General features: G+C 40.8%; 3 protein-coding genes across 6 annotated transcripts in view; all 3 read right to left on the bottom strand.

Moving 5' to 3' along the window:
* Positions 1-164,791, bottom strand: part of nfatc1 (nuclear factor of activated T cells 1) — a 226,922-nt gene extending 62,131 nt beyond the window's left edge. The window contains exons 1-9 of one of the 3 annotated variants that reach the window (XM_067981949.1): positions 164,331-164,791; positions 143,175-144,309; positions 140,231-140,390; positions 93,783-93,985; positions 89,600-89,772; positions 82,679-82,819; positions 63,282-63,337; positions 60,596-60,728; positions 30,730-30,878 (exon numbers count right to left, since the gene is read on the bottom strand). In XM_067981949.1, coding sequence (XP_067838050.1) covers positions 30,730-30,878; positions 60,596-60,728; positions 63,282-63,337; positions 82,679-82,819; positions 89,600-89,772; positions 93,783-93,985; positions 140,231-140,390; positions 143,175-144,309; positions 164,331-164,349 — 2,169 coding nt within the window. In that variant the 5' untranslated portion in view covers positions 164,350-164,791. Of the gene's footprint in view, positions 1-30,185; positions 30,879-60,595; positions 60,729-63,281; positions 63,338-82,678; positions 82,820-89,599; positions 89,773-93,782; positions 93,986-140,230; positions 140,391-143,174; positions 144,310-152,360; positions 152,741-164,330 lie in introns of those variants that run through there. The other 2 variants (XM_067981948.1, XM_067981950.1) reach the window with 2 other exon arrangements.
* A 34,381-nt stretch (positions 164,792-199,172) lies between these two features.
* atp9b (ATPase phospholipid transporting 9B) lies at positions 199,173-483,199 on the bottom strand. Its single transcript, XM_067981947.1, has 29 exons — positions 483,107-483,199; positions 440,088-440,261; positions 407,104-407,254; positions 402,841-402,954; positions 398,591-398,699; positions 396,029-396,087; positions 390,376-390,427; positions 358,888-358,982; positions 325,930-326,010; positions 311,629-311,704; positions 304,596-304,672; positions 284,191-284,351; positions 282,660-282,802; positions 267,371-267,483; positions 258,234-258,470; positions 246,957-247,118; positions 245,355-245,447; positions 239,547-239,630; positions 225,095-225,265; positions 222,679-222,777; positions 220,483-220,572; positions 217,747-217,891; positions 216,673-216,737; positions 215,263-215,418; positions 210,074-210,138; positions 209,842-209,950; positions 207,171-207,228; positions 205,536-205,739; positions 199,173-201,342 (listed from the first exon to the last, which is right to left on the bottom strand). Exons 1-29 carry the CDS (start codon positions 483,181-483,183, stop codon positions 201,206-201,208), a joined length of 3,357 nt encoding a protein of 1,118 aa, XP_067838048.1. The 5' UTR covers positions 483,184-483,199; the 3' UTR covers positions 199,173-201,205.
* A 42,366-nt stretch (positions 483,200-525,565) lies between these two features.
* On the bottom strand, positions 525,566-576,376 carry LOC137320212 (sal-like protein 3). 2 transcript variants are annotated; one of them, XM_067981946.1, is made up of 4 exons: positions 576,269-576,376; positions 539,956-542,883; positions 539,399-539,739; positions 525,566-530,366 (listed from the first exon to the last, which is right to left on the bottom strand). In XM_067981946.1, the coding sequence occupies exons 1-4, from the start codon at positions 576,342-576,344 to the stop codon at positions 529,935-529,937; spliced, it is 3,777 nt and encodes a 1,258-aa protein (XP_067838047.1). In that variant the 5' UTR covers positions 576,345-576,376; the 3' UTR covers positions 525,566-529,934. The 2 variants fall into 2 exon arrangements, with proteins under 2 accessions (XP_067838047.1, XP_067838045.1); XM_067981944.1 differs by having other exon boundaries at positions 539,399-542,883.
* Positions 576,377-576,716: the final 340 nt, after the last annotated feature.

Raw genomic sequence — 576,716 nt, 5'->3', positions numbered from 1 at the left:
CGCAGATTAATGAGCATCTGCGACCAGTTCGAACTGGCCTCAGGGGCCAGGATAAACCGTACCAAGAGTGAGGCCATGTTCTTTGGGAACTGGACCGACCGATCCTTTGTCCCCTTCACCGTCAGGTCGGATTACCTGAAGGTGCTGGAGATCTGGTTCGGGGGGGCCCGGGCGTGCACCAAAAACTGGAAGGAGCGTATTTCCAAGGTGAAGCAGAAACTGGGACTGTGGGATCGACAATCCCTCTCAATCGTGGGCAAGAACCTGGTCATCAGGTGCGAGGTGCTCTCGGTGTCGCTGTACTTGGCACAGGCCTGGCCCATACCTCGCTCCTGCGCCGCGACAGTCACCCGAGCCTTCTTCCGCTTTATCTGGAGATCAAAAATGGACCGTGTCCGCAGGGACACGATGTACAAATCTCTGGAGAAAGGGGAAAAGGCGTGCCCAGCGTGGCCCTCATCCTGACGGCCACTTTCGTGTGCGGCTGCATCAAGCTTTGCGTGGACCCTTGGTACGAAAACACAAAATGTCACTATGTGCTGAGTCTCTACCTGTCCCCGGTGTTGAGAAGGACGGGCCTGGCCACGCTGCCACGGAACGCTCCGTCCAGTTGGACCGTTCCGCCCCACCTGTCCTTCGTCGAAAAGTTTATGCAAAAAAACACTTTCGGCCACAAGGCGATCAGCAAGTGGTCCGCACGTAACGTCCTCGAGACCCTGCGGGAAAAGGAGATGGTGGATCCTGTCGGTTGGTTCCCCGAGCAGACTGTCAATGTCATTTGTCAGAACGCCTCATCCCCAGAACTTTCAAACAAACACCAAGACCTAGCTTGGCTGGTGGCGAGAAGGGCCCTTCCTGTCAGATCCTTCATGCACTCCCGGAGTCTCAGCGCCACCGCACACTGTCCCAGAGGAGGCTGCGGTGCAGACGAAACCGTCACCCATATCCTTCTGGAATGCGCCTTTGCAAGGAAGGTCTGGAGAGAGATGCAGTGGTATCTGTCCAGGTTCGTCCCGAGCAGTTCCGTAACAAAGGATTCTGTGCTCTACGGGCTGTTCCCGGGTACGCACACCGAGACAGACATCAACTGCTGCTGGAAGACCATTAACTCAGTGAAAGACGCCCTTTGGTCTGCCTGAAACCTGCTGGTCTTCCTGTGCACGGAGCTGTCCTCGACCGAGTGTTGCAGACTGGCACATTCCAAGGTCCAGGACTACGTGCTCAGGGATGCACTGAAGCGAGGTGCGGCCGCCGCAAAGGCTCTGTGGGGAAAGGCAACCATTTATAGCCTTCCCGCCATTGTATACCGAGGGGCTGCAATCAGGGAACCCCCCCCGGGCAGAATGTAAAATTCAAATTGCTGTAATGTGCCTGTAATGAATCTGTAATGTACCTGTAATGAATCTGTAATCAATAATCTGTATTGCGTATAATGCAATGAGACACCGCAGTGTGTCAGGAACTGTAATTATGTACAATGTGTTCATTGAACTGTACTTGATGAAACCTGCAAATTGTATAATCTGTATTGTGTACGTTTGGAATGTGATATGACAACTGTATTGCATGTTTTGCTGCAAATTTTATGAATGAAGTATATTTTTAGAAAAAAAAATCTATAGCTGTCACATGCCAACCAAGTGTGCCTAACAGCTCTACTCCATGTTGGCTGTATGCAAAGTTACAAACAAAGTAAATAGTCAATTAACACCTTTTCCTAAACTTCCACTTTGCAATGCTGCTCTGCACACCAGAAGTTCAGATTGCAAGCTGTGTTAGGGAACCACTAAGGAGCTCGAGGCTCCTCAGTACCAGATGACAAGTCTGCAGATAGATGGCTGATCTCAGATTGAAGTTGCATTGCACCCTAAAAGTACCATGATGGGAGCAGTTGCTTCATGGCCTCACCTAAATCTGTTATTATGTAATGGACTCAACGAAATATTTTCTGTTCTAAAATCCAGTCTGTGGTTTCACTGCTTCGGAGATCAGCTTAAATAAAAACATATCCACATTTAGATTACTTACATCTAAAGATAAAAAAGCTGCAAACCACCTTTTAAAAAAAAAATTAAATCCCAATTAATTGGCAGCTCAACATTTTCTTCTGACACTCACTGGCTAATTAGACTTCCAATTAGTCATCACTCATAATTTACAATCAAAATGTTAACAACTCAGCAGGTCTTATCCCAGCATGTAAAGTTTCTTTCAGTGTTTCAAAAGCAAAAGGCTTGAATCTGGGCAGAGTGCCAGATTAGTAAAAGTTTCCATGAGGAAAGCCTTTTGTTTTCCTAAGGGGAAGGAAACTTTATAACTGGCTAGACTGGTGGGGAGACTGATCTCTGCACTCAGTGGCATACCTGCACAGTACCTATTATATCTCTCACATCTGGACTGCTGAGTAAAGTTTACTATATCAAAAATATAGTCAGGATTTCTGAAGACAAAACTGTGGTGTCAGCAGAAAAATTACAGTCGTTTTCAAACATATCATTTGCTGCATTTTAATAACTTAAAACTTTTTAAAATAGGAAATGGAATTGATTTCATATAAATTGAGGCAATAGGGATATAATAATCCCAGTACAAATAAATTATTTTGGTCTAGAGATGTCAACTGCAGCAAACATGTCTGACTATTTACTCCGGTATTCAAAATCCATTTAACTGTTTGAAATCCCAAAGCAAATATCCCTGAAATATTCTTCATTTTTATTTTTAGGTAATGCAAGGGGAACAGGAAGATAAAGTCTGTATTTCAAGTTGTCAATACATAGCCTGCGAAAAAGCAGGATGCTGCTGCCAACGTTAAAACCTACGATATTCCATTGAATTTGAGAGTACATTAAGCGCAATAATTCAAGCTGTAGAATTGCCTAACTCCCAACTGGAAGGTCACAGGTTTGAGTCCCAGGCCTATGTCTTGACCTTGCTTGATTTGGTTGGGAGAATTTGAATTTCTGGCCAAGTCAATGCTGTACCGTACTGTACAGAGAGAAGGCATTCTATTTTGGGGAAGGAGCTGGGAAACTGATACAGTCTATCACACTCACTTTAAATAGATCACTGATTTGTTCACGATAGGGCAGCATTTATGAGGTTTGTAAAGTTCAACGACTGTCTCAAGCACTTTTCTTTTGATTATTGCATTATTAGGAACTCTTAATCTAAAACATTACAAATTGCTAAATCTGTTCGGCAAAGAACCATGTTAAAGTTTGATTATATACTGTTGGGATTAGATAAAACTATTATATAGCATACACACACATCTATCTATATTAAAATACTTGCACGTAATCTGCACTTTCTGCAAGTGTAAATTATTTCCTGTAATACTTTCCATTTTCATCATGTTTTTACTGTCACACTTTCTCCATCATATCTCTCTGACATGCTTAAAAACTTATCTATTTACTAGTTGGCCTCCTGTTGCATTGTATACAGGGAGTCAAGACCAGTGTAATCTTCAGACGAAGTGGGGTTATAGGGCTAGGGACAATTGCACCAGGGTGCCCAGATATAATTCAGCCCCATATTAAAGTCATGCATTCTATCATGATGTTTATATTTGCATTATAAATTCCTATGTCCGCATTTAGAACGGGAGCTGCCTATGTAATCTTGTCATGCTGTAATTATTCCCTCCCTACCCCCCCGTAACAGTGGTGGCACTTCAGTGCCTCCACTGGTTGGAATATGTAATTGCAATGCAATAAGTGCTGTTATCTGCAGCGCCACTTGCTGAAGATAGTGAGGACTCAATTTTAAACTTAAATTGCGGGTGCGTTGGGGGCTGCGAAAATTGCAAAAATGCTGAGCGGGTTCGGAAGCCGGCTCCGACCCGCCGATTTCCGAGTTCCCCACCGACGCGCCTGTGCGCGTGCGCGCTTCCCGAATCCAAAAGTTATGGTTAAAGAACCAAATGTACCTCAGGTACTTTACTTGTGACATATTAGGTAGTTAGAACGATTTTTTAAACTTATCTTGGTGGCTTTCCCACGGCTTCCGATTCACACCTGGTGAAACCAGGAATGAAGGGCCGGATCATGCAAAAATAAACAAAATAAATTAAATAAAAAACTACTGAATGAAGTTAACACTCAAAATCAACCTACCTTTCCACCCTGCTCTGATGTCTCCCTTTCCGATCTCTCCTTTTCCCCTTATGTCCCTCTCAGCCACAGATGTCCCTCTCCGATCTTCCCCTCTCTTCCCCCCCCCCCACCGATCTTCTGTTCCAGCACCAGATGATGTCTCGCTCCCTCTCTCTCTTCCCCCCCCCGCCCCACCCCACCCCCCCTGACGTTGCTGCTCTTGTCGGCAGACAGCCTGTCAATCAGGCTGGCTGCCGGCCCTGAAACCCGGAAAGAACTTTAATCACCAGCAATTACATCGTGATCGCATCGGAAAAGGTAGGTTTTTTTAAATTCGGGTTTGCCACGCGCACCTTCACCCCCCCCCCCCACCTGCCACCATTTCAAAATTGAGCCCTAAACCTGTAGGCACTTTAAACAATTTAAGCCAGCTCTTCGCTTGTGCTTGGGAACATGACCGTAGGCCCTTTATTGCAGGTGCGGGGCAAGATTCCTCACAGAATCTTTCCAGCGTTAAGCTGGAAAGCCTTTCTTAGTTAAAGTGCACAGAGCACATATACTGCAATTGCTGATATATAGTCAGCACCTACAGTATAATTGCACTAAGCCCAACATAGTGCTGGGAAATTACTGCTGCAAAACTTGAGAGGTGGAATTCACGATGGCTTACAGCCTTCACTCTTCTTCACCTGCCTCCCTTTAAAAATACAAGCTGACTGCGCCCCCCCACCTCCATCCGCCCCGTCCTGAACAATATCACATTCCCCCATCCCCCAAGTTGTTTGACATCTTGAGGGTACCTTTCAACTACCAGCTCGTCTGAAAAACGGGAGCCTGGCAGTTGAAGATATCGTGGGCACCCAGCTGCTCCATTGATGCTTACATCTGAAAATTGGGCTCCTGTGGTCGGTTGCAGGGCAGCAATTGCAATCACCCAGTAAAAAAACGGGCAGAGCAGGTGCCACGCACGCTGTGCCCATCTGTACCATGGTGTGGAGTGGCATAACATGCCCTCCCTGGAGGGCACTCAAAAAAACAGCCACGGAATTTTTAATTTTTATTTCTGTGGGGCCTTAGGAGGAGCAGGAGTGCTTCTCCTGGTCCCACAAAAAAAACTGTGGCCCACCGCCGACCCGTACGAAACCCTCCCCCCCCTACCCCGGATCTTCCCAGCATTCTCCTCCCACATCACTCACGGTGCTCCGAAATGCCAAGAATTGCCTCCCACTATTCCCAAACACAAGGCTTCCCCTCCTCAATACTCCCACACCTCAACACTTTGCCATTCCATTCACTTAGTTGGTCACCACAAAGCAGTAGCCCCGATAATATATTGCACACCACATAACATGACATGGATCCCACTGGTTGCTGGGAGCACAGGAAGTGTTTGGGAAATTGAATTGGGTTACTAAAGCCCAACAGATTTCCCATAGCCTAAAACATGCCTCAGCAGCTCCGGCTCAAGAGGTTAACTCTGCATTTAAACTTTTTGTACATAAAGGTGATGATAATACCTGAGAGAGCATTCGCAGGTAGGAGAGACTGAGCCCGAGGTTTCGCAACTAGCTTTTGGTGAAGGCGTTTTGAATTTACTGTACACAGAATGTTGCTGTGCAGCTGCAGCAGGTCTTATGTTTCTCTTGCTGGTATAAACACAGGTGTCTGGTTTAAGCCTCACTGTGCTGCTCCAATCGTAACTCATAACGGATTGAAAGCATGCCACATCTGTTCATTGCTGGAGAAGGTCGACTCTGAAACACATAGGAGCTTTTGGGGTCAGTGGGGATGAAATTGCTGTCCTCAATCGGAGATGACTGCCTTTGGCTCGTTAGGCTGAAAGTTTCCATCCAGCAGCTCGCATGTCCGTGTTTGCAGTAAATCAAAGGATTCAAATTTCTCGCACTTCGGGAAGCCACGATATCAGTCCCCAAACCACAGGTAATTGGAATCCATTGATAACTCCCTCACTGCGCTTCAATCTGTCTCCTCCAAGTCGATACCTTTGCTATGGCAAGGAGCAGGCCATCCGTATCAAAAACACTGGACTGCATGACTGGACTGCAGAGAGTCCTGCAGCAAGAGATGATTTTTGTTAGCAGCTTATAAAATAAGCTACAATATTCCACCACTGTATAGACACAGGTTTTAAAAGAAAGACTTGCATTGATCCAGCACCTTTCACGACCTCAGGACGTCCCAAAGCACTTTACAGCCAACGAAGTACTTCTGAAGTGTAGTCACTGCTGTAATGTGGGAAACGCGGCAGCCAACTTGCAAGGTCTCACTAACAGCAATGAGATAATGATCAGATAATCTGTTTTTTTTTTAGTCACGTTGATTGAGGGATAAAAACGGGCTAGGAAACCGGGGAGAACTCTCCTGCTCTTCTTCGAAATAGTGCCATGGGAACTTTTACGTCCACCCAAGAGGGCAGACGGAGCCTCGGTTTAACGTCTCACCCAAAAGACGGCACTTCTGACAGGCACCTTCTGCATTGAAGTTTCAGCCTAGATTTTTGTGCTCAAGTCTCTGGAGTGGGACTTGAACACACAGCCTTCTGACTCAGAGGCGAGTGTGCTACTAACTAAGCCACGACTGACCCCTTTATGTGACAAGTTGTTCTGAACTTTCTTGGTATTCCTACACCTTCTATACGCTTTTCCAGCCACTTTTACTACCTGTTTGCCCCAGCGTAGATGAGATGTGAGCATCAAGGCAACAATGTAAATGTCTGCAACTGAAGCAGTTTACAAACTTTATAGTGCAGTGATGGTGGCAATATCACAGTCCTTCTATCTCAATAGCTTTATCTTCTTTGAGAATAACTTGGCTTCTAAGTGGCGAATTTGACTGGCCAGCCCTTTCCATTTAGTCTTAAACACAAATACATAGATTTACATGGCACCAAGCAACACATGTTGAGACTCAAATGAAGCTGAAACTACCAAGTAGGACCAATGTTGTACTGTGTGTTTGTGTTCAATGATCTGAACAACTCAATTTACCTCCTGGTATCTAATAGTTTAAAAATATAAAGGTTAGAAGTTACTGTTTGTGATATTAACCACAAACGCTTAGTGCAATTGTACAACATTCCTCAGTCTGCTATTTTAACACAGGAGTTAGCCTGTCAACCAATATTGCAAGCAATTTGCAGCTCTGAATGTTTTTTTAAAAACTTGCTCTTTGCTTTTGATGGTCTGTTTACACTAAACAAATCAGGTTTCTGATAAACTTCCCATCTAAATGGTGTTACTCAGATCTTGCCAAGTTTGCACAGAACTTATGCTGATAGGGTGAGATAAAGTAGGGTGGGAGGAGGCTCGTGTGGAGCATAAACACTGGCATAGACAACTTGGGTCGAATGGCCTGTTTCTGTGCTGTAAATTCTATGCAATTCCACAGAAGAACTTTGTTCCACCTTCCCCTCCCAAAATGTATTAAAAATAAATGGCATTATTATTTCAAAGGATCCTCGTTTCTGTTTGTATACCAGTGAATTGATTTAATCCAGGTAATGCCAAGTATTGAACTGCTGCAAATGGTGCGGCTACAGGGTCTGTTACCGGGTGTAGGCACATTGAATGGGTAAGGCTGCCACCATTATGTGTTATCATTAATTGTACCCGTCATAAAATGATAAACCAGCACAAAATGAAGAATGTGGGAAGTGATGGAAAGTAACTTTATCAGTTAGCTCATGACATAACTTGGAACACACTCAAAATATTAATACCAACCTTTATAAATCCCCTGCTGTAAAATTACTATAAAACCTTTCGATAATGGCCATACTCAGTTGTGTAATACTTGAATCCTCCTGGGTCGTAGAATATGCTTTATTTCTATATTGGAAGCATTTTTCACATTAATGTACAATATTTGAAAACTACTGGAGATATACCAGGTACTGAACCTTTCTACAAAAAATGTCTACTTATAGAGATTAACTTTTTGGAGACTTTTACCTTTAACTACATTAATCAGTTTTAATTACATGACAAAGGATATTCACTGTCTACTCAAAGAACACCAAAATAATCAGTGACCCATTTTTATAACTCACAAATGATGAAATGCAGTGAAGTGACAACATCTGAAAGACTCTAGACATTATATTAATACCATGTGTTTTTAATTTTGAGGATCAGTTTTATTAGATTTTAACAGTAGGTTCAAGTTTCAAAAATGCCTCTGCAGTTTGAGCTTGCACTGCATCTTTTCCTTGCATTCATACAAGTTGACTGTATTCACCATCGTCAAACTGATTTATACAAACATGCCACATTGATATGGGAATGAAGTGATTATTATGCAAATGTTGAGAGACATATTATTTACTTAATTGCTACCACTGCATGGGGAAGCTTAAAGCAATGCACCACTTGAGGAGAATGCATCAAAATATAACATTGGCAACAACTATTTTAGAAATCTTCCCCTTCTTGTTTGGTGATTGTGCTGAAAGTGAGGTGTATCAGCACTGGAAAGGAACACTTTTCCATTCAAGTTCCTGCTGCCAGCATAAAGATGGGTAAGATGAAAGGTAAAGATCCCTGAATTGTGCCCAACCAATCTCAACATTAGCAGAGCACCACCTACTGCGCCTTATGCTTCTTTGATTGAATTGCCAGTTTGTGAGCTGACTGGTGATATATGCTCATCAGGACATTTTTACATAGAATTCACAGCACAGGAACAGGCCATTCGGCCCAACAGGTCTGTGCTGGTGTTTATGCTCCACATGAGCCTCCTCCCATCTTAGTTCATCTCACCCTATCAACATATCCTTCTATTCCTTTCTCCCTCATGTACTTATCCAGCTTCCCTTTAAATGCATCCATACTATTCGCCTCAACCACTCCATGTGGTAGCGTGTTCCATTTCTCACCACTCTGAGTAAAGAAGTTTCTCCTGAATTCCATATTGGATTTATTAGTGACCATTTTATATTTATAGCCCCTAGTTTTGGATTCTCCCACAAGTGGAAACATCTTCTCTACGCCTACCCTATCGAATCCTTCATAATCTTAAAACCCTCTATCAAGACAGACTGATGAAATTCCTTTCACACGGGAATTTTTAAAGCTCACAGAACGACGAGACTTTGCACTCACCAATCTGAGCTAAATTAGTCCCTTTTACCACAGTGTGACCGAGACCAATGGGAACATACTTTAGTAAGGGTCTTTTTTTCCCATGTAATAATAGGCTTAGTTTTTTTTATTCATAATGGTTTTTCCTTCTTGTGCCCTTTTTCTTACAGGTTTAAAATGAAAGAAATGGAAGTGGGAAGGCTCCGGTTTGTATGGCTTTCAAAGTATTGACATCAGTTGTTTGTTTTGAGTTGGGCTTGAAAATCACGTGGGTTAACAAAAACACATAGCATGGCCAAGTGTGTTTTGAATAATGTAAAAAAATGTGCATACTAATGCAAATTTACAGAAAATCTTATTTTCCTTAATAGAATTTTTTGTAGACCGGGACATACTATATTGCGTTCCATTTAATAGATTTTGGTGACACGGTCACGTTTGGAGCCTTTTTCCGAAGTCCTACCAATTTTGCTTCGGTCAGATTGGAGTGATTGAGACCTTTTCTGTGTTGGGATGACTGGGAAAATCTGGGAATGATTTTCGTCTCTCTACCGCCCCGATTCTCCACATGAATGTGGTGGTAGCAAGAGGAAAATGTTACAGCTGAAATCTCGCTAGAGGCCTGCCTGATGCAATGTTCAAGCTGGCCTCGAAACTGGCGGGAGCCTAACATCAAAATGCAAATTGGGGTCCTGTGCTAGTTTAAGCCATTGGTTGCCATCAGCATTCAATCGACAGTTCTACAACCCACCCACAAGCAATGAGTGGTGCATTCTGATGAAAGCCCCTACTGCCTACTTTATGTGCTCTAATAGTTATCCTATTGCTTCCCCCAATGGCTGCAGGATAGGAGGTGGCTGCGGTGAGGGTGCCAGAGTTGCTTGTGCTTGGCAACCTCTGGAAGCTCAAGCCCGAGACTGCCCAGCTGCAGGATCTCGGAGACTGTCGGAACCCCGTCTGGCCCTGCTGACTTGCTGGCACAAGGCATGCCTTGGTTGAGGAGATGGTAGGGAAGCAGGTGGATTGTCCTCGTGAGAGAGAGAAACCAGTGCTCCTCCCACTGGGCTACTGCCACTCCCATGGGTGCAGTAGCAGCGCACTCCCACTGATCCAGAGAGGTCCCTGTGGCAATTAAAGGTTGTCCAAGGCGGAGGAGATGGTGGGGCCTGGAGCCTGCATGATGCATGAACGTCCCTGAGAAACGGTATTACTGGTGCCATGGACTCCTGCAAGGGGAATGCCCTCGATGGATGACTGTAGAGTTAATTGAGGAGATGTGATCAACCTTCGTATGACTAACCCCCACTTTGAATGAGAGTTCAGGATACACTTTTCATCTCTATTCCCCTCCGCATAAGCTGCACAACTTTAACATGTTTGGCCTTTAACAAGGGCCTTACAGTCCTTTACAAACCCATTGTAGGCAGTGAGGAAAATTCAGAGCAATTGTATTAATAGATAAAAGTCCATCATCACTTTCACCAATTTTCCTGTTTACTGGTATCTATTTTTTCAGGAAATTGAGCATTTAGAAGAATATGCACCCCTTAATTTGGGGGGGGGGGAGGGAGATAGAGGACTGTTTTAGGACTGATCCCTCCCCTTATTGTTTATGCATCTCTCTCTTTCGGACCAAGCAGAGGGCTACTGTTGATGTCTTTGACAGGGTCAGCATGCCAGACTGACATGCCGTCTGGATTGAGGACAGTCGAGAGCAGGGGGGTGGGGAAGAGGAGGTGATTCTGATGACCAAATGAAAAAGCTTCCTGAATTAATGTATGCACTATTTCTGTGTGAAAATTAGCTGCTGCGTTTCCTACATTACAACAGTAATTCAAAAGTACTTCATTGGCTCTACAGCACTTTGGGACGTCCTGAGGACGTGAAAGGGGCTATATAAATGCAAGTCTTTCTTTTTACTCATATTCCAATCTGTCAATCTGGTAGTCACTGAAGTGGATTGTGGGTCTGAACATCTTAGTTAGATGTATGCATGATTAAATTATGATAGGATATCTCCAGCTTAGAAGCAAACCATCAAAGTGCAATGAAAATTATCTTGTTTAAACCGGTTTTGACATGTGGGAGAATATTTAAATGTCAATTGCAGTCAATAACATTTTAAAAAATCATGGCAATTTTAGCAATATAAAGCATCTGAAGTATATAAGCACTTTTAATGATACGTGGCAAGTTTTTTTTCCCTTGACACCTTGGGTGACATTTTAGTTTTCTTTCTTGTTTTTTTAAAAAAATAGTTCTTAGACATTATGGTCTGCTGCACAGCAGGATGGGATTTGATGTGTGGTCTCGGAAGCTGTGGGTGCACAGATGACAGCTTTTACTGAATATCCTAAACTGCACTCATGGGAGTCTTGGGCTTTGACTGTTTAAAACAGCCCCAGCTAAGGTGGTATTCAATGGATGGTATTCAAGGACTCCACAGACCACACACATGGTACAGATTCAGAAGCTGTAAACAGTTATTCTGAAAGTAATTTTTAAGGATTGGTTATGTTTTTATAAATACTTCAGTTGAGGCTCTTTACAGTATTAAATTGTCACCAATTTGTACATGAGAATGTGAAGTGGGTCGAAGCCAAAACAGCTTGTCGGAACAGTCAGTTCAATGGACGATATATACAAAAATAGTGAATAGCCACTTGAATTGTCGAAAAAATTGTATTATCGCAGTTTTGTAACAGCCTGATTAGCTAAACAAATGAGCTCTTCTCTAGGTGGTTGGGGCTTCCTGTCTTTTAACTGTACCTGGCACAATTGTATTTCTTCTTAAGATGTTTTGTGCTCATCAAGGTGTGTGCTGCAGAAGGGAATAATTTCCATTTCAGGAAGCCTGTGTCCATTTCAAGCACTCTCAAGTAAGACGCAGCCCAGTTAGATGCAGAGGAAAGCTTTGCTTCGTCCCAATAATGTGCATCAACCTTAACCTCATACGAACACCCCTACTACACCAATATGACATTTTCCATTTCCCACACCAATCATCCCAGGTTTCTCTGAATGAGGTTATCACTTATTTTGCACTGTATCTGGGAATTGATCAGTGTTGATTTGAACCCGGGGCCCTGAAGTGACAGCACTCACTACACCAACCAAACGCTGAGATCAGTTTTAGTGATCCTTGCCAGATTGCTAGACAACAACTTGCATTTGTAAAGATCCTTTAACGTAAAAACCATCCCAAGGTGCTTCACTGAAATCTTGGCCAGGGACATGGATTTTGAAAAGGTTTATAAAGGAGGAAAGAGAGGTGGAGAGGTTTGGGGAGGCCATTTCCAGAAAGTAAGATTCAGGTGGCTGATGGCTCTGCCACCAATAATACGGCAAAGGGAGGGGGGAATGCACAAAGCATGGAGTCAGGGGAATGGAGAGTGTTTGAGTATGGATATAGGGTTGGGAGAAATTGCAGAGTTAGGAGTGATTCAAACATGGACGAGGATTTTAAATTTAATACCCTGGGAGACAGGGTGTGAAGTAGGTCAGCGAGGACAGGGGTGATGGATGAATGAGATCTAGTGTGGGACTGAATATGTGTGGCAGAGTATTGGTTAAGCTGGAGTTTATGGATGGTAAGGATTGGAGGCTGATAGGGAGAGCACTGAAGTAATCAAGTTTGGAGGTCACAAAGGCATGATAAAGGGCTTCAATGGCAAAGTGAGGTTCCAGATTTGGTTCTCATTCAAAAAAATAATTTTTAAAAATTAAATAAGGTCGCACCTATAATTAACAAAAATAAATTACCAACTGAATAGTGTAATTTTGAATTTTATTTCAGTTATGAGAAGACCTGGTAAACTGGGACCATTTAATATGCTTTGTTGAGGAAATCCAGTGCAATTAATAATGATGGCAGTTAAACCAATGAAAAAAAAATTTTGTAAGTTAAGACTAGGAAAATAACCGCTCCCCCAAATCATGTCACATAATTCTGACACATATATACACGCGCGCACACACACACACGTGTATACGCACACACACATGTATACGCACACACATACACATGTATACATACTATTCGGGTACGGTAGCGTAGTGGTTATGGTAATCCAGAGGCCTGGACTAATAATCCGGAGCCATGAGTTCAAATCCCGCCACGGCAGCTGGGGAATTTAAATTCAATTCATCAAATAAAATCTGGAATAAAAAAACTAGTATCAGTAAAGTGGCCATGAAACTACCAGATTGTCGTAAAAACCCATCTGGTTCACTAATGCCCTTCAGGGAAGGAAACCTGCTGTCCTTACCCGGTCTGGCCTCTATGTGACTGCAGACCCACAGCAATGTGGTTGATTCTTAATCAACCTCTGAAATGGCCTGGCAAACACTTAGTTGTACAGTTTCGCGACAAAAAGTCATAAGAATAAAACCGGACCGACCACGAGGCACCGGACATGGCAAAGGCAAACCAAGCCCAGTCGACCCTCACTAACATCTGGAGACTTGTGCCAAAATTGGGAGAGCTGTCAAGCAACAGCCTGACAAAGCTATATTCACAGAATCATACCTTTCAGCCAACGTCCCAGACGCTTCCATCACCATCCCTGGGTTTGTCCAGTCCCACTGGCAGGACAGACCCACCAGAGGTGGCGGTACAGTAATATACAGTCATGAGGGAATGGCCCTGGGAGTCCTCAACATTGACTCCAGACCCCATGAAATCTCATGGCATCAGGTCAAACATGGACAAGGAAATCTCCTGCTGATTACCATCTACTGTCCTCCCTCAGCAGATGAATCAGTCCTCCTCCATGTTGAGCACCACTTGGAGGAAGCACTGAGGGTAGCAAGGGCACAGAATGTACTCTGGGTGGGGGACTTCAATGTCCATCACCAAGAGTAGCTCGGTACCACCACTACTGACGGAGTTGGACGAGTCCTGAAGGACATAGCTGCTCGACTGGGCCTGCGGCAGGTGGTGAGCGAACCAACACGAGGGAAAAACCTACTTGACCTCGTCCTCACCAATCTACCTGTCGCAGATGCATCTATCCATGACAGTATTGGTAGGAGTGACCACCGCACAGTCCTCGTGGAGACGAAGTGCCGTCCTCACACTGAGGACACCATCCAACATGTTGTGTGTCACTCCCATCGTGCTAAATGGGATAGATTCAGAACAGATCTAGCAGCTCAAAACTGGGCATTCACGAGGAAGAGTGGGCCAACAGCATCAGCAAAATTGTATTCCAGCATAATCTGTAACCTCATGACCTGGCATATTCCTCACTCTACCATTACCAACAAGCCAGGGGATCAACCCTGGTTCAATGAGGAGTGCAGAAAAGCATTTCAGCAGCAGCACCAGGCTTACCTAAAAATGAGGTGCCAACCTGGTGAAGCTACAACACAGGACTATATGCATGCTGAACAGCGGAAGTAACATGCTATAGACAGAGCTAAGTGATTCCACAACCAATGAATCAGATCAAAGCTCTGCAGTCCTGTCACATACAGTCGTGAATGGTGGTGGACAATTAAACAACTAATGGGAGGAGACGGCTCCATGATCATCCCCATCCTCAATGATGGCAGAGCCCAGCACGTGAGTGCAAAAGGCAAGGCTGAAGCGTTTGCAACCATCTTCAGCCAGAAGTGCCGAGTGGATGATCCATCCCTCCTCCCAATATCCCCACCATCACAAAAGCCAGTCTTCATTCAATTCGATTCACTCCACATGATATCAAGAAACGGCTGAGTGCTCTGGATACAGCAAAGGCTATGGGCCCTGACAACATCCCGGCTATAGTGCTGAAAACCTGTGCTCCAGAACTAGCCGCGCCTCTAGCCAAGCTGTTCCAGTACAGCTACAAAACTGGCATCGACCCGACAATGTGGAAAATTGCCCAGGGTATGTCCTGTCCACAAAATGCAGGACAAATCCAATCTGGCCAATTACCGTCCCATCAGTCTACGCTCAATCATCAGCAAAGTGATGGAAGGTGTTGTCAGCTGTGCTATCAAGCGGCACTTAATCACCAATAACCTGCTCATCGATGCTCAGTTTGGGTTCCGCCAGGACCACTCGGCTCCAGACCTCATTACAGCCAAACATGGACAAAAGAGCCGAATTCCAGAGGTGAGGTGAGAGTGACTGCCCTTGACATCAAGGCAGCATTTGACCGAGTGTGGCACCAAGCAGTGGCTGGAGTCATACCTAGCACAAAGGAAGATAGTAGTGGTTGTTGGTGGCCAATCATCTCAGTCGCAGGACATCGCTGAAGGGTAGTGTCCTCGGCCTAACCATCTTCAACTGCTTCATCAATGACCTTCCCTCCATTATAAGGTCGAAAATGGGGATGTTCACTGATGATTGCACAGTGTTCAGTTCCTTTTGCAACTCCTCATGAAGCAGTCCGAGCCCGCATGCAGCAAGACCTGGACAACATCCTGGTTTGGGCTGATAAGTGGCAAGTAACATCCGCACCAGACAAATGCCAGGCAATGACCATCTCCAACAAGAGAGAGTCTAACCAACTCCCCTTGACATTCAATGGCATTATCATGGGGGTCACCATTGACCAGAAACTTAACTGGACCAGTCACATAAATACTGTGGCTACAAGAGCAGGTCAAAGGCTGGGTATTCTGCGGCGAGTGACTCACCTCCTGACTCCCCAAAGCCTTTCCACCATCTACAAGGCACAAGTCAGGAGTGTGATGGAATGCTCTCCACTTGCCTGGATGAGTGCAGCTCCAACAACACTCAAGAAGCTCGACACCATCCAGGACAAAGCAGCCCGCTTGATTGGCACCCTATCCACCACCCTAAACATTCACTCCCTTCACCAACGGCGCACCATGGCTGCAGTGTGTACCATCTACAGGATGCACTGCAGCAACTCGCCACAGCTTCTTCGACAGCACTTCCCAAACCCATGACCTCTACCACCTGGAAGAACAAGGGCAGCAGGCACATGGGAACAACACCACCTGCACGTTCCCCTCCAAGTCACACACCATCCTGACTTGGAAATATATCGCCGTTCCTTCATCGTCACTGGGTCAAAATCCTGGAACTCCCTACCGAACAGCACTGCGGGAGAACCTTCACCACACGGACTGCAGCGGTTCAAGAAGGCAGTTCACCATCACCTTCTCAAGGGCAATTAGGGATGGGCAATAAATGCTGGCCTTGCCAGAGACGCCCACATCCCATGAATGAATAAAAAAAACTACGTACGTACACACACGCACATACGCTATGTGCACACGTACGCATACACACGTATGCTACGCACACATATGCTACACACACATGCAGGCAATCATATGCAGGCACACATACGCTACGTGCAGGCACACACACACACACAAACATACACACGTACACATATGCAAGCACACATAGGCACGCACACACACGCTCACACATGCTCGCACACATACGCTATGTGCACACACATACACTACATGCACGCACACACGTTATATGCACACACACATACGCTATGTACACGCAAGCGCGCCGCATACGTTACGTGCACTCACACATACGCTACTTGCATACACACATGCACACACACGCTACATTCACACATGCACCACACGTACACTGCATGCACATGCACACATTATGTGCACACATGCTACGTGCACACGCACACGATATGTACACACATGCACACGCTAGCTATATGGAGGGTGGAAGATGGGAGGCTGGCCAGAAGAGCATTGGAATAGTCCAGTCTGGAGGTAACAAAGACATGGATGAGGGCTTCAGCAGCACATGAGCTGAGGCAGGGGCGGAGACGAGTGATGTTACAGAGGTGGAAATAGGCGGTCTTGGTGAAGAAGCGGGTATATGGTCCGAAGCTTATCTCAGGGTCAAATAGGATGGCAAGGTTGCAAACTGTCTGTTTCAGCCTTAGACAGTGGCCAGGGAGAGAGATGGAGTTGGTGGCTCGGGAATGGAGTTTGCGACAGGACCGAAGAGAATGGCCTGTCTTCCCCATATACACCCAATAATATATATACACGTGTACACACACGCACACATACACGTATACACATGCATATACACACACACATATACATTTATACATGCATATATTTATACATACACACACACATTTTTATTTTTTATGTTCGCCATTGTAATACTGGATCTCTTCAGTACCACTCAGCGATACAAAGGCATGTTCAGCCATTATTTGAAATGGTTTAGTAATTCAGGATGGAGACATTTAAAAGTCATTTCAGATTCATAAAATCTATAATAAGTTTCATTACCATACTCTAAGGGAGTTCATGTATCACATTATGGGTAAGATTGACTGCACTACTGGGACACATAACATTGTGTGTTAAATTATGGACGAATGAGATCATATAATCACATTCTTTTTCTCTTAGAATGTATAATGCAACTATTTTGAAGTACTTAAACCTGAAAGCTTTATGATAGTGTAGATTTTTTAATCACAAAAATACAAAGGTAGTACTCTACATTTACAATTCTGCCTAAAAAAATGACTGAAAGAAATCTTGCATTATCATTTTAAATTTCAACATTAATTTAAATTGCAATACCTCGCTCAGGTGCACAATCTCTTGCAAGGTATTATGACTTGTATTGCTTTGAGGAGATATCCAGTTTATAACTTTTAAAACAAATCATCAGGGGATTCATTCCTCTGGAGCAGGAGGTAAGAGAGGAGGGGGAGTTGCGTTCTTGATTAGGGAGAACATCACGGCAGTAGTGAGAGGGGATATATCCGTGGGTTCGCCCACTGAGTCTATATGGGTAGAACTGAAAAAGAAGGGAGAGATCACTTTGATAGGATTGTACTACAGACCCCCAAATAGTCAACGGGAAATTGAGGAGCAAATATGTAAGGAGATTACAGACAGCTGCAAGAAAAATAGGGTGGTAATAGTAGGGGACTTTAACTTTCCCAACATTGACTGGGACAGCCATAGCATTAGGGGCTTGGATGGAGAGAAATTTGTTGAGTGTATTCAGGAGGAATTTCTCATTCAGTATGTGGATGGCCCGACTAGAGAGGGGGCAAAACTTGACCTCCTCTTGGGAAATAAGGAAGGGCAGGTGACAGAAGTGTTAGTGAGGGATCACTTTGGGACAAGTGATCATAATTCCATTAGTTTTAAGATAGCTATGGAGAAGGATAGGTCTGGCCCAAAAGTTAAAATTCTAAATTGGGGAAAGGCCAATTTTGATGGTATTAGACAGGAACTTTCAGAAGTTGATTGGGAGAGTCTGTTGGCAGGCAAAGGGACGTCTGGTAAGTGGGAGGCTTTCAAAAGTGTGTTAACCAGGGTTCAGGGTAAGCACATTCCTTATAAAGTGAAGGGCAAGGCTGGTAGAAGTAGGGAACCTTGGATGACTCGGGAGATTGAGGCACTAGTCAAAAAGAAGAAGGAGGCATATGACATGCATAGGCAGCTGGGATCAAGTGGATCCCTTGAAGAGTATAGAGATTGCCGGAGTAGAGTTAAGAGAGAAATCAGGAGGGCAAAAAGGGGATATGAGATTGCTTTGGCAGATCAGGCAAAGGTGAATCCAAAGAGCTTCTACAAATACATAAAGGGCAAAAGGGTAACTAGGGAGAGAGTAGGGCCTCTTAAGGATCAACAAGGTCATCTATGTGCGGAACCACAAGAAATGGGTGAGATCCTTAATGAATATTTCACATCGGTATTTACGGTTGAGAAAGGCATGGATGTTAGGGAACTTGGGGAAATAAATAGTGATGTCTTGAGGAGTGTACATATTACAGAGAGGGAGGTGCTGGAAGTCTTAACGCGCATCAAGGTAGATAAATCTCCGGGACCTGATGAAATGTATCCCAGGACGTTATGGGAGGTTAGGGAGGAAATTGCGGGTCCCCTAGCAGAGATATTTGAATCATCCACCGCTACAGGTGAGGTGCCTGAAGATTGGAGGGTAGCAAATGTTGTGCCTTTGTTTAAGAAGGGCGGCAGGGAAAAGCCTGGGAACTACAGACCAGTGAGCCTGACATCTGTAGTGGGTAAGTTGTTAGAGGGTATTCTGAGGGACAGGATCTACAGGCATTTGGAGAGGCAGGGACTAATTAGGAACAGTCAGCATGGTTTTGTGAGAGGAAAATCATGTCTCACGAATTTGATTGAGTTTTTTGAAGGGGTAACCAAGAAGATAGATGAGGGCTGTGCAGTAGACGTGGTCTACATGGACTTCAGCAAAGCATTTGACAAGGTACCGCATGGTAGGTTGTTACATAAGGTTAAATCTCACGGGATCCAAGGTGAGGTAGCCAATTGGATACAAAATTGGCTTGACGACAGAAGACAGAGGGTGGTTGTAGAGGGTTGTTTTTCAAACTGGATGCCTGTGTCCAGCGGTGTGCCTCAGGGATCGGTGCTGGGTCCGCTGTTATTTGTTATTTATATTAATGATTTAGATGAGAATTTAGGAGGCATGGTTAGTAAGTTTGCAGATGACACCAAGATTGGTGGCATTGTGGACAGTGAAGAAGGTTATCTAGGATTGCAACGGGATCTTGATCAATTGGGCCAGTGGGCCGATGAATGGCAGATGGAGTTTAATTTAGATAAATGTGAGGTGATGCATTTTGGTAGATCGAATCGGGCCAGGACCTACTCCGTTAATGGTAGGGCGTTGGGGAGAGTTATAGAACAAAGAGATCTAGGAGTACAGATTCATAGCTCCTTGAAAGTGGAGTCACAGGTGGATAGGGTGGTGAAGAAGGCATTCGGCATGCTTGGTTTCATTGGTCAGAACATTGAATGCAGGAGTTGGGATGTCTTGTTGAAGTTGTGCAGGGCATTGGTGAGGCTACACTTGGAGTACTGTGTACAGTTCTGGTCACCCTATTATAGAAAGGATATTATTAAACTAGAAAGAGTGCAGAAAAGATTTACGAGGATGCTACCGGGACTTGATGGTTTGACTTACAGGGAGAGGTTAGACAGACTGGGACTTTTTTCCCTGGAGAGCAGGAGGTTAAGGGGTGATCTTATTGAAGTCTATAAAATAATGAGGGGCATAGATAAGGTCGATAGTCAAAATCTTTTCCCAAAGGTAGGGGAGTCTATAACGAGGGGGCATAGATTTAAGGTGAGAGGGGAGAGATACAAAAGGGTCCAGAGGGGCAATTTTTTCACTCAAAGGGTGGTGAGTGTCTGGAACGAGCTGCCAGAGGCAGTAGTAGAGGCGGGTACAATTTTGTCTTTTAAAAAGCATTTGGACAGTTACATGGGTAAGATGGGTATAGAGGGATATGGGCCAAGTGCAGGCAATTGGGACTAGCTTAGTGGTATAAACTGGGCGACATGGACATGTTGGGCCGAAGGGCCTGTTTCCATGTTGTAACTTCTATGATTCTATGATTCTATGGTATGCATTGCATAGCTTTTTAAAAAAAAATGTATTGCTTTAAAAAAAAGTTCTCCACCTTCTCTCTAGAAGGCAGTAACTCAACATGCTCAGGCTGAGGTACAATTCCACAGACACTGGCAGCATTCTGGTATCTTGCATGAGTGGCCATTCTTCACGGGTGAGCCTCGACTGTAGGCTTTTTACCATCGGAGACATCAATGCTAAGCCCGATCCTGACCTCACCAATCATCCACTAGTACTGATATCCTCTCAATCTGAAGTGCAACAGGGATGCAATGCACTCTGGGAATGATAATATCACTGTAGCCAGTTTGTGCTGAATGATAATATCACTGTAGCCAGTTTGTGCTGAATGATAATATCACTGTAGCCAGTTTGTGCTCCATAGTCATGCACTAAAATATCACAAAGGATTAATAAGCCATTTCAAATAACGTCCAATCATGTCTGTGTATCACAACACAACCCTGCAAGTTAGAAGAAATCCATCGGTGATTACAAAAATTACATATTAATATATGTACAGTTATGCATAAATGTAGCTTGAATTACAATAACTCCGATGTAATATAATTAGTTAATGCTTAATGCATTTATTTATATGCGTTTACTGAATAGATTCAACCATCCTGTTTTAAACCAAAAGAATTGCAGCTCATCACCAAATGAATAAATATCCATTTTGTCAACTAAAATTAATTCTTCATATATAAAGAGCATAACTGGTTATAAGATGTTACCATTTCTAGAATGCACGGCACAAATACAATACAGTTCCTCTGTTGGTTAAGCACGGTAATGTGTACAATCTGAAGTTCTCAATCAATCGGCAGTACATAAGTCAGGGCACACGGCAAAGGATTACGCACCTGAGTAAACTTTTTTTAAATTACGAAAAGTGAACCGATATGCCTGCAGCAATCAGAAAGAAATAAGGAAGTAAGGGTGGGATGTCATAGCTGTAGCGCTTACTTAGGAAAACAACTGGGGATACTATTTAGGTCAGGAACTTACAGAGGGGAATTAGGAAGGATGGAGAAATATTTTTTGAAGACGCCACGGGAGGTAAGACCTAGGCAGGAACTCTGCCACGGCGTAGAAATAAACCATTCCCAGAAAACAATGTTGGGAGGTAGTGGCTGTAGAAGCTCTGGAGGAGAAAGTTTGATTAGAGAAGCTTGAGAAGGCAGATATCTGGTCTTCGCATCTGCAGCTTGGACTAAAAATAGTTTAATGATAGAGAGGCGACCAGCATTAGGAACTGTAGTGTAGATTATTGCACATATATCAGTATGCGGTATATTACTGTGGAGATTTAGGGGTGCAGATTAGCCGATGTTTTCACACGTGCTCTGGGAAAGTACGGAGGGAGCCGGGAATGACTTCTGCTGTCACTCCACGAAGTTTCCACCCAAAAATTGTCTGGGCGGGCACATTCAAATGAAATGTTAACGAAGGGAATATGACAGCCATCATATTTACCATCAATAACACCTAAGTGACGCTGGGTGTCAGGAATGCCATTGCATTCCTTGCAGCCAGCGTTCCTAAGGAGGCGCAGGGGGATTTTAAAATTTAAAAAAGCCCACATTGAAGTAATAGGTTGCAGTGAGACACACTTTGTATTCACATTTTTTTTAAAAATGTGTTTTTAAAAACGGCTCTGGGGGCTGCTGGCTCAGGGAGCTATCGCAGCGAATTCCTCCCCCGCATTCCCACTCGAGTAAGGTAATACGGCTGGGGGTCTGTCGAAGTTATAATTTGGATGACCCCAGAGAATCGGACGGGTCGGGACGAAAGGAGACGGACAGGCTGCACTGCCGCTGATCTGAGCATCCGGACCGGGATTTTTTAAAAAAATGGTTAGCGTCATTTTTTGGGGGTAGAAGGGGTTAATATTAACTTCATGTTTGATGTGCTTGAGCAAATTAAGCCAACTGAGCCAAGCCACTGAACCATAGACTTACCGCTACACATGAACTTGTTGAATTACTGTAGCACAGTCAGGCTTACACCAATGAGTTTTCCCAATCAGGAGTCAGCTAAGAACTCTAGCAAAACCACAAAATCCCACTCAAAACTGCGCACTCAACTCTGGTGAAGATTTGAACAGACGACATCTTACTGTAAAAGAGTTGATTTATTGCCGTATTTTACTTGGCTTCTAAATTTAAAATAATTATATTACTGAAAGTGTGCTTTACACTGTTGTTCACTCTTATTAATGAAAACTAAAGAAAAATGTTTAACAATTTTGCAAATGAAACTGAAGTATTACTGTACAAGAAATTGTACGGTAGAACTTCTGATTGGCGACGTTTACATATGAATGATTAAAGCGTGCGTACGACATTCCTTTAAAGTAAACAAGTTAACACCTGTGTAAAATTGGCCCACACAGGAATGTAGCTTGAGTGCATGTGAACTTTGCCAATTGGGAAGTTTACCCTTGTGCCTGATCAAGAACTATGATGGCACAGTATTCGAATCCACATTTACAAAACTAAGCAGAAAGATATGTGCTGAAGCATTAACGGACACAATGGCCTTTTACCTGTGGGACGGACGATTTGAATACAAGCTGGATTGATTGAGCTGGCAGAGAGGGAGATATTTGGTCCAAGGATCCTACCTCAACTGGTTATTCTAAACCCAATTGTTAATGGCTGCAAGTCCAGAGGACGAAACCATCTAAAATGCTGCACCAATTGCACTACATTGATTAATCTCATTCAAAGGGCAGGTGTGGAATGTGGAATTGTCACACTGCTACAAGTAGGTTTAAAGCACTGTGGAGCAGAGTACAGGGAGCTTTATTCTGTGTCTACACACTTTCTTTTAAATCAGGGGTCAATTTTAAATGGATGGAACATTGTGGACAGCATATGTCCTGATGTGTGAAACTCCAGAGATATAAATTTACTCTGTCTCCTTTTCCTCTGCAACTTTCTCCCAAAAGTGGAAAGATGTCCATTTGCCAAACAGCGACATCTGAACAGTGCACCATATGCAAGCTTATTTAACAAAATTTGACTGGCAGCAATGTGAAAACTACAAAGAAAAGGTTTACAGCTGGGAAATAACTGAACATTAGCAACAGCAGCCATCAAACAGTGAAGCCAAATGAGACCACATTGCTTTTTTTTGGTAAATTTGAAATAATTTTTAATTATATATACATGTTTTCTTCTTCCAAGGTACATTTAAAAATGAGTAGCAGTCAGAATGGTCAACCCATCAGCTTGCCTGTGCAGGAAAATAAAAAATCCTCACCGTTCAATAACACCCTGCTACCTCAAAGTTTAGGATTTCCTTTTGTTCAGATGCTTGATTGAACTGTAGGTTACTGCTATACTTTTGTGTTGAACGTTGTTCCCAAATAATTTAGAATGTTGTAATGAGTTATAACATTTTTTTAATGTGTATTTCACATCATGGGATAAATGCAATAATCTCATGCTCCCAGTTGGGAAACCATCTTTGAAGGAAGCAAGGCTCGGTGAATTGGTGCTTTGGTGTTGTAGTCCTATCTTTGACCTTCAAGTGTGGCTTTCTGCTGCTAATGCAGGATCGGTGAATTTACCCTTATCTAGACATAATAGAGCCAATAACCTGGTCCAGGCACAGTAGCGGCAGGACTGTTGCTTTTCCGGTGTTGCACGTGCCTGCCTTGAACTGAGGTGGCCTTGCGCTATAATGCAAGATCAGATGCAAGATATTAGTGTGGCAATCCCTGCACATGACGCATTGGGAGCACACAAGGGCCGGGGCAGTAAACTTGGAGAAGCCAAAGGGCTGCCATTCTCCCCAAAGCTTTGCTGCCAATGAAAAGATGGGGAAATGGCAGCAACACATCCCATACAGACCTGCACCAGACATTGTTAGCGGAGATTAAAATTGGGACCGTTGATACTTCACTGGTAAGGGTGGCTAAGGTAGGTGATGAGAAATACTGTTGTATTCACGGGTCTTGATGTACGGCTGTGGGTAATGGAGGAAATGCTTTATTTGGCTCGGGTATTGGCACAAGTGCAGCTTTGGCTGTCTCATAGATTTAAGTGAAAGTGTTGACTATTAGAGCCCGTCTTACTGGTTGAACTCTTGCTGGTTGCCTCGTAAAACACAAGGGTTGGCAAACCCAACTTGGAGGCACTAAACAGAATCTATGGCCAAGTGCAGCACTACAATGGGACTGCATAATTGGCCACAATGTTCCTCATAATGCTAATACTGATAAGCCATAACCGTTAAGAACAGTAGCACAAACTGCACTCAAAGTACCTATAACACCAAGACTGCAACATTCTGTCTGGCACAAATTAGATAGTAAAATTTACCAACACTCCAAAATTTGCCACTATATTTTATAGTAACTAGTCACAGAGCAGGTTTAAATTTTTGGTTTATGATTGAATGAGAATCATGTGTAAATTTAAATGCTAGCTTTGCAACTTTACCAGTGTGAATAACCTGCTTCAGTTCACAGCCATCTCCAATTTACCAAATGCAACATTGTCCTGAAACAGTTATTAACAGTAACAATGCAAAGTTATAATTCATTTACTTTCTCAAATAAGTACAAACGAATGCGTTTGGTTCTGCATGTATTTGTCGTCAACCAGCTTAATACCGCCCCCCCCCCCCCCACCTCCTCCGCAAAGAGAGGTAGCAATCCTGCATGCTATAGGTCAGTAGTTGCATTAGCAGGCTAACCAGTGATTGGTTAGCTCCCCATTACGGTGAAATCTATCCTGCTACAGAATCCAACACAAGCCTCGCACAGACATACATCTTTTCCTGTGGCAAAATTGATGCTATGTTTCACAATAGAGTAGCTGATGAAAATCACTTGGAAGCCATCAGCTTGAAAGATTTTATCTCGACAAAGTAAATCTCTAAAATCACATAATGGAATGTGTGTACTCTTTATGAACCATCAAAATTAATCAGCCGGTGAAAGAAATGAAAAACTGTAGAATTAGCATACTTGGCATATGCAAACCACAATGGGCTAGAACAGATAAGATTAAAATTGAGGAATCAATATTATTCTATTGGCAGAAATATTCACAGACAAGGTGTTGCCCTTCCTTTGTCCAACTGAAGAAACAACAGTGACAGATGGAACCCATTGAGAGAGAGATCCTTCACCCAGAGATTTCAGACTCTCCTTGCAGCAGTGCCTACAGAAGGCAGTAAACAATAATAATGAATATTAAATGATACCTCAATTTCTAAAGTGTATCATAAATAATATTCTAGAATATGTAATATTGGTCACAGATGAATGACAACTAGATAGGCAGATTGATTAAAAATGGGGAGCGTTTAGCACAGTTCTGGGCAATTAGCAACCTACTGGTAGGATGTACACTTTATGCACGTGATGATTTCCTTAAACTGGCACAGAAATCCCAGATGGGCACGATTAATTAATAAAGTTAGATCGCACAGAGATACAGGTACAGGAGGTGACCATTATCTAGTACAATCTCTGTCTCAGTTTCAAATTGCTTGATTTGAATTATCTGTTAATTTGAATCTATGTGAGCCTCCTGTGCTGTTTTAGTTAGATTGCTTTATTTGAATTACTGAATAATTCAATATTTTTCCTTGAAAATATTTTTCTATTTCTCTTAGAAAAAAAAATCACTGAAATAATAGTAGACTGTAATCTGCAAACCTAAAATAAAACTCAGTGCATGCAAATGGAAAGAACGGAACAACTGACAATTGGCTAGTCACCCAGAACTGAGCGGTAGTTTTGCTGTGGAAATACAGAATTGCCTTCAAGTACTGGTTGAACTCAGTAATGTCAAGATGCTTGGGAAAACTTGTCACACAGACAAGTAACACAGCAGAGGAAACTGTTGGTTACAAAACAGGGTCAAAAGAAAAATGGAGCACTTAGAAGCTGGTAGAAGAAAGCAACAAACTAAACATGGAAGCTAAAGAGGCCAGGATCCAGAGAAGAATGGAAATAAAATAAAGCACGTAGAAATAAGGACGTCAAAGAAAGTACAAGAATTTACAAAATAAAACTGGATAGCTGAAAAAAAGTGAAGCAAGTAGCACAAAGAGGGGACTCCAAGATTGCATACAAGATAACAATACTTCTATCAAGTGGAGAAGGACAAAGATCATTCCTTGTAAAAAGGCAAGAATGGGTTGTCTTTGAGTACAAAAGGTGGCAAGATGAAACAATGAACCGAATATGTTCAACAATTTCTGAACAAATCTGAATGGCAAGAAAAACTGAGAACAGTGACAAAACCTGAAGAAATCACCTGGTCTAGAAGAAAGCTCTCAACATGAAGCTACATTTATACAATGCCTTTAATATATCAAAATGTCCCAAGTTTGCTTCACAGTTGGGGGTCATATCTGAACCAGAGTATGAGGGAAATTATGGCAGGAGGCTGAAAACACAGTTGAAGAGGTAAGTATTACAGATGTTTTTGAAGGTGGGAGTAATGTTACAAAGTGGAGAGGTTTGTGCCAGTGTGGGAGCAAGATGACTGAAGGCTATGCCATTGATGGTCGAGAAGGTGGAAGGGGGGGCGCACACATTGTCAGAGTGCAGCTGAAAGAGCACAGGGAACAAGTTGGAATATAGGGCTGGAGAAGGTTACAGAAGTACACAGCAGCAAGGATGTGGTGGGATATGTAAACGAGGATGAGGATTTTGAATCTGATACACAGAGGACTGAGAGCCAGTGGAGGTTGGCAAGGACAGTGGTGATAGGTGAATGGGACCTTGTGAGGGATAGGATGTGGGTAACAGAGTTAATTGGGTGGTAGTTGGAGAGGGCAGATGGATCGAATGTTTGCTTCTTAATGAGTGAGGGGATTATACAAGTTCTGAAATGAATTGAACAATACCAGAGGAGAGGGAGCAGTTGATAATATCAGCAAGCACCGGCTCAACAAGTGGTCAAGAGAACACTTGGTGGGGCTCATGAAGAGGATGTGTTTGTTGAGGGCAGGTATGGAATTGGGGGAGAAGCTGTAGAGAGTTGTGAGATTAGATGGCTAATAAAACTATGCCAAAAAAAGGGAGACCCATCAGATCGTTACAACAGGCATAGGGTGAATTTATCAGCCCCAGGAAAAGTATTTAGTATCCTGCTGCTGTTTCGTAAAGCTGCAGATAAAATAATGAGTAAACAACAGGCTGAGTTTAAAAGAGGGGTGAAATTAGTCTTGGACGAAATGGGCGATACCAAATTGACAGCCCGCTTCACACTCCACTCAATTTTCAATGGAAACGAAATTCGGGCAGGGTGTTAAATGGGCCGTCGATTTGTTATCGCTCACTTTGCGTTACCGTCCAAGACCAATTTCATCCCCAAAATATCCTGTAATGATCAAATCTTTGTACTCAGTAATATCATAGAGAAAACTATGAATAAACAAGAGGGGGATTTTCTGACTTTGCGCTTCCCAGAAGGGAATCTTGCCCGCCTGGAGCACGTATGGAGAATTCAGGCATGTGCACCCATTAAAGTGAGTGGACAAAAAAAAAATCATGGGCTGCGTGTCTGTGATTTCCCACAAGCACAGCTCCCCTATTGGGAGCACAGGATCACAGAATTAGTCCTGTGATGTTCATGAATAAAAAAAGAGAACAGTAAACTCAAATAAAGGAGAAGACAGCAAACACTTGAAGATCTAGATTTTGTCACTGACTTTGCAGGAACAGGAAATGCAAATAACGTACATCGTTAACAAAACTGCATGTCAGATGAAGGATCTCTCAGAAGAAAGCAAAAACAAAATGACACCTGGGATGGGTGACAAGAATGTCAACATCAAATTTAAAGGAGATACACTATAAAATGTATGCCACATCACCCATCATTGGAGTACAAGATAATCAGCAGTGACAAGATTGGAAGAGAGCCATCAATTGACAAAGCAGCTGGCGTTTTTAAGCAATACTAAACTATCGCTCAAAATTAAGAGTAGGCTATATATAGACAATAGTAATGTCTCAATATGGCACTGACACTTGGTTACATAGGTTACAAAGAAGGAACATGTCATTTTCAACACTAAGCGTCTTTGTTAGATACTTAGGATAAGTTGAACAGATAAAGCGAGAAACAGGATTATCAGGGAAAGAACAAATCGGCTGCCAATAAGTACATTTGTGAAGTAAATGTTCCACAGTCGGAATGCGAGACTCCAGAATACCACACCAAGCCCTGGAATGGGAGCCGAATGGAAAAATGGGAAGCACGGGAGGCCAACAAATATCTCACAATGCACTGTAGAGGAGGACCTTCTGGAAATTAACATCAACTGAGAAGAAGTGCAACTTCTAGTTGAAAACAGGACAGAATGGACGTGGCTGACACTGGTCCTATGTACCTGTGGCTCTACGGGACCCAAAGATCATACTACACATTCAATCAGCTATGAAGCTAGAAATTTAAACAATAACTTGCATTTATATAGCACCGTTAATGTAGCAAAATGTCTCAAGGCGCTTCACAGGAAAGTTATCAAACAAAACTTGACACAGAGCCACATAAGGGGATATTAGGACAAGTAACCAAAGACAAATTGATGCATACAGTGGGGCTGATTTTCACTGCCTCCACTGGGCAGGAATGGGGTGGTTGTGCTCCGAAAATCACGACTTTGAACTTACTGCCCCATTCCCGATCTGCCCGATTCTATGACATGCATAGGAACCCAATGCAATTTTCAGGTACTAACTGTCCTTCAAGGCACTGCTTTAGGTTGCTTCAGAAACAGCACAGGTAATTTTTCAGAACGATTTTTGGGAGGCCAGAAGGAGCACAAAAACCTTCTGGCCAGCTGCTGGTCCTTTCGTGCCATCCCCTCTCCCTCCCCCCTCCCCCACCAGATTCACTCCCCATCCCTTTAAGTCTTGGCTAGTGACTCGGATCACCGCCCACCCCATTGGTGAACTTCCTGTGAGAGTCGGTTCAGCAATCAGAATCAAATGAGTCCTGATCTTCAAAATGGCCCAGACCACTCAGAGGGCCCACCGATCAGCCCCAGTATATACTAGGACAGTTAAGTCCCTGCATCATTAGATTTTCAGTACAAGGTCAAACAGCTATGGATAGAGAAGATCGACGCGAAACGCATATCAAATATGATATGGTATCCTACTTATCTCTCTCTGATTGAAGCTGGAAGGTAAATGCATCCAAATGTCTGTAACTAATGCTCAGTATGTGATTTGGTAGTCACACAGTAACCAAGGACCACCGAAGAGGAACACACAACCAATTGGTTTCAACAAATAACTATACAGTTGCTTAAAGAATTATATTTAATATAGCAATGTGAAGAAATGAAGGGTTTAGCATGGCCACAGATATTATTGTTACTAATTGCCTTTCTTACTATCAAGACTACTGTTGATACACTTGATTTTAATTTTAATCACTTGCTATGCAAAAGCGAAAGAAAGATTTTGACAAAATAACCCACTGATGTAAATGCAAGGAGCAACCGTTACCAAGGTCATTTATTAGCTCATGTAATAAATATAATGAGTTATGGCAATTTTCAAATTTGAGCCTCATTTCTAATTTTAAAAAATTGTGATAATAATGCACCTACCATCATCGAGATACAATTGGTCCAGTTCTTGGGGCTCTTGCTTCACTGTAACTTGCAAGGGAGTCAAATCCTGACTGTCGTCTTGGTGCATTGGTGGCATCATTGGTTGACTAGACTGAGATCCATTCCTTGGAGGTGTCTGAGCTTGCTGCTGTTGACCCATGGCTGCTGAGTTAATTGGGCTGAAGGGCTGCACGTAAGTGGCCTCTGGGGAGGCGGAAGGGCCTTGAGGAGAAAGAGTGTTGGGATACAGAGTTTGCTGGAAACCATGGGAACAGCTACTGTTCAGCTGCTGACTCATCTGGGGCTGCATCATAACGTGTATTGAATGAGTGGGTGAACTTGGATGCACAACAACAGATCTATGTACTTCTTGAATAGTGGGCACTGTTACTCCAGACTGCTGGTGACCGAGCTGAGCACTGGCTGTGTTGTTGACGCATTTGGTGTAAGTGACAGGTGTAATTTCATGCTGCTTGTGACCTGAAGTAGGGGAAGACGATAACCCAGTGTTCCTCTGCTGACAAGAGGAAAAGCTACTTACAAGGCAGGAACCAGGATCCGGTGTCATCTCGGGTGTCATGACCTGTTGAGAGTAGTAAGACTGGGATACGGGGCTCAACCCTTGATTAAGTGATCCATAGACTAAGGCAGGCTCGTAGTCGTCGGTAGGTTCTGTTTTTATAACAGGAACTGGAAAAAAAAACATACGATAGATATTCAAGTGTGTGTGGGTCTGTGGCTAGGATACTTTGCAAAATAAACATGATTCTCAATAAGTCTCTGTATGTCAGTGGCCTCAGTCTCCCACCCAATAAAAAATGGATGAGTCATGTGCACAAGAAAGTCGCAGCTGTTTCTAATATTGAAAATACTATTTTTTTTGGAATCACCCTCACCACAAATGTACTATATAAACAAAATTTTTAAAGGCCCACATTATAGCAGAGGCCTGAGGTCCAAAGGCTCCACAAGTTAACATTTATTATTTGTATTGAGAATTTTTAAATTCTAACATTAAAAACAGAAATGTTAAAACAAATCCAATAAGACAATTGGCAAAGGTCACTGAACAATCATCTAAAATTATTGCAGGACTACTAATCACATTATTACTGCTACCATGGTGGTAGGAGTCAATGACAAGACACTAACTATTATAATCTGAATCTAGAACGTAATCATTCAGACCTATCTTTAACCTATAATGTCCCTCTGACCTGCCCCCATTTTTTCTTCACAGCTGTTCTGATGCCCTGTGCTCCTCTGTGACTGCTAGTTGTCAGCTGTGTTCAGTTACGAGATCAAAATGATTGAGTAGTGATTGGTTACAAATCACTTTAAAAACCCTTGATAAGTTCAATTAGGCTCAGTTTCAGAACTTCCTGTCACAGCAGCTGCCGCGAGATCAGGAGGATTACAGATATCAAAGATAAATAAGCAATTCTTAATCAAAATGTAAACATTAACTACACAAACATCTAATTTAATGATAACAATGAACTCAAAAGGTGTGTGGTAATTTAGATTTCAGTATTATCAAATCTAATCAACTCCTTTTATGCCTAAAAGCAACCCTGGTGCGTTAAAACCCATAACAGTGCTTTGATATCTACAGATTGTCCTGAATTTACAGTGAAAATAAACCTCAATAAATTACTGGATGGAAAACAGGAATGAAGAATGAACTCATGCGATTTTGGGTTCTTGTTGTTTACTGCTACAAAGTGGTATCAAGAATTTCATGGATTTATTAAATAATGCCACAGGCTTATTGATACATTTTCCCTTCTGCCCTCCACATTGATATGCTGTTGTCGTGTTATCACTGAAACAAAAAAATGTTTCTCTCAGTCTCTGTTCTGACAGATTTATTCTCAGCTACTCTATTGATAATGAAGCAGCCCATGCTGGGCTATAGCAGAATATGGACATCATTCAAGGCTTGGGCTAACAAGTGATGTCTAATGTTTGTTTCACGTAACTGCCAGGTAATTACCTTCTACAACAACAAAAAGCCCAAGTACCTCACCCCTGACCTGCAAGTCATCACCATTGCTGAATCCTTGACCATCAATGTATTGGATGTCACCACTGATCAGGACCTTGACTGCACCAGCCAAAACAACACCATGGTTACAAGGACAGGGCAGAGGCTGGGAATCTGAGAGAGTGGCTCACCTCCTGACTCCTTACACCCTTTCTGTCATCTACAAGGCTCATGTCAAGACTGTGATGGAATACTTTCCACTCACCTGAATGGATGCAGCCCCAACAATCAAGAAGCTCAACACCATCCAGGACAAAGCAGTCTGCTCGATCGGTGCTCCTAATGGACTCAATATGCACCCTGTTTTACCACTGACTCACTGTGGCTACAGTATGTACTATCTGTAGAATACACTGCAGCATTTCACCAAGCTTCCTTTGGCCATACCTCTCAGTCTGTGACCTCTATTACTGCTGGGAACATCAACACCTCCACATCACACACTATCCTGATTTGGACATATATTGAAACATTTTGAAATCTTGAAACATTTGCCTGAGGAAGGAGAAAATCTCCGAAAGCTTGTGAATTTAAAATAAAATTGCTGGACTATAACTTGGTGTTGTAAAATTGTTTACAATGGACATATATTGCCATTCCTTCATAGTCACTGCGTGAAAATCCTAGCATTCCCTGCCTAACTATATCACCACAAGGACGGCAGTGGTTCAAGAAGGTGGCCCATGATTGCCATCTTCTCAAGGCAACTAGGGATGAGCAATAAATGCAGCCTAGCTAGCATCACCTACACAAAAAAAGAATTCTGAGTGTGCGAATGGAGAACCTGCTTTGCAATTTTTCATCACAAATCTTTTCCAAAGTCTGATATCTGGATTCTAAAATAAATGTTGGGACCATCTTTTGGAAACTCCTTTTCTTTTAGAATTTTACTAACGTACTTCTAGTTGCACACTGTTGACTACAGAGCAGAATCTTTCTACTTACAATGGATAAATGTTCGTTTTAACGGGTCCTTGCGGAGAGCTTTGTTAATTATAGTCTTGTGATTTGTACCAATTGAAGTTAATTGTGTTCAGGTGCATTTAGCAATTGGGAACTCTCAGGGTCATTTATAAGAGAGCAAGCTTGGGAAGGGGGGAACTTTAGTTAAGGGGTGCACCTCAGTAAATAAAAGCTTGTGAACAGAAGACTTGGTTCCAGTATTCAATCCTTCACCGCCAGGCTATTCAAATATAACACGCTTCACACACCTGAAGCACAAATTGGGAATCCGGCGTGCGTCCAATTCGTGGATCCACGAATTTCCATCCGTCTTTCAATGGACGGAGCATCAGTACCCCGCAAATTGGATACACGAGCGAATTCACGTTATGCGTCTCCAGTGCATAAAGCTGTGCACGCCAGGACTGCTAACGACAAATATTTACCGCGTAATTATAAATCTTACGTCGAGCGCACATCCACAGTGTCGTGACTTTTAAAAATATCACGCCACAAAGTGTGGCATCTCAAAGTTGTCACACTACTGAAGCATCACACCTCAGAAACATCACAAGTTTGGAAAGCTCAAATAACCATTATCTTAAGTTACCAATCAAATAGTTGATTGCCCAGTTGTGAATGAATCAAAAGCAGTTGCATTCAGTCAACGCGTAACACAAAGTGCAAATGAGGAAAGAGTAACCAGCATGAAGCGGAGCAGTCAAACTGCTGAGATTTTTCTTCCAAACCTATTATTCACAAGCCAGCAAGTCACACTAAAAAAAACTTCTTTCATGTTGCCATTTGAGCAACTGATGATATATCTGTAAATCTAAATTTGCAACATGCTAAACACATTTAAAAATAAATTACTAAACTGGGGCCTGGAGCTGATATTCTGCTAGGTTCCCAATGCTTGAAGTGGGCTTAACTACCAATATGTCGCATACCCCCACCTGTATGCAGCCAGGAACGGTTAGGAGACTTCCATTTTATGCCAGGCAAACTCCCTCTATTGCTGCAAAAAAATTTTTTAAAAAGAAAGCTAAGAGTTCATGCAACCTGTCTTGCTGCACTGTGGTAATTGTATTACCAGGCAGTGTTTAGTCTACTGGCAGGCAGTGTTTAGCCTACTAATATGGATTTTGCTTGGGGGCATCTTTTGGGACACTGGGTAGAACTGTAATGGAGATGGTTTGGAACGGAATGTGTGACTGCACTGAATAAAGCACTTTTTTGTACCGCTCTGGAGAGTTATCACAGTTTGTTTCAAAGTTAACAATTACCAGAAGGAAACCTTTCACATGCTCAAGCTCTTTGTATTTACTTATTTCAGCAAGGACCGTACTACAATCGAGCCCCCTTACCACACAGACCTATCCCAGGTTACAGACTTTGCCCATAATGCAGGTAATCTACAGCAATAATAAATACCGGTAAATCTGTACCCCATCGACAATATCTATGTCATATATTAAAAGTCTTGGATCTGCACAAACTTCCTGTTACGCGGGCACATGCTTCGTGTAATGTCACACTTTTGGAGTCATACTTTGTTAGATTGGTTTAAAGTCAGACAAATTAGAACTCAGAACCGAAGAGGTAGGGAACATACGAACCAAAAGACAGGAAAGTGACATGAAAACTACCAGTGAGAAACTACCACGGACTTATGAAAACAACCAATCCTAAATGCCCAGTTAAGAGAATTTATTAATAAAAGAAAGAAGTTGAACCAATCAAATCACTCAAAACACTTTTCAAAAGAGGGGAGGCGAGCAAGAGGCTGGGGGAGGCGAGCGAGAGGCACTCTTGCTCCTCTCGGCTCCACATTCAAACAAGTATTTTCTTTTTAAAATGTACCTTTTTGGTGGCGGGCTCCAGCAGTCCCTTTAAGGACCATTGGTTAGGCTGTATGTAGACCTGGTTATCCTTAACGTACCAGACCTGGCGCCAGCTGCATTCAGAGCAGCCCAATTTCAGGAAGGAGTCCAGAAACAGGCGTCAAGGCAACCCCCGCCCCACCCCATTTCCATTTACTAAGAACCTGACGCCCGGGGCGCCTATATTTCAGCCTCTACTAAAATGGTTCGCAGCGCACTCCCAACGTGGAATGTGCGTGCACAGACCGCCCAGCATACTGGATGCTTAGGCGCCTGTCTTACAACTGTAAAACAAGTGTGGCGTAAACGTATTTCTAGGCCCATATTTCTGTCCAGAGGTGTGACTCTGTTAGCTGATTGATATCCTTCAAAATATATGGAGGAAAACAGTGAGGCCCTAGACCTAATTCCCAATGGCACCTGACCAGGAATTAAAAATAAATAAAAGTCTGTGCACGAGCTGCTGCAAATTACAATTAAACTCCGCCACTATTACTGCAAATATGTTGAGTCAATCCCTTCGTCTTCATTTTATGATCATCATTAAATAATTTTGGCCTAGCAGTGTCAGGCTGCTGCAGTAGGGCAGCCAACTTGTTCAACATCCGTTTAAATAACAGAAATAAACAAAAGTTTGCGGCACAGATCCTTCAAATCATTATTAAACATCCCCCCACACACTTTTACTTCAAATTCATTGAGTTAACTCTTTTTGCTGAGCACCGATCTTGATTTTATAAAAACAGCTGAATAATTTTGGCCCAGCCTCATGAGGCTGTTGCACGATGGATTCCAATCCCTTATGCTCCCCCCCAATAATAATAGAATTAAATAAAAACTTGTGTCAGAGCTGCTGCAAATAATGATTAACCCCACCCCAAATCACTTTAAATCTAGAGTTAATTCTTTTGGCGAGATGTCTCTTGATAAATATAATTTATTATTTCTGTCCTGACTGAATTCTCTGCTGATTTAAGGAATGATGTCATCACATCGTGGAGGTGTATTAAGGGGAGATGATTTTAACCTCTTGATTCCCGTGTGCAGCATCACAGGAGACTCACTAATACTATATAATAAATACTTCCAAAAAAAGCCCAATAATAATATTAGATAAATACAAATAGCACATAATATCATTAGTGTTGATTAATAACATAGCCATAGCTACATTCTCAGCTCTACTCCTGTTCCCTCTTTATCCCAGTGCTAGGTTTTAGCTTCCTGCTTTTTCTCCACCCAAGTCCTGGCCCTCAGCATCTCCAGGTAACTCCAACAAGATGACACACACCAAGCCGTCCACTCCTATACAGAGACATGATCATTTTTATAACTATTACAGGTTAGGAGTCTAAACTCTGGCTCCTGGTTTCTCTGATGGTTGAGATGAAAAAGAGAGCATGAAACATGGAGGGGAGAGAGAGAGAGAGAGAGAGAGAGGGAGAGAGGTGGAGAATGCAGACGAGAGATGTACAGAGTACCAAACATACAGAAAGAAAAAAACACACAGAATGAGAGAGTTAAAGAGGGACAGAAACCAGGTGTAATGCTTACAAGAGATGGAACAGAGGCTTACACAAAGGGAGAACGAGAACGAGAGAGTCAGAGGCAAACCCAGACAACAATGAAAGAACGTCTAAGAGGGAGGGGAAGAGAAGACAAAAATAAAGGGAGCTGCAAAAAGAATTGGATAGTGGGAGATCCGGTAGCGACAGGACAGGAAGAGAGAGTTAATATTTTCTCAAATTTTTGTTAATGAGCAAAGCCACAGATCAACTGTATTACATACCAATACACTGTGTTTATTGGTGTAACACTACCGTTATCATAAAACGATGTATACTCTGACATATCATAAACAATGTCAGGGGAGAGTTGTTAGTACTTTAATCATTTCATTGTTCACAAACTTGATTTATTTCCGCAAATGCAGTGCAGAAAATGACCAAAGCTGTGTGAAAAACAGTGGAAAACTAGGTAATGTGCAGAATCATGGGCTACACGCATTGTGACACTACTTATTTTTTAGATATGTCTCTTAGTAGCTGTTTAATGTGACTTATTTGAACTTTTCATAGCATCTTAATAGTCTGCAAGTGAAACTATATAGAATGAAAAATAGCTTGACTTTATACCAAGTAGTCCAAAATATTCAACTGAAGTTAACAAGACAGGCATTGACAGTTGAACAGAACTACGCCTTAGACAAAATAAACACTAATGGTCTAGGAGCAATACTATAACTTCACATAATTATGAACTAAATTGCTTTCGAACTTTAAAGTTTAGTTATAGTGACAGATTCTAAATACAGATCAAACTTTGCTGTGTGCTTAGAAATCTGAAGCTGCTGAAGCTGTTTATATTCTCCATAGATGAAATGCCTGCCAACCAGTCATGAGATCAGTACGAATGAAAGCTTTCGGAAGGTCAAAGTTGTACAGTAATTTTACTTGATCTTTGTCGCTGTGCAGCACAAGGTGGGTTTTGAAATAAAGACTTGTATTTACATAGTGCCTTTAATGACCTCAGTATGTCCCAAAGTGCTTTGTAGCCAATGAAGTACTTTTGAAGTGTGGTCACCCATGTAATGCAGGAAACACTGCAGCAAAATTGCACATAGCAAGCTCCCACAAACAGCAGTGAAATAAATGACCAGATCATCTGTTTTAGGTGTTGGTTGAGGGTTAAATGTTGGCCAGGACACCAGGAGAACTCCCCTGCTCCACTTCAAATAGTGCTGTGGGATCTATTACATCCACCCAAGAGAGCAGACGGGGCCTCAGTTTAACATCTCATCCAAAAGACGGCACCTCAGACAGTGCAATACTCCCTCAGTACTGCACGGAAGTGCCAGCCTAGATTATTTGGTCAAGTCTCTGGAGTGGGGTTTGAACCCATGACCTTCTGAAAAAAAGGCAAGAGTGTTACGACTAAGCCATGGCTGAAATCTTTTGCAAATATTTTTTTCAACTAGCACTCATTATTTCATCCAATATTTTTCTTCATTAATTACCAAACAACACATCTTTTAAAGGCAAAAATTATGTTCCCAATAAATTGAAAATCAAAAATCAGCAGATAAAATTAAACCTGCACTGAATTACAGAAATATTTGCAGTACCATTGGATCTCCCATGCCATTGCTTCCGGATGGTCTGGAATTCAGTTGCGACATTTAGCTGCTAAATAGAGCTTTGTTTAATCGGACCTGTTCCTTTAAGCCCATTGCTCAAGCATTCCCTGTAGGGATGTGATCTACATAGGCAAGTGTAAGAAATTGTAGTTGCTTGTTAACTGCTGAGGTCAGTTAGAAGAGAGTTGTAGGTGCTTGTAAATTTCTGCTCCAGGTCAAAAAGACCTAACAATAAATGGCCCGCTTTCTTTTTAAAAACAAAGTGTGACACTTTGAAGAGCTTTTTATTGACACAAAATATGGCATCTGGTGTGTTCAACATGTGCTAGTATTGGTGCTCCAAGTTAAAATACATTAGGAAACTTATTCAATTATTTTATTAAAAAATTTGTTATGCTGTCCGAAGCAACAGTCTGTCTCTTATTACCTTCACCTTCCAATAAGCTTACTGAAAAGGATGCACAGCCACTTTAATTTTTAAAAATGTTGTAAGAACATAAGAAATTGGAGCAGGAGTAGGCCATATGGCCCCTCGAGCCTGCTCTGCCATTCAATCAGATCATGGCTGATCTTCGACCTCAACTCTACTTTCCCGCCCGACCCCCATATCCTTTGATTCTCAGAATCCAAAAATCTATCTATCTCAGCCTTGAACATACTCAACGACTGAGCATCCACAGCCCTCTGGGGCAGAGGATTCCAAAGATTTATAACCCTCTGAGTGAAGAAATTACTCCTCATCTCAGTCCTAAATGGCCAACCCCTTTTCTTCAGACTATGCCCTCTAGTTCTAGACTCTCCAGCCAGGGGGAACAACCTCTCAGCATCTACCCTGTCAAGCCCCCTCAGGATCTTATATGTTTCAATGAGATCACCTCTCATTCTTCTAAACTCTAGAAAATATAGGCCCATTCTACTCAATTTCTCCTCATAGGACAACCCTCTCATCCCAGGAATCAATCTAGTGAACCTTCGATACACTGCCTCTAAGGCAAGTATATCCTTCCTTAGGCAAGAAGACTAAAACTGTACACAGTACTCCAGGTGTGGTCTCACCAAAGCCCTGTACAATTGCAGCAAGACTTCCTTACTCTTGTACTCCAACCCCCTTGCATTAAAGCCAACATACCATTTGCCTTCTTAATTGATTGCTCTATCTGCATGTTAACTTTGTGCTTCTTGAACCAGGACACCCAAATCCCTCTGAACACCAACATTTAATCGTTTCTCACCATTTAAAAAAGATTCCTTTTTTCTATTCTTCCCTCCAAAATGAATAACCTCACATTTCCCCACATTATATTCCATCTGCCACCTTCTTGCCCACTCACTTAACCTGTCTAAATCCCTTTGCAGACTCTTCGTGTCCTCCTCACAGTTTACTTTCTCACCTAGCTTTGTATCGTCAGCAAACTTGGATACATTACACTCGGTCCCTTCATCCAAGTCATTAATGTAGACTGTAAATAGCTGAGGCCCAAACACTGATCCTTGCAGCACTCCACTAGTTACAGCCTGCCAACCTGGGAATGACCCGTTTATTCCTACTCTCTGTTTTCTGTCCGTTAACTAATCCTCTATCAATGCTAATATATTACCCCCAACCCCACGAGCCCTAATCTTGTGTAACAACCTTTTGTGTGGCACCTTATTGAATGTCTTTTGAAAATCCAAATATACTGCATCCTTTATCTACCTTATTAGTTACTTCCTCAAAAAACTCCAGTAGATTTGTCAAACACGATTTCCCTTTCATAAAACCGTGCTGACTCTGCCTACTCATATTATGATTTCCTAAGTGCCCATTACCATGTCCTTAATAATAGATTCCAGCATTTTCCTGACTACTGATGTCAGGCTAACTGGCCTGTAGTTCCCTGTTTTCTCTCCCCCTCCTTTCTTGAACAGCGGGGTTATATTTGCTACCTTCCAATCCACTAGGACATTCCAGAATCTAGGGAATTTTGGAAGATCACAACCAATGCATCCACTATCTCTGCAGCCACTTCTTTTAGAACCCTAGGATGTAGGCCATCTGGTGCAGGGGAATTGTCAGCTTTGAGTCCCATTAATTTCTCCAGTACTTTTTCTTTACTAATATTAACTACTTTAAGTTTCTCACTCTCATTAGACCCTTGGTTCCCCATTATTTACTGTTTTTGTTTATTGAATTGACGCCATAGCAGTGGCATGTGATAATAAATGTTATTAGTTTTGTTCTTGAAGAAGCAGATGCTTAGACCTAATGTCTATAATAATATGATTCACAATGTGAACAGTCAGGGCTGCATACAGAGAATGTGACTGAACAATCAGGTCCCAACATTTTGTTTTGAGTAATGCAAGTAATATATATCCTAATGCAATCCAGAAGTACATTAAAATGCCATCAGTCCTGATTATTAATATCACTATAGCTTCTCTTTGGTTTGCAGCTGAAATAGCTCAGGTTTTCAAGTGTGCAGACAATTTATGACCATTTAAATGGATCCTGACACCATGAATTTCAGTCTTAGTGGCTGCTGATCAATTTAAAGCGGCTTTATTTCATAATATGCACCCATAAAATACTGAAGAAAACTTACTGTCATCTTTTTGACTTGTATTTTATTTAGAAAAGACTGTTGTGCTTATATGTCTATTAGTGACTCTTCTGAGGTCAATCTTTTGCATTATTTACAAAAACAATAACGTCCTAGTATGTACTACTCCCATCTCATCAAGCAAGATCAAAGGCTCCCTCTGGTGTCAGAGCCAACTTGCGTTTATACTGCACTGATACTAATTATTGAAATCCATAAGCCATATGCCTGAAGTATTTTTGTGGGCGGGGTGAATGAGATTATACCCCCAAGATGACACTGGAATGGACACTGCTACCAACTTGTCAATGCAAACAGAGTCCATGACTTTTTAAACCCAGATGTGTATTGAAGTAAACCAACCTCTCTTCATAAACCACTCTAAAATACCACAGTCTCTGATGTTGCATGGATCACTTATGGCTTCTTCACCAATAGTCAGCCCATATAAAAATCATCTTTATAACATATATTCCTTTTTGTTTCATGTTCTCCGTACACTACAGGAATCTTGTCACTTGTCCTACTGGCCCTGGGGAGTCACCTACTCAACTTGCAGCATGTGATATCATAAACCTTATGATTGCTAAGCATCGAGGCTGTTCATGACCTCTTATAAAAGTCGGCCAGTATATTTTTCTCAATATTGTGTCCTTCACTACCTGATATCATTTAACTTGCCTTACATTCTACACCTGCCTATAAGTAGAGGAGTTTCCCCCCACGTATGTTTTTTATCAGACCACCTTTTTTTGGACCAGAAAGAAGAATGTAATAACTGAGCATGAAGCTACAATCAGTACAAATGTCACAATGGCTTTGTCAAGTATTTGTAGTGCTGAATAGTAGTGACAGTTTATCTGGATCAGATTTTTGTATAGAAACTGAACCAGAAGAAACAACTGTGCTGCTTAGTAAAACTAAAAGGTTTAAGCATTGTAAGGAATGCCAAAGCCCATTTCCAATGATCAATTAACAAAAGCCTGCCTCTGGATCACAATGTTAACGATTTTCATGCCATACTCATAAGGACGCGGCTCTCCAACTTCAACCTTCAAAGAAACCACAACGAGACTAAACACAATGAAAAAGCTCTCAGTCGGATAAAATGAAGTGAATAAATTAACTCCATCAGCCTCTGAATTTAATTCAGTGGCTGTCTCCTCATCAAAATTATTAATACTAAGCAGCACAGTTGTTTCTTCCGGTTCAGTTTCTATACAAAAATCTGATCCAGATAAACTGTCACTACTATTCAGTACTACATATACTTCAGCTCATATCAACACCTTGCTACCACATGGAATGGTTGAGGTGAACAGCTTAGACGCATTCAGGGAGAAATTAGATAAGTACATGAGGGAGACAGGAATAGAAGGATATGTTGATAGGGTGAGATGAAGTAAGGTGGGAGGAGGCTTGTGTGGAGAATAAACAACGGCATCGATCTGTTGGGCCAAATGGCCTGGTTTCTGTCCTGTAAAGTTCTTGTATGTAATTCTATGAATACTGCAATAATTTTAAATCCCAGCCCAAGTTTATCTCAGTACCAGTTCCCTTTGTATCTCCTCTATGTTTAACTCCAATGAAGCCGAAAGTTTCAAGTTTCCATTTGTAGAATGAAGACGACACTGCCATGTTGAGCTTTGCGGCTACTATACTCTCCAAATTGAACGTGACTTTTTGTGTGGCTCGAAGCTATGTCCTCATGCCAACACCAACAGCCACTTCCATCAACTCGAAGTTCTCTTAACACAGGACCTCCCTAACCCCCCCTCCTAACTTTTCTTGCGTCATCTGGGGAATTCCTCATTTTCAAGCTGCTGCACTCTTTTACGGATGGAAAATTGTGCAGGATCTGCTGACCTTTGTGCCAAAATTCCTGATATGTACTCCTAGCACATGAGGCTCCACACTGGGAGCTTGTTAGATCTACCTTGGGATGTTAACTGTATGTTACTTAGAATATTTGTTTGAGGTTGGTGTGAAGCCCAATTCTATCAGAGTTCATGATGTTGCCTGTTCAGCTTTTTCTGAGCCATTATTTTCTAGTTCATTAAGGGATCATTCATTGGTATTTAATTCCATAAAAGCTATCTGAAAATTATGCCCAGGCCGACATCCATTAGTTTTGACTTGGAAGCTGAACTTAATTTTATAAAAATTAATATGCACCTATTTGTACCTATGAGTTCCTACGATTTAAGATTAATTTCTTGGAAAACTGTGTTACTTGTGGCCTTCATTTCAGCATGCAGTCATTAGGGATCTACCTTATTTTGTCTGCTTCCTGATCAGGTAATTCTAAGACTCAGCCCAATTTCCCACTGAATTCCATTTAGGGCATGAGATGTTATCCTTCTGCAGTGTGATGAGAATGCAAATGAGGGTGATGGATTCACTACATGGTATGGCCTTCTTTGAATGGAAGCATTCTTCATACATCATGTACCCTCCCATTCCCACAGGTTCTGATAAAGGCTTCTGGTTACAATTAATCTGCATCATGTAACCAAATTCCGTGGCAACGTTGAAAATGAACTGATGCTTTGATATGTTGCATTTTATAAAGGATAGAAGTGGCCAATAAGCCAGGAAATTATAAGAACCTAAGAAATAGGAGCAAGAGTAGGCCACACAGCCCCTCAAGCCTGCTCTGCCATTCAATAAGATCATGGCTGATCTTCGACCTCAACTCCACTTTCCCGCCCGATCCCCATGATCCCTTGATTCATTTAGAGTCCAAAAATTTATCGATCTCAGCCTTGAATATACTCAATGACTCATCATCCACAGCCCTCTGGGGTAGAGAATTCCAAATATTCACAACCCTCTGAGTGAAGAAATTACTCCTCATCTCAGTCCCAAATGTCCAACCCCTTATCCTGAGACTATCAGCCCTAGTTCTAGACTCTCCAGCCAGGGGAAACAACCTCTCAGCCTCTAACTTGTCAAGCCCCCTCAGAACCTTATATGTTTCAATGAGAGCACCTCTCATTCTTCTAAACTCCAGAGAGTATAGGCCCATTCTACTCAATCTCTCCTCATAGAACAACCGTCTCATCCCAGGATATGAATCACATATACTGCATCTTCCTTATCTATTCCTTCAAAGAATTCTATAAATTATAGGTCAGTCCAGAGGGTGGCAAAGGTGACACATCCCTCTTCAAAAAAAGGAGCCAGAAATAAGCCTGGTAATTATCGGCCAGTTAGTCTTACTTTAGTTCTTAGTAAACAATGAAAATCTATTAATATGAGATGAAATTGCTAATGACTTAGAAAAACAAAAAGTAGTCAAAGCCTATCAGCGCAGCCTTCTAAACTACAGTTCATGCTTAACCAACTTCATAGATTTCTTTGAAGGAATAGATAAGGGAGATGAATCATGTGTGGTTCATATCGATTTTCAAAATGCATTTGATAAGGTACCAAGAAAGATAGTTATGGCAAAGATGATGGCACAAGAATTTAGGAGACAACATGGATGGAGGGAAGAAAGCAATGGAGAGAGGTAAAAGCAAGTTTATCAGAATGGAAAGATATGGTCAGTGATATTTCATTGGAAGTCAATGGAAAAGACAATTGGCCGGGGTGTAAAACGGGCTGCCGATTCGCTATCGCCTGTTTTGCATTACCACTCAAGACCAATTGCACTCCCAGTGAGAGGAAGAGATACCCAACTTTTTTTTTGGATAAAAACAGAAAATGCTGGAATTACTCAGCAAGTCAGCCAGCATCTGTGGAGAAAGAAACAAAGTTAACATCTCAGGTTGATAACCTTTCATCAGAACTGGAAGAAGTTGAAGATTAAATGGTTTTTAAGCAAGTACAGAGCCAGGGAAATGGGGGCGGGGGGAGGGGAGGGGAGGGGAGGAAAGAACAAAACGAAAGGGAAGGTCTGTGAAAGGGTGGAGGGCAGGAGTGATTAAATAACAAAAGGGATGATGGTGCAAGGCAAGGAAGGTGGTAATGAGACAAGTAAAGAAACAAAAGATGGGTCTAGAGAAGCTGTAAAAGGCAACATTAGAACCATTACCAGCATCTGCTGTCCGAAAAAATGGGAGCAGTGGTTATGATTTGAAGTTATTAAAATCAGTGTTGAGTCCAGAAGGTTGTAAAGTGCCTAATCGAAAGATAAGGCACTGTTCCTCGAGCTTCATTGGAACAGTGTAGGAGGCCGAGGACAGAGTGAACCAGTAACCTACTCACCGCTGTCGGGACCTTAATTAGTTCAGGCGGATGGGTATTTATAGCATCAATTAACGTCCTTGTGAGACGTTAAGTAGGTCTTTTTAAATTGAATTTGACTTAACTTTAAATTTAACACCTCCAGCGCGGGTTTCCCGGGACTCGTGAACCTCGCCAGTGAAAAGGTGGCGAGAAGTGTCAGATCATGAGGTAAGTGCCTTTATTGCACTACTTGTGGGCCAGGAGGAGCAGGAGTGTTTCCTCTAGGCCCAACAAGCTTACCTGCCTTGATCGGACTCCCGCGATCGTCCAAGACCCCCCCGCCACAACCAAACCGATGTCCTAGAACCCCCCTCCGATGGCCGATTTGTCACCTCCCCTGATGGCCGACTTCTCATCCCCCTCCATCCAATCCACAAAGATCCCAACCTCTCCCCGGCCTCCGCCATATAAGACTCTGATTTCTCCCTGGCTGATTTCCCACCCGACCAGCCTGTCAATCTGGCTGCCAGGCGCAAAACGCGGAATTAAAATTTTTATCCTTCAATTGAGTTGCGATCGCAGATTCCAACCCGCCAACTTCACCTCTGCATTTCGCGTCCGATAAACTTGATCTCCGCACTCTTCTCGGCTCCAAGTTAAAATTTAGGCCTCTGACTAGCTAATCTCAGTTATTTTCAGCATTATTGTAGTCCTTATTTCAAATCCAAACAGTTTATGAACTCTAATTTTCAACAGCCTACCAGAAACTGCAAATTCTTTGCAATCATTAGGAAATTCTGGTTTCCTGTGATTCATGCCGTTATTTTACTATTTTTAAAATTTGGAATCAATTACAAAGAACCATTTGTTCTAATTCAACAGACTCTATTCAAAACAGCCTTTTCTTTTATAATATCTTATTCTGTGGGAACAGGAATATTTATCCATTTTCTGAACAAAAATAGGTTCAAATTATCGACTGTCACAAAATAAGAAAAACACTTTTGTGTGGCAGCTTAAATCCAGCATTGGCACCTAAAACAAATTTAAGAGGAATGAATCAATAGAGCAGATTACATGAGGAATTCTCTTAGTGCTTTTTTGGATTTCAAGTGATTCAACCAAGGGAAAACATCACCTATATATTTTACAAGGAATTAAAATGCAGCAACCTGGTTGACGATGAGTCTGGTATCTACCAGCACTGCAGAAATTGAGCACAAGAACCTTATCTAAAAGCACAAATCATACTGCTCCTAAAAGGACCTATACAAAGTACCACAAGGTCTCCTACTTTTGAATTAGCCAAACTATTGCTGTCCATCTGTAGTTCAATAGTGTTTCAGTGGCAAATATTGAATACGCCCCTGTTTGAAACTTGGGCCAAATCAAAGAGGCGAATTTTCAAACATTGCATCTCTCCAAGTGCACTTGTGGATTCTCTTTTCTGTAAATGTGTCCAGCACAGAATTCTTGTAAAATATGTATTTTCAGTCAGTGAGTTGTGGAAATTTCCAGACAAAATAATGCACTATTTAAAAGATGTGGAGATGCCGGTGATGGACTGGGGTTGACAATTGTAAACAATTTTACAACACCAAGTTATAGTCCAGCAATTTTATTTTAAATTCACAAGCTTTCGGAGGCTACCTCCTACCTCTTTCCACATCGTTCACCTGAGGAAGGAGGTAGCCTCCGAAAGCTTGTGAATTTAAAATAAAATTGCTGGACTATAACTTGGTGTTGTAAAATTGTTTACTATTTAAAAGAAAACATCTTGGAATAATAACTACTGATCTGGTGCCCAATCCCACTCCCACTGGGTGCAGTATGGTTAGATAAATAAGACAAGAGTCCTGAAAAAAAAATCTAGCAGAACTCGACCCTCCCCAAAATGTGGCAAAAAGAGAGCGGGTGGCAATCATTTGTACTTATTGATGAAAATGAAAGTGGGATCTGACAGCCATATCGTAATTTGATTAGAATATAGTGCTGCTTACCAATATGGTGCAACACGATACAATATAGCAAATAGTGCATTTGCAATATAGCAAGTAGTGCATTCGCACTAAATGCAATTTATAAATAAAATCCAATATTTTATGGCTGGCCTCTTACCACAGAAAAGTACACCACATGGTAAGTTCCAAATCCTAGCCAGTGTGTCTAGGAATGTTCTAAATGAAGAGAAAGGATGGGTGGTAAAGATCAGAGGTGCAGTCAAATTGCATTTGTCATATACACCTCTCAGTGGCCAATATAAGACTGGTGTGAGCGATATCCTACGACCTAGTCACCTGCACCCACCCCCCCAACCCCCATTTCCAGTCACGAAATATTAGGATTGACTTTCCTGACTCTTGCCCCAGGGGGATACCCAGAGACCCAGGCACAAATGTGAGCAAAAAAGAGACAGAGGCTATGACTGCTAGGTCTCCATCTCTTTTACATTGTTCCCGTACTCCCGGGCCTTTCACGGGAAGTGGAGTTTGCCCTGCACCTGCTGTACGGACAGACCAACTAGAAATGCAAATCAGGCAGGAGAAGGCATTTCTAGCCTCCTGCCTAATATTCAGGAACCAACGTTAGTTGGGTGCCCAATAAACACAGAACTGTGGCCTGCCCCTGACCCTCACCAAGCGGAGGATCTGCAGGGTCTTAAGAGCAAGCCAAGGATTTAAGGTCGATCTTGGGGGTTCTGATGATGTCGTAAGTTGTGTGCGCAAGGTCCAATTAATTGCCATGTGAATCCCAAGACTAAATTACGGGAGATCTACTAATACATCTATTTAAAATCTGAAGCAAAATACTGCGGATGCATCAGTTCTGATGATAGGTCAGCGACCTGAAACGTTAACTCTTGATTCTCTCTCCACAGATGCTGCCTGACCTGCTGAGTGTTTTCCAGCATTTTCTGTTTTTATTTAAAATTTTATGTCTGCATGCACTTCCTGTAGTCATGTTTTTGACACAATTATGATGTCAACTATTTGCTCATTGTGAATTCCTATGTTTACATTTATAAAGGGTTTTGCTCATGTAAATTCATCACTATGTTTGCAAAATTTGGCCACAGGTTCCCACAATTCCTTCAAAATGTTTCTGACAATTTTTTCATTGTCGCCGTTTTCTCAGGAATTGAAATATCTAATGTCCAAAATAAGGGTTAAAATGAAACAAAAAATAATTTTAAGAAACTATATATTTCACAATAACTGATTAAACTTATCAATTGAATTGGCTTTGTGTCTGTAAATGCTTTCATTAAAGTTTTTACTTAAAGGCTTCAGCCTCTCCTAAAAGTCAGGGCTTGGACTTGATATTTTTTTTAATCACAGCTGTGACTCAGAGCAGAATTTGGATTGTGCAGTCTGAGTGTACTGAATTTCCTAGGATTCCATTCATTCAAATGCTCTGATGGAATATTATTCTTCATGTTCTAATAGTTTCTGCTTAGAAGTTTTTCTAATTATTTGAAAGAAGCTGGAGGACAAATTTAACTTGAGCTTGTTTTAAAAAAGTGTGTGAGAGAGAGTGTGAGTGAGAGAGAGAGAGAGAGAGAGACTGCTAATTAAAGACCGCTTTTGTTTTTGTTCTTTAAATTTCAGAAGTACCTTTAGGTCAGAGACTGTCTTTCCTAATTGTATTTGTTTTATTTTTCAAAAAAATTAGTTGAACTTTGAAGCAAACAGCCTCTAATTATCTCACCTGATTATCACCTACTATGTTGACAGTTAGAAAATGCATACATTCTAATTGCTAACAGCTGTCAGACAGGGAGAGAGAGAAAAAAAAAATGCCTGAAATTTCTGTGGGGGGTGTGCAACTGGAGTTTGGTGGAAACCCCAGAAAAATGTGTAAACTTTAAAGGCATTACATAAATGCAAGTTATTGTTGTTCCTGCCCGTAATGTTACCAGGAGCCTCTGCACGGACAGCCCAGATGCCTGCCTATTTCAGGTAGCAGCCTAATTCTAATATGGTAATCGGGGCCCTATGACAAAGTTAGGCAATTTTGAAGTACCAATGGGCAGAGTATGCGCGTGCTTGCTTGGCTCATTGGTACCCATCGCTGAGCGGCCTAACCAGCGGTCCTTAAACGTAGGTTTCCGGTTTTTAAAAAAAAGGTTTTTTTTTTATTCGTTCACGGGATGTGGGTGTCGCTGGCAAGGCCGGCATTTATTGCCCATCCCTAATTGCCCTCGAGAAGGTGGTGGTGAGCCGCCTTCTTGAACCGCTGCAGTCCGTGTGGTGACGGTTCTCCCACAGTGCTGTTAGGAAGGGAGTTCCAGGATTTTGACCCAGCGACAATGAAGGAACGGCGATATATTTCCAAGTCGGGATGGTGTGTGACTTGGAGGGGAACGTGCAGGTGGTGTTGTTCCCATGCGCCTGCTGCCCTTGTCCTTCTAGGTGGTAGAGGTCGCGGGTTTGGGAGGTGCTGTCGAAGAAGCCTTGGCGAGTTGCTGCAGTGCATCCTGTGGATGGTGCACACTGCAGCCACAGTGCACCGGTGGTGAAGGGAGTGAATGTTTAGGGTGGTGGATGGGGTGCCAATCAAGCGGGCTGCTTTATCTTGGATGGTGTCGAGCTTCTTGAGTGTTGTTGGAGCTGCACTCATCCAGGCAAGTGGAGAGTATTCCATCACACTCCTGACTTGTGCCTTGTAGATGGTGGAAAGGCTTTGGGGAGTCAGGAGGTGAGTCACTCGCCGCAGAATACCCAGCCTCTGACCTGCTCTCGTAGCCACAGTATTTATATGGCTGGTCCAGTTAAGTTTCTGGTCAATGGTGACCCCCAGGATGTTGATGGTGGGGGATTCGGCGATGGTAATGCCGTTGAATGTCAAGGGCAGGTGGTTAGACTCTCTCTTGTTGGAGATGGTCATTGCCTGGCACTTATCTGGCGCGAATGTTACTTGCCACTTATCAGCCCAAGCCTGGATGTTGTCCAGGTCTTGCTGCATGCAGGCTCGGACTGCTTCATTATCTGAGGGGTTGCGAATGGAACTGAACACTGTGCAGTCATCAGCGAACATCCCCATTTCTGACCTTATGATGGAGGGAAGGTCATTGATGAAGCAGCTGAAGATGGTTGGGCCTAGGAGACTGCCCTGAGGAACTCCTGCAGCAATGCACTGGGGCTGAGATGATTGGCCTCCAACAACCACTACCATCTTCCTTTGTGCTAGGTATGACTCCAGCCACTGGAGAGTTTTCCCCCTGATTACCATTGACTTCAATTTTACTTGGGCTCCTTGGTGCCACACTCGGTCAAATGCTGCCTTGATGTCAAGGGCAGTCACTCTCACCTCACCTCTGGAATTCAGCTCTTTTGTCCATGTTTGGACCAACGCTGTAATGAGGTCTGGAGCCGAGTGGTCCTGGCGGAACCCAAACTGAGCATCGGTGAGCAGGTTATTGGTGAGTAAGTGCCGCTTGATAGCACTGTCGACGACACCTTCCATCACTTTGCTGATGATTGAGAGTAGACTGATGGGGCGGTAATTGGCCGGATTGGATTTGTCCTGCTTTTTGTGGACAGGACATACCTGGGCAATTTTCCACATTGTCGGGTGGATGCCAGTGTTGTAGCTGTACTGGAACAGCTTGGCTAGAGGTGCAGCTAGTTCTGGAGCACAAGTCTTCAGCACTACAGCTGGGATGTTGTCAGGGCCCATAGCCTTTGCTGTATCCAGTGCACTCAGCCATTTCTTGATATCACGTGGAGTGAATCGAATTGGCCGAAGACTGGCTTCCGTGATGGTGGGGATATCGGGAGGAGGCTGAGATGGATTATCCACTCGGCACTTCTGGCTGAAGATGGTTGCAAACGCTTCAGCCTTGTCTTTTGCACTCACGTGCTGGACTCCGTGGGACCAGGAGCAGCACAATTGCCCGCATACAAAATTTCTGGCTCAGCTCCGTGGAGGAGTCATCCGATTTGCCGCCCTTCCCAATCGGCGGGCTGCCCATGAGCGCTGGTCGAGTGCTCACAGCATGCCAATCAAATGTAGATAAATGAAAACCGGCCCTCAGAATAGCGCGGGCCGAACCAGAGGACGTGGGGTGGGTGGCACGATGACTTCACCTGCCACCATCCCAATTTCTTCCCGGGGCTAAATTCGATATTAACATTATTCGCATTAAGTTAGATAATACGCCGTTTTATAAAGATGTGAGCATCATGCCATAATAATGCAAACTATTATTATGCTACTAAGGTAAACCTGTGTCCCTTCAATGGTACAATAGTATAATGAAGTTAGTAAATACTGTTTAAATTAATTTAAAGGTTAATTGCTATTCAATGGAATTGAGGACCCTGGCTTTGTTTGTGCAGCAGTCAGTTAAGAGAGTGCAGACAATGAGGCCTGAATTTTATGAGATTTTTACACCCTAATTCAGCCAGTTTTAGGGTAGGCTGAAGCACAAAATGGAGCACGGTGACATTGTGCCAATTCTCCGTTCCCAAAATTGCATTTGAAAGTTTGTTGGCAGGAGGAAGCAAATTTGGGCAGGCAAATTAAAATTACATGTAATAATGTCTTGATGTCAGACATCCAATTTTGTGAATTGGACACTTGTTTCCTGGCCAATTCCGAATTCTCCTGTATAAAAGCAGGTGTCCAGCATTGTTAAGTCTCCACAGCAAGGTGGAAGATGTTTAATGGCCCAATGTAGGCACAGGCAAAAGCATTACAAATGATGATGAAAATGAGAATGTGGTGTAGTAGATAAGGATATGGAACAATTGTTAGAGAGAACCGTAGAAAATGAATTAGTTCTAAAAAAAATAGCCGAATTCAAGGTAGGCAAGTCCTGTTGTCATGCACCCTAGATTATTGAAAGAAGCAAGATGGTAGAGGCTCTGGCCACAATTTTTCAATTGCCCTTAAATATGCAAATTATGCCATGGACTGGAGAGTAACTGATGTGACAGCTTTGTTCAAGAGGGGAAGGAAGGATAAACTAATTATAGACCAGTTAGTCTAATGTTGGTGGTGGGCAAACTCTTAGGATCCATAATTCAAGTTAAAATTGAGCAGTTACAATAGTTTTTTTTAAAAGGCAAACAGCGTTTGACAAATTTAATTGAGTTATTTGAAGAGGTGATCGATTTGGATAGATGAAGGAAATGTAGTGGACTTGGGTATATGGGTCTTCAGAGGGCATTGAATAAGGCACAAGAGGCTTGTTAGGAAAATTCAGGCATATGGTATAAGAATAAAGCAGCATGGATAGATGGACAGGAAACAAAGAGTTAGGGTAAATGGGTGCTGCTCAGATAGGAAAAGGGCTTGAAGATGTGTACCCCAGGAATCAGTGCTAGTTTCACTTTTGCTCTCTATAAATATAGATGGTTTGGACTAGGGCGTAGGGGGCAGAATTTTGAAATTTGCTAACAACAGAAAAGTAGGGGGTTTGGCTAAGAGTGAGGAGGACGACAATAGACTTCAGGATGACACAGATAGATTAGCGAATGGGCAAATAGATGGCAGATGCAACTCAAAGCGGGTAAGTATTAGGTAATAGATTTTGGGAGGAAAAACAAGGAATGGGAATATCAATGGAAAGATGTTGTAGGTGTGGAGGAACAGAGTCCACGGAGTTCAAATACAGAATTCTCTGGAAGTGCAAATGCAATAGATAAAGCCATTAAAAAAAAGACCAACAGTATTTTGGGTTTCATAAGTAGGGGCATAGAAAACAAGAGTAAAGAAATAATGAAAAATTTGTACAAAACATTGGTTAGGCCACAGTTAGAGTCCTGTGCGCAGTTCCCCCCCGCCCCCCTTATAGAAAGAACACTGTCACAGACATCATGCAGTGTAGATTTACCAGGCTAGTGCCAGGAATAGGGAACTATAGTTATGACGAGTGATTTGAGATCATGGGATCATGCAGCACAGAAGGAGGCCTTTCAGCCCATCATGTTTGTGCCGGTTCTTTGAAAGAGCTATTTAATTAGTAACACTCACCTGCTCTTTCCCCATATCCTTTCAGATATTTCCTTTTCAAGTATACATCTAATTCCCTTTTGAAAGTTACTATTGAATCTGATTCCACCACCCTTTCTGGCACTGCATTCCAGATCATAACAGCTCACTGCATAAAATAAATTCTCCTCATCTCCTCACTGGTTCTTTTGCTAATTATGTTAAATCTGTGTCCTCTCATTGCCGACCCTTCTGCCAGTGGAAACAGTATCTCCTTATTTACTCTATCAAAACCCCTCATAATTTTGAATGCCTGTGTTAAATCTCCCCTTAACCTTCTCTGCCCTAAGGAGAACAATCCCAGCTTCTCTAGTCTCTCCACATCCCTGGTATCATTCTGGTAAATCTCTTCTGTACTCTCTGCAAGACCTTGACATGCTTTCTAAAGTGAGACACCCAGAATTGGACACAATACTCCAGCTGAGGCCTAACCAGTGATTTATAAAGGTTTAGCATAACTTAACTAGATATTTGGTCTTCTTCACTGGAGCAGAGAAGGTTAAGAGATTCATTGAGGTTTTTAAAATTATGAATAGTTTTGATTGAGTGAATAGGGAAAGACTATGACTAAGTCAGTGACAATTTAAAATGGTCACTAAGGCAGTGAAGAGAGACGGTCGGAGATTTTTTTAATTTTTATGCAGGGAGTTGTTGGACCATGGAATGCGTTACCACAGGGAGTGGTTGAGGCAGAGACCATTGCATCTTTTAAGAAAAAATTGGATAAATATTTGTAGCAGAGGAAGATGCAGGGCTATGGGGAGAGCTTGGGGAAGTGGGATTCATTTTGGATGGCTCTTGCCGGGTCGGCAAAGATGCAGGCTGAATGGCCTCCTTCTTTAGTGTAAACTTCTACGGTTCAATGATGTATTTCATTTAGAATTCATATCCTCCTTTTAAAGTTCAAATAACATTTTTTTGGCGAGGGAAAAGTTAATTGAGAAGTTCACAATTTTTTTCTCTCCAAAAACAGAGGTCTCACTGGCCAAGCGGTGAGTAACTTTTAAAACATTTTTCCAATGCTGACCCAATGGAAACTCAAACGTATATTTTGTTCACTCTGAAGCTGTGCCCATTCCAAGGTGTCTGGGTGGACGTTTTTCATTTTTGGAAATAGCAACAGTGGTATTGAACAAGTAACAGCTACTTATTCGCGGTGCGTCAGTAACTGGCTCCTGTCAAAATACATTTTTACAAGACACAAGTGTAAGAATAGGAGGGAAAAGAACAGTACAATGCTTCTCTCAGTACCGCTGTCTCTTAAAGCCATAGGTCAACAGCTATGTTTCCCCTTCTCCCCCCCTCTCCCCCCCCTCTCCCCTCCACCCCACCCCCCCGCCGAACGGCAGCAGGTGGCAAAAAACAGAATTGGGGTAGATTTTCCATTTACCTGGGCAGTAATCTGATGCATTTTATAGAACCCTCCATTCCATTGGAATCAATAGAATAAAAATCATACGAGTTCTATGTGACCCGCCCCACCAGATTACTACCCAGGTGATGGAGATGAAAGTCTACCCTATTTTGTTCTTTTGATACTGACAGAATATGGGTGTCGTAAAAATGCAAATGTTGTTACCTAAATTCTGTCAATAGAGATCCATATTTCAGAATTATTCTTCTGCACAAGATGAAGACAATCGCTGCTATTTCTGCGGTGGTTCTCCTAATCACCCTGGCGGAACCCCCGGAGAAACAGCACGAACAGCCATTTACACCGTCATCGGGACCCGGCATGCACATGCAGAAAAGGACCCCGCCTGCTCAGTTGAGCAGGTTAAAATCCGAAGCAGTGGCTTCATGGCCAGTTAGTAACCTGGACGATTTTAACTACCTGCTATAATCGCCCCAAGTGTCTCTGCGAATGGTCAGGGATTTGGATGGAGTGTGAGCAAGGTCCAGAAGAGGTAAAATGCTTTTGGGAACTGGGCTCGTGGGGTGAGCGTGGAGGGTGTTTGGAAGTGGGAAAGTGACGTTAGAGACAACTTTTGTGAAGTGATGGCCTCGTTGGCCTGTCGAACATCTAAATTTCACTCTGGTTTTCCTTTTTTTAAGATTAAAAATCTATCAATCGTTAAGAACATAAGAAATAGGGGCAGGAGTAGGCCATACGTCTCCTCGAGCCTGCTCCGCCATTCAATCTGTTCATGGCTGATCTTCAACCTCAACTCCACTTTACCGCCTGATTCCCCTAGAGTCCAAAAATCTATCCATCTCAGCCTTGAATATATTCAATGACTCAGCATCCACAGCCCTCTGGGGTTGAGAATTCCAAAGATTCACAACCCTCTGAGTGAAGAAATTCCTCCTCATCTCAGTCTTAAATGGCCGACCCCTTATCCTGTGACTATGCCCTCTAGTTCTAGACTCTCCAGTCAGGGGCAACAACCTCTCAGCATCTACCCTGTCAAGCCCCCTCAGAATCTTTTACGTTTCAATGAGATCATCTCTCATTCTTCTAAACTCCAGAGAGTCCTCTGGAGTCATTAACCTCTCCTCATAGGATAACCCTCTCATCCCAGGAATCAATCTAGTAAATCTTCATTGCACCGCCTCTAAGGCAAGTATATCCTTCCTTAGATAAGGAGACCAAAACTGTACACAGCACTCCAGGTGAGGTCTCACCAAAGCCATGTACAATTGTAGTAAGACTTCCTTACTCTTGTACTCTAACCCCCTGGCAATAAAGGCCAACATGCCATTTGCTTTCCTAATTGCCTGCTGTACCTGCATGCTAACTTTTTGTGTTTCTTGTACGAGGACACCCAAGTCTCTCTGGACACCAACATTTAATAGTTTCTCACCATTTAAAAGATATTCTGTTTTTTTTATTCTTCCGTACAAAGTGAATAACCTCGCATTTCCCCACATTATAATCCATCTGCCACCTTCTTGCCCATTCACTTAAACTGTCCATATCCCTTTGCAGACTCTTTGGGCTCAATTTTCAAAGTGAAAAATGGGTGGGTTGGAGGGAGGGTGGGGGGGGGGGGGGGGCGGCGTTGAAAATTGCCACCATTTCAGACCCGCCTCCAACCCACCCATTTCCAGTTTACACCGGGGCAGGAAAAGAGGCGGGCGACCAACCTGCTCCCAGGAGGCGGGTCGGGCCTTAAAAGCTTTCAAGGAGACTTCGGGCCTCCATTTTTCTGGACTTCCCGATTTCAACCCCGGGGGGCCAGGATTCCCGGACCTTCTGTTTTACGCCTCATGAAAGGAGGCGAGAAGGCCCAAGACTAACAGGTTGGTGTCTAGAAAGGCACAGCTTGTGGGCTCGGAGGAGCAGGAATGTTTCCCCCAGGCCCAACAATCCTACCTGCTTGACCCCCCCACGATCGCAGACCCCCGACTGTGGATCCCCGACCCCCGATCCTCCCCCCCTCTCCGATCCCCAAACCCCCCCCCACCCTGATCCTCCTTCCCCCCAACCCTCACTCCGATCCTCCTCTCACCTGACCCCGATCCTCCCCCCTCAATGATCGCGGACCCCTGCGATAACCCCCGATCCCATCCCCCATGAACCCCATGCCAACCTATGCCCACCTATGCCCCTCCCCCCATCCATACAAACAAAGCCTTACCTGCAGACTTACCTGAACACGTCCTCTCCCTGGTTGCTCTCCCATCTGTCTGAGGCCAGCCGGTCAGTCGGACAGGAAACCGACAAAAAAAAGATAAAAGACGTCCTTACGTCAAAATCGTAAGGACGTCCGGGGAACCTGTAGTAATGGGTTTCCCGACCTCAATTTGACCCCCTCGCCCCCTTCCCAGCTGTGTTTTAAAATTGAGCCCTTTGTGTCCTCCTCACAGTTTACTTTCCCACCTAGCTTTGTATCATCAGCAAACTTGGATACATTACACCCGGTCCCTTCATCCAAGTCATTAATATAGATTGTAAATAGCTGAAGCCCAAGCACCGATCTTTGCGGTACCCCACTAGTTACAGCCCGCCAACTCACTTCACTATAAAATTGCTTAATATTTCCCAGACAGCATGCCCTCGGATTCCCCCCCCCTCCCCCCCACCACCTTAGAAATGTAGCACCAATCAGTGCTTTCAACCTTTGGTTTCCCCTTCAGGCTTGTGTCTTTTTTCCTTCAATACAAGTGGAAAAAGTGCTGCGTATGCTCCCATGTTCCTATCAATTGAAAATTTCAAAACTGAGATTGATAGATTTTTGTTCGGCAAGGATATTAAGAGTTACAGAACCAAGACGGGTAGATGGAGTTAAGATACAAATCAGCCATTATGTAATGTAATGGCGGAACAGGCTCGAGGGGCTGAATGGCCTACTCCTCTTTCTACTTACAGCTGGAGGGGGCGAGGACTGGAAATATCCATTTTTAGGGCAGTATGATTTCTTGCCAGAAGTTACAGGTGACATACAATATGTCTATCCATATGTGGGTGGGATTATTGTAATTACCCCTTTGCTCGCTGACCTACATTAGTTACCAGTCCGGCAATGCCTCAATTTTAAAATTCTCATCCTTGTTTTCTAATCCCTCCATGGCCTCGCCCCCTCCCTATCTCTGTAACCTCCTCCGGCCCTACAACCCGCCGAGATCTCTGCGCTCCTCCAATTCTTGCCTCTTGCGCATCCCCGATTTTAATTATTCCATCACTGACAGCCGTGCCTTCAGCTGCCTAGGACCTAAGCTCTGAAATTCCCTCCCTAAACCTCTCTGCCTCTCCACCTCTCCTCCTTTAAGACGCTCCTTAAATCCTACCTCTTTGACCAAGCATTTGGTTACCTGTCCTAATATCTCCTTATGTAGATTGGTGTCAAATTTTGATTGAAAATCACCCCGGTGAAGCACCGTGGGACATTTTACTACGTTAAAGGTGCTATTTAAACTAAAGTTGTTGTTGTTGTTAATATGCAAATTAAAAAATTTCATCCAATGCATTTTCAGTCATTTGTATCAAAGCAACCTGCTCGTGCCTGGGGCTCAACATTGCTGTTCACAATGGGGAGGGATATTTACATTTTAATTGGTACAAAAAGACCATGCAATCAATCATTTTTTTTCAAACTTTTAAAGACAGCACATGGAGGCCGCCTGCCACAGCCAACACCATCAAGAAAGACTGAATAGGCTGGGGCTCTTTTCTCTAGAAAAGAGAAGACTGAGAAGTGACCTAATAGAGGTCTTTAAAATTATGACGGGGTTTGATTGGAGAGAAAACGTTTCCACTTGTGGGGGAATCCAAAATTAGGGGTCATAAATCATAGAATCATAGAAGTTACAACATGGAAACAGGCCCTTCGGCCCAACATGTCCACGTCGCCCAGTTTATACCACTAAGCTAGTCCCAATTTCCTGCACTTGGCCCATATCCATCTATACCCATCTTACCCATGTAACTGTCCAAATGCTTTTTAAAAGACAAAATTGTACCTGCCTCTACTACTGCCTCTGGCAGCTCGTTCCAGACACTCACCACCCTTTGAGTGAAAAAATTGCCCCTCTGGACCCTTTTGTATCTCTCCCCTCTCACCTTAAATCTATGCCCCCTCGTTATAGACTCCCCTACCTTTGGGAAAAGATTTTGACTATCTACCTTATCTATGCCCCTCATTATTTTATAGACTTCTATAAGATCACCCCTTAACCTCCTACTCTCCAGGGAAAAAAGTCCCAGTCTGTCTAACCTCTCCCTATAAGTCAAACCATCAAGTCCCGGTAGCATCCTAGTAAATCTTTTCTGCACTCTTTCTAGTTTAATAATATCCTTTCTATAATAGGGTGACCAGAACTGTACACAAATATAAGATAGTTACTAATAAATCAAATAAGTAATTCAAGAGAAACTCCTTTACCTAGAGAGTGGTTAAAATGTGGAACTCGTTACCACAAGGAGTTGTTGAAGTGAATAGCACAGATGCCTTTAAGGGGAAGCTGGATAAGTACATGAGGGAGACAGGAATAGAAGGATGTGCTGATAGGGTGAGATGAAGTAGGGAGGGAGGAGGCTCATGTGGAGCATCAGCACTGACATAGACCAGTTGAGCTGAATGGCCCGTTTCTGTGCTGTACATTCTATGTAATAAGTCATGTGAAGTACCCTGGAGGAGACAGTCTCACCTCACTTAGATTTGATATTAGCGGAGTGCAATTCCAGTGGAGCGTCAAAGCAGGTTTAAAAAGTGCTCATGGGCACCTTGCATCTCCTGAACATTTTTTTAAAAACTTCCATGCAGTCAATTTAAGTGTTTAGAGAGAGTGCTGATGCTTCCACCTACGCTCTCCAAATATTTACATTTCAATCAATGGATGAGGAGCTCTGCGCATGTGTGTAACAACACGTGAGGAACTCTCTCCTGAATCAGTCCGAACTGGTAGCTGTTAAATTTTAAATATTTATATTCTGTAGAGTGAGCTTGATAGGTCACATGTCATTTTTCCTCATTTAATGTTTTCTTGTATGCTTATACAAGGTTACTGAGAGAATATTTGATTGACACTCTGGGATCCTACTGGTGACTAGATTCCTAACGGTAACGGATGAGGTGGACAGAAATTGGAAGAACTTATAAAGGTTTTGAATAGAAATCAGAACCAATATTGCATCAACTGAATAACAATAATTCCCAAATTAGTTGAGAGTCAGTGACCACCCTTGCTGTAATAGGTCAGCTCAGACATTATTTATAGAGCTCACAGTCCCATGACCAGTGCTGCTTTACGGGAAGCAGCTCAATAAACCACAAGTAATGTAGGACTATGCCAAGTACACAGGGGCAACCACAAATCCTCTGTCACATGATTATATACATCACTCCTATTGCAAAATCGCCTTCCGCAGTATGTCATTTTCTTTAATTAATCAAGCATCAGATATAGATTATTTTAAAATTGCTTCACACCGTAGAAAGTTACTTATGTATAAATATTAAGGTTTTAATTTGAGAAATGCACCAGGATATGCTACTTAAACTCTACTTAAAATTTAATACACATTAACAAAGATGCAGTTCTTTTCCTGTGTATCAATACAGTGGTCACCGCTATCAGCTGTGTTATGTAATCACTCACTAGAAAGTACGTATGAAGAGTTCGAGATCAATTTTTTCCCCCCAGTTGTCTTTTCCCTTGTGGAAAAATGCTAACACCAATTCTACCTCACCATGACAGCATAGCTGAGAATGCACTCAGCATCAATGTAGGGAACTGCAAGTTCAAACTCAATGTCCTACCACCTCTCTTCCATACTGCATTGCTGCATGACCACATTACCCAGCAAAAATCATGTAACTGTCAGAGCACAGCAATTCCAAAAAATAATTTTTGCCCATCAGAATTTTACTTAATAAAACCTAACATTGATATACAAGTTCTGAGTATTCTGTTTTAAAAAAAGTAGCAAAATTTCTTTTCTGATGACTTGAACTGTTCAATACATTCTAATATTTTTCTTATTATGTAATTAATCATAGATTTAAATTTGGTTTTGCCATTCAATAATTTCTACAAATGATCTTCAGTTTCATAGCCTGCATTGATGCTCAGCATCAGCAGTTTCTAGTTGGATCATTTACTACTGTTCTGCCAAATGATGAAATGCCCAGTTTGGGCACATACATGTTGGCTTTGAACAGTGCACCTTTTGGCTATGTAATCATTTTAATATGAGTAGTTACCATTAGCAGGTAGATAGGAGAAGCGCTGACTTTGACTCCTCTTTCGTTTCCCATTGCAGACATAGAAATAAACTTGAACGGGGCTAGTAATGCGTTGGTTGCGATAGGGTGGAATTTCAACTATGAGCGTACCCTGCAACAGAGAAAAAAATTATATTGTCTCACAGGTAGGATACACATGGTAAAATATCAAATACAAGAAAGTGCTTTTGCAGATTTTTAAAAAATTAATAAAAAATTGATTTTACAATGAAAACCTCAGCATTTTGATTAGTGACCCGTGTAATAACCTAACATGTTGAAATCACAATGGAAACTTTTATTAGCCTATAATTGCATAATGATGCAGACACACTAATGAGAGATGTTTGCTATTTAATGCTCATCCATAAGATTATGGACTTCACTCTTCTTCCCTTGAATTTTCTAAAGGCACTGATTCCTGCTGGGGTACTGCTCCACAGTGCTGCCTGTCCTCCAACCTCACCAAATGACCATTCTTCATGTGTGAGCCTAGACAGTGAGTACTGCAGGCTCATCCTCTGCTTATCTGGCTTCCATGTATGCATATTTACCAAAAGCCACTGGATAATGAACAGGAATAGGAATCCACTTCCTAGTCCAGAAATGAGGTGGCCAATTATAGTTTTCTAAAAAAATATTATTCTTTCGCAGGACATGGACGTTACTGGTAACGCCAGCATTTAATACCCACCTTTAATTGCCCTGAAAAGTTTGATACAACTAAATGGCTTGATATGGCCACTCCAGAGTGCAGTTAAGAGTCAACCACGTTGATGTTGGACTGCAGTCACACATAGCCAAAACGGCATGTTTCCTTCTCTGTGATATAACCACTATACTACCATACCCAGTGCACATACCATTGCCCTGGGAGGAAATCAGCAGACACCAGGGATTGAACCAGGTACCTTCCTGGCTTGTGTAGCTCATAAACTGCTCTCTTAATAGTTAAGTAGAATTATGCCTGGTGCAAGCACAATAAATAATCATTTGTATTAAACTTAATGCAAATTGAGCAACGGGTGAATCAGAAACAAGGGCGTGACAGATGATAAAGACAATCATTATACTATCTGACATGAAGTTAGGCATTAGCCTCACTTCAAATAATGTACACTCATCAGTTGTCAACATTAACTGGTAATATGTGACGACAGAAAAAGGTCAAGAACATCAACACTCTTACTGATAATTTTTAACATGAAAACAATACTGATGATAATGGAGTCATTTTTTTTTGCAAATAATACAGAACATTAACTCTTCAGTGCTAAAGGATCTCTGGAGCTTCCAAAAACAACTTGTCAGTTTTTAAATCACAATAAGATCCAAGAGGTAGTTTTACAAAATTGCTTTCATTGTATAATCATTAACATGAGACAAATTATTTTGTTAAGGTTTATCACAATCATCCAATTTATTATGATATTCATTTGCCGCACGCTTTTAAAGTTCCCCATTTTTAAAAATTAAATACACTTGAGGTTTAATTGGATTTCTAGTCTGCCCATAATTTTATTTTGATTTTCATCCACTCTAATCCCACCCCTTCCCCATTGATTGATTTCTACCCCACCTTCCTCTCTTCCACCACCTGTAGCACTGTGATGTCACAGGTGATTTCTGGATTGTTTAACCAGGATCTACTCCAACAATTCTTCCTTCAAGTGGTTTTATACTGAAGATGGATCCAAGACTAGCATTCTAACATTCTTAAGAACCTGACGCTGTAATCAGATCATTCTCATTTAGACAACGTGCTTTTAGAAATAGCAACGCACATTACGTGTGGGCTACCAACACATCAGACACAAATGATGTTGACACTTTGCACGTTGCTGTCGAGTGGGGTATTAGTCTAGATTAAAATTCTGAATGCATTTGGGATTGTGTTTACGTTACTGTGATGCTACGGTATGTTAAAATTTTCTCCCTGGCGTGACATCTACATCCAGATGTATTTTCACATCAGTATAATTTGCAGGGCTGCCACTTAATCAGGGTAATTGATCTGGCGTAAACTTGACAGCATTAAGTGGGCATCAGCTAGTGTACACACTTCAGTATTTAATCCATTTGATTAGCCAATGTAGTTAGTGCCAGCTATTTAAAGTCAAGGTAGCTCTTAGCGAGATTTAGATATGGTGTTCACTTACTGTTGGAAGCTATTTATTCACAGCTGCTTGACAATTAAAAGTAGTTCACTTGGACAGTTCAGAATCATTCCCTAGCACCCTAATTGTTTAGCAAGCTTCTATCTGTAAAAGCAAGAAAAAAGGGATGTCTTTACATGATCTTCCTTGGCGACGTAGTTAGTGATTATAGAATTTTGGTAGCGCCTGGCATTTTTAGAATGTAGGTTTGCAATTTTCTGGGCTAACAAAACAAGCTACTTTTCAAGTTTCCCAATTTAACTGCTTATTCTGTTAATTTATAATGTCCCAGTCCATAGTTTGACTGTTTAGACCAGTTTAATTTTTAGTTCATTAGTTTATAATTAGCCGTGTGCAATTCTTCTGTTTTGCAGTGATGGCCATCTGCTTAATTTTACTTTTAAAATGAGGAAAACAAAACTTCTTGAATAACTATATTATAATAATTATTCATATTTAACAATTCTACACAAGCAATAAAATATATATAACCGATTAGATAAACTTACAGGTTTGAAGAACTCCTTGTCAGTCTTTGCTTCAGTTTCCCACACATGATGTCCATCTGAAAAGAAATTATAATTTTTTCAACTGGATTTTGTGAATTTGTCTCCCTTTAATTTTATTCTCCAAGAAACCTTCTGGGTAGAAGAGGAGTGATTTTATTTTTGCAATTTACAACACACAATATTATGATCAAGATTATAGATTTATTTTGTGGTATGGTTGTCAGAGTAAATTCTTCACCTTACACAATTAAAAATGTCATTTGCCTGTGTGTTTTTTTCCCCTTAACATAATTGGCTTTATTCCAAATACGTCATGTAATAAAAATATCTTCACCTTCTCTTAAAGTTTACCAAAACTAATCTTAAAGGATGTTATCTGTTCATTTCCAACATAACATGGTAACTTGATACCTCCTATCCTCAAATAATCTTGATTTGTACCAGCAGTATTTAAAAAAACAAACGTGCAGTACTGTTCCTGTAACACAAGAGTGGGCGAGTGCAGGTGACCACTTCCTTTGATGCAGTAATCAGAATATCAGGAGTCATGTGTTCTTCAGAAGTAAAAGTGGCTTGTTCTGCAGTGCTAGAATTGTTCTTGATTAAATTCCCAGGGCTAAGACTGCTATTACTGCCTTATTATACACAACATTGTAACAAGATATGCACTACAAGTATTGTTTATTTCGCCTTTTGTAAAAAAAATTAATTGATTAATTATTTTCTTCCGTTAGAGAATTTTCTAGTCAATTGCAGCTCTGAGTTCCGCTATTGCAACTAGACAATTAAGCTCTTCCTGAGTGTAATTGTTTGCAGATGAGGGTTTTCAAATGGGGCCCATTAAGTGAATAATCCGATACAAGGGTATTCTAATTGTGTGTAATTAATTGTTTACGTGATGCTTATGCGAATGAAGACTAAAGTCCCCACATTGAAGTCTAGAAATATAAACAAATCATCAATGCTAATGTTTAAGATGTAAACCCCCATCAGGAGAAAGGCAACTGAGTTGACACTTCCCATCCAATTTTCCCTCCTCTGGTGGGAAGGCACCTGGGGGCCCAATTTTCATGGCCTCTGCCCAGTGGGAACAAGCAGTAACAGGCCAAAAATGGCAGTGCGCCACTTACTGCCCTGTTGCTGCTCATGGTCTCGTCGCTGCCATTTTCGTTGGGGTCTTGACGCGGGCAGCCTAGGTACCTGCCTATTTTCAGGCAGGAGCCGACTTGTAATATGTTAATCAGGTCCTATTACGTACATGGCACCCCGACACAATTTTGAGGTGTCAATAAGTGGAGTATGCACCGCCCACACTCTGCCCACTGACACCATGTGTTGAGCAGCCTAGCCAGTGGTCCTTTTACAGGGACCGCTGCAGGCCGCTCAGAAAACAGCCCATCAATGCTTCTCCTGGCTCCAGAAAAAAAAATCTTCCAGCCCGATTCCGCCCCCTTAACTTCCAGCTCGGTTGAACAGAGGAGCCACCGGAATTCCTGCCACCGTTCCTCCCCCTCATCCCACCACCTGACTGGCAAGCTGCATGTGAACACTGGTGGAGTGCTTGCAGCCCACTGTCAGGAACCAAATTAGGCCTGGCCCTCATAAGGGCTCAGGCCTCACGGAAAGGGTTTCGGGCGGGTGTGCGGCACCAGGGCTCTTCCCGCCGGTCGCCCGAAGTCCGCCTGAAAGTGAAAATCTACCCCCTGGTCTCTGCTCGCCATTGCCCCATGCAGCCTGTTTATCAGCAACTCATGTATCAATAGGACAAGAATGGTCTTCTATTTTTGGCAACCTGAAACTGCACTATAAGCTTCCAACTAAGGTTCCAACTGGATTTTCTGGGGGTGATTTTCGACTTGGGCGTACACAAGGTGGGCAGTGGGTGGGCCAACTGCTCCACCCGATGCAGTCAATAGGAGACCACATGTGGTCGGGCCTCATTTGAATTGAGTTGGCACGGTGCCAGTGCTAATCTGGTTCCTTCTAGGCAGCTCGCCAATTGTGAGGGTGGGAAATCTGGCAGGGTGACCGCAACTTAAAGGCAGCCTGAATCCCCTTAAAGGGGAGGTGCACTTTGTAAGGGTGGTTAGTGGAAAGTGGGTTTCCAAAGCAGCAGGCAGCATGACCTTGTCTGGGGGGTCCCTGATTCTCCAATGCAGCCATGAAGATGCTTGCAGAGCAAGTAAGCAATAAGAAGGAGATGATCTTCCGCTCTGATTGGCAATGGGTGCCCCGTCAAGTTAGTCAACAGCAATAGAGAGTGGTGACAGATCAAGTCAATGCCAGCAACGTTGTTCCTAGGACTTGGCTGCAGTGCAGTTAAACAAATTAGTGATTTGACTAGGACTGGCAAGATAAGACTCCTCTTAACATCTCTCTTATTCTCTGTACAGCTCTGTACCACCCTACTTTACCTCCAGCACTGTTAATCCTTCCCTTCCCATGCCTCTCCTCCACTCACAATAAGACACTTTACTGCACCTCCTTCTTTTTGCACTCACACCTGCTACTGCCCTTAAAACTGCTTCCCTTCTTGGCCACACTTCCTGCTTTCTCGTTTCATACACACTATGCAAAGCTGCCTCATTCAGCTTCAAAACCATTAAACAGGGCACACACTAACCCACTGCCACTCATCTTGCAGGAGAAGCTGGCAGATCATAGAATGATACAGCACAGAAGGAAGCCATCCGGCCCATCGCGCCTCTTTGGAAGAGGTCTCCAATTAGCCCCACATCCCTGCTCTTTCCCCATAGCCCTTCAAATTTTTCCCCTTCAAGTATTTATCCAATTCCCTTTCGAAAGTTACTATTGAATCTGCTTCCACCACCCTTTCAGGCAGTGCATTCCAGATCATAACAACTCACTACATCAAATTTTTTTTCCTCATGTCGCCTCTGGTTCTTTTGCCAATTACCTTAAATCTGTGTCCTCTGGTTACCAACCCTACTGCTACTGGAAACAGTTTCTCCTTATTCACTCTATCAAAACCCTCCATGATCCTCCTAATCTTCTCTGTTCTAAGGAGCACAACCCCAGCTTCTCCAATCACTCCACATATCTGAAGTCCCTCATTCCTGATAGTAAATCTCTTCCGTACCTTTTCTAAAGTCTTGACATCCTTCCTAAAGTGTGGTGCCTAGAATTGGATACAATACTCCAGCTGGAGCCTAACCAGCGTTTTATAAAGGTTTAGCATAACTTCTTTGCTTTTGTACTCTATGCCTCTATTTGTAAAGCGAAGGATCCCATATGCCTTTTTTAAAAAATAAAACAGCCTTCTCAACTTGTCCTGTCACATTCAAAGATTTGTGTACATACACCCCCAGGTCTCTCTGTTCCTGCACCCCCTTTAAAATTGCACCATTTAGCTTATATTGTCTTTCCTCATTCTTCCTACCAAAATGTATTAATTCACACTTCTGCGTTAAATTTCATCTGCCATGTGTCTGCCTATTTCATCATTCTATCTATGTCCTCCTGAAGTCTGTTACTATCCTCCACATTGTTTACCACATTTTTGAGTTTCGTGTCATCTGCAAACTTTGAAATTATGCCCTGTATACCCAAGTCCAGGTCAAAAAGAGCAGTGATTCTAATACCGACCCCGGGGGAGCATCACTGTATACCTCCCTCTAGTCTGAGAAACATCTGTTCACCACTACTCTCTGCTTTCTGTCCCTGAGCCAATTTCATATCCACACTGCCACCGTCCCTTTAATCCCATGGGCTTCAATTTTGCTAACAAGTGTATTATGTGATACTTTATGAAACGTTTTTTGAAAGTGCGTTTTCACAACATCAACCCGCTCCCTTATTTCATCAAGGAACTCACCAAACACGATTTGCCTTCACATATCCAAACTGACTTTTCCAAGTGCCAATTAATTTTGTCCCAGATTATTGTCTCTAAAAGTTTCCCCACCACCGACGTTAGACTGACTGGCCTGTAGTTGCCAGGCTTATCCCTCTCCCCCTTTTTGAACAAGGGTATAATATTTGCAATCCTCCATGCATGCACGACTCCCATAATCTAGTGAGGGTAGAAATAACAGAAGGGAGCTTGTAAGAGCAGGAGGAGGTGGAGAGACAGTGCATCTTCAGGAGGGTTCTCCGCCTCAGACTGTGCATCTGCAGGGCTTGAGTCATCTGAGTGAGGAAAAGGGTGTAGGGACAAGGGTTACCACATAATGGCAAGGCTAAGTAGTGGCAGATGAGTGGAGAGCGCAATGTAGCACCAGGCTTGTTTGTTTTGCGTGTGCGCGCGCATGCGTGCATGCATGCATGCGCCAGGCACCAGCACAGAAATCTGCACCCTGCGTGTGGTCGGGCCTCATTTAATTTGAATTGGCCTGGTGCCAGTGCTAATCTTGCTCCTTGTAGGCAGCTCGCCAATTGCAAGGGTGGGAAATTTGGCAGAGTGACCACTATCAATGCAGCCTGAAGGCTCTTAAAGGGGAGAAGCACTCAGCAATGGTGGTTAGTAGTTAAATAGTGATAGTGAGTTAGAGGGGTTGGCACTGGGTAACTCACTAAGCAAAAGTGAGAAGCAGCAAGTGCAAGTGGAAAGCATGGCCCAGGAAACTGTTCACTGGGAAGGCAAGTTCACATCCTAGCTCTGCTGAAGAGGACAGAGATGCAGAATTTAGGGACCTGAGCCTTTAAAATAAAAGTGCTTTCCGTGCACCAGCAATTGATCAATACTTTGGACTGTCTGCCAGGGAGCTTCTGCAACACGTCAGTGTGTGGAGGAATCCATTACCAACTTGAGTGGGAATCTGATGAATAGGGCATGATTTTGACCCTGAGCCGGGAAGGTGCCTGGGGGGTCAAATTGTGGACGGGAAACCCAGAAGTACGGGTTTTGACGTAAGGACATCTTTTATTTTTTTTTTATGTTGATTTGCTGTACGACTGGCCGGCCTGATTGACAGGCTGGCTTCAGTTGGACGGGAGAGCAGCCAGGGAGAGGACATGAAAAGGTAAGTCTTCAGGTAAGTCTTTGATTGTATGGATTGGGGGGAGGGGCGGGCATTGGTGGGCACGGGGCACCGATGGGCATGGGCGTCACCGGGGGGGTGGGGTGGGGAGGGGGGGGGGGGAGAAAAGAGAGTCAGTTAGTCAGTTATGGAGGGAGGGATCAGGGGTCAGGATGGGGGGGGGGGCTCATCGTGGGGGTCCGTGATCGTTGGTGGTTCGATGCAGATAGGCTTGTTCGGCTTGGGGGAAGCACTCCTGCTCCTCTGGGCCCACAAGCTGTGTCAGAAAGGCACTTATAAGAACATAAGAAATAGGAGCAGCAGTAGGCCATCCGGCCCCTTGAGCCTGCTCCGCCATTCAACAGGGTCATGGCTGACCTTCTACCTCAACGCCATTTTCCTGCAACATTCCCATATCCCTTGATGCCTTTAATATCTAGAAATCTATCGATCTCAGTTTTGAATGTACTCAATGACTGAGCCTCCACAGCCCTCTAGGGTAGAGAATTCCAAAGATTCACCACCCTCTGAGTGAAGAAATTTCTCCTTGTCTCAGCCCTAAATGGCCTACCTCTTATTCTGAGACTGTGACCCCTGGTTCTGGACTCCCCAGCCAGGGGAAACATCCTCCATGCATCTACCCTGTCGAACCCTGCAAGAATTTTGTATGCTTCAATGAGATCACCTCTCATTCTTCTAAACTCTAGAGAATACAGGCCTAGTCTACTCAATCTCTCCTCATAAGACAATCCCGCCATCCCAGGAATCAGTCTGGTGAACCTTCGTTGCACTCCCTCTATGGCAAGTATATCCTTTCTTAGGTAAGGAGACAAAAATTGTACAAAATACTCCAGGTGCAGTCTCACCAAGGTCCTATATAATTGCAGTAAGACATCTTTACTCCTGTACTTAAATCCTCTTGTAATAAAGGCCAACATACCATTTGCCTTCCTAATTGCTTGCTGCACCTATATGTTAGCTTTCAGTGACTCACGTACAAGGACACCCAGGTCCCTTTGAACATCAACATTTCCCAATCGCTCACCATTTAAAAAATACACTGCATTTCTGTTTTTCCTACCAAAGTGGATAACTTCACATTTTTCCACATTATATACAATCTGTTATATTCTTGCCCACTCACTTAGCCTGTCTATATCCCCTTGAGGCCTCTTTGCATCCTCCTCACAACTCACATTCCCACCTAGTTCTGTATCATCAGCAAACTTGGAAATATTACATTTGGTCCCCTCATCCAAATCATGATATAGACTGTGAATAGTTGGGGTCCAGTCACAGTCTGCCAACCTTACCTGTTTCGGCCCTTCTCGCCTCCTTTCTCGTGGCGTGAAGGAGAAAGGCCCGGGAATCCCGGCCCCCAGGGGTTGAAATTGCAATATCTGTAAAAATGGAGGCCCACAGCCTCCTTGAAAGGTTTCAGTCACCAACCCCCCTCCTGGAAGCGGGTTGGTTGCCTGCCCCTCGTCCCGCCCCGGTAAAAACAAGAAATGGGAGGGGGCTGGAGGCAGTCTGAAATGGTTGCGATTTTCAATGCCCCCAACCCACCCATTTTACAATGTTAAAATCGTGCTCATAGTATCAACACTCTGCAATCAACCATGGAGCGTGTGGTCACCTCAGTGGACACTGCATCTGTATCCTCCTTGCAGGAGTCTGTGGCACCAGTAGTTGCATTTCTCAGGGATGCTCGGACCATCACCTCCGCCTTGGACAGGCAGGGAGACTGAATAGATCGGTGCTTTAATTGGATCATGGATGTCCTGCAGTCTGCTCTCCCACAGAGCAGTGAGAGTGGTGAGCCACAGCCCAGTAGCAGAGGCAGTCACGCGACGGGAGTGGAACAGGTTGCCATCTCTCAGGATCACAGCAGACCTGGACCCTCGCCACCCTTTAAATCAACAGCCGCCCTGGCGCCAGACCGGCCCCATGTTGCTGCACACTGCAGCCGGGATCTCTTGGGCCTGAGCTCCTTGAGGTCACTGGCCAAGAGCACCTCAATAGTCCTTGACTGAGCCACAGCAGCCTTCCACCTCCCATGCTGCATCAACTGGAGGAACACCTCATAGGAGTACTAAAGTAGGTAAGAGAGCACTTAAGACAGGCACTATGGGCTCACTCCAGAGTGATAATTAGTGTTAGGCATGTGCAAGCCAGTAAAATGGTAAAATGTTTTGAAATCGGTGTGCAGAGAATGTTCCTATGTCAGCTGGAGACTCTTCATTGTTAGTCAACCTGAACATCAATGGGCAGATGCAGTGCATTTGAGGGTGGGATAACTAGGACAGAATTTGAACATGACAATTGATCAGGAGCACAAGGAATGTTCAGTTGAAGTACTCTTCAATGAGCTGCGGCCAAAGAGATCTGGCTGCAGGCAACTGTTGGACCCTCCTCCTTCTTCCCCACCATCCTCTATGTCATCTCCCTCATCACGTTGGAGGTCCTGATCCAACGGTAGCTCCATGTGTTCTCTCCATTTCAGAGTAAAATTATGCAGAATACAGCAAACCACTATCAGATGGGATACTCTTCATGGGTTATATTGTAGGAAGTCATCAGAACTGTCCAAGCATCAGAATCGTTGCTCGAGGAATTCAATGGTCTGCTCAATGAGTACTCTAGGTGAGCCATGGCTCTGATTGTAGCTCAGTTCGGTTGCTGTACATGGGGGTCCTGAGAGAAGTCATAAGCCAAGCATGCAGAGGAAAGCCCTTGCCCCAAGCTGCCAGCTTCTCACTTGCTGCGCAGGGGTGAAAGGTGGTGGGTGTCAGAGGGCGGTGAATGGAGAATCGCCACAAGATAAAAGCTTCCTTGCAGCTGCATGACTTGCACGATGTGCTACTGGTGATCGCACACCAGTTGCATGTTAATGGAACGGAAGCCCTTGCGATTCACAGAGGCAGTGGGGTCATGTGAAGGTGCCCGCAGGGTGACATGAGTGCAGTCAATGACGTGCACGACTTTGGAGGAAGCCTGCAATCTGTACAAGCACCAGAGCCCTATCCTGCAGTTTCAGGTTGTCCATGGGAGAAGTAATGGAATCAGTCACCTGCTAATCCAAGCACAAACTTTAGAATGACTCATGTTACTGATATCCACGTTGGAAGCCTTAAAGGAGATGGAAGCAAAGAAACTGAGGGCTGTAATGACCTTGATTGCAACAGGCAATTCTGTGCCAGCTGTGGCAATGGGTTGCAGCTCTTGATACAAACGAAACCTCCTCAAGCACTACTCCTCAGAGAACTGCAGGTATGTTGTCTTGAGCCTATAAACTCTGGTGGGAGGGCAAGGATTCCTACAAGCATGCCTCCTTCTAGTTCATCTCCCTGTAGCTACAGCTCTGTTTATTCTTCCTCTTCTCTTCTCTTCTTCTAGCCATAATGGAATTGTCAGAAGGAGCCTCCATGATGAAAAAAGTGTTGCTAGAAGCCCTTCAACAGTTCAAAACATTATATAGCCACTACAAGCACTTTAAAATAGTCTATGTATGGAAAAAAAACTACAGTGCCATGGAAGCAAAATGTCTCCCAAACCTTTCCAGCATTTTATCGGAGAGCAGATGAGGATCCCATTGGAAATGGCCACCAACCAAGTTGCACCATCCATGGTTTGTAGGCAGGTTGAGGAACTGGCAGTGGCTGCGCAAGTAAAGATGAAAATGAGCCTTGTGGTCTTAACTGCCAACGTTTGACTCCAATTTGCCTCTATAAATGAGGCCCCTATCTGTTTCCAGTGGGAGCTCTGGCTGCTCGTATTGAAGTCTGCCTCAAAATCAGAACAGCTGGACAGCCAGCTGTAAGTTGGCGGTCAATCCTGTAAGTGATTTTGATGCTGCTGCTTCCCCCCTTTTTAGGATTGCCCCCCCACCCCCACCCCGATTCATAAATCATGGTGAAGTACCTGATGAGGGGAATTTCAGAACAGCATGTTAGGCATTCGTATGTTAGTATTGCATCGCCTAAATTTAGGGCCTGGATATTTAAGTCCTGGTGGCAATTTGGTGCGCAGGGAGGGCAACATTTCCCATCACATGGAGAAACTTCAGAGGCGTGCACTGGACAGAGTCATGTCCCCAATCCCTCTGAATACCTATGGGGGAATTAGCAGAAGCGAGAAAGAAAAAAATGCAACATGACTTTGTATGTCCATGCTATTGGATGAAATCTAAATTTGTTGCACAGTATTTTAGTTAGTTGTGTGCTATTTTGTGCAGTGAGGCATTGCTTGCTTTCACCATCAGGGAGGGAACTGAAAGTGTTGATAAAACCTCTCGGGCTTTAAGCGAATAGTATATTAAGGTTTTCTGTGAAAATAGACCCACAGTAACCCTCATGTGACACTGCAACGGAGAATTAATGCACAGGCATTTCAGCATTACAACACTTATCTAATGTTGAGTTTAAAAATTATTTTACATGTCTGCTTGAGAAAGCAAACCATTTAATATTAATATAATGCTCAATTTGCAGCAATAAATTATGGAAAATAAATACTTTGTTGTGGTCCACACAAAGCACTTGGATTTATGGTGCTTTATGCAGCCACTTGTCACCCAATAGTTCATTTTTTTCAAATCTTTTGCTCACCGTTGTATATCCTCTATTTTCCCACTACACCATTATAAGCGTTGTGTTGTCTTGTCAGCGTACTTGTATCCCTATCAGGATACTGGAGCAACTCAGTCCTTTTTCAATAGGAATAAAATTTATTTTTAAACTTATCATAGAATAAGGCTAAGTACAATGTAGTTTTATCATGAAGTCGGTTAGTTTACCAACACAAGTTCCTCAGGGCAATGTCCTAGGCCCAACCATCTTCAGCTGCTTCATCAATGACCTTCCCTCCATCATACGGTCAGAAATGGGGATGTCCGCTGATGATTGCACAGTATTCAGTTCCATTCGCACCCCTCACAGAATGAAGCAGTCTGAGCCCACATGCAGCAAGACCTGGACAACATCCAGGCTTGGGCTCATAAGTGGCAAGTAACATTCACGCCAGACAAGTGCCAGGCAATGACCATCTCCAACAAGAGAGAGTCTAACCACCTCCCCTTGACATTCAACGACCTTACCATCGCCGAATCCCCCACCATCAACATCCTGGGGGTCACCATTGACCAGAAACTTAACTGGACCAGCCATATAAATACTATGGCTACAAGAGCAGGTCAGAGGCTGGGTATTCTGCGGCAAGTGACTCACCTCCTGACTCTCCAAAGCCTTTCCACCATCTACAAGGCACAAGTCAGGAGAGTGATGGAATACTCTCCACTTGCCTGGATGAGTGCAGCTCCAACAACACTCAAGAAGCTCGACACCATCCAGGACAAAGCAGCCTGCTTGATTGACACCCCATCCATCACCCTAAACATTCACTCCCTTCACCACCGGCGCACAGTGGCTGCAGTGTGTACCATCTACAGGATGCACTGCAGCAACTCGCCAAGGCTTCTTCGACAGCACCTCCCAAACCCGCGACCTCTACCACCTAGAAGGACAAGAGCAGCAGGCACATGGGAACAACACCACCTGCACGTTCCCCTCCAAGTCACACACCATCCCGACTTGGAAATATATCGCCATTCCTTCATCGTCGCTGGGTCAAAATCCTGGAACTCCTTTCCTAACAGCACTGTGGGAGAATCTTCACCGCACGGACTGCAGCGGTTCAAGAAGATGGCTCACCACCACCTTCTCAAGGGGAATTCGGGATGGGCAATAAATGCTGGCCTCGCCAGCGACGCCCACATCCCATGAACGAATTTTAAAAAATGTATTTTGTCGCTGGATGCAGCTAAAAGAACATAAGTTGAACAGTAATCATTTTGAAATTGTAATGTACTGAGATGAGAATTCTGGTATGTAATCACAGTACATTCCTGGTTATATTTATATCTAATCATGCAATAAAGTGCACAGTAATCTCTCTCCTGTGTACACTGCACAATATGATATTACTGCGACAGATTTATAAAGACAGCCCAGTAAAAACTCCATATTGCACTCCATCATTATGGCTAGTTTTAGATTATTATAATTCATGCTGTATTTAACCATATCCCCAAATACTCACGTGTTTTACATGAATGTGTTTAGGCTCACTGATGAACAAAACTATCTCATTAGGTTTTATTTGTTTCTCACAACTTCTTCTCTCCACAGATTTCTTTTTTCACATGGCATTCATGCCAAGAGGACAGGTAGCCTCCCTATTCTGTCTATTTCATGCTGCAGCTGCATAACAGGGGCTATATGAGAGCAATCCAAATTGATCCTCCCTCAGATTTTCCATTCCTCCACAGCACTGTGGAAGCAGTTCCACTTCAAGGACTGTAGTGGTTCAAGAAGGTGGCTGACCACCACGTTCTCAGGGCACCTAGAGATGGGCAATAAATGCTGGCCTTGCGACTGCGCCCACATCTCAAGAATTAATTTTTAAAAATTGTGCCACATCCCTGTGTCCATATTTTAGGGGAGATGCTAACCACTTTAAAATAAAGAGGTTAACAGAAGAGTTAAAATAGTGGACAGTGCAATGTCATGTGAACACATGTGCCTATCGCTAATATCACCAACAGTAATTTTCAGGCTAATATTCTCTTGAAGGGATAAGCAAACCAAAGATTTCTTCTGTTGGCTTTCCTGGCTTCAGATCATAACCTTTGGTATGTGGGGTAGAATGAATAAGACAGATTGTCCCATTCTGTTCTTCTCACTATAAATTCATTGGTCAAATAAAGCAGACATTAGTATCTAGAGCGTCCATATTCTCCCACTGTAAGTCAGACTCAGAAAATGTGGAATCTTTGGATCCCACCGATTACTAAAAAATGATTGTGCACTTTGTCCTTATTTAAAAAAAAATTTTCTTATGTTTGATCCTTTGCAGGGAGTAGAAGGCAGTATCAGTATTGGCAACCTGATTCACAATTGTTTGCATTTGTAGATCCAATAAAAAAGCACAGAGAACTCTACAAAAGATTTTCAGAATGACAAAGTTGTTTTTGCCCATTTCACGGTCTCGTTACTACTGCTCTATTCAAAGCAAAACTTTTGGACTGCTGGTAAAGTGTGTCAGCACTTCAAACATTGGCAGTGGTTCATAACAAAAGAACTGTCAGTTTTTGGTTTTAAGTCAAAGTTCTTCATTATTGATGCTATTTGGTCATGAAAAGCATTTCAATCAACAAATATGAAAAAGTTCATTAGTAAATTCAGTGGAAAATTAGAGATATTTTCCTATGTGCTTTGTTGGCAAGTTGGAAGCAGAGTGGAAAATATCTAGACTTTTCTGTCTGTGAAATATGAAGAACATTTTTCTTTTCTGTACCACTGAATTAAGCATATTACTCAACAAAATAAAATGGTACTGGTTCCTGTTCCATGGCGCATATTTCATGGGTGAATTCATCTAAAAAATATGATGTAGTCTGCTTAAAAAGAACGAGCTGTATAGATGGTTAAAAGCTTTATTTTTTTTAAAAATTGAGCAGTAAAGGAAATTCATGTATAGCAAGTAAACTCTTGCACAGAAATACTCATGTGAACCTTTCCTACGTTAAACCCCATCCAAGTTCACAATCAGTTCTAAACGCTGCTGAGTGAAACAGCGAGGTGGGCCCAGAAAGAAAATATGAGGTTGTCTATGGAAGACCATCCTCTATAAAAACAGGAATTACAACATTTCCTTCAAGTTCAAAGCAACGTTGCTGGCAGAACTGCACTGAAAAATACACAGAACAATAGAAAAGACGATGACTAGAAAACTGTTTACAGGTGCCAGCAGCTACATCCAGCCACTTTCTCCAATGTGACCTGACCAGAGAGGTTAAGTCCACAACCTGTCCAGGAAGTGCACAGGGTAGATGTTTGGTTTCTCTGCATATTTCCTACAATGGAACGGTGGATACAGCTGCTACAATGGAAACAGTTATCCCAACTGTCAAGCGATTCCCCGATTCCTGGTGAACAGTGATTTTTTTCAGTTAAAGTACACACTTAAAACTTAAGTTTAGTGATTTATTGTAAAACACACTAGGACGCCACCCCTCCCCCACTTTCGAGCCTTGAGGTGATTGTCAAATTAGTGTCGCTAATGGGATGTCCTGGCTGAAAAGAGGGCAGAATTATAATGTGGTAGGCCTAGGGGGCTTGCCACAGCTTTAGGATGCAAGAAGCCTCTATGTTGCCTGTAAAACAGCACTTCTTTTCTTACTAATATCTGCTTGGGCCTGCAAATGGCAATGTTCCCTGAGCATTTACACAGGCCCTAGCTGCAAATGGAATAAACCCTCCCCCCACCCCCCTCGCCCCTGTTGACAATTGAACACTGGCAGCGGAGGCTGTGTTTTCCTCAACATACTGTAATTTGCATACAGTCCACCCATATACAAGTTGGCGCATTTTATGCTGCCAGACCCGCCCCTGCATAAGGCAGACACTGCAGAGCACAACCTCAAGCACATTCCTACCTCCATTTTCCCAGATTCACCAGGAAACAGGCAGGATGGTGGTCTGAAAGCCTAGGTTTGCAGGCAGGGTTCCCTAATTAACCAATGAACGTGGGGCTTGAAGATGGCAAGGATTTTGAATGGTTAATGAAAAGTCAATCTGGACGCATTCAGGGGTCCAATTTTCTCTCCCAAAGCACAAAATACTTTGCAGGACTACCTCAAATAGAAACTCAAATACAAGTTTAATGCCTTTAAAAATCTGTGTAAATGGATAATTGTTAACTTGAGTTTGAAGCCTGCTAAAATGTCTAAGCGATGTAATGATGCAATGGCTATAAGCACTAATCATGCCAGGTAAACTCCTTTGTTAAAATAGAGGGGGGAATTCTATACAGATATGTTAACTTCTTCATTTCTGCACAGCACGATATCAGATAACTTGCCTTTATATAGTGCTTTTAACGTAGAATAACGTGCTTCAGGGGAGAAAAGAAACAGGAAAGCTTGGTTGAAGACATATGTCTGGAGAACAATTTTAAATGGTGGAGCAGTTTGAGGAATGAGTTCTAAAGTGTAGAACAAAGGCAGCTGAAGGTTCTTCCACTCAAAGTGTAGCAGAGAGAGGTGGGATGCATGGGAGAATGAGTCAAGGGACTGGGGGACATTGGAGGGGATGCATGACTAGAGAAGGTTTCAGAGATGACGTAGGGCCAGGCCACAGAGGGATTTGTACATAAGAAGGAGAAATTTAAATACAATCCACTGAGGGACGGGAAACCGATGTAGTTCAGTGAGGAACGGGGTGATGGGCAAGTAGGGCTTAGTACAGGATAAGATATGGGTGGTGGAGTTTTGAACAATTTGAAATTCATGGAGGGTGGAGGTTGGGAGGATAGAAATAAGGGTGTGGGGTAATGGGAGAGGAGGCAATGAGCAATGGAGAAGGGAGGATGTATGGAGAGGTGGGAAGGGGAATGGATGGGGAAGTGATGAGAATGAGGGATTGGTAGGAAGTGGAATGGGTAGAGAAGACGACGCAGGGTGGGGCTGAGGGAACAGACACGGGGCAAGGGGATTAGAGCTCCACCCTTTCATGTTGCTTTCCAGCTCCACCCTCCGCCCTGGCCAGATTCCTCCCCCACACACTCGCGACTAGAAAAACTGCCTGCAATGCTGGGCAGATCCCTCCCCCTGCTCACAGCCCAAAAAGCTGGGCTCTGGCCCTGAACAGATCCCTTTTACACACGTGGCCTGAAAGTCATCTTGCAGCCCTGCAACCTGACGAGGAAAGAGACAGAGAAAGATGCAGCAACAGCAAGATCAGAGAGAGACCACGTGCTCCGCCTTTCTGTGAGCGAAGCCACAGGAGGCTCGCTAGTAGATTATAATGGTAACTTTATACTTCAGAAAAAATTCTGAATCTGTTTGGCAGTGCAATCTGAGCAAATCTAAATTCCACCAGTGGCAGATAGTTGAAGTAATGGTGGGCAATCATGCTGATTCAACATTTGATTGTATCTGCTTCCTAATAATTGTTCAAATTTGCAGATTTAAACACTCAAAAAAAATCCACTCAAAAAGGACTTGAACTGGCCAAAATTTGGTCCCAACCTCAAAATTTCTGCCCAAATCCAATTTCCCGCCTGATGGAAAACAATGGAGAATTTATTGTCAACCGGAAAATAATAGCCTAAACCTATGAAAGAACAGAATAAAAGGAGTTAGAGGAAAATATAGAAAATAGAGGATATTTCATTCCACTTCTCCAACAGGCAAATTCATTGACAAGTCATCCAGGAATTCCAGAAATTGCACAAATAACTCCCTCTGACCATCTACCAGTGAAGAGAATAATTAGTGATGGACATTTGCATGACATTAATACTGAGAGGGAACCAACTGGATTCAATAGTATCTTGTGAGCCAGATCTTTACAGACAGGTGAGCAAATGCAGAGCAAAATTCCTTTATCGTCATAAACTGAAGGAGAATGTGAAAAATATGCACTGTCAGAGTATTAAGTTATAACCATTAATTACAGAATAAAGCTACACATGGCTTTCAATGAAATGATAGCAATTTAGTAACTATGAAGAATAGTTATGCATTAGTTAAAGCTCCTAAGAAAGAATTGGCTTATGTGTAAGAGTGGAAAAGACAAATCATTAAAAGCCAGTAGCACTTCATTTTCAGAAACACAGAAGCAGAAGTTGTTATGCATCAGACAGAAGAGCAGACAATTCCTCATGTTACGTCTGGAGAGCCATGAGGGAAATCTCAACTCCCACGCACTGGGATATCCTCCAAGAGGGAAACCTTAGACAATTGCAATAGCCTCTTTGGGTAAACATGTTTTGCAGGTTTACATTGTTAAATAAAAAAAAAGAGCAATGGAAAAAGTGGTGGGAAGGGGGGGAGGGGGTGTGGAAAACTATCTCACAGGAAAAACATAACTTTTTCTCACTATCTGAATGCTTAGGGGTCCTGCTAACAGGCAAGGTACCTTTTTGTATTAAAATATGCCTTAGGGTTGGTAACAAAAAAAATTCCTTTGGACATCTGCAATATGCTCGAGGTAGCTCTCTAGTCATTTAAGAATCAATGAAACAGTACAACACAGAAAAGCAGAGATCCTATAAAAACTGAAAATTGTGCATTTCAATATTCAGGTGTTTTTTTTTCTGGTCTCATTATAGTTAAAATGTTGAAGGGGAATTATAGAATTTATTTCAAACCAAAAATAACTGACAATTATCTAAAGTTATCGATTTGGTAGCAAATATTAGAAGTTTTTCCAAGTTATAAAGAAATCGTGGAGGTATTCCAAACTTGTAAATATAGAATGATCTTGAAAGAAAATGGCAACATTCTGCAACAGGCAGCACTGAACACCACCCGTGACTTGGATATCAAGTGCGAATCTTTAACTGCTAAGGATTTTACTGAAATTGAATTTTTACTGAACATTTGGAACACACTTAGGGTTACCAACTCTGGTTGGATGTATTCTGGAGATTTCATCACATAACCTCCTGCTTTCAACTGCCCCGCCCCCACATTCTCACAATTGGTCACCTGACATGTCAATCCTCAAAGGCACCGCCTTCCCACGCTAACTGGAAAGCAGACAGACTCTCCGTTACCCGATTGACTGACAGTCAAAAAATCATCCAAACAACCTTTTTTTCCCCATCTTCAATATTTTTAGAGCTAATAAATGAAAGTTTTCAAAGAAAATGGAAAAAACACCATTTTTTTTAATGCCCTGATGGTGTTTCTCCCGGGTTGCTCGCAGCAGTGTCCTGGAGATTAATTTTCAATTCCTGGAGACTTCAGGACAATCCTGAAGGGTTGGAACCCTAAATACACTTGTACTTACAATAATTCTATTGTTATTGCAAGTTATTAAATTGGAAGTTAGCATCCATTGTTGAGACACATAGTGCTGCCAGGCACTGACAGTCATCATCTTGTATGGGAAACATCTGTTGCAAAGCTGCTAATTTTCAGCGGACTAAATATACAAACTTAATGGAGAGGAATGGTAGTGAATGATTTCATACATACTGCTACCTAATATTCTGACCTTACTGAAGCATTTACCAGGAGCACTAACTACTGCTGCCTCAAAATTTGCAGGCGCCTGTCCAATCAATCCAGACTGAAAAATTACCACCCATAGGGGAATTTCCCTTACTCGGGAGTCATTTCTAACATAGAAAAGAAAACAATCTCCTGTCTCCCACATGCACATTAACTGACGTTAACTAGATTTTGTCCAAAAAAACTCGATGTGAAGATGACTAGACGCGAGTGTTTGTCAGACATAACGTCAAGCTCTACTAAACGGTTCTGAAGTGGATGTGTGCTATGATGTTCAATTGATGGCTCATAGTTCAGAAGGTTTCCACAGGCAGCTGTGGAATTTATATCTTGTGCCAGCATCAGGGAAACCCTCCAAAACAATAACCCTTAAAAGAGGTTCCTCCCATTCAGGTCATGCTCATGACTCATAAATTCTAACATTGTCACTGTTAAGGAATTGGTATTTGAAAGATATCCATAAAATATGCACTGAAACTTCAATGTAACAAAAGAAAAATGTTTATGTTATGACAAACTTTTTTCCTGGTTCTAACTCAATCTCCATTGTAATCAAAACTGAGGCGCTTAAGCCAGGATAAGATTAACCCCTGACAGAATTAATTTGATGATTGCCAGGAGTGTGTAACAACTGTAATGCATCAGATATCATTTACTATAGTTTTGCTATCAACTCATGCTGGTTACTTTGTAAAACGTTTATTAAAATAATAGAAAACACTACAGGCAATTCTTTATGGGACTTACCTTGATGTATACACATTAGCATTTTAACTTATGTGACGTGTTAATTAGTAAACCATATTTTGACGAGTCCCTCTGTAGATGTCTAGAAAAAGTTACAAGAACTCAAAAGGATGCTCTGTGATGCTGTCAGCCAGATGGATCTCCACAGACCACGATCGCAACCAAGCACTGAAGTAAGTGCATTTGTTTGTTTCCAGACTGATAAGAAACTGTCCTTGTGAGGGAAAAAACAAACAAAATGCTCTTACTTTGATGTTTGGTAGCAGGTACATTCTGCAGGAATACCTCTGGCCGACATAACCAGAAAACTTCCTTTTGAGATTTTGCACAGAAAGAACATTTTTTTGGTGTGAGCTTTGGTTCATTGGTAGCACTCTTGCCTCTGAGTCAGGTCACAGGTTCAAGCCTCACTCCAGGCACTTGATTATATAATCTAAGCCGACACTTCAGCGCAGTACTGAAGGAGCGCTGCACAGTTGGAGGTGCGGCCTTTTGGATGTGACGTTAAACCGAGGCCACGTCCGCCTTGTCAGCTGGATTTAAAAGATCCCATGGCACTATTGGAAGAGGAGCAGGAGGTTGTTCTCCCGTTGTCCAGGCCAGCATTTAGCCCTCAACTTACATCACGAAAACAGATGATCTAGTCATTTATTTTATTGCTGTTTATGGGAGCTTGCTGTGTGCAAATTGGCTGCCACATTTCCCTGCATAACAGTGACTACACTTCAAAAGTATTTCTTTGGCTGTGAAGCGATTTGTGATGTTTTGAGGTAATGAAAGGAGTTATATAAATACAAGTTCTTTCTGCTATCTATGCGCCCTACAGAATCATGCAAAATACAGTTTCCAAAGCAAGCACATTATATAAATGGAAAATTACAAATTGGGACTAAAAACTCATATTCAAAGTGCTTATTTTTTAAGATAAAAACATTAGCAAATAGAGGGCAAGGATCAACTCTTAAACAGATGTGTAAATACAATATACTTAAAATTGCCTAATGTTCTATTTGCAAATTCATGCTACAGGAGCCTACAAATCCAAAACAGATACTTACTTTAGCCAATTGCCAATCTAAAACGATTCAGAAAACAGCTGTGTAAATAGAATTTCCTAGTCTTTTCTTTTAATGTATATTTGGTCCTTAATCAGTTACATAATACTCTGTGGTCTGCAGTGGAGTATTTATACTTAGCGCATAGAACTTGGGGGCGGGGGGACAGGTACACTTTTTCGACGATATCTTAATTAAACATTTTAAAATCTTAAGTTTCTCATTCAAACCACGTATTTTATTGTCCAAAAACCTTGCAGTGACCAGTTTTGCAAAAAGAAATAAAGAGCTATGGGGAAAAAAAATTGTTCAGCCAAAATATTCAGAAAATGTAAAACATAAACAATAAGAGGAATGTACTTGTCTGCTAATAATGTGGTTATAAAAGAAAGTGTGAAAGAAACAACTCGGTAAAGTTAACCCCTTTCTCCGCAGAGAGACTTTACTTTTCAACCAAAAGCTAATTTACATTTCAATGCACATTTCTTCCTGTTAAGAACAGGAGTCCAATAAAATGCCCACCACTTTTCAACATACCTGCTGCCTTTTCCACAAAGATGACCTTTGACTCTGCGAGAAAGTTGTGACCGTTCAAAATCATCATCTTTCCACCAATCACAGGATACCTGTCAATGCTTTGCTTTTCTATCAGTGGCAATTCCTGCGCAGACCTCTGGGCTGCGAGCAAAGAAATAAATGATCAACAATATACACTGGACATAGAATTTCCTAACAATCAACTGCAAATGCAGTATTTCTGATGTTGCAATTGTTAATTCAGCTACTCTAAAACTGAGGAGAAAAATTACAATTAAAATTCAAACAGTATGGATCACACAAGATGCCGCACTTAGAGTTTGTAATCTAATCGCTGGGGCAGAAAATGGATATAAAGTGCTTGTGTTGCACTCTCTGTTTATGATGTCATCCGAGCCCTTAATTTAGATAACTGCTCTTAGATATCTATTGCTTTATTTTTAAAACCACTGTGCAGGTAATTGTGAATGGAAAGAGCTTGTATACCAAAGGCACTTTTGATGGGCATTTATAAATCTCTCAATCCATATCACTCTTCACACCAACGATTTGAATCAAATGGTTGAACATCTTCATTCCGCAACTTAAATGATTCCTGGCAAAATGCATACCAACAACTTTCTGTTGCTATAGTAAGAAACTGTCTAAAATCAAAAATAGAAGCGTAGCATGTTCAACGTTTTATTAATTGACATTTCATCTGCTCCAAGTTTTGGTTCATGAAATCGATACTGGGGCTGAAATTCCGCAGGGGTTTCACTGGTTCCCCCTGTCATAATTCCAAAACCCTCATGGAATTTCAGCTCAGCTGTAGTAATTCTAAAATATTAAATTAATTTAGATCAATTTTACCAACAATGGATTTGATTTGTTGTGTAAATGGAGTTATCACACAATATGCTACTTTACAAAATAGAGTCCTGCAGGATTGATGGGCAGACCTTGGGTTGGTTAAGTAATTGGTTACATTCGCATAGGCAGAAAGTTGTTATTGATGGAAGTGGTTTCTGCTTGGAGACTGGTTACTGGTGGAATCCCACAGGGATTGGTGTTAGGACCGGTGCTCTTCACTATCTTTATTAATGATCTGGCAAAAGGTGTTGGGGAACTCTTTGCAAGTTCCTGGATGATACAAAGATATGTGCAAATGTTATGACTTTGAATGAGAAAAAATGGCTACAATCAGATCGAGATGCAATGGGGAAAATGGGACTGTCTGGCAGATGGTTTTTGATATACATAAATGTAGTATTATGCACATGTGTAGGGCTAATGCCAAGCAGGTGCATAGAGACTGTTGAGTAGGAAAAGGACCGAGGTATTGTATTCCATGAGTCTCAAAGTTCACAGCCAGTGCCCTGAGGCTATAGCAAAAGGAAATAGACTAACAGGATGCATTGTTAGGACTATCATTTTAAACACCACAATTAAATCACCCCTCAACCCTCCAAACTCAAGGGAATACAAACCAAGTTTATGCAACATGTGCTCATTAGGGACTCTATGAGCCCTAGTATCATTCTGTGAATCTGCACTGTACCCCCTCCAAGGTCAATGTATCTGTCCTGAGGTCCGGTGCCCAAAACTGAATGCAGTACTGCAGATAGGGTCTGACCAAAGCTCTGTAAAAATGAAGCATCACTTCCTCACTTTTGCATTCCAGCCCCCTTGAGATATAGGCCAAGATTCCATAAGCCTTCTGGATTACTTTTTGTACCAGTGCACTAGCTTTTAGTGATTTGTATAGATGTTTAAATCCCTACCTCTAACATCCTCCAGACCAACTACAACCCCCCCCCCGCAACCCCCAGAACTCTCGCTCCTCCGTCTCTGGCCTCTTGTGCATCCCCCTCTTCCTTCATCCCTGTTAATTGTATCCATGTGAATTATATCAATTAATGTTAATTGTATTCAGGTGGTGTGTATCAATTGGGGACTCTCTTGTATCCATTTGTAGGAGGGAGTTTATCTAGGGGGTGCACAATGTGTAAGGGGGATCACTTAGAATAAAGGCTTGGAAGCAACTGAAGACTAGGCTCTAGTAGTCCATCCTTCACCACTTGGCTATCCGACTTTTTACACTGTCACCGATCTAGGCCCCATGCTCTGGATTTCTACCCTAAATGCCAACTCTCCACTTCCCTCTCCTCCTTTAAGGTCCCCCTCAAAACCTCTCTCTTTGACTAAGATTTTGGTCAACCCTCCTAATATCTTCTTCTTGGCTCGGTGTCCATTTATTGTCTGATTATGTCTCCATGAAGCACCTTGGAACATTTTTCTACATTGAGACACTATATAAATGCAAGTTGTTGTTATTGTTGAAAGCCCTTGGTTACCACAATAGGCTTAAGAGCTGGATCTTTTTACTTTAGAAAAGGCTAGACTTCGGGAGATTTGACTGACATCTTAAAAAAAAAGGGACTAAACTGTGTCCATGTGGATAGGGTATTTGAATTAGATAGGTTAGAGAGAACATGCATATAAGTTACATTAACATAGAACGAAGTTAGATGTCAGGCTTTTATTTTCGCAGAGGGTTATTGACCTTTGGAACAAGTTGCCAGCTCATGCAGTGAATCTAGATTCACTGCAAACATTCAAAAAGGGAGCTGGACAAGTTCCTGAAATCACAGCATACAAAAAGAAGATAGGGTATTGGTCACTGAGGTCTCTTGGAACTCGTTTCGATCACCTTTAGGGGTCAGACAGGAACTTCCCAGTTTTGTTTTCTGTGGATTGGCCTAGGGTTTTTTAATCTGATGTTTTGTCATTCCCAGGAGATTACTTGGCTGCTGGTGGGTGGGGATATTTGGGATCATGATGCTCCATTGCACTGTGATGGGACAGCCTGATGGACCAGCTGGTCTTTTGCTGGCCATCGTTTTCGTATGTTCATAAGTAGCCAGAGGAGAATTTCATCTCATCAGTCAGCTTTGGATTTGAATCCAGGTCCCAGAGGGGGAATGTCTGAGTCTAAGCCACTGTGCCACCTAGTACCCTTCATTCAAATTTGAATATTATCAAGAGATTCAAAATTGCTGCGCATTGTGTAAAATCGTTGACGGGGGGGGGGGGGGGGGGGGATGGTGTGTGTGCGTGTGCGTGTACACATTAAAAAAAAGGCAGCGAGGCACTGATTGGAGGTGTACATGACTAAAGGTTTCATGTGTATTCTATGGGGGCCTGGTATATGCAACAATGAACTGATGGTGTAGAATATTGCAGTGTCAATTGTACCATCTGCTGAGTATTATGCTAAGACAGATCACTCCAAAACTATCCTGGTTAAAATTAGATTCAATGGATGGTATTACTGCGTACCAGAGACCGCACACAAAGCATAACTAAAAGTGTCTGCATCCAGTAAATCTCAATATACACTTCCATACTCTGTCGTCTTGCTAAATGTATGGCAAATTAACGTGTAATTCAGTTAAAAGGGCAATGAACTCTACCCAGCTCATAATTAGGTGAAATGCTTATTCGTTGTAGCATTACTTTTATGTTCAGCTGAAGAAAGCTGTTGGCATGAGAAATTTTATGGAGCTTAGTTTCTTTGATGGTTCGTTGTCTGGTATGGCAGTGAGCCACAAAGATCAGTTATGTTCCAGATTCTATCGCCAGTCTGTACTGAATTACGTGATCTCATCCACTCCAACTATGGTGGTATAATTGACTTTAGTAGCTCCAGGGCTAGGAAAGGAAAGCTCAGCCATGGTTTCTACTCCCAAATGCCATCTAGTAACCCTGCTGGAAAGTGTGTATGTGTGGACAGGATCAAGCTCTGTCGCGATGACCACCACAGGGGAGTAACCCAGCACCACTCACTGTCTAGGCTCATATAAGCAGAATATCCAACTTGGGGGAAGTTCCAGAGGGCAACTATGGAACTATATCCCAGCAACAGTCACTATCTTCAGGAGAGGATGAACATTGAAGGGGAAAGACATTAAAAAAACACAAAAGAAACTACATGGTGTTTGAGTAAATAATTGGAGACGGACTGTTATAAATTGGATAGCCTGGTGGTGAAGGATAGAATACTAGAGCCTGATCTTCAGTTGCTTCCAAGCCTTTATTCACAGATCCATATCACCCACCCCACACCCTAGATAAGCTCTCATATAAATGGATACAAGAGAGTTCCCAATTGATACACACCACCTGAATGCAATTAACACTAATTGATATAAATCATACAATTAATACAGACAACAATGATTTTGGTGCTTGTGTCACAGTCCTATTCGGAAGTTTTATTTGTAGTCGTAACTTTTACAGACAAAAAAATATAGACAACCAATTTCCTTCATCAATGTAATACCAGCTGAGATGCAGCAATATAATGCACCATAGTGGTATTGTACGTACATAGCTTTCTACAGGCTGATTTTCACCAGCCAATCTGGAGGAATTGGTGCGGTTACAATTCTCACTGTGGGCAATACTATTGGAAGCCTATATAAAAACTTATTTTTTTTTTGCAAGTATTCTAACTCCTTCTAAAGCATTAATGTGCAAAATCCAAACATGGGCATCCAACAAAGTATAGAACTGAACTTGGTTTTACCTATAGCTGGAATCCATTATTAAGGAAGTGGTAACAGGGCACATAGAAAATCATAATATGATTAGGCAGAGTCAACATGAAAGGGAAATCGTGTTTGACAAATTTATTAGAGTTTCTGAGGATGTAACTAGCAGGGTAGATAAAGGGGAACCAGTGGATGTAGTATATTTGGATTTTCAAAAGGCATTCGATAAGGTGCCACATAAAAGGTTGTTACGCAAGATAAGGGCTTATGGAGTTGGGAGTAATATATTAGCATGGATAGAGGATTGGTTAAAGGACATAAAAGAGTAGGGATAAACGGGTCATTCTCAGGTTGGCAGGCTATAACTAGTGGGGTGCCGCAAGGATCGGTGCTTGGGCTGTAGCTATTTACAATCTATATCAATGACTTAGTTGAAGGTTCCGAGTGTAATGTATCCAAGTTTGCTGATGATACAAAGCTAGGTGGGAAAGTAAACTGTGAGGAGGACACAAAGAGTCTGCAAAGGGATATAGACAGGTTAAGTGAGTGGGCAAGAAGGTGGCAGATGGAGTATAATGTGGGGAAATGTGAGGTTATTCACTTTGGTAGGAAGAATAGAAAAACAGAATATTTTTAAATGGTGAGGAACTATTAATGTTGGTGTTCAGAGAGACTTGGGTGTCCTCATACAAGAAATACAAAAAGTTAGTATGCAGGTACAGCAGGCAATTAGGAAAGCAAATTGCATATTGGCCTTTATTGCAAGGGGGTTAAAGTACAAGAGTAAGGAAGTCTTACGACAGTTGTACAGGGCATTGGTGAGACCTCGCCTGGAGTACTGCGTACAGTTTTGGTCTCCTTATCTAAAGAAGGATATACCTGCTTTAAAGGTGGTGCAACGAAAGTTCACTAGATTGATTCCTGGGATGAGAGGGTTCTCCTATGAAGGGAGGTTGAGTAGAATGGGCCTATACTCTCTGGAGTTTGGAAGAATGAGGGGTGATCTCATTGAAACATATGAGATTATGAGGAGGCTTGACAAGGTAGATGCTGAGAGGTTGTTTTCCCTGGCTAGACAGTCTAGAACTAGGGGGCAAGTCGCAGGATAAGGGGTCGGCCATTTAAGACTGAGATGAGGAGGAATTTCTTCACTCAGAGGGTTGTGAATCTTTGGAGTTCTCAACCCCAGAGGGCTGTGGATGCTGAGACATTGAATATATTTAAGGCTGAGATGGATAGATTTTTGGACTCTAGGGGAATCAAAGGATATGGGGATCAGGCAGGAAAGTGGAGTTGAGGTTGAAGATTAACCATGATCTGATTGAATGGCGAAGCAGGCTCGAGGGGCCATATGGTCTACTCGTGCTCCTATTTCTTATGTTCTTATGTAGCACTAGCTTATAAATGTTACATTGGCCCTTCAATGCATGGTGCTAAGCAGTAATAGGACGTGGGTTCATTCATGCCAGTTATTCCCCTACAGCCTTGAATTCACCCATGTCATTTAAAGGAAATGGAAGTAGAAGTAGGACACTCTCCAAAAGGATGAAGTGAAAATCCAATGCCTTCCAATGGCACTCTTGCACATTCTTAGAAATTTTTCAAGGGGTCAGATTGCCTGCCTCCTACTGAACCAGAAAGAGGTCCTGGCTGATTCCAAAAAAGTCATGAAATTAAAAGACTAGATTAATAATGGCTGGCATGATGAAATGTGAACATGCCTATTCCCTACTTCGTACTCTGCAGAATTCTAAATCACAGTTGCCCTATTTTGGGAAGCAACTGAACGAGTGCCAAGCCCCCTACTGACAGAGGAGCGAGGCAAGTCAAAGAGGTAAATACAGTGCTCCCAAGCTCCGAGTGGAAATCCACACTCAAAGGGGGGGGTCAAGTCGGAAAGTCAATGCTACAGTGTGGCAGCTCTGTCTCTGACCTGCATTCATTTGAACATGGTCCTTCACTGGGAGCACTGAATTTACCCTAAAGTCTCATCCTCCTTCTAGTGCCCAGGTCAATGCAGAATTGGTGCAATTGTGGCAATAAGTCAACTGAATGACCTTTTGGTATAGTTGGTGGATGCCTTGAGGAGACCAATGGAAACGAGACAAAAAAAAAGAGGGATTTCACACACACAAAATAAATAATAAATTAAAACTTTTTTAAAAATGTCTGGAATTTCTGCAGGGTTCTCCCAATCAATTGCCGTAATTGCAGCGGAAGATTGATTGAAACCCTGGAGAAATTGCATGAGTGACCATTGACATCGTTTCCCTGGGATTTCTGCCAACCTGCCACCTAAGTTACGGTGAGCGATCAGGAGAACCTCCATGGAGTTTCTAGATGCTAATGTTTAATTTGTCTAAGCCGCTAAATGAATTATACTTACAGCACTCAATAGGATTCGATGAAACCTGCAGAGAGACAGTTCTACCATTGGGTTGTGGAATATGTACACGAAAGACCAGCCTCACTCTTGTATTCTTCCTTCCAATGTCAGTCTCACCTTTCCTTAGCTCAATATCAGAATTCCTAAGTTTCAGTATCCCAGCACAATCAATACTGTTGGTGACACAAAAAAAAAATCATTTGCCGTTATGTTAGGACAGATTTTTATTTCTAAACAACTTTTACCATCTACAATAAATGTGACAGAATCTGAAATATTTGTCTCCTGATTGTAACATTCAAATAGTGCCTGTGATTCCAAGTAGCATATGGCTTCATTGATTTAATAAGTAGAGATTCCTGTAATAGAAAAAAATGGTTTGTTCAACAGTGAGGACACTGAACCAATTAAATGACAAACCAGATTGCCTTGTACGTGCAAATTGCTTTGGTCTCCCTTTAAACAGATATCTATGTTCCCTATTGTATTTGGAGAAAGCTATCTATTATTTTTGATGGGAAGTTATATATCTGGGCACAATTTCTAATTGGATTTACGCACAAAATATTGCCGATTTGTTCAGGAAGCATTCTACAAACTAACTGTTTAGGTTTTCCAGAAGTGTTGGTTTTGACACCTTCAGAGTTAAAAACAGGTCTTGTGGAAAAGCTGTTTGTATGAAGAGATCATGAATTTCTCCAATGCAGAAGATTGTGCTTGAGGCCAAATGGAGAATTATTAAGGGTTTTTAACCAATTATGGACATTTTTTTGTATTTGTACGATACTGACACTACTTTAAATATTTACAGTTTGTAATACCTCACACAGATTTGCTTGTCCCTAGCATCCAGATGTTGTTCCAGTTGGTGAATGGTTGTTTTTCGGACTGGAGGGAGGTATTCAGTGGTGTTCCCCAGGGGTCGGTGCTGGGACCACTGCTTTTCTTGATATATATTAATGACTTGGACTTGCGTGTACAGGGCACAATTTCAAAATTTGCAGATGGACACAAAACTTGAAAGGGTAGTGAACAGTGAGGAGGATAGTGATAGACTTCAAGAGGACATGGACAGGTTGGTGGCATGGGTGGACATGTGGCAGATGAAATTTAACTCAGAAAAAAATCGAAGTGATACATTTCGGTAGGAAGAACGAGGAGAGGCAATATAAACTAACGGGCACAACTCTAAAAGGGTTACAGGAACAGAGATCTGGGGGTATATGTGCACAAATCGTTGAAGGTGGCGGGGCCAGGTTGAGAAAGCGGTTTAAAAAAGCTTAAGGGATCCTGGGCTTTATAAATAGAGGCATAGAGTACAAAAGTATGGAAGTCAAGATGAACCTTTATAAAACACTGGTTCGGCCACAACTGGAGTATTGTGTCCAATTCTGGGCACCTCACTTTTCGAAAGATGTGAAGGTCTTAGACAGGGTGCAGAAGAGATTTACTAGAATGATTCCGGGGATGAGGGACTTTAGTTACGTGGATAGACTGGAGAAGCTGGGGTTGTTCTCCTTGGAACTGAGACAGTTGCGAGGAGATTTGATAGAGGTATTCAAAATCATGAAGGGTCTAGACAGAGTGGATAGAGAGAAACTGTTCCCATTGGCGGAAGGGTCAAGAACCAGAGGACATAGATTTAAGGTGATTTGGCAAAAGAGCCAAAGGTGACATGAGGAAAAACTTTTTTACACAGCGAGTGGTTAGGATCTGGAATGCACTGCCCGAGGGGGTGGTGGAGGCAGATTCAATCATGGCCTTCAAAAGGGAACTGGATAAGTACTTGAAAGGAAAAAATTTGCAGGGCTACGGGGATAGGGCGGGGGAGTGGGACCAGCTGGGTTGCTCTTGTATAGAGCTGGCGTGGATTCGATGGGCCGAATGGCCTCCTTCCGTGCTTCAACCTTTCTATGATTCGTAAATCTTTGCTCTGTGGATAACATTCACCGCTTCAAACAGAATTTGATAACTACATTAAATCTAGCCAATCACTGCAAGTGGGATCATTCTAAGCCTTTGGAGCACAACTTTGCAAGTGCAAATTATAGACAGGGCACAGCTTACCGATAATAGGGGCAGAGATCATCTTATGAGAACCACTGTTAAGCCGGTTGAGAGAGATGGCAAAACTAAAAATACAAAAACTGGCGGCAACGTGGTGGGATATATTACTTATAGACCAGACAGGTTTTTAAACAGTTGAGTTAGGCCCACTGAAGCATTAGGAAGTACTAGAGGCACATTCTTAGAAAAACAGCTAGAACTAAGCTTCATTCAGAAAATGCCCAACTGAGAAGCTGTGCATTCCAACTGTAACAAAACAAGCAAATGTTGCATGGAGAGAGATTTCAAGGTGTATTGGGGAAGGCTGAGTGCTACTATGAGACCCCAGCATATTGAAAATTGTGCTGCTCAAGTTCCAGAAAAATACAGCTTGATATTTGCATCTGACTTTGGTGATTGTAACATTTTGTAGACCTGCAGCAGTCCCTTCATTTTACTATTCATTGTGTAAAACAATTATGAAGCTCCCACCCCCTTCAACTAACGGAAAACAAAAGTATAAAGGGAAAATATTTCACTGTCTTTCCAACAATTGTTCCATTTACCACTTTTATCCAGTCTGAGTTGTAGCTTGATATCAGCTCGTTGATTCAGTTAAGTATTAGCAACAATAGACTAAAGGCTCTTCCCATCTTTTGTGAGTGTCTCTTTTACCGCAGTTTTGTGTGACTCGTACAACCACTGCAAGAAAATCAGTTGCAGGTGGACCAAAAAGAAGCACCTGAAATTATTTCTATGGCAATGTTAAAGGAATTACAAGAGTTCAGATACCTATTAATTTAACACGTAGAACATCCTAATTATTTTAACAGTAAACCTGGAGAGAACTAATTTAATACTTGATAATTTTTAACAATGTTTGATTTTTGGCACCATCCTCTGACATAAGAAAATAAAAATTGTAAACTAAAACATTTTTTTAAAAAAACAGTAAGCCCTTAATTATAGTGGGGGATACTAATGCAAGAACATTTAATGTGTTCATTGGTCACTCCTTTCTCTGTTTTAGCAGCGGTGTTAAGCCATTTATTTTAAACATATATCGCTCCAGCTAAAGTAGCATAGAAAGCAACTTTAGTTGAACACATTAAGCATTTGCACCCTACCAGCGTGCAACATAATTTTCAGGCCCAAGTGTTTAAATATCTGGGTAAAGAAAGAACGAACTTGTATTTCGATACCAGTTTTCACGACAACAGGATGTCCCAAAGCGCTTTACAGCCAATGAAGTATTTTTGAAGTGTAGTCACTGTTGTAATGTAGGAAATGCGGCAGCCAATTTGCACACAGTAAGGTCGCACAAACAGCAACATGATAATGAACAGATAATCTGTTTTAGTGATGTTGGCTGAGGGATAAATATTGGCCAGGACACCGGTAGAACTCCCCTGCTCTTCTTCGAAATAGTGCCATGGGATCTTTTATGTCTACTTGAGAGGGCAGACGGGGCCTCGGTTTAACGTCTCATTCGAAAGACGGCACCTCCGACAGTGCAACACTCCCTCAATACTGCAGTGGAGTGTCAGCCTAGATTTTGTGCTCAAGTCTCTGGAGCGGGGCTTGAACCCACAACCTACTGACTCAGAGGCAAGAATGATACTGCAAGAGCCATGGTAGGCACCTAAATTGTAGTCAGAGTGGGAAGATTTTATTTGCTATCTGTAGCAAGATTATAAATATGGTATAAAGAACATGTTGACTGATTTCACTACAAATAACAGAGAAAATCATCCCTCATATTGCCTTCTGGTAGCTGTAGAATTTATTGCTATCGCAGATAATGGCTCCTTCATTCACAGATATGTACTGCATGCCCTTTTGTACTGCTCCTAGACAGTGTTATATTGAACAGCATCTATGTTGTGACCTTAGGTGATCTTTGTAATAGATTCTCAGTTAAATTTCAGTGTCCAGTTATTGCTGGGACCAGAACCTGCAAATAATGCAATGTGGGAGAGGGGAGAAGCATTTTAACTTCAAACTATTTAAAATTTCCATTAGCATTTTACTTCACAACAGCAATGATTCCAGGAATAACTGCACTATTTCAATTTCACCAAACTGGTGGAAACTGCAAACAAAAGATTTTTTTTGAAGAGTCTGAAAGGAGGCTTACTTTGCTCTCATATTGTTTTCCGGTAACAGTGGAATCTCCAGCACCTTGGTGTTGCTGATGATGTTTTCATGGCTGGTTGTGGAAACTGTCTTTCCAGTGATTCGATGGACCTGGTAGAAGGCATGTGGTCGCAACAGGCGATCGTCTGCTGTCCCGATGAACAGCTGCAGAGTGAGAGGTTCACTTTCCATGTAACCATGGAGCTGGCAATAAAACAGAAAAAGTCTCACTAGACATTATGCAACATAAAGCGCTAAGGACCAATTTATTTCTTTAAAGGCTGGAGCCAAGACCAGGCAAGAAAATTATTGACAGGTGCTAAGTATATAACACTTTTCAGTAACCACAACATAAAAGTATATTTAGTCCACTTCTCATTAAAGTAAATTCTGCCAAGCACTGTTATTCTTAGTTCCAGTCACTTCTTTGAGGCAGCTATGGCGTCGTTAGTGTATTTATCGAAGGTTCAAAACAGAAGCATGATGACTGGTTTCACAAATCTTTTCAAAAGGTACTCCTGTTACAATCTCGTGCTTATCTATTAATTACAACATGTAATGCATATAAAAAATGTTGTACACTAGATTCAGACGCTGAAGGTTCTATTGCCCATAAATGTTCCAAGTTTTTTAATGTATAATTAAATAATTGTGTTTGCATTGCTATAATAAATAAGTCACTATTCACAAAGCTGAAATGTTTACAATTGCCCAGGCTTCAAATCGTTTTTTAAAAATTAATTCTCGGGATGTGGGGTCACTGGCAAGGCCAGCATTTATTGCCCATCCCTAGTTGCCCTTGAAGAGGTGGTGCTGAGCTGCCTTCTTCAACTGCTGCAGTCTGTGTGGTGAAGGTTCTCCCACAGTGCTGTTAGGTAGGGAGTTCCAGGATTTTGACCCAGGGACAGTGAAGAAACTGCGATATATTTCCAAGTCAGGATGGTGTGTGACTTGGAGGGGAACTTTGAGGTGATAGTGTTCCCATGCACCTGCCTGCCCCTGTTCTTCTAAGTGGAGGAGGTCACAGGTACGGGAGGTGCCGTCGAAGAAGCCTTGGCAACTTGCTGCAGATGATGGGAAGAAAAATCCAAAGTTATCTAAAAATGGAGAATTCAAAAAGTAATAGCCAATTGCAATTCTCTACCATAATAATTAGTTGGTGTTTATCGGGCAGCTAACATTGTTAATTCATCTATGAGGCATGGAATTGCATCAGAGAATGTCTTACGTTAGCGATCAGATTCTGAAAGTCCTTGTGGAATCTGTTATGGAGCATTGTGAGGATATGTTTGATGTGGAAAGATAGCCCAAAGATGTGGGGAGGAAGCAAGTGTGGGAGTATGTCACAGAAATGATTAACTCAGTGCTAATGACTAAATGTACATGGACGGAAGCAAGATAAAGTTACATGACTTAAAATACAGCACAAAGGAAAAGTACGAATATTACTGTAAAAGTAGTACAGGACATACATGAACCTGATGAAAAGTTGAGTTGTGAAACATATATGCAAAAAAATACACTGTTACAAGGAACTGTTACTAAGACTGTAGCAAGAAAATAGTAGAAGTGAAATTAGCAGTTATGCAAATTACACTATACATGCCACAATGGGAGACAGAATCTACTACTGGATGCAATTTCCATGGGTCAAACAATCGAGTCTCAATCTATTCTGTTTAAAGGCAACCTAGCATATAATCGGAGGGTGGAATGCAGGATAGAAGAAGCGGTGGACTCGGAGGTCATACGAGCAAGCCATTCTTGAGCTATTTGGGAGGGAAGCTTGGAAAGCATAATATCTGTGGACGTTGGAGGACAGCACAGAACCTGTGATATATACAAAGCAATTCAATTTTTTTGATTTGCATGATATATTGCATCAATGTGTCAACACAGTGATCGTGCCTAAATGCATCACAAAGCACAATAAACACCTGCTCTCTTCACAAATCAAGGAAAATCAGATTGACTCCTGCCGAAACTGACATGTAACTCATCGGAACACCACCCACCCTTGAGTGAATCGCCTCCACAAATGTACATACACTGGAAGTGGACAATGAGGTTGAGAAGGAATCACATGGGGCGTGGCACCATATATTGGTGATGAAGGGCAAGCAGTGGCGGGTAATGATACAGGGCAGTGGTCCAACATGCTGAACGTTCCTACTTTCTGTAAAGGGACACAGACTTTAGCTCGCCTGCTTTGAAACGGCGTGGTGGTGCAGCAGGACCTTACCGAGCAGTCACTTGGCCTACTTGAACACAGCGGTGGAAGGTGACCCAAGTCGCAACATCTAGATGTACACTACCCTCTCCCACAAGTGGTGCCACGAAAGAACATTTGTCTGATTTAAATTTTTCAAATCGGTTTCCCAGCGGCAGCCAGCCAGATTGAGAGGCTGGCTGGCTGTCGGGCGAGTACGCGGCCAAGGAGCGGAGCGGAGTGGTGAGTCAGACATGGGGACGGGGGACAGGGAGTTGTACGTCAGACATCGGGGGGGGGGGGGGGGGGGGGGCACGTCGGACACTGTTCAGGGGGGAGGGCGTGAGGGGTCCAATCGCGGGGGTGGGGGAAGGAGGGGGAAGAAAGACGGTGTCTGGTCATGTTGGAGTGGGGGTGGTAACAGAGAGGGTAGATGAGGGCAATGCAGTTGATGTGGCGTATATGGACTTTCAAAGGGCATTTGATAAAATGTATAGGCTTATCATCAAGATTGCGGGCCATGCAACAAATGGAACAGTAGCAACATAGATACAGAATTAAATGTGAAACAGAAGTTAAATTTGAGGCATGTGTCCTCATTAAAATATTTTAAGGACGGTCCCGCCTCCAGAGAGCAGGTTAGTCACCTGCTCCCACCAAGCCACCTCCATTACAACCGTTAAAACCGGAAGTGGGTTGGGGTCGGATTTGCCATTTAAAATCTTTAACCGCCCCCCAACTTTCCGGCCCATCCTGGGGTGTTAAAATTACCCCCTTTAAGTCTTTAAGTTACAAATTCCAAGATGGGATCATGATAGACTTCAACTCACTAGGACAGCGGTTACATGCAAATACGAGGGAGACACTGTCCACTTCAATGCTCAGATCAGCAAACATCATAAGGAAATGCTGAATGTGCTGTTATTGTTTGTGAGAAAAAGACAAAGACTTTTTCTCTAATGAAGACCAGAAACTCTGACACACAAGGGCAGACAGTCCTCTCCAGTGTGCCAGAGGAATGCTCAATAACACTGGGCCCCCAATCCCCTTTATGTTGCCCCAGGATTTCCAGGGTTTTGAGAGAGAGGGAGGACGCAGTGCTGGTATCTACAGCAGGTGCAAACAAGGGGCAGGCATAACAATGAGGTAGGAGGAGGCATTTCCCATGATTTTCTTCTCCCAATGCCAGGAAGACATCCTTTCTGAGAGAGGCTAAAAGAGGTTGGGGGAGGATCTAAGAGGGTCAAGCAGAAAGGCATGGGATGAAGGACTTAGTCTGCTGTTCTTGGACTACAGACAGAAGCCAGTGGCCATTCCTGCTACTGAAGGCTTTTCAGTTTCGGGGCACAAGACTCTGCATAGAGTGGGTTTGCACCAGGGGCACGACAGTGACATGGATCTGGAAATACAGATGAGTTTAGGTCATGGCAGGCAGAGCACATATTGCAAGGGATGGGAAAAATCAGCCCCATATAGTGTAATGTAAGTGCGTGGGTGGAGCAATTTAGGCATTGGAAAGAAACGAGTTGCAAAAGCACTTGATAATGGTGTGACCTTTAAATGCACAACCAGAGCATGATTTTCGGCTGTGTTGGTCTCAACAACATTGTTCAGCTTATCAAGGCAGTTTGGTGCTACTTAATATTATTATGTTTGCCATTTAGTCATCAGCTAAGTGTCCATCTTGTCCAGGAACAAGAATTATAGGTAAGTTATCCTCTCTCTTGTGGGACTTTCTAGGTCACCTGCTAGTCCATTGTTTCCTCTGTGTCAAGTATGCTAGGGCTCTGTTGCCAGTACTAAATGGTTTTCAAAACAACAGCAGACAATTTATTGAAACTGAGGTTTCCTACTATTCAGTTTCCTATAAAGTGGCAATTTCTACATTGGCAAAAGTCAGCAAAAAAAACACAAGAAAAGCAACTAGCCAAGAATGACTCCAAGTCAATGTTTTATGAATAAATCTTCATTAAAAGAAAAATTTTAAAAAACAGTAAGTTTCCAGCAAATGAGCACTTACTAAACACCACACATTTTTGCAGTACTTTCACAACCAGAAAAAAAACCTGCTAACATTTCTCAACCACATGAACTCATTTTACAAGCAGTAAGCGCTTTTGTGAAGAGATCTATATTTTATTTTGTAAACATAAAAATTCAAATGAATCTTACTTCAAATTGTATAAATTCGACTCATCAGGAACACAACGGCCCTGAAATTCCGTGGGGGTTCTACTGGCCTCCTGCCATAACGTCGGAGGGTGAATGGTGAAACCTCAGCAGAATTTCAAGGCCAACGCATCTATTGCATTGCTAAGTAAGAATACACACAAATCAACAATAAAAAGAGAGGATTGGTTCATTTGATCATTTTCTCCCATGTCAACAATTTGATTATTGACATTTATGCTGAATATTGATGATTCATTTCGCAGTCGATTCATTTTTAAACTCGTAGGGGGAAGAAATTCAACATTGTTTCGCCCGTCTTTTTGGGCAAAAAATGAAGGATAGCGGGATGAATTTGCGGTTGCGATCTCTCACGCTTGATCTGCCCCAGATGTGCGGCGGCTGCCAAATTGGACTCTGGCAACTTATAGGTATGCAGGGCACTGAAACAGTCGATGAACGCCCTGCATATGCATATCAGGGTCCTGAAGCTGGTTTTAATACGCTGATTAAAATTCATCTACAAATGGATAGAATTTGCACCGCGCATGCTCTGCCCAGTTGTTCTGGGTCTTGAGCGGCCGAAACAGCATTCCTTGAAGGCACCGCTGGAGGCCCCTCAAATAATAGCCAGGAAAGCTTGTAATGGTCACATTTCTGTGGAGCCAAGAGTGTTCCCATTCTGCTTCAACTACCTGCAGGCCTGCTCGCCGCAGACCAGCAAGCTGCTTTCCGGTGGTCTGATTGGCAACCGCAGCTCACCCGTTTAATGCAAATAGCTACAGCCCAATTTCAATTAGGCCTCAGGCCGCTGGAGACCAGTGCACAAAACAACCGCTTCGCTGAATTTCCCGCCCGTATCGGGCGCAAGTCTAACCTCTTGGCTGTAGTTTTTGATTCTGAAAAACTGCACGACATGCCAAACGATGCATGCGAGTGGCAGGGAACTCACTTCCCACGTGCGGGCATTGGAAACTGGGAGGTGGTGGGCCCGTAATTTTATGATGCACATTTAAGGCATGTTAGGTACCTCACAGCGTGCGGGAATTCGGAAAATTTACCCTATGATGTGTACCCAATGAGGGCAGCCTTTAAAATTGTTTTCCCTTAGCGTCATCTTTTCTACTAATCACAACTAGTTAATCTTTGCTGAGACATTCATTTCTTGATCCTTTCTTAGAATAAAAACATTCTGATTGCTGTTTCATTTTGTTCCACAATACACAGACCAGCCAGTCCACCTCCATACTGAACGCAGCAACCACCAAACAATTTCATCACAGTACAGCAATTGTGTCTGAGGGCGCACGGCAATCTTCTGCAACGGGGAGTGTGGGGGGGGGGGAGCCCAGAAAATATTGTCTCAATCTTTCAAGAAAATATTTTTAAATAAACTTATAAAGGTACATAAGGAGTGGTATAAACAAGATGCATGATGGGACTCAATGGTTTATTAAAAAACAAATCATCAGTGAATCTGGCTTATATATCCCTTTAGGGCTCATCAGTTATGATCCCAACATCACTCAGTAGCTTATTTTCAGTAAATTACTGGCTCCCGTGGTGTGTCTCCTAAATAAATCATCTTTGATGAATTTTATACTACAGTAGAATCATAGAATCATAGAAGTTTACAACATGGAAACAGGCCCTTCGGCCCAACATGTCCATGTCGCCCAGTTTATACCACTAAGCTAGTCCCAATTGCCTGCACTTGGCCCATATCCCTCTATACCCATCTTACCCATGTAACTGTTCAAATGCTTTTCAAAAGACAAAATTGTACCCGCCTCTACTACTGCCTCTGGCAGCTCGTTCCAGACACTCACCACCCTTTGAGTGAAAAAATGGCCCCTCTGGACCCTTTTGTATCTCTCCCCTCTCACCTTAAATCTATGCCCCCTCGTTATAGACTCCCCTACCTTTGGGAAAAGATTTTGACTATCTACCTTATCTATGCCCCTCATTATTTTATAGACTTCTATAAGATCACCCCTAAACCTACAGTATTGGAAAACTGTAAAAAGAAACATTTTTCTATTTCTGTTGTCTATTGTACTGCCCTTGATACACAGTTCTAAGATTTTCTAACCTTTTTCACACTTAACAACAACACGTCTTCGCACTGAGGACACCATCCAACGTGTTTTGTGGCACTATCACCATGCTAAATGGAATAGATTCAGAACAGATCTAGCAGCTCAAAACTGGGCATCCATGAGGTGCTGTGGGCCATCAGCAGCAGCATAATTGTATTCCAGCACAATCTGTAACCTCATGGCCCGGCATATTCCTCACTCTACCATCACCAACAAGCTAGGGGATCAACCCTGGTTCAATGAGGAGTGTAGAAGAGCAGCACCAGGCGTACCTAAAAATGAGGTGCTAACCTGGTGAAGCTACAACTCAGGACTACATGCATGCTGAACAGCAGAAGCAACATGCTACAGACAGAGCTAAACGATTCCACAACCAACGGATCAGATCAAAGCTCTGCAGTCCTGCCACATCCAGTCGTGAATGGTGGTGGACAATTAAACAACTAACGGGAGGAGGAGGCTCTGTAAACATCCCCATCCTCAAAGATGGCAGAGTCCAGCACGTGAGTGCAAAAGACAAGGCTGAAGCGTTTGCAACCATCTTCAGCCAGAAGTGCCAAGTGGATGATCCATCTCGGCCTCCTCCCAATATCACCACCATCACACAAGCCAGTCTTCGGCCAATTCGATTCACTACACGTGATATCAAGAAACGGCTGAATGTACTGGATACAGCAACGGCGATGGGCCCCGACACCATCCCGGCTGTAGTGTTGAAGACTTGTGCTCCAGAACTAGCTGCGCCTCTAGCCAAACTGTTCCAGTACAGCTACAACACTGGCATCTACCCAACAATGTGGAAAATTGCCCAGGTATGTCCTGTCCACAAAAAGCAGGACAAATCCAATCCGGCCAATTACCGCCCCATCAGTCTACTCTCAATCATCAGCAAAGTGATGGAAGGTGTCGTTGACAGTGCTATCAAGCGGCACTTACTCACTAATAACCTGCTCACCGATGCTCAGTTTGGGTTCCGCCAGGACCACTCGGCTCCGGATCTCATTACAGCCTTGGTCCAAACATGGACAAAAGAGCTGAATTCCAGAGGTGAGGTGAGAGTGACTGCCCTTGACATCAAGGCAGCATTTGACCGAGTGTGGCACCAAGGAGTCCTAGTTAAACCGAAGTCAATGGGAATCAGGGGGAAAACTCTCCTGCGGCTGGAGTCATATCTAGCACAAAGGAAGATGGTAGTGGTTGTTGGAGGCCAATCATCTCAGCCCCAGGACATTGCTGCAGGAGTTCCACATGGCAGTGCCTTAGGCCCAACCATCTTCAGCTGCTTCACCAATGACCTTCCCTCCATCATAAGGTCAGAAATGGGGATGTCCGCTGATGATTGCACATTGTTTAGTTCCATTCGCAACCCCTCAAATAATGAAGCAGTCCGAGCCCAGATGCAGCAAGACCTGGACAACATCCAGGCTTGGGCTGATAAGTGGCAAGTAGCATTCACTCCAGACAAGTGCCAGGCAATGACCATCTCCAACAAGAGAGAGTCTAATCACCTCTCCTTGACATTCAACGGCATTACCATCGCCGAATCCCCCACCATCAACATCCTGGGGGTCACCATTGACTAGAAACTTAACTGGACCAGCCATATAAATACTGTGGCTACAGGAGCAGGTCAGAGGCTGGGTATTCTGCGGCGAGTGACTCACCTCCTGACTCCCCAAAGCCTTTCCACCATCTACAAGGCACAAGTCAGGAGCGAGATGGAATACTCTCCACTTGCCTGGATGAGTGCAGCTCCAACAACACTCAAGAAGCTCAACACCATCCAGGACAAAGCAGCCTGCTTGATTGGCACCCCATCCACCACCCTAAACATTCATTCCCTTCACCACCGGCGCACAGTGGCTGCAGTGTGTACCATCCACAGGATGCACTGCAGCAACTCGCCAAGGCTTCTTCAACAGCACCTCCCAAACCCACGACCCCTACCACCTAGAAGGATAAGAGCAGCAGGCACATTGGAACAACACCTGCACGTTCCCCTCCAAGTCACACACCATCCCGACTTGGAAATATATCGCTGTTCCTTCATCGTCGCTGGGTCAAAATCCTGGAACTCCCTTCCTAACAGCACTGAGGGAGAACAGTCACCACACAGACTGCAGCGGTTCAAGAAGGCGGCTCACCACCACCTTCTCAAGGGCAATTAGGGATGGGCAATAAATGCTGGCCTCGCCAGCGATGCCCACATCCCATGAACGAATAAAAAAAAAACAACTTGCATTTATATCGCAACTTTAACATAGTAAAACGCTTCACAGGAGCGATTATCAAACAAAATTTGACATCGAGCCACATAAGGAGATATTAGGACAGGGGGTCAAAGTGGTAGGTTTTAAGGAGCATCATAAAGGAGGAGAGAGAGGTAGAGAGGCAGAGCGGTTTAGGGAAGGAATTGCAGAGCCTCGGGCCTAGGCAGCTGAAGGCACGGCCTTCAATGGTGGAAAGATTAAAATCGGGGATGCGCAAGAGGCTAGAACTAGAGTAGCGCAGAGATCTCGGAGGATTGTAGGGTTGGAGGGGGTTACAGAGATAGGGAAGGGCATGGCCATGGAGAGATTTGAAACCAAGGATGAGAATTTTAAAATCAAAGTGCTGCCGGACCGGGAGCCAATGTAGGTCCGCGAGCACAGGGGTGATGGGTGAATGGGTCTTGGTGTGAGTTCAGATATGGGCAGCAGAGTTTTGGATGAGCTCCAGTTCATGGAGGGTGGAAGATGGGAGGCCGGTCAGAAGAGCATTGGAATAGTCAAGTCTAGAGGTAACAAAGACATGGATAAGGGTTTCATCAGCAGATGAGCTGAGGCAGGGGTGGGGATGTGCGATTTTAGAGGTGGAAGTAGGCGGTCTTGATGATGGAGCAGATATGTGGTCAGAAGCAAACAACCAAGAATATTATTAATACATATGCCAACTAACTGCAAATGTCCTGGCCTCCACTATGACATTAGCAAGGGCAGACAGAACACCTCTGCATGAACCTATAGGCTTTAAATACTGGTACAGTTAATCCTTTGAGAACTGCAGTAGCTTTTCTCCATCATATCTAGAAATCTCAGGTTTAGAGTTTTTCTCTAATCTGCATTATAAATGAAACTTTTTTTAAATTCATTCATGGGATGTGGGCATCGCTGGGGAGGCCAGCATTTATTGCCCATCCCTAATTGCCCTTGAGAAGGTGGTGGTGAGCTGCCTTCTTGAACCGCTGCAGTTCGTGTGGTGAAGGTTCTCCCACAGTGCTGTTCGGAAGGGAGTTCCAGGATTTTGACCCAGCGACGATGAAGGAACGGCAATATATTTCCAAGTCGGGATGGTGTGTGACTTGGAGGGGAACGTGCAGGTGGTGGTGTTCCCATGTGCCTGCTGCTCTTGTCCTTCTAGGTGGTAGAGGTCGCGGGTTTGGGAGGTGCTGTCGAAGAAGCCTTGGCGAGTTGCTGCAGTGCATCCTGTGGATGGTACACACTGCAGCCACTGTGCGCCGGTGGTGAAGGGAGTGAATGTTTCAGGTGGTGGATGGGGTGCCAATCAAACAGGCTGCTTTGTCCTGGATGGTGTTGAGCTTCTTGAGTGTTGTTGGAGCTGCACTCATCCAAGCAAGTGGAGAGTATTCCATCACAATCCTGACTTGTGCCTTGTAGATGGTGGAAAGGCTTTGGAGAGTCAGGAGGTGAGTCACTCGCCACAGAATACCCAGCCTCTGAGTTGCTCTTGTAGCCGCAGTATTTATATGACTGTGCCCCAAGAACACCTGACTTTGTTCTAATTTAGTTCTGTAATGCCTAGCACTACACTCAAATTCAGGGCACTTTATACACTAAACACAAGATGTATAACTCTGCAGTTCATGTAAGCCTGCAGAAATGTGCTGTACCTTTTGACATTTGCCATTTTTACAGACGAAAACTGATTCTAAGAATGTATTTCATAATTTTGTTTGAAAAAGAAATATATTTAAAATACCTTTTTCTGGTTTTGCAGAATTGATGAGTGCCGATTTTGCTGTAGCCCCTGTCCCCGGGCACTTGTGAGCTCCACCTAATCAAACCTGAACCCACCTGGATTTGCGACTTCAGAAGAATGGAAAGAAAGGGGGAAAAAAGCAAAAGAAAGAAAATAGAGAAATAACGAACAAACGAACTTGCATTTATAAAACGCCTTTCACAACCTCAATGAAGTATTTTTGAAGTGTAGTCACTGTTGTAATGTGGGAATTGCGGCAGCCAATACGCGCACAGCAAGGTCCCACATACAGCAATGTGATAACGACCAGATAATCAGTTTTCGATGTTGGTTGAGGGATAAATATTGACCAGGACACTGGGGAGAACTCCCCTGCTCTTCTTCAAATGGTGCCAGGGGATCTTTTACCTCCACCTGAGAGGGCAGACAGGGCCTCAGTTTAATGTCTCATCCGAAAGGCAGCGCCTCCGACACTGCAACGCTCCCTCAATATTGCCCTGGGAGTGTCAGCCTAGATTTCGTGCTCAAGTTTCAGGATTGGGACTTGAACCCACAACCTTCTGACTCAGGGGCGAGAGTGCTACCCACTGAGCCACGGAACATGCTCCCTCCCGGCAGCGACCATCACCTGGAAGTTGTGCGGTAATCGCTGCTGTGGATGGGGCCTTCGGGCCCAATATCCCCATAAAAAAAAACACAGACTTACCTTTGCGTCCCGCATGTTTGCTGCCTGCCCCTCTCCAATCAGAGAGAGGCTGGGCGCAGGGCTCCCAAGGCCCCCTTTTCCTGGGCGCCACAATAACAAGAGAAAAATGAGACCAAAGGAGCTGTATTGCTTCCTATCATCTTATTTAAATGGCGGCTCTTAGACTGTGCCTGTTGCAGGCCCAGGCATTTTGCACGCTTTCTGGAAATTCCAGGGCGACGTAAAAGGGAACGCTTTTTTTCCCCCTGTGATGTGTACCCAGGGAAAAAGCATCCGCAGGAAAATTAGCCCTGCAAAGTTCTGTACTCCTAAAAGGATTTTAAGTAAAGCCATGGGTGTCATTTCTGGATTACAAGCTGGAGTTTCTTCTTACATCAGTAAGATTTGACACTTAAAATCTCTTACCATGTTAAAATGACAAAACAAACCTGATTAAACAATTAATGCCAGTTTTGCGACATAGTTTTTTTTGAGAACGAGGCAGTTTTGACTTTGCCTTGTTGCAAAATGTGTTATTAGGGTGTGACATCTCCTGAATTGAACTTAGACAAGGGGTGCAAAGCCAGCTCTGGGAGGTAGTGTCCTACCACCATGGTGTTGCACTCTTTACGAATTAACAGCAACTGGTGCAAGGCAAAGTTTTAAAAAGTCCCCGGGTAATCCCTTAGACTGCACAAAAACTTTCTAAACTTGTTTGTTAACTCGGTAATGATACCGAACAGCCTAGCGGTCCATCAACATTAAGAATTAACCAGCAGTCGAGTGCCAATGATCAGAATTACGTGCATGTATACATAGAAATCCCTGGCCATAGAGAGCCAGTTATACCTGCAGTATAACTCAACCTGCCAGGCAACATTTTTCTAATCAGGCATTAGTCTCAAACTGGTATCTGTAGCATTAACAATATTTATAAAAAGGGTAATGTCACATTCTCCCAATAGGGAGGTGCATGCCTTGAGTCAGAGATAGGCTAAGACACTGTAGCAACAATTCTCCGATCCTTTTGTGCATGAATCGTTGAATTTACCTTTAAATACCTAACTGGGGGTTAATACAACAAAACTGCAATCAGTTTCTGCTTTTTTTAATAAAAATAAATCCAAACCACAGTGTTCGTGATAAAGAGCAGAAAGTTCAGAAAAATGAATTCTGTATTCTAAAATGTCTGTTAGAAAATAACTGGACAATTTCTTGATCATCAAACCCCCTGCCTGTGCATCAGCTCCCTCTACATCCTCCTATTCCGCATCCTCTTCCTGTGGGCCTGCAGCCCCAGGTACCTTAATACCAACTTTCTGTATCCCCACACTGCAAAACTGTACAGCTTGCAGATGTTGATGAGTTTAGAGACCTTGTCTGGATTTTACAGCAGTAACCCACTTTAGCAATTCAAACAATGGAATCATTGTTTTAGCGTTGCTATGGTATGTACGCTGGTGACATGGGCCTCATTGTATTTATGCTCTGCTGCTGCATGCGGGTTTCTAATTGAGTTCATGAGCCTTGGATGCAAAGGGTAATCCTGGCCTCCCCATCAGCCAACTATTCATTCTCTCGGGTTCTTCAACTAATTAGGACACCATGAGTGCTCCCTTAATAATGGGCATTAATGTGGTCAGAAACCACCTGGACATTTATGGACTGGTAACCCTTCCTATTCACGTATGCTTTAGGCCCATTTAAAAGGCAAATCGGGGTCCCATGGCGTATATAAGACCCCCGTTTGCCATTTTAGGACGATAATGCAGAGCGCATGCTCTGCCCAGTATCAGCTGGTAGTCCAACCAAAGGGGAGCCGATGGGTAAGTTTATATTCATTTCTGTGGGGCCAGGAAGAGCAGGAGTGCGAGCTTGTCTGCTGAAAGTCATAAAAATTAGGTCTTGCTCTGAATTTCAAGAACTATTCCATTTAAATTAGAGCTCTGCTTACCTGCATACCAGCCTCCTTTGACCCACCAAAAAAAAGCATACATACACACACATCACGCAAAAGTCAACATGCCATGAATTGGGTGCCTGGCATCAGGCTCCCAATTCTGTGAACCACACCTGTCATCGGTGGGGCTCTGTGCTACTGGCAGTGTCTTGTGAAATCAGGACTTATAACTAATATTGGTGTAAAGAAAACCCACTTTGCACTGACACAACTGTTGCTTAAATGCACCCCAAAAGAGGTTTGGTAAGATTACAGATGACACAAAAAAAACTACATTCTCTGAAAGTTTGAACACGTTCCAGTATTTTTGAGTAATTCGAGGCAGATGTTTCACTTGACTCAACTAATACGCAAATTTTGAAAAAGTGCGAAACTACTTTTACCAACCATTGCAACCGCAATGTAAAATGTTAAACATGTTAAAACACTGCACAAATGGACTTATGAGAACGTAGCCCAGTGCACAATACATTAAGAACCATCAACTGACAGTGACATGTTCGCAAACTGCGAGATAGCACAGCTAATTACTGGAAGTTAAATCAGTCTCTGAAAAGGTTTAGCTCCTGTTCTTATTTCATAAAAGCAGCAAGCACCATAGCTAAGAGCAATGAAATGAGACATTGCCTGTGTCGCAATGCACTTTATGCTGCAATTTGAGACCTTTTCTGCTTTGTTAGTCAAGTACCTTAAATGCTGCTAGATGCAAAACCCGACCCCTGACCCCACTCGTTGGATGCAAGCGACGATTCCCATTTTCATACTGCAGTGGCATTATGATTTTCACAGAACTGTCAGAACCTCAATACAGGGCCCCTTGCCAGCAATGATGTTGTTTTAACATAGAGGCTGCCCGGCTTGGTTATTCACTTTAGCTAAGATAGTGGTTCGATTAATGGTTGTAAATACTACCACCTGCCAGAGAAAAAAAAGGAGTTTCAGAATAATGGAGGTGGGGGGGGGGGGGAAGGAAAGAAGGGCGGAAGTCTCAATCAAGATCCCTTTTAAATATTAAACAGTTACAAATCATTTATAACTTAGCATTTCTTTTTTCCATTTATTTCTATTGATTATTATTCTCTTTAAGAACACACTGAAGTAATAACAAGAAAAAGCCATCAACTCATCTACTTAGAGCGTAAACTCATCCATACTTCAATGGGCAAGTATTTACTGAGCCTGGCAGTTTAAGGGCACTGAGTTAATATAAATGAAGCATAGTCATTAACCCAGGTGCATCAGCAAACTGGTCATTTTTAAGATGCTTCCATTGACAGAGGATGAATCCTGCCCAAATCAGTTCCACCGCAGTGTTAATGTCTATCCTCTATCAGGTTCCCTCCTAGTTGCTTGTGATCAGTGTTGTGCCTCTGGACCACCTCCATCGTTTGACTGACAGTGAGACAGAAGGGAGAGAATAACTAGATGCAGTACTCAAGGTGTAGTCTGACCACAGCACTGAATAGTTTAAGTTTCAAATTAAAAATGGCCAACCTTGGAAACTGTTAGCAGACTAAGAAATAAAGTTTGAAAAAAACAAAAATTACAAAATTAGAAAACATATACTTGAGCATTTGCATATTGCAAACAGATTCAATACTTGATGTGGACAAGTATGCGCACACGCAATTTGTTAAAAATTTTGGCTTTAAAATTACAGCACTTAATCTTTTTGCCTGAAATTATCCTTTCTGCTACTTTAGAGGAATATTAACCCTTTTAAAATAAATGGATTAATGCAGCCACTAGTGGAGCGAGGAAATTCAGTCAAATATGCTAAGTGTTCATATGCAAATATCCAATAATGTCATTTCAAGGCCTATGAGCATGTAGCAGAGCTGCAAAAAAGTATAAATGGGCAGCACTACTGAATTGGCACAAGTACATTCAAATAATGAGTCCAGATTACTGCACTGCATTTCAGTAGAAACATGATACTAGAAAATGTAGCCTAAATTTTCTTCAGTTGCACCACCATCAGGCATTATCATGGTCAGCCAGATGCAAAAAAATGTGCAGAAATTCCACCCTGTCAGAAATACTCCAGATTCGGGTCCCAGTGCTCTTTCTGATGGGCAAGACCAGTGGCAGTAAATGTGTCTGCCTCCAACAAGCAGACACCACTTTATTTATCATGCTTTCCCACTGTTCTGGCTTGCATCACATGTAACATAAACTTTGCCCATGCGAAATGGCTTTCCAGGGTGTTAGGTGACAGTAAATATCTTGAACGCCATTGAGAGAACACCCTTATAAGGGTCAAATATACTTTAGCCAATGAATTTTTTTTTGTCTTTTCCTGTTGCCACTTCTGCCTTTGTGCCAATTGGTCTAAGTTATTTACTTTTTCCCAATCACCACTACTGGCACCAATGGGTCTCCCATTTGGAATTTCCCTATCTGACAGAAGAGAAGGGCCTATGGGGTGGGGGGGAGGGGTGGAGCGATGGCAGGAAGGTCAGACTACCAGAGATTCTCTGTACCCACACATCCACACCCACACAGCCATCGGTGAAAATATTTTACATAAAAACAGAAAATGCTGGAAAAGCTCAGCAAGTGAGGCAGCATCTGTGGAGAAAGAAACAGAGTTAACATTTCAGATCAATGACCTTTCGTCAAAATATTTTGCTTTGTAGATGGTTAACACTTGTGGAGGCTCCTCTTCCCAAAGGAAACGGCAACAACCAACACCCCCAATACCATCACTAAGGTTGCTTCCTTGGAAACACCCCAATCACTATGTCCTGCTTTCAATGGTACTGCATAAAAGAAAGCATGCAACATTGATCAATGGCCATTGTTGCCTGACTGGTTGCACCCACCAAAATACCACCAACGACCCTGGTACATCTATCTGGCCATGACTGTGCAAAACTGTCTTCTCAGGATCTAGATCAACAGAGAGGCGATGTATTGCTGTGCCATCTGCTGCAAGGACACCCGTAGCTATGACGTAGCCTAGGCCTAGCATATACACAAAGTAATAGTGAGCTCTGATCTGAAACTTGGCTCCACTTGCTTCAGTCATGCTGCAATGTCAATCAATGGACGTGGTACTGTGGAATAGCACAGGGGGCACCTTCCACGCAATCAAATCATGCAGCAAAATCTCCATTTCAGCAGCCAGTAAACAAGAGGTCAAGTGCACGGCTGCTCCATCTACTGCCTGTAGCCTCATGCTTGCACCTTGGGTTTCTGTATCTTCTCTCTGTCTCTTGTCCAATCCTTTATCACTGGCAAAGACTGTCAATGGGTTGAGATGCTTTCCAAGATTCTCCAAAGATTCTCAGAATTTTGGCCCTTATGCCCCACTCCCATTTAATCGTCCCTATTCTTTAAATTCTACTTATCTGTTCCCACCATGAGTCTGCTCTTTGAAAGAAAAGAAAAAAGGAAAAGAAAGGAAAGAAACAAAAAGTAAAAGGAAAGGAAAGAGAAAAACTTGCATTTATATAGCGCCTGTCACGACCTCAGGACGTCCCAAAGCGCTTTATAGCCAATGAAGTACTTTTGAAGTATAGACACTGTTGTAATGTAGGAAACCCATCCCAAACCTACACTTGAAGTAATGTTAATAAACTGACCTAGGAAAATTAGTTACAAAAAGAACACTTCCATTGGGGAGCCATTTAAACCATAACTACATCGAAAGAGGAAAATCTTTGCATGAATGTTAATTTATACTGTCAAATTCCAACACTCTCCCAAAGCCAAATGTCCCTTTCTATCTATGAGGTCTTCAGTTTAAATAAAACCATTTATATAAAAAAACTCAAATGTGTTAAAAAAGGATATTAATGTTAATTAATATTTAAATTTTACTTAAAGAAAAACTAAAAGGCATTAACAGTGAGCCTTAAACTGTAAGGACTGAATGCTTATTCAGGATTTTAAATGGGATTGCATTTGGGAATGGGTATCCCTTTGGGATTTCCTACTTTGATAATGATGAGAAAATCATTCTAGGCTTTCCTTGAGTGATATAGCAAACTAATAGCACTGTTGCCTGAAGAAGGACATCTGTACAATCTATTTATGTCATCAGCTAATTTACTTGCAAACACAAACATTAAAGTGCAAATTTCTATTTGCAATAAAGTTTTTTTTAAAAAAGAAAAACAAGTAGCAGAACATAATTCATAGCTGTGAAGGTACTGAAATGGTTCAAAATATATAGACCCCGAAATTCCACGGTGGTTCTACTGGTCTCGGCAGGAGACCAGTGGAATTCCCAAGGTAACAGATCAGGCCCATTTATGTCAGGTACCTGCTCTTTCTGCCACTTTCTACATTACCTTGTAAGGGTAAAACTTCTAACAAGGTAAATGATGGGTCGAGGGTGGTATTCCCTAAGCCAGGCATCTTTGGTAGTGGCTGGTGCACTGAGAATGGCATACAAAAGTGGGTTCCACTGGTGGGGTCCAGGCCTGGCAAGGGGCCTCAACTCCTGAAGAGTACACGTTTCCTTTTTAAATTACTTCCTGGATTGGCCCTCTTGCTTGGAGACAGATCAAAGCCAGGGCCGGGCTGGGCAACACTCCATATTGAGCAGACAGCCGCCCCAATTTTCTGGTGTATGAGGCAGGTGGGCACCAAAAAGTGCCACAAAAGGCATTACCACTTGCCGGTCTCACACAAACGAGATACCGTCTCACTGACTCTGCAAGCTCCTGCAGGGGTAAATGCAGGAGGGGACAGCACAATCCCAGTGCAACCACCAAGATCGGCCCCCATGGAATTTCAGGGCCGTACAGTTTATAACTACTATGCTAAATTTCAGTCAGTGAATTCATTCGTATGAGCTATGTTGCACTGGTATCTTTCACCTTGCAAACATTTTTGTTTTCAAATCGCCAACACCCAAGGAAATCAGAACCATAATTTGTACTCCCTCCACTTTTCTGCCCTCCCTTTCCGAAGGTATGCTCGGTATGCTCCATAGGCAGGAACTGCCTCCAGTACCGCAACAAAGCGACTATTCTTCCATGTGTGAACATAGTGCCATCAATCGGAATAAGAGGATGGACTGAGCCCAATCCTGCAATTAACTGCAATTTACATATGCATCTTCCAACAGGGATCACTGGATTGTGATCAGCTTGTGGCTGTTGGGTGAGTGGGACCTGGTGCAGGATAAGATAGGATGCTACTTTGAATTAAACTGTGGGTTTCAGACAAGGGGGCACAGGTTCAAACTGGTACACGGCAACTTTAGGACTGATAGGAGGAGGTTCTGCTTTCATGCAGAGTGATCAACACTTGGAATGGTCTGGTGTGATCTTGTAAATACAGATCAGACCGAACAGAGTTTAATTATTGTATGGTTAGGGAACTTTGCAGATTAAAATGTGCAGGTCAGTGTCAGGCAGTTACATAGAATTACATAGAATGTACAGCATAGAAACAGGCCTTTCTGCCCAACAGGTCCGTGTTGGTGTTTATGCTCTACTTGAGCCCCCACCCACCCTTCTTCATCTAACCCTATCAACATATCCTTCTATTCCTTTCTCCCTCATGTGTTTATCCAGCTTCCCCTTAAATGCATCTTTGCTATTCGGCTCAACTACTCCTTGTGGTAATGAGTTCCACATTCTAACCACTTTCTGGATAAAGAAGTTTCTCCTGAATTCTCCTAAGAAGCACCCCGCACTTTAGGATTCTTTTGCATCTGTAACCAGGTATGTGAGGTCTGCGTGTGCTAGGTAGACCATTTTTAATATATTAAAATTAAAATATAGTTGAAAAATGTGCATTCAGAAAAAAAAATGAAAAACCACAAAGATGTTTCTCTTCCAGTACTGTAGCAGAGTTTGAAATGCTTAATTCATTTGCATATAGACCAGATTGTGCTTTTAATCAGCACACCAATTTGGTTTGTTTTCTTGGTTTAATTAGTGCCATTGTTCCTTTGACAGAAAATAACTGGTATGATCCATTGTGAATTGCTTAGACATACAAATTGTTCAGATCATCCTGAATATTCACCATTGTATTTGTCACATCTGTTCTTATGATTAATTGGATGTACATATAAAGTATTGTTGAGTTTGTCTCTACAACAAAGTTTATAGAGGCTTTGATTTGCATATCAAAGGGGTTAGAAGCAGGGGGGTTAAAATGATACAATCGTTGTTGAAAAAACTTGTGTTTGAATGAAAAGAAAGTTCTCAGAGAGAAACAAGTCCTGCCTTAAGGTAAATACATTTCAAACAGGAGATTATGAAGAGATTGAAATTACCATGCCATCACCAGACCACTGTTTGTATTTTAACAGATTCTGGAAAGGGATTTTGGAATTCAATCAGAACTCAGTCTCATGCAAGGATAATTGACCAACTATGAACGTTCTCATTACATGCGTGTTTTTATTATTTGCTGATTATTTATGATTAAATGGTAATATGAACCCAATAAACATATTAGGGATAATTTTAACAAATGCATACTCCTTACACAGAGCTTAACCTGCCAGGAATGTGTAACAGGAATTCGGGTATAGTGATCAGTGGGTCTTACAGGATTTCCTATTTATTCATTTGCCAGGATTGCAAATTTGGACAATTACTGCTATTATTTGGTGTCAATTTGCAACTTTCATAGAATCATACAGCACAGAAGGAGGCCATTCGGCCAATCATGCCTGTGCCAGCTCTTTGAAAGAGCTATCCAATTAGTCCCATTCCCCTGCTCTTCCCCAATAGCCCTGCAATTTTTTCCCCTTCAAGTGTTTATCTAATTCCTTTTTGAAAATTACTACTGAATATGCTTCCACCACCCTTTCAGGCAGTGCATTCCAGATCATAATAGCTCCCTATTTAAAAAAAATGTCTCATCTCCCCTCTGGTTCTTAAATTTGTGTCCTCTGGTTACCAACCCTCCTGCCAGTGGAAAGAGTTTCTCCCGATTTACTCTTATCAAATCCTCTCATAATTTTGAACACCTCTATTGAATCTCCCTTTTACCTATTCTGCTCTAAGGAGAACAATCCCAGCTTTTCTAGTCTTTCCACATAACTGAATAATTTTGTTGCATATTTTGTGCCGAGTTGAAGGCATGCATGTGGTAGATGGAGAATTTTGTAACATAAATTGAGTCTACAGTAACTCCAGTAAAGAGATTACTGAAGTTAAGGTAACTGTTAAACTCTGGTATGCACCTCTCTGAGGACAGAGTACATGGAAGATACAGCTGCTGAATCATGAGGGATCATGTACGCTTATGGGAATAGACATTAGATTGTTGAGAAAGAAGACAGTATTAAAAACTCTGAACTGTAACAATGGAAATGAAAATACATACCACACATAATTCTGGAAGGTTTTCAATTTTTAAACATCTTTTACAAATATCAGAACAGATTCTCTTGGGCCAAAAAATGTTTGCTATATAACCAAGTGTGTCAAACTTATTAATATTGTCTAGATAACACATTAAAAAAAGTATACAAAATACTGTACCGTTATCCTACAGCCTAACCAATACACAAGAAGTGAGTCAATCCGTTACTCTTTGTTAATTGTGCAGGCTTTTAATACAATTATGAAATAGCATGTTTTCAATGAGGAATCATAGATTCGAGGTGGTGGAGGGTAGTAAGTACTATTATCTAAAGTATTATCCTTGTGTTAAGCGTTGCAAAAAAAAATATTTAAATTCTTTTACATGGGAGGATGCATCCTAAATTTTCAGAATGTAAAGTAGGCTGCTGTCAACCCATCATGCCGCATCCCCTGGGCAGAAAGACCTACTAATCCTCTGGTAATATACACGGCAGGTTCATCATCAGATGGCTCTCATTATGTTTAGCATGGATCAGGATCCTGGATTCTGATCCCAGTGCTTCAGTGTAATTAAAAAAAATATTTGGACCAGCTTACAGCCAGAATGCTGCCAAAGTTATGATCAAATCAATATTGACTTTTTTTTGGTATATCAAGGAAACCACTGTGCAGTCAATATTTGTAGAAACGCTATATTGTAAATAATGATTCAATATATCACTAAACAATAAACTCATATAGAACCCAAGATGGGAAACAGCAGGCTTCAAAACCACTGGAGATTTAGTCATGTTAGATTCATTTCTATCTTTTGAAAGATTTAAACATATAAACACAGGCTTTTTAAAATTTGTACAAATCCATACCATATTGAACCTAGATTTAGCGATCGCCTCACATAAAGACCCTTTTGGGCAGTAAAGCATCAAGAGCACACACATGTTTAATGCATCACAGTTGTAACATTACAAACTTAACTAAACAATGCAAACAGGAAAATGGAGCGTTAGATGACTTCACAGGGAAGATGGTATGGATTTAAGCAGGTCTGTTGCGTGCAAGCCACAAATATCGGTCCAATTATTTCTGAGCATCAAAGTGGGCAGGAGAAATAAATGTCAACCACAGTTTTAAAACAGTTATTTTAATGGCATTCCAAATGTTATCTACTTGTCAGTAACTCTAATTCCACATGATGATCTCATCCCCATTTTGTTTGTAGTTTTGCAGATAAGCTCTCAATGGAGAACGGGGGACACCATGAAGATAAAACATTCCTCACTAATTCAGTTCCCATTTGAGATTAAAACTCACATCTAAATTTGATCCTTCTTAATTACTTACTGAACACAGGAGTAATTTCGTGATTGCTAGCGGCAAGCATCATAATGGAGATGAAGCTATGACACTGTAGTCCTGATTTTCCAACCCACACTTGCTACTAATGAGGCTCTGCAGCGGGAGCAGAGCCTCGCAAAATTACCCCTATGATATAAATAGAGTTAACAGAAAATGAGTCATGGTGTACCATCCACGTTGATGTATCTATGGGATACTATCGTTGGGATACCATTTATGTATATGTATCTATGGAATACTATCTCTGTAACCTCCTCCAGCCCTACAACTTCCGAGAGCTCTGCATTCCTTCAACTTTGGCCTGTTGTGCCTCATCATTGGCGGCCATGCCTTCAAATGTCTAGGCTCTAAGCTATGGAATTTCCTCCCTAAACCTCTCTGCCTCTCTCTCTTTTAAGACGCTCCTTAAAACCTACCCCTTTCACCAAGCTTTTGGTCACCTGCCCCAATATCTCCTTTAGTGGCTCAGTGTCAGTTGCATTTCCACTGCTTGAATTGAGTCAATAGTTTTGTTATGGTGTCAGTTTTTATTTTCTGTCCTTTTTCCCTCCACCCACTCTGTAGGATGACACAGTGCCTATACGTTACTCTTCATTGTAGCTGGATGTTTATCAGTACAAGTGTAAACTCCCACAATATGTTACAAAGTTCTGCCAGTTCTCAGCTGAGTCACTAGGATGCTATGTGAGCTCTGTGTCAGTTAAGCTTCTTAGGTTTAGGGCTAGCTATTCAAAATGGCGCTTATCACATGCAGTGCAGTGCGTCAGTAAGATGTAGCTTCACTAATGTAAATGGGGGTATAGCACTTGGCAAAAGAAAATATCATCTCGCATGCAAGGTGTATAGGCTACGCCTGTTTAAGAGAAGCAACATGATATATGCATTTTATCACTTAGAGAAACATCAATGGCTTTGCTTCCCTTTCAAACACCACCCCCACAGCTCAGCCTAATTAAGGCCTTTATCTTCACACTTAAGTGCAAATAGCGTGGTATATTATGAGCTACTTATTACAATGGAGGAAGTAACTTAAGGGAAAAAAGCTCTGTTATGCATCCAAAAAGTGAATATAAAAGGAAGCTATTGCACTGTTGTTCTGAAAATGACAGCTGTAACAAAAATCCTCAGCTACTTTCACTTTGCCACCTGCCAATGCGCCAGCCATTTAACTCTTTAATTTCTGATTATATTTTTAAAAGTAAAGATTTATTAAAAATGCAACATGTTAATAAGAATTATTAACACAATTCTGGCCTCCACATTAGAAAAAGGATATAGAGACACTGGAGATGGTGCAAAAAAGATTTACAAGGATCATACCAGAACTGAGAGGTTATAACTATCAGGAAAGGCTGGGGCTGTTTACTCCAGAAAAGACAAGGCTGAGGGGTGACCTAACAGGTCTTTAAAATTATTAAGGGATTTGATAGGGAAGATGTTTCACTTGTGGGAGTCCAAAACTAGAGGACATAAATATAAGATAGTCATTAATAAATCCAATGAGGAAATCAGTAGGAACTTCTTTACCCAGAGAATAGTTAGAATGTGGAACTTCCCACCACATGGAGTAGTTGAAGCGAACAGCATCAATGCATTTATGGGAAGCTAGATAAGTACACGAGGGAGAAAGGAATAGAAGGCTATGCTGATAGGGTTAGATGAAGAGGAGTGGGAGGAGGCGCATGTGGAGCATAAACCGGCATAAACCAGTTGGGCCGAATGGCCTGTTTCTGTGCTGTAAATTCTATGTAATAATTACATGTTGTGGATGACTATTTTCTATCTTTCTCAAACTGTATTTAGATTTTCTGCTCAGTTTAGATTTCTTCACTCCACATAGCATCCTCTGAGCGAACAAGCTTGCCAACAAGGCCTCTGTTTAAAACTTGCATTAACTCTGAACTCAGAACACAGCTCTGTCAGTTCTACAATATGTGCAAAGATGGATTGCGATGACGTGGCCACAAATGTTATCTCAGTCACTGTGGAGAAGTTCCCAGCCTTGTTCAGTGTTGATTGTGCAGAGGTTCCCAACCTTGCTCAGTGGCTACCCCTGATGGCACGATCACGTTTGGGAACTATGTGGGGAAATTGTGAATAGAGCACCAAATTAAAAGAAAAGTGTAAACAAATTAAATTGTGGGTCTAAAATATTTTGTATCCAAAATCAATGACTGAAGACAGAAATATTTAAAAATTTTAGTCACCTTGTTTGCAATTATCAAAACATATTAAGCACTCAGGAAAGTTCATTAAGATATTACTTGCAAAATGAAAACTGAAAAAGGCCAAATTGGGAGTATATAAAGCAATCTTAATTTAAGTTCCTGTCATTTTCTAAACGGCACTTTTTAAAAACATTTTTGATGAAGAATCTAAACTCTTCCTTTGTTACATGTAGGAGGCACAGGTAGAGCTCATGCAAGCAGTGCGCTTTTAAAACCTGCATTAATGCCGAACTCAGAATACAGCTATGTTTACTTTGTTCTGGTGGTATTGATGCTAAAGAAGGCTTTGCTCCAGGCTTGAAGGCAAGGGTATTGCCTCCCTCACACCCCACTACCGGCTGATATAACAAAGAAGGGACAGCATTGCAGTTTGGTGGCTCCAATATTTATATCTCTAGCTTCCCCCTTCTTTCCAATTCCCATCCCGTTCTCCCTCTCCTAAAGCAGTAACGCATGCTGGAAATCAATGCCATGAACAGCCTCTGGTACCTTACCCCAAAGCAGTGATTCTTGGGGTAAATGTTTCCACACTACATTCCCAGCTTGCAGACTCACAAAACTCATCCTCAATCCAGTCATAGGAACTTAGGAACAGGAGTAGGCCATTCAGCCCCTCGTCCCTGCTCCGCCATTTGATAAGATCATGGCTGATCTGTGATCTAGCTCCATAGACCTGCCTTTGGCCCATATCCCTTAATACCTTTGGTTGCCAAAAAGCTATCTATCTCAGATTTAAATTTAGCAATTGAGCGAGCATCAATTGCTGTTTGCAGAAGAGAGTTCCAAACTTCTACCGCCCTTTGTGTGTAGAAATGTTTTCTAATCTCACTCCTGAAAGTCTGGCTCTAATTTTTAGACTGTGCCCCCTACTCCTAAAATCCCCAACCAGCAGAAATAGTTTCTCTCTATCCACCTTATCTGTTCCCCTTAATATCTTATAAACTCCAATCAGATCACCCCTTAACCTTCTAAGCTCCAGAGAATACAACCCCAATTTGTGTAATCTCTCCTCGTAACTTAACCCTTGAAGTCCGGGTATCATTCTAGTAAACCTACGCTGCACTCCCTCCAAGGCCAATATGTCCTTCCGAAGGTGCGGTGCCCACAACTGCTCACAGTACTCCAGGTGCGGTCTAACCAGGGTTTTGTATAGCTGCAGCATAACTTCTGCCCCCTTGTACTCTAGTCCTCTCGATATAAAGGCCAGCATTCCATTAGCCTTCTTGATTATTTTCTGCACCTGTTCATGACACTTCAATGATCTATGTACCTGTACCCCTAAGTCCCTTTGGACATCCACTGTTTTTAACTTTTTACCATTTAGAAAGTACCCTGTTCTACCCTTTTTTGATCCAAAGTGGATGACCTCACATTTGTCTACATTGAATTCCATTTGCCACAATTTTGCCCATTCACCTAATCTATCAATATCGCTTTGTAATTTTATGTTTTCATCTACACTGCTTACAATGCCACCAATCTTTGTGTCATTGGCAAACTTAGATATGAGACTTTCTACGCCTTCATCTAAGTCGTTAATAAATATTGTGAATAATTGAGGCCCCAAGACAGATCCCTGCGGGACTCCACTAGTCACATCCTGCCAATGTGAGTACCTACCCATTATCCCTACTCTCTGTCGCCTTTTGCTCAGCCAACTTCCTAACCAAGTCCGTACTTTTCCCTCGATTCCATGGGCTTCTATCTTAGCTAACAGTCTCTTATGTGAGACCTTATCAAATGCTTTCTGGAAGTCCATATAAATAACATCCATTGACATTCCCCTGTCCACTACTTTAGTCAAAAAATTCAATCAGGTTTGTCAGGCACGACCTTACTTTCACAAATCCATGCTGGCTCTCTCTGATTAGGACTCTGACAGTCCTTACGTCATGCGAACTTGCATGCTTCCAGCAAGGACCACTGAATGGCAATCAGCAACAAACACCCTGGCTGGCTGATTTTCCCCTCTTCAACACTGGTTAACTTAAAGCGCAAACCAGAAATCAAACCTGGGGCTTTTCAGTCTACGTGGTGCTGATGGTGCATTTATCTATTGGGCCATTAGTGGTTATCTCAATGCCTGCCAAGATTTCCCTTTACCAAAAAACCAGCAGCACTGAGTTGCAAAACTATTATATATATAGAATTTTAAAACGCAAGCAGCTAGAAGAGTCCTATCTATAATGAGGATACATCCCTGTCTTCAATGCAATAAGAGTGCATTCGACCAGTTAAGTTATTTTCTTTCGGGCCAATTTTAAAAAAACGTAAGTATGAATGTTGCTTTCTTTAGTACTAAACATTGGGTCAAACATAAGTACAGTAAGCAGGAGCAGCTTGGGGTGGAAGATGAGGAGGAAGAAATTATTGCCTGGACGGTCGGGATATATCACCCATTGGCTCAAGTGCCTGGGGACCCATATCGAAAGTTCTGCTTTTAAAAGAAAGATGCTTGCAGAGCCTCAAACATATGTACAAGCATAGGGGGCAGTGTCTGACAACGGGTCACTTGGTGAATTTGACTACCCATATCTGCGGCACTCTGATTGATCGCTTTGTAATACTGCAGCCAACCAAACAGGCTGGGATACAGAGAAGTCATCATGGTTCGCGTTGGGACTATTAGGGTCTGTTTTCCTGCAGGTGAGCAGCCGTGCAGAGCCAGCGCTCACTGCTCGTGGCAAGGCAATAATGCACTCAGATGACGGTGCGGTCTCTCAGGACAATAGCACTCCCTACCCCTTCATCGGCCTACTCGGTCGCCTACACATGGCAGAAAGGCGGCAGGACCAGGTTGCACAGGCAGCAGCACAAGTGATGCAGCCTGCAGGAGATCCACCTCAGAGCTTAGCTACCATGGGACAAGGACCAGTCTGAGCATGCTCATATTGAGGAGAGGCAATATAAACTAAATCATAGAATCATACAGCACAGGAGGAGGCCATTCGGCCCATCATGTCTGTGCCAGCTCTTTGAAACAGCTATCCAATTAGTCCCACTCCCCTGCTCTTTCCCCATTGCCCTGCAAATTTCTCCTTTTTAAGTATGTATCCAATTCTCTTTTGAAAGTTACTATTGAGTCTGCTTCTTCCGCCCTTTCAGGCAGTGCATTCCAGATCACCACAACTCACTGAGTAAAAAAAAAAATCATTTTTTGCCAATTATCTTAAATCTGTCTCCTCTGGTTACTGACCCTCCTGCCAATGGAAACAATTTCTCCCAATCTACTCTATCGAAAACTCTCCTATAAATGGTACAATTTTAAAGAGGAACTAGAAACAGGGTGACCTGGGGGTTCACATATAAAAATCTTTAAAGGTGTCAGGACAAGTTGATAAAGCTGTTAAAAAAGCACACGAGATTCTGGGCTTTATAGAGGCACAGACTACAAAAGCAAGGAAGTCATGCTAACCCTTTATAAATCACTGTTTAGGCCTCAACTAGAGTATTGTGTCCAATTCTGGGCTCTGCTCTTTAGGAAAAAATGTCAAGGCCTTGGAGAGAATGCAGAGGAGATTAGCCAGGATGATACCAGGGATGAGAGGCTTCAGTTATGTGGAGAGACTAGAGAAGCTGGGATTGTTCTCCTTAGAACAGAGAAGGTTAAGGGGAGATTTAATAGAGGTGTTCAAAATTATGAGGGGTTTTGATAGAGTAAATAAGTAGAAACTGCTTCCACTGGCAGGAGGGTCAGTAACCACAGGACACAGATTTAAGGTAATTGGCAGAAGGACCAGAGGGGAGTTGAGGAGATTTTTTTTTAAATCGCAGCGAGTTGTGATGATCTGGAATGCACTGCTTGAAAGGGTGGTGGAAGCAGATTCAATATTAACTTTCATTAGGGGATTGGATATATACTTGAAAAGGAAAAAAATTCAGGGCTATGGGAAAAGAAAGGGGAGTGGGACTAATTGGATAGCTCTTGCAAAGAGCCGGCACAGGCATGATGGGCCCAATGGCCTCCTTCTGTGCTGTATGACTCAAGGGCATGCAGCAGCCAGCCACATCAGACACCCCTGCCACTCAGGTAGCACTAGATTAGAGTTGAGAGTTCACATATTGGCACCAAGGGTAAGTGCAGTGGTAAACAGCAGTAGGCACATATATACACTGTGGGGTTTTGATTAAAATTATGTCATCTATTGCTTGGTTTACACAGAGGCTTGATGACATTGCCCATCCTGAACATGGCATGTGAATACAGAGTATTCTGACCACAAAGAAAATAAGATATTAACTACAGAAACAAATTTTAATACATTATAAAAAGTAAAAATTTCAACGAGTTAGTTTTCCCCTTTTAAAGAAACCACAAAAAAGAAATCACAGTTGCTACATTTCAAGCACAAACTGCTACGACTACACGTCTGAACCAAAAGGATCAGGCGGTATGGCCCACAAAAATCAAGCACAGCGCATGGTATTTTACTTCTTTTATTATCTGTAATATTTCATCTAATCATTTTTTTTCCCTTTAAAAGTTATTCAGTTTTCTTACTGACTTTCACCTGCACTTAGATACTTGACTAGCCCTGCCTCCAAACTAGCAGACTTGTAGCATTGTACCTTTATTTGAAAATCAGCCTTAAAATCCCTTTAGCAATATTTTCACTCCAATAATATTTTTTGAACAATTATGGTCTGTGAACACAATGGTTCAATGATCCACCAATACAAAAAAAAGTACCGAACTACATACAAGGGCCGATTACATGCTCCTACCATCCAAACACGGAGACACACTTGCAGAGAATATAATCACAGCCCATAATTTTCAGCCCATTAAAATTAAAGGTTGAAATATCACGGGTAGCGTGTCCGCAATCTCCTGCGATTCGCTCCCTGGAAGCATGGAATTGGCCCTATAATTTGAGGATACAGCTTTAATCTTCTATGTGGCTGATTTCTTTATCTCAGCTACGCAGCTATGGGGATGCAGCAAGCAGAGAGCGAGCACTTCCCCGCGGGAGGAAGAAGGGGGACAAAAATGAAAGGAATGTTATCCTATGCCATGTTGCATGTCAGTTCAAGGTGGCACTGACAGAAACCTAGGTGAAGGCTGGCAGCCTGAAACAAGATGTGCATGTCCCATGGAGATCACATAGTCTGGGAAGAATAACAACTTGGATAAGGAAAGTACTTTGGAAGAAAATGTGGACTAATTAGCATTGAACTCCATAAATTGTTTAACCCGATGCTGTATTTATCTTACAGGTAATGCCCCAACTGTGGCAGTAACATGGCAAAGTAAAAGAAGCAATGTTGGTGCCTCCAGGGAGGGTCCCAGACCAACCAAAATAAGTGGGTGCCTCCAGATGCAGCGCTACCCCTAAATGCAATATCATTGCTGTGGAAGCTGCCATGCTTTTTTGGCTGCGTGGAAGCTGTGCAGCTCTACCCACCCGCACCTGCCGCTCACTGGTCGGTCCACCCGCACCTGCCGCTCACTGGTCGGTCCACCCGCACCTGCCGCTCACTGGTCGGTCCACCCACACCTGCCGCTCACTGGTCGGTCCACCCACACCTGCCGCTCACTGGTCGGTCCACCCACACCTGCCGCTCACTGGTCGGTCCACCCACACCTGCCGCTCACTGGTCGGTCCACCCACACCTGCCGCTCACTGGTCGGTCCACCCGCACCTGCCGCTCACTGGTCGGTCCACCCGCACCTGCCGCTCACTGGTCGGTCCACCCGCACCTGCCGCTCACTGGTCGGTCCACCCGCACCTGCCGCTCACTGGTCGGTCCACCCGCACCTGCCGCCCACTGGTCGGTCCACCCGCACCTGCCGCTCACTGGTCGGTCCACCCGCACCTGCCGCTCACTGGTCGGTCCACCCGCACCTGCCGCTCACTGGTCGGTCCACCCACACCTGCCGCTCACTGGTCGGTCCACCCACACCTGCCGCCCACTGGTCGGTCCACCCACACCTGCCGCCCACTGGTCGGTCCACCCACACCTGCCGCCCACTGGTCGGTCCACACACACCTGCCGCCCACTGGTCGGTCCACACACACCTGCCGCTCACTGGTCGGTCCACCCACACCTGCCGCTCACTGGTCGGTCCACCCGCACCTGCCGCTCACTGGTCGGTCCACACACACCTGCCGCTCACTGGTCGGTCCACCCACACCTGCCGCCCACTGGTCGGTCCACACACACCTGCCGCTCACTGGTCGGTCCACCCACACCTGCCGCTCACTGGTCGGTCCACCCACACCTGCCGCTCACTGGTCGGTCCACCCACACCTGCCGCTCACTGGTCGGTCCACCCACACCTGCCGCTCACTGGTCGGTCCACCCACACCTGCCGCTCACTGGTCGGTCCACCCACACCTGCCGCTCACTGGTCGGTCCACCCACACCTGCCGCTCACTGGTCGGTCCACCCACACCTGCCGCTCACTGGTCGGTCCACACATAGTTCCCAGCCATTATAGAAAGTACGGCGGGCAAAAACAAAGAATTAAATAAGTGAAGAAAATTCCGCACAATATAAACAGGGAGAACTCTACAGTATTGGGACCCAGAGGCAATAAAACAGTAATACCAGAAGGCATTTACATTCCTAAAACCAGATCAGCTGTAGAAGAGCTCAGAATTGCAAAAAGAATAAGCATAAGAGACGAAAATAAGAACGCACTGTCCCCCAGGCCAAAGAAAAAACTATCAAAGCCATGAGAATGCCATACACATAAATGTGGCTACAGGCTAACACTTTAAACAGTATTTTAAGGAAGTATCTGTTAAGAGCTTCTCTTGATTAAAGCAACATGTGAAAACATAAAAGAAAATAAAGACTTGTATTTATATAGCGCCTTTAACAACCTCAGGATGTCCCAAAGCACTTTATAGCCAATGAAGTACTTCTGAAGTGTAATCACTGTTATAATGTAGGAAATGTGGCAGCCAATTTGCACATAGCAAGGCCCCACAAACAGCAATGAAAGAAATGAGCAGATCATCTATTTTAGGTGTTGGTTGAGGGATAAATGTTGGCCAGGACAATGGGGGAAACTCCCCTGCTCTTCTTCGAATAGTGCCATGGGATCTTTTACGTCCACCTGAGACGTCTCATCCAAAAGACAGCACCTCTGACAGTGCAGCACTCCCTCAGTACTGCATAGAAGCGCCAGCCTGGATTATGTACTCAAGTCTCTGGAATGGGACTGGAACACACACCAAGGAGCTCTTGAAACATTTGCCTGAGGAAGGAGAAAATCTCCAAAAGCTTGTGAATTTAAAATAAAATTGCTGGACTATAACTTGGTGTTGTAAAATTGTTTACAATTGTCAACCCCAGTCCATCACCGGCATCTCCACATCATATCTTGATTAGATTCAATTGATTTTTTTTGTTGTTTATTTGTGATTTTAAAAAAAATATTATAAATCCCAATCTTTAACAAGAAGCACTGGTGATGTGGGATTGATATGCTAGTGTTTCGGGGGTGGAGGTGCATGGGCAGGTTAGGGATCAGGTTGGTCCTTGGAGTGGGAATCCTCCGTTGGGATACTGTGCTGGCGGGATGTTCTGGACTCAAGGTGTTTACCTACTTTAATTCCTCTCTCAGGATCCTGGGTCACTGGAACATGCTCTGCTTTGCCAGTTTTTTATGCTTCTATTTCTACCTGCCTCATCCCCACCTCCTCTCCTATTTACTGCAACAAAAGTTTTTGTATTTTACTTATTGGAAGCTTCATAAATTTGGGGATCCAATGTTGTATTTTTCACAGATACAGTCCAACCTTGCTACATTGCTCACTATACCTTCGTAGTGTTGCCATTAGCTTGGTAATAACATTGTTGCTGACCTTGCTTTGATAACACATCCATTATCAAGAGCAGAGGGAATTCAGGCTGTTAATGTTTATTATGGACACACTGGAAACATGTGCATTTTTTGCTGGGAATCAAATGTTCAAACACAACAAAAATCCCAATGTGTTCAATCTTTTCCTATCCGCTCTGCATAGGTATTGACTACTGCTGTTATAACAGCACATTATACTGCAGACTAATCAAACAAATCCAGTCAATCAGATTTTATAATTCTATACCTTATAAATACCTCACAAAAATTAATTTCAAAATATTTATTGTAAGATCATAGCAGGCTTAAAAGGTGCCACTATTTCAGCAATTAGGACCTGGCGCCACAGTGTTTTCAAACTGAGTAACATCAGATTGAAGTCATTTACATGGGATCTTTACAGCACTATCTTCAATACACAGTGCTATTTGAGGTTTTCCTGCATCCCAGGAACTGGCCAGAACAACCAAGGCTTTTTCATACAAGAGTAATATTACATAGAATTTACAGCACAGAAACAGTCCATTCAGCCCAATAGGTTAATGCCGTTGTTTACGTTCCACTCGAGCCTCCTCCCACCTTACTTCATCTCACCCTATCAACATACCCTTGTATTCCTTTCTCCCTCATGCACTTTTCTAGCTTCCCCTTAAACACGTCCATGCTATTCGCCTCATCCACTCCATATGGTAGCAGGTTCCACATTCTAACCACTCTCTGAGTAAAGAAGTTTCTCCTGAATTTCTTATTGGATTTATTGGTGACTATCTTATATTTATGGCCCCTTTTTTGGACTCCCCCACAAGTGGAAACATCTTCTCTACGTCTACCCTATTGAACCCCTTCATAATTTTAAAGATCTCGATCAGGTCATCCCTAAGCCTTCTCAATCTTAGCCTGTTCAGTCTTTCCTGATAGTTATAACCTCTCAGTTCTGATATCTACCATGTAAATATTTTTTGCACCTTCTCCAGTGCCGCTATGTCCTTTTTGTAATACGAGACCAGAACTGAGCACAGTACTCTTTTTTAAAAAATATATCTTTACATCTTCTTTATTTTACATGCAGAGCAAGCAAACATGATACATGATGTAACAATGCTGGTGCTTAGCAAAGACACTAATTGTGACAATGGACTGTTTACCAAGGCAAATTTCTATTTTTCACACATTAGTTTAAATTAATTAATTCAAAGTAACAGTCCTAATTGGAACTAAATCAGCAAAGAAGCTGTAAATGAAGCTACACAGTACAAAAGAAAACAATCAAAACCAGAAGAGTGAAGAGAAAGCAATAGCCTATTAACACTATATAGATAAACTACTTCCAGCAGAATAAAAAGTGGCAATGTTTTCAATGGTGAAAAGCAACAATGACATGTTAACAGAAACAAGTGCAGCAGCAAAATATGTTAGAGTAGTCTGGCTTGTACATGCACGTTTGTTTTCTCAGTACATTTGTGGTTTACGAGCCTTGTGATTAAAATAAACCAGATGCTTAAACAATCCTTTAAATTATTAATTGTTTTGAAAGACAACTAATGGGAGTAAAAGCTATTTATTTTATAAATATCAAACAAATCGCAGTAGAAAAGAGGTTATAAAATGGAACAAACAAAAAATATTATGCGCATTGCTGCAGGATAAATTACTTAATTACGAAGACCAAGTTAAAAGTTAAATCAAGTATAGCAAGTTTTATGCCTATTAGTCACATTCATTAGTGAGGCCTAAAAGCATCCACTATTAAATAGTTCCCATCAGTTACTGGGAATGAGAGGTTAGTTATGAAGAAAGGCTTGAAAAATTGGGAGAGGGGGTTAAGGGCGGAACCTAATAAAAATGTTCAAAATTCTGAAAGGTTCTGAAGAGTACATAATGGAACAAAGGAATATAAGGAACAGGAGTGGGCCTTTCAACCCCTTGAACCCACTCTGCCATTCAATCCACAAAAATCTATCAATCTCAGTCTGGCAATCCAGTTGTCATAGCATCCACAGTCTTTAGTGTGGGTGGGTGGGTGGGTGGGTGCTGGAAAGAGCTCCAGATTTCTACTACCTTTTATATGAAAAAGTGCTTCCTGATTTCGCCGTTGAATGGCCTAGCTCTAATTTTAAGATTATAACCCCTGTTCTTTATTGCCCCACCCAGAGGAAATAGTTTCTCCGTATCTATCTTATCAAATCATTTTAACATTTTTAACACCTCAACCTTTTATACTCAAGGAAATACAAGCCAACTTTATGCAACCTGCCCTCATAATTTAATCCTCTAAGGCCTAGTGTCATTCTAGTGAATCTGCGCTGCACCTCCCCTAAGGCCAATTTATCCTTGTTGAAATGCGGTGCCCAAAATTGAATGCAGTACTCCAAATGAGGTCTGACCAAGGCTCTACACAACTGAAGCATAACTTCCTCCCCTTTGTGTGTGAACCCCCTCAAGATAAATGTCAACATTCCATTACCCTTTTTATTGCTTTTTCACCTGTCTACTAGCTTTTAATGATTTCTGTACTTGGACACCCAAATCCCTTTGCTCCTCTACAGTTCCTAGTTTCTTGCCATTTGGAAAATACCTAGATTTATTTTTCTTGGGTCCAAACTGGATGACCTCATATTTGCCCACATTGAATTTTATTTGTCATAGTTTTGCCCACTATCTTAATCTGTCCCTTTGCGACTTCCTGCTCCCTCCTGCACTACTTCTGTTCTGCCTAACTTAAGTGTCATCTACAGACTTGGATATACAACTCTCTATTCCTTCATCCAAGTCATTAATATGATGAAAAGTTGAGGCCCCAGAACAGATCCCCGGGGAACACCACTTGTCACATCCCACCAATCAGAGAACAAGCCCTTTATCCCCACTCCCTGTCTCCTACTTCCCAACCAATTTCCAACCCAAGTCAAAGTGCTACCCTTAATTCCACACACTCTAATTTTTGCTAATAATCTTGTGTAACCTTATCAAATGCTTTCTGGAAGTCCATATAGATAACATCCATAGACACTCCCTTACCTACCCTACTGGTAATGTCCTCAAAAAATTCAACTAGATTACTCAGACATGACTTGCCCTTAAATATGAGCTCTCTGATCAGCTCATATTTGTTCAAGAGTTTAGTCACTCTATCCCTAATGACAGGTTCTAGTAGCTTCCCCACAACTGATGTTAAACTGACAAGACTGTAGTTACCCATGTTTCTCTCTCCCACCCTCCTTAAATAACGGACTGACATTAGCAAATTTCAGGTCCACCTGCACAATCCACGAATCAAGAGAGCTTTGAAAGATTATAACTGAATTTCCTCACCTACTTCTTTTAATACCCTGGGGTGGAAACCATCAGGCTCTGGAGATTTATCTATCTTAAGTCCCATTATTTTCTCCATTACCATTTTTTAAAAATTACATTGAATCCAATAAGTTTCTTCCCATTGATTTATTTTTAGTTTCCTTTCTATATTTTATCCTCTTCCTTTACTGTGGAAACAGATACAAAGTACTCATTTAATAAATCTGCCATTACCTTGTTTCTATTACAGAATCACTTGCATATGTCTTACATGGGCCCACATCTCCCTTAGCCACTCTCTTACTCTTAATATACTCTTAAAAACTTTTACTATTAGCCTTTTTATAATAGCCAAGTTTTGTTTTGTATTCCCTTTTTGCAGCTCTTATTATTTTCTTTGTGACCCTTTGTTCCTTTCTATATTTCTTCCTGTCTGCTAGATTACCACTTTTCTTAGCATTTGTGTAAGTCACTTCCTTTAGCTTTACACTGCATCTTACTTCTTAAGTTGACCATGGTTGCTTGACTGTACAAGTGGAACTTTTGCTCTTTAGGGGTATGTATTAGCCTTGTATTGTACCAAATTCTTTTTAACACCTCCCACTGTTTTTCTGTAAATTTACCCGTTAACAGCTCAGCCCAATTTAACATGTTCAGTTTTCGTCTCATTCCTTCGAAGTCAGCCTTACTTATGTTTAAACTTTGGTGTGTGTGTGATCTTTCTCCTTCTCAAACTTAATGTCAAATTCTATTAGGCATGGTCACTGTTTGCAAGATACTCCCTTACTGTCAGATCAATTAATTCTGGCTCGTTACTCATTATTATATCTAGTATGGAAGATTGCTTTAAAAATCAGAAACAAGGGGGCATGGATTAAGGATTATTACTGAAAGATCGAAGGGAAAAGTTAGAGGCATTTTTGCACCAGGAACATGGAGTGCTTTACCACAAGTGGCCAATGAGACAAAGAGTATGATATAATTTAAAATGGAATGCATACCACCACCATAAGCACGATGGGCTGAATGGCCTCTTTCTGTGCTGTACTTCCTACGGTTTGTATATAATTTTGTCTCTAATATTGTTGGATTATAATTTTAAGATTGCACAGTAATATTTCACTCAATTTATTAAGCTTAAGGCACAACTAAAGAACAACAAGAATTTCTGGACAAACATCAAATAATAAGTGTGTGTGGCAGGGAAGGTAGAAAGGAATGAGAGGTAGAGAAAATGTGTGTGTGTGTGTGTGTGTGTGTGTGAGTGTGAGAGAGAGAGAGAGAGAGAGAGAAAGTCAAACAGTTAAAAAGAAAAAAAAATAACAGATGCACAATGATGGAGAAAGATAGCAAGGGTGAGAGAGAAATGGACAGCAAAGCAGAGTGATAGGGGACAAGATGCAGACAGATAGGGAAAGGGAAAAAAGATGAGCAAACACGCAGAGAAAGACAGACATGTAGATAAAGAGAAAGCCACAATGAGACACACATCACTGTGGGCTGTGTCTGGTTCAAATTGATTTGAACGTCCAGAAACTTTCTTCTGAACAAAAGATCATAATTAGTAATAAGGATGACTATCAGTTCAAATAACAATAAAATATTGCTATGGTAAAACACAGAAATGTACAGTTCCATTTAGCTGCAGACAAAATTGCTACTGCAATCTCCACCAATGACTTCTATCCAGTTCTAATAAAAATGTATGGTCAAGAATCAAAACCTGAAATTACATCCATTTTTTTAACCAATTGACAAGTTCTGTAATAATCTCTGAAATGGACTTGCTCTGTTCAATTCACCCCACCTTTAAACAAACTGATCCGATCATTCTCCAGAGTTTTTCCAATAATTTTATTGGCAGCCTGAAGTTATATTGCTACTTGTAGGAAAAAAAAACTTATATAAGTTATGATTCTTATTACTTCAATCTTTAAAAGAGAGGATTTTTAACTCTTACCATTTCATGTGAAAAATGTACTCTTTTTGAACCTAATTTGATATTTTTTGTATGGGACTGTGTTCATCGCTTGTGTGTAAACATTCATGTTAACATAGCTAGTGCAGTTTTTGTATCAAGCCATAAACTGCATAATTTGTTTGCAGAGTGCTTTTTAAAAAAAAAATTAACCGCTCCACAATTTCTGAAAAATTGCATGAGCATCTAGGAAGTTAAACCTCAAGTAACAGCCGACAGGATGTCAAGCTTAGGAGAGGTGCATCTTATCTCAAAACATTTGCTTACAGCAATAAACTGCAAAATGCTGACAAGAAATATATCACCATTACCAATAATTCAAGCGCTGAAAGTGACTTGGATCATCTGCCTCCCTAACACGACGGTGTTTCCTGCTGTTGAACAGGCTACGGCTTCCACTTTTAGTGCCATGTGCAGTGATGTGGTTCCCAGCAGCTGCACACTGACACTTTTTATTTTGGTAAACCACATTTTTAAAGCTCACAAGAAAATGTTTGTTCTGTCTGTCAAAGAGGCAGAATAGCTTTTTTTCTTCTGGCACTCTGCAGACCACAGTTTAACAACTGTCAAAAACCAAGTAAACTCCTGACAGTTAAAAAGGTGAACTCCTCTATAAATAAGACTTACGCAGATGATTGTAAAAGCTTTAATTCATCACAACTTTTAAACTCAAGTTTTTCCATATGTAGCAACAAAGAAAAAAAAGTTTTTATGTCCCAAACCATTTTCTCTGCAGATAGTCAGTACAAATGTAAAGGAAAAAGAATGCCCATGAATCTGCATGGCTCTTGCATGACTGTAGGTCTGTTTGGCAACATTAAATACTGCACTGCACAATGAATAGGTGCACTGTGCTGAGTCTAAATCATTGACAGGGACAAATTGTGAGCTATTAGTCAGAAAAGAAATTCATATTACATGACTTTTTTTTTTAAAAAGACCTTATCCAAACTTGGGACTCAATTTTCCCGGGAAATTGCGGGTGCGTTGCGGACGGGGGGGCTCCGAAAATCGGGGAAATCCCGTTCGGTTTTGGAACTAGGCTCCAACCCGCAGACTTCCGGGTTCCCCACGGATATGTCTGGGTGCGTGTGTGCCTCCCGAATGTGAAAGTCCCAATTAAAGCCAGCGGGATGATACTTGACACAGTTGTTTAGATAGTTTAGTTGAACTACTTAATTTTCTCCACATTGAGGCAGGGGTGCGATTTTGAAGCATCCTCAGCATGTTTCCCGTGCTGTGGGAAACACTCCATGTTCAACAGAAATGTTTCAGCCTGCAGCCAGTGGGAGAATCAAGTGGCTTATTTGGCAGATGGGGAGGAAAGGTCACTTATTGTAGCAGGGCACTCAGTTCTTTCAGACAAAGTTTTGGCTGCGAGATCTTTGTGCTTTCACTGAAAATTCTTACTTTCCACTCAAAATTCTTCTGTTCACATATATTTAATTACTTTGTGGACCCCCTCAAATTAACACAGTCAGGATGGGGGGTGCCCTGGCTGCATTCACCACTACATCTGATAAAGAGCAACATCACCAGCCTTGTCAGGCACGGCATCCACCTCTGCCACTTGGAGCTCCACAACACAGTGCTGTGCCACAGCCACCTGCACGAGAGCACAGTGGGCAACAACAGAGAGGGGTGACGATTGCGAAGGCCCCATCCACATCTGCCACCCACATGGAGGAGGAGGAGGAGGAGGAGCCCATGGGCAGAGTAGTGTCTCATCTGGCTGCTCGTGAGGCCAGGGAGTCACTGATATGTGAACGGTTCTCCTAACATCAGAAAGTGTGGACAGTCCAGTCCTCACACCACCTGGAAAGAGCAGCACCCGCACCAGGCCGCCCACCACTCCCTGCACAAAACAGTCCTGCAACTACACATACACCCACTGTAAAGTCACCCAATGAGTGGCATCAAGTGTCGCCGTTCATGATGAACTTCATGAAAGGACCTTATCACAAAAGCCAGTCAAGAATGGGCAAGACGTGGCAGCAGTGGTGACAATCATAAAATTTAATGTCACTTTAACAAAAACTAAAGAAAAATGAAAAACACGACAGTCTGTCACACACCCTTGTGCATATCCTTTGTGCTCACAAAACCTTCGCCTTTCTCTTACGACTACTTCTACGTGGTGCATCCCCTGTGGCTGCAGCAGAGGTAGTGGCAGGTTTCTCGTATTCATGCCCGGACTGCTTAGATGCTTTGGGCCTACACGCTCTGGGTTCTGGACCCCGTGAGGGCCCCTCCAAAGACTGCTCCACCTGCACCTGTATCTATGCCACCATTCCACTCATGCCGGAGTTGGACTCCTCCATCCTCTGTGCTATTGTGGATAGTGCACGTGGCACCTGTTAAAACATAGAAACATAGAAAATAGGAGCAACAGTAGGCCATTCGGCCCTTCGGGCCTGCTCCGCCATTCAAAATGATCATGGCTGATTGTCTAACTCAGTACCCTGTTCCCGCTTTTGCCCTATCCCTTGATCCCTTTAGCATTAAGAAATATATCTATCTCCTTCTTGAATACATCTAATGACTTGGCCTCCACTGCCTTCTGTGGTAGAGAATTCCACAGGTTCACCTCTGAGTGAAGAAATTTCTCCTTATCTAGGTTCTAAATGGCATACCCCGTATCCTGAGACTGTGACCCCTGGTTCTGGACTCCCCAGCCATCAGGAACATCCTCCATGCATCTGGTCTGTCTAGTCCTGTTAGAATTTTATATGTTTCGATGAGATCACCTCTCATTCTTCTAAACTCGAGTGAATATAGGCCTAGTCGACCCAATCTCTCCTCATACGTCAGTCCTGCCATCCCAGGAATCAGTCTGGTAAACCTTTGTTGCACTCCCTCCGTGGCAAGGACATCCTTCCTCAGATAAGGAAACCAAAACTGCACACAATACTCCAGATGTGGTCTCACCAAGGCCCTATATAACTGCAGTAAGACATCCCTGCTCCTGTACTCAAATCCTCTAGCAATGAAGGTCAACGTACCATTCGCCTTCCTAACTGCTTGCTGCACCTGAATGCTCGCTTTCAGCGACTGGTGTACAAGGACACCCAGGTCTCGTTGCAACTCCCCTTTTCCCAACCTATCACCATTCAGATAATAATCTGCCTTTCTGTTTTTACAACCAAAGTGGATAACCTCACATTTATACCAGTAGCTCGCAAATGTGCTGCTGTCCCTCAATCATTCTCTTTTTAAAAGGATGGCCCCCAGGGTTCCGCATCTGCGTCCAGCTGAGCAGAGCTTGGAGTTGAGTGTTCCCACCGACGCAGACTCTCCGCAGCTGTCCCTGCCACCAGTGTCTGCTCGTGACCACGTGTGTTTTCTCACCAGGTGCCAATCCAACTAACTGAGGACTAGGACCCACCGAGGTGTGAGTCTCTGCGCTGGTGGATGGCTCGCTAAGATGTGATGGTGCAACCTCAGAGGCCGGCAGGTCCTCTGAGGAATCGCCCTCTGCCATCACTGCGGTCGCTGAAGGCCCTGTAAGAGAACAGAAGGCAATAGTAAGCATCATCACAGATGTGTCATGTTGCGATGAGTACACTGAGGTGCTGAAGATGGCAAGGCATGTTAACATCAATTCATATTGTGTGTGATGAATGTTAAAGTTATGTCACCCAACATTTGTGCGTTGCCAGTTTCGGCGTCCCTAATGGACAGGCACTCGAGGGTTCGGCTGAGCTCCAGCGCTTCCTGCCCCGTGTCTGTAAGGATGACGATTTGTTGCGGCCCCTCTCCGGTCCTCGCCCTCTCCCGTGCATTTTGTGCTCTCTTCTCCTAGAAGGGGAGAAAGTACAGATACGTGAGTGAGTGATGGTGAAGTGGCCAACCGATGAATGCATTGGTTTGTGTGAGGCTGACCATGAAAGAGATGCATCAGTGGGTGAATATGAGACAGAGCTATGACATTGGATGAGGACTGGGTTGAGTGGTAGTGGTGGGGTAACTAATGGGGAGGTGAGGAAGTGCTGAGGAAGTGCAGTTAAGATTAGGATGAGCCTTAAGTTGGTGTGAGGAGTGATGTAATAGAGTAGTGTTGGCAGTGCAGAATGAGTTGGGGGGAGGGGGCGGTGATGTGGAACACGGAATGTAGGAAAATCAGTAAGTGTACTCACTTTGGCTGACTTAGTTAGGTCAATGAAGCGCTTCCTGCACTGGATCTAGGTACGGGAGATGTTGCTGCTGCTGGTGACCTCCTCTGCCACCTCGAGCCATGCCTTCTTGGTGGCAAAGACAGGCCACTTCCTCCCGTCCGCCGGGTAAAACAGATCCCTCCTCCTCCTCACCCCATCCAGTAGCACCTGGAGTGAGGCATAGTTGAATCTTGGAGCAGCCTTGCCCCTGTTCTGCTCCATTGTGTTGTGTGGGTGTTTGCTCCAGGAGCAGCCATTGGAGGACTGCCCTCTTTAAATAGAGTTCTTCCATCTGACAGCCTGTGATGCAGGTGCGAAGTCCACCTGCTGCGCAGCTTTCGGACAGCAAACCCAGAAGCCAGGTTAAGTGGCACCAATTGAATCGCGATCGTATGGGGAACGGACATTTTTTATTGAGCGGGTTACCCACGCGCCCATTCACCCCCCGCCACTGCCATCCTGCCTCCTCTCTGATATTGGGGCCTTGATGTTAAGTAAGCCTGCTAAAAGGTGTGCTGAGTTAGCTGATCTGAGCTAAAGGTGGGTAAATCACAACTGATCTCAGTGTCATTAAGCTGGGACATTTGGGGAAAAGATTCGGCCAGGTTTCCTGCTCCCGATCACGACACGGTGACTCTGTTGGAAATTGTCTTTGTGTGGATATTGGGCATGGGAACACAACTGCACTCAGCAGTGATGTCCTAATGGTAGGATAATCTTCTAGCACTCACTGCTCAGGCTTACATATATAAAATGGTCACTTGCACGTTCCCCTCCAAGTCACACGCCTTCCCGACTTGGAAATATATCGCCGTTCCTTCATCGTCGCTGGGTCAAAATCCTGGATCTCCCTTCCTAACAGCACTGTGGGAGAACCTTCACCACACGGACTGCAGCGGTTCAAGAAGGCGGCTCACCACCACCTTCTCAAGGGCAATTAGGGATGGGCAATAAATGCTGGCCTCGCCAGCGACGCCCACATCCCATGAACGAATAAAAAAAAACTTGGGTGGGGTACTGGAGAACTGCTGGTGCTTGTGGAGCTTTATTCCATTATGAATTACGTCCTTCAAATAGAGAAGGGAAAGAAACTAATATTTTAATACCGGTCTTGGACTACCAGATTAATTTATTTAGTAGCACTGCTGAAATTACAATGAAACAGCTATAAACTCACAATTTCACTGGAAATAGAAGCAAGGGAAATAAATAAAAATGAGTATAACAGAAGGTAAGGGCCTTCAAATTATGCTGTGAGAGAATAGGTATGAACACACAGGGGTTTTAACTATCGGGTGGCTGACCGGCCGATCGCCCGATAGTGCTGGCGGGATGCCTGGTCCATTTCGAGGACCAGGCCTCATTAACATAAATGTAATGGGCTGCCTTTTGATTTGAATGGAAAAGAAAATAAGACGGAGTCTATAACAGGAGGTCAATCCGCAACCCCAGTTTTACGCCCAAGCGGCAAGTTGAAAATCTACCCCAAATCTCAGCCTTGGACTGCCTCATTACTGGTGTTTGTAGTCTAAAAATCCATTGTTAATAGTCTTTTAACTGAAATTTGAGACAGTAATGAAATTCAGCATAAATCTGGAGGTACATTTCCCCCTGTGGGCAAAATTAAAGAAAAATGATTTCACCAAGATATTATAAAGCAATTACAATTTAGTGTGGAAATATTTCTTTAGCTTCACATGCAAAGGAAAATGCACCCTCTTATTTCCTCTAACTCAGCATTCTGGTTCAACAACTATTCTTATTTTTTTTAAAAATTAGCCAATAATAAACATGCTTTATGAACTTGTGGCTACAACATTTTGGCTGCAACAGATTCCACCCCTTGACTGCCTTTAACTGTATGTTTATAGTAACTGTACCTACCAACTTCCCTCTATACTCTATGAAGGATCATAAAGGTATGAAGCAATTGTATCCAGAAAAACTTCATTGGACAATTGTTGTACAATAGATGGTCCAATCTAATATGTTCTTAGCAAGTCAGCATCAGAGAAATAATGAAGATTGGCATTTATAAATACTAAACATTGATTTAAGACTAATTAAACAGACCCTATATTAAAATATATCTTTCATTTGCATATACTTCGTACATTAGTATACGCATCACAATGAACATTTTACTTCCTTTCATCACCAAGCATCTTCTTCATGTAGTAAATTAAACAGCACATTTGTCAAAAAATTCAAAGTCATTTTTGATCCAAAATACAAATCAATATTGTGGAATTATAGAATCATAGAATGGTTACGGCACAGAAGGAGTCCATTCGGCCCATCGAGCCCGTGCTGGCTCTTGTAAGAGCAATCTATTAATACCATTCCCCCGTTCTTTCCCCATAGCCCTGAAAAAATTTTTCCTGCAAATAATTATCCAATTCCTTTTTGAAAGCTACGACTGAATCTACTTCCACCACCCTTTCAGGCAGCGCATTCCAGATCATAATCACTCACTGCGTAAAAAAGTTTTTCCTCATGTCGCCTTTGGTTCTTTTGCCAATCAATTTAATTCTGTGTCCTCTGGTTCTTGACCCTTCTGCCAACGGGATCAGTTTCCTCTTTATTTACTTTATCTAAACCCTTCATGATTTTGAACACTTTTATCAAATCTCCTCTTAACTGTTAATTGTATCCATATGATTTATATCAATTAGTGTTAATTGTATTCAGGTGGTGTGTATCAATTGGGGACTCTCTTGTATCCATTTATAAGAGAGCTGATCTGGTGAGTGGTGTTGGGTGTAATGTGGAGCTCTGTGAATAAAGGCTTGGAAGCAACTGAAGACTAGGCTCTGGTATTCTATCCTTCACCACCAGGCTATCCAATTTGTAACATTAACCTTTTCTGCTCTAAGGAGAATACCCCAGCTTCTCCAGTCTATCCACGTAACTGAAGTCCCTCATCTCTGGAACCGTTCTAGTAAATCTTTTCTGCGCCCTCTCTAAGGCCTTCACATCCTTTCTAAAGTGCGGTACCCAGAATTGGACACAATACTCCAGTTGTGGCCGAAGCAGTGTTTTATAAAGGTTCAGCATAACTTCCTTGCTTTTATACTCTATGCCTCTATTTATAAAGGATCCCGTATGCTTTTTTAACCGCTTTCTCAACCTGTCCTACCACCTTCGAAGATTTGTGCACATATACCCCCAGGTCTCCCTGTTCCTGCATCCCATTTAGAATTGTACCATTTAATTTATATTGCCTCGCCTCATTCATCCTGCCAAAATGTATCACTTCGCACTTCTCTGCATTAAATTTCATCAGCCACGTGTCTACCTATTCCACCAGCCAGTCTATGTCCTCTTGAAGTCTATCACTATCCTCCTCACTGTTTACTACCCTTCCAAGTTTTGTGTCATCTACAAATTTTGAAATTGTGCCCTGTACACCCAAGTCCAAGTCATTAATATATATCAAGAAAAGCAGTGGTCCTAGTACCGACCCCTGGTGAACACCACTGAATACCTTCCTCCAGTCCGAAAAACAACCGTTCACCACTACTCTGTTTCCTGTCATTTAGCCAATTTTGTATCCATGGTGCCACTGCCCCTTTTATTCCATGGGCTTCAATTTTGAAGACAAGTCTATTGCGTGGCACTTTATCGAACGCACTGCCTTCATCAACCCTCTCTGTTACCTCATCAAAAAACTCAATCAAGTTAGTTAAACATGATTTGCCTTTAACACATCCTTGCTGGCTTTCCTTTATTAATCCACACTTGTCCAAGCGACTATTAATTTTGTCCCGGACTGGTTGAATGTTTCTTATTAAATATAACTTTCATTAGCCTTAATAACTGCAGCACAGGATACTACAGCTATTAAATGCATTTTTAAAAAAAAACAAGTATTTCCCTTTAGATGCTAGTGCAAAACCACAACAGCAGGAAAAATTCTCTGTAATACATTGTAATTTGTTTATTTATATATGTAGCACTTTGGCTGAAATGTTTCTAATTTAACAAGACAAATTACATATCACCTGACCATATTGAATGTGCACTTATGAGTAGATGAAAATATATAATTAACTAATTCAGAGACCAAAGTGAAAAGTTGCAAAATGAGCTGAAAGCTTCAGGACTGTGGGTGGAACAAACCACAGCAAGAGATACACCAACACATTTCTACCAACATGTTAAGTCACTAACAAACACATGCTACTTTTTATATTACAAACTGCAATATGAAATGGACGAATAAACGTTGCTGCAATGCCTGCCAGTCATGACACCATCTGGAAGAGTTGTCTTATGTTAGTAATGATTTACAGTGGCTGCATTATAAAATGCCCCCTTGTTCTAGATTCCCTCACCAGAGGAAATAGCTTCTCTGTATGTACCCTATCGAATGCTTTTATCATTTTAAACACCTCAATTAAATCACGTCTCAACCTTCTAAACTCAAGGGAATGCAAGCCAAATTTATGCAACTTGTCCTCATAACTTAAACCTATAAGCCCCTGTATCATTCTGGTGAAACTGTGCTGTACCACCTCCAAGGCCAATATATCCTTCCTGAGGTGCAGTGCCCAAAACTGAACACAGCACTTCAGATGGGGTCTGACCAAGGCACCATGTAGTTAAGTGTGAAAGGAAGAGTAAATAATTGAACATTTAGCTTTTAATCCTTGGTTAATTTACTTAGCACCTTCTTTCCCCTCTGGACTTAATTCCCACTCTCACCAAATTCCCGTTTTTCAAGTCCGCACTCCGGTCCCAGTGCACTCTGCTGTGCTCTGTGCTCGAGGTCTGTGCTCTCACAGGAATTTACCCTGGAAATGTGCCGTCCTTACCCGGTCTGGCCTATACATGACTCCAATCCCACACCAATGCGGTTGACTGTTCACTGCTCTCCAAAGTGGCCTAGCAAGCCACTCAGTTGCATCAAAGCATGAACAGCGATTCAAGAAGATGGCCCACCACCACCTTCCTCAGGGCAACTAGGGATAGGCAATCAATGATAGCCTTGCAAGCAACACCCACATCCCGAGAAAGAATTGAAAACAAAATGTAGGTTGCAATTGCACCGCTGCTAAAAATGGAATTGATGCTGCACCCCGTCTTGCAAAACAGAATCTGTGAGCTCTAACACCATTGCATCTGTACTACATATTCTCTTTACTTAAAACTAAGAAAAATTACTTTGCAACATAATAGAGTGGAAATTATTCAAAATGTGAAAGAAGAAAGTTGTACTTGTATAGCATTCAAACCTGCACAATAGGGTGTCCCCCACCAGATGCCTTTACAGCTCCACGACTGCCCTCTGTCTCATAATGTGCTCGGTGATGTGATTTAGGTTGCACCTCAATCTCGAGCTCATATGGTCCTGAATGGGATGGCAGTTGCCAGTCAAGGGCAGGCAAAGAAGGGCTAAGGGGAAGGAAATATATTAAATTTAGTGATATTACAAATCTGCTTTAAACACGCCAAAATAACTTAATCTATAAAGCTTGCACATGTCAAAATACCCTTAAATAGTTCACATACAAATGACAATAAATATATCATGAATATAAGTTGACCAACACTTGTGCAATATATGGCCAGAGGTTCTTCGAACTTCATTGGAAATAATCATTTGTTTTACTCACTTGAGAAACAAGGTACTAGACACACATCAAACTACACCAAATTTGGTCAGCATCTGATTTCTTTAAAACTTTCAGCAATTAGTACCATATTAAAAGAAATACAATAATATTTATTAAATATAACAGTTATAGCCATTATTAAAAAAATCTTCCCATTAAAATGGAGCATTTAAAGGGTTATCTTTCAATCATGTTGGTATGTTTACTATAGTACTACTTTGTGTTACTAGGTAAAGGTGAGGCCCCATCTCTACTATGTACTTCATTTCCTGTAGCCTAGATTATAATTGCTCTACATATTGATATTGTGCTTGCTCTTAATGATCCCCTGGCTCTGTATCTGAATGTACATAAAGCGACCTAATTCTTCAAAACACTGCAATGCCAAAACTACTTGAAGACATGCAACATGTGAATCAGTTACCGGACGACTGAGCAACTTCTACATTATATATAGAATATTAATAAAATAGGCAGTGATATAAACAAACATAATGCAAATATGAGAAGCTCCATCATTCACATTTCCTCTCTTGATTCATTACATGACTCACACAGGTTCATTTTCTGCATTTTATTGGTTGGAAAGAGAAAGAAATTAGATATTTACTATTTTTTTTAAATATCAGCCACCTTTAAAGTAGGTTGTAGTTCTCATTAAATGAATGCTTTGTTTTGTGTGATTTGTAATCAAGACAAGTTTCTTTCTCATGTTAAATTAAGACGAATAAAATTCTTTCAAATCCAACACAATCTACTGGTTAAAAAATCCAGTTCAAAACTTTGATATAAAAACATGACTAAGATATTTTGGTTTCAGATTTTTATCATTTTTAAGCCAATAAGTTCTTAGATTTTAAAATTATTCCTGATAAGTTTTTAATGATTTTCCTTCTAAAACTGACAGATTTGTCAACCCACATAATTTTTGTCAGTCTTGCAAAATGTGGTTCTGTAAACCTCTTTCAACTACATTTGGAGATTTTGTTTCCTTTTCAATATGTCATCAACATGTATTAAAATATTTTTGTAGCCTAAGTAAACTAAATGAGAAAAATGTGTTCAAAAATAAACCTCTATAATCAATGAGAAAATATGTATACAAAAGTATTTGTCATCTTGAACTTTCACCCAGAAAGGGCATAATTAATTTTTCCTCATTTATCTGGATTTCATTTTTTAAAAAATGAAAATTGAAAATTTCCCAGGATATTTAATTTCATAGAACACTAAGAATCTTAAAAATAATAAATATTTGTACCATAAAATGCAAGATAGGCCCATCAATGTAGCTTTGAAAAGTTCTGGTAGGAATCAAGGTAACTTGAGAACTGGCAATTTTACTATTTACTACACATAGTTGGGAGGTAGAAATATTTATCCTTTAATTTTTAGTGATCTTTTAGTCAAATTTCCTTCATTTTTAATGAACTTTTGTATTCTCAAACAAATGTGTGCGCTGATTTGGAGGGTGAAGAGGAATCTTTTAACATAAATAGATATCAGGATTGAGGGGATGAATTTCCACGGTGAATCTCCTGATTGTCTGGTGTAACTTCGTCAGAAGAACCTTCAGAAACCCTGGAAAAATGTCGTAAACGGTCTTTCCACCATTTTTCCCAGGGTTTCCCCTCTTCCCTTGAAGTTATGGCAGACAAGCAGAAATACATCCCCTAAATATCTATGAGAGAACCAGCACCAAATAGATACACTCTAGAATCTTCAAGGAAACAGGAGGGGAAATAGTTTATGATAGTTATGCTAATTGTGTCAGTAAATGAGTTATCATCTCTGATTGCCTGATTATTTTCTTGGATTATTTTCTGACAAGGAAGCCTGTAATTTTTCTTTAAATTGAGTAGGTCAATTGAAAATGTCAAAACTGAGATTATTGTTAGGCAAGGGTATTAAGGGTTATGGAACCAAGATGGGTAGAGGAGTTAAGATACAGATCAGCCATGATCTAACTGAATGGCGGAACAGGCTCGAGGGGCTGAATGACCTACTCCTGCTCCTACATCTTTCTGGCTCCCTAGCATCATCCTGCTCATTACTGGTTCAGTGATATCATTCATCTTATGAATTGTTCCGAAATTAAGAATATATCGAACAAGAAAAGGCCATCCAGCCTATCAAGCCCACTCCTTAACATGAATGATATCAATGAACCGGTACTGAGCATGATGGTGCTGAGAAGTGAGAAGACAAATGCAGGATTAATTCCCTCACAAAGAAAAGTTGCTCAATATTTTTCTTTGTAATTAAGAGGAACTATAGGCTTGCTTCTCAGAAAATAACCAGGAAATCAGAGACCTCTAGCTCATTTACTGCCAAAATTATTTACAAAACAAGTAGTTCAATATTTCAAAGGAATCCCCAACGAAAGGTTAAAGACAGGACGTAGTGAAGTTATTATGTTCTACACTAATGACGGACAGAATCATTTTTAGCCAGGTATCATCACTCTATGAAAGTCTACCACATTTCAACGCCATGGCTGTAAAGCTATTTACATGTTTAACACTGGTAGGCAGTGAAAATCATAAATTTCTATCTTTCATACCTGGCAAAGGATGATGACGATGACGCAGATTTTGGTTTAGCCCATGGGTATGGATGCTGAGGTACTGATAAATACTGTTCACAGAAGGTTTCTTTTTTGACATGAAGGCGAGACCCAGAAAATTCTTCTTGCAATGGATCTCCAGATGGTGAATAGGCTCTTTGATCATCATTACCTGGCTCAGGCTTGAGAGACATGGAAGGGGTTTGGTCTTGTATAGTTCTTCTTGGGGATTTGACAGGAATACTGTCATTGATATCCATACAAGTGTCAGTGGTGAGTGCTGTAATGGCAGCAAGAATAGCAGAATTGTACTGGTTTCCACTCCCCAACCATGTTTCCTCTGTCACGCTTATTCGAGGAGAGGCCTGCGGTGATGGGGTTCGAGAATGATGCGGTGAATAGGATGGTTGTCGGTAGTACCCACCATTGAATGAATGCCTTCTTTTGCCACATGGAGACTGTGGCCTCGATGAAGGTCTTGAGGTTGGTCGTGGGCTCAGCCAGTTCTCCTCGGTGATGCTTGTTCGAGGTGAAGTCCCTGGGGAATGCCTCGGAGAATTCCATAGGGTGCACGCAGCTTGCCCACGAGGGAATCCTTCCTCATGGGCAGTGCCTTTGGGGGAGACACATGGTGACTGCCAAGGAGAGGTCAGTGGAGAGGTATCATAAGGATATGAATAACTTGATTCCGATGCTTCTGAATGGCAACTTCGAGAAGAAAGACTACTTGCTGGGCTTAAGCATGAGGGATCTCTGTAGGCATCTGCATTTGGTAGAGACAGGGTAACTACTGAATTTGAGCGCTTACAACTAGAACCATTTTCAACTCCATCTATCTCAGTTTCACCAGCAAACTGATTATGGCCAATGTGTATTCCAGGATAAGAGGTAATTTCTATCCTTGGACTTTCAAGGGTGGGAGCACCATTTGGTCTTACATTAGGAGTCAAGTAGTAGCTTGAAGCTCCAGTGTCAATGTTCACCCCATATCCCATCATTTGATTTGTTGATGATAGGACAGAAGCCACTGGACTTGAAGACTGCAGGCCATGGCAGGATATTGGTATGGAAGGATTTACCACACCTGTTGATGGAGTGACTGTAACATGTGGTGAAACAAAATTGTAGGCTTCTGTGGGAAAAAAAAAGATAAAAATTGCATCAAGTATTTTCATTTGAAAGAAACTTTCATGAATATAAGATATTTATATTTATATATGTATAACATGGTCACTAATAAATCCAATAAGGAATTCTGGAGAAACTTCTTTACCCAGAGAGTGGTTAGAATGTGGAACTCGCTACCACATGGAGTAGTTGAGGCGAATAGCATAGATGAATTTAAGGGGAAGCTAGATAAGTACATGAGGGAGAAAGGAATAGAAGAATATGCTGATAGGGTTAGATGAAGTAGGGTGGGAGGAGGCTCGTGTGGAGCATAAATACTGGCATAGACCAGTTGGGCCGAATGGCCTGTAGCTGTGCTGTAAATTCTACGTAAAACTGGGATTCAGATTTACTTTGACTGTGTATCGCACCAAAATCAAAACTCAGCTGCTTTTCACACAACCAACTTAAATTTCACTAGTTAGTGAATATTTTCTTTAATCGAGGTAGGAACCATGCTTGTCCGCTACTAATACAATCAAACAGGTCATCTATTGAAATACCAATTAAACATTAAGAAAGAAACAGGAGCAGGAGTAGGCCATACGGCCCCTTGAGCCTGCTCCACCATTCAATAAGATCACGGTTGATCTTCGACCTCAACTCCACTTTCCCGCCCGATCCCCATATCCTTTGATTCCCCGAAAGTCCAAAAATCTATTGATCTCAGCCTTGAATGTACTCAACGACTGAGCATCCACAGCCCCCTGGGATAGAGAATTCCAAAGATTCACAACCCTCTGAGTGAAGAAATTCCTCCTCATCTCAGTCCTAAATGGCCGACCCCATATCCTGAGACTATACCCCCTAGTTCTAGACTCTCCAGCCAGGGGAAACAGCTTCTTAGCATCCACCCTGTCAAGCCCTCTCAGAATCTTATATGTTTCAATGATCACTTCTCATTCTTCTAAACTCCAGAAAGTATAGGCCCATTCTACTCAACCTCGCCTCATAGGACAACCCTCTCATCCCAGGAATCAATCTAGTGAATCTTTGTTGCATCCCCACTAAGGCAAGTATATCCTTCCTTAAATAAGGAGACCAAAACTGTACACAGTACTCCAGGTGTGGTCTCACCAAAGCCAAATTACAATTGCAGCAAGACTTCCTTACTCTTGTACTCCAACCCCTTTGCAATAAAGGCCAACATACCATTTGCCTTCCTAATTGCTTGCTGTAACTGCATGTTAACTTTCCATGTTTCATGTACAAGGACACCCAAATCCCTCTGAACACCAACATTTAATAGTTTCTCACCATTTAAAAAATATTCTGTTGTTGTATTCTTCCTACCAAAGTGAATAACCTCACATTTCCCCACATTATACTCCATCTGCCACCTTCTTGACCACTCAACTAGACCTGTCTATATCCCTCTGCAGATTCTTTGTGTCCCCCTCACAGCTTACTTTCCCACCTAGCTTTGTATTGTCAGCATACTTGCACGTTACACTCGGTCCCCTCATCTAAGTTATTAATATAGATTGTAAATAGCTAAGGCCCCAATACTGAACCTTGCGAAACCCCACTATTAACAGCCTGCCAACCTGAAAATGACCCGATTATTCCTACTCTCTCTTTTCTGTCCGTTAACCAATCCTCTATCCATGCTATTATATTACCCCCATGAGCCCTTATCTTGTTTAACAAATCATTGATACATAAACTACCAATTGATCAGAAATTGTTATTTACAGATTGGTTAAAGGAAATTAAAGTTGTAAATTAAAATGTGGACCCCACTTGTATGTATATTATGCTGTCAGACATTAGATATAGATTTTATGATACAATTGTATAAAACCCACAATAATACTTTTTTCTTAATCAATAATCATAAACTATAATTGGGGTATGCACAGGAAACATACAGAAAAGTGGCAATGACAATTGTACCAATGTATTTTTTTAAACCAGAACAAAAAATAACTTGATATAAATGTTGAATGCTCCTATTATACAAGAAGATCAATATTTATTTCTGCCATTTAGCAATCTTCTTCCCATCTTTGCACCATAAGCCATTCCCAGCTAAGGGACAGGAGAGTTAAATCACTGATGCCACATTCTCAGTAGGAAGCTGCACTCAAAGGGTGTGGGTTGAAGAATCAGGGAAACAACACTGTAGCCATATCTCTGACCTACGCTTCGAATGTGCTCCCTACCAGGAGCACAGGATCCGTGAATTTACTCCAAGGTTCCTGCCAATACTGCTCCTACTATGGATAGGACAAGATGATACAGCAAATATTTTCCTCCCCCTTCCTTGGTAGAAGTGTTCAACCTGAGCTGGGTCTACCACTTTATTTTTTGTGGGGAACTGAAGATGAGGATCCACATTGCCTTGCACCAAAATGGTGCATCACTGGGGTCGTGCCACTCCAATTTTTCTTTTTAAACGTATCAAAATATTAAGACTTCTCTTTAAAACAAAATTGCATCATGGCATCCCTGTAGTCGCTGAAAGGGTTTCTCTTTTTAAAAAGTTATAAAATCAAAAGATTTCTCCCCATCATTTTGAATGAGTTTAAAGTTTGTGCCTCCACTACCCTACTTGGGAGACCATTCCAGCCCATTAATCACTTTGTGTGAAGAAGTGCTTCCTGACATCAATCCTGAACTTACATTTTACCAGTTTGTATCTTATCAACTGCAGGACCTTGGTTTAATGTCCCATCCTATATACCTCTATAAAAGGTTCCCCCTAAGTCATTTCCTTTTAAGACTGAAAAATCCAAGTTTTTTCGATCCTTTCCTCATAACTCAGTCCCCTGGTGCTCAATGTCAGCGTCGTGGTCCTCCTCTGCATCATTTCCTATGCCTTGGATGTTACTGTTGTGCCTCGGTGATCGAAGCTGAATGCAGTATTCAAGGTGAGGCTTGACCAGAGCACGATACGACGTCAGCATGGTGGCCTCAGTTTTATTATACTGATATAGCTCAGCCTTCTGCTTGCTTTGTAACTTGCTGCTCTTTACTGGACAAGAGTCAGAGTTCAGTCGACTATCATTCTGATCTTCTCAGGCCATGGACCAACTGCAGTGGAGAAATCATAAGGAAAACCCACTTGCAAGCCTCCATCAGTGCCACTCTTTACTGGCTACTGGCAGCCAATTTTTCCTCCATACAGAAATGCAGTTGAAGATTGGAAATTCAGCAGAGTGAAGGGATCAAACCCATCTCCCATCAATCCACAATAATCGACATCAGTAATCTAACATGTTGTGCCAACTCAGGCACTGAAGGGTTTTGTATTTTGGCATCACGCTGATTAGAGTTAATATTTTTTGTAGTGCTAGGACAGTACCAGAATTATTTTCATAAGGTAAGGACAGTCACAGGTAATCTGCTCGATAATTAAATATTATGGGGATTTTAACCTTTCCTTGAATGCAAGTTCTCTACAAAAGATTCAAAAATGGGTTAACACAAGGCCCAGCTGAAAAATACCTATTTGTGTTCACTTCTGATGCTGTATCAGTATTGTGAATCCTGTATCTGGACAATTACTACAGCAAAAAACTAAGCTGTCTTTCCTCCCAACTTGGTCTAATTCATTCATTTCCACAAGTAGACTTGTACACACATTTTGTTCACAAAGCATTTGGAAACAATTTGTATTGCCTCTACAAACTAGCAACACCATTCACTCGCCTCCACTCCCTTTGCTTTCCTAAAGGGAGTAGCACAGTGGTTTAGCCACTTCACCTCTAGAACCTGGATTTCAACCCAACCCAGACTGAGGGGGCGAAATTTTCCTTGCTGCTTCTTGTGTAAGCCAGTTTTACAAGTCTCCAGCCACTTGTGTACTGGTGCTGTTTTTATTCGGATTCAAAGAGACCTGCATCTGTCAACCAGCTTCGGGTATTTTCACTGCTAAATCTGACTCCCTTGCTCTGGTGGCAGACTCACAGATCCATTAGAACCTGGGTCTACAGGCCTGCCACCAGGATAAGGCAGCCAGATTTAACAGTTTAAATGCCAGATGCTGGTTCACAGATCGCCGTCTCCCAGATTCCAAATAGAAACCAGTTCCTAATGACAGCACAACTCAACAGTACAAATTGCCCATAATTTGACATTAATTATAATTCTCGCTCAGAGAACTGTTGGCATGGGAAACAGAAATGTCACACTGGTACACAGTACGGGTGCTCTTCTAAGCTTAGGTTTCAGACACAATGTTGAGGCTGACTAGAGAGAGCTTTACTCTGAATCTAGCCTGCGCTAAGCCTGATTTGGCAGTGCGTGATGTTGATAGTTGATGTAAAAAAAATAGAAAAACATTCTGTTCTCAGCACTGGTATTCCTCACCTTTGCAAGCACGGAAATTCACCAACTATTTTGACAAAAATTATTACATTTCTGGCAGTGGTGAAGTTGTGTTTAAAACTGGAGAACCTGTGGATTGCCTGGAAGGAGAGCACTGGTGACCAAGACTCCTTATTTGTAAAATTTAACTAGCGATACCAAAGACCTAAGTAGTTAAGTCACTGAATGCAGAATTACCCACATTCATTTCAGAAAAGTACATTTTAGGCAACAATGTTGGCTTGCCAAAGGTTTCAGTAGACCCGTGAAAATATTTGATAGGAATCCCAAAAACCCAAGCAACTGTTTCAGTTTCTTCGGCACATTTGGCCTCCAGAACCTTAAGTTTTCTTTTGTTAACTGGTTGGATACTGACTATTTTAGTTAAGTCATTTGTTTTGCATGAACTTTTTTTTGATAAAACTTTCATCTGTGATGAACGCTATTAATAACACCAAAGCAGAAAAATAGTGCAAATCCACATATAGATTCATACTTTCCTGGAAAAACCACTTGCGTGCCAGTAATATTGAGCATGGAAAATAACTAACCTATCACATGTTGACAGTTGGGAATGAATTTGATTTGGATGTTATTTTCTCTCAAAATTTGCTAAAAATAATTTCCTAATCCATTGGTTAAAAGGTGGCTATGACCAAAATATAATAGCAAAAAATTCCATGGTAGTTTCATGGTTATTATTAGTCAATTTAATGGAGGAGCTAACAACAGTCTAACACAACACAATATATATTGGCTGTAAAAAATCTTCGTAATTAATTGCAGGAGAAAGAGAGAGCGAAAGAGAAGAGAAAAATAACTTGCATTTATATAGCGCCTATCATGAGCTCAGGACGTCCCAAAGTGCTTCACAGCCAATGAAGTACTTCTGAAGTACAGTCATTGTTGTACTATAGGGAAATAATGTAATAACATCTCAGCCCTTAATGCTTCAGTACAGGTATCATCACACACCTACAATATGTGGGATACTGGCTGTACACATTTACACTGGCAGCTGCTATTAATACAAATGTGGACCCAAAACTGCATCATATATTTCAGTGTCAAAATTAATCCATAATATTGCTTAAAATTAAGGTGGGGGAGTGGGGACAGAGAACACACATTTAAGAATGAATGCATTCATATAGTGCCTTTCATTACTCCACATCCCAAAGCACTTCATAACCAATGAAGTACCTTTGAAATGTAGTCACTGTTGTAATGTGGGAAACGTGGCAGCCAATTTGCGCACAGCAAGGTCCCACAAACAGCAATGAGATAATGACCAGATAATCTGTTTTGTTAATATTGGCTGAAGGATAAATTTGGCCAGGACACTGGAGAGAATTCTCCTGCTCTTCCTCAAGTAGTACCATAGGATCTTTTACGTCTACTTATGAGGGCAGATGCAGTATTGATTTAATATCTCATCTGAAAGACGGCACATCCGACTGTGCAACACTTCCTCAGTACAGCACTGAAGTGTTAGCTAGAGTGTCTAAGTCTTGGATTACTATTATTAATTAGTGAAAATAAAATTTAAAACAGATATTGGAGACACCTTCTTTACTGACACGTGTTTCATGTTTGGAATAACCTGCCAAGCAGGGCATTAAAGACAAAAACATTATGGATGTTCAAAATATAGCTGGGTATTATAATAGAAAAGTTACAGTACATGGGGAATTAGCTTCTATAGGGTGAATGCCTTTTTTTGCCATTATCTTATATTTGCTTACAATAGTAAACCTCCCATGACATTGCCAACAGGTAATCTGAAACTGCCAGTGCAATTTTTTATATTTACTATGGTTCTTTTCAAGTCATAGATGGACATTTCATCCTCAGCTATTAGTACTTGCTGACTGTCTACCATTAACACTCCAATTGTAGGACTGACACATACCCTCCCATTGCCCCTCCAGTCTCCTACACTCTATAACTGGTCCCACGTCTGGAATGGTCATGGCTGCTTGATGAAGATTTATAGAAATACAGGTATTCTGGACTCATTTCAAGGCTGCGGTCTAGGATTCAAGTGGCAGTTATCAACTTTGAATTCTGCATTCACAGTCTGCGGTACAACTTGATTTATACAATACTCTTAACATAATAAAACATCCCAAAGTGCTTCACAGAGGCAAAAACAGACAACAGAAAGTGAGGGGAGAAGTTAGAGGAAGCCAGTGAAGATATAGTCAAAGGGATACATTTTCAGGGGGATTATGAAGGAGGGAAGAAAGGTACCTGGAAAGAGAATTCCACAGTGTGGTATCAAGATAGCAGAGGGAGGAGTAGAAAGTAAGTGAGTGGCATAAGAGCAGAGGATGCGTGCTGGTATGTATAACTGAAGGAGATTGTAGTGATGGGGGAAAAAGCCATGGAGGGATTTGCAGATGAGGACAAGAATTTTCAATTTGATGTGTGTAATGGGGAGCCAAATGGAGGTTGGTGAGTGCAGGATAGGATACATAGAAGATTCTTGGATGAGTTCCAGTTTATACAATGTGGAACTCAGGGGGCCAGCAAGGAGGGCATCGTAATCAAGCCTGGCGGTGGGATGAAGTAGGTGTGGAGCTGACCTTAGTTCTGGTTAGGACGTACGATCTGAAGCTTGGCAGAGGGTCAAATAGGACACTGAGGTTATGCACCATTAGGTTCAGTTCTGAATGTACAGTGGTGGAGGAGGATAGAATCAGGGGGTAGGATGTGGAGATTTTAGCAGACGCTGAACAGGATGGCTTCCATCTTGCCATTGTTAACCTGAAGTTCTCACTCATCTACAGTTTGATGTCCGATAAGCAGTTGGACAGTATAGTGGTGGCTGTGGGATTATCAGACTGTTTTGATCACTCCGTAATATCCATTATTCTCAGTTTTTCAGCAGAGATACATAGTAACCTCTTGACCAGTGTTACCTCCAGTGTTCTCTGATATTACAATTGCTAATTGACTCCAGCTGGCAACACCTGATACAGCACCACCAAAGTCAACACTGAACCCCCCTCACCTTAATACTGAAAAGGATAGCTGCCTGAAGTGCAAAATATCCATCCTTACAATTTACTCGGGATTACTCTCTCACGCGATGCTTCAACAGTTAATGAAGTGGCAAATCATTTGTGAGCACTTTCGTCCTGAACAGTCAACACGTGTTTTTTCCCCCAAAATTATTTTAATAGCAGTTTCTAAACAATCACTGTGTTAAATATAAAAAAGGAAAAAAAAACAACTTGCACCAAATCAGCAAATGACGTCGAGAAATATAAATACGACCACAGTTTCAGCATGACCAAAGAAAAACAGGAAATTAAGGGTGTATATTGGTTTGAGCGCTGTCATAAAAATACATATGCATGCACGTGGATGTGCTCGACTCGTTCTTTTAAGTTTCTCCGTCGGGATGATGGTTTTGCCTCTTTACATCACATTTCTGGCCTTTAATACAAGCTACCTTGCAACAGGTGCGTTCGTGTCACCTAACCTTACTCAACATGTTCATTTTCTCTGTCACTCCCGACCTTCTCTCCATAGCAAGAACTAAATCGTACAGGAACACACAAAAAACTGTGATCATTAGAGAGGCTTATTGCAGAACAAGCCGATTGGATTTTGGGGAGGGAGGACAAGTCAAGATGCAACCACAACAGCATCATTATCAGTCTCCCAAAAACTCCCCTGGAAGCGATCTGTACAAACCTCCTCCTCCTCCTCCGGCGGTGCTGGAGGCTGCACTCCGCTGGTTGAACTCGAAGAGAAAGCCGAAGTCAAACTCTTCCTCGTCTTCGCAGAGGGAAGTCATGAGCGCGGGGTTTTCGGAGGCGGCCGTCCGCGAACGATCGCCCGCCCAATACACCGCTGCGGCGGACTGGGCAGCGCTCAGCTCGGCTCCCCCCTCGGTACGCTGCATCCAGGAAACTGGGGCAACAACCACTGGGGGCAAAAAAAAATATACCACCAAACTTCCCACTTTATTCACTCTTCAGTGGGTGAGGATCGCGTCTACTCCTGCAGCGACCGACCTCTTCTGGATAGACATCCAATTGCTGCTTTTTTTCTCTCTCTCTCTGTTGCTACAGTTAACTTTTTTTTTTGTCCTTGTGTGTTTCGGCGGGTTAATTGCCTCTGTGATCGCACTCACTCGACTCCGGTTTCCGGGTTTGAAGAGAGAGCTGTCACAGAGTGTGTTACTGTCCCCCAATTTAAATGTCTACTACGTTAGATATTGTGGGAGTAACCCTTAATCAGTATATTCCCCCCCCCACCTACAAAAAGTAAATCTCTATAGAATATGTGAAATGGATCTTTGGGGTTGTAGTTTTAGTAAACTGAAACAAATTTTAATTCCATTACACAGAAACACGATCTGAAAGGTTCCAATGTGAAAATTAATATATGTCTGAATAATGCTTATTTTACATAATCTGCAGGTCGGGGGGTATCCATCATACACAAAGTTCCCGTTTATTTTGGCGTTTTATGCCATATATCCAACATTAATAATTTCAATAAATGTTTACACTTTAACTTCAGACAGCTTGTATAGATCCCAAATTTACACCTAAAAGTAAAATCCTTGCGATAAAAAAAAGTTTCGCGTTTTACGCTGGCTGCATGGCTAATACAGAATGCAACATACTCCATTACTATTTCAGTTTTCGAATATTCTCTGCCACTGAACTGCATTTGGCGTAACATTGCAATGTATTGGGCAGGAGGAGACCATTTGTCCAACTAGATTACCCTCCAAACCTCCGATCAGGTTCCATACTAGAACTAATAGCCCTGTATCCAATTTACCAACAGGAATCCATCCAGTCACATTTTTTTTTAAAACTACCAATTTTTTTTATTTGTTCTCTGGATGTGGGCAACACTGACAAGACCACATTTATTGCCCATCCCTAGTTGTTCTGGGAAAACGGTGACGGCCTTCTCCTTGAACCGCTGCAGTTCTTGCGGTGACGGTGCTCTGACCAAAGTGTTAGGTTGGGAATTCCAGGATATTCATTCAGCGAGGGTTTCGTGATCCATGTGCAAGTCAGATTAGCGTGTGACTAGGAGGGAAAGTTAGAGGTGAAGTACTCCCACGACATTATTGCGTGTCCTTCTTGGTGGTAGAGACTGCAGGGTAGGGAGGTACTGTTGCAGTAACCTTGAGGAGTTGCTACAGTGCATCATGTAAATTATACTTACTGCAGCCACAGTGCGCTGGTGGTGGAGGGGGAGGATACTGAGTCCAATGGCAGGGGCACCGATCAAGCAAACTGCTCTAACTTGGATGGTATCAAGCTTCTTGAGTATTGTTACAGCTGCATCCATCCAGGTAAGTGGTGAGTATTCCATCACATGCCTGAGTTATATAGATGGAGGAGAGGCTGTGAGGGGTCAGGTGGTGAGCCATTCGTCGCATGCTGCCTAGCCTCAGTCATGCTCTTGTGGCCACAGTGTTGGTAATGGCTGGTTCAGTTAAGCTTTTGGTTAAGGGTGACCTCCAAGCTGTTGATGGTGAGAGAACTTGGTTTCACAAGCTGGTGCCATTAAAGCTTGGGCGAGATGGCTGAGTTTTCCCTGGTTAGAGATGGTTATTATCTGGCATTGTCACAAATATTGCCTGCCACTTGTCAGCCCAAGCCTGATACTACCCAGATTCCACTGTAGGTTGGCATGAGCGACTTCATTATTGGAGTAGTTATGAATGGAGCTGAACACTGTGGAATTGTCAGTGAACAGCCCCAGTCCTGACCTTATGATAGAGGAATGGTTATTGATGCAGTTAAGATGGTTGGGCCAAGGACACTTCCCTGAGGAACTCCTGCAGTGATGTTCTAGTCCTGCGATAACTGGCCTCCAACAACCACAACCATCTTCCTTTGTGTCAGGTAGGACTCCAGCTATTGGAGGTGTTTTCCCTTCAACTCCCATTGACTTCAGTTTTGCTACAGCTTCTTGGTACCATGTTCAGTAGAATGCTGCCTTGACATTGAGGGCAGCTATTCTCACCTCTCCTCTGGCATTCAGCTCTTGCCTCCATGTATGGATCAAGGTTGTGACCAGGTTGTTAGCCGAGTGGTTCTGGAGCAACCTGAACTGAACATGTTCTGTTCTACAATTCTATCACATTTACTGAAAAAAGGTTTGCCTAAATTTCCTATTTTCATTTGACACCCTTAACTTTAAACTATAATGCATAGTTCTCAAATCCTGTGTCCAAGAATTTTCCTGGGACTAATTTCTCCCTACCCGTGAAAAACTTAAAGACCTCCAACAAATCTCCCTCATCTTCTTCCTCTTCTCAGGAGAATAAAGTCCTGTATTGGACAATCCTTCCTCAAACCCAGCCCATTAAGTTCAGGAATCAGCCTTCGCCCTCATAATCCAACATCCTTTCTGCAATACATAAACCAAAGCTGTATTCAAAATGTGGTCTCACCAAAGCCAGATCAACATTTTCAACATCACTTCCTTTGACTTGCAAGACACACCCCTTGCTATACATCCTAATATTCTATTTGCTTTCTTGCCTGCCTAAGAACACTGAGTTGAACTAGCCACCAAAACCCCCAAATCTCTTCCTGTTCTGTTAACTCAAGTACAGTATTATGTGAAGTGTGTTCTACATTCTCACTTCTGTCAACTCCCATCACTTTACAATCTGCTATGTTGAATTCCATCTGCCACACATCTGCCCGTTGCACTTGCCTAACCAGGTGCCCCTGAGTTATCTGAGTTATCGCTCATTGATTAGCATCATACAGCCAATCTGGTGTCATCTACAAATTTATGATGCATTTATATTACAAGTTTAGTGGCAGTGTAAAGCTTTGCACCAATGCTAAACTTATGGTGTAAATCAGGTGTTAAAGTCCAAAGTAAAGAGAATGCAGTTCTCTCCTCCAGGAATTCTCGCTGTGCTTCATATCAAGCTGTACCCTGACTCCAGATTGAGGATGCCTTTACACTAATAACTGCAGTGTTGGTGTGAATCAAAACCACTATCAATACTGCGGTTGCAATGTAAATGCACCCTTAAGACGCAGAAGAAAAATTCTGTTCTCTAAGTCACATATATTAAAAAATTATGAACAGCAATCCCAACACTGACCCCCGTGGAACTCCACTGGCAATTAGTTTCCACTTCATACCTCACTCAAATGGCCATTCTTCACGTGTGAGTCTAGACAATGAGTGTTGATATCATAGTCAATGATTGAGGCGTAACAGCCAAGCGCAATCCTGTCCTCATGCAATGTCCACACACATACGCTTCCAGCAGGGGTCACTGGATTTTGATCAGAAGTGCAAACCTGCCTGATTTTCCTCTCGACTCGAGGTGCTGAGGTCAGCTGCAGCTCCCCATAATTCCCCAAGCACAAGCCATGAATCAAACCTGGGACTGTATGACTCAGATACTTACAGTCCTACATTTTTTGGGAATGAGCGGGGATAAAGGAGAACCACTATAAATGAAAAAAATTGGTGTACCTCTTTTGAGCAATGTGATTGGCCAGTAATAATCATGTGCCTGTTCTGTTCATGTTACTTTCTAGTAATCTATTTGGCAGCTGATGAGCACAACTATCCTGATTGTTCTGCGTTTCATGGACATGGCTCTCGGTCAATGCTAGTAAATGGAGGCCAGTTGGGAGATAGAGATTCAATGGGTTTCAATATTGTTGTTTGGTTGTGAGTAAGTGACGAGAGCTGTGGTTGGGGAACCCAGTGCCAGGAGACATCTGAAGTGGGAGGTGCAGGGCATGATATTGGCAGTGTAAAGACTGTGAGTCTGTGTATATTTTCCTTTTAAATCCAAATTGACATGATCCCAAAATCTCAGATACAAAAACTCACTAAAGCCCCTCGACTGATGTTCCCCGATTCCTGAGAAAGAACAAAGTTTCCTCCTTGTTCCACTAGCAATGACTCCCCTTTTCCTCCTGTGTCATCACTTAAGTGTGACTGGTTAGTATAATTGCCACTGTTTTATGTTTAACGTTTGTTTTATTGGAATTGATGAAAACTCCAGCACAACGCACAACAATTCATGACACTACAGTCAAAATTTTATTCATCGTTGGCAAGAAGTTGTTTCTCTCAGTACATATTGCATAATGTTTTGGTGAAGTCTTTTTTTAAAAGCAGCTGTATTAATTGACATAATATGTAACAAACTGCTGAATAAATACAACTCATACAGAAAGATAACATTTAAATTAGTTTACAGGATAGAAATCCAAAATCTTGCAATCCTCTATAGATATGGGGGTGGTACCAGAGGACTGGAGAATTGCAAATGTTACACCCTTGTTCAAAAAAGGGTTAGAGTTAGGGATAAACCCAGCAACTACAGGCCAGTCAGTTTAACCTCGGTGGTGGGGAAGCATGTGAAATGATAATCCGGGACAGAATTAGCAGACACTTGGACAAGTGTGGATTAATAAAGGAAAGCCAGCATGGATCTGTTAAAGGCAAATCATGTTTAACTAACTTGATTGAGTTTTTTGATGAGGTAACAGAGAGGGTTCATGAGGGCAATGTAGTTGATGTTGTGTATATGGACTTTCAAAAGGCGTTTGATAAAGTGCCACTCAATAGGCTGGTCAGCAAAATTGAAGCCCATGGAATAAAAGGGGCAGTGGCAGCATTGATACAAAATTGGCTAAATGACAGGAAACAGGGAGTAGTGGTGTACAGTTGTTTTTCGGACTGGAGGAAGGTATACAGTGATGTTTCCCAGAGGTCGGTACTAGGACCACTGCTTTTCTTGATATATATTAATGACTTGGACTTGGGTGTAGAGGGCACAGTTTCAAAATTTGCAGATGATACAAAACTTGGTAGGAGGATAGTAATAGACTTCAAGAGGACACAGACAGGCTGGTGGAATAGGCAGAAACATGACGGATGAAATTTAGCGCAGAGAAGGGCGAAGTGACATATTTTGGCAGGAAGAATAAGGAGAGGCAATATAAACTAAATGGTACAATTCTATAGGGGGTGCAGGAACAGAGAGACCTGGGGGTATATGACCTGGGGCACAAATCTTTGAAGATTTTTTTATTCGTTCATGGGGTGTGGGCGGCGCTGGCAAGGCCAGTATTTATTGCCCATCAGAAGGTGGTGGTGAGTCATCTTCTTGAATCGCTGTAGTCTGTGTGGTGAAGGTTCTCCCACAATGCTGTTAGGTAGGGAGTTCCAGGATTTTGACCCAGCGACGATATATTTCCAAGTCGGGATGGTGTGTGACTTGGAGGAGAATGTGCAGGTGGTGTTGTTCCCATGTGCCTGCTGCCCTTGTCCTTCTAGGTGGTAGAGGTCACAGGTTTGGGAGGTGCTGTCGAAGAAGCCTCGACGAGTTGCTGCAGTGCATCCTGTGGATGGTGCAGACTGCAGCCACAGTGCGCCGGTGGTGAAGGGAGTGAATGTTTAGGGTGGTGGATGGGGTGCCAATCAAGCGGGCTGCTTTGTCCTGGATGGTGTCGAGCTTCTTGAGTGTTGTTGGAGCTGCACTCATCCAGGCAAGTGGAGAGTATTCCATCACACTCCTGACTTGTGCCTTGTAGATGGTGGAAAGGCTTTGGGGTGTCAGGAGGTGAGTCACTCGCCACAGAATACCCAGCCTCTGACCTGCTCTTGTAGCCATTGTATTTATGTGGCTGGTCCAGTTAAGTTTCTGGTCAATGGTGACGGATTCAGCGATGGTAATGCCGTTGAATGTCAAGGAGAGGTGGTTAGAATCTTCTTTTTGGAGATGGTCATTGCCTGGCACTTGTTTGGCGTGAATGTTACTTGCCACTTATCAGCCTAAAACCTGGATGTTGTCCAGGTCTTGCTGCATGCGGGCACAGACTGCTTCATTATCTGAGGGGTTACGAATGGAACTGAATACTGTGCAATCATCAGCGAACATCCCCATTTCTGACCTTATGATGGAGGGAAGGTCATTGATGAAGCAGCCTGAAGATGGTTGGGGCAAAGACACTGTCCTGAGGAACTCCTGCAGCAATGTCCTGGGGCTGAGATGATTGGCCTCCAACAACCACTACCATCTTCCTCTGTGCTAGTTATGACTCCAACCACTGGAGAGTTTTCCCCCTGATTCCTATTGACTTCAATTTTACTAGGGCTCCTTGGTGCCACACTCAGTCAAATGCTGCCTTGATGTCAAGGGAAGTCACTCTCACCTCACCTCTGGAATTCAGCTCTTTTGTCCTTGATTGGACCAAGGCTGTAATGAGGTCTGGAGCCGAGTGATCTCGGCGGAACCCAAACTGAGCATCGGTGAGCAAGTTATTGGTGAGTAAGTGCCGCTTGACAGTACTGTCGACGACACCTTCCATCACTTTGCTGATGATTGAGAGTGGACTGATGGGGCAGAAATTGACTGGAATGGATTTGTCCTGCTTTTTGTGGTCAGGACATACCTGGGCAATTTCCCACATTGTCGGGTAGATGCCAGTGTTGTAGCTGTAAAGATCAGTTTGGCTAGAGGCGCGGCTAGTTCTGGAGCACAAGTCTTCAGCACTACAGCTGGGATGTTGTTGGGGCCCATAGTCTTCGTTGTATCCAGAGCACTCAGCCGTTTCTTGATATCACGTGGAGTGAATCGAATTGGCTGAAGACTGGCTTCTGTGATGGTGGGGATATCAGGAGGAGGCCGAGATGGATCATCCACTTGGCACTTCTGGCTGAAGATGGTTGCAAATGCTTCAGCCTTGTCTTTTGCACTCACGTGCTGGACTCTGCCATCGTTGAGGATGGGGATGTTCACAGAGCCTCCTTCTCCCGTTCATTGTTTAATTGTCCACCACCATTCATGACTAGATGTGGCAGGATTGCAGAGCTTTGATCTGATCCATTGGTTGTAGAATCGCTTAGCTCTGTCTATAGCATGTTGCTTCCGCTGTTTAGCATGCATGTAGTCCTATGTTGTAGCTTCACCAGGTTGGCACCTCCTTTTTAGGTACGCCTGATGCTGCTCCTGGTATGCTCTTCTACACTCCTCATTGAACCTGGCTTGTTGGTAATTGTAGAATGAGGAATATGCTGGGCCATGAGGTTACAGAGGTTGAGAAAGTGGTTAAAAAAGCATACCGGATCCTGGGCTTTATAAATAGAAGCAAAGTGTACAAAAACAAGGAAGTTATGTTGAACCTTTATAAAACACTGGTTCAGCCACAACTGGAGTATTGTGTCCAATTCTGGGCACCGCACTTTAGGAAGGATGTGAAGGTCTTAGAGAGGGTGCAGAAAAGATTTACTAGAATGGTTCAAGGGATGAGGGACTTCAGTTGCCATTGGCGGTAGGGTCGAGAACCAGAGGGCACAAATTTAAGGTGATTGGCAAAAGAACCAAAGGCGACATGAGGAAAAACTTTTTTACGCAGCAACTGGTTAGGATCTGGAATATGTTGCCTGAAAGGGTGGTGGAAGCAGATTCAATCGTGGCTTTCAAAAGGAATTGGATAAATACATGAAGGGAAAAAATTTGCTGGGCTATGGGAAAACAGAAAGGGAACGGGGCTAACTGGATTGCTCTTACAAAGAGCCAGCACGGGCTCAATGGGGCCGAATGGCCTCCTTCGGTGCTGTAACCATTCTATGATTCTACGATTCTACGATCAAAACACTCAATGACATTTCTGAGAACAGCTTATCTATTTATACATGTAATCTCTCAAACTGGTCTTTACTTATACATTATTATTTTTAAACGAGGACACAAACCATCTGTTGACATTAGTTTTGAACATGCCTCAAATAGTTACTAAGCATAAAAATTAGAGCTCCTATCTCTCTTCCTGTATTGCTCTCCCACCTCATACTCCATTCTCCACCCAAATGCTCCACTCCCAGGTCATGCCAAGGGTGATCTACTAGTAATGTATTTTGCAGGATTCCTCCATCTATCCATTTTAGCTTGATTGACATAGGCAGAGGATCCTGTTGGTGCACATCTGCTTATCACTGTTGTCAGCGTGATCAGCCTTTAGTTGCAGGGAGTCTGTTATCTGGTTGGTGCCATCTGTTAGCAAAGACTGACAAAGTTGATAAGAAGTGGACATGCTCCAAGGGGATCCCCTTGATCTAGAATGGTTCTTACCATTAAATTCATCACTTAGCCGTTAAAACTGCTGAATATAGAACTCCACAGAGCAGATTTAAAAATGGGATCATTTTAAAGAAAGAACTGGTTCATTGGAACATTTTTAAACACCTGAAACTCATCTAAGGCAACAATTATCCTGTAACTAATGTTTCTGTTTTACTACTGAAATATCAATCTTTTTCTGTACTTCATCACTTGCTAGCAAACCAATGTAATGCTGAGCTCACCATCACATTATAACAATCCATATATAACGGTAAAAAGTGAAGGCTATTTTAAAACGGAGAACATAACTGTGAAGTATCTACCGCATAATATACACATTCTTTTATGTGTTCCATGTGTTTATTTTTATGTGCTTTCTTTTCTAATGTTGTCCAGGTCTTGCTGCATGCGGGCACAGACTGCTTCATTATCTGAGGGGTTACGAATGGAGCCTAAAAAAGTCATTTCAATTTTAAAAAAGAGTTGACATAATGCATTAACTTGCATCAGATCCTTGGGGACGATCTTTTTAATTTTTGAATGTCATTTCAACTGAGTTTTCGGTCTGTTTTGCAAAAATGTCATCTTTGCAGACAAAACAGTTTTACAGTGCAAAAATGTAATTTTCAATATGTAACAATGATTTGTTTGGTTATGGATTTCTCTTAAATCTTGTGACGTCTTCATGTATATGAAGTGTAATATTAATTTTAATTTTGAGCCCCTAATCTGCTGACCACAAGAATTAACCATGCAATGTAAAAATGGGAGGGTCAAGAGAAAGGCAAAAGTTTCACTTGCTCTCTGATTTTCCCTCCCTCATCCTTGAGAAGGGTCTCACTTTACCCTGACCTCTTCCCAATAACCGAGTTAATATCAGCAATTTATGGTAAAAGTGTAGCCATATTGACTTTTTAAAAATTTTAGGTGCTGAAATGATACGGGGGGGGGGGGGGGGAGGCACAACTAAAGTTGACTATAACAAGGGCAGATGTTTTACAACATTTGCTCCAAATTTTCCTGGAAAACATAAAGATGAGGGGTTTTGATTGAGTAGATAGGGAGAAAACGCAGAAGGGTCAGTAACCAGAGGACACAGATTTACGATAATTGGCAAAAAATACAGAGGGGAAAGGAGGAGAATTTTTTTTATGCACCGAGTTGTTAAGTTCTGGAAGGGATGCTGATTTAATAGTTACTTTCAAAAGGGAATTGGATATGTACTTGAAAAAGGAGAAATTTGCAGGGCTATGGGGAAAGAGATGGGGAGTGGGGTTAATTGGGTAGCTCTTTCAAAGTGCCGGCACAAACACAATCAGCCGAATAGCCTCCTTCTGTGCTGTATGATTCTATGAAGAAAATGTACTAGGACACTACTGGGCAATGAATAGTCTAGCAATTCTGGTTTAGCAAATGCTAATTAACCCTGCATTCAAACTTCTATATACAAACTTCACTCTTCCAGAGAATGACATGGCTAGTGAGAGAGTATCATAGACAGTAACAGCAATATGAAAAACTTCGCTACTAGTATTTTGTGCAAGCTTTTGGGGTTGATGTAGAATGTGGAATTGGAACCAGCAGCAGTGCTGATGTCGCTGGCAGAAATACGGAGGCCTGGCTTAAATACAAGCAAGTGTCATGGTGTCTCTCCAGTCATAACCTTGTTGAAGGCTGACAGCCCCACCACATGTTTTTGATGTCGGACAGAGTGAACCGTGGCATGGAGTTTGCAATCAACAGGTCTCCTACAGCTTTTACTATGATGACGAGACACAAGGAAAACAACTGAAAAATGTTGACATATCATCGGATGGTCACATTTGAGCATGCTCACTTGGGCAAGATACACCTAATGGGCAATACTCTATCAACCAGTCTATCAGTGGTAGACTCTTAAAAACTATTTTATAAGGGATCTTTCATACGTTTGTGTTGTGGGAGGGGACAAAGGGCAGGCCTTTGGGAAGCTTTGCTTAGTCTGTTTGACTAAAGTCAAATCTTTTTTTAAAATGTAGGCAAGCTAAAAAAAATATTTTCACTTAAAAATAGCAATAGAAAAGATGTTAAAATGAATGCTATTTTTTGCAGATTTTAAAGAGTGCTGCTCATAAGATTCCCCCCTCTTAAATATTTCACACTTCACTGCTGACGTCAAGGAAAACAAAGTCTGAGGCACGATTAAGCCCTTCGCCTGTGTAGTTTCAATATAGTGACGTGTCAAAATTATATATCTGCTGTCATTTTAAGAAACCAGTCTTATGTTGGAGCGCTGTGAGGATATACAAAAAAGGCTACGAAGTTGGGTTAACATGTATAGAATTCTCTTTTGAACATATCTATATAATCGTGCATTTTTTTTAAAACCTGTTTGATACTAGATTCTTCCATGAACCCACAGATCAGATTGCTCTGGCCTAACTGACTAGATCGAAAAGATCCAGTGACTTGACTGTTCGCCTTTGCTCGGGAGACCACTAGTGGTTGACACTGAGATCTGCTTCTTTCATGTCCACGTGGTTCAGATCCCGCCCCTCAACCCTTTCTGTTTACTGAATCTTGGAATGATGACTGTCACTTCTGCAGGCATTCCTCATTCAAACGTCTCCACACACAAAAACAAACAAAAAAAAAACCCTTCCCTCCCTCCAACCCCACCCCCCAGCCCGCATCTCGAATTGCATTTCAGTCCACATCTGTGTTATGCCGTAATCAGCTAGTTAGATCAGCAAAAATAACGTTTCTTAGTTAATAATGACGATTAAACGTGAACAACGTTGAATTGAAAGTTCGGGGGGTCTATAGCAGATCTACATCTGGTATTGGGACATTTCAGTTTGTTATGAAAATCCAGTCATTTGATATCCAGTTGACACCCCATTAATCACATGAGACGCGTGTAACATCTTGAATAAACGCCAAGTGGTTTGAATTAGAATGTGTACTTTGGCAATGGATTATTACCAGTGCTCAGACTATTGAATTAGAACCATTCAGATAGTTCCTCCCCCCCTCCCTGACCATTTCTGCCATGCGAGAAAAATAGTTCCTTCGTCTGGTCAAAATACTGGTATTAGTTGTATTTCGTAGCAGGGCAATAGGTGCAAATGATGAATATTAATATAAAACAATATTCAACCGGATTTTAAGCTTGTTTTTAAAAAAAAATATATACACGTCAATGCACATCGGTATTACTGACAGTGGATTGACGCACAGACTAACCTGCCTGTGTGCAGACAGGACACCTCGGCAAACAACCAGACTTTACATACGTCTGCACTGTACCACTGGGAAACACCAGGGAAACACCGCCTCGGACTCTCGAAAACCACAGCAAATTCACACCGAACCTCCAGTTTTACATCAAGAATTGTATTTTCCTTTTCGTTTCTCTCCATCCCCACCCCACCCCCCAAACCAAAAAAAAAATCCTATATTATCCACCCTTGTGGGATTATAATCACCCTTGTGAATCCCCGAGTTTACTTTACGTCACCAAAATCAAAGGCAAAGTCGCGTCACAGTATTAAAGAAACTATGTATCAGCTAACAAGTTCAATAAAATGAGTTACCTTCCTCTGCAGATTTCATGCTGCTTCGAGATGAGACGATGAGGACCAAAAAAAAATACTTTTTTTTGTTTTGCTTTGATTAGCCCCTGGAATTCCGCACCTAGAAACCGGTCTGTGAGAGATTGACAAAGTATCCAGTCAGTAGCATTCTTGTGTACTTCAAGATTCCCCCCCCACCCCACCCCTCCCTCCTGCAACCTTTCTTTCAGTGATGATTATTGCCACTGTTGTTGTAAGAGCCGTGATTTCCACAGCTGTAATGTTAGCTGTGGGTGTGGAGCCGGCGGTGGTGCTATCCCTGCTGCTTGCTTGCTTGCTGCTGCTGGAGTTGCTGTTTGACGGACAGGAGTTTCCCCGGGGCACGAGCTGGGCTCCACTCAAGTGCAATGAGAGTCTGTGTGTGATGGAGACCCGCCAGCAGCTGAGACTCTGTCTGTCAGACACTTCACTCTCACTCTCTCTCACACACACACACACACAAACTGACGCACTCGAAGAGTCTTTTTTTAAAAAAAAAATTAAAAGCAAAGCTTGCAAAAAAAAAACACAACCCCCCTCGGCGGGGGCGGGGGCGCGCGAGCGAGCGAGTGCGCGCACGGGGAGAGGTAGTGTGTGTGTGTGTGTGTGGGGGGGCGGGGGGGTTGACGCGCACAATTTCCAATCCTCGGCCCGTGCATCGTCCCCACCCTAAGCTGCGGCGCGTGCACAATGTCCAAACCCCCCCCCACCCCCTTCGGCGCGTGCACAATGCCCCACCGCCCCCGCCTGCGGCGCGTGCACCCTTCCCACCCTGTGCGCGCCACCGCCACCATCCTCTGTGCGCGTGCATCTTTCCCACCCGTGCGCGCGCGCTCCCGGGGAAAAGCAAAACAAAAATAAAAGTACGAAGCGAGGATGGAAGAGTGAGGCGATGCATCCCCCTCCCTATGTTTATACTCACTGGGCTGGGCTGGGGTGGTCGCTGAGACCGTATCGAATGCTTCACGCTCTTGCTCACGATGCCCTGACTCTTGGGCATGCATTCGTTAGTAACGCCCAGTAAGCGGCTGTCGGTCGCTCGTTGCTGTTGTAAACTGAAATAACAACAATCACCACCACCACCACCGCTTGCCACCTTACCTGTTACCTGGCATACCATCCAATCAGTAAAGGACAACTCTTTACTACTTAATTTTAGTAACGCATGAACTGGTTATATCCATGTTGTCCGTGCAACGAGCCAAGGCAGATCAAAACGTATAACTAAGATGCACGATATTTTTATAAGGTCATCATTTGAACATGAATACATTTTATAGAACAGTTTTTTTTAAAATTCTATTAAATATGTAATAGATAAGGGTGACATAAAAATCTTACATATTACAAGCTTTGGGACACATTCCTCCATCACTGCTGCTATAAATCTGTAAAGAGTATTTTTGTCATATTTATAAACAAAAGGTATTTTGTATTATCCTTGCTAAACTATCTCAAAAGGGTTTTAATAACCTGGATCTGAAATAGTGGGCTTCAAAACTTTTAACTCTGGGGAAGAAATCAAATATATACTTTTTATTTTTTAAGAGCTATTTTTTCTTCTCTTTTTTCTCCCTCTAGTATCCCTGGTCATTACCAGGTGCTTCATGTACTTTGTTGTGTTATTGCCACCGTTCCCCATTGTAGCCCGGCCAATATTTCTTCCTCGACATCACTAAAACAAATTATCTGGTTAGCATCTCATTGCTGTTTGTGGGACCTTGTGCGCAAATTGGTTGCCACGTTTCCCTACATTACTACAGTGATTCCACTTCAGAAGTACTTCATTGATTGTAAAGCGCTTTGGGACATCCTGAGGTCATGAAAGGCTCCATAGAAATGCAAGTTCTTTACATCATTGTATAATGCCCTTGTTAAACCTACAAGTATGCAACCTAAATAAGTGCTGATTCTTGGCACCGAACCCATATGAACAGGTTAATTGAAGAGAGACAAGATATAATGGCCACACATGTGGAAGGACATGGAGGTTTACTGCACAGCACCACATGTGCAGTACTTCACATTCTCCAAGAGCTGAGGGCAGGTACTATGTGGTTCCTGCATTTTCAGTCAGTCCATAAGAGGCCATATAGGTGGGTGTTGCCAGTTAAAGGCCAGAAAAAAGATTGAAAAGGAAGTCTGAGATTTAGGATGCTAATTTGATGCTGAGGTGTTGGCCAATAGTCAGCTGAAGAGGAAATTACAATTAAACTAATATTTGGAGGTGGGCTTTTTTGTGGTACCAAAAGAGTTCTGGACATAATTGGGGCGGTTGAGCTTTCGCTTTCGCAATGGAGTTCTGCCTCTGGCACTAAGAGTTAAATATAATGAAGTCAGCTATGGCTCAGTTGATAAGCACTCTCACCTCTGAGTCATAAGGCTGTCCGTTCAAGTCCCAATCCAGGAAATTGAGCACATAATCTAGTCTAACACGCCAGTGCAGTACTGAGAGGTTGCTGCACTGTCAGAGGTGCCATCTTTCAGATAAGATGTTAAACCAAGGCCCCGTCTGCCTTCTCAAGTGGACATAAAAGATCTATTGGTGCTATTTCAAAGAAGAGCAGGAGAGTTCTCCCTGTGTCCTGGCCAATATTTATCCCTCAACCAACATCACTAAAAATAGATTATCTGGTCATTATTACATTGCTATTTGTGGGAGCTTGCTGTGTGCAATTTGGCTTCTGTGCTTCCTACATTACAATAGTGACTACACTTTATTGGCTGTAAAGCGCTTTGGGAGGTCCAGAGGTCATGACAGGCGCTATATAAAGATAAGTCTTTATAAGCAAATTGGTTACTGATGGTATGATTACTGGGAAATAATCTAATTAAGAGAGCCAAATGATATTGCACCTTTGGCATTAGATTGTTGGGAAATAACACTTGTCTCTAAACTACAAGTTTATGATAGATGGCATCATGTCACCGAGAACATTACAATACAGTGGCTTCCAGTCTTCTCTGAAGCAAACAGACGCAGTCTGATTCTAGTTTGTGACCAATCAGTTCCTGATTGCCATTTTGCTCTTCAACCAGATCCCTTTCCAATAGGTACATCATTTGCTTTGTTTTGCTTCTTTTCAAACACTTCCTTGAAGTTTATAGCATCATGCAAACCTCTCAATGCATTACAATTTGTTTTCATAAAACTCATGAAATAAGAATCACACTTTCAAAGTTACAACACATCACAGTAACAAAGCAACATCACAAAACAGCTTCAACTGACTTTGTTTGACACACAACAATTACAGAAGTAATCATTTTAATCAATTTGTGAGCTGAAAAGTGTTTTAAATGTAAATTCTCAGGACTATACAGTAATTTTATTTACATGTTGTGATTATAACTATGGTTGTCCAATAAGTCTCATTTGGCTGGCTATGACATATATTCTCTATATTATGTAGTGAGTACACTTCTTCTAAACATGCAGTGAAATGAAATTAAATATTGAAATTCAAACTAGCTGGTATAATATCATAGGATTTAATAACAGAAACCTGACTCCCATTAAAATCCATCAGAACTTTGCCAGCTTCAAAACAACTTACCAAAAATTAGTAAAATTGCCCCCATGATTACTACTTGGATACATTATAAAGAGTAACACAGTTGGAATGGTTTGAAAGGCATAATGCATTTGAAGGGGGGGGGGGAATTAATACAATGTTATTAAATCATTCAGACTTCACTCACAAAGTTTACTGTGTCTCCCAATAGATATTGCTTTGTAACACCTCAGCCTGTGTGTTTTTCGATATGGAACGCGCTCCTAAGTATCTTATTTTCTATATAAATATAATATATAAATATTTAGAAGGAGGTTCATTTTTTGCTTTTTACCATTAGAAATAAGTTGGCAATACTGCATGTCTCGTGATAAATTTAGTGTGCCCTCAGGTCCCTTCAAATAAATCCAATATTTTTTCAGGTCCTATGGCATTAAATTGATACAGACTGGATACTCGGAGTGATTGCAAAGCAGTAGTCTCATTGGATTCAAATGATGTCATAACCCTTCATGATTTATAAGCGTCACCTGAATACTGAGATGAGATTACAATCTAAAATCACTCCAGGGTGTCAAAAAATAACACATACTATAAAGTTCATGGAGGTTGTTCAACTCAATCATAGTTCTTTTTTGTTAGCAGAAACTGTAATAGAAGACATGTGCAGTTGATTCATGACAGTTATGACATAACTACTGCAATTGAATAAAGCAATAATCCATAGTGGAGAACTGGGACATAACATGGTCAGAATATAAAGGATAAACAACAGCTGAAAGTTTGTTAGAAGGCAATTTGAGGGGTTCAGATAATGCATAAACTACAAAAGTGGAGCTTAAGTGGAGTACAGTCATTAAATGCCCTGTCAGTGTGTTGTAGCATGAACAAATGCCAAATTATAATATTTATATTTTTATTATACATACAATTTTGCACTATTTACCATTCTGGAGCTGTTCCAGTGTGTCTGTGTGTTCCATAACTACTACCAATACGCCACTAAGTCTTTCTGTGTTGCTTGTATCATGACTGGAAAAATTAGCATTGTAAGCATCATAGAATCATAGAAAATTTATGGCACAGAAGAAGGCCATTCAGCCCATCATGTCTGCGCCAGCCGAAAATGAGCCACCCAGCCTAATCCCACTTTCCAGCACTTGGTCCGTAGCCCTGGAGGTTATGGCACTTCAGGTGCACATTCAGGTACATTTTAAATGAGTTGAGGGTTTCTGCCTCTACTAACCTTTCAGGCAGTGAGTTCCAGACCCCCACCACCCTCTGGGTGAAAAAACTTTTCCTCAGCTCCCCTCTAAATCCTTCTACCAATCACTTTAAATCTATGCCCCCTGATTATTGGCCTCTCTGCTAAGGGAAATAGATCCTGCCTATCCACTCTATATAGGCCTCTCATAATTTTGTACACCTCAATTAAATCACCCCTCAGCCTCCTCTGTTCCAAAGAGAACAACCCCAGCCTATCCAATCTTCCCTCATAGCTAACCCAATCCTGGCAACATTCTAGTAAATCTCCTCTGTACCCTCTCTAGTGTAATTACATCCTTCCTGTAATGTGGTGACCAGAACTGTACACAGTACTCAAGCTGTGGCCTAACCAGTGTTTTATACAGTTCCAGCATAACCTCCATGCTCTTATATTCTATGCCTCGGCTAATAAAGGAAAGTATTCCATATGTCTTCTTAACCACCTTATCTAGCTGTTCTGCTACCTTCAGGGATCTGTGGACATGCACTCCAAGGTCTCTCATTTCCTCTACACCTCTCAGTATCCTCCCATTTATTGTGTACTCCCTCGCCTAGTTTTCTCTCCCCAAGTGCATTACCTTACACTTCTCTGGATTAAATTCCATTTGCCACTTTTCTGTCCACCTGACCAGTCCATAGATATCTTCCTGCAGTCTACAGCTTTCCTCCTCACTATCAACCACACAGCAAATTTTTGTATCATCTGCAAACTTCTTAATCATGTTCCCTACATTTAAGTCCAAATCATTAATATATACCACAAATAGCAAGGGACCTAGTACTGAGTTCTGCGGAACCCCACTGGAAACAGCCTTCCAGTCACAAAAATAACCTTCGACCATTACCCTTTACTTCCTGCCACTGAGCCAATTTTGGATCCAACTTGCCACTCTCCCTTGGATCCCATGGGCTTGTACTTTTTTGACCAGTCTGCCATGTGGGACCCTGTCAAAAGCCTTGCTAAAATCCATGTAGACTATATCAAATGCACTACCCTCATCGACTCTCCTTGTTAGCTCCTCAAAAAATTCAATCAAGTTAGTCAGACACAACCTTACCTTAACAAATCCATGCTGACTGTCCTTGATTGCTCTGTGCCTTTCTAAGTGACGGTTTATCCTGTCCCTCAGAATTGATTCCAATAATTTGCCCATCACCGAGGTTAGATTGACTGGCCTGTAATTATTTGGCTCCCTTTTTAAACAATGGTACAATGTTAGCAGTCCTCCAATCCTCCGGCACCATGCCTGTATCCAGTGAGGATTGGAAAATGATGGTCAGAGCCTCCGCTATTTCTTCCCTTGCTTCTTTTAACAGCCTGGGATACATTTCATCTGGCCCTGTTGATTTATCTGCTTTCAAAGATGCTAATCCCCTTAATACTTCCTCTCTGACTAAGTTTATCCAATCCACCATTTCACACTCCTCCTCCTTAACTACAATGTCTGCATCGTCCCTCTCTTTTGTGAAGACAGACGCAAAGTATTCATTAAGAACTATACCCACATCTTCCGCCTCCACACATAGTTTACCTTTTTGGTCTCTAAATAGGCCCTGCTCTTTCCTTAGTTATCCTTTTGCTCTTAATGTATCTATAAAACATCTTTGGGTTTTCCTTGATTTTACTTGCCAATATTTTTTCCTGCACTCTCTTTGCTTTCCTAATTTCCTTCTTAATTTCATCCCTGCCCTTTCTACACTCCTCTAGGCTTTCTGTAGTATTAAGTTCTTGGTATCTGACATAAGCTTCCCTTTTCTGCCTTATCTTACCCTGTATGCTCCTTGACATCCAGGGTGCTCTAGATTTGGCAGCCCCACCCTTTTTCTTTGTGGGAGCATGTTTACTCTGTATCCCTTGAATCTCCCCCTTGAATGCCTCCACTGCTCTGACATTGATTTACCTTCAAGTAGCTGTTTCCAGTCCACTTTTGCTAAATCACTTCTTAGCTTAGTAAAATTGGCCTTTCCCCAGTTGAGAACTTTAACTCCTGTTCGATCTTTGTCCTTTTCTATAACTATGCTAAAACTAACTGAATTATGATCACTACCACCAAAATGCTCTCCCACTGATACTCCTTCCACCTGCCCAGCCTCATTTCCTAAAACTAAATCCAAAACTGCCCCCTCTCTTGTTGGGCTTGCTACGTACTGGCTAAAAAAGTTCTCCTGAATGCAATTTAAGAATTTTGCACCCTCTATACCCTTCACACTGTTAGTGTTGCAGTTAATATTTGGGTAGTTGAAATCCCCTACTATTACTGCCCTACTGTCTTTGCACTTCTACTTCTATTATGATACTAGACTGAGCAATAATGGGGTCAGGTGATTAAGAAGAAAGGGTTTTATGGAGAAATAATAAACTCTGTTGTACACAAGCATAACACTCCTGTATTTTGTGTAACTATTTAACATGTAGTGGTCATTGTTTTCTGGAAATTAGAAGCAGATTCTTACTTGACAAACTAGCTGTGAATAGATCACAATCATTAATCCTTCAGTGATTATGTATCAATTACAGTAACCTGCCAATGTCTGTTGTGACTTGCAAAAACTAGAACAACTTACATTTATATAGCACTTCAAATGTACAAAAATGTCAGAAGGTGCTTCACAGAGGTGCAATCAGACAAAAAAAATATGCTGAGCCAAAGAAGGAGATTTTAGGAGGGGGGACCAAAAGCTTTGTCAAAAAAGTATCATCTCCCAAACCCGTGACTTCCGCCCCCCCAGAAGGACAATGGCAGCAGGTGCATAGGAACAGCATCACCTCCAAGCTTCCCTCCAAGTCACACATCATCTCAACTGAGACATATATCGCCGTTCCCTCATCGTCACTGGGCCCAAATCCTGGGACTCCCGACCTAACAGCATTGTGAGAGCACATTCACCACATGGGCTGCAGCGGTTCAAGAAGACCCACCACCACCTTCTCAAGGGTAACTAGGGATGGGCAATATCTGCTGGCCTTAGCAGCGACGCCCATATCCCGAGAATGAATGGAAAAATGTGGGTTCTAAGGAGGGTCTTAAAGGAGGAGAGGGAGATGGAGAGGTTTTGGGAGAGAGTACCGGAGTGTGGGGCCTAAAACGGATGAAGCCATGGCCGGCAACGGTGGGACAAAAGGGAGGGGGTTTCACAAAAGGCCAGAGTCAGAGGAACGGAGAGTTCTGGGGGGGGCTGGAGGAGGGTATGGAGATGGGGAGGGGAGAGGCCGTGAAAACAGAATAAGAGAAAAACTAAAACTACTTCCCCAATGCCATTTTATATACAATTCACATTTCAGCCACCACACTTCATCAAACATGCATTACACTGAAAGAAGATTCTTTAAAAGAGAGAAAAAGAAATCCATTCCTGCTTGGTTTCTCAGATCTTGGGGAGGACCCTGGGATTTAAAACCACCTGCCAGTATACAGAGAACTTCGCCAGCAACAGAAGATAAGATTTAACTAGCCTGATGATGTGCTTATTCAAAGCAACTGGGCCTTGTGTCTTTAAAAGGACATCCTAGTTACACACAGCAGCACCTTAATAGCAGAATAATATATTCTGTGTTACATGGTTTGATGCCCCAGCCCGTATAAAACAGTGCATTCTCTGAGTTACTGTGAGCAATGCCACAGGAGATCCACTGTATATCTACTTTATATTAAAAAATGGCGCGCGGTCTCAAATTATAATAGCAGTGCACCTGTAGCTTGTGAGCGTAATGTTATGTGACTTATTAAGTACGCAGGGTGGGGGGGGAGGAGGTGGTCTCGACTAACATTACAAGACTGCTGCACTGTACTCACCCAATGGAATGTTATGACTTGATTGAATTCCCACTTAATTTCGCTCCTCAATGTTGCCCGGTTACGTTCACACTTATGCTTTCAGTCCATTCGAATAATTGTACTTGTTGATCGCACGTTGATATTTTCACCATTGCACCTATCAATCTGGTCATTAATTACTTTGGAGCTTAACTAATGTTAAGTAACAGCCACACCGTACTGAGCCAATGGAATGTTGCACCCTGATTAAATGCCTGAAATAATGTCACTATTTCTTGTAACTTAAGGCAATACGTCGGTTCAATAAAGACCAAAACATCACTTGCAACATTTTGTTTATATACACCTTTATTATTGTTACGATATTGTGAATGTTTAAATTAAAACCACAGGAAATCCCCATTAACATATTACAACTATTCCCATATTATTAATACTTGAAATAATATGCTTCATCATTGACCATTATCAACTGCTGAGATCATATTTATTATTTATACCCCCTCACCACTGCCAGTGTACTACTTAATAAGTAGAGGAAGTCAATCGGACAGAATTAAACAATCTCCATTTAGAGCACCCCCGTGTTGGCACAGTGATCTTCCAAGTCAGCTGTAGTACAGTCAGATGCAGAGCACAGCTCCCTCTACTTTGCATCAACAGTATGCCTTGTAACCCGCAACCTCTAAAGTGCAGCCTTTATAACATCAATATGAATGTTTCCATTGATAATATCAGCCACTCTTTGTCAATTTGTGTTGTGGACCTTAGCCTCAAGGAATTGAATTGAGATTGGCCAAATCTATTTTACTTAGGATACTAACACTCAGGAGTATACAGAGAAGACCACCATTGAAACCCCATTGAAACTGAAGTCCTGGAAGTGAAAGGACAATATTTAAACTGACCTAACCCTAACCCTAACTCACCATCCAGTCCCCTGGAATACAATTTATATTCCATGATTAGCCTATCTGATAGCTCACAAGCAATGAAACCCCAATGAACTTTTAATAGTGTCGCTCAAGTGGGATGATGGAGTATAGTTTACTCTGGGTGGTACTGTTAATTTAAATAGTTATGACTAAAATGGTGAGCAAAAACTGTAACAATTTTTTTTTGCATTATTATTGCTACTCTCATTTTTGCTCACAGTAAAATAATTGGCAAAAGAACCAAAGGGGAGATGAGGAGAAATTTTTGTACGCAGCAAGTTGTTATGATCTGGAATGCACTGCCTGAAAGGGCGGAGGAAGAGATTCAACAGTAACTTTCAAAGGGGAGTTGGATATATACTTGAAAAGGAAAAAAATGCAGGCTATGGGGAAAGAGCAGGGGAGTGGCACGAATTGGATAGCTCTTACAATGGCACGATGGGCTGAATGGCCTCCTTCTGTGCTGTATGATTCTATGATTATATAATGTGGGTGTAGAAAAACAAAAATGGTTTCCTGATAGTTCTGCAAGTTTACCCAGTGAGCAGCTGAGCCGTACAGACCATGAAGATTCTCAGTTTGATCCCCAGCCTTTGTCGAGTTAACTGATCTCAGGCTGCAATTGGCCTTAACACCATACCTTAGGGAGGAGAGAATCGGCCAAGGTTTTCACTCCTTACTGCTGTACAATGACTCCTGCATGTGTTCATTTTTGGGTGAGGACAGGGTTGGCCAATTGTGATGCCCAATTCCTTGCAGTTACCCAGCCTGCCAAGGTGCACACAAAGAAACTTGAGAAAAGTACCAGAGGGCACCCATGGACATGCACTCCACAAACAGGAGGGGAGGGGAGAAAATTGGGAAAGGAAAAAAAAAGAAACTGTTGCGGGCTTGTTAACGATTGTGATAGCCTTGCTAAAGGGTAACGTTGAAAAACGTTCAAGGGAGGGAAGTGGAGGAAATGAAAGGATATCGCATCCTGAACTCCCATTCAGAACAGGAGTTAATCATATAAAGAGAAGGAAAATATGGATGTATCAGCACACCAATGCTGCAAGTGAATTGGCGGTGATGGACTGGGGTTGACAATTGTAAACAATTTTACAATACCAATTATAGTCCAACGATTTTATTTGAAATTTACAAGCTTTCGGAGGCTTCCTCCTTCCTCAGGTAAATGTCAGGAACGCCTCGAATTTATAAATCACAGAACAATACATGGTGATTACAGAAAGTCTTTGCAACTGCCCGTTGCCAAGGCAATCACCGTGTTCAGACAGAGAGGTGTTACCTACAGAGCCCCCAAATATACAGTCAAAAAAAAAGAAAAAAAAAACAAACAGAAAAAAAAGAGAGGCAGAAACATCCGGAAGGCAGAGAAAGCCAGCAAATGACCCAAAACAGATAGCTTTTGTTCGCTGGTGGGCTTACGTGTAGCATGACATGAACCCAAGATCCCGGTTGAGGCCGTCCTCATGGGTGCGGAACAGGTACATTAGATGAAGTTGCAGAGCTATCTCTCTCTGCAACTTCATCTAATGTACCTGTATCAGTGACCGTAGGGCCCCTGTGCAGGGACAACTCAGAGGCTCAGTACTTTATTAAACTGTGCCCACCATCGCTTGTGCAGGGCTATATCATGACACATGAGAGCTTGTAAAAGGGCACTGGCATAAGAGCCAACTGGTTGCTGCTGGGCTTTTTGTGTGCATGTTAGCATTTTGTGTGCTGAAGAGCTCATGGGGGGGGGGTGGGGGGCGGTCCTCTGATTTCTGAGTGTAGAACAGCGGGATTTGTGAGTCATTTGAATCCCTCTAATCATGGTTGCTTCTATGTGTTGTCCAATTGAGCTGAATCTGTCCCCAACTGCTTGAGGCTAACTATCCAGATCATGTTCCACTGCTGTGGTTATCAATTGTATGGAGTCAAGTGACTGCTCTACACTGTATTCCCAATGCAGGCTCCATAAGGTCTATGGCCTGTTGGTCCACCACCCTGCACTTGCTTCCCCCTCATCATCACCCACCTCTTCTGCTCCTTCACTACTATTAGGACTTCAGCTTTAAGAAAACAGTTCCCATTCCATTACAAATTTCGTGTGGCTTGATTACTCAGTAATGGGACAATACTGCCTCATTTTGACTGTTATTAATAACCCAGGTAATACTTCACCACTTAGGCAACTCAATTATTAATTACACTATCCATATTGTTGTCAAAGCCTTAACATATTGCGTGCATTATTCATGTCATTCCTATTGCTTTTAAATAATATTGTATTCCCGAGTCTTTCTGGCAAGGGGGGGGGGTGCGGAGGAGGAGTCTAGGAGACAGAAGGCGCTTGTCCCTTCCTTTCTTTTTCTCTCCTTTCCTTCCTGTCAGTAAAATGACGGAATCCCCAGTCTGTTTCCTCCTGTTTAATCCTGTTGCCTTGGACACCGTGGCATTTTTCCCAACTCCAAGGGAGTTTTCTGCACCAGCAATTCCCAAACGTCTGAGAGCACAGGGCTGTTTGTGATTGTTCTAGCAAGGCTCCAGATGTTACTGCTACATATACAAACTGGACTGCAGAAATCCAGAGATAATGCCACCGGGGGTTCTGGTGAATTTGCTTTTGGTAGCTACCAAAATGTTGGCTGCTTCTGAGCGATTTTATTCTTCCATCTTGTACGTCAGTGCTGATTTCTTCAACAGGAATGCGCAGAATAGTTATTTTTGGCATTGAACCCCCCCCCTCCCCAATAAAACAACACAAAAAACACACTTTTATTGGCATCTTTATAAATAAAATCGTAACCAGTCATTAATGCTATTTTTAAACAGTTTATGTCTGAAAAATCGCATAATAAACTTTACTTTGGAAACTCTCCAGCACCTTTGCAAATGGATGAGTATGTGGCACAAGTAGAAAAATGTACCGCCTATAATAAATATTGTTTGTTAATTGTTGTATATTGTTGCGTTCACCGTATTTATGCTGTGCATATTTTTCTGAAACTGACATTGTGATGAAATTGAACAGAAATATAAATGCACAATGAAATTAATACTATACAAACACAGTCTGCTGTTGAACATAACCTTAACGTGCAATACTACTTTCAGAGACAGCAGCCGTTAGCAATATAATGTTATAAGTGTAATTCTTCAAGATGTAGCTTGAGTGAAAGTCCCTGGGGCAATCAGCTAGTAAACATTCATGCAGTATTTCCTCTATTGTGTACAGTGAGCACCATTAGACATAGTTTTAACTGTTAAGATGGGTGTGTGTGTATGTATGCGTGTGTTGGCATTTGTATGTGTATTTACGTGGTTATGTGCGTATGTCTGTGTGTATGTGTGCGTGTATATGCCTGTGTGTATGTGAATGTGTGTGTGTATGTATGTGTGTGTGCATGCACATGTATGTGAATATGTATGTACGTACATCTATGTGAGAGTGTGTAAAAGATAGGCAGAGCAACTAAAGGCTCATTTATATATTGTAGCTACCATTTATATATCGTAGCTACCAGTCTGAGACCAGTAGCTGCAATATAGGTCACAGCTAGACAGTACCCTGTTGATACTGCCTATCTCCAATTGGAATTCTAGTGGCCAGGAGAGAGTTCTGCTTATCCGCATTCACAAAGCTCGGCTCCCAGGCATTAACATTTACATGTATGGAGAGCGCAGGCAGACAGAGGAAAATTCACAACAGATACTTCAGCCGTGGACTGGAGTTAAACTCCACCTGATCCCAAGCCCAAGAAGGGGGTCTCAACTGCTTCCCTTTAGTGCATTTGGCATCAGGTCCGAATCTAACTCCAGGGTTATAGTTGCACTTTCGTGTTTTCACAACCAAAACCGCTTGGCATTGACGCAAAACTGGTAACTATAGGCGCAGCCTTACCTTTCAGCTTTTCCATGTAACACTCACTATTCCTCAATGCTTTTGTGCCCCTTTGTGTCCTATTTGCTGAGTTTTGACTTTATATTCCCAGCATTGTATTTTTCAGTTTTTAAATTCTTTTTGAACCTTTCAGTCACTTCTCTTTGTGTACATTTTAACTCTTAATAACTGTTTCTCTTCTCTATCCTTTTGCTCTTTGTTTCTCCTGCCAGTTCTGTGCTATTTTGTGTGCCTCGACTTGAAAATCGAAAAATTGTCATGACATGCAAAGGCTTTCTCACATTTTCTTGTGATGAGAATTTTTTGAGGTAGTGAATGAACCTTGTGGGTTTGTGAGTGCCAATCTTTTCATTGATTTTTTTTTCATTAGTGAATGTGAAATTTGAGCCATACTTAATGGACGCACTGAACACTTTCCAATGACCCTACAGTCAAGTTGGATATTTGTCAGGCCTACAACTTTCAACAGCATTTATTTTATACTTTGCAGTTTTTGCAACGTTCTTAAAATGCACCCAAATTTGTTACCCAAAGACTGTAGCTTCAAGCACAAATACTGAAGTCAACGTGACTGGTTTGCAAAATTCAGTAACCAACTGACTTTCATCTTCTTCATTGCTACCAAGTGGCATCCACTTAAGTCTCGAGTCTTGTCTTGGGGTTGCCGACTCTGGTTGGATGTACTCCTTGGGGTTTCATCACGTGACCCTGTGTCTCCAACCGCCCCGCCCCCACATTTCCACCATCGATCGCCTAAAATGTCGAACCTCATGGTTTAATGCCTTCCCCCCCCCCCCCACCAATTGGAAGGCAAACAGACTCTTCGTTATCCGATTGGATAATTCTTGAATGTATCAAACCGCCTTTTTTCCTATCTCCAATATTTTTATAATTAGTAAATGAAAGTTTTCAAAGAAAATTAAAGTAAAACACTTTTTTAAAAAAAATGTCCCTATGATTTCTCTCCTGGGCTTTGCTTGCAGCGGTGTCCTGGAGAATAATCTTTAATTCCTGGAGAGTCCAGGACAATCCAGGAGGGCTGGCAACCCTAGAAGTATGCCCTTTCCTAAGTGCCTGTGTGAAGGGTAATGAAATGACCCTTACTGGTGGGCTCAGGGGCTAAACTGCTGCTTACTAAGTATCGCGACATTGCACATTTAAGCCCTGATTTAGTGATGTCAACAAGGGCGGGGCTACACCCACCTATGGCAAGTGGTGCGCCTTCCCCTCATTTTTAACAGGTTCCCTGTGCGTGAGAAACAGGGCTTGGGAACCTGGCCAGTAGCAGAGTGTCACCATGGCTGAGTGGTCCATGGGGCTGCGTTCTCCCCTGGAGTTGTGGGATCAGACCCTACTCCTGACAGCTTAATTTGCAGGGCAAACGCTGACACAGGCTGGTTGGGCCGAATGGCCTGTTTCCATGTTGTAACTGCTACATGTGGATTTCTATGATGGGAGCTTGTGGACAGAATTGGGAGAAAGAGAGCTTTGGTCGTGCTGCCACTGGCTAGGAAATATCTTCCTTTATTGTCATTCTTACTCACTCTCTCTGTCAGTAGCGCAGAGCCATGCAATGTACAACAGTAAGATGGCTTACGGTATATTGACATCTTGCCTCTCTTTGAAGGCATTCCTTCCTGAAACCCTTGGAACTCATCTCCCTTTTCTCTTCCTACAGGACTCTTCCCATGATGAAGCAGTAGCAGCTGGTGCCACCCAGGTTACATCACCTGGAACGAGCACCATCACAGATCTTAGCATCCCAGGGTATTTCGTTAGCGAGTTTGAGGAGGGACTACCAGGTGAAGCAACCCACACAAGTTTGGAGGTGGCAGTTAAGTAACAGCAATGCTGCTGTCTAGGAGCAAAGGCCCCTATGCTCCAGGGGCATGGCATTGGTAACCTATTAGGGCCACCTTCAGACAGGAGATGATCAGTGAGCAGAAGGCCTTCATGATATCTTCTCAGGCTGGGCTGACTACCCTGCAAGGGTTGTTGGTGAATGTGGAGGAGTGCACCTCCAACCACGTAGCGATGCATGGAAGATTTTCACAGCTGCAGTGCTGCCTGAAGCGCGTGGCAACATTGCAGCAACGGGCCTGAGAGCCCCAGAGGACAGAGGGGCTAAGCCCGGGAAATTGCGGGTGCGTTGGGGGCGGGGGGGCTCCCAAAATCGGGGAAATCCCGTTCGGGTTCGGAACCCGGCTCCAACCCGCAGACTTCCGGGTTTCCCACGGACGCGTCTGGGTGCGCGTGCGCCTCCCGAATGCGGAAGTCCCACTGGCAATTAAAGCCACCGGGATGATACTTGACACAGTTGTTTAGATAGTTTAAGTAGTTGAATTACTTCATTTTCTCCACATTTTGGCAGGGATGTGATTTTGAAGCATCCTCAGTGTGTTTCCTGTGCTGTGGGAAACACTCCATGTTCAACAGACATGTTTCAGCCTGCAGCCAGTGGGACATTCAAATGCTTCTTTAACAGATGGGGAGTAAAGGTCACTTATTGCAGCAGGGCACTCAGTTCTTTCAGACAAAATTTTGGCTGCGAGATCTTTGTGGTTTCACTGAAAATTCTTACTTTCCACTCAAAATTCTTCCATTTAAACATATTTAACTACTTTGTGGACCCCCTCAAACTCACACCATCAGGATGGGGTGTGCCGTGGCTGCAGTCACCACTACATCCGAGGATGAGCAACTTCACCAGCCTGGCCAGGCATGGCGTCCACCTCCACCACTTGGAGCTCCACAACACAGTGCTGTGCCAAGGCAACTGCACAAGAGCACAGAGGGCAACAACAGAGAGAGTGAAATCGCAGGAGGCACTACCCTCGCCACAGGGTCTACAGACTGAGGATCAGCTTCTTGGACCTCTCTGAGGAGCAGTGCATATGGACACTCAGAGTCAGTCACCAGGTAGCTGCAGACATCTGCAGTCTCCTTCATGCCGAGCTGCTCCCAGCTGGGCCAAGCAGCATCTTCTTACCTGTCGCTATCAAAGTCACCACTGCCCTCAACTTAATTTCGCCTCCGGATCATTCCAGGGTGCCACCAGGAACATTGCCGGGTTCTCTCAGTCATCTGCATACAAGTGAATAAGACTTGTTTCGCAGGGCCTCGCACTACGTCAACTTCCCCATGGATGACCTCAGCCAGACGGAGAGGGCAGTGGGATTCCACGTTGTGGCTGGCTTCCCACGGGTGCAGGGTGTAATCGATTGCACCCATATAGCAATACGAGCACCTCCAAACGAGCCAGGACTGTTCATCAACAGGAAGGGCTATCACTCCATCAACACTCAGCTCGTTTGTGACCACCGCAAGAGATTCCTTTGTGTGTGCGCCAGATTCCCTGGCAGCTGTCACGATTCCTTCATCCTCCGGGAATCCAACATCCCGCCCCTCTTCCATGCACCGAACACACGCAAGGGCTGACTCCTCGGGGACACGGGATACCCCCTGCACACGTGGCTCATGACACCCCTGAGGAACCCCATCACTGATCAACAGCGTCGATATAACGACAGCCACATTGCTACCAGGTCTACAATTGAGCATGCTATAGGGCTGCTCAGGATGTGATTTAGGTGCCTTGATCGTTCTGGGGGAGCGCTTCAATATGCACCTGACAGAGTGGGATGCATTATAGTAGTGCATGGCACAACAGAGAGGAGTGCCGCTTGAAGAGGCCCCATCCACATCTGCCATCCAAATTGAGGAGGAGGAGGCGGAGGCAAAGGAGGAGGAGGAACCCATGGGCAGAGCAGCGGCTCACCTGGCTGCTCGTGAGGCCAGGGAGTTACTGAAATGTGAACGGTTCTCCTAACATCAGAAAGTGTGAAGAGTCCAGTCCTCACACCACCTGGAAAGAGCAGCGCCCACACCAGGCCGCCCACCTCTCCCTGGACAAAACAGTCCTGCAACTACACATACACCCACTGTAAAGTGACCCAATGGGTGGCATCAAGTGTCGCCATTCATGATGAAGCACATGAAAGGACCTTATCACAAAAGCCAGTCAAGAATGGACATGATGTGGCAGCAGTGTGACCATCATAAAATTTAATGTCACTTTAACAAAAAACAAATACAGTGTGTGTCCAGCTGTATCCAGCTGAGCAGAGCCTGGAGTTGAGTGCTCCCACCGACGCGGACTCTCCACAGCTGCCCGTGTCACCAGTGTCTGCTCGTGCTCACATGTGTTTGGTAACTCACCAGGTGCCAACCCAACTAACTGAGGACTAGGACCCACCGAGGTGTGAGTATCTGCGACGGTGGATGGCTCGGTAAGATGTGACGGTGCGCCCTCAGAGGCCAGCAGGTCTTTTGAGGAATCGCCCTCTGCTGTCACAGCAATCGTTGAAGGCCCTGTAAGAGAACAGAAGGCAATATTAAGCATCATCACAGATGTGCCATGTTGCAATGAGCATACTGAGGTGCTGAAGATGGCAAGACATGTTAACATCAATTCATATTATGTGTGATGAATGTTAAAGTTCTGTCACCAAACGTTTGTTGGGTGCCAGTCTCGGCGTCCCTAATGGACAGGCACTCGAGGGTGCGGCTCAGCTCCAGCGCCTCCTGCTCCGCCTCTGTAAGGATGACAATCTGTTGCGGCCCCCCTCCGGTCCTCACCCTCTCCCGTGCATTCTGAGCTCTCTTCTCCTAGTACAGATGCGTGAGTGAGTGATGGTGACATGGCCAACCGATTAATGCATTGGTTTGTGTGAGGCTGACCATGAAAGAGATGCATCAGTGGGTGAATATGAGACAGAGCTATGACATTGGATGAGGATTGGGTTGAGTGGTAGTGGTGGGGTGACTAATGGGGAGGTGAAGAAGTGTGGAGGAAGTGCAGGTAAGTTGAGGATGAGTCTTAAGTGGGTGTGAGGAGTGATGTGATGGAGTAGTGTTGGCAGTGCAGAATGAGTTGGGGGGAGGGGGCGGTGATGTGGAAGATGGAATGTAGGAGAATCAGTAAGTTTACTCACTTTGACTGACCTAGTTAGGTCATTGAAGTGCTTCCTGCGCTGGATCCAGGTGCGGGAGATGTTGCTGCTGCTGGTGACCTCCTCTGCCACCTCGAGCCAGGCCTTCTTAGTGGCAGAGGCAGGCCACTTCCTCCCATCTGCCAGGTAAAACACGTCCCTCCTCCTCCTCACCCCATCCAGTAGTATCTGGAGTGAGGCATTGTTGAATCTTGGAGCAGCCTTGCCCTTGGGCAGCTCCATTGTGGTGTGTGGGTGTTTGCTCCAGGAACAGCCCTTGGAGGACTGCCCCTTTAAATAGAGCTCCTCCAGCTGACAGCCTTTGATGCGGGTGCGCAGTCCGCCCGCTGCGCAGCTTTCGGACGGCAAACCCGGAAGCCAGGTTAAGTGGCGCTAATTGAATCGCGATTGCGAGGGAAACGGACATTTTTTATTGAGCAGGTTACCCACACGCCCATTCACCATCCACCCCCCCCCCCCACCCTGCTGCCATCCCACCTCCACTCTAATATCAGGGCGAGTGTTTCTTATAAAGGCTGTGACTGGAGCTATGGAGACCGTTGGGTCCAACTTACAGGAGTCTGTCCGTACCAAACTGGTTTATGCTGGTATTTATGCTCCATGAGCCTCCTCCCTCCCTACTTCATATCACCCGACCATCATATCCTTCTATTCCTTTCTCCCTCGTACTTATCTAGCTTCCCTTAAATGCGTATATTCTATTCGCCTCAACAACTCCTTGTGGTAGCGAGTTCCACATTCTAACCACTCTCTGGGTAAAGAAGTTTCTCCTGAATTCTGTATTGGATTCATTAGTGACTATCCTATATTTATGGACAATAGTTTTGGATCACCCACAAGTGGAAACATCTTCTCTACGTCTACCCTATTGAACCCCTTCATAATTTTAAAGACTTCTATCAGGTCACCTCTCAGCCTTCTCTTTTCTAGAGCATATAGCCCCAGCCTGTTCAGTCTTTCCAGATGGTTATTACCTCTCAGTTTCTGGTATCATCCTTATAAATCTTTTTTGCACTTTCTCCAGATTTAAAAGGCTGAGGGATCTACTCGACGGTGGGCTTCAGTGATACCCTAGGGTCCGCTCTCGTGCAGATCGCTAGTCATCCTACTGGGATGCCCAGCACTCTGGGCATGGCAGGAGAAAGGGCAGATAAGGCAACTTCCTTTCAGGGTAACTCCATGCCTGGCCAACCCATCTTGCCCCTTCAAAGGTCTGAATAACTGCCAGTGAATGTGGGCAGGCGCTGATAGCTCCTGCATTATCAAATGTGGATCCAGCTACGGCAGGGCTATCTCATGACTCAGCAACAAGAAGTACACTATCACCTCGATTTCTGCCACCAGAGTTGCTCGTCCCACTCAGGGAGCAGTCAGTCAAAGCTCTAGGTCAGGTAGAGTTTCCTAGGTAAAAGTTGGATGTGGATAAGGAATTGACTGAAATAGAGGAAGTAGCAGGTATTAGTTAGGGAAGTAATGTTGGACTGGGGAAATGTACAGACTGGATTTCCCCAGTGGCCGGATCCAAAGCCCATTACTGTTTCTGACCTACATAAATGACCTGGATTCAGAAAGGCAAAGTAAATTGATCAGATTTATACAGGTGATGCTAAATTGAGGAGGGGGGAATTAAAGTCTGATGAGGCAGCTAAGGAGTTACAAGATGGAGTGACACAATATTTTCAAGTGGACGGAGCTATAGGGTGCTGACAGGTGTGGACCTAACACTTTAGCAGTGAGACACTATTAACTTGTCTTCCTCATCAGAATGGTGGCCAGTCTAGGGGAATCCCCAAAAGAATTGCCATCCTGGACACTGCTGCAAAGTCAACTGTATCACCAAGCGACAATTTTGAGGCAAGACCTTGCAAACAAAAAAACAGGCCTTAATCAGAAACGGCACCGCCCACAGCAACTAATTCAGGGACCGAAATGGAACTAAACACACACATTACTCTAACTTGAAGTTTTGTTTAAGAAACTTTAAGAATCTAATTTCAGCAAACCAGGCTAATGTTTTAGCCACGTGCTTATTTATATGACAGGTTTGAGCACTCACCCCAAAATTAAGAATGTGAAATTCGGCAGGGACTTACAATGGGCTCAACATTTACTGCATAATTGGGCCCAATCTTGCTGGAGTGGGGCATCTCACGGCTTGTGCGTTAGTTAGACTTTTTCCTGCACCCTTCACGGCATATGTCTTAATCCCCTGAACTTGCTGGCCGATATGTGGAATAATAACACCGTTATTTTTCCAGCAAGGTTTAGCCCAATATGCCATTGTTTGTTACTTTTCTTTGCCACAAATTTCAGTGCTCTGTTAAATTGGGCACGCAGATTTCATGGCCCACTGGGTGACAGACACATGTCTTCTAAAGCAAACCTAACTGCTAATGGTGTTTGCAGTGATGCAAAATGTGCAATATAACTGCGGCCTAAACAGTATGAGTTATGGATTTGGCTTAAGGTGCCAGAGCAGCCTTACAACCACCAAAACAGTCTCTTTCCTAACTTTAAAAATATTTGCATTTGCACGTTGTTTAGCAGAGCTCTGAACCCCAGTTGAAAGATACACTCAGAGAACCCTGCTCTTTCCTGACTGTAGAACAGTGTGGAGCTACTAGTATAGATACACTTGGAGCATAATTGCAGCAAAAGGCATGTGCATTAGATCCTGAATGACATAAACTCAGAACTGCTGTTTATTATTCTGGGCGGGAAGGAGTGCTTAAACAGAAGCAGTTTAGTTTAAAACTCGTCTTTTGCACGTTTATTTTAAAGTCGCTCGTTGGCAATGTGGCATTCATATATTTTCTTTATAATTGAAATCAACTTTTTAAAAAAAAACTTTACCCCTTTTCTTGTTCTAACTTATAGCGTCAAATGGGTTTCGTGCAAGAAATCGTGCACATCATTAAATTCTCATAAGACGTCCACTGTATCCATTTCCCAGCGACAAACCAGCGCTTCTCTGAAGAATGGCAGTCAACATCGCCGCCTACTGTCAAAATACCACATGTACTTTCCCATTAAAGTTAACTGACAGGCATTTCTTTTCGTTACCACAAGGATTCGGTCTTTTCTGTGTAAACCATCCTCAGCATCAAAAAAACACGAGCTCCTGAGCCTTAAAAGTGTTACACCCAGAAGAAAAATTACCCCATTTTTCAGTACTTTTTGGTATTTTAAGTAACATTTTCTGTTAGATTTTTAAAAAAATCTCAGTGATGTTAGGTGTAATATAAAATGTACTAATATTGCACGCTGTAAAGTTGTAGTAGGAAGGGAAGAGTGTTTTCTGTGTATGTTTGAGGGTGAGAGGCTACAAAGGAGCAAAATGAAAGTGTGCTACACAAACTTTATAAGGTAAGTAAATTGCCCTTTAAGCCTTAAATTCCCCAAAAGTACTATCTCATTTTTATAATTTAAAAAAAAAAGTATTTGCAAGAATCTTGTTTGGTTGTTTTCTCCTCTTGGTTGGAGATTATCAATCGCAACCATGATTTCCTAAGATTAGCACCTCCGGATCAGCAATCAGACTTGCTCAAAGTTGCCTAGGATGCACAGTGAAACGTCCCGTTAGTAACTGGAAACAAGTCAAAGTGGTACTGACGTCGGGAAGATCATTCTTGTGTGAAGAATTGCAACAGTTGGAATGGTCTTTCAGATGGGGCAAAAAATCTGGAATTATTCAAGAGGTGGTTAGATGTGATGGAGGGACCATAGGCTTGGGCATAGGATGATGATCCAAATGGATCTCCTCATACGTACAGAAAAGCCGAGTATTTCTGAGATTGTGATTTTGTTAGCAGTTGTTAATTACAAGAAAACCGGCATCTTTTTTTGTTAAACGAGGACTGTCACTTCCCCCTCCCCCGACTTCTCAGAGATTTTGTTTTATTGTAGCAGGGTATCTCAGGGACTAATAAAACATGCCACAGATTGATTTTGGGATTTCCCACATGGCAAATTCTTAATCTCAGTCATGCCATCGAGGAGAGCCCAGGAGTAGAGCTAGTTATTGAAAGGCGGAAATATAGATTGGTGAGTCGCCACATCAGATTCTCAGACACCTTCCTACAATCTTTAGGGTTTTAAAACCAAGCTTGGCCTCGTAATGTAGTAATTTACTCAGTCTTCTCCGCAAACGTTTTCAACCTTAGTGATAGCCATGGTTTTCCAATTAAAAATCAACAGCTGTTATTAGGAGCAGCCTGGGGCAAGTTGCCCGTTCACTGCTCTGATAAATTATGCGTGACATGGATAGCTGTAAAGTGATGTAAACAAAATCTGTTTTGCTGTAGGGAGGTGAGATTAAGACTAGTTTATTGGCATTTGCTGAAAGAGAGCAATAATGTGACATTGAAGTGAAAATAACAACCTCAGGTAGCCTAGGCATCTGAAATTTCAACCATCCACAAAACCACAAGTCATTCAGAATGCTGCAGCCCATATCCTCACCCACATCAAGGCCTACAACCCATGGTCCACTAGCTTCCCAGTGTCTCAGAGAATCAATTCTAAGATTCTCATTCGTCCCTTTCAAATTCCTCCACGGCCTCATCTCTTCCAGCCCTGCATGCACCCTTTGGGTCCTCCAACACCAGCGTAGTTCCCAATCCATGCTCCTTCTGCTCCACCATCAATGACCACTCTTTCAAGCTGTTACTGGGGTAGAGTTTCATTGACACTACCTGTCCTTTGGTAGCTCACTCAAGTGGCTGTCCTTCATATGTGAGACTCGACATTGAACGCTGGTCGTATATGTTCAAGTGGACTGCAGTGAAGGTCAAAAACCAAGTCCTCTTCTTTCCTCTCCTAACTTCTACATGCATGTTCTTATCAATAAGGGTAGCAATCATGATTGGAACATTAGGTAATGTTTTCCATTCCTTAAACCAGGGGCACAGGATCCATTAGTAGTAGCCCAATTTAGTTAAAACAGACTGAGAATTGCACTCAAAACCTTCTTGCTTGTATGGCTTTATTCACTGAGAGCTCAGGGAACTTTCTCCTAAGGTATTGAAGTCTGTTTACTTTTGTTACCGTATTGATCATTTTTTTTTTATTCGTTCATGGGATGTGGGTGTGGCTGGCCAGGCCAGCATTTATTGCCCATCCCTAATTGCCCTTGAGAAGGTGGTGGTGAGCTGCCTTCTTGAACCGCTGCAGTCCATGTGGTGAAGGTTCTCCCACAGTGCTGTTAGGAAGGGAGTTTCAGGATTTTAACCCAGCGACGACGAAGGAACGGCGATATATTTCCAAGTCGGGATGGTGCGTGAGTTGGAGGGGAACGTGCAGGTGGTGTTGTTCCCATGTTCCTGCTGCCCTTATCCTTCTAGGTGGTAGAGGTCACGGGTTTGGGAGGTGCTGTTGAAGAAGCCTTGGCGCTTATGCTAAGTACTTTAAAAAAAGATTAAAATACAACCTTTAAAGTTAGCATATAATAAAGTTTAAAAAAAAACTTATTTCATTTAAGTTGAGCATCTAATTAGAATTAATACAAATGACTAAATATTATTCTTGTTCTCACTTTAAAGGATTCAGTTCGGTGCAAGTGGACTCAAAAGAAAAAGCAGTGACAGAATATGTTAGTATTGGTTTAGTGTCCTTTCTATGTAAAACAGTTCTTTACAACAAATTTCTTTCAATGATTTAAAAATTCTTGTTTATTTCCTCTCAGCAATTTGCTTTATTAAAATTAATGACAACAGGTTTAGCTTTATTTGCCCTTCTTGAGGAGGAAAGAGATTCTTTAACTTGGTATGTGACAGATGTCAGCTTTTAAGGCTCTTGGTATTTGCTCACGAGGATGGGCTTCCACCATTTAAAACATTCACAATGGATCCAATTGACGAGATTGGAACATTTGCCAAAGCTGTAACTTATAGAGAAGAAACAAAAACAGGAATCGTTGGTGTCCGAGCCCAGGAAAGGCCTGTAGCACTTTTAAGGCTCTAGGTACAGTGCGGTCAATTAATATTTTGGGAAGAGATTTGAGAAAAGCAGGGCTCAAGGGGGTTAAGTCTTGACTTTTTGGTGATTAAAAAAATAAATTGCCACGCCAACTGAAACAGCTCAACTTCAACACTCCTTCCATTTACCAGTAAAAGGATAACACCTAATCGTAGGAGTCACATTTCAAACCATCTTCATCTCAGTGTTAGTGGATTGATATTACTGACGGATATCCAAACAAACAGTATATTACACTTCAATTCATTACATAGCAACACAGATTTTTCTGATTGATTACAGTTTGTAGACTGTCCCAAGATAGGATGAGATAATAGCAGAGTAGAAATAACAAGAAACACCATCAATTTATTTATTTGAAACCCAATAATTAGTTTCAGACAGCAGGGTTAAGAGAAGTTAGAAAAATTTCCCCAAGTAACAAAGAAAGAAAAGACTTACATTTATATAATGTTTTTCACGACCTCAGGACATCCCCAAGTGCTTTACGGCCAATAAAGCACTCTTTGAAGTGTAGCCACTGTTGTAACGTAGGAAAACCAAATATTTCTTTATATCTCTTTCACACCTAGCTGATGTATGTCAATATTCCAGATTGACATCACTGTTTGCCAAAACAGATGTCATTCTGTTTCAGTAGCAAGGATAATCCAGTACTTTAAGGATGGTGGGTAGTCAGTTCTATGTAAGTACCTAATCAGTGAATAATTTTAATGGAACCGAAATTAATTTTCTATTTTCGCCTTTTGTATCAACTCAATAATTTTAGCAGTAAAAGAATCTCTTTCGTTACTGAATGGTGGGAGGTAGGATCCAATCTTTACTCCTTCATCTCAAGCTGCACAGCTGTGGGGAGACACCAGACATGATCTGTGATCCAAGCACCTCCCGATAGAGGGGCCATCCTCAGGCCACTCTTACATGAACCCTCAGAGCAGGACTGTCAGAGGCCTGGGAGCAGGTCAGTTACTCACCAGTCCTGCTGCAGACCACACACTTTCAGGAGATTGGATGGAAGAAAAAAAATACAAAATGAGCAGGCCATCAAGGCCTCAAAACAAAAAAGAACTTTTTTTTTTATTTGTCCAGGTTCAGTTTCACTAGGTTTACCACTCAAACTACATAGCCATTGCTTGTATAATGTGCAATTTTTAAAATACATTTACAACAATCACGACTAGCATTCTGTGCAAGGTTTGAATATTGACTTGAATTTAACAGGCATTCAAGGCTAAAAGCTCGTAGGTTACATTAGCAAGAACCAATACTCTCAAAATCTGTGCGTCTTCAACATTTTAGAAACTGGTTTCAATAACTTTAAATATTGTCACGATTCCCAACAAGAACTCAATCGGATTCTTGGAGGTGTCACAGGAGAAATCACAGTCAAAAACAAATATTTATTGCAAAGGATTGAAATCTAGCAGGCTCGGATAGGAATGAAAGAATTGCATTTATATAGCACCTTTTACATCCTCAAGATGCCCAAGGCACTTTAGAACCAATGGATTACTTTTGAAACACATCCAATTTACTCACAAGGTCCCTAAAACAGCAAATGAGTGAATGTTTTCAGTGGTGTTGGTTGAGGGATGAATATTATCCAGGCCACTGGGAGAACTCCTTGCTCTTCTTTGAAAAGTGTCATAGTGACATCTTTTATGTCCACCTGAATAGGCAGGCAGGCAAGACTTCAGTTTAATGTCTCGTTCAAAAGATGGCACCTCTGACAACGCAGCTCTTGCTCACTACCAGACTGATGCATCAGCCTGGATCACGTGTTCAAGTTCACAGTGGGGCTTAAACCCACAACCCTCTGTCGCAAAAGCAAGGCTACCAGCAATGGAGTCATGCTGACACTTTCAAGTAAACTTTGTTCCCTTTCATAGTGGCTTGTTTATTTGTTTTCTTTCTTGAGGGTGCTTTTCCCCCTCCTGATTTTTCTCTCCCCATCCCTCCTCTGCTAAAGGCAACGGGGTAGAGTTTCCACTTTGGGTGCAACCAGGAAATTATGCTCGAAATTGCACTGGTTAGGTTACAGTTCAAAGTTCCACTAAAAATAGTTTGCATAATCACAAACGTAAAATCTTCCAGCATAATAGAACATAATCGTTTCTTCTTTTTTCCCCTTTGAAAAGTATTCCTTGATGTATTTAAGAGTGGTAACCCAGTGCAGTTTTATTAATACAGCTGAAAATGGGTTTATCACCAAAAATAAGCATTTTTAATAAGAGTGTCCAGTCCTCCAGCTGTGAGTAACTGGATTTAAAATCACTGAAAATGTCTTTTTTAAAAAAAACTTTACTGAACCATTTAATAGTTTCATTAGTTCACACTAGTCGGTTTATTAGTAAATTATTTTTTGATATGAAAAAACGTTTACAACGTGCCTACCAGTGCCTGAGAAAATGAGTGCAATTTGAAGAGCCTTCCCGAGCCAGCACAATCGGCAGAATCTCACAATTTTGACCTGGGGTAGGGGAGGGGGGTGTGTGGACAGTTTGTATGCGGGGCCTGATCTTGAATCTTGAACCAGTGTACAAGATCACAGAAAACACGAACGTAAGTGTTTTTGGGCGTTACTCACTTACGTTTAAAATTCCCCCGATCTTTTGCGCTGGTTCGGCTGTTCGCTCTGGAATCTGGGCGCAAAACCCGTGACCTCTACCACCTAGAAGGACAAGAGCAGCAGGCACATGGGAACACCACCACCTGCACGTTCCCCTCCAAGTCACACACCATCCCGACTTGGAAATATATCGCCGTTCCTTCATCGTCGCTGGGTCAAAATCCTGGAACTCCCTTCCTAACAGCACTGTGGGAGAACCTTCACCACACGGACTGCAGCGGTTCAAGAAGGCAGCTCATCACCACCTTCTCAAGGGCAATTAGGGATGGGCAATAAATGCCGGCCTCGCCAGCGACGCCCACATCCCATGAACGAATAAAAACTCTACCCCAATGTGTTATATGTTGGAATATATTTCCACACACAGTGATTGCCCTCCTGTGTCTTTCCCAAGTGGTCATACTTCATAAGGTAGATTTTCCGAGTCCTGGTCAGTGACGAGATACCTGGCCCACTGTGAGTGCTGATCAGAAACTCACAGGCAGGGTTTAGGATGCTCAGGAGAACAGCAAGAGAAAAAAAATTGTCACTCTTTATCACAGCCCTTTTAAATACACCTCTTGCCAGTTACCACAGTGGCACTGATGTCAGTCTTGTAAATGTCCAAAAGACTTATCATCCTCCCTCAAAAGTGTGGGAGTCTCCAGCTTTAAATAACAGGCTCCCACGTTCCAGTTTAAAGAAAACATTTCTGAGGATTCCTGTAGCTCAGAGATGGTCTGAAGATCTTGAGAGAACTTGTGGCTTGAAATGGTAGTGGTGGTCACTGGAGAGGTGCTTCAACTCGAGAGAGCGAGAGATTAGAGTAAAACCAAAGAGGAAGAGTCATCCAGTCGGAATGAAGCAAGGAACAGTACGCAAGTGAAGACACCTTTGGAAGAAATGGCATTTCTAGTCACAAACTTGCCTCATGCCTATTTTCTCTGTAAATTCCTGTATGACCAGAATTCTTTTTGATCCTAAATCTTAATCCATCAGAGCCTAAGGTTTTTAGATGTCCATCTTGAAAGCAGTGACTACACAGGCAGGGTTTGCCTGCCCCTTTAGGTCAGGCAGCATAGAAACGATACAGGATGGAGTTAATAGTTGGACCTAGCTGCATTTCAGACTATGAGAAGCGGGTCTATTACTTTCCATAATTAAACGACGTGCTCACTCTTGGGTAGAGAGCATTAAGCCACTATTAAACCCATAACTGACAGTAGTTCACCCAAAAGAATCTGCAGACCAAAGATATTGTTCTGCAGGTTAGACCATGCCAAGAAATCTTGATCCGAGAAGACCTATCATCCTTCAGGCTGTAATGATGGATTTGAGTAAGCGGTGGAAATGACCATGGCACAATGTGAACATTCAACATTCCTGTCTTATTATTTCTAGATAATTTTCAGTTGATAAAGTGGTATACTGAGATAAACCCATTGCATTCTTTAATTTTATTTTGTGTTCAAGGCAAGGGATGCTTAAACTTGTGAATGGAACACTTTCCATTTTGGGCACCCAGTGCCAGTATTAAGTATTCTGAAGTCAGGTTAAGCATAGTTAGCGACAAATTAAAGTTCCTTCTACTCTAACCCCAACCATTTCCCACACAAGTCATTATATGAGATTTTCAATTGAGTGCCAAATTAAGGGAAATTCCTGCCGTAATTTCCATGGGTATCCTCCTGGTCTCCCACCATAACTTTGGCGGAAATCCAGGAGAAATGGCATGTGGCTATTTACGCCGTTTCTCCATTGTTTTCACCGATTTTCTGCCAAAGTTACATTGGGAGATTGGGGAACCCCCGCAGAAATTCTACCTCCCCGTGCTAATGGATCCACGCCTGTTAGAACTGGGTTCAAGTGACCAAAATTCATTTCGCATCAGATCCTTGCAGTGAAAGGAGAATTTCATCCCATCAGCTTGGGTTGAAATTGAACCAAAGTCCTAGGAGTGAAAGGTCAGTGTCTAGTCCACTGTACCACCTAGTTCCTCCCAGCTGTTTTTAAAAATCATTATTAATGAACTAAGGGAACATATAAACCAGGGTTAACGTGAACTGTTTATTCCTATGGTTTTAGATATGAGGTTACTGCAGTAATCGTTTGTTTTTTGAGATTGAATTAATATTTTGTAATTCCTTTTCACCTATTAGCTTTATAGATATTTCTAGAGCCTGTCAGTGATTAACTGGAGTGAAAACTGACTGAATCCTTTAAAGAGGGGGGCAAAATCCAAAGGAGTGGGAGAAAAACTCTGCTTTCTAAGCTCTGCTTCAACCTACAAAACAAATGGATTAACCAGCCTTTTGAGACTAATTCTAGCCACAATTGATTAAGTCTCCAATAATGCCAACACAGTGAAGGCTTTAGTGAGTACTTTATTCAGGAACATTTGTATTTCTAAACTATATATTGTAATTTCGTCAATATTCTCTATTAGCAAGCACTGTGACTTTTATGATGTTATAAGTCACTACTAGAGCACATCTATTTTTTGTGAAGAGTTTTAGTGCTACAGTTTACTACTTTTGTTTTATAAGGTTAACCATCTGCATAACAGACCTTAAATTTCAATTTCATTTCAACTTTTAACTTAAATATATTTAAAATATCATTTTCAAAACAAAATAAAACCAAACCCTTTACTCATCATTGTCAGTACGGGGGCTGTTTTAGTGCTGACCCATCACCAGAATCTATGGTGATACATTTTACATCGATTTGGAACCCAGACTTTACAGACCTTTGGGGAATGAATTACAGTCTACATCAGTCCACATCTGATCAGCAATTTTCCCTACAGGCCTTTTGAAAATGTACCCACAATTTGATGCTTTGTCTGCAAAACCTTACAAGTTAAATGGATTTAAACTACATCATAAATTCCAGGGCTCAACTGTTAATCAAAGCAGAAAAAAAATACATCACAGGGTAAATGTAGTATGCTAAAAAGAAACTTAAGTAAAAAAAACCATGTAATGGTGGTCCTGGTAGTTTACCAATTGTTGTTTGCATATCTTCACACTCTTTTCTTGGAGAGGACAGTGTTAAGTAGTGGATTCACAGGCTGAATAACAGTGACAGATCAACAACGAACACTCCTCCCATGGCCGTAACCACCTTCATACCAGCCGACTGGATGGTTAATCCTATACAGCGGGAGAGTTTTATGAGCTCCCACAACCCATACGATGGGGGGGGCACACACACCCATCCACCCATCCTCATTGGATATCAATCCAGAATTCAGAGTCAGAGCTCCAGTCTCCACTTACCGAGACTGTCTGGAGCGGGGTTTGAGCCCTGCACTCTCTGACTCGGAGGCAGGAATGTTATCACCAAGCCAAAGGATCACTCCCGTTTCCAGTTAAGACTAGTACTTTATAAACCTGCGGTCATGGTTTTGAGTCTCAGCACTACTTGTATCACCAGACACACATGAACTTGAATTTCAACTCTTTATGATTGAGTCATTGGGCCAAATCTTGTTGGAAAAATAACGGCGTGTGAACGAAGCACACTGTTATTAATGTGCAAATCAACCAGCAAGTTCAGGGGATTAAGGGATACGCCATGAGTTGTGAATCTCCAGAACCTGCTGGTCGATTTATGCCACTCCGCCGTTTGCTTCACACAAACGGCATCTCACCCTTAGCCTCCCCATTACTTTTAAGAACTTGCTGGGTTTGCACATTAAACACACCGCAGAAAGTTAAGACTGATAATTAAGAGCGTAAGTACCCTTTTAATGATGTGCTAATTGTTAATGCAGAGCCAATCAATCTCTCTGGTCTAGAAAGGGAAAGATTTAAACTGTTCCGACTCATTCCTGCACGTATTAAATTATCCTTAGAGATTTAAAAATGTTAAATTTAAAAATCCTTTTTCTTACTTTTCCTTTCTGTCTCTTCTTTCTCTCTCTCAATCCAAATTTTCGTTCCCTTTCTATTTCTCTTTCTAAACCTGATTTGACTCTAATTCACCCTCCCTCTCTGTTGTTCCTGTTTCTTTCTCAATCGTTAAGGAGATACACCGTTGGTCCCGCCTTTCACTGAGGTCCCAGATTCCTCATTCCCCCCCGTTATCAGCTCGCACTTCCAGCAAGTTACAGCGCAAATATTTTTCGAGCTGAAGGGTGCAGGAAAAACTCTAACGGCATACGCCGCAAGAAGCCCCACTCCAGCAAGATCTGGCCCAACATAATGAGGGGCCTTGCAGTAGGAAATGTGCAATACTTCTCCTAACTGCAGAGTGACAACTCTTTCTCCCCCCCCCCCCCCCACCAATACAGAATTATTTCTCTGACGTCCCGTCTGGTGCTGTCACAGTGTCAACTTCTGCCACAATTTTGTCAGCACTTTCCTCCTTGACCATAGTAAACCCAGCTTCCTCTTTCTGTCTGTGTTGGAGTTTTGATTCCGTTCAGTGAGCAGCTGCTCACGCTGTCTCTAAGTTGGAGACAGGGGGTTGAGGTGCGCCGGCTCATCTTTGGTGGTTCATAAGAACATAAGGAATAGGAGCAGGAGTAGGCCAATCAGCCCTTCGAGCCTGCTCCGCCATTCAATAAGATCATGGCTGATCCGATCCCAACCTCAAATCTAAATTCATGTCCAATTAAATGCCCGCTCCCCGCATTCAATCAATCTTGTTTAGGTCAATTCTCCTGCAGAGGTCTGTCGCTTTTCTCTTTCCAGCCACTTTTACTGCTGTAGTCCCTGCTGTTAGTGTTGACTGTAACCAGACACTAATCCCAGAGATTAAGTAGTCATGGTAATCGCAACATGACGAGTTGCAAACATCTTATTGGACAGCTGAGTCTTCCCAAAAATAGCTGGAACATTTAATAGGGCATAAACGGTGCCTTTGTCATTGACATCTCGTGGGTGGGATAAATTGTGGCAACTGTATTTGTTCTCAGGATGTGGGTGAGGGTGGCAAGTCCCCATCTTTTTGCCTATCCCTAGTTGTCCTGATAAAAGAGTTGTGGTCTTTCTTCGTCAGCTGCTGCAGTTCTCATGGTGATGGTGCTCCCATGATGGTGTCAGGTAGGGAATTTCATGATTTTGATCCAGCAATGTTCCCGAGGTTGGTGGTAGAGGTTATAGGGCTGCCAAAGTAAACGTGGTGATTTATGGTCCCACATCTGTAGATAGCATATAATGTAACCATAGCACAGTGGTCATGGAGGGAGTGGATATTGAGTTCAGTGACAGGGGCACCAATCAAGCAGTCTGCTTTTTGCTGACTAATGGTGTGTTTCTTGAGCCTTGTTGGGGCTGCATCCTTCTAGGTGAATAGTAAGCTTCTGGTTACTGGTGGCCCCTATGCTCTTGATAATGGGGGACCAGATGGTGGTGCTGTTGAAGGTCAGGGAGAGATGGTTGGGTCTTTTCTTGTTGGATATGGTCACTGCCTGGCAGTTATGCAGTGCAAATATTAACTCTCACTTGTCATCCCGAGCCTGGATGTTGTCTAGATCCTTTTGTAGGATGTTTCATCATTGGAGAAATTGTGAATGGAGCTGAACACTGTAGAATTGCCAAACAGGTCCACTCCTGATCTTATGATGGAGGGAAGGTCAAAATTTACTATCCAGCAGGATTGCCAAGTATCTATGCAAAAAACCTCCCTCCCCATAATTAGTCTATCGATATGCTCACAGGAATAATAGCCACTTTAGCAAGGTGCTTGAGAGCACCAGGGACTGGGAAAGGGGTCAACATCTTCAGGAGAAAGGTGGATGGGAGAAAAATGGGAAGAACAAATGCTGGAGATGCAATACAGACAATTTGGCAATAGACTATTGGACTGTTTCCTAGTGGAAAGTGGCAGTATACATCATTTCATAGGCCATCAAATGAATAGAGATGGACGGACAAACATACGTCTTAGGATGTGTCTGAAATAGTGTATATTCACAATGATTTTATCTCTGACGTTAGTGGCAAGTGGACTTCTTACAGCAATGTGGACGGTCTATTGTGGGAGAATGCAATGAGAAAATACTAACACTGGACAAAAAACTTTTTTTTTAAAAGGAGAAAGAAGAAATAGAAGTTATTAAATTTAAGGAAGTGTTATGATAACCACCAACAACTTGCAATGATATAGTGTCTTTGGCGTAGAAAAATATCCCAAGGCACGTCACAGGAGAGTTATCAAACAATATCTGATACCGAGTCACATAAGGAGATATTAGAACAGGTAGGTCACAGAGGTTGGTTTTAAGGAACATCTTAAAGGAAGAGAGGTAGAGGGGCGGAGGGGTTTAGGGAGGGAATTTCAGAGCTTAGGGCCTAGGCAGCTGAAGGCACGGCCGCCAATGGTGCAGCAATTAAAATGGGGGATGCGTGAGAGGCCAGAATTGGAGGAGCGCAAAGGTCTCAAAGGGTTGTAGGAGGTTACAGAGATAAGGTGGGGCGAGGCCATGAAGGGATTTGAAAACAAGGATGAGAATTTTAAAATCGAGGCGTTGCCGAAGGAGATACCCGAAGAGGTGGCCAAAAGCTTGAAAAGGGGGGTTTTAAGGAGGGTCTTAAACGAGGGAGGTGGAGAGAATTCCAGAGTGATGTGCTTGGGCAGCTGAAGGCATGGCCACCAATGATGGGGCAAAGGAAGAGGCGGGAGTCACAGGAAGACAGAGCTCGGAGGAAGAATTGTAAGGCTGGAGGTTTCACGGATAGGGAGGGGCAAGGCCATGAAGGAATTTAAACACAAGGATAAGAATTTTAAATGGGAGGCGTTGGGAGATTGGGAGCCAATGTAGGTCAGCGAGGACAGGGGTGATGGGTGATGGAGCAGAATAAGATATGGGCAGCAAAGTTTTGAATGAGCTGAAGTTTATGGAGGGTGGAGGATGGGAGGCTGGTCAGGAGAGTAATGGAATATTCATGGCTAGAGGTGATAAAGGCATGGATGAGGGTTTCAGCAGCAGATGGGCTGAGGCAGGGGCAAAGGCGGGCGATGTTACAGAAGTAAGTAGTCCTTGTGGTCGAAGACTCAGCTCAGGGTAAAATGGGACACCAAGGATGTGAACAGATTGTACACTGGTTGTAGTATGGTGTACACTAATGTGCTGTACACTAACGATCACCAAGGTTGAAGATTTATCAAGACTTGTGCTGGAGAGTTGATAAAAATATTTAAATTTCACCTATTGTATCAATTAATATACTTCATGTTCAGCTTCATTTTGTATCTGTGTTGTGATGCCACTTCTTACCTCAAGTATACAAGTTCTGACATTCATTCCACCAAGTGCCAGGTAAGCAACTAGTCTATTTGGAAAAAAATCATTGCTACTGCAATAGATTTGGGCTGGATAATAATTTACAAAAACAAAAAGCATAAGTTCTTATTTTTTTCCAGTGATATTACTTACTTTTAATACATTTAATATACTTGAACTTTTATCAATTTTTTTAAGCAACAAGTCCTAGTGCATTATTAGAAAGATTAAAAATTAAACTTAAATTAACACTCAACATTTAAGTTAAAAACAATAAAAACTTCAGCAAAGACTACATTAGACATTTTATGCAAAACAGATCAGAAGAAATGTTTTACTGTTTTTGTCCATTTTGGCTTTTAATCGAATGAACAAAAATGAACAAAGGAGAAGATAAAGCAGAACAACAGGAAATTAACTATTAATTTTAGAGCAACCAGAAACACTCGGTTTCCTAAGTACAGACATATGCAATACTATGCTCAAAATAATATATACACACTCACACATACACTGAATAGATAGGCAACAACATTCTATGGATCAATGGTGATATGTGAGCCCATCACATCTCCGAAGATTGGAAAAAGGAGAAAGACAAGTCACTATGAAAATGTAAATTCACTTTATTGTGCACTGAGGGAGCTCCAGTTTGATTTAACAATACAGTAAAATCTGAAAAAAGTGGTCACCTTCACCATTAAACTCAAGTTGTTCCTTAAAACTTTTGAATCCAGATGATATACAGTGACACTTAATGGCTTAACCACAACAGTATGTTAATTTGAAAACAATTACCGTGGCTGTATTTGAGGGTGAAAGCTAGACCCTGATGCAGGCTCCATTTACTTATATTGCTAACATGTTCATTTCTATTAATAGGTGTGGTGTGGCAATAGATGGATACTTAATCCAGATGTTTGCTTAAATCAAGGTGATCATTAGAGCACATTTCACCATTATTCATTTCATTACAACTACTTCACAGCTGCAGCATAGAATAACAATCTGAATCTGATGTCAGGCATCCATCATTCGAAGGCTATTTACAAAAATGGTTTACAACTTCCTTTCACTATCAGAGCAATGCTTCTGAAGTACAGCCATGGGAAGCTATTTTAAATGGACACATGTTAGCATAATCATGTGAAACTAGAGTTCAAATGTTTTAATTAAAACTAACTGTCAGGAACAGCATTGGAACCTATCAATGATCTCTCCTGTATGACCCCCCCCCTTAGGCATATTACTGGATACACACATTGATAAATCAGAACGCTGGTTAATTAAGAATATGAATGCAAAAAAGATTTTTTTTTATAATAGATGAATACAAAAATGTATTTCCACAAGTCAGAGACCATTATATGAAGTACCTTGCTTCTTTACTAAACAACATAATACATTTGATTCTCATATATTTTCTAAATGGAATTTCAAGTGAGTGCAGTAAATTCTAAATCAGTGCTGGATCCAGGAAATTGCTGCCGGGAAACATTGTTGATCCTCTTTGTAAAAATACCACATCTTCTACTGTACTCCACTTTATTATATAAACTCTAAATAAATCAATCCAGGAATACAATGCCCCAGAATAATTGGAATTATGTTCTTGCTATGATTTGAAGAAAGTTGGTTTCCTTACAGTTGCTTTCTAGACTATATTTATTGTACAACACTCCAGGAAAACCCTCAGGGAAAAAAAGTCTAAATTCTCCCAGACTAGAGTCCACAATGGAATAAAGGCTTGAGTCTGGCAAAGAAAAGTAGGAATGAAAATGTAAAGCTGTACAAATAATGCATCTTCTTAGGCTTTTTGCAAAATAATAATTTTCAAAACTTTTTATGTAGAATGCCTCACATAAAATTCAGTTTGTAAAATTGATAAGGTAAATCTCCAAAAATAAATATGAGTAAATAATACTGGGGAGAAAACAAAGGGGAGGTAGACAGCAATATGCTAATGACAGTGTGGTATGTTGAAAGCCTGCTGTGCATATCCCTGTTAGTGCATATTTGCTTCACAACGCAGCTGCAATTTAGAGACAGGGAAATATAGACAAGTTAATAGCAAATGCTGAAGTGGAGAGCACTTATAAAGGTAGCTGAAAAATTCCAATAAATATATAATGCTACTTTGTTGCTTTATGCGCAATGGCATCAATAAGTGAGCTTTTATACGACACAATTTGGACTATTGCGCTAACTAGTACTTTATGGACAATTCTGCAACTAGTTACAGAATTGTTATGCAGGAACAATAAAAAGTACGTCAACAAATTTTTAAACAAAAGTACATTTGAATTTTTACATAAATTAGCAAGAAAAAAAGGGAAAAAAGTAAAAAAGATATACAAAGACAAGTTATTTCCATTTTCTCCCTGACTCCATCAGTACTGTGAAAAGTTTGAAGGCATTCCTTCATTTCAGAGGTCCTTTGCAGTACCTGTTATTCAGAAGTGCTGTCATTTTCTTTCAATGCTCCACATGCAGTGTGTGCAGCATTTCATTGCTTTTTTTTTGGCTGTTTGGTCAACAGACCATTTTCACAAGACTTCAGTTTCCCTGTGAAGTGTTTTTAGGGATGATTAGACCCCTCCGCAGCGACGGCAAAAGTGTCACTTATTGAATGAAACATCTGCACTACGAGGTAAGTTTGGAGTAACTGGGTGGAGAGAATTTGCGCTTCAAGTACTTGAGAATATAAAGAGGAAGACAACTGACGAGGGTTATCGCTGACACTTTCCACAGGAAGGTCACAGTGGTGATAAAGGCGACATCTGTAAAAGCAGGAAGTTAATTCCATTACATTATTAGACATATGGCTTAATGAGTTTCATCTATTGATTAACCAGTACACTTTACTACCGTGAATGCAATTTTAAAATGGTGCAAAAAGGCTGACTTTTTTGCAAGCATCGTTTCTTTTATATTAAGTAAAACACTGAATAAATAAGCACAAAAAAGATAATACAGTCCGTAATGCAATCATGATTCTATATAGCCTGTAAATTAGATTTCTTTACAAATGAAACTGAAATCCAGGTTTTAACTATTTTACAGATTTATTCCCCTTCGCCTCTTCACGTTAGGAGTGATGGGCTATGATGCAGACACTTTGGTCATAATGAATGTTATTATACCACAAGATGGTGAGGCAGGGTGCTTTCCCCAGTAAGGTCTCCTCTCTCTTTCTCCTTTCCCACTGGGGCTGCTAACTCTCGTTGGACTTATTTCTGGAGGTTTGATCACATGACTATCTGATATCAACAGTGAGGCTGCAATGGTGGCGGCAGATTCCCACAATGCCCTACACCGCTGAAACCACTCTATAGGGTGAGCGGAGCGGCCACATGTGCACTCGGGGCTGGCTGTCAGAATAGCTGCATCAAGTCAGGAATGAGCTGGGAAAGAACAAACTGTGCCGTTCCAGATACAGCCGTTGAGCTTGCAAATTTTTCTCCGAGGTTGCTCACAGGAGTGCTTGGGAGATCAATCCTCAATTCCAGGAGACTCCTGGGCAATTGGGAGAGTTGGCAACCCTACACCCCACCCTTGCCCCTCCCAGAGATGGAGTGTTCCATCTCTGGTGACCAATTTCTTCAATAAAACAAACGTGTCTTCAATTTTCTGTTTGTTTTCCATAATACAAAAATGTTTAAAATGTGCAAATGTCAGACATCAGTATCTACCTCGTGGAAAAACTGAGTCAGTTCTTCGGGTCACACGCTATAGTGATCCTTAACATCTATTGAGATAGTAGGCATTCAACATGCACATCGATTTGGACAGCAACTAACCATATTTGTTAGACATGTATACTCATTAACATGGAGATTTCACTGTAGTATTATACTTACTTACAAAATATGAAAAATAAAATTTACTGGATAGAAGAGAAAATAAGGTGCTCTAACAAGGTAATCAAACTGCAAAGAAACAGGAAGAGAAAGGCAGCTCCTAAAATGTGTGCCATCATAGACTTTCCCCAATTTATTTGATCTTGAGGGCAGAATTGCCACAGGTAAAACTTTCAAGGTAAAACTATGAAATTTCCCCTTGATCCCTGAAATGAATCAAGTGAAACTTAATTAACATAGTAATGCATTTCAGCCACAAGACGACAATTGTCACTGACCATCCAATTATCCCTTTTCTTTCCTTCAAGATATTTTTACAACAGTTATTTGAATTATTAACCAGGAAGTTAACTTTACAATCTACATTACTTACTAATGACTGGTTGCATTCCTTAGATGATATTCCTAAATTCTCAGGACCAGAATCATAGCTTTCCAAATAATGTTTTATTAACAATGCCTATATTCATTATAACATTCAACGGTATTCTTAACCCAGATATGTATCCAGCATTTTTTAAAAACGTTACATGCTTATGAAATAGTAGTAGATGTGAGTTTGGGGGGGGCGGGGGTGGGAAGAGAGAGAGATGGAGAGGAACAGAGTCCTTCTGACCTTGAGATTTTTATGTGTCCTCTAGTTCTATTTTAAGTTAAATGATCTTATTATCTATACTCCTCAGCATTTTACATGCAATTAAGGGGGAATTTAAAGATCTAATAATAAAATGAACTGGGTGTCACACTTCCAACATACTTAATGACACTGGGAATTGACAGGATAACAACTTGCTTTTACACAGCACTTTTAATGAAGATAATGACTCTTCCATCTAGCAGGGAAATCCTAAACAAGAGGACATCATCTTAAAATTCAAACTAAGATGGATAAAAGCAAATTCAGAGAAAAAAGTGTTCACACAAATGGATCTGAGAATGTGGAATGTGATATCGCAGAAAGCCCTTAGATCCAGAATCAATTGGGGTGTTTAAAAGGGAGATAGATATTTACTTGTAAAGGCTTCCTCACACTTAGCTCGATGAAAACACTCCCTCCTGCTTCCAATACAAAGCCCTAGTTGAATGCTCCAAAATGGAAAGGATTAGCTCTCAAAATCCGATCAGCAGATACACCAGAAAACAGCTAATGCAGCAACCATAAGGGACACCTACATTGGGTACACATGGCATCCTGAAGCCATGTCCTTCCATAAACTGGAACACACCTGCATTACCAGTAAAACTCAGCTTGATCTCAGTAGTATTTTACATTCCCCTTCATCTACCACCCCCCCACGCCCCCCCCAAACCCAGAACAACCACTACCTTCACAGCTCACATAAAACTCCTGGAACCCTCCACCCTCCCAGACCACCAAATGAGATACCCTGGGATTGTTCAACATACAGCAAAATCTCAAGCAAGTGCCTGACAACACATACCAGAAAGAAAAAGGACCCACTGCCCCAGGTGAAACAAGTTGCTGTTGTGTTTGTATAAAAACATAGCAAATTAAAGTTTGGTGATTTTTACGGTGATTTTCATTACTTTTGACATTTTATTATATCCAATCCATTATTTCCCCTCCACAAATTTACCATGGCATAGTTACAGCCCCATTAATACACTTCTAGATGCATATTAGTGATGTACAAAAAAAGCCTGCAGCAAACATATACCTTTGCAGCTCTTTTACTACTATGACCTGTCTCTAACATTCATTAGCCTTTTACTGTTCATTTTGTTAATCCAACATTCAGTATTATTGTCAGTTATTACCTCCATACATTAGTACTCAAACCAAACTGGCATCCTCTTAAATGGGTAGATTCTAAGGTTTTTAAACAAGGTATGACTCCTGCATTAACAAGATCAATTTTATAACCAAACAGTACGCCATATTGTTGGGCAATTGCATACACTAACTTGATTACCCTCCCTAAATCTCTACCCTTCTCTCTCTCTCCACCTTTAAAAACCGTATCAATTTCTTGACCAAGCTTTCAGTCATCCCTTGTAATCTCTCCTTTCCTGGCTCAGTGTCAATTTACCTATGCCTGCCTGTGAAGTGTCTTGGGACATTCCTTATGCTAAAGGTGCTATATAAATGCAAATCTCTAATTTATTGTTACCATTGTTCTGGATATTGGTGAAGTAAAGTCAAACTTTATTGGTATAGAACTTATTGTTTTAGGAATGGATCTAATCACTTTAAACTGGGCTTCCATGACAAAACGAATGGGAGACATGATGGATGAAAGAGAGACCTTGTAACAAATGCTTTTACACAATGTAAAAAATCAATACAATCTTTAAATCAATTATCAGACAATCTGTTCCAGGTTATTTTTTAAAACCATACTGTATAAAATGTCAGCTTCACTTTTTGTTTACTGCAGCAGGACAAAAAGGACACACTTGCAAATGCAACATTGGTTAATTAGAAAATAAGACCATTTACAATCGAAAAGACTATAAATTCTAACTTCACAAAATTTTCCAGAGTGTAATTGTGCTTTTACAGGCAACATAATGGCACTATTTAAAGTTCAGCTTTAGAAATTCCTACAAGTTTATTTCCACTGAAGGTTCGTGACAGAAAAATTACTAAAAGTTGCAAACGGCTCAAAGGGTTAATGTGGGAACAGCGCAGGATTTTATTTCACAGTGTAACCATGTTGCAACAGAAATGTTTTAGTCTGGAAATATTTTGAATGCAGATGTAAAAAAAACATTAAAAAAACGAAATAGAGAAATAAAAAAATTTAAAAAGAGAAAAAAAACCATGAGACCAGCTTAAGAGAAAATCGTACCTCAAGCATACGTACAACTTGTATAGAAATAAAAAAGTATTAAAATTTAGACATGATTACCACAGTGTCTGAAAGACGTTTTTTGTTCTTAACTTCAGAACCCTTCTCAGATACACTTAAGTTAAAAAGGAATGTAACCATTGATGTATAGTTAACATATGCCAACGAATAACATTTTCTATGTGGTTCCCTACTGATTACCAGAACAAAAGAAACACTATATCTCATACATGTAAAATAGAAGCTACAGTCTTTGGTTTCTTTTTCTTTTTAAAAAGACAAAATCCTGTTGCAACTTACCAAAGTACTCATTGAGAAAAGCAAGGGAGGCCACATAGCAGCCAAGACTGAGGAACTCCCCCACAACCATAAGCCAATGCCAGGTTCGGATAGTAAGTGCAACCATCAGCAACTCAGTCAAGATCAAGGCGGTGAAGGAAATTGCTACGACATGTACAAACTCAGACTCAAACAGCACCAATGCCCCATATATTAAAATGCCACCTGAAATAAATCAAATGCATCAGACACATTGCTTTTTATCTGATCAAAACTATTCAGTGACAGGACATGAGCAAGATCTGGTTGTTACATACTATAATTTTTATCCAATTATGAATGTAAATAGTGTCTGAAAGTCACAGTATATCAAGGATATAAGTGGCTGATTACAGAGCAGTTTTGCCAAGGATTGGATGCATATCACTCAGATGGGGACTGATACTGAGGTCAGTTAGAACCTAAAAGGAGAGTGGAACAAATAAAACAGAAAAATAATTCAAAATGTATCTGTTGAATCAACAGGTTCTAATTATGGATAAATGGTTTATTACTTGTTAAAGGAAATGCAGCATTATATTTTCAAATTAAGCTTATTTGCAATCACACTTTCTCAGAATCTGCTCAACAGATCTTTACTACAGTTACTATATCACAGTTTCATATGCTATATCCCAGGGAATTGATTTTTAATATATATGTATAAAGTAATTAAGATTACTGAGGCGACCTACTGCTATTATATTAGGACTCAATATCTGGTCTTTTGTTGTCTGAATATGGGCATTTGCAATTATCCATTTTTAAGTGAAGTCAACTTACAATAGAGGGCTCCAAGTGAAGTTTTTTTTTTCTTTGTTTTACTTCAATGTGTGCAGTTATAAGTTTTATTTTATCTTCCTTCTTTGTGCAGGGCCTTTATATAGATCATTTCCATATCATCCCTAACTGTCTGACTACTGGATTATTATACTACTGTTTACAATGTCACTGAACAATTAGCCAATGGCAGGCATTGCTGGGCAAATTGACAGCCATGTTAATGTTGTTCATTTAGTAAAACTGAACCAGTTTCTCACAGCAAAGACAGATTCAAAGCAGATACTACCATTGGGCGCATAATCATCTACTTGAGTAGTAGGCATACTAGTAGAATTCCTTCATTTTAAATGGGAGCGGTTTTAAAGATGCACCTTTCTTAATTTATTCTAGGGGCTGAATATAGTCTGTTCAATCCAAGTATAAGCTATGCGGAAAACAATTTAAATTCAGGCTTCTTAAAGGCCACATTAATGTTATTGGAAGTGTTTGGTATCAAGGGTAGGACCTGTGTTTTCTAGGGATATTCTGCACACTAAGTGTTTTTGGTAATGTTTATTTTATGGGTAAACTTTGTTTTTATTAATATTAGAACATTTTGGAAATAAATCAATTTTGGAATGGCAATTTCAGGTAAAAAAAACACTAGCCCTAACTACAAATCACAGCACCAGTCACCAAACTGGACTGAAATCTGAATTAGCCCAATTAAGGATCATCAAAACACAGCTGTTCAAATTTGGATTTATAAACTAATTCAGACCTCAACAGTTTGTTCCATTATTAACCGAAGGTTCCTGAAATTCTTACCTGCAGAATGTAAAATTTGTGACATACCTTGGTATATGCTTATTAGAACCCAAATAAGGAATGTCTTGAAGGACAACGAACGCCCCTGATGAAAAGAATAAAATTAATTTTAAAAGCACGTGTGTATTATTCAATCTCTACTGTGCATATTTTTGCATAAATATTATGACTGCAATGACCTAATATGTAGCTGCTTTAAGATGTGTGTGTGCGCTGCCTGTTAGTTCAGAGGTACACGCAAGGTACCAGGTTCAATCCATGGCCTGTATTAATTAGCTGATCTCAGCTCAGGCAGCGGTTGGAGCGCCTCCAGATTAGGGAGAAGGAATATTAGCGCGATTTTCACTCGATCACTCCATGGTGACCCCCTGCTGGAAAGTGAAAATTTGCAATGCCCAATAAAGATCAGGCTCAGTTATATTGCACTCCCAGTTAAATATCCTGCTGACATTCGCCGCCAAGGCTCACTTTAAAAATGGCCTGTCGGATGAAGAACCGCAGGGCTGTCAGCACCAATGGAACCGTACCCCGACATGACATTGTCTTCTGGAGAGGACAGGAGAAAGGGGGACAAAAATTAGGAAAATTTTAAACTTCAAAATCTTGTGTAAGCTCAATAGCAGCTATCACATATCTCAAAATATAAAAATGCATCATGCCATATTTTCATTACAGGGTTTATTAATACTGGCTCTATTATAAAACAACTGGCAGTGGACTTTATAAAGCATGAAAGAGAAAGTGGGCAGTGCGCATAAAGATTTAAAATTGGTATTTGGAGAAGAAGTAGTTGGCAGGGAATTGATGGATTACACAAATGTAGTCTCTCAACCATTTTCAAGTTGCATGTTGGTGCCTGAGAGTGGGGGGGGAGGGAGGGAAGAGAGATGAGATTAAGAATTTTTTATATTCATCCCTGAGTAGTGAATATCCTTTCTAAGTTTCACAAAAGTTCGCTAACATCTACAAATTAATTCTGTCTACATTTCACACAGCAAATGTTAAGTAGAATTAGCTAAATGTAGAGTACAACTTATTTAACTAAATTACCAAAAAACTGAATACATTTTGCTGATAAAGTCCTGCTTTAGTATTACAAATATAAAATGTTAGATCTGTAAAAGTTTCTTGCATCTACTTCTAGTGGAGTATTTCATCTACAATGTATTATTTTTCTTTTCTTTACAGTATTTGGGGTTGAAACATTTGCTCCAATATAATTCAGCCTTGGGATTGTACATTTAGTTAAGCTCCTACAGCCAAACTAGCTATGATGAAAGGGCTCTTAAGTGTGCCAATGGATTAACTGTAACCTTACTTACCTGCTTGCTTTGTTCTGAAAGTAGACAAATAAGTTTAACTGTTCAAGAGACTCTCAACCCACTCGAGCATTACAACAATTCAACTTGATCCCTGTTAAGGAGTTGCGCTATTCAGTCTGAGTCGACTGACACACCAGATAGTATAGGCTCCGGGCCGCAGGCACTCAATTTCAACTTGTGGATGTTTGATAGAGTTAGGCGATTTTGTTTTCTTTGTTCCTGCTTGAACTTCAAAGGGGATAGAAAGTATATTTCAGACAGCCTTATTGCAGTTCATTGGTTCTTCATGTACCACTGCACTGCAGCCTGTGTGGAGGTGATGTGGTCATAGAGACTCTATGGTGGTTAGATGAAGTTGCGCACAGCGGTTTTGTGTTATGGATGTTGGTTCAGGTTTAGTATTACTAAGAGAGTCAGCAGAGTGTGTTTTTGCTATTTTTCTACATCTTAGGAGGTAAAAGTTAGAAATTCTGGAACCAAATGAATTCTGCTGAATGACTTTATGCTCTTGCTTGATCTTTACTTCTAAGAAATCTGAATCGTAGTTTGTAGCCTAAGTCACGTAATCTGCTGGAGTGTTTACTCTTTTTGGGCAAGACTACATTCCCTTATGTGTGTATGAAGTCATACTCCAGTTTGTAGGAAGTAAGGGCTCACTAATGGGAGAAAGGCTTTGGCACAGACCAGTAAAGTCTAAAAATGGAGCACATGGCTTTGTGATTTGGAATTTAGAAAATCACCTTATTTTTGGGTTAACCATTTCCAGCATTACCATTTTATCCATCAAACAATTTTAAGGGGCATGTCAAAATCTACATATATGAAGACGACAAGACTTGAAACGCATAATATCATAAATACAATCAATTACACCAAGGGCAATCACAAAATATTTATAACTGCAAGAAAACACGTTTCTGCAAATTCAGAGTAAGCAGAATGCACCCATATGTAACTGCTGTAATTAAAAATATATTCTCATCCACTAACTGTTGGGGGAAAAGGTGCATACTAAGTACTCTAGCAACATCAGGTTGAATAGGATCCTTGTGTGGCTTGGATGCTAATTTGCACATTATAACCATAAATTAGATCTTACAGTAAGAGGACGACAGTGCAAGCACAGCAGTCATTTGCCATTATGTCAATCAACAAACTCAATAAGTTCCTTCTATGCATTGTGTCCAATGAACATTCAATTGGAAGGCACATTTAAAATAATTCTCATCTAGATTAAAAAAATTAGCATGGTGCCTTAAAACTCTCATTTGGTACATTGCCTACACAGATTTGAAATGGAAATGATCCCAACATGATGTTTGTTGAGTAGTCACGTGTTCACATAACGTGTACGAATCTTCAAACATATGACATACCTTTGTGAGGTCTTTGTAAAGCTCTGGATACAGTATTGCTGTTTCTGGCTTTACGTCCTGGTCTAACACCAGAGAAAAAACAGGAAACATTGTATAGATGGTAGCATACCTAACAGAAAAGAAAGCAGAAAGTCACCAAGTACTTCTTGGTACTCAAGAAAAGACAAGATGAAGCTTTATATATCTGCAATACTAGAAAATTATCTTTTTGGAATTATACAATGCCACTTACCCTACCATGAGGAAACCCTGATACAAGGGAACTGACGCAAAATAGAACACTGATGAAAACACAGCCTAAGGAAGAGAGCAAGACCACTATTAAAAGATCAAGAAAACACTCGTAGTGAATTACAGAACTCAAACACTTCAAATGCACATTAAAAGATGTTGAAAATTGCTTCAAATTACATACAGAAATTGTACAAAATGTTCAATTTCTTTACAACATTGAAATATTCAGGCTTATACTCTCATTTGATGTCTCTTTTGCAAGCATTTTAAAACTTATAGGATGTCATTCAAAAAAAAGAAAAAAATAATTTACATTTATGTAGTGTCATATCATGTCCTCAGTTTTGAAGGACTGGTGCATCAAAACATTACCTCTAAATTTATAAATGATTAAAGGGGCGGGCGTGGGGTGGGGGTGTGGTGGCGTTTTACTGGAAATGGTAGATATCTGGTTTAAAGATATGACTAATATTGGCAAGTGCAATGCATGCAGTGCCACATCAAGTTGCAGTGCAAAAGTACTGAGCAGAGAGCAGGTATCTATCCACAGGAGTGAGGGGAAATTGTATGGAATCTCAACCCTTGGGTGCTGTTGCTCACATTTTGGCACGTGGCTCAGAACGACAATAGATGTTTTTATACTTATTTGTTCCCGTGTGGGGTGAGCTCGGTGTGTCACTCTTCCCAATTTATATTGCCATTTTGTTCTTTGTAAACCATTCAGAGAAAAGTTCAGGAGGTGGGCCTGGGAACATAATATCATGGTGAAATTGCACACAGCAGGCTGCTAGGCAGTTTGATATTGAGCTGGCTGTGTGTCAGCATATGTCATATCATGACATCTGGTTCAGTGCGTGTAGCAGGCCCATAAAGGAGATTGTTGATCAAAATATGCCACAGATAATAAAAATCAAAATCTGTAATCTTGTTTTATTTTGGTTCAGAAATGTTACCGCAGTCCTCAAATGGCTGCTGAAATAACGGGACAAATCACTGGTCTGTATGGTTCAGTACTGGCAATGTGTGATATTTGTATCCAGTGAACCATCCGGAAAGAAATATGAAAAGCCAATTAATTGGTTTTGAAGTGTAACCACGTTGTAATACAACCAAACACGGCAGCCAATTTGTGCGCAGTAAGGACCCACAAACAGCAATGAGATAAATGGCAAGATAACCAAAGCAGTTATAATTTAGTCTAAAATAATCTGTTTAAGTATAATGTGTGTACTTCCAGTACATTTAAAAGCCATTTTAAAAAAAACACCTGTATTCGCCTATATATTCTGAATAGACAGAATTCCTATACGGCTAGTAACATTTCAGAGGTTAATTGTATCAGCCAATCGTACTTGAGGAACTAACTCCCCATATGCAAAAAATATAAAAACAGATAGCAAGAGTTTCTATAGTTATATAAAAAGAAAAAGGGTGGCTAAGGCAAACATAGGTCCCTTAGAGGATGAGACCGGGAAATTAATGGTGGGAAACATGGAGATGGCAAAAATGCTGAACAAATATTTTGTTTCAGTCTTTACGGTAGAGGACACTGGACAAACAGGGGGCTCGAGGGGGGGAGGAGCTAAATATGATTAAAATCACTAAGGAATTGGTACTCAGTAAATTAATGGTACTCAAGGCGGATAAATCCCCTGGACCTGATGGCTTACATCCTAGGGTCTTGAGGGAAGTGGCAGTAGGGATTGTGGATGCTTTGGTGATAGTTTTCCAAAATTCCCTGGACTCAGGAGAGGCCCCGGCAGATTGGAAAACTGCTAATGTAACACCGTTATTTAAAAAGGGTAGTAGGCAGAAGGCTGGAAATTATAGGCCAGTTAGCCTAACATCTGTGGTGGGTAAAATTTTGGAGTCTATTATGAAGGAGACAGTAATGGAACATTTAGATAAGCATAATTTAATAGGACAAAGTCAGCATGGCTTTAGGAAGGGGAAGTCATGTCTGACAAATTTGCTTGAGTTCTTTGAGGATATAACGTACAGGGTGGATAAAGGGGAACCAGTGGACATAGTGTATTTAGACTTCCAGAAGGCATTCGACAAGGTGCCACATAAAAGATTATTGCTTAAGATAAAAAATCACAGGATTGGGGGTAATATTCTGGCATGGGTGGAGGATTGGTTATCTAACAGGAAGCAGAGAGTTGGGATAAATGGTTCATTCTCGGACTGGCAACCAGTAACCAGTGGTGTTCCACAGGGGTCGGTGCTGGGTCCCCAACTCTTTACAATCTATATTAACGATTTGGAGGAGGGGACCGAGTGCAACATATCAAAATTTGCAGATGATACAAAGATGGGAGGGAAAGTAGAGAGTGAGGAGGACATAAAAAACCTGCAGGGGGATATAGACAGGCTGGGTGAGTGGGCGGAGATTTGGCAGATGCAATATAATATTGGAAAATGTGAGGTTATGCACTTTGGCAGGAAAAATCAGAGAGCAAGTTATTTTCTTAATGGCGAGAGACTGGAAAGTACTGCAGTACAAAGGGATCTGGGGGTCCTAGTGCAAGAAAATCAAAAAGTTGGTATGCAGGTGCAGCAGGTGATCAAGAAAGCCAACGGAATGTTTGCTTTTATTGCTCGGGGGATAGAATATAAAAACAGGGAGGTATTGCTGCAGTTATATAAGGTATTGGTGAGACCGCACCTGGAATACTGCATACAGTTTTGGTGTCCACACTTAAGAAAAGACATACTTGCTCTCGAGGCAGTACAAAGAAGGTTCACTCGGTTAATCCCGGGGATGAGGGGGTGGACATATGAGGAGAGGTTGAGTAAATTGGGACTCTACTCATTGGAGTTCAGAAGAATGAGAGGCGATCTTATTGAAACATATAAGATTGTGAAGGGGCTTGATCGGGTGGATGCAGTAAGGATGTTCCCAAGGATGGGTGAAACTAGAACGAGGGGGCATAATCTTAGAATAAGGGGCTGCTCTTTCAAAACTGAGATGAGGAGAAACTTCTTCACTCAGAGGGTGGTAGGTCTGTGGAATTTGCTGCCCCAGGAAGCTGTGGAAGCTACATCATTAAATAAATTTAAAACAGAAATAGACAGTTTCCTAGAAGTAAAGGGAATTAGGGGTTATGGGGAGCGGGCAGGAAATTAGACATGAAGCTGAGTTCGGATCGGTCAATGCCCTGTGGGTGGCGGAGAGGGCCCAGGGGCTGAGTGGCCGGGTCCTGCTCCTATTTCTTGTGTTCTTTAGATTTGTGGTTGGGATCAGATCAGCCATGATCTTATTGAATGGTGGAGCAGGCTCGAGGGGCCGATTGGCCTACTCCTGCTCCTATTTCTTATGTTCTTATATGCAACATTCTCACTTGTAAATTAGACACAAACTAAGTGACCCAGCTTCCAAAATGAATATGGATTGCAGCCCCCACCAAGTTACTCAGCAGGACACAAAGTAAATCTAGATAGGTTTACATGCAGAGTAAAGGATGGTGAAGGGTGTATTACAGGTGCAGTCGATGCAGCCTTTTTATTTTGGCTAGCGACATATAGTAATGTTAATCTAACAAAATGCAAATATTCAGGAAGTCAGCTATTTTGGGTTGTGCCTAATTCACAATTAAAATGAAGCCGTTCAATTTTTTAAAAAGGTATAAAGTCCCTGGTGCATCAAACCAGTTTCACAATTTTGCCATAGTTTTTCTACCATCATGAGAAATGTCTTCCAACCAGCTGAAGACACAGCAAAAAGGTTACTACTAGATAGCCTAGTGGGGACCATGCAATGCTTGGCAACGTAGAGGTCAGTATGGATCCACTTTTCCAATTACATATTTGGGAGGGTTTGCTCTCAGTTAACTGGTAGTCCAGTTTCACCTATCAACTTCCTCTTTTCGGCTTCCCTTTTACACTTTCTGCTCCAGCTTCGAAAACTAAATGATATTCATCCAGACATCTCTGCTGCTCCCTTGCATTACCTGATTTTGATCTCCTGTAGCTAAAACTCTCTCCCTCACCTCACTTAAATCAGCTGCTGCCTTCATTGCCGTTCAAACCTTGATGATGTATTTCAATATTTTGTCTCTCAAAAAATAATTCTCTCTCAAATATTTACCATCTTCCTTTAAAAGCCATATGGATTTTGCTTCCACCATTGTGTTTGGTAGGAAATTCCATGTCCTAACAACCTGGCAGAACCAGCACAGAGGAAGATGGAACTGAACTATAATTTTGAACTGAGTTATGTTATGTTAAAACGAACACCATTTATTAAAATTATGAAACCAAGTTATTGTTCTGTTGTGGCGATTAACTCAACTGTAATCCTTGATATACAGCAGCAGTCTAATAAAATACTTTGGCAAGGCAGTTTGATGTACAACTATTCATGTCTTTAGGGTGAGCCAACAGTTGAATGCGTCTTTCTAACTCAGTCTGTTTCTGTAGGAAGATTCGAGAGCCAAATTAGGTATCTTGCATAGAAATAAACTTAAACCAAAACCCTTTATTCCTACAACCTTAGATTAAGACAGGCTAAGGGTGGAGCCATAAGTCTGATTCTTAGCCTCACTATCCCCTCCGATCTCAAGTAAAACTCCCATATCTCCTTCATTACTAAAGCTGCCCCCAAGATGTTCAGTTTCCTCTTTCATGAAAAACACATTCTTTACCATATCAGGACTCTCCACTCTCTACAAAGTGCAAGTCTGTCCCAGACCAGAATCTGGCACCTGTATCTGGGAAGGCTCTTCTGATACCTCTTTCACATTCCCGGGCAAGATACAAGAATAGAGTTGTCATCTGATAAGTGATCCCTTTCTCACCTCTAGCCTTCAACCTCTCTCAATCATATTATTTTTTTAACTCTTTAATCGATTACAATAGTGCTTAGTGTTCCTCTGAACTTTCCTCTTGTTCTGTTGAGTTATAAACATGTCATACGTACTCTTCCTTGTACTTACATTTATATGATGCTGAAGACTCATTGGACAATCTCCAGCTCGGACTCACTCTTTCCCAGGAGCTCATGTGTGGAACTCCCTACCTCCTACAATCTATCTTTCTTTAATCTTCAAGCTTTTAAAACCCAAGCTTTGCACCATCGATTCACAACCTCCTACTTTACGTCCTCTTCTATTTTACTTGTTTCAATCTTTATGTTATCATCCACCGTAGGCCTCGGCCCTTCAGAGAAAACAAGCATGCAATTACCTGCATAGTGGAGATGATAAGGCCCCGGTGGATGACAAACTGGCCAAGTGCCGCCGATCGCTTGTAACTGTTGCGACCGTGCACCATCAGTAGCCTGCCGATGTGCTTAAACTGAGTGATGGAAAAATCTGCTGCCAAAGATGCCTGTTTACCTTCCTAGATTAAAAAAAAATAAAAATAAAGCTATAAAGTAAGAAAACATGTTAATTAAAAAGCTGCCCTATCACTGTAGCAAGTAAACATCTGCAATAATGAAATCATGCTACTCTATTAGAAAAAAATCTTAACGACTTCTTCAAAGTTTACTTGAAGAATGGGCGTGTAATTGGTAAATTAATTTCAATATAGATAAGGGTGAGGCTTTACATTTTGGTAGGAAGAATAAGGAGGCCACATGCTGCTTGGAAAATAAGTCTAAATGGGGTAGAGGAGCAGAGGGATCTGGGGGTACAGACACACAAATCACAATGTAGCGACACAGGTTAATAAGCCAACCAAGCACTGGGGTTCATTTCTGGAGGCATAGAATTAAAAAGCAGAGAAGTTATTTTAAACTTGTATTGAACCTTTGTTAGACCACATTTGGAGTACTGCGAACAGTTCTGGTCTCCATATTATAAAAAGGATATAGAGGCATTGGAGAAGGTGCAAAAACGATTCACAAGGATGAAAACAGAACCGAGAGGTTATAACTATCAGGAAAGGCTGAACAGGCTGGGGTTCTTTTCTCTAGAAAAGAGAAGGCTGAGGGGTGACCTGATAGAGATCTTTAAGATTATGAAAGGGTTTAATATGGTAGACGTAGAAAAAATGTTTCCACTTGTGGAGAAGACCAAAACTAGAGGCAAGATAGTCACCAATAAATCCAATGGGAAATTCAGGAGAAACTTCTTTACCCAAAGAGTGGTCAGAATGTGGAATTCTCTACCAAATGGAGTAGTCAAGGCGAATAGCATAGATGCATTTAAGGGGAAGATAGATAAGTACATGAGGGAGAAAGGAATAGAAGGATATCTGATAGGATTAGGTGAAAAGGGGTGAGAGATTTGTGTAGAGCATAAATGCCAACATAGACTAGTTGGGCCGAGTGGCCTGTTTTTGTACTGTAAATTCCATGTAATTATTCTCAGTATAATTTACAGTGTGATAAGGTATCAAGATAGATGTCTGAGAAGGTTGGACTCTAGCATTCTGTTTGACGTAGCCATCGTTATATCATGCTCATTCAAATTACATTCGCCACTTTTAACCATGTCATTTAGTTCTGTGATAAACTGAATGCAAAATAGATGCTGGTTATTTCTTTTTTAAATTCATCACACTTTTTTTTAAAAACTGTGACTTATGATTTAATCAGCTCTGTTGTACATGAAACAATGTGTCGCAATTATAAACACAAAAGATAATTACTTTTCCTACAATTCCAATCCCACAGTCTGCTGCTTGAATCATGCTGACGTCATTACCTCCATCACCTGTAAAATAATTCATCATCAATAAAGCAAATCTTTCACTTAGCTGCTTAATAATAAAAAAAATTGAACAAACATCAAACTATCCTGAAGGAAAGCGCTAAACTGTTTCAAAAGTGAAACAAAAATATTTAGTTCACATGGAGGCTTAATCTTGAATAATGAAGGTTTAATTATATATGCCGTACCATCTTCTAAAAACAGAAACTGTCAAGTTGCTGGCCAATCTGTTAAATGAAAGGTGAGCATAGAACTCCCAGATATCATTAATCGTTCACCAGTTTTCAAATTAAATAGGTGCCAATTTTTTAAACTTCAAAATCTTATCAGCAACTTTATAAAACAAATTCCCAAACACACTGTATACTGCTGCTTTATTGGATGATAATTAAATTGCTGATGTGCTCTTGATCACTTGCCCTGTACTACAGCATCATCATCGCCACCCAGTGGCCACCCACATCGCCACACATTACATCTGCACAAACAGCAAAAAGAAAAAATAGAATGCACCAACAGAAATTCAAATATTATTTGAAAATAAGGATAATTTCATGATAAACCTCTATTACCATGTTATTTCTAACCCCATTACTGATGTAATTGAGGTGTTAGTGGCAGAAACTGCTAATAGCTACTCTTTGCTAAGCGATACAAACTATAAATAACTGATTATATTGGTTTTTATTTTTAAAAAGTGATATAAGGGAAGGAATGATCTCTTTCTCTGATAAGTCTACCACTGTTGGTAAGCAGAACTTTTCCACATTCATGGTTCGAGTTCTCCAAAGGTTTGAATATTGAGTTTGATATTTTATCTGACTAGATGACAAGATTGGTGCAGATTACCAGAGCTGTAGCACTATTCTAAAAAAGTCATCCTTAACCGGAAAGTAAGTAAGCAGAGTTTTGACTAATGTATTGATTTTTTTTTTGTCTCCGGCAAAAAGACATCAAGTTATGAATTTGCATTTCTGCTTCACAATTTAAAGGCAAAGTGATTTCTGCTTACCTATTCCACACGTGCGCTTGCCTGTATGCTGCTGCAACAACTTCACAATTTGAGCCTTTTGTGTGGGAGAACATCGGCAGCAGACAACAGCTGGGCACTGGCATGCAAGTTCCACAAATTCATGCTCATAATATTTCAGGCAAACCTAAAGGTATACATGAAATTAACTCAAGAACAATATACACGCCTTTTATGCAATGTCAAATATATGTCAGCAATGTTTCCAACAACTTTATTGGAGATACTGACCTGCAGCACTTCTGGCACATATCAGAAAAATTAAAATTAAACATCGTAAAACACAGGCTTGGGTGTGGAATTTCCCAGTAAGTACCATGAGTGCTGAAGCAGAAAATGTGGGCTGCTGATACCGAATTATGTGTGATGGGACATGAGAGAGGAAGAGAGTGATTCCTGACTGACAAGCCTGTGAATGACCACATCATACTATTGGAGCAGTTGCCTGCAGTGCTGAGTGTCTTGTTAACATTTTAATACCTGTGGATTGGTTTGAGATTTCAAAAAGTACATACAAGTGATATGGACGGGTGCAAAAATACAAAAGGATTCATGTCTGCTCTATAATGACAATGCGTTAACCATTATTAGTATAAAGGAGCCCCTTTATAGCTATTTTCACTTTGCCAGTTCTAAAAAGTGACAATTAAATGGAATTTACAGCACAGAAACAGGCCATTCGGCCCAACTGGTCCATGCTGGTGTTTATGCTCCATACAAGCCTCCTCCCACCCTACTTCATCTAACCCTTTCAGCATAACCTTCTATTCCTTTCTCCCTCACGTGTATCTAGCTTCTCCTTAAATGCATCTATGTTATATTCTATGGTATAAGTTGGAAAGTAACTAGATTTCATTCCAATAGTTGGTAGTTATTCTTAGAGGGACATTTCAAAGATGAATTACTGTTCAAGAAAAAAAGTACAATTTTTTTAAAGCAATTAAAATGTTGCAGTTATATGCTTATTTTGATTACACTGCTTATCCATATTTTTATTCTAGAAAAGGCATGCAGATTTGCACAAAGGTATGTTAAAAGAGGGAGGAGAAAATGGCAGAGATATTCCCTCCCATGTTGCATGAGCATGTCTCCTGGCACAAAATCTATGAATTGAAAAGAAAATATCAACATTTCACTTTCAGTACAGTAGAGTCATTTTAAAGATGCACTTTGTATGTGACTGCTCCTTATTTATAAGCCGATTATATCAGCCCTGCAGGTCCCAAAACAGTCCATACAATCTAATAATCAGGAATGTCTTGTAACAATTGTCATCAAGCATCTATTTAAGTTCACTGATGCATAGTTACACTCAAGTGCAACAAGTGCCTATTTGGTGTATTTTCAAGAATAAAGACATTGTAAGAACATGGCCTCGCCCCTCCCTATCTCTGTAACCTCCTCCAGCCTGACAACCCTCTGAGATCTCTGCGCTCCTCCAATTCTGGCCTCTTATGCATCTCCGATTTCTTTCATCCCACCATTGGCAGCCTTGCCTTCAGCTGCCTGGGCCCTAAGCTCCGGAATTCCCTCCCTAAACCTTTCTACCTCTCGCTCCTCCTTTAAGATGCTCCTTAAAACTTACCTCTCTGACCAAGCTTTTGGTCACCTGTCCTCATATCTCCTTACGTGGCTCGGTGTCACATTTTGTTTGATAACGCTTGCGTGTAGCGCTTTGGGATGTTTTACTACATTAAAGGCGCTATATAAATGCAAGTTGTTGTTATATTGCAGGATTCCTTTAGTGAATTATTGAAATTTAATGCGGATATGGTCATTTTGTTTGTGAGAAAGCGTCCTTATCATCACGTGACAGGTCTTAGCAAAGCAAGCGTCACAGGAGTTGACTCTTTCCAACTAAAGAATATTTTCAGAATTATAGTTCAGTTGGTCATACTCAAAAGGCATCTATAAGGTCTGTCTATTTACTTAATTGTTTCAATGAATCTCAACCATATAGTTCCATGTAACCCTGACATCACATTCAACCATCTCTAAAGAGTTCAGGGGATAGTGTAATTCAAAGAATGTTACAGCACAGCCCATTATGATTTGAAAGATCTATCCAATTAGTTCCACTCCCCCGCCCTTTCCCCATAGCCCTGCAAATTTTTCTTTTTCAAGTATATATATATATCAATTAATTTAGCTTTTCACAATAATATTTGCAATACTTCATGAAAAAAATACAAGAGAAACATTGATTAATTTTACGAGTTGGCTTGCCTAAACTCGGCAGTTTAAACTCTTATTAAGAATTCAACAATTTTCAAAGTGAACTGGTCTTTTGTTGAGGAAAAAAAGCTAAATAACACTTTATATAATGGTTTAAAATCAGCTGCTTAAAATCAGACCAAACGAATTGGGCAGAGTGTAACTCACTCAGAACTAGAACTCAAAACACTGAAAATACAGTAACAAAATCAAGCAATATAAATATCTGATGAAACTGTCTTAGTGGATGTAAGAGTTATGATGTCACTTAATGAAATCTGATTATTCCTAATACTACAGGTCTGTGTTTGGAGATCTTTCTGTAAAAAAGATAATTTAAACTACGAAGATAACTATAAACTACAAAGAAGTTATGCAGTTATTATTCGTGAGGGGAAATTTTAAAAAAAGTGCTACCAACTCAAGAGTTCATCACTGCACTAATATACCAAGGTTTCAATATAGTCTTGGGACAACATTTTTTGGGAAGCTGTAAGCTCTTACCTCTAAAGAATCTCCTGATATAACCAGTGTGCAGTCATGTTTCCTCCTGAAAGCATTCAGCTCCAAATGAGCTTCGACACGATTCATTACCTGCAAGAACAACCCTCTCATTGACAATTTCAATAAAGATAATCTGAATATCAGCACATAACAAAACAACAATGCACATTGTATTCTGGGCAGACAGATGCAAACCTAGTAATAAAGAATGAATTTAGATCAAATCATTGAGAAATATAAATGTAGAAACTATTACACTACAAAGAGGGTGTGTAGATCATCACCATTGAATGCAATGGGTATTTCACAATCTTGACTAAATGCTCATGTTGATTCTATGAACTTTTATAACCACACTGCGTTTCATTTAGTGCAAGAAGATGATGTGTGTAACAGAAAAATGTTATTCCCCTAAATGAAATGTTATTTTCAGTTGTCACTCATGTAAAATAAGCTTGTTCACGGTATTAAATAACCTCTTATGTCCTCAGACTCAACCACCATCCACAGCACAACATAGTATTTATGTTTTCTCAAGTTTTGCAGGAGCTGACTCAATGCTACCCTCTAGTGGATTAAAGATTTCATCGTGCTCTGTGTTACAGATTTTTACCCACTCTCCTCCCCACTCCTCTTGACAGCATCAATTCCTTGCCGAGGTACGAGTCCTGATCTGTGTGGCTCAGCTTCTCCCTGGATAACATTGCTCAGCCATTGCTGCAGTGCATTGCCATTTAAAAAAAATCAAATCAACTTATTTGATTGTCATTTTTATCGTCCATATTATTTTTCACATTACCTCACCTAGAAAACAATACCTAAACAACATATAAGCAACGTTCTAGTATTTAAGGTTCTACGAGGAAATGTGTACCAATGGAAAAACAAAATTTACAGGAAAAATGCACTGGTAATTGTGGAGATGCTTTTTGTATAACTATACTCGTTAACTCATAAGATATGTACACTTGTGGAAATCTTCTTTTAAAATAACATTCAAAACAGTAAAAATCATAATCCTGCTTCGGTAACATTAAACTAATTAAACCAGGTGTACAAAAAAATTTGCATCAAAAATTGAGTTTTTTTTATATACTTAGGCCTTTTTACTGTTTGCAGGGTAGTTTTCAGTTAAAGTTTTACACTAAATATTTGTCTATTCTTGAAATTTTGTAAATAATAGATATGGGGGTCAAGTTAGCAATACTACTTGCAGAAATGGTTTGATCATGAGCTTGATTATATTGTAGGGCATTTTCTAATATTATTCAGATTTCCAGTTAAATGTGAATGAACATTAAGTTCCAGTTTTCAATTTGCCCAATACTGAAAGGAAATTTTTCTATGGGTTACAATATGATTGGATGTATATTGGCCAAACCAACAGTATTACATATGCACAAGTGACAAAGTATGCTAGCTTGGTTAAGTTTAGCTCTGATGCTGAAGACTGATCCACTAGTTGGAGATGATAAAAGAAATGGGGAAATCACAGGTGAAGGATTAGATGTTTGAAATTGGTGGTAGATGCAGATTCAAACATCGTTTTCAAAAAGGAATTGGACAAATATTTGAAGCAAAAAACTTTGCAGGGCTAAGGGGAAAGAGCGGGGGAAATAAGACTAAATGGATTGCTCTTATAAAGAGCCGTCCTGGGCTCGATGGACCGAATGGCCTCCTTCTGTGCTGTAACGATTCTATGATTCTAAATACAACACAATCTGTGCTTTCAAGGTGGAGCTTGAAAACTCCATTCAGCTGCAGAAGGCAACAGGTCATCTAATTCATTTAAACAGGTAATCAAATTCACTAAACCTTCTGGAAAACATGGAGAGTCATGAGGACAACATTTGTGCAGAAATTTCATTAATTTAAATGGGCTATTAGCTTAACTGGACTATTCACTTAAGTAGTTTCACCGTATTAAAAAGAGAGATTAAGTACCATATTCAAGAAAATTTAGAGAGGGCCAGCCATATCTCATCTACAAAATCTTTTCCACTTTATAATGTGTGCTGTTGAAAAAAATCCCAACTGCACACTTTGAACTAAATGTTTTGTCACACTTTCTTTGAGTACTTTAGGCCAGCTTAGGTGTTTATTATTACACATGTGGAAGAATATACGTTTATAAAACTTTAAAAAGCTTTCTCCAGAACATCTGAAAAACTCTCAAATTTTTTAAGTTGTACTTACAGGCCTGAAGATGTGGACATCCTGATTCCTGGACACCAGATGTGAGCTTTTTGCGATGCAAGTAGCTGTTTCCAGTTTATCTCCAGTCAACATCCATATCTGGAAGAAAATTCCAAGCAAAACTCCCATTAAACTGCATGTGTGGTGGTTACAACTGAAAAAAGTTACGTGTTCTGATCGAGGGCCAAGACTGAAACAGGCTTAAAAATATTTGTATTCAACAGTATCATTTAAACGTTGCATTGAAGTCGGATGCTAGGGAATTGCATGTTACATCTGTGGGTGGGTGAGGGGCACAAAGTCAAACAATCCAACGCTGACAAATTCAACCCCATTCCATACTTAACATTTTACTGCTGGTTCCAGCATGTGATATAAAAATTCTGATTGAGGGGAGGTGGCGAGAAAGAAAGTTTAAGAATCAAAGTGTTGAGAAACATATCATTTGTTAATTCTTCCAGGTCGTAAGTTCTTTGAACATTCGAGAAGTTGGTCAGATGCAACTTAATTTGATGAACCAGTGGACATAAAATGGACAGCTCTTAGCAGACTGTGCTTCAAGGGTACAGAGAACATCCAAAGGCATTTCCACAGGAGATGTATCGGAGTGCCACTTCCCAGCTATTCTGCATAAGATTATAAATCTTGAATCCTCTCAAGCCCATGGTGTCTCCTACCAAATCGTCCTGGGATCACTAATATTCAAATAAAGACACATCTATACAGAAGAATTGCTCAAGCATAATATGCCACAATTAATTTCAGAATGAACAGGACAAAAATGATCAAAGATATACTTTGCAAATACTGTTCTAGTGATTAACGTCACATTCAATGTTATTTTTGTAAACATAGTATAAAACAAAACACAGAATTACTGTTTTGCCTACCCTACAAAGTAAAAAATTAAGCAGTGCTTAAATTAGACACACTCCCTCATACAGAAAACTTCTAAGGTCTATAAGGAGAAATGATTATGGCATTTGTATGGACCCAATTATGTATGCATTTCAATTCAACTTTGAATAGGTACTATTGAATACACATCTTTCTCATTAAGTGTGCTTCAGTCTTGGCCCTCCATCAATCAGAACACATTCAACATTTTTCATTTAATTGACAATTAATTAAAATCTACTTCAATTAGCATAATAAATGGGGAAAACCAGAGTACTTAATTTATCCTAATGAACTTTATTTATATTGTGCTTATAACGTACAACAGTAAACTTCACTTCGCTGTTCTGTTATACTACATCTACAACAGCAATAACTTGCCTTTAACATAAAAAAAAAGTCCTACTATGCTACACAACTGGAAATGGATGGGGAAACAAGGTTAGGAGGGGTGACCGAAAGATAACGGGCCAAATTTTCCTGGAGCGGGGCATTCCGCGGCGTTCCGTTAGTTAGACTTGTTTGTGGGGGAAAAACCTAAATATGCAAAGTTGCAGGAAGTCCGAGCTGATAATGGTTAGACGAGGGAAACGGGGCATCTGGGATCTTGGTGAACAAGGGGACAAACAGTGTATCTCCTTAACCAATGTGATTCAAGGATTGAGAAATAACCAGAGGAAGGACTGAGAAGGAGGGTGAATTAGAGTGGGTGACTTCAATGTCAAATCGGGCACAGAAAGGGAAATAAAGAGGGAAAGACTGAGGAAAAAAGAGGCAGAAAGGAAAAGTAAGAAAAAAAATTAAAATTTGCCAATTTCACAACCTGAAGGAATGAGGCTCCACACTTATTGGGCACGAAAGGTTGATTGGCAGTTATCACGTCGTTACTAGACTTACCTTCCTCTGGGGGACCTCTTCCTCGCTACAAATTGCTGACCGATTTGCGCATTAATAACAGTGTGTGTCATTCTCACGCTGTTATTTTTTCAGCAAAATCTGGCCCATTGTTCAAAAAGATGGATTTTGACAAGTCTTTTAAAGGAGGAGTGAGAAGTGAAGAGGTAGAGCGGTTTAGGTTGGGAGTTCCAGAGAATGGAGCCAAGATGGCTGAAGGCTCTGTCACCAATGGTGGGGAAAAGGGAGGAGGGATGCACAAAAATTCAGAGCACCCAAAGAGCATGCAGGCATATGAAGCAGGAGGAGATGAAAGAGAGAGTGGGGCAAGGCCATGGGGGGATTTGAAGATGAGGACAAGGTGTTTAAAAATGTAATATGCAGGGGAATAGAGCCGGTGTGCGTCAGTGCGGAAGGGGGATGATAAACAATTAAGACATAGTGTGGGACAGGACATGGGTGGGCAATGTTGTATGGTGGGGAACTGTGACAAGCACATTATGTGTTAAAACACAGTTTTACCACTTTATTGATATCCTTTGATGTTTTTCAGTAAAATATTCTTAAATTAGTAATAAATCATCATGATCTATGAAAATTGTACTCTAGTCTACTGAATTCTGACCTTTATTCCAGCATTTCTCAACATCTCTAGAGTTGGTCTCACGTCTGCTTGTAGCTGATCCTCCACTCCAGTGAGACAGAGAAGTTCCATTTCTCGTTCAAGACTCTCCACAACAGCTGCCACCTTTAGTGAGCGATCGTGAACACTTAGCTTTGCTTGATTATATCGGTTCTGTAAGAAGTATAAGGAAGTATCTTTAAACTGGTTGTACAATAAAAATTGCAGCTGAAAATATTGCTGAAGTTGGGCAGAGAAATTCTTACAAAGTGTGACACCAATGAACACCTGCACAGTGCCCTGTACATACTGATTGAGTCTAACATAGCAATGACATGGACAAGTTTATAATAGATAAAGATACTTCTGGATCAGTGTGTACACAATACAACTGTCCAATACTCAAATGGCGGCTAGCAGACATAACAATCCTATCTTAATTCCACTCAACATATTTACTTTGTTGGCATGTTGGTTGGCCTGGCTGCAGAAAAGGAATCTTCTTGATAAGTGAAAAGCTTTAAAAACATCAGAATACATAATAGGATATTATATACTTAAAGTACCTACTCCCTATAGAGTAATCTTAAGTAAGCTGGTGGATCTCCCATTACACTGCTCATGGTAAGTCAGAGGAAACACATCTAATGATATGAATCTCAGCGTGCAACATACGATGTATTATATAATGTAACTGATGCTAGAACAGCAGTATTATACCATGTAATAGGCATAATATTCTGCTGATAAAGTGTAGGGTATGTTTCCCTTTAAGGCTACATGCTTTAATTGATGAGGATTTTTGAAATGCAACTTCCATCTGTTACAGATAAGGCTGCAAATCAGAATCCTAATTTTGTACAAATCCCTCCATGGCCTCGCCCCTCCCTATCTCTGTAACCTCCTTCAGTTGTACAACACTCAGGGAACTCTGCATTCTTCCAACTCTGGCCTCTTGTGCACGCCCCGCTTCCTTCACCCTACCATTAGCGGCCATGCCTTCAGCCTTCTAGGCCCTAACCTCTGGAATTCACTCCCAAAACCACCTTTCCACCTCTCCTTCTTGAAGACACTGCTTAAAACCTACTTCTTTGACCAAGCATTTGGTCACCTATCCTAACGCTGGTTGGGAAGTCTAGGACTAGGGGACATAGCCTAAAAATTAGAGCCAGGACTTTCAGGCGTGAAGTTAGGAAACATTTCTACAGGCAAAGGGTGGTAGAAGTTTGGAACGTTCTTCCACAAAAGGCAGTTGATGCTAGCTCAATTATTAATTTTAAATCTGAGATTGATAGATTTTTGTTAACCAAAGGTATTAAGGGATATGGGGCAAAGGCAGGTATATGGAATGAGGTCACAGATCAACCATGATCTTACTGAATTGCAGAACAGGCTCAAGGGGCTAAATGGTTTACTCCTGTTCCTTTGTTCCTATGAGTGATGTGGGAAACACAACAGTCGAGCTAAGAGAGTGGTAGCATTGAGGAAAGCGTGGGTCATGGGAAGACTTAGTGCAGAAGAAATTTGCATATGAGCCATTCAGCTACAAGCAATTTTCCTAGAATAAATTCATTTGCATAAAATGAAGTGTGACAGAGGTAATGAGACGCTGGACGTGTGATACAATGATGTCTCATTTTTGTTACATTACTAGCAGATCACCCATGGTATTGTGCAAAAGATGCTTTTTTGTAAGAACAGCAGTCTTATACCATGTAATGGACATAATATTCTGCTGATAAAGTGTAGGGTATGTTTTCCTTTAAGGCTATATGCTTTAATTTGTCAGGATTTTTGAAACGGGACTTCCATCTGTTCCATCAGGCAGCAAATCAGAATCCTAGTTTTGTTCATAGAAAGGTCAAGTGAGAAGCTGCAGATGGGGATACTGGGTGGCACAGTGGGCCTTTCACCTCTGGACCCCGGATCAAATACATCTCAGATTGTCAGGCACCATGTGAAATGGGTTTGGGTAACCTCAACTAGTTCTTAGCAAGCATGTGCACACAGAGCAAAACTGCCTTCAATTTCGCACGAATGGGCAAAGTCACTCAGATTGGTTTAAGAACGAGTGATAAGAATAACTGAAAAAAATGCCACAATGATTCAGTAGGCTCGGTGGTTAGGAGTGAGCAACATTCCTGCGGCAGAGCAGAAGAAGCTTTACTCTGCATCTAGCTGTGCTATACCGGACCTGGGAGTGCCTCTGTGCCAGAAATGGAAAGTTTTCATTACCCAACGCCAACATCCCACACCTTGATGAAAAAAAAATTCTCCCTCTCGAATTAAATGTGACAGGACTTTGAATTAGGCATCTGGACTACTGGTGTACTATTTTCAATAAACTGTAGATAAACTTTCATGATAATAAAATCCCTAGATAGAGCAGAAATCTTACCTATAAAATCTAAATTTTTCACTTCAGATAAGGTACAATAAATAAGTGCATAAGGCACTTATTTTTAAGCATAACCTTTAAACTATGTTATTCTAAAATTAGTGGTCTACAAAATCAGGGTTACAGGGTTTAAAGAAGAAACAAATATCGACTTAAAATCAAGATTTAAATGGATTTAGTTTTGATCAAAAGCAGAAAACTCAGGGAAATTCCTCATAGCTTTTCTAGTGTTCAGTTCCCAAGACATGCTGTGACTTGCTCTGTCCTCGCTGTGAACATGTTCATTAGTTTTGAGCACACTAAATGGGTCAAAGTTAATGAAGAGGTAAGACTAATACCCTGTTTTAATAGCCAGTTCCGATTCAATTAAAAGCCACTGATGTGATCTGAATCACAGTGTTGTGAATACAACGGACTTCTACATAGAAAAGCAGAAAACTAATTTGTGGCAGAAAACATTACTGCTGCGGTGGGAAGACAGATTGCATATACATTCCACTAGAAATAAAGTAAATTGAAATCCATCTCCGAGGGCATCTACATATGAAATACCAACAGTCCCAGCACTATATAAGTGATTCAGCTTGAGCCCATGTTTGGTGTTTATAGAGATCAAGTGAAATCAGACTTTGTGGTAGTCATTGTAGTCCAGTTTACTACAAATTGCAATAAGCAGACTTTGTCAATGCTTCTAAGGACCACCATATGATAAGCAAACCTTACTGAACAAGAGATGAGGATTGACAGTTTCAAGCAGTCACATATGTGACATGATGAAAAGTTTAGTCTTTGCTGTGCCTCTAAATTGTCCCAAATTTTCTAGAAAAAAATGTGTTTTAAAACAAATGTTTTTAAAAATGCATTCTTTTGCATTAAACATCGTGGCCTGCTGCAACACATTAGAGGTCAGCGATTCCTTGTGACTCATGTGGCAATAAATCATTTTATTTTGAATTAAATCTGGGTGATTTTTTATTTACACAATTATTGCAGTCAAATTCACTGAACTTACATTGATGCATCTAATTCAGAACAGTTGTTAATTTCCTACGTAAGTAAAAGATAGATTTTCTTCATTCTTTGATGGTTATCATTCATATATCACAGGATTAGTTCAACAGTCTAAGTCATTTTTTATTGTGTAAAATAAAAAGGAAATTGGATTATATGATGTGTACACAATTTGTTATGCTGTCACTCGGCAAATTGCATATTTCTCTAATAGCTTGCAAAATATTAGTTTACAGGTAAATGTCTTTGTTGCAGTTGTGTCTCTTGGAATTTTGAGTAGTGGCTCATCCTTCCCATACAGCATACAAGTTCACATTGGGTTACTCCCGAGTTCTTGGAGGCATGGTCAGTATCTGGGAATACTTTAAGTAACCTTAGAGAGTACCTGCAAAGACTGTACATATTTTCGACATGGAAATATACTAAATTGAAATCTGTCTTGAGACCATCCCTATAAGGGAATGGTAACCTTGTGGTTAATGCAATGGACTAGTAACCCAGAGGTTATGAATTCAAATACCACCATGAAAAGTTGTGAAACAGAATTCAACAAATCTGGTAATTTGTGGAACGGTACCAGACAAAACGATCTGCAAAATGAAAGCTGCCGAATTGTCGCAAAAACTCAACTAGTTCACTAATTCAAGGAGGGGACCTACCACCTCACCTCGTCTGGCCTACGTACTCCATGTCCCACACTATGTCGAATTACATGGTTGACAATTGATGCCTCCATAACCCACTGTCACCTTTATCCCAAGAACAAATTAAAAAAAGACCATCAACAGTCCTCAAGTTAGATAAATGATTCAAACCTGAACTTGTGCGACAAATCAGTCCTTCAAGCAGCCCGCCTTAGAAAAGCATAACTTTTCTAAGCACCATTGCTTAGCTGTCTCTATCAGCACAAGATTCTTTTTGACAAAAATGGTGTTAGATACAAGTCTAATAAAGTCGACAGCCCTCCTTTCCCGTGTTACAATTTGGTCAGAACCTGTAGCATGAAGATCAGAGCAGTAAGATTTTATTCACAGCACCGTTTAAATCCAGGTGGTGGGCAGCTTAAAAAAGTGACGGTTAGGGTCCACAAATGGAAATAATTAGTCTTCTAAAACAGACTGAATTCTGATATCACCATGGGAATGAACGGATGTGCAGCTCCACGTACAGTTCCATCCCCAAGTGGGGTTCAGAAATCACAGTCCAAAATAATGCATTAAGTTCACTCTCTTTTGCGACGGTGAGGCAAATAATCCAGCGCAAAATCCGATGGGTTTGAAAGGATTCAGAAGTGTATGAAGGACTGCATTTACAGTCATTAATTGGAACATTTAATCGAGATAAGAGGTGCTTTACCAACTGGATGGCTTTCAAGATTAGTGGGTATAGCTGAACTGGTCTGGCCTTCCACAAGGATGCGAAACACTGGGAGAGCTGCTGTATGCACTCCAATAGAACTGTGATTAGATCCTAGATTAGCAATCACCAAGTATGTTCCAAGAAAGTATCTTCCATCACCATCCCTGGGTATGTCCTGTCCTACCGGCAGGACAGACCCACCAGAGGTGGCGGTACAGTGATATACAGCCAGGAGGGAGTGGCCCTGGGAATCCTCAACATTGACTCCGGACCCCATGAAATCTCATGGCATCAGGTCAAACATGGGCAAGGAAACCTCCTGCTGATTAACACCTATCGTCCTCCCTCAGCTGATAGATCACTCTTCCTCCATGTTGAGCACCACTTGGAAGAAGCACTGAGGGTAGCAAGGGCACAGAATGTACTCTGGATGGGGGGCTTCAATGTCCATCACCAAGAGTGGCTCGGTACCACCACTACTGACCGAGATGGCTGAGTCCTGAAGAACATAGCTGCCAGAATTGGCCTGCGGCAGGTGGTGAGCGAACCAACACAAGGGAAAAAACGACTTGACCTCATCCTCACCAATCCACCTCTCGCAGATGCATCTGTCCATAACAGCATTGGTAAGAGTGACCACCGCACAGTCATTGTGCAGATGAAGTCCTGTCTTCGCACTGAGGACACCATCCAACGTGTTGTGCGGCACTATCACCGTGTTAAATGGGATAGATTCAGAACAGATCTAGCAGCTCAAAACTGGGCATCCATGAGGCACTGTGGGCCATCAGCAGCAGCAGAATTGTATTCCAGCACAATCTGTAACCTCATGGCCTGGCATATTCCTCACTCTACCATTACCAACAAGCCAGGGGATCAACCCTGGTTCAATAAGGAGTGTAGAAGAGCGTGCCAGGAGCAGCACCAGATGTAGCTAAAAATGAGGTGCCAACCTGGTGAAGCTACAACTCAGGACTATATGCATGTTAAACAGCAGAAGCAACATGCTATAGACAGAGCTAAGCAATTCAACAACCAACGGATCAGATCAAAGCTCTGCAGTCCTGCCACATCCAGTCGTGAATGGTGGTGGACAATTAAACAACTAACGGGATGAAGAGGCTCTGTAAACATCCCCATCCTCAATAATGGCGGAGTCCAGCACGTGAGTGCAGAAGACAAGGCTGAAGCGTTTGCAAACATCTTCAGCCAGAAGTGCCGAGTGGATGATCCATCTCGGCCTCCTCCTGATATCCCCACCATCACAGAAGCCAGTCTTCAGCCAATTCGATTCACTCCACGTGATATCAAGAAACAGCAGAGTGCACTGGATACAGCAGAGGCTATGGGCCCCGACAGCATCCCGGCTGTAGTGCTGAAGACTTATGCTCCAGAACTAGCCGCGCCTCTAGCCAAACTGTTCCAGTACAGCTACAACACTGGCATCTACCCGACAATGTGGAAAATTGCCCAGGTGTGTCCTGTCCACAAAAAGCAGGACAAATCCAATCCGGCCAATTACCGTCCCATCAGCCTACTCTCAATCATCAGCAAAGTGATGGAAGGTGTCATCGACAGTGCTATCAAGCGGCACTTACTCACCAATGACCTGCTCGCCAATGCTCAGTTTGGGTTCCGCCAGGACCACTCGGCTCCAGACCTCATTACAGCCTTGGTCCAAACATGGACAAAAGAGCTGAATTCCAGAGGTGAGGTGAGAGTGACTGCCCTTGATATCAAGGCAGCATTTGACCAAGTGTGGCACCAAGGAGCCCTAGTAAAATTGAAGTCAATGGGAATCAGAGGGAAAACTCTCCTATGGCTGGAGTCATACCTAGCACAGAGGAAGATGGTAGTTAGTGGTTGTTGGAGGCCAATCATCTCAGCCCCAGGACATTGCTGCAGGAGTTCCTCAGGGCACTGTCAGAGGCCCAACCATCTTCAGCTGCTTCATCAATGACCTTCCCTCCATCATAAGGTCAGAAATGGGGATGTTCGCTGATGATTGCACAGTGTTCAGTTCCATTCGCAACCCCTCAAATAATGATGCAGTCCAAGCCCGCATGCAGCAAGACCTGGACAACATCCAGGCTTGGGCTCATAAGTGGCAAGTAACATTTGCGCCAGACAAGTGCCAGGCAACGACCATCTCCAACGAGAGAGAGTCTAACCACCTCCCCTTGACATTCAACGGCATTACCATCACCGAATCCTCCACCATCAACATCCTGGGGGTCACCATTGACCAGAAACTTAACTGGACCAGCCACAAATACTGTGGCTACAAGAGCAGGTCAGAGGCTAGGTATTCTGCGGTGAGTGACTCACCTCCTGACTCCCCAAAGTCTTTCCACCATCTACAAGGCACAAGTCAGGAATGTGATGGAATACTCTACACTTGCCTGGATGAGTGCAGCTCCAACAACACTCAAGAAGCTCGTCACCATCCAGGACAAAGCAGCCCGCTTGATTGGCACCCCATCAACCGCCCTAAACATTCACTCCCTTCACCACCGGCGCACTGTGGCTGCAGTGCGTACCATCCACAGGATGCACTGCAGCAACTCGCCAAGGCTTCTTCGACAGCACCTCCCAAACCCGCGACCTCTACCACCTAAAAGGACAAGGGCAGCAGGCACATGGGAACACCACCACCTGCACGTTCCCCTGCAAGTCACACACCATCCCAACTTGGAAATATATCGCCATTCCTTCATCGTCGCTGGGTCAAAATTCTGGAACTCCCTTCCTAACAGCACTATGGGAGAACCTTCACCACACGGACTGCAGCGGTTCAAGAAGACGGCTCACCACCACCTTCTCAAGGGCAATTAGGGATGGGCAATAAATGCTGGCCTTGCCAGCGACGCTCACATCCCATGAACGAAAAAAAAAGTAGAATTTTCCCCCATACCTGTTGTCCCTACCCTCATCAGCATAAAAAAGTACACATTATTTGTCTTTTTTGTGATGTTCCTCAGAGGTGATGGTCTCGAATATAGAAAATATCACTTGGAATTGAGTAGGTCCAATAGTCGATCATATAAAAGCTGGTTGTGTTGTATCAGCATTTGTACCATGCCTTTAAGGGGAAGCTAGATAAACATATGAAGGAGAAAGGATTAGAAGAGTTAGGTGAAGTGGGGTGGGAGGAGGCTTGTGTGCAGCATAAACATGGACCAGTTGGGCCGAATGGCCTGTTTCTATGCTGTGCATTCTATGTAATATTTGATGTTCCAGCTTTGAAAACGTTTGTGATAGATAGCTTAACTCAATTTGAGCAGCTCAGACAAGGATCTTTGACGGCAATAATAAATTACTAAGATCACATACGTTTACTGCTACGTGAATTTTCAGGAGAATCCTGAAGAACAGACAAAAAGGTGGGGAGGCAAATAGAAATCCCACCCAGTAGAGTTAACTTTCAGGACATTTGCTCTGTTTCTATTCCCATCAGCATAAATTCAGCAACTCAAGAGGGCAAACTAAATTTAAAAACTGCAAATGCTGTAAATCTGAAATAAAGCTAGCAAATTCTGTAAGTACATAGTAGGTACACCAGCATCTAAAGAGAGAAGACAGTTTGAAATTTAGGGCATGTACCCTTCTACACATCTGGATTTTTAACCTGTCTTTTCTCTTCACAGATGCTAATGAACCTGCTGTGTATTTCCAGCATTTTTTTAAAACTTGTAGATGATGACTGACAGGTCTGTCTCTGGGTGACCTAATTTCTACAACAGGAATTTGGTTACTCCCAAATGGAGAAGACATGGTACCTGTCGAGTATGTATGTCGCTTTACTTAACACCGCTGAAAAGTACTGAGCTGTAACTCTTGATACAAGTTGGCAATCTGGAATGTATCCACACTTAAAGACTGAAATCTTGATCTCTTCCCATTTGTTGGCATTGCATTGCTGTGGTGAAATCTGTCCAGAGGTGTGCTGAGAATATTGCAGACTGAGGGAAAACTATAAAAGCTAGCCATTTTCCTTGTAAGTATGCATTCTGATCTATTACTGTGACTGGTGGAACATTTTGCTCCTCAGACAACCTTTATAAGGTTGCCTCTGAATGTGATGAAGATGGAACAAACTCACTCTGGGGACTCACTATGTCCAGAGATCTAGCCATAATGGCCTCAATGTAGTCTTGCATTCAGAATCACATATATGTCAGCCATCACCAGATCCAGAATTTTGCAGTTGAATTATGTTGAGATTCTGAATCTGTGCTTGAAAGAAGATTGTATCCCACAGTGCCCTAAAATGTTCCAGAAGACATGTAGATGTTGTAAAATTAGGTAAGCTTTTTTTTTGAAGAGACATTAGGTCAAAAGCAACAGCTTAAATTCTGGCCCATTGCGCAAACCCGATTTTAATCACTCCACCATTGGCGGACATGTCTTCACCTGCATAGGCCCTAAGCTCTGGAATTCCCTCTCTACCCTCCTTTAAGACACTTTAAAACCTACCTCTTTTGGTCACTTGTCCTAATACTTCCTTATGTAGTTTGGTGTCAAATTTTGTTTGATAACGCTCCTGTGAAGCGACTTGGGATGTTTTACTATGCTAAAGGTGCTATATAAATGAAAGTTGTTGTAAATTGGTAGCACTTTAATGTTGAAGCTCAAGTACCTTCTATGTTGAGGCGTGATGTTATATAAATGTATACATCCTTGAGCTTATTAAATTTTTAAAATTATTATCCTGACCTTTGGGAATCCTGATTCAACTGGGTAAAGAGCACCCCATCCAGATAGAACATCTTTTTCCTGATTCCAGTGACTGCACCCCAAACAATAAACAAAGAACACTTCCATTATTTCTTTCTCAAAATCTGCAGCCGTGACTATATTGACCAAGACTGTCTCCTGAAGGGAAGAGGCAGAAAAGGCTGCGCAACAGCCCACACAAATTTAAAATTCATGTCAACGCCTGGGTCTGAAAAATTGTGACTGAATTTGCATTTGAATGACTATTTGTTAGGACATCTGGTACAACCTAAAATTATATGGTCAACAGATATGAAATTTTATAAACACTTACGGGAACAATTTTAAGGGACGAATTTGTGTTACCCTAAATACATTAAAAAATTACACTGCGGATTCAGATTTTGTATCTGTAAACTTTAGAAAGTTAGGATACAAAACAAAAGCTACAACAGATGCTTAATTAGACGACTTTTTTTTTCCCATTCACACACACGCAGCATCTATTTAAATAAATATCTAAATTTTACCTCAATAAATCTTTTGAATTTTTGTCCTCTTGTTTCGGTTGTGGGGTCAGTCGGGGAGCATCAAGAAGGGCTGGGGTATCAGAACACTCTGAGGCTGGGCTCTGGGGTATTCGGGGGCTATAGTAGGAGTGCTTGTGGGGCGGGGGATCTACAATACTCATGGAGAACTGACGTATGGAGGCACTTGGGACTGGTTTGGGTACAACTGGGTGTGGAGTCTGGAAGGTACTCAATATTGGGGTCTGGGCTCTGGCGGCAGTTAGGGAGAAGACTGGGATTACTTAGGGGGCTGTGGTTTTGTTCTGGGAGCACCTGAGGTTGCCGGGGAGGACCAATATGCTCCGAAAGAGGTTAGCTGGATACTGATATGAATGTTACAGTGGATGCTTGTTGCTGCTCTGTAAGTGGCACATTCATCAAAACAGTAGAGACAGCAGGCTGCACAAGTCTCCAAAGAGAAGAGCACATGGGCACTCGGTTGTCAGGTAAAGCACAGGTCACTGAGTCACACGTGCACAGAGCCTTGAAAAGTCATGCATGCATGACGACCCAAAATATATTGAGGGAAGGCCCAGCTGAACAAAGTAAACTCCAGGAACTGAGCAAAACCCAAGCCCCCAGGGGCCTCAGAGAGGGTAGGTCGCTGGAGGCAAAATTATTGGATGGATTTCATTTTTTTGTGACTTGTTTGCACTAGGAATGGAAGGTGGCCATTAAACCTCGAGCTTGTTCCACCATTCGTTAGATCATTGCTAATCTGTACCTCAATTCCATTTACCTGCCTTTGCTCCATATCCCTTGATACCCATGTCTAATAAAAATCTATCCATCTCAGTCTCAGAAAAATCAATTGACCCAGCATCCAGGAGTTCCAGATTTCCACTACCCTTTGTGATTTCACTCCTAAATGGTTTAGCTCTAATTTTAAAACTATGCCACTGTGTCCTGGATTCCACCCACAGAGGAAATAGTTTCTCTCCACCCACCCTATCAAATCTCTATCATTTTAAACACCGTTAGATCACCCCTCAATCTTCTAAACTCAATGGAGCACAAGCCAAGTTTATGCAACCCGTCTTCATAATTTAACTAAGTCCTGTTACAATTCTGGTGAATTTGTGCTGTTCTCCCTCCAAGGCCAATATCCTGAGATTCGGTGCCTAAAACTAAATGCAGTACTCTAAAATGGGGTCTGACCAAGACTCTGCACAACTGATGCATCAGTTCCTCAGTTTTGAATTCCAGCCCCCTTGAGATGAAGGCCAATATCCCATTCGCCCTTTTGATTACATTTTGTACCTGTAAGTTTTACTTTTAGGTGCAAACACAAGTCAGTGACTGAGGAAGTAACAGAGCTGCTCCAAGAAATCAGAATAAAGTTTGACTGATATGATGATTTCATTTTGATAGTTGCTGGTTCGAGCTTTGAAAAAAATGCGAATGGTTTGACTAATTAGTTTTGTGTGAATTGCTGGTTCCTGATTTACATGATCAAGTCTTCTGTCTCCTGCAAGAGATATGACTAAGCTGATTACTACCCATTCATGATGTAATTCTTGGAAAAAATAAGAAATAATTGAACGCTCCTTTGTTTTACAGAATGGTCTGTAATTGACCCAGTTTGCGTCATTTCATATTCAAAGTTCGACTTGGCTTTCATCTTCATACAATATGCTCGTTATCAGAAATCCAAATGTTGGTTCATTAATATTTTAAAATTGATATAATGATTTTCTGCACAGAAGTAATTTAATGGATTATTCATACATAATTTATTCAGACTAGAAACATATCCTCCACCTCACATGAGGCAGAGGTATGCATGAAGTTTCGCACCTGGCTGCAACAGCACAAAAGGGTGCAAAAGATATCGAAAGATGAACCAGTCAGACTTCTAATTAACACCTAATAAACAAACTGGATATGAACACAACCATTAGTAGTTTAGTCATCTGGCCATTTCACTTTGCACAGAAGTAGTTGTATTTAGATTTGGTTTTTATAATAAAGCCAAAATCCTGAGTTACAGGACCAGCTGTAAGAAGTGGAAATGCATCAAGATTATTTAGAATCTAGAGGCACGTGAGGGCCAAGGTTGACCTGAGGGACATTTAACAAGTTCCTCTGACCTAAAGTTTTGTTTCTAAAGAAAATGAATAGTAGCCTTCATTGACAAAGTTTCTTCATTCTTTCTACATGAAAATACAGTGCTCTGTGTGCATTCATTAAGTCGTATTTCTTTTTAAATGAGACGTAACAGGTAACTTCAATACCATAAATTGAGACAAGTGAACCTCAATATTAGGCAGGAAGAATAGAGCTCGAGTAGTGCCTTATTCACGTCAAACAAGGTGGGTATACCAACAGTTCCTACAGTTTGCTAACCTTCTGTGTCAAGATGAGGTCATATAAAGTAACTACCTGAAGAGAAACAAGTTTACCAAAGTCCACAGGTTCAAAGGTCTGACAGTAGCTTGCTCAGAACCAAATTCAACTCCCATGTTGTGAAAGATTGTCTTTTCATAATTGAGATAATCATAGTATTAGCTAATAGGTAGAAGTGACAGTAAGCTCATAATCCCAGATCCAGCAGTATCTGGTGGTTATGATAAGATCAGCAGTACATTACACCAATGGATTGAAGTGGCTGGTGGGACATCAGCGGACAAATTGCTCCCATTTAGTAGCTGATGGTGAGATCTTACTGGAAGTTAGTAATTCATCACAATTGCTTTAGGAAATTTGAGTCTTCTCAAGAGTCATGTCTTTAGTCAAAAGTTCTGGGGCCACTGTGCCAATATCGTACTATTCATCTAAATCAGAAAGTCCTGCTGACTGGACGATACGAATGGTCCAGGTCCAGCAAGCTATCCTTCAGGTCACAAAAATGATCACTGCATTCATTCTCCACTCAAAGCTTGACCCACGCTGTTTTCCAGGAACCTGAAAAAAAAATTTAGTAGCCTTCTCTTCTGGATCATGGATTTGGGTCACTTTTCCAAAAGCTCCACTTGTTCAGGACAGGATGAGGGTTCATTCCTTCAGTAGGACATAGCTCCTGCTGAGATTCTCCACAGCTTTGTTCTGTGAGCCTGCCTGATGCTGGGCAGACGCAATTTGTATAGCCCCAATACAAAATCCAGCCAACATCGGTAAAGACAGCTGTGAAATCGACTCTGCCTGTTCCTTTATCGATATGGCCATTATTTAGGTATGAGGGTAGAGAGGGAGGGTCAGCAAGCTATCTGATCATCACTACATCCTGGGATAGTAGTAGACCATACAGACCAGGAAGATCTATGGTTTTCAGCTAAGTCTGTTTTCAGTTAGCTGATCTAAGCCAGGGCTGCAGAAGTGCTACAATTGGTCTCAGCATCCCAGGGCTATGGAGGAGAAATATCAGCCAGGGTTTCCACTTCTGTTTGTTATCCACTGACCTTCTGCAGGAAAGTACGAAACTGTGGTGCACATCTTTTTAAATAACCTGCTGACACTTACATATGAATGATGGCCACTAGGGTGAACTACTCTTGAGTTTCCAACACTTATTAAAAGGTACCCCTGTATGAACCAGTGCCTTCTGGAAAAGAGGGGGGTGGGAGAACAGAAATATTAAAAATAGATTTTTAAAAATGTAATCATTTAAATATACTGTAACTTTAAAGTCTGAGGAAAAAAAAATACATAGAATTACATAGAATATACAGCACAGAAACAGGCCATCTGGCTCAACGGGTCCATGTCGGTGTTTATGCTCCACACGAGCCTCCTCCTACCCTTCTTCATCTAACCCTTTCAAGCATATCCCTTTATTCCTTTCTCCCTCAGGTGTTTATCTAACTTCCCCTTAAATGCATCTATGCTAGTTGCCTCAACTACAATCTGGGTAGCGAGTTGCACATTCTAACCACTCTCTGAGTAAAGAAGTTTCTCCTGAATTCCCTATTGGATTTATTAGTGACTAGCTTATATTTATGACCCCAAGTTCTGGTCTCCCTCAAGGGGAATCATCTCTACATCTACCCTGTCAAACCCTTTCATAATCTTAAAGACCTCTTTCAGGTCACCCCTCCGCCTTCCCTTTTCGAGAGAAAAGAGCCCCAGCCTGTTCAGTCTTTCCTGATAGGTATAACCTCTCAGTTCTGGTATCATCCGATTAAATCTTTTTTGCACCTTCTCCAGTATATCCACTATATCATTTTTATAAAATAGAGACCAGAACTGTTCACTGTACTCCAAGGTAAGACTTTAGGCTGATAAAACAGAATTTCTTCTCTATGCATTAAGTAAACCTCATTTTGAAAGTGAACTCACTGTCAACTAAACTTTGAAAAGAAAATCTCCTCTGTGTGAGTGAAACTTCACCGGTTATTATATTTTAAGAGACTGATGAGCGAGATCCATTTAAAAATGTTTGCTGCAGCAGTGAAAACCATTATACCTCAAAGTCCTGGTATTGTTCTTCTGTTAAGGATTTTTTGGCCACCACAAGTGTCCGTAGTCCTTCTCTGGCCATGTTTCCACACTGTGAAGTTAAGGATAAAAAGAGTTGTTTAATCATAAATACTGGAGATTTTTCTTGAGCCTTTTAGTGTCAAACATCCATATATGTTGTGTAAATACTTATCTTTGCTTAAAGAACATCAGCATTGACTACATTATTGCATATATGTATTTATGCTGCAAAACTGAATATTTGCATTTAAATCTATTAGTTCCATTTCCAACAAAGGGAGGGGTCAACAATGTATGAATGGGGCCAAAAATGGAAGTTGGGTGGTTATCAGCAAGACAAAGGGGATTGAAGGAGATGATGGGCCTCATGGGGGAAATGACTCTCGTTAGGGCGGGGATGGGCGATAATGCTGAGGGCAGGGAGATTTGGAGGCTGGAGCGGGAAGAAGGGGTTTCGAGAGGAGGACTGGAGGAAGAAGATGGGAGGAAGAAGTAGAAGCAGCCAAACCAATGGCTTCAATTTTGGAAACAAAGAAGTTCATGAGCTACTGACATCTTGAATCAGAGGTGAAGATTGTGGGTGGGAGGGGAAATATTGAAGGAGGAGTCTGTGGTGGCAAGAGGAGTTTAACTTGTTCTTCCCTGCCAGGATGACCCTGGAGTAATGGGAGGATTTGGCCATGGAGAGTGAAAGGTTGTAGTTAAGCCCGATCTGGTAGTGCACAGCTAGGCCAGTCATAAGCCAGTTGTACTCTTGTCTCCAGCTCACAGATTTAATTCAGAGGAGCTTTTGCAGTGGGAAACTATCCAGGACATAATGGGGACAAGGATATCAAAGGGGTAGCAATATCAGAGTGCATGGTGGGCCAGAGGAGTGGGATCAAAGAGATGAAGAATTTGGCCTCTATTAGTTCAGTAAAATTCATGTTTTTTTCTGATCTTGAACAGATCAAATTAAACTATTATGGTTTAAAAGACCTGCAATAACCTGTTCTTTCAGATTATTTTGCTGTAAACCTCAATTGTTAACAAATTAATCTAGGGGATATTACAATTAATTGTAAAAAATTAACATTTATGGTTAGGGCATTTTAATAGATCTCTACAGCATGCCACTGACTGAAACAAACTGCCCGAAAGCAGCTACAGACTGAAGGGTATTGCCAATAGCAAAGTATTATGAGTATAATCGCTGCGACTACCATATTGAGCCATTATAAAGTAAATTGCTCATGGTCTGTGCAAGGAACAAACATGATGGTCTGATTATCTTTTTCTAATTCTATGCTTTCTTTTTGATATATATTAATGACTTTGGTATAGAGGGTATCATTTCAAAGTTTACAGATGACATGAAATTCGGAAATGTAGTAAACAATGTGGAGGATAGTAACAGACTTTAGCATAGACAGACTGGTGAAACGGGCAGACACATGGCAGATGAAATTTAACATAGCAGTGTGAAGTGATACATTTTGGAAGGAAGAATGAGGAGAGGCATTATAAACTAAATGGTACAATTTTAAATGGAATCCACAGACACACCTGGGGGTGTACGTACACAAATCTTTGAAGGTGGCACGACAAATTGAGAAGGCTGTTAAAAAAGCATATGGGACCCTGGGCTTTATTAATAGAGGTATAGAGTACAAAATCAAGGCAGTTATGCAAAACCTTTATAAAACACTGGTAAGGCCTCAACTGGAGTATTGTGTTCAATTCTGGGCACCACACTTTAGGAGGGATATCAAGGCCTCAGAGAGGGTGCAGGGAGATTTACTAGAATTGTACTGGGGTGAGGGACTTCAGTTATGTGGAGAGACTGGGGAAGCTGGGATTATTCTCCTTAGAACAGAGGTGGTTAAGGAAATGTTTGATAGAGGTGTTCAAAATCATGAACGTTTTTGACAGAGTAAAAGAGGAGAAATTATTTCCAGTGGCAGAAAGGTCGGTAACCAGAGGACACAAATTTATGGTGAGTGGTGAGAGCGCCAGAGGAGACATGAGGAAACATATTTTTTCGCAGCGAGTTATGATGATCTTGAATGCACTGCCTGAAAAGGTTTTTTTTATTCGTTCATGGGATCTGGGCATCACTGGTGAGGCCGGCATTTATTGCCCATCCCTAATTGCCCTTGAGAAGGTGGTGGTGAGCCGCCTTCTTGAACCGCTGCAGTCCGTGTGGTGAAGGTTCTCCCACAGTGCTGTTAGGTAGGGAGTTCCAGGATTTTGACCCAGCGACGATGAAGGAACGGCGATATATTTCCAAGTCGGGATGGTGTGTGAGGGGAACATGCAGGTGGTGTTGTTCCCATGTGCCTGCTGCCCTTGTCCTTGTCCTTCTAGGTGGTAGAGGTCACAGGTTTGGGAGGTGCTGTCGAAGAAGCCTTGGCGAGTTGCTGCAGTGCATCCTGTGGATGGTACACACTGCAACCACGGCACGCCGGTGAAGGGAGTGAATGTTTAGGGTGGTGGATGGGATACCAATCAAGCGGGCTGCTTTGTCCTGGATGGTGTTGAGCTTCTTGAGTGTTGTTGGAGCTGCACTCATCCAGGCAAGTGGAGAGTATTCCATCACACTCCTGACTTGTGCCTTGTAGATGGTGGAAAGGCTTTGGGGAGTCAGGAGGTGAGTCACTCGTTGCAGAATACCTAGCCTCTGACCTGCTCTTGTAGCCAGTGTGGCTGGTCCAGTTAAGTTTCTGGTCAGTGGTGACCCCCAGGGTGTTGATGGTGGGGGATTCGGCAATGGTAATGCCGTTGAAAGTCAAGGGGAGGTGGTTAGACTCCCTCTTGTTGGAGATGGTCATTGCCTGGCACAAATGTTACTTGCCTCTTATCAGCCCAAGCCTGGATGTTGTCCAGGTCTTTCTGCATGCGGGAACGGACTGCTTCATTATCTGAGGGGTTGCAAATGGAAATGAACACTGTGCAATTGTCAGCGAACATCCCCATTTCTGACCTTGTGATAGAGGCAAGGTCATTGATGAAGCAGCTAAAGATGGTTGGGCCTAGGACACTGCCCTAAGGAACTCCTACAGCAATGTCCTGGGGCTAAGATGATTGGCCTCCAACAACCACTACCATCTTCCTTTGTGCTAGGAACGACTCCAGCCACTGGAGAGTTTTCCCCGATTCCCACTGACTTCAATTTTACTCGGACTCCTTGGTGCCGCACTTGGTCAAATGCTGCCTTGATGTCAAGGGCAGTCACTCTCCTCACCTCTGGAATTTAGCTCTTTTGTTCATGTTTGGACCAAGGCTGTAATGAGGTCTGGAGCCGAGTGGTCCTGGTGGAACCCAAACTGAGCATCAGTGAGCAGGTTATTGGTGAGTAAGTACCGCATGATAGCACTGTCGATGACACCTTCCATCACTTTGCTGACAATTGAGAGTAGACTGATGGGGGTGGGTAATTGGCAGGACTGGATTTGTCCTGCTTTTTGTGGACAGGATATAACCTGGGCAATTTTCCACAATGTCGGGTAGATGCTAGTGTTGTAGCTGTACTGGAACAGTTTGGCTAGAGGCGCGGCTAGTTCTGGAGCACAAGTCTTCAGCACTCCAGCCGGGATGTTGTTGGGACCCATAGCCTTTGTTGTATCCAGGGCACTCAGCCATTTCTCGATATCACGTGGAGTCAATCGAATTGGCTGAAAATTGGCTTCTGTGATGGTGGGGATATCGGGAGGAGGCCAAAATGGATCGCCACTCGACACTTCTGGCTGAAGATGGTTGCAAACGCTTCAGCCTTGTCTTTTGCACTTACGTGCTGGATTCTGCCATCATTGAGAATGGGGGTGTTTACAGAGCTTCCTCCTCCCGTTAAGTTGTTTAATTGTCCACCACCATTCATGACTGGATGTGGCAGGACTGCAGAGCTTTGATCTGATCCGTTGGTTGTGGAATCGCTTAGCTCTGTCTATAGCATGTTGCTTCCGCTGTTTAGCATGCATGCAGTCCTGTGTTGTAGCTTCACCAAGTTAGCACCTCATTTTTAGGTCCGTCTGGTGCTGCTCCTGGCATGCTCTTCTACACTCCTCATTGAACCAGGGTTGATCCCCTGGCTTGTTGGTAATGATAGAGTGAGGGATATGCAGGGCCATGAGGTTACAGATTGTGCTGGAATATAATTCTGCTGCTGCTGATGGCCCACTGCACCACATGAAGGCCCAGTTTTGAGCTGCTAGATTTGTTCTGAATCTATCCCATTTAGCACGGTGGTAATGCCACACAACACACTGGATGGTGTCCTCAGTGTGAAGACGGCACTTTGTCTCCACAAGGACTGTGCGGTGGTCACTCCTATCAATGCTGTCAGGAACAGATGCATCTGCGACAGGTAGGTTGGTGAGGACGGGGTCAAGTAGGTTTTTCCCTCGTGTTGGTTCGCTCACCAACTGCCACAGGCCCAGTCTGGTAGCTACGCCCTTCAGGTCTCAGCCAGCTCGGTCAGCAGTGGTGCTACTGAGCAACTCTTGGTGATGGACATTGAAGTCCCCCACCCAGAGGACATTCTGTGCCCTTGCTACCCTCAGTGCTTCCTCCAAGTGGTGCTCAACATGGAGGAGGATTGATTCATCAGCTGAGGGAGGATGGTAGGTGGTAATCATGGGGTCCGGAGTCAATGTTGAGGACTTCCAGGGCCATTTCCTTCTGACTGTATATCACTGTACTGCCACCTTTGATGGGTCTGTCCTGCCTGTGGGGCAGGTCATACCCAGGGATGGTGATGGAAGAGTCTGGGACGTTGGCTGAAAGGTATGACTCTGTGTTGCTTGACTAATCTATGGGACAGCTCTCCCAATTTTGGCACAAATCCCCAGATGTTAGTGAGGAGGACTTTGCAGGGTTGACTGGGCTTGGTTTGCCTTTGTCGTGTCCGGTGCCTAGTGGTCCGATGCCGGGTGGTCCGTCCGGTTTTATTCTTATCGTGACTTTTCGTAGCGAGATTGTACAATTGAGTGGCTTGCTAGGCCATTTCAGAGGGCGATCAAGAATCAATCACATTGCTGTGGGTCTGGAGTCTGAAGTCACATATAGGCCAGATTGGGTACGGACGGCAGGTTGGTGAAAGCAGATTTGATAGTAACTTTCAAAAGGGAATTAGTTAAATACTTGAATGGAAAAAATTTACAGCGCTATGGGGAAAGAGCAGGGGAGTGGGACTAATTGGATAGCCGGCACAGGCATGATGGGCCGAACGGTCTCCTCCGGTGCCGTACCTACTATGATACAATGATATTATATACATGTTTCTTGTCAGTTATGAAACTGAGCAAAGGATTCAATGGCCTTGAAATCTGATGACACTACACCAGTTTTTCAGATGCTAAACGGGTGCCTAAGCCTCCAATATGGCGGGCAGGAACTGCACGTTCATTACGAGCCGGAACTGCACGTTCATTACGAGCTGGAACTGCGGGCCGCTGCCGAACACGGCTCCCCCCCACCCCCCTCTTTCCTCTCTCCCACCTCCCAATTGCATCCCCTTCCCAGGTCACCCCCACCTCCTCGTTGCATCCCCTTCCCCTTTAACAACCTACCCGAGGGTCGCTGCTAGCGACAGTGGCCTGAAATTCAATGCTTCTTTGCCAGCGAGGTGCCTGAAGATGCCCAGCAGGCGTCCACAGGTCGCCGGTCTCATTTAAATTAGCCCGAAGCCCAATATCAGGTGTGCCTCAGGCCTACCTGTTCAGGCACAGGAATCGTTCCCTGCACTCAGTTTGTACCGGTCGGCCAGCGCAAACGAATTTCTACACCAATACCTCTATTTTTAAAAATTAGTTCTTACCTCTTCTTCCAGCCAATCATTGTACTGTACAATGCTTGACATTGCGACATCAGCTCCTTTCATGTAGAATGTGATTTCCCCTGAAGAATCATCCTAAATGACAAAGTAAAACATAAAAGTTGGAAATGCAGAATCTCACTTAAAAAAATACCCGTGTACCATAACCTTTATTTCCCTCCTCTTCCTAGGCCATTTACTGACCATGGTGGATCCTCTCCCAGCCCTCCACTAATGCCTCTCTGATCTGGCCAGTGATGACCTCCTGTCATCCCCTGTAAAACAGAACCTTGCCTTTGCTCAGTGCATCCTCACCTATTGCTCCATAAAAAGTAACTTTGCTCAACATTATTTCCAGTCCTGAATTCTAAACCAGAAAGCCTTAGCACTCACTGGCTACTACTGTGCAGTCAACTGATACTGATGTTTTCCAGGTGGGTTACTTCTCAATCAGCATCTAGTACTAATAAGGATGTTGATCCCCTGTTATTTCCTATGTTGCCAGTTACACGTTTGGGTTCTTTGCAGGGTGTTGTGTTCAGGTTGATTGTCACCCAACTCCCATAAGCAGGCTTTGCTTATGAGTGTGTCTTTACTTGCCTAATATCCAGGTAAAAAATAGTAAGAATCAGGAATCAAATCAAGAACCCTTATCACTGTATACCAGCGTTCCTGTTCACTACCCAATAACTGCTGCTGATAAGTAAATGTGATGTGGAGATGCCGGTGATGGACTGTAAATGTGTGTGAACATCAGGGAATGGTGGGATTGGGTTTGGATTTGATATCCCCAGTCAAATAGCTTGCTGATATTCACTATCTAGGTTCACATTTGAAGAATGGTAATTTGGTTAATGTATCTGCACCAACATAAAATAGCACATTCAGCAGAAAGGGAGAAAAGTGGTGGGGTGAGGTGGGGGGGAAGAAGAGAGCGATTGCTGGTCTAATAATACATGGTTAAAAGTTCTCTGACGTTATCGATGTTTACTTCAGTCATGTTCAAATATTTAGACATCAACTTTACTGTTAAAAAAAGATTTGTAATTCTGCGTGAGGACAACATTTCAAAGGATTTTGACAATGTACAAGCTATAAAAGCAAAGCATCAGAAGTTTACCACTAACACAGGTTATTTTATAAACCATGATAGATATTTGAGAATCTATTACTTTTGTTGTGCAACGCTTCTGTTTCTAACTATTGAGTAGTTTTCTCATTCATATTTGCATTTTACATCATTTCTGGCACTTTCGTTACCAGCACAAGTAAAGCCACACAAGTTTGCCAAGTAGTTTGCTTTATGGGACAGAGAGAAATGTGCTTTACTACTACATTTACTATTGTATGGACACTACATTTTGTTTTTTGTCAGTTTATGCCAGGAGCAGCTGTAGACGCTCACCATGTCTTTGGCATGTGATAGCATTCAGAAAAGGGTACCAATTATTTGCTATGTTGACCAAAAGTTGTAAATGAGCTTTACCGCAAAGTAGTTTTACGGGAATCAGTAAATACTCAATAGATATTCCAAATTTTCAAAGTAGGAGATGAAACATTTTTTCAAATGCTGGATTTATTTGTGTCCACATCTATGAAACTCACCCTGACAATGATGCCCATTCTTTTGCTTTCAGATGTGAAAGGGAAAACCTGCAGAATGATGAATGGAAGGATTTGTCCACCAGGGGTTTTTAGTTGCATAGATGAGAGGTCTCTGCTCACCAATGTCAGACCCACACTCTCTGTCCACTGTACAAGAGCCACCTAAACAAAGATCAAAGGTCAATTACAGTTCTCTGTCTACTGCACTGAAGACACCTACACAAAAGGTGATCTACTTTCTAGATACCTAAACTCGAGGTCAAATGTCAGAAAGCATATCATCTAAGTGAAGAGAACTATGTGCCATGAGATAATAAAAAAATAGTAAATTCACTACTTTGAAGAATTTTGTTTAAAGAGTAAGACAAAACATTAATATTTGACTTTTTTAAAAAAAAGTAACCAAACTATAAGAAACCCTTTGTGAATACAAAAGGAATCAGTTATTGTTTGATATCAAAAGTGTGACAAACTGAAATGTACTCAAGAACTATTAAAAAGGTTTTTCCCTTTTCAGACTCATTATGCTGAAACATTGGGATCTTTTGTTGTAAGCTGCCTGAACTAGCATTTTTACCTACAACAGAACATTCAACAGATTTGTCAGTTCAGATCAGAAAAGGAAATGATCTCATAGATCACGTGTTAAACTTAGCATGGTGTTGGTCACAGTGGTGTGAATTCACAGAACATGTCTACCTAAAAACATAAGCAGATTATTGAGTAAGATCGATTAATAGCCTATCAAAATACCAGGACAGGGCTCAGATTTCCAATACAACAAAACGTATTTACCATAATTAAAACTGAAAAGCATGCATTAAAACCGCTTGCTACTTAACATGTCTGAGCTAATGCGATTAACTTTATGAATGCTCCACTTTATGTGTCCTTCATCCTAAAGTAGCAGCTTGCAAACAGCAGCTAAATATGACAAGGTTAGAATTTTAAGCTTTTCTTCCTAATAATTTAATCATTCTCCAAGATCTAAAGTAGCCACATTTTTGTGCCACATCAATCAAGATGAAGATCCTTGGATCTGAAGTTTTTTTTAAAACTTCGCTCACTGGGTAGGCTTAAATAATTTTTGTACACTCATTCTCGTGTTTAAAAGTTAGTCATTAAAATCACTGTAATTACAATGCTATCATTTTTTGTGGTAGAATAACTTTTGCGCAGGATGTTGTCAGCTGCAAATGATTCAATACTCAAAGATTCATTTCCAATTTGCTCAGTGAAAGGTTACTATTACTACTTGACCTGTAAATTGTATCTCTGCTAATACACTATCATTTAATTTTATGCCCCATTGTACTAAAGAGTAAAGCATGCTATATTTGGTGACTCACATCTGTTTATTATTGAAGCTCTGCTTGGTTTAACAGCCTGTCTGAATTAGCAGCTTTCACAGCAGTTATCTTGCCCTGTTTTACCTGTCCTAAGATCCTGCATCATCCCGCCTTAATCCATAATTGTCCTGTTAACATACACAGGACATAGAACATTTAACCCTACATTTACCAAACCTACCATATTTACAGGGGTATAGGAAACAATGAGATTTTACTTGTGAGCAATCATTTTAAACAAATCGTAGTAAATCCACTTTTTGCATTATACCAAGAAACATATAACGCATATATGGTTGATCTCCAGTGGCAATAATAACACTCTCTTCCTATAACAGTTTCTCTGCAGTTTTGGCACTCACTAATTTGTTTGCATGTTCTCACTTTTGTTTGCCGTCCACTCTCTTCCTTTTGTATAGCTGTCACAGACTTATCTTATTGTGGTGTCTGTACTTTTGCTTGCATATGACTTCTTCTAATTATCACATTTTATGCTCTACTTTCTGTATAGTTCTCAAACATATATTTCTTCATTGATGTCGTGAATTTGTAAGTCTGATCTTTGTTAAAGCCAAGCATGTGCAGGAAGATGCCAGCCAACATCAATTGATGGAGGTGAGTACCAGGATCAGACTGTCCGGGAGATGGGACAACACAAAGAGAGAATTTGAAGGGAGAAGAATGGGATTGAGACTCGGGGTGAGACAGGGTAAGGGGGACTAGGGCTGGCATCTGGGAGGGTCATGGCAGGGAGGGCACATGGCTCGGAGGAGACAGGTGGCCTGGAAAGAAGGAAGAAAGGGATGGAGAAAATGTTTGTGGTGCCAAAGGGAAGGCTTATTTTGCAGTGTGCTCAGGACTATTTTCTTAATAAATACATTGCTCCTCCAAAAAGACCCACTACTTGAGCTGGTTCTGGGTATGTCACAGAGCAATTTGGTGACCTAAAAGTAGGGGATTATTTGGGAAATTGACCTTAATATAATCACATGTAGTGCTTGAACAGAAAAAGGAAGAAGAAAAATCAAGGACAAGGATAATTTAATGGGGAAAAGCAATTTATATGACGACAAAGAGGAGCATTGCCTTGATTAAAATGGAAGGAGAAATTGGCAAACAGAACCACAGATCAGTAATGGAAAGTATTTAAACAGAAAATGAAAAGGATACAAATCAAATACATATGGTTTTTAAGGAAGGTCCTAACGGGGGAAAAGGGGATGGGGAGAGAATTTCCAGAGTGTGGGGCCTAGTTGACTGAAGGCATGGCTGCCAATGGTGGGGTGAAGGGATGGGGGGATTCACGAAAGGCCAGAGGAACACACAGTATTTTTTTTTTGGGGGGGGGGGGCGGGGGGAGGGGGGAGGGTTGTAGAGCTGAAGAAGGTTACAGTGAAGGTTATAGGGAGGGCGAGGCCATGAAGAGATTTGAACAGAAGGATGAGGATTTTAAATTTGAGACTTTGGGGGACCAGAAGCTAATTTAGGTCAGCAAGGACAGGGGTGATGGCCTAGCAGGACTTGGTGCAGGATAGAATATGGACAGCAGAATTTTGGCTGAGCTGAAGTTTATGGATTGTGGAGGATGGGAACATTAGAATAGTTGAGTCTGGAGGTGACAAAGACATGGATGAGGGAATCATACAATTGAGATAAGCAAGTGCCAATTAGTCTTATTTCACTTGTTGGTAAATTAAGAGTCTATAGAATGAGATAAAATGAATAAGGACTTGGAGGAACATGAATTAAGCAGGGTCAGTCAGCATGCATCTTCAAAAGGTAACTTGTGCTGGATCAATCTTTTCCGATTCTTTGAAGAAGCAGAGGATAGATAAAGGAACGGCAGTGGATGTAGTTTATATAGATTTTCGAAAAACATTTGATAAGGTACCATATAAGAGGCCTATGCCAAAGATAGTAATACGTGGGAATTAAGAAGAATGTGATCACAAGGATATTAAATTGATTGAAGGGCAAAAAGTAATAGTAGAGGCTAAAGGAAGTTTCTTGGAATAGAAAGATGTGTTGAGTGGTGTTTTGCAGGGGTGAGCATTGGGGCTGCTCTTATTTATTATTTATATAAGAATGATCTGGACTTCGGAGTTGACAAATTAGGGATTTGGCAAACTGTGATACGAATTGTGAAAGAGAGTCAGGAAAATAGGATGAACAGGTCAGTGGCAGATGTATTTCAATGTAGAGAAATATGAAGTAATACATTTTGGAAGTAATAGAAAAAAGGAAATATACCTTAAACAGTAAGATTTTAAAGGGAGTAGTGGAGCAGAGGGACCTTGCATGCAGATACACAGGTCTTTCAAAATAGCAACACAAGTTGACAATATCCCTAAAAAGGGCTTTGTATCTAGAGGCAGAGAATACAAAAGCAAGGGGGTAATATTAAACTTGTCCAAGATCTACATTTGGCTTCAGCTGGAGTATTGTGTATATGGTTCTAGGCATCCCATTATAGGAAGGATATAAAACAATGGAAAAGGTGGAGTGTAGATTCACCATGACGTTACTAGGGTAGTAAGAATACAGTCATGAAGAGAGTTGAGAAGCTGAGACTTTTTTCCACTGGAGATGAGAAGGTTACGGGTGACCTGATAGAGGTGTTCAAGATTAAAAAGGGTAATAAGATAAATACTGATAGGTTGTTTTCACTGATTGGTGAGATGGTAACAAGAAGACACAAATTTAAGATAATCACAAAGAAAATTAAAAGGGAGGTTAGAAAAAGATTTCTTTATAAAGAGTGGCTAAAATTGTGGCATTCATTGCCATTAGCTGTTATTAAAGTAGAATTCATAAAATATTTAAAAAGGAATTAGATTTTTGCTTGAAAAACAGGAATATTAAAGGGTATGAGGACCAGCATGAGAGTGATAATAGACTAGATAAGGAGAAAAACACAGATTTGATGTGCCAAATGGTCGGTTTCTGTACTATAATATTTTATGATTCCAATAATATTTGGGAGCCAATCAAAATGTGTGTTAACGGAGTAAAAGGAATTATATACTGCATATTTTAGTTGAACAATTTTTTATTCTTGGCACAGTCAACCCTCCATATACTATTTTCAAGATGAGCACTTCGAAAAGAGTAAATTACTAGGGGTGAAATTCCTTTGAAGTTTTTTTTTTAGCCACAGCCTAGTAACCATGCATGAAGAATGGAGTTTAACTTTGTTGAGAAGATTCTTCCCTGCCAAATGGTAATAGTATAGGATATAGTCTAATAACAAAGGAACCATCCTTTGTTTAATGACTCATTTATTCTGGTGCATTATGTTTCAATAGGATAAAAACAATCGAGAGCATTTTGTAACATTCTTCTGTACATACACAGAACTACTAACACCTAAAGAGCTGTACCACAGCATGGGTCACTGTCCTCAGGAGAGAAGGTATAAGGGAAGGGGAGTGGAAATAGCTTTAGACATCATGTCTCAGCTTCTCAGTGTATGTAGAACAGAAACGGGGCAACAAAACGGAGGTTGGAACTAGGCCATCTATACTTTTAATAAGAAATACTCGAGGATAAGATGATTACACAGCCTTAGTGTGAAACATTCCTTTGAATTGAGATCATTATTTGCCATTACCCAAAATCTTGTTTGCTTTTACCTTCAAAGACACATTTTTAAAACAAACAGGTACATACATGGCAAAGGATTAAAGGCATACTGATGTGTAAACATGAGGCGAGATCAGTGGTAAACATGACTTTTGAAGATTTGTGAACTGTTATTTAGTAACAAAACATTTATTTTTTAAAAACACAAGTTCCATTTCACTTTGTTTCCAATTTTTGTAAATGTGTTTACCTCAATATATTCAAGCATAATAGTAATTTTTTTTTTAACTCGGTCATGGGATGTGGGAGTCGCTGGCAAGGCCAGCATTTATTGCTCATCCCTAATTGCCCTTGAGAAGGTGGTGGTGAGCCTTTTAACAATTATACACAGAAACCTTGTTGTATGTTTTATCTTTATCTGGTGACCTCTGGTAAACCAGTGAAGTAGATCATTCATTACCTTTTATTTAGATATCACATTTAAGCTTTGCTAATTTCATGATGTTTATTTTCATTTCTCATGACTGTGGCTTTTATAATTCTTGTAGCTAAAATTTGTTGTAGCTAAGTAACATGTTCATATATTTACACACAAGTATAAGGTTAAAGAAAATTACTTTTGACTTTTATTTCACTTTAATCCCTCATCCCCTCACTGCCTTCCTCCTCTCTGTAACTAGTGTCCTAGCTGTGGGTTTCCTTCACGACATCAATGGCAAAGGTGCTCTGTGCTGAATTGACAGGAGATGTGCTTGAAGCGGAGCTCAGATGACTCATGTGAGTTTGTTCTGGTTATGAGGCACTCCATCTACTGGCTTGACTTAGAACAATGAAATGTCACAAGTGTCAGTGGTGGCCTCAAATTTCAGTCAGCTCTGGGAAACTGGGACTTGACGTTAAATAGCATTACAAAGTGAGCTTTAAACACTATACAGTGGAGTTAACAAGGCAATTTTATTTTTATACTCACATAGGAAGCCCCTTTCATGAGACGCTTACATTAGAACAGTTAATTTTTCCCCAAAATAATCTTTCACTTTCAGATGCTGATTGACCAGTTGAGCATTGTGAATATTTGTTTTTTTATTTCCAGAGTTCTGGTTCAATGGGGCATTATTTTCATGAAAAAGCTTTTAGTAAACTGTGAATGCAAACTGCATTAAAACACATCAATATGTCACTTGCACATAACATTGTTAGGACATAAATGGTGCACTGTTCTTCCCCCAAATAGAGAATTGTTGTAAACCTTTTACAAAGAGAGTGCCCCTTTAAAATGGAGCCAGATATTTATTAGGAATAAATCCCTAGTGAGCCTAATTTAAACCCATTATTTTATGTTTAATACTTTCCATACTTATCAGCAGAAACAGTCATCAATTCTGGTTCAATTGTTGCAGAAAATTTTAAAGTAAAAAATTTAAGCTGATTAACCATATTAATAAAATGAAGACAAGAACATCAGTAAATTATTTTTTTTTCCATCTAGCCAATTTTGGCCCTCCCAACCTGAAGGCATTAACTGCTTTCTGGAGCTGCTTATCCTATGGTATCTTGTTCAACTAACCATTAAACATGTGTGAACCTCGACATTAAGTGTTGGCAGGCTAATTGGCCATGCACAGTCATCGCAGCCGAACCTGATCACTTCTTCCCCCAATCACCACAGGAGCACTTCCGACAGGTTTCACTGGATAACAATCAAGAGTGGGAACCCTGGCCAATTCTCAAACCCCTAATGCACAGGTACTGAGACCAACTGTAGCACTCCTTGCCCCTGCTCAGGTTGAGATCAGCTGATCACAGATTGGGGAATCAAAACCTAAGACTTTCGTCGGTCGTGTGGTTCAGCTATTCACTGGATAAGCTCACTGAGCCATTGTGGATCCCGTAAATTAATTTTACAGTGATGAGTCCAGCATCTTCACCACCCACTTTCCAAGTACTGCGCAGCATTCCTTAAAACATTGCTTCATAAATTATATGTGAAGTGCGGGTACTTCTCATTGTAATGCTACACAATTCTTCTCACTGCTACATTTAAAATCAATAACAGAGTAAGATGAGCTGTTACTCTGATATCAAAGTGAAAGATAATACTAAAAATTTCCAGCCAACCATCAGATACAGTCTTGAATATAAACAACACTGTAAATCTTATAAAATATAGTGAAAAATATCAATTCCAAATGTATTTGGAAGGTGAATTTCAAATAAGTGAAATTACTCAAATTGTTTAAGTGGCTCGAAACATTTGCATGAAACTCTTCAAATTAACCCAAAAATATATATTTTCTGTTAACCATCTAGAGAATATTTTGCTTGTTACATACAACATGGAAATCCTAATTTAAGGTTAACAGTTGCTCACTCATGCAACGTTTAAAACAAAATATACACAGCCCGACATTTTCAAATACCAGTTGGCATTTAAACTTTCAGGTTCTTGACATCTGCAACATGAGCTTCAACATCAAAAAGGTGAACTTTTTAAAAAAACTCATTAATTACTAAACATTTCACAGCAATTCCTGTTCCTTACAAGACACTAGATGGCGACTTTATTGCAGTTCTGCAAAATGAGTTTAGGTTGTTGCAAAGGACAGAAAAGTGGTAGTGTGTGCTAAATGATGTAAAATAAAATTCAAAATCCATTACAATATGGAATGTAACTAAAATTCATATTCCCAGCATCAATAACTCACATTGCTAGGATAACAAATTGAAGTCAAAGTAAAATGCACATTAAAAGGCAAATGTAAAGCGATTATGCATCTACTTTGACACACAGTTGTAAAAACATATACAACATTTAAATCCTTAATATTTGCAACTAATATTGAGGCCATTAACAATTCAAACCATTGCATAGTGCCTCTGTCCCTTTTCAATTTTGTGCCAACTAACCTTGTGTGCACACAGGAACAAAAGATATTTTTCAATAATTCATTCATTTTATGCAGGGTAAAACAAAGGTGTTATGAGAAAACAGCTGTGCTTGATTTAAAATTTATACCAGTAATCATTACTGAAAGATGAATTTCTTCAATGTTATTTCATTACAAGTACTAATAGTAGTATATCCAATACCTATTTCAAGATATTTTGAGACAAATAAAAATACACAAAAATTAATAAAACACTTGCACTGCCACCTCCTCAGTTGAAAAATGAGACTTACAAGGAACCTCAATACTTTGATGATTTACAGTTAAATACTGCTTTTACAGCAAAGGAGCAGCAGTATATTAGTTTTAATGCGAATCCTGTGCCATCTATTGTTTGAGTAGCTAAAATCAATCACTGATGGATAAGTAAATTTTTCAGCTATATAATGTGTACAGAAATTTTTTTAAGGCTATTATTCTTTCAGTCAAAAATATTGCACTTTTGACAGCATTTCAAAAAATACAGGGATCCAAATATCTTTATTAGAAAGTCTGTTAAATATTTATTTTCCTGGGATATTAGATGCAGTTATGGTGATTTTAAGCAATTGTCAGATTTCTGTGCTACAAATGCATCAACAAAAAAGTGACTAGCCTTGCTTCCACAAGCATGTTATCATCATATGTATCAAATAAAGCATACCACATACTAAAGGTTTTTGTGGTGTTTAAAGAGTACCATTATACTGTTTTAAAAACTGAATCTATGTTCTTAGTCATAGAACCCTGTAAACAATGGCCATTGCTAAAATTTCTAGATCACAATTATGTGGAACTTTCAATTATGTAAACACTATTTGCATTTTTTTTTTAAATCACGTTTTTTAAAAAATCTAACAGCACATTTACGTTATTGGCAACATGGAAAGCCTTATATCACTCCTCACAAAATAAAGAGCTAGTTTATGAGAATAACCAGTCATTAAAGACCATGACCAATCGTTCCCTTTTGACCAAAAAGGATCAAAGGTCTTCGGAGGCACTGTTCAAAGCATGCCCTTGTATTACTAGGCTTGTGACCTTTCCACTTCATCAGCCTATCCACTTAGTTTATCTCCTTTTATGCTTGTCCTTTACATTAGGTCAGTGTACCTTTCTGTATCTGAAGAAAATGATGGATTTTACTCAATGGGTATATACTTATGACCACCAAGCTTGACTACAATATTGTTTTGTCAATGTCTATGCTAGATTATTTGGAGACATTATGTGCTCAATTCTAAACACCATAGCACTGCAGTTCCTGCGCTCTCACAACAAAATGAAATATTGATCACTTATCAGAAATACAAAGCACAGTTTGATTTTACATTAGCAATAAGACAAACATAAGCTCAGCCAGAGATGACACTCCAAATTCACAAATTACATACTTAGTGCATTATACTCATTTCTATAGTTCATGCTCAAAACAATTTTTGTGTTAAAACAATAAGGACATGAAGCTTCAAATGATAAAAATGTTGTATTCATGTACACTCACTCTCAATTTTTACTAAACGGTTTTGTGTTTGAAATGCTTTCATAATCTGAACTAACAGAATAAGGTTTATATTCATGGACAAACATTTGCAGCTCTGGCCTTTTATGAATGTTAAAGTTATAACATAAAATGTAAATGACAAAAAAAAACTGTTCAATAAAATCTTTGTAAATTTTCCACAGGCTGGAATAAAAATGAGTGCTCTACGTTAATATCACATCAGATAGAACTATTTCCACTTGTTTACTGAGATCAGAGTTTTTATGCTTACTCTCATAGCAACGCAGTTAGGTTGTTAGTGTTAAAATGACACATTTTCGTACTCTTGGGTTTCCAGGCGATAACTGAGGTTTCAAAACTAAAGGTCAAAGAATTCTGGAACAAGTTAAAATTGATGTCAACTTGTCAGACAGTGAAATCTAGAGCTGCAAACAAAAATCCCAGCTTCCTGCTACCCCACAGCTAATAAATCATAGCAGTATTACACACGTAGGGGCCATCACATATATTACTTGTAATAATGTCAATATGGCTTGCACTTTTGCTCCTGCTACATTAAGTTTGATCTTTTCTCTATGTCCCCTGTCACCAATAGGCTTCAAGCTTAACCCCATTCCCGACTTGACTCTTCATGCTCCCTGCAGTGGCAAGAAATTCTCTCAATTGAAATTTTCAGTAAGTAGTTATCACTGCTGGACAAGTCTCATTAAGGAACTGCTTACTGACAGAAATCTCATCCTGTCCTTCAGTGTGATCTTGCAACAGAGTAAGACGGAACAATAAGTTAAAAAAACAGATGATACAAAATAAAGCATAAAAGAATATTGAAACTGAAATTTCATACAGCTGGAAAAACAAAAGATGAAATAAAAGCTAAGAGAAAAGGAAAACAGAATTAAAATGACCAGGAAAAAGGAATGGAAAAGAAATGAGAAAAGTACAAATGAAAAAACGTGAAGGAAACGCTAAAAAAAATGAAAAACAGCCAATCATTATGTAGCTTTTACAGTCTGTGATTCAGGGAGCAAAAAAGATATGTACAATTTATTGAGGGCATGCCATCTTCCTTCAAGGGGCAGACATGCCATTTCAAATTATTTCTACCAATTTTAGTTGTTTTGCAAAAATACCAAACTGAAAATGCATTTAACATATACTTCAAACTTACACTGCAACAAAGAATCAAAGCTATGCCTGACTTAAAAAGTCACAGACAAATCAAAATGTAAATTTATGCCAACTAGAAGGCATTGTGCATAAACCTACGGCTAGGTTTACAATGCTGAAAGGATTTAGTTGCACCTAAGGCTCATGCAGATTGTTAGTTGTTCTTCAGTCAACACTGAAAATAAAAAGGGTGCCAGTGGTTTCTCTGTTAAGAGATAATATTGCTTACTTAGAAAAACCTAATTCGGCCAACACTGAACGATTTAAAAAGGGAGACATCAATTGAACAATTTTGCTCCAGGGCACAATAGTGAAAGCAGTTTTTTCAATAAAAATATACTTTTAGAATGGTGGTTCGTTCAGTGATTGCGAAACACTGGCATCATCTATCATTCGAAGTACAAAAATATTTAATAAGTTAAACAATGATCCACTTAGATTTTTCCCCCCCTTGGATTTCAATGCGTGTAATCTCAGTGTACACTGCATCAATATGGGTCCTTAAAATTATGAAAAGGTCTTTTTTGTTTCTCCTTTGAACCCACTGAGAAAACACATTGCAAATGCCTGCAGTATGTAATCCAGTCACAATTTAATTCAATTTGTTTACCATTTAAAAAAACAGCCAATGCCTGCAGTAGTGAACAGTACAGTTTCATTCAAATATTTTAAATTGCAGAAATTTGCAATACTACACAATTTTCCCCAATTCATAAATTTAAATGATCTAAGTAATGTAGAAACTGACCTCATCAGGACTGGAAGCTTGGTATGTGCGGTTTTCATCACTGAAATCCTGGTCAGCCTCAGCATATTCTATTTCTCCATTCACCCCTGCACGTGATTCATAGACAGGTGTAACATTGTGACACAGAGCAATGGCTTTTACAGCTTCATGTATGCGACTGTGGACAGACTTGCGAACTTTTGGAGCAGATGAAGTGGTTTTGCTCGATGGGGTAGAACTGGCACTACTTCCTGTCCCCTTAGAGGAAAAAAAAATGTACAGTCAAATATCCCATCTTTTTCCAGACAATACAATCCCATTGCAGTGTTGCCACAAGGCTTATTTAGCATACTGGTAGCAGCAGTAAGGTATGGGAGAGGGGAAATGTGTGTCAATATTATCTGTAACTCTTAATTTATGTCATATTGCTCCCACCATAAACACCATTACCAACAGACCTGTAACATTAGCACTTCACCCTGTACAGCTGAACATGCTCTCTGTAAATATAACCCAAGTCTGTTATGACAAAATTAGTACCATTGGACATTTTTCACAGTTCAAATGGATACAGTACACACATTTCACATCCCCATTATGCTTCATTGAAATCCTAGTGACAAGAACATACTGTTAATCTCTACCCAAATTTAGGACTTTGTGTCAAAGGTCAAAATATCCTTGCAGTAAAGGCAAGAGATGGATTAGGTTAGTTACGAAACACTGAGCCCAAGATGTGTAACTATACTAGATCATCATGACCTTATTTTGATAAATGTTGTGAAATGCGCATATTTTGACATATCAATAAATGAATACAGAAGACTATATACAACAAATGATTTTTGTTCCCCCTTATTAGATTACCTCAAAAACAAAGACCTGGTCCATCCCCAATTCTATATTAATTATAGTACGGGTATACAAAACCAGCTCATGGCAGGAGTCCGTTTTTAAAAACAAAATGCATCTCCCTTAAGGTGAATATTAGTGAGCTATTTTCCATAAGTTCTTCCAAGGTTCAAAACTTTATCAACACTACAACTGAACTGCCAAAATTCTCATACACTGTAAGCAAGCTGGTGTGTCATACAGCCAACTCTTGAACTTACAAGTACAATATGTATGAAGTAAGCATCTTATCTCTTTTCTAGAATGCTCTTGTCCCATTTCACTGCTTTTCTTTCTCTCAGTTTATCTTAAATGGACAAAAACTTTCTATTGACAATGTAGTAAGGGGTATAGTGGAGACCTTCTAAAATTAGATTTAAAAATGTGAATGGTGGCCAAGGTTGGACTGCGACCATGATTTAAAAACAATTAGGGTAAATATCATTGCCAAGAGTCCTATAACATATTATAAAAATTCAAGAGGATTGAGAGCTATAATAGACCAGTAGAACAATGAACTCCCATTCAGCACATATAGATTTAAAGCTCAGTATTAACTGACATTTACACTTGCCTATATACTATGAGCACGTTTTACTGATCCTCAGTTGAACTGATGTACAAAGCAACTTCATAGCAGCTTTGCAGTTTGGAAAGGAAAATGAAAATAGCAGTGAGACTCTGCAAATGACACCTCCGATAATGCCCAATAGGCAAAGCAAATTTTACAGCCCAAAGACTCCCTCCTCATCAAAGGAGAATTTCAATAGAGGTAGGAAAGTACAGAAAGGGGATTTTTTTTTTTTTTTTTAAAAGTAGGATTATAAGCAAAAAATGTCAGTGAAAATTCTACATAAATTATATACGTATATACATATCCCTATTTAACAAACTTAAAAATCCTTTTCTCTCTCTTCTCAATATACAGTGCACAACAGGCAAAAATAGCATAAATGACACAACCTCCATAACTCCTTTGTCACATTAGATTGTTGGAGTCATGCTGCGTCTTTTACAAGCACCAACTCCGCACTGTCATGTGTATAAGCTAAAACTCCAATAAGATCCAGCTGCTTCTGACAGAATTTATCTCCTCCAGTGAAGCAGATCATTTTCCATTATTAACCTCCTACCCAGTGAAGGCCTTCAGGCCAGGATGTGAAATGACATACACCCCTGATCCCACCATCTCTATCAACCACTTTTCTGTTAACTTTAAGCTGACCTTACCTCATTCCATTTTAACCAGTCTCTTGTTGCCTGGGTGTGCTAAATTACTGAACCGTGAACTTTCTGCCCATCAAATTACAGTGTTGCCTAATAAAAGGTTTAACTTTTTACTCATCTGACAGCCTCTTCAGTTTCTGGGATAAGACTACATTTGCATTCTTCCAACACTGATGCCATTCTACCAGCAAATAAATTAAGCTGATTTACTCATTCTGCATTATGTTGTGTGTATTGATGTTTGTATAATTTAATTTCACACAAATTCCATTAAAGATCATGCCCTGTGTCACAAAATGTTTCCAGTGGGGAAATATAATCAATTTACAATAGATTTGAGTGTTGCATTACTGTAGACCTACTAGACTATCATATTTATATTAAAAAACTCAAATGGATGAAATCGATGACAAATAAAAAACACCAAACCCTACTAACTGACTGGCTATTACATTATAATTAATTATATTAAATGCACAACCTGCATCAGATGTTCTTTTCACAGTCAGAACTATGGGTATATCATATGTTTATAACTAAACCCTTTTCAAAATTCAGCAGCAAAGTACAAGATTCATTATTCTGTATCCCTTCAATTAAATTCTGCTTTAAAAAGAGAGATGAAAAAATCTCAAACAAAGAAGTGGAATTCCTTTATACCTTGCCTTGTGAAGTCTTCCCTACATATTCCCTACTGCAAAGGCTTTTAAAAGTAATAAAAGAACTTGCATGTATATAGCGCCTTTCACGACCTCAGGATGCACCAAAGCGCTTCACAGCCATTGAAGTAAAACCCAAGACTAGTCATCACCTAACCACAACCACTTTACTTTTCGGGCTTTCTCCCCTACTTTTTTCAACCTAAGCACTACAGGCTTTGTCTTCAACTAGGTATTTCAATATATTAAAAAAATCACTGGGATCATTAGATAAGATGTTCATTTGAACCAACAACCAGGACCACCCACAATTCAGCTACTTCATATACAGCAATCCTGGTTATGGATGGAAGTGGAGGAGCTGGTAAATGTCTTTTTAAAAAAAACTATCACCACTTATCAATTTACAAGGTGGAATAAATCTTTATGCACAATTATATCACTGATTTGTTCATGCAAAAGTAGATATAATAGCATTAGAAGTCTGTCTGAGATCACTGAAAGCACTGAAAAATATATTTCACGAGCAGCTAATCGACAGGTCAACCTTTGGGAGAAGTTCTGTAAGGCTTTCATGGCCGGAGACACTGAATTAGAAGTTTGTTGACATGTAAAGATAGCAAGGAACAATAAGATGTTGATGAATTCACGAACGTCAAATTTGAGGCCTCAGCTTGTCGCCATATACATTAATGACTTGGAATAAAGAGTTGCATATCCAAGTTTGCAGCTGACACTAAGTTAGGAGGCACAGTATACTGTGCGGATGAGAGCAGGAAGTTGCTCATGGACATAGACAGACTAAGTGAATGGGCAAAACTATGGCAGTTGGAGTTCAATATGGGGATGTGAGAAATGATCCACTTTGAATCAGAGAAAAATTAATCAGAATATTTTCTTAATGGTGAGAGACTAGGAGTTGTGGAGGAGAAAAGGGATTTAGGTGTACACAAATCACTAAACATTAGTGCACAGGTTCAAAAAGTAATCAAAAAGGCTAATGGAATGTTGGCCTTTATCTCAAGAGTTGGAATTCAAAAGTGAGGCCTCAATTGTTACACATCCATGGTCAGACCCCATCTAGAGTACTGTGTTCAGTTTTGGGCACCTAACTTCAGGAAAGATATACTGGCCTGGGAAGGAATATACAGCAGATTCACCAGAATGATACCAGCTCTTAAAGGGTTAAATTACGAGGACAGGTTACATAAATTTGGCTTGTATTCCCTTGATTGAACGGTGATCTAATCTAGGTCTATAAAATGATAAAAGCATTCGATAGGGTAGATAGAGAGAAACTACGGAATTCAGAATAGGAGGGGCATAATCTTAAAATTAGAGCCAGGTCATTTGGAAGTGAAATGAAGAAGCACTTTTTCCCACAAAGGGTAGTGGAAATCAGGAACTTGCTCCCCCAAAAGGCTGTGGACGCAGGGAGTCAACTGAAATTTTCAAGACTGAGATCGATAGGTTTTTGTCTGGTAAAGGTATCAAGGGATATGGAACAAATGCCATCTGCTTTATGAAGTTGAGGTATAGATCAGCCATGATCTAACCGATTGGTGGATCAGGCCCGAGGGCCTGAATGGCCTACTTCTGTTGCTATGTTGCTGCATCTAGACTAATAAGACTTTTAAGATGCAGGTTTATCTGAACATTTTTGCAAGAATGAAACAAAACTGCTTTGTTGCAAATGGAATTCGTTTTTTTTTTCCCAGTACGAAAACCAGCACTTGCATTTCAATCCTTGGCAGGACTTGAAATCCCATAGTGCAGTCACTATTGACAATGTAGACAAACACAGCAGCCAATTTGCACACAGTAAGGTTCCCACAAACAGCAATGAGATAAATGACCAGTTGACAGAGATAAATATTGGCCAGGATACGAGGAGAGCTTCGCTGCTCGCTCTTTTGGTTTCAGCATCCCTTCAGACCTCTTTGTACCAGGCAATTAAGCTCCTCTTTACAGCTAAAGCTGAATAAAATGACATTGCTCACTTTCTGTTAAGATGCCACTACAAGAACAGAAGTCACGTTATTTTGTAAGTGGCAAGAGGTGCTTACTTTGATGCAGTCGAGGCCAACTCTCTAGTAAATTTGATGCTGGCTTCTCAAAGTTTTGAAATCAGCCTGTTATTCATAAATTTCAAGGGTCACTAAGAACAACAATGCTTCCCACCAAACTACACACACATACCAGCATCCTAAATAGGACTCTGGGTGGAATAGTAAAAACTCAGCACCTTTTCCTAGCCCCGATTATTCCTGTACACTGGGTTTCAGTTGAGGGGCGGAACAATCGCAGAGGAACAGTTATCTTTGCCGATAGCTACCAGAAAAATGTAATATTCCTCAGTGGCTGCACCCTTTACAAATAGTAATCAAGAGCATGTTTAGCACTTTTGAACACTGAAGGATATTTTCAGATCTTAAAACACACACTTATTTTCAGATAAGATTTGCAAAAGCGATTTTCTGAACAGTTCCATATAGTAACATTTTAGAAATATATCCAGACTCTCTCAATTTACAGTCTTCTTAGAATAAACCACATAACTTAATCTAGTTAGATTTCTGTACAGAAATGCTACAATGCTTCATGTCAGCCTTGGCTCAGTGGTAGTACTCTCACCTCTGAGTCTAAAGGTCATGGGTTCAAGCCCTACTCCAGATACTAGAGTACATAATCTAACCTGACACTTCAGTGCAATACTGAGGGAATTATGTACTAATGGAGCTGCTGTCCTTCGGATGAGACATAAAACCAAAGCCTTGTGGACATAGAACATCTCATGGCACTACTTGAAGAAAGAGCAGTGGACTTTGTCCTAGTGTTCTGGCCAACATTTATCCCTCAATCAACATCACTATAACAGATTATCTGGTCAGTTATCTCACTGCTGTTTGTGGGACCTTGCTGTGAGCAAATTGATTATCATGCCTACATTACAAGTGACTACACCTCAAAGTACTTCGGATGCCCTGAGGGCATGAAAGGTACTTTATAAATGCAAGTGTGCATTTTTTGGGGTAAATCGGAATTTTTCTGAGTTAGTCTTTCTTTCCCAATTAGTACACACTACACTAACATAAGCCCAGATAATTTAGGAACAGTTTGTCAAGACCAAGTCCATACAAAATTAAGAATTCAATCAGAATACAATATTCTATTTCATAAAATGCTAAAGACAAAACTGTATCACAAATTGACTTTGGGTTAACGTGGAAGTCACTTGGGCAATTTATTATACATAATTATATTGAAGACAGCAGTAGCAGTGCTAGCACTATTCTTTATTTAGTAAATGACACTTGGAGACAGTAGTCTCGTGATAAATGGAGAATGGTTGGACACGAACAGAATTGGCAAATTATAAATAATCATATTATAAATAGTTATTGACATCTATTTCTTAAATTGTACCGAAGTGACAATTTCAGAAAAAATTGGCACTTCAATTTCTTACCTGATGCACTAACTTCTCAGTCTTTCCTAGGTTTGATTATATGTTTATGAGTTTTGCCAAACAGGGATGTTTTTGTAGGAACACAAAATTCACATTATTGTTACTTTTTTTGACCTGGATATTTTATGGCTCTCAGCAAATGCCAATCTAAAACAGACAAAGAAAATTGCTACTGGACCATACAAAGGGTGTATACAGATGACACAGCAGATTTGGCCTTTGGGATATTCCACAACTAATGTATCTATTATTTAGGTAAGGCTATGGTGGGATATTCTCCATTATAGTTGAACTAACATAGTATACTGTTTATTCCATGCAGGCTCAAAAATGTTTTAGTATAGATACTTGCATCAGTTGAATAATACTCAATATCATGAGATGTGATCTAACATTGTTAGTCTCCAATTCACTCTACTCAGTAGATGTTATTCAGTCAGGACACATTTGGAATACTATGTACTAAATAATAGACTAACTGTAAAATCTAGTTCATAAGTCTACTTAATGGCGATTTGTAAATACGAGAAGAGGGGACTAAACTTTACACTGGATTTAAGCAACATGCTTAAATGAGGCTTATTGACTATTCTTACTGTAGGGTGAAAGATAACAGCTTCTTCTAGAAAAACCTCCAAACATGGTTATGTCTACAGAACAGAACGTGTATAATAATAATCAGTTACAATGATACGTCAGCAACTGCAATAGTACTTTGCCTCCCACATCTCCTCTGAACCCTTCTGGGCTTTGCTTCATTAAGCCAACTTCTCCCTTCCCTTCCCTATAGGTTGAAAAGAGCCACAGCTCCACCTTCTCACTGCCCAGTCCCTCAAAATTGTTACATTAAGATAGATCTAGCCTGCAATATACTGTATTTTGTCATCGGTCTGACTAGGATGCCAGCCCACTCTCTGGCTTGTAACATTCCTTGCTTAAAGAATCTCAGTGAGATTCTTAAATCAGATTGCAACTAGCTTTTCCAGATGGTCCTTTAATTCTCATCCCAATTAATGATAGCCTTGTTCATTCATCAGTTCATCTGTCTCTCTGTCCTAAAATTAGAAAATGTAAACAAAAATAAGTCTACAGATTTCACCAGATTCATCAAATTTCACTGGAGAACTCCATGCAACTTTCTTTTGCAAGTTGTATGTCATCTGGTACAGTCAAGATCATGACAGCAGCACTTTTTTCAAGGGAGGGGGAAGAAATGGAGAGGCCTGGACAAAAATAATTCCATAAAACCGTACCAATTTTCACTGCAAAGATCCTTAAAACATTCAGCTTTTTGGCAAAGTTATATTAAATTAGCGTACAAAAATCAAGGCAGAAGCACCAACATCTGGAATATTTTTACAAATTATCTATAGCTAGAGAATTCTGTAACTATAATGTCCACCTAATTGTTTTGTTCTTCAGAGTCTTTCTCTTAGTTTTATTGCCACATATAAGAAAACATGAACCTTGCATGTAGTTCCACTATCATTTGGCTAGCAACAATTCTTAAGGCTTCTCAAACAAGCAAACATCTGTCTGAACCATAGCAAGACAGCTTGATCAAGTCGAGACTCAAAATTTAAATGTTTAAACCGGAACTGGAATTCCACTTTTTGGACCACTGATATTCCTTGACAATTTAATTTCAGGTTCCATCTGAAGAAACATTCAAGCTGCACTTACAGTAACCAGATGCATGTAAAATCTGAATTCAAATTGATATGAATTTACCCATTTGTTTGTTTAGATCTGAATGAACATTCAAAATCCATCGTGTACAAACATATAATCTACCATATCCACACAAACCACGGGCCTTCTAACAACTATACATAGCACCATCTAACTCTGCACTTTTGACCAAATGAAGCACAACTATCAAAAAAAAGCTTAATGAAAGTGAGTGTTAAATATGTTTGCTATATTAGACTATTCGCTGAAAATAAAAGACCACGAGATAAAAACCATGCTTTACAACTCTGCAGGTTATTTCAAAAATCTGGAATATAATTTTCAACTTGTTGAAAAGTGACATGTCATCCATTCCCTGCATTTTCTATTTATGTAATTCCGTGGCCACAAGCAATTGGGTATACATGTATGCACAGCAACTTTTTCCACTCACATTAGCAATCAGAATATATCCAAATATATTCTTTTAGTGTGTCAGAGGCTTTTACTATGCCAATAGTATTGCATGGCATTTTTGATTATGAAAATATAGTTTAATAAAATGTATCATGCAACACAAACCTTAAAGAATAAAATTTCAGCTACTGCTGAATAACTATGTTAAACAAATCAAAACAGTACAATTACGTGTAGGATACATAGAGTTATGAAAGCAGAATAGTACCACCTACTTATACCACCAGACTTTTGCAGGTCTCCCCTCCTGAAGATATTGACTCTCACTGGGGTACAGTTCCACAGCCACTGGGCACCCTTTGATATATTGCCCAAATGACCATTATTTATGCTCGAGCCTAGACAGTGAGTATCTGTCTGTGGGCGGTATTACAGCAAAGTCCACACACGCAGCGTCCAGCAGATGTAGCTGTATAGCAGAAGCCCTAGTTAAATTTTCCCTTCCCTAATCCAGGAGTGCTGTACCACAATTGAAGTCAGCTAACTGGGACTGGGTACTAAACTTAAGACCTTCTTAGGCAATATGGCTCACAACAGAGATGTTACCTCTGGGCCATTGGGATGGCTTGTGTTTTGTTTTCAGTAGATTAAAACATTCTACAGAATCTCTATGATCAACGTAATATATAAATGCTGCAATAGAATTTCAGGTACTTTTCACTCAAGTTAAATCCACTACAACACCATTAAAACAAATCATTTCTATATATGTTTAAATATACAATGGAAATAATTTGTTTCAAATTAAAATTTGAAATATATACCTGTGCATAGGAGCCAATGATATGGTTTTGAATTTCATCCATTGTGTCTGTCCCATAAGACACAGTGCCCAAGTGGAGACGCTTGAATACCATCTCATTCTGTGTAAGGGTTCCTACAATAGGCATAGCAGAGAAAAGCGTATAAGTACAACAATTGTCTAAATTTACCAGCAGTATCATATTACACATCAATGAGGAACTCACACTTAAACTTGAACAAACGTGCACTTATGCTAATAATGATATAGAATGTACACCGGCTCTAAATATGCTTCTTTCATTAGTAGTCAATTTTTTGATGCACAACTCAACTAAGGATTTATCAATATACTGCTTTAATATTTAATTTTCCTTCCCTAATGCTTGTAGACATATTCATCTTCAAATTATATACTGTATGACTGAAATGATTCTTGAATGAACCAAGAATAGCAAAATAGAATTGAAGAACTCGAAGTGGACAAAGGGAATTTGAGTCCGTAAGTCAGAAAAGCTGGGCAGGCATCGTCTCTCTCGGGTGGCAGCAGCTGCAACACAGCAGTAATTTCATAAAGCCGAGATAAAAGCAACAGAACTTCTACTCTGGAAAGTAAGTGAAACACATCTACACTTGATAGAAGAGGCATTACTAATTATGTGGAATAGCAGCAATGATGTTCACATAGCTGGTGTAATAATCTTAAAGAGTGGTTTAAAAATAAATTAGCTGTTATCGCACCCTACATTTAAAATGTCCTCCCCAAATCATTAATTCCTTTTCCTTTTTTTTGGTGGGGTTTGGCAGGGGTGGGGGTGGGGGGGGGGGGGGGAGGGGAGGGAAGAGAATGCTTTATTGTAAACCAAACCACAAAGTTCAAATCTTCACTCCTTCAACTTTGGTCACTAAAATATCTTGTAAACAAACACCTCCCATCAATCAAACTGAGGTCCAAGGCCACGTGATTAAAACAGCTAATTAACTGGCTGTTTTATTTGAGGGTTTATTGGCTGTCATGACTACAATTGGAAGTAGGTCCCTGACGTGTCAAGAGTTAAGAATTTCACTTAAGCAGCCAGATGAAATAAAATTGAGATGAGAAATATGTGCAGAAAATAAATACTACAGCTTCCCACTGCCACAGTTTTTAAAGATTCCCCCCCACACCCCGGGATAATTCTTCAGGTCTGCTCCACACTGCCACTTGAATAGAAAAAAGAGCCAAGAGAATTATTCCCAGGCACCTACCAGTGTCTCTCCAACCAGTTGCTAGGAGGTACACAACAGCAGGACAGTGATTTGTCTAACAATTTCTCCCCTCTCCCTGTAGGAAAGAATTAGCTTCCACTCTGATAAACTAGTAAAAACTAGGGATAATGGTTATAACATTTTAATACAACAAAGCGATGACAAGACAATAGCTTTTCTATTCAGGGGCTCTATTGAAGAAATGAACACTGCATTTGTATTTAATCATCCTTTTACCAATCCATAATTTTTAGACCGTAGAAGGTCATGCGTAAAAACATGAATAAGTACAGGAGACACTGAAAAAAGTGAACTGCTGACTATCAAATGTTAACTAAATAACTACATTTTCAATATAAACTCGAAGTTGATCTATTCTCTTTGGCATGTGTCACATTCCTAAAATGTTTGATCATTATTACCCAGAAAAGATTTGGAAAGAGTTACTTCTAATTTTGTTTTTTTTTAAAAAAAGAAAAATGTATTCTCAAGTTTTAAAAAAAATCACCCAAAGGGTAGTTAATGTGCTAAATGGAAATTGTTTTTCCAAAAGACTAAACAATAAGCAATTTATGAGGTTGTCTACGTAATGAAAAAAAGCACCTCACACCCATTGATTTGGAAAGTCTTTTAATCCTGGTCTGTGAGCAGAGGGATCTAAAAAGAGAAAGCAGACACTGGAGACAGGCTATTTGGAACAGGAAGGTTGCTAGGCCACTCAAGTTTGTTAAAAGGCTGTGGGGACTTTCACTGAGGTGAGGAGGTTATAAATGCTGACGTGTACTTAGAAGCTATCTTAAGTCAAGTAAGATGACCCACTGATCTGTGCTGGTGTGGCATATTTTTTATTTTGTTGCAGCATCATTCAGTAGTAGCACTCTCGCCTCAGTCAGAAGGTCATGGGTTCAAGTCCACTTCAGGACTTCAGCGCATAATCTAGGATGACACTTCGGTAGAGCATGGAGAGACGACTACATTGTTGGATAAGCTGTTAAACCAATGCCCCATCTTCTTGTTCAGGTGGACATAAAAGATTCCATGGCACTACTTAAAGAGGAGCAGGGGAGTTCTCCTAATGTTCTGGCTAAACTTAACCCTTGATCAACATCAGCAAAAACAGATTAACTGATAATTTATCTCGCTGCTATTTGTGGGACCTTGCTGTGTGCAAATTGGTTGCCACATTTGTCTACATAACAGCAGTAACCACACCTCAAAAAAGTAATTTATTGGCTGTGAAATGCTTTGGGACATTCTGTGGCTGTGAAAGGCACTATGATAAATGAAAGTTACTTCTTCCTTCTTTCTTTATTGCATGAAGGTAAATGGAATGGATTGAATTAAGTGAGTTCCATCATAACAGCTGTTCTATACGTGAAATTAAACAGCTTAACAATTTGTATATAGCACAGCCTCACCAAGTGTTTGCTTGGTACACCTTCGAGAGATTGAAGAAGCATGTGCGAAAGATACGAATATCTAGTCCAGATCACAAGGGAATGCCACTGTTACTTCCCTGGGTCACACTACTGAATAAGCAGGTACAGGGAGAAAGAGTCAATTCCCACAAAAGTAAGATGCTCAAACTGTTTACAAGAGCAATCGATGCCAATGTGCCACAGAAGATATTTATGGCAGATCCAAATTTGTAACAGCACACAATACAACTTTTATTTAAGTATGAAAGAAAGTTAGGCTTCAGATTCTATTACAAATACATACTAACTGGTCAATTTTTTAAAAAAAAGATCCACCACTGACAATATTTTCCGAATGCATACACCTATACTAAAATTATATTAAACATTAGAGTAGGCACAATTTACAATGAAAAGACCCATAGCAATAATAGTATGCATTAATAACCCAACCCTTTGTAAAATATATGCTGGCACATCTAAATATTATGTCTTAAGTCATTGGTAGTTACTAGATTTCCTCCTCTTGAAAGATCTCCTAGCAATTACCAGTCCTTTCATCTTTTCAAAGGAGTTCTGATTGTGTCAACAAGCAAAAATGACCAATGTATTGAGGCCCCTGCTCCAAGATGGATTTCTGTTGTATTCTCAAGGCTATTATTACAGGAAATTCCCTCCTAAGCTAAATGCAAAGACTTTAGCCTGCATCTGGCACACAGTGATGACCACTCTATTAGGAAGCCAAAGTGATGTGCAACAAGATGGTAAAATTGCACTTGCAACTCCCCCTAGAGAATGTTACTGATTTCAGATGTGCAATCATAAAACAGGGCCTAAGAACAATCTGTACAGTCAACAAAAAACTCATCTCTTGAGAATGCAAGCACTGAATACATAGGAACAGTATTAGGTCATTCAGCCCCATGGGCCTGTTCTGCCATTAAATTAGATCATGACTGATCTGTATCTTAACTCCATCTATCTGCCTTGGTTCCATAACCCTTAACCCTTGCAAAAATCTATCAATCTCAGTTTTGAAATTTTAATTGACCCACTGGAAGGTGTGCATTAAGAATTTGAATGAACCAGTATTTACTGTACTAGCCAACTTGAACTGTCAAAGTTTTTTTTTAAATTCATCCATGGGATGTGAACATTGTTGACAAGGCCAGCATTCATTGCCCATTCCTAATTGCCCTTGAGACGGTGACGGTGAGCTTCTTTCTTGAACCACTGCAGTCCATGTGGTGAAGGTACACCCACAGTGCTGTTAGGTAGGGAGTTCCAGGATTTTGACCCAGCAATGATTAAAGAACGGCGATATATTTCCAAGTCAGGATGGTGTGTGACTTGGAGGGGAATGTGCAGGTGGTGTTCCCATGCGCCTGCTGCCCTTGTTCTTCTAGGTCGCAGGTTTGGGAGGTATTGTTGAAGAAGCCTTGGCGAGTTTCTGCTCTGCATCTTGTAGATGGTACACACTGCAGCCACGGTGCGCTGGTGCTGGAGGGAGTGAATGTTTAGGGTGATGGATAGGGTGCCAATCAAGCGGGCTGCTTTGTCCTGGATGGTGTCGAGCTTCTTGAGTGTTGTTGGAGCTGCACTCATCCAGGCGAGTGGAGAGTATTCCATCACGCTCCTGGCTTATGCCTTGTAAATGATGGAAAGGCTTTGAGGAGTTAGGAGGTCCCATCAGATTCCTTAGATTCTGGAAGGGTCTCATCAGAATAGAAAATAGCGACTTTAACTCAACTATTCAAGAAAGGAGGGAGACAGAAAGCAGGAAACTACAGGCCAGTTAGCTTAACATCTGTCATAGGGAAAATTCTAGAATCTATTATTAAGGAGGTTATAGCAGGGCACTTAGAAAATCTCAATGCAATCAGGCAGAGTCAACACGGCTTTGTGAAAGGGAAATCGTGTTTGACTAATTTATTCGAGTTCTTTGAGGCAGTAACAAGCAACATGGATAGGAACATAGGAATACAGGAACAGGAGTAGGCCATTCAGCCCCTCGAGCCTGCTCCGCCATTTGATAAGATGATGGATGATCTGTGATCTAACTCCATATACCTGCCTTTGGCCCATATCCCTTAATACCTTTGGTTGCCAAAAAGCTATATATCTCAGATTTAAATTTAGCAATTGAGCTAGCATCAATTGTCGTTTGCGGAAGAGTTCCAAACTTCTACCACCCTTTGTGTGTAGAAATGTTTTCTAATCTCACTCCTGAAAGGTCTGGCTCTAATTTTTAGGCTGTGCCAACCTACTCCTAGAATCCCCAACCAGCAGAAATAGTTTCTATCTATCCACCTTATCTGTTCCCCTTAATATCTTATAAACTTCGATCAGATCACCCCTTAACCTTCGAAACTCGAGAGAATACAACCCCAATTTGTGTAATCTCTCCTCGTAACTTAACCCTTGAAGTCCGGGTATCATTCTAGTAAACCTACGCTGCATTCCCTCCAGGGCCAATATGTCCTTCCGAAGGTGCGGTGCCCACAACTGCTCACAGTACTCCAGGTGTGGTCTAACCAGGGTTTTGTATAGCTGCAGCATAACTTCTTCCCCCTTGTACTCTAGTCCTCTCGATAGAAAGGCCAGCATTCCATTAGCCTTATTGATTATTTTCTGCACCTGTTCCTGACACATCAATGATCTATGTACCTGAACCCCCAAGTCCCTTTGGACATCCGCTGTTTTTAACTTTTTAGCATTTAGAAAGTACCCTGTTCTATCCTTTTTTGATCCAAAGTGGATGACCTCACATTTGCCTACACTGAATTCCATTTGCCACAGTTTTGCCCATTCACGTAATCTATCAATATCGCTTTGTAATTTTATGTTTTCATCTACACTGCTTACAATGCCACCAATCTTTGTGTGATTGGCAAACTTAGATATGAGACTTTCCATGCCTTCATCTGAGTCGTTAATAAATAGTGAATAATCAAGGCCCCAAGACAGATCCCTGTGGGACTCCACTAGTCACATCCTGTCAATGTGAGTACATACCCATTATCCCTACTCTCTGTCGCCTTTCGCTCAGCCAACCTCCTAACCAAGTCCGTACTTTTCCCTTAATTCCATAGGCTTCTAAAGGGGATCCTGTGGATGTGGTGTACTTGAATTTCCAGAAGGCATTTGACAAGGTGCCACATCAAAGGCTACTTCACAAAATAAGAGCTCAAGGTGTAGGGAGTAACATATTATCATGGATAAAGAATTAGTTAGCAAACAAGAAACAGAGTAGGCATAAATGGGTCAGGTTAGCAAGATGTAACGAGTGGAGTGCTACAGGGATCAGTGCTTGGGCCTCAACTATTTACAATCTGTATCAATGACTTGGATGAAGGGACCGAATGTATGGTTGCTAAATTTGCTGATGACACAAAGGTAGGTAGGAAAGTAAGTTGCGAAGAGGACATAAGGTGTCTGCAAAGGGATATAGATAGGTTGTGAGTGGGCAAAAATTTGGCAAATGGGTTATAATGTGGGAAAATGTGAACTTGTCCACTTTGGCAGGAGGAATAGAAAAACAGTATATTATTTAAATGGAGACAGATTGCAGAACTCTGAGGTTCAGAGGAATCTGGTTGTCCTAGTACATGAATTATAAAAAGTTAGTACGCAGGTACAGCAGGTAATTAGGAAGGCAAATGGAATATTGTCATTTATTGCAAGGGGAATGGAATATAAAAGTAGAGATGTTTTGCTATCGTTGTACAGGGCATTGGTGAGACCACATCTAGAATTCAGTTTGCAGTTTTGGTCTCCTTATTTAAGAAAGGACATAATTGCTTTAGAGGCGGTTCAGAGAAGGATCACTCGACTGATTCCTGGGATGAGGGGGTTATCTTGTGAGGAAAGGTTGGACAAGTTGAGCCTGTATACATTGGAGTTTAGAAGAATGAAAGATGATTTTATTGAAACATATAAGATCCTGAGGGGACTTGAAGAGGTAGATGCTGAGAGGATGTTTCCCCTTGTGGGAGAGACTAGAACTAGGGGCCACAGGTTAAAAATAAGAGGTCTCCCATTTAAGACGGAGATGAGGAGAAATTTTTTCTCAGAGGGACGTGAGTCTGTGGATCTCCCTTCCCAAGAGAGCAGTGGTGGCAGGGTCATTGAATATTTTTAAGGCTGAGTTAAATAGATTCCTGATTAACAAGGGAGTCAAAGGTTATAGTGGGTAGACAGGAAAGTAGGGTTGAGATCACAATCAGATCAGCCATGAATTTATCAAACGGCAGAGCAGGCTCGAAGGGCCGAATGGCCTACTCCTGCTCTTAATTCGTACGTTCGTAGGAGGTGAGTCACTCGCCGCAAAATACCCAGCCTCTGACCTGCTCTTGTAGCCACCATATTTATGTGGCTGGTCCAGTTAGGTTTCAGGTTAATGGTGACCCCCTGGATATTGATGGTGGGGGATTCGGCGATGGTGTTGCCGTTGAATGTCAAGGAGAGGTGGTTAGGCCCTCTCTTGTTGGAGGTGGTCATTGCTTGCCTGGCATTTGTCTGGCGCGAATGTTACTTGCCACTTATCAGCCCAAGCCTGGATGTTGTCCAACATGCAGTTTAGCCTTTTCATTAAAATTTCCTTATGTTACTTATTTATTAAGATAAAACACTTAAATGATGTATGTGAAACACATTTCTGTGCTGCCACCTGTATAAGAAAGTCAATTTTCAATGTGTCAAGGTATAATTGGAAGGTAAGGCAGGTTAATGCGTGGCTAGAGACATGGTGCAAGAGGAGGGCTTCAGATTCATGAGGCATTGGGACCAGTTCTGGGGCAGGAGACCTGATTAAGACGGACGGGTTGCACCTCAACAGAGCTGGGGCCAAAGTCCTTGCAGGGAGGTTCACGATTGCTGTGGGGGAGGGTTTAAACTAATTTGGCAGGGGGGTGGGCACCAGGATGTAGCATTAGAGAGGAGAAACAAGGTGCGCAAAGGATTAGGATAGACAGATAGCACTAGAGTAAGAAATAGTATAGTATTAGGCGGGATCAGACTAAAAGAGAATTCGAAAAGTTCCAGATAGGTTTACAGTGCATGTGTGTAAATGCACGAAGCTGGTTAAATAAGGTTGTTGAGCTGCAGGTGCAAATAGCCACATGGGAATATGACGTAGTGGCGATAATGGAGACCTGGCTCAAAAAAGGGCAGGATTGGGTACTTAGTATTCCTGGACATAAGGTGTTCAGGAAAGTTAGGGAAGGAAAAAAAAAGGGAGGGGGTGGTAGTATTGATTAAGGAGAATATTGTGGTGCTGGAGAGAGAGGATGTCCCTGACCAGTCAAGGACCAAATCTATTTGGTTAGTTAAGAAACAATAGAGGTGACATTACACTACTGGGTGTATTCTATAGACCACCACCAAGGATATAGAGGAGCAAATTTGCAGGGAAATTACAGAGGTGCAAGAACTATGGATTAATGATAATGGTGGATTTCAATTATCCTAATACGGACTGGGATAGTAACAGTGCAAAGAGCAAAGAGGGGGAGGAATTTTTGAAGTGTGTTCAGGAGAACTTTCTTGATCAGTATGTTCCCGGCCCAATGAGGAAGGAGGCATTGCTGGATTTGGTTCTGGGGAATGAGGTGGGTCAAGTGTCAGTGGGGAAACAGTGATCATAGTATCACAAGGTTAGATTAGTTATGGAAAAGGACAAGGAGCAATCTAGAGTAAAAATACTTAATTGGACGAGGGCCAATTTCAATGGGTTGAGAAAGGATCTAGCCCGGGTAAACTGAAATCAAAGATTGGCAGGCAAAACTATAATTGAACAATGGGTGACTTTTAAAGAGGAGATAGTTCGGGTGCAGTCTGGGCACATTCCCGCGAGAGGGAAAGATAGGGCAACCAAAGCCAGAGCTCCCTGGATGACGAAAGAGATGGAGGGTAAGATAAAGGGGACGTATGACAGATGTCAGGTTGATAATACAAGTGAGAACCAGGCTGAATATAGAAACGCAGAGAAGTGAAAAAGGAAATGAGAGGCAAATAAAGCATGAGATTAGACTGGCGGCAAACATAAAAGGGAATCCAAAAGTTTTCTATAGGCATATAAATAATAAACGGGTAGCAAGAGGAGGGGTGATGCCGATTAGGGACCAAAAAGGAGATCTACGAATGAAGGCAGAAGGCAAAGCTGAGGTACTAAATGAGTACTTTGCATGTGTCCTCACCAAGGAAGAAGATACTGCCAAAGTCACAGTAAAAGAGGTGGTAGTTGAGATACTGGATGGGCTAAAAATTGATAAAGGAGGTACTAGAAAGGTTGGCTGTACTTAAAGTAGATACGTCACCTGGTCCGGATGTGATGCATCCTAGGTTGCTGAGGGAACTGAACTAAGGGTGGAAATTGCCGAGGTGCTGGCCATAATTTTCCAATCCTCCTTAGATATGGGGGTGGTGCCAGAGGACTGGAGAATTGGAAATGTTACACCCCAGTTCATAAAAGGATAAATCCGGCAACTACAGGCCAGTCAGTTTAATCTCGGTGGTGGGGAAGCTTTTAGAAATGATAATCCGGGACAAAATTAATAATGGACAAGTATGGATAAATAAAGGAAAGCCAGCACAGATTGGTTAAAGGCAAATCATGTTTAAACTAACTTGATTGAGTTTTTTGATGAGGTAATAGAGAGGGCTGATGAGGGCAATGCAGTTGATGTTGTGTATGTGGACTTTTTAAAGGTGTTTGATAAAATGCCACATAATCGGCTTATCAGCAACATTGAGGTCCATGGAATAAACGGGACAGTAGCAGCATGGATACGAAATTGGCTAAGTGACAGGAAGCAGAGTGTAGTGGTGAACAGTTGTTTTTCGGACTGGAAGGAGGTGTACAGTGATGTTCCCCTGGGGTTGGTACTACGACCGCTGCTTTTTTTGATATACATTAATGACTTAGACTTGGGTGTACAGGGCACAATTTCAAAATCTGCAGGTGACACAAAACTTGCAAGTGTAGTAAATAGTGAGGAGGATAGTAATAGACTTCAAGAGGACATAGACAGGCTGGTGGAATTGGCAGACACATGGCTGATGAAATTTAATGCAGAGATGTGCGAAGTGATACATTCTGGCAGGAATAACAGGGAGAGGCAATATAAACTAAATGGTACAATTCTAAATGGGGTGCAGGAACAGAGACACCTGGGGGTGTATGTGCACAAATCTTTGAAGGTGGCAGGGGAGGTTGAGAAAGCAGTTAAAAAAGCTTACGGGATCCTAGGTTTTATAAATAGAGGCACAGAGTACAAAAGCAAGGAAGTTATGCTGAACTGTTATAAAACACTGGTGCGGTTGCAACTGGAGTATTGTGTCCAATTCTGGGCACCGCACTTTAGGAAGGACGTGAAGGCCTTGGGGAAGGGTGTCGAAAAGATTTACTAGAATGGTTCCGGGGATGAGGGACTTCAGTTACGTGGATAGACTGGAAAAGCTGGGGTTGTTCTCCTTAGAGCAGAGAAGGTTGAGAGGAGATTTAATAGAAGTGTTCAAAATCATGAAGGGTTTGGATAAAGCAAATAAAGAGAAATTGTTCCCATTGGCAGAAAGCTTGAGAACCGGAGGACACAGGTTTTAGGTGATTGGCAAAAGAACCAAAAGCAAAATGAGGAAAAACTTTTTTACCCAGCGAGTAGTTATGATCTGAAATGCGCTGCTTGAAAGGGTGGTGGAAGCAGATTTAAATGTGGCTTTCAAAAAGGAATTGGATAAATACTTGAAAGGAAAAAATTTGCAGGGCTATGGGGAAAGAGCAGGGGAATGGGACTGACTGGACTGCTCTTGCATCGAGCCGGCACAGGCTCGATGGGCCAAGTGGCCTCCTTTTGTGCTGTAACCATTCTATGATTCTAATTCTTGCTCTCAATATCTATTTATCAAAAAAGTTGTTCCAGCTGTTTGTACCACTAATGACTTCATAATACAATAGAGATAAATTCCATTGACACTGGGATTAATTTATTGCATCATTAGGGTTTATCCACAGTTACCATTTAGAAGTTATGAGCTCTCCACTGCATTGTTCTTAAACAATGGCATTATCAAAAGCAAGCAGTGGGAAGATTAAAGCTCTACTTGCAGATTAAGTACAAATTATCTGTCCTCCTGTTTCAGCACCATTTATTCATTTATCACATAACGTCTAGTATTTCAGGTCAGCGTCAATATGCTCTGCATCCTCACAGTTAACAGATGTCTTCTCTTGTCAAATGAATTACTTTATGTTTCACGCACTGGTGGTCGCAGATGTGTCACTATAGCAACGTCATTAATTTCAGATCTTACCGGAAACATGCTCTCCAATCAAACCTAATTATACCACATTGCTTTCTTGTCCTACAATAAGCAAACTATAATGTAATTATTGGGACACTTCATTTTCTATTCTGTCGTGGCAAATGAGCAAGCCAAAGTGATGGACGCTTCTTGTCAGAATGCTTACTGATGAAGCACAAACCCAATTTGCAGTCGTACAAAAGACTACCTTGCAATTAAGATAGACCGCAATGTTCCTCAGACCCAACAACTTAAATTCTGTGTAGTTACTAATGGTGATTTCTGTTTCTGGAGCTTCAGAAAACCACAACACAAAACAACATTTAACAGGTGTTTGCTCTTGTCGACATATATTTTGGTCAATAAATAAGGTAGAAATTGCACTCTTGCATGAAATTCAAACAGATGTTTCCAGACTTTTCCTCTTGCTTATATAATCTTGACCAACTAGTATAAGCTGTTTGTGACAATAAAGTGTCCAGAAGAAAAAAACGTGTTGCAATTTAACACTGTCTCTGAGAAAATGTAATAAAGTACCAAATTTGTGATGACACTTGACCTATTAATATTCTGCAGGGAAATTAATACATTAACTAGGATATAGTTACAGTTCAAATAAACAAGATTTCTTCATCAAAGGAACAGATGCCCCAAAGAAAGAAAATATTTGGATTGACTGCACAAGAAATACTAACAACTCACAAATACAAGATCAATCTGCATTTATATAGCGCCTTTGATGCAGAAAACCATCCAAAAGCACTACACAGAGATGTAATTTAAAAAATGGATGCAGCGCCAGATTAGTAAGGGCGACCAAAAATTTGGTCAAAGGGGTGGATTTTATGGAGGGTCTTAAAGGAGGAGAGAAGGAGGTGGAGGGGCAGAGGGGTTTAAGGGAGGTAATTCCAGATAGTGGGGCCTAGGCAGCTGAAGACATGGCTGCCAATTTGGGGTTGTGGGAGGGGGATGCACAAGAGGCCAGAGTCAGAGGAATGGAGAGTTGGGGGGGGGGGGGGGGGGGGGGGGGAGGGGAGGAAGAGGCGGAATTGGAGATAGGCGAGTCCAAGAGATTTAAACATGAGGATGAGAATTTTAAATCTGAGCTGTTGGGGGACCAGAAGCCAACTGAGGTCAGCGAGTATAGGTGTGATGAGCAAGTGGGGCTTGGAGCAGGATAGGATATCGACACCAGAGTTTTGGATGAGTTTAAGTTTACAGTGGGTGGAGGAAGAGAGGCAGGAAAGCAGAGCATTGGAATAGTCCAGTCTTGAAGGAACAAAGGCTAGGATGAAGGTTTCAGCAGCAGAAGAGCTGAGGTGGGTGATGTTACGGAGGTGGAAATAGATATGGGTCAACTCAAGGTTGATTTAGACGCCAAGGTTACAAACACAGTAGTTCAGCCCAAGACTGTGGCTGGGGAGGGGGATGGAATTTGTGGTGGAGGCTGAAGACAATGGCTTCATTCTACCCAATGTTTAACTGGATCTCATCACAATTATCACTGCAGAGGCAGTGGAGGGCCTGCAAGAGGTGGAACTGGGTGTCAGTGTGCATGTGGAAGCTGACCCCATGTTTACAGATCATGGCGCCAAGGGGCTACATGTAGATGAAAAGAAGGAAGTGACGATGAATCAATCCTTGGGGACTCCGAAGGTCATGGTACAGGAGTGCAAAGAGAAGCCATTGCTAGAGATGCTCTGGCTATAATCAAGTAGGTAAGAGTGGATCCATGTGAGGGCAGTCCCAGCAAGCTGAACAATGGAGGAGAGACATTGGATGGTGTAGCTGACCATGTCAAAAACCGCAGAGCTGTCAAAGAGGGATAACATACCAGAGTCACAGTAAATATTTGCGACTTTGATTAGGGAACATTTCAGTGTTGTAGCAGGGTCGGAAACCTGGTTGGAGAGATTCAAACAAGGAGTTGCGGGAAAGGTGGCACAAACAATATTTATTGTGACTGTGATTATGGTGCATTATTCCTCTTTGAAAACTCTGCAGCCTTTGACATTGTCAGCAACGCCATTCTAGGGATGGGCAATAAATGCCGGCCTTGTCAGCGACGCCCATATCCAGAGAACGAATATAAAAAAAAGTTGTGCATGGATTTGGGAGGTGAAACATATTCAAGAACTTTGGAAAATAGGGCTGGAGATGGGGTCCTAATTTGCAATGACAGAGGGGTTGAGGGTAGGTTTTTTGAGGCGGGGTTGATGACAGTGGATTTGAAAAGCAGGAGGAAGAGTACCTAAGGAAAGGATCTCATTTACAATGATAGCTGGTATGGGGGCTAAGGAGAGAAGATGGGTGGTTAGCAGTTTGGTGGGATTGGGGTCAAGGGAGCAGGTGGTGGGTGTCATTGGCCGGATTAGCTCGGAGAGGGCACGGAGGGGGGGGGGGGGGGGGGAAGTTGGGAGAGAAACTAGAAAAATTCAAGAGTTCAGGGCTCGGGTAGGGTTCCTGGGGGAGCTTGGTGGGCAAGGGAGGGGCTGGAAGAAGCAACAGCAGTTTTAACAGATGATCTCTAATTTGAAGATGACATTTAATGATCTCCTCACATTTGTTGGTGAGGATCGAGGGCGTAGGGGTGAGGAGCTTAAGACAGCTGATAGTGGAAAGAAGATGTTATCTTCTCTCTCCAGAATGATCCAAGAGTATTGGGCAATTTTGGTAGAGAAGAATGAGGCCTTGTGGAGCTTGATGTGGCCCCTTGGACCTCGAGCAAAAATGGGAGGCACACCAGGAGTAAAAGCAGGATGGATGACGGTGAAGGTTTTGCTGGGGCCAAGGGTAACAAAGTGGTGGTGAGAGAGAGTGGTTGAGCAAATCGATAGCTGTAGAGGTCTTGTTGCCATTGGAGGGCCGAAGGTTAAGCAGTTGGGAGTTGTAATACAGTTGTAGGGTTGGTAGGGGTAGGGGATGTATGTTGTGAGAGATACAAGGAAGTGGTCAGAAATGGCCTTGTAAGTGATCGAGACCACATTAATGGAGAGGCCATAGGAGATGACAAGGCCGATGGCATGGTTGTGAATATGGGTAAGAGAGTTGATATGGAGTCACAGGTTTAGGCAAGACAAGAAAACAGTGAATTTAGAAAAAAGAGAGGGCAAAAGGAGCAGAGATGGAGTTTGAAATCACCAAGGATAAGTCGTTGCTCAGTGCCAAGGCTGACGGAAGAAAGGAGGGAGGATATCTCAGGGACAAACTCAGGGTAGGGTAGTAGACAACAAAGATTTCAAAGGAGGGGCGAGAGGGATGGAACAAGATGAGGTGCTTGAAAGAGAAGGTGCCACAGGGGTAGGAGGGGAGACTAATATGTGATTTAGTGAGAAGGGCCACACTGCCACCAGGATAGTTTGGGTGGAGCAGGTGGTAGGAATTATAGCCAGGCAGCAGGTTTCAGTAAGGGGCAAGGTGTCACCACCTGTGAAACAAGTTCTAGTCAAAGCCAAGACGTCAATGCAATTATTCACTATAAGGTTGTGGATGGCAAGTTCCTTGTTTGTAAGTGAACAGATATTCTGGGGGGAAATGCAAAGAGGGTTAGTGATTGCTGGTCCGCTGGCAGAGTCCAAGGGTGCAGAGATAGACGGCGAGTGGGGCAGGAAGGAAATTGGTGAGCTGAGTCCTCAGCAGGCAAGTGGGGTGGGAAGGTCAGCGAGAGGGGAGCATGGGGCCGTTGGGCTTGCAGCTCATAAGGAGGCATCGATGAGCACCTCGAAGTGCTTTTTGGAGAATGCCAAGAGAGGCACTTTACTTTTACACAGCTGTTAAATAAAAATGGTACACAGGATGGTGCCCATAGTAATCTACATTAAATACTAGTGATTAAAAAAGCAGTAAGATTTTATTTGCAGTAGTTAATGCAGGTAGGAAAGAAAGAAAAAAATGTACACTTTAAAACAACTTTTTAAACATTTTAAAAAGCTTTGTGGTTTACTGGCTGTTCAGAAGTGATTTTGAAAATGGTCACAAGACAGGTAAAACAAAGGCTATCACCATCTATCACTTTAAATTACATATATGTTGCCTTCCATTAAAAAAAATACATATTGAGCTCACATTTTGATAAAGCTGCCTCAAAAGTAGTTTGAAAGCCATTTTAAAATTCCTTTAAGTGAAATTTGTAAGCTGTAAAGCTAACACTGTACTTTTTGGTGTACACTTTGATTTATCCACAACACAAAATTACCAGCTGTTTCATTTCACTGAATTTCATTCAATATCATTCAAGATGTCAGACAACATTTTAGAGCAGTGCAATAACATCTTTGATCCAAAGTTAGAAGCATACAAAACGTCAGAAATATATCATGAACTCAGGAGATGACAACAACATTACCTGTCTTATCTGTTAATAAATAAACTAAACGTCCCAATTCTTCTGGTATTGTGCTTGTCCGGACCACTGTGCCTGGAATATTATCATCTCTCATGATCATCCAACCATAGGCTGCTTTTCCCATGTCAAGGTTTACCCGCAAACTGTGCAAACAAGCAGGAAATAGTCAGAGAAGTTAACAATTTCAACTTATTTCAGCTTTGTCTTAGCTTTAAGTCCAATGTCGTTAGTAGTGTTGGCATTTTAATTTTTATGCATCAGTGCATTTTTTTTATATACAGATGATAAATAGTAAATTAACACAAGATTGGTAAAATGTCAAAGAGGATGCAGGAACAGAGAGACCTGGGGGAGTACGTACACAAGTCTTTGAAGGTGGCAGGACAAGTTGAGAAGGCTGTTAAAAAAGGTATATGGGATCCTTGGCTTTATAAATAGAGGCATAGAGTACCAAAGCAAGGAAGTTATGCCAAACCTTTATAAAACACTAGTTAGGCCCCAGCTGTAGTATCGTAGCCAATTTTGGGCACCAAACTTTAGGAAGGATATGAAGATCTTAGAATGGTACCAGGGATGAAAGACTTCCATTACATGGAGACACTAGAGAAACTGGGGTTGTTCTCCCTAGAGCAGAGAAGGTTAAGGGGAGATTTGATCGAGGAGTTCAAAATCATGAAGGGTTTTGATCGAGTAAATAAGGAGAAACTGTTTCCAATGACAGAAGGGTCGGTAACCAAAGGACACAGATTTAAGGCAATTTAAGGCCAGAGGTGACATGAGGGGGAAAAAAATTACGCACCGAGTTATGATGATCTGAAATTCACTGTTTGAAATGGTGGTGGAAGAAAATTTAATCATAACTTTCAAAGGGGAATTGAATAAATACTTGAAGGGGATAAATTTGTAGGGCTATGGGGAAAGAGCATGGGAGTGGGACTAATTGGATAGCTCTTTCAAAGAGCCAGCACAGGTATGATGGGTCAAATGGCCTCCTTTGTGCTGTATCATTTTATGATTCTAAGATGAAGTCAAACATTTAATGCAATTCCACCAGTGACAAGGGTGATGAGAAATGGGAGCGAAACAAGAATGTCAGGAGCACATGAAAAACAATTCAATTTGATTTTAAAAAATATACATTAAAGCAGTTGGCAAGTATAAAAAGATTCTATTAAAATAAGCAACTTGAGATGAATAGGACACTTAGCAGAACAGGATTTTACCTTAAAACTATTATGGAATTACAATTTTTCTTCTCAATGCATTGTTTGCCAGTTATTATTCTAATAACTGCTTTATGTCACTTATTAGTACTGTGAAACTAAAACCACAGTAATAAATGGATGGCAGGAACAGAGCAAGTAGACAGGGTGTTCACAGCAGTATGATCCTCTGGGACCATCACATTTTTCTGTTTCTGCTACTATAGTTTCATGATAAAGATCAGTTTCCTTCACAATTAGAACTAGGTATGAATTTCAACATTCACGTTCAATGATTTTGGGCAACTTTTTTTAAAAAAAATTCTTACCTGATTGGGATGATATAGGAAAACAATAGGATGAACCGGAATAGGTAACGATACCAGGGGCCTACGAATCCTTGCAAAGCTACCATAACCACCGAAAGCACAACTAAAGCTAAAAACAAAGCCTTTGTCAGTCGATTTAGCTCCAGGTCCAGCAAGCCAATCTACAAGAAATCAAAATAATAATTGCAAGTTAATTTAGTAGCACAAATTAATCCAGATTGTACTAACAAACTTGAAAATAAAAGTTTTGCCCTTTTAAAATAGGTCACGTCACTTTTACGATGCATTTTCAATACTTCACAATTTTGCATCATCATTCTAGTAATTTTTTTAAAAACTTGTACATGCTCCGAAAATGATAGGACCGATTGCTACTTATTTTCTACTCCAGATTTGTATTTAGCAGGTCAGGGAAAACAGCTATGCTCAAAAATTGGAGCAAAGCCATTAAAGTCACAAATCTAGTTTGAACTTTCAATTTTTTTTTAAACAAAACTTACATTTATATAGCAAAATACTGCAGATGCTGAAAATCTGAAATAAAAACTGAATATGCTGGAAATACTCAACAAGCCAGGCAGCATCCGTGGAGAAAGAAACAGAATTAAATTTTCAGGTCGATGACCTTTTGTCAGTTCTTAACTCTTTCTTTCTCCACAGATGCCGCCTAACTTGCTGAGTATTTTCAGCATTTTCTGTTTTTATTATATTTATATAGCACCTTTAACATAGGAAAATGTCCCACAGCTCTTCACTGGAGCATAATCAGACAAAAATTGACACTGAGCCAAAGATGGAGATATTAAGAAGCTTGACTAAAAGCTTGGTCAAAAAGGTAGGTTTTATTGAGCATCTTAAAGGAAGTGAGAGATGGAGAACCAGTGAGGGAATTCCAGAGCTTAGGCACGGCTGTCAATGGTGGGGCAGTAAGAGGCCAGAGTTGGGGAATGCAGAGTTCCTGGAGGGCTGTAGGGCGGGAGAAAGTTTGGGATAGAGAGGGGTGAGGCAATGGAAGCATTTGAACATGAGGATTAGAATTTTAAATGAGGCGATGGTGGACCGGGACCTAATGTAGGGCAGCAAGCACAGGGATGATGGGTGAACAGGACTTGGTGCGAGTTACAATACAACAGAGTTTTGGATGAGCTGATGTTTATGGAGGATAGAAGACAGGAGGCTGGCCAGGACAGCATTAGAATAGTTGAGTTTGGATGTAACAAAAGCACGGATGAGGGTTTCAGCAGCAGATGGGCTGAGGCAGGGTGGAGACGGGAAGTGTTATGGAGGTGGAATTAGGTGGTCTTTGTGATGGAGAGGATACGGGGTCGGAAGCTCAGCTCAGGGTTAAATAGGATGCTGGTTCAGCCTGAGAAAGGGGTGGAATCGGTGATGAGGGAACAGAGTTTGTGGTGGGGGCTGAAGACAATAGCTTTGGTCTTCTCAACATTTAACTGGAGGAAATTGAAGCTCATCTAGGACTGGATGTCGGACAAGCAGGGTGATAACACAGAAGCAGTGGAGGCGTCGAGAGAGGTGGTGGAGGTAGAGTTGGTTGTCGTCAGTGTACATATGGAATTTGATGCACACCTTCAGGTGATGTCATTGAGGGGCAGCATGTAGATGAGAAATAGGAGGGGCTAAAGATAGATCCTTGGGGGACTCCAGAGGTAACTATGTGGGAGCAGGAAGAGAAGCCATTGGGCTACGACTGGATAAGTAAGAGAGGAACCAGGCAAGGGCAGTCCCACTCAGCTGGACAATGGAGGAGAGGCATTGCAGAAAGGTTGGAGGAGCTGGTGGAGGATGAAGGACATAGAGGACATAATTTGTGACTTTGAATAAAGCCATCTCAGTGTTGAGCAGGAGCGGAAATTTGATTGGAGAGGTTCAAACATGGAGTTGCGGGAAAGATGGACATACATTTGGGAGGCGACTACATGTTTAAGGACTTGAGAGGAAAGGGGGGTTGGAAATGGAGTGGGTACGTTGCAAGGACAGAGGGATCATGGGTGGGTTTTTTGAGGGGGGGGGGGGGGAGGGGTGATAATTTTTTAAAAATGATACAAAAATGGTCTAACATGTAATATGATTTATATCCCACTCAAACCTGACAATAATAAGTCATGTGATTAAGCCATCAGGTATGATCAGAGCCGCTGTTGAAAATAAAATCACATTCCCCGTGTGGCCTGGGCATAAGGGGCAGCTGCAAAATGTTCAATGTTTTTAATAGTTCACCATATATTCATTAATTGGCATCCAAAGTTTAAACTGGTAACATTTCTATTATCCAAGTGTGCGTGCGTGCGTGCGTGCGTGCGTGCGTGCGTGCGTGCGTGCGTGCGTGCGTGTGAGAGTGATATAAAATTACACATCCCGCCCAGGTTTTCATAGTAAAAATATTTCCTAATTCCCAAAATCTTTTCATACATTTACTAACACTTGATATAGTACGTATAGTTTTAATATGAATGAGCAATCCAGAGAGGTTTTTGTTTTGCAATTAAGAAATTCTTAATGTAATGACTAAAGGAACAATGAATAAATAAAAAGAAAATAGAGAATGTAATAATTTTACCATGTATTCAATTCAATAGAAGAGCCATAGAAGCATACAGCACAGAAGAAACCCATTCCAAACTGTGCCAGCTCGTGGGATTCCAAAATGAATCCCTCTGCCCCGCACTCTCTCTATAATTTCTTCTGCTTCAAATATTTATCTCATTTTCCCTTAAAAGATGCAATTGTCCCTGTTTCAACTATTCCCTGTTGCAAACCATCCTATGCTCCAACAATCATCTGCAAAAAAAAATTCTAATCTCTCTTCTCATTCTCTTAGTGACCATTTTAAACCGATGAGCCATCGTCACTTACTTCTCAACCAGAGGAAATAGTCTTTCCCCTTCATTCTATCAAAATCTTTCATAATTTTCAAAATTTCTATTAAGTCTCTGCTTAGTGTCCCCTGAGCCAGTGGAAATAATCCCAGTCTCTCCTTACTATAGCTTCCCACCCCTGACATCATCCTGGTGAATTTACGCTGAACGCTCTCTATGGCTTTAATGTCTTTTCTACAAAGGGGTGCCCAAAATTTCAGACAATAATCGAAACTGCGGCCTAACCAATGTTTTGTACAAACTTATTACTTCCTTTTTCTTGTACTTGCCCCTATTTATAAAGTCCAAAATGCTGTTGGCTTTTATTTAAAAATGGCTTTATCCACTCGTACTTTCAGGGAATTATGTATTTGAACCTCCAGGTCTCTCTGTTCATCCACACCCTTCAAAGTCTTTCCTTCAAATTTATATTCCCATGTTGGTTTTTCCTCCCAAAATGTATTACAATCACTTTATCCACATTAAATGTCATCTGCCACCTGTCTGCCTATTCCACTAACTTGACTATGTCTTACTGAAGTCTTTTACAGTCTTAAAAAATATTGCTATGTTGGTGGTTGCATTTATTTGGATTCACATAATTAAATGTTAATTGAAATTACGTTTTGAAAATAAATAATTCTGCTTGTTTTCCTTACTTTCAACTGTAAGTTATTGTCCACAATTACATCACAAGTGGGGAGCAAAAAAACAATCATTCGGACATGCTTTACTCTCTAAGTAGTTCCTCCCTTCAGCTGCATTGCACAATCAGAAACAAAAACTATTTTTTTCCCAAATTACTCATCATAACTATAACTACATTGCCCTTTAATACAGATTGGGCAAAAACAAGTTGCTCAATTAATTTAAGGTTTTGTTGATCATAGTTAATAATTTTCAAAAGTTCCAGTGGCCCGCACTTTGTCTTTTTTCCCCTGTTCATTTTTGAATGCCTCACAGTCAATATCAATAAAGCCAGTGAGGGAAAAAGGCATCGCAACAGAATTCCTCCCTACTTTCCAGCAGTTCTTTTTAAACCTAACGGCGCTGTAAAATGGGAAATAAACACTAAAACACAAATGTTTCCATTAATTATAGGAACAAATCAGAAAATTATACCTAAACATTTGTGAAGAATTCAAACATTCCTTAGGCTTGCCTTTCTCTTCCCCTGAGAACTAAGATTCTGTAGGCGACAGCAAACTGATTTATCAGCTACACTCAAAGTAACACAACTGAGGTAAATATCTTGCGATTTCCACAGCTTCTACTAATACGTGGTTTATGCTTGAATTATCAAGAAAAATGGGTTTTTGGATTAAAACGAAGAAAAATTAAGCCACAGAAGCAGAGCACGTTTCAAAGACCAGATCTCTTTGGGTTCACAATGGCAGTCTAAGTTTCAGGCCTCACTGCGGATCAGATGAAGTCATTATTCATTCAGTCAAGGAAAAAAGACTCAATTACCTCAACCTAAAGATGCTATCAATGAATGCAAAGTGCATATTTTGCTCTATTCATCTAAATCCCATTAAAAGTGAAAGGAATGATTTAATCTGGCCGTCTAAAGTTGGTCTTTTTTTGTAATAAAATAAAGAATCACTGTCTCACAATATGCATAACTACTGACTGAGACTGTTCCCCTGCATCATAACAGCGGAAAAAACTGTGAAACTCTATACAGAAAATTCAGCAAAGAATACTACTGTTCCCTTGGAAAAAGTCACGGCTCCAATGAACTGCCACCTCATAAATATGGTAAGTTCTGCTCTATTACAACAAAGAAAAACAATTCTTCGTAAATAAATGTGTTGCATAACATTTTCCCTTTCCCACACAGTGTAACCATCACTTTCAATCTACACACTACAAAAACATCTGATTTGTAATTGGTTCATCAAAAACAAGAAAGAATTGAACACAAAAAGTAAATGGAGGCTTCCATGACAAGCCATACTCATGTCAGCACTTAATTAATAGGCAACAATGATAATCTGACAAAAATACCGTAAAACACCATATTAAATAAAATAAATACAAAACTGTCTGTAAACAAAATGTACTTTATGCACAATAATCCATGTTAATGTAGTACTAATTACATTTGTACAATGCTGGCTACCATTTCCTGAAACCCTGGCTGTAATCAGATATACTGTAGTGCATGGGAAAATGCAAAGTTAAAAAGGACACTAGCTTTATTGCACTACATTAACTTTTTGCTTGGGGTTTCAGTTTGACATTTACATTTGGGCAGCCAGTTAATGAAATACTGATAGCAATATTTATTGCTTGTAGACTGGGTACTTTTTATTTTGTCTCAACATTAAATTTTTATGCCAGAAGTGCAATTTCACAATCTTATCTAAAGTGAGCATCAAAATTAATTCTGAGCCATAAATGTTGCAAAATTGAATACTCAAATTTTGTGCAATTAAGGTACCTTAGATTCTGGTGTATCTGTACTTTTTTTCCTAAAATTGTAAGTTATGCCAACAATTTTCATAGGAAACAAATGTTGTTCTGTGTGCATGCACACTACTATTTTTACCTATTACTCCACAAGTTTTCCTCATCATCCCGGAATTATCAACCAAGCACCTTCTTCTCTAGCTAATGACACATCAAAAAGTTGATGTCTTTAAGTCCTTTTTTTAAAATGAGAAAATTCTTTAAAATACTCAGAAGTGGATGATGATACATTAGGTTAGACATAGACTTTTCATCTCTAGAACTGGGTTGAAACAAAGCAGAGACTGATTGGATGAAAGTCTATTCTCTCTGCTGGCTGTAAATTGAGTTTGGGCAGCATCAATCCAGTTCCAAGCCCACAACACAAAATAGTCACTGTTTGATAGTCCAAAAATGGGTCCATTCCAATGTTAACATTCCTCACTTTGAAGAGTGCTAAATTCACAGTTTTTGTTTCTGAAGCCTTGTAGTGGGAAGAGGAGCAATTGAATATTTTCATTTGCACTAACTTACTCCATATTTTAAAGATGGGACAGAGTCTTTATCTTTAGCGGTATAGTGGTTGTTGTGGGTGAATCTCTTTCAATATCTCAGAAGTAAAATGGTGTGCCAACTTGAAGCAGTCAGGATGAAGCTTCATAAAGAATTAAATTTTACACACCCCAAAACCAGGATGTTCATCGCTACATTATACTGTACAATCAGATTCTGAATAAAAAGTAATAATCCCACACACATCCTCAAGCTAGCAATGGTCGTCTTCAAAACGCCCTTTCGCTATCGATTACTATGGTGTGAACCTTAGTTTCTCATTTCATTTATTTTATTGAAATCTGTACATTTCTTCAAATCAATTTAATTAGATTAAATTAATTACATTGTTACCTGGTCAAGGACTGGCACTTAAAAGGCAGAAACCTACTCGCAACATTTATCATGTATTTCAGTATTATATTAAATTGTGCAGATTACTTAATAAAGAGAAACAAGCTGCTATTTTAACCCTCAGTAAAGAGCCTAATGATGCCCCCGAAAATCCAAATATAATGCACTCAAACTTGAAATGCCCAAGTCACTTATTCTGCTAATTTTCCCTTGCCTGGGAAATTATAAATTCTAAGAAGTATTTACTAGACCACCCAGTAGAATAGAAACATGGCAAAAAAACATTACAGATGCAGATTCTCTAATGCCAGTGTCTAAGTTATTCACAGGGATAAAAGGTGAAGTTTTCTTATTCTGCAAGGGTTGTGCTTTATGCAACTTTTAAAAAACCCAGGAGAGCACAAATTAAGATAACCAAGAAATAAATTCAAACATTGTTCTAGCTTCAAAAGTAAAAATATTACACTTCAGTATGTGCTTCAGCATGGCTGCCTGCAATAACATTTAGTGCAGAGTTTCAGAGTAACCGTCTATATAATTGTAACTGAAGACTGGTCATTCGGAGAGAGTCATAACAACTTGACATTTGTAGCTGACCCCATAACTTTATCCTTACTTCTTTATAACTAATCTATAATTGTAGCCTGATCATAGAAATTACATATCACAGTACTGTAAGTATCTTTGTTCACATTGTGCAGTTCCTCTCATGACTTCAAAAATTCACTACCATCGAAACTATAAATTAGTTATTTTCAAATCCTAAATTTTTTTAATAATCTATCCCATATATTATAAAAGGATAAAATAGTTTCTTGTTTATTTCCTAATATTAGTCCTTCATGTTAACTCATTTATGGAAATGCTTTAAAAAGGTCAGTTTATTATTTCACATACATTTACTTAAAAACTAGTTTAATTTCAACTTTGTTTTGTTATTTTGGTGTACATTACTCTTGCTCCTATGGAACATTTGATGATCAATTTCATACTTAGTGGCTTGTAAGAAATCCTAACATTTGGACTTATGGGAAAAGTTGCACAGATTGACAGATAAAGTAAAAAGGTCCGTATTAATTTCCAAATAAAGAAATGCATGGAGTGGTATTTCACTATGATTATACTCCAAAGTACCAATTACTACACATCAGAAACTATAGCGGGTGACACTCTACAATAAAGGAAATAATTTCCAGTTGGAGAGACAGAAACTGCTAATATGCAGGGTGCGAGTCTACAAGAATCTCTGCAAAAGGAAGTAGCTAATAAGGTTTAATGATGCATGTCAGGAAGCCACAGTATGTAGGGAAACACAGCTGGCTTCATTTTGTAAACTCTTCTGTATACACATCTTTCCAGTTCTCGATTGTCAGCTGTGCAAGTGCCACTGGGGACAATTTAAATCATAAATCAGGATAGTCCTCAGTTTCTTAAAATTAGAGCCAAAATTAATACAATACATACACGGTCTTGGAGCCACTGCCCTTGCCTGGTATGTTTATCAGACATGCATCAGAATAGTGCAACTCATATGCTTACGTGAAAAATTACCTTTTAAGGAAAATTACATTCTTTAACCTGCTTCCTGAGGACATGGTCCAAAATCCTATGTTCCAAACAAAACCATGAATTGATATGTACGTTCTGTTTCAGCAGAAATATTAAATTTTAAACTTGTGTTTTAACCCTTTAAAAAAACTAGTACGTGTAAACAAGCTGATAAATTACTCATTTTAGTAACTAACACAATATCAAAGTATTGTGGTGAACGCAATGTGCAGGTGACAGTAATTAGCTGCAGATGACAGAAGTACTCTGAATTCATACCAGATGGCAGTTAAGGGTCAGTGGAAAGTAGCAAACCCACCACAAGGAAACTGTTGTAATGTACAATAACTATCAAACTTCCAAGCACTCAAAAACAAATTAGTTATTCTACCACAGGAAGAAAACAACATGGCTATAACATTAAACTGCAATAAACTGGCACAACTGCAGTCACTTCATTCAAATCAGTTTAAATAACTTAATGAGTACAAGACTGAAATACAAAAATTCTGAAGGAAAGTAAATTGCTGCCGTATACGTAACAGATAATTAAATGACAATATTACATTAATTCAAACCATGCAACTGCAATATTTAAGTCGTCACTATATTTTAAGTACAAGATTTTGTTAGGTCTGCAGACCCATATCACACTGAATGACCACTGTAATCCAGATTGCTCCTCCCCCTTTAAAACATGAAGAAAACATTAATCAGCTGTTTCCTTATTTGTCGAGAGATTCCGTCAAGCTATCATTTTTAAGACTATTATGGTGAGAATATTCAAAAGACATGCTGCAAAAATGATCAGCTGATGCAACTAAAAATATGATGCAAAAAGTAACAGTGCAAATTAAAACCTTAAAAAAAAATTAAAGATACAATACAAAGTGTAGAAAGTCACCAGTCTGCACACCAGCTGCAAGCCCGCAACAGTTTTCTTCATTATCAGCAATTTGGTCCTAATCTCCAAAGCTATTTATGCATATTTCTTTTAAGGAAGAACGAGGAGAGGCAATATATGAGGAAAAGGCACAACTCAAAGGGGTACAGGAACAGAGAGATCTGGGGGTATATGTGCACAAATTGTTGAAGGTGGCAGGGCAGGTGGAGAAAGCAGTTAAAAAAGCATACGGGATCCTGGGCTTTATAAATAGAGGCACAGAATACAAAAGTATGGAAGTCATGATGAACCTTTATAAAACACTGGTTCGGTCACAACTGGAGTATTGTGTCCAGTTTGGCGGACCACACTTTAGGAAAGATGTGAAGGCCTTAAGAAAGGGTGCAGAAGAGATTTACTGGAATGATTCCAGGGATGAGGGACTTTAGTTACGTGGATAGACTGGAGAAGCTGGTTTTGTTCTCCTTGGAACTGAGACGGTTGCGAGGAGATTTGATAGAGGTATTCAAAATCATGAAGGGTCAAGACAGAGTAGATAGAGAGAAACTGTTCCCATTATTGGAAGGGTCAAGAACCAGAGGACATAGATTTAAGGCGATTGGCAAAAGAACCAGAGGTGACATGAGGAAAAACTTTTTTTTTTAAACAAAGTGAGTGGTTAGGATCTGGAATGCACTGCCTGAGGGGGTGGTGGAGGCAGATTCAATCATGGCCTTCAAAAGGGAACTGGATAAGTACTTGAAAGGAAAACATTTGCAGGACTATGGGGATAGGGCGGGGGAGTGGGACTAGCTGGACTGCTGTTGCATAGACCCGGCGCGGACTCGATGGGCTGAACGGCCTCCTTCCGTGCTTCAATCTTTCGATGATTCTCTGATTCTAAGCTTAATGCATAATGGTAGGCCTGAGACTTAATACTAGGTGCATTTTTCCATAAATGAGTTCAGTTCCGCAAAGAATTTGCAATCAAGGAAAGCAAGTTATGGAAAAAGGTGTTGCAGTATTATGTCAAATTTTAACTTGGAACATAAATCTTTTATGGCCTCTGCCAATGGCTCATGGGCCAAATGCATTACCTAGTGCAATACGAAGATACATAGATTAGGACGGTATCACATCAGAACCTTAGTCTGTAATTAATTAACAGTAAAGGCATTGGTTGGAGACCTACATGTGACCTCGGCAGCCCTGAATTGACCTTAGCATCCGTGGCTGGGAGAATCAAAATCAGCCAGGGTTCTCACTCCTGATCACAGTCCAGTGATCACTGCTTGTGTAAACCTCAGAGAGAGTGTGGTTATGCCATCACTACAGTCACATATCCTACCAGCACTCACTCCTAGGTCCACACATGAAGATTAGTGAAATTGAGCAAGGTAATGTATAGCAGCCAGCACCTGTACAACCATACCCAAGTACGAGCTAATACCTTCAGAAGAGGAGACAACAATGCTGGCAAGAGGGAGTGGGGGGGATTTGTTCATACAGAGGAGCGCTATCTGCACTGTATCTTCTATTCTGTACACTAGATAAGCATTTTGGGATTAAGTCGTGTATTATCAAGTTATTTTTGTGCAAAATATCACCCCCCCTTGGCTCAGACATTCACACCTAAAGTAGCCTTTTAGAGAAATCAACAGAATCACTTTATCTGAACAATGACTGTTAAATGATAACATACTAATGAAAAATAAGAATGTGATGCTGGCAGAATTCAATTGATCTTTTGCTTAAAATTAATATTCAGCAATTTTGTTGCACTGAAATGCAAAATGAATGATTTTAGTCAAACTAAATTAACTTAAGTATTACAAATTGTATGATTCTATACAGAGATTCTTTAAGTGTGGAGGATATGTCTTGAAACCTTAATTGAAAGTTTAAAGGAAGTCGAGACTGTTGAAGTTCTATACGATCCTTGGGTCTTCGAAGCTGAAAATTGTGTTTCAAATTTCCATGCTTAATTATTGAAATTTTTCAGGCATGCTTTTGAGACTGTTTTCGATTTGCTTACAATCTTGCCATTCCTACTCCCCCCCCCCCCCCCCACCACTGTCAGTGTAAATGGAGACCAAAGGAACAAGTTTGTTACATTCTCAATAACTTTTGTTTAAGAAACAATGTACTGTATTACCAGAGTCAACTTAAAGTTGGTCTTCGTGGTTTTATTTTGAGGCTTCCTTTAAAAGGTATATCTCTCTACCTTTTCCAGCCAAGAAGAGACATGCGCCAAAAAATCCACTAATGCTACTCTCAAGCTAGCTACTAGATCTTGGGCAAAGTCTTTTCCGTCACTCCCAGTTAAGATTTCATAGAAAATAGGAGCAAGAGTAGGCCATTCGGCCCTTCAGGCCTGCTCCGTCATTCAAAATGATCACGGCTGATCGTCTAACTCGGTACCCTGTTCCCGCTTTTTCCCCATATCCCTCGATCCCTTTAGCAAAGGAGAACAAAGAGATTGATTAAGAGGGGAAAAATAGAGTATGAGAGTAAACTAGCAGGGAACACAAAAACTGACAGCAAAAGCTTCTATAATCTCATCGAAACATTTAAAATTCTAACAGGACCAAACAGACTAGATGCAGGGAGGATGTATCGAGTTAGACGATCAGCCGTGATCATTTTGAATGACGGAGCAGGCCTGAAGGGCCGAATGGCCTACTCTTGCTCCTATTTTCTATGAAATCTTAACTGGGAGTGACGGATCCCTTTAGCATGAAGAAATTTATCTATCTCCTTCTTGAATATATTTAATGACTTGGCCTCCACTGCCTTCTGTGGTAGAGAATTCCACAAGTTCACCACCCTCTGAGTGAAGACATTTCTCCTCATCTCGGTTCTAAATGGCATACCCCATATCCTGAGACTGTGACCCCTGGTTCTGGACTCCCCATCCATCGGGAACATCCTCCATGCATCTAGTCTGTCTAGTCCTGTTAGAATTTTAAATGTTTTGATGAGATTATAGAAGCTTTTGCAGTCAGTTTTTGTGTTCCCTGCTAGTTTACTCTCATACTCTATTTTTCCCCTCTTAATCAATCTCTTTGTTCTCCTTTGCTGAATTCTAAACTGCTCCCAATCCTCAGATTTGGAATGGAACAAATCAGAGGCAAGAAAACATGACCCACCAATTTCTGGAGAAGTGCAATTATGGTCCAAGACACTATAATGTCCCTGAAAATCAGCTTTGGTAAGTTGAAATAATAAGTCAAATGTTTTCAAGCGCACAATTATTCTGCACGGTTGTATGATGGGTTCAACAAGTCTATCCTTTTATCATCTTTGTAAAGTATGTGCCGGCACATTTTAACCTATAAAACCTTCTGTAACAAATATTGCTTAAAACCTGCATATCTACTAAATTTGGCATAGAGCCAAAGACTTTTCAAGTTATTGAGTGGATACTAAAACCCAATATGGTAGAGAGCATCTTGAATTCAAGGGAGTGAGCCAAATTTTCAAAAGGATTCACACAATGATGCAACACCTACTTACTGAATTGACTGAAAATCTGTTGATTCCTCAAGTTACTGAGGCAACCAATGTAGCATTAATTGCAATCTTGAATTTTATTAGAACGATCTCTTTTGAGACGAATACTATTCAATCAAGATAAGACAGTGTACAAAATCAAAGACCCTCTCAATTATCAAAATGACAATGAAAACCAAATTAGTAGAACCAACCCTTACAAATTTCACTGAAATTATCTTGCTTTCAAAAGCAACTGCCTTATTGATGAACAAAGTCATAACATTACATTTGGCAAAATTAAAAGATTTAACTTGTTACAGTAACATACATAATAGATGGATGGACTTGATGTAACTGCAGACAAGCAAAGTAAAGCTAAAATCGGCAATTTGCATCTTGATGTAGATATGAAAGCCTTAATTACTGGATACATCTGCTAGATACTGGGATAACAGTGGCATATAATCCAAGGATCAGGCAATCTGTTTTCACACCAGTTTTATGCTATCTTTACATTAGCATTATTTACTGGATTAACTTTATATCAAGCTGTTTCTATATCACTTCCAACGAACATGAATTTGCGAATGGAAATGCTGCTAAATAAGCTCATGGGCCCTCACCAACAAATAAAATACAAACATACTTATCCAGTGGAAAAATGGTTACAAAATATTGGGGAGACAAAGATTCCCAATGTGGTCGATTGAGTAATTCAGGACTGCTACTACACAGTCCTGTGTTCACAAATTGATATGCTACTGGTAATGGAAACTCAAAACAGCTGGGGGGGGGGGGGGGCAGAGAATGGGAAATTGAATAGCCTTTGCAGCTTTCCAAAACGCCATTTTTCTGCCACAAAAACAGAGTAAAGGGATATGCTGTAAGTTTATAATACTGATTCTAAAAGACCACATTAAAAAAAGAGAAAATGCAGGCTGCCAAACACAGAATAAAACGCAAATGGGGACAGTGGCCAAAATTGAGTCAAACTCCAAAAAAAAGGAAAGGGAAACCACAATCTTTTGGTATCTTGAGGCTGCTTCTATCAATGAATGATATTAGTAAGATGTGAGGGCACAAATCAGCCCCTCCCCCCTCCCCCAAGGCCACACACTGATTGCGGCTGAGGGGATAGATTTATTCCTCTCATCTCCCCTCCCCATTTGTGTTGTCAGGATGTGAGACACTGTCAAGGCCACATTATCCAGCCCTAAGTTGCCCTGAAGTGAAGGTGGTGGTGGGCCTTCTCCTGAACCACTGCAGTCCTTGCGTTTATGGTGCTCCAACAATGGTTTTAGATTGGGAATTTAAGGATTTTGATCCAGTGACAATGAAGGAATGGCGATATACGTCTAAGTCAGTACGGCATGAGACTTGCAGTGGAACCTGGAGGTGACGATACTTGCATCATCTTGCTGCTCCTGTCCTTCTGGATGATACAAGTTGCAGGTGCTGGGAAGTGCTGTTGAAGTAAACTTGGCAAGTTGCTGAAGTGTATCCCGTAAATACGGCACCACAGTGCATCGGTGGTGGATATTTAATCTGGTGTCACAGACGCCATTCAAGCAGGCTGCTCTGTCCTGGATTGGTTGAAGCTTCTTCAGTGTTGTAGCAGCTGCATTCATTGAAGCGAGTATTCCATCACACTCCTGACTTGATCCTTGAAGATGGTGGAGAGGCTTTTTGAGATATCAGGAAGTGAAACATTTGTTGCAGAGTATCCAACATCTGCGCTCCTCTTGTAGCCATGTTGTGATATGGCTTGTCCAGTTAAGCTTCTGGTCAACGGTTGCCCCCAAGATACTAATGATGGGGACTCTTTGATGGTCAGGGGGAGGTGATCCGGCTTTATCTTGTTGGAAATGGTCATTGCCTGGCACTTGTGATACATATTTTAACTGCTATCTGTCAGCCCAACCCTGCATGCTGTCCAAGTCCTGATGTACGCTGGCCTGAGCTGCTTCATGATGGTAAGAGTTACAAATGAAGCAGAACACTAAAGAGTAGTCAGCGAATAGCCCCATTTCTGACCTTATGATGGAGGAAAGATCATTGATAATGCAGGTGAAATTGGCTGGATCAAGGAGGCTGCCCTGAAGAACTTCTGCAGCAATTGACCTCCAATGAGTATGACCATGTTCCTTTGTGTTAGACCTGACTCTAATCACTGGAGGGTTTTCACTTGGTCCCCAATGACCTCCGTTTTGCCAGGGCTTTTTGGTATCGTACTCATTTGAATGCTGCCTTCATATTGAGGATAATTACCCTCACCTCTCATCTGGCATTCAGCTCCTCCATCATGTCTGCATCAAGGCTGTAACCAGGTCTGGAGTCAAGTGGTTCTGGTGCAACTCAAAAGCAGCATCGAGGTAACTGGTGAGTAGGTATTGCTTGTGGCACTATATATGACTTCCTTCCACAGCCTTGTTGATGATTGGGAGAAGACTGATAGGGTGGCAATTGGCTGGGTTAGATTTATCTGGCTTTTTTATGCAGAAGATGTACTTGAGCAATTTTCTGCATTATTGGGTAGATGTCAGTGCCATAACTTAATTGGAATAGCTTGGCTAGGGGGTCATCTAGTTCTGGTGCACAGGTCTTCAACACTACAGCTGGGATGTTGTCAAGGTCCATAGCCTCTGCTGTGTCCAATAAACTGAGCCACTTCTAAATGTCTTGTGGGGTGAGCTGAATTGGCTGGACACTGGCACCTATGATGGTTGGGAGGAGGCCGAGTGGCATTGCTCATTGGCACTTTTGGCAGAAAATGCTTGCGAATACTTCAGCCTCATCTCTCGCGCTCACATGTTGGGCTCCACCATAGTTGAGGATGGGCATATTCATGAAGCCTCCACTTTCCATTAGTTGCCAATCTGTCCTTTGCATTCTGAAATGGATGTGGTAGGGCTGCAGAATTTTGCTCTGCTCTGCTGGTTGTAGTACACCTTAGCTCTGCCTACAGCCTGCAGCTTTTAGTGTTTAGTATGCAGGTAGTCCAGTGTGGTAACTTCACTAAGTTGGTATCTCATTTTAAGGTATTCCTGGGGCTGTTCCTAGCATGCACTCCCTATTGAAGCAGGGTTGGTCTTCTGTCTTGATTGTGATGGAGGAGTGAAGAATATGTCAGGCACGAGGTTACACAGAGTGGTGGTATACAATTCTACTGCTGTTGATGGTCTATGATGAGTGACTTGCTCCCAATTCTCCAATAATGCCAACCTGACCAGTCGGTTCGAGATGTTCAAGTGCAGTCCACTACCTATGCTGCCTTCCATCCCACTGAAAACTGTGGCGCCTATTTGCAGTAACCTCCCACGGCAGTATGGCTAATATCAGAAACTGAGTGGCCTCTGTAGCAACCTCCCACGGGAGTATGGCTAATTTCAGTGGTATGGGGATGGTGTTGAAGAGCTCATGTCCTACCACTCTATGGTGCCATGTTAGTGTACTCCAATGTACTACCTATACATTTAAAAAATACTCTTACTCATATCTATGGGCACATCAATATTCTTGCAATTTGTCACAAATAGAATATTGGTTTCATTTTCTAATGCAATAACCATACTATCAATGAGATTATTGCCACAAAATAAGAAAAGTTGAAAATGCAATGCTCATTTGAAGAAAAGACAATTTCTTGCAGCTCCAACTGAACATGATGCATAACACTTCACTGTCATCCACATAATGGCTCTCAAGACAACTAAATTTCTATCTTGTGATTTACTTATAGGCTTATTTTCTCAATTCATGGTTAGCAACCAGTCAGAGACAGCAAAATTGAGTTATTTTGTGTTGTCTGATGGACACAAGATAACAACGCCCTGTAGGAGGCAGTCAGGATTTGTCATTAAACTCTAATCGCTCCTTTCTTTAAAAATTCAGCATCTAAAAAGGTACATAGCAATTTTAATAAAACAAACAGTGCAGTAACACCACACTGTAGTAGATACTATGGGCCTGATCAAAACACATCTTAAAAATATAATTAAATATTCAATAAAAGCCATGTAATCGTTAAAAACAACAATTTGTCAAAAACAAGAACACACGTACACATCCAATCCATATACAGGATTAGCCAGCTGCTAGTAAAATGTCACACCGCATAGCTAAAAAAAACATCTATCCCTGTTGGTTAATTAAGGTCTGAAATTGACCTTTATTCATGGCAAGCATAACTTTATCTAGCAAGATGAGGTTTAAGAAATTTCTGTCTAAATTCATTAATTACTAGCTACACTTCCATTTTTTAAAACAAAAGTGAAAACCAGTAACTGTGCAAAACAAAGGCAATAAACTTAAAACAAGCTTAATTCAGCAAATGTACACAGATAGCCCCTTCAAGTTACAATAGAATCAAAGGACTGCACCAAATCTTTCTAAATAATTCTCAATACATGTTAAAATGTATTTTTAATTGTGTTTTTTAAAGCAATGCTTTCTTATGTGTTATTTTGAAAGGTTAACAAGGCTTTCTCTTAAGGACAGTGATAGCCGCCAGCAGTTTACATAATTATATACCGTGTACACATTTATTTCAAGCATGCTGCCAAATTTGTCCTTCCAAATTCAGCACTGAACTACAGAAACTTCTATTTTTTTTTAAATTTTAATTCCAGTCTTCCAGTACTCATAGCCAGTGAATCAGTAAAATATCAGACACTTATTTAAAAAAAACATAACCCTCAAGGAAAACAGCTTTTGGTTTAGTTTCCAATTTCCTTGCATTGTAACCATTAATGCATGCGCAAAGTCACCAGGAAGAATCCAGTTGTAATGGGATGCTCCGACGAACAGCAACATAAATGCTCTCACACAAATGTAAAAAGATATAACAATTGCCTATGAGTACATCAAGCTGTTATAACCAAGGTGGGTATGTTTAATTGCGTGCCGTTAAACTTTTCATAGAATATTTTCTCTGCATTTTTTCCCATTTTCTTTTCTACTTTATATACAAGCGACTCTACATCTGATAGCTGAGCCAAAGACTGGCCAAATTCATTCGACTGAAAAGAAACAAGATTGTCCTGTAACTCAGGCTAATGTTGATCTTGTTTAGGAATTCAGTGCTCAACAGTTTGAACTACCTGAGCTGCTCATGATAGTTGAATTCTATTTTCCTTGTATCTTATGGCCACGTATGCTACTTTGTAGCTCAAAAATCCTTAGTGTGAGTGACCTTAAAAATGACCGGAGGTAAACCTTGCACAGATGATACAAGGCTAAGATTACATGACACAGGCAAAGCAATGCTGTGTTTTTACAATACTGGTGGATTTACAGAATGAGTTAGAGCAGATATTTAGGTTAGAAGCAGCGCTGGTACAAACACTGGAGTGACATTTACTTTAGATATAAATAAATTACATTTATCGCTCTAACAATTTAGATCAGTCATTTAAAAAAATGAAATCTAACTACCTTTGAGTAATAAGTCAGAAAATCTGATTCATTATTACAAGTTGCCATTTATAACATGGAAGAATTAAGACTGTAGTTATATTGCACATCTTGCAGCAATGCACAGCAGTTTTTGCATTGCGTCAGAAGGGGTCACTCTAAGTAGCAACATCACAAATGGATCAAAAAAAATTAACAGTTTTATGATGTTGTTATACATGGCAACTCTTCCCCCAAGATGAACAATGTAACTGCAGTTTAAATTCGTTGAAATACCTTTGAATCACTGTCTTGTGGTAGAAGATCACCTACAGCAGGTAACCAGTAAAAGGCCAAATTTTGAAACTTTTTAGTTTGTCTGTTGATCTATCTTTAACACTGAACGTAAATGCTTTTAAAGTTAGAAAAGAGCTGATACGATTGACAGTTCCTCTAACTTAAAAAAATGGTTCAGGCAGGGGAAGACTCGTGAGCCGTGCTCAATGCGTGCATTTAAATACACATGCACAGAACACTGATTTACCTGATTAGAGAGCGGTGGAAACAGGTAGTATAACGCCACGCTGTCTGGTCACAAAAATCAGTAAATGGTAACATTGCCATAAATGCACAAGAGTATCAATATTTGAAAATCAAGTTAATCCTGATAGCAATGAGATCTCAAGAGTGTATTAGAGGGTGAATTCTGGACACTCATGGGATCTGTTGGCTTTCAAAAGTTTGCTGCTCACAAACACTCCTAAAGCTGCAGTTAACCCTTTGATGACTTCTGTGACAATCAACACCAAATCTAAAAACTATCATGTTTTAGATTTGGTGTTGAATGTTTGAATTTATCTTTTTCAAAAAAACAAATTAAAGAAATATTCTACAGTCATTTACATTTAGATAGGAAATTTATAGGATAATGAAATGTTTTATGGAAACTATGAAGAGAATTCAGTATTCTCAGGGCTAATACAATGGCATTGATAAACAAGAGGCTATATTTCTCTGAGTAAAATCAGTGTCGCTTTAAGGCAAGTACAGTACAAGTTAAATCACCAACAGCCAAAATTCAAAAAGTAACAGCTACCATTATTTTAATATTGCAATACTTGCAATTCAATGTAACTATCATAATATTTTTAATTGATGTAAATACTTATTCTTTGTTTCTGAACAGTGACCTACTGTTAGGGCTAATCTCAGTAAGGACATTACCAAGCATTGAGTGGTCAGCATGTTTGAATAATAATGCTCACTTTATTCAACACTATGTGGTAACGTCTGATGTAACAGCTAAAATTCTGCTGCCTTGCAAAGCTTATGCAGGGTTTACCAGTAGCAGCATTTTGCTAATCGGCACAAACGGCTTTATTTTAAAAGCAGCATACATTCTAAATATATATTATTGCTCTTGGATTATTTTAACTGCATGTCGCAATTACACTTGTTAAAAATAATGACCATGCCTATGCTTATAATCCAAGGCAAATTTTTAAGGAAATTGATATTATTCAGAGCTAACAATGCTAGTCTGAAGGAAAGCATAATGATACAGCCCATTATTATTCACACAATGACTCAGAGCACCTACCTCGGTGTCAGAGACAGTTGAAAGCATCTTTTTATTAGAAAAACAAATCAATATGCTCTAGAGCTTACAATAACTGCTGCAGGCAATTTGTATTATCACTCCTTTCACAGGGATCCACGCTTAGAATAACTTATGACAATGAATACTATGAAACTACTGATTGTCACAATTGACTAGTTGTAGTGCCTTTTTTGATAAGCTCAATCAAGTGAATTTCCATCAAGTATACATCATTTCCACTTGTGGATAAATACAATTGCATTAGACATGGTAAAATATTACCTTTACATAAATGTGAGCGCTAGCATCATTCATGAAATATTAACTGTAACCAGGATCTATAACTTATTTCCTGAAAATGCAAGTAACGAGCATTGAGAAACTTCTTAAAAGGAATTAGATCTTAGATGGCTTCAATCTGGCTTTGGGTTTTCATTAATCACTTATTTGATCACCATATAAGGCTGCATTGAATGTTTTTCAGAAGAATTGCATAATTTTATACTAAGCAGAGATCAGAACGGTTTCACCTTTTTAATGTAGAAAAAAGCACATCAGTACAAAAACAGGAAACTATCCAAACTGAATTCAGAACAGGAGTACTGTAAAAGCAGTAGCAGTATTGATGCCAAAGGTCCTTAAAGCCATCGCTGCAGCTGGTGAAGATTCTTACCCAATTGAAATGCATTTTATAGATTAAGTGCACAAACCATTTTGATCAATTATGTTAAGCTTAGGTCAACTTTTAAGTAAATTCCATTAATTTTTGTGCAAACTTAAATCATTCCTGCCTGAAAGCAAACACAAAAAAATAAAAATCACCTAGAAAATGATAAAAGATAGTAGCCGACAGCAAAAAGCAAAAAACGTGACTTTTAAAATTTCAAATTTGATTCATTTTTGTTCCTCTTAGGTCAATACAATTTACTCATCAAGAATCTGTTTGGTATTCACAAGTTACCATCTTGTTATGCCTTAACATGTTTGACATTGCACTCGATTTCTGAAGTGGTTGCTGTCTCAAGGCAAATTATGCATTTGGAAACTTGATTTCTGAGTTGCAACAATTTGTGCACAAAAAAGATAAAGTAAATATCTGTAAAATAAACTTGTCAAAATAAATAGGAAATAGGGATGCGAAAGAAATTGCCTGGCCCAATTTTGAAACACTTGGAGACCAATTTGAATAGCTACATTTTACAAGTGCTATGAATAAAGAATAAAGCTGGTTTAAAACTACACTATAACGTACCTTATTTTTGGGATTGGAAGTATTCATTACACTGCGAGTTTCTTTTCCAGTATAAATTACCACCCCTATCACAGTACCTGTAAAAAAAAGGCTATAATAAAACTACATGTCTTTGAATCAAGGAGCTGTTGCTAATTTTCACTGGTACAAAGAGTGTGACTTGACAAAATTGTTTATCATGTTATGAAAAGGCGTGTATGCCAAAATAATAGGATATTTAATATCCACATATACAGTCCACATCCAGGAAATTAATGCTAAATTTTCCAGCGAGAACAGTTAGAGGAAAGAATTTAACATTTCTGTAAACTGTAAAAACAAAATGCAATTTTTTTTTAAAAAACCTACATTTTATTCATTTCCAGAATGAAAATCTATGTCTCTTAACAGGAATTGATTGATCAAGAACCACATCTTATTCATCAATTACCACATCTTACACATCATTTTATTGTTTCAGCTTCATTTCCAATTTCTAAGTAATTTTTACAAAAATCAACATAATACAGTTTTATTAGACTACTCATCAAAAAGCACAGAAAAAAAAGCACATTTTAAAAATATTTGTAAAGTCATCTGGACCACAGAGAGAAAAAAATTAGATTCAGTGAATCACGTTTGGCAGTTAGGAGGGTGAGAGGAATTAGCAAACAACTCATTAAAGGTACTAAATTACAGTAGAGACAGACCAGCATCACAATGAACGTTGTTAACAATTCAGAATTCCAACCATCCGACATTAACAAGCTCTGAAACACACCAGCTTCTCTGACCTTTACTTGCCCTTTGAACACTAAATATAATAGCATGGAACAAACCACGGTGCACATTATTGTACTCAAAAAGATGAGAAAAAATACACTGCTTATTCTCTCATTTGACAATTAAGAAAAATTTGTCATGAGTAAAGAGCAACTAAACGACAAAAATTGTTTTAATTCTTCTCGTTTGGCCTCTGGCATAGTATCATATGTTCAATACTCCGAGGATTAATTTTCTTCTGGCACAGAATGTCTGGAAAAATATCTTAATGTGCTGAGAATTCGTGAATATCCCTGTGGTTGGTAGTTACAGACAAAATCCTGTTTAGACACGCAGTCACTACATATCGAGGTCAATCTGTGGGTCAAGGTCAGGCTAGGGAAGAGTGCTTAGGGAATTGCGTGGGGAACACCTCAAAACCTTCAGCTCCTATTGCCGCTGCACTGACAATTACAGAGGAGACAGGCCACAGATCGATACTGTGGAGGATCACTAACACCAGACTGATGTAAGTATATGAGGGTTCAATGCACAGTGGAAAAATAAGATGCAATAAATCCAGACGATAAGTGTCCCATTAGTATTTTTATTAGTTGATGCCATTTCTGAAAGGTTTATTAATAAGGTATAAGTGGTATATTGATAAAAGGTGGTCCCTGCTGGATATTACAAAGCAAACCTCAAGGATAATATAGCAACGTACAGGGGAAATGCATTTGTTTCAACTAATGGGTTGTAATAAACTATCCTAGTAGGCTACTGCTTTCCCAACAGAGGGAAAAATGCCAATTCCGCCATTCCAATTATTTAAAATTATGCTGGGGCTCTACGATATACATTAGGTCATTCATGGACAAAAAAACTCTTATAATCAGACTCTCATATGGAAGAAAGTGTCTATACACAGTAAAGATTTCCTACATGAGGGAAAACTTCTAAACAGCTTTTCGTTGCATCAAAGTAAGCTTTCACGGCAATCAAGTTTTTCAGTTATGTAAAAGTAAATTATTCAAACTATTACAACATGCCTAGTCACTCTCAAATGTTTGTTATTTCTATTACAGTGTACCATTGTTACCATCATGACAACTCCGGTACAGTGCTAGCTGCGCAAGCACAGACATTATATTGGATTGCACTTCTATGGATCAGCTCCATAACATCGTCTGTCTTCGCCCCTGCCTTAGCTCATGTGCTGCTGTAACCCTCCATGACTTTGTTACCTCTAGATTTGACCATTCCAATGCTCTCCTGTCCAGCCTCCCATCCTCCATCCTCCGTAAACTTGAGAGCATCCTGCCTGTATCCTAACTTGCACCAAGTTCCGTTCACCCATCACCCCTGTGCTCGTTGACCTACATTGGCTCCCGGTCCGGCAACACCTTGAATTTAAAATTCTCATCCTTATTTTCAAAACCCTCCATGGCCTTGCCCCTCCCTATCTACATAACCTCCACCAGCCCTATAACCCTCCAATTCTGGCATCAGCTGCCCAGGCCCTGAGCTCTCATGTTCCCTCCCTAAACCTCCCCATCATTCTTTCCTCCTTTAAGACACTCCTTAAAACCTACCTCTTTGACCAAGCTTTTGATCACCTGTCCTAATATCATGTCATGGGGCTTGGTGTCAAATTTTGTTTGATAATGCTTCTGTGAAGCGCCTTGGGATGCTTTACTATATTAAAGGCGCTATATAAATGCAAGTTGTTGTTATGGATTGAACAAAACATAATACAGAATGATTTATGCAGACATAAACTTTAAAAAGTATGTTAATCTGAGATAGATAAAACTGCATGGTGCAACTGGATTCAAATAGCTGGAAATTTAGAACAAATCGAACTATAAAGCTGCATGAGCCTTGTGGGCAACACTGAAAATATTACATCTTTACAGGTCAGCTTTACTGAATGCATCATCTGCAAGGAACGTTTGAATAAATGTGAGGCTGTATTGGGCAAAAGGACTAGAAAATGTTTTAAAAGAAGTCTCATGGTCAACACTTCAGAAACAAAAGTTAAAAACTGTGGTTAATATTTTTTGCCTATTTACAGTTCTGTTTTAACAATGAATACTGACTAAAAAAATGAGGATGCTTCCATTTAAAGACTGGTATTCAACAATATTCTTTATTACAGAACCATTGAGATTACTAGGATTCATTCCGACTCCACATCTTCTCCATCACAAAGACCGCCTACTTCCACCTCCGTAATCTCCCCAGTCTCCACTCCTGCCTCAGCCCATTTTCTGCTGAAACTCTCATCCATACTTTTGTTACCTCCAGACTCGACTAGTCCAATGCTCTCCAAGCTGGCCTCCCATCTTCCACCCTCCATAATTGTAAGCTCATCCACAACTCTGCTGCCCATATCCTAACTCGCACCAAGTCCCGTTCACCCATCGCCCCGTGCTCGCTGACCTACATTGGCTCCTAATCCACCAATGCCTCAATTTTACAATTCTTATCCTAGTATTCAAATCCCTTCGTAGCCTCGACCCTCCCTAATCTCTGTAACCTCCTTCAACTTTACAAGTCTCCGAGAACTCTGCGCTCCGGCAACTTTGGCCTCTTGTGTATCCCCCACTTCTTTCACCCCACCATGGGCGGCCATGCCTTCAGCCGTCTAGGACTAAAGCTCTAGAATTCCCTCTTCACCTCTCTCTCCTCTTTTAAGACGCTCCTTAAAGCCTACCTCTTTAACCAAGCTTTTGCCCACCTGTTCCAATATCTCCTGCCTTGGCTCGGTGTCAATTTTTGTCTGGTTACGCTCCTGTGAAGCGCCTTGGAACGTTTCATTATGTTAAAGGTGCTAAATAAATGCAAGTTGTTGTTGTAGGATTCATACAGCAAGGGAAGCAGGTTAGACCTTATGAGCTGGTCAAGAAATCTACATTCAAAAAGATGCACCAAAAAGCAAATATGTCAGCTGAAACATCCAAACAGTAATACCTGCTTTGTTCTGTTGGTGGCATTCTCACTGAAATTAAGTCCAACAACTTTCCATGTCAGCAACTTTATATCATAAGAAAGCAAAAACGCAAATGGCTTTATTATAGCTTATGGAGATCACCTGAAGTATCAAGCTTGCACCAAAAAATGCACGATGAGGTTAAACTTCAAAACCTATTTTCACTGACCAGAAAGTAGTTATTTTCCCCGGACAAACTGATCTACAAGATGTAGAATACTGCTACATGGACCTGCATGGAACATTGCTTCAAGACCAGGTTTGGAAGATGTAAATACTCTAGAATCAGAAGTACTTATGAAGAGAGAATTCAGATACTGACCTGCCTCAAAGGAATAAGTTTCTTCCATTAAGCACTGTGCACTATATAGTTAGAGGCCTTCTTAAAGGTCATGAGAGTCCACAATTGAAGTTGGATGGCCATGCACCAAGATTCTTCACTGTTCAAAAAACAGGAAGTCAGAAAGCTGCTCAGAAATAGATGCAGAATGTTCCCATTTAGGTGCACAGAAGACACATTGTGTGGGAAGATGATCCACTCGGTGGTGTACAACTAAACAATGTCCTTGGCCAGATGGTATAGCCAACATCTATTCTGTAAAGCTAGAGTAATGGCATCATCTGGTGCCTTACTGACATCAGGGGAAATGGATTAGCAACAATAACAAATGGTCTTCATTAGTGAATGAGTTGAAAGGAAAGTTAACAAAGAAATTCAGTATTCCAATGTTCAAATCTATTGTTCCATTATACAACATCTATAGAATTGAGACTTTCGATTTTGAATGTTGCTTGTTAGAAGGCAGAAGGCAGAATTATTCAGAGGTTCCACAACATCCCATCTCCCTATGATTCTTTCTGGACTCTAGGAATAAAGAGGAATGAAGAAAACAAGTGCAGGAATAATTTGAACAGAGAGAGGCTTTTGAGAGCCCAAGCTTTGAAAGCTGCATTCTTGGAACAAATTGTGTGAAGTCTTTTACTTGAGTGTGGCACATATAGGTCTCATTCTAGACAGCAGCAAGACCAGGAAAAGTAACCACACCCCTGAATGAAAAGTTCTCTTGAGTGTGTACCAGCATCTGACTCAGTAAGTTGGTAGCAATACTGTCCAGTCAACCTAGATTTTAGGCCAAAAGATGAGTCTTGCACCAATAATCAATCTGAAAAGTGCTGAAAATATGGAAATTGATTCTCTCTTCCCTCTCCCTGCTGCAGAAGCAGATAACTGTTCTGGTATCCAACAAAAAGTATGGACTGGAGAAGGCTTGGAAGTGGTGCTCTCAGCATATGTAGAAGATTTGGACTTGGGTATGGGAAAACAATCTTGAAATTTGCTTATGGACACAAAAGTAGGAAGTTTAGCAAATAGGGAGGAGGACTGTAAAAGACTTCAGAAAGAAATAGTCAGGGTAGTGGAAAGGGCAGACAGGTGACATTTAATAAGTGTGATGTAACACATTTTGGGAGCAAAAACGAGTAATACACTCAATGGAAAGATACTGGTGTGGATGAACAGAGACACCTAACAGTTCAAATACAACATTCCCTGAAAGTGAGAGTACAGGTAGATAAAGCCATAACAAGGCCAACAGAATTTTGGGTCATAAGAGTGCAAGAGTAAACGAGTAATAATGAATTTATACAAAACAATGGATATGCCACAGTTAGATTACTATGTAGTTTTGAAAGGATAATAAAGTCAGAGAGAGCAAACAGTATAAATTCACCAGGACGATGCTCCGGGTGGTAACTATAGCTATAAGGAAAGACTGGTGATAATGGGACTATTTCCACTGAAGCAGGGAAGTCCAAGAGGAAATTTAGTCAAGTTTTATAAAAAATTATGGGTTTTGATTGTGAATAGAGAAAGACTAGTCCCTTTGGTTGTGGAGTCAGTGATGAAGCATCATCAATTTAAAATGACTACGAGTGAAGAGAAATGTTCCATGGAGAGATGTTGGAGTATGAAATGCTTTATCACAGGGAGTGGTTGAGGTAGAGACCATTGCATCTTCAGGGAAAATTGGATAAAATATTTGAAGCAGAGGAAGATGTAAAGCAATGGAGAAGGCACAAACACAACTGGCTCATTCTTGGTTGTAAACTTGCATTGTTGTTTGGGCCTCAAGGCTATTGGATCCTGTTTGAGGTGAGCAAGCCTTCAGCAAAGCAAGAGAAATCACATTGGTGGCTGCAGAGGTAGCTTTTAAGGAGTGTCTTAAAGGAGGAGACAGGGATAGAGAGGCGGAGAGATTTAAGGAGGGAATTCCAGAGCTTAGGGCCTAGGCAGCTGAAGGCACGGCCGTCAATGGTGGAGCGATTAAAATTGGGGATGTTCACGAGGCCATATGTAGAATTGGAGAAGTGCAGAGATTTTGGAGGATTGTAGGGCAGGAGGAGGTTACAGAGATAGGGAGGGCCAAGGCCATAGAGGGATTTGAAAACAAGGATGAGAATTTTTAAAACAGCAAGTATGTGCCGGATAAAACTCTTCGTAAACTTATGTGGGCAATTTAGACAAACCAATCACACAAGTGCTGAAGCCTCATGAAGACAACAACTAAAGAAAGGTGCTTAAAGACTGACTGTTGGCGCAAGTCCTGTGAGATGGGAAGCACCTTGCATTGGTTTATCCTCAGTCCTGGAAACTGATGACGTAGACAAATAGGCACATGATGATCAGCATTGCTGAAATCCACAATGCTCCACACTCGACTGACCCAGCTGTCTAAATAATTTGCAGCAGCGTGACTATGTTGAAGTTCAAATGCCATAGTATACATAGGTCTTTTAATAATGCAGTATATTTACTATGTACAAACTGTATTATTCTACCGATGAGGTGTTATAATTTTCCAGATATAACCATAAACAAATCAAAAGTTATCAAAATCATAGTGCAACAAGCATCTTTTACTTTTTAGTTGGGACTTTTATAGCTCTAAAAGTTGCTAGAAAAATTTTCAATAACTGCACTCAATTAATTTTGCTACCAGTCTTTTTATTTAAAATCACTTAATAAAATTTAAATTCAATTTCCAAATTTACAGTTTTCAAAATATGCACGTATTTTTGTGTAACATTTAAAAATAAATGATTTTCTAAAATCCAAGACTGAACAACAGAACAGGCCAAATGTAAAGAACTGCATAACTTGATTCATAACTATCTCCAAATTGTTTTGCAATTATAAAATCTTGTGTTAGTTTTGGTTCAAAAGCAATGGCAAAGTCTACAAAGGGTTATATGTTGTCTCAATAACAAGTCATATGGTATGAGTAACCAAATAACACTCACCAGAAGCTACTACTGTGCTGGCCCAAAGTGTGTTTTCTGCACCCAGACTTTCATGGATGGAAGGATCACTATCTTCCTGCAATTAAATAAATGCAAAATATTTTGCATTCATGCGAAAAAAAAATGCTGGGTGTTAATATAAAACATTTCTTTGTCAGCAAGGTTTACAACTGCAAAAGAGAGTTAAAATGGACAGGCAACATTCTAGGTTTATTGATCTTTAAATCAGATTACAACACTGGGTGCAATATTTATGCTTTACTGCAAACAAAGGGTCAGAGAATTTATAAGAGGAATTCTGTCGCATAAAATCAATGGGATTCCTTTTGTTTCTTCACCAATTTTCTTCCCTTGCCCCTAAATGCATCAGCTACTTGCTGGCGTGTGGTTCCATAGACAGCTTTTAGTACATCAAATGACCATTACTCATCTGTGAGCCTTAACAACGGGTATCCAAGGGCTACTCTACCATGAGGGCATCACTGTTGACCTCGAGCCTATGCTCGCCCAGTATCCAGACATACTTCCAGCAGGGCTCACTGAATCATGCATAGGAACGGGAAATCATGTCCAATTTTCCCCCCCTCTAACCCAGGGCACCGAGACAAATTGTAGTTCCTGCACCTCTGCTCCCGGCTGAGATCAACTATCTTAGTGCAGCTGAAAGATTGAATCTGGGATATTCCTGGTCTATACGGCTCAAATACACAATGAATAAAAGACAGTGGAGCTAATCTTAATGTTATTTCGAAGGAAGCTCATTCCTTTTTGCATAACCATATTAAAGCAACATTAAGATCACAATCATGTTACTTTAATATCATACAAGAAACACAATATTTCCATCATGTAAAGATGGCAAGGAATTAGTTAAAAAGTGATGCAACAGCAAAGAGCTTTAATTAGCTCAAGATCCAGTCATAATAGAACCTGTGCATTAATACACCTCAGTTACCAGTGAATAGGTTTTCACTCACAAAAGCAGTGCAGGACAATATCAAAGCTCATATCTATGGTTTCCATTTTGACCATAATAACAACCTTGTCAAGTCAACGTTACCCACATTAGCAGACATCATATTTCTAAGTACAACAGATGCCCAGTTAGTAGACAAATACAATTGGGTGGAACTTTGTACATAAAAATTAGCGACACAGCTTAATAAGGCCATAAAAAAGGCAAATCGAGCACTAGGGTTCATTTCTAGAGGGATAAAATTGAAAATCGAAGAAGTTATGTTAAACTTGTAAAGAACCTTGGTTAGACCACACTTGAAGTGTGCACAGTTCTGGTCTCCATTTTATAGAAAAGATATAGAGGCAATGGAGAGGGTGCAAAAGAGATTCACAAGGATATCCTCTCAGTTCTGGTATCATCCTGATCAGGAAAGGTTGATCAGGCTGGGGCTCTTTTCTCTAGAAAGAGAAGACTGAGGGGTGACCTGATAGAGGTCTTGAAGATAATGAAAGGGTTTGATGGGGTGGACATAGTGAAAACGTTTCCACTTGTGGAGTCGTCCAAAACTAGAGGTCATAAATATAATAGTCGATAATAAATCCAATAGGGAATTCAGAAGAAACTTCTTTACCCAGAGAGTGATTAGAATGTGGAACTTGCTATCATAATGAGTAGTTGAGGAGATTAGCATAGATGCATTTAAGGGGAAGCTAGATAAGCACATGAGGAAGAAAGGAACAGAATGGTAAGCTGATAGGGGTAGATGAAGTAAGAAGGGAGGAAACTCGTGTGGAGCATTAACACCGGCATAGTTGGGCCCATGTCACCCATGAGTACAGTTTTCCACCTCATGATGTCCAGTTATTCAGACTACTCAGGAGAAACTGAATTATCCTGAATAGGGACGTACCAAATTTCACCTGCGTATTGAAAACTGGCACGTTAACAGGTGATTGTGTAAATACGAGTTTTTATGGCCTGAATTTAACAACTGCTGACAAGTTTTCCCAAAAGATCTTTGCTGCCGTTCACATAACAGATGTCAATCATAACCCCGCAAAAATACGATTCAATAGAATCAAGATTGATCCGGACAAGTTGTTCATTTCAGAATGTGCCTGTGTTTGGACATCACCCCATTCACTCCAACTGAGGCAATACTATTGTAACAATAACTGGCTATGTATTGGGTCAAGTTTTTAGTAGGGGAAGGGATTATACTAAACAACTTGCAGAAGTCCTTCAAAGGAAGCACTTCACTAAAACCTTGCTTTTCTGTTTAAGAAAAACGTGTTGGGGGTCTATGGATTGATTCCAGAGCATTTTCGGAATTAATGGCTGATTCAGCCTGAATCAACACCCATTCTGTAGCCAAGACCATGGTTTCAGGGAGCTGCACTCAACTAGAACCAATGTCAGTAGATGGCAGACCAGAAGCCAAATTTAAATATTGGGCCAATTTGTGATTGGTGCAGGAGGAGGTTTTGTGGGGTCCGGCCACCCTCCAGGGCTTCTCATCAGTGTGGGAGTCACTGAATACAGTGCAACTGACATCTTTAAGGGAGTGATCTTGCTTATTTTGTCATCTGATTTTGAAGCAGAGGAGTGGCTCTGAGCTGTGTTGGACCCATAGGATTATTTTTTTTAAAATTCATTCTCGAGATGTGGCGTGGCTAGCAAGGCATTTATTGCCCATCCCTAGTTGCCCTTGAGAAGGTGGTGGTGGGCCCTCTTCTTGAACTGCTACAGTCCGTTGCGTAAAGGTACTCCCACAATGCTATTAGGTAGGGAGGGTTCCAGGATTTTGACTCAGCAACAATGAAGGAACGGCAATATATGCCCATGTCAGGATGGTGTATGACTTGGAGGGGAACTTGGAGGTGGTGGTGTTCCCATGAACCTGCTGCCCTTGTCCTTCAAGGAGGTGGAGGTTGCGGGTTTGGGAGGTGCTGTCGAAGAAGCCTTGGCGAGTTGCTGCAATGCATCCTGTGGACAGTACACACTGCAGCCACGGTGCACCGGTGGTGGAGGGAGTGGATGTTTAAGCCTGTTGATGGGGTGCCGATCAAATGGACTGAATAGTGTCGAGCTTCGTGAGTGTTGTTGGAGCTGCAGCCAGGCAAGTGGAGACTATTCCATCACACTCCTGACCTGTGCCTTTTGTAGGTGGTGAGGAGGCAATGGGGAGTCAAGAGGTAAGCCACTCACCGCAGAATACCCAGCCTCTGACCTGCTCCAGTAGCAACGGCATTTACATGGCTCGTCCAGTTCAGTTTCTGGTCAACTTTGATTCACCGGACGTTGATGGTGGGGGACTTGGCGATGGTAATGCCATTGAATGTCATGGGGAGGTAGTTATGCTCTCTCTTGTTGGAAATGGTAATTGCCTGACACCCGTGTGACGCAAATGTTAGTTGCCACTTGTCAGCCCAAGTCTGGATATTATCCAGGCATTGCTGTATGCGGGCACAGACTGCTTCATTTTCTAAGTAATTGGGAATGGAGTTGAACACTGTGCAATCATCAGCGAACAGCCTTGCCTGGATAGGTGCAGCTCCAACAAAACGTCTGCCCTTATGATGGAGGGAAGGTCATTGATGAAGCAGCTGAAGATAGTTGGGCCGAGAATGATGCCGAGGAACTCCTGCAGCGATGTCCTGGGGCTGAGATGATTGGCCTCCAACGACCACTACCATCTTCCTTTGTGCCAGGTATGACTGCAGCCACTGAATAGTTTTCCCAGATTCCCATTGACTTCAGTTTTACTAGGGCTCCTTGGTGCCACATTTGGTTAAATGCTGTCTTGATGTCAAGGGCAGTCACTCTCACCTCACCTATGCTAAAAATGATTGAACAGTCTAGTAGTCAAGATTATTTCTAGTAGAGATACATTGAGTAAGCTTCGTACTTGAAAAGTCATGTGGTGAAGATGTGTCACAGAAGTCAGCTGCTGGGATGAACATGCAGCACTTAACAATAAATTTTAAAGCTAAATGGTGGCATGTTCTGGCAGTTGCTGAGGGGTTAGCCTTGGTTTGGTTTATCCGAGGAAGAGTGCAACAAGTTATATAGAATTTACAGCACAGAAAAAGGCCATTCGGTCCAACTGGGCTCTGCTGGTTTTTATGCTCCACACGAGGTTACTGCTGAAAAAAAGCATGAAAAACAATGCGAGAACGCTGTACAGCAAACTACAAAAACAAACTTAAACTTACTAAAATATGAAGACAAAATACTGGAGGATGGAGAGTGGAGGAAGATTGTGCGTTGGCGAATCAGATGAGTTTCTTAAAAGGACATCACCTAATTATTTCAGCCTTGAGATGATAACCTTAAGATTGTTATTTGATAGCAACAAACTCCATCCCGGTCCCTGTCTCAGGCTGAACCAGAGTTTTCACAACCTTGGCGCCCTATATTTGATCCTGAGCTGAGCTTCCGACCCCAAATTTTCTCCATCACAAAGACCACCTGATTCTACCTCTAATATCGCCTATCTCTGCCCCTGCCTCAGCCCATCTGCCGCTGAAACACTCATCCGTGCTTTTGTTACCTCCAGAATCACCTATTCCAATGCTCTCCTGGCCAGCCTCCCGTCTTCCATCCTTCATTAACTTGAGCTCATCCAAAGCTCTGCTACCCATATCCTAACTCGCACCAAGTTCCATTCACCCATCACCCCGTGCTCACTGACCGACGTTGGCTCCTAGTCCAACACCTCAAATTTTAAACTTCTCACCCTCGTGTTCAAATCTCTCCATGGCCTTGCCCCTCCCTGTCTCTAACTTTCTCCAGCCCTACAACCCTGAGAACTCTGCATTCCTCCAGCTCTGACCTCTTGTGCATCTCCACTTCCTTCATAAGAGATAGGAGCAGGAGTAGGCCATTCAGCCCTTTGAGCCTGCTCCACCATTCAATGAGATCATGGCTGATCTGATTTTTACCTCAACTCCACTTTCCCGCCTTTTCCCCATATCCTTTGACTCCCCTGCTGATCAAAAATTTGTCCAACTCAGCCTTGAATGTATTCAATGACTCAGCCTCCACAGCTTTTTAGGGTAAAGAATTCCAAGGATTCACAACCCTCTGGGAGAAGAAATTCCTCCTCATTTCTGTCTTAAACGGGTGACCCCTTATTCTGAGACTATGCCCCCTAGTTTTAGAGCGCCACATGAGGGGTAACATCCTCTCAGCATCTACTCTATCGAGTCCCCTCAGAATCTTGTATGTTTCAATAAGATCTCCTCTCATTCTTCTAAACTCCAATGAGTATAGAACCAACCTGTTCAATCTTTCCTCATAAGACAACCCTTCCATACTTGGAATTAACCTAGTGAACCTTCTCTGAACTGCCTCCAACGCAAGTATGTCCTTCCTTAAATAAGGGCACCAGAACTGTACACAGTACTCCTGGTGTGGTCTCAGCAGCACCCTGTACAGTTGTAGCATCACTTCCCTGCGTTTATACTCCATCCCCCTAGAAATAAAGGCCAGTATTGCGTTTGCCTTCCGGATTACCTGCTGCACCTGTATGTTGACTTTGTGTTTCATGTACGAGGACACCCAGATCCCTCTGTACCGCAGCATTTTGTAGTATTTCTCCATTCAGATAATATTTTGCTTTTCTATTTTTCCTCCCAAAGTGGCTGACTTCACATTTTCCCACATTATATTCCATCTGCCAAATTTTTGCCCATTCGCTTAACCGGTCAATATCCCTTTGCAGACACTTTGTGTCCTCATCGCAACTTGCTTTTCCACCTATCTTTGTATCATCAGCAAATTTGGCCACACGACACTCTGTTCCTTCATTCAAGTCATTGACATATATTGTAAATAGTTGAAGTCCCAGCACCGAGCCCTGCGGCACCCCACTAGTTACAGATTGCCATTTTGAAAACGACCCTTTTATCCCGACTCTTTGTTTTCTGTTAGTTAGCCAATCCTCTATCCATGCCAGTATATTACCCCCAACACCATGATCTCTTATCTTGTGCAGTAATCTTTTATGTGGCACCTTGTCGAATGCCTTTTGGAAATCCAAATGTACTGCATCCATTGGTTCCCCTTTATCCACCCTGCCCGTTACTTCCTCAAAGAACTCTAATAAATTTGTCCTTCACCCTGCCACTGGCAGCCATGCCTTCAGCCGTCCAGTCCCTAAACTCTGGAATTTCCCCTCTATCTCTCTCATCCTTTAAGACGTTCCTTAGAACCCACCCCTTTGACCAAGCGTTTGGTATACTGTCCTAATGTCTCCATCTTTTGCCGTGTGTCAATTTTTGTCCAATTATGCTTGTGAAGTCCCTTGGGATGATTTACTACGTTAAAGGAGCTATTTAAATGCAGGTGGTTGTTGTTGTTATCCCACTATCAAGCACCCAAATATTACCATACACACCAATAAGTGGAACAAAGGATTTTTTTTCTACTTTGGCCCACACAGTCTTCACATGAACTGTGGGGAAATGTGAGGTTATTCAATTTGGTAGGAAGAATAGAAAAACAGAATTTTTTTTTAAATGGTAAGAAACTATTAGATGTTGGTGTGCAGAGAGATTTGGGTATCCTCGCACTAGAAACACAAAAAGTTAACATGCAGGTGCAGCAAGCAATTAGGAAGGCAAATGGCATGAAGGCCTTCATTGCAAGGGGGTTGGAGTACAAGGGTAAGGAAGTCTTACTACAATTGTACAGGGCTTTGGTGAGGCCTCACCTGGAGTACTGTGTACAGTTTTGGTCTCCTTATCTAAGGAAGGATATACTTGCCTTAGAGGCGGTGCAACAAAGGTTCACTAGATTGATTCCTGAGATGAGAGGGTTGTCCTATGAGGAGGGATTGAGTAGAATGGGCCTATGCTCTCTGGAGTTTAGAAGAATGAGGTGATTTCATTGAAACAGACAAGATTCTGAGGGGGCTTGGCAGAGTAGATGCTGAGAGGTTGTTACCCCTGGCTGGAGAGTCTAGAACTAGGAGGCATAGTCTCAGGATAAGGGGTCGGCCATTTAAGAATGAGATGAGGAGGAATTTCTTCACTCAGAGGGTTGTGAATCTTTGGAATTCTCTACCCCAGAGGGCTGTGGATGCTGAGTCGTTGAATATGTTCAAGGCAGGGATAGATTGATTTTGGGACTCTAGGGGAATCAAGGGATATGGGAATCGGGCGGTAAAGTGGAGTTGAGGTTGAAGATCAGCCATGATCTTACTGAATGGCGGAGCAGGCTCGAGGGGCCGCATGGCCTACTCCTGCTATTTCTCATGTTCTTTAACTTTTTCAGTTTCTGCCATAAACTCTAAGGGGCTGTTAACATGGTCCTTGGGGCCTGCAGAACACCTGTGTATTGGGTGTGGGAACCTCACACATTCTGGAGCTTAGATCTACTCTGACCCAATGCACAAGGAGTCCATGGTGTGATTACCTTGTGCCATCAGCACATCGAGCCTGCGCAAAATTAATTAAGGGCCCACCGCTCTGCACATTGGGGCAACCCACATAATGCATCTGGAGCATCTAACAGCGCTCCAAAGACTGAGTATCCATTTGAAACAGGTGCTTCAAGGGAATTGTGTGCATAAATTAGAAGGCACGCATTGCTTGGTGACCCTATCCTCCATGTAGTGGCACCCGTTAGCACAGGACCTCTTGCAGCATGGCCTTTGATCTATGAATCAAAAAGGAATTTGTAAAAAGCTACATGTACAGCTATTAAGACCAGCCAGTAGCCCTTTAACAAGGGCTGGTATCCAATAATCTATCACTGTAACCTGTGAGCTTTTCTAGCACGTCATGCTCCAGGAGTGCTGTCTAAATATTTAAATTGGCTGACCTCATTATGGAGTGAGATCAGTTTGTAACCACAGAGCACCTGATATGTCAGGATTGCAGTAAGTGCATTTATACCCAGATTTGTTGAAATAATGTTGCAATATTGATCAGAAAGTCAAGCACTCTAGATTAACACTGACCGATATTTTAGAATTATTTATTTCTTAAAAGTGGGAAATGCACCTAACACACTTTGTTGATTGTTTGAAGCCAGATAAAACCACAAGTAACATTTAGAACAATTCTCTGAAAAAGTGTACCAAGTTATTTATATATTTTCACAATGCACCCAGATGCTTGTTTTATTACATTATCCTTTTTAAATTACTGTGCACAAGTAGGACTGTGAGTAATTACAATTATAAATGTGTACAGAAATCTCCCACGTTTGTAGCAATTTAAGAGATATAATCTAAAACACTTCCAGTCAATTATCAAATCATATAATAATCAAAACTATGCGGTGGTAATGAAGTGAATATATTTTGTTCAAGTTCACATCTGCACTCTTGTCTTAGTGGTCAAGTTTTGCCAGATTAACTGTCACAAGATAGTCCATCTCAACAAAGTAGTTTAATTGGGCAAGAATTCTATCTCACTTTCTAAATTAAAAATGTATCTCACTTGAGTGGTGCTTCCTACTGGCTTATTGTAAATCAATACTAATATGGTCACTATCAAGAGAATTTCTGGCCAGACTGCCTTGGTCTGATAGTTGCAGAGAGTCATGTAAAAAAAAATTAAGACATCTAGGTTAAAGACCATGGGTAAAGGCTCTTACTGCAGGATATTCCGAAGATTGAGAAAAAGAGTAGTTTAGAAGACAGGATAAATCAAAAAATGGTGGTTAGGTGACACAAATTTCGAGTTTTAGAAGTCTGCAGATTGTAGGAGGAAGGGAAGAGAAGGAATTGTCGTTTTGAGATCCTGCAAAAGACTAGGAGATGGTGTAATGAGTCTTAATTGCAACAGAGCTGGGAGGAAGAAGAATGCATAAGTAGGACATTGTATTTGGAGCTGAACAAATGAGGAAAGTTCAATGAAAACAGCATTATTAAAAGAAAAACGTGGAAGCTAGAAACGAGAGAGGGATCACCTACCTGCCTCGTTGAAAAAATGAAAGCCAGATTTTCACTGTTTCAGTGAAGGCAAAGATTCTAGTTATGGTGCTACTCTTAAAACCTGGCACCTAAACGCTGGGCTAAGCACAGGAACTAATTAGGTTACTGCCACTTTCCTTTGTCTTAAAATACACTAAACAAAAGCACTGGTACCCAATAACCCTTCCTTTGCTTGCCAGAGTCTTCAGAGATAAGATCTGATGAATTCGTGTGTCCACTGCACAAGACCTCCAACCAACACTATACACCAGATACATCGACGATATTTTCTTTCCATGGACCCACGGCGAGGAATCACTAAAGAGACTACACGATAACATCAACAAGTTCCATCCTACCATCAAGCTCACCATGGACTACTCCTCAGAATCAGTTTCTTTCTTGGACACACGAATCTTCATCAAAGACAGGCACCTCAGCACCTCACTCTACCGCAAGCCCACAGACAACCTCACGATGCTCCACTTTTCCAGCTTCCACCCTAACCACGTCAAAGAGGCCATCCCCTATGGACAGGCCCTGTGAATACACAGGGTCTGCTCAGACGAGGAGGAACGCGATGGACACCTACAGACGCTGAAAGATGCCCTGACAAGAACGGGATATGACGCTCGACTCATCGATCGACAGTTCCAACGGGCTACAGCGAAAAATCGCATAGACCTCCTCAGGAGACCAACACGGGACGCAACCAACAGAGTACCCTTTGTCGTCCAGTACTTCCCCAGAGCGGAGAAACTACACCATGTTCTCCGCAGCCTTCAACATGTCATCAATGAGGACAAACACCTCGCTATGGCCATCCCCACACCTCCACTACTCGCCTTTAAACAGCCACCCAACCTCAAACAGACCATCGTTCGCAGCAAATTACCCAGCTTTCAGGAGAACAGCGTCCACGACACCACACAACCCTGCCACGGCAACCTCTGCAAGACATGCCAGATCATCGACACAGATACCACCATCACACGAGAGGACACCACCCACCAGGTACATGGTTCATGCTCCTGTGACTCGGCCAACGTTGTCTACCTCATACGTTGCAGGAAAGGATGCCCCAGAGCATGGTACATTGGCGAGACCATGCAGACACTGCGACAACGGATGAACAGACACCGCGCAACAGTCGCCAGACAGGAGGGTTCCCTCCCAGTCGGGGAACACTTCAGCAGTCAGGGACATTCAGCCACCGACCTTCGGGTAAGCATACTCCAAGGCGGCCTTCGAGAAACACGACAACGCAAAATCGTCGAGCAGAAATTGATAGCCAAGTTCCGCACCCATGAGGATGGCCTCAACCGGGATCTTGGGTTCATGTCACGCTACACGTTACCCCACCAGCGAACAAATGTTATCTGTTTTTAATACAATGGGTCATTTGCTGTCTTTTCGATGTTTCTGCCTCTCTCTCCTTTTTTTTTGGTGGTTTGTATATTCGGGGGATCTGTAGGTAACACCTGTCTGTCTGCACACTGATTGCCTTGGCAACGGGCAGTTGAAAACACTGTCTGTAATCACCAAGTATTGTTCTGTGATTTATAAATGCGAAGGGTTCGAGGATTTCATTTCCACATTCACCTGAGGAAGGAGGAAGCCTCCAAAAGCTTGTGAATTTCAAATAAAATTGCTGGACTATAACTTGGTGTTGTAAAATTGTTTACAATTGTCAACCCCAGTCCATCACCGGCATCTCCACATCTTTACTATAGATAGACTGACAATATGCATCATCTAAACAGGACTTTTCTGACCAAGCATACAACACGGTAAATTGTCCTAAGGCTGCACATTTCTTTCACTGATAAAATGGAGAATTATGGCTCTCAGAACACAAATTTTAATTTTGCGTTTAAACAAAAAGTCTTTTACAGAGTAGAGTCGGTGGGGAGAAGAGAATTCACGTTAAAAGGACTTCCTCCCCCGACTCCTCCGGACTGTTCCCCTTTAAACTAAGAACAGTGACAGCAATAGCAGCTGTTTATGTAAGATCACAACGGTAGCAATAGGGTTAATGATTGTGCATCTATATTGAGAATAGAATATTTGACAAATGGTTATTTTGGACGCGATTTTAGGCAATGATGTGGGCACAGTTGAAGTTGAATGTTAAAATAATTGTGCATTGGGCTATAACATACAGAATTACAGATGACACTGGCACAAATGGAATGTGGGTAATAAAAAGGGATTAAAGGCTACCCAGATGATTGAGTCTCACTGTGGATTTGAACTACTAAAGCTCATCACCACAGTAATTTAAAAAAATGAAGATTAAAGAACATTCCTTCCTACTGAAAATATAGAACATTGCATGACATTTACTACTTACCATGCTATAAGGAAGACCCAGAAGAAAGATCTCTGTTTTGTGAACATATTTCGTGTACCCCTCCCCTTTTCATCATTGTAGCATTTCCCACCCCAACATGCAAAATGCAAAACATCTGGTGGATGATGGCGTGATGAAGTCAAGCAAGCTATTAAACTGAAGGAATTTTGTAATTTCTTTTTTTAAAGTGCATCTTTTTTTGCCCCAGTGAGTGATGCTGTAGAATTCGGCTTAAAATTTGCTGCTAAAATGTTATAATTGCATTGCACATGATTGGGTGTCAGTCCAGGCTCAGTGGCAGCACTTTCACCTCCGAGTCAGAAGGCTGTAAATTCAAGTGTTACTCCAGGATTTGAGCATAATCTAGGCTGACACTTTGTGCAATACTAAGGGGGTGTTGCACTGCTAGAGGGACTGTCTTTTGTAATGAGAGGTTAAACCGAGGTCCCATTAGCTCTTTCAAGTGGACGTAAAAGATCCTATAGCACTATTTGAAGAGCAGGGGAGTTCTACTGATATCCTGGTCAATATTTATCCCTCATCTAACATCACTAAAAACTGATGATCTGGTCATTTATCTCATTATTGTATGTGAGACCTCGCTGTGCACAAATTGGCTGATGTGATTCCCTTTGTTACAACAATGCTCCATTTCAAAAATGCTTGAATGGCTGTAAAACACTTCAGGACATCCTGAGGTTGTGAAAGCTGTTCTTTCTTTCTGACTGGGATCTAATGTACAAAGGAATATTTAAACAGTCGACACATGAACCATATAATTCTGATTTCTGCAAATCAGTTCTAAACTACCAAACAGACTTATACATTGATTATGTCTTCAGCATGTTTCAATGCAGATTTGACCTAGTGCTAGAAAACAAGTTTGTAAATTAAAGTTGATAACTTTATGAGGAAATCATTCTGAAATGAGAGCTTTCAATACTGAAGACTTTCAAACAAAAAAATATATATTTTTGTACACCCCAAAAGATAAAAGTTTGAATTTGAGAAATGTTCTGAAGCACAAAACTATTTTATGTACATTGGAGCTGAAGGATTTGGCGCTCTATTTAAATATACAAATAACAATAATTCTAATACTCATGTCAAAACTACCTCTAAAATACGAAAGAAAGCATTAGAACTGTTTCTAATATATTATAAACTGGTTGTTATAGCTCCTTCATTACAAAACCAAAACCTCCCGTTAGAGTTTTGAGGGACAGATCCTTTGTAACTATTTTTATTAAACATAGCTATATGGCAAAGTGTAAAGTTCCACAATCCAGATTAAGTGCAAACTCAAATTCCAAAGTAAAAGCAAATGTAAATAAATAGGTGATTTAGCATCATCACTAAACACTCAAAACAATCCTTAAGTTGTCCAGATGTAACTTCAGTTTTCATCAAATCATATCTTTCACTACAAATTAAATAAGACATCAATAACTAGTTTTGTTAGTGGAGTCTGTAAACTGAAGCACAGGTTTACTGAAGAATGAAGTTAGTCTTGAGAAAATCTAAGATGAAATCAGTTGCAGGCTAATTTTGAGTCCATAGGATAAAAAGCATTGTTCACTTATATTTCAATAAAATTGTAGTACCTTTTGTCGTGTGCAACTTAAATCAGATTAATTCAATTGAATCAAGCACCATTGATAAATGCAAGCATAAAAATTTCAAGTTACATATCACTGGTGGATTGTAATATTCTCACATTAGTTGATTTTAAAAGATTTATCAAGCAAATTATTAGCTTTTGTATCAATCACAAAATGACCTAACTCTATTACAAAATGGATACTTCAAAAACCAAATGAGAGTAGTTCTGAAATCAGTCATAATATTCTATACAAAACAGATAAAACTGAGGTATAATGGTGTCCAATTTAGTCAGAATTTAAGAATGTCCATTTGCAATACAAGATAATCTTTTCAGTTTAATATTAATTGCAACATTTAAGTCATTAAAACAGTCTTTAAATTAAGTTAATGAAAATAGTCTTTAAAGTTCAAGCACATCAAATAACTTTCATGTATTGTAATAAGCAACAAGTATTTCCACTCAATGAAGCATCAGCTAACCACAATTGATTGAAGTCATATTTCTTAAGCGTGAAAGGTAAAATTCCGTCTAGAATTACTCTCTCATTTAATGGCTAGGTAACTGTGCGCTAACAGATTGCTCATTAAACTAAAGTACAAAGTAATGGGTTCTTGCACTTTTCTTTCCATAATAAAAATATGATAGAGCTGGCAACATCTTACCCTAAGAAGTAATCTGCCTGCTATGTTGTAGCTTATCACAACACAAAGTATTATTCAACTTTTTTTGTTTTTCAAAGATCTAATATATTTATCATCTAGCATGGAAGCTGATAATTTAAACCGCATTCATTATTATGTAAGCAAAACTTTGGATACAATCAAAAATGGCCTGATAACTTAAAAAGCAAGTCAACCTGCCCCCCAAAAAATACAAATTACGCAGAGGATGTCGAAGAATAAATCAGAACAGGAAATGCTGTCTTGCTAAGCCTAGTGTGTGGCCAAGAATGGAGCCAATAAACAATGATCGTCTTTGTGATATTGTTTTCTCTGCAGACACGTTTTCAGTCACCGCTAATCCGCTATTAATACAAACTCAAAACTACTGCTGCTTTTACTAGAAATCGGTCAGTAATTATTTAGCTGATGACAGTTCATCCATGCTTAACTCTGTAAAGTTACATTAGTTAACTGTTCTCAGTTTATTTTTTTCACTCGCTGCAAAAGTTTATTAAATTACAATCTCAAAATACACCCTTGCATTGAACACTAGCATTTGCAAGCTTTCCCAGCAACAGCAGCTTTTTCTTTACTCCAAATTGCTAAAGGCAAAGTCATTGGCAAAGAAAATGCATAACAATATTAGAAAAATAACAGCTGTAGCTCTAGTCTCTAGATAGCATTGCATTACAATAAATTTACTTAAAAACAAATATTAGATTTACACGTCATTGGTTTTAAACTTCCGGTTTCTTAAGCAAATTATCCGTAAAGCTATAAGAGCTTCCAACTCACCCGTGTGAAGGTCCCTTCAAAACTATGAATGTCCATTTGTGGTTTCTGAGCGTAAACATGCGCACTGATTGTAAAAAGATCCTGTAAATTAAATTAAACAGGGCAGAGAGTCAAAACTGAAAAAATACTCTATTCAAATGGAGGCAAAGTGAAATTAAGGTTCTTATGCATTTTGTCTTTAAAAAAAATTGAGAAATGACAATGTTCATTCATATTAAGTATTAAAAAGATTTGTTCAATTAAATTCCAAAAAATACGACTTCATAGAAGAGTGCCTTTGTATTAAGATTTCAACATTTTAAAATTAGCACTGAATAATACAGGGCATAAAATCACTTCAAAAAGCAGAAATAAAACATTAGAAAGTGTGGAAGTACCTTTAACAGAAAACATTTATGTAAAAATGACAGCAGTATCAGCTTCAAAGAAGTTTTTGTCTACCTTCTTAAAAATTATGAAAGTTCCATCCCACCCTTATGTTTAAACATGTTCATTACTTAACTTGTTAATCAATTTAAATGTTTTTCACAAAAAAGATGGAAACAGCAATGGGATGACTGCGTAAAAATGTGTTGATTTTTCAACAGCTAATTAAAATACATTATATCAATAATCGCAATTCACAGTATTTCAATTAGTTCGACTGAATATAAAACTAACACATTAACCAAGATGAAAGTTTATTAAAAACTACTATTGCTAATTCATACACCTAAAACAGTATACACATTGCAATCCATCCTCTTCTGCAACCAATTTTTTTTTAATAATAGTGTACGTTGATTATATTAATTTTTAGTGAGACTAAGTATGAAGGAGATTATCATGATTAGGATACACGTGTCAGACTATACAGGCCATCAAACACGGATTGTGTATGATGTGAAAAACAAAGTATGTGCGCTTGTCAAAGGACAAAAATTAGTTTGATGTTCACATCTCAGAACCTTTCCCCAATTTCCTAGTAACTTGTTGCACACGTTACAACCCCAAAGCAACTTAGCTGCTACCTCAACAGAGAAGTGCAGGACCTTACTGTGATCATGACAAATCAGCACCAGGAGCGCTGCTGGATGGGGTACACCCCACCTCATAGAAACAAAGGTTAGAAGTGCGGGAAAGTGATTGGTAGACAAAATATGATGAGAAATTTGAGTAGACAAATCTACAATAATGCATATTGAAATAGGAAAAAGCAAACATATACACAATAGAGGGATTCCCATTCGCAGCTTTGGAAAAGGAAAAGGATTTAACTGATTAGTGGTCATTCTCTGAAAATGTTCTGTCAATGTGAAGCCATTGGCAATAAAACAAATCAAATACAAGGATACATTTCCAGAGTATTTGATAATTAGCCAGGGCAAGTTGCAAGTTATTCTAACATTGGACACTGTGTGCAATTTTAAGCATTCTATGTTAATAAGGGCATTGACAAAGGCTGAAGGAGCAACAAGGATCATTTTAGGACTCACAGCTTTAGGTTATGAGAAAAGACTTGCAGAGCTGAACTTGTTTTCATTGGTGAGAGAAAAAATGATCTGGATCTTAGAAATGCTGAGAGACATACATCTTGCAAATAAAGGCAACCTACTGGATTTGGTCCATAAGCATTAGAATCAGAAGGCACAGGTTGAAAATTCACATGTCTCAAATAAGGAATTTTTTCCCCTCCAGAGTAGTGGGTTTATGGAACAAACTTAAATAATGATATATTAAGTTGTTTCAAAAAGGAGTTGAAAACCTCATTGTTAATAGGGTTGGAGGTTCTAAGGAAAGGAGATATTGTAGAGAGGTCAGCAATGAATTTTGTAGAAGTGAGAATGGATAAATAAATATTCCAAAGTTTTACTGGATTACCTTTGGTTGTAAAGTAGTATTTATGCAGAACTTTCCCTCAGGAGATTAAATAGATGGGGTAGAATGTTCCTTGTCCATGCAAAAAGCAGGCTTGATACATCAAATGACCTTTTCTTGCTCCTTCTTTCCTTATGTGTTCTTAAACAATTAATGCTGCCTACTGCTGACAATTTACACATCCCTTTAAACAAAAAACATTACAACTTGCACTAAATAAATGACTTTGCAGATTTGTTAACATTACAGTTTAATCATGTTTCAGGTTAAATATTGAGGTCCCTTAATAGTTCAGTGGATAAATGCACCACATGGTGTGGTAATGAAGCATACAGACCAGGAATATCCCAGAAAGCAAAGAACTGCAGTTGCTGGAAATCTGAATCAAAAACAGAAAATGCTGGAAACCCTCAGCAGGTCAGTCAGCATCTGTGGAGAGAATAGACAAGTTAACGTTTCAGATGTAGACCCTTGGTCAGAACTAGGAAATATTACAGATGAACAACATTTAAAAAGGTATAGAACAAGGGAAAGGGGGAGAGAAAAAACCAGAATGGCCTATAAAGTGATTAGGTGGAAAACAGGAGATGGCAAAAGAAATATTCTTACAAGACAATAGAAGGCAAAGTAAGAGAAATTAAAGACATTTATGGGACACAGAAAGCATGTGAATAGTTACGGTAGTGGGGTGGGGGTATAAAACGAAGCATAAAACGCTGGCAAAATAGGAACCTGGGAGAAGAAAAAAGCAGGTCGACATCAATGGTGTAGAACACTCTGCCAGCATGGTGTTCCGACAGAGGGGCCACACCGCAAGCACCCTCCCACATTCCCAAAGCTCCTGCACACCCATCCCACACCACCAGCACTTCCTGCCAAAAAGAAAGCTGAATCTTTTATTAAGGTCTGAAGTTATTCAAGTCAGGCCAGAGAGCCGCAAAATGTCCAATAGAAAGAAAAGGTGCTGTTTCTTGAGCTCCATTCGAACGTGTAGAAGGCCAAAGACAGCGAGGTCAGAGTGGGAATGAGATTGGGAAATTGAAGTGGCAAGAAACAGGGAACTTAGGGTTGCATTGGCATACACAATGAAGGTGTTCGGCAAAGCAGCTACCCAATCTGCATTTGGTCTTCCCAATGTAGAGGAGACTGCACAGTAAACAATATACTAGGTTAGGGGAAGTACACATTAATAACTGTCTCACCTGGAAGGAGTGTTTGGGGCCCTCGTTAGTGGTGTGGGTGGTGGTGAATGGACAGCTTTGCACTGCCTGCACTTGAGAAAGTGCCAGGGGAATGGGAGCAGGTGGCGGGATGGTGGAAGAGTGAACCAAGATGTTGTGGAGGAAATGATCCCGTCGGAAAGCAAAAAGGGGACGTGAAGGCGGTGGGATTATGTTGAAGGTGCCAGATATGTGATTTGTCGAAAGTGGCAGCTGGTGGGGTGGAAGTCAAGGACAAAGGGGGCCCTATCACCGTTGCAAGGGGTGATTAGGAGTTCCGTTAAAGATCAATGCAAGCTCAAGGAACAGCACCTTATCTTTCTATTGGGCATTCTGAAGCTCTCTGGCCTGGCTATTGACTTTAATAACTTCAGACCTTCACTACAGATCCCCTTCTCTTTGGTAGGAAGTGCTGGTAGTGGGGAACTGGTGTCACAGGTTTCTTTGGGGGGGGGGGGGGGGTGGTGGGAGGGGGGTTGGAAGAGGGACAGGTTGGTGCTTGGGGTTGAGACGCCCCCTTGGAACAATGTGCTGGCAGGGCGGTCTGCCCCCTTGATGTCTATCTGCTTTTTTCTTCTCCCGGGCTGCTAAAGCATGCTCCACTTTGCCAGATTTTTGTGCTTCCAATTTCTACCTGCCTTATCCCCCGATTGCTTTGGCTATTCACGCATTCTTTGTATCTCATAATTGTTTCTAATTTCTCTCATTATGCCTCCGATTATCTCATGTTAATATCACTTCAGCCATTTAATAGTTTCCTGTTCTCCACTTAAGCACCTTACAGTTCATTGTGTGGCACGCGTGTTTCCCTTCCCCCTTCCCTTTGTTCTGTTCCGTTTTCAATGTTTTCATCTGTAATATCTTCCAGTTCTGACAATATGTCTACACCTACTACGTTAATTTATCTGTTCCCTTCACAGATGCTGAGTGTTTCCAGCATTTGCCATTTTTGATTCAGGAACATCCTCGGTATGATTCATGGTCATTGAGTTTTGTGAAAGCCTAGGTGGTGATGGGGAAACAACTGCCCTTAGTGTCACAGCCTCTTTGGTTTGGGGAGAGAGAGGGAACAACCAAGGTTCTCCCTCCTGATCACCATCCTGTGACCCTTACTCGAAGGTGCACTTTTGTGGACATTAGGCAAGGATAGAATCAAGCTCAGTTCTGATGCAAACCAAATAGCTTGGCACCCATTTTCTAGGCTCAGGCATGAAGAATGGTCTATTGGACAGGGGCACGGCATGGTTTTAATCCCACAGGAAATTAAGAGTTGCCTGACTTACAAATACTGTTGGTTCTCAGTCGAAAGCCAAAGCTCTCCACATAAAGTAATGCTTCCTTCCTAAATGAGTGTTGGTAGTTCAAGCTTCAGTGATGATCTTCCAAGACTAGTGGGATTACTATCAAAGCATGCAGTTTTAAGATCACACTAACTGATGGGTTCAAACAATAATTACATTCGTCAGAACCAAATTGTAAACCTAGATGGTAGTTAACTTTCAAAAATCTGCACAACCATGGAGTGCTTTCCAATTGGATTTCCAAAGTGAGATGTTAACCCTAGACAGCTGCAATATAATGTTTAGTAACATGAAGCTTCTTGATCTAGCAATGTTTCCAGATACAGAATACTGGGAATGTCATAAATTTATTTAAGGAGGTGCACCAGCAATTGCATATAGAAATTATATGTTTTTAAAAAAAAGTTCCTTTTTCAGTAATTGACTGCAGATGAAATTCCAGTAAACAGACAATAATATTGCCACTATTGGTCATCATTCATTCAGGACCGACTATTGATTGTTGACACTTCCCTCCCTCCCAGCACCACAGTGAATCAGAAAAATGCAGCAAGAATGAAATAAAACTATTGTGCACCAACTCCAAAATTTATTGCCTCTTTTTAAAAGGAGAACTAGTTATGCACTGACATTGGAAGTGAGTTCCTCGCAGCAATCTGCACGTACTGCTCCAACTTAGTCATTTGTCAAATCACAATCTCTTCACTCAGTTAGTCTTTCGATAAATATGTTTTCGTCTGAGTTCCCAGTGTCACCATTTAACAAAACACAACGTCAACTTTAATCCCTTCCTTCGGTGTCAGCCTTGGCTCAGTGGTCACACTTTCTGACTCAGAAGTGACAGTGCTATCACTGAGTCAAGCCTGACATTTCAGTGCAGTAATTCCTCACCACTGGGCCCTTTGAACCACTGTCTCTTGGAGAATACCTTACAACAAATCTCACTTTGTAAATCAGTCATATCTTGCTTAGCATGGCAAGTCAGCTACTGGGAAGGTCTTTGAAAATTCTTTGCCGCCTTTCCCTGGTTCACTGCTGCTTTCATTTGTCTGACCCCCTTCTATCTGTGATTCCAGCTGTGTGGAAGGTTTAATTTCTCACTTCTGACAGATCTGCTACTATACCATTGTTCATTTCTGCCTATTGCACCTGGCTTCTTCAGCAGTCTGGAGCATCCAAAGCCAACTTCGCTCATAACTTCTGTAGATCCACTGGAGCTGCTAAATCTAACTTTATTAAAATGAAATGTCAACTGATATCTTACTGCACCTTTAGCACCAAGCAATTCTGATCCCTTGCCAAGCTGTATCGCAATTTTAGAACTCTCATTACCATCCCTCGTCTATGCTGAAAGCACAGTTGCTAGTTCAGTTTTCTTCTCCAACTCTAGTTTCATTGATATTGGTAAAGAACCTCCCTCCTGGACTTAAGCAAATAATGTTGACTGACACTGCAATAACGAGGGAGTGCTGCATTGTACCATTGTGCAGATGAGATTTTAAACTTGAGGCTCCATCTGTCTATTTCTGTTGTTCAAGTGGACATGAAGGACCTTATGGCACTATTCCAAGAAAAGAATTCTCCTAATGTCCTGGTCTACATTTCTCCCTCAGCTACCACCACCAGAAACAGGCTAATTTGTCGTATATGTCATTGCTGTTTGTGCAATCTTGCTGTTTGCAAAATGGTTGCTACGTTTGCCTATGCTACAACAGTCACTGTATTTCAAGTATTTCATTTTATGTAAATCACTGACATGTCTGAGAGACATGATAAGGTGCCATATAAATGCAAATAAATGCACGAGTTTTATCCCTGCTGGGTTTATCAGATCCTCCATTGTCTGGATTCCAATAAAACTTTTGATCCTAATGTTATCTCTTTCATCATCCTCATGATTTTATGTTGTCAATCTGAGTAAAAGTCTACCTTTCCTTTTTGATGGAAATGTTTTTCATATTATGTACAAGACACGTGACCCTATTACCCGCCCCCCCCCATTGTCTAATTGTATAAAGTATTGTATAAAGTTCTAAAAGCTCCTGTTAACTCAAACTATCCATCAGCTTGAAAGTTTTGGGTTAATTCATGATCAGGAGTACAGTTTTTGGTACAGCTGTTCCATTGGTAATCTTGTTGTCTATATACAAATTTAAGGCAGCACTTATCCTATTTTGTCCGAATGTATAGTGGTGTAAAAGTGGCAGCAAAGCTCGCCATATCCCAATCTAACTCTGGAATACCACAGTGCAATAGCCCCTTGAGGACTATTTGGGTTTTTCACCATCTGTAGTAGAACTCCAGTCCAATTCCAGTTTAATAAGTTCTTAATTAGCTCACTGGACTTTGTGCATTTTACAAACTTGAGCAGTATTTTTAATATAATGACAAAGTTTACATTCCAACCTGTGCTCTCAAACATTAAAAAATTACTATGAAGTCTCAACATCCTGGGTGAAGGATGGGTCATGTGCTGGCTGCTTACTGGGAATTTTTTCTAGATTTACGCTGACACCTAGTTTCTCTCCAAAAAAAAAACCCAGTTAGTACCCGCTGTATGGAATGCTATGTTATGGCCTATGTGGAGGAGAAAGCTCTGATAAGCCAGTTGTTTTGATAAAAACAGACCTGAGGATTCCTTTATCTGAGTAACACTTACGATACACAAAATTTGATGCATGGCTATGGTGGTAATGTGGGCATAAATGAGTGTGCAAAGCCCTGGTACTGGATCCCACCCATGTTGAACCTCAGGTAGTTTCTTAGGGGCTCTCAAATACCTATATGAAGGCATGCAAGATTGAGATACACAGCTGTCAGTCAATATCCCATTTTGAAAAGTATTTTTTCAATATGAAGTAATTTAAGATCCTCGGGTCTACCATACATCAAGATTTTTTTTTGGTAAGCAGGGTGTGTGACACACAAAAACTCATCACCATGTTTCAGAAACTTCAAACCAAACCACTTGAGAAGTCCACACAAGTAGGTTCCATTTGCCAAATGTAGATGTACACATACTTCCCATAGGAACACACTCCACTCATCCAAGCTCAGAGGACTTAGAAGCTCCTTAGCAAATTTTTTTTAAAAATTCGTTCATGGGATGTGGGCGTCGCTGGCGAGGCCGGCATTTATTGCCCATCCCTAATTGCCTTTGAGAAGGTGGTGGTGAGCCGCCTTCTTGAACCGCTGCAGTCCGTGTGGTGACGGTTCTCCCACAGTGCTGTTAGGAAGGGAGTTCCAGGATTTTGACTCAGCGACGATGTAGGAACGGCGATATATTTCCAAGTCGGGATGGTGTGTGACTTGGAGGGGAACGTGCAGGTGGTGTTGTTCCCATGTGCCTGCTGCTCTTGTCCTTCTAGGTGGTAGAGGTCGCAGGTTTGGGAGGTGCTGTCAAAGAAGCCTTGGCGAGTTGCTGCAGTGCTAAGGCTTAGGATCCATCAAGTGTTCATAGGGTTATTTTCATATATTATGGGATTTCAAACTAAAAGGAATTGAAGCCTGAGTGTTTCTCAGTGAAACTACTTTCTCTATGGTCTGTGAAAGCAGCAGCTTCTGCACTTCACTGATCAACTTTGCACACCATTTTTTCACTGCCCCAAAAAACATTCCTCTGAATTTTGAGAGATGCTATGAAGTAGAAAGCATATTACTGACTGTTTCCTGATCCAGATTTCCAGTTGGAGGATATTTTACATTTTTGAAAACTTGCCACATACAGTCCCGAATCCCCTTCTCTCTGAACTTGGGCAGCAATAGTGACGAGGTTACTGATCAGTATGGAGGTGATGAGTGCAGCAGGGGGATTGATGCTGTTTCCTTGATCTTTATCAGGATAGTTCGAATCCAGATATAAAGCAACTGCTGGTCCGAAAGGAAGTTGAAAGCAGTAATGTGAACTGCGCACTGAGCTGGGAGGCTTGGTACATAAGAACATAAGAAATAGGAGCAGGAGTAGGCCAATCGGCCCCTCGAGCCTGCTCCGCCATTCAATAAGATCATGGCTGATCGGATCCTAACCTCAAATCTAAATTCATGTCCAATTTCCTGCCCGCTCCCCGTAACCCCTAATTCCCTTTACTTCTAGGAAACTGTCTATTTCTGTTTTAAATTTATTTAATGATGTAGCTTCCACAGCTTCCTGGGGCAGCAAATTCCACAGACCTACCACCCTCTGAGTGAAGAAGTTTCTCCTCATCTCAGTTTTGAAAGAGCAGCCCCTTATTCTAAGATTATGCCCCCTAGTTCTAGTTTCACCCATCCTTGGGAACATCCTTACCGCATCCACCCGATCAAGCCCCTTCACAATCTTATATGTTTCAATAAGATCGCCTCTCATTCTTCTGAACTCCAATGAGTAGAGTCCCAATCTACTCAACCTCTCCTCATATGTCCACCCCCTCATCCCCGGGATTAACCGAGTGAACCTTCTTTGTACTGCCTCGAGAGCAAGTATGTCTTTTCTTAAGTATTCTTGGTACTGAATGCACTCAATATTTATGCCAGTTGCCAAGACTGGAATGGAATCAAGCATCTGATGTCTTAATATTCACAGACTGTGCGCAAAACTGGTTAATCTTTTCATGCATCTATTTTTGATTACCAGTTTTTAAATAAACTCAAGAGAATACAACCCAAGTTTATGCAACCTGCCCTCTTAATTCAACCCTTTGAACCCTGGTATCATTCTGGGGAATCTATGCTGTATCTCCTCCTAGGCTATTATATCCTTGCTGAGGTTTGGTACCCAAAACTGAATGCATTACTCCAGATGAGATCTGATCAAAGCTCTGTGCAACTGAAGCATGACGTCTTCCCCTTTGTATTCAAGCCCCCTAGCAATAAGCATTCTATTAGCCTTTTTGATTACTTTTTGTACATGTACATGAAGTTTTAGTGATTTGTGTACATAGATACCCAAATAACCCTTGCTCCTAAACAGTTCCCAGTCTTTTGCCGTTAAGAAAATATTTTGATTTGCGTCTTTCTTAGATCCAATGTGGATGATCTCACACTTCCCCACACTGAACTCCATTTGCCAGTTTTGTCCACTCACTTAGTCTGTCTATGTCCCTTTGTAACTTCCTCCCCCCATTCACACAACTTGCTGTGCCCTCCTATCTTACTATCATCTGCAAGCTTGAATATACAACACTATTCCTTCATCCAAGTCATTTACAAATACGATGAAAAGTTTAGGTCCCAGTACAGATCCCTGGGCCACACCACTCATCACATCCCGCCAATGCCTACTTTCTGTCTCCTACCTCCCAACCAATTACTGACCCATGTCACACTGTTAACCTCCAATTCCATGAGCTCTCATTTTTGCTAATAATCTGTTGTGCAGAGCCTTATCAAATGCCTTCTGGAAGTGCATATGGATAACATCCATAGATGCTCTCCTATCCACCATACTAGCAACCTCTTCAAAAAATTCAACTAGATTAGTCAGACATGACCCACCCTTCACAAATCCACGCTGACTTAATTTGATTAGCAGATACTTGTCCAAATGTTCAGTCAATTTGTCTCCAATGATAACTTCCAGTAACTTCCCCACAACTGACAGATCTGCAGTTTCCTGGTTTGTTCCTCCCTCCTTAAATAATGGAGCAATATTTGCAAATTCTCCAATCCAAATGCACAATTCCTGAATCTAGAATGCTTTGGAAAATTATGACTAATGCATCTGCAATTTTCTCACTTATTTCTTTTAATACACTGGGGTGGAAACCATCAGATCCTGGAGATCTAGCTATCTCAATTCCCATTATTTTTTCCATTACCATTTCTTAAAACTTATATTAAATCCACTAAGTTCCTCCTCTTGACTTATTTTTAGGTTCCCTTGTACCGCTGGAATTTTGTCCTTTTCCTCCACTGTGAAAACGGATGCAAAGTACTCATTTAAGAAGTCCGCTATTTCCTTATTATCCATTATAGTCTCACCTGCATCTGTTTTTAATGGACTCACATTCCACCTTACCACCCTCTTTCTCTTAATATATTATAAAATCTTTTGCTGGTAGCTTTAATATCTCTTGCAAGCTGTTTTTCATGATAAAATTGTTTTTTTCTCCCACAGGAGTTGGCATTACTAGCAATTGCACCACTTAACGGACAGGGGTAAGCATCTTGATGGTATTTTCTCACCCTTCTCTTTTTCATGTTTTACAAAATGAAGAGTATAATAAGTAAGGTGAGTTGGCAAAAAGGTCTAAGTGAAACAGTTGAGCAAACAGCAAAAGTATAACCATAGTGCATGACCGAGGTTATAAAGGTAAACCATATGTTGAGGTTTACAGGCAAATACTTTGAATATAAATTCAAGGAAGTGCTATTGACTCTTTATAAAGCAACAGTTACACCAAACATGGAGTATTATGTACAGGCATGTACATTCATAGCTGAATAAGATTTGGTGCGAGAACAATTTTGAAATGATTAGGATTTCATTGGCTGAAAACTGGCTCTAAAGGCCATGTTTTCAACCAACCAACTGAAAATGATAAACTAAGAAGGGCTGCAGACAGACAAGCACTGAAAAATCAAAGATGCATTTCATAGAAAACGAGGATATTTTTATAAATGGAGGAAGCCACAAACTAAATGCAATTTCTTATGTTAGGCTTAGAAATATTGACCAATGAAACAGACTACCCCCTAGTGCAGTAAATAATGACCCCACTGAACCATTCAGAAAAAAAGCTGGATTGAGTCTTAATTCAGAAAAGAGAAAAGGAATATAGGCTTCGCACGGAAACATTTAATTTTAAAAATGAGGGTTGTTTTAAAAAGTTTTGTTTTAAAAATTAAAACATTTTCAAAAAAACAATGCATGCTGTACTGATAAAGGTGCTCAGACCGATTTTTATTTCCAACTTTCAGCATCAAGCACCATTAAATCAGGTATAATACAGGATAGATACAGCACAGAATTGCTACAGATCGCCTTAATAATTTGTGCTAAGCCCAGTCTCAGAAGAAAAGCCCTGTCTTAACTCGGTGCACCAGGATTATATTTCTTGCATTAAACCTGTGCATAGTAGCTTGCATTTCTTGTGTCTTCAAAAATTACGTGATCGAAAGTAACAAGTTTATTCTCTACTTTAACCAGAAGAATACTCAAGAATATTAAAGCACCTTTCAATCTCATCAGGTTTTGCAAGAAAATAAAAAAATGATCTTCAACCAATTTCTTGGTCAGCTAAATTAGGGTTCAATAATTTAATATTTTTCAGTTCAAAGCAAATCCATGAACAAATGACAATGATTTCTACTTACATATATTTATATATTTAAAATGGTATATATGCACACATTTAATTGTAAGCAAACTTCTTAGTCCATCTGGCACACTAATAGTGCCATAATATTTTTTATTCATTCTCCAGATGTGGGTGTCACTGCTAAGGCTGGCATTTATTGCCCATTCATGGTATCCCTGACTGAGGGGCTTGCTAGGCCACTTCAGAAGGCAGTTAACTGTCAACCACGTTGGTATGGGAATGCGTGTAGGACAGGTTTTCTTCCCTAAAAAGGGAACTCATGAACCAGTTGGGTTTTTACAACAATCTGGCAGCTTCATTGTCACTTCTGTTATTGATACCAAGTTTTTTTTTATTCCCAGATATTTTTTATACTGAATTCAAATTCTCAAACTGCAATGGTGAGATTTGAACACTCTTTCTCTGGATCAGTAGTTCCAGACTATGGATTACTAGTCCAGTAACATAACTACTACACTACCATACCCCTATAATTTTAATCACACTTCCTTTCAAAAAAAAATTAGGAACTTAGCCATTTATCCTGGGTACTGACCTGCAGCCAGAAAATAAATTAAATTGATGGACTTCATCCTGCAAAATTCCTTCAAACAATTAAGCTGAGACTGTCTACTTAATTATTAGACTTTTGTGACCATAATGGATACGGTGTCACCTTACCAGAATAAATTCTGCGAGACATGGACCAACACTCCTGACCTTAAAGTGCTGGCTCTAACTTAAGCAGCAATGCTATAGGAGATCTCCTGGAAATAATACCTTGAAAAACACAGGTTTCACACCTTGTTAAAGATATAAAATAATCTTAAAATGCTGGACGCTAATAAGCCAAAGCCTGAAAACTAACAAGCAAATTCCAATCTGCAGAGCTCCCTGACCAACAATTGAACTCTGAGGGATGTCAGGTTGTGCTTACTTATAGTAATCAGACTTTGTGGCCGAAATGGAAAAAGCCACCTTAAACAGAGTGCCATCTCACACTATATACTCTTATGTTCCTATTATAAAACAGTGCATCATCCATCTTACTATAATCAACACCAAAGGAGATCACTAGTAATCTTGTATTAAAAACTCTATCACTAGAGAAAAAGTACTAGGTAAACTAATGGGTCTAAAGGCTGACAAGTCTCCTGGACCTGATGGCTTGCATCAGAGGGTCTTAAAGGAAGTGGCTACGAGATAATGGATACATTCGTAATCTTCCAGAATTCACTTGATTCTGGAAAGGTCCCAGCGGATTGGAAAACTGCAAAAGTAACACCCCTATTCAAGAAGGGAGTGAGACAGAAAGCAGGTAACTATTCACCAGTTAGCCTAACATCTGTCACTGGGGAAATGCTAGAATCCATTATTAAGGAAGTGGTAGCAGGACATTTGGAGACTCATCATACAATCAAGGATAGTCAACATGGTTTTATGAAGGGGAAATTGTGACTGACAAATTTATTAGAGTTCCTTGAGGAAGTAACGGGCAGGGTGGATAAAGGAGAACCAATGGATGCAGTACATTTGGATTTCCAAAAGGCATTCGATAAGGTGCCACAAAAAAGGTTACAGCACAAGAGCTCATGGTGTTGGGGGTAATATACTGGCATGGATAGAGGATTGGCTAACTAACAGAAAACAAAGTCGGGATAAAAGGGTCATTTTCAAAATAGCAATCTAACTAGTGGGGTTTTTTTTTTTATTCGTTCACGGGATGTGGGCGTCGCTGGCAAGGCCGGCATTTATTGCCCATCCCTAATTGCCCTTGAGAAGGTGGTGGTGAGCCGCCTTCTTGAACCGCTGCAGTCCGTGTGGTGACGGTTCTCCCACAGTGCTGTTAGGAAGGGAGTTCCAGGATTTTGACCCAGCGACAATGAAGGAACGGCGATATATTTCCAAGTCGGGATGGTGTGTGACTTGGAGGGGAACGTGCAGGTGGTGTTGTTCCCATGCTCCTGCTGCCCTTGTCCTTGTCCTTCTAGGTGGTAGAGGTCGCGGGTTTGGGAGGTGCTGTCGAAGAAGCCTTGGCGAGTTGCTGCAGTGCATCCTGTGGATGGTGCAGACTGCAGCCACAGTGCGCCGGTGGTGAAGGGAGTGAATGTTTAGGGTGGTGGATGGGGTGCCAATCAAGCGGGCTGCTTTATCTTGGATGGTGTCGAGCTTCTTGAGTGTTGTTGGAGCTGCACTCATCCAGGCAAGTGGAGAGTATTCCATCACACTCCTGACTTGTGCCTTGTAGATGGTGGAAAGGCTTTGGGGAGTCAGGAGGTGAGTCACTCGCCGCAGAATACCCAGCCTCTGACCTGCTCTCGTAGCCACAGTATTTATATGGCTGGTCCAGTTAAGTTTCTGGTCAATGGTGACCCCCAGGATGTTGATGGTGGGGGATTCGGCGATGGTAATGCCGTTGAATGTCAAGGGGAGGTGGTTAGACTCTCTCTTGTTGGAGATGGTCATTGCCTGGCACTTATCTGGCGCGAATGTTACTTGCCACTTATCAGCCCAAGCCTGGATGTTGTCCAGGTCTTGCTGCATGCGGGCTCGGACTGCTTCATTATCTGAGGGGTTGCGAATGGAACTGAACACTGTGCAGTCATCAGCGAACATCCCCATTTCTGACCTTATGATGGAGGGAAGGTCATTGATGAAGCAGCTGAAGATGGTTGGGCCTAGGACACTGCCCTGAGGAACTCCTGCAGCAATGCCCTGGGGCTGAGATGCTTGGCCTCCAACAACCACTACCATCTTCCTTTGTGCTAGGTATGACTCCAGCCACTGGAGAGTTTTCCCCCTGATTCCCATTGACTTCAATTTTACGAGGGCTCCTTGGTGCCACACTCGGTCAAATGCTGCCTTGATGTCAAGGGCAGTCACTCTCACCTCACCTAGAATCAGTGATGGGGCCTTAACTATTTACAATATATATCAATGACTTGGATGAAGGAACAGAGTACCTTGTGGCCAAATTTGCTGATGATACAAAGATAGGTGGAAAAGCAAGTTGCGATGAGGACACAGAGTGTCTGCAAAGGGATATTGACAGGTTAAGCTAATGGGCAAAAATTTGGCAGATGGAATATAATGTGGGAAAATGTGAAGTCAGCCACTTTGGGAGGAAAAATAAAAAAGCAAAATGTTATTTGAATGGAGAAATACTACAAAATGCTGCGGTACAGAGGGATCTGGGTGTCCTCGTACATGAAACACAAAGTCAACATACAGGTGCAGCAGGTAATAGAATCATAGAAGTTTACAACATGGAAACAGGCCCTTCGGCCCAACATGTCCACGTCGCCCAGTTTATACCACTAAGCTAGTCCCAATTGCCTGCACTTGGCCCATATCCCTCGATACCCATCTTACCCATGTAACTGTCCAAATGCTTTTTAAAAGACAAAATTGTACCCGCCTCTACTACTGCCTCTGGCAGCTCGTTCCAGACACTCACCACCCTTTGAGCGAAAAAATTGCGCCTCTGGACCCTTTTGTATCTCTCCCCTCTCACCTTAAATCTATGTCCCCTCGTTATAGACTCCCCTACCTTTGGGAAAAGATTTTGACTATCTACCTTATCTATGCCCCTCATTATTTTATAGACTTCTATAAGATCACCCCTTAACCTCCTACTCTTCAGGGAAAAAAGTCCCAGTCTATCTAACCTCTCCCTATAAGTCAAACCATCAAGTCCCAGTAGCATCCTAGTAAATCTTTTCTGCACTCTTGTACAACTTCAACAAGACATCCCAACTCCTGTATACAATGTTCTGACCAATGAAACCAAGCATGCTGAATGCCTTCTTCACCACCCTATCCACCTGTGACTCCACTTTCAAGGAGCTATGAACCTGTACTCCTAGATCTCTTTGTTCTATAACTCTCCCCAACGCCCTACCATTAACAGAGTAGGTCCTGGCCCGATTCGATCTACCAAAATGCATCACCTCACATTTATCTAAATTAAACTCCATCCGCCATTCATCGGCCCACTGGCCCAATTTATCAAGATCCCGTTGCAATCCTAGATAATCTTCTTCACTGTCCACAATGCCACCAATCTTGGTGTCATCTGCAAACTTACTAACCATGCCTTCTAAATTCTCATCCAAATCATTAATATAAATAACAAATAACAGCGGACCCAGCACCGATCCCTGAGGCACACCGCTGGTCACAGGCCTCCAGTTTGAAAAACAACCCTCTACAACCACCCTCTGTCTTCTGTCGTCAATCCAATTTTGTATCCAATTGGCTACCTCACCTTGGATCCCGTGAGATTTAACCTTATGTAACAACCTACCATGCGGTACCTTGTCAAAGGCTTTGCTAAAGTCCATGTAGACCACGTCTACTGCACAGCCCTCATCTATCTTCTTGGTTACCCCTTCAAAAAACTCAATCAAATTCATGAGACATGATTTTCCACTCTCAAAACCATGCTGACTGTTCCTAATCAGTCCCTGCCTCTCCAAATGCCTGTAGATCCTGTCTCTCAGAATACCCTCTAACAACTTACCCACTACAGACGTCAGGCTCACCAGTCTGTAATTCCCAGGCTTTTCCTTGCCGCCCTTCTTAAACAAAGGCACAACATTTGCTACCCTCCAATCTTCAGGCACCTCACCTGTAGCTGTCGATGATTAAAATATCTCTGCTAGGGGACCCGCAATTTCCTCCCTAACCTCCCATAACGTCCTGGGATACATTTCATCAGGTCCCGGAGATTTAATCTGGAAGGCAAACGCAATATTGGCCTTTATTTCTAGGGGGATGGAGTATAAAAGCAGGGAAGTCATGCTACAACTGTACAGGGTGCTGGTGAGACCACACCTGGAGTACTGCGTACAGTTCTGGTGCCCTTATTTAAGGAAGGACACACTTGCATTGGAGGCAGTTCAGAGAAAGTTCACTAGGTTGATTCCAGGTATGGAAGGGTTGTCTTATGAGGAAAGATTGAACAGGTTGGGTCTATATTCATTGGAGTTTAGAAGAATGAGAGGAGATCTTATTGAAACATATAAAATTCTGACGGGACTCGATAGGGTAGATGCTGAGAGGATGTTACCCCTCATGGGGGCATCTAAAACTAGGAGGCATAGTCTCAGAATAAGGGGTCGCCTGTTTAAGACGGAAATGAGGAGGAATTTCTTTTCCCAGAGGGTCATGAATCTTTGGAATTCTTTACTCCAAAAAGCTGTGGAGATGAGTCACTGAATACATTCAAGGCTGAGTTAGACAAATTTTTGATCAGCAAGGGAGTCAAAGGATATGGGGAAAGGGCAGGAAAGTGGGGTTGAGGTAAAAATCAGATCAGCCATGATCTCATTGAATGGCCGAAGGTCCAAATGGCCTACACCTGCTCCTATCTCTTATGGTCTTATGGTCTAAAGACAGTATGTCTGCACATGCTTTCTGCTTTCAATAAGATCTCCTCTCATTCTTCTAAACTCCAATGAATATAGACCCAACCTGTTCAATCTTTCCTCATAAGACAACCCTTCCATACCTGGAATCAACCTAGTGAACTTTCTCTGAACTGCCTCCAATGCAAGTGTGTCCTTCCTTAACATTGTTGATTGAACAGCAACAAATCAGAACTTAGGAGGTAGGGAACGTACAACTCAAAAATAAGGAAAGTGGCTTGAAAAGCTAATAAGTCCTTACGAAAATAACCAATTGTAAGTTACCAGTCTGAAGAACCCATCAATAAAAAGAGGGCAAACCAATAAAATTGTTCAAAATACAGTTTTGAACAAATGTTGTCTGCTGTTTCTCCCCTCTTTATTAACATTTTTACTTGGAGGCCTCAGTCTCTCTGAAAAGCATGGGCTCGTAGTTGACATTTTTCCAGACCTATCAGTCAGCCGAAGAACTTAGCACCATGAACGCTAATTCCTGGCATGCTGAAGTCTGAGCATGGGCAGTGTGGGAAATTTCCCAGGAAGAATCAGTATGATTATCAGTACAAGTGAAAGTGCCTTTCCTCATGTGTTGTCAACACTGAGACATATGGCTTTTCCAATTTAAATGTAGATGTAGAAATTTATAATTTTTTTAAAAAATCAAGAATAGGAAGTAAGGTTCTGTGGACAGGAAGTGCATGCAGGAGATAATTGAACCAAGCTATTCGGGCATAATTCAGTCCCCACTTTAAAGTCACATTCTGTTCCTATTTTTACATAATACTTCAATTTTATATTATAATTAAATAGCAAAACTTACAGAAACTTGGGAAGCAAAGTAGAAGAGTTGGTTGGGCATAAGAGCTTTTACCCCAGTATAGGCTAAGGAACTGGGGGGAGGTGGGGGAGAGGGGGCTAAAAATTGATGCTCTACAGCATCACCACTGGTGGGAGGGTTTAAGTATAGCGTGACAAATTTAAATAGGCAGTTTCCATGTGGATGTAGGAATTTATACAGGAAAAAGTTGAACAAAAGTGCAAGAAAAACATAACAGGAAGCAAGAGTTTGTCAAGGAGATTTTTAATCTATTATAGATGAATATATAGATATACTACACTTATTTTAATAGCTTTTTAAAAATGATAGTTTATAGTGATCACGAGGAACTCCAAGACTTATTATACAGCTGCAACTCTATAAACATTTGAATGCTTTAATTTAGGACATAAAGGCAACACCTACATTACAACCAATTAAAGAGCTCAAAAGCTAGTGTAAGAGAGAAGCTACAGCAACTGCTAGAGGGGGAAAAGTTAGAAATTATCGCTGTTCCCCCCAAAACAAAATTTCTATAGCAACCAGTGTTTTCTTGTGTTCCTGAAATAATAAAAGCATTATTCGTTCTCATCCTTCCTTCTTTGTCCTAACTCAACTTTACCAAGTAATTATATTTGTAATTTTATTATTTGATTACTGATAATTGAAGACCAATTGAAAGTTTATAAGTTTCTTTCAGACCCACACGAATTGTATACAACTAGCCTGCACCATACATATTTCTGATGATTAAAATAACAAAATGCCTCAGAATCAAAAGGGTTAATTTCACAATTAAGAGTGATAACAAAATTTTCAAATGTATTATTTTGGCTTCAATGAAGCTAGGTTAACTAGCAGAAGAAAAATCGCTGACAATTTAAAAATCAATTAAGCTGCTTTTGTCGAGAGCAGGCTATGATTTTGTAGTATTGTAACATTAAACATTCTTAAGAGTTTTTGCTGAAAGACATTAAAGTAGTCGTGACTACTTTTGAGATTGGTCACTTCACTGGCTACAAATCGTTTTTGCACGACAACTGGTATCTGAGTAGCCAAGTTCAACATTTTTTCTTTTATTTTGGCTCACTCTTGTCAGTGTTACTGCCAAGATTTCAATCTTAGTGACCACAATGGCTGCCTAGTTTTAAAAAAAATCTAAAGAGAGACCAGATTACAACTTTCTGAGGACCAGAATATTATTTAGCACGGTAGTCACACATGAGCATGAAAGGTCACAATGTTAACTGTAATCAACAGAAAATTATCCAATGATATTTAATTCATTAGCAATGCTCCTCTTCCAAACTATCTGTATCCACCATCTTAATCTTACTTTTCAACTAGCCAAATCTGGTACAAGAGGAACTTGAATTAAGACCGGGGAGACATTTTGCAGAGTAGAAATATAAAGGAGAAATCAGTTTGGCGGATAAGTAAGGATAGACACATTCACACTGACTAGAAAAACAAAAGGAAACTTAGCTCACATACCTTGCTTTAGAAGTTCAAAGGCAAGGTATAAGAGCGAGGAAAGAAAGGGTTTTGTGTGGTCCTCAAAAAAAAAACCAGTAAAAAGGTTCTGAATTTCTGAAATAGTTACTCCTGCAAAAAAATCTCAGTTCTCATCTTAAACTGTTTGTGATTTGATTTTTAAAAAAAATAGTATTCACACAACATCCATTCATCAAATTCTGTCCTCCATTGCAAGCTTTCATCAGTTGATCAAGAAATAATTCATATGATACTAATACACAAGTGGTGTCCTATATCGTCATCCTTCACTTCTTTCCCATCTGTTATCACCTACAATTGAGATAATCTAGGCCATTATATGAGCTTTGTGTGGGAACAACAGCAGTCTCTAACAGCTAAATAATACAGTAGAAAAAGAATACCAGACACCAAAAATAATGACGACAGTTTGTATTGTACAGTAGGCAAAACACAAGCTTCCTCCCACTTCAATCAAAATAGGCGCATGTTTTATATTCCAAATCTTCCAGAAGGACAAGAGATTAAAATAATTTACTAAAATATAATTGTCTTTTACTTCAACTTTTTACTTTTCCTGGCTAACTTTCTTTACATTATAGAAAAGTGTACCAAAAAAACACTTAGCATATTACACACCCAACTCCCAATGTAAACTGGCATCACAGTGGGCCTAACCACGTGTTATTAGGGGAGCGCATCAGGTTACAGGATGCCAAGAACTCTTCGTACCAGGTGTGTCTGAACCCCAGACTTCAGGTCTCAAACTGTTACTGTTATAGTGCAACTTGTAATATAGCAGTTATAGGCTGTTCTTCCTGTGAAAAGACATTTTAAATTGGAATTAATTCTCATTCAACCAGATGAAAGTTTCCTCTATATATTATGGATTTAGCCCCACGTCATTACTTCCAATGAGGGAAACTGCACCTGTCCACTGAATTTGCACTGGCATTCCTTAGATCATTCCCCTTACATTGCACGTGACTTCCTTCCATGTTATATACCTACTCTGCTGGGTGCCATCCTACTCAGGTCGTGCTTTGACTGGAATCAAGTATGACTGCTAATTCAGATTTGGACAAGAACGCACATCAAAGTTCTCCTGATGACCGAGTGTGTCAAGGCATACCTGGTCTAGCACAAAGGCATAAACATCAGACTATTCCAGGTTTGGTATTCAGTCTGTGCTGAGTTTGCTGATCTCAGCCAGGACAATAGGGGTGTGACAACTGGCCTCCCAAGTTAGGAAAAAGAATAAGGTTAATCAAGATTCTCTAGCATCTAATTGCCAGGAGCATTAATCACAGCTGGAGAGGGGGTAAGAGAGAGGTAGAGAATTTTTTTTATTCATGTACATTACATGTAAGAATAAGGTGTGCATATGTGTACATACACAAACATACACAGATGCAATCAGGTTCAGCTGCGATGCCCACCATTGGTGAAACACTGCCAATACTCACCAATTAGGTTTATTTGTGAAGAATGATCAATTGATCAAGGTATTGAAGAATGCCTGGGGCCAATGGGAGACAGTGCCTTCAGAACAGAAGGGGCAAAAAAAAAGTGTAAAAGAGCTGTCTTATATGCTGGGACCGAGGACATAGCACTAAAGAATCTCAAGGAATGATGGAGCTCCTCAACTGGCTCTTGCTACTAGGCAATGTTCTGCTGGGATTTGGCATTGAGTTTAGATGCATTAAGGCAACTGCTTCAGGGTCCCAACGACTATCCAATTAATGCTGAAGGAGACTGCATACGTCCAGAGCTCATACACTATACATCACAAAAACTTACTGACACCTCCCCAACATCACCTGCCCCTGCTGTAGCCATCTGACATTGAATCCTTTATCCATGCCTTTAGTCACCTTTAGACTTGATGATTACAATGCTCTCCTGGCCTCCATGCTCTGTAAGCTTCAGCTACCCGTATCCTATCGCACATCAGAATCCTACACTGGAGAGATCGATGACCTGGAGTTAATGTAAACTTCGCATCCTTGTGTTTAAATCCCCTCTTGGCCCCATCCCTCCCTATCTCTAACCTCCTACAACCCTCACCTCTCTCTCTCCCGCCCTCCCTCCCCCAGCCCCCACCCAGGACCCAAACTCTCCATTCCTGATTCTGGCCTTTTGTGCATCTCCCTGTCCCTTTGCCCAATCATTGACTGTTGTACCTTCAGCTATCTAGGTCCCATGCTCTGGAATTCCCTCCCTAAACCCCTCCGCATCTCCACCTACCACACATCTTTTAAGACGCTCCTTAAATCCCTCCTCTTAGACCAAGCTTTTAGTCATCCCTCCCAGTATCTTTAGGTCGACTGATTTTTTTTTGTCTGATTACAACTCTGTGAAGCGCCTAGCAACATTTTCCTACATTCAAGGAGCTATCTATAGGCAAGTTTCTGTTGTTGAACTACAAGGCAAAGTTCTCTTCTGCCTTTTTTGGGAACTAAAAAATACCTGGAGTAGAAACCAGTTCCCTCAGAAAATTGTTCAAAGTACTCCCTATTTTATAGAAAAACAACTTAATCGTTTTTTTTTTAAAGTTTATTTTTAGAACTACTGGGCGACCCCAATATTAGTTCCCCTTCCTGTTAGGCTTTGCCGTAACATCTTATGCTTTCTAAAGTTACTTCATTAGAAGCAACAGGGGCAACTTCAGACTGACTAGAGAGCTAATTTAGAACTATGTGTCTGCAGAAAACCACTACAGGCTCAAAGTTTAGTCTATTTACAATTATCATGCCAAAAAGAACTGCAGCTCCTCATGTCTAAAAGTACTACTCCAGTACCTGGTATTAAACTGAACTGTATGGACCAAAAAGTTCCAGATTCAATTCCTGTTCTTTGTTGAGTTAGACAATCTTAGGCAGAACGGCACAGGCGGGGGGAGGAAAGAGAGAAGAGGAGGAGTTACAATTGTCCTACTGAATTGGTTTTGAGCTAGAATTGCAAAATAAAAATAGGCTTGTTTTTCTATCCCTGTCAACTAGAGTGTGGGATAGGATACTGGCAGCTATGTTATGGATGAGTTGGAGTCTATTGAAGGTGGAGGATTGGTGGATGGCTATGATGGTAATGAAATATAAGAACATAAGAACATAAGAAATAGGAGCAGGAGTAGGCCAATCGGCCCCTCGAGCCTGCTCCGCCATTCAATAAGATCATGGCTGATCTGGTCCGAACCTCAAATCTAAAATCATGTCATATATCAGCAATCCCTGTTGAAAGTGCACGTGAAGACACGATCAGTCTGATCCTTACAACCCCCATGATCACTATTCCACTGACACTCACTGCCCAGGTTCACAAAGAAAGAATGGTCCCTTGGGTAAGCTACTGGAAGGCTGTTGCTAGCTATGGAACATATACCAATACAAGTCCTCAGTTTAGGACAGGTAAAGAGAAAGTCCGAGGCAAACGCTGGAGAAAAACAAGGAAAAAGCGTACCTAGAAATTTTCGTTGTATTCAGTGAAACCTATGCTGCATCCTCTTTCTTTGTTATAGATTCTGCATAACCTTCACAATATTTAGTCAATAATAACTTGATCAAATATAGGTTACTTAGACTAAGCAAAAAAATTTCCAATGACCTCGAACAGTAAGGACATAAGCACTAAATCTTTGTTCGGGGCAAGTAGTTTTACTTGTGCAAGCTTTCTTTTAAAGCTGCTGTGCATTTCAATAATCTACGGTGACCTTGTATTTGATTTGTGCTCGTCTGCTCCATTAATGACCTTTAGTCGTGCAACAGAAATTGTAGAATGTGCAAATACTTATTCAAAAGAACAGAAGAATGTAGGTAAAAGAAATGGTCTTTCAGTCCATGTAGCTTGTTCCATCATCCAGGTGCTGTTTCAGGAGATAATATTATTCAAGTTGAGGTTATAAAAGGTCATCTCACTTTGGCAGCACATTGCTCTTTGGTAGCTTAGCCTAGGATTAATGCTGAATGAGAGCTCTGTCATCTGTAAAAGTTAGTTAGTTTGTTTATTTAAAAAAAATAAAATAAAAGTGTACTTTAGAATACACCCTATTCAAAAGAAAGCAAAGCAACTTACCTTTTGAATCAAATCTAGGAATTAACCTTTCTGCTGTTAGGGGTAATTTTTGCTAAAACAGGTTTTCTTCTGCTAGAAAAATCATTACTTACAATAGTCAATTCCCCATAACTGCAACGCATTTCTTCAACAGTCTAAATCAAACAGAAACCCCATAATATTTAATATTTACTTAGAGAAATATATTCAAATGAAATTCTGAAAAATATGGAGGTCAGTACAGGAAATCAAAAAGATTTACTTCAATTTAGCAAATGGATCTTAAATAAAGCTGTTATGTCTTGCTGACTACCAATAAATCCTTGTCTTTTTCCATTTCAAATGAAGAATTAATGAAATTTTTATACAATTATGTAAATTATCTTAATGTTTTAGAAAGAGCTGTTTGAAAATATAGCAAATACCACCACATTGCAGAAATGCAAAGGAAATGTTTAAACCCCACTTAAATCTTGAATACTACAGCTAGGTATGTATCACTAAAGATTTCATGCACCTATGGAGCTCAAAGTCAGTTAGATTATCAGATCAGCATAGTAACCGCTGTTTTAGAGTGATGGGGACTTATTGGTTTATGTTTTTGTATGGCAAGACTGGGAGGGTGGAGCAGAATGATTCTTGGATGGAAAGAACAACGTTTTGTACTGTGGAACGTTTATTAACAAACAAAAATTAGCCAAGTGTTACACTTCATCTATAATTCTGTCAGTAACCACTTTAGTTCAACTGATCCTTCTATTGTAACAGTAATATGAAAGGATGTTTCTGCAAATCATGTCCAAGTACTGTTTTTCATAACTCTGTTTAAAAAGGCACCAATCATGGTTACTGCTCATTAAAATGTGTCTTTAATCATAACATGGGCTTCGTGACAAATAAAATGGTCTCCAGTTCAATAAAAATAATTAAATGTAAATGCCATTGTTTATTACTGTATGGATTTTTTTTTATTATAAATCAGCACATCACCAATCATTGCAAATTACAGTGACCTCAGATACAAGTAATAAATTCACCTGATCACATAAGACGAAGAAAATGTCCCAGACTGGGCAGGCTGCCAGAAAATGCCCTGCCCTAGAAATGACTGTGAAACCACAAGAAACCTAACCTGGGTGTTACAGTTCTCACAGCGTAGCGATCTTAAATGACTTGTTGAAATTTTAATTCTCTGATCACATTAAGTGGTTTGGGAAGACAACAAAATCTGAACTATCATCTTTGGTGGTATCATCTCTTCTTTAAGAAAAGCTCTAAAGGTTTACAGGTTTATTTATTTGGGGTGTCATAGTGGATAAGGTTACAGTACTTTGCAGCTGATGGCACTGACAGCTGATGTCAACGTAAGATTCCACAATTTATTATATCAGATAGATGCAAAAATCAGAGATGATTGACAGGTATGAGCACCATATATGTGCTGTATCTAATGTTGAATGGCCATATCATACAGAGATATCTCTAATTTGTACCTGCATTTGCAAGACTAACCTCTCCAAGTACTTTAAGACACATCAATCTTTTCAAGCTTTAGCAACTTCAAAAGATTTGTTACTGGTGCATTTGAACTCTGGACTCTCCATGCACAAAAATAAGTTAATCTTCCATCCTCATAATTAGATATTAACCACAAATGTATTGGTATAAAAAGGCAAAGCAAAATGTACTTTGGTAGATGCAACTTTTAAACAATGTAATAATAAAGCCTTTAGGGCATGTATCTGTGTTACACACATTAGTGCTGTTTTGACATTAGCCCAGTAGGTGGCATTACACATACACAATAGTTTCAACTACAGTTTTACAGAAGCTGTCCTGGTAACATGGCTTTTAATTTACTAAAGTATTCAAGCTTTCCATTTTTTTTTTAAATGGCATTTTAAGTTATTTTTGTTCAAACATTTAGAAAACTGAGGAAAATGAATTGGATTTACAACATTTCTTCCAGGAATTAAGCCAAGCTACACAATGCTGAGTTTCAAACAATATAATTTTTGTTTGAAAATTATTAACATTAATTCACATTGGTAAGTACGAATGAGTGATTTGCACCACAAGCCCTAGTAGCCCAAAACTGTGGCCCAGATTTAGCTGGGACTATTGAGTGAAAAAGGATAAATTAATTACAGAAAATTGAAGAACTTAAGCTCATTAAGAATGAACAAACGTGCTTTAAATGACCTTTCACATCCTCAGGAAATTCCAAAGTGCTTCACTAGGACATCCCAAAGCAATTTGTGATATTATCTGATATGAACCTAATTAGGCACAGAATTCACTAATAGTTACTAATCAAATATTTCATAACAAAAATTAACCATACAACATCCTCCATCAGTCACACAACTGTGCTACCATGACTCAGAATACATCTCAAACATTTGTAATATTCATTGATATTCTTTTGCAGCACAAATGAGGCAGCTTGCAGACTGGTGAGTAACAAAAAAAATTAAATTCACACCATTAAAATCTAATTTATAAAACTAATACCTCATAGCTAATCCTTTGAGACTGTGGAACAATTTTGTTGCTTATTACAAAATTATGAACTAATAAATTGTTATTGATTCTGTAGTTTTGTGTCACCCTTTGTAACTCATCTTTCAAAATTTGCATTGCTAATAAATAAAATATATGTATGTTGAAAGCTGAAAAAGGTATTCAAGTACAGTAACACGAGGCTTAGGGTTTAAGTAATTTCTATAAAGCACTGAGCTCAGTCTAAGGGTTTGAAACAACATCTGAAACCTTCAAGTGCAACTCCATTCTAGCTAAAACTAGAATTCTGTATGCAATAAACAGACACCTGTTTGCATTAGGCAAAATTAACTTGTCTCGGAAACCAACAACTCCACTTTCAAAATTGTAATCAGCACCGATTTTAATGTGGGATCATTTTACATTTTAATTTCTGCAATTTGGATCATATTTCTCAATAGTTTATAAAGTAGGTATCTTCTCCTTTACTAATGATATTATCTTACAGCTAAAAATGACTAAATGCTCACATTTCCATTTCTTAAGTGGCTCCAATTCAATCGCCGTAACTGAATGCAAACCTATTAGTTTCTAAATGGAGTAAAAAGTTATCAGTATTCAATGATGCTGTATTTTCAGAGATATATATATATATATATCTCTGAAAATATATATATATAGTGCCGTCATAATTTCAGCCTGTAATTAACATTGCTTGCTGAGGTTTTCAAACAAAACAGCACACATTCTGTAAGAGATTTAGTTTATAAGTTACAAATGTAATTAAAGCTCCGTTTTATCTGATATGCCAAATGGAATACTTATGCAAAATCTTGGATTGATAAGTTTTTGCAGAAGTTTAGTTAATTATGGTTACATTTTCTCCATCTTCTTCCGGTGTGTCTCAGGAGGTATTTTCTGACGAAAACACTAGTTATGGGCTTTTTCTTGATTTTTTTTATGCACAGAGACCAAAATTATTCATAATTGATAAATAACTTCTTTATGCACTGTAAAACCTTAAAAGCCATTTAAGAATGCATACTTACTTTAGCAGCTGAAAATAATTATCCAATTTTTTTAAAATTGAAAAATCATAAGTTATGTAACTTGATTAAACTGAATCAAGTCGGGAGAATTAACTACGTTAAACCTAATCCTACTACAGATAGGTTATGTCTCATTCTATTCCTGTCCATTTACAGAACATTGCCATTTACTCCATGTAGTAATTCTCAAAAAGGTATGGAAGTGCATCACTAACTTAATTCTGATCAAAAAGTTTTCCTAAAATACAGTGACAACATTAACAATTTTCCAGTTATTTATCAACAGCTGCATATATTGGCTGTATTCAGATAGTAATATCAGGCCACACATTAATGAGCATATTAATAGTTTACTTGCACTGTGATTCAAAAGGGAATTCATGCCTTGCTTCTATGCTATTTTTGTATAGAACACATCTATAGAAGCAAAACTATGGAACACAGCACATTAAAATACTTTTAATACAATAGCAATAATCTTAACCAGTTAAAAAATATAACGCTATAACACTAAAAATGATTACGAACATTCACAATGGGTGAGCTTTCAAGATAGTTACATATTGTTCTTTAAAACATAATGGCAAAGCTTTAAAAACATGTACAATGGGTAACCATTACTAGATATTTGTCCTTAATCAGTACTTATTTTGCAGTTTTATTTATTATTTAAAATTTTGCAGTGGTATAATGCCAGTTCACATCTGTAAAATATTGAACTATCCCATTATCAACACTATAGCTCAGAGTGCATCCTTTAATACAACACTACCCAAAACTGTAGAAATGCTCAGGGTCACTTTAATTCTTAAGAATAAAATGGGATTCCATTTTCTTTGATTGATGTTACTGACAAGCCTGACCTGAGAACTCAAGATGGCATCATGTGGATCTCGTCACTTTGATAACTTTCAAAGGCCTTCCATAATTCGAGAAAACATAGACAATAACTGAAGTTTTGTTTTTAAAATACATCAATGCTACTGTTTTTGTAATGTCAGTGAAAGATTCAAGTAATTAATTCAGGTGCTGTTCTTCCCATTGTACATCCAGTCATACATTAGGAGTTGTTAAATTTAGAACAGCTATTGTACAAATATATAAAAGGGCAGATAGTAAAACAAGCTATAACATGCTAAGACTGTATAGTTTGAAGTCCACATTTGATAATTACACTTTAAAAAGATAGCATTAACTTAATTGTTAATACTAACTTCATGCTACAATATAAAACAATGGGATGGTTGTTCAGCAACATTATCTGATGGGCTGGAATTAGCTAGATAGTCTCCACCCCAAATTACGGTGCTGCTTTACATTTAAAATGGGGCATGAAGAATTGGGGGGGGGGGGGGGGGGGGGGAAATTACTGATATGCTTTTTATAGAGCAATATTTCAACTACAGGAACAATGCAATCCAATTTTAATACTAGGCAAAACCTATTGACAGATTTCAGAAAGAAATTTTCCAAAACATTGAATGTGCTGAAAGTCAAAATCTAAACAAAAATAAAGCATTCTTCCTTCGGAGCTTGATGAATCAGCATGCCATCGGCTTTATCACTAAATTGTGGGAGGACATCCCTTTAGTAACAACGAGCCGACAAGATAACTGTACAAGTATAGGGGCAGTACAAAATGGAATGAAGAGTTTAAACAAAATTATACTGCCATGTGAAAGCATTGAAATATACACAAAGTGGATTTTTCAGGTACAGTGTTAAAATTTACTGCTATAAAAATAGTTGCACAATATGTGGATTTAGCATTCCAGATCATATAAACCAAAATGTAAATTTGATTTCCAAAATCTGTGTGGCACAACTTCATGCACAAAATAGGTTTCAGCAGAATATTCATGTAAAAATAAGTATGCCATCCTCATTACAACCAAACAAGTCAGCATGCCTTGTTAATCAACCGGTCTGTCACTAAAGGACTTTCTCTGTAAATTATTACAGAAAAATTATTTCTCCAATAATTTAGTATGCAAGAAGGTTAGTGGTGCATATTAATATGATACACATACAAATGCTTGTAATTTGTACTTTTATGAATGCTGTTAGGACGCCAAGAATAGAGAAAAGGTACAACATTGAAGAATGTTGGTTCCACTAAAGTGCCAACGATGTCCGACATATTTACTGGGTGTTATACCAACAAGTTTATCATTAAATTTCTTTTCCAGTAAACATTTAAAAGCATGTACACAAGGTTCAAACCGTGATTTGAACGTGACGCGCTTAACAAACAAGATTTGCAAAAATCCAGTGTTGCCAACGTATAATGGGACACCAAAATCATACCTTTTTAGCAGAAAATGATTCAGTATTAAATAGTGAGAAGTGGAAGCTGTACAAATCTGTACTCATGGTTAACATAACCCCATAAAAAGAGGTTAAAGCAGTGGCATCTTTAATTATATCAGGCATTATGTTGAAAGATATCACTGTCGCAAGAGATCAACTCATTTCTTTTGAGTGGAGCTCTACAATGATTTAGTAGGTATTTCAAACTGGGAATAATCTTAGTTCTTGATCTGAGCTGTGTCGAGTGGGGAAGCACCGATCAGAAACCATATACCTACCAGCACGGAAAAGGAAAATCATAAAGGAGATTAAAGCGGGGCAGTCCCTGGCACGTTCCGATGGCTGTCTAAAGGGAGCACTGGAATGTCAGACCAGGCGGATGATAAAGGGGATACTTACCCGGGGGGGGGGGGGGGGGGGATAAAGAAACAGACTCAAAAATGCTCACATAAAATGTTTTCAAAAAATAAACAATAGGATGTTATAAGTAAAGCTAAACATTTAAGATGAAGTGGCACCAACATATAGACTTTAGTTTGTTTTAGGATTTCAACTACAAATGCAAGTTTTATGTTGCTCAATAAAATTTACTTTTTTTATAAATCTCCTTTTCTGTGAATTGACTAAAAGACAGCAATACCGAAGAGCTGCTATGTCATCACGGTAGAAATTCTGAAATGACAGGCTTTAATGTGTCTAACTTAAGCTTGAAGAGAACAATATAATTTTATAGATTAAACTTTCACAAAAGAGATAAAATAAGGGACTGGTTAAAAGGACTTAAAATAGTTAGAAAGTTAGTGGATTTGGTCAGTTAGTAGATATCTGCATTTAAGTTTGGCAAGTTTTTGTGGGAGTGGGGCTGTGGTGCTTGGATTCGGATAAAAATCTGCTATTCAAAGGTTTTGCCTCTCCTCCTCAAAGGCCATGTCTGACCACGGTTTTGGTCAACACTCCTGATATTTCCTCCTTTGGAGTGGAGTTCATTTTTGTCTGATTATGCCTCGGAAGTGACTTGGGACTTTTTCTACATTAAAGGTTCTATATAAATGCAAAGTGTTGTTGCAGTTTCTCTATATATCTAAACAGTTTCTTCAACACATTTTTCATACAGCATTAATAATGGTTTGACAGGAGATGGACTAAGCTTTAATAGTAGAAATTTAACTAGGAAAAAGGGCAATACTAATTTGAGATGTTTAAAACAATCTAAATCTATAAATAGGAATGCAGACAATATGTAAATTTTACATTTATCTATAGATGATTAGCTTTAAACGTTTTAAGAATGAGAGTTTGATCCTAATATGCCATTCAGTAAGGCTTCATAATAAAACAAACATACTCCATTTTTTTTTAAACACAAGATGAAGAGCTAATATGTCAAGATATTGAGATTAAGTACACAAAAGAAAACTGTATATTTTCATAGTGCAAATGTACTTTGGACCCAAAAAATTGAAATTTCTAACCAAGGTTGGAGCAATTCTACCTTAAAGCATCTGGTTTAAATATATTAACTACCAAGACTGCTCTAGCACATTTTTAGCTGTTCTGGTTCGTTAAATGTTTATCTTCTCAAATCATAGGTGCACCCTCTTACTATACTGCACAGTTTAAACTAGATTCTCATGCTAACTGGCTAGTTCTACTGAAACAAGGTTAACTTTGTCTATTTTCTTGCAGATCCCAAGAATAAATAAGTAGTTTTGGAATTACCACTCAACAGTTCTATGCACACTGGTCTGCAAATAACTTCAGAGGAAAAGCACCATCACTTTACAGCCTAATCCAGTAAAAAAATATGCACAATCCCATTCAAGCTAATCATCTGCTTTGACAGACCCTACTGTGTATAAATAAATAGATTTCAAAGAAAACCAAAGTATGCCTCAGAGCAATGAGCAATGTAGCTCCCAATTATTTTTTAAAAATCTGATAAAGTAATGCATGTCTACAGTACGTTCTATCAAAGAGGGGGTTGCTTTTGTTTTTAAAAACACATGAAGAAATCGCCATTGTTATTATGCAATGACAAGACGACAAATTCTTGAGAACCTGCAATTCAGATGGGTCAGTTTGAAATTACAAGTAGATTCAATTAGGTATCTTTGATTTAACACTGCAGCTGTACATTTTTTGGTTCTCCTGCTCAATCTATCTTCACATTTAATGCATTTTATACTTTTGCATTGCAGAAACACTACTGAAATGTGGGAAATACAATTTGTTTCAAAACTAGGTGGGCACATCGTGGTTAGAATGGCTTGCACAACTTGAAACTACTTATAAGCAGAAACTCAACACCACATAACTCAGCTGCCTCAAGCATGGAATAAAGTATGTATCCTGCTGGCTATTTATGATATTAATTTCTATTTCATCTTAGCAAATATAATCAGAACGTTAACAGAAAATGGTACTTGCACATTTATACAGTTCTTTGCACTGTATAAACTGTAATTAAATGTTTATAATGTAAGCAATTACTTAACTTCTTGGTTAGAAAATACTGCAAGAATTTACCCTTTCGGATTTGTTTGCATCATTATGTAGTTTTGGATAACATAATGAAGGACAAATTGCTCCTTATCAGTACAGATTGTAAAGCACATATTAACTGGAATTTCAAACAGCTGGACTATAAAATGCTTTTAATGAATGATTTTAATCAGTTAACCATATGTGTTTTGCAAAACATAGGCTCTACATTGTGAATTCCATTTTTCTGTTTGTATTCAGGCTATAGATCCAGAATACTAACTTGACACATCAGCTGGTCTGCTTACTTCAAGTAACGTATTTTTGATCAGCAACTGTCCCTGGCAGGTTTGTTAGATCCTCCACTAAAACATTTGATCCTAATGCCATCTCTTCCATCATCCTCAGGATCTTATGTTGTCTCCTCAGTCTGAGTACAACTCCACCTTTCCTTTTTCTAGGAAATTTTTTTTCACATTGTGTACAAGAAAGGTGCTCCTTCGACCATCCTATTGTCCATTAAATCAGTATTGTATAAAGTTATAAAAGCTCCTATTAACTCAAACTAACCACCAGCTTGGAAATTCAGGGTAAATTCATGATCATGAGTATGGTTTTTGGTACAGTTGTTCCATTGGTAATCTTGTTGCCTATATACCAACTAAATGTTTCTCAGTGAGCCACTGAGGGTGCAGTTATATTGTTTTGTCTGAATGTGCAATAGTGTCTGCAAAAGTGGCAGCATAGCTTGTCTTACTCCTATCCAACTCCAGAGTCTGAATCCATCAAAAGTGCAGCACTCCCTCAGTACTGGACTGAAATGTCAGCCTAGATTTTGGAAACATCTACCACATATACTTTAACACCAGGAGGGACTCCATTGCTTCTCTTTTCGGCAATCCATTCTTAACAGGATGTGCTGAAATTGCAGATGGTATGTGTTCTGTAACTTTCTGTAAAATTCTGTCTCACAAAGCAGTTTGTTTTGAGAAAATTCAGTAGAAATTTGTATAGCACAGTTACAGACCTTAATCCAGCCACAGTGTGCAATCCACAATTTAGAACAAAGGAACAGAACTGTAGATTCCCCCTTTTTTTAATAAAAAGCCTCCATGCAAAAAGCATGTTAGAAGCAGTGCTATAAAAGTATGTTGAGCAGATGGGAAACAAGTAATGTAAGCACTGTACTTACTCCCAAAGCTGGCAATCTTTGTGTACAGCAAACAGCTACCCTCAGCTTCCAGTCTGTTTCACCATCCAGTTGATCCGTACGGATGAAACACGAGCCTTGAAAAACAAACGTATTAGTTTAGATAGTTCTGATCATCCGTAACGGTGAGAAATGTGTTTTACCACATCAATCTCAGACTTAAATATTATTAGATAAAAACAAAATTGAACTCCATTTTGTCCCTGAGTTAACAAACCATTATTTTAGAAGCACCATTGCTCTTTGTTTTCTGCTACTCTAATTGATTATTTTAATCAGCATATTTCTTGCAGTAATTTAAAATTATACCAATCTTTCACAAAAATGGTATTCCAACTATTTACTCAGGGCATTGTGATGATATCCATTAGTTACTGATTTTCTATTGGTTACATTAACATTACCATTACCAGTTCTTTAAGTAGAAGTTTCCTGGTCTCAGGTTGCTTATGTTCATTTCCAAAATGCATTTGGCAAAACTGCCATGTATCCCATGTGACTGGATACATGGTATGTCCTTTTGTATAAATGAAACAAGCTTAGAATTTGTTTTTCCTGAATTACTAATGTATATTTAAAAATACAACTTCATTACTATCCAAGCCTAATTTCCAGATCACCAGGGGCCCAACATTCCTCTTAGGCAATTGTGGAGAAAATGTTTGAACATCAGAGAAAAGGCTGATGAAGTTTTGCAAATGCTTTTAAGCACAATAATGGAGAACAGAACACATTTTTGGTGGTGGCAGCAGGAGGTATGGAAGACAGTTCGGTAATGTTTAAAGGCACAACTAAAGCATTGTAGGAGGGCCCAGCATATAACAGGCAGTGGACCCCACAATAAGAAACCGAATGAGGTAGTTTTGTCTGATTTATTTGAGAGAAGTGTTAGAAGTGTGGAATTTGAAAGACAGATCAAGACTAGGGGGTGTAGTTTATTAAAAAAATTTATACAATACACGTGGCCCTAAATATTGATTGTGCAAAAGCACAAATATGAATACCCAAGTGGATAAGCATGCAAACTGTACCAACTACTCAACAGGTAAGGAGAATCCAGTGGGCCATATCCAAAGAGCAGTACACACCTAAGTATCAATTGTCATCAACACCATTTGAAGCAGATATCAACACAGAAAAACACACATTACCAGAGAAGCAGAGAGTGCTATTGATGAGGAAGTAGATAGCAGGGCACTAGACACCAATAAGGAAGGAGAACCAATCCTTTTGGTTGACAAGGGTTGATGGTGGTGCAGCATGCTGATTCTCCTTTTTTTGTATGGGAAAACAACACTCAATGGCTTGCTTTGAAATGGAGGCTGGTAAGTTGCAAGCCCATATTGAGCAGTCACTTGACATGAGTGTCTGTTGGGTTGTTCCTGTGCTACTTCATGCATGCCACTGGTGCAGAACATTGCCTCATGATACCCACTGATTCGTAAGAACATTTGTGTGAGGTGTTGGAATCCTCACACATGACGCTGCAAGGTAGATGGCTAGTGCAGTGGAGTCAAACAGCTAGATATGTGCCATCTCTTATAAGCGATGTAATGGAGCACCACTTCTCTAAATGGCAGTTTGTCACTGAGTATGTGGAAGCAACCAGAGATGTCTTCAATATGGTCAGCTTCAACTCATTCGGATAACAGTTTCAGGCAACCATGAGGGAAGGATTCCAACACCTCACACAAAAGTTCTTACAAATCAGTGGGTATCGTGAGGCGATGTTCTGCACCGATGGCGTGCATGAACACAGGAACAAGCCAACAGACACTCATGTCAGCAGCATTTTTGTGCCATTGTGCAACCTTGCACAAATGATAGTAGACACTGCCACTAAAACAAAGACCAACTGTAACTCTGGCACTAACATGACGAAGTTCATAACACACAAGTGGCAAATATGACAATAGAACACATACACCAGCAGCACTGCACAACTGAATAAAACTAATTCACGTTTAACATATCTGGAAGTTCCCCGTTCTTTTATTGTGCAAAAAATAACCTGCGTCAGTTGTGGCAAAAAGCCAGAAACAATCCAGCATGCAGCAAAAAACAAACAGGGATGGCAAGTAACAGTTCTGTGATTGTAAACTTGTTCAAAAGAAAGTAATAGTGCCCATAGGCAGCTCAATGGAAGAACTGGGCAGACATATTTCCCGGCCTGAAGTGGCTGGTCTGCTACCTTTTCTTACCGATTTACCCATCAGAGACCATGCTTTGTGGCAGGAAACTCCTCTGTACCATTCACTTCTCTCACCATTGTGGCGATGCTCCAAAATCTTCCCCCTCATTAGGCCTAACATGGATTAAAACACTCAGTTTTCAATACAACCCTGAAGCTGCAGAATGGCTGCACAAGTTCATCGTTAATGACCTTTAACAAGGTCTTAACCAGCAAAATTTTTTTTTTTTGAAAAGGAATGATTAGTACCACTGAACACAGATTAATCAACTGTTGGCACTTTCTCCAGACATTCCACTATTCTGTTCATGTCTACTTTTCCAATAGCAAACACAGGAATGTTAAGATAACCTAGGGCCTGACAGCTGTTACATTGGTACTTTCTTTTTTGCATTGATCTGAAATGTGATTTCCAAACTGTAGGAACCATCATTTCATATTTTGCACATATTCTATAGGTTGTCAGAATAGAGAACTAAGGAACTCCTGAGAAAATACTTCAATATTCACATGTCCCAACTTCCAATATGCATTGCAGTGCCCAATCTCTCAGAATGGTGTGTGTGTGTGTGTGTGTGTGTGTGTGTGTGTGTGTTTCATCATATAGTGCACATATATTTCTAATACAAAAAGACTAGACTTTACAATGTAACAATTCACATAAAAAGTATGTGACGGTGAGGCATATATTTATGATCAATTATGTCTGAATTTGTTCCACCCCACCAAGTATGATTATTTTTTCTATATGGAATTTGTCTGCCCATCACTGTGTACAAGACTTGTCTGACACAGTTGATGTTTTCTTCAGATTAGTCAGAATTACAAATGGATCATTTTCACAAAACCACAAAAGCTACAGATCAGAATAAAAACAGAAAATGCTGGAAATACGCAGATCTATTAGCATCTGTAAGGAGAAAAGACAGGTTATAATGTTTCAAGTGTGTACCCTTTAAAGAAGGAAGCACACCCAAAATATCCCAATCTATCTTTTATTTTTTTTTACAGATACCGACTAACTTGCTGTGTATTTGCAGAATTTTCCGTTTTTATTTCAGATGTTCAGCATTTGCAGTTTTTCCTTTCCATCTGACTGTAGGCCAGGGCTGGTTGGGAGGGGGAGGGGCAGGTGGAGAAAGATTCAAGTTCCATGTATACAATTCATGGATTTTTACTTTTGTTGTACATTTTGGGGCGGTTGAGTGAGTTAAGCGAAAAGTGCACTTCTCATTTTGAGAGAAGGGTGACTGCTATAGATGGATTCTAAAAATACAGCTGATTTGAAATATTTCTATGCCTTTTCTCATGTTCAATTTGACCATAACCACAAATCTCAAAACCCATTCAGAGACAGGTACGGCAGCAGGCACAGTGGTGAGCTAACCGGGTCAATTCCCACACTGCTAAGGGAAATGGCAGGAAGCAGAACACACAACTGTCATTTACTACATAAATCCAAAAACTGTAGATGATGGATGAACAGATGGCATTTAAAAATGTTTTAAATGGTTGTCTTTTTTCAAATAAAAAAAATTGTGGTAACAAAAATTGTACTTTTTTTTTTAAATGCATGTTTGCCCCACAATCATTACCACCTGTAGAACTATTGGATTAGATCGGACTACAAACTCACTATTGCATCTTTCACCTCCTCTGGAAAGTATTAAGTCTTAAAGCAACCTTAATTGATGGCAGCGTGGCAAAACTGCTTGCAATTTATATTACCAGTGTGCTCAATGCATACCTCTCCACCTCCTTTAAGACCCCCCCTTAAAGACCACCTCTTTCAGAAAGCTTTTAATATCTCCCTCTTATATCTCCATTGGCACAGTGGCCTTTTTTAAAAAATTACAACTCAAGTACCTTGGGATTTTTTTTCCACGTTAAAGGGTACTATATATAATTGCAACTAAAAAGATATAACTTTTTAAAAAATTGTTGACTGACATATATTAATCCTTGTGGCTCTGTGGGTAGCACTCTTGTCTCTGTGTCAGAAGGTCATGGGCTCAAGTCCCACTCCACAGACTTGAGCACATAATCCAGGCTGACACTCCAGTGCAGTACTGAGGGAGTGCTGAGATGTTAAAGCGAGGCCCTGTCTGTCCTGCCCTGTTTCCTACATTACAAAAGTACTTCATTGGTTGAGAAGCGCTTTGGGACATCCTGAGGTCGTGAAAGGCGCTGTATAAATGCAAGTTCTTTCTTTATTTCTACTGACTTGTCACGTTGAATTAGGCTAGGCCAAGGGATCTGTTGCTGCTGTGCATTCTCACACCCATTTGTGGCCATCCGTTTTCCTAGTAACACATGAACGATGGAACGAGATGAGCCCAGTTGAATTTAAGGTTATATAACATGATCAAATTTTTTTAAGAAAACAATTTTAATTTAAGTTAATGATCATCTCAGAAGAAAAGCACACTGCCGCCCTCTTATTTAAGTAGTATTTAGAAAAAGGTAGTTATTAGAATAAAATGCCACATATAAAAGTAAAATTAGCTGCAAAAATGAAAAAGTGACAGAAGTCACATTAGCTCTTCTCATGGCTTAGTTGGTAAATGCACAGCCCAATCCGCACTGAGTCACACAAACAGGCAAAGGCCTTGGGTGTGGGCAGAGATACCTGATCTCAGCCAGAGAACCCCTGAGCTACAGAGGGAACAAATATCACAAAGGGTTGTTGTTGTTGATCACTACTTCTTATAAGAAAGGGTGCAAGTGAGGACAGTATTGGGCCCACTGTGGTGGCCCCACTCCCCCTACGCATCGAATAGCCTGTTGGCACAGACTATATCTAGACTCTCACACAAGAAAAAGCCACTTGGACAAGGTGGAACCCAGCATAAGTCAACACCTTCAGGAGAGATGGGGAGGGGATAAATGGGGGGAAAAAAGAAAGCCATACTGAAGCTTTGTACATAATGCAGATTGACCAGTATGTCATATAGTCCATTGCATCGGTGCACTACAACACTATTAAAGGACTAGGATGGCATTCTTGAAAAAACTGGTAAACTATCCATGATATTGTTATCCTATTAATATTATACAACAGTAAACTTTTAGCTCTGAGCAAATAAAACCCAAGCTTCTAAAACAAGAAAAATACTAAAAGTAGTGGGAGCTATTTTTGTATTTGGGCCAAGCCTACCATTGACTCAGCTGAAGCTCAAGGAGCCGAAGCTGTGTATTACTGCAAACCACCCTGTTGCCTGACCCAGTTTCCATGGCATTATACTGTACAGGAACAGACACGATAGGCTCACTATTGTCTATCCCTGGGGAGCACTGAACACACCTAATTGAGGATGTGATACACTATTTGTATTATTAGATACAAAAGACTCTTAAAAGGATACAGAAGTAAGGGATGATTGAAAGTGTATTTTTTGATAAACTGCTTCTTTAATGTTGTATGCAGAGTCAAACAATATTACATGGAAAAAGGGTAGCTATAGTAAGGAGAAAAAGGTTACCAATTGATTCACAAGTACCATATTAAAATTAAGAAAAACTAGGAGGAAGTTGCACGGTTGTTACTTAACTAAAAAGAGGGGTAGGTGGTTTCAGATGATGAAACAAAGCATGACAAAACGTGAGTGACCAAGACACAAGACTATTTCATAGGTTTTAACTTCTCCCTAGGTATTTTGCTGTGCTGGAATACATGCAAACATCTCCCTGTACTTCTTTTTAAATGCATGTCACAAAATGGTCTTAATATTCCACAAATGCATCTGTGCCTTGAGCTCATGCTGTTTGAACTGCTGAGTTACGTCAATGAAAAGATATGGCAACTCTGGGTAATGTGCACAAGGGCAGGATTACCTGAATAGCTGAAAGGTATCAGAGAGAAGTTACTGGACAGCTGGCAGTAGAATACAAGACAGTAATCCAATCGACGGATTCAGAAGACATCAAAAACCACCGGGGATGGGGAGGTAGTGGTTTTTTGTTAACTAAGTCCAAAAGACTGGATTTATCCTCCTTTGTAAACTTTCTTTGATGGTCAGGGGTGTCATGTACTAGCAAGTTGAAATTACACAGATTATAAAATGTTAAGAAAATCATGTTAAACAGACATGAACTTCCAAAGTAACAATCTTCAAAGATTTTTACTCTCCCATTATAGTAGTTTACTTGCATTGAAACCCCTACCATCATAAATTTGTACAAGCCACCTGGAACAAGACCCCCATAAACAGTGATTTCGCAGTATAGCATTGTAACAGCTGCTGTGTAATTACTAACCGACACCTCCGCACTAATGAACTGCCCAACAAGGGACATTCTGCATATTATTGACCAATGGTGGACATCCTCCTCATAAAGGAATGGTACTTAGCGATAAAAGTACATTTAAACTGTATTTTAGAAACAAATATATTTGTTCTACTTACATAAAAGGAGGAAAGAAAAAAGAAAAAAAACTGCATTTATATAATACCTTTCACACCTTCAGAATATCTGAAGTGCTTCATGGCCAATTAATTACTTTTGAAGTGTACTCACCACTATATAGGGAAACTCAGCAGCCAATGTTTGCACAAACAGCAATGAGATGAATGAGCAGTTAATCTGTTTTTGGTGGTGTCGATTAAGGGATAATCGGTTTAATATCTTAGCCAAAAAGGTGGCACCAAGAATGCTGCACTCCCACAGCACTGCACTGAAGTGTCAGCCTAGATTATGAGTTCAAGTCCTGTAGTGGAGTTTGAACCCATGCCTTCTGACTCAGATGCAAGGGTGCCATGAGTGAGCCAAGCTATAATGCCAAGTTATAATGCAACATCAGGAACAGCTATACCTAGAAAGCCAAGAGGTGTCGATACAATTGCCCTCATTTTGTCAATCCAGTTTCCAGATTCACTATTAGGAACTGGTATACCCAGTACTGTAGGTTTAACATGAGTGTAACACCATTCTACAATGACAGTAGGATAGAAAACCCCACCAGGCACTGTGGCTGGAGTCATACCTAGCACAAAGGAAGATGGTAGTGGTTGTTGGAGGCCAATCATCTCAGCCCCAGGACATTGCTGCAGGAGTTCCTCAGGGCAGTGTCAGAGGCCCAACAATCTTCAGCTGTTTCATTAACGACCTTCCCTCCATCAGAAGGTCAGAAATGGGGATGTTCGCTGATGATTGCACAGTGTTCAGTTCCATTCGCAACCCCTCAAATAATGAAGCAGTCCGAGCCCGCATGCAGCAAGACCTGGACAACATCCAGGCTTGGGCTCATAAGTGGCAAGTAGCATTCGCGCCAGACAAGTGCCAGGCAATGACCATCTCCAACAAAAGAGAGTCTAACCACCTCCCCATGACATTCAACGGCATTACCATCGCTGAATCCCCCACCATCAACATCCTGGGGGTCACCATTGACCAGAAACTTAACTGGACCAGCCATATAAATACTGTGGCTACAAGAGCAGGTCAGAGGCTGGGTATTCTGCGGCGAGTGACTCACCTCCTGACTCCCCAAAGCCTTTCCACCATCTACATGGCACAAGTCGGGAGTGTGATGGAATACTCTCCACTTGCCTGGATGAGTGCAGCTTCAACAACACTCAAGAAGCTCGACACCATCCAGGACAAAGCAGCCCGCTTGATTGGCACCCTATCCACCACCCTAAACATTCACTCCCTTCACCATCGGCGCACAGTGGCTGCAGTGTGTACCATCCACAGGATGCACTTCAGCAACTCGCCAAGGCTTCTTCAACAGCACCTCCCAAACCCACGACCTCTACCACGTAAAAGGACAAGAGCAGCAGGCACATGGGAACACCACCACCTGCACGTTACCCTCCAAATCACACACCATCCCGACTTGGAAATATATCGCCGTTCCTTCATCGTCGCTGGATCAAAATCCTGGAACTCTCTTCCTAACAGCACTGTGGGAGAACCTTCACCACACGGACTGCAGCGGTTCAAGGAGGCAGATCACCACCACCTTCTCAAGGGCAATTAGGGATGGGCAATAAATGCCAGCCTCGCCAGCGATGCCCACATCCCATGAACAAATAAAAAAAAGGATAGAAAACCCCAACACACCAGGCTCTGCTTTTGGTCAGAAGATTTCATGTTTCCTAGATTTTTTTTAAAAATCAATCTTAACAACTATGACCTTGAAGTGAATTATTTTCTTACAATGGCTGATTTGACTAAGGTGTGGTTTACCCTAAGTTTTATGCACCCTCTTTTTAAACTGAGGGAGGGGACTCTATGTTGGACAGCAAGTCCATGTTAAAGTAATTTATTAATAAAGATCCAGCTGTTCAGTAGCAGTTGCGTACTAATGCTTTTTAGGAATTACTTATCTGCAGTAATTCAACCAGTCATCTAAAACACAGCAATATTACAGTCGACTCGAGACATGAAAGGCTGACTTTGACAGGGATAATAACACTCCTACTTAGTTACACAAGTGGTAATCATATTTCATTACCATTACATTAGCTTATCTAGGGAAAAGAGCTGATACCACACCATCATAAACCTTTCATGTACTGCTACTGATATTCAGTCCACCATACCAGTTTCTCCAAGCTGATGCATTATAAATTGAATCATTTGGGCACCTACTTTACCAGCATCACAATACACAATTTACATTTTAAAATAGAAAGACCACATAAAATGCAAAATTTTGAACTAATTAAAATTGCTGATTGTTATGTTAAAGTATACTGTCCATCCGTTTTATAGTAAAAATGTTTTCATAAATATGTTTTTTCTACATTTAATTTAGCAATGATAATTCTTTACTTTTACTTCATACATTTTTTTTATAATTGTAATGAAATTAAATGATTCTTAGAATGTAGTCAGTTTGAATAAGTATAACTACAGCACATACCATACAAAACACATTAGAACTACAAAAAGTAGCCTAGCAGAAAAAAAAAGTAAGATGAGCACAGTATGGCAGAAGGCAGCCTGACAAGCTGCCAACAAGTACATTCTGTTTGGGTGCCCAAGTCCGGATAAATTCAGTGTCACAATCAAAGTACCTGGACCCTGATGTAAGTAAAGTCTAGCAGAACTACATGTTTTATTCATAAATGCCTGTATATTTAGCAGCTTAGTGAGCTAACTGCCTGAAAGGACATGGTTGATAGAAGCACCTGAAACTAAATCTGACCTGAAGGTGGCATTTTCACACAATACTGTTTCCAACAAGCTTGCTTGCATACATGCCTTTGCTCAGTAATTGTATTTCCACTCAGTGCATAGTAATTTAATAAATGTTTTATTTGTAGGCTTTAAAAATTGCATGTCACTGTCTTAAAGTAAACCTACCTGTTACAATATATTCTATGTTTTTACATCCAAATTTGCATTAAACTTCTGTACCTGACTGGCTAAAGCTATAACCATAAATAACTCAAATCCCAAATAGTACCCTGTTCTGGGGAGTATGTGAGCAACAACCTATAACCACTTAATTGTTAGTGCAAACAAAAAATGTGCCATGATGCAGAAATTACCACAACAGAATTTATTAAGTAACATCCAATTTATGAAATGTCTCACTGGAACTCCATATTCCAAGTTAGATGCATTAAAACTTGAGGAAAACAAAACTATGTTAACAGGAGCTACTGTTAAATTGGCAGGTACCATTACAACCTAAATATCATTGCTTTTATTACAATTTCTTATGTTTCTAGACTTTGAACAATACACTGTTATAAAAGCAGCCAGATTAATAGCAAACATTAAGTACAATTGTTAAAAGGCAGAAACCAGGATCCCATGAACCAATAAAAAAGTTCTATAAAAGAGAAAAGTATAATTGAAAAAGTAGTCTTTATCTTCCAAATAATGACTTCCTCATCAATTAATCTATTCCTGCAGCTATCTCTACCCATTCCAGTAAACTCCCACATTCTCAAATTTGCCTTTAGATGCTACCTTTCAACCTACTACGGGTCTCTGCCCCAAATACCATATTTCAGTTCTGTTCTTTCCTCCCTCCCCCCACCACCCATCTCTCAATCTCCCCAGCCCAGGCATGATCTGCTTCTAGAGTTCCAACTACACTGCTCTAAGTCACCACTAGGAAGCATGCAATAGCAGCTCAGAATCAAATGCCCCAGTTTTTCTCTCTTTTCCATGAGAAGTGTCCTGACTCCATTCAAACTCTTGCCACAGCAATGCGTGATGCACAGCACGAAAATTCTCCTTCTAACATCTTAGTTCCACTTCTCACCAGAATTAGTTTATATCGTCCATGAAAGGTAAAGCAGGAAGAGAGTTGGGACGTGTAGTGATGATGGCGTGGTACTTCGAATAAAAAGTTATCTTTAAATTTTCACCACAGGTTATAGGTTTGCCCTCAAAATATCACCCATTCAGGAAGTGAGAGGAACATTCTTAAGTCATGAGTCAAAAAATCAACTAAAATGAAAAATAGATCATAATTTTATGGTTTGGATACCAACAGGTACCTATGCATAGATTTTCAGGTAAACTGACTAGCCCATGAGTGTACACTGTTCTCTTTCAATGGCCTTGGAACCACCCCACCAGCTCTTAACATTCTGGCATCCATTCAAGTGGGAAAGAACATTTGTAGTTATGGACAGCCAATTACTAACACCTGTAATTCATTGCCCTTTCCTACTAAAACAGCCATCAGAAAAGCTATTTTCCGCAACAGCAATTTCCAGTCAGTCGCTGTTAACAACTGTTGGGTCCGTGAACAGGTCCAAGATCTCACCAACTCCTCTACAACCTCCCAACACAATACAATTTCAGCAACAAATAAGTGCCAATTTCCTTACTGAGATAGCCTCCCTTCTCTCCTCTGTAAGACTCTGCACCAAGACTTCTTGGTGATTTCAACCTACAACTCAACTCCCCTAGCCTCTGATTTCACCATCCTCATGTCCTCCCTCAATCTCACTCTTCATGCAACTCCTCCACTAATATCCTTGACCATTCGCTCGACCTCACTGTTTCTCATGGCTTCTTTAAATCCAAGGTTTCAATCGTTGATAAAGTCATCTGACCACGTCCTTGTCTCTATCTCCCCACTCTCCCTCAATCCTACCACACTCACTATGCACTCATGGGAAAAAAAACTGTTTCACATCTCCCTCACAAACTAACACTCCAACTCCCAAGACTTTGGCCTTCCACATATCAGGATACCTCTGCTCCTGTCAACTTGTTTAATTGTTTCCTTATTTCTGTCCTTGATGCCCCTGTTCCTATCAAATCAGTGTTTCCCACCTGTTGCTCTTTTTGGTACAGTCCCCACCAACGCTCCCTCAAATCAGCAAGGTTCAAGCTTGATTTTATGTGGCGTACAACCGGCCTAGTTATCAATCGCCAGATCTGGTTCAGCCAAATCTAGCATTACTGTACTTCACCCTACTCAGCCAAAACCACCTATTTTCCAGAAGCATCTTCAGTAGCAAAGATAACCCCAAGTTCTTTTTTTCTATGACGAACTGCCTCCTTAAAACCCTTTGCCCCCTATCCTTTTACCCCCCCCCCCCCCGCCTCAAACACCAAGTGCGAGGAGCTCATAGTTTTCTTTCTCTCCGAGATCAAGTATCTGTTCAGCTCCAACATCCTCATCCCTAAATGCTCCCCAGTCTTCTACCCATTCTAATCCTGCATCCTTCTCCTCTTGAAGTTTCATCTCATCTTCCTCAAGCTCATCTCATCTGAGACCCACCTTCTACAGTTTGGTTCCCCTCCCCACACAACTCCCCTTCCTGGCCCGTATGCTAGCTGATGTCAATGGTTTCCTTTCCTCAGGAACTGTCCTTCACCCCTTACAAAAATTATAAATTGTCTCCTTCTCAAATAACCTACCCATAACCTGTCTATCTTCTCCAAATATTACCCCAACTTCCTTTGCTCTTTAAACACCTCGCTGGCTCCCAGTTCTGTGTCCATCTCTTCCCAAATTTCCTTCTAGTCTGTCCTCTGCCCTTCTCGCAGCACTGAAACACTATATTCAAAGTCACAAATGATATTTACTGTGAATGCAATCTTGGTGCATTATCCTTTCTTGTCCTCCTTGACATATTGACAGCATTTGACACTGTTGATTACATAGAAATTACAACATGGAAACAGGTTGTGCAACCCAACCAATCTGTGTTTGTGTTTATCCTCCACGAGACGTCCTAATTCCATATACCTACTCTATTCCCATAGCTCTTCAATGCCCTTTCCTACAACCACAGATCTATTCCATTCTTAAATGTCAACACAGTCTCTGCTTCAATCACCAACTCCAATAATGCATTCTACAGCCTCATAACCCTCTGTAATAATAGTAGTTTTGCCTGCTCAGTCCTAAATCTGTTGCATTTGATTTTAAATCTATGCCCCTGAAACAATGGAACCGGACCGTTTCTATCTACTTGGTCTCATTCCTTTATAATTTTAAGCACCTCTATTAAATCATTAACTTTCTTTATGCCTTATCCACTTGAGGTGATGCTTTTAATGTCTTATGAACCTGAACTTAAAAATCCCTCAAGCTTTCCCCCAAAGTTTAATTAGATCAGATATTTATTATTTTTAACAAAATTAACCACCTCACACTTGCATTGACTTCCATCTGTCACTTCTTTGCCTATTCCACCAGCTCATCAATATACCCTTGCAGGCTCCTTTGGTCCTCAGAATTATCTACAATGCCTCCTATTTTATTATTGTTTGTAAATTTGGACATCACTCCCTCTAGCCCTACATCCAATCATTGATGTACACAGTGAACAGAAGCAGTCATGGTATGATACAGCACAGAAGGAGGCGATTCAGACCGTCTTACCTGCTCTTTGGTAGAGCTATCAAATTAGTCCCATTCCCCTGCTCTTTCCCCATAGCCCTATAATTTTATTTAATTTATCCAATTCCCTTTTGGAAGTTATTACTGAACCCGCTTCCACCACCGTTTCAGGCAGTACATTCCAGATCATAATTCGTTGCGTTAAAAAAATGCTTCTTCAGGTCGCCTCTGGATCTTTTGCCAATCACCTGAAACCTGTGTCCTTTGGTTACCGACCATTCTGCCACTGGAAATAGTTTCTCCTTATTTACTGTATCAAAACTGTTCATGATTTGAACACCTCTATCAAATCTCCTCTTAACCATCTCTACTCTAAGGAGAACAACCCCAGCTTCTCCAGTCTCTCCGCATAACTGAAGACCCTCATCTCTGGTACCATCCTGGTAAATCTTTTCTGCACCCTCTCTAAGGCCTTGACATCCTTCCTGAACTGTGGTGGCCAGAACTGAACACAGTATTCCAACTCAGGCCTAACCAGTGTTTTATAAAGGTTTAGCATAACTTCCCTGCTTTTGTACTCCATTCCTCTATTAATAAAGCCCATGAGAACATAAGAAATAGGAGCAAGAGTAGGCATTACGGCCCCTAAAGCCTGATCCGCCATTCAATAAGGCCATGGCTGATCTTCTACCTCAACCCCACTTTCCTGCCCTATCCCCATATCCCTTGAATCCCTAAGTGCCCAAAAATCTATCAATCTCAATCTTGAATATACTCAACGAATGAGCATCCACAGCCCGCTGTGTGAAGGAATTTTTCCTCATCTCAGTCCTAAGTGGCTGACCTCTTATCTTGAGACCATGACTATGACCTCAAGTTCTAGACTCTCCAGCCAGGGGAAACAGTCTCTCAGCATCTACCCTGTCAAGCCCTCTCTGAATCTTATATGTTTCAATGAAATCATCTCTCATTCTTCTAAACTCCAGAAAGCATAGGCCTATTCTAGCCAATCTCTCCTCATAGGACAACCCTCTCAACCCAGGAATTAATCTAGTGAACCTTCATTGCACTCTCTCTAAGGCAAGTATATCTTTCCTTAGGTAAGGAGACCAAAACCGGACACAGTACTCCAGGTGTGATCTCACCTATATAATTGCAGCAAGACCTCCTTACTGCTATACTCCAACTTGCAATAAAGGTTAACATAACATTTACCTTCCTAATTGCTTGCTACGCCTGCATATTAACTTTGTGATTCATGTACAAGGACACCAACTCTGAATACCAACATTTCTTAGTCTCTTACCTGTTAAAAAAAAAAATTCTGCTTTTCTATTCTTCCTACCAAAGTGGATAATTTCACATTTCCCCACATTATACTCCATCTACCACCTTCTCACCCACTCACTTAATCTGTCTATATCCCTTTGCAGCCTCTTTGCATCCTCCTCACAGCTTACTTTCCCACCAAGCTTCGTGTTGTCAGCAAACTTAGATACATTACACTCAGTCCCCTCATCTAAGTCATTGATATATATTGTAAACAGCTGAGGCCCAAGCACTGATCTTTGCGTCACCCCACTAGTTAAAACCTGCCAACCCGGAAATGATCCGTTTATTCCTACTCTGATTTCTGTCTGTTAATCAATCCTTGCTAATATATTGCCCCCAATCCCAGGATACCATATGCTTTAACAGCCTCCTCAAATTGTCCTGCCATCTTCAAAGATTTGTGCACATACATCACCGGGTCTCTCTGTTCCTGCATCCCCTTTAGAATTGTACCATTTAGTTTATATTGCCTCTCCTCGTTCTTCCTACCAAAATGCATCACTTCACACTTCTCTCTTAAATTTCACCAGCCATGTGTCTGCCCATTTCACCAGTCCATCTATGTCCTCCTGAAGTCCGTTGTTAGCCAGCACATTGTTTACTACATTTCCGAGTTTCGTGTCATCTGCAAACTTTGAAATTGTGAACCCTATACCCAAGCCCAAGTCATTTATAGCAAAAAGAGCAGTGGTCCTAATACCGACCCCTGGGAAACACCACCATATACTTCCCTCCAGTCTGAAAAACAACCGTTCACCACTACTCTCTGCTTTCCGCCCCTTAGTCAATTTTGTATCCACGCTACAAATGTCCCTTTAATCCCTTGGGCTTTAATTTTGCTTACAAGTCTATTATGTGGTACCTTGTCAAATGCCTTTTGAAAGTCCATATACACATCAACCGCAACAGTCCCTGAACAGAACCCTGTGGAACACTTCTACGTACTTCCAAACACTGAGAAAGTGCTCTTAACTCCTATTCCCTGCTTCCTCCCTTCGAATGAGTTTAAATCCAATTTGCCACACCCCCTTAATTCCATACCCTTTAATCTTCTCCAATAGTCTGTGTGGTAACTTGTCAAAGACTTTCTGAAAGCCCTTGCACATCACATCCATTGCATTTCCCGACACATCATATCTGTCAGCTCCTCAAAGAACACCATCAGGTTTGTGAAGCACAATCTTCCTTTCTGAACATCTGTGTTGGCTGCTTCTTTTCTCTTCTAGATGTTCAGTAATTTTATCTTTGAAAATTCTAAAAATTTCCCTATCACAGATTTTAAACTAACTGGCCTGTAATTACCCAGATTAGCTCTCCCTCCCTTTTTGAAAATGGGCATAATACTGGCTATTCTCCAATCTTCCACACCCATACACTCTGAATAGAATCCTACACAGTCGTCTTTTAATTTTAAGTCGCTGCATTTGAATTATCTGGCAATTTGAATTTTTTAGTGCACAAAAAAGATAAATGATCTCTATTAATTGCTTAACTTCAATTATTGGAGAGTTCAAATGTTTTTCATGCAAAAAAAAACTGAATTAACAGGAGGAAGTGTATTCAGTTCCTCAGTAACCATGTTCTCTCAGCTTGAAAAGCACAGAAATATGAAGTACAAAATAATGGGGACTTAGGGAAAAGTGATGACACGGTAAGATGTTTAAATCTTTATGCCTACCTGCAAATTTGATAAAATCAAAAGTAGATGGTGTACTTTATTATGAAAGTATATCCTCCACCAAAGTTCTAAGTGACTTTGCCAAAGGGCTGCATTGCAGAGTAGCGGTATTGTGCCTGTTATCCACAAACGCAAAGTCTACTTTTACTGATATTCCTGAATACAAACAAGAATAAATTGCACAGCACATTCCTAATCTCAGTTAAAATACCACAGGGAAGAGGCTCCAAACAAATGCTAATTACTTTTCCAAATTCAACAACAACTTGCATTTATGTAGCACCTTTAACATAGTAAAACGTCCCAAGGCACTTCACAGGAGCGATTATCAAACAAAATTTGACACCAAGCCACAAGCTTGATCAAAGAGGTAGGTTTTAAGAGAAGGAAAATTGGACAGTGACCATGTAGGCCACTCTCACCACAATTTCTGGCAACAATTTGCATTTATGTAGCTGGTTACAGAATAGCATTAGCAAAAAGCAAGGAACAGGTCGCCTGTCAACACTCTTAATCAGGTCTATGTTTTGAAAATCAGGTGGATGCTAAGGGATGGTGGAGGGAAATGGCTGGCGAAATAAGGATGAATTAAATATAAATGGTGTTAGGCAGTCTGGGGACACACTACAATGGAATACTACTATCTTACCGTGAAGACACAAGTTTGCACTCTCAATTCACCAGATGCTGAGTTCTTGTTCACTTGCTTCCCCGAATAACCAATGAAGATCATGAATTGCTTCCCGATTGGGAGATCAGATTGGAGAAAGGAAGGCAAGTCCAGCTGGACATGGCTGTTTGTACAGCAGAATTGGAAGATTGGAAAAAAGTTGCTTTGTCACTCTCTCTTTTGGAAAATGGTGTATGGTGGGTGAGGTAAAAAGGAAAAAAAAAATTGCATTTCCATTCGCATGGACAATTAAAGCAAACTCCATGGAAAACCAGATACTAGTAGCAAAGCATCAAAATCTGAATTACTGGATTTCCTATTCATTTTCAAAATGAATACGATTACAGATGAATCATGTATTTTGAAATAATATTCTCTGATTCCCTACATTACAACAGTGACTACATTTCAAAAGTGGCTGTGATGCGCTTTAAAAGGTCCTGAGGTCGTGAAAGGCGCTAAACAAAGTTCTTTCCTTCATTTTTCGATGCAAGAGCCATAAGTGATAAGTCTAAACAGTGACATATGAGCACAACATAGAGAGAATGAAAGAAAAAAAGGTGAAGGGAATACAAGAAAGGTAGCAAAGAGTACCACTTCAGAAAAGAAATGAAAAGGAAAGTCAATACACTAAATAAAATTGAAGGAGGATATTGACAATTCAAAGTTATAAAGATTATATACACAATTCACATTTTCATTATCTTTTCCTACATTTGTGATTTTTCTATATATTTCCTTATACAAGCAATTTATTTGTTTTCATATTCTGCACATCTGTTGCATCTATTCATGGCAGTTATTACAGTAAAAATCTGGTGATCTGGTAATACTAAGTGTAAAATATGTGCATTTCCAGTTATTCTATCAGTAAAATTCCCAACTTTTTTTTTTTAAGATCTATAGTCTAGATATTAAAATGGTTGTTAAATATGGAAATCAAATTCCACTGTCAAAATCTACTTGCATTCACATGTTGAACACCCTGTAAGCCAACATATTTCTACACTTCATCCCCTCTGTACCATTACAAACATAAATCCTCTTTAACAATCTATTTTCCATCATACTATTTCACAAGGGGCATTTCAAAGTGATCTTTACCCTTTCTGTCAATGGCTGCCCTCATCCATCAATTTCATACAGAATTATACCACAGATCAATGCAGTTCAAGACCACTAAGCATTTGTGTTGCCCTTGTGAATGGTAGACTGCACAGATATTCATTTAATACAGAGCTCAGACTATGACATGTATCGGTCAGATGCATTTCCTCCCCACTTCAGCAGTTAATTCCATCAATAACTCATCTTGCAGGTTTTTTTGGAAACAAGTGAAAAGAAAAATTCCAGTTGGTGCTATGTCAGCTCTTAACAGACAATACTGCAGCGGACGTTGGACAGCAAGATAATCAAAGCACTCTCCAAGCTATTTATAAAAATACCATCCTCACTATATTGCCTAAATAACCTTCAGTGTTTGCAAGCAAACCACTGATGGCTAGAAGCCTCTCTGATCAATGAATCTCTTCAAATCTATCCCTTGAAAGCAACAGTTATAATTGTGACTGGCTGGAAACTGCTTCACCAGCTGTCTTTTACTGTAAAATAAATGAATATGTTTTGCTGCAAAGAGCTTAAAAAATATATATAGGTTGCTAGTGTGTGTGTCAGGACTCAAACCATTTCCCCCAAATGCACCATCATTTTAAAAACTGCAGTTAAACAAACTGATAATTAATCTCAGCATAGGAGTGCGTGGGGTATCGTTCAACATAGCACATCTGGTGTGCACCTCAAAATGCATTAGACACCACTGAAAAGTTTTTGCTGTAAACACCAGCCCACAGGACAATCTGACTACATTAGAATATAATACCACTAACGTTGTTCTGGGGCAGACTGGATGGATACCATTTAGAGAAACTTTAAATTAAGCAAAAGAATTGCTTTGATCCTGAAAATCTGCATGAGTTGTAACAATCACTGGCGCCTGAAGTTCATGAATTCCCATTGCTAACATAAAGCTACAGGGAAAGCTGTTTTCTGTAACAAGAATTTTAGACTGCATCACCACAGACAAAAAAAAGAGCTTCTGCAAAACCAACTTCAATTTCCATTGCAAAACTATAGCTCTAGAATTGCTGTAATTTTTCTACATAAAACTAAAAATTATGTAAGTCTCCACAAAAACATCCTGAACAAGGTGGAAGGTCGAGACAGCAGTTCAATGTAGGTTGACTTGGTTTGTGGCCACTTTCGATCAACCTTAAAGAGCCTACACCATAGTACTGTGATGTAAGCATCTCATCTGGTCTCTTCTGGTAACAATACACTTGGCTGATATAAAAGTGGCATCAGTGCAGGTATTGAACACCATGCACTTCCCAGATACAAGTTCTCTAAAAGATATCTGCAGTTCTGAGCTACAAGTTCTACCTCTTATATTTTTAAAGTGGAGATGCCGGTGATGGACTGGGGTTGACAATTGTAAATAATTTTACAACACCAAGTTATAGTCCAACAATTTTATTTGAAATTCACAAGCTTTCGGAGGCTTCCTCCTTGCTTAGGTAAATGTTGTGGAAATTTCCACAACATTTACCTAAGGAAGGAGGAAGCCTCCGAAAGCTTGTGAATTTCAAATAAAATTGTTGGACTATAACTTGGTGTTGTAAAATTGTTTACAATTATATTTTTAATCACTGGCTCTTTGGAATTCTGGGGCTGTGGAAATGTCACCTAAATTAGACAGTCTAAACTTCTGCTTGATTAACGTTTTTGAGGAGCTGGAGGTGCAGGGAGAATCTTCCTCTTGAGATTAAATGGTTCAGTTGAGACTATGATGAGGTAATTGTACATGTGCTATTGATGGAAGAAGCTTGATGGGTCAAATGCTGTTCTCTTGTACCAATACAGGCTTTCGTAATAGGATACCTGATTGTATAGCCCTAGTGTAACTAGTAGTACAATTCTAATCATTTAATCACTGCCACTTGTAACTACAAAAATACAGAACTGACTGAGGACCAAGATAAGGAACTGAATTTGTGATTTCAAAAAAAGGAACTGAACTCATTCACTATTAATTGCCAAGGGTGTTCTTCCAATTGTCCGTCTAGTTTTAGTGGAAATAGTTTCCGAGGATCTTCAGCCAAAGTTACTGCAGACAATCAGCAGAACTTGGAGCAAAAAGGATTTAAAAAATCAACCAAAGTATGTTGTATATTGAAGTAGGCAATGAAAAGTTCAGACTTGGCTACCCTGCGGCCGAAAGCAATTAAACAATAGCTCGCAATAGCTGCATCAACCATCTAGTTTATAAATAAGGGCAAGCTTTGTGGAACAAATGCTGGCTATGGAACGTGCGTGAAATAAATGAGAATTTAACTTACTTTCTCATGTTCTGAAACACCCCTTACTAATTTAATGTACAAAGCCAAATACGTATATGCGATTGAATATCACTATAACATGGGAAATATTGCATATTGTAAATATGGAATTGGATGAATCAAACTGCTACTGTATTAGAAAGTTAATACATTTGCTTAAACCAAATAGTACTGCAAAACTGGGACCTGTGTTCATACAATTGTACCCTATCTCAATAGGCAAAAATAATGATGTCTACCTTCTCACTCAAGCAATGTTTCCAATTAATTTTTTACTAAGGCGAACATTAGCTACAACTAATACCAGTTTAGCCTCAGCAAAACTGAATTATTAAATCTGTCTGCCAATATCCAATTACAGCCTACTTATGAATACTTGATTTTATTTTGTATAATTGACAAGGGCTGTCAGGTAAGGATGGGTTTGATGGCAATCAAGTTAAGATCAACTGATATAGCTGTCACATAGGACAAAGTGTGTCAAGCGTTGGAGAAGGCATTGACAGGTTATGTAAAAAGGTCCACGTGAACTTGTCATAAACTGTTAATAAAGTGGCTTGTAATATTAGCAGCCTGCCTGCTGCTACTCACAATGAAAAAGGCATTGAAATGTTAGGATACAAGATTGCACCCAACAAAAGAGACGGGACATTGACTAGATCTCTGTAAATATAATACCAGATCATTTACCATCAACTTAATTTTTTTCTAAATCATTTATATACTTCAAAAGAATATGTACATGAAAATTTTAAAATGGAAAAGATACATAAGACATGAGGGAATATGATTACAAAAAAATCATGTACAGTATGTTGCTACCACATATAAATATTACCAAACACGCAAGCCTTAATGTCAACATCTAAAACTAGCTAATATATTGGCATTTATATGTGATTGATGAAGCTTTGTTTCAAAGCAATTCTCTCTCTAAATACCATTGAAATAAATTTGTGCACTCAAGAGATATTTGATCTGAATTAAGAAACTGATGATGCAATTGATTAATTGGAATTTAAGCCATCAGTCACTGGATCCATCAGTTTCTTTCACAAGATTCATTTACATTCTAAACAATCAGCTGATGGCTCAATAGGATACCGTGTATTAATACGCAGTCAATATGATGCCACTGAACTCATCAGAATTCCTTATTGACAGCTGCAGAAATGCTTTAAATCCAAGCTTGATCAGATTGCATATGTTTAAGCAGCCTTACATTGACATTAGACATTTTTACATTCTGACAGCATATTATAGAAATGCTGCCATCTACAATGCATAACACAAAAAATGGTACAGGGCCACAGAAAAGCTCAGCAACAATAAGCTCAGACAAAATTAGGGTTTACAAACAAACTTTTATGCAAACCAAAAGCTTACTCCAACTGTAAGCATTATTTTACACATAAAATGTAAAAAGATTACATAGCACTTGCAAAAATGAAAACTTAAAATAAAATTGGTACACAAGAAAATATACTTTAGTTCTGAAACAGCACAGAATGTTAAAAATTAAGCATTATGTAAATATAATACTTCAATCACTAAACTATATTTACTACAGCTGGTTGATCTTATAACACTTGTGAATTTACCCTTCAAGCCACGTGTGTGAAAGGTGTGGTTGGGGAAAGATGAGAATTTCAGGAATTAACCTTAAGCTACTGTTAAATGTTCTTGGCTCTGTTCATATTCAGTTATATCAAAATGTTGAGTATTTTTGAAAGTGAGCTTTCATAAGAACTACAGGCTTACGTAAAGGGCAACATTTTCTATACATGCTATCGCCATGAAAATTGGCCATAAAAGGATAGATGGTAATATCAGACTACGCAGGGCAGAAAATCTGCTACATTTAATATGCTACTTATTTTATACCTTTGGGCTAATCTATGCTTCATCATATGGTGTACTCAATTGTAGCCACAACTCATTTGCAGCATTAAACATTTTTTTTGCCAATCAGAAACACTTCTGCTTCAGTTTAAAGTTTCAGTGGCTGTCCCAAAAGGCCATTGTGCTGACAAATGCTAAACAGAGATAGGTGTTGGAATAAAATTAAATGTTGAAACTGAAATGGAACCAGGGTAAGTAATTCAGACAAAGTGTTTACAGCTACACAAGTCCCAGAGATATAAACTATCCAACTGTGCTAAAGGTGCAAGCTCTCTACTTGCTGCGAGATATGGCAATAAGTTTGAAAACTGTTGTACTTCGACATTGTTTTATTTAAATGCCACCTCTAATACAGTTCATTCAAACGTGGAACAAACTCAATGTAGCGCCCAAAATACTGATATTTCCACAAGGATACTTCACATTTGTGACTGCGATATGCAAAAGAAATCTGTTGAGAAACAACCTAATAGTCCATGTGCAAAGTCACACATAAGTTGTGTATGTTGTTTACAAATGAAAGATTTCCCTGTCGTGTGAGTGTGAGAGAGTGAGACCGCGAAGGGGAGGGGGAAAGGAGAGGGAGGGAAGGAGATTCTCTGCTGTTATGGACGCTGGGTAAAGAACTCCCCATTCCCCGTGACAGAAGCTGTTTCTTTCACAAATCCAGCTGCTACCTTGCACTGACCTGCATGCACTGACCTCACCAGCCTCCCAAATCAAGGAAAGCATGTCGGAGCGACGAGAGGGGATGTCCTTTCCAGCGCTACGTCCACATTCTCAGCGGCTGCTGCCAGCTCCTTTCCCCCTGACCTTGTATCGTCTTCTTTCTCTCCGTTTCTGATGAGGAGCTTTGGCTTTGGGGAGTGAAGGTGGATGGCTGTCCCGGGTCTCTGTCTCTCTATATATATATATATATATATATATATATATATAGAATGATGGACAGGCCTGCAAGTCCCAGCTATCAGTCAGTCTTCCTACAGACTCACTTCTGAAGAAAACTGCAGTTTCACTCCTACACATAACCTGACCTGTTGTGTTTTCCCTTCCAAATGTTCTCATCTGTTCTAAGCTTGTCTTTGGAAGCTTCAATATACCAGCACAACCTGTCATCAACATTTCCCCCTTTTTTTGTCTTGTGACTGCCCTAATGCTGGCAAGTCGAACTGAGAAACACAGCTCATTACTGAAGTTACACTCTGCTCCAAGTGACCCAGGTGTGTGGGAGGGGGAATCTTTGCATTGTTGCAGCTGATTAGGTGATCATAATCTCAGCTGCTTCTTCAAGATTGTTGGAATTTTTTTTTAAAAAACAGTACATAAAATGACCATTTTGAAAATAAGGGCACCTGCAAAAAAAGGACAGCTGATGCCAGTCCCTTAGGTGTCTGTAATTTACAGGTTTCATTGTACTTAACAAACTTAAACATCCATACAAAATTCTCAATATATTGTATGTGCTGACATTTATTTGTATTAACCCCGCCGCCAACCCCCCCGCCCCCCAAACCTCACCCCAAAAAAAATTAGGTAGCTTCCCAACCAGACATCAATAAGGTTGATGAAACAGGTAAATGCACCTTGTCTGAATAGAATTGGGAACCCTGGAGGTGGACGTTCAAATGAAAAAAAATTATACTCTTTTTCTGCAGACATGTGTGATTGTGTCCCACCTTCATCAGCCGGATACTGCCCTGTCCATGACAATCTTCCTGAAAATAATACTACATGTGAGTGAGTGAGTGAGTCAAGGAACATCACAGGGAGGCAAAGCTTACCCAACCTTCTGTGCCAAGAAAGTCTAATCCCTATAGCAAGAACAAGCCAGGTTCACTTTACAAGGAAGCTAGGATGGATCTATCTCCCAGTTGCTTTCACTAACTCTCCTGAGAAAGGCAGAAGTGGGAGGGAACCACAGTACTTTACACCTTGCAGAGAGGGGCAAGAAGGTAAACCCAGCTGAAAGAGATAATCTTGGAAATATGTCAGAAAAGACTGGCATGGAGGCTGGTAAATGACTGAAAAAAACTTGCCAAGTAACAGTTTTATGGACAAAGACTTACCTCAGTCACAGGTATTTGCTATGTGACCACAATTTAAATCAGCAGTAGCACTGAACATGTGCATATCCACAAGAAAATCTGTTGCACTGTGTATACAAGATATGCATACACCAATGCTGTAATATTTGAAGGGTTAACTGTGCTTTCATTTCTCCATAAGCTTTACCACTCAAAATTCACATTTATCTGCAAATGGAATTAAATGTTTCCCTTTTGTAAAAGGTCGGCTTTTCTAAACAACGAAAAGTACTGAACTTGGAATACGTTACAAATGCGTATTCTAAATTTAGTAAAAATAAGTACTTAAAGTTAAAAGTAAGTTGCACAGTCAGTCCAGGGGAGAGAGGGAGGAATGAGAGTTTTTGTTGCGTCAATGAAACGGTTGCCAAATCACACCAGCTCTTATTACATTAAATTCTCATTAGAGCTACCCTAGCTGCTAGACTATTAAGGAAACTAAAGCAGGCAAACTAACCCACTAGAATCTGCAGCTCATCCAAGCTTTTCTAAAGCCATTCTGCATCACTGCCAATTGAACTAAATTTTCTGCAGCAGTGAGATACAATGGCATCAAAACATAGTAGATGGGCAATTAAGCAAAATGCATTTCACTACACTTTGTTTCACGACTGGGTACATCATGATCAACTGTGATTAAATTTGAATCATATAACTGGAATGATGTCTTATTGCAAACTAGCCAAATGAACTTCAAATTATCAAGCCATCCACTTTGCTACATTATTGCTGTCTAAACATACACAGGAAATGTGAAGTTTCTACTTAGTTTTCCAGGAATGATGAAATATTTTCCCTTATGAATCTCAACACCTTAAACAAACATTAGGTGGTCTTTAAGGCAGATTTTGCTGTATTGGAAAATGAGATGCAAGTAGTCAACAGGTCTTTTGTTAAACCATCATAAAAAACAGAAGCAAGAGCCGTGTTCTTCCTCATACCAAAGCAAATATTTATTTAATATGCTTATTAACAGGTTTTTTATATTTGTAAATTCTGAAAAGTACAGCATGTCCAAGTTGGTGTGCTTCACGCAGCTTCAGACAGAGCAAAAAGCCATTTAATTCAACTTCTAAATTACTAATTGTCAAGGCAGAACTAGTTCTACCCCCACCACCCCCCTCTCAGCACTCTTCTCCTTAGCTAACAGCATTGACTCCTTTCTCAGGTACAAATGGTGATTATTCATGTGTGAGCCTCAATAGCGAATGCTGACAGGCCACTCGGCTATGGGGTTCATCACTATCCCAAACTGTCATATGATGCACACTTTTAGTAGCTGGACAGAGATCAGTAACAGAAACTTGGCTGATTTTTCCTTCCCTAATTGACAAGACTATGAGGGTAATTACAATAACCCCACAATCAAGGGAATGGGACTAATTGGATAGCTTTTTCAAAGAGCCTGCACAAGCACGTTGGGCCAAATGGCCTCCTCCTGTTCTGTACCTACTAAGAACCAGCTTGATGATGCTTGGCTAATTCAACACAAATCTGAGATCAAATGTGGTATCATCCTGGTCTGTATGGCTCACTTACTCTTTGAATAAGACACTGAACCACTGACACACTGCAACATGTTTCCTTATATTACAACAACGAACTTGTGAAGTGCTTTGAGACATCCTGAGGTTATGAAATGCACTTTATAAATGCAAGTTCTTTCTTTATTTTAAGATAAGCCAGTTACATGCAGGTTGATTTGAACTCACTATTTAACAAAACAGGCCAAGAGCTAGAAAAAAGGTTGGCAGACAAGTTTGATCAACAGCTGAAACTGGAACTAAAACTTACTCCTCTGAAAGGCAAATTTTCTCCTGGGAGAGCTTATCAATTTGCCCTTTGTACATTTGATTTATACTTTAAAAAGGGGCAAAAAAGGTGATCACATTTAGAAAAACAATACCTTATCAATGTGCTCCAGCCAGAGACAGACCATCATACTATGGAAGCTAAAAAAATATTTGCACTGATTGAATAAATTAAACTACAGAACTTAAAATGGTACAGAAAACTGAAATTAGAAAACAGCTCACACCTTTATTGTTCGCTTACTTTCAGCAAGCAATATTCTATTACAGTCCTGATCAGATTACTCAAACTGCTACTGACATACTGTGAATCCAAACTCTCTTGCACTCTCAATGATTATCCACAATAACTCAGTACAAAACAGATCTCCATCATACGCATGTCCTACATACTCAGCTAAGCTGAATGTAGTTACGATCAGAGGGAATATTGCTCCATCTCCAGTCTTATCCATCAAGTCAGTAAGGTTGCGTATATTGAAGATTTTATTAATTTATCTTTACCACTGTCAACCTCTGCTATTTTGTCCCACTATCGTTCTCTGCAAACTATCCTCAAGTATTGTTTCATGAGCAGCTGTGATATGGCCAAAGCCATATGTTTTTGAAATTAGATGTTGTAGTTCATTAAAACATATTGGTCAAAATGGCATTAAAATGCACCATGAAATCTAATACACTGAAGCAAGGTGCTTTTTATGCTCAAACTCTGGAAGGAAATCATTTTCCACTTCTGTGATGCGCAGTCATCGAGAATTGCCCCATCAGGTACAGTACGGCCAGATAGAGTAAAGCCTACTCTATTCTACACCAACAATACATTAATGCAATAAGAGGAAGCTAGTTAAGTGCATGAGTGAGAAAGGAATAGAATGTTATGCTGATAGGGAGACATGAAGTAGGGTGGGAGGAGGCTTGTGAGGAATATAAACACCAGCATGGAACTAGTTGGGCCAAATGGCCTGTTTGTGCTGTAAATTCTATGAAATCCCAATCTCATAAGCACCCCTTACTGCAGTAGTGTGAATATTTTCATCTCATACCAGCATCTGAGTGAGATTGCAAATTCGGTGATAAATTTTGCAGAATTGTGGGCAGCTTGCATTGTGTACCCAATCACTAGAAATCAGGTTGAATCTGACTGAACATCTTATCTAGGACTATTAAAGCTGCACCAAGAAAGTAAAGTTCCCAAAATAAGAATAGTATGTTAAATGCATTGTGACATATACTTTTTTTAAAATTATGCATTTAAGTAGTCCAATCTAGTAAAATACTATTTACTTTTATACAGTAAGCACTGTCCACACTCCACTGGACTTAAACTGAACAAACATTGAAGTCAATGGGAATCAGGGGGAAAACTCTCCAGTGGCTGGAGTCATACCCAGCACAAAGGAAGATGGTAGTGGTTGTTGGAGGCCAATCATCTCAGCCCCAGGACATTGCCCTGAGGAACTCCTGCAGCAGTGTCCTAGGCCCAGCCATCTTCAGCTGCTTCATCAATGACCTTCCCTCCATCATCAGGTCAGAAATGGGGATGTTCGCTGATGATCGCACAGTGTTCAGTTCCATTCGCAACCCCTCAAATAATGAAGCAGTCCAAGCCCGCATGCAGCAAGACCTGGACAACATCCAGGGTTGGGCTCATAAGTGGCAAATAACATTCGTGCCAGACAAGTACCATCTCCAACAAGAGAGAGTCTAACCACCTCCCCTTGACATTCAATGGCATTACCATTGCCGAATCCCCCACCATCAACATCCTGGGGGTCACCATTGACCAGAAACTTAACTGGACCAGCCACATAAATACTGTGGCTACAAGAGCAGGTCAGAGGCTAGGTATTCTGCGGCGAGTGACTCACCTCCTGAGTCTCCAAAGCCTTTCCACCATCTACAAGGCACAAGTCAGGAGTGTGATGGAATACTCTCCACTTGCCTGGATGAGCGCAGCTCCAACAACACTCAAGAAGCTCGACACCATCCAGGACAAAGCAGCCCGCTTGATTGGCACCCCATCCACCACCCTAAACATTCACTCCCTTCACCACCGGCGCACAGTGGCTGCAGTGTGTACCATCCACTGGATGCATTGCAGCAACTCGCCAAGGCTTCTTTGACAGCACCTCCCAAACCCGCGACCTCTACCACCTGGAAGGACAAGAGAAGCAGGCACATGGGAACACCACCACCTGCACGTTCCCCCCCAAGTCACACACCATCCCGACTTGGAAATATATCGCCATTCCTTCATCGTCGCTGGGTCAAAATCCTGGAACTCACTTCCTCACAGCACTGTGGGAGAACCGTCACCACACGGACTGCAGCGGTTCAAGAAGGTGGCTCACCACCACCTTCTCAAGGGCAGTTCGGGATGGGCAATAAATACTGGCCTTGCCAGTGACACCCACATCCCATGAACGAATAAAAAAAACCTATAGTAAAGTGAAATGAAATGCAGCCTAACTAATTTCATGTTTTCATAGTAAACACTGGCTAATACAAGTAAATAAGTACAATAGGCTTTGAGTTTGAAATCAATATTACCAGTTGTTTCGGTATACTGGGATGTTATAATATTTTTGCTAATTTTATCAGCTCAAATACTATTCCAATTATAGGTTATTAACACAATATTAAATAATGCTCATCAGTGCCAGCTTTAAATTAATACATGCAAACTGCTTTATCAGCAATATACACAAAAAACAATCACTATGCAGATTTCTCTTCTCCTTAATATGTGGCAAATAAAATCCTTTTGGACCGAAAAGATCCTGAACAGCACACTGCAGCTGAAAAACATTCCAATACAGCAATCATTAACAAAATACACATGTCACATTGCTTGCATTCGAAAATCCAGTGATTCCATACAAAAAGTTTAAAATTTGGTCTATTTTTTTTTAAATTGACAAATTTAGAGAGGAAATTTAAAATAAAAGCCTCGGAGTAAAAGGTAGGTGGCTGATTATTTAAAACCGGTTTACGGCAAAAGTCAATCTTCCCTTTTAACAAGCATCTGCTTCATCATACTGGATTGCCTGTTTAAAATGATTGGTTTGCTCGCGTTTCACTGCATCACCTCATTTGCTGTAAAATCATAGATGGTTCAGACTGAACAAAACTTGGATGTTCTTTGGAATCTTGTACAGAGGGTCAACTCAAGAATACAAGGTGGCTAGCAGGTTGCTGCTAGCAACTTTTGCCAAAGGAAATAAAATAAACCAACAGAACTACAATCTTGTGAATAGAGCTGAAGTATGCCATTTAAAAAAAAAGTACTCCTGGGATTGGACTGAAATAGTAATAGCAAGCTTCCTAAGGACACCACGAGAGGAATACAACCTTCAGAGGAGGTGCTTAGTTGCCAGGTAGCCCAGTAGAAGGTATCAAGAACATAGCGTATATCAAAACTGCAGACAGAGGTAAATGATCTGGCTCATCTCAGTATTACAACTATTAAGGTTTTTATGGTAAATTCATGCAGAAATTAAGAGATCAAGACTATTAGGAGGAGAATGTCAGTATGGTGTGCAAATTTAAATGAGGCACCACAGGTAAAAATGATGTCATGGGCACCTGTACTGCATTACTGAATATGACTGGAACAAGTATCTAGGGCAGAGTCTGAAGGGTTCCTAAAGGACATAGATATTGCTACCATGAAAACAATCTTTAAAAATTGTGATTTGAATTCCTCTATCCAATTTTCACTGGCTATTGAATGCCTGAATGCACCCAGTCTGCTAAAATGCACCCATCTATATACTAGCTGAATTGTGCAGTATATACTAGCTGAATTTTGCACTCCAAATAATTCCCACAATTAACAAACCTCTTTCATAGGTGGGATTTATACCGGAACATATCTGGAGGTAGTTGCATATTTCTTCCCAACAATCTTGCTACAGTATTTATATTAATGTTTATCTATGTAAGTGACATGTGCATGCATCAAGGTACATAAAGTCCAGACCAGTAGCAGAGTGGCCCTGTTGAGATCATGTAATGTAAAAGGGCAACTACACTGAAATCTGAGTCCACAACATAAATTCAAGAGCAGGTTTGTCCAACAGTAGCCAATGTAAACAAGGTGTCAATTTCTCTGGATGCTGTCAAACATGATTAGACTCCTGCAATGCTGGTATCAACAGAGTGGTCTATAGTAGCAAATCTGGAGTTGAATTCAGTTCATGAATGGTGATCATGAAACAATGCAAAATAAAAATGGTCAAAAGCATAATATCTGACAAACTAATTGAAATGTTGTAGTCCTCAAACTTCTCCACTAACAGCTGAATAGTCAAACTAGATTCGATAGCCTTGTCAACATCATGGAAGGAATCATTCTCTATACTCCAAGGTAAAAATTTCTCAATCATCTTTTCCTTCACTAAGCTCGAGGATTAAAAAAAAACACGATACCAGGGATAATCTAATGCCATTCCAGCCTAATGCAGTTTATGTTTCAATGCTGGTGGCCCAAACCAGGAAATAAACTTGCTTTTTAACTTTTCTATTAAAAAAAAGCAAAATACAAAATCATTCACTCATGCAATTATCAGTTGTTAAGAAGCATATTTTTCCAGCTTTTAACACTTCAGGAACCTCACCAAAAAAATTCTGTTCACACTAGTTTCTGAAGTGTTTCCAGTGTTTTCTAGATTCTTGGTATGAATTCCTAATTATGATCAAAAATAGTCAGGACCTCCAAAAGCACTAACTTCAACAGGATGAAATCACTCTGCGATGATGTGTTCCCTCTACCATCCACACTATCAGAAAAATGCAGTATTTGGCGGAATACAAAAAACAAAAAAGACTTCTCAACTTTTAAATCATATTTAAACAAAGTTATATTCGCACTGCACTTCCATTCCAGCTTTTATTCTGGTTTTAAATAAACGGTAAAAAAAATTCCAGAAAAAGTTGTAAATAGGGGCTACAGCTAACCATGGCAAAGTTTAGATAAAGTAACCTCAACTGTGGTAAACACCTCAGTTATAAACTCAGTTATGCATGCAGTGTGCATCCAGCTCATCACATTTGCTGGCCACTCAATGATGCAAGGACATCATATTTATGTATTTGTTAGTACTAAAAAAAACTTAAAATACTTAAATACTTCCAATATTATGATTGAGTCACAGCATCAAATGCTGCAAGTCATTTAAAAGATACTAACTTTACTTGATAGATACAGTTACTAAACTTGATGAAGCATTTTTACTTGGTTTGATTTTTTAATTACCTACCAATATTACATGTGTAAACAAGATGTTCCATCTCACTTAGGGAATCATAAAATAAATTTTAGTTGCACTGTACTTTAAGAAAATTATTCAACATTGCTGACAGCAATACATAATGCTTCAAAAACAATGAGAATCAAATCCAGTTTACTCAGAAGTTACAGCATAATTAGCAAAAACATCTTTTTGATAAGTAACAATATTCAACCTGTACTTTGACATTACCACATTAGCATTCAAAGGTTAAGTTTCACTGCTTTGATTATTTATTTGCATCTCAAAAAATGTACAATGATCTTTTAGTCAAGGTACAAAACATTGCACTCACAGCTTGTTTTTCGAACAACTACTGGAAAGCAACGAAGAAAGATTGCTTACCATTTTTTTCCGATGTTCTCAAAAAGATCATGTCAGCAGGAATGCGCTGGTTCTGAAACACAGAATTAAACAGTAATAAGGGGAAATAGTCGAGGCTTCAGCTTGATTGGTTTTGAGTTGCCAATCAACTGAAGATGGAGTTACGTACACTCTAATATTACATAGAATTTACAGCACAGAAAAAGACCATTCGGCCCAACAGGTCTATGCCGGTGTTTATGCTCCGCACGAGCCTCCTTCCGCCTTTCTTCATCGCTCCCTGTCAACATATCCTTCTATTCCTTTCTCGCTCATGTACTTATCGAGCTGCCTCTTAAAGGCATCTATTCTATTCGCCTCAACCGCTCCACATGGTAGCAAGTTCCACATCCTCACCACACTTTGAGCAAAGAAGTTTCTCCTGAATTCCTTATTGGATTTATTAGTGACCATTTTGTATTTATGGCCCCTAGTTTTGGACTCCCTCACAAGTGAAAACATCTTTGCTACAGCTACCCTATCAAACCCTTCATAATTTTAAAGATCTCTATCAGGTCACCTCCCAGTCTTCTCTTTTCTAGAGAAAAAAGCCCCAGCCTGTTCAGTCTTTCCTGATAGTTGTACCCTCAGAGATCTGGTAGCATCCTTGTACATCTTTTTTGCAATTTCTTCAGTGCTTTTATATCCTTTTTGTCATATGGAGACCAGAACTGTGCACAGTACTCTAAGTATGGTCTAACCTAGATGCTACATAATTTTAACATAACTTCTCTGCTTTTGAATTATATTCCCCTAGAAATGAAACCCAGTGCTTTCTTTGTATTTTTATGGCTTTATTAACCTGCGTTGCAACTTTTAATGATTTGTAAATCTGCACCCCCAGATCCCTTCGGGCCTTACCCATTTAGACTCTTATTTTCCAAGGAGTAGGTGGCCTCACTATCCCTCCTACCAAAATACCTAATTTGAAAAACAGGAATGTTATTGCTCCCTGATTAATTACATTGACCATAAAACAGGAATTATGTGCCTAAATCTAAAGTTTTACTCAGAACATAAAATATTTTAAGAACTCTTTCTTAGACTCCAACCATACCCCACAAACGGAGGTTCTGAGCTCTTTTAGGCTCACCTTGGTCAGCTATATTAATTACACTGAATATGTACAAATGACAATGTGTTTCTTCAATTGCATACTGAACAGTATAGTTCAAGGGCACATGGGTTCTAATTATGTCAATATTGCAATACACTAGTTTTTTTAAAAAAAGCTTTTTAGTATTACTTCAGATATTCTATTCTTGCAGAAAAATAATTATAATCAAATTTAGCATCACCTAGTTAACTACCCCTAGTTTATCTAAATACTGCTACTCATTTTGACTTTGGTTATGCCATGGACTCTAGCCTTAATCTTTCACCTAAGTTTCTCAATATAAAAATGCTAAGAGATGGGGTAATGCACTGGATTAGCACACTCTCATACTAGGGCCTGGGCTTAAATCCAGTTCTGGCTGATTGAATGAATGACAGTCTTGCCTCTGTTTGTTGTTAGGTTCTTTGTGAAAAAGGTCTGGGGGTAACCCGGTTCCTAATGGCTGTGGGGCCAAAAAACACACAATTGCGACAAACACCTCTGTCATCAACACAGTTATTCATCCAGTTCATGAGATTTGTTAGCCACTGAATGATGCTAGGATGACTCCAGAAATTCTCTTTTATTTGGGTAGGCAAAAGAATCATTCCGTTTCAGGATAATGAGATTCAGGGCATTGCAAATTGGCTAACTTATTTCAAAGCCAAAGCAGATCATCATAATTGAGATGGTTGCTATAAACTAGTGATACCACGAGACGGTGTTTTTGTTGGAATTTAAAGGATTATATGCAGGAAATACAATTTTTACGCAGCACAATAAAATTATATACATGGCATTCCTGGGAATACAGAACTTTCCAGCAATTTCTCCATCCGTGTCTTCACCAGTAACGAAAATTGAGGAAAAGGGAACGAGAAGGAAATTTTTAAAAACCTCCATTTGGTGCCTTTCCTGATCTCAGGACATCCTAAAGCGTTTCACAGCCAATTATATACTTCTGAAGTGTAGTTACTGTTGCAATGTAGGGAAAAGCGGCAGCCAAATTGTGCACAGCAAGGTTCTACAAACAGCAATGAGATAAAAATCAGATATTCTGTTTTGGTGCTTTTGTTAAGGGATAAATGTTGGCCAGGCCATTGGGAGAACTCCCCTGCTCTTCCTCGAATAGTGCCCCCATGAGATCTTTTAAGCCTACCTGAAAGAGCAGATGGGGCCTCAATATAAAGATATTGAGCAGATTCTCATTCACTCTGGTTTCCACAATTGTCAGCAAGGACTTTGGTCGCATTTAGCAGGATCTTTATGGATGGGTTTTTTTTGTACTTCACACTCAAAACAGACAAGCACGATTGACGGGAACTGTTGAAATTGATGAGTAAGGGCACTAGCCAAACGAGGCTTTCGAAACCCAAACAGTGAAGCCATTGGGCCATCAGCTTTTCTGGGATCAAACTTTCAAAAGGATATGTTGTTTCCTTATGTCCAATGCCAATTTGGATATCTGAATTGCTGCACTTCATTGGGACTGCAGTACTTGTAGACAAAAGAATTCAGATTAACTTCTCAGCAAATATGGTGTTCTACAACTCCACCTAATTAAAAGATATATAGCACATTATTCCATCGCTGAAGAAAAAAGGTAACAGGATCATGGCCTTTCGTCCCTGGGATTTGGGTTCAAATCTTACCTAGACTAATTGAATTCTATATGTGAAATGTCAGTTCTCTATGTGAAATGAGTTTATAGAGTCTCAACCAATTTCTTAGTGGGCATGTGCCTACATAACAAAAGCTGCCCTTACTTTGGCAATCTCACAGTGAGGCCATAAGGACTGATGTGAGGCTGGGATTAAAGTACATTGTTGTGGTCCAGTTAAGAGAGCTTTATCCCCAGTTGGTTCCACTATATCTTACCTAGGATTCTTGATGCTAATGATAACAGAAGTGGAAAAAAATGTTTCACTCCCTAGCAATTACATCTTTCACCGCTCCAAAGAAAAACTTGATTCCAAGGGGTTTCAAACCAGTGTTTGGAATACAAGCAGAACAAAATTTTCAGTTTTTACATTCGAAAGTCTTTCGTGAGAATTTTTCAGGGATTATTTTGGGCCTGGCAAAATTAGGATGAAACTAAATGAAACTCAGAAGGTTTAGAGGAAATCAGAAAAAAAAGTTGAGAAAAGTATTCATTCTTAGGTGTTGGTCTGCATACACAGGTGTGTAAAAAGCAACAGAATTACATTGGGTCTCAACTTATACTAGAACGCAGGGCAGGTTTTCACTGAACTGTGTTATTCTCCAAGTACATCAATCCATCCGACATGTTTTCAGCAATTAAAACTGTCCAGACCATATTCTTTGGAAACTGAGCATCTGTCCCACATAACCTATTCCACCATGAGCATACATCGCCTCCTACCAGGTTGGCAAAGATCCAACAAACAGTTCTCAGGTTACTGGTATCATGCGAACAAACTTGCAATGGAACATCATCAACAAGTGGAAGAAACCTGAGTAAAAACCATGTGTCTGTGCTGTCAGAAGACAGAAGATAGAATACCGGCTACAGAGGATGCTTCTACTATGGAAAAAGATGATCATTATTCATTACCTGTTTCCAAATATGTGAATGCAATATTTATACATAAACTACTACTACTTGTACTAAACATAACATGAATACTGTGTAGATTAAACAGGTAAAGATATGGTTTAAAAGCACAAACTTCTTGCAAAAGAATTTTACTTATTTTCAAAAACTCCACTTTACAATTGAGCTACAGTAATTGGTCTGGTATTCAGTAAATAATTGTAAACTCATCATTGCATACTATTTACTTCAACACTGCCAGTTCAAACTAGCAACTAATAAATGTACAGAAATGGACTGAATCACTACACCCGTATAATTTTCCGTCCTAATCTATGGAGTAACAACAGGTTTCTGCATTTTTGTATAGGCTCACAATCCAGGACACCAAGGTTGAAAAGACTAGGAGACAAAGTAAATCAGCCAGTTATGATGATACCAAGATTAGTTTAAAAATAAAAAATGCTAGAGAAGTTCAGCAAGTCAGGCAGCATCTGTGGAGAAAGAAACAGTTAACGTTTCAGGTCAAAGATGCATCGCCACAGATGCTGCCCGACTTGCTGAGCTTCTCCAGCATTTTCTGTTTTTAATTTCAGATTTGCCTTTGATTTAGTTTAAAAAGCCTGAGGATTCCAGGAGGACACTAAAGCTCAAGTAGTTAACAAGTTGCACAGTTTTGAGGTCCTGGAGAAGGCAGTCAGCTGTCTCGGCCATACGCTCTGGAATTCTCTCCCTAAACCTCCCCGCCTTTTAAGACCCTCCTTAAAACCCATCTCTTTGACCATGACTTTAGCCACCCATCCTAATATATCCTTCTTTGGTTCAGTGTTAATTTTTGTCTAATTAAGCTTCTATTAAATGCCTTTCTAAGTGCAAGCTGTTGTTGATCGAGTTGAAGTTGGAGATTGCACTGAGTGTACATATGAATACAACGGTGCTAGAGAGAAGAGGAAAACGTAGGTCAGCATATTTGCAGTTCAGAAGGAACGAGAGGGGAAACGTTTGAAGAAACACCTATCATGACAGTAGTGGTAGAAGAGACAAAGACACACTTTTTGACAGAAATGAGAGAGAGAGAAAGATTAATATATAATATATATATATATATATATATATATATATATATCATGGCACATCTTCACAATCATACATACTAGGAACTGAACACTGGGAAACAAAATCCATGTCTCACCATTCAGTGGCAATGGTCCAACGATGTGCTGGACCTCATGATACATATGCGTTCTATTGGATGTACGTCACTCATTTTTTTTGTTATGCCTTTCATAATTTCCTCATTTTATGCACTTTTATTCTTACTCCACATTTTTAACACTCTCCTTGCACTAACTTTATTTGCTCACTTTTGTACTCATTCATTTTAGCAAATTTCTCGGTCTTCTTTACTGCCATCTCATGTACGTTCCCATACATTAGGAGCGAAATTTGATTACCAAACCACAGCGTATATACTGAATTATCTCGTGCAGCATACACAGATTACAGCAGAAATATCTCCTAGATCCAGAGGAAATTGACTTGGGACATCAGGATGCCACAACAGTTCAACAAATTCAGACAAGAACAACAGGGAAAAAAGACAGACACAGACACGCACACAGTATTATTGAACATGGTGACTCCTTTCCCCATCCATCACCACCAATACTTTCTGAATCTTCTGTAGATCCAATACAGATGCAATTATCCATAGACTTTTAAATGTAATTACATTAATGCTGTTATACATAAAAAGTGCATAATACAAATAAGTCAATTTCTTTTTCTTTTGGGTATTAATCAAGATCAATATAGGCACTTTCTCAACGTACTTTGATACATTGTAAGATCATTTGCCAACGTGTCATATTTCTAGGATTTGCCAGTCAGCGGTGGTGTTGAAGTACACTGTGGTTATAGGGAAACAGAAGTAGCAATCTCTTCCTGATGTGCAAGTCACAGCAGTAAATACAACAAACACAAACCTTCTCGACTATAATGAGATCTCCCACTTGGATGTCTGAGCTCTTCACCTTCACTTTACCTAAAAAAAAATTGAATTGTTAAATTAGTGCACATCAGTAAATTCACATTTGTTGAAGCAACTGAAAATTATATTAGTTGTAATTAAATCCAAATTTCATTTTTTTGGTTTGAATGTCAATAAGCACGTATTCCCAAACATTCTAGTCTGAATTTTGTTAAAACTATGCTGAAAGCAAACAGTAAAGAAAAAGAGGATTGCATGCTCGTTTTGAACCCAAAGCAGCAAGGGTTGGTGATCACATGGATTGGCTCAAGAAAGCAATGTAGCCTCACCAAAACAAATTAATTTTATCTTGTTTTGTTGTTCTTGGGGACAAGTGCAGGGGTGAAACTGGGACATTGTGAACATCATGCATAAAGTTTCTAAATGTAATAGGGGGATTATGTCTGCTTTCAGAATAGATCATTTTTTTCCAGAGTTATTAATTTAGCCTATCATACATTATTGTAAATTATATTAAATCTGTGCCAAATCTTCTCAAGCTATTTAACATTTTAGACTAAAAGTAACTTCTTTCTAGACCTTTTAGTAACCAATATGGTCAGACCACAACAGCAGCGAGTATAACTTTGTACACTCATAAGCTCCAGTCACATTATTTGCATTAACAACCACACCAAATTCTTGTTCATTCAATAGTTAGTCATTAAGATTTATTTTGTCATCTCGTTACTTCAGCTGTGTGAAAATTTCATTGAAATGTATGCAACCAAGATTCAGATTATGAATAGAAATTCATATTGCTTATTGTTTTGTAGTCATTTTAATAAAATATATTCCCAACCTTTTTTTTTCCAATTTACAAAACCTTGTATCTAATCCCATAGGCCTAACTCCAATTATAATACTGGGCACAAGGCCACAGGAAACTAATGGGAAACTGCATGGATAAAACTCTTGCTCCTTAGGTCATATCTGATATAACCATTTAATACCTACTTATGGAAGTCAGGAAGTAATTCCCACTGAAACTATTACTTTCCATTCCTTGTTACAGATTTCACACTAGTCTGCTGCAACTTAGCTTTCACCACAGCATTTTAAACTGCGAATGACTAGGTGAGAACAAATTTAATTCTCTAGTTTTAAATACCCAAGTGTTTTAACCCTTAGACTGCTGAGAGGCCCAGTAAAGTTCCTGTCTCCCTGAACCACCCAGTTTATTTTATAGCTAACACCCCACACTGAAAATAATTGTTAATACAAGAAAACTAATTAGACATTAGGAATAGTTTTATCATATTAACCCCAACACAATTTTAACTAAAAATATTTTAAAATGTAAACACAAAACCTGCAGGCTGTTTCATTGCTAGTTTCACTATCCATCCTTTCTTTAAACAAAAACTTCTTTCACTTTATTTTTAACGTAATCCAATCTGTTCTATTTTTCCTAACACTTTTCCCTAAAAAGTTTTGTTTCTTTACTCCTGGCATTTTGAAGACAGAAACTGGACATTCATGGGCAAAGAACCCAGTATTTAAAAATATTTTTTAAGCTAGTCAGTAGCTCAGACTTCAAAGCATCTTTGGCACAATTCCATCAAACCAGAAAGATGGCCACTGTACAAATATACACACTACTGCTCCCAAAGCACAACAGCACCAGGTCACTTAAGTTGCCTGTGGTGCTCAAAGAATTAAAATATGCACAAATTATTGTTTTGGCCACAAGGTTTATTGCTAATATCTATTGCAAGCCATGCAGCACCACCATAAAGAAATTTATGCACTAAAGATTTTCCCATCTGTCAATGAAGTCATCGTACATCACCCGCTAGATCTAAACTTTTCAATGCTGTATTGATGGATCAAACAATAGAAACTGCTATTGTGATACCCATTTCAAAATAATAAACATTCACTTTTAACAACCCCCCTTAATGCATTTAAATATAGCTTAACTCAGAAGCTGATGGTATTTGTATCAAAGTAATAATGTTATGCTGGCTCAATGCCCTTTGCTCACCTCTCGAGCCAAAATTCACTGGAGCCCAATGCTACCTAAATATTAAATTTAATTTACACTCGGTAGAGTATAACCAGCAGGAAAAGTGAACTGATACTATTCTGGACAACTCATTGTAGTGTAAACCATACTAAACACAGTACCTATGCCATTATGAAATATCTTGGGAAATTGGAACATTTTCTGTCATTCTGATTTTATCCCAAGATTCAATTGTAGCTGTCATTTTAACAACCATTCACTCTAATGGCTCAAAATCTCAAGAATTTGACAGAACTATCTCTCCGCATGATCTGTTGCTCAGTTTTCTGTGTCTGTGTATATGCTCTAATGCTATTATGCGAGAGAGATGAGAAATATCTTAAAAGTAGCAGTGTGTTCACAAGTTTAAAAAAAGTATACTCAAAATTTAGATCATTGTTAACTGCAGAATTTGTTCAACCTCTGAAAAGTCTTTTCCAAAACTGGAAACTACTGACAATACCAACCTACTGGGTATTATTGCTGTATTATTGAGGAGGCTATTCTAACCTCGTATGGTAAGCTTGCTATACAGCTGTGAATTCATCTCCTCGTCTCGCTGATAGCGACGGAACTCATCTAATGCCTCTCGAACTATTGTTACCGCCACAACAAATCCCTAGAAAACAACAGATATCTTATTAGTAATTAGAGTGGAGGAAATCAGATTATCTAAAATATACATTAGCAACAGATTTGAGTGACAAAACAATTAAAGGATTTAGACCCAAAAATGTCCGTTACTTTCTCATTTTTGCTACTGTTCAAGTCATCACTCTAAGATTCACCAGAGGAGTAAAATAACTATAAAGTAGTACTTAAAGAATGATAACCCCTTTACTGAATGTGAAAGCAAGCACTGCAAGATTTTAAACAGTTCTTCAACATGTGAGTAAGTTCAAATTCAAATTTTGATACACCTCTGGCAAAATAGTTAATTAATTGATATACTGATTCAAATTTAGCTACTGTCCTACCCCTTCCCTGTATATGTGCTATTTTTCTGCCTCTCGGGTACACATCTAGAGGTAGAATTAAGAGTGTTTGGCCCAGTATGCGAGCGCTAATTGGGTGTTCAACAACAACAACTTGCATTTATATAGCGCCTTTAATGTAGTAAAACGTCCCAAAGTACTTCACAGGAGCATCAAACAAAATTTGACACTGAGCCATAAAAGGAGATATTAGGACAGGTCACCAAAAGCTTGGTCAAAGAGCTAAGTTTTAAGGAGCGTCTTAAAGGCGAAGAAGAGGTAGAGAGGCGAAGAGGTTTAGGGAGGGAATTCCAGAGCTTAGGGCCTAGGCAGCTGAAGAGACAGCCATCAATGGTAGAGCGATTAAAACGGGGGATGCATAAGAGGCAAGAAATGGACAAGTGCAGAGATCTGAGGGTTGTAGGGCTAGAGGAGGTTACTGAGCTAGGGAGGGTTGATGCCATGGAGGGATTTGAAAACAAGGATGAAAATTTTAAAATCGAGGCATTCCCAGTGAACGGTGACTTTGGCGAATGGGACTTGGTGTGAGTTAGGATACAGGCAGCAGAGTTTTGGATGAGCTCAAATTTATGGAGGGTGGGAGATGGGAAGCCGGCCAGGAGTGCATTGGAATAGTCAAGTCTAGAAGTAACAATGGCATGGATAAGGGTTTCAGCAGCAGATGAGCTGAGGCGGGGCAGAAATGGGCAATGTTACAGAGGTGGAAGTAGACAGTCTTGGTGATGGAGCGGATATGTGGTCAGAAACTCATCTCAGGGCCATATAGGACGCCAAGGTTGTGAACAGTCTGGTCCAGCCTCAGACAGTGGCCAGGGAGAGGGATGGAGTTGGCAGCTAGGGAACAGAGTTTGTAGCAGGGACCGAAGACAATGGCGTTGGTCTTCCCAATATTTAGTTGCAGGAAATTTTTGCTCATCCAGTTCTGGATGTCAGACAAACAGTGACAAATAAGAGACAGTGGTAGAGTGGTGAGGTAGAGCAGGGTGTCATCAGCGTACGTGGAACCTGATATATTTTTGGATGATGTCATCGATGGACAGCATGTAGATGAGAAATAGGAGGGAGCCAAGGATAGATCCGCGTGGGACTCCAGAGGTAACATGCTAATTTCGTGGTAGGTCATCCCACACAGGAAGTGCACGTAAAATGTCGCAACTGCCATATTGGTTAAAGTGTTCCTTAGATGCCCTTGGCTGTCGCCTGAAATGAACATTGGGCTCACAAATATTTAAATAGGGGTCCTGCGTGTGTACTTCCCTTTTGGGAAACTGGTGCCTGGCAGCGTTCGATTTGATCATTCTCAAGCCTGCCCAGCAAACACTCGGGAAGCAGGCTGCAGCAGCGGTATTTAAAGGGATCCTCACCTCCATTAAGGTACGTTTCTGGATGGTAGTTTTAGGCTGCATGGGAAAGTTTTGATACTACAGAACGGTTGGCGAGCTGACTTCTGGCTGCAGTTGCACAGTTTTACTACATTGGGTGCAGTCGTACTGGGAAAAATGGGGATGTTGCTGGGATTGCCATTGAGGGGCTGCCACACTAGGGGAATAGCAGCAATAAGATCAGCAGCACAGATCTGCGGAGGCTCAAAGAAGCCAGCAAAGGAGGCAAGGGCACAGGAGGCCTTATAAAATGCGTGTCTTCTGAAACTGAATGTCGTACCTGAACATGATAGAGGAGCAGTGTATGCAGAGGCTCCGCTGAAGCATACAGGCAGTCACAGACCTAGGTCATCTGTTGCAGCAGGAATTGGAGCCAAACACCAGGACACACTCAGCAGTGCCTGTGGCTGTACAGGTAACAGTGACCCTCAACTTCTACACTACAGGTTCATTCCAGGCTGCAACAGATGGCATCAGCAACATCAGTCAGTTTGCTGTCCATATGGGCATAAGGCAGGTGACAGATGTCCTCTTTGCAAGGAGACAGTAATCCATCACCTTCCCCATAGAGGAGGAGGAGAGCATCGAGTTAGTGGATGTATGGAATAGACTTACAGCTAAAGCAGTCAAGACAGAGACAAATTAAATACTTCGAAAATGGGTTGGATAAATATCTGGTTTGGAACAGGATTTAATGTTTTTGGAATAGCTATGGACCAATCAAAATGCTCCTTACGACACAATGGTTCCCGTATTGCTGGGCTGGGGGAGGAGGGGGTCAATTTGAATAGTGTCTGCTTGATTCGTGGAGATGTGAATGAATTTCTGGAGTCTTGTTTTCAGTTCAGGGATAAGCAAGCAGAACTTTCCCTCGGTACATTTAAATAGGCTCAATTGTAGGTGGTCTGTGGAAGTAGCAGGTTTGGTGGGGCATTTTTTTTCCTCATTTAACGCTTTATGTTATACAATTTTTTTTGAAGTAATTATGTATTATTTTCCTACTTATCTGCCAGCGGTCCCACCTCCCTCCCTGCTCCACAGGTCAGTACAATAATTGATAAGAATATTTATACCACACCTACCTTATAAAAGTGTTTTATAAATATAGCACAAGACCATCAAATGCGAGAAACTTGGTTTTTTTTTTAAGTTGTTTTCTTTTTTATGCTAGTCTGAATCCAATATGTAAACTGTCAAACAACAAACTATTACCCAATAATAGGATACTATTTATAATCTGTGTTTAGCTCCAATTTAGACAAAGACATTTACTGCAGTTCTTATAAGTTGCTAGTTTCCTACACCTCCTCTCCCAACCCACATTTAAGATGCAATTATAAAAAAATCTATTTGATTATAAGTAGTAGAGCTTTGTGGAAAAGGAAAGCCAAACAAAACATACCTTAAAAATTGTATCGTAACAAAGATTTGAAAAGTTTTTTTTAAAAAAACGTTAAAATAAAGTACTTCTTAATTGCGCTATGTTCGAATTCCAGCACTACTTAGCACTGTAGCTAGATTTGATATTATTGAACACATCCTAATTCAGGGCAAAGGTATACATTAAATACTAGGCAGATCGAATTCAGTCTGAATCAATGTGATCCAAACTGAATTTGATCTCCAGTGCAAACAGGATATTTGATTACTACTGACCTTCTGTACCTTAACACATCTATTTTATCGAAGGTTGTTCAATGGTATAATTGTAAATTGCAGAAGCATTCAAATCTAGACAGTTTAAGCTTGCTTGTAGAACATATTCTATGACCAGTGTAAATCTGTAAATATTCTTAGTTTCTGCACCAGCAGAAACCACAATAAAAATAGCTAGATATTCTGAAGTCAAATTTCCAGAACTAAATACCTCCAAAAATAAATCTCAATTTCCAGTATTATAACCCCTGCAATTGATTCCATCTTAAGTATTTCTCAAGTTGTTTAATGAAGCTCCAAAAATGTGTTTTTAAAAAAAAATACACCAATTTCCTTCAATTGTTTAAAGTGAAGTTTACTGTATTGAGTTACCTTTAGAGCCCCAAGACAGGCATGTGGGTGTGACCATGATCACAGCCTCCAGGCTGACAGAAGTCTGTGTCCCTAATCAGACCCACATGATTCACTGACCACTCTAAAATGCAAACAACTTGCAGTTATGTAGCACATTTAACACAGAAAAACGTTCCAAGACAATTAAGAGGCATGAGGAATAACAAATACAACAAACTTTACAGTCCCATCCATCAGCAATAGAAGGCTGATTTTGCTTCTTCTCTCAATATGCTGTTATTTCAGAAATGCTCTGCAATTAAAATATAAAGCCAACACTGCTTTTAAAAACCTTTGCACATGAAGAACATGAAAAGTAATATATTTTACTTACCAAAGGAGCCCAGTATGTATACAGATAGCCTATCTTCAATGCTGGTACAAACTGTGAACATGCTACCACCAGAAAATAAAGATTCAAGAAAAACTTGAATTGTTGATACAATACCTGAAAAATAACATTACTACAATTAAATTGGAAATTTAATTTTGCACTCATCTTCAAATCAGGTTGTATCTCAGTTAGAGCAAGCAGTGTCATAAATGCATTCTTAAGGGAGGTGCTTAAAAGGCAAGTCACCAGGAGAATAAGACAGAAGGGAAAATATGCAACAAAATGCTGGAAATCTCAAATAAAAACAGAAAATGCTCAGGTCAGGCAGCATCTACAGAGACAGAAAGAGTCAATGCCAGAACTTGCTGGAGTGGGGCATATCACGGAGTACGCTATTAGTTAGACATTTTCTTGAATTCAGCTGAAAAGAATTTGAGCCATAAATTGCTGGAAGTGCGAGCTGATAACGGTGTGGCGAGGGCAACAGGGTACATGGGACCTCGGTGAACAGCGGGACCAACAATGTAGCTCCTTAACCAATGAGATTTAAGGATTGAAAAATAAACAGAGGAATGACTGAGAAGGAGGGTGAATTGGAGTCAAATCAGGGACTCTAAGGAAAGAGAAATTGAGAGGGAAAGACAGATTCGGATTAGGAGAGAGAGAAAAAAAGGCGACAGAAAAGAAAATTAAGAAAACATTTTAAATGTTAAAAATCTCTAACAATTTACCACCTGCAGGAATGAGACTCCACACTTTAAACTGTTCAATTTCTGGGCCAGAAGGGTTGATTGGTACTGCATTAACAATTATCATATACTTGCGCTGTTAATTATCAGTCTTAACATTCTGCAGCGAATTTAATGGGCAATTAATGTGCAACTCCAGCAAGTTCTTCAAAATAATGGAGGCTAAAGGCAAGATGCAGTTTGTGCTAAGCAAACGGTGGAGCGGCATAAATCGACCAGCAAGTTCTGGAGATTCGTAACTCACAGCGTATCCCTTAATCCCCTGATCTTGCTGGCCGATTTGCACATTAATAACAGCGTGCATCGTTCACACACCATTATGTTTCCAGCAAGTTCCAGCCCAATGTTTCAGGTCGATGATCTTTCAAACTTGGATCCATTCAAATGACTATTTTAAGAGGCAGTCTGTGTATGCAATAGAGCTTAATGCAATTTTGCAAGTTGTCAATCCAGACTGCTGGACCCACAAAAACTAAACATTACCAGGGTCTTCAAATCTTTCTTGGGCTTTTTTGTCTTTTACGAAAATGATACAACAAATGCTCAATTACATGTTTTTCCGAGCCAACATCATTCTAGCAATTGCTCAACTGCATACCGGCTGTTATAATGGAAGTTAACGAGCCTCAAGGGCTGCTGGCTGTTCCCTACTTTGCACTGAATCTTTGATTCACTGATCTGTGACGGTTTAATGGCCATCACTCTTGTGCTTTTCATAAGAACATAAGAAATAGGAGCAGGAGTAGGCCAAACAGCCCCTCGAGCCTGCTCCGCCATTCAATCAGATCACGGCTGATCTTAGACCTCGACTCGACTTTCCTGCCCAATCCCCATATCCCTCGATTCCCCTAGAGTCAAAAATCTATCCATCTCAGCCTTGAATATATTCAATGACTCAGCATCCACAGCCCTCTGGGGTAGAGAATTCCAAAGACTGACAATCCTCTGCGTGAAGGAATGCCCCCTCATCTCAGTCTTAAATAGCCGAACCCTTATCCTGCGACTATGCCCCCAAGTTCTAAACTCTCCAGCCAGGGGACACAACCTCTCAGCATCTACCCTGTCAAGCCCCCTCAGAATCTTATATGTTTCAATGAGATCACCTCTCATTCTTCTAAACTCCAGAGTATAGGCCCATTCTACTCAACCCCGCCTCATAGGACAACCCTCTCATCCCAGGAATTAATCTAGTGAATCTTCGTTGTACCGCCTCTAAGGCAAGTATAGCCTTCCTTAGATAAGGAGACCAAAACTGTACACAGTACTCCAGGTGCAGTCTCACCAAAGCCCTGTATAATTGTAGCAAGACTACCTTACTCTTGTACTCCAACCTCCTTGCAATAAAGGCCAACATGCCATTTGATTTCCTAACTGCCTGTTGTACCTGCATATTAACTTTGTGTTTCTTGTATGAGGACATCCAAGTCTCTCTGGACACCAACATTTAATAGTTTCTCACCATTTAAAAAATATTCTGTTTTTCTATTCTTCCTACCAAAGTGAATAACCTCACATTTCCCCACATTATACTCCATCTGCCACCTTCTTGACCACTCACTTAACTTGTCTATATCCCTTTGTAGACTCTGTGTCCTGCTTACAGCTTACTTTCCCACCTAGTTTTGTATCATCAGCAAACTTGGATACATTACATTCAGTCCCTTCATCTAAGTCATTAATATAGATTGTAAATAGCTGAGGCCCAAGCACCGATCCTGGCAGCGCCTCACAAGTTACAGCCTGCCGACCTGAGAATGACCCATTTATCCCTACTCTGTTTTCTGTCCTTTAACCAATCCTCTATCCATGCTATTACCCCCAACCCCATGAGCCTTTACATTGTGTAACAACCTTTTATGTGGCACCTTATCGAATGCCTTTTGAAAATCCAAATATACGACATCCACTGGTTCCCCTTTGTCTACCTTGCTAGTTACATCCTCAAAAAACTCTAATATACTTGTCAAATACGATTTCCCTTTCATAAAACCATGTTGACTCTGTCTAATCATATTTTGATTTTCTAAGTGATTTTCATTAAACTAAGTGGGAATCAGAACACAAAGATTGCGTGTTAATTCTTGTCCAGATGACAACCCCAAGGAGTAATTTTTCACTATTACTTTGGAGGAAACTCAAACAAAATTAAAAGTAAAATCATAACAATTCTGAAATAATAAAGTAAATAAGGCATTTTGTGTGGGTCTCAAGCTTTAAACAGGCTGGCATTTGTTCTTGTGATGCTCTCAGTTCTGAGGCATTAGTTTTGCCAGATAATCTTGGAAAGTAGCACTTGATTCCCCGATGTTCCATCGAAGCTCGCCCCACTAATGCATTAACTTCACACTTGCGCCACATACACAACATCCAAATCTGAGCAGTAATTTTCCAAATTCATGCTTCTTGCAAGGAGCCTCATCCAACAGCAATGATCAGAAAACTGTGCAGATTATCCCTCTGAATTCATTTCTTCCTTCCTGTTCTTCCACCCACTCCCTCCCCACTTCTCCTGACCCAGATGCTGCCAGCACATTCAAGAAGGAAACATGAACCTCAGTGACTTCTTGCACCAGGTTCTGTTGCAATCAAACAGTGGAACTGCCACGAGGCCACTTCACTGGACAATTCCCCTATTTTTGCTGCAAAGCACAATTCAATCAAACCCTGTGTTACAGGTGGAAGATTTTGCTCCACAAATCTGCAGCAGGCAACTTCAGTCGTTCTGTGGTCTCAAGTTATTTGGGACAGCTGCTTAGCCACAACAAACCCAAATTAGTTGTAACTTGTAAACAATCAAGAGATTTCTTTTTCAACTGTTCGTCACTATCAATTGCAATTTTTGATTTGTTGCTGGAAATTCCTCACCATACGAGGCATTTGCATTTATTTGGCTATAAACTGACTGAAGTTACTGTAAATTTTAAATATGGTTGGCTACACCTTTTTAAACAAGCCTGGAAAATTCAATTGTAGGGTGGAGTTTAAGATTAAATGTGATCCATAGCCTATCTTTGGTGCTGTCAATACTGAGGAAATATTAGAGGTTTATGATCAAAAAGAGTGAGATTATGAATTATTTAAACGCATGGAATGATGTTTCATTTTTATTGCAAGCAATATTTTTAAAACACTTGTCGTTTATGCTGTTTAGAAGTGGCTCATTTGCCAATGTGAGACACCATACAATCTGTATTGCAGGACAAGGTGCTGAAAGTTGAAATTAAAAAAGACTCTGGAAAATGTATATTGGACTGACATATTTGTACATGATACATTGCAGGTGGTAATGTGATTTTCAGCTTGATGGGAAGAATGGGATTTTATTATTTTCTACGTTTTCATTGTGTCTGCTTATGGACGGGTAAGCAGACACAATATATTTGCACGCACGGAAGGTAAGTGCCGACACTGGAAATGGACTGGTTGGGCTAAAGGGCTGTTTCTGCATTGTAACTTCTATGTATTTCTATTCAGCAGAGGTTATTTCTAAGCATGCACGGTTTCATTTACTCACCCCAGGTACAAATGTAAAGAGGTTGTACTTCTGGTTTTTGATGGCATTCCTTGGATATTTTTCCTCACACTTTTCTGGATATCCCAGCCATACTGTGCGAGCTTTAAGCTGTTTCTTTCTCCGACAGATGTTAGCAAGCCAGTCGCAGCAACTGAAAGATACAAGAATCAAAAGGTTCAACCACACTTCATGCATCAGAATTAAATTCCAACAAATATTTGTTTTCACGTTAAATTGAACATGTTAAACTATTGACTTAGTACCACTGTTGATAGCTCCAAAATGTTTGCTTACTTCCCAGGTTTTTATACTATCAGTGCAACTGTTCCTCACAAGTCAGTGAAAACTGCTTGAGAATCATCATTGCTTTCAAACATCAGTGATGAATAATCTCACTTCTTTCTTTGTCCAGTCATTCTATTCTTCCAATTTTTTGAACTTCCTGGGAGGCATCACAAAGCCCATCAGAATGAAGGAGCTAAACTATCAGCCATTATGAACTAAGATTGCTACCGTTGAACATAACATAAGAAATCAGAGCAGGTGTATGTCACATGGCCCCTCGAGCCTGCTCCGCCATTCAGTAAGATGATGGCTGATCTTCGACCTCAACTCCACTTTCCTGCCCGATCCCCTTATCCCTTGATTCCCCTAGAGTCCAGAAATCTATCTATCTCAGCCTTGAATATATTCAATGACTCAGTATCCACAGCCCTCTGGGGTAGAGAATTCCAAAGATTCACAACCCTCTGCGTGAAGAAATTCTTCCTCATCTCAGTCTTAAATGGCTGACCTCTTATCCTGCGACTATGCCCCCAAGTTCTAAACTCTTCAGCCAGGGGAAACAACCTCTCAGCATCTACCCTGTCAAGCCCCCTCAGGATCTTATATGTTTCAATGAGATCACCTCTTATTCTTCTAAACTCCAGAGAATATAGGCCCATTCTACTCAATCCCACCTCACAGGACAACACACTCATCCCAGGAATTAATCGAGTGAACCTTCGCTGCACCACCTCTAAGGCAAGTATAGCCTTCCTTAGATCAGGAGACCAAAACTGTACACAGTACTCCAGGTGATGTCTCAGCAAAGCCCTGTACAATTGTAGTAAGACTTCCTTACTCTTGTACTCCAACCCCCTTGCAATAAAGGCCAACATGCCATTTGCTTTCCTAATTGCTTGCTACCTGCATGCTAATTTTTTGTGTTTCTTGTACGAGGACACCCAAATCTCTCTGAACACCAACATTTAGTAGTTTCTCACCATTCAAAAAATATTCTGTTTTTCTATTCTTCTTACCAAAGTGAATAACCTCACATTTCCCCACATTATACTCCATCTGCCACCTTCTTGACCACTCACTTAACCTGTCTATATCCCTTTGTAGGCTCTGTGTCCTCTTCACAGCTTACTTTCCCACCTAGCTTTGTATAGTCAGCAAACTTGGATACATCTAAGTCATTGATATAGATTGTAAATAGCTGAGGCCCAAGCACCGATCCTTGCGGCACCCCACTGGTTATAGCCTGCCAACCTGAAAATGACCCGTTTATCCCTACTCTGTTTTCTGTCCTTTAACCAATCCTCTATCCATGCCAGTATGTTACCCCCAACCCCATGAGCCCTTATCTTTTGTAACAAACTTTTATGTGGCACCTTATCAAATGTCTTTTGAAAATCTAAATATACTACATCCACTGGTTCCCCTTTCTCTACCCTGCTAGTTACATCCTCAAAAAGCTCTAATAAACTTGTCAAACACGATTTCCCTTTCATAAAACCATGTTGACTCTGCCTAATCATTTTATGATTTTCTAAGTGCCCTGTTACCACTTCCTTAAGAATGGATTCCAGCATTTTCCTGACGACCAATGTCAGGCTAACTGGCCTGTAGTTCCTTTTTTCTCTTTCCCTCCTTTCTTGAATAGCAGGGTCACATTTGCTACCTTCCAATCCACTGGGACGGTTCTAGAATCTAGGGAATTTTAGATGATCATAACCAATGCATCCACTATCTCTGCAGCCACCTCTTTTAGAACCCTAGGAATAGGCCATCAGGTCCAGGGGATTTCAGCTTTTAGTCCCATTAGTTTCTCATGTACTTTTTTTCTACTGATATTAATTACTTTAAGTTCCTCATTCTCATTAGACCCTTGGTTCCCCACTATTTCTGGTATGTTTTATGTGTCTTCTACTGTGAAGACAGATACAAAATATTTGTTTAACGCATCTGCCATTTCCTGATTTCCCCATTATAATTTCGCCTGTCTCAGTCTCTAAGGGACCATCATTTACTTTTGCTACTCTCTTCCTTTTTACATACTTGTAGAAGCTCTTACAATCCGTTTTTATATTTCTTGCTAGTTTACTTCATATTCTATTTCTCTCATCATTTTTTTGGTAGTCTTTTACTGGTTTCTAAAACTCTCCCAATCCTAAGGCTTACTACTCTTCTTGGCAACATTACAGGCCTCTTCTTTTAATCTAATACTATCCTTAACTTCTTTAGTTAGCCATGGGTGGATCACTTTTCCCATGGAATTTTTATTTCTCAATGGAATGTATATTTGTTGAGAATACTGAAATATTCCTTTAAATGTTTGCCATTGCTTTTCAACCGTCAGACCCTTTAATTTGGTTTCCCAATCTACCTTAGCCAACTCGCCCCCTCATACTTATGTAATTGGCTTTATTTAAGTTTAATACTCTAGTACGTCACTCTCAAACTCCATGTGAAATTCTATCATATTATAATCGCTCTTCCCCAGAGGATCTCTTACTGTGAGATTACTAATTAACCCCAATTGTTGCATAATCTTGTATGCTAATTCTGATCCTTTACCATTTCAGGATCAGGAACTCCTGTTCCCCCAATCACATTTAAAATAATTGGGAAAAAATGAAATCAGGATGAATTGCAGGAGTTTTCAAGTTAAGAATTCTTAGTCTTGATTTTATAAAGAAGCGCTGAATATATGACTCCTTTATGATAAACTCTGGGTAAGATTAAATTCTACTGTAGATGTACATTTCCGTTTACAAAATCATTCCACTCACTACAAAATAAAACGCTGTGATTAACATAGCTCGACACTAGGTCCAATTACTCACACAGAAATACAAATAAGTTACAACACGGAAAGAGGTCATTTGACCCAACTAGTCCATGCTAGCATTTACCCTCCGAGAGAGAACCCACAATGGCATGGCAAACCAGCCAATCGGCACTGCCTCATTCAGCACGAGAAGCTGACCCTTCAATTTATTAGGGTACAGGCCATAGAGGGAATGGGCAAGCGAGATTTTAGTGGCCTAACATGGTACGTGTTCTCTTCAACTCCATCTTCTTACTATCCCTTCAAATTCAGTAAGTCACATGCAGGCATATTGCTCATGACCAGCATGGCACTCTAATGGTCTTGCTTCTGGGTACAGCCATTTGCCATTACCCTATGCTAAGACATGTTCCCTTTCCCTTTGTGTATGGGCTCCCAAGACGATGTAGTTGGCATCAGGGACAAACCGTATGCTGGCCCAGCACGAGCATCTCTCAATTACTCCACTGCGTACAGAAATATCCATTTCTGGGAATCAGATAGGAGAAAGAACTAGTGAGAAGGAGCAAGTGTAGATGGCAGAAGAGGACCGAAAAGAGGAAGGTAGGGCCAGTCTACCTGCAACTTAAAATCGTGCTGGTATCATAGACTGGTACATTCTGAGGGCATTGCAGCTGCTGCCATGGTATCATGCACTCAGCTACATTATTCGGTCCTTGTAGTCCAACACCACCACTGGTATGTTGATGAAATGAAAGCCTTTACTATTCATATATTCAACAGGGTTAGCGGCCTTAATGGTTACATGTGTGCCAGAAAACCTGCATTTTAGGAAAGCCTGCTACCTGGTAAAAATTGGCATGTTGTTGCCTCCTATCCATGGGGAAAGTGGCAAAAGTGTTGCCCCTAGCAAACAAGGCTTCTATGACATGCTTAATAGTTCAGTGGGCTGAAATTTGACAAATATGGCAAATCTCACCAGTGGGAGCTTGAAAGGGTCCAGTGCTGTAAAATTTCAATGCTGTGGTGACTAACAGCAATGGGTTGGATTGTCCCTGTGCAAGATCGTGACTGAAGGGTAAGCGCCAATAAACAGTGCAATTTTGTCACAGGTTCCCTTGATCAGAATTGAGAGTGATAGATCTCCCAAGACATGGCCTAGTAATTGTGCCAACATAGCTCCAAGGCACAGTGGGCACCTGAAATGAAGCATACTTGCCTTTCTTCCCTCTGCTTGAACTCCTTTTCCTTCTCTAAACTCATTGGCAAGACCCAATGGAATTCCTATGCTGAACAGTGTGGTTAGAGTAGAAGTTGGTAGCAACAATGCTGTAGCTCTGTATAAAAAGGTGCCCACCATCAGCAGTAAATAGCCAAAAAAAACTGTTGCACAAGCAATAATGCAGAAATCCAAAACCAGCAGCGAAAGAAGTAACCTTCCAAAAACCAGTCTCACTTTAAGAATGGACGCTCTCCAGTGAAAATGACACTCAACATCCGTTTAAACGGTAAGCTATGCACAGAGAGTGGGCTGGTAAGAAGATGGGATTTCATCACGGGACATATTTACATATATTTCAATAAATGTTGCCATCATAAATGATGTTCTGCTTCCAAATCCGAAGGGCATCACCAGTGCTCAGGCCACCTGGCAAATTCCACGCTGCACCCGCACTCAGTGCAAGGAAACCAATAAGCAAACGCAACATTGATGAATGATTAAAGCCTATTGTAGGAAGAATTTTCTCCAATTATTTGGATATCCTATAATCGTCCCACAACCAACAGCGCACAGCTCTGTAGCTCTATTAAATCCAGTCAAGAATGGCAGTGAACAGCCAGGCAACTGACAGGAAATGACAGGAAATGACAGCAGCTCCTGCATGAATATGCTCATCCTCAAACGTGTGTAGCCCAGCACAAGTGCAAGAGAAAAGGCTGTATTCGCAAGTGTCGAGTGAACGATCCTGCTCAGCCTTTTCTGTAGGTCCCCATCATCTTGGTTGTCAGTGTTATTAATGTCACATGGAGTGAACTGAATTAAGTGGTTGAGTGTGCTGGACACAGCAAAGGCTATGGACCCGGAAAACATGCTAGCTGTAGTGCTAAAGGCTGATACACGAGAGCTCGCTGCTCCCCTAGCCAAGCTGTTGCAGTACAGCCATGACGCTGGCATCTACCTGACAATGTGAAAGATTGCCCAGGCATGTCCTAGCCATAAAAAAAAAAGTACAAATCTAACCACTGACCATCCTCATCCCAATCAGCAGTAGAGTGATGGAAGGAGTCATCAATAGTGGCATCAAGCAACGCCTACTCATCAGTGCCCTGCTCATGGACATTCAGTTTAGGTTCTGCCAGAACCACTCGGCTCCAGACCTCAACAAGAGCTGAATACCAGTGGAGAGATGAGAGTAGCTGCCCACGACATCAAGGCGCCATTCGACTGCATATTCCACTAGGGAGCCCGTCAATGGGGATCAGTGGGAAATTCCTCCAGAGGATGAAGCCACGCCTAACACAAAGGAAGATAGCCCTGGTTGTCGGAGGCCAGTCATCATGGCCCTAGCACATCAGTGCAGGAGTTCCTCAGTTAAGTGCCATTGTTCCAAACATCTTCAGCTGCTTCAACAAACCTTCTTCCATCACGAGATCAGGAGTGGGGCCATTCACTGACGATTCCAGTGTTCAGTGCTATGCACAACTCCTCCAATAATGAAGTAGCCCATCCAGGCTTGACAAGTACCAGGCAATATCCAACTCGAAAAGAAAGCCTAGCCATTTCCCCTTGACCTTCAACGGCACCACTTACACCAAGTCCTCCACCATCATTTTGGGGGTCACTATTGACCAGAAGCTGAATTGGGCCAGCCATATCAGCACTGTGGCTGCAAGAGCAGGGCAGATGCTAGGTACTCTGCACCGAGTGGTTCATCTCCTAACCTTTCAAAACTTCTCTACTATCTACAAGTCACAAGTCAGGACTCTGATGGAATTCGCGCTCTTGTCTGGACACAACAACACTTATGAAGCACAACACCATCCAGGACAGAGCAGTAAACCTGATTTCAGTCACGGAGGCACCGGTCAATATCCATCCCCCTCCAACACCGGCAAACTGTGGCTGTAATATGTACAATCCACAGAATGCACTGCAGCCACTCACCAAGATTACTTCAAATGCAGCTCCCAGCCCCTGCAACCTCTACCAAAGAGACAAAAGCAGCAATATTGTGGGACCTCCAATTCGCACACCATCCTAGCTTGGACATATAACACCATTCAATCACAGTTGCTGGGTTCAATATCCTGGGATTCGCTTCTTAACACCATCGTAAACAATTTTACAACACCAAGTTATAGTCCAGCAATTTTATTTTAAATTCACAAGCTTTCGGAGGCTACCTCCTTCCTCAGGTGAACGATGTGGAAATGAGGAAGGAGGTAGCCTCCGAAAGCTTGTGAATTTAAAATAAAATTGCTGGACTATAACTTGGTGTTGTAAAATTGTTTACAATTGTCAACCCCAGTCCATCACCGGCATCTCCACATCATAACACCATCGTGACAGCTCCCTCACCACAAGAACTACAGGTGGTTCAAGAAAACCACCTTCTGCCACCTTAGCAGGGCAACTAGTGATAGACATAAACGCGGCCTTGGAAATACTGCCTTCATCCAGAGAACAATGATTTCTTTTTTAAAAATCATAAGTTGAAAACTCCTTTGATCTCTGGTGCACCTGTGCTGACCAGATCAGTCACAATGACTTTAATGATGGATGCCTCTTCTGATGGGGTGCGGTCCCCGCAGTGAGGAGCATGATGTCTACCCCCACAAAGGTAATACATAAATGAGATTAGTGTACATTCGTTGGAAACATTTCATCAGTTGACCAGCAGATGATGATCTCCTATGTCAACAAACAGAACTGGGCTACTGGCATTAGGTGTAGGATCTGTAGATAACTGTATGCCCATATAATGGATCCAGCTTTAAACACCCTTGGATTGCAGCAAACTTGTACATTGAAAGGTAAACAATACCATTCCCTGTTTGGAAACAAGTTCAGACATGAGTTAAACTTATCAACAGATAAAGTTCACATGTTTCAGCACTGATACAGTGTTCTCAACTGCCCCCGCCCCCCAAACCGTATGGATAGATGTGTAACCTTGGACGCTTCAAAGAGGTAGCAGCTACTGACAGGTAGTTGGTGTCATAAGAGTCTCTCACTCAGGAGAATGCATGGCACTAGACTAAAAGTATTGGGCTGGTGACCGCAATGGGGGTTGACCAGAGTTGTTCAGCTTGAGGCAGGCTGCAAGTCAAAATGTCTTCAGTAGAACATGACAAAAGAACTTTGCATTCATAAATTTCAACATAAATTAGTTTTCCTGATGAGAGTGAAGAGCAGCGATCTACACCCCAGAACGGGGCTGTAAATACAGCAGAATGGGGAAAGACCACCTGACTGCCCAGGCTATTAATTCCTTAAAGGGACATTCTCCTGGCCACATGACAGATATCTCCGCTTTCAATAAGATTTTATTCACTACCTAATAACACTGCAGTTTTTCAGTGACATCCAATTTATGAAAAATGATTGTTTGAAATTACAGTCATAATAGTGTTAGTTCAAGAGTAGATTCTATTTATTGTATTGCCATTTACTTTACATTACTGTCACTGTTTCTAAAATCCCAATTTTTTTTCTATACATCTTTGTTTATTTCGTATCCTTTATTACTTTTTATTGCCAAGTTCCAGTTATTGACATTTCACACAAAAATTTCATCCACACCTACATTTTATCACCATTGTCTTGTCTCACTTGTCAGATGCAAGTGTTTCCACATCCCACTAAATGGACACACTGTAATCATAATCTCCATTAGTAGTCACCGCAGAAAGCGACTGATCTTATTCCGAAAGCCTTCATTCTTGAATGTTTCAACATTGTTACTTTATACTTGCGTTTTTGTCAGATAAAAGCGAATGACATTATGAGTGTTATCTTCTACTTAAAAACAGAATGAAATTATATTTTTTTAAGTTCTGAAACAGAATTAGTAAAAACTGATCTGTAACTCAGTTGAATATGATCATTTTTGCAGGAAAGATACATCTCTCTCCTAAATATTCAGAAATGTCTTGACAAAGAAGTGTTTCACGGTTCCATGTATTTCAATAATTTTTTTGTAGGATAGCAATCCCGTGTTATCATCGTGAAACTGCAAAAGAAATGCAGTGGTCAAACACTACCAAAAAAGGTGGTGTTGTGCAAATAAGGTCACTGTTAAATGTATGCTCGGTTGTCCCTGTATCTTTAAATTTTTTCATTGTAAGCAGAGAATAGAGTCATTAATTCTTCACATCAGCCGCTGCCTCAGTATATTAGGTTCTAATTGCTCAATGAAGCATGATTGAGAATGGTTTTTGTGGTACTGCAACCCATTACTGTAATGCTCTTTTGATATACCACAACCTTGGATATAGCACAATTTAGACAGGGAAATTGTACACCACTTAAGATACTGACAACTCTTGTTTTTTTTTTAAAAAGTATCAGCGTAGAAAACTAGTGTGCTAATGCACTAGGCATGCAAATTGCACCTCAGAGAATCCTCATTTTAATTACAATAGGCAACCTGATAGGGTCTATATCAAGTACCGTACATGAAAACCAATATCAGGGATATAATCTGCTGAGAAGATAATGTGTATTTATCACAAATCTCTTCTATACAACTGTAAATTTAATAAATTAAAAAGGCTGAACACAAATTGGTAGGGTGCCAGCCTCCTAGCCAGAAAGTTGCAAGTCTGAGTTCCACAGCCTGCCCATCAAAACAAATCCACCTGCCTCATTTGGGCGAGTTTCATTCATTTTCAGCCAGACTTCTACATGAAGTGCCATATAAAAAGCATGGAATTTCAAGTCCTACTTGAATTGCACCTCCCAGCCGCAATGTTTGTGGTCATCTTAAATAGAGGACAAATGTCGAGAAGATGTACTTGAATGGAATAAAATTGGAATAAAAAATAAGTTACTTTAATAAAATGGAAACATACTCCAACTTTAAATTCTTCTCAAAAGATGCTATGGTCTAATTTGGATTGGGATAGGGGTGGGGGTGGAGGTGGAGGTAGAATCTGACTGCTTGGCTGCTTAATAATAAAAATACTCAACACCCACTCTACCTTTCTAAACTGAATTTAGGCAATTTCTATTTGGAGTGCACATCATCCAAGCATCACAGCAAGAGTAATTTGGGACCAGTAAGGGTGTACTTACACCACAGTTGTAGCATTGGCACAAAGCATGTTCATTTTGCACTGACAGAGCAGTTAAAGTGCAAACATAGCCTGAATCTGAAGTCATGCTTGACCTGGAAAAGGAGCTCTTGATCCAATTTGTACTATGCAAGTTTAAAACTAGTTCGAAGCCGAAAATGCTTTGATCCAATGCTAAACTTGTCATGTAAATGCATCTGGAACACCACACTTTGGTTTGGACTGCGGAAGGACAATTAAAGCCAGGCAATACAGAAAATTGTTCTGACTACAATAAAATGTAAGGGGCCAAGACACACAACAGTGACACAAGTTACAATAGGCATTACAGATTAGGATATTTTCTGCAGTTTTAACTTACTGTGCAATTAATACCTGACCACTGAGGATGCCACTAGTTTTTAAGTGTTCTGTGGGAAACAAGTTAGATACATACTAGATACATGTATGCGCTAATTATAAATAAAAGTACATTATACAATAGCTAATAGACATTCCATTAATCAGTGCAGTTGGTTAGAGACAGTCGTCTTAGATTCATCCCATATACATTCTAATGGTGAACACCTGTAAAGGGGGGGGGGGGAGGTTGGTGAAGAGGACATATCCCCGTCACTTTTTTTGCCATGGATAATGTCCTTCTCTCCCACTCCCACTGCTCCAAATCCTGGAATTTCCCCATGCCCCCCTCAAATCTTCATACAGGATTTGTGTAGTTTATAGTTCCAATTCTTAGGTAGCATTGAACTGATCTATTACTGGGATAGCAGATGTAAAGAGCTTTGAATAAAAGCAATATAGCACTTGCATGTAGTTAATCAGTATGGCAAATTGAGTAGATCATTATGCAGAATATGATTTATCAAACAGATAAAGCATAGTTCTGAGACTGTTCGATGTATATAGCACGTTAGAGGGATCATTTTCCAACTTTGTGCTGTTGCTGAGGCTTTCTGCCAGCAGTGCAGTCAGAAATTACTCCAGAAGTTAAACAACTATAATTATTTTAGCAGCACATGCCTTCATTTACTTCTAAATGCCTCCTGGCAGCATCAACCTATATTACTCAGCAAAATTCCAAATAAAATCTGCAAACTAGCAGTCACCACTGAAATTTCCCTTTATATTCTAGCTCTGCTATTGGCAGCAACCCCAACTTGAGCCGCACTGTTGCAATATAAATGAGACAGCAGGAGTGCCTCTGGCTGCACGCAGTGCCACCTCAAAAACTGGCTCTCCTGTGCTACTAGCTTTTCCAATATCGCAGGAGACACAAGTCAACACATCCAAGCTATAACATTTCTGGTTTTGAAAATAATAAGCCAAGAAGTTTTGCTGTCAAACTCTAATCTCATTCATTTCCTACTGGAACAGTTTTGTCATGCACTGAATAAAATAATGGTTTACAAATAAAATGCAAATAGATTGAGAGATTCTGTTTCCACACCCAACCACCATCCAAGTGCTGCATTCCACATTTTCTTCATCATGGGATGAGAGTCCTGAAGAGCCATTTCTAGAGCCAATCCACACAAAACCCACAGGAGAAGCGCTTCCATAGAGTTGGAATAACCCGTAACAGAGCCCTACAGAAGAACATATTTTCGCAGCCCAGCGTTTCTGAAACCCAGCCTACCTTCTCCAGGCCATTCACCTAAACTTGTACTGCTCAATCCTCAGGCGTTAAGTAGTCTCTCACCAAGTTACAACAATTTTACAAACTAGAGATTTAGAACTACAGTACTTTTGGAGTTAAAACGTTGAGTATAACAAAGATATGAAAATGCGAAAGGTGATGAAAATCAAGCAGTGTCATTGGCTGATGCAGATCATTTGTTAATTTGATACAAATTTAAAAGTGTACACGCAAATTACTTATTTCATATGTACAGTTTGCAAATTCAAAATAAAACCGATACAGCCAAACTGATAAAAATCAACTTCTTGAGTTTCTGCAATCTCTAGCCAACAACTTGCATTTATATAGCACCTTTAACATAGTAAAACATTTGCGGCGCTTTACAGGAGCGAAATCAGACAAAAATTGACAGAGCCAAAGAAGGAGACATTAGGACAGGTGACCAAAAGCTTGGTCAAGGAGGTAGGTTTTAAAGAGCGTCTTAAATGAGGAGAGAGAGGTGGAGTGGCAAAGACATTTAGCGAGGGAATTCCAGAGCTTAGGACCGAGGCAGCTGAAGGCACAGCCTCCAATATCGGGGGTGGACAAGTGGCCAGAGCTGGAGGAACTCAGACTCAGAGGGTAGTATTGCTGGAGGGGGATAGAGAACGGGAGAAGCGAGGCCATGGAGGGATTTGAACAGGAGGATTAGTATTTTGAAAGTAGAGACGTTCGGGGACCAGGAGTCAATATAGTTCAGCGAATACCGGGGTAATCAGGAACGGTACTTCGTGAGGGTTAGGGTACAGACAATAGAGTTTTGGACGAGCTTAAGTTAATGAAGGGTGTAAGATGGGAGGCCACCAGAAGAGCATTAGAATGGTTGAGTCTGGAGGTAACAAAAGCATGGATAAGGGTTTCAGCAAAAGATGGACTGAGGCAGGGGCAGAGACGGGTGATATTACAGAGGTGGAAGTAGGCGGTCTTGGTGATTGAGGGTATATGGGGTCGATAGTTCAGCTCAGGGTCAAATAGGGCATCGAGGTTGCGAACAGTCTGGTTCAGCCTGAGGCAGTGGGGAGGAGGGTGGAATCAGTGGCTATGGAACGGAGCTTGTGGCAGGGACCGAACAAAATGGCTTTGATCTCCCCAATGTTTAATTGGAGGAAATGTCAGATCATCCAGGACTAGTGAGGTGCCGCTGGGATCAGTGCGGGGGCCTCAACTATTTACAATATATATCAATGACTTGGATGAAGGAACACAGGATGTCATGAGTCTTGTGGCCAAATTTGCTGATGATACAAAGATAGGTGGAAAAGCAAGTTGCGATGAGGACACAGAGGGCCCGATTTTACCAGGGGTGCGGGTTGGCAGCGGGTGGTCAGCCGGGCTCGAGGAAAACGCGCCGTCCGAATAGAGTGCGATCGCGGGATGATTGATGTAATTAGCCGGCAGTTACGGGTTCCGCGCTTCTCAGCTGCGTGCCGGCGGCCTGCGCATGCGCATTGACGTCTGAGCGATGGTGGAGCTCTATTTAAAGGGGCAGTCCACCAGAGCCCCTCCAGCCACAACCTACAGTCCATGAAGGATGGAGGAGCGCTGGGGTAAGGCTGCTCCCCGCTTCACGGACCACGCCCTCCAGGTGCTGCTGGACGGGGTCCGCATGAGGAGGGAGACACTGTTCCCCACGGATGGAAGGAGGTGCCCTGGCAGCGCCACCAAGAGGGCATGGGAGGAGGTGGCCGCGGAGGTCACAAGCAGGGGCAACACCACCCGCACTTGGATGCAGTGCCGCAAGAGATTCAATGACCTCACCAGGTCCGGGAAAGTGAGTACACTAACGCACTCTGCCTCACTCAGTCTTCCACATCACCTCAACCACCTCACAACCCCATCTCCACTGACAGCACTGCGCTCCCGCACCAATCCTCACAGTGCCTGCACGTACCCACCGTCCCTGTCCCCACTCGACCACTACCACACACCCCAATGCCCATACAATGGGATGGCCATGTGGCACACGAATCCTCCCATCCATCTGCCACACGCTCAACCCACTCACACCAATGCTTGAAGCGTCTCACATTGTAATCATCACTCAATAACGATTTTGTGTTTTGCCCTCACAGGAGAAGAGGTGCAGGAACGCACGCGATAGGGCACGCACCGGAGGGGGCCCGCCACACGAGGTGGCCCTGACAGACGCCGAGGTCGAGGCACTGGAGATCAGTCGCACGCTGCATTGCCTGTCGGTGGCGGATGGCGAGTCTGGTTCTGTCGAAATGGCCGGTAAGGGAAAGCTGGCACTCATCACTCATGAGCGCGAATGATCTTAGCATCACACGGCACAATGCACACCGCCACATTTGGACACATGCCTGATATTGCCCTCTGTTCTCTTGCAGGGCCGTCTGCAATCGACGTTTCGGTTGAGTGCGATTCCTCAGAGGACATGCCCGTCTCTGAGGGTGCATCGTCACACATGAGCTTTGCATCCACCAGCGCAGATACACACACCTCGGTGGGTCCCCCCCCCCCCTCAGTTAGTTGGGATTGCACATGTTGAGTCACCGCGCACACGTGAGCATGAGCAGACCCTGGTGGCAGGGTCAGCCTCGGAGGGTCCGCGTCGGTGGGAGCACTCTTCTCCAGGCTCTGCTCAGCCGGACCCAGATGCTGAACCCAGGGGGCCACCAGTCAAAAGGAGAGTCGTCGAGGGGCACCAGCACATTGCTGAGGTATTGGGAGAGGTGCCATGCGCACTCTCCACAATCGCACGGAGGATGGAGGAGTCCAACTCCTGCATGAGGGGAATGGTGGCACAGGTGCAGGAGGGTATCGCCGAGATAGTGTCGCAGGGACGTGAAGGCATCTCTGAGATACTGTCGCGGGTAGGTGTGGGAACGTCTGTGGTGGAGGACAGGCTAGCCTCCCTCAAGCGTCACGCACAGCTCACCAATGAGTCCATCCAGGCCCTCACAACGGCTGCTCGGATTCAGGGTGAGCAACATTCTGCCGCCATCAACAGGTTGACAGATACATTGGAGGTGGCCTTGCAAGGTCTCACCCACGTCATCCAAACTGCCGTCCAGCAGGGTGGAAGGGGTGATGTGGGCCTTGGCCATGAGAGGGAAGATGGTGAACGGGGAAATGGAAGTGTGGACGCTACTCAAGGCGCCCCCACGTCTCACCCGTTGCCCCCCTCTCAACCAGTGCCTGCAATAGTCCATCCTCTCCAGGTGGCCGAGTCTGCCCCTGCACAGGTGCAGGAGGAGCAGTCTGTGGAGGTGTCCTCACGGGCACCGAAACCCAGGGGGCGTCGGCCCAAAGCATCTACCAGGTCAGGGCACGAACAGGAGCAACCTGCCACCACCTCTGCTGGAGCCACAGGGGTAGCACCACGTAGGGGTACCCGGAAACGAAAGCCTAAAGTTCCGTGAGCACACAGGGATTGCACCAGGGTGTTTGTCTATTTTTTTATTTCCACTATTTGAATGTCAACACAAAATAAACTCACTTTTTCTCACCAACGCAGCCACCTCTTGTCCATAATTCTGCGGCTTGTGCAATATGTCCCTTCCGTGCGCCTCATCATGACGACGACCACCCCGTCCCACCCATTGGGCATAATACAGTGGGTGCAGGTGTACAGGCACCACTCTTCTGTGGAGGGAGCCTGTATGGACCCTCGTCTGTGCACGTTATGGCATGTGAACGCCTCACACAGTGTGATGTTAGGAGAACCGTTGGCATATGAGTGCCTCCCTGGCCTGACGAGCACGCAGGTGAGCCGGTGTTTGGCCCATGGGTCGTTCCTCCTCCTCCTCCTCCTCCTCTCCTTCCTCTCCCTCTTCCTCCTCCTCCTCCTCTCCCTCTTCCTCCTCCTCCTCCTCATTGTCGTCCTCAATGTGGGTGGCGGGTGTGCATGGGGCCTCCTCCAGCGGCACCCCTCTGTAGTGTCACGTTATGCAGGGCACAGCAGACAACTATAATTCGTCCCACTCGGAGTGGCGTGTATTGGAGCGCTCCCCCGGAACGATCAAGGCACCTGAAGCGCATCTTGAGCAGCCCTATAGCCTGTTCAATTGTAGACCTGGTAGCAATGTGGCTGTCATTATATCGACGCTGCAGCTCGGTAATGGGGTTCCTCAGAGGTGTCATAAGCCACGTGTGCAGGGGATATCCCTTGTCGCTGAGGAGCCAGCCGTTGCCAGTGTTGGGTGCGTGGAAGAGGGGCGGGACGGTGGATTCCCTGAGGACGAAGGCATCGTGGCAGCTGCCAGGGTATCTGACGCACACGTGTAGGAATCTCTGGCGGTGGTCACAAATGAGCTGGCCGTTCATGCAGTGATACCCTTTCCTGTTGATGAACAGCCCTGGCTCATGTGGAGGTGCCCGTATCGCTATGTGGGTGCAATCGATTACACCCTGCACCCGTGGGAAGCCAGCCACAGCATGGAATCCAACCGCCCTCTCCGTCTGGCTGCGCTCATCCATGGCGAAGTTGATGTAGTTCGAGGCCCTGCGGAACAACCCATCGGTGACCTGCCTTATGCACTTGTGTGCAGACGACTGACAGACCCCGGTGATGTCCCCCGTGGCACCCTGGAAGGATCCGGAGGCGAAGAAGTTGAGGGCAGTGGTGACTTTGACGGCGACGGGTAAGAAGATGCTGCTTGGTCCATCCGGGAGCAGCTCGTCATTAAGGAGGCTGCAGATGTCGGCGACTACCTGGCGAGTGACTCTGAGCCTACGTATGCACTGCTGCTCAGAGAGGTCCATGAAGCTGAGCCTCGGTCTGTAGACCCTGTGCGGAGGGTAGTGCCTCCTGCGACGCATCTCTCTCTGCGGATGCCCTCCATCCTGCTGTGCAGGTGGATGTGCCACAGCACCGTGTTGTGGGGATGCACGTCTCTGAGGCGGACGGCGTGGACTGCGAGGCTGGTCATGCTGTTCGTCCTCCGAGGATGTCAATGCAGCACCCATCTGGCAGGTGTAGGTCTGCGGGGTTGTGCATGCTAGAAAAGTGTGTCCTCGCACAGGGGTTGCACTTCCACGCCGGTGAATCTTCTTGCTTGGAAGAGGGTGGTGGAGGGCAGGCGTTGCCCAATGTTACGGAGTGTCCTCCTGTGTTGGTGATGGCTCTCCCCCCCCCCCACCTGTGGAATGCACCTTGGCAGCCGCCACAGGCTGCTGGCTGCAACACGTCCGTTGGCAGTGTGAGTGTTTCCCCCAGTATGGGAAACAGTCTCATTTCACCGTAAAATCCCACACTTGTTAAATAAACAGCTCAATCAGATCATTTAATGACCTGAAATACCTAGATAAATACACTCAAGTGGAACCCCGCTGGCTTTAATTGCCTGCGGGATTCCCACCAGCAGGGGCTACGCACGCACCCCCGCACGTCAGTGCGGAACCCGGAAGTGGGCGGGATCGAGGCGCGATCCGGTCCCGCTCCTCGATTTCGGGATTTTAGAGGCCCCCCCGCCGAGAACGCACCCGAGACCAGGTGCTAAAATCGGGCCCAGAGTGTCTGCAAAGGGATATTGACAGGTTAAGCTAATGGGTAAAAATTTGGCAGATGGAATATAATGTGGGGAAATGTGAAGTCAGCCACATTGGGAGGAAAAATAAAAAAGCAAAATATTATTTGAATGGAGAAATACTACAAAATGCTACGGTACAGAGGGATCTGGGTGTCCTCGTACATGAAACACAAAGTCAACATACAGGTGCTGCAGGTAATCCGGAAGGGGGATGGAGTATAAAAGCAGGGAAGTCATGCTACAACTGTACAGGGTGCTGGTGAGACCACACCTGGAATACTGTGTACAGTTCTGGTGCCCTTACTTAAGGAAGGACATACTTGAGTTGGAGGCAGTTCAGAGAAGGTTCACTAGGTTGATTCCGGGTGTGGAAGAGTTGTCTTATGAGGAAAGATTGAACAAGTTGAGTCTATACTCATTGGAGTTTAGAAGAATGAGAGGAGATCTTATTGAAACATACAAGATTCTGAGGGGACTCAATATGGTAGATGCTGAGAGGATGTTACCCCTCATGGGGGAATCTAAAACTAGGGGGCATAGTCTCAGAATAAGGGGTCGCCCGTTTAAGACGGAAATGAGGAAGAATTTCTTCTCCCAGAGGGTCGTGAATTTTTGGAATTCTTTACCCCAAAAAGCTGTGGAGGCTGAGTCATTGAGTACATTCAAGGCTGAGTTAGACAAATTTTTGATCAGCAAGGGAGTCAAAGGATATGGGGAAAGGGCAGGAAAGTGGAGTTGAGGTAAAAATCAGATCAGCCGTGATCTCATTAAATGGCGGAGCAGCTCGAGGGGCCGAATGGCCTACTCCTGCTCCTATATCTCTTATGGTTTTATAATATCCTTCAATGGGGTCTTGTAACTTTCAATTGTTCAAAGACAAAAGGGGTGATTCATTGATACGGCATCCCAACAGTGAGCAGGCATATCACCTGTGATTTGCCATCCATTCATGGTTGAATGGTTATACGCCTGCCATTCGGCCCATCGAGCCTGTGCTGGCTCTTTGTAAGAGCAATCTAGTTAGTCCCATTCCCCCGTAGTCCAGCAAATTTTTTCCCTTCAAACATTTATCCAATTCCCTTTCAAGCAATGCATTACAGATCATAACTACTCGCTGCGTAAAAAAGCTTTTCTTCATGTCTGCTTTGGTTCTTTTGCCAATTACCTTAAATCTGTATCCTCTCGTTCTCGACCCTTCCGCCAATAGGAACAGTTGCTCTTTATCTACTCTATCTAAACCAGTCATGATTTTGAACACTTCTATCAAATCTCCTCTCAACCTTCTTTGCTATAAGGAGAACAACCCCAGCTTCTCCAGTCTACCCACATAACTGAAGTCCCTCATCCCTGGAACCATTCTAAGAAATCTTTTCTGCACCCTCTCTAAGGCCTTCACAGCATTCCTAAAGTGCGATGCCTAGAATTGGACACAATACTCCAGTTGTGGCCGAACCAGTGTTTTATAAAAGGTTCAACATAACTTCCTTGCTTTTGTAATCTATGCCTCTATTTATAAAGCCCAGGATCCCGTATGCTTTTTTAACCACTTTCTCAACCTGTCCTGCCACCTTCAAAAATTTGTGCACATATACCCGTAGATCTCTCTGTTCCTGCACCTCCTTTAGAACTGTACCATTTAATTTATATTGCCTCGCCTCGTTCTTCCTGCCAAAATGTATTACTTCCCACTTCTCTGCGTTAAATGTCATCAGCCATGTGTCCGCTCATTCCACCAGCCTGTCTATGTCCTCTTGAAGTCTATTACTATCCTCCTCACTGTTTACTACATTTCCAAGTTTTGTCATCTGCAAATTTTGAAATTGTGCCCTGTACATCCAAGTCATTAATATATATCAATTCTTCAATCTTGAACTAACTATTCTGACGTCAAAAGGAACTCCAAAACTTCAACTGCTAAAGCTGCCTCTAAGGAGGTTGATTTTTGGCCAAATTATTTCTTTCCCACTCGGCAACTAACTTTTTCTAAAACCCAACTCCATTCAAGAATTTAATATTATTTCCATACCTAGGGAAGCTCTTCCAGCAAGTCTGTTGCATGCATGAACAGAATAAATGATCCTTTCTTCCCTGATCCTCCAACCTTTCTTTTCACAATACTACGACAATCAGTGATGCTCTGAGCCATCCTCTCTTGCCCCTTCTACGCTCCAATTTGCAGTCATCATGCATGCTCCTTTTCCTGGCTACATCCTGTCTGCATTAAAACTAAGATTCATCACAGTCTATTATTACAACTCATTCTTTCCCAAGATCTCAAACTGTAGAACTCTGTATCTTCCTAGTTTTCAGACTTTTAAAGCTCAAGTGTGGTATCATGAACTACTTCATTTGCCTTGCCTTCTCTTTTTACTCTTAGTGTCCTAGACTAAAAGCCTTGGCCTGTTATCTTGGTTTCTCCAAAAAATACATAATTTTGACAGCAAACCAAATACTAGTGTGGTTTAATGATACTGTTTAACCATTTGCAGCTTGTTTCCAACTAAAATTGAGGACAGGCATAGTCATTCCTATTGTTAGCATACTAAAAGACCCTTGCTTCCACGAAAAGCTTAAATTGTCAGACTGGGCTGCTTCAGCCAGACGTCCCCATGGATCATGAAAGACTCATTTGATTGTACATGCAGTACACCTAACAGCTGAACTAAGACTATGATCCAGCTACAGTAGGAGTAACAGTAACAGGCCAAGACGCTCAATCTGGTCTTCAGTAATTTTTTGAAGATTTTCAGAATCATTTATAGAAAAAAAATATTCAAACACTGTTGAACAAAAACCAGAACCTAGTGCCTTACCACTACCACTGATGGCAACCTGATCATTGGCGTCACTGACGAAAGACTATTTGTGCCTCAGTCTTCAGCTTTTGAAAACATATTACAAAACCGATAGTTGCAAAGAACTCTGCATGAGTAAGTGCAGTTTGTTGTTGTTCCTACAACATCGTTTCACATCGTTCACCTGACGAAGGAGGAAGCCTCCGAAAGCTTGTGAATTTAAAATAAAATTGCTGGACTATAACTTGGTGTTGTAAAATTGTTTACAAGTTCCTACAATACTCAGTGATGCAGAACTGGTTCCTAAAACACCATAGTTTCTGCAGAGTCACAACTGGTTAATGGAAGGGTTAATTGTGACTTTAGCATAGAGGCCATAATGCTTTATACAGATCAGTGTTTTACCAGGCTTCTACATAACAAAGGTACTAATAATTGTTTGAGGGCACACAGGCCACCTCATTGACCAGATTAATTCACACATTAGATCTTCCCCTTCACTTCATATGGAAATAACATTCGATGATACCATTTCCATATGGACAAAGTGTTTTTGATAACTAGGTAGATGAAAATCTCATGACAGAGAAATCAATCCATCTTGAAGCCTCTAGAGTACAGATCTATATGTACTATGTATTGCTAATTTCACAAGCTTTAATGGAATTCCAGCTGAGTTAGTGAAAAAACACTGACTGCGCATAATACCGTATAATCGAAAAACAATGAATTGTTGTTGATGATGTTGCTGAGTGCAATGAAGGACCATTTCAGAATACATAACGGTTAAGAACAGAACGAGGACAAGAGTTCTTTTAAGGTAGTGTGATAAGCAGACAAAAAAAGGTCACAAGTTGACTGAATAGTGTTTTGATAAATTTTTCTTCAGTTACAAACACGGAAATAACATTTCCACTCATCTATAAAGTAGTATACTGCTGTTTCAAAAGGCTGGGTGGAAGAGCTAGCTGAAGTATGTTGGCCTCAGTCACCTCTGGAGTTCACATGCAATCTACAAATGCAAATGAATGCTTCATCTTACTGAAGATGTTTACAGGGTCATAGATAAAATATATTCCATCAGATTCACCCTAGTGCCTGCTGGAGAGAATCCACAACACAGGCAAAGAACAAATTTGCCAACTAATTCAGCAATGTTTCAAGAGTATGCTTCATATATCAGTTCACATCAGTGGTCTAAACAGGATATTATGTTCGAGCAATAATCACAAATACCACAGCCATGTTTTGTCACTCCTTTTCCTTCCAATGAAAGCCAACATGTGAAAACAGGGCTAGAATTTAAGCTGCTGAATGCAGTGTAATGTATAAGATGGACTACCCATATGTAATTTTCCATCCCAAATGTCTGGTATGCCTGGAGTCAGGAACATGTGGCAGTAGTAAAATTTTTCATCACCCCCAAAGGCCACTTTTCTTAGTAAGCCCAGAGAAGGAAAAAGACAGTAATAAGCTATATCCCTGGAATATAGTAAACTGCCTTGGAACGTTTTACTATGTTAAAGGCGCTATATAAATGCAAGTTGTTGTGGGTGGATAAGAATGTTCTGAGATTTCTTGAAAAATGTTGCATCTTTTTCTCATCTATAGAAATTATGACTTTTCGACGAGTGTCAAATTTGAACGATTGCGCTAAGTTCAATTAATAGGAAAGTTTGTGGGGGGAAAGAGACAGCAATTTTATGGAAAAACATTGTCTTGACTTTGTGATTCAAATTTTCTCTCAATATTATGTCAATGATATTAAAGGAGGGTTTTTTTTAAAAAGCACTAGAGAAAACAGTAGAAGCTGAAATTTAAAAATAAACATACTGCAAGTTTTTCCCTAATCTTAACTGCATAAAAGCTGGATTGATAGTTTGAATGGTTGATATACCTGCCATCTGTACTTTAATATAAATATGCTTGAAAATTAAAAAGCAAAAAAGCACAATTTGTAAAATAATCACATGATTCCTTGATTAACATGCTAGTTTTAACTTTACAACAGATTACTATCAAGGTTTGAAAAATTAATGTTTTTATTGGCACGTCCTGTAGTGTTTCCTTGTGTGCCAACATTTGATTAATGTAAAATTTGTTTTAAAAGGTTGCTTTTACTACTGAAAGACCGTTTTTGCTATAGAACACCTTCTAGCAATTCGGAAGGTTGAATATATTTTTTGACATGTAAAAGTAAACTTTTATTAAAGAACTCCTGGTTCTTATTCAGAGCAACGGAAACTGACGTATTAAATATGGAATGGTGCAGGTGTGACTTACGAAAGCACAGCATGAAGTACTACAATTCTGATCCGACTAGAAACGTCGATTTTTCGGTCTAGTGGAGATGACCAAACCTACGATTAGGCCATTCAAAGAAACCCACTATCCTCAACACAGGTTAAACTTCAACACCTGCTTCTTAGTTTCCCATGAAAACTAATAAATTAGCCATAACACCAGTCCACTTGCTAGGTTACAAGAGGACTGGCAACTTGTCACATCAAGATTGGTTGCAACTGAGATTCCTGCAGTGGTCAAATTGCCTATTAAACCTCACCATCTAGGGAAAGTACAGGAGAAAGAGAGAGAGGGGAAAAAATGGTGCATTATCAAATTAGAATGTGTTTTATTGATTTACAGTTGCCCATTGAATCTGATCTGAAGTTTATTTTTCAGGACCTTTCCTAAGAGGAAAGCATCTGCTTCTTGGTTTGCCATTAATTACTTTCATCAATAATCCAGCCAGAACATGAATCCACTTGTCAAGACTATCAGAGAACTTGTGAAGTCAGGATTGGCCTCAATGGAAGAGTCCTTCTGTGGTCGAATTCTTATTTGAATAATCTAAATATCAGTTCTATTAAAATAATTTGCAAGGAAGCTAGTGACAAGGGGATTTTGAGTTTTCACAACTTTGATATCAGAAAAACATCCTCTTAGAAATCTGATTCAATGGACAACTTCAATAAATAAAGCATATTCTAATTTAATAATGCATTAAAAAAAATTAAATCACCATCTTCCGTACTTTCCACAGGTCCTCAGCTAAGTGGTCATTGGCCATGTGTCAGCCCAGGTAGCATCAGTAGGCTATCTGATCAATGTAGGAATCTCATTTGAGCCCAATCCTGACTTCACACATTGTTTAATAGCTTATGTCCAGCAAGGCACATTGGGCAGTAATTAGCAGTGAGCAGCCAAACCAATTTTTCCCCTCCCTAACCTAGGGACACTAAGACCCCCTTACCAATGCCACAACTGAGAACAGCTGACTCAGGAAATAAAGGAGATCTTTTATGCTATGCATGGTTCAGCTACACACTGGATAAACTCACTAAATCAAAAGGAGCTCAAGTAGGCTTATTTTAATTCCCCTGAAATATTACAAAATGATAAATGATTTAAGAGTTTGGTCCATGTTATTTCTAAGGTTAACGGATCCACAGATCACATCTAATATTGTAATAAAGCTTTCAAGTTTGAGCACTGGATCCACAAGAAACTGTTTGGAACAGATCTCAAAATTTCTGAAATATAAATCTCATGTGTTTTAAGCTAACAGCACTTTGAGAATTATTTTAATCAATAGCCACAGCATATCTTGCAAACACAAACCAAACTATATATTTCATATTGAAACGCTACAAAAAAACCTCTAAGAACATGGGTTAATACATTAGTGTCTCAAGGTGCTGCAAGAAAGCAGTGGGATATGAGTTGAGCTCTACATTTCTCCAACAAGGGGAGTTCCCAATTAAACTGTGCTGCATGGTGGAGGGGAGGCAAGGCAAAGCACTTTCCCACAGCAAAGTGATATAAAATTGGGTGACAAGTCAACCCAGAGTGTTCTCATACGTCTGCAAGCTGTCATATTAAGCAGTTTTTGCAGGAGGCGCAAAATAGGTTCCTTGCCTGCAGAATCAGTAAATGACATGCCGATAGGCAGGAATTAAAAATTTGGAAACTTAAAACACATCACACTTACTTGTAAATTCACAAACTGCATGAGCATGACTATGAAAGACACATATTCAGAAGGTACTTAGCAACATATTTTGAACTAATTTAGCCCTGGTTGGCCAACAAGTGCCCAAACCCAACTCCAGGATAGATAACAGCAAACTGCTGTTACAATCTTGATTACTTGTCAAAGGAAATGAACATTCAATTTATCCATAAAAATGTAGCTTTCCTTAAAGGAAGGCAAAAAAGAAAAACACTGCACTTCACCTATCAAGACAACAACTTCATAGTTTGAAGAATATAAATATAATATTGAATACAGGGTTATTTGCCTGCACAGCCACAAATGCATAAACCTCTGTGTAAGTACTACAATACAATTAGCAGTGGCAAACCTATCAAACATGTTTATTAGTTACAAGATCCAACTTATTCTTCCTTCTGTCGACTGCCACAGTCCAAATGCTCTATGAACACATTTAATATCCTCAGCAGATTGGAATTGGCTGGGGAAATCTCCAATTAGAGAGAGGCAGTGTCTGAATCAGGGGAGCAAATACTAAAGCAACAGAAATATTTGAATATGATGCATGCACAAAGAAATGGGTTGCTAACAGAATTGCTCAGAATGAATTGGCAGCTTAAAAATAAAAAGTACTGTAAATGCTGGAAATCTGAAATTGAAAGCAGAAAATGCTGGGAACAGACAGGATGTCTGCCAACATCTGAAGGGAGAGAAGATAAAGATTAATATTTTTTAAAAAGTAACTAATCTTTTCTCTTTTCTGAACACATCTTAAGCTTCTAATTTCACAGTTCTATACAGAAAAAAATCTTAATGGAATTTAGTCTGTTTTTCTTTTGCTAAATATGCAGGTGTGGCAAATTAATTTCACTGCCAACCAATACTTAAACAAATATTCTGACAGCTAATCATTGGATTCTGTGGATGTCTAATAGGTGCCCATGCCAGGTACATCATCACTTTTATTTGCACAAAACCCATTGGTCCTGATTCAGGAAAATTTCACAGAGAACTGTGAAATGTAACTAATGCACAGCAATCTTTCTTTTTTTATTATGCTCAAGGTGGAGGATACAATACACTTGCAGATTTTTTTGCACCTAGTATCAGCATCAAGGAGTCGGTCTTCAGTTAAGTTCAGCACAGGTCAAATGCAGAATGAAAGGTCCCTTTACACTAACCCAACAAAAGCATAAACGTCATGCAGCCAGCAGCCACATTAAAAAGAAACTGTAATTTTTTTTTAATCTAACAGTCTGGAAGGCCTGCTTTTTACTGGTTTTCCAGACTGCCTCCAGTCTTTCTAGGGCCAGTGAACTTCCTCCGTATTTGCATCCAGAGACACACGTGACCAGGGTGCAAACCAATTACGCAGCCTAATAGATTGCGGAATTTGGGACACAGGTGAGTTTCGCACTCAAGTACAATACACCCAAATTTCCTCCACTTTTACGGCCGTCTGTTGGCCCCTCTGCCCAATCGCATATCCGCCCATAATAATCGTCCTGCCCCCAGTCATGCTCATGCAGTTAGAGCCTTGTATGCAATTTTCCTGCAATTGCGCTTGCTCAGTCACCCTCTTCAAATTACAACCAGATTTTCAAGCGCAGCTGGAAACAAAGCAATTTTTCTGGTGTTTCATTGCAATTTTTTTTTTGAGCCTTTTTAAAAAAATGTATCCTCACCAAGACCTGCACTGTAATTCTTGTTTTTGAATGCATTTTTATGGCATCAGTATAAGTCACATTAAAAATTGAGAAGCTTCCCCGATTGCAGGTTCTTAAACATGTGTGCCTAACCTACATGAATGATGGTTGAATGAGTTGAAACTTTTATTACTTAAAAGAGAGAAATATATGGTGTGAATTAGATGCTTTTTTTAGGCCCCAATTGTTTACGCTGATTGGCATCAGTTTTACGTTCAAGCGTATTCTAATGAAATTGGCAGGAAATTTGAGCGTAACTTGACATCGGCAAAATAGGCACGGGATTGGGCACATTTTCGGGTCCAACTTCCATGGTGCGCCCACAGGAAACTCCAGGCTGCTGTTCACTGGCATCATAGCACAATCACACATCCACAGCTATTTTCGCTATAATGACATCACTACTCTGCGCATAAGCAGGGGCCAAATGCCACAGCTAGTCTATGTATTCATATAGCTCCCTCGCTCACCCTTCCAAAACCTGGCCCACAATATAAATGCAGCTTCAATAGGACCTTTACATTCAGTCAGTCTAAGCTGGATTTAAGCTCGGGGACACCATGCTAACTATCTATGCGACCCAGACTCGTCCCTCACTTCTCCCACCTCATTTTCAAACAACTAGTATATGTGACAATAACAAACGTGCAGTAACATTAGCATTTAAATTAAAATAACTGGGCAGTCAATGTAAAAATTTAACTGGCAGGGGGGAGCTTGAGAGAGATGCAGACATGAGAGCAGATGGAGATGACTTGAAAAAGTGCAGAGGATAGCTCCTAATTTTGAACAAGAAAACTATAGAGAATTTCTGAAATTCCTGGGATTTTTAAACCTCTATGGTCTTGGTGGCAATCCCATAACCTTGATGAGAAAATAATGGTATGGCAAAATTCTGGATTGAGTACATTAAATAATGAACTCCATATTGCCATTACGTAATCTTTTCCAAACCCAAAGATTCAAGTGACTGCCTTGAACTTGCAATGCTAGTGTTTATTAGATCATAAAATAAAGTTTTAGCTTTAATAAATAAAGCTTCCAAATGATTTGTAATTACTGTGGCAAGATCAAATATCATTTATCAATCACAATCAATTTTTATCAATTGTGGAGAAGTTCCTGGAATCTATCAGAGACTGAGCACTTTGATCAGTTGATCAAAGAGGGTCAGCATTTATTTGTGAAGGATAGGTCATGTATAACAAATCCAGTTGAAGTTTCTGAGGAGATCACTACCATGGAGGTTAGGGGAGTGTCTACGGACGTTGTCTAGATGGACATCCAGAAGGTATTCGATAAGTTTCCGCAAAAGATTAGCAAAGATGAGTGCACGTGTAATGGGAAGCAACCTTGTGACATGGATCGGTAATTGGTTGGGAGGTTGGAGAGAGTAGGGATAAAGAGCTTGATCTTGGATTGGTTCAGATGTGACCAATGATATTCCCCAGGGATCTGTACTGGGGCCTCAGCTTTTCACCAGATATGTTAATGACCTGGGTGAAGGAATAGAGTGTTGTACACCCATGTTTCAACGAGAGACAGTCAACATGGATTTATGAAAGGGAAATAGTGTTTGACAAACTTACTGGAGCTTTTTTGAGGATGTAACTGGTAGAATAGATAAGGGAGAACCAGTGGATGTGGTTTATTTGGATTTTCAGAAGGCCTCCGATAAAGTCCCACATAAGAGGTTAGTGTGCAAAATTAAAGCACATGGGATTGGGGGGTAATATACTGGCATGGATTGAAAATTGGTTAACAGACAGGAAACAGAGAGTAGGAATGAACGGATCTTTTTCCGGGTGGCAGGCAGTGATTAGTGGGGTACCGCAGGGATCAGTGCTTGGGCCACAGCTATTCACAATATATATCAATGATTTGGATGAGGGAACCAAATGTAATCTTTCCAAGTTTGCTGACGACACAAAACTAGGTGGGATCGTGAGTTGTGAAGAGGATGCAAAGAGGCTTCAAGGTGATTTAGACAAGTTGAGTGAGTGGGCAAATACATGGCAGATGCAGTATAATGTGGATAAATGTGAAGTTACCCACCTCGGAAGGAAAAACAGAAAGGCAGTGTACTATTTAAATGGTGATAGATTGGGAAATGATGTACAAAGGGACCTGGGTGTCCTTGCACACCAGTCACTGAAAGTAAACATGCAGGTGCAGCAAGCAGTTAGGAAGGCAAATGGTATGTTGGTCTTCATTGCAAGAGGATTTGAGTACAGGAGCAAGGATGTCTTACTGCAGTTATACAGGGCCTTGGTGAGACCACACCTGGAATATTGTGTGCAGTTTTGGTCTCCTCACCCAAGAAAGAATATACTTGCCATAGAGGGAGTGCAGTGAAGGTTCACCAAACTGATTCCTGGGACGGCAGGACTGTCGTATGAGGAGAGACTGGGCCGACTCCGCCTGTATTCACTCTAGTTTAGAAGAATGAGAGGGGATCTCATTGAAACATATAAAATTCTGACAGGGCTAGACAGACTGGATGCAGGGAGGGTATTTCACCTGGCTTGGGGGGGGGGTCCAGAACGAGGGGGTCACAGTCTCAGGATATGGGGTAGAACATTTAGGACTGAGATGAGGAGAAATTTCTTCACTCAGAGGGTGGTGAACCTGTAGAATTCTCTACCACAGAAGGCTATGGAGGTCACGTCACTGAATATATTTAAGGAGTTAGATAGATTTCTAGGCACAAAAGGCATAAAGGGGTATGGGGAGAGCGGGAATATGGTATTGAGATAGAGGATCAGCCATGATCATATTGAATGGCGGAGCAGGCTCGAAGGGCCGAATGGCCTACTCCTGCTCCTATTTTCTATGTTTATGAGAACACTGTGGAATGCACTAATGAAGTTAAATATGGGGAAGTGTAAGGTTATCCAGTTTGCACAAGAAAGATAAATTGGAATATTTTCTTAATGGTGAAACTAGGAGCTGTGAATGAAAGGAATTTCCATGTCTATGTACACATCACTAAAAGCTAGTGCATAGGTACAAAAACTAATCAAAAAGGCTAATGGAACGTTGGCCATCATCTCAAGAGGATTGGAATTCAAAAGTGACAAATTGATGCTTCAGTTGTACAGAGCCTTGGTCAGACACCATCTGGAGTAGTGTGGTCAGTTTTGGGCACCGAACCCCAGGAAAGGCATATTGGCATTGGTAGGGGTACAGCGCAGATTCACTAGAATTATACCAGGGCTTAAAAGGTCAAATTATGAGGATAGATTGCATAAACTTGGTTTGTATTGCCTTGAGTTTAGACGGTTGAACAGTGATCTAATCGTGGTATTTAAAATAATTAAGCATTCATTAGGGTATATACAGAGAAACAGTTTCCATTGGTGGGGAAATGCAGAATAAAAGGGCATAATTTTAAAATTAGAGCTAGGCTAGAGCTAGAGTGAAATCAGAAAGCGCTTTTTAACACAAATAGAAGTGTAAATCCAGAACTCCCCCCCCCGAAAAGGCTATGGATGCTGGATCAATTGAAATTTTCAAGACTGAGATTGATTGATTATTGTTAGATAAGGGTATCAAAGCATATGGTACAAAGGTGGGTAAATGGGGTTGAGATAAAGATTAACGGTGATCTAATTGAATGCTGGAACAGGTGTGAGGAGCTGAATGGCCTACTCCCGTTCCTAACACTACCTGTGCCATAGAAGGGAAAGAAAAGATGGTTGATAATGCGTTCAAAACGTGCCTGCAGTTCAGGACTGCTGTGGGACTCCAATGGTGCTACAAGTGTACACAAAGTTCATTTCCAAAAAGATATTGTACGCACCTCTAATTCAGCCTCAGTTACTTTAATATGGAACTTAAAAGTAAATTAGGTTTCTTTACAGATGAATGAACACTCTGACCAGATTGAAATGAACAAACAATGAATGTGGGATGGAGATGCAAAATTATAGGATCATTCTAATGTGGTGTACATTCAGATATCACAGTATGCCAAATAAAAGTGTTTATTTTTACATAAAACCTTTGTTTATAATTCAGTATATATTTTACTTCAATCAGCTCATGGCAAAAAACAATCCACAAAAGCCCCAGGTCTCTTCCCCGGTTACAATGCAGGGGGTGGGGAGGGGGCTGAGTTACCACCGACGAGGTTGGATGAAGTCATTAATACAGTAAGAAAAGTAAAAGAAACAAAGGACTAATGGGCTTTTAAAAAATACAAAATAACAATTTCCAAATTTACACTGATTCCATTTTTCTAAGATTTGTTTCAAAATACACAATGAACATATTACAGCCAAAGTAGCAGCCAAACAATTACAAAAATGAATGGTACAAGACTCCGGAGATATTGTAACAAATACACAATGTTTGATTTTTTTAAATTAACACAACATAAGAGCTTCAAGTACAAAAGACTGTACTAATCCAAAATGATGCAAGTAGGAAGGTTTTAATTCCTATACTCTTTTTCTCACTTTCTCCCTCTATGGATCCTCCCCTCCTGGTATTTTTTTTTTTATTCGTTCACGGGATGTGGGCGTCGCTGGCAAGGCCGGCATTTATTGCCCATCCCTAGTTGCCCTCGAGAAGGTGGTGGTGAGCCGCCTTCTTGAACCGCTGCAGTCCGTGTGGTGACGGTTCTCCCACAGTGCTGTTAGGAAGGGAGTTCCAGGATTTTGACCCAGCGACAATGAAGGAACGGCGATATATTTCCAAGTCGAGATGGTGTGTGACTTGGAGGGGAACGTGCAGATGGTGTTGTTCCCATGCACCTGCTGCCCTTGTCCTTCTAGGTGGTAGAGGTCGCGGGTTTGGGAGGTGCTGTCGAAGAAGCCTTGGCGAGTTGCTGCAGTGCATCCTGTGGATGGTGCAGACTGCAGCCACAGTGCGCCGGTGGTGAAGGGAGTGAATGTTTAGGGTGGTGGATGGGGTGCCAATCAAGCGGGCTGCTTTATCTTGGATGGTGTCGAGCTTCTTGAGTGTTGTTGGAGCTGCACTCATCCAGGCAAGTGGAGAGTATTCCATCACACTCCTGACTTGTGCCTTGTAGATGGTGGAAAGGCTTTGGGGAGTCAGGAGGTGAGTCACTCGCCGCAGAATACCCAGCCTCTGACCTGCTCTCGTAGCCACAGTATTTATATGGCTGGTCCAGTTAAGTTTCTGGTCAATGGTGACCCCCAGGATGTTGATGGTGGGGGATTCGGCGATGGTAATGCCGTTGAATGTCAAGGGGAGGTGGTTAGACTCTCTCTTGTTGGAGATGGTCATTGCCTGGCACTTATCTGGCGCGAATGTTACTTGCCACTTATCAGCCCAAGCCTGGATGTTGTCCAGGTCTTGCTGCATGCAGGCTCGGACTGCTTCATTATCTGAGGGGTTGCGAATGGAACTGAACACTGTGCAGTCATCAGCGAACATCCCCATTTCTGACCTTATGATGGAGGGAAGGTCATTGATGAAGCAGCTGAAGATGGTTGGGCCTAGGACACTGCCCTGAGGAACTCCTGCAGCAATGCCCTAGGGCTGAGATGATTGGCCTCCAACAACCACTACCATCTTCCTTTGTGCTAGGTATGACTCCAGCCACTGGAGAGTTTTCCCCCTGATTCCCATTGACTTCAATTTTACTAGGGCTCCTTGGTGCCACACTCGGTCAAATGCTGCCTTGATGTCAAGGGCAGTCACTCTCACCTCACCTCTGGAATTCAGCTCTTTTGTCTATGTTTGGACCAAGGCTGTAATGAGGTCTGGAGCCGAGTGGTCCTGGCGGAACCCAAACTGAGCATCGGCGAGCAGGTTATTGGTGAGTAAGTGCCGCTTGATAGCACTGTCGACGACACCTTCCATCACTTTGCTGATGATTGAGAGTAGACTGATGGGGCGGTAATTGGCCGGATTGGATTTGTCCTGCTTTTTGTGGACAGGACATACCTGGGCAATTTTCCACATTGTCGGGTGGATGCCAGTGTTGTAGCTGTACTGGAACAGCTTGGCTAGAGGCACGGCTAGTTCTGGAGCACAAGACTTCAGCACTACAGCTGGGATGTTGTCAGGGCCCATAGCCTTTGCTGTATCCAGTGCACTCAGCCGTTTCTTGATATCACGTGGAGTGAATCGAATTGGCCGAAGACTGGCTTCCGTGATGGTGGGGATATCGGGAGGAGGCTGAGATGGATTATCCACTCGGCACTTCTGGCTGAAGATGGTTGCAAACGCTTCAGCCTTGTCTTTTGCACTCACGTGCTGGACTCCGCCATCATTGAGAATGGGGATGTTTGCAGAGCCTCCTCCTCCCGTTATTTGTTTAATTGTCCACCACCATTCACGACTGGATGTGGCAGGACTGCAGAGCTTTGATCTGATCCGTTGGTTGTGGAATCGCTTAGCTCTGTCTTATAGCATGTTGCTTCCGCTGTTTAGCATGCATGTAGTCCTGAGTTGTAGCTTCACCAGGTTGGCACCTCATTTTTAGGTACGCCTGGTGCTGCTCCTGGCATGCTCTTCTACTCTCCTCATTGAACCAGGGTTGATCCCCTGGCTTGTTGGTAATGGTAGAGTGAGGAATATGCCGGGCCATGAGGTTACAGATTGTGGTGGAATACAATTCTGCTGCTGCTGATGGCCCACAGCGCCTCATGGATGCCCAGTTTTGAGCTGCTGGATCTGTTCTGAATCTATCCCATTTAGCACGGTGGTAGTGCCACACAACACGTTGGATGGTGTCCTCAGTGCGAAGACGGGATTTCATCTCCACGAGGACTGTGCGGTGGTCACTCCTACCAACACTGTCATGGACAGATGCATTTGCGACAGGTAGATTGGTGAGGACGAGGTCAAGTAAGTTTTTCCCTCGTGTTGGTTCGCTCACCACCTGCCGCAGGCCCAGTCTGGCAGCTATGTCCTTCAGGACTCGGCCAGCTCGGTCAGTAGTGGTGCTACCGAGCCACTCTTGGTGATGGACATTGAAGTCCCCCACCCAGAGTACATTTTGTGCCCTTGCTACCCTCAGTGCTTCCTCCAAGTGGTGTTCAACATGGAGGAGGACTGATTCATCAGCTGAGGTAGGACGGTAGGTGGTAATCAGCAGGAGGTTTCCTTGCCCATGTTTGACCTGATGCCATGAGATTTCATGGGGTCCAGAGTCAATGTTGAGGACTCCCAGGGCCACTCCCTCCTGACTGTATATCACTGTACCGCCACCTCTGGTGGGTCTGTCCTGCCGGTGGGACAGGACATACCCAGGGATGGTGATGGAAGAGTCTGGGACGTTGGCTGAAAGATATGATTCTGTGAGTATGGCTATGTCAGGCTGTTGCTTGACTAGTCTGTGGGACAGCCATCCAGTATTCCCTGGCAGAAAAAGCAGAAAGCCAGCTTGTTCCCAGGCCCCAGTTTCCTGATAATATCACTCATGTAGAAATTACAGCACGTAACCAGCTAATAGACCCAACCAGTGTTGGTATTTATCCTCCACACAAGCAGTAGTCCTAATCCCATATGCCCACCCTGTTTCCAATATCCCTTTATTACTTGTTCCTTTAACCACTTATCTAACCTAACTTAAATGCTGATCTGGTCTCTGCTTCAATAACTAACTCAGATAGTGCATTTCACATTCTCACAACCCCTTGTGTAAAAAAGTTTCTTCTGCCCTATGTCCTAAATCTCTTAATATTTAATTGTATATCTACGTCCCTTCATTCTAGCCCAGCATGGCTGGCCAGCCAAATGTCCTTCTATAAGCCTCTGCCTAACAGCATGGACAAGTAGTAAAGACATCAGCGAGAGAAAATTCATAGGGTTGGACTCACCTGCACCAGATTATTTCATGGCACTATAGAGAAGCATCAATGTGCTACCCAAGATGACAACCTAAATACTGTACTTTTAAGCTATATCAATGAGAGCTCATGTGGTGCATCTTATTGTTTATTGACTCACATTGCAGATGAAAAACAGAAGAGAATGAATAACTTTACCTGGTACAAAGTAACTTCCATCCACCAAACACAAACCAGCCTAGCCCTCGTTTTTTCTGTGTAACTCTAGCTCTTGGTAACGTGTGATAGTCACTCTCATCGTTTTCAAAACCTTCTTCCGACATCATCAATGGCATCTCATCTAAACTGGATGACTCATCTTCCACTTGATATCTGCGTTCAGAAATAAAACAAGAGTAACCTAGCACCATTAATACATATTGCAGACAATATTAATTCAAAGGATTGTCAGTCAGTTAAAATAGCTTATATGGCTAAATGGCACAAAGCTTTAATAATGTATTTATCTTCAAGGCATTAATCAACATATTGGGGGGTGTTATGAAGTCCATACTTATAGTAGATAACCATATTCTTTGCATGAAATTCAGCCACCATCGGGCACAGGGGAGGGGGAAATCACCTAAAGACACTATCCCTTGAAATGAATCGTGCTCCTGTGTTGGTGTTTTGATTACATGATCTTCTCTACTCCATTGTATACAAAACCTCATTGCAAAATGAGGTCTTAGCTCTTCGACTCAGGGCAGGAGCAAACATCCATCCCCACGTTTACACAAAATATTTAACCTTAACACCTCTAAGCAGCACCTTGTCAAAGAGAGAATGAATAGGCTGGGTGGGATCTTTGTGGAGATTTTATTTCTAACATTTTTTTTTTGTTCAAGCACCATATATAATTTGGATTATATATCCAAGTAATAACTGACAATAGGACACTAAAGACCTAATTGGTTAGGCCAGCTGGGAGAACTGCAGCACCAAAGCACATGATCTTCAAGTTCTCAGACCAAGATGATAATGTTTGATGGAAGCCCACAAGTTATTTTAGGTAGGTTCCTTGCAATAACAACTTGCAATTACATTGCCCTTTTAATGTAGCAAAATGTCTCAGTGCTTCAGAGACTCAAGGAAAGAAATGGATACCAAGCCAAAAGAGGAGATATAAGGAAAGGTGACCAAAAGCTTGATCGAAGGAGGTGGGTTTTCAGAAGGGTCATCAAAAGGAGAGTGAGGCGGAGAGGCTAAGGGGTTTAAAGAGGGAATTGAGTGGCTTAACGGTCACCACCGACAGTAAGGCAAAGGGTGGGGGATAATCAAGAGCCAAAATAAAGGGCAAGCCCATGAAGGAATTTAAACATAAGGATGAGAATTTCAAATTTAAGGCTTTGGGGGATGGGAGGACAGGGGTAATGGTGTGCAGGACATGTGCAGAATAGGGTATGGATGGCAGAGTTTTGGATAGCCACTCATGAGAGCACTGTAATAATCAAGTCTGGAGATGACCACGGCACGACTGAGGGTTTCAGCAACAGATGGGCTGAAACAGGCAATATCAGAGATGAAAGTAAGTGATCTTTGTGATGGAGAGAATGAGGTCAGAAATTCAGGTAGCGGTGGGCGCACCGAGGAAGGTCACAAAGGATGTAATTTGTGACTTTGGTTAGGGCCATTTTGGTGCTGTGACAGGGGCAGAAACCTGATTGGAGAGAATCAAACAGTTATCGGAAAGTTGGGCACGGATCTGCAAGTCAATAACACATTCAAAGACTTGGGAGAGGAAAGAGAGATTGAAGATGGGCGGTAGTTTGCAAGAACAGAATAGTCATAATGAAAAAAACCTCCACATGCTGGCCCATGAAGTAGTCATATTCAAGTGGAAGTCATAACTTTCTCTGGTGGTTTCTACATTGGCGTTTAATAAAACGGGAAACATTCTACTGCCCAATGATGGGTTTACCCAAGATTTTGTTCCTAGAGGAACAAGCATTGCCTAGTTGCAAGTAGGAAACTCTTGTGCACAGTAACAAAGACGATACTTTCAATACAATAAACATGGTGGCAGATAAAACTTTGGCATCATAATTTTAGAAGTCAGTTGGAGCTCAGATATACTTTAGCAAGACTGCCATCCAATAACTACCCTTCTGCATGCCAAACAAGATATATTCCACAAATGTTGCAACTTACTTGCCTACTGTATGAAAATTAGTGCTGTTAAAATAAATTTAAGAAATAAATTATTACACAAATTCTTAAGTTTGTTTGGAACCAAATTCAAATTCCAGGTAAGGATTAGCTGATGAATGAATGGCTTAGCCTTCCAGATGTTACTCATTCAATTAAGAGATGACCAGGAGCTATCCAACAGAATTTTATCTGGGTTGGTGCCTGGCTCCTGTGTCAAGAACATCCACAGTTTACAATAGTTTGGCTGCTCAGTTAAGAATATCTACTTTAGCTTGGGTACTGTCCTCAAATGCAACAGAGGTCTGAACTAACAGAGGAAAAAAAAACACGGGCTACGAATGGTTACTTGGCCCACCCCCTCTAGTATTTTCCCAACTCAGTCTTAAGTTGCATTTTGAACAACTTTATGTCCCCATTAGCCGGTCGGGTAGATTAATCGGAGCAGTTTGTTTATTTAAAAATTTAATTCAGTGATCTTGAGCTACTTTCATCTGGATGATATTTTCAAGACTATAAAATTTAAAGTATCATCTGGGGGAACGTCCAAGTTAAAGATACCTATACTGACTCTAAAATGGAGCGACAGCTATCCAATTATGCAGGAGTTGCAGTCATCTGAAGAGAAGTGATTGAACAAATAGTTTTCTCTTCCTCAGAGATGATGAAATGTTCATCCTCTGCCATTCTACAAACATGGCTTGAACCATTGCAAATCTGAAATCAGTTAATACAAGTATTAGAAGATCATATTAGAATTGAAAATGATCTCCCTATAGCCATCTGCTGTAATAGACTTATCATAGAGAAATATATAGTACTGAAGAAAATCCAAGAGAACATTCCTCATTTGATGATTTACCCCTACACCTACAAGTACGAACATCAGACCAAACGATTTTGGCCAACCTTCACATTGAGAGTTAAATAGTATTCTTACGATGCCAAGCAAGAGGTAACTGGATTGGGCTATGCAGAATGACTGATACAAAGAAAGTGGTGATCACATTGTCTGTTTTAGACTTTTAAGCTTTAGTACTGCAACCATTCTGGAGTTGGATAGCTCCGAACTGCTAAGTTTGACAGGTTTGTGACTAGCACTGAAGGACACAAATGCTTTCTCCTCGATCACAAAAAGGAACAGGGAGGACAGTTTGGCCTGTGCATCTTTTCTGAAACAATCCCAAAAATACCTTACAGTCAGAAACAGGAGAATTTATAATGGGGAACAAGGAAATGGCAGAGCAATTAAACAAATACTTTGGTTCTGTCTTCACGGAAGAGGACACAAATAGCTTCCCAGAAATGCGAGGGAACCAAGGGACTAGTGAGAATGAGGAATTAAAAGGAAATTAGTATTCGTAAAAAAAAAGTCCTGGAGAAATTAATGGGACAAAGTCGATAAATCCCCAGGGCCTGATAATCTACATCCCAGAGTACTAAAAGAGGTAGCCGTGGAAATAGTGGATGCATTAGTTGTCATCTTCCAAAATTCTAAAGATTATGGAACAGTTCCTGCAGATTGGAGGGCAGCAAATGTAACCCCACTATTTTTAAAAAAAGGAGGGAAGAGAGAAAACAGGGAACTACAGACCAGTTAGCCTAACATCAGTAGTAGGGAAAATGCTAGAGTCTATTATAAAGGATGTGATAACAGGAACTTAGAAAATATCAATGGGATGAGACAAAGTCAACATTGATTTATGAAAGGGAAATCATGTTTGACAAACTTATTGGAGTTTTTTTTTGAGGATGTAACTGGTAGAATAGATAAGGGAGAACCAGTGGTTGTGGTTGATTTGGATTTTCAGAAGGCCTCTGATAAAGTCCCACATAAGAGGTTACTGTGCAAAATTAAAGCTCTGGGATTGGTGGTAATATACTGGCATGGATTGAAAATTGGTTAACAGACAGTAAACAGAGGGGTCACAGTCTCAGGATAAGGGGTAGAACATTTAGGACTGAGATGAGGAGAAATTTCTTCACTCAGAGGGTGGTGAACCTGTGGAATTCTCTACCACAGGAGGCTGTGGAGGCCAAGTCACTGAATATATTTAAGAAGGAGCTAGATAGATTTCTAGATGCAAAAGGCATCAAGGGGCATGGGGAGAGAGTGGGAATTTGGTATTGAGATAGAGGATCAGCCACGATCATATTGAATGGCGGAGCAGGCTTGAAGGGCCGAATGGCCTACTCCTGCTCCTATTTTCTATGTTTCTACCTAAACCTGACTTGACCTAACATCTTTTAAAAAAGGAACTGGATAAACATACGAGAAGAATGCAATTGAGGCTCACAAAAATAAATACAATTAGGGATTGTCAAATACTATGAGACATGATGGTTCCTGAGCTGCTGAGACCCATGGAAATGTCACATCAAGGCAACCAAAGGAGGTTAAACAATCTAGAATATGTATAATGCAGAACGTCATTAACTAGGTACTTTGCAGTTTTGCCTTTGGGAGGGAAGAGATAAACTTTGCATAGCCTCTCTCAGAAAATTAAATGGATTAAGTAGCAACCAAGGTAGAGTAGACTATATACGGTCTGTGGAAGGAACAAACTTGATGGATCAAATGGAATTTTCTTATTCTATTTTTCCTTACTTGGTAATGCGCTTTTTGAAAGAAATGGAACTCATGGTCCATTTCCACTTGGGAGAAAAGCATTTAGACATTGTGGTCAATGGCCTTCCATCAAACGATTATATAAGGCTTTCAAACCTGCATCCTCAGGTAATACAAGCAGGTTTTGTGAATATCAATCATTGAAAAAAAATCCAAAATATTCAATGTAGACCTTCAAACTAGATGATGATATTTAAGATGAATTGACTGTAACCAATTAAAAACCTAAATGCACAAGAGCAAGTCTAACTAACGATAGATGCCGTTAGATGCTCTGCCACAGCAAATTATGGCCCATTATAACACTATGCTACAACATAGAGTACGGCAGAATAAATTTTCTCCTTCATGTATTTAATACAGGCTAAATTCAGAGTAATGAGTGTCCAACACAGTGAGAACATTCAGAAAACAGAAAAAACTAAACTGATGCAAAATTCATTGTCATCTCTACAAGCTGGCCAATGATTTTGTATAACTTGTGGCAACCTGTTAAGATCCTAAGGTCCTTTGAAGTAGTTCTCCTTCTTTCTCCCCCCACCCCCAAATACTATGCCCACGCTCCATTTTTTAGACTTGCAACTTTTTCCCCCAGTTGACATAGATCTCTCATGGTACTGTTTCACAGGTAGTCTGGGACCTGTCACACTGTCCCGCAGCAGCCTAAATGTGACAGTGGATTTCCTTCAATATAATGCAGCAATTTTATTGAACCAATAGATCAACTCAATGATGCAAGGTACAAATATTACATTACCGACACTGAAAAATATAATTTCGCAAGATACAATATTTTTATTATTTACCTACCACCTTAGAAAACTTAGTTAAAATGCAAGTAATATCTTTCTTCCCTTCTCAAAACATCTTTCTCTATTCTTTAGATTATACAGTTTTTTTTGCCCTACATCCCAAGGTGGAGTTACAGTCTTGTTTATGATGCATGTGCTTTATTTAGTTTCTTTGCTCCTCAAAACCTTTTCCGTCAGATATTTGAATGATGAGAACAGGTTTCTTTCCCCTCTCTCCTTACCATTTTTTTTTGCTACTATAGGGAAATACCCTATACATATAATGTATGACATGGTGCAGAAAGGACCACTGGTTTGTGCAGGCTTAAGCTCATAAGTCTGATTTTCACATAGCTCTAACCATCAATTTACCAGGCATGTGTGCAAGGGAGGTATTGTGATGGATGCGTTGAGAAGCAGAGGACAAATCATTGGACAGGTTCTGTAAGGACTAATATCAATGAAAGCCATTATCAATCCTGACACTACATCACTCCGATAAAATCATTTTATTTCAGGTTTGTTATTCATAATTCAAACAGTCCCATGAGTAATTGAAAAATCTAAAATGTTACTTGTTAAGTGCTGTATCACGTGAAGTGTCAATTCAGAATATAGATAGTTTTTTTTAAAGTTCAACTGTTTACCAGAATTGTACCCACACAATAAACACAAATTTCATTAGTTTGTTCACTCATGTGGAACCAAGTTAACTTGGTTCATTGGTGACTATCCAGATTATGAGTTAAGGGCTGATAACACCAATAGAAACTTCTAATTCCTCTCTAATAGGTCCTCATTCTGCATTCACATACAGTACTATATTAAACAGGCACTGCTGATTGATAATGGTTTTCCAGTCATTCAAAAATTTTAGTTTAAAAGTTAAATTTTCATAGTATGTGTTTTTCAATTTATACACATAGAAGTGATTTACAAGGTTTATTTCAATCCAAAGTTGGTTTTAAGCAAACATGTAAAAAGGTGTTGACATGCAATACCCAAAGCCAAGAGACCATACAGGTTGCTGAAAATCATTCTCTGGCATTTATTTTACAGTTTAACTCATGATTTTTTTTTTGAACAAGCAGCAGGGATCATCCGAGGGTACATAGCTCTCATGGTGCAGTACAGAGCCAAGCAAACCAGAAAGGTCACAAGTTCAATCCTTGGTCAGTTCAAATTAAAGTGTCACAGTTGGCCTGGATGTTCCCAAGCTAAGATGGAAGAGGGAGGATCCGGTGACTCCTCCTTGCAACCAACTGGAGTGTCCTACTAAATGTCAAACAAAAGACAGCTTAGGCTTGACTGATGTCTTCGACACCACCCTCCCCCCACCCCGACTCAAACACACAGTGGTGCTGAAACAACCACTAATAATTGAATAGTTTGCTGAAATTATCTAGGCTCACACATGAAAAACAGCCACTTGGGCAAGGTACTGGAGAGGTGCAGCCACCTGTGGAATCAACTGCCAGCACGAGTCGCTCCTTTATGAAAGAACGGCAGAAAAGGAAAGAAAGTCAGGTGCAAAAAAATGCAAGAGGAGACATTCAGGGTTATACTGTGGTGACTTGACTTCTCTAATGAACAATTAACATTTAATATTAGGAGTGCAAATTCATAATGAAAAGCAATGGAATTGTAAAATTACAGGAACATTTTTGTTTAAAACACTCCTGCAATAACTTAACTCTTACACCATGAATGAATTAACTTGTCTGGCATGATGAGTGCCATAGAAAAGATAAAATTCAACCCTCCTTGGTCCAAGCAAGAAAGTTTCAAAAGGTTGACTATCATGTCTACAACCTAGTCTTATGGGCTTGGCTGAATAAAAACAGCTTTTGCAGACGGTTCTGCAAAGATTCTAAAACCATTTTCCAAATCTGGGTCCTACTTTCAAAATGGTTCTTACATCTAGAAGGCACAGAAAATAATTAGTTTCTTTTAAAAATTGAAATAGTTTGAATATAGCATATTACTTAGAAATTAGGTGAAACTTAAAAATAGGTGACAATGGGAAAGATGAATAAATGAGAAAAAGGACAGAGCAAACAAGTATTTAAAAATCAAGTATTTTCTGGTACTATATATGGTATTACAGTAATAAAACTACTTCCTGACAGTGGTCATTTAGCACCACAGTACGGTGCTTAAAAACAAAAAATAGCAGCCCAGCAAGTCTGAAAAACTGTCAAGTCCGAAGATTAAGTGTTAAATTGTGTAATGTAGTGCAGGTCAAAGCACAATTTTCGGTATATGGAAATTAAACTAAACTACATACATTCCAATAAATACATTACAGATTATTCAAAATCTTATGGAAGTGTGTGCAGCAGGGCACCAAGATTTCTTTCATAAAGCATATTTTGGGAATTTAGCATGCAAATGTATTCAAGGAAAGAAAATCCCCTTAAAAGGTTTAATTTCTTAGTGGTTAAAAGAAAAATTGCTTTAACTCCTCCAATTAAAATCTGCTTGCAAACTAACTGGCTCCACACGACATTTTAGCACCAAAAGTCACAGTATGTTCTCGCATTTACAGAACATGCTGTCCTCTTATTTGAATAGTTCTTTCAAGCTGTGAAACAGCAATTGTTGGCAGTGCATGGCAAATGACCAAATAGATTCCATGGAACATTTCCGGAGGGTTCTTGTATCTGCTTTTTCTAACAATGAATGAAATATACATGGAAACGTTTTCATCAAAAACGTTATATAAAAATTCTCACCTGAAAATATCCCAAAATTCATCCTCAAGGAATCAAGGAACCAAAAAAGCATAAAAGATTAGATAAAAATAGATCTATACAGGAAATGCTGCACAGTACAGGGAAAAAACAGCCTGTACATTAGACAGCCAAATGTATAACAAACCACATTCTTAACAGTAGAAAGACAGCTACGGCACTGGCCTGCACAAAGTATGTTTGGTGGTCATGCTGATGTTTGATGGTCGGGGAGAATTCAGTCAGGACTTTCACATATTTGAATCCTAATCATTGAAGCTAATTAGCACAGCAAAGCTGAGCAAGTATGAAGGTTTACTCGAGCATTTGAGCCAACTGCTCCCTGCTCAGAAATGGTAACTCCTATAGCCCTCTCATTTGATTGATATGGGGCTGTTTTAGTTCAGATTCTGAGAGACAGACCTTCATGAATCAGTTTCCAGCATTAACACTGCTAAATTTGCTTCTCTTATTCCAACAGCCAACTCACAGACCAAGAAAAACTGGCAAATAAGAGCTAATTTAGCTGCTTTCACTGACAATATTCATGATCTCCCTGCAAATCCCAGCCAAAAAACACAACTGTTTTGTTTTTGTACAGTAGCTTCTCATAAATTGTACAAACAGAATAAAACAAATGGTAATAAGACAGAGGTTATCAAATAAGCATGAAAAAGCCAAAGTCTATCTAATTCAAATTTTAAGAGGATAATTTTCAAATATCTACAGTACAGTATAACGACGCCCACAGAAGGGGTCAAACCTAATAACTCAACCAAAGTCATTTGTGACCTAGATGACGATTTTTACCACTCTCGATCAGGCCACCTGGAGAAGATAAAAAAAGTGACCTGGAAAGGGTCGATCTTGTAATTTGATATTATAAGGAAGTGCCCATTAACTGGACCAGTCTGTTCAATGAACAAGACAGAAAAACAAAGGGTTAAAAATCATTGAGAGGTTAAAGTCCCTTGAAACTAAAATAAAAGGCAGAGAATGTTGGAAATGAACAGGAAATCAGTCTGGAGTCTAACCCAAAATGTTAATCCATCCTTCTGCCTCAAATGGTGACTCCTTGATATATTTTTACTTCAGATTTCTGGCATTTGTTGTTTTTCTTTTTAAGAGAAGCTATGTGGCCAAATGAAGGTAAGCAAAGCAAACCTGTTAGAGGCCTCTACCTATGCCAGGTTCTATGGCTCCATGAAGTGCTCTACGGAAATAGCCTCACTGTAAAAATTAGATTTTTGGGAAACTTCCAGAAAACTGTACAAGATAGGAAACATTACTTCTGTGTGAATGCACAATACACAGAGACTAATATTAAATAAATACAATCTAAACTCTCCAGTTGCTCTGGAACAACTCCAGAATTATAGGCATTCCCAGCCTCAAAGAAAAAACATCTCTTAAATAACTGACTTATGTGAGGAACTGCACTTAGAGCAATCTATCAGAAATCTCAAAAGAGTGGCTTTGTTGTCAGGTAATGTAGAGTGATCCAACAAGTAAAAACTCTATGGAGATGGCCAACTGAGAGGCTTTTGTCTCACACACATATGCACCAGTAATATAGGGCGTCTTGAGTGCTACACAAATCAAAGACCTGTGATAAAGCTTTGCTAAAGTGACATCACAGCAGTATTTGGGACACCGCTTGTATTAGGCAGGCCTACAGTATCAGCAGGGTGTAGCTGATGTACAGGCCATATAAATATTGACTGATCTCATTGGTGTCAAACAGCAGAATTCAAATGTCAAACTGTTGTTTTCCTACAACTGCATAAGTGGCTGAGACAGTGTGAAATCCAGTGCAGCGACACAATCTGAAACACAGAGCAGGTGAGGCAGACCAAAAGCCTGACTAGGTATGCAACATTTAGTTCTGGTGCCCCAGCTTATCGAAGCAGGAAAATGAGGTCAGCTATAAGTCAGGAATTTTTACTAAAAACTTGTGAAAAACAGAACAGAAAATTATTAAGGGGCTAAATACTGTTTTCATTTTCTTAGTAATTTACTTTTTTCTTTAGAGTGGTTTGCATATTGGTGGAATCTCACAGGAGGATATATTGCTAGAACAAATCTGATAATGTATTTGTGCATATTTCAGTGATGTTAAATACTTCAGGATGAGGAGATGTGTTGTGCTGGTCATGAGAAGGAGGAAAAGGAGAGTTTGGAGACACAATTTTGGGCTGCCCCACTTTGTATTGGGTTAAAGTTAACATGGGCAGCTATCTTTGCAATGGTTTATGAAGGAATAGCTATACCCATCTTTCATCTCTATCCTTTCATTGGGGCATGCTGTGTTATTTGGGGTGGGAAAGAGAGAGGTAGTCTTGTTGCACCGACCAAGAAAGGGACACAGGGTGCTTGTTATTTCTTCATCCTTGAATGGAAGCCATTCATAAGCTCCAACTAGCATATGCCATCTGTTCACTTATATTTTTGGTGGCTACTTCACCAAAGCAGAGGAATACATCTTCCAACTGAGATTCGTTCTAGTCTGCACATCATGGGAGGTCCTCAATCCTCAAAGACCACAAGGGGAGTGATTTGAGGTAGTTAAGAGGCAAACCATGACTTTTGCAGTGCCCCAGACTGCTTGCCAAAGCAGCCAGATATCAATGCAAGACTTTTAAATGCATGGAAGCAGGCCTCTACAGTCACAGCTTCTCCACTATTCATCTGTCAGGAAGGTTTGGATATTAAGTTTTTGTGGGATACACTAGCTTCACTGCACAAGTCTGAGCTGATTTGCCTGCATTTTGTTGCATGTGGCAATTGTGAGCACCTATCTCCATGCTTTCCTCCATTCCTCTTACCTGCTGACCAGGTTACACTCCCAAGTACACTTCAATCTATCATGTTTTCAGACATGAGCATCACTTACAGGGCATATATGTGTTTAGAAATCTGAGACTAAGGAGGTTGGAATGATGTTTTTCATGGGGAAATTAAAAGATAAAGTAATACAAAACCCTATGTTGAGGCATATTCTTGCAAAAAATATTAATTTCAGATATTATGAATTTGATTTTCTTTTTGTGTTCAAAGTATTACAACTAGAGCTAGAAACAATTGAACACTGTCAAAATATATAGGTCCAGAGATTTTATTATTCTACAACTCTAAGTACTAGAACAATTTGTGCCACTATGGCATGATAGTGAGCTACATAAAATATATTTTCCATTGGTTATTCAGACTTTAGACTGTTATTTTCAGCAGGTTTATACCCAAAACAAAACAGATAACTGACCTCAGACCAATAGAATTTCCAACTTCTGCTACTGTAATGTTTGTTAAGTAGGTTTTTTTTGCTTCAATCATACTCTTCTGAATGCTAGTATCCAGAAGACATTCACAATAAAGGATACAATCCTTGACTTGTGACAGATAATGCGTATCAGGTCTAACGAATCTGACTTTCTAATGTACCCTCTGAACTGGCAAGCAATTTAATACTTTTCAAAAGCAATTTTCCTATTGTGCTGTAAAATTTCAGCACAGTATTTAAAGTCAACAATAAAGTGATGAATTATGTATTTTTTTCATAGCCAAGACAAGCATAGTGTGGTCTATATTAACCACATCTCTGGTAGTCTATTCATCAATGATGTGACATCCTTTTGCACTTAACAGCTACTGTGTGTCAATCATGGAACATTGGAGCTTCTAGTAATTAAGTGTAAGACTAGTACATTTTTTTTTAAATGCAGGTAAGAGAAATAGTCTGAACAAAGGATACAAAACGGTAGACATCAAAACTCACAGCATGAATGCTGCAATCTCATTTAGTCCATCAAACAGACAGGAAGACAGATCTCTTACTAAGGCTGCTTATTGTACTATGAATGTTACACTATTCCCAAACAACCTAAACAAATAATGCCTGAGGTGGCATAACAGAATAGTGAAAATATCAGGATTTTACTTAATAATCAAAGCTTTATTGATATTTTACCCAATATATGAATTTAAGATTAATTTCAATTCTAGTACCTCCTTCTCTGCTGCACAGAAATCCAAATGTATTAAAACATCCCACTAGGGAGGAACAAGAAATGGAGCCTTGCCAGCGCCGTCCACATCTCAAGAACAAATGGAAAAAAAAAATCCCTAATCACCCTATTTAATGCATTATACAATGTCCACTAGCTGCTGTATTTGGTGATAAGTCCATTACAACGAACACAAGAATATTAGAAGCTGGCCATTGACACAGCTCATCTTCATGCTAACACACATTTCGACAGACTTCTTCCAAATATTAGAATTTTTTTTAAAAATCACATTTTTACCATATAACAGCCTCTTCAACAAGAAAATTCACTGACATTTATGGTGACCAGATGGACAATACATCTTGTTCACTACATTATTTCTTGAATTTGTCAGTTTAGCTCAGTGGTACTATTCTTGCCTTGGAGTCAAAAAGTAATGGGTTCAAGCCCCACTCCAGGCAGACACTTCAGTGCAATACTGAGGGAGTGCTGCATTGTCAGAGGTGCCAAATTTCAGATGAGATATTAAAGGCCCCCCCAACCCCCCGCCTGTGGATGCACAAGTTCCGATTGCACCACTCAAAGAAGAGCAGGGAACTCTCCTGGTGCCCAGGCCAACATTTATCCCTCAACGATCACCACCAAAAACAAATAATCTGGTAATTTATCCCACTGACTGCTTGTGGTCCCTACTGTGCACAAATTGGCTGCCACATTTGCCTATAAAATAGTGGCTCCACTTCAAAAGTAATTCATTGGTTGCGAAATATTTTGGGCCATCCTGAGGATGCGAAAGGTGCTGTATAAATAGAAGTACTTTCTTTCTGTACGCTGTGGAATGGCAAACTTATTGGTCTTCTGCATTTCTGCTCCAAAGAACATGACAATGAGTAATGTGCCACTTTTCTCTTTGTTGCTAATGTATTGGTATATAAACCAAAGATTGTGCTGGGTTATCACAATGTCTCAAACTAAAAAAAAAGACATTTACTTTAAGAAAGATTTGCATTTATGTAACACATTCAACATCTTTATGGGTGGAAGCTAACATGACTGTTACAAATTCAGGTCTGCCATGGATATCTTCTTTGGTTCAGTGACATCAGCTACTCCCATAAGCCATCCAAGAATCATACTTTTACAGGAGTTGCCTCACGCTACCCTAAATCTACTTCCACAATAGCGTAACCCAGGAAAATATCATCCCCTTGTAATCTAGACTGGGTGTTCATGTCCTTTACACAACGCTTCTTTAATCTCCCTGAACACGGACCAAGCAAACACTTAAAGAGCCATGGCCAAGTACAAATTAAGCTGCTTTTCCGTCTTTTGGATGACGGCTGGACATGTATGCTCAAGCTGTCAGGAAATGTGTCAATGCCAGATTCATCAGCCGCACTCAGAAGACAGTCCAGAATGTCACCTGAGCACAATGCAACGCCATCAACGCTCTCAAGACCAACCGCAACATCGTCATCAAACCAGCGGACAAAGGAGGAGCCATCGTCATACAGAACAGAACGGACTGTTGCAAAGAAGCATACCGACAACTGGACAACCAGGAACACGACAGACGGTTACCCGCAGATCCGACCAAAGAACACACCCACCAGCTCAACAAACTGATCAAGACCTTCGATCCAGATCTTCAAAACATCCTACGCACTCTCATCCCACGTACTCCCCGCGTGGGAGACTTCTACTGCCTCCCAAAGATACACAAAGCCAACACACCCGGACGTCCTATTGTATCAGGCAACGGAACCCTGTGTGAGAACCTCTATGGATACATCGAGGGCATCCTGAAACCTATCGTACAGGGAACCCCCAGCTTCTGTCGCGACACTACAGACTTCCTACAAAAACTCAGTACCCACGGACCAGTTGAACCAGGAACACTTCTCACCACGATGGACGTCTCGGCACTATACACCAGTATCCCCCACGATGACGGCATCGCTGCGACAGCATCAATACTCAACACCAACAACAGCCAATCTCCGGACGCCATCCTACAACTCATCCGCTTCATCCTGGATCACAATGTCTTCACCTTCGATAACCAGTTCTTTACCCAAACACACGGAACAGCCATGGGGACCAAATTCGCACCCCAATACGCCAACATTTTCATGCACAAGTTCGAGCAGGACTTCTTCACTGCACAAGACCTCCAACCAACACTATACACCAGATACATCGACGACATTTTCTTTCTATGGACCCACGGCAAGGAATCACTAAAGAGACTACACGATAACATCAACAAGTTCCATCCCACCATCAAGCTCACCATGGACTACTCCTCAGAATCAGTTTCTTTCTTGGACACACGAATCTCCATCAAAGACGGGCACCTCAGCACCTCACTCTACCGCAAGCCCACGGACAACCTCACGATGCTCCACTTTTCCAGCTTCCACCCTAACCACGTCAAAGAGGCCATCCCCTATGGACAGGCCCTGCGAATACACAGGGTCTGCTCAGACAAGGAGGAACGCGATGGACACCTACAGACACTGAAAGACGCACTCGTAAGAACGGGATATGACGCTCGACTCATCGATCGACAGTTCCGACGGGCCACAGCAAAAAATCGCATAGACCTCCTCAGGAGACTAACACGGGACGCAACCAACAGAGTACCCTTTGTCGTCCAGTACTTCCCCGGAGCGGAGAAACTACGCCATGTTCTCCGCAGCCTTCAACATGTCATCAATGAGGACAAACACCTCGCTATGGCCATCCCCACACCTCCACTACTCGCCTTTAAACAGCCACCCAACCTCAAACAGACCATCATTCGCAGCAAATTACCTAGCTTTCAAGAGAACAGCGTCCACGACACCACACAACCCTGCCACGGTAACCTCTGCAAGACATGCCAGATCATCGACACAGATACCACCATCACACGAGAGGACACCACCCACCAGGTGCATGGTTCATACTCCTGTGACTCGGCCAACGTTGTCTACCTCATACGTTGCAGGAAAGGATGCCCCAGAGCATGGTACATTGGCGAGACCATGCAGACGCTGCGACAACGGATGAACGGACACCGCGCAACAATCGCCAAACAGGAGGGTTCCCTCCCAGTCGGGGAACACTTCAGCAGTCATGGACATTCATCCACCGACCTTCGGGTAAGCGTAATCCAAGGCGGCCTTCGAGACACACGACAACGCAAAATCGTCGAGCAGAAATTGATAGCCAAGTTCCGCACCCATGAGGACGGCCTCAACCGGGATCTTGGGTTCATGTCACGCTACACGTTACCCCACCAGCGAACAAATGTTATCTGTTTTTAATATAACGGGTCAGTTGCTGTCTTTTCTATGTTTCTACCTCTCTATCTCTGTTTTTTTTTGTTTGTTTTTGGTGATTTGTATATTCTGTGAGACCTGGCAGGTAACACCTGTCTGTCTGCACACTGATTGCCTTGGCAACGGGCAGTTGAAAAAACTGTCTGTACTCACCAAGCATTGTTCTGTGAATTATAAATGCGATTTCATTTCGAGGATTTCATTTTCACATCGTTCACCTGACGAAGGAGGAAGCCTCCGAAAGCTTGTGAATTTAAAATAAAATTGCTGGACTATAACTTGGTGTTGTAAAATTGTTTACAACTATATAAATGCAAATTCATACTTTATTTCACAGCAAGGTGAAAGGACAGAGCAGCAGTTATGATCAAACTCACTTAATTCAATTCGTACAATTTATCGCCACATAATACCAAATTAAAGACAACATTTCCCCACATCCATGGGTCACTTTACTTGGCTTAAACACTTCTGTTCCTCCAGCATTCCAACCCACTTAGTCTTTAAAACTTGGCTGCCTGTGCAGCATCACGTTTCAAAAAGTCTCATGTTCCAGCATCTATCCTACATCTCACTGTTCACAGCCAAAAAAAGGGATCAAAAGAGACTTCTCCATAATAGGTGTGAAGTTTTTTTTTTGTAAACAATTTTACAACACCAAGTTATAGTCCAGCAATTTTATTTTAAATTCAATTTTATTTTAAATAGTGAATTTAAAATAAAATTGCTGGACTATAACTTGGTGTTGTAAAATTGTTTACAATTGTCAACCCCAGTCCATCACCGGCATCTCCACATCAAGTTTTTTTTTGATTGTTGATAAGCAATTGTTAGCCTATTTACAATGGGGAATCATGAAACCTAGCTCATTAGCATCTTAACCACCTAATGTCCCATCCTTCCTTTTCAATGTTTTTTTTTAATACACTACTTTTAAAAACCCAAAATTCAAAGTAACTCCTTTTTTTCCCAAATCCTCTCTGTGGAAAACTGGTTACAAAAATGTGAGTGATAAACATTGGTGTGGCGAATTAGAATATCTTGAAAGTAAAGACAAGTATAAACTAATACCTAACTATTTCAGTGCAATTTACTATAATTGGTCATGCTGATATGCAATCATTAGTCAGCCTCAAAAAATGAGAACTATATTTCTGCATCACCACAAAAGTGACAAGACAGTGTGACTGAACTATGAAATTAGAAATGGTAAGGAGCATGCCATGTCGAGGCACGTTAGATCGAATTTGCTTTATGTACTTTTTGAGCAAGGGCTTTCAAACATTGTGACTTTGGGGCCACAGTTGCTTACCACGAAGTTCCATATAGAATCATAGAAAATAGGAGCAAGAGTAGGCCATTCGGCCCTTCGGGCCTGCTCCACCATTCAAAATGATCCTGGCTGATCGTCTAACTCAGTACCCTATTCCCGCTTTTTCCCTATCCCTTGATCCCTTCAGCATTAAGAAATATATCTATCTCCTTCTTGAATATATTTGATGACTTGGCCTCCACTGCATTCTGTGGTAGAGAACTCCACAGATTCACCACCCTCTGAGTGAAGAAATTTCTCCTCATCTCGGTTCTAAATGGCATACCCCGTATCCTGAGACTGTGACACCTGGTTCTGGACTCCCCAGCCATCGGGAACATCCTCCCTGCATCTAGTCTGTCTAGTCCTGTTAGAATTTTATATGTTTCGATGAGATCACCTCTCATTCTTCTAAACTCAAGTGAATATAGGCCTAGTCGACCCAATCTCTCCTCATACCTCAGTCCTGCCATCCCAGGAATCAGTCTGGTAAACCTTCGTTGCACTCCCTCCATGGCAAGGACATCCTTCCTCAGATAAGGAGACCAAAACTGCACACAATACTCCAGATGTGGTCTCACCAAGGCCCTGTACAACTGCGGTACGACATCCCTGTTCCTGTACTCAAATCCTCTTGCAATGAACGCCAACATACCATTCGCCTTCCTAACTGCTTGCTGCACCTGAATGCTCGCTTTCAGCGACTGGTGTACAAGAACACCCAGGTCTCGTTGCACCTCCCCTTTTCCCAATCTATCACCATTCAGATAATAATCTGCCTTTCTGTTTTTACAACCAAAGTGGATAATCTCACATTTATCCACGTTATACTGCATCTGCCATGTTCTTGCCCACTCACCCAACTTGTTTAAATCACAATGGAGCCTCTTTGCATCCTCTTCACAGCTCACATTCCACCCCTGCTTCGTGTCGTCTGCAAACTTGGAAATGTTACATTCAGTTCCCTCATCCAAATCATTGATATATATTGTGAATAGCTGGGGCCCAAGCACTGATCCCTGCGGTACCCCACTAGTCACTGCCTGCCACCCGGAAAAAGACCCGTTTATTCCTACTCTCTGTTTCCTGTCTGTCAACCAATTCTCAATCCATGCCAGTATATTCCCCCCAATCCCATGTGCTTTAATTTTGCACACTAACCTCTTGTGTGGGACCTGATCAAAAGCCTTCTGAAAATCCAAGTACACCACATCCACTGGTTCTCCCCTATCTATTCTACTAGTTACCTCCTCAAAATTACAAAGAATTACAACACAAAACACCATATTCAAGGAATACATATAAAAGAACTCCTCCCTATCCGCCTCAAGTTGTTTTAATTTGCTAATCATTTCAAGGAAGGTGCAGAAACCAAGGCTTTGTGGGCCAGATAGGAAGGGCTCGTGAGACACATGGCCCCGAGCGTCGTAATTCGGACACCTCTGCAGTAGGTTCTGTTGATCGCAACTGAGCACAACTTGTTGGAAACCAGCTTCCAGGATTAACTGGCATAGCCTGTTAAAAAATCTTTGCCAAATAAATTCCTCGAAACTGGATTGCTCAATTGAGTTACAAAATTGACCTTTGAGAACCAAGAGCGAACACCAAGCCTATGCATGTGGGATTAAAGTCTCCCCTCTGACAGCTGTTAAAATCTTAAGTGAAATATGCTTGGACAGTTTCAACAAATTTCCCACAGTGCAACACTCTTGTAATTGGGCAATTTCACTCAAGAGGCCACAGCTGCTTTGGGAAATAGAATGTCCCACTGGTGTGTAGTACGGGGATGATTTCTGAGCTTGGAGTTACAGCACATCTTTGGGGCAGTCCAAAAAGGAGAGAATATAACTCTCTCTCCTAGTGCATTGACTTCAAGTTTGATATCTGGCTTAAATTGTAATAAATAGGATTCATTATGTTGCGATGATGTTCTACATAATTCAGCTGCTATGCAACTAATGAGATGTTTATACATAAAACATTGCGATCACAAGCACAAATGAAACAATGAACTAAAGTAGGAAAAACTGAAAATCCAAGTGTGAGCTGTCAGGTTCAGAGATAAATTTATATTTATAGTATCTGTTATTAGACAGTGCAGTGGCACAGCATGTTGGAGTACCAGTAAGCTGTGCCACGGAATAGTAGGTCATAAGATCATACTCAGAACTCCCCACTGGATGATCTTTCAATCTTGAAATGCTTCTCCACGGGTAGTGACGACAAGTCACTCTGGGTCACTTTTCTTCAATTGCTACTGATTGGCACAACAGAGCTATTGGTAAACACATGGCAGCAGGTATCTTGGTCTCTACTCTCAGGTAATAGTGCACAAAGACTTAGTGATGGAAAGAAAATAAACTTATAAATAGGTCTAAAATAACTTCCAAGAAAGTAATAATTATTTCTAATGTAACACAAAGCAGGATGGGATAAATTATAGCCACCTCATTTGCATCACCAGTTACTCTCAATCTGTTGGCTGGGCTGCAAGATCAATGGGTAAAAATGTCAAGCCTCCTTCATCAATGTCACTTCATTGGTCCACTCATTGAGAGCAGACCAGCTCTTCACTTCAAGTACTCACAAAACTTCCATATTGCAGAATCATTCTGCCTTAGATAAGCACATACATTCACAATCTTATGCTTAGGTTAATACAATTTCTGTATTAACTGTTAGAACTAATTTACTGCACAACCAGTTTAAGTATGCAAAAGGTTAAAGAAACATCTGCTTTTAAGTGACAGATTAGCAATGAAAATTGAGTTACAACAAGCATTTTGACTCCAATTAACCTGTACCACATCATTTGTTTGCAATTTACTTTGAGTGGATTTCCTGTATTGAAGACAAGCCATAACCAAAAAAACACCCCATTTCAAAAAAAACTTTGGTAACCCTTTCAATTAGGAACTTCCTGTCCCAGCTAGGTCTTTCCAAGAAGCCAGCACAACTGCCAGAAGGCCATCATATTGTATATTTATGCCACAAATAACACTGGCATCTAAATTCAATCAAAATTGAGAGCACACAGCACTAAGGAAAAAAATAACCAGTGATGTATCAGAACTAATCATGAATTTATTTCCTACTTAAAATTTACACTGAACATTTAACAGATAGAAAGATAGGGGGAGGGAGAAGAGGAGAAAGATACCTACAGCTAACATGTTGTATTGGCTGTGCCTTCCCTTTGCTCCCAACAGTCTGATATTTCCTCAAATCTGCTTCAATCTCCTTCCAGGCATGCTACACTACTGATCTATGGGTCTGGTGACCTGGACAGGCAAACAGAAGTGCCGAGTGGATGATCCATCTCGACCTCCTCCCAATATCCCCACCATCACAGAAGCCAGTCTTCAGCCAATTCGATTCACTCCACGTGATATCAAGAAACGGCTAAGTGCACTGGATACAGCAAAGGCTATGGGCCCTGACAACATCCCGACTGTAGTACTGAAGACTTGTGCTCCAGAACTAGCTGCGCCTCTAGCCAAGCTGTTCCAGTACAGCCACAACACTGGCATCTACCCGACAATGTGGAAAACTGCCCAGGTATGTCCTGACCACAAAAAGCAGGACAAATCCGATCCGGCCAATTACCGCCCCATCAGCCTACTCTCAATCATCAGCAAAGTGATGGAAGGTGTCATCGACAGTGCTATCAAGCGGCACTTACTCACCAATAACCTGCTCACTGATGCTCAGTTTGGGTTCCGCCAGGACCACTCGGTGCCAGGCCTCATTACAGCCTTGGTCCAAACATGGACAAAAGAGCTGAATTCCAGGTGAGGTGAGAGTGACTGCCCTTGACATCAAGGCAGCATTTGATCGAGTGTGGCACCAAGGAGCCCTAGTAAAACTGAAGTCAATGGGAATCAGGGGGAAAACTCTCCAGTGGCTGGAGTCATACCTAGCACAAAGGAAGATGGTAGTGGTTGTTGGAGGCCAATCATCTCAGCCCCAGGAGTTCCTCAGGGCAGTGTCCTAGGCCCAACCATCTTCAGCTGCTTCATCAATGACCTTCCCTCCATCATAAGGTCAGAAATGGGCATGTTCGCTGATGATTGCACAGTGTTCAGTTCCATTCGCAACCCCTCAAATAATGAAGCAGTCCGAGCCCGGATGCAGCAAGACCTGGACAACATCCAGGCTTGGGCTGATAAGTGGCAAGTAACATTCGCGCCAGACAAGTGCCAGGCAATGACCATCTCCAACAAGAGAGAGTCTAACCACCTCGCCTTGACATTCAACGGCATTACCATCGCCAAATCCCCCACCATCAACATCCTGGGGGTCACCATTGACCAGCCATATAAATACTGTGGCTACAAGAGGTCAGAGGCTGGGTATTCTGCACCGAGTGACTCACCTCCTGACTCCCCAAAGCCTTTCCACCATCTACAAGGCACAAGTCAGGAGTGTAATGGAATGCTCTCCACTTGCCTGGATGAGTGCAGCTTCAACAACACTCAAGAAGCTTGACTTCATCCAAGACAAAGCAACCCGCTTGATTGGCACCTCTTCCACCACCCTAAACATTCACACCCTTCACCACCGGTGCACTGTGGCTGCAGTGTGTACCATCCACAGGATGCACTGCAGCAACTCGCCAAGCCTTCTTCGACAGCACCTCCCAAACCCGCGACCTCTACCACCTAGAAGGACAAAAGCAGCAGGCACATGGGAACACCACCACCTGCACATTCCCCTCCAAGTCACACGCCATCCCGACTTGGAAATATATCGCCGTTCCTTCATAGTCGCTGGGTCAAAATCCTGGAACTCCCTTCCTAACAGCACTGTGGGAGAACCTCCACCACACAGACTGCAGCGGTTGAAGGCGGCGGCTCACCACCACCTTCTCAAGGGCAATTAGGGATGGGCAATAAATGCCGGCCTCGCCCACATCCCATGAACGAATAAAAAAAAAAGGCCACCCTCCTCACAACCACCTTCTGCAGCACTACATCCATTTTATCCAGGCTGAAGTGCTGTGATACTTCGGAAATTGCCTGCAAACAATGTTTCATGCCTTTGCACTGAGTTTGGTTTCACTATATTTTTGTCTGTCACTTCTTACCACCTTCCCCTTCAGTGTTGACTGCCAACAAACTGAAATGCCTTTTGAGCCTTTCAAAAAGTCGAAAGATTTTTTGCCACTTCCTTTTAAGTGTCCACATTCCTTTAAATTTCAACTGAAAAACCATATTATGGTCCTACAATTAGGCTACTTCCCTGAACATATATAAAGCTTCATCAGAAGCTATGAATAATTTTGAAATGAGCGAACTATGGAAAATTGCTCTCTGCATTTCTGGTATGCTCCGCAGTATCTTCTAGCCATTTAAGAGGAAACTGTATCCTCGGAGAAAAAGCTACCTTGTGTCCTTAGCCTTTAACCAATTGGCTGCAAAGCTTACGATCTGGCAGCTGCACTCCCATAAAAACATCCACGCATCTCTGAATGGTCAATGTCGGGTTCTGCTTCTAATTTCCAGTTTCTTTCTTGCCTCTTCCCTTTGTTATTTTTCATTCCTTCACTTTCTTCCCAATGCAATATTCTCCACCACTAGAAAGATCTAGAAAAATCACTCTTAAATCCAGCCACTCAGAGTTCCAGAGTGGGTGACATCCTCCAAATTGGGGAAAGTCACTTCGTTCAGCACTTCACTCGATGGAACAGATGGGATCACAAACCTGAGGAACTGTGGGAAAAATAGATTTCAAGCCTCGTCAGCATTCTCAAAATACATACTCGGCATATTAATTAAGAGTAACCTGAATTGCTAGGCTGAATTTATTGTAACACTCATCTTTGTACCGACCGATTAGAAGTATACTGAAATCACTAATACTTCCCCCATTAGACAAGATGGGCAGTAAAGCAATGCTGTTTGATAGTGAGACTGCATCATAATTACTGAAAGCCAGTCTGTCCTTTTTTATTTTTAGACCAAAAAAAGCTGCAGCACCCGTCATAATGTCACTAATCATGAACATTCAGGCTATTCCAAATTCAGTATTCAGGAAGTAGTTTTATTACTGTAAATGTAAAACTTGGGCTCCCTCAGAGGATGAACAAGTTAATTTAGTGAGGAACCGAGGCATACAGACCAGTATCATCCCAGGTTCAATTCCCAGCCTGTCCCAAGTTAACTGACCACAGCTGGAGTGGTTTAAATGGCTTCAGTATCCCTGGGTCAGTGAGAAAAATCAGCCATTGTTCCAATCCCTGATGAAAGAATGGGTGGTATGATAGTTAAGCAGCCTTACTGTCAAGCCACACACATGAATAATGCCACTTGGATGAAGTACTAAAGGCAACTGGCATAATAGCAAGGAGTGAATGCAAGGGGAAACAAAATTGACAAAGAAAAAAGTAGGCCTGTCAGAAGTGATATTACATACCAGTGCCTTCACAGCAACCTACAAACACTACACATAGGTTAACTTGGCTTCAGTCACAAAACAGTAAGTATACATCCAAAAAGGCACTGAAATATTGCGAAGAACTTGGTACATAGATTGGTACATTTGATACATGAACACCAGTGGGACCACTTCATTTTGTCTCTTGAAATAGATGAGTGACCAGTACATCTAAGGCAATAATCACCAGAGCTTCAGAAGGCAAACTTCAGTAACAATGTGTCATCTGAACCCCTTGTAACATGCCTTTTCTGAAAACAAGTATCAACTGCTATCTTCCTGCCCTTTTGTAGCGAGTCCTTCTGGTTCCTGACAAAGGTGTCTGATAATTTTCCCTTTGCACCCCTTTCCTGTCCTGGCACAGTTGGTAGCTCTCCTAAAGCGTCCAAATTTTTGGGCTCACTTTTCTCCTCCAACAATCTTACTCATGACCCTCCCTCCATTCTGCTTTACCATCAAGATCGACATCAAATTTTATCCTTGCCAGGTCCATCCAATCCTCCATTCTCCAGATTACAAAAAGTTTTATCCTAGTTTTATCCCTTCCATTATCCTCAAGATGTGCACCTCCAAATGTAGTTATGCCATATCTTCATTCCCTTCTTTCCAAGTTATCAATTATGACAATTTTCTCTCATAAGGCATCTTTAATGTAGCAAAACATCTCAAGATGCTTTACAAAGAAGATTGAACACTAAGCAGGAGCTCAGGGGGAACAGTTGGAGAGAAAGGCTTCATGAGACTATTGAAAGCAGGAAAAGTTGCGGCAAAGACAATGTTCATAGCAAGAGAATGGCAAAGTGCTGGGTGTAATGAGTGAAGGCTCTTAAGTCTAACTTTCCCTCTCCTTGAAAATGTGCTTACGCTCATCCCCTCCCCTCATCCTTCAAATCATTGCACTATAGCTGCATTTGTGGTACATTCTGAAGTTATGGAAAATGTTGTTAATCTTGGAAGGTTACAATCTAATCCATGACTGGCTGTTCCACTGGCATTGTTGTCACCCATGGATACAGTTACCAGACTCAAAGGGGTATGTGAGCTGCTTGGATGCACATGCAGAACTCTGTTCCCTGGGCAGTTACTTTTCAATGTTAAGAGTGATTGCTTTTCCTCAACGTGAAAACATTGAAAAATAAGTTAAAATTCCCCTAGAGGCCAAGTGCACTGAGCACTCAAGTGGAGCGTCATACTAGGCTGTACTTATAATAAATTCAGTGCAAAGTGAGGCAGCTGCTTGATACTGACCTGAAAGTGGCAGTAACAGTATAACTGCAATTTATATTTCTATGGAACTTGCACTCTTGAGCACTTTGGTGAATTTTCTGCCATTGCCTTCAAAATCTTAAGTCTTTGACTGTCTAGCACTGTAAACAAGTTAGCTTTGGTGGAACGCCATAAATGCTATCTTTTTTCCTTTCAAATCACTGTGCTGTAGTTGATGGCTCCTCTTCTGACTCTGGATTTCCATTCAGTCAGGGGGTTCCTCACTGTGTTCCATCTTCATATCAATGATGTCCTCCAGCTAACATCCAACCCTATCCCCTCTCTGGATGGTGTTTCTATTCTGCATTTACCAACCTTTTAGGATTGCATACTCCAGCCCTCTTATGTGATCTCCTTCAAGTGGGCAACAAAAGTCTTGTTTCCTTCAGTTCTTCAAAGATGCACAGCTTCTTCATGTCTTTCAAGTCTGACCAACAGCTATCACATTTAATGATTCCATCCTTAGGGCTGATCTTTCCTCCACCATACTGCCCAATTTTGGATGGTGTAGAAAATTAAGGGAAATCAGGAGGTGAGGCCTACTGCCACTTCCTTGTCCTCATCAGCGCTGTTCTATATTTCCCTCTGTCCCCCGCTGCAGGAAAGTCAGCTGGCTGCCCTACTACATTTAAATGACAGCAGAAAGCAAGATCCAGATACCTGCCCAATTTCCCAGCTTCCTGCTGCTACCACCACAGACCTAGGGACCAGGAGAGGGGCGGTGGTAGACCCTGGGATAGGGTGCTCAGTAGTTGGCACTTCCCCTCTTCTCCAGCCCTAAACACTAACTTTGTTTACGTCTGAGGCCTAAAGTAACTATGCAGCTTTAGATCTTTGGAATGCTTCTGCCACTGCACCTCCCCCCCACCCCAATTACCGAAAGGTGGCTCCTCCTCTTGTGGTACTGCTGCAGGTGTCCCACTGTAGCATAGCTGCATATTTCTCCCTCATGGTGGCAGATACCCATCAGGAGCTCATGCTGCATAGTGACACAGCCTCAATCCAGGAAATGAGTCTGGGTCACAGCACAATAAGGGCAGAGGTCAACCAAGACTGACCCTCCCTTAATGGCGAACCCATTCCGGAGGAAATCCAAACCGGAGGTCTTTCTTCACTTATTGACGCTCCTGGTCTCTATCTCCTTTGAATTCAAATACAACTCCCACATCTCTTCCATAGCTAAAGCTGACTCAAAGAAGCTGTTTCCTCTTTCATTATTAACACTTTCCCCCTCAACAGCAACATTTTTTTTCGAACCCAAGTCTGTCCAAGATGGGAGTATTATTCTTTTATTTGAGGAAGTTATTTTAACACTTCTGGAAAAGATACAAGAAAAAGCCTGAAATCTGATCTGCCACTTAACTCTAGCCGCCAACCGTATCGCAGCCTTTTTGCAAGTTTTCTCATTTTGTCAATACTGCTCTGAACGTTCCTCTCTCATTTTGCCCAAGCTCCATATATGGCAGCCTGCACACCTTTCCTCCTCCTACTTTGTCACTGTGTTGAAATCAAGGCTCCTTGCACAGTCTAGCATTCAAATTTATTCTCTCTCAGGACCTCTGAACTGTGGCACGCTTCCTTTTCTCAGTCTTTCCTTCCTTCTACAAATCTTCAGGCTTTTAAAATTCAAGCTTGGCATCATCTATTCATTACTTCATGATTTACCTCATCTTTTATTTTAATCATAGCTGTACCTGCATTGTATGTAATCCGGTCACTTCACCTCGATTGCTCTAAGTGAAGAGACATAAGCTTGGTGTCTGCACTGTAGGCTAAGAGTGGGAAATGTAGCTGATTTTAACCCTCCTTAGCTCAACTGCACTGAGGTCAATTGTAGCATACTACTGCTGTCCCAAACTGAGGTTAAAAAATAGGAAAAACCAGGAATATGAACCTAGAACCTTCAGGAATATATGGCTTAATACCACGTCACTTGGTATATTTACTCGCTAAACCATTGAGGGGGGGGCACTCAAAACAATTCGAAAGGAAAACTGTTGCCTATATTGGGACAAAATGATTTTCTTGTCCATTTCTCAGAATACAATGGTACCAAAGTGGAGTAAATTCTCTCTCCTTTGTAGTTTTGAGATTTGGCTCCATTGGTTTCTACAAGTACATTGCAAGCATCCACAAAAAAAAAATTAATAACTCACAGTTACTCATCTTAGTAAATGGTTGTCCAACATTGAAATTTTTTTGACTCATTTTGATGCTTTAATATTCAATCAAGTGAAATCTGATTGTAGTCATAATGACAAGAAACAATGAAATTGCTAAAATGTGTTGATTTCAGCAACTGGATATCAATCAGGTGCCAGAAACCTGCCTGACTTTTTACTTTCTTAGCCCAAGAGCACCAAGGCCAATTAGAGCAACCCAAGTACTGCCCTGGCTGGGAGCTACTCAGCACAGCCTAGAAATTGAATCTGCAATGTTCTGGTTTGTACAGCTTAGTTCCACTTCAGCCACAACCTTTAAACAGGATGACATTAAGGGAGCATTCCAAAAAAGGTTACTAGAATGCACCTAAAGCTGATGACAGTAGTGCAGATGTTGTATATATGGACTTTATCAAATGCCTTTTGAAAGTATCACATAACAAACTTATTTGGAAAATAGAAGCACATGGGATTAAAGGGACAGTGGTAACTTGGGTACGTAATTTGCTAAGGGATAAGAGGCAGGCAGTAGTGGTGAACGGATGTTTTTCTGACTGGAGAGATATATGCAGTGGGGTCCCCCAGGGATCGGTATTAGGACCACTGCTTTTCTTGTTTATATTAAAATGACCTGGACTTGGGTATTGGGAGTACAATTTCGAAGTTTGTGGATGATACAAAACTTGGCAATGTAGTAAATAGTGAGGATAGTAGCAGACTTCAGGAGGACATAAACAGACTGGTGAAATGGGCAGACACATGACAAATGTAATTTAATATGGTTAAGTGTGAAGTGATGCACTTTGGGGGGAACAACATGGAGAGGCAATAATCTAAATGGTACTATTTTGAGGGGGGTTGCAAGAGCAGAGGGATCTAGGGATGCATATTCACAAATCTTTGAAGGTGGCAGGGCAAGTTGATAAGGCGGTTAAGAAAGCGTATGGGATACTTGGCTTTGTAAACAGGGGCATCAAATACAAAAACAAGGAAGTCATTCTGAACGTTAACAAATCACTGGCTGGATCTCAGCTGGAGTATTGGGTACAATTCTGGGCACCACACTTTCAGAAGGATGTCAAGGCCTTGGAGAGGGTACAGAGGAGGTTTACCAGGATGATGGACTTCAGTTATGTGGAGATATTGGAGAAGCTGGAATTGTTCTCCTTAGAGCAGAGGTTAGGAGGAGACCTAATAGAGGTATTCAAAATTATGAGGATAGAGCAAATAGGGAGAAACTGTTTCCTCTGGTGTGTGGGTTGGTGACCAGAGATCATAGATTTGAAATAATTGGCAAAAGAACTAGAGGGGAAATGACGAGAATTTTTTTCACACAGAGGGTTGTTAAGATCTGGAACGCACTGCCTGAAAGAGTGGTGGAATCTGCTTCCACAGGAACTTTCAAAAGGCAATTGGATATGTACTTGAAGGGAACTAATTTGCAGGGTTATGGGGAAAAAGGCTGGGGTGTGGGACTAAATTAGACATCTCTTTCAAAGAGCTGCACAGGCACGACTGGCCAAATGGCCACCTCCTGTGCTGCAAGATTCTATGCTTTTTAAAAAAAAATTTAATTAATTCTACATTTATGGAAACTAAACTTTTAATACATTTATAAGAGGAAAAATTCACATTGTAATTCCTTTAAAATGATACCTTAAACTTTGACCACTATATGTAAAGTTATAGTGACATATAAGTCAGGTTTCAAAGGATATGAAAAAGGAGAAACAGTAGATGACAGGAATGACCAAGATCTACAAAGAATCCAATGGTCACACCAAGGACAACAAAATCAGTAAATAGCAAATGTTCCATAGGGAAGTATATACTTCAAAATTCAGTTGTACAACATTTTCCTATTGTAAAAAGTTAATTTTCCCAGCTCAGACATAGACAGAATCAGTTGATAGTTCCTATTTATTTCAAGGGTTGACATTAGATTCAGCTAATACATATCAAGGCATTTCTAATTCAATGGGGATAGCATTCCAGTTCATCTCATCTCAACTCAAAGCCAGCATCAACATACTCTTTCCTCACTATCTATTCTATATATGTCTGATTTTCTGTGAGTTCCTGTTGCTGCTGGAATGGTGGTATACACAAATCCCAAATGTTCAGAGCACATTTTGAGATACAACAAAAGACAGTTTTATTTAAATTTCAGACATATATTTAAAACACTCATGAATTGAACCTCGTTCTCCCAGCAACGTCCACAACCACATTAGCTACCTACTGCATCAGAATTCTGACAAATACTGCACTCTTGTTTATTACTGGTGTATCCAGCCTTAGACTGAAATCAAAGGAGATCAGCAATAGTTCATTCACTGATCTTTTGCTGCTGCTTGTGATCTCGAACAGTAATAATAAGCAACCTAAATTGGGTAGCCAACTGGCTTCTCAGCAACATTTTAAGTACTGCACAATAAGTATACCAAACTCCCAAAACAGTGAATTCCAAAGTTTTATTCACAACACTGACAAGCATTCAATATAATCATAACACATTTTACAGTACTACAGAATCAGCATTTCTGCAATTTGCTTCTCTGGGTATAGCTCCAATATTGTATTTGTTATTGGGTTGTTTCAATAAAAAAATTCAATTGATTGTGGTAATGATGCAAACAGGGCTCAAAAAGGATAGTTGCAGAACTAACTGGAGGAACATCAACTGACAAGTCACAGTCCTACAATACAAACTACTAGCTAGCCCTTCAACGTAAACCACAAAATCAACTTACAATACCCAATACATGCAAGTACTTCTTGAAAGCAGTTTATAAATTATTCTGCAGAGTGGAACTCATTTACAATTGAATCTGGTTTGCCACAATATTTCATTACAGGAAGAATTTTACAACATCATGAGGCAGCTGATTTAAGTGCCAACATGCAGTAAAACATCAGCAGGATATAAAACCGTTACAATGCAAAGACTTCAACTGAAAGAGTGCTGTATTCTCTATTCAAGGTTATTAGCTAAATCACAAAAGCTTCATAAACTAAATACTAATTTGCAGCTGAGGTTGAAATTGTGTTCTTTGCTTAGTCAGATTCCAAGGTTAACCTGAAATGATTTACTTCACCAAAATTATTCTAATCCTTAAGTTTAATGGTTTATGTAGCTAAACAAAACTGAACACTTCTCAGAAATGCAAGGATGCAGATTTAGATCCTTTATCTTATGGAACTAGTTCAAAAAAATGGTTCTGAAATACTTGAGGCTCCTGATGATGCAGAATCCTTAACTTTTATATTGAGGGGTAGATTTCATAGCAACAATGCAACAAATTGTTTGAAAGTCACCATTTTGTATTTTTTTCAGGTGGTTGGACCTACCCCAATGGCTAAAGGTTTGTACAGGCCAATCATTGGGAAACTGCCTTGCTGCCTGTACAGACAAGTTCAGCTTGTTCCCAGTCAAAGAAATGGCAGTCTATGCTTCTGGATTGTTGCTGTGAAGCTACTGCCCCTTGAGATGCTAGCGAAAATGACATATTTTAAGTGGATCTGATGCCTCGGGAACCGTAGCACCATATTTACTTTACAGCACTGCAACTGAAGTCAGGAATACCAAGAAAAGGGGCATAAGTGCATTATAATTGGAGGCATGTGTTTCCATTGATCTGTAAAGTGAAGATAGAACAGAAGATCAACACTTAGATTTTTGTACCATGTTCATATATTTACCAGACTATTTTCAATCCATTCATGGACATATCAGAACTTAAACAGCAAATACCCTTTTCACTTCAACCAGATCACACTAAAAAAGTTACACATTGTACAAACATTCTTCTAAAACACACTGGCACTACAAAATCAGGACTAATCAGTTATAATGCCCCTTGCACTCAACTAGGACGGTGACCACATAATCTATTTTTTTACCACTTTGAAAAGATGGATTACCACACTCCAGGATTAGTCTATCCCACAATTAACATTTTCTGCTAAATTGAAAATACTCATTTCCATTTATACAAACAGAAACACATAAGGGGTCCGAGTCATAAGCAAAGTGTTGAACCTTGGATGCGGGGCTGAGGAGGTTGCAGAGGTGAGTCAATGCAGTAATTTGTAAATGAGAATGTGGATTTGGAAATCAATGTGCTGGGGGATGGGTTGTCAAGGGAGGTATGCCAGAACAAGGGTAATAGGTGAGGTGCTAAGTAGGAGACAGGTTTAGAGTTGGAATTTGTGAAGGGAGCCTGCTAGGCTAGTGAGGAGAGTATTGAAGTCGTCGACCCTGGAGATAATGAAAGTGTGGATGAGCATTTCAGTAGTGGTGGGATAAGATAAGGAGAGGCAGTTGATGTTCGAGGTAGAAAAAAACACGATCTTTCTGGTGATAAAAAGTGAAATTTGAAGCTCAGTTCGGGGTCAAACAGGACAATGAGGTTGCACATGGTAACAGAGAGGGCTAGGATGCAGAGTTTCTGGTAGGAATCAAACAGAATGGCTTTGGTCTTACCAATGGTAAGGTGGAGAAATTTCAGGTTCATTCATGATTTGATGTTAGATAGAAGAGCAACAGTTGTGGAGTCAAGTGTGGTAGTAGAGTGTTAGTATAGATAAACTAAGCCAATGTGTATAGATAATGTCCCCAAGAGGCAGCATGCAGAAGAGAAGAGCCATGGATTCAACCATGGGACATGTCAGAAGTGACTGTGCAGGTGTTGAAGAAGCCTCCACTATTGCAAATATGCCAGTCACATTAGGAAACGTGGGAGCAGAACTATAAGAATGTGGTACCATAGAGGTGGAAACATGAGACAAGGAAGAGTATGGGGTGGGCAACAAAATCAAAGGCTGAAAGCAGAACAAAGCACGATAATGCACTGCGGTGGCAATCACAAGTTGAGTTTGTGATTTTGACCAGGGCAGTCTCAGTGTCGAAGGCACAATGGTAACCAGACTGAAAGGACTTGGAGGGAGGGAGGCTCGAAGCTGGGTCGCATCAACAATTCAAGAGCTTCAAAGGGGAAAGGAAGCATAAAGATGGAAGTGTAGTTAGAGAGAACAGTGAAATTGAGTGCAAGCTATTTGAGGGTGATATTGACAGCAGAATGGGAGAAGACAAAGCCTGTGGCAAGATAGCAGTTAAATGATGCCTGCAAGCATTGAGCCAAGGAGAAGTAGTTGAGTAATGCCAGAAGAGAGGTGGTAGATCACACGGAGGAAATAAGTCCAACGTGGCTTATGGGGAGAAGAAGCAACTAGTTTTGAGATCAGGGAAAGTAATGGGAGGAGGAGGAGGATAAGGCAACCAAATCTTGAGACAAAGAAATCCATGACCTCCTCCACCTGGTATTAAAGTGTAGAAGGAGAGGAACAGAAAGGAGGGTTGAAAGAGGTTAATGAGAGAGAAAAGAGTTTTTAAGTTGTCTTTGTTCTCTGGGATGATCATCTTGTAAGATGTTTTGACTACAGAGAGGGAGAGGCAATTTTTTTTTTTGAGGTGGGTGTTGTATCAGGAGAATGGCAGGATTGGGAGACAGTGAAGGATTTGGTGGAAATTAAGGATTTGGGAGAATGGTAGATAATGAGGACTTTGAAGGAGATTCAAGAGGGGTAGTAGAAGTTGAGATATTTAAATGAAAAAAATGCTGGAGAAGTATAGGATCAAACCAAGATGGGACCTGGAAAGCCACAACATAACATAGGGCACCCTCAGTAAGAAGGAGAGAATTAATGTCAGTGAGCCAGGTTTTAGCCGAGCCCAGGGTATTGATAAGACTCTTCTAGGATGAGATTGTGGATTGGGGGTGGGGCAGCAAAGCTGGTTTGCAATGGGGTGAGCATATAGAATATGAAATGGACCAGCAGTAGGAGTCTTACCAAATAAGTTGGAAGGCAGTGCATGGGAAGAAGGGCGAAGAGGAGTTTTAAATAAATAAATAAATAGCGGAGGGTGAAGAGGGGATGAGGCAGTTGGTGTTGCTGCTCTTGCAGGGCATGTGGTGGGTACTGTCAAACCAGCTAAGTTGGAGCAGAAGGAAACTATGGGCCCATCCAGGAGAAACTCAAGCCTAGGATGGCAGAACAGAAATCAGATGGGCAGTAATGAGTGACATGGAAGGCTGAAAGTGGCACACTTATGAGGGAAGAGGGTATGACTGGAAGGGGGGGGGGGAGGGGAGGGAAGAGACAGGAGGTGGAGGGATCAGGGTGGGACCAGGAGATGGAAGACAGGAGGTGGTCAGGTCCTGAGCAGAATTTAATATGCACACAAATGGTCAAAGGAACAGTAGTCTTGAACATGTACAAATCAGAAGAAAGGCCACACATAGCCACAGGACTTCTTTAAGTAGAGACTTGAGTACAACACCTTGACTGATGGCTAAGAAGTCCCAGGGGCAACCTTGCAACCAAGTAGTCCAGGGAACATGAGATTAGAAAATTAGGCCTGCCTGATAGTTGGAATCCTGTACCTGATCAGAGGTCCATGGACTATTGGCTGCCAAGCTGGTCAAGGCTTTAAGCATTGTCCAAACCTTTAGGTTGTCATTCTGAAATTAAGATTCAAATCAACTTAAAATGTGAATCAAGTAAATGGTCATGTTGAATGAGCTACAGAAAATGGCACAAAATGCATAGCTGATGAATGCAGCCTTGAGTGATAGATATTTGCTGCATTCAGAAAGTGGAATCTTCTTTCTCTAATATCCCCAAATAATTTATTCTACCTGTAGAACTTTTTAAAAACAAGATGTTTTTCAGTTAAAATTCTGGTAGTTCATAGGTGAACAATTTCAGAGACATGTTCAATAGTTTAATGCGATAGTGTTTCAGTCCATCTGAAATGGTATTCAAGTTAGATTTGTAATCGGCTCTTCACGTTGGTGAGTTTTATGAATTAGAGAATGGTGGTGAGGTTAATAGAGGCCAAGATAAAGAGCCAGAACAGTAGAAGGCAGAGAGGTGGTGAGGAATCAGCTAGGAAAGAAACTGACTACACTGACTCCACATCACATCTACACTAGGAAGGAGGATAAGCAGCATATAGAACAGCAGAAATTACATCTTTATCTTTACTTTAAACAGTTACAGTAGATTTACCGTCAGGCTGTCTTTTTTTTAAAAAACTCATTCTCAGGATGAGGGCATCGCTGCAAAGCCGGCATTTATTGCCCATACCTAGTTGCCCTGAGGAGATGGTGGTGGAGGACCTTCGACTGCTGCGGGTAGCAGTTTGATACGACTGAGTGGCTTGCTAGGCCACTTCAGAGGGCAATTAAGAGTCAACCACATTGGTGTGGGACTAGAGACACATATAGGCCAGACCAGGTGGTGATGGCAGGTTTCTTTCCCTAAAAGACATTACTGAACCAATTAGGTTTTTACGACAATCTGACAGCTTCGTGGTCACTTTTGCTTATATCAGCTTTTTAATTCCCAGGTTTTTTTTAAAAAAAGAAACTGGATTCAACTTCTCGAACTGCCATGGTGGGATTTGAACTCATATCCTCTGGATTTAGTCCAGTAACATAACCGCTACACACTTGGTGGAGCAGGCTAGAGGGGCCGGATGGTTTACTCCTGCTCCTATTTCTTATGTTTTTACACTGCCCTACTCACAGTCTGCTACAAAATCTAAAACTTTTTAAATTAGGGACTCAAATGGTATCCACATTAGTGAGATGTGTTTATCCAAATTGTGGTTGCACAAATATGGCATCATTGTTCTATTTTACAGTTTAAAGTGAAGACAGAATGAGAACTAAGCCCAACAGAAATAATGATGGTCCAGAGGAAAATGAAGCAGACACACTCCAGCTCCTGAGTTGGTAAAAACTTTGGTTACACCCAACATTAACACTTCAATATCCAGCAATAATAGATTGTAAAAATATTATGGTGTAAAAGCATTAACGAGGTTTTGGCAATATGCTAAAAGTCATGTTTTTCTTTGTATCCTTGTGCAATTCCAAACAAAATGTATGGTATAGTATATTTTTTAAAAAGGCTTAACCTGACCTAAATAATACAAAAGAGTGCTTATGGAATACCAAAAAACAGGGGCACTTTTAAACTGCAATTTTTCCTACATTTAATCACCTAAGCAATTTAGAAACAAAGTACGATTTAAATTGCACAAAGTTAAACATTCCAGTAGAATAATACAGTATTCATTAAGTGTTGTTCATCACTACTGAAGCATGAAGTATATTCAACAAGTGATACAGAAGATCAGTCCAGGCGCCTGCACAGTAACTCTAGTCAGTTTCCTCAATCCTAGTTGTAGACGTCCAAAACAGGTTGCAGTTTCCTAATCTCATGGCATTAATTAAGTAGCACTGTCCAGCAAATAAAAGTGGCATGGAATGGGAGAACTGCTGCTACTGTAAGCCCTTTGGAAAATTTTCTATAATTCATATTAGGCTGTTGAACTGTATCCTGTGATTTAAATAAATGCAGCTTAATGGTGTACTTTGTTTTGAAAGAATGGTGGAGGTATTACTGCACAAAGACTGGATAATTATGCTTGCCAACCAGTCAGGAGAAAGTCATTTTCCATCCTTGACAAACCAAAAAAAGAATTCAGACTACCAGTAACATTAGTTCATTTATCCCTCAATCCATCAGCATTCCTCATTTCTTGCTGCACATAATCCTTTGTGGTCTATTGCAGTTCTTCCCTACCACAGTGATTATCCTCTCATTTATACCAAAAATACACTACTACTTTTAGATTTAATTTCCTCTGGTTAAAGTTCAAATAATATAGTTGACAAATGTTCATTTATATGACTTCTGAAATTTAATTTCATTCATCAGGGGGTAAGTGTACAGTACTGAAAAACTACAAAAAAGTTTTGAAAGTACAGTACAAGAGCTTTATAATAGTTTCAATTGAAGTTGAAATAAGTTTCCCCATTGATTTCAAGTGGTTCTAAAGCATTATAAAAAACATTTTATTCTGTTTATAAACTACTGCTCCTTCAGGTTTTCAACTGGACATACAAATTGCCCAGTTATGGTGGATGTACAAATCATATTTTTTTAAATATGATAATCAGCCCTGACTAGAGTGGCTACAAGTGTGCAACAATTGTCCTCAGTGACACTTGTCTAGGGAGGGGTGAAAGGGGAAAATAAAATCAGGGACGATCTCTCATATCGATTGCTATCCAGTCGATTGCTATCCAGTGAACCCTGCTAGGGAATGTGCATTTAAGTCAGATGAACCCCAAGCAATGCCGTACCGCCCCTCCCTTCATTATCAAATTGTCTGTCAACACTCACTGTCTAGGCTTACATTCAGAATGGCCATCTTGTGCCTATTATTCTTCTGTGAGCTTAAACAGTATGTGTTGGTAGGCTATTTTACTGTGGGGGAATCACAACAGAGTCCCATTCTGTTCTCACTGTAGAACTATGCCCCAGCATAAGTCATCACCACAAAGGGAAAGGAATAAACTTCAGGGGGGGGGGGGGGGGGGGTGAAGTTATATAAACAGAAGTCAGAAGAAATATTACACTGGTATTCTATACATAAATCATCATGTTGCTTTGGAATGATAAAGGGAGAACAACACAATCTGTATGTTGGCCACCAACATCCTACACAGTTTCTCAAAAGTTAAGTTTGAGTCCAAGTTCAAAATCTCCCCACCTCTACTATTCCGACACTGGTTGCACTTTTAATCACATTTCCTTTTGCGCTTCCAATTGAAAAACCACAAACTGACTGTACAAAGTACTGCTCGTGCTTACTGGAATCCTGAAGTGCCACAAGTACTCGTGTTTCTGTCAAGTCCAAGAGTAGGCCTCACAGAAGCACTACAAAAGAACACCCAGCAATGCCTACACACCACAAAACAAAAGTAATAATTATACTTTGAATGGGATAAACTTGGGTGATGTGGAAAAGCAGAGGAATTTGAGGCTCACAAGACATTCAATGCACCTCAAGTGGATAAGGCCATTAAGAAAAAGCTAATGCAATACTGGGTTTTATGGCAAGAGTTATAGAATGTAAAAGTCGAGATGTAATGGTTCATCAATATAAAACTTTGATTTCTCTACACAGATTCACTAGGATGCTGCGTGGATGAGGAAATACAAATATGAAGAATAACTTGAAAATTTGGGGCTGCTTTTATTGGAACAGAGGAGATTACGAGGTGATTTGATAGAGATGTTTAAATCTATGAAGGGGTGGGACAGAGAAACAGACTGAGAGGTCTAGAACAAGGGGACACAGATATAAGATTCAAGATTTAGGAACGGAGAACAAGAAAAACTTTTCTTTAAGCAGAGGATTGTGAGGCGGTGGAATGATCTACCAGGGTTAGTGACTGAAGCAGAGATCATGTCAACATTTAAAAATAGGTTAAATAGGTGGCTGAAGGGCAATGAAGGGATATGGGAACCGAGCAAGTATGAGATTAGAACTACTGCTCATATGGAGCATAAACATGGACTTGTGGGCCAAACAGCCTGTTTCCTATTTTAATTTATGTGTAATTCCCTACAAGAAGTTCTATTCCACTATTCAAATGCTTTCCCTGCATCAATTCTGCCCCTGTGCTTTATGAATTATATTAAGCAGACAGTGAATGTTACCATGGGAGTATTTCATATTCATAAAAGCCAGTCTGGGCAGGATGAATAAATTCTGCAACCAGATTAGTCATACAAGTACTACGAGATGGTAGGGGACAAATTGAATCAAATTAATCTTATCCTTTTTCTCTTGCACTCTCCCACCAACATTCAACCTACGTCCCACTCCCCTTCCACCAGGAGCATCAACTCTCTACTGAAGTAAGTTCAATGGATGCCATCTATCCTCCAGTACCCCACCAAAGCAAAGCAGTTATTATTCATGTGTGAGCCTTCGCATAGAGAGCATTGGCAGGCTATAGGGGCAGTCAGGGGGAGGAATCACATCTGAGCACCCAACACCGACAAACACGCACCTCCTTAGCCAATTTTTCCCACCATAACCTAAATGCACTGAACTACTCACAGTACTCCCACTATTGCCACAGCTGAGTTCAGCTAACTCGGCACAGACCAGAGAACAAATTTGGGTCTCAGACTAAACTCAATGCATCACCAGGAAAGTCTCACGCTTATCAAGGATTATAAAATTGAAGTTTCTTGCCACGTGGCTGCCGTAATCTCCATGTTAGCCAAATGCTGGACGGTCTTGAGAAGCAAGGAAGCTAATTCAGAATCAAACTTTTATAAGAATCTGCAGGGAAATTATCCAGCCAGGGTTGTTACCGGTCAACTGAAAGATTTCTTCCAAAAAGATAGGCTTTGCCCTATCAGGTTGAGGCAAGATCATTCAACTTGAGGACATCCAGATAATTCATACATTGCAAAGAGTGACAGTTTACTCCAATCTAGGGTTCTGACCAGAACTACTGGAGCTCTTGATTAATTTAATTTTTTTAAATTTGAAAAGGATGATACTAGAACAGAGATTATACCTATCAGGAAAGATTGAACAGGCTGGGGCTCTTTTCTCTAGAGATAGAGGTATTTAAGATTATGAAAGGGTTTGATAGGGTAGATGTAGAGAAGATGTTTCCACGTGTGGGGGAGACCAAAACTAGGGGCCATAAATATAAGTTAGTCATTAATAAATCTAATAGGGAATTCAGGAGAAACTTCTTTACCCAGAGGGTGGTAAGACTGTGGAACTCAACGACAAGAAGTGGTCGAGGTGAACAGTACAAACGTAATTAAGGGGAAGCTAGGTAAACAAGAGGGAGGATATGCTGATAGGGTTAGAAGAGAGGTGGGAAGAGGCTCCTATGGAGCATGAACAATGGCATGGACCAGTTGGTCTGAATGGCCTGTTTTTTTTGCTGTACATTCTATGTAATTGCAGCTGGATCTGTCATTAACAATCCATCCAAAAAAAAATTAAGAGTAATTTTCTCAACCTGATGCTTATGCAGTCCAATAGTGAGGAAATAGCTCAGCTTTTCCCTATGTTCACAGTACTGAGTATTACTGAACTGGATACGGTGTCCAGTTTGGGCCATTGAAAGGGAATCAAGGTCCTGCCCAATCTGAATGAACTCCATTATGAGCCCTTCAAGATGTACAATATTCTCTTTGAAGAGCTTTTTTGGAATGCCAACACTTCCGTTTGCCTCCCTGAAGCATATGAAATATCATCTCCCTAGGGAAAATCTTGGCACACTCTGACAGCAGAATTGCAACGAGGGTACATTCAGTTTTCAGAAAAATGTCTGAACAAAAGAATAAATGTGGAAAAAGAACTCAGGGTCCCCAAAAAGATAAAGTTGAGTCATCACCAATTTGATCTTCTGGGTTTGCTCAACAGGGAAGAGACTGAGCACAATCAGAGCATGGTCCCATAGTACCCAATTGCAAATAAAGGACCACCTGGGATAAGGAAATAGTCAATCCTCGAGAAGTAGTCATGAGAACTAGAACAAAAGGTAGCCCCAAGCCAATGGATTGCACTGCCTCTAACGATCCACCAGACCCAAATCTTAGCAAAGATTAAATATGGCCCTTTCCGTTTCAGTTATTGCTCATTTATCACAGCAATGAGATGTCAGCTTTGACCCAGAATTAGCATTGGTGTTAACGAAACCCACATCAGGGATAGGTCACTCACCAATGCTAATTTAGCAAATCAATATTAACTTACACTCAATCCAAATCTCTAAATACCAGAACTGTCATCTACTGCTTGACTCCTCCAAGCCATCATGGATGCCAGAAAATAAATGTAAAGTCTGTGCACATAATACATGCTTCTTTTATGCAGCAGTGTGATTTTTCCCCCATCACTTTCCACATCAATTATTCTTATGAGCCTTTGAGCAAGATTTGAGCAGTACTCCACTGTAGTACCAAGGGAGTGCTACACTGTGTCGTAAGTGTAATCTTTTGGATGAGACATTAAATTGAGGTACCGTCTTCCCTCTCAAGTAGACGTAAAAGATCCCATGACACTATTGCGAAGAGTAGGGATGTTCTCCAGAGTGTCCTGGCCAACATTTATCCCTCAACCAACATCACTAAAAACAGATCATCTGGTCATTCTCTCATTGTTGTTTGTGGAACCTTGCTGTGTGCAAATTTGGCTGTTGCATTTCCCTACATTACGACAGTGATTACACTTCCAAAGTACTTCATTGGCTGTAAAGCGCCTTGGGAAGTCCTGAGGTCGTGAAAGGCACTGAATAAACGCAAGTACGTTCATTCTTTTCTTTCTTTATTGGAGAGAAGAGACAAAGTTAATGTTTTGGGCCTGCACCTTCTCCAGAAAGGAATGTTACCTACTTTTACACTGTATATGAGGCTGGAAACTGAAGGTTTTTCATTTCTCTTCATCTTGCCATCAATATATTTGCTACAATACTAGTTAATCTTCACTAGTGTTGTGCAGACAAAAGTATTAAACATAACTTAACAGACAATTTAAATGTTTAAGTTTTTTTTTAAATTGTCCAATATTTGGCTTGCAATCCTTAGTTTACTTTTGTACGAACTATCTTTCATATTTTTAGCAAAGCTTAAAATATATTTACTTGTGCAAAATTATATTTATCTTTATATTCCATCAGTACACATTATGACCTTATCCCTGAATTGCAAAAATTTTGATGAATTCTCTTTGAAGCTAAAATTCCATTTAGTGAATGGGTTACCAACTTTGTTAAAATAGCAAATGTAGTTCTACTAGAGCAAGCAAAATAATAGTATGATAAAAATAGCACTGTGAAATTTCAAACAGTTTTTTTTAAGTAATTAATGTATCCACTTTTTTTTTTAAAAAGTGAAGGAAGTGAAAGAATGGAGCTATCAGAAGAAACTAGGTCCAGAGCAAAACCTGAAGCTGGACTGAGGTGTGATGCTGAGTCAGGAATAATGGAGACCTAGAGCATCTGAAGGATAGCCAATATCAGCAATGACAGCAACAGGAAAAGGACAGAACTAATTAAAGAGGCTATGTAAAGAGAGCAGGCTTGGGAACAAAAAGTAGACAGTTTTAGGCCAAGAAATAATTTAATTCACCAACCGCTCGATCTAAGCAAATTGAATGTACACAAGAAATTTTATTACAAAGATATGGTGCAAAGTCACCACCTGTACTGAGATACGTAGTTCCACTTGATAGACTAACTTTAACCAAGGCTTATCATGAAAACCTCAAAACTTTTGAACTAGTTGGAAAATCACTGGTTTGAGTAAAGTCACTAATCTATCAACAAAGCAAAAAGTATATTGAGCGCCGCTTATACATACATACTGACTTGTTGAAAGCAGTTTGTGAAACGATTGTATAGACAACATGGATGTTCACTGGTGTATCAAACTAAATTCTCACTCACAGGTCCACTGCAAAATATACTGCTCTCAGACTCGTAGACCAAAGATCATTTTAAGTCCAGCTATAACACCTTTAGCATACATACAAATTATTTAGTCAGCCTTATTTCTGGAGATTTTATCATCTCATTGCTAACTATAAGTTATTTCCTACACAAGCACATTTCACATAGCATTGCTCATGGGTAGTATGGAGCAAGGTTGCAACGCTTAGCCATTAGCTTGGAGAGTCCCTTTATTTGCTCTAAGTAGGTAAATACAAGCCACTGTAGCTGGTTGTAAACTACTGAAGTCTCTCACGGGCCAAATGTGACTGCTTGCAAATTCCAGGTACCAGGTTGATGAATGGCTTTGCTGGCTTGTTTCAAATAAAAGGATTGTTTTGCATCTGTAAAAAAAAGTCCGATGAACACACGCTAAAAACTAGATGCAAATCTTTATCTTCTCCCTATCTTCCCACGGAAGATCCGACAAGATGCTTATGCACTAGAAAAAAACCTTAATATAGTAATATTAAACTTGATTAACCATCCTATGCCACAATTTGCTATTTAACATGGAGATTAGATAATTAAACACCACTTTCATAGCATCAATATTGTACACTGCCTTGTAACCACCCATTCTGAAAATCTCAGGGCATTCTTGAAACTAATCCGACTGTCCTGCTTGAGACATGAATTTCTCAAAATTAAAGCAGCCTATTGGATGGCAAGTGCCAAGTTCTCAATCAATATCATTCTATTTTCTGTACAGCTCTAACCGCAATAAATGGGCAGTTTTTGGCTTAATTAGCTTTCTGACTAATCATTTTAAAATTCTAAACCCACCAGGGTGCACTTCAATCATGTTCCTAACCACAGAAATTACAACATGCAAACAGGCCATTCAGCCCAACCAGTCTGTGTCAATGTTTACCCACCATATGAGCAAATACTCCTAATCACATTTACTCACCCATAACAAAACACAATGGGAAAAGCCCATTCTTCCCATCAAGCTCAGAATCACATTACCAACTGTGGTGTATTGTGCACAAATATGTCAGTCAAATAAACAAGTCTTGTATTTTATTTCAACTTTCAAAACCTTGTCTTGGTCTCTTATTGACAAATGTGGTCTATGCTGTTTAGAAATAGCTCAAATGTTTTAAAAACATTGCTTACAATAAAAAACATTATATCAAGTTAAATAACTTGTGATCTCACTCTTTTTGATCATAAATCTCTATCAGTTCCCCAATATTGATAACTCCGAGGATACGTTATGAATCACAATTCATCTTAAAACTCCACCGTACAATTGTGAATTTCCCAGGCTAGCTTAAAAAAGGTACAGTTGACCAATTTGAACTTTACAGTAACCTCGGCCAATATCATCAAATAAATGCAAACTGCCTTGTGCAATTCCAATTCACGTTTTCCTGCAACATTTTTTTTTGTCAATTGCATTTTATTCTTTTTAAGGTTTTTTTTTTGTAATCCATAAAACCCAGAAACTCAGGTGGTTAAATGTGTTTTTGCAGCCTCCTGCCCGCACCCCCCCCCCAAAAAAAAATCGTCTCTCCCAACCAAACGGAAAGGAAGAGCTTGTTGACACTTTTCTAGCACGGACTGGAAGGGGAATTCAAAACAAACAATTAGAAAAAGAAAAAGAAAACCAGTGACCAAGACACGGCATTCTCGCTCTTTAAAATTGCCCAACCTCTGTAATGGGATGAGACTCGTTAGTGATGATAGGGGGAGGGAGGAGGAGGAGGAGGAGGAGTGTGCGCGCTTTCAGGCCTCAGTTCCACTCACTCACGCATTACAAGGAGCAGGCGACGGACGGACGGCCGGCCGGCCTCACACCAACACCCCGTGTAAGTGTGTGCGGGAGATTGTGTGGGCAAACCCGGCCGGGCCCCGATATCCGACCTCCCTCTCCCGATTCACCAAACGGTAAGCTGACATCCCATAATATAACATGGTGGTGCTGCTGCGGGCGGTTAACAGCGTGTGGGTGAATGGAGGCAGTGACGGTACCTGCTCTGTCTCCCCGGGTAATATTCGTTTCGCTTTTGCAGGTTCCGCACCGGGTGTAAAGGAATATTATCCGCCATCTTAAAGTGGGTGGTTTCACCTCCCACAATCCCCCGGGCTCCGGCCCTTACGTCATCCAGCCACCCTCCCTCCCCTTACGTCATCCAGCCACCCTCCCTCCCCTTACGTCATCCAGCCACCCTCCCCAGCCAAAGCATGTGTCACCCACACAATGACTGTAAAACCCAGCTGAACTCTTACAATTCAACTTAAAATGCCTTTGCTAACTCAGTGTAGAATTCACCCTGTGAATTGTTCTTTAAAAAGGTCAATGTCCTTCTGACCCCCACCACCCCAAAACAAAAACTGGGACAGATTTATTTTTTTAAACCTGTTTACCATTTCTTCACTCAGTCTTGGTGAAAGCAAGTTCATTCTTTCCTTGCTTTCTCGATGCATTGTAAACAATTTTACAACACCAAGTTATAGTCCAGCAATTTTATTTTAAATTCACAAGCTTTCGGAGGCTACCTCCTTCCTCAGGTGAACGATGTGGAAATTTCACATCGTTCACCTGAGGAAGGAGGTAGCCTCCGAAAGCTTGTGAATTTAAAATAAAATTGCTGGACTATAACTTGGTGTTGTAAAATTGTTTACAATTGTCAACCCCAGTCCATCACCGGCATCTCCACATCATGACTATTCTCGATGCAAGCAAGGAAAGAATGAACTTGCCATTTATACAACGCCTTTCACGACCTCAGGACGTCCCACAGCGCTTCGCAGCCAATGAAGTACTTTTTGAACTGTAGTAATATTGGAGACACAGCAGCCAACTTGTGCACAGCAAGGTCCCACAAACAGCAATGTGATAATGACCAGATAATCTTTTCTGATGTTGGTTGAGGGATAAATATCAGCCAGGACACCGGGGAGAACTCCCCTGCTCTTCTTAGAAATGGTGCCGTGGGATCTTTTACGTCCACCTGAGAGGACAAACGGGGCCTCAGTTTAACATCTCATCCGAAAGACGGCACCTCCAACAATGCAGCACTCCCTCAGTACTACACTGGAGTGTCGACCTGGATTTTGTGCTCAAGTTTCTAGAGTGGTACTTGAACCCACAATCTTCTGACACAGAGGCAAGAGTGCTACCAACAAAGCCAAAGCTGACATAGTTGGTGGCACTATTGCTTGCATGTCATGTCATTATCACAAAAACTAACATTATTGCAAAGGAAGAAACATGAATTACACAAAAGAGCAGTTTGCAGCAGCGGTGGATTTAGAAAACTGAAGGAGATGTGAGTGTTGAAGGGGTGAAATTTAATTTCCTGGGGGGAGGGAGGAGGGGGGCTGCCATCTCTAACTTTCTTGCCAGAAAATTTTCATTTTTGATGATTTTAATGATGCAGTTTCTGACAGTTTGGACCTTACCGTAATTCTGCATTTCAAGTCAAAAATAATTTCTCCTGGAAGGTTTAAAATATGTTAAATATAATAAAAGTATTGTAATTACCTCAATGCAATGTTACAGGCTTCACTCCATTCCACTGGAAATCTAACCAGTTACACCATGTTTAAATTGTGAACTGAAACCTTTTACAACACACCTGCACAATAATCCCAACAGGCAATGCATTTTATGTTCACAAGACAAAACTAGCTCACTGTTACAATAATCCTTGGCCTGAACCCTGCTGCAGTCCAGAGACAGGCAAGAATATTAGCAAGATTGAGGGTATGCTGATTTATATATTTTAAATAAACAACTTTTATCAAATAGTTTCAGAATGAATAAGGATAAGTCAATATGGCTCATGTGGAGCATAAATACTGGCATGGACTTTTTGGGCCTGTTTCTGTGCTGTACATTCTATGTAATATCATTGAAACAGTACCTTATAATCAAGTATTGATGAAGGCTCACATACAAGCATGAATTTGTTTTTTTATCCTCTTACATGCTGATCAACTGGATTGGTGCCCTTCTACACCCCCTCCTTGATAGTGATAGAGGAGTGAGGGATGCGTTAGGCCATGAGGTACTGATTGTGGTGGTATATAATTCTTTTGCTCCTGATGGCTCACAGCACATTATAGATGGCCAGCTTTGGGCTGCAAGATCTGTCCTAAGTCTGTTCTGCTCACGATGGACGGCATCCTAAATGTAAAGATAAGACTTTACCTTCACAAGGGCTGTGTGTTGGTCACACCTACCAATGGTATCATGGACGGAGATATTTGCGACAGGTTGGTGAAAAGATGTTAAGTAGGTTATTACCTTGAGTTGGTTCCCACATCAACTGGTGGAGGTCGAATCTGGCAGCTATGCAGTTATGTTCTTCAAGACATGGTCAGCTAACTCAATGGTGGTACCACCAGGCCACTCTTGTTGGTGGACATTAAGGTCCCCCATCCAGAATCTTGTGGCATTGGAGTCATGCGTTGCCAGACAGGGTAGGGGTAGCAGGTTTCCTTTCCTGAAGTACATTAGTGAAACAAATATTCCACAAAGGTATTTCATTCAACTCAATCAGAGGCCTTCTCCGTGTCTAAAATATTAGAAGGACTAAGTTATTCATTATGTGTGATCGATGAATAATATCAAGCATGCATCAGACATTGATGACTAAGTGCTTTCCATAGATAAATCTTGTCTGGCCCAGATGAATTTATTTCGTGATTAAATTATAAAAGTATGTCACCAGAATATTAGTGAATGTTTTACAGTTTCAATTCAGTAGGTGCATTTTTGTAGGAATTGTTATTCTTTTAATTGTAGTGTCAAGTATACACCTATTTCACACCATGGGGTAAATTTTAACTTTGAGCCGGGAAGGGGGTGGGGGGGGAGATTTTCCGGTGTGAAACCCGGAAGGTAAGTGGGCAGGTCGCGCTATATGAGGCCAATCAATTGTACTTCTGGGTTTCGCACCCAACAGCCAGCCTGATTGACAGGCTGACTGGCTGTCGGGCAGGAAGACCTGCTGCAGCAGGCCGCAGCTGGGGATCAGGGAGGAGGAAGGGAGGGATCATGGGCTGGGAAGAAGACCGGGGGCTGGGGAGAAGATCATGGGGCCGGGAAGAAGATCGAGGGGCCAGGAAGAATATTGGAGGTCGCTGGAGGTCAGGTGAAGAGCTGAAGGTAGCTGGGGGTCCACCATAGTGGGGTGGGGGGTGGGGGGTGGGGGCGATCGCGGGGTTCCTGTTGACCAGGTGAGCTTGTTGAGCCTGGATGAAGCATTCTTGCTCCTCTGGGCCCACAAGCAGTGTAATAAAGGCCCTTCCCAACTGCTTTCACCTGACGTGATTTGAAAGCGATGGGAAACCCAAACAGGTAAGCTTAAATTCATTTTAATTGTCCAATACACAAAATATTAAGTACCTCAAGTATCTCAATGAGGTACATTGCCCTTTTAAGTATTGGCCTGCTGGCTTTAAGTGGGGGCAGGACTTCCTGGTGTCTGCTGTCCACATGCGTACAAACCTGCCACATTAAACCAGAAGTGGGCGAGTTGAAGCCAGGATGCGGTCCCACACCAAAAACCTGTTATTTTAACCTCCCACTCGTCCCCAACCCACCCGTTCTTGGGGGTTAAAATTTACCCCCATGTGTCAGACATAGGGGGTTCATTTTGACCGGGATTCTCCCACTCATCCACCGTAACTTCGGCAGAAGAGCCGCAGAAACCCCACGGAAAGTCACCCCACGGAAAGTCACCCCCATAGTGTTTGAGGACCCCATAAGACAAATGACATGTAACAAAAGAGAAGTTTTTAAATTAAATCAATCAGGCAGAAAGCTATGGGGACCCGAGACTTTGCCTCACTGCATTGAGCTAATAGATTCTAGGACCTCCTCCAATGACATGGGGAAATTCAAGTAAGCCCTGTCAATTACATACCAAACCACAAAATAACTACAACAACTTACATTTATATAGCTCCTTTAACATAGTAAAACATCCCAAGACACTTTACTACAGGTTATGTCTGGAAAACAGTTGGATTCAGACTTGTCAAAGTGCTTAAAAATGTCATTCTGATGTCCGTCCAAGGGATTAATGAGTTTATATGTTGAGTAGCCAAGCCATGCAAACCAGGACAGTCCCAGTTTTGATCTTGGTCTGTACTGAGTAAGCTAATTGCAGCAGAGGTTAATGTAGGGGCACTACAGTTGAGCTCAATACTCCTTATTTAGGATGGGGAAAATAAGCCAGGACATCTGTTCCCGATTACTGTGCAGCTACCAATGCTGCAGGTGCATGTCTGTTGACATTTAGTACAGACAAGGTCAGGCTCAATTGTAATGTCTTCACAGTCGAATATCCTGCCACCATTCAGTGTCAAGGCACATACAAGAATGGCCACTTGATGTGGTACCAGAGGGTAACTGGTACTTATGCAACTATTAAGCAGCACAGGTCAATGCCTTCAGGGGAGATAGAGGTGAAGAAATTGGTGAAGGAAAACTGCTCAAGGATAAAGTGTCTGAAGTCCATGTTGGGCCATTAATAATTCTACAGTCCCAGTGGTGCACCATCAAGTTTCTTCCACAGGGCAAAATCCACTCTAAATTGCTGAGTTGATGTGCATACTGTGTTAAATTCATTAATAGATTAACTGTTATATATTTTGGGTAAGGGGAGAATTTAGTTCTCTCATGGCTTATATCAGAGCTGCATTTGTAATTGATCATTATCATTCTTATGTTGGTATACAAGGACCTTGATTCTATTTTCTGGAATGGTTTGAGAGCCTAAAGCTTCCCTTCACACTTGTAATAATATCACCAATAATGCATCATTTTCCCAAAGGAATAGAGGAGTAATCCCTGGGTTATGATCAATATCCAGGCAACTAAGGGGGTGAGTTTCCCAGGGGATTCTCCTGCCCATCCACTTTAACTTCAGCAGAAGGGCCGCATAAACCCTGGACAACGGCATATGCCAAAGTTACAGTGGATAAGCAGAAGAAGTAGTAGTTCTGGTCTACTGTGCACAGTTCCGGTCTCCATATTACAAAAAGGATATAGAGGCACTGGAGAAGGTGCAAAAAGATTTACAGGAATGATACCAAAACTAAGAGGTTATACTTATCAGGAAAGACTGAACGGGCTGGGACTCTTTTCTCTAGAAAAGTGAAGGTTGAGGGGTGACCTAATAGAGGTCTTTACAATTATGAAGGGGTTTGATAGGGAGCTGTAGAGATGTTTCCACTTCCACCCTAACCCTAATGCAGGGGTCATAAATATAAGATAGTCACTAATAAATCCAGTAAGGAATTCAGGAGAAATATCTTAATTCAGAGACTGGTTAGAATATGGAACTCACTACCACAGGGAGTCGTTGAGGCGAAAATCATAGGTGCATTTAAGGGGAAGCTAGATAAATACATGAGGGAGAAAGGAATAGAAGTTTATGCCGATAGGGTTGGATAAAGTAGGGTGGGAGGAGATTCGTGTGGAGCAAAAACACCGGCATAGACCAGTTGGGCTGAAAGGCCTGTTTCTGTGCTATACATTCTATGTAATTCTATGTAACATTTTAAATCCAAACCACTGTGAAAACTCATATTACATGCCACAATGGGTTTTGTGAGTCTTAAAGGAGCGGTGTTTAAATGGAACCTGCACCTGCAAGTCTGATAACAGTGGTATGGATGCAGACATATGGGTGATGAGAAGTATCCTTGGCAGTCATATTCCTTTAACTCTGCATTCTCTAATTGCAAAGGAAAAGATTATGCATAACCAGCATCAGGGAACTGCAACTGGAGGAGGAACACCAATCTTGAAAACTAACTCTGCACGAAAAATGTAAGGAGTCGCACAACACCAGGTTATAGTCCAACAGCTTTATTTGAAATCACAAGCTTTCGGAAGCTTGTGATTTCAAATAAAGCTGTTGGACTATAACCTGGTGTTGTGCGACTCCTTACATTTGTCCACCCCAGTCCATCACCAGCATCTCCACATCATCTGCATGAAAAAGGAGACTTTGCAGCTCATAGAAGACAAACGGGAGGCTGTAGGAGATGGGGATGTAGGAGGCGAGGTGCCAACTTCAGATTGGTAATGACAGGGCAAGGGGGAAGCTCAGATTGTTCCAGCTTTATGTGGATTGTCAAAAAACAGTAGTGATCATGCACTCAGCCACTATTTCTTTAAGGAGTTGTGTGATTTTTTTAAAGAGCTAAACAAGTTTCTGAGTTTTTGAAATATATATTTTAAATATTGTCCTTTATATGAGCTAACCCAATTGGAAAAATTATGAGTATATCTGTTCCTTTAAGAGAATTGAGATGGAATAATGTGACCTTCTGTTTGTGGATCCTATAAAAATGTCTCCCAGGACTCTTATCCCCATCTATCATCAACCATCTATGTCTGCTTTACTAGGATTGAAACTTTTCCCAATAGTGTTGCACCATGTTAATTGTAGGTCTGTTTTAAGCCACAGTTTATTTTAACTTTTAATGTCTCTTTTCTTTGTTAAATAGTTTATGCATTTACTGGGTTTCAAATTCTGCAGCGAGCACAAAACGACCATTCTTTGCTCAGTGGAATCATTCAAGCTGAGATATCAGAAATGAATCAAGTTACAAAAAGCACCACGTGGCCTGAAAAAACACCAAGAATAATCAATTAAAACAAGGATATTCCTCCTCCTATGACCATTTTTTTTCAGCAGCAAAATCTAAGAAACAGCAGGAAGATTGTATTACAATTCAGGTTTTCTCCAATATCTCTGTCCTACTGCGAACAGTCTGATGACAGTTCTCATAAACAGATGATCGCCCTTAAAAAACTGAATCCCGACTGTTTCACTGACCTAGAATAATTGTGTTTATCGATTAACTGTGATGGCAGAAAATTGCTTATTAGAGAGTATGTAGAATGTCTACTATTTCTGTCAATTTGGACAAAATAAAACACTATTAAACCACTTTATGCAAGCTAGAACTACAGTTCTTAACTTATTTACAAATAAAATGATACACAGAATCAAAATCTTAGGCAAAATATTGTATAGCATAATCAGCAATTTCCACTACATTCAAATTGTGTTGACTGTTCAAAAGAGTCCAAAGGTTTTCCAAGTTTCTCTCAATAAATTTTTATATAATTTATATATTAGCGATCATAGGCAAAAATTTGTTACAGAGGTCTATCCAATGCTGCCCATAACAGCCTTTAATAGAATATGAGCATCTCAGTAAACAATGAAATGTTGGCCTGGGAATTGTATCGCTTCACGGTGGCATACACTCATTTCAACGACATTAGCCCTAAAATTCCTCAGGTGTTCATTTGGTCATCTGCTGGAACCATGAAGGGTGACTCAGGGAGTGCCTCCCAAAAAATGATGAAACCAAACGTAAACCAGCTATGCTGTTCCTCCATTGTATTTTGGGGGATCCGATAGTCCCCTGCTGGAGTTATGGCGGGTGACCAGGAGGGCCCCTGTGGAATTTCAGGTCTATTGTTTTTAAACAGCCAACAGTTAGATACTGTATTACTGGATGAAGTCGCAATGTAGCTTTGCAGAGGATCCAAAGGAAACAAATAATAGGCTTTGTTTTGGGCAGCCAAACATGGATATGAAGAAAATGAAGACAGCAACAACAGCAACCACAACAACACATTACTTCAGACATCCACATTGATTACATTGACAAAAGCTATTTGCATTGAAGCCAGCAACCAACTTTGTCTCAGAACAAAGGAAATTTCATCAGGATGTCCTAGTGATGCAGCTGGCCGATGCCATTTTTAATTGAGACAAAAATCCTATTTTTCATCATTGACCCTACACTGGATTCTGCGGAAAGACCAATTTCCCCCCAAGAAGTCTTCTTACATACTAATTGTGCAAGTGAAGCACAAGGACCACACCATTCCTAGCCAGCAACAAGGTTATGGGGCAGAGTCAGGGAAAATTGCTTTAGGATAATCCAATATACCAGATCTCATTTTGTTACAAGCTGCTGATGCATTGTCACGTTGAAGGAGTGCTCTCCTCAATGCGATCCAGGCTAAGTCAGCTGATAAGACCCCCTGAGTGTCCATTATCTTTTCTGCTGCGTGCCAGGGGTCTTCCTGAGGTGGCATTGAAATCTTTATAGAGGGTAAGCCTTTGAATAATGTCTGTGGAGGGAAGAGAGGACATCAGCTATGAATCATGATCTTTCTATTCAAGTTCCAATTCATTAAAATAGTATTTGTTTATTTTAATGCCCAGACTACCTTTGTTCTGTAATTAAACATACTGGAGGTTCATAGAATCATAGCGTCATAGAAATTTACAGCACAGAAGGAGGCCATTTGGCCCATTCTGTCTGTGCCGGCCGAAAAATAGCTATCCAGCCTAATCCCACTTTCCAGCTCTTGGTCTGTAGCCTTGTAAGTTGCAGCACTTTGAGTGCATATCCAAGTACTTTTTAAATGTAATGACGGTTTCTGCCTCTCAGTAGGGGTCTGGAACTCACTCCTTTTCAGGCAGTGAGTTCCAGACCTCCACCACCATCTGGGTGAAAAAAATTCTCCTCAACCCCCCTCTAATCCTTCTAACAATTACTTTAAATCTATGCCCCCTGGTTATTGACCTCTCTGCTAAGGGAAACAGGTCCTTCCTATCCACTCTATCTAGGCCCCTCATAATATTATACACCTCAAATAAATCTTCCCCCAGCCTCTTCTGTTCCAAAGAAAAAAAACCCAGTCTATCCAATCTTTCCTTATAGCTAAAATTCTCCAGTCCTGGCAACATCCTCGTAAATCTCCTCTGTACCCTGTCTAGTGCAATCACATCTAATGTGGTGACCAGAACTGTACGCAGTACTCTAGCTGTGGCCTAACTAGTATTTTATACAGTTCTAGCATAACCTCCCTGCTCTTATATTCTATGCCTCAGCTAATAAAGGAAAGTATCCCTTATGCCTTCATAACCACCTTCTCTACCAGTCCTGCTACCTTCAGGGATCTGTGGACATAGAAACATAGAAACATAGAAAATAGGAGCAAGATTAGGCCATTCGGCCCTTCGGGCCTGCTCCGCCATTCAAAATGATCATGGCTGATCGTCTAACTCAGTACCCTGTTCCCGCTTTTCCCCCATATCCCTTGATCCTTTTAGCATTAAGAAATATATCTATCTCCCTCTTGAATACATCTAATGACTTGGCCTCCACTGCCTTCTGTGGTAGAGAATTCCACAAGTTCACCACCCTCTGAGTGTAGAAATTTCTCCTCATCTCGGTTCTAAATGGCATACCTCGTATCCTGAGACTGTGACCCACTCCAAGGTCCCTTTGTTCCTCTACACTTCTCATTATCCGACCATTTATTGTGTACTCCCTTACCTTGTTTGCCCTCCCCAAATGCATTACTTCACACTTCTCTGGATTGAATTCCATTTGCCACTTTTCTGCCCACCTGACCAGTCCATTGATATCTTCCTGCAGTCTACAGCTTTCTTCCTCACTATCGACCACATGGCCAACTTTAGTATTATCTGCAAACTTCTTAATCATGCCCCCTACATTTAAGTCTAAATCATTGATATATACTAAAAAAAGTAATGGACTAGAACTGAGCCCTGCGGAACCTCACTGGAAACAGCCTTCCAGTCACAAAAACACCCGTTGACCATTAACCTTTGCTTCCTGCCACTGAGCCAATTTTGGATCCAATTTGTCACTTTCCCTTGGATCCCATGGGCTTTTGCTTTTCTGACCAGTCTGCCATGTGGAACCTTGTCAAAAGCCTTGCTAGACTACATCAAACACGCTACCCTCATCGACCCTCCTTGTTACCTCTTCAAAAAATTCAATCAAGTTAGTTAGACACGACCTTCCTGAACAAATCCATGCTGACTGTCCTTGATTAATCCATGCCTTTCTAAATGACAATTAATACTACCCCTTAGAATTTTTTCCAATAATTTGCCCATGACTGAAGTTGGGCTGACTGGCCTGTAATTACTCGGTCTATCCCTTTCTCCCTTTTTAAATAAACGTTAGCAGTCCTCCAATCCTCCGGCACCACGCCTGTAACCAGTGAGGATTGGAAAAGGATGGTCAGAGCCTCTACTATTTCGTCCCTTGCTTCCCTTAACAGCCTGGAATACATTTCATCCGGGCCTGGCAATTTATCTACTTCCAAAGATGCTAAACCCCTTAATATTTCCTCTCTCACTATTTTCATGTCATAAAACACACAGTAATGAGCTTTAAACTTGCCTCATCAAGGCAGGATTTCATTGAGATCTCCCTCCATTCTTGATGGCATGAATGGGAAAAAAAGTGGCATATGATACTCAGTTGTCAGGTGTTTTCAGTGACTCTTCACCAAAATCAACACTACAATCATACGTCAGGAAATTGAACAGAAAATATACAAACATGTACCCCTTGATAAAGTCTAAATAGCAGGATGAACTATGGTTCAGGTTTTAACTCCATAGCATAATGCATCAATTTCTCAGTTGCCTGAGGAGATCCTCCAATTATGCTGTTGAGGAGTTCGAAGGGTTGTGTAGGGGGCGGGGTGGGGAGAGGGGTTACCTCAGTACAATACAGGGAAAAGTGAACAAATCAACAGCTCAATTTTATGGACAACTACAGAAAGTTGGACTTGGCACTAGTTCCAATTGACTACATAGAACCTCCCATAGTTAAAAGCATTCTCCAAGTGATCTGTTTCTACTTGCAAGCATCAACTCTCAGGTTCCTTCCTGTCATTAGAAGCCTCATTGCCTGTCTGATTATTGAGACCATAATCTATGACACTGTACTAATATATTTGAAGGTTAAAATATGGCCATTTATATTGAGATATCCAAAAACAATCTGATCTCCACTCTTCTCATTAGCATAACACTGGCTAGGAGTGATGTGTTCCTTGGGTAAATTTTCCCAAGTATGTTTTACTTACCAATATAAGCCCTTGGGCCCCAATATTAGCGGTAAGGCGGATTAGCAGCAGGGTTGGGGGGGGGGGATTGGGCGCATGGCAAACCCACATGAACCAAACTTACCGTTTCCGACATGATCGCATGTTGATTGATAGTGATTAACGTCCTCTCTGGGTTTCATGCCTGGCAGCTAGACTGATTGACAGGGCTGCCGTCAGGAGCTGCAACTTGAGGGGGGGGGGGCGGGAAAGAGAGAGAGCCAGACGTCATCCGACGCTGGACTGGAAGACCGGAGTGGGGGGATGAGAGGGGAAGATCGGGGGAGGAGAGGGGAAGACCAGGGGAGAGGGAGATTGGGGGAAGACCAGGGGGGGAATGGGGGACAATCGGAGGCGGGGAGATAGGAGGAACATCGGGGACAGATTGGGGGGACATCGGGAGGACATTGGGAGGACATCAAGGGAAGATCTGGGAGATGTCGGGGGGACATCAGGAGGGTGATGAGGGGAACATCTGAATGGGAGACATCGGACGTCGGAGCAGGTTTCAAAGGTAGGTGCATTTAGTTTCACCAGGCATGAATCAGAAGCAGTGGGCAAGCCGCCCAGGTAAGTTAAAAATCTTTCTAATCACTTACTCTGTCATAGGTAAAGTGCCTTAAGTACTTCAATAGTACTTGAGGCATTTGGCTCTTTAACTGTCATCCCACCGGCTTTAATTGCTGGCGGGACTTCCAGTTCTGGGGTTGCCCGCGCGCACGCAGGTGGGCCCCTGGGAAACTCGGAAGCCGGCGGGTTGGAGCCGGCTTCCGAACCCGAACAGGATTTGCGCGATTTTCGGAACCCCCCACCCCCAACGCACCCGCATTTGCCTCCTAAAATCACCCCCTTGGTGTCAGACTTCCCTTTTAAGAGCAAGTACGTCTCTGGCTAAAGATGGAAATAATTAAGTCCAAGGACCAGGTATAAAGGATAACTTACAATAGGGATCTAGCAGATGCAATAGATCAGCATGCTATCCTTTAATCTGAGACTTGAATTTAAATCCAGTTTAGCATGATGTGATAAAGATTTCCTCTCTATACTGGCCATAAAAATTGTAAGTGAGACTGTTACTGGAGCACAAAACATAGTCCACAGTACAAAACTGAGTTGGAAAGTGGAAAAGTTTATAATGGTGCAGTAGGAATCCTCTTCTGAGGTTGAAATTGAAACGGATTATGAGGATAGATTAGAAAGAGCTATAAACTGCATCGGAACATGGAACTGCAGATAATAACCTGGCTATTGAATGAGTCATATTCAGGGATTACCTCCAAAATTATGCAGATTAGCTTGTCTGCCTGTAAACCTTCCACAATAAAAAGTTCTCTAACTATGTGAGTGATCGAGGTACATTTTATGATGCCAGAAGGAAGAGTTAGGCATCTAATTCTCAAAGACGACTAAGGTACTATAATATTTGCAGAAACTATTATGCTTGTGAGGTCTTAAAATAAATTCTACTGAATTAAATGAAGTTACTATTGTCACCTCTTTATAGATCTATTTTCATTAGGGGAATATCCTGAGTTCGGCTTCATGAATGTTATCCAGCACATCAAGCCTAATGTCAAACCCTTAATCCTGAATATCCGATGCTGCATTAATCCCTGTATCTCCCTTTGACCTTAGAAGACAATACCATTTTTGGTCTTTGCCTCAGCTGAATTGATTGGTGAGTTCTATGTTAATTACTTGAAATCCCATACAAAACTGTCTTGTAGACAACAAGGATCTCTTTGGCAACGACCATCACTAGCCATAATAACAGACATTGCATAGGTTTGAAAGTGAGTGCAAAGTATCACTATACGAACATGGATGGGATCCTCTTCAAGTATATTCAGAAGGTGAAAAACTTCAGAACATTTGTACAGCTACTTTTTCCCATGATTTAAAAAAACAATATTTCTGGATGATGTGCAGGCCTTTACTCAGTGGGAGTGCTTAAACCAGTTGCAAGCGTTGATGGGGAAGCTTTAGGCATCTCTATTCCAAGCCAAATCTAATGCCTTCTTATCACTAATTTTCTGTGTAGATGCCCTATACGAATCAAGAAACATTCTATCTGTAGGCATCACCTAGACAAACGTTTCATTAAGAATTTTCATAGGATATCTAAAAAGCAGTTTTATGGATAAATCTTTTACACCTTTAACAAGAATCGATTGACTTAATCAGTTGAGCCATTAGGAAGCCTATCAGTAGCTGATCTATACAGACCAGGAAAGTTTCAGGTACTGACCTCACTCTGTGCTGAGTTAGGTGATCTTAGCTAGACACGATACGGGTTCTCCATTTGGCCTCAGTAATCGTGGGTTAGGGACGAGAAAATTGGCGAGGGTTTCTGCTTCTTTGTGCAAGCGGGGACATTAGGTGAGGACAGGTATCAGGCTCAGCTGTGATGCTGTCTGTAGTTGAATAGCTTGCTGATGCTCACATGGATGATTGACCATTTGAAAGAAATAACAGAGGGCCCCTGTCATCTATATAGCCATAATTTTGCGGAGAGGAAGGGGAATGGGGCAAAATTTAAGGAAAAACCAAACACTAATATCTTGCCTTGAGAGACATGCAGTTTATACAGCTGTGCTTTGTGTTGCTCAAATTTTAGGATAGGCTGATTCTCTGCCTCCTGATGCAGTACTTCTGTAAGAGTGCTTCATGACACATGGAATACATGGAAGAAATCGACTTTGCACTTGTGGCTGTCGTAAATTTTATTTTTCAAATAATACACTACCAAATACGCTTTCCTCTTCTGTTTTGGATCTTCCATTCGAGAATAATTGATCTTGGGATATTCTGGGTATGTTTCTCTATCTCTATAAACAGGTAAATTTATATTTTCTTTATATGCTGTTTTTGATCAATTATTTTGTGGCAATGCTGGGGAATGGGACATTTTCGCTACCTTTGTCTCCGAGCTCTCTCTGAACCAGGGTTCCCAGTTCCTCAGCATTTTTTAAAACCAAAATATTCCTGTGTAGATTTAAATATTTTCTTGTGAGCATTTCCTGTGTGCTGCCAAAAACTAAACACAGTCTATAAGGATGGAAACATTGTGATTGAGTTGGAGAAGTTGTCCCTGTAAGGAACATATTTTAAGGAAGATTTTCCTGGGTGCACGCAGGAATCCTGTAGCACCTGGGAACCATACAATATAATAGAATCATAGAATCATAGAAAGGTTACAGCACGGAAGGAGGCCATTTGGCCCATCGAGTCCGCGCCGGCTCTATGCAGGAGCAACCCAGCTAGTCCCAATACCCCGCCCTATCCCCGTAGTCCTGCAAATTTTTTCCTTTCAAGTACTTATCCAGTTCCCTTTTGAAGACCATGATTGAATCTGCCTCCACCACCCTCTCGGGCAGTGCATTCCGGATCCTAACCACTCGCTGTGTAAAAAAGTTTTTCCTCATGTCACCTTTGGTCCTTTTGTCAATCATCTTAAATCTATGTCCTCTGGTCCTTGACCCTTCTGCCAATGGGAACAGTTTCTCTCTATCTACTCTGTCTAGACCCTTCATAATTTTGAATACCTCTATCAAATCTCCTAGCAACCGTCTCTGTTCCAAGGAGAACAACCCCAGCTTCTCCAGTCTATCCACGCAACTAAAGTCCCTCATCCCTGGAATCATTCTCGTAAATCTCTTCTGCACCCTGTCTAAGGCCTTCACATCTTTCCTGAAGTGCGGTGCCCAGAACTGGACACAATACTCCAGTTGTGGCTGAACCAGTGTTTTATAAAGGTTCATCATAACTTCCATATTTTTGTACTCTATATCTCTGTTTATAAAGCCCAGGATCCCGTATGCTTTTTAACCGCTCTCTCAACCTGCCCTGCCACCTTCAATGATTTGTGCACATATACCCCCTGATCTCTCTGTTCCTGTGCCCCTTTTAGAGTTGTGTCTTCTGGTTTATATTGCCTCTCCTCGTTCTTCCTACCGAAATGTATCACTTCGCATTTTGCTGTGTTAATTTTCATCTGTCACGTGTCCGCCCATGCCACCAGCCTGTCTAAATCCTCCTGAAGTCTATCACTATCCTCCTCACTGATTACTACCCTTCCAAGTTTTGTGTCATCTGCAAATTTTGAAATTGTGCTCTGTACATCCAAGTCCAAGTCATTAATATATATCAAGAAAAGCAGTGGTCCCAGCACCGACCCCTGGGGAACACCACTGAACACCTCCCTCCAGTCCGAAAAACAACCGTTCACCACTACTCTCTGTTTCCTGTCCCTTAGTCAATTCTGTACCAGTGCAGCTTCTTCAAATCTATTTAATGATAGAGTAGCAGTATCAATCACGTCCCCTCTAGCATCTCACTAGAGAGGTCATAAGAATGTTTGGTGAGGGAGTGCACTGGTGCAGTAGGAGATGCTCTTCTGCTGTGTGCTGGGGGTGTTCCTGTGGAGGGGCTGAGATCTTTATACAGCATAATATATACTGCTGAAACTCATTTTATGCAAGATCTTTACAACGATAGAAAGAGAAAACTTTCAAGGCTGGATTTAAAACCAAGTCCTAGGGGGTCAAAAAGCAGTGCACTAACCCACTGATCCGCCTGGTCCCTAATCTCTAAACTGCTTAAAAAAAACCTTTGTGTTTTTTGTGGATATAGTTTAAAAAAAAGTTTTCTCTCCTCCTTTGATCAGAGGGGAAATGAAACGTGGGTGGTCTCATTGCTGAAGTTTGTGTCGAAAGCCTCCTACAGCGAAAGAACTGAAGAGGACTGCCTAGCAAATGCTCCTGAAGTGTACAGAAAAGAAAAGCCATGTGGTGTGAAATCTCCTAAAAGGACAGGCATCTGTGGGATTTTTCTAATTGGGCTTAGCTATTTCATCTACAATGTTGGCAACATTCCTCCATTTCATAAAAAGAGGGCAATTATGCCTAAAGGTAAGTAACGTGTTACTTTGGAAAGTGTTCTTTTTAACTTTTTATAATCATAATTTTTGGAGATAACAGGAATAAACAGAATACATTTCAACATTCATACTGGAAAAAATATACATGTTGATACATGTATATTTTTGTACATGTATATTCCTCAACTAACACACAAATTGAGCTCTCCCAGACTGGTGGGTAAACTTCAGTTATTTATTTAATACCTAATGTGCAACTGTAATAATTACAACTATCTGCATCATTACCATTCTTCAAAGTTGAAATAGGGAGAGAAAGAAGAGAAGAAGGATCCAGCTAAATCCTTACTTTCCATTCATATACAGTCTTGTTCCATGCTGAAATTATCAAACAGATTTAGATGTCCTGTCGGTTAGTATACCAAGAAAGCGAATCATACATTCGGAATTTTTTTATTGATTACGTCACACCAAATAGATAACTTGCTTTAAATGCTCAATTTGCCAAAGCTTCTGTATCCATGAAATCTACATTGGCATAGGCTAAGATTTACTTTCTAGCTACATTTGGAGGAACAGAGATCAAACTCCCCAAGTACAGATCCACAGGAAATATGAGAAGACAACCCTAAGACACAATGTGGAAGGTTTGATCCTGCACTATATTGATTATAGATATGGTATCTTTGAGTGATATATTCTCCCAATTATGGGGGAAGTCCAGAAGATGTGCAAGAATTCTCCATTTCTTGAACTCTCCCACATCCACCCCATGAGCTTTGTGACCGCCTGTCAAGCAAAGTTCCATACTACAAGTGCTAAGTTGTAAAAGGTATCCCATGCACTAGTGCTAGATGACATAATGATGTGTAACTCTGGAAAGTGTTACCATATATAAACCTTTGTATTTGTTTAATTTCAATTATTTTATTTGATGGCCTCCACTGTATGCAGAATGGACTCTGCTGTATTGACTGCACAACTGTTGATTCTAAATAATCTGCTTTTGTCTTCATTAGTTTTGCCCAGTATTTCATCCACACCTGGCAATGGGAAGAGGATTATGTTGTGTCCTGAATGAGTGGGGTTGTGAAGCTGTGAGACTCCTGTTACATTATATCAATTTTAGTCACATTGGCCCTGAAATTCCCATAGGGGGCCTAGGCAAAAGTGGGGCTGATTCTCCATCGGAAAATGGAGTAGGACCTGGTTCCAAAAAGATCCTGCCCTATTTGAATATTAAGGAGAAATTCCAGTTGTGGGGAGTGGGGGGTCAGGTGGGAGGTACATGGGCGAATCTTCTGCTCACATCTCTGTATTAGGCAGGTTGTGGGCAGGAGGCTTCCTGGCTTTTCCTGAGCATTCCTCCCAGTATGTCCTTTAAATACCTCAGGGGAAGTCATGCTGGCTGAAAGATGGCATAAATCTCACTGAAGCCAGGAAAAGTCCCCAAAACTAAAGGTAATTGAGCGTCTTCGAAAATGTCCTGCTGACTCCATTGGGAACTGAAGATTACCTTTTGGTGCTATCAGAGCGGTGTGGTATTGCTTTGAATTTGTTGCCAGCAGATCAGATGGGTGCTGCTGATATGTTCTCTCCGGTATGTGAATGACCCCATCTCTGTAACTTGGGATGGGATCTAGTGCTTCCTAGCTTGGGTGGATTTACAGCCTACTCTACCACACTTCTGCTGGCAGAGAGGATCATTTGGAATTTCAGAACCATTTTCTCTACTTCAATATTTGCTGCACCCATTTCAGCAATTGTTAAGTGCCTTTCAATATGTGGTGTAGGAAATGCAAAATTCAGATGATCCATGTTCACACAATGATATTCGCAAAAAGTTTGACTGCAGCATCAATTGAGGCATGTGGAGGTAAAAGTGTTGGGTTTTGTGCTGTGCTTGTGTGCCTCCTATTCATTGTGTGTTTTGTTTTGCTATGTAGTCACTGGGAAAAAATGTTCTTAGAACATTCTGTCCATATGTACCTTGAGAACAGTTCAGTACTTTGATAGTTTTGCAGTCGCACATACAATTTTAAAGTAGTATGAAGGAAAGTTGAATCTAATATATGTTATCTGATAAGTTTACAGATCAAATAATGGTACAATAAGTGGAAAAACATCACAACATAGAGAGTATTTATAGTTTTTCATATAGCATTAATATAAAATCTTGTCTCATACTTCCTTTCAGTCCTGTGGCGTGCAGTAGCAAAAGATATTCATCATAAACCATTACATTTCAGTTTCTTGTGATGAATTCTAATACATCAAAGAAATATATAAATAGTACATAAGCCAGTTACAAAAATCTGTCTAGAAAGCCAGAAATAGCCACATGCTAGCTGGATCACAGGTATCACAATGATTCACTGCTCTTTGTTATGATTTGTGTTTTTTTATATAAGGTTCCGGTTTTCCTTCCAGTGGTTTCACAGCACTTCCTGTAAGTGGACCTTGTTCCCATGAAACTAGAAGCTAATGTTTCACATTGCTTGCCCTTGCAGGGACAGCATGACTCATGGGTCTAACTAATAACACAATTGCAATAAATTATTTGCTGAAATATATATAGCGCCTGCTATAGTCTCAATTTCACACTGGAATGGTGGAAATACGGGATCAGAGTAGCTAAAATTAACTACAGTATTTAGTTCCAAATTTAAAAACAAAATGAAGCATAAGAAACAAGCAAACAGTACAGAAATTATTTTTGTCCAATACTCAGAGCACCAGGTAATGGGGTTATTATAAATCTCAGATCTGCGGTAAATACTCTTTTAGGTTCAGCATGACTGGTCACTCCAGTAAGAGGATCTCATGTCCTTCACAAAATGGAGAGCACCTTTACTGCCCAATATTTAATATGAAAGTGTGACCTAGGGCCATAACAAGAAGACCCCTGGTTGTATGCATTGGTTACTGTGATCTTGCATGTGCCGCTGTGTACATTTCTCCAATCTTTCCGAAGGTGGACTGAATAAGCATGTTAGTGAGATGAGGCCAAGTGTAAACCAACAAACTAATTTATTCCTACATGACATGAATGACACGAACATAGCTTTTGAGTGAGATTCAATCAATCCCCTACTGGTCCTCTGCCACTAACCCATTGAACTTTCCTCCTGGTGCCCTTGTTTGTTATGCAGGGCAGTTTTGGAGCACTAATACCACCCCTCATTGGGACAGAAATTCAGTGATTGTGCAGCCTTGAAGGCTGCAGCCAGTTATAGGGAAACATCTGTTTTCCTGCAGCAGAGGGTGCGAGATGTCTCAAGGAGCAGCAGGCTTGGGGAAAACCTTTGGTGAAACCCAAGCACCATCTTTACTCCAAACCACACTGGCAACTCACATTGCCTGCCACAGGGCTTCTACTAGTCTTCAAGGACACTTCATTTAAAGGGACAATGCACCTTCACCTCTCATCAACATAGAATACCCGGGCTCATTTGGCAGAAGTGTGCATGCCACTCACATGCATTTAACGTAGTCTTCTCTTCTTCCAAAGGAAAAGCTGGCCAATAGCTAGTTTCAGAAAAATGTGACTGGAGGAGAAGCACCATCACTGAAAATACTGAGTCTACATGAGCAGGAGGTGCTGGAAATCATAGGCAGACAATCAGAAAAATTTGTAGGAGGTGGCAGAGGGTAATATTGGGTGGGGTGTAAAACTGGCGTTCCATCCGATTCCGTGGGTTACCCGCCGGCGAGTTAGGTTAAAATTACCTCCAAGTAGTCCATCTTCCTCCTGCTCTCACTTGGCTATAGATATCTCCTTAGGAATAACAAGCCAATTGATCTCTCAGGTGAACTTTCTGAATAGCAAAAACCTCTAGTGTTCAAGCACAAATTCTCTTTAATCTCAGACTTGACTATAAAAGGAACATTACTATTCCATCATTTAACAAAAATATTATCCCTCTCAATATTATTCTAAAATTAAATACAATGTTACAAATGTACAGCATGAGATGAACTCTTTTAAAAATACAATGAAGAAAATATTCACATTCGAATATTGACCTAGAACTCCAGCTGGGACATTCACTTGTTTGCTCAGCTGCAACAGCCCACAATCAAATGTTCTCAATTATTGCCTCTTATGCTATGCATAAATGCACACTTCACACCATCTTCTTTAATTAAACACCAGATCAAAGGATAAACTAAAAGCATTGGAGTTGGTTGGCAACTTAAGTACCTGACATAATGCATTTTGATTCTGGTTGCACAAGATTTTAAAAATACACACAACCACAGCAGGACAAAATGTAAATTTTTGGCACTGCAAGAATACAAGTTCCACTGGGTGATTATTCAGCTATGCAAGAGTTATAAATTCCACTGTATAGTTATTTGGCTGAAAATAAGAGCACTTCAGCGCCAGAACTAGAGAGACTGACATATCGCTAAGCCAATGTCATGTGACTTCCTGAAGTCGGCCTCATTACGTGTTCACCAACTTGCTCACGGTCTGGATTGGGTGGGAACTTGCTCTCTCTAGGTGGGTGGTGGGTTATAGCTTGCAGCTGTGGCTCTCTAGTCAAGAATGGTGGTGGACAAGCACGCAACTAACAGGAGGAGGATACTCCATGATATCTATATCCTCAATTGTGGTGGAGCCCAGCACATGAGGGCAAGGAACAAGGCTGAAGTGTTTGCAAGCGTCTTCAACAAAAGGTGCCAACTGGAAGATCCTACTCAGCCTCCTCTTGAGGTGTCCACCATCATAGATACCAGTGGCCAGCCAATTTGGTTAACTGCATGTGACATTAAGAAATTGCTGAATGCATTGGACAGTACAAAGGCTATAGGACCTGACAACATCCATGAAGACCTGAGCACCAAAGTTAGCTACTTCCCTAGCCAAGCTGTTCCAGTACAGCCATGACACTGGCATCTAATTGACAATATTGAAGATTGTCGAGGTATGTCCCATCAACAAAAAACAAGACAAATCTAAGCTGGCTAATTATCACTCAGGAATCAGCTTTGGCTCAGCGACAGCATTCCCGCCTCTGAGTGAAAAGGACTGTCTTGAGCCCCGCTCAAGGCAGCCCTGGCGTGCACAGACAAGAGTTCCAGTCTATGAATACTGGGTTGACATTGAGAGGGATACTCATGTCCAATATTGGTGGAGTGGTGACACCCCTTCCCATTACTGAAACATGGCTTCAAGAAGGGCAGGAATGGCAGCACAACATTCCTGGTTACAGGGTTTTCAGACGAGATAGAGAGGGGGAAAAAAAGGAGGGGGCTGTCGCTATATTGGTTAAAGAAACAATTACAGCTGTGAGGAGGGATTATATGTTAGAAGGATCATCAAATGAGGCCATATGGGTTGAACTGAAGAACAAAAAAGGGGCAATCACACTGCTGGAAGTGTACTATAGACTCCAAACAGTCAGAGGGAGATAGAAGAGCAAATATGTAGGCAAATCTCTGAGAAGTGCAAAAACAATAGGGCAGTAATAGTAGGGGATTTCAACTACCCTAATATTAATTGGGATAGAATCAGTGTTAAAGGTATAGAGGGTGCAGAATTCTTAAAATGCATTCAGGAGAACTTTTCTAGCCAGTACATAGCAAACCCAACAAGAGGGGAGGCAGTTCAGGACTTAGTTTTAGGGAATGAAGCTGGGCAAGTGGAAGGTGCATCAGTCAATTTTGGTGGTAGTGATCATGGTTCAGTTAGATTTAGCATAGATATGGAAAAGGGCAAAGATAGACCAAGAGTAAAAGTTCTCAACTAGGGAAAGCCCATTTTGACTAAGCTGAGATGTGATTTGGCAAAAGTGGACTGGAAACAGCTACCTTAAGGTAAATCAGTGTTAGAGCAGTGGGAGCCATAGGAGGAGGAGGTGGTGAGGGTTCAGAGCAAATATATTCCTACAAAGAGAAAGGGTGGCACTCATATCTAGAGCCCCCTGGATATCAAGGAGCATATAGGGTAGATAAGGCAAAAGAGGGAAGCTTATGTCAGATTCCAAGAGCTCAATACTGCAGAAAGCCTAGAGGAGTATAGAAAGTGCGGTGGTGAATTTAAAAAGGAAATTGAGAAAGCAAAGAGAGGGCATGAAAAAATAATGACAAGTAAAATCAAGGAAAAGGCAAAGATGTTTTATAAATACATAAAGAGCAAGAGGATAACTAAGGAAAGAGTAGGGCCTATTAGAGACGCGAAAGGTAACCCATGTGGGAATGGTTCTTAATGAATACTTTGCGTCTGTCTTCACAAAAGAGGGGGACGATGCAGAGATTGCAGTTAAAGAGGAGGAGTGTGAAATATTGAATGGGATAAACATAATGAGAGAGGAAATATTAAGGAGTTTAGCATCTTTGAAAATAGATAAATCGCCAGGCCCGGATGAAATGTATCCTAGGCTGTTAAGAGAAGCAAGGGTGGAAATAGCAGAGGCTCTGACCATCATTTTCCAATCCTCCCTGGCTACAGGCGTGGTGCCAGAGGACAGGAGGACTGCTAACGTTTTACTGTTGTGTCAAAAGGGAGAAAGGGATAGACCAAGTAATTATAGGCCAGTCAGCCTAACCTCGATGGTGGGCAAATTATTGGAAAAAATTCTGAGGGGCAGTACTAATCATCATTTAGAAAGGCACGGGTTAATCAAGAACAGTCAGCATGGATTTGTTAAGGGAAGGTCGTGTCTGACTAACGTGATTGAATTTTTTGAGAGGAGGTAACAAGGAGGGTCGACGAGGGTAGCGTATTTGATGTAGTCTACACGGATTTTAGCAGGGCTTTTGACAAGGTCCCACATGGCAGACTGGTCAGAAAAGTAAAAGCCCATGGGATCTGAGGGAAAGTGGCAAGTTGGAGCCAAAATTGTGGGAGGAAGCAAAGGGTAATGGTCAATGGGTGTTTTTGTGACTGGAAGGCTGTTTCCAGTGGGATTCCGTGGGGCTCAGTACTAGGTCCCTTGCTTTTTGTGGTATACATCAATGATTTAGACTTAAATGTAGGGGGCATGATAAAGAAGTTTGCAGATGGTACAAAAATTGGCCGTGTGGTTGATAGTGAGGAGGAAAGCTGCAGACTGCAGGAAGATATCAATGGACTGGTCAGGTGGGCAGAAAATGGCAAATGGAATTCAATCTGGAGAAATGTGAGATAATGCATTTGGGGAGGGTAAACAGGCAAGGGAATACACTGGTAAGACACTGAGAAGTGTAGAGGCACAGAGGGACCTTGGAGTGCATGTCCACAGTGTTAAAATTGGATAGCTAAGTGGTGAAGGATAGAATACGAGAGCCAGGTCTTCAGTTGCTTCCAAGCCTTTATTCACAGAGTATTCCCTTACGCACTCACCACACCTTAGATAAGCTCTCATATTAAAAGGATACAAGAGAGTCCCCAATTGACACACACCTCTTGAATACAATTAACACTAATTGATATAAATCTCACGATACAATTAACACACAGATCCTTGAAGGTAGCAGGACAGGTAGATAAGGTGGTTAAGAAGACAGACGGGATACTTTCCTTCATTCGCAAAGACACAGAATATAAGAGTAGGGAGGTTATGCTAGAACTGTATAAAACACTAGTTAGGCCACAGCTAGAGTACTGGGTACAATTTTGGTCATCACATTACAGGAAAGATGTGATTGCACTAGAGACGGTACTGAGGAGATTTATAAGGATGTTGCCAGGACTGGAGAATTTTAGTTATGAGGCAAGATTGGATAGGCTGGGATTGTTTTCTTTGGAACAGAGGAGGCTGAGGGGAGATTTAATTGAGGTGTATGAAATTTTGAGGGGCCTAGATAGAGTGGATAGGAAGGATCTATTTCTCTTAGCAGAGAGGTCAATAACCAGGGGGCATAGGTTTAAAGTAATTGGTAGAAAGATTAGAGGGGAGTTGAGGAGAAATGTTTTCATCCAGTGGTTGGTGGGGATCTGGAACTCACTGCCTGAAAAGGTGGTAGAGGTAGAAACCCTCATCACATGTAAAAGGTACTTAGATATGCTCTTGAAGTGCCATAACCTACAAGGCTACAGACCAAGAGCTGGAAAGTGGGAATAGGCTGGATGGCTCTTTATCGGCCGGCACAGACACAATGGGCCGAATGGTCTCTTTCTGTGCCGTAAATTTCTATGATTCTATGATTAGATCTAGCTTGTTTTCCTTGGAGCTGTGAATCAGGCGAATGACCTGTCCACACGAAAAGGGGCTTTATTACGGAAATAACCAATCTGCTGGATATAAAGCAGTGGAAGAAATGGGTTGCCTTACGAGCTGTTTGGCATGGAAGAGAATAAGAATTACTGCCCAATCAGTCTATAGACAAGTGATCTATGTGGTCTCCTGAACTATCCAATCGCCGAAGGGGGTTGGAGAGAAATTTCCCAGATTTGTTTTCTCCCCTGATTGACCTTCGGTCTTTTTCTGGGTTTTTGTCTCTCTCAGGAAATTACATGACTGATGGTGGGTGGGTGGGTATGTATGGTGGTGGGTATGTATGGTGGTGGGTATGTATGGTGGTGGGTGTGTATGGTGGGTGGGTATGTATGGTGGTGGGTACGTATGGTGGGTGGGTATGTATGGTGGGTGGGTATGTATGGTGGTGGGTACGTATGGTGGGTGGGTACGTATGGTGGTGGGTATGTATGGTGGGTGGGTACGTATGGTGGTGGGTATGTATGGTGGGTGGGTACGTATGGTGGTGGGTATGTATGGTGGGTGGGTATGTATGGTGGTGGGTACGTATGGTGGTGGGTATGTATGGTGGTGGGTATGTATGGTGGGTGGGTACGTATGGTGGTGGGTATGTATGGTGGTGGGTACGTATGGTGGGTGGGTACGTATGGTGGTGGGTACGTATGGTGGGTGGGTACGTATGGTGGTGGGTGTGTATGGTGGTGGGTACGTATGGTGGGTGGGTACGTATGGTGGGTGGGTACGTATGGTGGTGGGTATGTATGGTGGTGGGTACGTATGGTGGGTGGGTACGTATGGTGGTGGGTACGTATGGTGGTGGGTATGTATGGTGGGTGGGTACGTATGGTGGTGGGTACGTATGGTGGTGGGTACGTATGGTGGGTGGGTACGTATGGTGGTGGGTACGTATGGTGGTGGGTATGGGTGCCTAATCGTGATGCTCCAGGCATCGCGGTCATGTGGGGCAGGCTCGATGGACCAACTGGTCTACTCCTGCCCATCGATTTTGTATGTTCATATCATTGCATTACAGCTTTGTAACATATTCCATTCCAACTATTGTTTTATATGTCATCAACTTTGCACTTTGTATTTCTACATGTTAGCTGAGGACATTGGTACAGATTTTATTTATTTCTATTTCCCCCCTCATTTTATTGCCTCTCCTCAAGACTTGCTGATGCCGTGGTTTGGTTCCACTCGTACAAGCTGCTGCCCAGTAGGAAATGTATCAGACATATCTGTGGGGTGCAAAGCATGTCGACTGGCTCAAGCTTTACAATCACTAAAAAGCAACCAATTAATAAACATTTAAATGGTCACAAAGCTACACAGCGAATTTTATTAACTCTCAAAAAATTCCCATACACAAAAAAAAAACAATAACATCCCTTAAAAAAAGAAAAGCAAGCCTTTGCAATTCTTCATTTCCCCCTCTTAATTCTCTCCCCTACCCCAGCATTTTAGGAATTCGTGGCATGGAAAATTAATTTCCAGGCTTCCCCCTTTTCGCTCCTGTCCCCTGCCATCACTTCACCCTGTGACATACTCTCATAGGAGCAGGAGGAGGCCATTCAGCCCCTCGAGCCTGTTCCGCCATTCAGTTAGATCATGGCTGAACTGTAGCCCACTGTTGTTCCATATCCATTGATACCTTTACCTAACAAAAATCTATCACTCAGTCTTGAAAATTTCAATTAGCCCAGCAACCACAAATTTTTGGGGGAGAGAGTTCCAGATTTCCGTTACCCTTTGTGTGAAAAAGTGATTCCTGATTTCAATCCTAAATGGCCTAGCTCTAATTTTAAGATTGTGCCCCCTTGTTCTGGACTCCCCCACCAGAGGAAATTGTTTCTCTGTATCTACCCTGTCAAATCCATTTATCATTTTAAAGACCTTAATTAGATCGCCCCTCAACCATCTTAACTCAAGGGCATAAACCAAAGTTTATGCAACCTGTCCTCATAATTTAACCCTTTAAGCCCTGGTATAATTTTGCACTGTACCCCCTCCAAGGCCAACATACCTTTCCTAAAATAAAAACAGAAAATGCTGGAAAACACTTAGTAGGTCAGGCAGCATCTGTGGCAAGAGAAACAGAGTTAATGTTTCAGGTCGATGACCTTTCAACAGAACTGGAAGATGTTAGAGATTAACAGTTTTTAAGCAAGTACAGAGCCTGGGGAAAGGGGGAGGGGCTGGGTGGGGGTGGGTGTTGGTGAGAGGAAAGAACTAAGGGGAAGGTCTGTGATATGGTGGAGGGCAGGAGTGATTAAATGACAAAAGGGATGATGATACGAGGCAAAAGGTGGGTAGTAATGGGACAGGTAAAGAAACAAAATATCGGTCCAGAGGAGGTGTAAATAGTTACAGCAGAATAGCAGAGGGGGAGGGAAGCATGGAAAATCTGGCAAAGAGGAGAAGGCTCCCGAGGCCCGGGGAATGTGGTGGGAAAAGGCAGGTAGACCTCAGAGGTGTGGACCACCCCACCGACTGTATACTGACAGGGGATCCCCACCCCAAGCACCAGCCCACACCTCCTCCACTCCCAGTGCCTCTGGTGCATCCATCCTCCAATACCAGCCTATCTTTCCTAAGGTGTCCAAAACTGAATGCAGTACTCCAGATGGGGTCTGACCAAGGCTCTGCACAACTGAAGAATCACTTGTTCACTTTTGTTTATTCCAACTCCCTTGAGATAAAGGCCAACATTCCATTAGCCTCATTGATTACATTTTGTACTTGTGCATTAACGTTTAGTGATCTGTGCACATGGACACCCAAATCCCTTTGCTCCTCCAGAGCTGCTAGTCTCTCATCACTCAGAAAATATTCTGATTTGTCTTTCTCGGATCCATCTGCCACTCAATGTCTCTTTGTAACTTCCTGCTCCCATCTGCACAATGTACTGTACCCCTTATCTTAGTATCATTTGCAAACTTGGATATACAACTCTCTATTCTGTCATCCAAGTTATGGGCCTCCTCTCTCTTATCAGCCTCGTTCTTACATTTTACTTCCATCCTGGAGCTGCCCACTTTTGTGAATTTTTTTTAGGCTGCTTTGCACATGTGGTATTTTTATGTAATTCTTTTTGTGGCCCAGACTACTTAGCGTCCCTCAGTGATGTGCTCAGCATTTCTGATGATGTGCTGGAAGGTACAGGGTTTTCAAATGTTTCTGGGGTCAATCCACCTGTGATATTTTTCTGGTGATTTTCAATGACTATAACAGCTTCTCAGTATTGATATTTGCCCCTCGGTGAGGTAATTGGCACCTCTGGTGATGTGCTCGAAAGTACAGGAGAAAGCGGGAGGCGGGGGGTAAATTTATGAATTCTCTCACCGAGCTGGAGCTTTACCCACTGGGAGTGCATGTTGGGAATTTAAGCATAGATGTCAGTAGGCCCTAACTTGAAAGGACAGCAAATGCTGTATATGGTCTGCTGGCCTACTCAAGCATAATCCTGACAGGTGAAGCTTAGAGTTTTAGAAATTGTAAAATGTATCTGGATAAGACACTCAGGTCCCAGAGTAAGAAAGAATAGAATGGAATCAGTAGGAAAGAAGAAGAGAAAAAAGCAAAAAAAAAGTGAAAATTCAATAGTAATAAGAAAGACAGGATTCAGAGGTCAAAGTTGAAGATTTAAAAATTAAAGGAAAAAGTAATGGAAGTGGAAAAGGAGAAATATAGAATCGAATAGAGAGTTGAAAATCAGCAAAGTAGTAAGTAAAAGGGAAACAAAAGTACAACTTATATAGCACCTTTAGCAAAAGAAAGCATCCCAAGGCAGGAGCATAATAGATGGAAATTGACACCAGGCTAAAAGAAGATATTAGATGGGGTAACTAAAAGCTTGGTTAAAGAGGTAGGTTTTAGCAACAGCAACTTGCATTTATAGAGTGCCTTTAATGTGGTAAAACATCCCAAGGTGCTTCACAGGAACGTAATCAGACAAAATTTGACACCAAGCCACATAAGGAGACATTAGGAGAGGTTGGTCAAAGAGATAGGTTTTAAGGAGCATCTTAAGGAAGGAAAGAGAAGTATAGAGGTGGTGAGGTTTAGGGAGGGAATTCCAGAGCTTAGGGTCTCGACGGCTGAAGGCAGGGCCGCCAATGGTGGGACGAAGGGAGTGCTTTTCTGACTCTGGCCCTCTTTGCATCCTCCTTTTCTCTGTTGCATCCTTTTGCAGAATGTTCATACATCTCTGGAACACTCTCCCTAAATCTTTCCATCTATCTCTCTCCCCTCCTTCAAACGCTTGTCAAAACTTACCTCTTCATTTGGTCTGAAGTCACCATCCCTAATCCTTCACTCGCAACTGCTTCGTGTCCATTTATTTTCACCTCTGTGAAGAGTTTTGGGATGTTATATTACATTAAAGGCACTATACCACTGCAATGATTCAATCATTTTACTGATCCAATACAAATCTTAAAGATTTTGACACAGAGTATACTTTATAAGCGCTGTAATTAATAGTAAAATCAGTATGCCCACAATGGCTATATTATCGAATGTTTATACACAGAAATTACATTTTTAAATTAAATCTGTGAGGAAAAGCAGATTTTAAATCATTGTCCAACTAATCTGCCTCAATTTCATTAAACTTCAAACTGCTGAATTTAATATAAAGGAACTTTGAATATAAATAAATTGGTATACAGTGCTCAGTTTCATTGTGATTTAAATTATCTTGTGTTGGCAAAGGTATTACCACAAACCAACTTACATATAGGTCATATATATTATCTGGTCTGTTGAGATAATACAATGCCCTGCTGAGGCTGGGGCATGCGAGGATCTTAAACTCCTGGTGTGACCTACTTCAGGTAGTGAGTCAAGTGAACTTTCTAGAAATTTGTATTACATTACCATTTCACAGGTAAGAGGCTCCTTTGACCTTTGACTCTTTTGTGCTTGCACGTGATCTAACATTCCTTTTCTCTTTGACCTCAACTCGCATTCCTATACTTTTTTTTGACACTGATTACTGTCATCAGTCACACAAATGTGTAATAGCTTTCACTTCTGCCCTTTGTTTCCCTTGTGGAGGACAGGAGGCTTGGATTAGGAACAGTAGAATTGATTGTTATTATTTCTAATCCTTTGACTTTACCCTTCAAAGTTATTGCTTACCAGGACTGGTTTTTTTTTACCAATTATTTTATGGATATCACTCCAGACTGCATCAACATTGTTTACATTTTGTAATCTAGATTCTTATATTTTATATTTGCAATTGCTTTTGTGAGGCTATTTACAATTGTTTCATATTTAGCACATTTGTAAAGTAAAATGTTTCTTGTAATAATGTCACAGTTTAATTTCATTAAAACTGATCATTGGAACTGAAAAAGATGTAGCTAAATTTCAGAGTATAGTTAGAGTGAGATTGGGGCTCCCTCGTTGGCTCAGTGATGAAAGGGTTAAAATTGCTGTACTGAAGCTACCCTCTTGCATTGCTACTGTAAAATTAAGGCGCCGTTTCACATAGGGATTGCTGTCTGAGGATCATCTACATGAATCACTTGTGTCTGTGCGAAATATCCTGCAAGTTCTGATGAGGAATATAGAGGAGTCTAATAGCTGGATTGGTGTAGTCATGGATGAATGATTGTCAAACACTGCAGTCCACCAACGAACTAATGGCAATTCCTGTGGCATGTGGAGCAGAGCCCTCATTGGCACAAGTCATAAGCACATGGAAATATCTTTTATGAGTGCTCAGACTGTTGCATTAAAGGCTATGGCCTCAAATCTAATTTGAACATGGTGGATTTAGAGAACCTCAAGGCAGAGGTTCATAGAGCTTATTGCTATGCAGAGTTATGCTCCTTCATAGACTAGTGGCTATGCTGAGGGAGTGGATAACAACAGTAGTGTGCTTAGAGTAGGCACAGATAAGGCAGCTGTCCCATAACTATCGAGAAGTGCCATTGCACGATGCCACCGAAGGAGGTATAGGTCTACCAGGATCACAACCTTCACTGAAACTCTGCAACCAGCTACAAACTTACTCCTTCCATGGGGAAATCACTTGGAATCACTATATTAGAGGTTAGATGTTGCACACATTTCACCAGTACTAAGGGCAAGTACAGTGGTAAACACACCGGCAACACATACACACACACACACGTATATATGTATTACACAAAGTAAGAGACTAAATAGGAGGCACTTAATTTGTACTTTGTGCTAAGGATTTCTTTATGATTGTGCTGAATATTGTAATAACACAGAAAAGAGGGGCACTGGTGATATTGGAGGAAGTGCAGAGGATAGTGTTGCTAGAAATGTTTTGGACCACTTTATTTTTTATATATATGTGGACAACAGGGTTTCTTAAAGTGTCAGTTCAAGCACTTAGCTAAATGTAAAATGTATGAGCAGCTGCCAGAGATGTCCTGCTCACTGCACTGGGGTTTCAAGAGCTACATCCTCATGGTTGCTGTCTGCCTCTTGCTCTGGCATTGCAGATTACAATTATCCTGGCAACATAAATCATCCCTTATCCATCCAGACATTTGAAACACTACTTCAAGATGCCAGTGGTATGCTCAGTAATGATCCCGGTGGTTACAAGGGCTCATTGCAATAGTGCTCAAGTTCTGTTCATGACTGCCACAAGGGTGCAAACAGCCAGAGCTGAAGAGGATAGCTTCAATCTCATAGGAGTTATCCTTCTAGTTTCCCAAGGCCTTCAAATAAGCCTGACACACATGATCAACACAATATGAGAGTGTTGCGAGTGCTGCCTGGGAAGCAGGCATTAAAGTGCATGATACTTAAAATATAGCAAGCTCCTGGCTCATACAAGGCCTGGTGCTGGGAGCTCACCAAAGGCAGGGGAAAGGAATTTGTACACAAGAGCAGCCCTTAAAGGGTTCCTGCCAAAATTAAAAATCAAGTGACCATATAGAGGATCATATTTGTTTCAGCTATTGCAAAGATTGTAAATATTTTAAATATACTCTTCAGCCTTTCCAAAGACTGTATTGAGCAAAATAATTGGTTGGTAAAACCTAAGGGAAAACAAATGTGGATGCAGTAAAAAAAAGTTTGGGCAAATGAAGGGGTGATACAGCACTTGACCCACCTGTTTGATGGCTGATAAAGTGGAGGTATTACTGTATGAGCTTGTGTTGTGTTGAAGTATTCCTGTGTTTTGTACCCCAGGGTGCCAACCCCAGAGCGCAGCAGATGATAGCTAGGGTCTACACTGTTCAGTACCCATACAGCCTGGGAACAGATATAGAAGAAGATGGCACACCTTAAGGAAACTGCTAAGGTAAGGCTACCCAACAGTACCATTTACCAGGTAGCTGATCCAAGTATGCATGCCTTAAAGTGTTGCCAATCAACCAATTTCACATTTATTGCAAGCCTCTGCTAACCCCTCATGTAATCTTAAAGCTCTTCCATTGCTCATCATGCATGCCAATACTCCAGTAGGGCACACATTCAAGCTGCAACTTACAACTGGCACACTTACCCCACTCACATCTTCATAGGGTGTCACACATAAAATCATTCTGACAACTTATCTGAATGATGCATGGTCACTTATTAGCACACAGGATGGTCTACAGAATGACCACAGGCCTAAAATCAATTACTCCTGTAGTTTGGGAAAATGCAGCTGTGTGATAACATTGGGCAGCTATGCCATGCTGCTTTTACTATTCCTTGAGAAAGGAGATGAAAGTTCTAGCCATATTGACATATGCATCAGACACCTGTTTGATACGCCTGAGGAGCATTGGCTGATATTGATGATCCTGTGTTAGCCTGGAAAGAGGTGAAGGCAAAACAATTGAGGGAGGAGATGACCCTGATTCCTACTAGCAGTGCCTTACGGTGCAGGTTGGCTGCCGGTATTCTTGCAGCTGATGACATAGATTTTCAACTGGCTCGATGCTGACCTGGAGTAGAGACAGTTCCCATAGTCACTGGTGGGTTGGTGCATCAGACCTGCAGATATGGTTGGGTAATTTGGCCCTACTGCATGTTGATTTCCCTGGCATGCCTTCACCACCACACAATACTATATTTGCGGCACTTCAAAATCAACTATCATAATTTTAATTATGATAATTAACTCTTCATTTTGATACTTTTTCACTACCTAAGCTCATGTGTAAGTCTGGATTGTGAGAGTTCCTTTTAGAATCATAGAATAGAATCATAGAAAATTTACAGCACAGGAAGGAGGCTTCCTGTTCTGCTTAAGTTTTGGAAATGTTTCAATTAGTGTCAGCTTTCTGGTGAATTTACAGACAAATCAAGTATTTAGATCCCACATGACTATATTCTCGAATAAATTTTAAAAATAGATAATTTTTTCATAAAGATGCCAACAACCAATACTGATGTCTTGTAAAACTGGAAAATATAAAAGATGGTTAAATAGTCTGTGGCTCCTTAAGAGTTGCATTATCCATAGGCCCACAATGCCAGATGGGCAAAGGGAGTGGGCAGTGCAATCTTCTCCTGAGCAGACAGGAAACTGCTGCCAACTTCATTTAAATTAAGTGCAATATTTAAATAAAGCTATGATGCATTTGCAGCAAGCCCACTTTGGCATGTCTAAAAGGCCCACCAGAAGATTGTGCTCAGAGCTAAAGTGGAGCAGGTCTGACTATATGGATCCAAGCCAAATTTCCAGATCCTCCAGTACCTGTTCTGCATGGTGAGCAGACAATATACCCTTTAATATCCTCTAAGGTAGCCTGATGGGAGGCAGGGGGGACATTGAGGGCTGTGGTTACCTTGATGGCTGCAGGCAATGCCATCCCTGTTTGAGAGTTTGTCTGCAGGCCTTCCTGAAGCAGATGGTGCAGATCTGTAACCATCTCCCTACTAAGTCTCAGGAGGCAGTGCTCTCCGGTCATTGCCAGGTAGCTGTGCTTGGGCCTGCACATGCCATAGCTGATGTAGCAGCAGTTCCAGACATTATGCCTTTTATGCTATCTTTGGCAGCCCTTCCCTAGTTCTGGTGCTCCTCCTCAGCTAAGTCAAATGCCAAGAAAGGAATAAAAGGTATCCTTTTCGCATTAAACTTTTGTCAGCAGAAACTCAGTGATGCTTGTGTAATTCAATGCACTCCCCTCTTAATGAGCAACTACTGCCAGGCACAATTACTACAAGACTACAAACAGCTTAAGTGTAGTTATGCACACCATCCTCAATGCCTCTACAGCAATTTCAGACCAGGCAGAAACATATGCAAACCTGCACTCGGAACAATACTGACCACAGTATTTGCCCGTAATGTAACCATGATTACCGAGAGTAATTTCTCGGCTTACATATAGTTAGAATCAGAGAATCATACAGCACATAAGGAGGCCATTCAGCCCATTGTCCCTGTGCCAGCTCTTTGGAAGAGCTATCCAATTAGTCCCACACCCCTGCTCTTCCCCCACAGCCCTTCAAATTCTTTCCCTTCAAGTGTTTATCCAATTTCCTTTTGAAAGTTACTATTGATTCTGCTGCCACCACCCTCTCAGGCAGTGCATTCCAGATCAGAACAACTCAATGGGTAAAAAATATCTCTTCATCTCCCCTCTCATTCTTTTGCCAATTGCCTTAAATCTGTGTCCTCTGGTTACCAACCCTCCTGCCAGTGGAAACAGTTCCTCCTTATTTACTCTATCAAAACCCTACATTGCATTTAGACCTAGGTTCCCAATGTCCTCTACTACCATCATTCTACCACTATAAATTGCCAGGAATACTCCAGATAGAGAATTTATTCAACTTTTTAATGCCATTTCCAATTTGAATAACAGCATTAAAAATTATCAGGGGAAATATTCAATTTTCACAATTTTATTTATTGCCATTATATATTTTAGACAAGGAATGTTTTAATTCAACTGCACTGCAGTACATTTAGTTCCATAATGGAGTACAAGACAGACACAAGTGTATTTATAATCAGAAATTTAAAAGAATGCAAAATATTACATTACAATTTGCTTGTACCCACTTCTGTGTGTTATCTCAGCCACAATCCTTAAAGGTTTATTTCCAAATGTGTGCAGTTGTGGCCTTGTTACCATGTCATTTTGGGAGCCTCCTTCATTTTCAGTGTCAGGTACTGCACGGGTAGTGTTTTGACCATCTCCTGAGGATTGATTTGAAAGAAATTAGAATATTTTGAGCTATTTCAGTAGTAGCACTGAATGGAATCGCTTGTCATTTGGTAGTAAAAGGCTGTGCAACAACACAATACTGCTTTGGTTCATGTTAGTCTTATACTCTGAATGCTTCTGTGCTAGAACGATAAATTACAGAACATTTGGCCGTTATGATTATATTAATGCAGTTGTATTTATTCTGGTACATCATGTCATATGCCACCAGAAACTAAACCTACCATATCCGTGGAATATGATTTGATAATTCGTCTTATCATATTCTAAAATGAACTAACATTTAGCATAGCAATAATTCTGCTTAAATCTCACAACACAGTAAATAGTTATGATGATTAAAACGTCAGTCATTAAACGATCTGCTATTTTACTAGGATTTCTCACCACATTACCAAGTGACAATCTCTTGAGTTCACCCTAAAGCATCAGATTTTTTTTCGTTGTACGTCAATTAGCCAAAGACCCAACAAACATCAACCAGATATGGGTGTGTTGTTGAGTAGTTTGGTGTCTTCCAAGTGAATGTTGCCTTCTGCCTACTGACCAGTGTCAGTTGTATCGTGTGCCGCAGAAGATATTTTTAATTGAGTAATTGCTCCAATTAAGTCAAATCACCCAGACTTTAAATTGTTAACTTCTGAATATTTTAAGAACCTACGCTCAATTATATCGTATATTTCTTACGTATAACTTCTAGGAAAGAATACCTGGGGGAAAAATACATTAGCATTTAAATTATAATTAATGTCTTTAACAAAATACCGTCTAAATAATTTGATATTGGCGTTGCAGTTGGAAATATAGAGAACATATAACAGCCACAAGCCACGTTTTAAATGCATTCATTAAATCATAACAATAATAAAACGGTGACTAATTTATCAAGGTAATGAAATCCCTATAAATCTCCCAGCAGGTAGCCGAAGTAATTTCCTGCAATTTTATTTGAAAAATAGTAAATTGAACTGCTGATGGATCTTTAAAAAAAACATATTTGTTTAATGTGCATGTGTTCTTTGTCGAATTCTGAAGCTGCTATCAGTTCATTCCGTTAAAAATATGTTTTCGTGATTGTGCCGCCTGTGATATAATTTGTACCTTTCCTGTACTGGTTAGGAAATGGATAACGCTTTCAGGTTTAATGCATAGTTCAGTTCATCGGCGTGTATTGTCCTTCTAATAACTTTATTACAACATTATAACAGTGACTATACTTCAAACGGACTTCATTGGCTGTAAAGAGCTTTGGGACGTCCCAGGGTCGTGAAAGGCGCTATATAAATGCAAGTCTTTCTTTATTGGGTCCCTGTATATACATTTGCGAAAACCTCAAACGCATTTCACTTTTCTACACTTGAAAAATGTGTACACCCATTCTTGTAACAATGCACTTGTGTAATGAATTGCTTTCTATTTTAGCAATCCCTTCCAAGTCACGGTTAGTTAACAATCTCGGAACTGTCGCATGTTTGAGAAATAAGACTTGGGTAAACTTCAGCCTTTGCGGAAGGTGGCTCTTGAATATGAAACAAGTAGGGCCGGTTATGAATTAGGCCCGATTCGTTCCTGTCCCTTCACAAAATTGCCAGCTTATGAATAATGTAGTTGTATACAAATATTGAGAGCTTCGTGTTTAAATCTGTTATATAGAGTTGTGGTATGTGGAGGATGGGTTCTGGTGTTCCAGTAATTTGCAATAGAAGAGAAACGAAAACCATTATTTCACAAAATATATAAAGGTCATGCTTGAGTTCAATCGCGGTTTCGGTTTCAGATGGTATCTTACCCCGATAACCCTCTAGTAACTGAACTGTACCCAGTGTCGGGCTGTGTTGATATCACAGCGAACCTGCAGTGTAAAATATTCTCTGCTCACTGTTAATAAAGAGGTGCGTTTCATCTTCTCAAAAACGCCCATTAACCACGATGGGGATCAGTTGGTGGAAAATACCTTTTCTTTTCGAGATTACAATGCCTTCGTGTTCACGTCATACGGAGAAAGAACTGACTCAATGAGATCCCCTTTTCGCCCACCACTCACACCGGTGCGAGATTAAAGCAGGTTCAACTCCACTGATATTTTTAAAAATATATTTTTTTCTTTCTGCTCTTGTTCGTGAAACTAATCCTTCGACACTTACATTCAAAAACCCATCTGTTTGCACTTTAACAAAAGTATTTTTTTGACATCGTCTATTGGGTCGTGTTGAATTGGCTTTAAAGTGGGCCCTACCAAGTGATATAACTGATTTATTAAGAATTAATACTGCGCAAGTTGCAATTTATTGAGCAGACATTTCGCCTGTAATAATCAAATGATGCTGCCAGTTAAAACAGGAGATGTACGGCGAGCCATTCTCAGATTAACATTGCGACAGGAAGAAATGACTGAAGCTAATGATTAAATGCTGCTTCTCGTTACTGCAGTTATGGGCAACACGAAGCAATGTTAATAATGGTAATTTGTTCATAACAAACTTTTAAGTTCTAGAAAGGTGTCCGCCAATGTTCCAAGATCCTGTAATAAATTAAGAAATAATATTAATTGACCACGAATATTGATTGTACAGTCACAAAATAACGGGACAAAATATTGGGACTTTTAAACAAATTGCATTATTATTCGAGTGTTTTGCGATGTGGGATAGAGTAATTGATACTGGGACCTTATTTTTCCGCTTGTCGGTAAGGAAATACGATGGTGATGATGGTGTGATTTTAAAATGTTACCATTGTCTTGTCCGCTTTAGCTGTAAGTACTGCCTTGTGCTCCCGTTCATTCCCATTCGATAATCAGTCCTGGCATCTCAGTCACCGCTGCCAAGACAACCAGGAAAATAATATAACTTGGACAGAATGAAAAGCAGGAAATGTCTTCACTGGTCGTAAACCTCAGCAGCAATTAAACTGAACAAATAGGGACTAAAATAAGACTTTTAAGTCACATCGTAACTTTATTAGAGGGGGGAAACCCTCTCTAAACCATGATAAACAGAAACCCCAAGGAAAAAATATGGATTTTTAAAACATAATTAATATACAACAGATTGTGGTATTAAAATGCGGCTTTAGGTCAGTACTGCAGAGAGTTGTGTCAAAGAACAGTTACTGACATACTCCGAGCGTGATTTAAGTGTGTTTGTTCACTAGCAGATGCAACATTTTTTTCCAGAAAGGGATTCAATACTGTTTAAAATTAAAGGTTTAATATCGGCACGGATCTTATCTCAAAATAGTCTTCTTCGAAGTAACTGGAATGGTTATCGAATCGGTAATAAATCCGCTATAAAATATTCATTTTATGAGCCCGAGTGTTAATAGTACGATCGCAAAGGATACCTTCGATAACTTAAGTTATCTCTGTGCGGATTCAAATTCGCAGAGGGACTGAGGAAGGGGTTTCCAGCTCTTCCTGTTTCAGGTTTCCAGTATCTGCGGGTGTTTTGCTTTTTTGTTCTAGTACTATATTATTGAACTGTGATCGAGAAGAACAGATTAAATGTTCACTTACTGTAAGGCAACCAACAATCTCTGGAAAAAATGTAAGCCCCCAAATTGTTATTATGGCGTTGGCAGTTACAAGTGAGAGCTGCTTAAAAATGAGGGACCGTCAAATATTTATGCGAATACTGTGACAATATGCTTTTAGTCGCTTTCGGACATCAATGGAAAACAAGTTGTAGGGGAGCGGCAGTCTAGAACTAATTGAAACAAAATATCCGCGTGTGTGTGTTTAAAATTCACAGCTTAACACCATGACTGAGATGTTAGTTACCGAGCTGTGAATCCCGGCTGTCGGGTCCTTCTCCCAGTGAACAGGTGGTCGAGGTAGAGGAGAGGCATAACTTTTAAACAGACAACAACTGAAAACTAAACATTTCAGTAACGCTGCTATACTTTGTATTTGATTAAACTTCCAATTAGGATACTAGCTCGCACATACTGTACATTGTGTAAATCACAATTCGCTCACAAACAGTTCGGGAGGAGAGGAGGGGGGACACACCTTTACATTTCAAAGCCTTGGTAATGGGGATTTCTTTGTTGCCTCCTAGAATCCCCTTTTAGGAGTTGCTGCTTGCACTGCCAAGTTAATGCTGAAGATCCCTGATTTTGCCGATCTTTCAAACGCCTTAACTGCCTACATGTCATCAGTTTCAACCTCTGTGCAAATTTACACATTTTACTTCATCTGTCTCGTCGAATGAATAATGTGCACCTCTATAATTGTACATGTTTGTACATATTTGTACATTTGTCTATTTCGATGTGGCTGCCTCTGTGGGGTAATGGTTTATGTGCACTTTCATACTTTCAAAAGATCCTAATGCAAATAGAAAACGTTCAATGTGTTAACTGGATTGCCATGTTATCCCATAAGTCTGAAGCGTAATATAACTCCCGAAATAACATGGACATTTCGACGGCTCTCATCATCAAGGGATTGGAATCGTTTACATCTGTGATCCACTGAGTATTCTATTTATTGCCACCAGGGTGAAAAACACCTATTCATTTAACTTTAGTGAGGACTGTTGTAAGTGAGGAGTGTGCTTCAATACACAGTCCTTTGAGGTAACTATCATTACTTTTCAGACGTGTTTTGCCGCCAGTTGAAAATTTCGTAAGGATTTTGGTGGAACAATCTGCAACTGATAAGAGTTCCAGATTGTATTCCAGCTGGACACCTAAAATATTAAACGCTGCAACTGGAATGTTTAAAATACAAATACTAATTGAAAAAATTGATCTGTGTTACTGACAAATGTCTGTGATTTCAATACTAATATCTACCGCGTCTACCAACCTCATCACCCAAATCTCATTAGTAGATTTTTCTTCACACAGCCAAAGAGTTGTGGAGAGGGGAAGTAAATCTGGTAAAGTTGTAATTATATATTAGCTATAGAGTAAATAAAGACATGAAAATATTTAATGACCAATAGATAAACGGTAGTATGGTATAATAGAATGCTTTTAGATCATGCATGTTGAACATTGGTATAAACCCTGTTACATATAAGTGCTCAGATTGTTTACCTGGAGTAGCTGAACTCACACTCTTAAATGAAAAACATAACAGGGACTGATAAAGTTCAGATAAATGAGAAACCGTAACATCAGATTTGCATATAAATAGAATATGCTGTTTATGTATGTGCAGCATAATATCCCGATCATATAGTGCTATTGCAGTCTGCCTGATCTTAGGTGATCTGAAAAATGGTTCAGTCCAAAAAGGTTATGTTAACTTCCAAGCTTCCACAGGATATATATTTCAAACCCGGTTTCCTTTTTTTTGGACTATTGTCAGTGTAAATATTGGTCCTCACATTTTAGGGTGAACAAACATCAGTGGCTATGTATGGTGGGGCAATTAGAGGGAAATCTGGGTCTTGCTGAATTAGGCTCAAGACCATTGTCCAAGAGTTCTGTTCTGGGGTTTAGGGAAAATAGTTGCTGATTGTTCATAACTCAGTGAGAAAACTCCCAGGTTGTTTCTGGCCTGTATTTTTCGATTTTGCATTCTGGTCCCAGGGCTGATATATATAATTTAGCTCAGTCCAACCTACTTGGGTATTTCTTCATGTTTACTCTTTTCTAAATAATTTAGTGTTTTGTCTTTTTACTTTTCCTATTGCATGTTGGTATGATCATTACTGGGTGTTTTGTATTGTGACTTGGGTTACCATTTGGAAATGATCATTGTGTTTTATTCCGTTGATTATTTTGGATAATGTTTCAACGTTATCTATTTTGGCTCTTATTAAAATCTTTAAAATGTATAAATTAATTTTTTCCCAGCTATTTGTTTACTATTCTTAACATCAGAAAATATGTTGAATATTCAGTAATATTGTTTGATTTTGTTATGGGGGGATTTGGAAATGTATACAGTTTCCTGGGTTGTAGTTTTATCATTTAAATTTTTATGGGTAATTTCATATGAGTTTATATAAAATCTACTTACGGATGTGGTAATAAATCAGGTTTCCACCAATCTCACACAATTTGGTTGCTTCTTTTGATGTGAAAGTATAGGGCAGTACAGCTGAGTCATGACAAGAAAATAACTTTCCTCCTCCCTCCCTCCAAAAAATCTCCTGAGATTTGTTTTACAAGTGATTGGAAAGATTAGAATTCTGTACCTGAAGCAAGGAACATTGGACTCAGCTGCAACACATTATGCCAATATTGAAATATTTTAATTGTTGCATTGGATTTATGCACATTTTTATGTATGATTTGTACATTTTCTGACATTGAATTTTAAATCAGTGATCCTTATTTTGGCATAAAAACTAGATTTAAAAGTTCAAATAATTTAACTTTTATTTGCTATTTTTTTCTTGAACAGATACACATTCCACATACATCTATTAAAACCATTTAGTTGTGCAGTTTGATCTTGTTTGAATACGCTTTCAGTCTTTGTTAAGAATTTGGATCGTGTAACATTTACTTTTGAACCAACTCAATTATTGGCATTTAATTGGAGTTGACGTGTCCACCTTAATACTAGATGACTTTACCATGGCAATGCAAGGCATTGTTCCAAATCTGTGACATGATTGATTCAGTTTTGTATGAAAATTATTTACTGCAGATTTTTGGTGTGATGTAGTTTATACACTATCTTGATAGAAAAGTAACAGCATAACTGGGGAATAAAGTTGGCAAACAAATAGTGCATTGAATTTTGGCAAGCATTGTGAGGTCACCTTGAGGAGGTAACTTTTTTTTCAATGTTAGCAAATAAATGTTCTGTTGGTTCTTTGCTAACACTAAACATTTAATTGTCATTTGGATGCTGGTGGGTGGAGCATGAACAGAGTGCTGCTTTCCTGACCAGAGCAAGGTGGATCTGACACTACAACTCCACACTGCTAACTCTGCACCTCTTTACGTAGATATCTGTAAACCAGCACGATAACAAAATGATGGGGACTTGTTATTGTTCTCTATTTATAAAAGACAACCTTCTTCTGGTCTAGGTATTCTGACTGAAGTTAAATTGAAACACTTCATCCAGATACTATGGTTGTAAGCATTCAGGAAGTTCTCAAGCCTGCCGTCCACAAGAAAAATAAATAATTTTTATTTATTAACTATATTTACGGATTATTCAGACTTTTGTAATTTGAACCATATATTTTGGCACCTAAAGTTTACTTGTTACCTGCATCTTTAGTTACTTCTAAGATACTGTATGAATGAAAGAGGTGCCCTGAGTGGTCTCTTCAAAGGAGATGTCATATTTTAAATTTGGGATATAATTAGAATACCCAACAGTAGTTCTGAGATGTAATTAATATTTTCACTGCTGATGCTGACTAAATTTAAGTTCAATTTCAGTTGTGAGTTATTCAATCCACTGGCAGTGTTGAAAATACAACTGACCATTTTACCACTGGCCATAACACAAATTCTTTATTTCATCCCTCTGCCCTTCATCTCACTAGAAAATGAAATAAAGTGAAATGATGTTGCCAATGTTTTGTATATTCCTCATCTTGTCAATATGCAAGAAGCATTTACTATCTGTTAGGAGCTTCTTCCTTTTTAGTTCCCTTGGAATGAAAAGCACATTTTATTGTAACATTCAGAGTTTACTATCAGTTGGTACATTACTCAAATGCTAAATGTAGTATAAAATACACAAAGCATTGTTAAATTCATAGTTATAATGTTGAAAATTAGTGTCAACACGTAATGAGAAAAATATCTTGTGATATTTTCCCCTCCATGGGAACTAAGTGGGTGCAGGGGCAGGAGAAACATATTCTCTTGTGTTGCTTTAATGTAATTTATACAGTAGTTTTAATGGTAGGCGATATTGCTTTGTGTGAAACAGTGCAGCTTTTGCAGCAATGGGGGATTTAAGATTATAAATCTTTCCAGTTTCCAAATTTTTTTGTCACTATTCAAGATCATTGTGAAGGCGAAGCTATGAAATCTGCAGCAGTGCAATGTAGCATTCATTTGATATTGGTAGGGGAATTAAATGAACCATGGAGGAAAGGGATCTTATGATTTGAACTGTCATTAAAATGCTACCACTGACATAGGTAGCTCATTGGAAATTACCTTAAAAATTATTGCTTAATAAACAAAAAATAAATAAGATACAGCATCTCCATTTTCAAAGTAATGTTCCACTTCACAAATTAAGAAATTAACCAATGAAAGATTCTCCCATTTTAACCCCCAGCAGGTCATTTAATAATTCACATTTAATAGTTTATTTTAAATTAGATAACACTTACATCAAGTTCCGTTCAAAAAGGATACTGCAGGGTTAAATACTCTCATTAACAGGTTCTTTAGAAGGACATCATCATAAACCACAAACTTTTATGCCAGTATTCTGGTTTTGAAAATTGACAGGTCAGGAAAGAAAAGAACGCTTTTACCTTGCAAATCATATCCTGCATTTTTTTTTATTTATTCCATATGACAAAATAGTAACCTAGACTAAGACATCCATTTCAATCAGTAGATGTGTCAAGCCAACAAGGTTTAATAAAAATATTGGATATAGGTAACAATTCCCAACTGGTTCAGGTTGGTTTCCCAGCCCTACATGGTATCGCAGTATAAAAATAGTGTCTCTCTTCACCATGTAGAGAGGAACAACCAGCACCTGAATACAAAAGGGTTCAGTCTACCTACTGCCCTATTTACATTGCTTTAGAAGTCTTAAGTTACAGATCCTTATGGACAGAACACTACATGGTACCAAATGCTAACATTTGGGTAACAAAAATTCACACCAAAAAATGACACAGATAAATAAAACATTCAACTGCTGAAAATACAGCAACGTTAAGCCACCTTACAACTTGTTTTGTTTCATTTTATTTATGCTCTTGAAATGTTCCCAAATCGCCCACACTTAGTGCTTAAAAGATGGAAGAAACACAGGATTGACGCATTGTTCTCACTGTAGGAACAAATCCCCTTGCAGTAAATACAATAGTTTTAGTGGGGGGCAAAACAGCTCTTCTAGGATCAGTCGTGACTCTTCATGTTGGTTGATTATCACAAGATGGCAGAAACAACCAGTAAAGTGATTTTTTTAAAGTTCCTTAAGGGAGTCCTAAAATTTTTTTTCAATGAGCAGATTGTCCCACTATTAGTCCGTTCAAAATACCCGCCATGCAAACTCCACCATGTGATTACCATGTCTTTTGCCTAATTCATATTGCAGTATCTCTTCAAAAACAGTTTCATACAAATGGAAGTTTTTACACCACCGTCCACCGTGCTTTCAATGCAAAAAAAATGAGGTAGTACTGTACACGAAACGGTTACTGTTAGTTCAAGTTTTGATTAAGCTCCACCCATCCCGATTTGCTAGCTTACTTAATAATAATGTAGATTAAAAACGTTGTCAGACTTCTTACTATGGTGCACCATTATTAAATGATCACCAGTTGTGTCACTCTTTTACCATTAAGGATAGTTGTGCTTGATACCCAAAGCATACCGAGGAGACAAATAGCCAGGCTGAATGGATTTTCCAGCGTTTTAAACATTAAAGAAAGTTTACAACACTTTCATCAAATTCATAACATAAGCCTTCTTTATCTTACATTTAATACTTGTCTTTAGACTAAGAAAATTTGTTGTTCAGTCCTAAATCTGCTGGGTTTAAAAAAGTCAAAAATAAAGTTTGCACAAATCTCTTTTACTCATCTCAAGTTGTATCATAAGGTGCAAGGTATTTTACATATCCCAGCTCCATTACAGAATTCAAATTAGACAAATCATTTTGGTGTGAAATCCCTCCAGTCAATAATTTTAGTGACAAAGTCAGTGTGAGTTCAAAATGGGATTTCTGGTTTTGTGCTCATGCTGACATTTTCAGTAAAATTGTTCACAGGAGGAGGTTCACCCTTTTAATGATCAACTGGCACAAAGATCAGCCCTACAGGGTGCAACAATGTCAGGAGAACCTTCAGATACAAAATGAAGTTACTCCACAAGACTTCATTTTACTTCATTTCTGGGTCCACATTTTGTCCCATCTGCTGTGTTACACAACAAAATTAAGACTCAAAAAGTACTACCAGTGCAGGAACAATATTATGATCATGTTCTGAAAAGAACTTGTTCTCAATCAGAATACTCGATTGCTACATAACCGAATATATGCTCAGTTCCACGAGTTGAGAACATATTCATAACAGTTTTACTCTCACACTTCTGTGCACATGACCATTGCTGACTCGATGAAGAATGGGCACAGCAATAACAGTGATTGCTGCTGGTAACTGAGCAGTACTTCAAAGGAGCTACTGCCAAAATTTAAAGGAGAACAAATGTAAGTGAAGTGGATATCACATCACCTCAATCATACTTGAGATTTCACAGCATCTGTTCCAGATGTGCTTATCACTTGGATGACACCGAGTAAGGATGACAGTTCCAGATGAAGTCAGCAAGTTTAATGGATTTAAAACAAAACTCTCTTCTCTAACTTGCAGTAAATAATGGCATGTAAATGGGGGTTAAAGATTCCTCATGGGCTCTTCGCTCCCTACTTGTCCAAAGGGTGTTATTTTGTCAACACAGAAGGCAAAAGCTCCATGAAGTGTGCAAAATATAAGTGACTCTGCAGAGTAGGGGGCAGAAAAACTTGTGCTCCAGTGTACAAATGCCCCCGTCCAGGGTCACTGAAAAATGGAGCAAAGCCAGATACACACTGGCATGTGGATTTTAAAAAAATGTTTGTGCCTCACATCTTGACATTCTGTTCCTCTAAAAACAAGGGAAGCGGGACAATAAAAGTAGGGATTGCCAGATCCGGAGCAACTTTCCCATGAGCCGTAACACTTAAAAGTTATTTTTCATAGGAGAAAATAACAATAAAAGATTTCATGTTGACACCTACTTTAAGGGACAAATAAAATGTCCTGTTAACAATTTCTAACCAATTAAAAAATATAGGACTCTGGTGGATTCAATTCCTTTTGTACAGTTTTAATGCACCCATTAACACGTTTGCATAAATTCCTGTCTGTGCCATTTTAATGTAGATGCTAACCAGTTTGAAATAATTGAGTTAACATCTACGTTAAAATAGCACAGACAGGATTTTTTGGGAAAATGTTAACTGTGCTAAAAATAGCACATAGATGGAATAAATCTGTAGGTGATATTGTCTTAAAAAAACACATTATGTGATACAAATAAGTTTTTAAACTGTATGCAGTTCCATGGCATCAAGTATATCCTAAATGGACTCTTGGCCCCCAAACTGCGTGCCATTTAATAACCTATTAATACTGTACTGGGTTGGGCCAGTAACAAACATGTACCAGTTGATCAGTTAAATATATTTACTTTTAATAATGAAAAGAGGGTAGTAGGCACCATAGTTAAGGGGGACCATCACTTTTTTGTAATGGGTCTGCGAAAATGAAATTTTAACAGAAATGTTAAAATAAAATCAAGATAAAATTTGCTGGGAGGACTGAGATACTATATTTCAAGAATAAACTAAAAAGTACTGCAGTATACATTTGATTTCTGACAGTTCAAGTAACAGATAAGGTGTGTTCTCTCTATATAACTGAAGTTGGAAGTGAATACATTTAGATTAAGTCCCATTCTAAATTTTTAAAAGGTCATTTAATGGAGGATTTCACTTGATCAAACACAGTCCTACCCTCTCTTATCTGAAACACATATCGGACCTAAAAGGGCTAAATAGCAGCTTCTTTAAAACAGTTTAAATTTTTCAAAAAAAGGGTCACAATGGCATTCACTTGCATTTGGAAAAAACGAAAAAAAAACGACAGTCTACAAGAAGTTTTGTTCTTTCCAAAGGTGAGAAAAGAGTCTTCCCGTCTTCACCATGTATCTGGCTACAATTTAAATTAATGCGGTGGTTACAAAGCTGTCAGTAACAAATTTTAACTTTTTTTTAATAAGAAACACGTAGTTATATGCATAAACCTTGCATATATTTATGCAAATGCCAAAAAATGAGGGTGGGGCTGGATACTATTTCTGACCCGCATAATCTTGACATTATAAATAGTACAGACAAGCACACTTTTTATATTACACATCTCCGGGGACACACAAATCACCTTTTTTCTTTTTAAAGAGCAGGATATCTTAAAAGAAAAAAAAATTATAATTTCAAGTTTCTACTTCATGTGAAGACAATTAGCACACTTTTCCAGCCATACTCCAGTCAGTTTATGGTTTCCAGGCCCTTAGCGATTCCACTCACAGTATCGTTGTCAAGGAACTAAATTAGAGCAATGGCCCCACCCAGTTTCCAATCCATCAAACAGTTCACCTGTTCACGGTAATCAAGGGCCTATTAATTTTATGAATGTACAATTTTTTTTAGTTTTGAAGTACTTTTCTGTAAAATTTACTATTGAAACAAGTAGTACCATGCAAATCTTGCAAGACAACTCAAACCATAACCAGAATATGGAACTTTTGCGATTCTGGGTATGAGTAAAGGAGCAAGAAAACACAACAACTGAGTATTTGGAGTTGAAGTCATAGCTTAACAACTATTGAAGGTATGCTCCAAAGACTGTACATAATATAGTACAAGATTCCAAAGGTAAAATGGTCCATTTGTTACTTGTGTTTAAGAGCGCATGTTTTAGTTAATGCCAATTTCTTTGTTATCTTCAATAAATCTAGTGAATGGCCGATTTGCTCCTCCTTCTGTGCTTGGTTTCTCCAGACCAGCAACAGGCGGACTGCTGCCTGTGCAAAACCTGTCCATTCCGCTGGTCATGCTAGTTAAAGCTGGGATACCACTGCCCCCCAAGCTAACAGGGAGCTGAGGAATGCCTCCATTCTGTATAACAGAAATCTCGTTATTTTTCATAGCTAGACCATTCGTAATAGCAGCAGCGTATTGGTTCCAGAATGTTGCGTCAACATTCATTGCCCGAGCTGCCAAATCCTTTTGAAACATCTCTGAGAACTTCATAGCATCACCACCAAGTAAAGACATTGGGTTCTCCACTGACAGACGACGACCCCGCCTTGCTGGAGCGTTATTCCACATATGGGTCCCCATGTGAACCTAACGGAAAACACAAAACAATAACAAGAAACAAACTGTTAAGAAGAATATATTTTCGAACACAATACATTTTTGATATGCAATGTGTTTTTTCTCAATTACCCCACTATTACAAAACATCTGCACAGATTCTCTTTAAGGGTTTCATTCAGCAGGAAATCTTGAAACAGTGAAGTATGCCAAATGCAATTCTTTAATAGAAGCATAAAATGCTGGAAATGCATAGCAGGTCAATCAGCATCTGAAAGAGAAAGATAGGTTAACACTTCAGATGTGACCTTCGTCAGAACATTAATCTTTTTTTTCTCTAATCAACCTGTTGTGCATTTCCAGCATTTTCCTGTTTTGTTATTTCAGATTTCCAGTTTAAAAAAAATCCACAAATTCAATTTTGTTTTGGTTGTAATCACCCATAATATTCACATTGTTCATAATCATTACTATTTTTTTAAACGGAACATTTTAAATATGGTTACAGTCTACTCCTCTAAATTGAAAGTTGCTGAATTCAAATTGGCTGATAATCTGAAATTAGCACCAAATTTCTACTTTCCTTTGTTATTTAAATTTGAATTACTGGATAATTCAACAACAAGAACTTGCACTTATATTGTACCTTTAATGTAGAAAAACACCCCAAAGTGCATCACAGAGGTTAATCAAAAAAAAAAATGGATGCCGAGCCAAAGAAGGAGATATTCGGAGGAGTGACCAAAACTTTGGTCAAAAAGGTACGGATTTTGTGGTGGGGACTGAAAACAATTACTTCAGTCTTCCTAATGTTTAGCTCGATGCAACTGCAGCTCATCCAAGATTGGAGGTTGGACAAATAGAGTGACAGCACAGAGACAGTGGAGAGGTTGAGAGAGGCAGTGGAGAGGTAGAGCTAGGTGCGATCAGCATTCATGAATGGAAGCTGTTTGCGAATGATATTGCCAAGAGGCAGCGGGGTCGATTTTCAACTTGCCATCCGGACATATGTCTGACGATGCGGATTGACCGCAAAAGGAAACGAAAATCAAGTTTTAAAAAAAATTTAAGACAAAAAAATGAAAGTCAGTTTCCATAATGACGGCCAATCGCCAGGCCAGTTTTATGCCTGGGAGGTAAATTAAAAATCTATCCCAGCATGTAGACAAGAGGAGAGGGCCAAGGATAGATCCTTGGGGGATTGTGGAGGTAACAGTGCGTGGGGTGGAAGAGAAGCTGTCGCTGTAGATGTTATGGGGGCAATCAGATAGGTAAGAGTGAAATCAGGCCGCTTTAGTCCCACAATTTGTTTAGTGCAAACAAAATAGTCGAATTATGAGGAGTAGACTATATTTAATTTTGTACAACCAAATCTGTTCATGGTTAACCAGACAGGGTCAATTTTTGGCAACTCCCTACCCAGCACGGAATCTTGCTCCACGGCAGCACGGATTGGAGAAGTGGGCATGGAAATTTTAAAAATTCTCATCCTTGTTTTTAAATACCTCCGTGGCTTCGCCCCTCCCTATCTCTGTAACCTCCTCCAGCCCTACAACCCTCCGAGATCTCTGCGCTCCTCCAATTCTTGCCTCTTGCATATCCCCGATTTTAATTGTTCCACCATTGGCGGCTGTGCCTTCAGCTGCCTAGGCCCTAAGCCCCGGAATTCCCTCCCTAAACTTCTCAGCCTCTCTCTCCTCCTTTAAGACGCTCCTGCAAATTTACCTCTCTGACCAAGCTTTTGGTCACCTGTCCTAATATCTCCTGATGTGGCTCGGTGTCAAATTTAGTTTGATAATCGCTCCTGTGGGACATTTTACAACATTAAAGGCGCTGTATAAATGCAAGTTGTTGTTGTTGTTGGAGGTCAGCATACTCAATGTGCAGTGGCACGATTTTCTGGCTGTTCGTGACCTCCAGCCCACCCTCCCATCAATCTAGACTCCATGGAAGTAGTCTCCCAAAATGTACCCTATTACTTTCTCATGACAGTATTATGCCACATAATGCATGATAAATTATTCTTGCTACTCAGCTGGAGCTGTGCTTAAGTGGCTTGTCATTTTTAGGCCACAAAGCCTAATTGTTGTATGTAAACACCACCGATGGTAACTCAAGAGTTTAACTGTTGCTTGGCCCAGGAATTTTGCAAATTAGAATGTGCTTGGCAGTTTCAGATTGCAGCTCAGCAGCCAGATTGTTAAAAGATTGTTTTGCATCTGTAACAAAGAGCGTCGCCTGAAATGTGATGTCTGTGCATGCTGCCACACCATTTTTAATATATTCAAAAAAAGATAGATAAGAGCGTTTCAGAGGAAAATTATTTTTGTCTGAGAAAGTGTTAATTTTTCTTGAATAAAATTAGATGTCTGAGTCGGTTCACTATATCTGCAATGTCTGTTTTTTTGACAAGACCTTTCTTTTTTGGTCAATCACTGTATTCCTTTTTGCACAGATAATCTTTGAAAGGTTTTAAAATGTATTTGTGTTATCAAATCACTATATTGATTTTACTCACTATAATTCACCATTCAAACTTCTGTATGAAAAGGTCCAGTGCTATCTACAGAATTCATGATATTCAGACAGTGGTCTTAGGATTTAAACAGTCATGTTCTTCTGAGTTTGTTAAAAACTAAATTACATTGAAAACAAGGCAGCTGTTGGACTTTTAACTAGGAGCCCATTTGCACACATATTTTTTTTGAAGGGAAAGGTTTGTCAATCTCAGTTGGTTTGTCAAGAGAAAGAGGGAGAAGAGGAAATGTCTTACAGTGCTACTTATGCAAACATCCTGCAAGGTTAAACAAGGAGTGACGTTGACAATAGAGATATGGATGAATGAGCCATCTCACTTTCTGAAATGATTGGGGAGAACAAATTAAAAAATATATTTATTATATGGTTACATTTTTTTTTTAAATTGCACTTATATAGTGCCTTATCCTATCTCTCAGAGATGTCTCCAGGTGCTGCAGATACAATGCGAGCGAATTTCCTCGGTATATCGTACCTCCGGAGGAAATCCTGTTTACTCGCTCAAATGGGGTTCCCAATGAACATCGGACGAAGTTATGGTGGCAGAAGTCCCGAGAAAATTCCTGGCAATTAATTACTTTGAAGTGTAGTGACTGTTGTTTGGTGGGCAAATGAGGCAGTCATTTTGTGCAAAGCAAGTTCCCACAAACAGCATTGAGATGAATGTTCAGTTAATCTGTCTCTGATAGTATTGGTTGAGAGGAAAGTTGTCCAGGACACAGGAAGAACTCTCTGCTCTTCTTCAAATGGTGCTGTAAGGTTTTTAACATCCACTTGAACCAGAACATGCAGACAAGTCCTTGGTTTAATGTCTCTCAATAAAAAGTATTAACAATAATAATTGATAGCTCAGTTTTGACCTGATCACTAAAGCTAGAATTGGTAACTTCAACAAGGTATTCATAGTAATATAGAGATGTACATGTGACAAAAAGTGAACATGGGTCAAAGCACCACTCCATTGAACTGGTCTGTGCAAAGATTTAGATCCTATGTAAGTGTAGCAGATTGAAGTCCTAACTGTGCAGCAGTGCTGTGTATTTATAGTTAAAGTGCGAAACAACAATTATAACTTAAACCCTAAACAATATTTGTCACAACTAATGTCTGATGAAACTGATTTTATAACTTGAAGAGCAACAACAGAACGTTATAGAACCTTTTGCTACTATTTTAAAGGAACACTACACAATAACAACACAAATTGCTTTGGTCCACAGTGAGTTGTGGTGTGGAGGAGGGAAACATTTTATCTAGGACAGAAGGGGAGCATTCTAAAAAATGACAATTGACTTCAGCCAAGCATGTGAGTGAAGATTCTACAACTGGTCTCGGGGTTCAGGAAGAGAAAACAAGAATCAACTCTCGGGCTCCCACTCTTGGTCCCTATTCAGTGATCCTTGCTGGGTGCACATGTAGATGTTAGGTGAGGACAGGACTGCCTTGATTGTGATGATTCCTGTAGTTAAATAGACTGGTGACACTCAGGGCTGTAAATTGGGCCGTGTAGCGCCCGTTTTGTAAGCGCTACATGGCCTCCTAAGGACCCAAAATTGTGCCCGGAATGCACGTGCGTGCTTCTAGAGTGACGTACGCCGGACGACATCTTGGTAAAGGCATAAGCACACGTGCAGATAACGAACGCCGCCAGCACGTAAAGTAAGGAGAATATGCATTAGATCAGTGTGCAATGCCAATTTAAAGGGACGGATACGATTTTGGAACTCAATGCTCCAGCCAATGCACTGTCTTAACCTCGCACAGCTGAACAGGTCATAAACAGCATGGAGGACCCCCACCAACGCAACTGAAGTAGATCATACATCATGCAGGATTTACAGGTTAGTTGTTGGATTATTGCTTCTGACTGCTGATGCATTTGTACCTGTTTTTGGGGGTCTCCTATACTTTAATATTAGGACTAGGGGATATAGCCTAAAAATTAGAGTCAGGACTTGCAGGAGTGAAGTTAGGAAACGTTTCTACACGCAAAGGGTGGAAGAAGTTTGGAACTCTCTTCTGCAAACAGCAGTTGATGCTAGCTCACTTGTTAATTTTAAATCTGAGATTGATAGACTTTTGTTAACCAAAGGTAATAAAGGACATGGGGTTAAGGTGGGTATATGGAGTTAGGTCACAGATCAACTATGATCTCAATGAATGGCGGAACAGGCTCGAGAGGCTATATGGCCTACTCCTGTTCCTATCTTCCTATGTTCCTATAATAAAGTTTCAATACTCTACAGGGAGTGGGCTGGCTCGCTGACAGGCAACAGCAAGGGCACTGGCAGAGTGGCAGGGGTGGGACAGGAATGCTGTCATCCTGAGAGAGGACAGCAGGTTCATGTTTATATAGCATATAAACATTCAGTTTCAATTTCACAGGTCTATTATTAATTCACTAAAACAAAAATAAATTTTTAAAAAGTAAAAGTTTTGTTGAAAAAGAAGAAAAAAATCGATGTTGCTATATTAATTTAGTTTGTCCATTTTATTGTTATGTGGCACTTTTAAGACTCACAGTTCTTGAATATCACTTGCTGCCTCCTGTTATGCACCACCTTCTCCTGCAAGAAAGCAGGACATGCGACGGTGAGTGTCCTGCAGGATGTTTGCGTAATGTGCCTGTCATGGTTGAATAGCTGCCAGTGTGTGTGACCTGTGAGTTGTGGATGTGTGGCTTGCAACTGTGGTAATGTGTGAGGGTGAGAGGAAGCAACTGACTGGAAGAGTTGAGTACTGATTGAAAGAGTTTGTTGGTATGTGGGTGATGGGGGGTGTAGTGCATGGAGCAGTCGATGTGGCTGATGGTGCAGTTGGTAGGAGGTGCCATTTGACAGTTGGCCTCACTCATCTTGACCACCCGTGTCAAAGCATCGAACTTCTTCCTGCACTGCATCCATATTCATGGTGCTATGTGCCTACCATTGACTTTGTCCCCTACTGCCTCCCATTGCATCTTGAGCATACGTTTGGAGGGCCCCTTGCCCCCCACTGCAGATCTAGGATGCCTCTCCTTCTGTCAACCTCTTGCACCCAGGCCTCTAGTGCATCATCAGAGAACCTTGGTGCATGCTCTCTCGCAGGCCGATACAAACTCAGATCAGCAGATTGGTGAGGTATGGCATGCAGATTGGAGGATGTGGGATTTATTAGTGTGCAACCTTTATTCAATGTTTTAACATAACTCAACAGTTTGTAAACATAGGGACGGGACCTGCATCTGTGTTTTACGTGTGCGATATCGGATCTCCGTTCAGACTCCGTACGGACCCGTATCTTATATTTTGCAAATAAGAGGTACAGGCTGCCTTTACGCTGTGGTAGCCACTCGTGCGATATCGGGCCCCCCCTGCTGGTGAGCAGCCGCTCAACAGCGCAGCCAGGCCTGGCTGCTCGCAGATATCAGGTAAATGACCAGGCAGCAAGAATCTCACATGCTGCCTGCATCTCAATGACCGGGCATGGGTTAATTGCGCACCGCGACCTCCGTGCCCAGTTTTGGGGGTTATCGAATTTAACCCCCTCAATGTCCAGGCTCACCAATGAAAAGTGGGGGGGGGGAAACCACAATTTGTTATTTTAGATATTTTAGTACGTGAGTGTAAGAACAGGTTAAAAAAAATTACAGGTTATTCCAACCAGGAGCATTTTTCATTTATTTACAATAATTCCCCTTTGCTTGTTTGGCATTATTTTTCTGCTAATAGCAAGAGTTTAAATTTATGGCGCAGATCTTCCTGTTATTGGGTCTAGGTTTATTGGATTGCCAGGGTGCAGTGTATAAAGGAAAATGCATGCTGGTAATGGAACCTGACTGATTTTCTTCCATTTGAATGATATTGGTTGGGCTCCCTAGCGGGCGTGCAATCCTCCCCAGGCAATCCAATACACTCAGGTGCGTAACAGGAAAACATTCCCCATGAAATCCACCTATGATTGAATGTGATCTTGCATGGATGTAGTCCTGTATTGCATACTATCACCCATTCCTCATATTCACAGAAATAAGAGCCTCCAAATATGTTAACAGTTTGTTCAGAAAAATGCACAAATAAAATTATGTGTCATCCACCTTCAGTAATATGTAGTTATGGCTATGAAACTTTCCAGTGAGGTGCTTGTCAAGTATTAACATTTTTTTTGAGTTCTTCAATAATATGTAATTGTAGTCTGTACTCTATTGAAAAGCAAGTGATGAGTCAGTTACCATTACATATAATGATTTTGGACCAGTTACTAATTAGAAAATCAAATTCTAATTCAAACTACTTTGGTTAACAGCAAATTCATTTTTGGATGGAAAAATTCCACAATGTTAATTTGTTTATAGACATTAAATATGAAAATTAAAGGAGAGTTTATGCTTAGCTAGGGTTACCATGTTGCAATAGTATAACAATATGTTAAAATGATGTCAGATTATGCTGCAGATTTCCCTCTCCTCTTTTGTCATCTCCGATGTGACTTTGCATGTCTAACAGGCATGTCAGTGCTCTGAACATTAAACTCAGACAGCAACTTTGAATTAACAAGCAAGTTATGCCTGGTAATTATTGTAACCACTATCTTGTTAGACCAGAACATCCAATGAGAGAACACTGCACACAGCTTCCTCAAGTATCATTCATATTTGGAACCCCTACTCCATTCCAATTCTATTTGTTTTTAGCTAGGCTAAAGATGGGGTATCTCGTCATCATTAAACAATCTAACTGAGTTTAGTAGACCTGATCCAGATACAGATAGACCTGCTCCATCTTGCTTATTCTCATCTGATATGGACCAGCACTGAATCTATCCATGGCAATAGCACAAAAGTATGGGGGGGGGGACGAAACTATTACGTAATGCACCTTTAAAATTATACCATGGCAGTCTAGTTCAAAAGCCAGTTTTAAAATTTGTGAATGAGATCCTAAGATACAAATGCGAATGTGTTACATATTGAAAGTGACAGCTGCAAAGCTTTCATAAACTAACATGGACCTTCAAGATTTAACTCTAGTAAATTTATATCTATCATCCCACTAAAAGAAAGTGGTTTAACACAAAGAATTGACAAGAAGCAGAATGCTGAGCTGTCACATCTTAAAATATTTTAGTTATTACATCTGGGAAGGAAAGGAATGTTAAGTGTAATCCTATATAGCATATAAACATTCAGTTTCAATTTCACAGGTCTATTATTAATTCACTAAAACAAAAATAAATTTTTAAAAAGTAAAAGTTTTGTTGAAAAAGAAGAAAAAAAATCGATGTTGCTACATTAATTTAGTTTGTCCATTTTATTGTTATGTGGCACTTTTAAGACTCACAGTTCTTGAATATCAAAAATCGACAGTTTACAGTCATTGCATATAACGTGAGCAAAGACAGTTTAAAGTATTAAATGAAAGCCATTTTGTATGCAATCTTATTAACTGCACACTTCAGATTCTATATTATATATTTAATCAGGTTTTTAGCTGAGGCTACATACATGATTGCACTATGATCAGATCTTGTACGGCTCTTGGACTCGGTCAGTTAAAAATGCACACAACTATATTATGGCGCATCCAAATGTTTGAATAATACATACACATAGCTTGAATTCTGCATTTATGGCATGGTATTTTGAAACCCCTTTGAAAGGAATGAATTGTAGAACACAGAGTTGTAATTTGCTTCATGACAAAAAAAACCTCTAAAACACCTGTCCTGGAAATCTCTAGTTTTGTAGGAGCAATAGGCAAAATTTGGAATGTTTAGCTTAAGTAACCAATTCTTCCAGTCATTATGATGCACCCTGAAATTCTAGACTTTTCTAAGCTGATATTTTTTAAGGGGGTAACTCTATCCCACTTACAGTGAGATATTTTCTAAACGTATATGCTGGTCAGATACATTCCAGTGACAAATTAAATGACAAAAGCAGATAGGCTTGAATGAACCAAATGTTGCACTATATGTGGGGTTAAAAAAAAAGTGAATTCTGAAAGATGAAAGGGTCTTTCAGTAGTCAATGTCAATCCTTTTTCTTTTTATGTCTTACAATAATATTTATCAACATATTCAATGCATTATTAAATTATATTTATCATTTTTATTATAATTTTTATCAGTTAAAATATTCCTCCCACACTGTCAAATGTTCTCTTGACTTGTATTACTTTGACAAAAGAACATTTATCACAAACATGTTATTTCTCATATTTTTAACGTTATGTGACAATGGCCCAGGAATACGTTGCCTGCCAATCCTCTTGGTCAGTGAATGCAATGTGTTTGTTTTTGCGTGTATGTGTTTGTGTGTGTTGCGACAGGGGAAACAAGATCTGTATGGCACTGTGTATAAATTAAAACCTCAATGCAGAGATAAATGATATATGTGATTGGGTCATCTTTTTAACCATTAAAGCACTAGTCATTACATTTGCTGAGTTAACATTCTGGATTAGATTTACTTTAGCAGGTTCATGGTTAAAAGAATAGCAGCCTATAAGTTCTTATCACTAATTTATACATTAAAATGATCTTACCTTAAGATTCCCTTTTGTTGTAAAAGCTCTGCCACAGATTGTGCAGCCAAATGGCTTTTCACCAGTATGTGTGCGCTCATGGATCTGAAGAGCACTTGCAGAAGAAAAGGTCTTCCCACAGGATGGACAGTTATGCTGCTTGGGTGTCCGACGAGGTGGCGGTGCCAGAATGGGTGTCATACCTGGACTCATGGCTGTCTGTGGTGCAGATGGAGCCTGTATACCAACTGGAACCTGCGTACCATCACCTAGGGAGATCGGCTTGCTGTGACCATTGACTTCCATTTTGACCACGGTGGGTGCGGTGCTGGTGACCAGGCTAGGAGTACTTTGGGTGGGACCTAGAGTGGAGTTGGGTTCAAATAACTGAGAAGGAAGTTCTTTCATCTTGTGAGTCAGTAAGTGCTGTTTTAAATTACCCATAGTGGAGCAACCACGATTGCAGATTGTGCAAAGAAATGGACGCTCTTTAGTATGGCTGCGGTAGTGAATTTCCAATGCACTTTTACAAGCAAAAGGTTTGCCACAGATACTACAAACAGTACTTTTCAACTTACCACATTCTTGGTTGGGGAACAGCATACTAAAAGCCTCTTCTTTGATGATCGGCCGACCCAGGTTGTTGGCTGTCAGATCTAGTGCACCTCCATTCTCCCGATGAGTTGATGGACTGTCCGGTTTTTCTGATTTCACTGAAGTCTCATGTGGTTCTTCCTGGTTGCCAAAGCTTGGTGACTTTGATCTTTGACTCTCAGCATTACTATGCGCAGGTGACAATGCCTGGATTGAAGAAGAGCACTCAGACATTACAGGGCTACCTACACTCTGACTTTCTAAATCACCCACAGCTGAGGAGGAGTCATTTGTTAAGCGATCACTTTCCATGGATCCATTTTCAACAGATTTCAGGCTGGATCGCTGCTGTGTGCTCAAAGCACAGTCTATTATCTTCATCTGATTCTCCAGTGCAGCGATGCTAGAAATCACTGAAGGCGGTGAGTTTGGTGATGAACCAGAATAACATAATAATTGCTTTGAAGACTCAGTTGTGGTAATGTTTAATTCTGCCTCCTCATCCATTGAATTTTCATCCATCATTTCATCATCAGGATAGTTGCTCATTATTTCAGCATTCATTTCATCACAAGCTAGGTCTGTGTCCATACTATCTGAGAAGCCCTCTGGTAAAGGTGTATTGGGAATCTGTCCACCCATATGCATACGAATATGCTGTTGTAAAACTACAGCATTTGTAAATTTCTTCTGGCAAATGGGGCAAGAATGTTGTACTCGAAGAGGCGGCTTTGCTCGATGAACTCCGAAGTGTGTCTTTAAGTTGCCCTTGGTGGTAAAAGCTCGCCCACAGATTTTGCATTTAAACGGTCTTTCACCCGTGTGTGTGCGGTAATGCATCTTCAGAGCACTCTGGCAACTAAGTACGCGGTGACAGATAACACACTGGTTTGGGTCGGTCATCTTTTTATCAATGTTCTCCACCAATTGTTGCAGTTTTGAGGTCTCAGATGTTTGCATAGAGTCTAACAGACCGCCAAAGGGAAATTTTGCCTTAAACTGATCCGATATTATGGGAAGTAGAGGGCTTGGAAGGGTTGTGGGAATGCTGTTCACTCCATTGTCTGCAGCAGTAGAAGATGTGGTGGAGCAAGGAGCAGAGGAAACTGGCTGTCCAGATGCACAGCTTTCTACTGGTTTGAAACTTGAAGTAGGTACATTTAAACCTTGAACTTTGGGGACTACATTAACACCATTAATTGACTGTGGAGATTCTGCAGTTATTGGAATGCTGGAATCATTCTTGTTTGGTGACAAAGAAGCACATTCACTTGATGGAGGAGATGGTCTTTGGGGTGACCTGTTTAAAGGAGTCACAGTTGGGGACTCACCCAGACAGGTAATACTTGATAGAGTTGGAGGCAACTGTAATCCAACTGAAGTTGGTAAGGTTGACAGCACAGGCTTGGTGTCCAACCATGTTGTCACTGGTTTTTCAGGTGGCAAAGACATCCCATATGGAATGCCAGAGCTAGTAGGTACGTTATCAAGGTATTCAGGGACTGGATATGGATTCATCTGGATATGAGGGTATTTTTCTTTATGCCTCTGGAAGTGAACCTTAAGATTACCTTTGGTGGAAAAACGATTTCCACAAATATTACACTTAAATGGTCTCTCTCCAGTATGGGAACGAAGGTGAATCTGTAATGCACTGTCACTTCCAAAGACCTTCGCACAAAACCTACATTTATGCTTGAAAAATGGATCTTCTGAGCTTGTTTTGGGATCAAACACAGAAACATTGGGTGGTTTTCCTTTGCGATGTTTCATAAGGGTAGCCAGTGGATCTAGGGCATTGGTAGTTGCAGCAATGCTGACCAGTGGGTTTGGGAAGATCACACTACTCGATGAATTCTGAGGTAGCAGTGGATTAGGCATGCTGGAAGCTGGACTGAGAAGATTACCATGTCCAAGTGATGAAGTTGAATACTGTAACTGAGAGGAAGTGTTACTTGTATTTGAACTGGAACTTGGAGTCAGGGAAGATGAAATTCCACTTGTGGATGGAGGCAAGGTTGATTCTAACCTGGGAGATACACTGCTGGGTAAAATAGGAGTGCTAGCCCCAGAGGCAGGCTGTGTTATTTGCTGTGAACTATCAAAGGCAGAAGGGTGGATACTGGATGCCTGTCCTGTTCCCGAAGCTGAAATAGCAGCTGATAACTGGTTAGAAGAATGGTCACTGAACGAAACATGCTGGGTAACAGCAGATACTGAAGCACCTTGGGAAGATGCAGATGGATTTAAAGGGTGCAGTGTTTGTGGATTCATCATCGCTACTTGGTTTCGGATTTGTTCAATCAGTTGAAGTTGGTGGAGCTGCTGCTGTTGCAGAGCCATCAACTGCTCTAGAATCATAGGGATAGCCATGGTTGATACTCCACTACTTGAATTAGGACTGTTGGATCTTGTGTCCTGCGAGAACTGTGCCACTGCCACTTTAGTGCTTTGCAAAGTCTCTAAAGTCACATTAGTGTTTGGCATGTTATAATTTGTCATGGAAGATGATTCAGGAATCTGAGGTAGTGAAGTAGCAGTGCTGGAGGTCCCTTGATTCTGGTAACCTTTGTCAGTGGAGGCATCCACTTCCATCGGCTCGTCTTGCTCTGTACTCTTTACCTCAGAGCTGTCATTTCCCTCTAACTGAGTGCTATCCTCAGCAGCTTCACTCTCTACTTGATCACTTGGGCAACTGGCAGGAGAAGCCTCTGGGAAGTCTTCTGAGCGTGCTGCCTCGTCGTCGTTTACGATTAGGACTAGTGGATTCTTAGTGCAATTCTTCTGATGCTCCATGAAGTCAGGCCACTTGAAGAATTCTGCACAGCATTTCTCACAGATGTGGGTTTCCTCACTTCCACTTCTGCTTTCATTCCCACTATCAGCATCATCTGGTCCTTCCCCTGGGGCTGCTAGGAAATCAAAAGGACACATCAAGCAATGACTTGCAAGACTATCCCTCCCTCCAATTTCAAGTTTTTGCACATAACTAAAATCAATATTTTTTTATTTTGTACAAATTGCCTCACTTCAACACATCTCAGGTCCCTCTGTGTGTATTCTATCACTCTTTCTACCTAGCTAATCATTTTCTTTGCACAATCCATCAAATTATGAGGCCCTATCAATTGTGGATACTGCTGCTTAATGAAATTCCATAGAAGCTATTGATTTCCAATATTTTCATACAATTCACAGCTGCCTTGTCTGTTGGGTACAAATCAAGCCTTTGATGGACTCATTAGGATTCCCCTTTACCATCAGGCTTCCTCATTTCCAGCAAAATTAGAGATGCCTTTGCCAGTTCACTTGACATCACTAAACTAATCTGTAACCTTTCCGGCTCAAATCAGTACCTGACAGGACAAACTGGCCCTCTGTTACTCAAATGTGGTCCTGGACTGACCAGATTTATTATCTTTCTACAGCATCAAGACAGTATGGATTTAATGCTAGTCTAAATAATGTCTTAAATCAATGACCATATCTTTAGCTGTTTTAGAAATCTGAAGAGCAATGTACCCTTAAGCATTAACTAGTGTACAGTACCTTTTAGAACTCAGCATGATTTAGCTAAATTAATTATTTCCTGTGCTACCAGTGAAATGCAAAGGCTGTGCCATAATTATTCAAAGTTATTAACAGGAACCCAACCCATTAAAACTTTGAGTAAACAAAGGGCCACAAAATGCAAGATGACTTCTTCAGAGAATAAAACTGCTGCAAGAACTATCACTGCTGTAAAAAGGAGAGCCAGAATTTAGTTTTTTGTGCAGCAGAGTATTTTTGTATGATGTTCAACTAAACCTTCATATATTTATACTTTGTTTGCAGTTGTTTTTAGCAAGACATATATGCATTACTAGAAATTGTCTTGAAAGATGCTATTCAACAAATGAGTTCAATACCTGTAATTTTTTTACAAGAGCATTCTCAGACACCAACTTTTATCTGAGCTGAAGAGTACAAGCAAATTACATGCTAGTATTGTGGCAGAAAACCCACTAATTGGTTACATATGTTTAATTACTGTTGTAGGTTAAGACTATGTGCCAAAGAACAAGTATGTTTAATGAACAGAATTCTAAGTTGCACCTGATCAAATAAGTAGTTTTTCAAGAAAGATGAAACAAAGTACCAGTTCTATTCACAGTGAAATTTCCAATCCATATTATGCCTGTAGTAGACTCCAATGTGCAGGCTATGATTATTCAGTTATTATCATTCACCATTTTTCACATTATTTAACATACGTCATAAGCTGCCTATGATTATTCAACATGCTGAAAATCACAAGCATTTCACAGAAATTGTGAAAACTTGTCTATGTTTTTCCACATTTTGTTCAAAAAAAAAGAATCTTGGGCTCTCCAATAGCTCAGCTGGTTAAACCAGTGAGTAGTTTGAGGTTTGAGCCTAGAAATTCGGTCGTGCAGTGCTCATTTTTTGGGTGCTAAATGGCTTTGTATGCCTCCAATATGGCGGGCAGTAAGTGCGTGCTCATTCTGAGCCGTAAGTGCGCCACCCGCCATATTGGTAAAAGCCAAAAAATCGGCGTGCAGTGCCCACGCCTGAAACAGGTGTTAGGAACTTTGCATATGGAAATAAGGGGCCTAACGCCTGCTTGAGGCCCCCATTGCAAGATTGGTTTGCCCTGAGGCTACCCTTGCCAGATATGTGTGTGTGTGGATATGGTGGTTTTGCACATTGGACAAATAATGACCCTCTACATGTAGTTCTGATCTTAGCTGTGCAGAATCAAAGCTTCAATGTCTCCCTGCAGGGAAGAGAAATCAGATTAGTGATATTGTTGTTATGTTGTCATGACTCCACCTCCCAGCAGCCAGGAAAAAAGGGCATTAGCAGAGGTCTGGAAACGGGCTGTGTGGCTGTCCTCTTGGCAGAAAACTTATGAGACCCACTGGGACCGTGAATATAATGGGGAGAAAACTGAGGATGCATGTCCTTCATGGGGTGTGAACTGCCAATCAATATTACTAAAATGAAAGAATTCTGTAAAGCTAATGACTTACAGTAGCATTAACTGGTGCACAATACAAAGATGACACTGTAAAGTAAGACTGATACTACGTGCATTTCTCTTTCTACATGTATGTGTATATATATTAATTGCCTTAACAGTATTTACAGCCTCAGAGTTAGCACTATATTTGCTTCTTATTTACATACAACTGTGACTACACTTCGAAAGTACTTCATTGGTTGTAACGTACTTTGGGGTGTTGTGAGGTCACGAAAGGCACTATAGAAATGCAAGACTTTTTTTAACTACAACTTGATACAAACCAGTCCTCTATAGTTTTCTCTTTCATCATTTTTACACAGAAATATATATTTTTACAGCTCTTGATACCTGGCACAAGCAATTTTAAGGTCATATCTCTGGTTACTGAGAAGGCACATACTGCATGTGGTATTACAAACTAGTTATCAAACATTCAAAAAGGACTGCTCCAATGCATCCTTGTGGTGGTGTGAGCTAGTTCTTGATGTGTTAAATCATGGAGTGTTAGGCCACAATTTTCTCACTAAATGGTGACTTGGCATTTTGTGGTCTTGAGGAGGACATGAATGGAAACAGGGTGTTTCTCCTAAGAATAAGAAGATTTGAATTTTAGACAACGGCAAACACTCATCTACAGTACTTCTATCAGTTGTTTCAAGAGTGGCATGGACAGTGTGCTGTGAAAAACATCCAATTAGCTGAATTAAGAAATGGTGCACAGCTCATTTTTGAGTGGGGCACCTAAAGATATGAAATTAAAAAATAAAAAGTGGGCTAAACGTCTTTCGGATGAGACGTTAAACCAAGGCCCCATCTACCTCCTCAGGTGGATGTAAAAGATCCCATGGCACTATTTCGAAGAATAGTGGGTCAACATTTATCCCTCAACCAACATCTGAAAAACAGATTACCTGTTCCTTATCTCATTGCTGTTTGTGGGACCTTGCTGTGTGCAAATTGGCTGCTGTGTTTCCTACATTACAACAGCAACTACACTTCAAAAGCACTTCATTGGTTATTAAGTGCTCTGGGACGTCCTGAGGTCGTGAAAGGCATTATAGAAATGCAAGTCTTTTTTTAAAAACCTTTGCTAAAAAGGTTAAAAATTGAAATGGTTTGAGAAATTGTAGAAATGAAAATTTAGCAATAATGTAATATTACTTCTCATTGAAGCAATACAGCACTATTTTGAACAGAGGATGGATCTATTTTTCTTTAATAAGGTTTCAGTAAAAATCTCTACACTGAATGATTTCAAATTCACTCTTATCCAATACTGAAAAAGGTCCATTATTGCTTCATTTAATTTATCAAGAATGTGTTCTGTCTTCGTGTTGAATGGTGACATATAAAATAATAGGTAATAGGGAGAGAGTTGCCAGGCTGTAACCCAGTCTAGAGATTCAGATGAGGTCAAATGGTTTTCAAACCCTTTTTGGAATCTTGAAATTGCATTACAGACTTGCAAATCTGTCCTTGGTATATATCATTTGCAACAGTTGATAAAACATAATTATTAAAAAATATTGCTTAAAGCTCCAGCTAGTGATGCATTTGGCTACATCCATGATGCAAGATGAATGTCAATCACAGAATTACAGGATTAAGTGGATATATGGAGAAAAGCACCATCATGTGACAGGTATAAAGTAATTACAATCTTGTCATTAACTTTCACCTGTAACATAGAAACGTAGAATCGTACAGCACAGAAGGAGGCCATTCGGCCCATCGTGCCAGCTCTTTGAAAGAGCTATCCAATTAGTCCCACTCCCCTGCTCTTTGCCCATAGCCCTACAAATTTTTCCTGTTCAAGTATTTATCCAATTCCCTTTTGAAAGTTACTATTGAATCTGCTTTAACCACCCTTTCAGGCAGTGCATTCTAGATCATAACAACTCGTTGCATAAAAAAGATTCTCCTCATCTCACCTCTGGCTCTTTTGCCAATTACCTTAAATCTGTGTCCTCTGGATACCGATCCTCCTGCCAGTGGAAACAGTTTCTCCCTATCTACTCTATCAAAACCCCTCATAATTTTATTGTTGTATTTCACCAAATTACATTAGATTTAAGTGATAGCTTACACATTGTTATGAGACAGTGTACTGAAGGTATTAAAGATTTCCAGTTGCCTCTTCGGAGCTCTTCCACTGTCTTTAAATACGCTCCACCGCCTGAGCTGCAGCAGTGGCGATCTCATTGTGGCACTGCCAGGGTTTTCCGGACATGCAGCGACAGGCTCCCTCTTAGTGTTGGAGGATCTTGCCAGGAGCCTGCTATACATATCAAACAGCCCCCACCCTGGAAAAAGGGTTGGGGTTATAGCGGGTTCAAAGCAGCATGCAGAACTCACTATCCTGCCAACAAGAGGAAAAAAACAGGCCTTTTATGTGTTTCAAATTCCTCTCTTTGCGATTTATTTTGAATGGGTTAATGCCTCTGTTAATATAACAGAGAGGGATTTCAGCTCAATGCGTGAAATGCTCAAACTGTAGGATCCCATAGTGCAATTTCAGGGCTACGATCTTTGTGTAAATTCTTAAACTACAGGCTGAGGAATATATACAGCCTTTTATGCCAAGTATACTCGGTTATAATTAGTGACTATCGCAAACACAAGTTTATGGAATACGTGTACATAAAGATATAGAAACATATGGATATAGAAACAGAAAAGCTAAGGCCCTCCTAAATATCTAAATTAATAAATCAATGCTAAGGTTGTTGCTGTCTACAGTATACATAAATGGCTTGGAGTTGGGCACAGAAACAAAACTCTCCGAGTTTACAAATAATACCAAACTGGTAGGCACTGCAAACAACAGGGAACAGACTACGGAAGGACACGGAAACATTGGAGATCGGGGCTGATGTGTGCAGATGTCAATTAATGTGGACAAATATAAAACCAAAGCAGCACTTTGCTTACTTCTACCAGAAGCCAATTCTAATGGAATTTCTGTATATTTTAGAGTGGTTGTAAAGCTGAGATATCGGACTTACTTCCCAAATTCTGGTGCCCTATACCAGAACCACACCACTTTTTGCATCAAAAAAGTCTTGGAATTTCGGGCCCAACGTGTTTAGCACAGTCACAGATTCTTTCTACAACAAAAAGGGAATAGCCTTAAACGTAGAAAAAGGGGAAGAAAAAACAGTTTAGATTGAACTATTTTATGCAGAGGCTGGCAAATGTACAGGGGGCTGATTGTATCAGCTAATTCAAGAGAGAGTTAGTTAAGTACCTGGTGAAAAATTTGATATAGGGTCAAGAGAAATATTGAGGGATATGATATTTCCTAAACATTGAGACCAGCCAGATGCACCACAATGGTCCTTTCCAGGTCTCTACATTCGTATGTTCCTATGATCACCCTTTAGGGAATTATTGCAATTACTAACTGCAAGCTGTGATATTCCACATTAATCACCTTAACTAAAACCTTTCAGGCAAGGTATTGAAATGTTAGGTAACAGTCAAAATCCATTTTCATTTATTTCAGGAAGAGCGATTTAAGGGACAAAATAAAACATTGGGGATAACTTTCTAATGAATAGGTCATTTGATCAATTTACACCAATGCAAATTTACACTGAGAGAAAGAACTTGCATTTATGTAGCATCTTTCATGACCTCAGGATAACCCAAAGCACTTCATGGCCAATTAAGTACTTCTGAAGTGTGGTCACTATTGCACTGTAGGAAACATAGCAACCAATTTCTGTTCAGCAAGGTCCCACAAACAGCAACAAAATAAATGACCAGATAATATATTTCGGGGGTGTTGGTTGAGGGATAAATAATGGCCAGGCCATCTACATGCTCTTCTTCAAAATAGTGCCATAGAGATCTTTTACATCTACCTGAGAGGGCAGCCAGGGTCTTGATTTAACATCTCATCCAAAAGGCAACACCTCTGACAGTACAGCACTCCCTCAGTACTGCATTGTCAACCTAGCTCCAAATTTATAGAGTGTGACTTGAACCCATAACCTGCTGACCCAGAGGTGAGAGCACTACCACTGAGCTAAGGCTAACACACTGATATTGGGAATCCAAAAACTCACAAAACAGAACTTCAATATCTGAGCAGTATGGCGAGGAATTATAATGGTTCACATTGTATTTTGTACAGTTATTATTTCTGATTTTGTTTTTTGTGTCAAAGTGAAGGATCTCAGTGCTGGAGAACAGAACCTAATTTAACACCAAGCATTCCCAGGTGAAAAATGGATCATAAATGCAGATTAAAGCTCCTTCTGTCCAGAACAACAAGATGCCTTAAACCCAATGCCAGAAAAACAGTCTCACCTCATCGGTGCTTATTTTCCATTCCCTACACAAGCCATCCTTGTGCTTACTTGTGTGAGATTACCAGCTAATCTCAAATTATATTCAGTTTTGATATGAACTAACATCCATTTGAAAATAGGGAGCTAAAGTTCCTCTTTTCACAAAAAATGTAAGAAATGCTTTCCTTTTGGTGATCACGAACCTCTAAGGAAAACATGGGAACACACATAACTGTGATTCCTCTAATTCATTCACGGGAATAAATAAAATATCAACCATTCATGATGCATCTGCAATAACGATCCTTTAAAGTTTCTCAATTTGCTAACAAGTTACTTTCCCTGTATAAATCTTTCCAACTTCTTTAATACATCTTTCGGGGTGGGGTTGCAATTGTATTAGATAACGGCTCCAAGGCCAGTAAGAAAATCATATTTCAGTGACTGTGTGCACTGTAATCACTCATAATGGAGTGTCAGGATAATATTTCTGGTGGATGAGGAAGGGTTCTGAACATGCAGAGTGGGCACGTGTGGAAGTACATCACAAAAATGGTGAATGCTGTCTGTAGGGCTAAAAGGACCTCCCAAGAAATGAGGGGGGGAAATTACACAACTGAAGAAAGAACGCCAAAGATATAGCTTTGATAGTACTATAAAGTACCAGCACGGGACATAGCATGGATGATAGGAAGTTGTAGTTGTAAAAAATATACACAAAACTACTTTTGGAGAGAGATGATCACAAAAATGTAGCAAGTAAGTTGTTAGAACTAAAAATAGTAGGAGTATATAAATTACATTATGCATTTCAACATGGAAGACAGAATGTAATGCAAGAAGTGATTTTTATGAATTAGCTCACCCTGTCTAAATACCACTGGTCATATGTTTAGAGCCAAAGCTGGTACATAATAGGAAGGTGTAAAGTGGGAGGGGTGACGGATCCCAGAATGAGAAAATTCCAGTACTGTATAATGAAGCAAACATAAATCTTTTTTGAAAATAAAATTTGCAAGGTAGGTTGTTACATAAGGTTAAATCTCACGAGATCCAAGGTGAGGTAGCCAATTGGATACAAAATTGGATTGACGACAGAAGACAGAGGGTGGTTGTCGAGGGTTGTTTTTCAAACTGGATGCCTGTGTCCAGCGGTGTGCCTCAGGGATCAGTGCTGGGTCCGCTGTTATTTGTTATTTATATTAATGATTTGGATGAGAATTTAGGAGGAATGGTTAGTAAGTTTGCAGATGACACCAAGATTGGTGGCATTGTGGACAGTGAAGAAGGTTATCTAGGATTGCAACGGGATCTTGATAAATTGGGCCAGTGGGCCGATGAATGGCAGATGGAGTTTAATTTAGATAAATGTGAGGTGATGCATTTTGGTAGATCGAATCGGACCAGGACCTACTCCGTTAATGGTAGGGCGTTGGGGAGAGTTATAGAACAAAGAGATCTAGGAGTACAGGTTCATAGCTCCTTGAAAGTGGAGTCACAGGTGGATAGGGTGGTGAAGAAGGCATTCGGCATGCTTGGTTTCATTGGTCAGAACACTGAATACAGGAGTTGGGATGTCTTGTTGAAGTTGTACAAGACATTAGTAAGGCCACACTTGGAATACTGTGTACAGTTCTGGTCACCCTACTATAGAAAGGATATTATTAAACTGGAAAGAGTGCAGAAAAGATTTACTAGGATGCTACTGGGACTTGATGGTTTGACTTATAGGGAGAGGTTAGATAGACTGGGACTTTTTTCCCTGAAGAGTAGGAGGTTTCGGGGTGATCTTATAGAAGTCTATAAAATAATGAGGGGCATAGATAAGGTAGATAGTCAAAATATTTTCCCAAAGGTAGGGGAGTCTATAACGAGGGGACATAGATTTAAGGTGAGAGGGGAGAGATACAAAAGGGTCCAGAGGGGCAATTTTTTCACTCAAAGGGTGGTGAGTGTCTGGAACGAGCTGCCAGAGGCAGTAGTAGAGGCGGGTACAATTTTGTCTTTTAAAAAGCATTTGGACAGTTACATGGGTAAGATGGGTATAGAGGGATATGGGCCAAGTGCAGGCAATTGGGACTAGCTTAGTGGTATAAACTGGGCGACATGGACATGTTGGGCCGAAGGGCCTGTTTCCATGTTGTAAACTTCTATGATTCTATGATTCTAAGGCATGAAGTCTTTGGATGCGGGTGGATAGCAAAGAAGTTATTCTACTACAATGTACAGATATTTAACAATTTACACTAATGTTACCTTAATGGTTCCACATCCAATGATTGTGCACAGAAGCATAATAAAGCATATAAAGCATATAATGAGAATGCAATACCCATAGGATAAGTGTGCCTATATAATCATAATGTACCATCTGTTATCTTTTTAGCGTAAGGAAAACACACTTGCCCTTCACTAGAAACTAACCACAACCATCACACACTTGATTTATCCTCGTGAGAGGGCAGGTAAGAAAGCTCTCATTGGCGTGAAGATTAGCCCCAGGATGTTATGACTGGTGATGAAAATTTAGAATCTAGTCAACCCTCTGTGGCTGCCTCAGAAATCCAATACCTGAACCAGGCAGGTCCAGGGCGCTTTTGACAATTGACCATGGCTGACTAATAGAACCTGGAGACAGAAAGCAAGACCATGCATTTATAATATGCCTTTCATGACCTCGGGATGTCCCAAACGCTTTACATCCTATGAAGTACTTTTTGAAGTGTAGTCACTGTTGTAACGTAGGGAGACACTGAAGCCAATTTGTGCACAGCAAGGTCCCACAAATAGCAATAGGACTAATAACCAGATAATTTGTTTTAATAATGTGGGCTGAGAGATAAATATTGACCAGGACATCGGGAGAACCGCCTGCTCTTTTTCGAAAAGTGTTTTGGGATCTATTATGTCCACCTGAGAGGGCAGATGTTTCATCCGAAGGTGACGTCTCCAACAGTGCAGCATTAAAGTGTTGGCCTAGATGACATAATAAGGTACTGAGCAGAGTTATAATGAAGAGGTAGCAGTGGTGCTGGTTAATGAGGGGCCTGCTAATGCCACTCTTAAGAATATAGACCTTAGCGGGCCTGTTTTGTAACTGAGGCTGATACAGTGGCAGAACCATTGTGAATACTCACTTGGATCTGAGGGACGTCTGGCTGCTACTTATGTAGTGTCTGGATATTTGGGGATGGCAAAATCTAGATGTGGATGCAATTACTCACAAGTGATATATCAGAGGACCGCCTGTCTGCACTGAGCGTCTACCATAGAAAAAGTGGCAAAACTAGTGGCATTTACAGTGGGGACTGCAGCAATGCAGACCATAGGCACAGTAAAAGAATCTCTCTTGAATGTCCCACTGCTGTTATGGAGTCTTTGAGGTGCAAATTCCAAGATGGGCTAGCTTCAACTTACATGAAGAATAGTTACAGGCAATCATGAGAGAGGGATACAGAGACCTCAGACAGGTCCAGTGTTCTGCGTTTAGACAGATCAGTGGACCTTGTGAGGAGATATTCTCCAGCAGTGACATGAGTGGACCAGCAACTGGTTGGTCATGTTGGTGGTAGTTCTGTTTCATCACCTTTTGCTGCACCAGTGGTAGTCAGCACCTCTGAAAGCAAAGAGCCCACAGGGATTCCAGAAAAAGACATCCCTGGCACTGATGCAAGTTTATCATGGTCTGTTGCAGATACAGTTATTGGGCCTTCTGTATTGTATGCAGCTTGTCAGTTGACTACAGTCTGCTACCCGTTCTATGCTCTCAACTAAGATAGCATAGAACAGGGGGCATCACAAGCAGAAAAATGCAGAAGTTCACACCACACAAGGGCAAAATTCACTCACAAACCGCATTAAACACATACAACGCGTGACCAAAAACATCCGCTTCTCCCCTTCCTTCACTAAGACAAATTCAGCAACAGTTGTGGAGTAGAAGACTCCTCTATACCAAACACTTCTATGACTACTGTGCTGATAATTCCAAATCTTCAAATGGCTAAGGCCAAGCCTACCCTGACATTAAACACAAACTTTTCAAAGTGCGATTGTGTATGGGTTTCCCAAGATTGACTTTAACAAGGCCTTAATAAGCAATAAATATTTGAATCCCTCTCTTTTTGCTAGAGTTCGTTAATCCATTTTTGGAGGAGTAGGAATCCAAGACAGGCTCCACACAGACAAATAGTCATTAGTGCTTTCTCTGCAAATTCCACCAGATTTAACTCATGCTTTTTTATGTCACATTTTTTTCACTAAATTTGGCAAAAACAGGAATTTTAGCCTTGATCAAATTCATTTAATTTACTGCTGGCAGAGAGACTACCATGTTAGTGAGGGTTAGAGATGAAAAGGCATCTAACTAACTGTGACAACAAGTTCTCCATTTTGTATCTTTGATGAAACTTTTAGTCAGAAATGATTTCAAGATCCTTGTCCTTACTTTCGAATTGCTGCAAGGCCTCACTCCACCCTATCTCAGTGACCTCCTCTTGCCATATGCACCCTCTGGTCCTCTGATACCATTACTGCTTGTTCACTGCTTCCACATGAAATGCTCTGAGATGTCCCTCTCTAGTTGAGCAGTACTGTTGAAATGTAAGTTGTTGAAATTATATTTTGAATCGTTATAAATGTGTTTTATTGCTTTTTGGTAAGAGTGCAGGGTTAAACATATAACAGAACTCCAATGCTCTTGGTATACGCAGAATTGTTTGAAAGTCTCAATTTACAATTTAATTTCTAGTTGCCATGCGTTGTCCAATGCTGGTGGGGTGTGGTGGGGAAGGGAGGAGAGATCCTGTTTTTGCCAGAAATGGGAAAAATGCATCCCTAGCCTGTATGGCCAAGCTGAATGTTTAGCCAGAAACAATAGTAGCCTGTGCAGTTAAGAAGCAGCATTTATAATTGCGGCAGGCAGCACTGCTGGCTCCAGAGGCACCAAGGAAAATCATTACTTTATTCATGGCACCTCTGGAGGCAGCAGCACTAGCTCATTTAAATTGGAGCACTGCCACTGAACTTGAAGCCCAAGTCGGCAGGGGCAGCGGTGGAAGTACTACAATTGCCCTCAGCATCTTTGAGCGAGGGAATGAAACAATCTGCCCATGTTTCTGCTTTGGATCCCTATTCAGTTACAACTGCTGGAAAGTCCATGCGTGTGTGGACCAGATCGAGCTTGGTTGTGATTACTGCCTCCCCCCACCTCACCTCAGCAGTCAAATAGCCTCTCAAGGGTCATTGGTGAAGGTAAGTCACTTTCAAGGGGCTATCAGCTTTCATAAAACCATAACCCAGGAAGAATTCAGATGAGAAGAAAATTGGGTAAAAAGAATAATTTTTTTTGAAGTTGCTTAATACCAAATATCAGGAACAAATTAAGACTTCGGAAAAGAAATGTGCTAGCATCAGAATTCCACTGTATATGGATTTAGCAATGTTACGCGCTTTAAACAAAAGTAATTGTGCCAAAACTAAAACAGAAAAATAAGCCACAGTCCTGTTAATTCAATAACTTGGTATGAGGTTTAAAAACTGTCCATGTTTAAGCAAGAAAGTAATAAAAAAGCACAATTTTTTAGGCACTACATGTTTTGGATAAGGTACAAAATGGCTCTCCTAAAAACCTCTTCATGCAGCCTTAAAACACCCACCATCTATACTTTGGCATTTTACAGGAACCTTTTGAGATAGAAATCTTTTTACTCCAAGTTTTCTTAATGAATACGGTATTTACTTCCCTGGCAGACACCAATATAATTCATTACTTTACAAGAAAGCCCTCTTTATTAAATGTTCCTGCAGACCTCTTAACACACAGTATCTATTGCTTACTACAGAAGTATGTTCTGTAGCACTAATGCCACTGCACGGAAAGCTGCATAAATGACAATAACCATATTGCCCGGCATACTTGTTTTAAAAAAAAATCCCTCCCCCATTTTCCACCTTTAGGTCCACGTTGGCTGCAACCTGCCATTATGCGTCAATATTCTGGGCCACATGACTTCCACCCAGTCATCAATTGTGACACAGTAAACAGGCCAACAGGTGGGTATGCTTCTGTGGGAGAGGATTGATCCCAATTAGTTTTTCCTCCCCCCCTCCCCCCCTCCCCTCACAAGCTTGAGTGTCTACTGTCATGCAATGCGCCATCCAGTGGCTTAGATCAGAACCTGTGATACCTTACAATCAGAATTCAAGGAACTTGGATTATGGTATCAACTAAAGTTTTTCAGAACTTCACTACTAGAGCTTCTATGCTCCCTCACCGTGGGATCATAGATGCTTCTTCAAAGAATCCACGTTTCTGCTTTTCCAGCCCTGCCATCCCTCCCCCTCCTCATATTTCCTTACATGAATTTTCTTTTATTGAGACACCAAAGTGAGGGGCAAAGGCCCATAATTCACAACACCACCACAGTTGAAAAGAGTAAAAGAAAAGATTAGCTAAATCAGGAAGTAGTTATAGGGTGATGCCAAGCTTGGGTTTTAAGAGCCTGACGATTATAGAAGGAGCCAAGTAGTGAGACAGACGAAGAGTTACACCGTTTTTAACTCATGGCAAAGAATGAGTTAGAGTAGGAGACTGTGCAATCAGTCTTAATTTCAACAGAGTGAGGGAGGTTGAACAGCATGTGGAATGGCATTTTGTAGCTGGAAGGAATAAGGCAGAAAAGTGCAGGGGAGCATGGACGAGGTACTAGCAATGATTACAAAAGAGTACAATAGAGAGAGAGACAAAAGGGTTTACGACGGAGAAAGATAGGTTGGAGGCCAGTGGTGAGAGAAGGATTGCCTATCAGATGACAAGTTTCTTCTCCTATCTTATCTCGGAGTGCGAGAGGTGTTAAAAGACCATCCCTAGATAATCTTTCCGGGCTTGAGCTTTATAGAGTTAAGAATGATTGAGGAGAAAAGAAGTGTTTGGCATGAAAGAGGAAACCGAGCATTTGGGTAGCTTTAGCAATGGAGAAAATGTGAGAGCTTTATTTGAGGTCAGAGGAGATAATGAGGACAAGAATGTTGACAGATGGGGAAGGACTAAAGGTGAGGCCATTAAAGTTAATGGGACATAGCTGTTAGTTAGACTTGCAAGAGACATAAGCAAACTGTGCTGAAGAAGTGAAAGAAACTAAATTTTCATTGCTCCATCGAAGATGGATAAAATTAAGTGATTAAGCCACTGCAGAGCAAAATCACTGGAGCTTGTACATACTGAAGACTTATGGCCTGAAGGACATTGATGACTGTAGGGTAGAATTCTCAACAAAAGAGTGGATAGGGTTGGAGGATAAGTGGAGGAGGTTGGAGGATAAGTGAAAATAAAGGAGGAATAGAGTGGGTTAGAGAACAGACCCTAGGGAGCTCATGAAAAAAAAATCATAGGATCAGCCATCAACTACAGCACAGATAGAATGACTTGAGAGGAAACTGGATAGCCATGAACATAGCTTTGGTGGAAGGTCATATGATAACATTTTTAGAACTGCATGGTGCCAGACCCTGTCAAAGGTTTTGGAGTTGCCCAAGGCAATGATTGATGATGCACCAAAGTGTTCAAGAACAAAGTTCCAGGTATGCGTAACATAGCAACAATATCAGTAGTGGAACAGCAATATGAAAAAATCTATATTGGCGATCATGGATTTGGTCATAACTTTTAAGTTGATGTACTGTTGAGAGTTAATAGCAGATTTCTATTCCTTTGAAAAGTACTAAGTGCATTAGGGCAGTAGCTCAAAACAGGAAAGGGGGAACATCTTTTTTGGGATAAAGTGAATATGAGCAAATTTCTAAAGAGAAGAAAAAATGGAGTCAGAGTTAGAAATATTGAAAAGATGACATAGGGGAGGGTTAAGTTTGGAGGCATGTATCTTGATGGGAAGGATCAGAGATCTGATTGGAGTTCAGAGAGCAAAGGAACTGACAGACTATGGGTGGTTAAAACTGTTCGTCACGATGGTTGAACAGATGGAGAAATGGAGGAAGGATCTTTATTGCGTTCATCCAGTGCAGAGTTTGAGGAGAAAAGTGAATGAAAAAGGTCAGCTTTTCCTTAGGAGTATTAGTATTATATCATGATGACACAAAAAAGATGGAAAGAAAGATTCCTAGAAGTTAGAAGAGACAGAAGGAATGAGGTAACAACTGCTAAGTGGCAATGAGACACAGGTTGATATACTTTCTCAATAAAACTATATTTAGCAGTAGAATGGCAGACATGGTTGAACCAAGATGCAATACCAGATCTGACAGTAGGGGAAAAGTGAGGTAAGGAACCTTCCAAGTCAGCTACAATAACATCAGTTACTTCACTGGTGCTGATAGAACGATCAGAAGAGTAAAAGTCACAACTGGACTAGGTAAATGCAGTAAAGTATTCTCAAAGACTGTCCCAGTTGGTTGATTCATAGTGCCTAACAACAAGGGACTGATTTATATAGTGTGATTTGTTGCTAGGTATTCTGCAAGAGGTAGATATGAGACAGTGATCAGTACAGCATAATGAGACAGATACATTCTAAGAGTTAGAGCTGAATGAAAGGAATAGGAAAGAACTTGCATTTATATAGCACTCTTCACGACCTCAGGACGTCCCAAAGTGCTTTACAGCCAATGAAGTACTTTTTAAAGTGTAGTCACTGTTGAAATGTAGGGAAACATGGCAGCCAATTTGCGCACAGCAAGCTCCCACAAACAGCAATGAGATACATGCCAGATAATCTGTTGTTTTTAGTGATGTTGGTTGAGGGATCAGGACACTGGCCAGGACACTGGGAGAACTCCCCCGCTTTTCTTCAAATAGTGCCAAGGGATCTTTTACGTCCACCTGAGAGGGCAGACGGGGCCTCGGTTTAACGCCTCATCTGAAAGTTGGCACTTCCAACAGTGAAGCATTCCCTCAGTACTGCACTGAAGTGTCAGCCTGGATCATGTGCTCATGTCTCTGAAGTTGAGGAAAGGTTTTTGGGGATTAGCTGAATTACTGGTCCAACTTGAGTTACAGGTAGGCTGACGAGTTGTCCAAGGTCGCTCAAGATAGCAAAGGACTCAGCATTTGAGGAACTATTGCTGATGATGAACACTGAAGTCACAAGTGATTTCAAGAGAGGGGAAGCTAGGTATGATAGATTCAACTTTGCTTGACAAAAAGTTTAAAAGTTCTAAAGAGTTATCAAGGTTACGACAGGGATAGACAGCAAAGTAATTTAGTAAGGTGAAGGAGGGAGATTTTAACCACAAAAGATAGAAATCCGGAGATTCAAAGAAGCTAATAAGCAGGGATATCAGAATGAACACAGTGTCAGCTTGGCTCAGATTATATCACCCTTGCCTCTAGGTCACAAGGTTTGAGTCCCACAACAGGATATGAGTGTAGAATCAAGATTGGCATTCAAGTGCAATATTGAGGCAGTGCTGCATTATCAGAGGTGTTCTTATTTGAATGAGATGTGAAACTGAGGTCCTGTCTGATTGTTCAGGTGGATGTTAAAGCTGTAATAGGAAGATATTAGGATTGGTATTGTAGAAGGATTAGATCAAATTGGCTGAAGGACCCTCTCCATGTTAGCCTATCTTAAAGTAACATAAGCACATACTGAGCTGTGTTTAATGGCCTTATCCACTTGAGGTGCTGCTTTTAACATCTTATGAACTTGAACACCAAATGCCACTGCTCTTCCACATCACCTAGCTTTCCCCCAAATATAATTGCTTTTTTTTACCAAAATATGCCACCTCACATTTGCTGACATTGAATTCCATTTGCCACTTTTTTTTTGTCCATGCCATAATTTTATCAATATCCCCTTGCAGCTTCCTTTGGTTCTTTATTATGCCTCCTATTTTACTATCATCTGCAAATTTGGACACCAGTCCCTCTGGCCCTATCTCCAAATCATTGATGTACATAGTGAACAGAAAGTGAACCAGAACAGAACCCTGTCCACTTCCAACCACTTTGAGAAGTATCAGCGCAGTTGAGATTTAGATAATAAGGAGGACCTGATGAATCACAGAGTATGAATGAGGAGGAGGAAGTGAGTTGACAGTGGAGGAGCACAAAGCTGCTGGCTAGAGGTCCAGTACACATCCTTCCTCAATTGAAGAGCGCAGGGATTCATTCCTCATGGATAAAAGAACATCGCAGTCTGAGCACTATCACCTTATGGAGTCATTTTGAGGCTGTATAAAGCACTATGAAAAATATGGTGCCAACTGTAGAGGAGTCAGTCCACTAGTATCTGTGCAGTCATGCAGGAAGGCTTCTTGGCACTGCAGTCCATCACAGACTCCATGGGCTTCTGCAGCAGAGGCCTTAGTGGTAGAGATCTTAAGCACAATGGGATTATCTCTCCATGGATGTCCACACTACTGCTATTGAGGACTCCAATTCTTTTTCAACTACCCTTGACTTTATCATTTTGTGAGAACATCTGTTTAATTTCAGTTCAAGGCACTGAATATCCACTGCCATAACTAAGGTGGACCACGGGTTCTGCTGTGCTTCCGTGAGGGGATCCCGACCCTGCGAGAGTTTCTGGGGCCAGGGAGTTCAAGTAAGACAGGTGGATGGCCGTGTCAGTATGGTGCATCTTGGCTGCCTGCTAGGGTGGGGGGAGAAAAGAATACGGCGCTCCTTAAACAGTGTGAGGTTGAAGTTGGTGGAACTGGCTTGAAATTGAAATAAGCGTGAAAATCGGCTCCGTTTATAAAAGGGCCGATCTGAAGGTACCAGGATGTTGGAGCGTTCCAGCGACTCCAGCTTGGAACAGCCCTGCGGGCTCCACTTATGTCGTTCCAGCAACTATTCTTTGCTGGCGTCCATTTTGTTGAGGGCAGAGGATGGGGGATGGGGGGGAACAGTGGGAAATTCAGTGGGTGATGCCATCCCACTGGCTCCAGTTCCACCTCCTTTGCCAATGCCAGGCCTTTGATGGGTGGACAGAATTTACACCCATAGTGGGACTCATCTTCAGGGTAGAGATCCAGCATCCCTGGGTACAACCCACTTTTCTAGTCCCACCAGTCGCTTTCCACAGGGCTTCCACCCCTGGAACATTCTGGTCTCATGTGTTTTCTTTCGATTTACTATCATACAGATGTTATACTAATCAATAATCCAAACCTTGAGTAGACATTACTGTTTCTACAATGTATAATAGTTTGTAAAACTGGTGAAACAGAGTTAAAAAATTAAACAGTAATGCAGTACTTTTATCCTTATAAGTGAAGCATCAATATAATGGATTTTGTAGGGGTGCATTTTACGTTTATTTAAGATGAGGTGACAGTATTAGGATAAATTTCCCTGCGGGCAGTGACAGCATCAAGCAACCTATGCCAGCTACACTATACGTTAGGAGTCAACATAAGATTCCGTCTATACTGTACCAACAATGTGCCTGTACTCTCTTCCCAAATGCTCTTTCTCACACCATACACACACAAATATATCTTTTCTTGTAGCCGCACTAGATAACACAAACTATCATTTGATGTTTATTGAGAAGTTCTGTATTACTGACTCACTTTGGTTGGCTTGAGTGCTCAAATTCATTCACTTGGGAAACCTCGATTACCTTTTACACAAAAAAGAAAGCAACAGGAAAGAGATCTAATGTTTCAGGTAAAAGGGCAGTTTCAAACCACTATGCTATTCAGCGTCCTTAGCGTTTAATGTGTTTTACATGATCCCAAAACAACACTTTACACTGCAACAGAAAAATAACCAGAAAGTAAGAATCCTTGACCATGAACCCCACCCCCCCCCACTTCAATAAGCTGAGGGCAGTAATTCATTCATTGAACAAAAACAGAAAATGCTGGAAATACAGAGTAGATCAGTCAGCATCTGTAAAGAGAACAGAAAGTTATGATATTTTGGGTGTGTAGCCTTCGTAAGAACATAAGAGATAAAAGCAGGAGTAGCCCATATGGTCCCTCGAGCCTGCTCTGCCATTCAATCAGATCATGGCTGATCTTTGACCTCAACTCCACTTTCCTGCCCGATCCCCATATCCCTTGATTGCCCTAGAGTCCAGAAATCTATCTATCTCAGCCTTGAATATACTCAATGACTCATCATCCACAGCCCTCTGGGTTGGAGAATTTCAAAGATTCACAACCCTCTGAGTGAAGAAATTCCTCTTCATCTCAGTCTTAAATGGCCGACCCCTTATCTTGAGACTATGCCCCTTAGTTCTAGACTCTGCAGCCAGGGGAAACATCCTCTCAGCATCTACCCTGTCAAACCCCCTCAGAATCTTATATGTTTCAATGAGATCACCTCTCATTCTTCTAAACTCCAAAGAGTATAGGCTCATTCTACTTAATTTCTCCTCATAGGGCAACTCTCTCATCCCAGGAACTAATCTAGTGAACCTTCGTTGCACTGCCTCTAAGGCAAGTATATCCTTCCTTAGATAAGGAGACCAAAGCTGTACGCAGTACTCCAGGTGAGGTCTCACCAAAGCCCCGTACAATTGTAGTAAGACTTCCTTATTCTTGTACTCCAACTCCCTTGCAATAAAGGCCAACATTCATCAGAACTCACTCATGAACTTTGGCTGAAATATAATAAAGGATTTTTTTGGGGGGTTATTCAAAATTTACAGGTGGAAGAGGGAAATATCAATTGAGTGTAATAGTCAGGTAGCTTAACCTGCAATGTGCTTTGACCCCTAACTGGAAGACAATAGGGTTGGAGTTTTGGGGCTGCCTCGCAATTAATTTGCTTACCTTGTCAGGCGGAATTTCATCAGGTCTCAGCTGAAACACAGGATGGAACGTCATCTGGAAGATAAGGTGCTTCACCTCAGGTGGAGGGAAAACTGATTTAACTCCCCTAAAATATGATTTCTTCTGTCCAATCAAGGACACTGGGATAAACATAGGCAGCTGCTGGGGAGAATCCACAGTCAGCCTTCTTGGCTGTAGCAGGATTCGTGGTGGTGAACACTATATATGCAAAATAAAACTTGCATTCATATAGCACCATTAGAATAGCAAAACGTCCCAAGGCGCCTCATAATTAAGGGTCACATCCGAGCAGGAATTAGAGGGGGTTCAGGGAGGTGGCCAAAGCTGTTGTTGAAGAAGTAGATTTTAAGCAAGATTTTGAAAGTGGGGAGTGATGTATCAAGATGAAAGGATTTCGTAAGTTCCACAGTGTGGGAGAAAGATGGCTGAAGGCTCTACTAATGAGTGTAGAACCGAGGGAGGGAGAACATATAGTAGACCAGCATTGAAAGAGTAAAGGCACAAGCAAGAATCTAGAACTCAAACTAGTTACAATGATGGGGATTTGAAGATGAGGACAAGGGTGTTGAAATCAATGTGCTAGGTGATGGGGAGCCATTGGAGGTTGACTACAATCTGTGCGATAAGTGAGTGGGACTTTGTGTGGAATAGAATGAGGATGACAGAGATCTGAATGCGTTGGATTTTATATAGGGTAAAGCTTGGGAGTCCAGTAGAAAAATTGAGTCTGAGGGTGATAAAGATTTGGATGACAGTTTCAGCAGCAGTGGAGAGGATGAGGTGGGGCAGAGATGGAAGTAAGCAATTTTTGCTGATGGTCTAGATGTGGGGTTTGAAGCTCAGTTTAGGATTGAGTAGGACACCAAGGTTAGTCACCATCGGATTGTGCTTGAGTGACCATCCAGGGTGGGGGATGGGATTGGGGGGCTAGGATGCAGAGTTTCTAGCAGAGACCAAAACAGGATGGCTTTAATCTTGTCACTTGTTGAGCTGTAAATATTTTTGGTACATCCACAGCTTGATGTTGGACAAGGAGTTTGATAACACAGCAACATTGTGAAATCAAGGATGTTCATGGAGAGGTAAGGCAGGGTTCCGTTGGGGTACATGTGAAAGTTGAGGGGGAATGTAAGAGGGAGTATCAGGTAGAAAATTGAATAAAGGGGGAGAATGTAAAAATTGAATATTTACCTAAAATTATTGAAAAATATTGTTGGATAAATTAAAGAAAAGAAAACCGAATTCAACTGGAATATGCACTAAAATACCCCCTTTGCCAAACCAAAAGTATCTACATTCTTAAAATTTACAAAACCTGTAGATTATTACCATTTTAGGATTGTTATTCCAAGTATTTACATTAATGGAAATACTTCTCAAGCAGACACCACTATAAAAGCCATAGCTATACTATCCCCATTCAACTTTTTTGGAAACCATTAAGTTTTCAATGTGGCAACAGTGAATAAAGCCCATTTCATAAAGACCACTGATATATTCTTTTTATCTTAGGTATGTAAAATTACTGGAATCACCATTATTTACATGTTGAACCAACTGAATGAATATAACAACAACAACTTACATTTATATAGCGCCTTTAACATTGTAAAACGTTCCAAGGCACTTCACAGGAGCGTTATCAGACAAATTTTGACACCGAGCCACGTAAGGAGATATTAGGACAAGTGACCAAAAGCTTGGTCAAAGAGATTTGGTTTAAAGGAATGTCTTAAAGGAGGAGAGGTAGAGAGGCAAAGAGGTTTAGGGAAGGAATTCCAGAGCTCAAGGCCTAGGCAGCTGAAGGCAGGACCGCCAATGATGAAGCGATTAAAATGGCGCAAGAGGCCAGAATTGGAGGAGCGCAGAGATCTTGGAGGGTTGTAGGGCTGGAGGAGGTTACAGAGGTAGGGAGGGGCGAGGCCATGGAGGGATTTGAACACAAGGATGAGAATTTTAAAATTGATGCGTTGCTGGATCAGGAACCAATGTAGGTCAGCGAGCACAGGGCAACCTTGCTACCTTTCTTACTAGGGGGAAGTGGTGGGAAGGAAGGAGGTTAAGGGATGGAAGTTTAGAGAAATTGCATACTGCCCCCTTGAAATGATATTGGTGGTACAACTAAGGTGTATCAAGTGAGCCAGACAACATAACCAATATAACTATTTAAAGGTTCTCTCAACCTGCCTTGCTGCAACAAAAAAATTAGGAACATGCTTAATTACAATGGGGGCAGGGGACACATTTTTAAAGGTCAGAAAAAAACTCCGAGAGGAAGAGAGAATTTAAAAGAAAAACCACGTCACTTAACACTAATACAAAAAATGCAATTTATGTTGTAAAATGACTTTTGTATTTCAATGAGACGCAATTTCAAGTATCCATTACGATGCTGCTGATGCATGAACAGCTTGGCATATACAGTATCTGGCACTCTCACACTGAGTGAAGGGCTAATGGCATGTTAGCAACCTCTGCTGCAAAACATCCCTTTTAAAAAAAAACTCAGTCTATGGATCAAAATAATTTATATTATGACTGATGGGAAGAAAAAACTTCAGGACAAACAGATTGTTTTTTTTAAATCCATTACTGCTGCATTATTGCCTCAAGTGCCAAAAGCTAAATAGCAAGAATCCCCAAATCACTGGATTGTGTAATGCTGGACAACTTTACAAATAATTAGTTTTTTTTTAAACAGAACCCTGGAATCTGAATGTTTGTTGCTGATGCCTGCATCAACCATTCTTCTAGTTACAGAGTTGAGTTCCCAACTCTATCTCCGTTTACATGACAAGTACTGGTTCAGTTTTTAGACAGAATTTTCAGCTGTTCTGCATCAAAATGTATCATGTTAATTTTGTAGATTTTTTTTTACTTACGGTACTGCAAAAGATAAAAATGTGTCTATCTCACTGTGCTGGTTTTACAGCAGCAGTGAATTACAGTGATTCAAATCCCTCGCTGGCTTCTGCCCCCTTGTACAACACAAGAGTATGCACTGACATGAATGTGATACAGTCTGGAGCACCTCCTGCCATGGTGCCATGTAAACAGAGTACCAGGATTGAATTTAGCTCGGATCAATTTCAATCAGCAAGGTAAATGGGCTGTATGATTTTTAAAAAATAACCTGCTCATTTTATAGAATGTTGAAAAAATATGCAGAACAAACATACGCAGAACAACAAAGGTTCTATATTGTGATCCACTCCAAAGCAAGTACAATAAAGTGATAACAACTACTGATAAAAATTTTGTCCGATCACTTGATAAAAAAGCTTGTAATTTGAAACAGAATTTGAGATTATTTCTGTGATATTACTTTTCTCAACATTTATACATTAGAGAGAGATTTTTAAAAATATGACATTAGTTTTTGATTCACCAATACTTTGGAGCATTCTGCATGGGTGGTATAAGATTTTTTTCCTGGTTTTGGTTTGTTTCCCATAAAAAAATCCTCTACAATGCATTATTTTTTCTGTTACAGAAAGCAAATAATTTTGGCATGCTGTGCTTTTCTCTTCAAAATGTTAAATTACTTTATTTTTGCATAAATCCTCAATGTTTTCATGCTAATTTTTCCACATAAAAGAAAACTCTAAACTGTGAAGGGTTTTGATAAAGTAAAAAAGGAAAAACTGTTTCCACTGGCAGGAGGGTCAGTATCCAGAGGACACAGATTTAAGGTAATTGGCAAAAGAACCAGAGGCGAGATGAGGAGAATTTTTTTTTGCGCAGCGAGTTGTTACGATCTGGAATTCACTGCCTGAAAGGGTGGTGGAAGCAGATTCCATAGTAACTTTCAAAAAGGGAATTAGATAAATACTTGAAGGGAAAAAATTTGCAGGGCTATGGGGAAAGGGCAGGGGAACGGAACTAATTGGATAGCACAGGCACGATGGGCCGAATGGCCTCCTTCTGTGCTGTCTGATTCTATGATTCTATGTACATCCTTACAAAAAAGGAAAAGGCTAAGGGTGGATATTTAGCATTGGTAGTTCTAATTTGGGTAAAGATTGGTGGAGTTCCAACATTGCTGGCAACTGGCTAGTAAGAAACAAATATTAAGCGTGAAGCCTTTCTGAAATGTAACAGATCTAAAATACATATCAGGTCTTCATTTCAAATACAACATAGCTAATCAGTCGTAGAAAAATGATGGGAAAATTACACACCTCATTGTGAATTCTACAGTAAAATAGATAGATAGTGGAGTAAGTTAAAAAGCTGCAGCAATAAAGGATTCTAATACTCTTGGAGGATAGTAAGTGATTTTTGAATGTTGCAAGTAGCCAGCAAATGGTTCAAATTGCAGCTGAATTTGTGATCAAATAATGACTCTGCCTGTACTGTACTGGAAAATTGAGGGGTTAGCAAGTCTGTTAAAGGATTTGATTTGCAACCTCTTCAAATCGATCTGCATATCCTGAATTTCCTGGTGTAGCATAGGCGGTTATCCATCATTAGTTATATTAACTCATACAATATTATGATGGCACTTTTGAGGTACTTAACCTCCGCATTGACAGTGCCTTTTGTGAAACTCCCTCCTACACTTTAGAACCCCTCTGTGCTTGCTGGCTGTTCCTCTCGACACAGAGCAAAGTATCTGAGCGTGGGTATAAAAATGTTATATATCAAAATGAACATTTTCTGGCTGACAACAGATATTCCAGATACTTCTTCTCATTGAAATTATCTTCTGAGGACTGGGTCTGATGCTTCTGATTGGTCAGGAGTACCCGATTATTTATAAAACCCTTTTCTAGCTCTTATATCACAGAAATCAATTATACCCTTTTGATAATATTTAATCAGCACTACATTTAGCCACTGCTTTAGCAATTAAACAGCTGAGGGTACTGTAAAAGAAAACTTGGCATCACAAAAATGCAAGATGTTCCAAAGTATTGGTGAATCAAAAACTAGTCGTATTTTAAAAAATCTCTCTCTATTTTATATATAAATGTTGAGAAAAGTAATATCACGGAGGGAATTAAGGGCTGTAATTCAATCTCTGTATTCTGCAGACATTCATTAACCACTCAAACTTCTCTCGTGTGATTTATGTCGTCAGAACCCCCAAGTTAAATTATAGCCATTAGCTTCCTGTCTGGCATTTATTATTCTCCATTCTAAAAGCTATCAAAAAAGAGTTTTTATTCCCCCTCAAAAAATTACTTTTCCGACAATGATCTTAAATTCACATGTTTTAACACAAAGTATCAGGAATAAACATATTTTTCTTTGTCAACTTTACCATTTTCCATTTCCCAAAAAAAGCAAACAAGAAATAACAGCCACCATTTTCTAAAGAAAACAATACATAACACAAATATTCAGTGCAACTGATAATCATCATCTCTCACATCACTTTTGTAGCAACTGCATTCCTCCATCGACACAAACTTATATTTAGCCGCCTATAGGTTTGAATCTAATTTATTTAACATATTATCACAAAATACATGTATGGCAATTACATTAACTAACTTATCAATCTGAAAAATTAGTTAAAAGAATGGTCATTTCATCACAAACTCTGGTAGTCTTTGTACTTGAAGGTTTACGTCAACACAAACCCTTCAAAAAGCATTTTATTGTGCAATATAACAACTGATACAGTTAAAATGATTTTAATGGCATTTTAAAAAAATCTTTATGGTTTTCTTTACACTGGCTACACTGTTGTATGTTTCCCGTTCTTCCTCCTATGACTGCTTCTGCCAAAGTCTCTTGGCGGCAAAAGAAAAATTAGTTTGTTCTCGCTTATTTACAAACATTCATTAAATAAGTAAAATGCCAAAACTTCTGGCACTCCAGTGCACAATCTCATCTGCTAGACACTTGCTTGCAATTCCTAGCCTTGCCGTTAATATTTAAGGTACAGATGAATCCTGTTATGTGTAATAGGTCAGTGTGGGTAAGAAAGTTCCTTGTTCCCAAAGACTTTATGTACCCAAATTGCTATTCCAATACTGAATGATTAAATCAGGAAGAAACGAAAAGATTTGCTTATTTCGGAACTTTGCCTTCAATTTGCTCACATCAGGTTTGCATTCAAATGAATTTAAGTAAATACTGTGAACATGTGACACAGTATGTCAGGCAAATTAAATAACATTTAAAGGCTACTGCAGATGTATGCTAACCATACAGCACCAAAGAAAGTAGACCCCATATTAACAGGCCTGTAAGAATTTTTTTAAAAATGCATAATTCAAGTTATTTTTTTTAATATAAAAACCGCACTGAACTTTTCCAGAAGACTGGAGCCGATTGTAAATAACTGCTCAGCTTAAATAGGGGAAGAAAGGAACTAATGTCTGTGTTACTTGGAGCCGAAGTGCATCAGAATGTTTCCTTGTGGTACAGTTTCACTGAAAATTTTGTGATGAAGCAATCTCTGCTTGTTGAATAAATTAATTGTTTTTAACTCTTTATGGTGCCATGAATGCTGTAAAAAGGATGAATCACCACAGACAGAACCCACGCTGTGAGACAGGAGGAGATAAATAGGGATTTCCTACAGAGTTTAACAATGTGGGAAAAATTCCAGATTGAATGGCAGATTCTTCCACCGTGGTCCTTTGCAGCCCAAGAGGCTGCCAGCAAGAGGCTGAACAGAGGAGGGCACTCTCGCTATACTAAACCCTATCACTGACCTGGCACATTCATTATGATCTATTCAGTGGCCCAAGTCTCAGGATCATAGAACATAGAACCACCTGTGGTACAGTCTGCAATAGTATTCTATTGGAACAGTTGCATTTTCTAAGTATTACAGCATAGCATTTACTCGGACAAAACAATTAGCTCTTTGTATACAAAACGCAGATGTGGAAAGGCTAAAACATTCCTGCTATGATGTATTACTCTACACGTGTTGAAAGAGTAATATGTAGAATACTGAGATTTTCTTCATCTTGAAGTTACTTCCCAACAAATTTCCTTCAAAAACTAAAAGATTAAAACAAATTGCTGTTCTTTCTAAAATTGTTGATGTGTGGATGAGGGCAGTATGTGCATATCATACTGCATGGGACATGGACTTTTAACAAGTATTATTGACACACCTAGTGGGTGGTCTTAAAGTCTCCACCAAATGGTTGATTAAGAAACAGAGAACAAATGGGAGATTAAATGAAGAAAACACTGAGCCTTTTCTCACTGTGCCATTGTCCACCAGTCATTAACAAAATGCCGATTTTAGTAGGACAACACTGTAAAACTGAAAGCTGAAGCTGACTCGCATCAAATTAAAAACTTTCAGCATTCCTCTTCTAAAAGTTACTTCAGGGGTTCAGCAGTAATATGTTAACAATTGATTCTGCCTCTGCACACAGAAATCGCTAGCTGGTTGCTTTGGGATTAAATGAAGCTGACGGGGATCAGATCACATACTATTACTTTCGACCATATCCTCTGGATCGCTACTTTTTTCCCCCAAAATTATCTCTAGTAGCCAACTGCCATTGAAGATTTGATTACTGCACAAAATGTGCACGTTTTAATAAATTGTATTAAAGAGGAATAATTAAACGTAACGTCATAATCTAAAAAGCTGGTAAAGTTAAAATTGGATCTGTACCTGCCTGTTTGAGATGGTTTCTGTACTGTCCTCCTCTAAAAGGCAGCAAATTCAATGCAAATCAGCAGCGTGACAGTGTTCGTGCTGTTTTGAAGGTTCCACCTCAGTGACGTCATGGACAGGGAACTAATACATCTGAGGTGGCTACATATTCAACTTTTTCAATACTCTGAATCAGATACCCTGGTCCCAGTTTTACAGCTTTCACAGCCATATTTCTCCCCTCTTTACCGTCATGTCAAGAAACTCAACATTTGGCAGCAAGCATGACTTATGAGACACTCCGCATCCATGACGTCACTTCCAGGTCATGCAGTTTTTGTATTATAGATTACTCCATTGCCAGGAGGAAAACTAATAAATAAAAGAAACCAAAAAAAAGCAGATGAATTTGGAAACTGTTGATTCAGAAATGAGGAAAGGAGTTTGACAGCTACACCGAAGTACGGAATTAAAGTTTCCCCGAACTGAACACATTTCTACTTTAAGAACATGGACGACAAATACAAAGCAGAACTAAAAAAGAATTACACTACATAATTCTTTTTTCTGGTCAATGTTGATAGCGATAATTTTGCTTTAGCTTACAACACAACAACTTTCTGCACTCGGAGGGTTAAGAAACTAGCCTAGCAAAAGCTTTTTCCCTACTTAAGGACTGTAAACACTTCTCTTCATCTAGATGGGCATGTGATAAGCTGTGGCATGTAACAAACTCACTGGGATCTCTGTTTAACACTCAAATTCAGTGTTAACACTTAACAGAACAGTGGTAAGCCGTGCTGCCAAGGTCAACGGTACAGATGTACTAATTGTATTATGAGCTTGACATCTAGTGGCCACCTCTGGCAGGGCAAAGCAGGCAAAGGTTAAATCAGCAAGCTCTGTCAAAGCGCTTCTAACTACCCACCCTCAGGGATAACCCATCAGATGCTTGTTGGCACACCATGCAATCCCACCTTTTCAGTGAAGCCAAACAAAGGAAACTAATGTGTTACACTGGACAACAATGCAGTGCTAATAAAGAAAGGAAGCACAAAAGGTCAAAACAACTCCAGTTTTTTTAAAGCTATGAATAAAACCTGCAACAAATTCCAACTATAATTATACCAAATCCTTCCCCTCTCAATCTTGGAACTGCACAACACAATTTTGTGCAGCAGAAAAGCTCAGCACAAGTCAAACTGTTCTTTAATACTGAAGATTCAAATATATATAAAACTGAACAACTAGTCCCACAACAAATTATATCATTTTTATTTTGAAAAGTAAATAATGTAACTTGCTTTTCACAATCGAGCCCCGCCTTCATGAATATTTTGACAATGCTGTCATCCACATAAAATGTTCACCTCACAAGTAGTTGAATGTTACCATATTATCAAAGACTGGTTAACTTATATTACGATAAAATTGTGGCTATTCTGATCAATGTCGGAGCAGCAGCAATACTTATCAAAATGATAATATTACAGCAACCAAAAAAATGAATAAAAATAAATGACTCAGAACAGCCACAGAATTAATAAGGGTCTACTAATTCATGTTATATATGTTTGCATATGCAAATGTCATACTGTTAGAACTAATTATTACTTAAATCTTTTCCATTCCAAAAAATGGTAATAAAAAAATTAAAATAACCATGGCACTAAGAAAGGTTTTTAAAAATATTTTTTGCAAAAGACATTGGAACTTTTTAATGCAAAAGGTGTGAAATGAAACCAAAAATATGCATTATATATATGTCGGCTCAGCAGCTAGAAAACACAAGCTATCTTTTAAGCTATATGTATCAAGACCATTTTGTGATCAGTAGCTTGAGACAACAACGGTCATATTTACACTAGCTTTCTCTATCAAGTTAGGTTCTCTTAAAAACTGAGCTTTAGTAACTTCTTTAATCTAAAACAAATTTTAGAATGGAGCTAAATACATTTAGATTACCAAAAGAACTTCACAAGCTGTCTTTACCTCAAATAGAAAATAGTGTAATGACAATCTTTCATTTCCTTGGCCTACAAGTTCTACATTTTCTTCCCCCAAAAATCTACAGAATGTCCTAAAAGCAGCAGATACAACATTTTTAACAAAGTACAAAATGTTTTTGTGAAATATTTCATTTGAAATTTGAAATTAAGAAAGGAGAGCAATCATTACAACATTTTAACTATCTTATTTTTAGTTGCAAGAAAATGACACCGCATTACAGGATAACACTGTGTAGCCATAAGTTAAAAGTACAATGTGCAGAAACAAATACAGTAATTCTGACAGAGCTGACAGTCTCCAATGACAAAGATTATTATGTATTTTTTAAGAGGGCTAAAGACCCAAACAGTTAATATTCATTGCCACATTACCCTTACTACCCAAAGTGACTGATGTTCGTAATAGGGGTCCTGAAGAGTTTCTTTATCTGAAGCTGCAATTTAAAAAGGTGAGCCCATTAAAAACCTGGTTTTACTTTCTCTGTCTATTTCTTTTTGAAATGAGAATGCATTTCTTCTGGCACTAACAAAATGAGTGATGTACAAACATTATTGTTTTACATGGGCAACACGGTGCTCTTGTGCAAATTCACTATAGTGCATTACATCAAATAAATTGAGGGTCATCCTTTACTGAAACAAATTACTATACTAACCATACCACCATCTGTCACAATTGGAAATTAAATTATCTTTTTGTACCATCTTCTGTAATGACAACTTTAAATTCCTGTTATATTTTCATTAATCAATCGTTAATGTGACATACAAAGAAATGCACAAGTCAGTTCTATCTGTGTATACAAATTCATTTAGGGCTACTGCAAACTCAAGTTGCTAGCAGTGAACGGTTTTAATTTACCAGAGCAGCAAGTGACAGAAACAGAAATGCGGTACTGTCCATCGATGCCTTTTACCAAGCCTATCAACTATTGTACTAAATAGATTACTATCATTACAAATGACAGGTCATATTACTTCCCACAGAGCTATTTTTCTACAGTATTATCATTCAATTCTGCAAATATTAACACAAAACTGCACCCTGAGAGTAGTGTTTGTCTTTATTAAAGATAGTTTTTGAAGCATAAATCATTGAGGAAGCTTAGCCGTACAATGTATCTGGATGGAAAATGTTAGTGTCTCAATGGCATGAGAAACTCTTATTTACATTTAAACTCTATTCTCATCCAAGTATTCAAGTTTCCCCACTGTGATATCAATCCTTAAACTAAGAGCTTTTCAACATACGGCATTTTTAGGAGTTCACAAGAAACACGCATACTGTAGTAAATCCTGCAGGATGTATAAATAAGTGTATTCAAATTGATCATTTGTAATTCTGCAAGATTACACATATCTACTCAAAAACAACTCTTTGTTGGGACTAAGCAAAGGGAATTTCATTCTAAACTTCACTATACCATTTTTTTTTGTATCTAGCATCTCTAAAGTGTGTCATAACAGCATTCATTCCAAAGCATTTAACAGTTCAAACCATGGAAAAATAATTTAATGATCCATTACTTCTGCACTGAATTACCGAAGAAAGGGGAAAAAAATAAAACCCAGAGACTCCCTACCCAATTAAATAATAAAATGCAAACTTGACTGATAAAGCTATTCATAGCGGTGGGGGGAAAAAGCTGCCATTCATACCTCTACCTCTGAACTCCAATCAGTTCCTCTGTTGACTTCCAGATTGAAGATGGCAAGATCTGATTAAACCGCCGCATTATACCACAATCCCAATCTGAATGTGTGAAAACTAAACTAAAACTTCTCCATCAACCAATTGCCTCGTTTACCACGTCTGTTTTAAAAACTCGTGAATAAATGTGGATTGCACACGTTGTGAACAGTCACTTTTCCAATACTGTAGCAGTGACACAAGTCAGAATTCCACAACTCAATAATTCTGCTGGAGCATGTTTTACTTATGTCAATCGTGCATGGAAGTTTGTGGGTAAATATTTAACTACTATTACGAAATCTTTTGCACAAGAATGCAACAAAAATATGGATTGTTTCAGAAGGCCTCTCTCCTATTTAGCAGCAAGTCTTTAAAGTTCTAAAATCGTTACATTGTTGCAATGGTCGCCTGTGAGAGCCGATTTACAGCTATTCACAAATCACAATAATAATGCTAAAAATCCCACACTGGGATGCAGTGTAGTCCTTTTTGATTGTGAGGCTGTCTTTTTTCCGCAGAAATAAATCCATTCACCGGGCCATGTAGTCATTGAGGACGATACAAAACAAACCAAGTGTGAGAAATTCTACGTGATGAAGTAAACAAAAAACATTTCCATGACAAAAAGATACTTTGCACTTAATCTACCTTACCATATGCAAGCGTTTCTTTTAACTTTTTTTTTTGCGCGCTGTTCAAATCTGGTTGAAAAGATGAGAATGATCCGCCAAAATAGCAGCTTTACATTTCTGCTAATATATCTGTAGTAAAGTCACGTGAAGTTTTAACATGAAAGGCAAATGTTTATTGTTCGTGTATATATGCGCGTTAACTTCGACATACAGCTGAACTCTGAATGTGCTTCGGAACGTTTGTTTTCTGTGGTGAAGATTTCATAGGCACACAAATGTGTTTTATAGAGAGGGGGAAGCAGAAAAATAAACCTGCAAATTAATACGCAGAACTGTCTGTAAAACACATCACTTTCCCAGACGCTTTATTGTTTTCGTCTCACTTTCTGTCACATTTCATGCTTTTGAGGGAAGCTGTATCTACCGAGTTATAATCTTTAAGAACAACAGACAAAACCATATGTAGACAGTGGGAGCGTTTTCAAGGATGAACTCCTGACCACCAGCGGCGTTCTCCTTTTGCCTTCCTTAAATTTGACTGGCGAAAAAACGTTTTTTGACAGTTAAATTTTTTGTATCGTTTAATGATGATGATTTCTCCTTGTTATGTTGCTTTTATTTTGATGTTTTGAGTGGAATGTCGCTTCAAAAAAAAAAGATTTGTCTAACCTGGAGCAGCAAGTCGAATAAACATGCCAGTCATGAAAACTGGATACAGTTACTTTCGACTCAAGTTCTACACGAGTTCTTTAAAAATGAACATTGTCTGTCATAAAAACTCTTTGATAATTTGGCAGAGCGAGGTGAATTTTTAATTGGCGATTTTTAAAAACAAAACTTGAATATTCGTTTTTTGGTTTGATACTATCGCGGCTCTGAAATGTGGTGGTGAATGGGCCTATAGGTGTTATTTTTATATATACTATGTATTTCGCTTAAATTGCGCAGATCTAAAATTCGATGCTTTTAATAAAGCAAATTTGGGGGCAGGAGTGGAGGAATGAAGTGAGAAATCAAAGATGGCTGGCAGGTCAAGCTGGGACCGCGGCGTCCGGCTTTTTGATAAATTCAACAAACACACAGTCACACTGACCCTTCACCCAACTTCTCCCGACCGCTACTGGCCCTCCTTAACCCGGACACCCAAAAGTTTTCTCAATTAAATAAATACACACGCACACAATTTTATTTTATTCTTTTAACAACAACAAGAAAGCGAAACCCCTCAACTTCTGCCAAGCCAACCGAACCAGGATGTCCTTTACTGATCACACACTCTTGATATTTATATTTAAAAAAAAACACATACACACACTCTCTCTCTGTCTATCAAACAGTGCGCCACTTCAAAGTTACAAGATCCGGTATTATGCGAATTAATAACCCAGGGAGAAAAGGATTTACCAACCAGTACGTTTGCAATGTGTTCTCTCACATCTGTTACTTTAAAAAAAAACACTCGAACTGGAGGGTTTCTTAGAGACACGCAGCTGGGGAGGGAGGGGTTGTTGGTAGTCGAGGGTTGTTATGTTTGTTTGTGTGTGTGTGTGTGTGTGTGTGTTTAGGAGTTTGGTTTCCGGGGACCGAAACCCCGCGTCCAGCTCCCTTTGCAGCCCCGATTACAACTCTCGGTTCTCTCTCTCTCTCACTGTGGGCAGAGAGGGGAGAGAGCGAGAGAGAGAGAGAGAGCTGGAACCTACCCAGTCTCTCCCCCTCCCACCCTACCCCCAACATCCCCCACCCCCAAACAATCAACACCTCAACTTTATACAGCAAACAACAAAAAAAAAGGAGAGAAAATAATTCAATAAAAGTGAAAGATAACGCACTATTCACTAACCCGACAATATCACTTTCTAAAACTACCCGAACACTCGCGAAACTACTACTAGTCTGTGCCGCTCACTCGCAAGCAGCTTAAAATGTGTGACAAATATTTTATTTCTTCTAATTATATCGGAAATGTTACATTCTGACCGCTCTTCGTCCGAAGTTCACATAAAGGGGAGGGGATGGAGAGGGGAGGTGGGGGGGGGGGGGTAATCTGTGCAGACATTACATAGAGTTGGAAGTTACCACAAAATATGATGCAAGCTTCTTTTTTATATATATATATATTTAAAAATCCCCCCTCCCCTCATCATCACCATCATCTCACACATCCTCTTGTCTTACCCTCTTTGCAAATATTAAGATAGCAGAAAATAAAATTTATTTTAAAAAAAAATATATATATATGTGTGTGTGTGTAACAATAACAATAAATAATAACAAGAAAATTAAAAGCACACTTACAATTTTGCGAAACTATTGCTACTGCTTCCTCGTCCGACTTGAGATGCTGGGGCTTAGCTTGCTTGCGGCGCGACATGGTGGTGGCAGATACATCAGCAACAAATAAAAAAAAAAAAAAAAAATTTTTTCACAAATACCCGAGTTGCAAAATTACGGAAATTAGCCGGTCGGGAGCAGGGCAAATGCGCATGTCAGTATATAATTATGATTATCAATAATGCATTGCGATTAATCATCGCCGCATCTGACAGACCATTGGCTCCTGTCCAGAGGGGGGAGACACTTTTTGAGATTATTCAAATTAGAAGGAAGGGAGAGAGAGAGAGAGAAAAATAACCCCCCACTAATCAATTAGCCGCCGAGTCACTGGCAAGGCAGCCGCGTCCCCGCTCCAGCTTCTTCTCCCATGTGTGTGGCGGCGTAAAGACACCAAAAAAATTTTTTGGCA

Source organism: Heptranchias perlo, chromosome 3, assembly GCF_035084215.1.
Source record: "Heptranchias perlo isolate sHepPer1 chromosome 3, sHepPer1.hap1, whole genome shotgun sequence".
In the NCBI taxonomy this organism is placed as follows: Eukaryota; Metazoa; Chordata; class Chondrichthyes; order Hexanchiformes; family Hexanchidae; genus Heptranchias; species Heptranchias perlo.
Note: the sequence above shows the minus strand (reverse complement) of the source record. Positions and strands in the feature narration are given on the sequence as shown.

Coding starts and splice junctions, on each gene's coding strand:
- atp9b (XM_067981947.1), bottom strand. CDS start 483,183: ATGGCGGATAATATTCCTTTACACCCGGTGCGGAACCTGCAAAAGCGA. Junction 220,573..222,678: donor ATGTCCACATCTTCAGGCCT/GTAAGTACAACT, acceptor TTGTTCTTGCAG/GTAATGAATCGTGTCGAAGC. Junction 210,139..215,262: donor TTATCATCTCCACTATGCAG/GTAATTGCATGC, acceptor TCTCTTCCTTAG/GCTGTGTTTTCATCAGTGTT.
- LOC137320212 (XM_067981944.1), bottom strand. CDS start 576,344: ATGTCGCGCCGCAAGCAAGCTAAGCCCCAGCATCTCAAGTCGGACGAG. Junction 542,884..576,268: donor AGCAATAGTTTCGCAAAATT/GTAAGTGTGCTT, acceptor TTGATTTCCTAG/CAGCCCCAGGGGAAGGACCA. Junction 530,367..539,398: donor CAACAAAAGGGAATCTTAAG/GTAAGATCATTT, acceptor GTTTTCCGTTAG/GTTCACATGGGGACCCATAT.